Here is a 576716-nt window from a genome sequence, read left to right on the forward strand (position 1 = left end):
ATTTCTGCTGTGGTTTACAGATTGTATTATGTTCTCCTGCATTTATGCAACAACCTGTAGTTTTGCTTCTCCGCATCTGCCACACCTATGATTAATCCTTGCCTTAATTTTTCTTATCTGTTTGAGGTTGAGTCTGGACTTGGAATTCTAGTCTACACTCTGTGCTGACTGGAACAAGAGGTCTGTGTCTGCGACAGTCTTGGTTGTAAATCTTTGTTTATGTGTCTGTATCATGCATTGAACTCTGTGTTCCTTTGAAAGGAACTGGGCTAGAAACCAAGTCAGTCTGACCTCAGAACCTAAATTTCCTAATTCCTACAGCGGAACATGAAATAGGAAAATAATTGTGTCGATGAGGAAACTGAAGCCTGGAGAGGTGAAGTGACTTTTTCAACATCTCACAGAGCTAGAGCAAAACCTCTGGCTTCCTTGACTTCTGGAATCTGTGAAGTGTCTGAACTCTGTCCCAACAGGATTCGCAGGGAGGCCACACCAGAAGCTGCTGCCTGGAGACAGGCTGTGCGGCCCCTCCCCGTCTTTTGGCTGCCTCTCTATCCTGTGCAACTTTTCACTGCCTGTCCACATCCTATTTGTTAAGATGAGATCTGCAGGGCTGGGAGGCTGACTCATCGGTTAAGACTGGTTCTGCTCTTCCAGATGACCAGATAGATATCAGTTCCCAGAAGTCACATCAGGTAGCTCATAACCACTTGTAACTCCTGCTTCAGGGGATCTGATACCCTCTTCTTGACTTCATGAGGTACCTGCATGCACATGCATGCACACGTGTATAACACACACACACACACACACACACACACACACACACATACACACACACACACACATCTTTATATATATATATATTATATTATATATATATATATATAATATAAATAAGATCTGTTAAAAACCCTATTTCCGGGCCTGGAGAGATGGTTCAGTGGTTCAAAGCACTGATTACTCTTCCAGAGAACTCGAGTTCAATTCCCAGCACCCACATGGCACCCACTCACAACTGTCTGTAATTTCAGTTCCAGGGGACCTGACACCCATGGCAAAACACCAATGCACATAAAATAAAAATAAATAAATTAAAAAAAAAAACCTATTTCCAATTAGTGTTTCATTCCAACCTCCTAAATCATGGCATTACCCTTCCTGGAATTCTTAATTAGGAAAAAAGACAAAGAGAAAAAATCCACGGCGATACTTAACTGCTGAACCATCACCAGCCCTCTCCTAGTCCCATAATTTAGAAAGCAGTGCTCACATGCATTTTAGAACATATTGGTCTTTATTAACAAGACTCACAGCTACCTGCTTAGATACACAGCATCATCCTTACGTGACAGGTGAAGAAACTAAGGATTACAGAGGCCGGATGACTTGCTTACATCCCAGGGGTGGAGAGGCAAGTCCAAGTCCTCTAGTTTACATCCCATATCCCTTTAGTATAATTATTATTTCTTTTTGTAGTTTTATCTTTTAGAATGAAACCCAGCAAGCCAGCAACACTAGAGTTTTTAGTTCCTAGTACTCCAGCAGCTAATGACGTGGGAAGGCTGGGAGTCTGAAGGTCCAAGCCAGCCTGAGTTACACACCTCCATCTCAAAATAAATTAAAATAAAAACTTTTGAAAGAAAAGTATATTAGGAGTTAGAGAGATGGCGCTGTAGTTAAGAGCACTGACTGCTCTCCCACAGGATCCTGTTTCAAATCTGAGTACCACATGGCTACATGAGACCTTCTATAACTCCAATCTTGGGGCCCTCTTCTGGCTTCCACGGGCACCAGGCATACACATGGGGTAGATATAGACGCAGATAACACGCCCATACAAATAAAATAAATAAAAATTAAGTTAAAAATAAAATGTTATGAAATGCCTACAACACCTTGGGTGGAGAGGAGAGTCAAAGCCTGTGAGGGATTCCAAGGGCTCCTGAGCCTGCAGCATACGTTTGCCCCCAGCTGCCCTAGCTGCCACTTAGCCTGGGCCAGGGCCTGGGAGGCTGGCTGCTGGACCTCACCTGCCATGCCTGCTTTTCTCTGTGAGCTGCAGGTTAATCAGAGGGTTCCTAGGCACAAGTGCAATCCACGTGGATTTCCTTAAAAAACAAGACTGAAGCAGAGGGAGACCACTTTCTCTCCAACTGTTTAATTACACACACACACACACACACACACACACACACACACACACACACACAAATTCATGGCAGAAAAACGGAAAAAGCAGAGAAGTATTAATATTTGTCTTCTGCTCATTCTTGCCTCCCAAGCAAAGAACAATAAATTATCACATTAGTGTCTGTCCCCACAATATTTGTTATATCTATATACAAAATACATACATATATACATATATGCATTGTAGATATTATTTTGTCCTGTTCTTTCTTTTTATTTTTGCTTGGTGTATTTATTTTTTGTGGATGTTTTGTTTTGTTTGGTTTGGTTTTTGTTTTTCAAGGCAGGGTTTCTCTGTGTATTTGCTCTGGCTGTCCTGGAACTCACTCTGTAGACCAGGCTGGCCTCAAACTCACAGAGATCCACCTGCCTCTGCCTCCTGAGTGCTGGGATTAAAGGTGTGCGCCACCACCACCTGGCATTGTGAGGTTTTTTTTTTTTTTTTTTTTTTTTTTTTTTGTTTTTTTCGAGACAGGGTTTCTCTGTGTAGCTTTGCGCCTTTTTCCTGGAGCTCACTTGGTAGCCCAGGCTGGCCTCGAACTCACAAAGATCCGCCTGCCTCTGCCTCCCAAGTGCTGGGATTAAAGGCGTGCGCCACCACGCCCGGCTCGAGGTTTTTTTTATTAGCAGTAAATCACAAACATTTTTCAAGACAAACAATTAGATTAGATATCCCATTATACAAATCTACCATGGTTTATTTAACCAATACTCTATTTGACATTTAAATGGCACCTCTCTCTCAATGTGTTTTTAAATTTTCAATCCATTTTTTTTTTATGAATATGGCTGTTTTACCATACACTGTCTATCTGTACACCACATGCATGCAGTGCCTGAAGAGGCCAGAAGAAGGGGTTGATCTCCAGGGACTGGAGTTACAGATGGTTGTGAGCTGCCATATGGGTGCTGGGAATTGAACCCCAGTCCTCGGGAAGAGCAGCCAGTGCTCTTAACCGCTGAGCTCTCCCATTAGCTCCTACTGTAGTAGTTTTTTGATGTGAGCTCAGAAACTCAAATCTTCATTCATAATCTCTGATTATAATCTTAACTTAAATTGGGGGGGCTGTGGCTTGTGTCAAATTGACAAAACTCTTATCAACACACAGGGCCTCCTACTTACTAGGCAATCACTCTACCACTGAGCTGAACCTCCAACCAGCCTTTTATTTTGCCACAGGGTCTTACTAAGTTGCCCAGGCTAGCCCTGAAGCTCACTCTGTATAGACTCAGCCCAGGCAGGAGTTGCCACCTATGATCTTCTTGCCTCAGCCTCCAGAGTAGCTAGGATTCAGGCCTAGCTTAACCCCCATTCTCAGTTTAGCCAGACTGACTCAGTTTCCACAAGCTATTCCAAACAGAACTCCCATCAAGATAAGGTTTCTTCAACTTCACTGTAATCTGAGCATGTGTTCTGTCACGGTCTCCACCCCCAGCCCAGGAAGACTGGTTTAATAATGCTCCTGGCTCTCCTCTTCCTTGCTTGCATCCAAAGGAAGAGGCTGCAAAGGGGTTTGCTCTTCTGGCCTCCATTTACAGATAGGTCCAACTGTACAATTTCTAGTTGTGAGAGGCTGGGGAGATGGCTCAGCCCATCAGTAAGGCCCAGCACTGTTGTGGGAAGGGGCAGGAGGCTTCTGGAGCTTTTGTCTAAAAAGTAAGGTGGAAAGTAACAGATGAAGGCACATGACATTGACCTTTGACCTCTACACACAGCTACTCATACGTGCATGTCTACCTGTGTGTACAGACAAACACATATAGACAAACACGCACACACACCTAAACATATACATCCATTCTAGTTAAGTGAGCTGTAAGTCTGTGTACACTGTGATGTTTAAGGATAATAAAAACAAAAACAGACCCAAGAAGCATTCTCTCTGTCACCTTCCTACCTTGCATATGCTATCCTGACTGGAACTTCAGCAGCCATTTTGAGAAGAATATGAGTAAAAGGCCATGAGAATCAAGGTCGGCAGCTACCCACCTCTGCAGGTCTCATTACATGAGAAAAGAACCTCCATTAAAAAGCTAATAACTTGACATGATAGTGTATCATCTATCTAAGACCCTCTGATCTCAACACTTGGGAGACCGAGGTAGGAGATTCATGAGTTTGAGGCCCCCTTGGTGTTGTGGTTTGAGGTGAACTGGTCCTGAAAGGCTAACGTGTTTGAACATTTGGTCTTCAGCTGTTTGGGAAGGTGGGGGAACCTTTAGGAGGTGGGCTTTGTCTGGAGGCAGTGGGCCCCTGGGGGTGGGCCTTGAGGCTGGCTAGGCCTGTGCTTCCTGACTTCCCATGCAGTGTGACCAGCCAGCTCCCTGCTCCGGCTGCTCTGCCTTCCTGGCCTCTTGTCAAGCCTTCCCCACCGTCTCCCAGGAACTACAAGCTCAGATAAACACTTTTCCTTTACATTGCTTTGTTGAGGCATTTTATCATAGTAACAGAAAGGTAACATATTGAGCTACAAACCAAGACCCTGTTTTGGAAAAAAAATTGAAAAAAAAAAAAAAAACAAAACAGCAGGCATAATGGTACACATCTTTAACACTAGCACTCAGGAGGCCAAAGCTGGTAGTTCCCTGTTATTTTCAAGCCAGCCTGGTCTACATAGCGAGTTCTAGGCCTGCTAGGGATACATAATTAAATCATGTCAGAAAAATTAAAATAAAAAAATACAATGTCAGTTAGATGAATTCCTTGCATCTAAAATCTCTGAAAGAAAAACCCCAAAGAAGAGAAAAATAAATATATATAACGAAAACCAAAAAACTAAAGAAACAAAAAAACCTAAAATTATTTAAATTAATTTTTTTTGTTTGTTTTTTTTGTTTTTGTTTTTGAGACAGGGTTTCTCTGCATAGCCCTGGCTGTCCTGGAACTTACTCTGTAGACCAGGCTAGCCTCTAAGTCAGAGATAGCCTGCCTCTGTCTCCCGAGTGTTGGGATTAAATGTGTGTGCCACCATGCCCAGAACTAAAACTTTATATAGAGTTTCCAGGCCAGCCCAGGCTACATACTATTTGGTCCCACGATACTTGGAATAATTTATTTACTTCTTTAATGTTTATGCGGCTGAGACTGAAGCTGGGGTCTTGTGCATGCTGAGCCCACACTTTACTCCTTCTGGATTACAGCCCTGAGTCATTCACACCACCTTTCAGCTTTAGTGCTCAAGACGTGCGATTTGGGGGTTCTCCACAACGCGCGTAGATATGGCAAGTAGATCTCATCTCCAGTTGCAAAGCAAAGACCTAGATTCTTTAGCTCCGCCTCCTGCTCCTTGGTAAAGCGGGGTTTTCTCAATCAGACTTCTTTCCTATGGTTTTAGATGAGAAGCCTGTGACAGCTGTGGACTTGACTGAAGATCAGAGGCAGGGCCCCATGTCGGTTCCTGTCCTGTGACCTGTGTGTGGTTCCAGCTAGGTGGCCTCTAGGAATTTTCTGTTTCCTAAATGTTTTCAGACCCAGGTTCTCTGGTCTTTGAGCCTCAGCTACTTTTCGGGCACATGTTTTTTGCTTCAGGTGGTCAAGGTTGTCCTCCCGGGTGTTGTCCTGGCTCTTACACACCCTGCCTAGCCGTTCCACAGCAGCTCTGCTGCGTTTCTGGAATTGCAAAGAGCATATTTTAAAAATTTGCTGCCCTAGGAATGAAACCCCTTGGAATGAAATTAAGGGGCAAGGTACAAATAGTTTAAGGCTTCTTGATAATTATTGCCAAACAGCATTCTGAAAATGTTGTGTAACGTTACCTAACCACAAGCATTGGGTAGTATTGTTTTGCTCTTTGCTAGTCTGATGGCACGGATGGCCACTATTGATATCTTAATTGTTCACACGTTTGAAACAAACAAACAAACAAAAAATACGTTTCCTTGTGTTGTCTTACACAGTTGTTTATTCGAGCTCTAATTTCTCTTCTTTTGATATGAATTTTGCATAACTTAGATATTCTTTCTCCGAATGCTTGCTGCAAACATTTTCCCTGATCTATTTTTTATTTTTGTCTTCGAACTTTTCCCTGTAATGAGATCTGTTCTTCTTCTCCTTTGTGATCGCTTCTTTTGCGTCCATGTTCTCAAATATACCATTACTCCCAAGATCTGATAGTGAATTCAATTTCCTGCCAGTTTTTCTGTGATTTGGCTTTTCACACAGTTAACTCTTTGCTCTCACTGATCTCTGCATTTGAGAGCAGCATAAATATCTGATTCTGAATTATTACACTGGTGTAGAGAGTCATGTGGGGGTGTGACCAATCCAGGCTTCTGGGCATTTTGTCCTTTTGTTTTGCTTTGCTTTGGGTTTTAGTAAGAGGGAAAATTTCCAGGAGCCCAGGCCTTGTTGTTGAGGGAATATGAGTAAAATGAAGAAAGAACTTTATACAGTTGAGATAAAAATGAGGGTGGGTGGGGTGGGGAGAAAGAGCTGAAGCAGAGACAAAGAGAAGTGAAATGAAAAGAACGGGGCTCCTGGAAGGAACAGCGGTGGTCGTGAAGGCCATCACGGGAGCAGCGGTGGTCGGTGGTCGTCACGGGAGCAGCGGTGGTCGGTGGTCGCGAAGGCAGTGGTGGTGAAGGCCGTCACATTGCCCTTCTATTCCCATCCTTCACAGTTCAGCCCATCCCTAGATACTGTATCAAATTCCTCAGCACACCCATTGTCTCCAGGTCTGTGTGATCTCAGGAACAAAGAGGAAAATCTCTTTCCTATCCTTGGCAGCCTCCCTGGTCTAGTTCTGGCCATAGGGTCCCTGACGGAGAAACTTGTGAGCGTGCTTTCTCTGAGTTAAGAGCGGAGGCTATCCAGTCTGCCTATCACTGCCTGACCGGGAAGCCCCACTCTTCCATCCAAGTCACCTCCAGTCTTAGTCTCCCTCTGAGCCTCCCGAGGGCTCCAGCCAGCGCCCTTCTACTCCAGTGCCTGTTGCTATTGTTGGGGGATGTGGTTTGGGGTTTGGGAAGTGGAGAATCATTTACTGAACACTTATTGTAAGTAAGCCACTGGATAAGGTCCTCAGTATAGTTAACATTTGCTTAATCCTCACAATGGCCTTTTGAAACATTGTCCTTATCAAGGGGTTAAGGAACTACCTCGCAAGAAAAGGCAGAGCTGGGATTAGAACCCTGTGCTATCTACCAAATCTTACAATTCTTTCCTCTCTATCAAGATACTGGACTTAGGACTGAGGGTTGGCTCAGTGGTAGAGTGCCTACCCAGCATGCTTAGGGCTCTGCATCATGAAGGAGGAAGAGAAGGGCCTCATGCTTTTCTGCTGGATCAAACTGCTTTTGTCTTGGTCTTGGTCTCTTTGGAGGGCGTGGGGCCTAAGTTACCAAGACGCACCTTGAACTTGCGGTACTCTTCTGCCTCAGCCTCCTAAGCAGCTGCAGTTACAGGCCGGACACAACCAGGCCCAGCCCAAACTGCCTTTTGAAAAACCTTTCATTAGGGTTGGTGAGGTAGCTCAGGGGGTAGAGGTCAAGGGCTGCCAGACCTCACGAGCTGAGTTTGATCCCCAGGACCATGGTGGAAGCAAGGAGAGAATTAAGCCCTCGAAGTTGTCCTCTGATGTCTGTATACATGCTGTGGCACATGTACACACACACACACACACACACACACACACACACACACAAATGATGGTGATGATGATAATAATAATACAAACCAGATATATGTAGTGGTATACAGCTATAGTCCTAGCTACTCAGGTGAAGCCTAACCTGAGGAGTTTGAGACTAGCCTGAGCTACACAGCAAGACCTTATCTTAAAAATGAAGAGGGAAGGGCAGTGGTTAAGGGCGTATACTGCTCTTTCAGCCGACCTGAATTTGATTACTGGTGCCCTAGTTGGGTGGCTCATAACTGCTTATAATGCCAGCTTCAGAGAATCTGATGCCTCTGACCTCCCTGGACGACTACACTCATGTGCAATTATTCACATACGTAGACCCAGTTAAAAATAAAACAGATCTTTAAAAATAAGGGCCGAAAGCTAGGTACAGTGGTGCCGTGCCAGAAATCCCAATGCACAGGAGCCCGAGGCATGAGGATATGCCAGCCTGAGCTAGATAGTGAGTTCAAGGCTCACCTGGACTAAGAGTGGAACCCCATCTCAAAACAATAAGACAACAAAAACAAAGCGTATGGCTGGGTAGAGGAAAACACTTATATTTTATAAGTGGGATGAAACAGAACAGTCAGTTAGCCTTGACATACATCTCTTACTCTACAAGCGAAGGCCTGGGAGTGTCTGCTACTGTTTGGGGCCCCATCAGTAGCAGGCTGCCGATCTTTTCACAGTACCTCCTGTTTGGTATCTATCCCTTGCTCACTTTCAGTCCAGACATTTCCTGTAGGACTGGCCCCACCTGCATGTCCAGGTGCTGCCGGAGAACTTTTCAGAAAGTGGTGGCTCAAGTCCCACCAAAAGCATATCGAGGGGGTTCTTGGTTCTGGCACACGATGGGGCTCAAGTGTGGCCCGTCAAAGAAATTCAAGTCTGGCTTTGAGTGTTTATACATGCACTCATTTTGCTGTTTTTTTTGTTGTTTTTGAGTAGTATGGGAGGGAACAGTTGAGAGAGGGGATCTCCCTTTCTGCCAGAAACTGCCTAGAACAAGTATCAACAGGCCAAAGAAAAAAGTGGCCCAGAGCACCCTGGGGGACAGAAACGTCAATTTTTAGGTGTTGTTCTTAAATCTGAAACTCCAGGGGTAGAACCCAGCAGGCGATCTGATTCATACCGAGAGGTGGGAAAGACTGGCTGAGGAGAAAGGTGTGACCTACAGATCCCAGAGACCCGAGAGTTAGAAAGGAAGAGGCCTGGAAACACTCATCGAGTTCCTGACTTACTGCAGTGTGTGTCACTCTGCCACATGATAGGTGTTCATCAAGTGACTGACCGAGAACTCCGGGCTGTCCTGTGCGCATGCAAGCAAGCACGCACGCACGTATACACACACACACATGCAACGCACAGTGAGGCATCACATGTGGATGTCACAGGACAGGCTCAGGTGTTAGTCCTGGCTTTCTACCTTGTTTGAGACAGTCTCTTTGTTGTTTTTTTTTTCCACAGCACATGCCAGGCTGGCTGCCCAGGAGCTTCTGGGAATTTTCTTTCTGTCTGCCGTCTCCCCTGAAGGAGTGCTGGGATTACAGTTATCCATGCTATGTATCTTTTACTTTGGTTCTGAGGGTTTGAACTCAGGTTCTCACACTTGTACAAGTGTTTTCACCCACTGAGCCATATCCATGGCCCAAGAAATCACATTTAGTTACATACACTTCTGTGCGTAGATTAAGTCCCACAAAACATGAGTCTTGAAGAAGTCTCATATTGTATCTGAAATACAGAAAGGAAAAGGACTTGGGGGCTGGGAGGAGGAGATGCGTCATGTCGCAGGAGGGTAGTGCGTGATGTGTGGGGCAAAAAAGCTGTCTTGGTATACAGGTGTGCCCTCAGGCAAAAAACGCAGGAGAAGAGTTCTCTGTTTTAAAGATTTGATGATATATTTTATGTGTATGGATGTTTTGCCTGCATATATGCATTGTGCCATGCATATGTATGCCTGGTGCTGGTGGAAGCCAGAAGACAGCTTCAGATCTCCTACAACTGGAGTTACAGAGGGTTGTGAGCCACCATGTGGGTGCTGGAAACTGAACCCTGGTCCTTTGCAAGAGTGCTCTTAAGGGCTGAGCCATCTCCCCAGCCCCAGGAGGAGCTCTCTTCTTAATTCAGATCCTTCCCCCCAGTAGATTTCCTTTCGAGATGTAAATTTCTTTTACAAAACAGATTTGAAAGCTTCTCCCGTGTCTGCAGTTTCTCAGAATAACCAGCTTAAAATATGCCAATGGAGTACTATATTTGGGGGTGGCATATTCTGGTCTTCTGCAGTCATCTTTGGGGTGGCAGGTCCCGAGTCCCAGAGGACCCAGCATATCCTAGCACTCCATATCCCTATCCTCTCCGGATTGGAGAGCCGGAGAGTTTTGGGGAGCAAACCTTGTTTGTTCTCTGCTGTTGCGCCTTCAGGAGGCAGGCAGCCCATCCCAAGGCCCCTGGGGCACAGGATGGCCGATTTCAATCACAGAGCATTTCCTTTCAGTTCTGTCCTGAAACAATGTCATTCTGTGGGGACAGTGCATTTAGAAGAACTGCCAGGAACTGCCTACCTTACTGTGTTTCCAGTTCCTTCAGCTAACCTAAATCCAAACAGAGGCTCCTGGGGCTCTGCCCGAGGTCCTGGAAGCTAGAGGCGTCAGCCTGTCACATGAAGGAAGAAAGGTCTTCCCTCCTCTTCATTACATTATTTGCTCTTTTCTGAGTTCGCACATCTTTAAAGAAGCCACAGTCACAGATGTGTGAAAGGGTGTGAATACAACAAGCATCTGTTAAAGCTATAAAACCAAAGCCTAGGTGTTACAGCCAGCTCAATTGTCAGGGCTCAGTCCCTGAGGGCTGCAGACGCACCTCTCCATAGAAATCTGTGACAAAGAGACAAAGGGACCAACACAAATCCGCCTCAGGGACGGAGGCTCTCAGTTATATTCTGGGCCAGCAAGATAGCTCAGCCAGCTAAACACTTGCAAGTCTGATGACCTGAGTTCAATCCCTCAGGCCCATCTAAAGGAGGAGGAGAGACCAGATTTCACGGAGTAGCTCTCTGACCTCCACATGAGTACAGTGGCAGGGGTGTACCCCCCACCATATACACAGATACGCAACAATAATAAATAAAATAAGGTTTTAAAAATGTATATATTTCCAAAAACAACAAAACAAACAAACAAAAAACACAGCCAGGCAGTGGCGGCACACACCTTTAATTGTAGCACTCCAGATGCAGAGGTAGGAAGATCTCTGAGTTCAAAGCCAACCTTATTTATATAGTGAGTTCCCGGGCAAGCCAGGGCTACATAGAGAACCTCTTGTCTCAAAAACAAACAAACAAACAAACAAATATCAAAACAACAACAATATATAGTTCCCATATATTGACCTTCATCCTTAGTTTTCCCAGACTGGCTAATTCTCCTTTCTAAGAACAGCAATTGTGTGGGATTTTTGCTTGTTTTTATTTTTTTGTGGTTTTTGAGATATGGCTTCTCTTTGTGGCCCTGGCTGTCCTAGAACTTGCTGTGTAGATCAGGCTGCCCTTGAACTCAGAGGCTTGCCTGTCTTTGCCTCCTGAGTGCTGGGAGTAAAGATGTGTGCCACCACCATGAGTGGCCAGTCATGTGTTCTTAATGGCCATTTGATAGATGTATAGTTTGGCTCCTACTTTGGCTGCATGCTTAAAAATTGTTCAGAAGTATAACCATTGTGAGTGCATTATGTCAGAAATATATATGCACACATCTGTGTCTCTTCACAATGCCAGAATTGATTGAGTTACAATACATTTATAAGCCACATGGTTATCAAGTGATCTCGATTTCCCTGGATAGCTGGCTGTTAGCTGTCACTGGTTCTTTTATTAAGATCTTAATTATGACTATTAACTCTCAGATCATACATTAGTGTGTGTGTGTGTGTGTGTGTGTGTGTGTGTGTGTGTGTGTGTGTGTAACAGAATGGCTGCAAAAGGATTAAAGAGGCTGCAGAGTATGAGAGGCCCTACTGAAGACAGAGGCCGAGAGCTGGGAGATGTGGGGAGCCACTGTGGTGGTTAGGTATTAGCGAACCCCATTGCAGGGCGGCTGGGGGTGCACAGAGCTAATCTGGAAGCTGCTACAACACAAGTCAATGGGCCAGTTCCTGACAGAGCCGGAGGACAATGCAGGTAGGGCCAAGTAGTGGGGCCTGCCCTGAGCTGAAGCCCGGGTTCTCTGTCTGACTGACAGCCGAAAATTCTCTGTCAGTCACTTGATGCATACCTATTATGTGGCAAAATGACAGGCCAGCAGGGCCACCTCCAAACCATCACTATATGGCCCTCCTTTCATTGGATCAAGTAAGGTTGTTGCATCCTTTGTTGGTCTGGTGTGTTCAGTGCAAGAGCCTGATTTTCTGATATGACTTTAATATGTCCATGCACCCACATGTACTCAAGTCTATTCCAGTAAGTCCTTAAGTGGTTCCCTCGCAAGGAAAAGTTGTTTATCAGACTTGTGCCTCATGGTTCACGCTGGGCAGGTCACCACCTGTATCTGTGTGCACATAGGATGCAGAGTCATCCTGCCTCTGTGTATGCAAGATGGAGCTGAAGACTGCTTTGTTAAATGGAGTCACCAGGGTGAGGCACAGCCTGAAGTCACTGATCCACACACTAGGGAGCAACTTAGAGCAGGGCACAACATGAACTCTATAATACATATCACGTGCACAAATGTGTATACACACACACACACTACCTCTACATAAAATAAAATACAATATTTTTTTTTAAAGAACAGGGTTTCTTTGTGTAGTCCTTGCTGTCCTGGAATTCAGAGATCTGCCTCTGCCTCCCGGGTGCTGGGATTAAAGGTGTGCATCACTACTGCCCAGCTAAAAAAGTCAAAATTTTAAAAATAGAAGCCAGGTGTGGTGGTACATGCTTGGAATCTCACCATTTGGTAGGCTAAGACAAAAATCATGAGTCAAGACCAGTTTGAACAACACAGTGGGACAAAAAGACAGGCAGGCAGAGATAACACATACCTGTAATTCCAGCACTCCACAGCAGGTGAATCCCTGTGAGTTCGAGGCCAGCCTGGTCTACAGAGTGAGTTGCAGGATAGCCAGGACTACACAGAGAAACTCTATCTCGAAAAAAGAGAAAAAAAAAGATGCATATTGATTCTACTTGCATGAAATGTCTAGAATAGAAAATTTGTAGACATAGAAAATAAATTAAAGCTGGGTATAATGGCACACACCTCTAATTTTAGCAATTGAGAGATGGAGGCAGGAGGATGGTGCGTTTGAAGCTATCTTGAGCTACATAGCAAGATCTAGTCTAAAAACAAACAGAAACATGGATTATCAGGGTCTAAAGGTAAAAGAGAATGGGAGATTTTCTTTTAAAAATTAAAAGCAATTCAATTGGATAAGGGCTTTTTTGTTTGTTTGTTTGTATGTTTGTTTTTAGACAGAGGACGAGGTTTGAAACAGTCTTACATAGCCCACACTGACTTAGAACTCTTTATGTAGCTGAGGATGGCCTTGAACTCCTGATATTCCTCTCTCACCTCCTCCTAGGTACTGTGATTATAGCACATGCTACCACGCCCAGCTAAATTAGATGCTGTTTTAAGTGGCTAGCACAGTGCTAAGCCCTCGCTCTCTAGCTCAGGCTAACCTGGACCTCTCTGTATAGTGGAGACTGGAGCTCGCGGATCCTCCTGCCTCAGTGAGGCAAAGGCCAGGAGAAGATTTAGCTGTGGGAGAAATGATCAGAACGCTGAGATTACAGGTGTCTACCACCATGCCCAGCTCACGGCTGGCCTCATAATTGTAAATTACTGCACATCCTGTTTGTATACTTCTCTATCTGCCCATTCAGGCTACTACAGCAAGAGACCTTAGGTTCTGCAACAGAAATTGATTTCTGGAGATTGGAAAGTCCAAGCTTAAGACACCCCCCCCCCAGCACTGTGCCTCATAAACTGTGACTCTGACCTCCTAGATGGAAGGAAGGGACAGACAGACTCGCTAGTCTCCCCATAAGGCCGCTAACCCCATCTGTGAGCCAGCATGCTCCTGCCATGGGAGTCGGCTGCTTTTCCTGTTTATGATGCAGCCCTAGTTAGCTCATTGCCTCTTAAAAGGCCTACCACGAGGGCTCTAAGGGGTTAACGTTTCTCCAGGAAATCTCACTTTCCAGAGGATAAAGGGTCTCCCCGGAAAAGATGAGTCTCAGGGCTCTGATCATTTTTCACAGCTAAATCTCCCCCTGGCCTTTGTTTCATCATTTCTATCAATTTTAACGCTGCTGCAGGCAAGGTGAGGGAAGCTGAGAAATTTTCTCTCCCCAGTTCTGGACAAAACTAGAAATAATCTCATTTCCTTCTGCAAACTCTTGTCCCCGGTTTTTTTGGTAAGGTGTCGAGTGGCACACCTCAGATTCCAGTAACAGATCCAACTCACTGGAGATCAGATTTCAGCCTAAAATCTGGGGCGGATACATGCATTCAGATCAAGACTCCCATCCTCCGTTTTTGTTTCATTTTTTTCAATGTAAGTAGATCTCTGTCTCTGCCTGCCTGTCTGTCTGTCTACATACATATACTGAGACAGGGTCTTGCTATGCTGCTCAGACTAGACTTGAACTTTAGGGATCAAGCTGTTTCATACCAGCTTCCCAGATAATTTTGACTATAGGCATACATACCAGCCAGTAAAAACTGTTTTCTTCTTCCACCCACCCTCCTTCCCTCCCTCCCTCCCTCCCTCTCTCTGTTCCTCTCTCCCTCCCTCTCTCCCTCTCTCCCTTTCTTTCTTCCTTGTGTATGGGTGTTTTGCTTGCATGCATGTCTGCACCCTGTGAGGTCAGAAGAGGCAGTTGGATCCCCTAGAACTGGAGTTATAAATGGTTGTTGTTAGATAGCAAACCCTGGACAAATGGCTGAGGTGCATGTCTAACACATCAGAGTGGACACTGACTTCCAAGTTCTCCCAGCATCCCTCAGTCCTACCCGTTACAGGGTCCTCCTTGCTAGCATACTCCAACACCTATTGATGAACCCTGAACTCTCCAGCTCAGGGGCTGGGCTGCCCATCCCCCAGCTGCTCTTCCCTATATAATCCAGCTGCTCCTTTTACCCTTTTCACCTTCTGCCCCTTTGGTCTCCTGGTCTCTTGGCTCTCCCTCTCCCCTCCCCACGCAAGGTCCAGTTCAGTCTGCCTATGTTCACTCTGGTCCCTTCCAGATGCCTCCAGCTCTGCTCACCCTCATATCTCCTGTGCTCTTCCCTTTGTTTACAATAAACCTCCACTCCCCTCTTAGGAGCAGTCATGTCCTTCTTTTTAGTCCACTTTTTCATTCAGCTGTGACCCACCATGTGTGGCTGAGAACTAAACCCAGGTCCACTTGAAGGGCGGCCAGTGCTCTTAACTTCTGAGTCGTTTCTCCAGCCCGTAAGATCTGTTTTCGATGGACATGGAACACTCTGTATGATGGTTATAATTTCACTGTTCTAATCCCCTCCTCCTCTTTTTCTTCCCCCTCCTCTTTTTGAGAAAGGTGCTCACTCTGCCCAGACTGGCTTGAAATCACTCTGTGCCCCCGACTGGACTCAAATCCACAGTAACCTTCCTCCTTCAGCCTTTTGAGTACTGGAATGACAAGTATGTGCCATTAAACTGAGCTTTGACCAAATTCTTGTTACTGGACATCTAGTTTTCAACTTTTAAAAATAATTTTGTGCCAGGCAGTCTTTGATTCCAGCATTCTGGAGGCAAAGGCAGGTGGATGTCTGTGAGTTCAAGGCCAGCCTGATCTACAGAGCTAGTTCCAGGACAGCCAGAACCACACAGAGAAACCCTGTCTCGAAAACGAGGGAAAATTTTTTTTTTCTTTTTCAAATGTGGTGTTGTTGGTTGGGGTTCCATTACAGAGTTAACACACTTGTTTAACATGTTCTAGGCATGGGGGCAATAGTGGATGCTCTTTCTTAATCTTTCTCGCAGCCAAGTCCTGGAAGTGTGGTGCCACATTGATCCTGCTCAGCCTTCTGAGCTGCTGGCTTCTGAGGCAGTGTGCTGGAGAGACGTGCTTGAAACTGAGAGACAGAAACCTGAAGTCCAGTGTGTGGTGCTTCCCAGGCCCTGCTAGGTACTGCCTTTCTGGGCCGTTGTCTCTCCTGTAACAGACCAGCTCTAGAGAGACTGCTTGCTGGCCATCTTTCCTGCTTGGAGGTTCTGTGACCAGACCATCTTCTACTAAGTCAGGGGTTTCTCCATTGGATCGTGCCCTTCCTCAGAGCTGTATGTGCACACGCCTGAGCGTGTGTTTCAGTTTCTATTCTTAGCAGGGTGATCTTTAAACAAGGAATAGATTTGTGCTTCTGTCTCATCTCCGATGCACGCAGCTCCTGCTGGGCTGTTTCATGCTCAGCCATTCATTCACATAAAAAGCAATAGCCCATTAAGGAAATGAGAGGATGCTGCTCCTTCTCCATCTATCCGCCAGGATAAGGACTGCCTGACTCGGGAAGCAGGGCCTGGTTCTCTTCCGTCACCAGGCCTGGGCTCTGTCTGACTCAGTGGTGGATGAGATCAGGGGAATCTTGCTGTCAGTACTTCCCTGCCCATTCCACTCTTAGATCATTTCTCTGGGATGGGTCAGGGCTGCTGTTTGGTCAGTAGTGGATTTTGATGGTAATGAGTAAGCAGCATTCCATTCCAGGGGGTAATTGTTTGTCCTGAAACAAAAATTGGACACTGATGAGGCTCCACTGCTCCAGGAGGTGTCACAGTTTCTTAGAATCACTTTGGATATTTAAGTAAACAAATTCAGATTCTGGACTCCCAATCTCAGAGATTCTCACTCAGCAGATCTAGAGGTGGAACCTAGTTTCTTCATATTAAAAACACTAAAATGGGCTGGGTATGGTGGCACATACCTTTAAGTCTAGAACTCTGGAGTAAGAGTTTGAAGCCAGCCTGGTCTATATAGTGAGTTCTAGTCCAGCCAAGGCAACATAGTGAGACCCTGTCTCCAAACAAATACAGCAGCAACAACAACCCACCTAAAACAGGCTGGAGGGATGACTCAGTAGTTAAGAGCTCTTACTGCTCTTGTAGAGGACTTAGATAGCTCACAACTGCCTATAACTCCAGCATCAGACAATCTAATGCCCTCTTCTGACCTCCTTGGACATCTGCACTCACATGCACACCTCCAGAGAGGCCTACTTCCTCTAGCAGGCCCCTCCTCCGAAACTTTCTATCATCACCTAATAATGCCATCAGATCATGATCTTATCAGTGAGTTCATCCATTTATTTGGCTGTAGGCCTTATGACCCAATCACCTCAAATATTCTACCAGCTGGACCAGACCTTTAGCAACACATTTCTCTCTCTCTTTCTTTCTTTCTTTCTTCTCTTCCTTCCTTCCTTTCTTTCTTCCTTTCCTTCTTTCCTTCCTTCCTTCCTTCCTTTCCTCCCTCCCTCCCTCCTCCCTCCCTCCCTCCCTCCCTCCCTCCCTCCCTCCTTCCTTCCTTCCTTCCTTCCTCTCTCTCTTTCTTTTTTGATTTGACAGCTGAGGGGCAGGGCACGTCATATCTAAACATAATCACTTATTTATTTATTTATTTATTTATTTATTTATTTATTTATTTATTTAGTGTGTGTGTGTGTGTGTAGGTCTCCCACAAAAGAGGGCATTGACTTCCTTGGAGCTGTAGTTTCAGGTAGTTGTGAACACCCAATATGGGTGCTAGAAACCAAACTTGGATCCTCTAGAAGAACAGCAAGGCCTCCTAATCTCTGAGCCATCTCTCCAGCCCCCGTAATACTGCTTTAAAACACTTTAGGGCTGGCATATAGCTCAGCAGTAGAGTCCATGCTTTGAATGTGCAACCCCCCGGCTTTAATTCACAGTAACGAGAAATAACAATTAAAACACTCTAAATGAGTAAACTCTGTTGAGTGAAACCATATTTCAATAAAGTCATTGTGACAAAACACTCAATGTCAAGGCCTTATGTGATCTGTAGAGGAAGTGTTTGCCAGGTGTGATGGGACCTGGACTATATGAGAGAACAGAGGAGTATACAAGTCTTCATGAGAACGACATAGAACTTTGAAAAGAAGATAAATATCTCAAAAACCCTTCTCCTCACCCCCATATCTTGAAGAGGGAAATTCTGTGCCTATAGAGGGAATTTCTCCCCCAGCATTACCCAGAACATTATTGCAGAGATTAGGATTAAGACATGGGTCTCCTGACTCAGCTCTGAGCACTTTGCCCCAAGCCTGGCATTGCCCAGAGTCCCAGAGAACCCCAAAGTACACAGACAGTGTGACACCCCCAGTCTTGAGGCTCTCTACTGTGGCATTCAGGCGTGAACTGGATCAGCTGACTATATCCGGTTGTTTGAGAGATGTCAACAGACAGATGCAGGGCCTCATTTGGCCAGTAGGTATTCCTTGGCACACAACTTCTTGAAATATTTGATATTGTTTTTGTTTGGCTTCTTCCTATATCTTTCTCTCCTTCTTTGCTACAAACAGCTCACCTCAGGCCCAAAGTATTGGGGCCTCTGGGCTATGGACTGGAGACCTTTGAAACCATGAGCTAAAATCAACATGGTTTCCTTCATTTTTTTCCCAGGTATTTTTATTACAGTGATGTTAAGTTGACTAATGCACATAGTAAGTGGTTTTCAGTATATATGCCAAGTTGTATAATCAACATCCCCATCTAATTTCAGAACATTTCCATCGCCCAAAAAAAGACATCCCATCCCCACCCTTATCACTCACTGCTGCTTGGCAGCCACAGCCAACATTTTGTCCCTAAATTTGCCTATTCTGGACTTTTCATAAAAAACAAAATCTGACAGCATGTGATCTTTTGTTTGTCTTCTTTCCCTAAGCATAATTTTAAGGCTCAGTCATTGTAAAATATATTAGGTCTTCATTCCATTTTATTTTCAAATAACATTCTGCTGTATGAAAACAGCACATTTGTTCATGCACTCACGTACTGAAGAAGACAATTGGGTTGTTTCCTTTATTTTGGTTCTTATAAATGACGCTGTTGTAAGTGATCATATACAAGTTTTTGTGTAGCTATATATTTTCTTTTCTTTTTAAGGCTTATTTATTTTTATTTTATGTGTGAGGTAGTTGGAATGAAAATGGCCCCCATAGGATCATAGGGAATGGCATTATTTGAAAGGATTAGGATCTGTGGCTTTGTTGGAGTAGGCCATGTCTTGTTGGAGGAAGTGTGTCAGTGGGGGTGGACTTTGATGTTTCAGAAGCTCAAGCCAGGCCCAGTGGCTTGCTCTTCCTGCTGCCTGCCTATCCAGATATGGAACTCTCAGCTTCCTCTCTAGTACCATGTTTGCCTGTGTGCCACCATGCTTCCCACCATGATGACAACGGACTGAACCTCTGAAATGTAAGCCAGCCCTCATTAAATGTTCTCTTTTATAAGAGCTGCCGTTGTCATGGCGTCCCAGCAACAGAAACCCTAACTAAGACAATGAGTGTGAGTGTTTGCCTGCATATATGAATGTGCATCACAGGCAGGCAGTGCCCGTGGAAGCCAAAAGAGAGTGTCAGATCCCCTGGAACTGGAGTTTCAGATGTTTGTGAGCTGCCCTGTGGGTGCCGGGAACTGAACCCTGGCCCTCTGCAAGAGCAACAAGTGTTCCTAACTGCTGAGCCATCCCTCTAGGTCCCTTGCTTTTAAGTTTTGTTTTGAGATAGGATCTCACCATGCAGCTCAAGTTGGCCTGGAACTTGCTATGGAGACCAGGCTGGACTCAGTCTCCCAAGGATCTGTCTGCCTCCCCAGTGCTGAGGGCTATTCGACCACACCCAGCTTGTTTTGTCTAATTGATAGATTTATTTAGAGACAGTGTCTCACATAACCCAGGCTGGCCTCAAACTCACTATGCAGCCAAAAATGACCTTAAACTCTTGATGTTCGTGCCTCTGCTTCCGGAGTGCTGAGATTATAGCATGCACTCGCCATCCTGTAGCGGGATTTTCCAACTGACTCTGTCCTCGACTGGTTTGACTTCTATCATCTAACCTTCCTGTAACTAGTTGACTATGGTAGCAGAGACAGGAAGCCTGTTGTGTGTTTGAGGCCAGCTTGGGCTACAGAGTGGAGCTGTGTCTCAAAACAAACAAAACAAACAACAACAACAACAAAAAAAAAAAAACAAAACAGCAACACAAAAATTACCATGGCCATTGGAGGTTGGCAATTTTCAGTGAATTTGGTTTAAATCATGGAGTTGGAAGTAGGGCCAGGCTGTTCTCAGATTCTAGAAACTTGGAGATAATGTGCTCTCCACAGTTTCATTTATCTGTCTTCGCAGTGGGAAAATGCTAAATGGAAAATTCCAGAAGAAACAGTTCATAAGCGCTTTTTTTTTTTATTAATTTAATTGAACATATATGATATGTGTGAGTGCAGACAAATGTGTACCCCAGTTTAGGGAATTGGTTCTCTCCTTTCACAGTGATTTCCGGGGATCGAACTCAGGTACTCAGGATTTTGTGGCAAGCGTTTTTTTACCCACTGAGCCATCTCACTGGCCTGGTTCATAACGTAGTAGGTTTTTAATTGAATGCTGCTCTGAGTAAGGTGATGAAATCTACCATTACCCTACTCTGCCCCATCCAAGAAGTGAATTGCCCTTTGTCCATTATATCCATAATGCATATGCTATCCACTACCTATTCTATTAATCAATATCAATTTTAGTTATAAGAGCAACTGTCCTGGGATTGAACTACTTGTGTTCAAGAAACTATTATTTTATTTAACAGCCCCAAACACAATACTAGTTATTCTGCTAATTTTATCACATTATAATGTTTGGTCATTGGCTATTATTGATCTCTTGCTAATACCTAACTTACAAATTAAACTTAGCCATAGTATGTATGTATAGGATCAGGTTCTGGTTGAGGGTCCAACGCCTGGTGGGGGACTTGGTTCCTATTCCTCAGAATAATGGAGCACTGCACTACTTGAAAGGGGAAGAATGGAAGCCTGGGAAGCAGTCTATAGGATGGGATAGCTGGCATGGCTCCCATGTTGGATTATAGCCACATCCAGGGATCATCAGGGTGCGCATGGGAAGCTGCAGGGCCAGGTGCACATGAGAGGCATTCACGGCAATCATAACAGACTCCTTCTCAGCACTCCTTGACACAGGTTCCTCTTTCTTCCTGCCTCTCCCTCCCCCCGCTCCCTCTGTCTCTCTTTCTTGGTTTCCTCTTTTCGCATTGGTAGTAATGTCTTCTATGGAGGCATTTCTAGTCATTATTGCTGTGAAACAATCTTTTGTTGTTGTTTTTATTTTTTTGAGACAGGGTTTCTATGTGTTGTCCTGGCTGTCAAGGAACTTGCTCTGTAGCCCAGGCTGGCCTCTAACTCAGAGATCTGCCTGTCTCTGCCTCCCAAGGGCTGGGATTAATGCTGTGTGAGTTTTGCACAGTGTTCTGCCACTGTGGATCCCATCTTGGGCTACATAATAAGATCCCAAAGGGAAAAAACAAAGAACAAAACAAAATTGAGGCTCAAGCAATGGCTAGGAGTTGTAGGAGACTTCCTGTTCTTACAGAGGACCTAGGTTTGATCCCATCACCCACATACATACATGGCAGCTCACAATTGTTCATAGCTCCAGTTCTAGAGAATCTAACACCTTCTGGCTTCTGTGGGCACCAGGCACACACAAGGTGCACAGAAATACACACAAGCCAATCATTCATACACAAGAAATAAAATAATCTTAAAAATTAAATATAAAAAGTCAAAATACTTACATTGTATGCAAGAGGCCCTGAAGTCTATTTCCAGCACTCTCTCTCCCTCTCTCTCACACACAGAACACAAGGTCATAATTTTGTTTTTCTTGTGACTTTATGGGTCAGGAGTTAAGGCAGGGCCGGGCTGGGCAGTCCTCTCCTGGAGTTCACAGCCAGAGACCAGCAGGGACTGCATTCTTCTGAAGTGTGCACTGGGATGATTGTTCTGGATGTCTCACTTAGGTGGCTGCAGATAATGCTGGTTGTCTAGTGGGAACTCCGGGGTGGGGGTGACCCCTCTATACTTTATTTCATATTTTGTGTTTTAAAAATATTTTTATCGGGCTGGAGATATGGCTCAGAGGTTAAGAGCACTGACTGCTCTTCCAGAGGTCCTGAGTTCAATTCCCAGAAACCACATGGTGGCTCACAACCATCTGTAATGATGCCCTCTTCTGGCTTGCAGGCAAACATGCTGTATACATAATAAATAAATAAATCTTAAAAAAAAAACCTTTAAAAAATTTTATCTATGTGTATGCCATATGTGTGCAAGTGCCTATGGAGGCTGGAAGAGGACATGGGACATAGGATCCCTTGGAGCTGGAGTTATAGGAAGTTCGTGAGCTACCATGTGGGTGCTGGGAATCAAACCTGGGTCCTCTGCAAGAGCAGCAAGTGCTCTTAACCCCTGAGCTCCCTCCCCTCCCCTTTTCTTTTCTTTTTTGAGACAGGGTCCCACTATGTAGCCCTGGCTGGCCTGGATCTCAGTATGTAGAACAGGTGGCCCTTAAATTCACAGGTACTCGCCCACTTCTGCCTCCCAAATGCTGGGATTAAAGTCATGCGCCACCATGCTCCACATTTTGCTGTGTTTTTAAATTAAATTTCCAAGATGGCTACAAACTAATAGGTAAGTTTCACCATGGCATTTCCAGATACATGTGCTATGACACTTCATTTTGCCCCTCTCCTCCCCATATCCCCCTCCTTCCCTCGGGCTGGCGCCTTTCTTCTGGATTCAGGAACACCTTTGGCTGGTATAGATACATGGCCATCTCTTGGTAATCAATTTTCACTTGTTTTTTTTTTTTTTTTTTTCAAAGTTAGAATCCCAAGAGACAGGTAAAAACTCTGTGGTCCTTCCTGCAGTGGCCTCGGAAGCCATCTGTATCTCCTCCACTGCATCTGGCCGGTTTCACGCCAGGCACTAGTGTGGGCGAGACCTTCAAGCCATATTGTAAAACCGCCATGCTACCCCATACCAGCAGTGTTTCATTGCTGCATTCCTTTGTGTGTGTGTGTGTGTGTGTGTGTGTGTGTGTGTGTGTGTGTGATATGTATGTATGTGAGTGAAGGTGTGTACCTGCCACGGCATGTATGCGGAGGACAGAGAACAACTTTTGGGTGTTGATTCTCTCCTTCCATTGTGGGTCCCAGAAACCAGGTTTGTGTTGTTATTCTTATTTGAGAGAAGAGGAAGCTGAGGCATAGCGGTTAAGTTCCCATCACCATGCCATTAGAAGAAGAGGAGGGATTTGATCCAGTCTACCCCCTGGTTCTCAACGTCCTTAATGCTATGACCATTTATTACAATTCCTCATGTTGGGGTGACCCCTAACCATAAAATTATTTTCATTGTTACTTCATAACTGTCATTTTGCTACTGTTATGAATCATACTGTAAGTATCCAATAGATAGACAGATGGTCTTGGGCAACCCCTGTGAAAGAGGTCACGACCCACAGGTTGAGAACCACAGCCTTAACCTTGTACTGCCTTTACAGAGAGATATATTCCTACCATATTCAACTAAGCTGACACACATACAATGAGTTTCTATTTATAATTACTAGCTTGTAAACTCCCCTAAACATATTTAAAACCACACCACAGAATGTGTTCCTTGTCAGCTCTGACTTCTGCTTACCTGCATATCTGGTTTTCTTTCTTTTTAGACCAGGTTTCTCTGTATAGCTCTAGCCTGGAACTCACTAGCTTACAGAGGTCTGCCTGCTCCTGCTTCCAGAATACTGGGACTAAAGGCAAGGGCCGCCATGTGCAGCCCAACATGGTTTTCTTTCCCTGGAATGCTTTCTTCCAATCACTCATCTGTTCACAAGATTACTCAGGTCTTTCAGAAAACCTCTGACTGGCCAGCTCGGGGGTGAGTGCACCTTGGACCTCATCGTGCTGTGCAATTGTCCTTATCATTATGTCTCACAAGGTGCCTATTGTCCTGGCTGCCTCCCCCCTGGACTCTGAGAGCAAGGCCGTGGTCATGGTCGTAGAAGCCGCGTTCGAAAAGAACACTGTCCCGGTATGTCACTGCCTGCAAATTTCTCACGACCCTCATATGCAGTTACCACACATTTCCCACACATAAACAGGAACGGAGATCTTCACCCCAAATCTGTAGACATGTCCTGTGGCCCCCATACAAGCTCAATCACTCCCCACCCACTCTGCCACTAGTCCACCCATCGTATGTTTCGTTACTGCGACAGTTATCATCTTCTGCCATCACTGCCTTATACTTTTTTTTTTTAAAACAAATATAGACCATCTGCATTCCGAAAACAGGGTACAGAGTTGAGTGAATATGATAACAGTTCTATTTTCCATCCACGCCGTCACAGGCTGTTTCTTTCATGAACACGATCCCTGACTTAGGCAATTACTGTTATCGCGCCGTCAGTCTTCCCGGTTTCTTCCCTCTCCGCCTCGGGTGCTCCCGGGGGCAGGTCCGCGGGGTCTGCAGCTTAGTGCGCTCCAGAGCTTCAGCCAGGGCGGGCGCGGCCTGGCCCCGCCCCCTCATGCATATGTAGCACCCCAGCCCGGCGGCCCGGCCCCCAGACGGCCATTTGTAGCGGTGCTGGAGGCTGCGTTCGGCTGCGCTGCAGAGACCCGGAGAGGAGCGCGCTCCCTGGCCGCTGCGTCCGCTGCCCCGGCGCCTTCCCGGCTCCTCCGCGTCTCGGGCAACTCCCAGCCGTTCCGGGGGATAACGCTCCGCCGCCCTCCAGGCCACTCACGGGCCCCGCGCGCCCTACCGCCTGTAGCCCAGCCGGCCGCACTCGTCCCCGGAGCCGGGCCTAGGGCGCGCGGCGGCCGGGCTGGGCTCGGGGCGTCCCGATGGCCGCGGCCGGCTGGCGCGACGGCTCCGGCCAGGAGAAGTACCGGCTCGTGGTGGTCGGAGGCGGCGGCGTGGGCAAATCGGCGCTCACCATCCAGTTCATCCAGGTGCCTGGAGAGGGCCTGCGGGGTGGCGGCGGCGGGGTGGCGCTACCTGTGGCCGTGGCGACCCCGCCCGGGGCGCGCGGGTGCGGGGCTCCGGCGCGTGCGGTGCGCGCGGGTGCGGTTTGCGCGGGGGCCAGGGCGCGCGGCTGCGAGGGCAGACAGGAACAGTGAGGAGTCGGCGCTGCTCTCCTGCCCTGCGGCCACGGCGCCGCGCTGCTGCCCGCCAGGCGCCCGGCGCGGCGTCCGGGGACTCGGGCTTCTCAGGAATGTGGCCCGGAGGGCGGAGCTGCCCGGGTGGGAAGCGCAGTTCCACCTTATCGCTGTGGTCGGGGCGGGGGCCGGCGGGGAGCAGCCGCGCGGCGGAGCCGGGCTTCCTGCCCCGAGGGCCGGAGCGGGGAACCCAGCGCATGCCTCGGTGGCCGCGATGGCCCGGGCTACTTGGCTGTGGCTCCGCGCCGCCGGCTCCCAACAGTGTTCTCTCTTTGTGTGTGTTTGAGCTTCTCTTACAAGTAGTCTCTTAGGTGGTACGTCCGGGTGGGAGTGTTTGATCGTGCCCTAGGGAAATAATGGTTTCGAGGAAGTTAAAAATGTGCTTTGATAGGGGCGAGACCATTTCCTTGGAATTCCCGGTGCCTGCCTGCTTCGCGCTTAGGTGAAGTTTGGGATGAGCCCAGTTAGGAGAGGGCGAGTGTGAGTTCTGTGTTGCAGCCCCCTCCCCCCTTTTTCTGATTACTGGAGGAGGAAAGTCGGATTGTGTCAAAGAAAAGGGAGGTGAAATTCATCCTTAGACTTTATTCTTGGTTAAGAGGTCCGAGCGATTTTCCTTTTTCTCTTTGATTCTTTAAAAAAGCAGCTGCAGATCTCTTTGCTTTTGTCATCCTGAAAGGCGTGGCATATGTTGGGAGAGCACAGGTACCCTGCTAAGTAACAAAGGTATTTTTACTGTGTCAAAGAGTACGGGTGGAAAAATTTTTTTTTTCCTGTTTCACCCATTTGTTGACTTCGTAGAGTTGAATAGCTTATTTTGTTTCATTATAAACTGTGATGTTTATTGTGCCATTAAGATGCACAGTTCCAAAACCTAAGTGTGATTGTCAGCTTTCATATGAATGAACAATAATCGCTCCTGTGATAGTCCATGGAATTAAAAAGTGCTGCTCAGACCTTTGTATTCAGAGGATGTTTCTGTCATGAGCGTTGACAGTATGCTGGGTGGTGGTGGTGGTCAGGCCGCTTGAGAAGTGAGATTGGATTAAGTTTACCCGACTTCAGTCAGGCTTTTTGGCGAGTTGCTATTTGCCTGGGGCCAAGAGAGCTGTGTAAGTGACTGACAAAGCTAAACAAGGCCAGCTAACTCTTTCTGATGGCTGGTGTTGGAGGGAGTCCAGAAGCCAGAGGACAATCCTGGGTTCCCGAACTGATAGGTAATATTCCTTAGAAGATTTAAATCAGAAGCATTTACATTTTTGAGGGAGGGACTTTCTGAACGTGATTGCTTCCATACGTTAAGGTATTTGAGAAATAGTGTTAGAAACTCTTACACTCCAGGTAGTTACTGTGTTCCTTGTGAGCTTCTAGAATCCATTTGTTGAATACTCTTGAGTAGTATGATACCTAGGGGCTCTGAAGTGAGACCAAGTAAGTAAAGACATGCATGACAATGGTCAGATAAGGACCAGGAGTGAGCTTTGAATCCAACGGACTTGAAGGTGTGTGCCTTTTCTTTATTGGTTATGAAAACAACACCCCAAATATTTAGCCTTTCTGAGTCTCAGTCTTCTTGTTAGTCAAATAGGTGATCCCTAGTACCTAAAATGTCGTCTTACTGGGCGCTGTGAGTGGAAGTGTGATGAGTGTGGGGAGTCACGGGCCAGATTGGAAAGAGGAGGCAGATGTGTGGGGAGCTGGGAGTGGAAGAGGCACGTGTGACATGGGGCTTTTGGTGCTCATGAAACAGGAACATAGGCTCTGAGGTTGACTCGTGAGGAGGGAGGAGGCACAGCACCTGCGTGGAGACTCCGCCACTTCTCCGAGAATGATGTAAGTTACTTCGCCTGTGTTTGTGGCTTTCAGTCATCTGTGAGCTGGGGTAATAAAGTTATACAGCCGTGAACGTCAAGTAAACTAACATATCTAGAGCTTTGGACAATGTGTCCTTCATAGAAGGACTACATCCATTACTCGGTTAACCTTGGATCATGGAACTAAAGTCACAATTTATCATCTATATCTATACACACATAAACACACCCATAGCAACTGGTAAAGGGGTGTGCATAGGTAGATGACCTTCCAGTCTCTGGTCTCTCCCCTCCCCCAGCTGTTCCCCACCACCTCACCAGGTGCTGGGGATCAAACCCAGGATCTTGGCAATGTTGTATCATTGGTTACATCCCTTTAAAACTTTTTTTTTTTTTTAAAGATTTAATCTTGCTAAGGTTCATAGGATAGTCTTGAGCTCTGTAGCCCAGGCTAGCCTTGAACTACTGATGGTGCTGGTTCGGCATCTCAGGTAACTAGGATTATAGGTCTGTACCCAGCCTGACTGCTCATACTTTTTTGAAAAACATTGTACATTGGTGAATAGAAGACTGAGTGGCAAGTAACCTCTGGTTAGGACATACTTTTGACACGGAGTGGAAGGCAGAGAGAGTTGGGTGTCGGAGCTGCTTCCAGCCCAGGTAACTGGGATGTCTCTAACTCTCGTCTTTTTTTAGGGCTTTGAGTGCATCTCTATAAAGCACTGAGTTTGGTTGAACAGATCTCTACGTCTTTGTAATTCTATGGTTGTTCTGTGTTCTCACTGGCTGATGTCTTTGGTCTAGTTTCTTAGGTTTTCTAGGTCTCAATTTCCTATTTGAAAAGGGAGCAAGCATAACAGAGTGCTTAGGGGTTTGGGAGTAAATAAAATGCCAGCAAATCAAACCACTCGGCCCAGCCGTGACCAAGTAAGTCAGTGATCACCTTATTTGTGGCTTTTCAGTATCTTGATGTTCTTCCAAAACCAAATTTGTAGTTTTTCCTCAATCCATAATGTAGTCCATTATTTCAGTCTTCTCCCTTCCTACCTCCACTCCCTCCTCCCCTTCACCATGAGGTACTTGGCCGAGGAGGCTTGATTTCATTAGAGTTGGGAAAACTTGATTAATTTGGAATGGCTTTTTAAGAAAGGATGGGACTGAGGCATAGCTTAGTGGTAGGACTGTCACTGGAGTTTTTAGGGTCAAAGCCTGGGCTCCGACAGCACAAACAAGCTAGGCTTTGCCCGTTGTCGCTCATATGCCAGTTAAAGAGACAAGCATTGGTGAAAAGCAGGAAGTAAATTTATTGACTATGGCATTGGAAAGGAGAACAAATAAAGGGGACTAGTGATCCCCAGATCCGTCTTTGGGGTACTGCCTGGAGGTTTGGGTTTAAATAGACGGGAAGAGGCAGAGGGCCTGGCCAAGATGTGATTCTGTCCGTAATAACCTCAGTTCAAGCCTGTCCTTTAAGATGGTCTGACAAGTTGTCAGAATCGTGTGACCTCTCATCCTGGGCCACATACTCTTCTTCTGTCTGACACCAGATGTCAGGTTTTCTCTTCCTCCAGCGTGGGTTCCCAGCTGAAGTTTTAATTCTTTGTGGTCCATTGTTTCAGTGAGTTTGGATGGCACAAGCTGCTCTTTCTGCTCTTCTATCAGGACAGCTACAACACCTGTGTTTAGCATTTGCTAGGCCCTGGGTTCAGGCCCCGGTTACAGAAAACAGAGAAATGAACAACAACAACAACAACAACAACAACAACAACAAAATGTAAGCACTAAGTTTTGGGGCTAATGGTTTCTCTGGCAACCCTGAGAAGAGGTTGTGCATGTTTTCATGGATCTAAAAATACAAATTACCCTATTGCTCTTCTTTTAGCATCCTAACTTTTTACTTACCTGTTTGTCTGGTTTTTGAGCTGTATAGGGGTTAGGTGGCCTCAGGTTATAGCTCAGGCTAGCTTGGACCTTGAGGTCGTCCTGCCTCAGCCTCATGAGTGTTTTGATTACGGGTGTGATATGCTCAGCTTCTGTTTCTCATTCTCCACTGTTAGTCTTGAGACATAGTTGGTCTGGACAGCTGACTCCAGCATGGTTTCTTCCTCAACACTACCTGTTGGGGAATGCCTTTTCTGTATCTTTTCCTAGGGCACATCTCCTCAATCTCTTCTGGAGTCCTTTATTTGTGTTGGTAGTCACTTGGTCCACGTGCCAAGGTTGTGCCTTTAACATCAATGCTGTTCCATTGCTGCATCTTGGAGACACATGCTGTCGTTAGAAGTTAGCCGCCCGAGAGCAGGCGAGATGGCTCAGTGGGCAAAGTCCTGCCCCCAGGGTTTGGTCTCTGGAAACCACACCATGGAAGGAGAGAACCAAATCTTCAGAGTTGTGCTTTTTTTTGCCTGTGTATCTGTGTGTGCTAACCTGAAGTTTTAGGGCTTTTTTTTTTTTTTTTTTTTTTTTTTTTTTGAGACAGAGTCTCTATGTAGCTCTGGCGGTCCTGGAACTCACTCTGTAGTCCCCACTGGCTCATAGAGATCCGCCTGTCTCTGCCTTCCTTGTGTTGGGATTAAAAGTGTACACCACTACTATATCCAGACAACTTTTAAGTCTTTACATTTTATCCAGTTAACGATTTTGTGATATGCTGTCATACCCCAGGCTGGCCTGGAGCTGGCTGTGTGTCTGAGGATGACGTTGGCCTCCTGCTCTTCCTGCTTCCCCTCTGGTGTGCACCAGCAGGACAGTGTGTTCTTCTGAGTGCATTGTATTAGGTGATTAGGGGACAGTTGATGGGTATTTCATTTTTTTTTTTTTTTTTACGCTTACCTTTTGACTCAACAATCCTAAATCTAGAAATTTAAAGATGTTGAGCATCATGGGAATGAATGCACATGTACAAGGCTGTGATAGTATTGTTAATTACACAAATTAGAAGCCACCTACAAAGTGGAATAGTGGAGTAAAATGATGTGCTCCCCACTGAAACCTACACCTTGAAGAATGACTGAGAAAGGTCCCAATGAAGTGCTGAGTGTTTCCCCAAGATAACATTAGTTAATGAAGAAAATTAAGGGACAGCGTGGTAGAGCACACCCTTAATCCTAACGAGACAGAGGCAGGTAGATCTGTGATTTGCAGGCTAGTCTGGTCTATATAGTGACTTCTAGGCTATCAAAGGCTACATGGGAGACCATGTCTGCCTTAGGGTTTTATTAGTATTTCTGTGAAGAGGCACCATGACCACAGCAACTCTTACAAAGGAAACATTTAATTGTGGGGGCTCACTTATAGTTTCAGAAGCCCAGTCCACTATCATCATGGTGGAGAGCATGGAGCTATGCAGGCATAAATGATGCTGGAGCTGAGAGTCTTTATCTTGATAGGCAGGCAGCAGGAAGTTGACTGAAAGTCACACTGAGGGAAGCTTGAACAGAAGAGCCCACCCCCACAGTGACACACTTCCTCTGGCAAGGTCACACCTTCTAATGGGGGCCATTTTCTGTCAAAACACCACAATGTCTCCCTGTTCCCCCCCCAGCCCACATGATGGCTCACAGCTGTCTGTAACTCCAGTTCCAGGGGATTGGACTGGTCTTTGTGGACACTAGGCACACAAATGGTGCACGGACATATATACAGGAAAACATATAAAAAAATTAGATTCAAAAGTAATTCCTGGGGGCTGAGGAGGCGGCTCAGAAGGTAAAGCACGTGCTGTGTAAGTGTGAGTTTTGGAGTCCAGCACTCAGGAGCAAGCTGCCTAGCTAGACTAGCTGAATCCCCAGGCTCTGGGTTCAAGGGAGAGATCCTGCCTCAAAGTATAAGATGGAGAGTGATTAAGGAAGAAACCCGACTTCAGCCTCTGGGCTCCACACACATGTTACGCACACTTCCACACTCCTGTGCGCCCCATGCACATACATATACTACACACACAACACATTTTAAAACCCCGTTACAGTGTATAAAGGAAGGGAGAGCTCAGAAAATAAATGTGTATTTGCTCATGGAGACAAAGTCACAACAGAACACAAGGATGCTGGAGAGATTGAAGAGATTGGTTACCTACCAGAGAGGGAGTAGAAATGAAGTGGGCAGCACTCGGGAGGCAGAGGCGGGTGAATCTCTGTGAGTTCGAGGCCAGCCTGGGCTACCAAGTGAGTTCCAGGAAAGGCGCAAAGCTACACAGAGAAACCCTGTCTCGAAAAACCAAAAAAAAAAAAAAAAAAAAAAAGAAAAGAAATGAAGTGGGAATGGGGACAGGGACCCCTTCTGAGGACCATTTTCTGACCATTTTCGGAATCACGTTAACGTTTTAATCACGCGGCATATAAGTAGCAGTGAAGGAAAAGGGACTTCCAAAGGTGGGTTACTGCCAGGCGTAGGGGGTGCACACCTGTGATCCCCAGCTTGGGAAGTAGAGTTAGGAGGGCCAGCTGTTTAAGACCAGTATGGGACACGAGAGATCCTGTCCCAAGAAACAGAACAGCAGATGGGATACAGATAAACAAGTGAACTAGGTTGTCAGATGAAGAGCAAACACATTGAAAGAAAGGACCAGAGAAATAAATACTTCAGGTGACCTTTGAACCCAGTTTTGGACTGTGTCCTCAGGATAGGAAAGAGCCTGAAACAAACACTGAGCTCTGGTGATAGGCTCTGTCCCTCCCCCTCCCCTCCCCCTCCCCTTCCTCTTCCCTCCCCTCCCCTCCCCTCCCTGTCTGTCTCTATCTCACCCACCCTTCCTCCCTCCCGCCTTTCTTTTTCACACAGGCATAGGTGTACAGTTTGTGGCACTTTTGTGTATAATATTAGCAAATGCGAAAATGTATTGGAAAATAGAGGCCATGGTCTCACTGCCGGGGAGAAGGAGGCTTCACAGTTGGCAAGGGCAAAGGTTAGAACGAACTCGGGTGTTTGATTGACTTTGAGAATACTGACCAGAACTCACAATGTAAGAAGTTTATAGATGCAGAAATGCCTGTGCATGGGAATCCCTCGAGTGCCCCCGGAGCCTCTTTCCAGCTCCATTGAGAGCTGCAGAAACGGTGAAGGAACTGTGGAGAAACATCTGATTTCCGGGCTGGGGTAGGAAATACAAGATGAGCTTGGAATATCTTTCAGTCTAAGGAAGTACTGAGGAAAAAAACCAAACCAAACCAAACACAACGATGGGAACTCATCAGAGAAAGTCAGGAGCCAGCCTGGGAGAATTCCTCTGTGCTGAGTTGGGGACGCTTTTATCATTAAAATAGACAATTGCTTATTGCCCTTAAAGAATCTGTGAAGTTAATCCCAGCACTGGGGAGATTGCAGCAGGAGGAAGCATGAGTTTGAGGTCAGCCTGGGCTACATGGCAAGACCTTGTCTGAAAACAAAGCACAAACTCCATCTATGAGTACATGGTAAATGACTGAGCCGAATTCTGACTAACGAATGAACATACAGGAAATAGCAGAATCAGAGAAAATAACTGGCAATCATAATGATTAAGCAAGAATCATAAATAGATATTAAAACTAGTAAGTGGGATGGTGGGTGTGATGGGGCATGCTGGTGATCCCAGCCCTTGGGAGGCTGCGGAAGGAGGATCCTGAGTTCTGGCTAGCATGGGCTATGTAGGGAAAGTAGCTAGATTTTGTATTTTGTATTTCTCTAGCAGAGGAGGGACCTGGCTGACCTCACTTTGATATCAAAGTTTGCTGGAACTGCAGGGCATCCTAGGGAGGTGCCCTTCCACAGAGTTACACTCCCACAGTCAGCCCCCAGGGCATCCTGGGAGGTGCCCTGCCAAAGTTGCACTCAGCTGGCACTAAGATGGCTAATATATCACTGGGCACTGTCACCTCACTAGGACTTAAGATGCTCAATACTGTTTGGTTATGTCCCTGAAGTCTAGTTAAAGAATAGCTGGGCATTAAACAAAATTATGCCTGATACAACCAGACCAAGCTATGAAGGGGCCAGCCTTTTTTATTTCAAGACATCTTTTCTCAGTTTGTAGTTGCTGTCTTGGGAGAGAAAGATTGGTAAGCTTAGGTTAGGCCACATTTTGGCCATGAATGCTAATGTTTATTCTAACAGCTTCCTCTCTTTGTCTCAAGTATGTCTTTTGATGTGTAGATGACTTTGTGTATTTTTTTTCTACTGGGACTTACCTTAAAATTATTTATCTTTTTTTTTTTTTTTTTTTTTTTTTTTTCAGAGCTGAGGACCGAACCCAGGGCCTTGCGCTTGCTAGGCAAGCACTTTGTACTGAGCTAAATCCCCAACCCCTTATTTATCTTCTTGAACATGCTTAACTAGAAAATAGGAATAATAGTATTGGAAATACTATTGGATTAGTTATGAAAAAATGGAAGTATTTAGCAGGGTTAAATTTGTGTGTGTGTGTGTGTGTGTGTGTGTGTGTGCGCGCTCTCGCAGGTATGTCATGGTATGCATTTGGAGGTCAGAGGTCATTTGTGGGAATCAGTTCTTGCCTTCCACTGGGTGTGCTCTGGAGCTGAATTCTTGTCATCAGGCTTGGTGGCAAGTGCCCTTAACCACTGAGCCGTCTCACTGGCCCTTAGCGGGTTTATCTTTTTTTGTTTCCTGACTTCCACCCATTCCTTTAAATGTACTCCTCCTATTTAAAACGGCCTAAACAAGTGAAATTGCAGTATTTTAAGCAAACTCTTTGTCTTTTGTGTACTGTTGTAAGAAAAATTAACCTTCAAAAAAGTACTTTGTCATTAGGGATTATTGTATTTATTTTTCCTTTCCATTCTGATTTCAGTGCTTATAAGCAGTCCTCATGAACAACAAGCCCTTCTTTCTTTCTTTCTTTCTTTCTTTCTTTCTTTCTTTTTTTTTTTTTTTTTTTTTTTTTTTTTTTTTTTTTTTTTTTTTTTTTTTTTTTTTTCTTTTTTTTTTTTTTTTTTTTTTTTTTTGGAGATAGAGTCTCACTTTGTAGCCTAGGCTGGCCAGTAACTTACTATGTAGCATAGGCTAGCCTTGAACTGGAGGTAGTCCTCTTGTCTCAGCCTCCTGAGTACTGGGATTACCGGTGTGAGCCACTGTGCTGGCTAGTTTTATGTCAACTTGATATAAATTAGAGTCTTTGGAGAGGAGGGAGCCTCAATTGAGAAAATGCCTCCATAAGATCTGGCTGTAGGCAAGCCTGTAGGACATTTTCTTAATTAGTGATTGATGAGGAAGGGAACAGTCCATTGTGGGTAAAACCACCTGTGGGCAGGTGGTCCTGGGTTCTATAAGAAACAGGCTGAGCAAGTTATGGGAGGAAACTTGTAAGCAGCACCCTCTGTGGCCTGTGCATTAGCTTCTGCCTCCAAGTTCTTGCTCTGTTTGAATTTCTGTATGTTCTGACTGCCTTCAATGATGAACAGTGATTTGAAAGTGTAAACCTAATGAACACTTTCTTCTCCAAGTTGCTTTGGTCACGGTGTTTTATCACAACAATAGTAATGCTAACTATGATGGAAATTGGTACCAGGAGTGGGGTATTGCTGTGACTTCCTGACTTCATTGTTTTTGGGAGGATTGTAGATGCACTTTGGAACTTTGGGTGAGAAAAGCCATAGAGTGTTCAAAGCTATTCTTCAGGAGCTTGGGAGAAACTAGTGCTGAAAGAAATGCAGACTATGGAGGCCAGGCTTGTGAAGGTCCAGAGGGAAGTTTGAGAGTCACTTAAAGATGATCAGGGCCATTGCATATTTGATATTTTGAATGATAAGATTCTGTGGTTCTGGTTAACTGGGGCTAAAGAATCAAGAGAGACCAGCACCATTCAAATGAAACCTTTGCGTTACTAGGACAATTGATGCTGGTTAAGTTGGAGCTGAAGAATTAGTGGTGATTAAGAAGAGACCAGTATCATTGAGGTGAAATCTCCTGGGCAGTGTTTCCAGGGTCAGCACACAGAATCTTGTGTTCCAGGGTTGTACCCGTGGCCAAGGTTGTACCTTGCTTTGGCAGCTCAACTTTGAAGTGTCACCCAGGTGTTACTGGTTTTGAAGGCATGAAAGGGTCATGGAAAGCAGCTGAGGCTTGGCACTGGGAGAGGCCAGGGAGGCCATTGGTTAGGGTGCAACCTCAGTGGCAGGTGAAGGCCCAGCATTGAAGGGTCATGCAGAGAAGTTGATGTTTGGCACCATGAAGAGAGCCTATTAGAGGCAATTGGTGAAAGTGCAGCCCAGTTACTGTAGAGGGACCACAGTTTTGGAGATGCCAGTACTGTGGGGTGACCACCAAGAACAGTAGTGGTGGTGGAGTGGAGCCTGCCCAAGCTTGGAAGACAAGCTGTGTGTGCTGAGAGGGCTGAGCCAGAGAAGTAATCCAGCCCTCTTGGAGGAGCCCAGAAGATCATACATGAGTCCCAAATACTGGACACTGAGTTATTTACACAGTTGGCGTTTGTTTCAATTTCATTTAATTGTGACTGTGCCCTGGTTAAAATAAGGAAGTATTTAACTTATTTTGACCTTATAGAAAGAAGCTTATAGTTAAGAGACATTAGATTTTAAACGACTTTGCATTTTAAAAGACACGGAATTTCTAAGAAGAGACTGAATTTTTAAAGGCTGAGGGACTTTTTAAGTTTGTAAACTGTTTTATATTGTGATCGTAGGGATGAAGAAGAAAGGAAAGGTTGTGTCTTTAACAGTGATGAGTTTTTTGTGTCAAGTTGACCAGGGGTTAGTTGTGCTGGCTAGTTATGTCAACTTTATACAAGCTAGAGTCATTGGAGAGAAGAGAACCTCAATTAAGAAAATGCCTCCATAAGATTTGGCTGTAGGCAAGCCTATAGGGCATTTTCTTTTTCTTTTTAATTTATTTTTATTTTATATTCACTGGTGTTTTGCCTTCATGTATGTCTGTGTGAGGGTGTCAGAAGCCCTGGAACTGGAGTTATAGACAGGTATGAGCTGCCATGTGGGTGCTGGGAATTGAACAGCGGTCCTCTGGAAGGGCATCAGTGCTCTTAACTGCTGAGCCATCTCTTCAGCCCCATAGGGTATTTTGTTCAGTAGTGATTGATGGGAGAGGGCCCAGTTCATTGTGGGAGGTGGTGTTCCTGAGCTGGTGGTCCTGGAATCTATAAGAAAGCAAGCTGAGCAGGCCGTAATGAGCAGGCCAGTGAGCAGCACCCTTCCATGGCCTCTGTATCAGCTCCTGCCTCCAGGTTCCTGCCATGTTTGAGTTCCTGTCCTGATTTCCTTTGATGTTGAACAGTGATGTGAAAGTGTAGGCCAAATAAATCCTTTCCCCCAAGTTGCTTTGGTTAATAATAACCCTAACCAGGACAGTCACCCAAATAATTTTTTATTTTAAAACTGACATGTAGTAGAATCTTATTTTAAGGTGTGATACTTTTGTTTATGTTGTATTTGTTTAACTCTGTGGAAGCTGTGTTACTGTGCCTAAGACACCTGATGGTCTAATAAAGAACTGGCCAATAGCAAGGCAGGACAAAGGGTAGGTGGAGCTAGCAGGCAGAGAATATACAAAGGAGGAATCTGGAGAGAAAGAAAAAGAGAGAGATGGAGGAGTGAAAAGCTCTAGCAGCCAGAGAAGGAGGAGGACTCCAGGGGCAGCTGCCCAGCTACATGTACAGCAAGCCACAGAGTAGGAGTAAGATTTACACAAGTAAGAGAACCGGAAAAGCCCAGGGGCAAAAGGCAGATGGGGTAAGTTAACTTAAGGAAAGCTGGCTGGAAACAAGCCAAGCTAAGGCCGGGCATTCATACGTAATAAGTCTCCGTGTGTGATTTATTTGGGAGCTGGGTGGTGGGCCCCCTAAAGAGTAATAAAACAACAACACTGACATAAAATTGTGTATGTGTACAACAATGTTTGGAAGTGGTGTGTGTGTGGAATGTCTCAGTAACCTCCTGTCTCTTCACTGTTATATTGCTGTGAAGAGACAACATAGCCAAGATCCCCCCCCCCCCCAGGGTTTCTCTGTGTAGCCTTTGCTGGCCTGCCTCTGCCTCCCAAGTGCTGGGATCAAAGGTGTGCCACCACTCCAAAGCAACTCATAAAAGAAAGCATGTAATCGGGGGCTTGCTTACAGTTTCAGAGAGTTAATTAGTCCATTATCATAATGGCAGAGAGCGAGGTGGCAGGCAGTTGAGGTGCTGGAGAAGTAGCTGGGAGTTACATACTGGGGGAGGAAGAGAGGGAGGAAGGGAGAGGGGGGGGGGGGGGGGGGGGGGGGGAGAGGGAGAGAAGAGGAGAGGAGAGGGAGAGAGAGAGAGAGAACACCCAAGCCTGCCCTCAGTGACACACTTCCTCCAACAAGGCCATTCCTTCTAATACTAATCAACTAATCAAACTTTACAGCAACTAGGGACTAGACATTCAAATATGTGAGCCTGTGGGGGCCGTTTTTATTCAAAGCACCACAGGTCCATTCATCGTTTTTCAAGAATGGAGTGTGTTGAGTGCTGGAGAGACTCAGTGGTCAGGAGCACTTGCTGCTCTTGCTGAGGACCCTGGTTCCGTTCCCAGAACTCACCTGGGGAGGCTCACAGCCACCGGGAACTCCAACTCCAGGGGATCCAATGTCCTCTTCTGGCCACTGTGGACATTGCACGCACGTTATGGTACACATAGAGCACACTCATACTCACCAATAGAAATAGACTATATGTTATTAGGTATGGTCATCCCATTGTTAGTTTTTTATTGTTTTCCCTTTTCCTTCCACTCCCACAGCGGAGGGTGTAAACCCAGGACCTTGAGAGTGATAAGTACCTACGAGTCCTGTATCTGTGACCTTTCTCTTACACTCCCAGCACACTTTATTATTTTTTTCTTTTTCTTTCTTTCTTTCTTTCTTTCTTTCTTCCTCCCTCCCTCCCCCCCTCCCTCCCTCCCTACCTACCTCCCTCCCTCCCTCTCTTTCTTTTTTGGTGTTTTGAGACAGAGCTTCTCTGTGTAACAGTTCTGGCTGTCCAGGAACTTGCTTTGTAGACTACACTGGCCTCGAACTCACAGAGATCCACCTGCCTCTGTCTCCCGACTGTTGAGATTAAAGGCATGTGCCACCACTGCCCGGCTACCACTCTTTATTCTTATTTTTGGGAATCATGCCTTAAATAAAAATGAGCATCTGTAAAGTTGCATTTGCTTTTGCATGATGATGGTAATTGGCGGAGGGCAGATGTATGAAAATGGTGGAAATCCTGTTTTGTTTGCTTTTATGTGGCTCTCTTAGATTTCTCTCCTGTACAAGTAACTTTTCCCTGTGTGCCTGACCCACTTCTCATTGGAGTGGAAACATTTCTCAGGATGTCACTGAAAGTTTTTCTTTGTTCCTAGCTTGCCTGGGGAAGTAATGGAACACTCTTAGGGCTGGGAGGATTTTCTTCTCCTTTTTTGTATTTATCTTTTTCTGTTAACTTCTGAAATGCCAGGCTATTCCTGTATTGGCTGTGTAACTTCCATACTGTTCTAAGTTACTCCATTCGAGGAAGTCCAGCCAAACGTGCCTTCGTTTTTCTGGACATCTAGTGTAATTCTCTGAAGCAGGGTTAGGGTCATTGATCTCTCAGTCTGATAATTCAATGTTGGCAATGTTTTCTTCTTAAGGCCACAAAGTTGGTGTTTTTTAAAATCTTGATATTATTCAATGAAACCATTTCTTCTAGGTAGGTAATTAATTACTTTTGTGTAGAAGAATACATATTAATTTATGAAGAACCATTCTTGAGGTTGTAAGTCAAGAACTGACCCATGCTCAGGCTGCTCCTGCAGGGTTCTGAACCTTCCATTGTTTTGATACAGAAGGACAAGTTGACCTTTGGGTTTTTTTTTTAAATTTTTAAATTTTTTTTTTCTTTTTTAGACTATCAGTAAGATTTCGACATGAGAGGCTCAGTGTACTTCCAGCAGAGAGGCATGATTTTTAGAGAGAGGTTGCAGGGTTTTCAGGTTTCTTTTTGGCAGTGCTGGAATAGAAGCCAGGGACTTGCCCACAATGCCAGCCCAGCTTTCAAGTTTTTAAATCCTTTACTGTTCATCTTTCAATATTGGAGCAAGTAGAAAGGTTTTGTGTGTGTGTGTGTGTGTGTGTGTGTGTGTGTGTGTGTGTACACACGTACGTGCACCATGACGTTGGATATTGAATATTGTCATGATTTCATATATAAACTTTTGTTTGTTTTCATTATTTTACAAATCAGGTAAATGTTCACCTGCTTCTCACTGTTGTGTTTTTAGCTAACTATATTTTTTCTTAGATTGTGTTTAGTACTTAATTCTTGGAACATTGTAATTTTGGTTTGGGTATCCTCTAACTCTTTTGTACTTATTTTTATTGTTTATTTTTTTAATTATGTGTAAATGTGTGTCTGTGTATGGTCCTGTGCACAGGTACCTGTGGAGGCTGGCTGACGGTGTTGGATCCTCTAGAGCTGGAGCTATTGACAGTTGTGTGGTTCCTCACGTGGGTCCTGGGACTTGAACTTGAGTCCTCTGTAAGAACAGTACATGTCCTTAATTGCTGAGCCATTTCTGTCGTCCGCATCACCTTAAGTTTTAGAGACTTTATATTGAGAAAGTGGAGTATGTCCCTTTGATTGTAGATTAGAGGCCAAAGAAAAGGACCTATCAATTTTTTTTGTGTCTTAGAACATGCTGGGATCAAGCTCGGGGCTTTGCTTTGCCACTGAGCTGCATCCTGAGAGCTCACATTAATGATAGGTTTTTGTTATGTGAGCTCGGGTCTTGCTGTTGTCAACCAGCCTGACCTCTGGCGGGTGACACGCCTGACTTAACCCTCCAGTAGCCAAGAGCGCAGGCCTGTGCTGCTGTTCTCCGCAGCATTAAGCATTTTATTATTTTCTTCTGTGTTTTGAGATGGAGTCATAGTCTGTAGCCCAGCCTGAAACCCGGGCTTCCTGCTTTGTTTTATTTCTCTGGCATTAAGGCTATCAATGTGGAGATGATTTTAGAGGTAGAGGCTGCTTCTCCTCGAGGCTCTGTTGTTCTCCTGAGTGGTCTCGTGGTCTCAAACAACAGGGCCTCAGTGTTGTTTTCTAGACCTGACAAACTGTCCAGTTCATCTGGGATGAGCTGCTTGTGAGTCACACTTAGGTGCTGGTTCAGCAGAGTACGCCTGGATGGCTGTGGACAGGTCTCTCCATCTCCACCTGGACGTCAGACTAGACATCAATTTGGGTGCCGTTCACTCTGACACTGTTTTAGACCCTCTGTGTGCTGGCATAGAAACAAATGTGTTAACTGAATACTTGTGTCTTTCTCTTTCGCTTGTTTGGCATCATACTTGTATTTGTTTGTACATTTCATTTTTCATAATTTGATTTTGAGAATCACAGACCAGGAATACCGAATACCTTTGTTGTACACAGCTAAGCACATTGCCAAATATCAGTTGATATTTATTAATTGTTAGCATTTGATCTTTCAAAAAAGAAATTTATTTATTTGTGTATTTTATGTATATGAGTGCTCTGTTTCCATGCACACCAGAAGAGGGAAGTCAGATCCCATTACAGATGGTTGTAAGGCACCATGTGGTTGCTGGGAATTGAACTCAGGACCTCTAGAAGAACAAGCAGTTAAGTGCTCTTAACTTCTTAACTGCTGAGCCATCTCTCTAGCCCCTAGCATTTGGTCTTAAGTAAAAACTTAATTGGGAACCAAAGAGATCTTAGGAGCAGGCATGATGACCCACACCTGTACTTTAGTACTGGGGCGATGGAGGCTGGAGGATCAAGAGTTCAAGGTCACTCTTGGCCATATGGTGTGTTTGAATCCAGCCTGGGCTGTATGCAAGTCTGTTTCAAAACAAGGTCTTAGGAAGAAGAAATGAGTTGTGTCTATTTATGTCTGCATAGCAGCTGGTCCTGAAGAGGGCCAAGAGCCAGCTTTCATTCTGGATTTCAGAGTTTCAGTGTCATGACAAGATCATACATGATGCATGCAGGTTTGACTCTTGAGTTTTAGTTTCAGCAGAACTGGGGAGATTGCGTAGTGAGTGAAGTGTTTGCCATACATGTATGAAGTTTGGATTCCTAGAACCCATATCAAAGCCAGACACAATAGTGTGTACCTTTAACCTCCTTGTTGGTGAGCAGAGACGAGCAGATCCCAGGGGCTTGCTGGCCAGCTGTGTAGCCAAAAGGGCAAGCTCCAAGTTCAGTGAGTGATACCTTCTCAAAAAATGTATTAACAAAATGGATCCGCTGTAAATGTGCCTGCTGCCTGATGAGATCTGAGTTCAATCCAGGACCCATATGATAGACAGAGGACCACAAGTTGTCCTCTGACCTCCAGGCAAGCTCTGTACATGTACACACACACACACACACACACACACACACACACACACACACACACACACGTTATGATAGTGAATTCACACATATTCTTTATCTAAAATGGTCTTTGGACAAGTTAGTCTTATTTATTTTAATTTCTCTGGAAATTCTGATGTGAGAAATGTGAAAGAGCCTTGAGAGACAGGACTTGAAAAGTTGCTACTTGTGTCTTACATCCTGGTGGGTATTTCTCCTAATGCCTTGTCTTTGGTTACGCCATGGCATGTGGTTGAGATTAGAACAGTCAGCAGTTTCTTAGCTGGAAGGAAAGGATGGTAAGCAGGCAGTCAAGTCCAAGGAAGATTTGTGATAGCGAAGAGTGTTGTCAGTTCAGATGTTCTGTTGGAAAGACACGGCTGTGAAATTGGTGATTTCAGTCTTTCGCTTCTGAAATTCAGACGAATCAGCTAGCTAAGGTAGGTTTGCCTTAAGCTTTATGTGTGCATTTCTGCACATGTACACACAGGCCTGTCTTCAACTCAGTTCCAGTGGGTTTAAACTTAGAGAGGGTTCCTGTCATGGTGGCACTTCCCTGTGACCCCAGCCGAGGCCCAAGGATCACCGTGAGTTTGAGACTAGCCTGGGTTACGAATGAGACTCTGTAAATTAGAGAAAGTTTGTGGGGTTTTGGAATAAAGAAAAGGAAATAGAATCTAAAGCAAAGGTTTAAGTCTATAATTGCCTAATGAGTGTCGATGTTCAGATAGATTTATAATGTATCCCAACCCTGTATTAATTATTTCAGGAAATATGCTGACATGTTCATGCCAACAATTTGATTTGATGAACTGTTTTTTAAATTAGCAAATCATTTAATGTGAAAACATTTTTTCTTGAACGACTTCTATGCTTTATGGAGAAGCCCTTTTCATTCACTTTGATGTTAAGAGCAGGGTGGGAATGGTGGGGGTTGTGTTGGAGTTTTTCAGAGTTCATCACATGTTGAGCCTTGGGCTTCCTTACCGCTGTGAAGTCTGGGAGATTCTATGGCCACAAATTCATTAATCAAAGTTTCTTTATTCATGAGATTGGGTCTCCTTAGGCTGCTCTTGGACCCTAGCCTCAAGCTGTCCTGCCTCAGCCTCCTGAGCAGCTGGGGCTCTCGGCATGCCACCACACATTGTTTGAGCAGGTGTGAAAACATTCCAGAGACCTCTGTTATCTGTGCTTGGGCTGGGAGTCTCCGGTTCCAGTTTTAATCTGTGCAGATACTGTTTTCTTTTCCCCTTCCAAGCCTTACCGTACACCCTGTACCTCGTTGAGGCTTCTCTGTGGCAGCCAGGCTTTCAGGAAGCAGGCATTAGTCAGATGAAGTTGTCGGACACGGGTTACTTGAGTTTGTGGTTTTGGATGAAGAGTGCGTGGGGCACAGCTGCTGCTCCCACAGCTTTGTTCCAGCTGTCCTACTTGCCTGTCACAGAATGCCCCACATTCCTCTTTTTAACCTCTTGTCATACTCCAGACTATTACTTAAGTGGGTCCTCGTGATCATTGCTTTGGATGACTTTTCCACCACTAATCACTATTTGCTGAGAATGATGCCAGTATGGATTGTGTAACAGATGTAAGCCCTGCAGTCTTGGTAATTTTGGGTTGTGAGTTAATGTCACAGTTGTGAAATATTGATATAAAACAACTAAGTGATTGGCATCATAAAGGGCACCAAACTTTGATGATATCCCAAACAAGTAGCTGGTATCTGGGTAATGAGCCTGCGACTACTGGATTCTTATTTTAACCTTGTATTTGTATTAGTAGATTTCAATGGAATTGTAAAATTAAAAGCTATGTAATACTGTTATATGGCAAATAGGTCTCTCACTATGTAGCCTTGGTTGACCTGCAACTTGCTATGTAGACCAGGCTGGCTTGGAACTCTTGTACCTATGCCTGCCTCTGCCTCTTGAGTGCTAGGATTTAAGGTGGGTGTCACCAAGCCTGGCCGCATGTATGATTCTCTGTGTCAGGCACCATACAAAGTTACAAGAGTTATCTTACTGAATCTCTAATTATCTTAGTGTTTCTGTTTCACAGATGTGGAAACTCAGACTTCAGTTGTTCAGTACATTGCTGAAAAACCCGAAGTGGTGACAGAGATTTGATTTGAATTCACATTTTCTGATTATAAGCCAGTGTGGACTTGGCTAATACTGACATTTCCATGTGACTGCGTGTGCTTTTCCTTTTTTTTTTTTTTTTTTAACAGACGGGGTAGGCTCATTGAATGCAGAGCTGGGGTTGGATGGGAAGCACAGCACTGTTTTCAGGGTCTCTCCCTGTCTCTGTCTCTGTGTCCTCCTGCTTCTTGATCTGTGATGCCTTTCTGCTGTTTCTATAGATGCTTCTCAGGCCACTGCCCTTTCCCAACTGGGCAACCCCAGTGTGTAATCAAAGCTAGCCTGTCTCAAGCCCCTGCCTCATACCTAGGTGAATGCCTGCTCCCACAGTGTATTTACTACCTGCCTGTGTTTCTCCTCTTCTTTCCCTTCATCCCTTCTAGTGTGTTTAAACTCTCATTCTGTTTTTTCCCCCCCTCAAGACAGGGTTTCTCTGTTGTTTTGGTGCTTGTCCTGGAACTCACTCTGTAGACCAGGCTGGCCTCAAACTCACAGAGATCCACCTGGCTCTGCCTCCAGAGTGCTGGGATTAAAAGCATGCACCACCACTGCCCGGCTGTTATTTTTTGATTTTTATTTATTATTTTTTTGAGACAGGATCTCTATTATGAAGCTCTAGCTGTCCCGGAACTTGCTGTGTAGACTGGTCTGGATTCGAACTCACATGCATCCACCTGCCTCTGCCTTGTGCTGGGATTAAAGGCATGTACCATGACGCCTGGCCTTAAACTCTCATTTGGAGAAAAAGTCTCACCAGCATAGTCATATACAAGACTCTCGTGAAAGCAGATTCTTTAGCAATGTCTTCATTTGCCCTGTTACTTCCTAGTTAATACTTAGTCATCTTTCTGGCTCCGGTTTTATTCTCAGCAAGCCTTTCTTGAGGGAGCATTCAGATCAGGCCCTGCCCCTTCCAGCTGCTTCCATAGTATTTCAGTGACCTTTTGTTTGTTTTTAGACTTTTTTTTTTTCTGTTTTTGTTGTGCTGAGAAAAAAGGCAGAACTTTGCCTGCATAGCAAGCACCTGTTGTTGTTTGTTTTTACTCTTTGCTCTTTGGGGGCCCTCCACCCAGCTCCCAAATAGTCACACAAGGAGTCTTAGTCTTAATTACAAATGCTCGGCCTTAGCTTGGCTTGTTTCTTGCCAGCTTTCCTTAACTTAAATTATCCCTGTCTATTTTTTTTTTTTTTTTTTTTTTTTTTTTTTTGCCTCTGGGCTTTTCCATTCTCTTCTGTATATCTAACTCTTACTCCATGGCTTGCTGTGTAGCTGGGTGGCAGCTCCTGGAGTCTTCCTCCTTCTCTGGCTACTTCTTTTCCTCCCAGATTTCTCCTTCTAGATATCCTCTCTGCCTGCCAGCCCCTCCTGTTTCTCTCTCCTGCCTCACTGTTGGCTTTTCAGCTCTTTATTAGACCATCAGGTGTTTGAGACAGGCAAAGTAACACAGCTTCACGGAGTTAAACAAATGCAACTTTAACACAAGTAACACATCCTAAAATAATATTCTACAGCAAGCATCTGTGTGGTCACTGGACCATACCCCAGCCTTTCTGAGCATTTGGGGAGTTGAGTTGCAGAAGCCCCAACTCCAGTCAGTGTGTGTCATCTAAAGGAGTTGCTCACACATCATACTGTTGTCATAAAAACCAGGAAATCATAGTCATACTTAATTTAATTTACCTTGTTCTGACGTCCTTTGTAGGAAAGAGAAAATCATTCTGGTCCAGGATTCAGCCAGGACTGGATGTTGCTTTGAATTTGTCAGGTGTTTTTAGTCTTCCAGTTGTTTGCAAGAGAGCCCACATTTTGGGTTCGTGTGATGTGTACTGACCAGAATTAAATGGTGTGTTTTGGGCAGTGACGTCATACAGTGTTGTACCTTTCTCTGGCACATTGTAGTAAAGAGGTGTGTGTTGTCTGTTTGTCCCATTGTTGGTGGCAGGAGACCTCGGGGCTTAGCTAAACACGGAGACACCGCTGTCATCGTCGTCTTTGTGAGGAGTAGTCAACCACCGTGTGGTTAGGGACGTGGAGACCAGTTTAATGACTGACTTGATTTTAGCCTTCGGGTTGTAGCTCTTTCCCTTTCTGTTACCCACCAGCTTCTCATAGCCCTGCTGCTTCTACTTTGCATTTTGTGACATGTCTTCAGATTTTCAGGTCTAAAAGAGTAGTTACATTTTAAAAATATTTCTTTTATTGTTTTTAATTATGTGAATGTGTGGGTCTGTGCATGTGAGTGCTGCTGTCTGTGGAGGTTAGAGGTAGGTGTCAGAGCCCCCTGGGAGCTGGAGTTACACAGTTGTGAGCTGCCCGATGTGAACCCAGGTCCTCTGTCAGCAGCAGGCATGACCTCTCAAGCCCTGAGCCCTCTCTGCAGCCCCGGGACCCTGCTTTCTGGTGAACCTAGAGGGGCACTGATGGTTGCTGGGAGGGGGGCACATGTGGGCGTTATAGCTCTGGTAATGACAGCTACCGAGAAAGCTGCTGGAGAGCCAGATCTGTTCTGAAATGTACCCCAAGACGACTGAGCCCTTCATCCTGGGAACTCCAGCGCTGTGTGAATGCACGAGAACCACATACCAGGGTCTGGATATTGGTCACGTCTTGCCTGGGTGGGGAAGATGACTATGGAGGGGAACACCAGAGTCTTCCGCTGTTCATAGTTTGGGGGTAGGTGTGCACGTAGGTGTGCACGTTCATCTTACTTTTTCTTCCTACCATCTTCTGATTTACAGATAGTGATAGCTAATTAAGAACAAGGAATGTCCACTGACTTAACTGTGCAGTCAAATGAAAACCCAGCTCTTGATCTGATGATGCTAAAGGTCTCATGGTTTGTTACCAGGACAGAAATGTGTTCTTTTGGGGGTTTCCTGCAGGGTGGGAATAATTTTCCCTCCATGTCTACTCAAATGATAAATAAAGATTAGTTAAGATTTTACAGTAAAAAGTTCCTGTTTGTGGGTAAAATTGGTACACACACACACACACACACACACACACACACACACACAGATGTGTGTTGCAATTTGCTTTTAAAATGGCTTTATATGGTTTCTTTCTTTCTTTCTTTTTTTTGGTTTTTCAAGACAGGGTTTCTCTGTGTAGTTTTGGTGACTGTCATGGATCTCACTCTGTAGACCAGGCTGGCCTCGAACTCACAGAGATCTGCCTGGCTCTGCCTCCTGAGTGCTGGGATTAAAGGCATGTGCCACTGCTGCCCAGGGCTTTATATGGTTTCTAAAGATTACTCTAAAGCTGTGTCTGATTTGATCTTGATAGTCACTAGAACCTATGATTACCTTTGCCTCAAGTTTTCTGTATGAAGAAATGATATCTTTACCTTTACACAGCATTATTTTATGTATGCACGATGCATGCTCACAGAATATGGCTTTAAGCAGGTGTGACTAAAGCTGAAAAGAAAATAGGGACTATCATGTACTAAGCCTGTGTTCTGAGCTAAGCTGTTCACTCTCTTGGCCATGCAATTCATTCATTTATAGAATGGACAACTTGGGCCCGGCATGGTGGCATACACCTGTAATCCAAGTATTCTTGTAATACAAGTCCCTGTGTCAAAAAGAGGGTGGTGGCAGCGGTGGAGGATGGAGATGGGGGCTGGGGGGTGGGACAACTTGAATGGAGAACATTTTCATCAGGAGTTGAAAAATTCTCTGCTGCCCTTGGATGGCCTTATGAATTCCTGGAATCCTTTTCCAAGTTCATGAACTCACAGAGATCCCCCTGCCTCTGCCTTCTGAGTGCTAGGATCCAAGGTGTGTGCCATTGCACCAGGCTAGGTGATCATGAGATTAGGGAAAAAATGTACTTGGCAGTTGTTTATTCTCAGAATTTCCCCTTATTTGGAAAATTCTGCTGTTTAGAAAGGTAGGGTAAGAGGGAGAAAAGGAGTTCTGTGTTTTCAACAGGAATATGAAGGTGAGGTATATGTAAGTTCTTTGTCCAAAATTCCCAGAGCAGAAGGGTTCAGATTTCACTGCCTCAGGTATGGGGCCATTGGCATAGATGAGCATTCCTAATTAAAAAATCCAGAATGCTTCTAAATCCATTCCTGTCTGAGTGCCCTATGACAGTAATTTTTAATTTCAGGGCTTTGGACTTTAGATTTCTATGCATTAAGAGCATCCTAGTTACTATTTACTTATATGTGTTGCTGGGGACCAAATTCCAGGTCACCACATGCACCAGGTTCTGAATAGGTGAATATTACTGAAGGGGCTGGGAATGTAGGCTGGTGGCTGCAAGTGTTGCTTTGCATGTGTGGAGCTCCTGGGTTGTGTGATTGGCAGCATGTAAAAACATTTCACAAGAAAACTGTTGGTAAGAACTGGGTTTGACAGCCTACCCCTGCAATCCCAGTATTTGGGAGGCTGAGAAAGAAGGATCAGGAGGAGTCCAAGCCATCCTGAGTTACACAGAGAATTTGAGGCTAGCCTGGGCAAAACAGCAAGACCCTGTCTCACCATACACATGCACTCATGCATCTCTGCATGCATGCTTGAACATATACAACAATCCCTCCCCTGCCCCCAAGACACTAATCAGAGCTGGGGTGTAGTGCTGAGTGGCAGAGTATGTGCTTCGTCCTAGGCACGGCACTGAAACAAAAAAATCACAGCAGCATTTAAAAGGGGAGTGGGGTGGGTAAAAGCCAGGGAAGGAGGGCAAAAGCTCGCCGGAGTGTAGGGTTTAAATCGTAATTGTCTCTGGGGGTTACTGAGCAGTTAAATCTCTTGAAATCAGTGTGACCTAAGGTCTGGATTCTCATAGTGATGTTTTAATTTTGTTTTGAAGAAGGGTCTTGCTGTGTAGCCTGGGTTAAACTCATGGTCCTCCTGCCTCCTCCCAAATGCAGGGATCCCAGGCATGTGCCACCATGGCTACTGCCTCCTGTTCACTTTTAAGATCTTGAAAACAGTGCTTTGCTGCAGGCATGGTTGGATTCCATAGATCGCATTCTGGTGTCACCTCCAAAGGGCGCCGCTCATTCTGTCCTGGTTCTGAGATGAGTTGGTGAGATGGCCCAGCCGCACAGTGCTTGTTTGTTGACGACCTGAGTTTCATCTCTGGTTCTCATCAAAGAGGAGACAGAAAGAACTCCACCAAGTTGTCTTCTGACACCCCCATATCTGAGGATGTGTATGTGCGCATGCACATGTACACAGTAATGGTGATGGTGATGATGACAGACAGACAGACAGACAGACACACAGACACACACACAGAGAGACAGACACACACACACATACAGATAATGATAATGATGATAGACATTCTAAAAACCATCCTGAAATGGAACAAGTTTAGAAAATGGACTGTTGTCAGTGGCTGGCAGACCTACCCCTCTATTTTTTTTTTTTTTGTGTGTGTGTATGTGTGTAAAGGATTTTTTGTCAGTCTGTTAAAGCCTAGGTGGTACTCCTCAACATTTAAAAAAATGTGCTGAAGATGAACTGAGGGTCTTGTTCATGTAGACAGGCATTCTACTATTGAACTACACTTTCATCCCAGAATACTATCTTAATGGTTATATTATCTAATTATAAAGGGTAGCAAATACATCTAAATGCAGATATCAACATACTAAAAATGGTTTTTCTTTTTGAGACAAAGTCTAGCTGTGTAGACCAGGCTGGCTTCAAACTTGGAATCCCACCTGCCTCAGAGAGTTGGGATTGCGGGTGTCCTGGCCTGCCCCAGATCTGATTTCTCTTGGTGGTCGTAGGTGCGTCTGTCACACTTGTTGCCTGAACCCAATCACATTAGATTTAAAGGGTGAATTGGCTTTGATTTTTTTTCCCCTTAATAATATTTATTCTATACTTGGGCTCTGTGATCCGCTGCAGGTTCCTGCACGGAATTTGAAGCAGTAATAGCCAACACTGATTGGTCGTTTCTGTTAGCTTTCTTGGGGGGTTAGCTGGAGGGAGCATCCTCATCATACTTGCCACAGCTGGCCTGTTCCGGGTATTGGTTATCTTTCTCTCTTGACTTCTTGGGAAGTCAGACAGATAAGTCAATTTCAGCTTGTGGTGTAATTTTCAGAGTGAGTGACATGTTGGTTTTGTCTGTAAGGCTTAGTGTAGAAACTTAGTCCAAACCAGTGGCCACCTGTGAATTCTAGTAAACAGAGACGTGAGTGAACCTGCTGCCCCTCTCCCCCCAAGTTTCAAATCCCAAGAACTCAAAAACCTGATTTTAATGTGCTAGGGAAAAAAAAAAATCAAGATTTATAGGCATATGACTTTAGCTTTGCATCTTATTTCACTGTTTACTGGAATCTCTATCATTACAGCTCTGAGCCTTAGTTTCTGAAGCTGTGTACCGTATAATGTCATGGTGCTTGAGGGCGTGAGCTTGTGGTGGGCACCCACTTTACTCCTTTGTGTACGTTACTACATTTTATAGACACAGGACTGCAGTCGGCCAGGATTGCTACTTTATCAATTTGAGAGAAATTTAGGAACCTCCCTTCTCATTTAAGAATATTTATAATAATTATTTATTTAAAAATTAAATAGCTAATAAAATGTTAAAACAAAAGTATTTGTTTTTATTTTATGTCTATGAGCATTTTGTCAGCATGTGTATGTGTGCACCACGTGCATGTAATGCCCTCAGAGGCCAGAAGAGGGCATCAGATCCTCTGGAACTGGAGTTACAAACAGATGGTTGTGAGCTGCCATGTGGGTGCTGGGAACCAAACTCAGGTCCTCTGTAAGAACAAAAACATGCTTAACCACTGAATCATTTCTTTAGCCCCTGTAATTGTCTTTTTAATTGTCTGAGAAAACTGAGCAAATACTTTTGAAAATGACTAAAAATCCAGAGGGCTTACCTTAGCGTATAATAGCACGGCAGAAGCAATTCAGAAGAGTGCCTTGAGAGGCCAGAGCTCTTCCCTGGGCTCCTCTTGATGATTGCATGCTTATCGTGTAATAGGAACCCACAGGTCCCAGCACACCCATTAGAAATGTGTTGCACGAGTTTTGACAAACGAGTCCATTTGTGTGACCCTCATCACAAGATGTTCTAGTACTCCAAGGTCCCTGTACACCCCCCTTCCCCCTCCCCCAGTCAGCAGCCTCCACAGGTAACCACCCTGACTTTGATCAACCTTCAGTTAGTCGTGCTTTATATTTTTATTTAATTAGTTAATTTAGTAATTGTGTTTTCGTGTGTGTGTGTGTGTGTGTGTGTGTGTGTGTGTGTGTGTGTAAGCCAGGGGTATTTTCTTCTATCGCCCCACCTTGTTTATTATTAGTGTTATTATTACATGTGTATAATGTATGCATGGTGTGTTGTGAGTGGCCGTCAAAGGCCAACTCTTTGAAGTTAATCTTCTTCATCCATTTTTGTGTGGATTCTGGGCATCCGTCTCAGGCATGGCAGGTGCCTTTACCCACCGAGCCATCTTGCCTGCCTTGGTTTTGAAACCATACCTTTCACCGAATCTGGAGCTCAAGGATCCTCTTGTCTCTGAGTCTCCAGTACTGGGAGATGTGTGTAGACTACAGACGCCATGGGCACCCAAACTTGGGTCTTCATGCTTGGGCAGCAGGCACTTGACCCTCCGACCCATCTCCCAGCCTTGCTTGTTCTCAGTCTTGACGTGATAACTGCAGTGTGTTCCCTTTTGTGGGTGGTATGTTTGCTTGCTGATTCATCTACGATGTTGCCTCTTTGGGTAGTTTAGTTGGTTCCTTATTTGGTAGTAATCTGCTCCTCGTCTCCTTGGTGATGGAACGATGAGGTTGTTCCTAGTGTTTAGGAACTCTGAATAAAGTTGCTTTGGAAGTTGACACACAGTTGGGTCAGATACTAAGTTCATCAATTTGGAAGGCAGATTGGCAATTTCCTGTCAAAGGTCGGTACCATTTTACAGCCTACCAGCAACGTGCGTGACGATTCCCGGGGCTCTGAATCTACTCGGGGTTTAGCCGGTCTTCTAAGTGTATAGGTATCTTACCGTGGTTTTGATTTGCTTTTCCCTAATGACCAGTGGTGAGCTTGTCTGCAGCTGCACGGTGTCTAATGTGTAGCTTCTTTGGTGTCTCTTCAGATCTTTTGTGGTTTGCAAATTGAATTCCCTGTGTAAATGAAGTCTATAGATTTTTCTTTTGAAAGACAGTCTTATATGTCGCTTAAGCTGGCTGTGAAAGCAGCCACATAGCTAAGGATAGCCTTGAACTCTCCACTCTTCTTGCCTCTACCTTCCAAGTGCTGGGATTACAGGCTCTGTGGGCTCTTCATTTATTCGCTATTGTCCTGCATTGCTTCGGCTGGAAAGTCCCCCACACCCTTCTATTGCTGGGGGTCAACCCTGGGGCAGGGGCAGGGGCAGGGGCTACCTCTGAGCTACTCCTGGAGCCTTTAAAGTAGTTCAAAACGGAAATAGTAGATGCTTTCATTTTGTTACTGATATCCATCTCTCCCCCCCCCATCATACATAATATTTCAAAATTACTTTTTTGGTTGAGTTCTGTGAATATCTTGTTAATGTTTTTGATTTAATGTTTGTAACAATTGTCAGATGGTCTTTGGGAGCATAGTTATTTAATATTCATTCATTCATTTAACATTGAATACTTTTGTTTACTTATTTATGAATGAGACAGAGTCTTTTCTGACCCATGCGTGACTTCCAGTCTGATTCTGTGCTGTGGGGACTTTGACCCCTGACCCTCCCACCTCTGACTCCTGATCAGGCTCCTGCCTCCGTGCCCCATGTTTATGCTTGTTTTCTTGTGTTGTCTCACTCTGGTACGTCTCTACCCCTGTTACGTTAGCTGCAGTCTTAGCCGTCTTAGCCTCCACCCGGGAAGCTGCTTGGCTTTGTCCCAGTCACCTTTGGGGTGCAGGCAGCCTCTGTGTTTTCCCCCTCTGTGCATCCCCATGTCTGACCCAGGGCTTTTTTTTTTTCTTTTTCTTTTTTCGAGACAGGGTTTCTTTGTGTAGCTTTGCGCCTTTCCTGGATCTCACTCTGTAAACCAGGCTGGCCTCAAACTTCACAGAGATCCGCCTGCCTCTGCCTCCCGAGTGCTGGGATTAAAGTGTGTGCCACCACTGCCCGGCAGGGTTTTTTAGGCCTTGTTTTCTAGTGATTGGCAGAAGCACTCACTCTCTCTTTAGTACCCAGGGCATAGGAGTGGGTAAATGAACCCTCTTCATCCCTGACATGAGTCTCTGGTAAGTAGTTGTAAGCAATAGGATGGCTGGCTCCCTGAGGACATGGTTGGAACTGACCAGCGTTCTGTACTGCAGATTTCTCTCATAGACTGTTCAGAGCTCGGCTCGTAGAGGACACTAGGCATTCGTGTTGCCTTGCAGGGACACTTGTTGTGATTCTGGTAGCAGTCTGACAAGTGGTTTGACTTTCAAACGGAATCAAGGGAGAGTTTACATGCTAGCTGCTTTTTCTCGGTTAAGCCTTTTTAAATTAAAATTTTAAAGGTGTATTTAGTGTGTGTGTGTGTGTGTGTGTGTGTGTGTGTGTGTGTGTGTGATGTATGAGGTTGTGTGTGTGTTCTACTGAGAGCACATGGAAGGTGAGGACAGTTTGGGAGACGGTTCTTCCCTCCTCCTGTGTGGGGTTACAGGATTGAACTCAGGTTGTCAGGGGTGGTGAGAACCAGCTCATCAGCCCCGCCTCCTGTGGCACGGGTGGGGGAGGAGGGGAGGAGGGGAGGAGACAGGTGGGTACACCTGTGTAGTTTCTTAATCAGTTGAATGTATTAAGCACCCAGGAAGAGCCGTGGAGTGTTTCTCTCCCTCCCCCAGTGCAGTAGGGTGAGTAATAAGACTGGGTTTTCCCTTTGACTGTGTGGACACCTATTTTATTTTGCATTTTTGGGTGGTACTTACAGCCCTTGTTTTGAGATCTGACCACCACTGCTGGGCTGGCTATTTTTGTTCTTCCACGCTACTTTGAGTGCATTAGTAACTGTATCTTCTGTAATGAAATTCATGCATGCCCACACATCTTAAAACCTCAGTGTTGTTTGGATTTAATTTGGTTTATACAATTTCCGTTTCATCTCTGCCTCTGCCTCTGTGTCTGTCTGTCTGTCTGTCTATCTCTGGGTGTATGATGTACGCCTGTGTGTGAACATGGGTGTCAGGTGCTTGTGAGGCAGAGGTTGTGATGGATATCTTTCACTTGCTTCTCCGCCTCAGTGTTTTTGAGAGAGGGCCTCTTGCTGACCCTGGAGCTTCTCTTCCCATAGGACTGGTCAGTGAGCCCCTGGCTCTTGTCCCTGGCAGCTCTGGGGCCTGGCTGTACCTGGGTGCTGGGCATCCACACTCAGGTCCTTGTGTGTGCAGCAAACACTTTACCCACAGAGGCACTACCCAGCCTGGGGATTTTTTTTTTTTTTTTTTTTTTTTTTTTTTAATAACTGAGTGCTTATTTTCATACACTTGAATTGAATAGCAGAATTGTACTGGGTTTGCAGTATTTAGCTTTTGTAGCACTGTGAATGACGGGGAAGGCTGACATTATGAGTTCCAGTTGTTGATGGCACAGACTCTTCCACATTTTGTTCTCAGTGGAAGGAACTGTGTCCTCAGAGGGGCGGGACGCTTGGGTACTGGAATAAAGGTACAGACTTTTTATCCCTTCAGATTGCTCTTTGATGTTACAAAGGGTTTACCAAGCCAGCTCTAGAACTGGTGAAAGTTGAAAGTTTATACTGGATAGTTTGTTCTCAAACATCAGCATCAAAGGGAACATGCTCATTGAGATGTTTTATTGTGGTAATTTATGTAGAGTTTAATCTGATGTGTGGTTACTTTTTTTAAAACAGATGTTAGGAGGTGATAATACTTCCTGGAAGAGAAATTGAGGCAAAATGCTGGGTATAGGGTAGCTTAGAGGTAGTTTTATCTAAGGTGTGATGTCTTGAGTTCCCTAACCGGCAGCCTCCCCTCCCCCCAGCTCCCCACATTCCCACAGCCAACCCAAACCTACAATATAGAGAGGGCTAAAATTGTGTTAATAGCAGCGCTGAAAAAATTTAAAGTTACATTGATTTATGTGTGTGTGTGTGTGTGTTTGTGTGTTTGTGTGTGTGTGTGTGTGTTTGTGTGTTTGTGTGTGTGTGTGTGTGTGTGTGTGTGCCAGCCAGAGAGTGCGCCTGTGGAGGTCAGAGGACAGTCTGTGGGTGTGTGGGGATGGGTTGTGTGTGTGCAGAGTGCTCCTCAGAGGATATCTCTGTATCCCACAGAGGACAGTCTGTGGGAGTTGGGTCCTGGCATGGACTTGAGGTTGTCAGGCTCGGCTGTGAGCACCTTTACCTGCTGAGCCATCTCGACCTGCTTTTTGTAACAGCTGCAGTTTCGACGCTGGACAGTAGTCCAGTTGCTTGCTATGTTAAGCTGTCCCTTTCCAGTTTTATGCAAATATAGTATTAGATGTGCTTTGTCGGATTTGTGGCTATGCCGCCGTTAGCCGTTATTACCATACCGTGGGATAATGAGGTCACTTTTATTACTGCTCAAGGAAAGAAAGCCTATTTTGCTTGAAGGATTTGGATATTTGAGTGGATTCAGGAATTTAAAATTTTCAATTTGAGGACGTTAATGAGAAAAGTCTTGCTCAAAATAGAACTAATTGTTGTCCCTTCTCATGTCCCCGCCCGGTCCCATGACTGGGCAGTGTGTTAGGTAAAGTAGTCCAGTCTTTTATACAGAATCATACATTTTTACAAACTAGAAGGTAAAACGAAGAGGATGTGTTTGTAGAACAGCAAACAAAGATCAGTACTGGGGATGGGCATGTAGCTCGTAGGCCCATGTCTGTAATTCTAGGGAGGTACAGGCAGGAGGATCAGAAGTTCAAGGTCATCTTTGGTTACAGAGGGAGTCTGAAGCCAGCCTTTGATAAGTAAGACCCTGTCTCAAACCAAACCAAATGACTGAAGAACACAAAAAGCCATACTTGTGAAAGCTCAAACGCTGTCTAGCATGGTGCTAGGAGAGAGAAAACTTCCTTCCATCAAGGCTAACACAGAGGTGTTTAAGTAAACAAAATATTTTTTATTGGTTCTGATGGTACAAGTTCAAAACTTTATCAGCTTAAAAAGTTAGTCAATAGACTTAATACCATCTTGAAATGAAAACCTGCGAAGGATCAAGAAAGGACCCTTGGGCTGGAGAGATGGTTCGGAGGGTAAGCGCAAGCACTTGGCTGCTCTGCTCTAGCGGAGGGCCAGAGTTCAGTTCTCAGCACCCTCACGGTGCCCCACAGTCATCTGTCTGTAATGCCACTTCCATGGAATTGGATGCCCTTTTATGGCTTCCTTGGGTACTAGGTACCCTGGTGGTGCACATGCATACACACAGGCAAACATGCATACATGTAAACAAAACAAAATGAACTCCCCCCCCCCCAGCAAATCCTACCGATGTCGATCTCCATGATGTGGGTATTAAATAGACAAGCATGACAGAGCTCAAGAAACTTCACTGGGGGTGGGTGGGTTGGAATGCTGGTTCAGTGGTTAAGAGCACTTGTTGCTCTTCCAGAGGACATGGGTTTGATTTCCAACACTCACATATTGGCTCACAACTGTCTGTAACTCTTAATTCCTCATCTGGCCTCTGAAGGCATTGCACACATGTGGTTCACAGACATACTTGTAGGTGAAACTGATAAACCTAAAAATAAAGAATAAAATAAAAAACGTTCCAGTGCAAGGCGGTTTTGAGGACACATGCAAACAGTGAATTCTTAGTGTCTTAGTTGTTTTCTGGTACTGTGATAAGAATACTCTGATAAAAGCAACTTGAGGGGGAAAAGGTTTACTGTAGCTCACAGTCCAAGGTCCAGTCGATCAGGGCAGGAAGTCCAAGGCACCAGGAGCTTGAAGCAACTGCTTGTATTGAATTGTCATAAGGAAGCAGCGATACATGCATTCTTACTACTAGTGCTCAGCTCTGTTTCTCTACTTTACACGTCCAGGATCCCCTACCTGGGCAGTGGTCCCACCCATGTTTAAGGTGGGTCTTCTCACATCAGTGAAAGTAGCCAAGAGAATCCCCCACACATGTGCCCAGAGGCTGGTACCCCAGGTGATGCTCCATTCTGTCAGGTTGAAGTAAAATTAGCACTGATCATCACATGTAGCAAATATTTTACATTATTAAGCATCAGTGTTCTGTGTAAATACTATTTAAAGTCTCATCCACATATGTTTATAATATAAAAACTTACAATGATGTTTAAGGGAGGATCCAGAGAGTGCAGACTGCCTGTATGGATTTATCACTTGTTATCACTCCATCCTCCACATTCTGCTTTATTCTATAGCCAGAAGCCATTGTCCCAGCATCCCTCCTCCCTCCTCTCTCCTCTTCCCTCCTTCTCCTTCCTCCCTGGCTGTTCTGGAACTGGCTCTGTAGACAGACTAGCCTCGAACTCAGAAACCCAGAGGATCCACCTGCCTCTGCCCCCAGAGTGCTAGGATTAAAGGTGTGACCTCCACACCTGCTCAGCATCCTATCTTGAGTCTTTCTGTGATCCACTCTATTGTCTGTATTAAATTTTCATGTATGAACGTGTGTTTTCTGTTCTGTTTTACTTCATTAGTCTTTTTTTTTCCATGTCCATTCTAGTCTAAATTTCAGAAATGGAAGTCTCTGCTATATCCTTTTTTGTTTGTTTGTTTGTTTGTTTTTCGAGACATGGTTGCTCTGTGTAGTTTTGGTGCCTGTCCTAGATCTCACTCCATTAGACCAGGCTGGCCTCGAACTCAGAGATCTGCCTGGCTCTGCCTCCCGATTGCTGGCATTAAAGGCGTGTGCCACCACCGCCCGGCATGCGATATCCTTTTTTTTTTTTTTTTTTTTTTTTTAAAAAAACCTTTCTTTTCTTTTTAAAAAAGATTTTATTTATTTTATGTGCATTGGTATTTTGCCTGCATGTATGTCAATGTGAAGGTGCCAGATTCACTGGAATTGGAGTTGCAGGTAGTTGTGAACCGCCATGTGGGTGCTGGGGATTGAACCTGGGTCCTCTGGAAGAGTGGCTAGTGCTCTTAATTGCTGAGCTGTCTCTCCAGCCCTCTGCTATATTCTTTAACAAAAATCAAATTCAGCTCATGCATGTCTGACAGCTGTGGTGTGCCATGAACATTTTAGGTGCTAGGAAAAAGGACTAAGCCAGAGACATAGTTTCAGAGCTTACACACATAAGAGTTTCTTGAATCGGCTTTGTCAAGTTCTGTGGGAAAGCCCAGTAGTGTTTTACACACTTTATGTGGGATCATGAAATAAAATTAACATTTTGACAATCTATGAACATAGAACACTTTTACAGTATTACATAATTATATTTTTCCCTTCTTGGTCACTTGAGAAAAAGTTATAATATATAGGTGATAACCACATTACAGCTAGATACATACAAGTATTGAAGTGCAGTCCCACGTTAGCTAGTGAATTGTTTTCATCACAGATCTGATATCAGGATTTGCTCAGAGCTGTGCTTGCATCAGGTGTACCTTATTATGCATTGCCGGGTTCAAAAGGACTCCTCAGACCGGGTCTTTCCAGATATGGTCTTTACCCCTCTTCCCCTAAGCAAGGGTGAGCTCACATAGGGCTGCGTGTAAGAACACAGCGAAGCCAGCCATTCAGGAAAGGGTCAAAGCTTCAGCGAGAGACTAAATCAGCAGCTGACTAGTGTGAAGGGGACCCGGGTCCAGAACTTGCAACCCGAAGAAGGATCCTGTACAACCAGGTAAATGGCTGTGAATGGTTTACAGGGGTCTGTGCAGCTAGAGGCTTTCTCTCTTCCCTATTAACTGTGCTGTTGGATGATCAAATGGGCGGGCACTCACAAAACCCGATGCATGGCGAAAGTGGTAGTGGCTGCCTCCAGTGTGTGTAGTGCAGGGCCTGTGGACCTTCTGACTCTTTGATTGTTTTTATAGAGACAGAATCTGATGTAGTCCAGGTGGGCTCCACAGCCTGCTGAGAATGACCTCGAACTTCTAATTCTCCTACCTCTATTTCTCCAGTGCTGGGGTGCATTACCACGGACCTCCATGTCTCATGCAGTACCAGAGATCCAACATAGGGCCTGGCTGTATCTGTCCCCAGCCCCTTGGTCAGTCTTTCAAGTGTGAGCCTAAGGAAGAAAGGGCTTTAGTGCCACCCTTCGGAGTCCCCAACTCTGTCCTAAACTTTGCTCTGGGTCCTGCCAGTGGCAGGAGTCGTCCAGGTGACACACTCACTGCCCAGGGTTCAGAAGTAGTGAGTTTGCTCGTTTTCAGGTCTACTCTTTATCCTTGGGTTGCTCATATATCTTCTTGTGAGAGGCAACTCCCGCTTTCTTGCTTCCTCCGCCTTTTAGGCCATGTTTTTCTTTAAATTTACTTATTAGTTTTAGATTTATTTATTTGTGCTTTATATATATGAACGTTTTGCTTGCATGTATGTATGTACACAGGTGTCCTCAAAGGCCAGAGAAAGGCTCCAGATCCTTTAGAATTGGAGGTAGAAGGGTGTGAGCCAGGTTGTGAGTCCATCTCTCCAGCCCACATCTTACTACTTTTCATGACTCTTACCTGTGGTTGTTAAGGTTGTGAAGAAATAATTTTGAAATAAATTTATTTTGTATTTTCTTTTTCCTGGTCATGCTCTTAAACTAAATTGGTGATGTTTTGGAAAAAGTTTCTTTCTTTCTTTCTTTTTTCTTTTTCGAGACAGGGTTTCTCTGTAGCTTTGGAGCCTGTCCTGGACTAGCTCTGTAGACCAGGCTGGCCTCGAACTCACAGAGATCCACCTACCTCTGCCTCCCGAGTGCTGGGATTACAGGTGTGCGCCACCACCGCCCGGCTGGAAAAGTTTCTTTACTGGCCTTTTATTTCATATCACTGTTAGCTAATTTTGCATAACCTTTCCTAAAAGCAACAAAAGGTTGATAAAGCAATCTAATTTGCCATTCTGGTTTAGCTCCAGAGACTGCCAGTGTTTCTATAGGAAAACATGTCTGCTGTTTTTATTTTGTTTATAGATTGAAACTGGCTAAAGAAAAGCATAGGTAAATGAGGCTTACACAGAGAGGTCTCTTTAAAAAATCTTTGTTTTGATTAATTTATGGCCTCCAGTGTCAGTTGACCTTTGGCTTATGGTACCAGACACGTGACTCTAGACAAGTGTTTCGCCCTTGAAGAAAAACAGCTTTGAAAAGATCTGTTAGAACATGGGAAAGCTAGAATCTGCTCTCTTGTGGTTTCACGGGGTGCCAGAGGCTTGGGTGCTTGTGTTTCCTTTCACCCGGCTGCTTTCTGCTCAATGAACAGATTCCCGCATGCGTCACCACCCTGCAGCCTCACTGCAGAGGAAATAGCAGGAGGTAAAGCCCTCCAGTGAACCGGGCTTTTTTGTGGGGTGTGGTGGGTGGGCAGTCTACAACTAAGTAAACAAATTGAATTATGAGGGAAGAAAGCCATTAATCTTTGCACTCTTCACACTGACTTTTCCCCCCTAGTATCCTTCTTTATTTCACAATGATTAGCTCACGGTAGACCTGTGACCGCAGTCACATTCTTTAGTAGCTGTCTAATCTTATTTGTGATCATGTATTCAGCAAGCTCCTTTTCCCTTTGGGGTGACAGCTCCTTCTTGGGAAGGTCTCGATTTTTAGGTCCTCACATTGTGGTTGATGAAACTAATCCTTTTCATAATGTCCCATGGGATTCTTTTCACTAGTTTATCTTAGAAGTTTGTGGCTGTTTTGATCACACAGCTTTTTTTTTTTAACCCTGAAAAAAAAACTACCCCGTGTCCCTCCACTACAAAGCTCCTAAGGAGGCTGCCAGCCTTTGATCACTTGAATATTAGGAATGAGATAGATATGTTGAAAATTTCCTTTGAGGGCAAGGAGGGGAAATCCTCCATTATGTAGGGTTAAGGCACAGTTATCTGCAGTTGTAGGAGACAGGGAGGCTGTGCTCACATACCTAGGAAAACCTCTTTGCCTGCTTGCCAGTTTGGCGTCATTGCCAAATGCCAGGTTTGACTGAGTGTGTGGGAGAAGGATTTGAAAAAAATCTAGACATTTTACTACATAAATCTGGAGAAAATAAAAGCATGCATTTTGTCGTCCCCTCCTCTTTGCCTCCCTTCTGTTGAGGCTGGGCCTCACTTTGAGCCCCTGCTAGCCTAGAACTTACTGTATAGACCAGGATGACCTTGGACCATCTTGTGCCTCCGCTCCTGAGTGCTGGACTACAGGTGTGCACACCTTGCCTGCTGCATTTGTTTCTGAAGGTGGCTGCTGGAACCAGTTAGTTCTAGCAGCAGTTAGCGTCCTGGCTTTGGACAGGGTCCTTAACTTATTTTATCCATGCCTGCCACGTGTATGGATGCCTGCCCAGATCAGAAGAGAGTGTCAGATGCCCTGGAACTAGAGTTATAGGCGGCTGTTAGCGCTGTTTTAAGTGGGTGCTGGGAACCAAACTCAGTCCTCTGGAAGAGCAGTGTTCTTAGTTAACCTTGGAGTCAATGCTCCAGTCCCTTGAAGTCCTGATCCTCCTGCCTCTAAGCATCCAGATCACAGGAGTGGCTTACATGTATAAAATTTGAGTTTGTTTGTTTGTTTGTTTATGTAGATGATGAAGACTATGGGATCCTTTTCCCCCAGGTCACATAGTTCCTAAATGTAGATGTTTCTGCAGACTTTATGTTTAACCCACTGTAACAACACTCAATGTCTGCTATTCTAAGACACACCTTTAGAGATGGCACAGTAGCCTTTTCCTTCTTGCCTCCTTCCGGTAGACTCCTGGAGAGCAAGGGAGTTGATGTTTATTTTGTTGTCTCTGGTGACTGATTAGCATCTAGAATTCTGTTTTTGATGAACAGAATGGCAGTTTCCAGACAGTGACAGTTTCTTCAGAACACTTGGTGAATTTCATCTTTTGTCTATTGCACGGAGCCAATATCACTTTCTAGTATGTAAATGAGGAAACCAGGGGAACCATGTTTGGGGCATAAAATTTAGTCCTTGGTGGTGGAAAAAGGGCCAAACTTCCTCATCCAGTGTCTCATATAGTTCTGTGGATTAGTTTTCTGTTTAGAAGCATCTTCAGAATGATGATGTTTATGCAGTTTAAACTGAACTACTTATTATAAATAGCTGTGCCATTGTGAGGGTTTTGGTTTTCACACCCGGATCACAGCAAAGCAGGTGTTTACTTGAATAGGTGGAGTTTGTCTAGTCTCCTTTTAATTTGACCCCTATGTACCCCAAAATTTAGCTTTAATCTTAGCACTGAAAAAAAAAACCTGACATGGTGCTTTTCTTAAATTAACTTGGACAATGTGAGTGATTAGATACTAGATAATGTAGTATTATCTAGACCTTAATTAGTAGTTGTCTAGGAATGACTACATGCAATTACAAGTAAATAAGTTGTGCTTTCCACAGGCAGGTGCTCCATCGTTGAAATGTATCCCCAGACCTTGGGTTTTGAAACAGGACCATGTTGTGGAGTTCTGGCTGATCTCAAACTCACTGTCATCCTGCCTCAGTTTCCCCAGTACTGAGGAATTTTGTTGTTGTTATTAAGAACTTTAGATGTATAGAAAACTGGAAAAGGTAGTATAGAGAATTTTCAGGGATCTTTATTCATATTTCTTTGGTTTTTATCAAATGCCTTTTCTGTTCCAGGGTCCCACCAGGGTAACACATTGCAACTCCATGTTGCCCTGGACTTCTTCTGGGTAGCTCTCCTTGGTTTTGATGTCCCTGACTGTTCTGAGTGTCTTGTAGTAGTATCCTTCTAGGGCATGTGTCTGGTTTTTCTCATGGTAAGCCTAGGTTTTTGGAAGTGAGACCCAGAGGGAAAGTGCTGTGTTCATTACATCATCTCCAGGGTGTAAACTGGCACATGCTTTTATGACTGCTGAAGTTGACTGTGACCCCCTGGTTTGTGAAAAGTCTCTAAGGACCCTGGCTGTCTATGTTTTTCTTTAGGAGGAAGTCATTATTCATAGCTTGTGTTTAATATGTGGGGTGTTATATAATTTTTGTTTTTGCTTTTGAGACAGAGGCTCACTGTGTAGCCTTAGGCAGTCTTCAAACTCATAGCCATCCTCCTGCCTTAGCCTCATTAGTACTGGCCTTGTAAGTTTGAATAAACATACTTAAATAGAGCTGTAGTGTAAGCATGTAATCTCTGGTTAGTGAAATTGATGTTTTCTTTTTTAATCAAAAACACGGCGATTTAAAACATTTAAAAATTCACTCAGAGAAGTTGGAGAGAGGCTGGCTTAGCGGTTGAGAGCATTTGTTCTTCCAGTGAGCCCAAGTTCGGTTCCCAGCACCCACATGAAGGTTCACAACCAGGTGTTTAGGGGATCTGACACCTGATGTACATACAGACATACAGATACAACTAAATAAAATAAATAATAAAATAAACTAAATATCTTTAAAAATTTAAATGCATTCATTTAATTAATAAGCAAAAATCAGGCTTTTCCTTATTGTTGTAACTTCAGTTATTGACATTGTATAAGAGTCACTCGTCATCTACTTTTTTCTTTTGAGACTGCGTGTCCCAGGATAGCTCCGGCTGGCCTGGAACTCTGTATGTAAATCAGGTTGTCCTCATCCTGACATCATACAGATACCTGCCTGCCTCTGTCTCTAGAGTGCTGGTATTTTTTCTTTAGATTTATATATCTCATTTTATGTATACGGCTGTTTTGCCTGCAGGTGTATATGTGTGTATGTATGTTGTATGTATGTATATCATGTGTGAGCTGGGTGTCTAAAGAGGCCAGAAGAGGACTTCTGATTCCCCTGGGACTGTAGTTAGAGATGGTTGTGAGCTGCCCTATGGGTTCTGGGAATCAAAGCCAGGTCCTCTGTGAGAACAAGTGAGCCAGCTCTCTGGCCTCTTTGTGTCTACTTGTTAGGCCGCCTAGGTGCTACACACACATGCATATATATGTATCTTTTTAAAAGCACAATGAAAAGGAATGTGGAATATCATTGGTCAAAGATTCTTTCATAAAATTTTCTAGTATTTTGATCTTTATTGCTTTCCTGCACATCTTCACTTGTTACTTCTAAATTGAGGACTTAGTTGATATGTAAATTAAGCTTATAGACCAGAACAGCCCAGGTCCCAAAATATTCAAGGGAAAGCACCTTGTCGGAAACCCCCATTACAGTGGACCCCTTGGAGTTCCCATTTGTCTCTTTCAATTACAAGGCTTATGTTATAATTAGATCAGAATTTCCATCTTAAACTCTCAGCTTCCTAGTTGTATGTAACTGCCATGTGAACCCGATGGTAAACAAAAGCCTTCCAGAGTGAACATCACTTGAACAATTTCAGAAAGCTAATGGACTTGCAAAGTAGAAAAATGTGCCTTTAGTTTCACATTTTAAGCTGAGAAAATGTAAGAAGGATTTGGATTTTAAAGGTGAAGCCTACAATTTTTTGGGGAGGGTGGGTCAAGATTTTTCCAGTTTTTCTGCTTGGAAGATTTATTATTTTAAAGTAGGAACCAAACTGAAATTAAGTAGTAAAATTAACTTTTTAAATCCCCCCCACGGGGTCTTACTTATGTAAATGAAGATGGCCTCACAAAAATCCACCTGCTTCTGCCTCCCCAGTGCTGGGATTCAAGGTGTGGCCTACCAACCCCCCCCCCCCCCCTCCTCTATGTGGCCTTGAACTATTTCTCAGGCTATTCTGGTTCTTCAGCTGATAGGACCCTTGCCTTAGCCACACCAGGAGCAGTGTTGGGACTCGAGGTGCGGGCCAGCACACCTATTTTAGTCTATATTGGCTGCACTTTGTGTGAGCCTGTGTGACGCTGGGGGTGAGCACAGGGCCTTGAGCACGGGGCAGGTGCTCTCCCACCGCTGTACTCCACTTCTGGTGGCTCGCTCTCGCTCGCTCTCTCTCTCTCTCTCTCTCTCCCTTTTCCTTCCCTTCCCTTCTCTTTTTGAGCTCTATTGTGATACATTATGAAACAAATAGTTATTCTGATGATGTTCTTAAAATGACAGGACTTAACATTCCCCACACTTTTTTTTTTTTTTTGCTTTTGGAAACTGATTCTCCAGTGAAAGAACTCACACCAGCAGTAAGATGGACAGCGTGTGGACAGTTTGCCTTCTTGTTCCAGTAGCTTGAAGAGGAGAAAGTACTTCTGTTCCGAATTCCTCGTGGTTTTTAAATGCTCTCTCTCTCTCTCCTCCGCACGCCCCCCCCCTCACACACACACACACACACACACACACACACACACACGAGGGTCAGATTTGATATGTTAGCTTCCTGGGGCTTCTGTGACAAAGGGTCATAAACTTGGTGGCTGAAGCAAGCCAAATTTATATTCTGATTTCTGGAGGCCCAAAGTCCAAGGTGTTGGTTGGATTGGTCGGTTCTGAACTCTCAAAGGGAGAACCGCTTGCCCACCTGCCTGGATGTCCTTAGCAGCTCACTCCAGGCTGCCTGAGCCTACCTTCCCATGGCCTTCTGTGGGTCTTGTCTGTGCCTCAGATCACTGTCTCCTTTTTCTCATAAGCAGAACAGTCACTGGCTTTAGTTCCAGAATGATCTCACCTTGAGCTTCTTAATTATATCTACCAAAGTCCCTATTTCCAAATAAGGTCCTAGTCACAGGCACCAGGGCTCAGGAATTGGGTATGTATGTGTTCTTGGTGCCCGTTTCAACCCACTACAGTGAGTTAGCTTCACCACAAATTTGCTAATAAGCAGGTGAAGGTCCTTTTTTACCAGATGTAATAATAGTTATGGATTAGCTACGACGTCACACTCTAAATGTAATTTGGAATTCAGTTGTGTGGTTACTCTTGATGTGGCAGTCTTGTGCTGTGAAATTAGGCAGAACTCACACACAAACTATAATTTAAGACTTTAAATGGTGTGAGCAGGGTCTTAAATTCTATGACTGTGCCATTTTGTCTTGAATTTAAAAAAAACGTACATTCTTGGTTATTTCTGTAAGACGAATGTTTTTGTGGTTCATTTTAATGTAAGTCATGTTTGTCTCTGCTTAAAAGATTCATAGTCTGTCCAGTGATCTAGTCTGAATTAAATCTGTGTACCATCAGAAGGGAATTTTCACAAAAACAACTGCAACTTGCCACTGGTTGTACGAGATGAAAGAATCAGGAGTGAGAGGCTGGCCCAGTCATTTTCTGAGAAATACCAGCCCGGCCTCCAGGTATGTGGTTTGGGGGGGAAACTGGTGAGGACACTCTCTCTTCTCTCCCATTCTGAGAGGACAGGGCTGAGAATTTAATTCTTATTGTGGAAATGAAATAGTGGTGTAGACTTCATAAAGCTGTTGGCAAAGTTTATTGATATTAGCTTATAGCTATACCATTCAACATTACAGTTTGTAAAAACAACAACAGTCCATTTCCCTTCTCCACCCACTACCCACATTAGTCTGTTGTGGTATTTTGTTGCATGCATTTCAAGAAATGGTCATCTCTGTTCTTGTTTATGTGTTCTTTCTACTGAAATGTAAAGTTCAGAAATTGTACCGCCAACTCCTAGGCACAAAGTGTCTCACAAGTATCTGCTGAACTTAGTATGTGGTAGATACTCTCTCAGCCCACTCATGGAAGCTTACTCGTGTGTGTGTGTGTGTGTGTGTGTGTGTGTGTGTGTGTGTGTGTGAGAGAGAGAGAGAGAGAGAGAGAGAGAGAGAGAGAGAGAGAACGAGAACGAGAACGAACCTATGGAGGCCAGAGGCCCACGTCAGGTGTTTTGTTCTATTGCTCTCCACCTTACGATTTGAGATCGAGCCTTTTGGTGAGCTTGCCTTTCTGACTAGGCTAACTGACCACTAGGCTAACTGACCCGCAAGGCCCTGGGATCCACTGGCTGGTACTCATACTTGCACAGCAGCAACCCACTGTGCTGTCTGTCCAGGCCTTGGCTTATTCCTTTCAGTGGCTGATGACTGTCCTGTGATGTATGTGCCGTGTTTCATTTACCCGGTCATTTCAGGGACACGCAGACTATTACCTGTTTCATAGTAGCAGCTGCTAGGACACATTATGCTAATACACCTTTTGTAATGTGCAGTGGGTTTCCGTCATTTTTGGCTATGTTCTGTGAAATAGCACACTTAAAATATGTTACCAAAATGACTTTCAGATAAAACTGACTTGATTTTTCCTAAATACATTATTTTTATATCCATCATCATCATCATCATCATCTTGGTTTTTCAAGACAGGGTCCCTTTGGGTAGCCCTGGCTGTCCTGGAACTCACTACCTGCCTCTGCCTCCCAAGTGTTGGGATTAAAGGCGTGCTCTACTACCGCCTAGCCTTTTCATTATCTATCTGTCTGTCTGTCTGTCTGTCTGTCTGTCTACCTACCTACCTACCTACCTACCTTTTCCCTTTTGGTTTTTCAAGACAGGATTTCTCTGTGTAGTTTTGGTGCCTTTCCTGGATCTTGTTCTGTAGACCAGGCTGGCCTCGAATTCAGAGATCCACCTGCCTCTGCCTCCCAAGTGCTGGGATTAAAGGTGTGCGCCACCGCCTCGCACACCCCCCCTCCCATTATTTTTTAAGATAGTCTCACTGTGGCTGCCCTGAAGCTCGCTGTGTCGATCAGGCTGGCCTTAACTCACAGAGGTCCCCTTGTCTCTGCCTCCTGAGTGCTGAGATGAAAGGTGTGGGCCAGCATGACTGGCCTATTTCAAATGTTTTTAAACCAATCCCCCCCCCACCCCCCCAGTCACAGAATCTTGAGAGAAGTACCAGGAGTGGCGTGAAGATACAGATTGTCCTGATTGTGTCTGGAAGGTTCCTGACACATGTCCTTAGACAGGAAGTGTTAGAACTCTTCAGGCCATTGCCTGACAGGGCCGGAAGGAAAGCACAGCCAGGGTGAGAGAAGAGAGGGACACACAGGCCAAGGAGTAAAGAACTTCCTTGTCTAAAACGGGTGGTTAACCCAGAGCTGACGAGGGTTCTGGGAGCTTGGGGCTCCTTTCCGTCCCGCTTTATAAGCGGCTGCACAGTTATCCCGCTGATCTCTCTCTCCCTCTTCCTTTATCTGCATGTTGTAGGTAGGTAGAGCGGAGCCTGGCCCACACTGGAGGCCATCATGCTTTCTGTCTGATCACAGGGACGCGGCCACCTGTGACACCTGTTTATCTTTCCCAGCTTTGTAAAAACACTTGCTCCCTTTGACCTCCTGACTGCTTTTTTCCTTAACAAGTTCTTTTCATTACATGTTCTAATTCGGCAGTGTGTGCATGTGCACACGCCGACCATGGCACACTTGGGAGACTGGAGACAAGCTGTTAGAGTCAGAGTTCTCTCCTTCCACCATGGCGGCGATCTAGGGAATTGAGCCTGGCTCATAGGTTCAGTGGTGGGCACTAAATTACCAGCTAAGCCCTCTCATGGCCCCTGGCTACTACTTTTTGTTTGTTTGTTTTGTTTTTCCGACAGTTTCAATTTGCATCTCTCCATGGTTCCCTTGCCTGGATGGGCTTTGTCCTGACCCCTCCCTGTGGACCTCAGCCCTGCTCCTCTCTGATCTTAGGATCCTGTGGCCCCTTCCTGTGGACCTCAGCCCTGCTCCTCTGTGATCTTAGGATCCTGTGCCCAGTGTTGTCCTCTCACCAGTGTCCGTGAATCAGATGTGTAGTAGGTGTGACGACAGAACACGGAGCCCCTGTCAGTTCTCAGTTCTCTTTGCCCCCCTCCCTCCCGCTGCCTGCCGAAGCTTGCCAGATGACGGCCACCACGTTTCCAGTTAGTCAGGCAGAAGTCCTAGTGTCAGCCCAGCCCTCTCTGACAGACCCTAAATCCACATTCAGCTTGTCACCTGCGGGTCCTCACACAGACTGGTGCAGCCACCCCACCCCTAGCCCCCTCCAGGGGAAGCCATTTGCTCCCCATGATTTATCCTAACAGTTTCTCAAGTAGGCTCCAGTCGCTTTTATCACCCTCCACAGTCAGACTTCCTACAGTGGCCGGTGTTACATGCCAGTGGCCTTATTTACTCTGAGGAAAATCCAGAGTCTTCACTGAGACCCACAAGGTCGAGCCTGCCTCCTAGTTGACTTCAGGGGCTAGTTTGCTTTTCCCGTGCTCCACTCCCTGCTGGTCCTCAAGTGTGCCCCACAGAGTTTCACTCTGATCCTCCCTTTAGGAGCAGCGTGGCTCACTCCTTCACTCCGGCTCAGGTTCTCTCAGTGTGTAAGGATTAGCAAAGGTGGCTCTGGCCATTGTTTTCTCCACTCACATCATGTTGTCTGTCTCCTTTCTCTCCAGAGCCCCCTTACTGATTTATCAGTGTTTATTTGTTGATGGAGGGCCCTCTCAGAACTTAGAAGCAGTGTCTGAGAAGCCAGGCTTTGATTCCCAGCTCATGGACAGTGGCTGGCATGTTGTGGCTTCTTGGCATGTGCACATTGCTTGAGGGCTGGTCAGTGAATCTGAGTGAGGGAGATTCATGTAGAGTTCTTACAGTTTAATAGAATGTGGGCTTCTGGCTTTATTTTTATTTGTAGTTTTGATTATTAGAGATATGGTTTTTCTGTGTAGCCTTGACTATTCCGGAACTCACTCTGTAGACCAGTCTGGCCTCGAACTCAGAGATTCGCCTGCCTCTACCTCCTGAGTGCTGGGAATAAAAGTGTGCAGCACCACAGCCCGGCTTTTTGGGCTTCTGGTTTTATGTTGACAGACTTTTCTCTGTTTAGGAAGTGAAGAGGGAGCAGCAGCTGGAGCCTGTGGTAGCAGAAGTTACAGCTAGGAGTTGGCCACCTACCTGCCACTAGAGAGCCTTCCCTTCTTTCTGTGTTTGGAAGGGAAGAGAGCCAAGTTTTGAATTTACATTTTGAGCCAAGCCATATAGCAAGTACGTTACAATGTCACTTTATCTTCACAATGGACTTTTCAGATATGAAGTTATACCCATTTTATTGGTGAGGAAATCGAGTTTCAAGAGATTAAGAAACATTCTCGAGTCACGTAGTATTTAAGTGGGATGTCCTGGTCTGATGACTCAGTGGAGGTCATGCTCTTTCCAGCACTTAACTGTGTAAAACCTGGAGAGGCTGTCTGTTCCATAATTTACACTTCACATGGTATTCCAAGTTTAGAGAATTTTTCCATGTTGCATTTCAGTCTTTATTACAAACTTTGGCAAGTAGTTATCATTTTAACTTTGCAAGCAATTAACCTTGGTGTCAACTATGGGGACGGGATGATTGTAAACCCTACAGCTACAAAGTAGCTGAGATTCAATTGTGACAAAACTTCTCTTAAAATCTAACATTCCCGTGTATCACAAACTCAGGCATTCTTCATTACCCACTGATTGTTTTTGACACATTGTATAAGCTGAATATATTACAGTAACATTACAGTGCTGGGAAAAACTTGATCAGAAAGAGCGAATTCTTCACTTAGACCTAAAAACAGAGAAAGGGGCTGGATCTAGCTTTCATTACCAAGGAGTGTGTGTTAATTGATCCGGGTCTTTCAAAACCCTTTTCTTTTCTCATTCACATGCCTCAAAAACTTCAAGAAAAATTTCCTCTCACCCAAGTCTCTAGCAACCCAGTTCTTCTCTCCATATGTAATGGAAGTTGGTCACTTTCTTGTATATCTTTCTAGAAGCATTTTATGTATAGAGCATATCTGTAAAGTGAGCGTATTTACTCAGTTGCGTATCTTGAAATGACTCTGCATTAGTACAGAGAGTCATTCTGACTTGCTCTGCTTTGTGGTGTGGACACCATATCCAGGGCCTTGTACATGCTAGGTGCTAGGCAAACTCTCTACCCTTCTGTTACCTTCCCAACCCCTTAATCTCTGCCCTTCTTTCTGCTGTATTGATATGGAAAGAATTGAAAGATAACTTAGTGATCAGTGACCTTGAACATGTCGGGTTTTCACAGATAAACATGTATTTCTAGAAGTGAACTTGTTGGGTCAAAGCTTATTTGCGAGTGCTCAGCTGCTGACCTATATTCTCAGTCCTTGTGGGTTTTTTTTTTTTTTTTTTTTTTTTTTTAACACTGATACTCTTGAGCAGTTACTATGAATGTAGAAACAGCATTTTGACTTTGAATGTTTAGTTACTTTTCTTGTGACTGTGAAAAACTTGATAGAAGCAGCTTAAGAGAGTGATCTATTTCTGCTCATGGTTTAAGAGAAGACACAGAGTCCATCGTGGTGGGAAGGCAGCAGAAGCATGAGGCGACTGGTCACATGACATCAGGAAGCAGAGAGGAGTGGGTGCTGGTGCTTGACTCAGTTTCTCTTTTTATTTCTCCTCTTATTCAATCAGAACCCCAGCCCAGGGGAAGGTGGCACTACATTCAGGGTGGGTCTTCCCTTCTTAGCTAAACTCGTCTGGAAATACCCTCTCAGAGTCCTGCCTCCTAGGTGATTCCAAATCTAGTTAGAGTGACGGTGAAGATGAGCCATCACACCATCTGTAACTAAATTCATGACCGACTGTGCCACAGGGGCAGCGGGATTAAAACAAACAAACAAACAAACAAACAAACAAACAGAGTACAGGCTGTAATCTAGGATGTGGGCATGGCAGATTAATGAACGCAGCACAGGAGGAGTGGTTTGGTTATTTGTCTGTCTGTCTGTCTGTCTGTCTGTCTCCCTCTCTCCCTATCTAATCAATTAGTCAGACCTGATTTGGATCCTACCAATTTACTGTCTTTGTGACCTTTGACAGATTAACTAACCATTGAGCCTCAGTGATTTGATCTGTGAAATAAGGATAATGACATCAGTCATGTAGACTTGTCTAAAACTGATGCTTCTCACCCATTTAAAGATGTATCACCTGCAACATTTGAGTGTTTCTAAAATTGAGTCATCTTAGACACTTCTGTGTCAGTGATATTTTCCCTCTCCTTGGCACAAGACATGTTGATGGAACCTCAGATCTGATTGAGGAGTGCGCTCATGTACTGGATCAGGTGAACCCACCGAGGGCTTGGTGGAGGCATAGCAGTCCAGTGTGAGGCGGAGGCTCAGGGCTCGCAGGAGGCTGGGGTGTTAGAGTGTGGTTACAGCAGCAGGAGTCTTTATCCTGGACAGATACTCATGGAAGGACAATATACATGGTTTGTGAGATATGGGAACAGTTATTGCACAGGATCTCGCTGTGTGCTGAACTTAGGGAGACTTACTGGTAATAACAGGACTTTGGGCCCCAGGTTGAGATTTAGAAATGGTGTCTAGATTTGTGACAGGGAGATTTTTATAAGAATGAGGCTATGGGGGAAAATAAACACCAACCATTATTTGACAATGGGTTTATATCGAGTATAGAAAGAAGTTTTTTGAGACAAGGTCTCTGTGTAGCTCTGACTCGTTTGCAACTCACTGTGTAGACCAAGTTGGCCTTGAACTCACAGAGATCTTCCTGCCTCTGCCTCACTAATGCTGGGATTAAAGGTGTGCGCCACCATAGCTGGCTGTAAAGTAGTTTCTTATTCTGTTTAAAAGTGGACAGTGATTTGAATAGACATTTCTACCAAGAAGCTATACATATGGCCAATAAGTATATGAAAAAGACACTCAATATCCCATTAGGGAAATGCAGACCAAAAGTTTGAGATAACATTTCAGTGTATACTATAATGGTGATAGGCAGAAAGACATTCGATATAGGTGAGATCCGTGGGACGCAAGGGCTTAAGAGGCATAAAAGTGAACAGGGGTGCCGCAGTTTTAGAAAACTGGTAATTGCTCAGAAAGTTAAAAGTAGTGTACATCTCTACTTCCAACATTCTGGAGGCTAGAAGCAGGCAGATCTCTGAGTTCGAGGCCAGCCTAGCCTACATGGTGAGTTCTAGGTTAGCCAGGGCTACGTAAGTGAGACCCTGTCTCAAAACAAAACCGAAACCAAACTCAAACCAAAAACCAACCCGAAAAGTAAAGTTACCATATGATCCAGTAACCGACCATTAAAAATATACTTAAGAAAAGTAGACATGCATGTGTATTTTCACATGTACATACAAAATCTAGTGTTCATATATCAGCCCAAGTTTGGAAACAGCCAAGTTGTCCTGCAGATAGTGAATGAATGTAAGTGTGTTTCCAGAAACGCTGTCGTAAAACCAGGAATGGGGAATGAAGTGCTAATACAGGCTGTGAAAACGGATGATCTTGAAAATGTGACAAGAAGCCAGACACAGACCATATATGATGACACCACATGCAGGTGATGTCTAGAGAGACAGCAGCTGGCTGGGTTGGTGGCCTCAGGGCTGGGAGGTGAGACCGGCTGCTAGTGCCTAAGGGACTCTTTCTGGGGTATAGAGAGACAGCGGCGTTGCACAACCTGCAAAGATTGAAAAAGCCTGGAGTGATGGACTTGCACCAGGGAGTTTTCTGGTGTGTGAATTACACTCCCGTAACACTTTCAAAGCACCCAAAGGGGCCTGAGAGGTCGCTGTGTGATAAAGGCGCTGGCTCTCCACCAAGCCTGATGACCTGAGTGAGGTCCCTGAACTCACATGGTGGAAGGAGAGAACTGACTTCTGCAAGTTGCCCTCTGGTCTTCACATACACATTGTGGTATGCATGTACGTGTGCTCATGTGTATACACAGACACACAAATAAGAAAAAAAAAAACACAAATGGTTGGATTCTGGGAAGAGCCTGGATTTTCAAAGACATTATCACTGTAAAAAAAAAAGATTTCAGAGAAGAAGACAAACTTCTAAAGTCATAGCAGAGCTAAGATGCCCGGGGGTTGGGAAAGTTAGTGGCGATGTTAGGATTAGGGTCAAATAGAAGCAGCGGTCGCCTTTGCTGTATGTCAAGGTCAGATGAGTACCAAAGCAGATGATTCTGAAACTCTCTGTACGGGCTTTGAGGCCGGACTGCTCTGCAGCAAGGACCAGGGGGCAGGGAGGAGGATCCTGGTACAGAGAAGCAGGGTCCAGATGGAGCCCTGGCAGTTGTGTACCCCAGAGGTCCAGCTAAGGAGTGCCGTTCAGGCAGCTGTGGTCTCCATGAGATGGAGGTAAGGAAAGCTAAGTTAGGCAGCAGCCACTGGAGTGCAAAGGACAAGGGAGATGTGTGAGTGCCCTAGGAGTGAGCTCCCGCCAGGCAAGAACCGAAAGGCACCGGAAAGAGACGTTAAGGGATTTACTCAGAACCTTCTCAGGGATGGGGTGATACGCAGCCAGGCTGTCCCTGTTGTGTGACTTCTGTCTGTGCTGCAGTTCTTTTTATTTCTTATATTTTGAATACAGTGTTTCACTATGTAGCACAAACTGGCCCCAAACTCATGTTTCTCCTGCCTCAGCACTGCTGATTGCTTGATGTTATAGGCATGTACAGCTAAACATAACTAATTCTTACGCTTAAATATTTATTTAGTGTTTAATGTATTATCTATTGAAATAAAAATACAATAATTGCTATGAATGTAAAACTTAAAATTTGGTTATGGGGTGTGTGTGTGTGTGTGTGTGTGTGTGTGTGTGTGTGTGTGTGATGCTATGGACAACTCATGGGAGTTGGTTCTCTCCTTCTACCTTGTGGGTACTGGGGTTGAACTCAGGTCTTTAGCTTTGGTGGCAAGTGCCTTTTCCTACTGAGCCATCTCTGGCTCTGGCAATAAATAAGCTTTTACCATGCTACATGAAATAGGCCATTGACCTCCCGTTGCCTGTTGCCTGCTAACTGTTATGTCAGCTCCAGAAGATGAGTAGGTCCTGTGAGTGGTACGGTGGTAGGTCACGCAGTTAAGCCCGTCTCGTCCCCAGATGGTTTATATGTATGCACAGTGCCTGGGGCCATAGTAGCCCCTCCCTCCTGTGCCATTTCCAAACTGCACACAGCATGTTTGTGTCTTCTTGTCCGATCAGGTGTGAATAACCTGTCCAGCAGGTTAGGATTGTGGAGGGACTGGGAGAGAACAGGAAGAGACCTTTTATTTCTCCTTTGAACCTGTGTGTTTAGGAGAATAAAAGGTGCTTAATAAGCCAAGGCTGTTAGGGAGCTGACACCACGAAATGGTGATTTTTTTTTCCCCCTCTAGTAATTTTCCCTCCACGGAGGACGGAGCTCTTCTTTTTCATTTTGACCTGAATGTTACTAACAATTGCCTTTAATTCAGAATATTTTGGGGCGGGGATGCAACACTGAGGATTGACCCCAAGACTTTGTGTGTGCTTCCTTTCCTCAGTGCTTGTCCACTGAGCTACAGCCCAGCCTGGATTTTGCCATTTGGTTCGTAGGTTGAGGCGAACTGTCTACTGTAGTGTGCTCCGATTTACCCTGGGATATTCCACCTCCTGCCTCTGGGTGAGCTGAGGGTTCCAGAGGGAATTGTTACTTTTAATTTGGAAATGAAGGGAACAGTGGGAAGAGAGGGAGGTGTTAGGTGATGTTGTGCAAAGGAAGTATTTTAGAAGGCAGCGGAAACCCGGGAGAGAGCGAGAGTGGGGAGTGGAGGCAGGCGGAAGAGGCTGGGAGTACAAGAGGTTCCCCAAGACAGTGCCTCTCATGAGTCTTGATCTGGCTGGCTCTGCACCCTGGAACAGCCAAAGAAATCCACTTTCCGTTTCCTCTTGGGCCAGTTGATGATGCCTTAGAGCTTAGAACTGGGGGCTGATACTGGCTTAGGACTGTATTTCTATGTTCTGGCCTGTGAGTACAACCATCGTTTAGGAAGAAAAAAGTCCGGGGGGAAAATGAGACCCACAGAATTGACTTCGAAACAACTCTGCAGCAGAGCGGGCTTGTAATGGACTATGCTGTGCTCCTGTGGTGATGTAACTGGTGCATCCATCTGCAGCCCCAAGCTGAAGGTGTGTAGAAGTGACTTCGAGTCCCTAGGCACCCTCGCTGGCTTTAGACAGCCTGGGACAATTAGTGTTTACCGAAGCCTCAGTTTTGCTAATTAAGTAAACTAAAGGGCTTACTGGAGTTAGTGTAGCTTTTATTAATCTGCATTTGAGTCCCAGGGCATACATTATGACCATGCCTGTAATTAATTGTGTTCCTTGAGATAAATTCATTTAGGAAAAAATGGCCACTTGAGGAATACCAGTCATATGGGAACATTTGACATAAAGGTTAGAGAGGGTGGTGGTGAGAAAGAACAAAGGTTCTCTGTGTCTGGACAGCTGCTGCAGAGCCACACGAGGAAGAGGCTGCCCCGGCCGCAGCTGCCTGACGCAGCAGTGCTGGTTAGCAGAGGAATCCCCGTGTTTGTTTAGAGAACAGAGCCTGCTCATGGCCAAGGGCCCTGGTTCCCCATCACCGATTGGCTTTCCCCGCAGCCCATATTTTGAGATTGTGCCTGTATTCGGGATGGCAAGGCACTGACTCCTGGGAAGTCCTGAGAAGTGTGAGCTATGGTGGGGGGTCTGGCCAAGGCCTATCTGATCCGGGGAGTCCATGGTGGGATTTTAACTGGAACGAAACTGTTTAGTTCTGTTGAAGCCCCAGAGGTCCAGAATAAAGCAGGTGGCGCCCACATCTCATATTCCAAGGACCAGGACAGAGGATTTTGCACACTTAGGCCACACCTACCTCCAGGGAGGTGTTGAAAGTTCAGGGATGTTTGTGGAGAGCTGGGATGTGCTCTGCATGCCTTCTTTCCACACCTCGGGAGTAAATGAGAGACTTGCTTCTTCGTTTTTTAGATGTATTTTTACTTGTGTGTGTGTGTGTGTGTGTGTGTGTGTGTGTGTGTGTGTGTGTGTGTGTCTGTGTCTGTGTGCACATGAGTCCCGGTCCCCACTTGAGGCCAAGAAGAGGGTGAGAATTCCCTAGGGGCTGGAGTTACAGGAGGTTGTGAACCACCAGGTGTGGGTGCTGGAAATCAAACTCAGATCCAGGGAGATGAATGAACTTAACTGCTGAGTTCTCTCTCTCACCCATGAGGGTTTTTCTGAAGTCTTCTTTATGAAGGCCAAATGGTGGGGAGGGGGTCTCTAACAAACTTTCTGAGAGCTTGGCAGTTTGGGTGCACATACTGATCAGGGTGGCAGTCTCTAGATCTGTGGCCCCAAGTGGGTGGAGCAGAGGGAGAGGAGGAGGCTGAATGGTGAGTTGCCTGCTTTTGGGAAGATGGTAGTATTTCCTGCCTGCTGGGTGGAGCCAGCATAAAGCCACCTAGACAGACACACCATGCATTGTTGGCTACTTGAAAGGTGGTTGAGTCAGGAGACCCATGAAAGCCTCTTAGATTCAGGGATGGGAGTTGTAAATAGGTTTCATTCAAGGCCTGAGAATTTTATGTCACACTCCATCCGGGGACTCTCCCGGGAAATCCACAGGCATTCATGAGAAAACATCAAAGTTCATTGGGTGGTCTTTGACTCTCTATGCCTACCCACTCCTTCAGTTCCTGCCCTGAAGGAGCCCGAGGTAATGTTGGTGTGGGGCAGGAGAGATGCTTGATAAAGGAGAAGGCAGGGTGGGTGCCGCTCCCCCCCCCACTGGAGGGGGGAGCTTTGCCTCAGGTGAGTGCTGACTAGTACACTTGAGACATTGAATATTGGAAGTCGAGCGTTCCTGAAAACAGCTTGAAGATTATCGTTACAGAGTGAAAACGACCGTGAGGCTTTCCTGGGTTCTGTTAAACAGGAGCAAGAGCACCCTGTAGAGAGGCCTTGAGAGTTTTCCATAGCAATCCCAGTGAGCTTGTTCACACATTTCACGTGTGCACATCACGACAAGACAGACGAAAGGGGAAGTGAAGTGGCATGAGAGGCACTACACTGAGTTTGATACAGTCCGTCTCATACCTTTGAAAACAAGTAGATGTCAATTGTTGATTTTTATTAGCATATGCTAACTATACGTAAAATAGGCTTCATTATGGTTTGTGTGTGTGTATGTAAACATATACACATCTGTATGTAAAATGTATTTTTATCAGATGTGCCTCACCGTTCTCTTATTCTTCCATTGATAGCATTTCACCTAGTCCCTTTTTATTTGCGCGCGTGTATTTGAAAGGGAACATCCTTCTGTGCTCTGTGGCTAGAACCTTGGGCCTTGTGTATTCCAGGCGAGCTCTTAGCCACAGAGCTGCCCCCTTGAAGCTCAGGGGAAGAGCTGGGATGGGAACATGTGGAGATAGTTTTCTGAGAGTGTTGGGGGTGTTTTAGGGAAAGAAGGATGTGAGTTGGGGTGTGTGCACTATAATAGGCCTACTGTGTGTCATGTGTTGTGTGTTTTATTTCTGTCTCACACACAAGGACGCTGAGGTTCAGGTGTACATGAGCTCTGTGGTTGCCTACATGGAGGACCAGGGTAGAGCCACACCCTGGACGTCTAACTTGCCCCCTCACCCCAGTCTTTCTGCTTTTCTCTGCTGCCTCTGTTGGTGGCTCCCAGTGGAGGTACAGCAGGGTAGAGGTGAGGCAAGTCAGCCAGTGTGGCCATGTTGGGAGAGGAGGAGGGAGGACACAGTGGTCACTAGAAATGGGTGGCCTGCATCCAGAGGTAACTGTGTGGACTTCAGGCACCTCTTCTCTAGGGGGTTATCTTCCTTTTTGCCATATTGAAAGTGGGCATTGGGTTATCCACCTTAGTGGTTTTAAAAAGAAAGATTTATTTATTTATCTCAGTGCCTGAGTGCTTTCTGTGTCTCTCTCTCTCTCTCTCTCTCTCTCTCTCTCTCTCTCTTCTCTCTCTCTCTCTCTGTGTGTGTGTGTACATGTGTACGTACCCTGGTACTTGAGGAGGCCAGAAGAAGACTTCCTATCCTGGAGTTACAGATGGTTGTGAGCCACCACCATGTGGGTGCTGAGAATTGAACCTGGGGCCTCTGCAACAGTAAGTTCAAGTGCTCAGCCACCTGTCCCACCCTGTTGAGATTTTTAATTCACCTAAGGACTCACACATCTGTCATGTGTGGCTTCTGGACTTGAATTTCAGTCCCCAGACTCCAGAGTCCCACACTTTCTCATCGTGTTGCCTGCAGGAAGACACTTAGAAAAGACATTAAAAAAAGGCATTATAAATGCCTCTAATCAAAGGAACCAAACAGTTATTAAATCTCAGGTTCTGCTTTATTATATCATAGAGGAAAGTAAACTTGTTTTGCGGCTGGAAGTGTCAGTAGGGCTGCTGACTTAGAGTGGAGTCGGGGAAAGACTCCTAAGGAGTCTGCATCTAGAGTGTTTTAAAATCCCCACCTAGGAGAGCTGGGCAGGAGCCCCAGAAGAAGACAGAGGTGTGAGTTTGTTGACCTCTCTCTCTCTCTCTCTCTCTCTCTCTCTCTCTCTCTCTCTCTCTCTCTCTCTCTCTCTCAGCAGTATTTTTCCTTATTTCCTAGGCCAGTGGATATTTGATATTCAATGAATTTTATTAAATAGCAGTTCTTAGGATATTGTGGACTTAGCATCAGGTCTGAATTTAAATTGCAGCCCTCATGCTTGTTAGTTGGGCGGCCTTGAAGAAGTAGTGTGTAATTCTCTCGTGTAAAAGTGTTTGTAGGAAGGGTCACTGTGAGAATTAAGTGAGAAAATCTGTTAAGTGGTAAACAAGGAAAGTGCCCGGCCCTGCTGCCTGCTAGGGCCAGGGTGCCCAGCTCAGAGAGGCACAGTAGTCAGGCTGGATGGAGCCCGGGCAGGAGCCCCTGTTGTGCTGAAACTGCTGTGAAGTCCTGTCCCTTTCCTCCCAGGCAATGTTTCTGTCTTACCCTGCTTACAGTCTGGCTGGGTTGGGGGAAGATGGTGGACACCATATAGTTTTAGAAAAAGTAACCAGAAGATACACGTGTAGTTGAGAGAGGGAGAGAGCAGGGAGGAGGGAGAAAGAGGAGGAAGAACGGCCTAAAAGAAGAGGACATGTGTAAGCTCAGGACCAGGGCATGAAATGAACCCTTAGCCTCTTGATTTGACTGTAGTTCTCTTACAGTTGATTTTATTAGCATGTGCTAATTATACAGTAATGATTATGTGATTCCCATACATATGTTTTGGTTGTATTCATTTCTATTAGCTGATCTCGTCCCCCTCCTGCATCTGCAGACACCCCCCCCATCTTCCCAGCTCTGACTCTGTAGCTCTTACAGTCTACATTTTTTTTTTTTTAAATTAGGGTGAAATCTGTCAGATTCGTGCAATAGTTCTGTTGACAATGTAACATACTCCCATATATGCCTTTTCAGGATCTGATACTTTGAAAGATTTTTTTGACTATTAAGTTTTTTATACCTCCCCTTCCACATTGTGTTGTTTAGAAAACCCCTAGGCCTTCTGAGAGTGGCATGGCTCAGAGGTCCCCGGGAATGTGTTTGCCATGTGTGAGGTGCCTCTGATCTAGCCTCCTTACCTCTTTATGCAAAAGGGTGGGAGTTAACCGAACTGCTGGATCCCTAGTTCCCGATGTGGATCAGACTCCGCCCTGTGGCGGTATCTGGGAACTGCACTTTCCCACCAGGCTTGCCTCAGGAGAAAGTGGTCGTTGCTATTGTCCCTTGGAATGCGGAAGGGCAGCTCATTCTTGTCACCTCTTCCCCATTTCCCTGTTTCACCGAGCCTGCAGCCACTTGAGTTAGTCCTTCTCTTAGGAGGCCAAGCAGAGAGCCTGCTGAGTGGAGAATACAGAAAGAAGCTTGCCCGCTCATCACAGCATGACATTCTTGAGCTGTTAAGGGCAGCTTTACCTAGACCACATCTTTTCTATTTTCTGATTTGTGGTTTTTGAGACAGGGTTTCTTTGTGTAGTCCTGGCCATTCTAGAACTTGACCAGGCTGGCCTCAAACTCACAGAGATCCGTCTGCCTCTGCCCCAAGAGTGTTGGGATCAAAGGCGTGCATTATCACTACCACCACTGGCTGCCCAGATCAGATCTTATCAGGGGCAGTAGTAGATATTCCAAGTGGAATAACTTCTCCAGTGGGAGGTCTCCTGGCCTCTCAGTGGACATCATCATTCTTCTGGCTAGAACTCTTTACTACGTATCCTTTAATGTGTGCTCAGGAAACCCAGAGAACCACCTTCCCTATGGAAGCTTTTGGTCTGCCGTGATTTCCTGAAGCCCCAATGTCTAGCTCAGCACCCCCCCCCCCAGTGTTATCTGCAGCTGGTTTTTTTCTGGTCAGTTCCTGGGGCTCTGCGGACACATACACAGCTCCCATGCATAGTTGCAGCCGTAGCCTCTTATTTTGTTGTCTTCTGAGCAAGCATGATATTGGCACCTCATGATGTTCTGTCGTTTGGCTTAGCCGGTCTGTATCCTTGTTATTTTGTTGCTGTTGGGAATTGACCTGAGCATGCCCAGCAAGTGCTCTGCTGCCAAGCCACAGCCCGGTCCCTATCTCTGGTAACTCTCTTGTTCCCAGCAGGAGAGCGGTGATTGAGTGTCCTATCAAAGGGGTCGGTGGGCTCCATCGTTGAGGAGGGCAAAGTGGGTGTTCACTCATGTTATAGTTAGAACTCTGAAGCAAGAGTGTAAGAGAACGGACTGAAGGGTTTCACGTAGTGGCTGGTCAGGCACACATCAAACTGAAAAGCTTTTGTGTACTATGGAAAGAAACTAACCGCTGGTCACTCCTGGAGGCACAAGCTTGTCTTAGAGCCTCAAGAGACTGAAGTGTGAGGATCGTAAGTTCAAGACCTGCCTGGGCAACTTAGTAAGATCGAGTCTCAAAATCAAAAGTAAGAGGAGGGCTGGGGATGTGGTTCAGGGTTGGAGCTCTTGTCTTCTCTTCACCCCCAATGCCAAGGGAGAAAACGACACCCCAAACAAACAAGCAGCAAAAACCACTGAGAAGAAATAGGGAGCTATTGGCAGTTAGTACATTTTATGGTTGTAATCTTTTCACACACACAAAGTATACAAATGTTAAATGAGCAAGATAGATTTATGCCTGGGTGTTTATCTGTGTAATTGCCACTTACATCCTGAGAATGCTTTCCGAAGCCCAGATGGGAGCTTCTCTGGGTTCACAACATTTAGACGCCAAGTTCCAGATGGCTCACGGTGGCTCTGGGGTAACTGGGGCTGGATTATTACAGATGCCCTCCCCCGCCCTCCGCCACAGGGAGCACGGCTTTAGACTTGAGGGCAGGCAGTGATGCACCGCGGAGCTGCCTGCCACAGCAGCCCCGTTACTGTTACTGTTACTGTTAGGGCCGAAGTGATCACAGTGGCCAGTGCACTGGAGCTGCTCCGGTCTCCCTGCTCCTGCTGTGGCGTTGGCCCTCTGTCATGGGCGCCGAGCGCTCGAGCTGCGGTGATTTACCTCAGACCCCACAGCTTGGAAGTTAGAATTAAACTCAGCACTGCCAGGGACTGTTTCTTCTTTTTTTAAAATAAAGATTTATTTTTATTTTATTTGGATAGGCGTTTTGCTTGCAGGTATGTCTCTTTATCCTGTGCGTGCAGTGCGCATGGAGGCCAGAAGAGAGGATACACTGGAGCTGGACTTACAGATAGTTGTGAGCTGCCATGTGGGTTCTGGGAACTGAACCCAGGTCCTCTGGAGGAGCAGCCAGTGCTCCTGAGCCAACCCTCCAGCCCGTAGAGACTGCTTTTCATTGGTGACCCATTGCCTCATTCTGTTTCTAAGTTCAGGTGGTGGTGGCATTGTTCTTTGAAGACAGGGTCTCCTGTACGGCAGGCTGGCCTAGGCTGGCTACGGAGCTGAGGTTGAACTTGAAGTTCCGATCCTCCTGCCCCTGTCCCCCCAGGGCACCACTACACCAGGCTTAGGCTGGAGACTTGTGTAAGTGGTGGGAGCAGAGTGGTGGCTCTGCAGTTAAGAGCGTTCACTTCTCAAGGCTGTGCCTGGAGTTGGCAGGACAGCATCTGTGTGACAAGCTGTGTGTCCTGTGTACCCCAGCACTGGTGTAGGGACCTGAGACGTGTTGGGAGCTTGCTGGCTTCTCTTCTAGCCGAGCCCCAGGAGTTCCAGGTTCGGAGACACGGCCTCAGCAGGAGTAGGTAGAGAATAACAGAGGAGCCCATGCGATGCTCTCGTCTGTGCACATACACCACATACATGGACACATGTGTGTACTCACACACACTAACGAAAAAATTCGGTGGGCAAATGCGTGCCTGTGTTAGGAAAGTGGCAATCTTAATAAGATTGTGTTCCAGAAATTACCCTTCAAAAGCAAACTTCTGCAGGCACTAAAAGGAAAATCAAACAATTGCCGTGAACTTCAAGGTCCTGTAAACCAACAGCACATGCCACTGTCTTCATTTAGTCTCATGGTACAGAACACCGCTGTGTTTGAAGAGTTCCAGCTATTAGACGTTTATAAAAATGTGTCCAATGCTTGCTCATTCATTCTTCTTCTTGTTGTTGGCTGGAGGAGCGGGGACTGGCCCTTGCCAAACATTGGCAAGGCCCTCAGTTTCATTCTTAGTACCGCACAGGGAAGGCGTAATAAAATTCAGGTTTCCCAGGATCAAGTAATTGCAGGAAGCATCAGATTGCTGTAAAGAAACATAAGAAATTCATCACGAGCCAAGTAGAGGTGCACACCTGTAATCTAGCACTTTGAAGTATAGGCAGGAGGATTAGGAGTTCAAGTCCGCCGGGCTACAGAATGAATTATTGGTCAGCCTGGGCTACACGAGACCTCGGAACCCCCACCCCCATTAAATAAAATGTTCCCCTGACTCTGAAAGTACACGCAGTTTTATCCGTTCACTCTCATGGCGGACTGGGTGGAGGAGGGGCTGCCTGCCACTGCTGTGGTGGCTCTCAGAGGTGTGATGCCAGAAGCCTGCCCAGGATTGTTCTCACACCTGTTGATTTTAAGTGTGGGTGGGGTGGTGATGGAGGGGGGCTTCCTTTTGAAAGCTGCTGCTGGCGGCTCATTACTGGCTTTGTTTAATAACTCATGTGTTTAAATGACAATGTCGGGAAAGAAATAGAATTGTGGGTAATGATCACACATATAAGGCTATTCCTAAAATATAAATGAAATGTGAAACATTTTCTTCCCAAAATAAAATAAGTATGTAAAGCCACAGTAGCAGGCAGGCTAATGTTTTCCTTTGGCCTCTCTTTCTTTTAGTCTTGTTTGAGTTGCTTTCTGAACATAGGAGACCAAGCTGAGGGGTGTCACTTAAGAACTCTGTGTCCTTAGGATGAATCTCCCCCCACCCCATGCGCAGCGCACCTGCTGGATAATGCCCTTGCCAGTGACTCTTGGTGTGGAACGAATAAAGTCACTCCTTCAAAGCCAGTGGGAGGTCAGCCATGGCCAAGCTGAGGGATCTTGAGAACAGGATGATGTCAACACCCCATCCGTGATGACTGTTTTCTTGTCTCTCTGTTGTTCTGCTCCAGGCTGGCCTTGAACTCGTAGGGATCCACCTGCTTCCTCCTCCTGAGTGCTGGGATTAAAGATGTAAGACACCTTGCTCGGATTTTAATCTTAAGAGAAAACTGTGATTTCTTAATTGTCCATTCTCAGAAGGTGCCAGTTGGAAAGCGTTGATAAACAGAGGAATATAATTGAAGGAAAAATGTAGCCAAAAGATCGCAGTGAAATTGTATGATTCCTGACATACTCTTCAAGACAGTTTCTTCAGGGCAGCACACAGACACACATTTCCCTCTTCTTGCTGTCTCCATCTTTACCTGTTTTGGTTTTATAGTTGGTACTTGTGAAGTTGAATAGGTCTGAATTACAGTTTCTTATTTTCCTAGATACTTAGCCCAGAACTATTAGGGAAAAAAATGTAATAGATCTTTTGCAATCTTTCTGAATACTCTAGACGGGAAAATGTAGCCCAGTGGCCCAGAGGTCAGAAGTGTGTGCTGCTGCTCTTGCACAGGAGGAGGCCTGCGCTCAGCACCCACAGGGAGGACTTGGAACTCGGAATGGCCTGTAACTCCAGCTCCGGGAGTCTGATGCCCTCTTCTGATCTCTGGATATTTATACTCAATATGCATAGGTTATACACACAGATACATGTTCACATAATTAAAAATAAAATCTTTAAGATAACCTAATACAATTAAAATGTGTTGTTTCCTAAAAAGCAGAATTCAACAAAACTGATACTGTTAGGTAGGAAGTAAAATGAATTTTAAAATAAGGCTTTTTTTTTTCTGATTGTTTTACCAGTCTTATTTTGTGACGGACTATGATCCAACCATTGAAGACTCATACACAAAGCAGTGTGTGATTGACGACCGAGCAGCCCGCCTGGACAGTAAGTAAACTTCTAAAGTGCCCTGGCTTTCAAGCGTTACATTTGATGTTCTCAGGTTAGATAGTATAGCTGGACTATTAGCTAATCTTGAATATAAGCCCTTCGCTAGCTGGTTCCCCTGCCCCTTTACTAAGGAGTAAACAGTGGGCCTTGTACATGCTGGGCAAGGGCCCCGCCTCTGAGCTAGTCCTGGCCATGTTTTCTCTGTCATTGCTTCTGATAGATGAATCTGCATGCTGATCCATTTAAATACTCCTCAGCAGATGGAAAGGAAAACAGTAACGGGATTGATTTTTGTTCTGGAGAAGCTGATCTTGTTTGTAACTTGTTGAAGTGTTTATTAGGGGTTGTTGGAAGAACATCAGGTCTCAGCGCTTCATGTCTTCTGGCAAATGTTAAGACGGAAAGTGGCCGTAGAGAGATTCAGTATTTGTTAACTGGGAATTTGTAGCTTAGAGGCTTTAACACTAACAGCCCCTCCCCTCTGAAGAAGACCCTGTTGTTTTAACTAGTAGGACGGTCAGAAATACATTAGTGGCCAGACTAAGGAGAGAGAGGGAGAAGGAGAAGAGGGAGAGAGGGAAAGAGGAGGGAGAGAATGAGAGAGGGGGAAAGGAGAGAGGGAGAGAGGGACAGGGAGAGGGAGAAGGAGAGAGGGAGGGAGAGAGAGGGGAAGGGAAAGAGGGGGGAGGGAGAAGGGAGAAAGAGACACAGACAGACATAGAGACAGAGAGGGAGACAGAATGAATCAAACATAGGTTTTTTAAGATTTATTTTTATGTGCATGAATGTTTTGCCTGCATGGATGTATGTGTATCACATGCCAAGGAGGCCAGAAGAGGGTCTCAGATTCCCCGGAACTGGAGTTATAAGCAGTTATGAACTGCCGTGTAGGTTCTGGGAACAGAACCTGGGTCCTCTGGAAGAGCAGCCAGTGCTCTTGATCACTGAGCCGTTTTCCCAGCCCCAACCTCAGTTTCTTGATTGAACTTACAGACATCTTTTCCAAGATCTTTCCACGGAGATGATAAATTACCAGATGATTTTTAGAGTTGATTTGGTCCCATCTGCTTGGATGTGTTTGATATTTTTAACCTTGTAATTGGTATGCTAATATATTCTAGCCACAGAATCAATCTGTGCGATGAAGATAAACTCGGAAACTGTCTGCCATTAGATTATGTCTGCCTTTGGTGTTAGAAATGAAATATTAAGACAGGAATGCCACTGCCTCTTACACCAAATAGGAGGCTCTGTGGCAGACCTCATGAGGGGGCTGCCCATGTGGGGAGGTGATTTACCAAGTGAAAACACCGTTTTCTTTGTTGTGTTTCTTCAGTTTTGGATACAGCTGGACAAGAGGAGTTTGGAGCCATGAGGGAGCAGTACATGAGGACAGGCGAGGGCTTCCTGTTGGTCTTTTCAGTCACCGACAGAGGCAGGTTGGTGCCATCAGAGTGTGGGGGCAGATACGATCAAAAACCATTGTGTACGTGTGTGAAAATGTCTTAGAGAAACCCACTACTATGTCTAAGTAATATACTATTGCTAATGAAAGCTTAAATCAGGAGTGGTAGGTTCTGTCCAGATTGCTATTTTATGGAATTAAGATTTCCATTTCTTTACAGTCAAAAACTGGCAATACAGTAGTAAATGAAACACAAAATTCTCTGAATTTAGATTCTCAGCATAATGCATTTATTTATTATTGTTTTTTAGTTTTGAAGAAATCTATAAGTTTCAAAGACAGATTCTCAGAGTCAAGGACCGTGATGAGTTTCCCATGATTTTAATTGGCAATAAAGCCGACCTGGATCATCAGAGACAGGTGAGGAGGGAGGAGTTCCGTGCTGGGGAAGCTGTGAAAACGCAACGGTTTACTTAATGAGACAATAGAGTGCCCGTGCTCAGAAAGCCTGTGCGGCACGTCACCAGTGTGGTGCTGAGTCTGGCACACTGTGTCTCACAGACTGGCATGTGCAAAGTGTGAAGGAACTTTGGGGGGATTATATTTAAATTACTTTTACACAGAATCCCAGAAAGCTCTCTATATGAGCCTGCATATGTCTGCTTTAGTGCCAGGCTCATGTGGTTTCTTGGATAACATCTAGAAACTATAAGTTAAGATCATTTTTTTTTTTTTGTCTCCTTCTCCTCCCCTCCCTCTTAAAGAAAATTTAATCACCTTTCTTCTTTAAGCAAAAAAGAAGAAAAAACCAAATTCTTTTTATATCCATTATTCAATTTGTCAAACTCCGATGACGAATTTTCGTGTAACCATGTCTTTCTCTCCCCTCCAGTTTTTTGCTGTTCTCAGGTAGGGTCTTACTGTGTGGCCCAGGCTGCTTTTTAACATGTAACTCTTCGTCCCAGCCTCCCAAGTGCTGACATCACAGGCCTGTGCTGCCATGCTTAGCTCACACAGAACCGTAAAGCTACCCCTCCATGCCTGATTTATTCACTGTTTATCCACAGTCTCCTCTAGTTAAGGGATAGCTGTAAGGTCAATTACAGTATGTAGACACCCCCAACTAGTCTTGCTGGGTAGCCTAGGCTGGCTTGACGTTTGTAGTTCAGGTTGATCACAAAAGGAAAATCCGCTTGCGTTGTTAGCCTTCTGGGATTGTGGGAATGCGCCATGACACCTGGCTTTGGATTTTTCTTCAGTGTAATTAATAAATACCTGAATTTTCTCTTAATGCTTCACATTGGCCAGCTCTGACGCTAGTGACCTTCATCAGTGTTAGTTTCTTTGGCACCCCTCAGTGTGTATTGTGTACCCTGTCTTTTTGGAACGGGATCAGCTTCCTCTGCTGTGGAGTTCCCCGTGTGGATTCCCTTTAGCCTCCGTCACAACATCTAGAGCCTAGCATTGAAATATTAGTCTCTTTTGCTAATATTTCCTCGTTTTCATGTAACCTCATGTTAACCGATACTTTTTACTTACTTGTCTATTAATATTGTTGTTATATGTGCATATAGTGTGTGTTTGAGCCACAGTGTGTGTGTGTAAGTCAGAGAACAACTTCCACCTTTACCTGGGATCATCAGTTCAGGTTGCCAGACTTGTGTGGTAAGTGCGTTTACCTGCTGAGCCATGTCACCAGCCCTGTTAATAGATTCTTAAGATCTTGTTGGCACAATACAGACATCAGGAAAGCGGATGGACATGAGGCACGGGAGCAGGTTTCTTTTTATACCTGTTTAAAACACGACCTTTAAGCCGGGCGGTGGTGGCATATGCTTTTGATCCCAGCACTGGGGAGGTAGAGGCAGTCAGATCTCTGTGAGTTCCAGGACAGCCAGGGATACACAGAGAAACCCTGTCTCAAAACAACAACAACAACAAAACCCACAACCTTTGATCGGTGCTGTATTTGTTCAGTTTTTAAAAATTTATTATTATTATTATTATTATTATTATTATTATTATTATTAGTGTGTGTGTGTGTGTGTGTGTGTGTGTGTGTGTGTGTGTGTGAGAGTGTGAGTGTGTGAGTGTGACTGCATGTGGGTATGTTGTACAGGAGTGCAGGTACCCATGGAAGCCAGAGGCATTGGATCCCTGGAGCTGGAGTAACACATAGATGTGAGCCTGTGAGGGTACTGGGAGCTGAACTCTGATCCTGCAAGAACAGCAAGTGTTGTTAACCACTGAGCCATCTCTCCAACCCCTGTGAAATATTTTGGAAACATACTGAATTTCAGACATGAATGTAAGGTGATGATTCAGCCTGTGGGCATCACTGTGTTGTTATCTGCAGATATACCAGGCCGTATTGGTGGCGGCTCTGGGAGGTGTGTGGTATGCAGACTGCAGGCCTGACAGACGCCTGGTCTCACACTGAGACTCAGAAAAGTGCCTTGATGATATTAGTGGAGAAGGTTCCTGCTAGGCCTCTGTCTGATGTGCATTGTTACAAAGTTACAGAGAGAAGATGTGCGAAGTGTACAATTGGGTGTCTGTTTTCTCCATGTCCTTGCAGATGAACTTAATTACATTTATTATCTAGGCCGGGGGGGCGGGGGGCCTCTCTGTGTGGGTTCCAGCACTCGGCTCTGCTGGGTGTGGAAGGGTGACAGATTACACAGAGAAGGACTCTGCTCCAGTCTCACACTCACTTCTGCCCGCCCCTCACTGCTAATTGCCGCCATGGTAGGAGTAACGTCTTTCTCAAATGTTTATGTGTCAGTAACTCCAGATAAGGGAAGCGTGGAATGTGTAGATGTCTCCAGAGCGGGTAGTAGCAGTTGAGGAACAGCAGGAGGCCAGACCCCTGGAAACAACAGATCTCATTATTAGCCCCCCCAAGTCCTACATGTATTTTAAAATCATTTATTATTATTATTATTATTATTATTATTATTATTATTATTTGTGTGTATGTGTGTATGTGTAATGTATGTTGGCTCACATGATACAGCATCCTTGTGGAGATCAGAAGATAACTTTTTGGAAGTTGGTTCTCTCCTTCCATCCTACGTGGGACCCGGGGATTGAACTCATATCCCAAGGCTTGCACAGCTTAGCCACTTTGCTGGCCCTGTGTGAGCTTTTTTGAAGTTACCTGTGTACTAAAGAGTGCCAGCGTGTAGCATGTAGTTTCCATCTGTCTGCAGGTATTCAGCATATTGTGACACTGCCTGTTTATGTGTCATGGGATTATAGATAACATTCATGTGCATAAAAATGTAATGGAGTTTCAGTGAAGTCATAAAATAGGAGTAGGAAATAAGTCATATTTCTGTCACCTTAAAGATGTGAGTTGTTAGCTTGGAGTAAGCTTTTCTGAATTAGTTATGTATGTGCTGGAGATCTCAGGCAGGTGTATGTCTGAGGGAGCAAAGCAAGAGGCTGAATCTGGTTTAGTGTGGGACCATATGCCATCAATAGAGGACACTCAACATAGACCTTTGATCCCTACATGCACATGAACAAATAAATGTATGTGTACACATACAGCTACCCTCATACTCCTGAGAGAAGAGAATAATATTGCAGGAAGAAAGAGAATTTGTGACTACATGGAACCTTTTTTTTTGGTAGGAAGGGATTTGCCATGATTGGTTTCTCAAAATAGAAACCTTTCTTTGTAAATTAGGGCCCTGTGAAGCCTCCTTTTCTCACCTGGCTTCCTAACTTATTGTCACTTGCTTGTAGAATCTGGCATGTATTTTAGTCTCATAGCCTTAGGGCAGGCATATTATTTTGAAGAAAGGCCAGGTAAATTAAAAAATCATACAAAATGTTGATATGCCAATACTGTGTGAGACCTGTGGACTCCTCTGTTGGGCTGCAACAGGACATGGACCCTGTGAAGTTGTGCTGGGTCTTACAGTACTGATTGCATGTTGTACTCAGGTTGCTGAGTCTGGGGAAAGGAATGTGAGAATCCCATGTATGCACTCAGAAATAATCAGTCATGTAAAGACAGTCCAAAGCACAACCCGAGTTAAGAAGAGACAAATGTCACAGAAGAACGGACTCAGTAGACAGACACTGAACAGGGGCCAGTTCTCTGCTGGCAACCTGAGGCTCTAGGAAGCACTGACTGTGAGGTGGATGTGACGTGGGGTGTGCACAGAGGTCAAGTCAAGCCTCCAGGAGCTGAGGTGATAAATGCACCAGAGGCTGCTGGCAGTACAAGTGTACTGGCTGAAGATTTCTGAATTTGATGGAAACTGTGTTGTACACATCCAAGATACTCAGGCAAACCCAGAACACAAGACAGGTTACAATAAAGTGCTCATTGACCGATGATAAAGACAAATTCTGAGAAGGAGCTAAAGAAAAACAAAACTGCTCCCAGAGGAGCCAAGTTAAAGGTGGTGCAGAGTTAGTATTGACAGAGGGGACAGGCCTCTGGGAATGCTCATGATTACCTGGATTAGGTTAGCCCCTGGGTGTGCCTGTGAGGGATATCTACTGAAAGGTGAATGTGGGTGGCGTCAGTCCATGGGCTGGGGTCCTGGACTGCATAAAAATGAGAAAATGAGCTGCACACAGGCATTCATTACTCTTTGCTTCCTGATTGTGGAGGTCATGTGACTCCCCCACCCCAATGGGCTGTACCTTGAAGCTATGAGTCAAATCTGTTCCTTTTCTCAGCTGTTCTGTCACAATAGTGTGTGCAGTCACTAATGCAGATGACATGTTCCTATCGTTTTTTCACTGGAAACACAGTGTAAGGCAGAAGATGACCTCTCTTACGTACCGAGAGCAAAAGCCTGTTATCTGTAAATGAATGTCCAGCAAATACTTGCTTTAAAAATGAGATTGAGTTAAAGATTTCTCCCCAAACATATGAAATGTAAGAGTTCAGCACCACCAGACCTGAATTATCAGAAATATGAAGACATCTCAGGCTGAGAGATATGACCCCAAAGGGGTAATGCGAGAAATCCATGGTGTCTGCTTAAAGCAGAAAGGAATTTACTTGGGGAGAAAAACTCACTGTACAGAACAGAATTGTCACAGGTTCTGGAATGCTGGGTACAGTCTCATGTGGTCCCGCTGTCTCAGTCTGTCCTGAATCTAAATCTGCGAGGGAGAGAACTGCTTAGGTGCGTCTCGGGTCTTAAGGGTTGAGAGGCCATGCGCCAGGGATATGTACTTCAAGTCACAGGTAGGTAGAACAGTTACCTGCTGTGTCTCTAGGACTGCGCTTCAGGGTCATAGAACTGATAGCCACTGCAAATGGGAGTCTGAGTCAACACGGAGGACAGAGGATCACTGGGCCTGGCAATTATGTGGGTAAATAAAAATGACGTTGTTATTTAAATCTGAAAATTAAATGTTTGAAGCAAAAAATAATGTGAGGCAAAAGCTGGTAACACCAGAAAAGAGCAAGAAGGCAGAGCAGCATTGTACAGGTCTCATGCCGTGTGTGAACTGGTTTGACCACATCAAATATGACGATGAATTAAAGTGTAGACTTGTAGACAAATTTCTAAACAGTCTTATTAAATAAGAAACACGGAGCCAAATATAGGGGTGAAAGCCTCAGAGATCAGAGAAATAGTGAGAACCACCAGCTAACCTTAGCTCACCACGCCACTGTAGCTTCCCAAGAGAGAGCTTCTTCCTGTCTAACCTGCACCTTTATTGCCTGCTGTTGTGCCCTCTCATTGGCTCTTAGCCCAGCTACCTCACTTCCTTGTCACTGCCTGTCTGTACAGACCTCCAGGTCTCTATGGTTGGTACTGGGATTAAAGGCGTGTGTCACCATGCTTGGCTGTTCCCTAGTGTGGCCCTGAACACACAGAGACTCTGCTTGCCATGTGATCGGATTAAGGGCGTGTGCTACCACTGCCTGACTTTTGTTTATGGCTGGCTATGTCCTCTGATCTCTAGGCAAACTTTATTTATTAACATACAAATAAAATAGCACCACATAGCCTGAAGTCCGAAGCAGCCACTGAGGTAGTCTAACAGACATGAAGTCAATTAGCCAATGGCAGAATGGCTGATGTAGAAATAGTTCTTAGCCCAAAAGGCAGAAGAGGTACACACAGAACAAAGGGTAAAGAGAGGAGGTCTCAGGGTCTCAATGGAAAGAGCTGGGTCAGACTGGATGAAAAAGCCAGGTTTTCAAGACCTGTACTTTCAGCTTACAGACACACAACCTACTTAGAATAGAAGGATGGGGTGTGATACGCTGTGCTGGCCACGGTGAAAGTGGCCGTAAAGAGAGCAATTACATAGATTTTAGAGCCAGTGAATTACCGGGGTAAAGAGAGTTGTTTCACAGTGATAGAGACTAATTCACCACAAGGATTTAATGATCCTAGGCATTCGCACACCTTAACAGCTTCAGAATTCCTGAAGTAAGAGTTAAAAGAATCACAGAGAGAAAAAGACAGAGCTGCACTTAACGTGGAGAGAAATGGAAAGAAAACAGGACCATCAGCCACCTTGTCCTAACTGACTCCTAATGGACATTCCACCCAACGGTAGGCACAGGGGTAGGCACAGGGTTTGCGTTATTTTGAGATAAGAACAGGTTGTAAAGCAAGCCTCAAATTTGAAGGAAGCCTTGTCAGATAACACGTGCATTCTGGTGGCAGTGGCATTGATATGGGCATTAATAACAGAGGAAATGTCCAAATTCCCAAGTAACTAGGGTATTTCTAACACTTAAAGGGGAAAATTTAAAAGACTACAAAGAATTCTGAACGAGATGCAACTTATACGCAAATACAGCATGTCAGGATTTATGGGCTGTTCTAGGAGTTGCTTGTGCCACTAAATAGGTATATTAGAAAAGAAAACCAGCAAATTAAAATCGGAGTGCGGAGGGAAGTGGAGAAAGGGTGGGTCAGTGGAAGAAGGTGTGCGTGGTGTGTGCAGGGCCCATTGCCACAAAGGAAAGACCAAAGGAATGGGAACTACACAAGAAACTGGCTTTTGTAAGGTAGACCAGACTGTCAAGCCTCCAGCCAGAAAGATCAGATCTGTCTGTCTGTCTTGGTCTATTGTCTGTCCCTCCCTCCCTCCCTCCCTCCCTCCCTCCCTCCCTCCCTCCCTCCCTCCCTCCTTCCTTCCTTCCTCCTCCTCCCTCCCTCCCTCCCTCCCTCCCCACCCATCCACCCACCATGAACTTATTTAATGCGTATGAACCTCTAGATTTGAGCCCCAGTGAAAGAGGAGGGGACCACAATGATGAAAGACATCTCATCACTTTACATCTTACAAAATATGTAAAGCATAAATGCTATAAAGAACATGACATCAGTAAATCCAGTAAAGTAGATACAATGGTCACCTTCCCAGAAACCACCAAAGCTACTCAAAATCCAAATAGATTGGCTGGGTAGTTCCCTGTCTGTCAAATACATTTGTCACACTTGCCTTCAAAGAAAACACTAAGCCCAGATGGAGTTGCTGGTGAATTATACTAAACTATATATTTTTTTATTTTTTTGAGACACTGTTTCTCTGTGTAACAGCCCTCACTGTCCTGGAACTTGCTTCATAGACCAGACTGTCCTTAAACTCACAGATATCCACCTGCCTCTGCCTCCCGAGTGCTGGGATTAAAGGCGTGCACTGCCGCCACCACCAGCCAGCAGATTGCATCTTTTTAAAAAATCTTTATTTTTATTTTATGTGTGTGAATGTATTGCCTGAATCTATGTATTTGTAGCATGTGGGTGCAGTACCGTTGATGGCCAGAAGAATGTCCTAACCATCAAAACCTGGAACTGTAACCACCTGGAACTGTAGTGACAGATAGTTGTGAGCCACCATATGGGTGCTGGAAGCTGAATACCTGAATCCAGGTCCTCTTCAAGAGTATGAAGTGCTGTTAACTGCTGACTCATCTCTCCAGTTCTCCACCCCTTTTGAGACAGGATCTCTTGTAGCCCAGGCTGACCTCAAATTCACTATATAACCGATGACCTTGACTTCTTTATTCTTTTATACCTTCTGAGTGCTGGGATTATAGGTATGTATTACCATGCATGTACAATGCCAGAGACTGAAACTAGGGTTCACGAATGCTAGGCAAGCATTCTTCCAACCGAGCTACATCTCCAGCCCACTATATGAATTCTATCTCAACAAAGCTGGAAACAGCCCTGGTGTCCATCAACACATGGTGAATGGGTGAACAAATATCTCTACAATGGAACACAGCACATCCATGTAGAGGAACTCTCTGTACACACAATGATATGGATGAAAGTCATAAATAACATGTAGAGGGAACAAACCCAGACACATAAGGCGCTTATGTATTAGCCCATTCATGTGATGTTCAAGAACAAATAAAATGAGGGATAATGGTAAAAAAGAAAAGAAAAGAAAAATCATGATCCATTCTCTCTGCTGAGCATACATGTAAGAATTCTTCCTTTTTAAAGATTTATTTATTATGTATACAATGTTCTCTGCATGTATGTCTGCAGGCCAGAAGAGGGTACCAGATCTCATTACAGATGGTTGTGATCCACCAGGTGGTTGCTGGGAATTGAACCCAGGTCCTCTGGAAGAGCAGCCAGTGCTTTTAACCTCTGAGCCATCTTTCCAGCCCCCATGTGAAAATTCTTAAGAAAATACTAGTAAATCAGATTTAACAGTAGGTAGTGTGCCCAGCAGAGTTTATTTCAGGAGTGAAAATGAGCTATCATAATTCATCATGTCAACAAACCAAAAAGGAAAAATCACACCATCTCAGTAGAAAAAAGAATTGATAATATCTGACGTTCAGTCTTGATAATTCCCTTTATAAACAGAATAGTCGGAACTTTTGTTAATTGGATAAAGGACATTTTTAATAAAATTCTATAACTGACAACATACTTAATGATAGGCGGAGTGCCTTGACCCCAAGATCAGCAGAGGTCAGAAGTACCCCTTTCACTGCGTGAGGATGGGCAGTGCTGGGCAGTGCATTGAGGCCAGAGAAAGGAGCCCAGGCATCTACCAAAAAGGAATCTGCAGAGCAGTGTAGAACAGGCACCTGACTGTGCAGAAACCTGGATAACTTCAGAATGTTTCTGAGTATGAAATATGTAATGGTTATGACTGCATTCTTACAGTGAACAAGTTAATGATTGAAAAGAGAATGGCAGGTTGTGGGTTTTTTTTTGGCGGGGGGAGCAAGTGGGTCCCAGGTACTCTTCACATCTGATTTTTCCAACTTTCTCCAGGTGTTCACTTTGAGGATAGTAGTAAGACACATGTTCCAGGAAACCACAATTTTAAACTCTGGGATTTATGCAAATATAAACAAATACGGTGTACTGACTTTAGGGAAGTATTGCTTTTGGGATCCTTTGTGTTTAAAATGCAGAGGGTATTTAGTGATAATTAATGGCTTCTGCCTTATCCTCTCTCCCTCCCTCCCTCTCTCCCTCCCTTCCTCCCTCCCTCCCTCTCTCTCCTACCACCGTGGTCCTATTCACCACTCCAGCTTGCCACTGCTCTCCACATACATTACGTTTCCTATATACCAGGTACTGGCCAAGACAGCAAGGTGGTCCTGTGGCCTGAGAAACCTGAATCCCTCTCCATCCCTTGCTGGTTCCCTTACAGCTTTTCAATTTTCAAATTCTAGGCCGGGCAAGCCAAGCCCATTTCCTCTTAAGGTCTCCCACAAGCCTTATTCATGCCTCCCTCCCTCCTCCCTCTCCCCCCCCCTCTCTCCCTCCTCCCTCCCTCTCCTTCTCTCTCTTCTTTTGCCTTAGCTATTTTCTTACCCTGCCGCCCCTTAGCTAAAGACTCTATTTAATACTTAAACCACTTCCTCAGGCAAGCTCTTCCTGACCCCCTTTATAGGGTTAGGCGGCACCTTTACAACATTTTTTATTTTTTCTTCCTGTAAAGTTATATCTAATGCTTCTGGTATCATCTCTAAACTAAACCTTGAGAGTTAGTGCAGCTGTCCTTTGGTGCAGATGTCCTTTGGTAGCAATAGAGGTTGGTTCCAGGACTCCTAGAGACACCAGAATCTTTAGATGCATGAAAGTCTCTTATATATAGAAGCAGAGAATTTGCATATAACCTATGCATACTTTCTTGTATATTTGAAAACATCTCTGTATTACTTAAATGCCTAATATGGCATAAATGCTATGTAAACCCTTGTTCTGTATTGTTTAGGATTAATGGCCAGATTAAAGATGCACATGCTCACTACAGTTACCGTTCAGCCTAGGGCTTGGTTTTATTTTGTTTTGGAGATGAGTCAGGTAGTCTCAAACTTGCTATGTAGGCAAGGATGGCCCTGAATTCCTGATGCTCCTTCCTCTACCTCCAGGAGTGCTGGGATTCTAAGAGTATGCCACCACATCTAGCTCAGCTGAAGTGTTTTTTGATTTGCAGTTGGTTGAACCCATGGATATTGCAGGCCAACTGTGTTTCTGTTACAGGTGCATTCTTCTGAGTTGTGCAGAGGTGGGCTTCAGATTGTGTGGCACTGTGGTGTCTGTCCATCCCTTATGATGAGTCAGCCTGGACTCCAGGAGGTGTAGTAGCACCATATGCATATAGCCAGGCTTAGACAGGCCCCCTGGAGTTGCTAATACTGTGCCTCAAACACAACCACTGTATCCATTTCAGGTAACACAGGAAGAAGGGCAGCAGTTAGCGAGGCAGCTCAAGGTCACGTACATGGAGGCGTCGGCTAAGATCAGGATGAACGTAGATCAAGCTTTCCATGAACTTGTCCGGGTTATAAGGTAAGCAGAGCATGTGCTAGGTGTGTGTTTTAATAGATGACGGTACAGCGTTGGTAGTGAGAGAGGGAATTGTAAGTAGGAGTGAGTGCTTCCTAGTGGGCTGGTGCACACCATGGGGTAAATTTCAACTAAATACATAGCATATTCTAGGCACTTGCAACCCATAAAAATCTCATCTAATTATCTTAAGTTGAAGTAGAAAGTACATGTGAGGATTTTGAAAATGGTAAATGCTTTGACGGTAGTGATGACAGCCGCTAATCAAGTCTCTGTCAGACACTGAGTGACATTCTTTCAACGTTACTACATTTAATCCTTACTACGACCCAGAGAGCTGAATGGTTTCTGTTACTCTCACTGTCTCTTAAGCTCTGGGAATTGAATCCAAATTTCAGATTCCTAGTTCCTGCCAAACCCCTGCTAGGCCAAGAGCAACGCAGGCGGCCGGGATTCCATCCTCTCTCAGGTGTTGGCCCCCAGTAAGACATAAATGTGTAACATTCCAGCCTATAAAGAAGCCTCTGGTTTAGAAAGTATTCGTGGATTGTAAGCTGCTTGAGGTGGTGGATGAGGCCTGTTGTGCATGCAGCACAGAATAAGCTGCTCGGGATTAGTTGCTTTTGAGTCCTTGAGGCTCGGTCTCATCCTCTTTCCCGTCTCCTGGCCATCTCTGCTAATTAGATAGCTTTGACAGGCACGTGGAGGGGGCCCTGTTCACTGTGAGTCTCAGCCAATTGACCCCTGAGGTGTGGTTTCCGTGTGTGGAAGGGAAGAAAGCGGCTGCAAGTTTAGTTTCTGAGGTTCAGCTTTGCAGAAGTAGACAGCAGTGACAGTCGCTCGGCAGTGTGAATGGACTGGGCGCCACTGCACTGTGGCTTAGCAGTGTTAACCTGGAGGGTTTTGCTTCCCAGCCCTCCTCACCCCACTTCATTTTAGTGTTAACTGATAAAGCAATTCCTTCTTAAAGTAATTACTACCTTAGTCAAATACCTGTCTTTCCTTTTGACTCTCAAGAATCCGAGAGTCCCACCTGTCAATCATCCAGGCATGAGGATTTCTTGTAGTCTTAAGTCCTCATAACAGTTGTGAAGAGGTAGGTTTTTTATTATTCCCATCTAAAAACCAGAGAGTCCGGGAAGCCAGCCAGCGTGTCTAGCACTAGAAGGTACTTTTCCATCGTCCTCTGTGGTGCAGGATTATTGCTTCAGCATATCTTTGAGTCCAGGAACTTCAGCTTAGGAAGAGAACACACACACAGGCCTCTGTCTGATTCAGGATTCACCCAGGGAAGCAGCTTGGACACCTCCGTTCATTCTCGTGTGAGGACCTCCCCTGCTTGGCAAACAGCTCCACTCTCGAGTTTGACCCCCTCCTTTCCTTTCAAGGATTTGCTCTCACTCCTAGTGGAACGCCAAGAAGTGTGTACATTTCAGTGCAGCAGGTCCAGAAATAACCTGCATTTGTACTGGGAGATTACTAATGGCGATACTATTCACATCTCTCCGTCTTACAGGAAATTTCAAGAGCAAGAATGCCCTCCGTCACCAGAACCAACCCGGAAGGAAAAAGACAAGAAAGGCTGCCATTGTATCATTTCCTAAGAGTTCCATGAGTTTTAGCTGACAACTGCCAGGGAAGCCCTCATCTCTGTTAACGTTTACATCATGCTGGTACCTTTGTAGCCTTAGACTGATGATCACCGTGTTAGCCTTACACCAAGAAGCTGGCTAACCCTTTCTGCGAAGCTAATGTAACGGTCTTTCCCAGACCACTGTAAAGGAAACACTAAGGCTGCTTCAGATATGATCTGATTCCTTTAAAACACACGACTACACACACAGATGCATTCTTTAAGGGCTTACATTTTAATAGGGATGAACCAAGTTTGGAAGCTGAGCTGTTTGCTAAGCTGAAGTCATAGGTTGTGAAGTCATTTTTAACTTCTGGAATCATGTTGCCTACTGTTACTCTAAATAGAAACATAGGGAGGGTCTTTTTTTTTTTTTAATGTGAATTTTTGCCTATCTTTAAAACTTTTGATGTCAACTTTCATTAACCTTAAATACACTGAATGGAATCTACAAAAGTGAGACATCTCAGACCTTTTCTGATGCTACAGCTTTTGTTTTCCAGTGGCCAGAATACCAAAATGCCTGTTGTATTTATGGATTAAAAACTGCTGATCAAGCCTTTGTTATTATGCCTCCTTCAAGATGACAATATTCTCTGTGGCCAAATGTTTGGCCTTGTTCTACACTTAGGTGTTTCAATGAACTTGATTTCTTTTCCCAGCCGTGGTAAGGGTAAGAGTGATGATTCCTGTCTGTCTTCCTTTTTAAGTATTCCTGGTTATGGGATTTCAAAAACAAAAACAAAAACCCAAACAAAGTAAAACCGTTTTTTGTTTGATGTAATATAAAATATGGAATTGATCTTTCCAGAGTCAGAGATGATTAATGTTTTTTGCTATATACTTTTATACGTTATTTTCTTATCAAACTAGTTAACAAGTATTTTTATATGTTTGTAAGCGAATATGCTTTCACAGCGTATCTTGTGTATATGTAAAGATGAGTATTTAATTCTCACTGTTCACTGTTAACTGACAAAGAAAAAGGGGAAACCCTTGGTCCTTGTTACATCCACCAGTGGCCAATAATCAGAAAAACTTCTCGACAGAACACAACAGGACGAGACTGTGAAGTCGCGTTCAATGTCCCTGCTAGGTTATTGACTTGTTATATCAAGTATTCCGTGTACAACCTCTACTTGACAATTAGTGTAACTGTGGATGGCTTCTGATTTTGTTTTTAACTCTGTGGATTGTGTTTAAGCAATTCAAAGTGTGTTCCTGGTTTTGCGACTCTCAGTGGTATTGCACAGTGGTCACTTTATTGAATGTGTACAACAGTCCCATGAAGTTTATAAAGTGGACCCTTGTATAGCTTCAGGTGCTAGAATTAAAGTTGATCTGTTATCACCAGACAGCGCTTGACGGCTCCTTTTTCCATGCCAGGCTTCTGTGAGGGATACAGGACCGACTCGAGTAGCCCTGCCCTTCGTACACGGCGGCGTCTTAGGGAGTTAGTTCTGCGGTGAGCTTACAGTTCTGGTGCTTTCTTGAGGTCAGTGGTTTGTACCTTTTTCTCTGAGATGTTCTTAACAGAGAACCCCCAGCTGTAGGGGAGAGGAAGGTGACTAATTCACATAGACCCCAAGGATGACTTCTAAGATAACTTTGGCAGAGGACCTGATGTTTATATTTAAACACAAACAAAAATCACCTAATTTTATTGTGTTTTGTGATTACATATATAGACTTACTGTTCAAGTTTCTGCTAAAACTCCTGCCCGGGAAGCTAGTGAGCTTGTCTTTATCTCTGATGCCTCACTAGAACTGTGTATATCCTTGGTGGGGACGTTTCCTGGTTGTCTGTCATAGGTGACTAGATACTAAGAGCTAGCCTGTAATATCCGGGTTTCTTGGGGGAGTTCCTCACTCTCTACTCCATGTTGTGTACTTTCATGGCTGCATCTTCAGCTTCTCCAAGCTTATTTCTGCACATGTTTGCTCTCCTGGTAATCCTGTTTAATGCATTTTCTCACAGGTTGTGTTTTGCTTTCTAGAATTTTTATAAGGTCTTACTAAGTAGACCAGCTTGATCTAAAACTGTGTAGTTCAAGCTGACCTCGAGCCCAGGATTTCCTGCTTGAGTTTGAGTGTTGGGGTTGTAAGTTGTGTGTTCCACTCCTGGCTCTTTGATCCCCCCTGTTTCCCTTCCCTCCCTTCCTCTTCTCCCCCTTCCCTCTCCTGTTTCCTTCCATCCCCTTCTTTGGAGGTGTTATCTCTCTGCGTAGCTCTGGCTGGCCTAGAATTCACTGTGTAGATCAGCTTGGCCTTGACTTTGTAGCAATCATGGGAGGTGTTTTTATCTCCCGTGTGCCGGAAGTACAAGGTGTATGCCACCCCCACCATGCCCAGCAAATTTCTTTCTATCTGTATCTATATATATACACTTCAGTCCCCATTATGTCTGTACTTTCCTCTTAACCAGCCTTTCTCGCCCTTTCTCAGAGAGCTGAGTCCTGATGCCTGTTGTGTTACAACTTAACTTCTCACTGTGCGTCTAGAATGGCAAGGTGTAATGGGAAATAATCCCTCAGAGAGCTCCACAGGGCTGGCTGACTTCTCTTGCAGAACTCTGCTTGGGAAAGCCTGCTTGGAGCATTTGAATGTGGTTAGGGTAGCACTCTGATATTCTGTTGATCCTGCACCTCTGTATGTCGTTTGTATTTGTTTCTGGTGTGTGATTTTTATTTAGTTATGATCCTGGTTTTTCACACATTCAACTTTTGCTTGGATGATGAACGTTGCATATTTTATGTTGTTGGGTGTTGATCTGGTCACCGCTTCTTCATTAGCTTTGTTCTGTAACCAGTTTGTGTATATTGCTCTTCAGTTTGAACCTTCTGGGTCTTTTTTAGAAACTTAATGCAGTCTGAAATAGCATTTTCTCGGGATAGAGTAGTCCACTAGTGAATGCCCTGAGTGTAAGCACTCTCTAGCTTGGCATGTGGGAACTCAGGTAACCCCTCGCCCTTTATGAACTATGTGGAAGTAGTCTTTCCACAGCCCTCAGATCTCTCCTTGACTGAGGTCCAGTGACCCATATATACACTTAATATTTGGCAAGGACTCTTTGACCCTGTGCATAGTTTGGGGTCCCCCCCCCATGTAGTCTTTTTATAATACTCTAGAACATTCTACAGCAACTTCTGGCTGCTTCAAAGTTTCCTTGGGCTCCAGTGTCTGTTGCCCCAGTTCAAGGAAACGTTTGTGTTCTGCCTGGAATTCCCTGGGCCTTCTGTAATTGGAGATGGTCTTTAGGCTAGAAGCCAAGGAGCCTTAAGACTCACTCTGTGTTCAATGTCCATGAGCCACTGTTTTATGTATTTAATCTCTCATACACCTTTGTTATTTTTGAGACAGGGCCTGGCTGTCTTGCCCAGGCTGGCTTTGTTCTTCTGGGTTCAAGTTACCTTCCTGCTTCTGCCTCATGAGTAGCTAGGACTTTGGGCTTATGCATAGCACCCCCACCCCCACCCCCCGCCACCACCATGGTTCAGTTTCTGATTTTCTCAGGCAGGAAGGCTAACACTGGTTCATTACAAAGAGCTGTCTGTCTTAAGACCTGAATAGTCTGTGTCTTGGCCATTTTAGTTTCTCTGCCTGGGAGTTGGCATCTTTCCTTATATAGGGACATATACTAAACATCATCTTAGACTCTGCAGGCCATGTGGTCTCTGCCCCAGCTACCCAGACTCTATAGATCTTCCACAGAAACAGATACAGAAAGCAGGTAACTAGATAAGTGAATGTGACTGAAGTTGGTGCTTCATACTTTCGCCATATGGAATATTAATATTATTCTGCATTTGTTTCCCATCCCTTCAGCTATGCAGAGACTGTTCTCCATGACAACAGGTGATGGGCTGGAGTTTACTTGAGGGTTGTGGTTTGCCAAGCCCTTCCCTGTAACATTTGAGGTTTCTTCTCTAACTTCACACTCTCCTGCCTCTTTATTTATGTGGGATTTCAAACAGGATTTTCTGAGAGGACTGTAAAGAAATTGTGACCTAGGGGTTTTCTTCCTGTATTGCATGCTCTGATGTTTACATGTTTCAGAGCCGGACATTGCACTGTCATTGATACATGTCACTTTGACAACTGCTACATTTGAAGCTTCAGAGTTTCATAGTGTAAGTTGATCACTTTATCCTTTGCCTTTGTAAAAGTGTGATGTCTCAGGGTTGCCTGTAACTGAGGACTAGCCTGCTTCTCCTGCAACTTTTAAACAACACGTGACTTTTCTGGATTCACTTCTTCTTCACTGAACAGGTAGTAGGCAAGTATGTAGAAGGAGATGATGGCCAACTAGATTGTTTTCAAAGTATCGTTTTAAGCAAAAAAAAGTTACTTTCCTTAAAAATATGTGACTAAGTAGATTTCTTTGTGCAGGACTCTAGTAGTGGTTATGAGGTGTTCCTGGAAGATCTGAATGGATAGTAGTTTGCTGGAGCTAGGAAGATTGGTAGGATTTGAGATGGGGAAGAGAGGAGAAAAGGGAGAAGGCAGGTCTTCTGGGGAGAGAGTGATGCAGCACTGGCTGGATTTGGTGGGTGCTGAAGAGAATAAGTACATCAGGACAGATACGGCAGTTAGACTAGGTTGGGTTGTCAGGGCCATTTCAATGGATGGCCTTCTCTACATAGAGACTGCCAGGGATTCTGAACTGGAGACACTGGGATCTAATCCAGCGGTCATATGAATGGCGGAGGGGGGTGATAGATGATTGCCCCGTCCTAGTATCATAGGCACTGTGAGGATAGAACATGGGTCACCTATGTTACCTGCTGTGCACGGAAAAGCCATTTGATGAATGAATGTTTCCAGAGGTGTGGTGATGAAGTAACATGGGTGAAGGGGGACTGGACATTAGAGGTGTCTCTGGGAAATGTGTGAGACTCTTAAACACTGAGCTTTGCTGTACGGAACAGTGATGGTGCCATAATTAAGGAGCATGGGGGCTGTAGTGATGGAAATGTATGGCACTCATATAAGGTAGTCAGGAAGTTGGGGTAAGGATTGGAGCTGAAAGAGGGCCCGAGACTAATTGAATTAGTGATGGAAGAGGTAGGCAAACTGGCTAATACTGTTGAGTAAAGGGTAAAATTTGGGGGAAAAAAAACACAATTGGGAATAGAAAATTAAGAGCCAGAAAACAACTAAGAGAAGCAGCCAGAAAAGAGACAACCAGGAGTCTGAAGTATGTGGGGGGTGTGGGTCTGTGGTTGAATGCTGGGCCACACATGTACCATGCACACATGCACCCACACAAGTGAAGGGACTATACAGGAGTAGGTTCTTGCCTTCTGCCTCATAGAGGTAGAATCTCCTTTCTGTCTCTGCACTGTGTACTTTGGCTAGCTGTCACCTGGGCTTCAGGGGCAGTTCTCCTGCTGTAGGAGGGCTGGGGTTACAGATGTGCATTTCTGCATCTGGCTTTTTACCTGGGTTCCAGACATTAAACTTTTGGGGATCAGGCTCAGTTTAGGCTTGTCTGCTAAGACACTTCCTGGCCCCAAGAGCCTGTATTTTAAGGAAGCTCATCCCTGGGATGGTAAGAAACTTTGAGTGGCAAGTGAGGCATCAGGAGTCAGACTTTATTAGCTTTGTTCGAGGTGTCAGGTTGTAGAAACCAGGTAAGAGTTGCAGTGTGATTGGTAAGAAAATGGAGGAGGTGAGTGTGGGCTGTTGGGTGTGGTGATATTTTATTTGTGCTTTAATAAATAAAGCTTGCCTGGAGATCAGAGGTAAAAGCAAGCCATTATAAGTAAACAAAGAAAGTCAGGCAATGGTAGCACACACCTTTAATCCTATCACTTGGCAGGCAGGGATCTATCTGGATCTCTGTGAGTTCAAGGCCACACTCAAAACAGAGCCAGGTGTGGTGGCACACGTCTTAAATTCCAACACTATTTAACCATGGAGGTCTGGAGGTCTGTACAGACAGTCAGGAAGTGACAGTGCTGGGCAGGAAGAGGAAGTGATGTAGCTGGACAGAGCAAATCAGATGGCAGAACAGCAAGGCATATAGGTGTGCGTAGACGGGAAGTATCTTGCATTTTGGAAGCTGCAGAGTTGGTGAGGTAAGGTTAGCTGTGGCTCTTCCTATTTCTCTGATCTCTCTCAGGCTTTAACCCCTATATCTGGCTCCATGTTTTTTATTTAATAAGACAGTTTAGAAATTGGTCTGCAGTTGGGAAAGTTCTTTGACAAAGCTGGATCATGGGCAGATGTTTTGTTAGTGAGTAAGCTATAAGGCTAGGTGGCGGCTCACGCCTTTAATCCCAGGAGTCAGGAGGCAGAGGCAGGCAGATCTCTGTGAGTTTGAGGCCAGCCTGTTCTACAGAGCGAGTTCCAAGGACAGCCTGGCTTGGACAGACAGATAGAGAAACCTTGTCTGGGAAAAACAAACCAACAAACTGAGTGCTAAGAGCCAATCAGTGCAAAGTAGTCAGCTGAGGAAAGTAGGAAGGCCAACCCCAAAGTAGTTGTTAAAGTCTGCATACTTAGTTTTGAGAGAGTTAGAAGTCTACAGTTTAGCCATATAGGCTGGAGCAGGCTGGTAATTCAAGCACTTAGGAGGCTGGGTCAGGAGAATCATGAGATCACAAGTTCGAGGCCACAGTGGTTTACATGGGAAGGCCCTGGACAGAGAGTGGGCAGGAAAGGGAAAAGGAAATGGGGATGAGGGGCGACCTCTGTGGCTGGGAATCACAGTTCAGTGCTTCTCGGGCCGTTTAAGCCCATTTTAAAACATCTTAGTGCCCAGTGTTGTGGACTGACATTTTTGCTAAGTGCAATGAACTGAACTAGGAAATAACCACCCTCTTGGCTATCGGCAGTGTCCAGTTACTGTAAAGGTTTCTCAGCACACGGTTTCCGTTTTTTGCATCTCCTTTGTGAATGTGATTATAAAGCGCAGGTCCTGCTTCAAGCAGCACCGAAGAGTGCCCGGGCAGCTGGAGATGGTGTTTCCAAGTGACCCTTCTGACGTCCTAGCTAGGCTGATTATTGCAGGTTAGGCTCATTCAGCAGGACGTGTAGGTCAGAGGACAGCTTGCTTGTGTGAGCTGGTTCTCCTCTACCATGTAGGTCCTGAGGATTGTAGTCAGGTCATCAGGGTTGGTAGTGGGTGCCCTTACCCACTGAGCTGTCTCACCAGCCCCCACTCTTCTTTTAATACTTAGAAATTACTTGAGGTAAAGGAAAATTGTCTGAGTATGTAATGGCTTAAAATATGAGCCTGTTAACTAATCAGTATGCTAGAGAGAGGGATATTTTGAGCACTGTGAGATGTTAATGAATGCCATCTTATGTGAAGACACCATGAATGTTAAGTGAAACGGCCTGAAATTGCATCGCACTCTGATGATAACCGTTAGAAATTATGCATGTAAATTTTATTTGTCGTGACATTTTTCGTTATAGGTGACCAAAATGCAACTGTCGCCAGATTCAGCAAAAAGGTGGGCACTTAGTGGTTTACGAAGCAGTGAGGAGCAGGTGGAGTAGAGCTGGTTATTCTGAGACCTGTTCTCTGGGTAAGAATTAGCTGAACTACGAAGGTGAGAATGAAGAGCTCTTTAGTGTGGGAAGAGTAGGTGAGTCCTGAGACCAGAACAGCAGAAATGACGGTCACAGATGCTCAGAGGTGGCTGTGGCATGAATCCAGATTCCCTGGGCTTCACCTTTACAGTCTTTGCACTTCTGTCCTAGGATACATACACTGCCTTTGAGCCCTTAGGGGTTCGAAAGCAGGCGCCATCATTTAAATGTGACATTTTAATACAGATCTGCTTTCAGTTTCACAGGATTTAAATGGAAGAATTAGCCCCGTGCTAATTAACATGTAGTTGCTATTTATAATTTGTTACTGAATTTCAATCATTTTCAAAGGGGATTTATTTTTCTTCTCTCTACTTTGGGCAGTGTGAAGAACAAGAAGAATAGGAGTATTGAAATCATCAGTTCCAAATAGCAACGTGGTAGAAATGGCTGTCTTGGGTCTGAGTTTTAAGTAGAAATTAAACATTTATGGTTTAGTCTTGCTTGGATAATAGTATGCATTTCTCTAGGGTGTAAATATTATACTTCTTTGTAGTTTAACTCTATGTAACAAGAATTTCTAAAGCTGGGCTTTGAAAATTCCAGGTCAGACTGTCATGAAATGGTCTGCTGAGGCCCATGTGACTCTGAGTTTTCTGAATTTAACAAGATACTTTGAGGTAGGCTTTGCTGGCTTAGAATGGCCTCTCTAGTATTGGGAATACAGCTTCCACCATGTGTGATCCAAGATTTTGTTTTCACTTTCTGTTGTCTGAAACATGGAGGCTTAATGAAAACAGGGCACAGAGGTAATTGGACAGAGAGAATGTTTATGCATTGACGCATCAGCCATGCAGCATGTGGATAGGTTCTGACAGGTTCCAGAGTGCTGAAGGCCTGCAGGGATGTGTGCTCTTGCCTGTTGCTTGCAGTCCTTGAGTGTGCTGAATGCATGTGCAGGAGACAGCTCAAGTGAAAGCACCGCGTGGGTTCTTGGTACGTTTTTCACTTCTGGGTCTGAAGGAGCCCAGGTTTTAGTCTCACTTGCTGCGGCAGATTTCCCTCAGAAAAAAACACATTGGCAAGCCAGGAGGTGGTGGTGGCACATGTCTTGAGGGAGGCAGAGGCAGGCAGATTTCTGTGAGTTCGAGGCCAGCCTGTTTTACAAAGTGAGTTCCAGGACAGCCAGGGCTATATAGAGAAACTCCGTCTCGAAAACCAAAACCAAACACACACACACACACACACACACACACACACACACACACACACACACACAAATAAATGAGTAAGTAAGTAAGTAAGTAAATAAATAAATAAATAAATAATAAATAAATAAATAAATAAATAAGGGCCAGGCATGGCAGCAAATAACTTTAATCTCAGCACTTGGGAGGCAGGAGCAGATGGATTTCTGAATCTGAGGTTAGCCTTGGGGTACTACAGAATGAGTTCCAGGACTACAGAGGTAAAACCCTGTCTCTAAAAACCAAAATGATGATGATGATGATGATGATGATAAAAATTAAAAAAAAGCTCTTTAAAAAGTGTGGGCTTTAAAAGCAAGAGGAGGTTGCTTCCCAGGTCCGCCTCCTCTGGGTAGCCACGGACAAGCTGCTTTAGCTCAGGTTTTCATCTGGACCTTCACTGCTAAGTTTTGTCTCCAGAATCAGTAATGTGATCAGTATCCAGCACTTAGAGCAGTGAGCAGGGGACAGATGTCACCAGTTATTGAAGAGCTCAGAGTCAAGATGGCTTGACGTGACATGTGCTCCAAGGGAGGTCTTGTGAGGAAAGGCCATTTAAAAAAGCAAAACACGCCAGGCAGTGGTGGCGCACGCCTTTAATCCCAGCACTTGGGAGGCAGAGGCAGGTGGATCTCTGTGAGTCCGAGGCCAGCCTGGTCTACAGAGCGAGATCCAGGAAAGGCGCAAAGCTACACAGAGAAACCCTGTCTCAAAAAATCAAAACAAACAAACAAACAAAAAAGCAAAACACCTATGCGCGTGCCACATTTGCTCAGTGACAGGAGATTGACCCAATGTCTGATGAACGTACAGTGTGGGTTCTCTTTTATTAGCCCAAGTAGAAGTCCAAACAGATTGCATCTGTAGTTTAAAAACAAAACAAAACAAAACAAAACAAAAAACTTACTTCCAAAATGTTTGGTTAGTCAGAGAAAATGACAACTACCTAACATAAAACTTTGGTAAGAAAGAGATTTGACTCCACAAATTCCCCATTGCAAACAAAGCAATAAAACTAACGACAATAGCATGTTTCTCATTCTCTTCTTGGCCATTAGTCAGTTTTCTGGTTTTGAAAAGTCTTCCAAATCAGGGTTAAAAATTATCCCCAACTGGGATCAGATAAGAACAGGAGATGCTAGGGAAGCCTGCCACCATCTGAAGGAACTTTGATTTTCATAGATTGAGGTTAAGTTTACATTAAGATCACTTGGAGGATGTTGCAGAAGTAGGCAGGGTAGATTTTTTTTTTTAATCAGGACTTTATTTTGGAGGGGCAATTTTGGGGGTTTCAAGTGGAAATTTAAGCCTCTCATTTCTTTGTATTCTACTCCTTTGAAGGAGAAAGCAATCCATTAAAATATCTAAAAATAATGTTGGAAATAATCCAAGCTTCAGATGGCTGTGGGGTGTGATGTCAGTGGCCCGTCTGGAGGGGACAGATGCCCCATCTTTTCCTGAAAATGAACTGCGTAACAACTGTAAAAAGACTCAGCCCTCCTACCTCTTAGTGGCCTAAAAGCAAAGACAGACCCAGAAAGGTTTGTTCTTTTTTTTTTTTTTTTTTTTTTTTTATTGAACAGGCTCTCTTGTGTTAAGGAAAATACATATTCGGGGGTTGTACATAGATGTGGCCGGAAATAATCCTGATGTGTTTAATGCAGATTCTTAAAGTAGTATAATCAAAGCACTGTGTGCATCTTGCCCACAGTGTATTTGGATGAAGCGGTAATAAACACAGACTTGCAAAAGAACATGATGATAGTTTGAACAGATGCACGAGCCAAACCTGCTGACGAGATCACATCAGAGACCAACGTCCCTTTACTCTGACTGTTGGTCATTAGACTGCATGGATTCAGTGTGCTGCTCATGGCTTGGAAGTAGGTGGGAAGCCCTGGCCTTCCTTCCGACTGTCCACAGGGGACCAGGGCCCCGGTCCGGAAGTCAGGCACAGGCGTGATTGAATAACCCTTCTTCTAGGTTTGTGTCCTAGTCATGGGAATAGGTTGTCTCTCTCCTCTCTAACTATAAACTATCATGACTTTAAAAACTTTTAAGTAGGGAAGATAGTATTTTTGTTGAGGAATTAACGTGGGGGCTTTCTGACTGACAAAGCAGGTAGTTCTCAGAGCTAAAATGCTTAGCTCTAAGAAAGTCTGGGAAACCTAAAAGGTCTGGCTCTGTACGAAGATTTTAAGTCACATTTGGGACTAGTACCCATTTTACTGTCTTCATTGGTTCAAAGAAGAATCTCTTGACAAAGGGTCGTGCCCTGTCTCCTTAGGACAGTTACGGCACCAGCAGTCAAAACCCAAGGGACATGTAGTTTATGCTTAATTGCCTTTATCACCTCTTACAGTTAAATAAAGCAGCCATTGTCACTTGCTGCTCTTGTGACGTCACAAACCAGTATCAGGTTTGAAGAATATAAAAGCCACCCCACCTTAGTGCTTCTCCTCAAGGGCCTGGAGAGCTCATGACTGAGGAGACTTACCAAGATACCTGGAGTTGTGCTAAATGAAAAGGTAAAGAGCTTTCTGCAAGAGTGAGCAGGCCAAAGGTGAGAAAGGGGAACCCGTCCTTTGCATCTCATGTGTGTCTCCTTGCATGCTGCATCCTGGCACCCGAGCACATGATTGCTTCTCCTTGTGGATGTATCCAGGGTCTCTGTCCTGCTTGACCAGGGGGATGCTCCAGAGGGACACACTTAAGTTTAGTACAAGGTGAACCAATACTACTCACTGCAGCATAGGAAGAGGGCTGCCTGAGGACAAGGGTGCCCCACTTGGCCTACACCCACCAAGAAGTATTCAGACAGGATGTCCCTTGGCATCCATAAGACTACTGGGCAAACCACACCATAAAAATGAAAACTAGTGGACACAATTGAAATCATCGTAAACAAGCAAACAAACCACCCAACCTTATTGGTGACTGAACTCTGGAATGCAGCCCCGGGGAGTTGTACCCCTGCTAACAAGGGTGCACGTTACATGCTCTGATCTCCTTCTTGTCTTTGCAGCTGGTAAACTGGGAGCTTTTGAACCTCTTCTTCACAGTCATGTAGCGCTCCTGAATCCCACCTCCGCACATTTTGGTGCATTCTGACCAGGCTGTCCACGGGCGCATCCGACAGCCTGAAAGTAGGAGAATGCCTGGTTAGGCCAGCAGGTGACTTCTAATGAGTTGTCTACCCCTCGCTTCTCAATGTAATGAGTGGTTGAATTAACTAATGCCTACTGCTTGTATTAGGGATTGCTTGCTCATATGTGGTGGGTTGCAAAACTTCTGCCATCAATGCACTGGATCTCTTCCTGTTGAAGGGCAGAGTCTGTTTCCTCACCCCATGAACCTAGGCTTGGTTTGCTTCGGGTAATAGGATGTGAGCGAAAACCGTGCCTGAAAAAAATGTAGGTGTGAGCACGTCTGGCCGACCTCACTCGAGGGGCCCTGTGGAAAGAGGCCCCAGGAAAGCAGGGGAGGCTGGGGCCTCACTTGATTGTGGCTACACAAATGAGAATGAGTCCAACACAGCTCAATCCCAGAAGAGTGAAGCTAAGCCAGCTTGTATGTGAGCTGCAGGATCATGTTAAAAGGTTTGCTTAGCCGGGCGGTGGTGGCGCACGCCTTTAGTCCCAGCACTTGGAAGGCAGAGGCAGGTGGATCTCTGTGAGTTCGAAGCTAGCCTGGTCTACAGAGTGAGTTCCAGGACAGTCAGGACTGTTTCACAGAGAAACCCTGTCTTGAAAAACAAAACAAAAATTGCTTAAAGCACTGACTTGTAAGTGGTGACCAGCCAGGAGCACTGAACTACTCATGAGCCTTCCTGCCCGAGTTTTCAGCCTAACCAAATACTGAGTAAAACAAACAATTCTTCTTCCTACGAAACATGAACATGCCGTCCTTGACCTCCAGAGATGAGTTCTCTTGTTCATACACATCAGTAGCAATCCATATAGCTCTCCTTTGAACACAGCATGCTCATGACTATGTATGTATTAGGTACCTGTTTATCATACCACAGCCAAGTTTCCTGGAGAAACTACTGAGCATTTAGCTGCCTTTAACTGGTAGGGACTGATGACTTACCGCCTGCCACAGACAGCTTGGTATAGGAACACTCCTTAAGGAAAGGACCTGTAGATTTAGTCGATCTCTACACTGGAGAATGAGGTGCCCCGCTTTGTTTGTTTGTTTGTGGAGACAGTTTCTTTGTGTAGCCTTTGCTGTGCTAGAACTAGCTTTGTAGACCAGGCTGGCCTGATTCCCAAGTGCTGGGATTAAAGGCAAGCGCCACAGTAAATGGACTGTATTAAGAAAGAGTCACTGGACTCTGGCTTTTTTATATGGCTGCCTTCTTTGCCTCCAGGGAATTCAAAGAGCATTAATGGTCTGTGCCCAGGACTTAACCATGGGTTGTCTTAACTCTTCATTTTGTTGGTCTGTCAGTCATTTGGCTTTCTTGGTTTGGACCAGCTCATTCAGCAGTTCCATCCCATGTAGGGGTTATTACTATTTTTTCATTTTCCTTTTGTGTGTGTGTGTGTGTTTATGTTTTGCCTGTCTATACACCATATGCACACAAATGCCTGTGGAGGCCAGAGAGCATCTGATCCCCGGGACTGGAGTTACAGAATGTTGTGAGCCACCATGTGGGTGCTGGGAATTGTACCTGGGTCCTCTGAAAGAGTAGGCATCTCTCTAGACCGGGGTGATGATGATTTAAAAGAATGGGTTTATGTTTCCCACTTTTTATCTGCATGAATGCTTCTTATCTGGCAAGCTTTCTCTGCTCTGCCATTTCCTGGAACTTCAGTTTGTGCTGTGCCGATTCTCTGGCTTCCTCTGCACTCGGTTCAGTGTTCTGGTGGAGTGTTGACCATTTATGTGGCAGCCTGGGTCCATGTTAATGTGGAGAAAGAAATCCAAGTGCTGAGCTTTGTGGTTAACATTAAACTGAGACGCCACAGGCCAGGGCAGTCTTGTTCTGCACTTAAGGAGGGATGGTTTGATTTGAGGAGTCCAGATGTCCCTAAACAATCAGGCTCTCTCATACATACGTCCATCTGTGCTGCCATTTGCCCTTTTACAGGAGCAAATGGGGTTGTTAATCAAGCTGATTGTGAACAAGGTGTTTTACAAGTGTGAAGAAAGAACCGTGTACACTTTCTAGAGGCTCTTTGCTTGAAAATCTATTTTGACAGCTAATTATCATTTTTTTTTCTACAAATATTCACCCAATCTCTTCTGTTTAAGTTTTGCTTTCTTAGTATTTGGAATCAAAATTTGATCTGGATAATCCGGGAAGTGCCTCTCTTTCTTTGAGCTCAGAGCAGCCCCACCCATCCTGGTCCCAGGGGAACTGTACCTGGGAACTGCTCTCCCTCCGACTCCTCCCTCAGCTGCTCACTGCGCCTGCTCTCTCGGGCCTCCCTCCAGCGCAGCTTCTGGACTGACGGGTTGCGAAGGCATTTCCGGGCACGGCACTTCTTGCGTTGCACAGTCTCCGGGCAGGGCACACCTCCAAACTGAGGCTCCATTTGGATTGTCCGGGTTCGAATCATATGGCCTTTCCCGCATGACTTGTTACATTCAGACCACTGGGACCACTCACTGAGTTCACAGTCAATGGCTGGCAAGATACAGACAGGTGTGAAACCAAACAGTCAAGTATACCCCTTTGGCCACCCCAACTGTGCTGCCCACCAGGAGAAACTGGTTTCTAGCGGCAGTGGCATTATCTAGACTCAATAAGTAGTAGGGACAAGGTTGGTGGCAGGCCATGACCCACACACACTCTTCTCATTCTGACTCCTCTGTGACTTAAGGTAATGGGGACTTTGAAGGTGTTTTCGTAGCCTCATGCTTTGCCCTGCAACTTCCTGGAATAGTCATACCAGTGGCACTGACCAGCCCGCACAGTCTCAAGGAACCTAGATTTCCTCAGAGAAACCATAGTGGTCTTCAGCGAATGGTTTCTCTTCATAGCCTTTGGAGAGAACACGATTGCAGGAAGCTTGCCTGCGTGGAGCCATACACACTTGGGCCTTTCTCAAGCCCATGTAGCCTTTCTTATTCTACACCTCATCTGCATCTTGCATATCGTGGGCTGTGTAATTACAAGAGCCTGGGATAAGAAATTCTACACAGGATCAAGAGCAAGAGGTGTTTTATGGCTTATCACAATAAAAGATCTAGCCTTCTTACTAAGCAAGCACCTCACAGTGTGAGGGCAAACAGCATTTTGGTCTGATTTTTCAGGATGTGTCCGAGGAGGCAAATGATAACACTCTTTCAGTAAGTGTTTTCCGGCCTCTTTCCCTAAGGGAGCTTGTCTGCTAAATGGGGATAATTGTAGTTCTTTTAAATTGGGCTATGAGGATTAAATGAGCTATTTGCTCCCAGCAGTGCCCTGCAGGTGTTCATTTCCTGGTCCCCTTTAATGGCCCCTGTGGATAGAAAGACTTGTTTGAATTGGTGACTGTCACCATTAGGTGAAGGCCCTAGAGCCCAGTCATTGAGGTAGCTGTGTGCTAAGTATGGGCAGTAAAGCCCGAGGCTGCTGAGTTCTGATGGAGGTCTGCACCTGCTCACACTTGGTGCCAGTAGCTGGCTTTCATCGTCAGAGGAGCCCAGAAAGTGTTTTGCTGTTCTATGGACTGGGAAATTGAGGGATAGGGATAAGCCATATCGGCTGTTGACTACAGATTTCAGAGGGAGATGTGGGCAGATGTTTTTGAGAACCTGGCTTTTTTCTTCCTCCTTCTTACCAGCCTGCTGGAGTAATTGACTTAATGCCAGCCTCTAGTTAGGGGTAAATAAAATGATTACATGGTGCAGGGATAGAATTGGAAGATTCAGAAAGTTCATGGGTCATACAAGCCCGTAAGTGGGGTGGGTGGGGCACAGGGAAAGGACTGAGGGAGATCAACTTGTGCTACGTATTTAGTATTCGTCTCCTAGTTAGTCTTCCCAGTCATGTTGTGCTTGAAGAGTTTCTGCCAATACAGATCCAAACACCACTCTTCCTCCTGGACAAATTCGTCTCACTATAGGATCTTAACAGTCTATGTCCTTTTGAATATGTATCTGTATGCACAGGCATGTCTAAGCCTAAAGATGATTTCTAGTGTTTCCTCCATTGTTCTCTGTTGTATTTTCTGAGAGAGGGTCTCTTGCTGAACCTACAGAGCACTGATTCCAGCTGGTCTGGCTGGGCTTTTATGTGGGTTCTGGGACCCAAATCCCGGTCCCCATGCTTATATACAAAGTGGTTTATCTATTAAGCCATCTCCCTGTCTGGCAGTATTAGCACATAGCTGGTTGGGGGCTCACTGGACCAAGGAACTTTGGAGGAGGTAAGGATTGGGCTTCCAGGACCCTGTACTTACGGCATTCTGGCAGCATGCACTTCTCCACCTGCTCCAGTTCCTCGTTACAGTCACCTAGCTCTGCCAGAGACTTGAGCATCCGCTGGCGGGTCCGCATGCCCTTCCCACAGGTTACGCTACAGTCGCTCCACTCGGACCAGGGAGACAGCAAGCACGGGATGGTGTCTAGGTCAAGAGCCAAGTTTGGCACTGAGAACAGGCACCTGTGTTGCCTTTGATCTTGGCACTATAAAACTCCCACCAGCACTGGCCACTGGAATAGAATGGAACTGGACCCTAGGTTCATAGTGAACAGCCTGGGCCGGAAGTGGTTCTCAGCCTATTGTGCTTATTACCCCTCCTGGATCTCCTGTGGCCCAGCCGGTGGTCGTGACATTATACCAGGTGAGGTTCAGTGAAGTTGAGCGCAAGTTCTCAACAGAGAAATCACTGAGTTAATGGAGTCACTAGATTTAATTAAATCTATAGTTAGTATGGATTTAATAAGGCCTCACTAAGAACACTCCTCACTTGATGCTCCAGACAGGAATTGGCTCAGTGCTGCAGTGTGTGTGCGCGTGTGTGCACACACACATGTGCACTCATAAGCATTTGCATATAGAGTGGGCACAGTTGTACCTTACAACGCCTAACATGGCTATCGCAAAACAAGAATGTGCTGGGCATCGTGGTGCACACTTTTAATCTCAGCACTTGGGAGGCAGAACAGGGGGACTTTCTATGAGTTCAAGGCAAACCTGGTCTGCATAGCCAGTTCCAGGCCAGTCAGGGCTTCACAATGAAACCCTGTTTCCACCCCACAAACGAACAACCAGGAATGGATTGGACTCAGCCAAAGCATGCCTTACCTAAATTTACTATCCCTTTCTATTGCCCCAAGGGAATGCTTCTGTTGAACACAGCTGCAGGTGAATTCTCTCCAGAAGCCACCAGTGTGCTTAGAACACCCCCAAGGAGCTTGTCTAGTTGATGGGATACCCGTCACACCTGTGGTTCCTCTTGCTCCTGACAGTGCCCTACAAGACCAGACCTTGCTTTCTCTTGGCACCTATTCATTCACCCAGTAGGGGAACACTTGGATGTCTGTTGTCCGTTTGAGGTTCCCTGCCCAAAGCCCTCCCCATACCCACTCACGGCACTCAGGCATCATGCATTTCTCCGCCTGCGATGTCTCAGCCTTGCACATGGAGCCATCGGCGGGGCTCATCTTGACCATACGGTGCCGCTTCTTCATGCCCATCCCACAGGTGGCGCTGCAGTCATCCCACTCACCCCATTCCGTCACCAGGCAGCTGCTGGGAGCTAGGGAGTCCATACAGTTGGAGTTGTGCAGCTTGGGCTGGGGTCCGCCTGCTTGCCCCGCCCACCTACAGGCCACTCCCACTCACAACACTCCTCGTTGACTGTGCACTTCTCGGTCTCCTCCGTGGGCAGTGTGCATACCGAGCCGTCCTCTGGGAACTGCTTCACGTACCTCTCCCGGGACCTCATGCCCATGCCACACGAGATGCTGCAAGGCGACCAGGTGATCCACTCCGACATGGTACAGGTGGAGCCATCTGCAACACACTGAGCATGCTCAGGAGGGGCAGAGAAGAACCTGGGGTTGGTACAGAGAACTCTGACTCTGGGAGGAGAGGCGGTTAAGGAGTGGAGCGTGTGCCCCAGGTCCAAGGCATAGGCCCAGCGAGTTACAACTGTCATACCTCCTGGGGGCGTCTCCCTGCTATAGTAGTGGCCACTTTCCTGTGGTGGAGTCTTAGTCTGTCCTTAGAGACTTCAGCTCTACTACTGGCATTAGTTCCCTAGCTCTTGTCCCCAAAAGGAGCCTCAAGTGTTGACAGTGAGTTTCTTTTCCCTGTCTCCTTGTAGGTTTGTCTATAACAGGATTTGTTCTTCTCCATGGTGCCCTATTTGAGGCCCAGATGGCTAGCAATAAACCATGTGGGGGGTAAAGCCCTGAGAGACAGGTCAGCCTGCTACCAGGAAAAGCCAGGAAGTGTCAGGCAGGAGTGTGCTGTTTTAGCTAGCCTCTGCTTGGAATTGCTTGTCTTTGTTTCAGGCACCATTCCAGCCTGTATAGGCCTGCCATGGCCACCCTTCTCAGAATTTGAACAGAAAGCAGCATGGACCCGTAGAGGCAGGGAAGAGTCATGCAGAAGCAGGCAGCTGCCCTTTGCCCAGCAATCGTCGTCCTGCAGTCTTGAAAGCTGTGCATAGTGACAGGTTTTGCAAACTTGCAGAGATCAAGCCTGACCTTTGACAGTTTCTGACAGAGCTGGAGAACGTAAGCAATACGGCTGAAGGTCCCTACGTGAAGCAAGGCACAGGTGGGATTCGGAAGAGGTCCCGGGAATAACAACTACTTAAAAGCATTTGGGCCGGGCAGTGGTGGCGCACGCCTTTAATCCCAGCACTTGGGAGGCAGAGGCAGGTGGATCTCTGTGAGTTCGAGGCCAGCCTGGGCTACAGAATGAGTTCCAGGAGAGGCACCAAAACCACACAGAGGAACCTTGTCTCAAAAAACAAACAAACAAACAAACAAACAGAGCATTAGAGCTGAAGTCTCTAAGGATAGACTAAGACTCCACCACAGGAAAGTGGCCACTATGATAGCAGGGAGACGCCCCCAGGAGGTATGACAGTTGTAAATCGCTGGGCCTATGCCTTGGACCTGGGGCACATGCTCCACTCCTGTAATCTCAGCACTCAAGTGACCAGCATGGAGCTATAGAGTGAGCTCTAGGCTGGCCTGGGCTATATGGTGAGGAACTTTCTCAAATTCCCAAACTCCCCAAAAGGGGGGAGGGCAGGGAGGAAGAAAATGAGAGGAAGAAAGAAGGAAAAATGCAGCTGAGCTAAGGGTCAGAATCAGACTACTTGTCATTAGTAATTTGTCACAAAACATCTGTCTGCTGCCTCTGCAGATGTGTACGTTATATCCCGTGGCTGGTGTGTGTGCATGTGTGTGTGTGCGCGGTCACGTGTGCTGTGGTTGAATGTTAACTGTCCCCCACAGCTCATGCATTGACCATTTGGTCCCAGCTGGTGGTGGTATTGTAAGAAATATCAAATATGAGTCTTTTCTATAGTTCTATACTATATAACTTGTGTTTAGAATAAGGAATTAAAACCTTTATTTCCCCTACCTTTAAGACTTTTATACAAATATGTTAATCCTGTGGACCCAGTAAAACCTTTGCTTACACAGAGGCCCCCTGCTCTGTCCTAGGCATTTGATGGTCTGGGGAAGGGAGCCCTCTCCTTCCTCTATCTCCTATGCACCGATTCTTTTCAGACTAGCTGACTGAATAAGACTGTGAGGTTGGACCCCAGCCAATGGGGAAAAGACACAGCCATCACCTGAGTTAGAATAAAAATGAATTGCACTGCCTGTCTGTTCATGCCTTCTGAGCACACCCTGGAGCAAGAGTGAAGTCTGCATTGTCAGACACTCAAGTCAGAATGGTGCTCTTCCTTTTGTGACCCCAAACTTATTTCTAACAGTATCTTGTGGTGGTTGGGGGTGTAGGGGAGACTTTAGGAAGTGGGGCCTAGCAAGAGAAAGAAGATCACTCTCCCACCTAGGGGGCCATGGAGTCCATGAGGTCAAGCCACCACTGATTAACTCCTCTGGCTCCCAGTGATCCTTTCCCCTGATGTTCTGACAGGCACCTTGGTCTAGGTGACTGACATACAAGCGACACATGGAGGGAGAAGGTGGTGAGCCTCGGGAACTTGTTATCACATGATGGCTTGTGTGTTCAGAGGTCTCAAGATACTGTAGGAGGCTTTTGCTCGGCTTGGGCTTCATTGACCATGAGGCCACTCTGGGAAAGCTGTCTGCCACGGTGAGAGGCCCCGTGTTGAAGGCCTCTCTTCCTAATCTTCTCCAGCTGGCCTAGACCTTGCCTTACCTTCATCACTGCAGCCAGGGCCCATGCAGGGCTGGAAGTCCTGGGTGTCAGGGCAGGGGACACTGAGGTCCAGCTGTGCCTTCAGCATGCGCTGCCGCATCCGCTTGCCCTTTTCACAGGTGGAGGAGCTGCAGGCCGACCACGGAGACCAGTTGGAGTAGATGCAGGTTTCAGGGGTGTCGTCTGCAAAGAGTGTTTGACATGTTCTCCCTGGGAGCCTGTGGAAGCCATGACTGGCTCTCTGCATGAAGGTTTATCTGTGTGTTCCAGGGGCTGGAGAGATGGCTCAGCAGTTAAGAGCACTGGCTGCCCTTCCAGAGCACCCGGGTTCAACTCCCAGCACCTACATGGCAGCTCACAACTGTCAATAAGTCCAGTTTCAGGGGATCTGACACCCTCATGTGGACATACATGTAGGCAAAACACCAATGCACATAAAATAATTAAAAAAAGAAAAGAAAAGAAAATGATGTTCCAACATCCTGTTGGTAACTATCTAATGAATGGTGACTCTTCTCTTCCTGTGAGATCCTTTTACATGTGTGTATCTTCTCGTCTCTGCCCTGCCCTTGGCAGACATTGTTTCCAAGCATGTGGGATTTCATGGGAAGTTTTGAGAAGCTCAAAGCTCTTTTGCAGCTTCTCCTTCCTATTGGCTCAACCCACGGGTGTTAGCTCCTGAAACTACCCTGTGCTAGCAACCTTAGGAATCTTACTTAATTGAGCCTGTTGATTCTCAATTTCTTGGAGGCAAAGTCTGCTATTATGCCCATTTCATAGTTGAGGGGAGAGAGATAGGAAGGTTAGCTTCCTGTCAAGGTTACAGACTCAGGAAGTCTAGGTTCTGTGAGGAAACTTAAAAACCAAGGCTCTGCCATTTGGGCCTGGACTTTTGTCCTTGATGATGGGTAGATGGGCTTGTGTCCACCTGACAAGGCACAACAAGAATCAAAGCGGACAGTGATCTGGATACTGCGAAACCTCCTAAGTCCATGTTCATGGCCGTCATAGAGAACTAATGTTAAATACTAATCTCAGTCCTCCAGCAATTTTCTTATACACTGAACTCCACCCCCTGCCCCAGGCATCCTGGTTATTTCAGAGATGAGAACACTGAGTCAGAGACTATTGGCCATGTCAATTTATGTTGCCACCTGCAACAACGGAGAACAACATACCTTCATCTTTCTCTTCTGGAGCCAGGTCAGCTACAATGTCATCCACATTGTCAGGTACAATGTTGCATTGCTCTCCCTGCAAAAGAAACGGAGTGTACATTTGAAAAAAGAGAATGTTCAAGGGAGAGATGGAATACCTAAATCTAATGAATGTTTCCTTGGCACCAAATCCATGTGATGGCAGAGTTCTGGTCCAACATTTACAGCTTAAATGAAAAGAAGTGCAAGAAAAAAAGCATTGACTAAACAGCCCGACCATGGCAGACTTTAGCAACTGACTGTAGAACTTATGATCAACTAACCTGCTTGGATCAAGTCATTCCTTTGAACCTGGCTTCACTCTGGGTTGCTTTTACTAATTTACATTTAAAAAGATAATTTTCATACTGGAAACCTCAAAAGGCCCATTAAATCCATATCCAAAGGTGCTTCCTGCTAGAGACCCTAGTGATTCTAGAAAGGTGGATAGGCACACTGGCCTTCCTCATGGTACCTTCCGGGCGATTCTCTCGATGACAACTCTGGCCACTTGTGTGATGGACCCACCTTCTGGGTCATAGAAAGGACTCTGAGGATGGTCCAGACTGGTCAAGGGTCGGATTTTTTCCTGAGGAATTGTGGGCTTGTTTGGTGACTGTGGAAATAAAACAGACAACATCGGAAATACAATGGAAAAAGCCTCAGACCAATTTGTTTATTGTGGATCTGTGTGTGTGTGTGTGTGTGTGTGTGTGTGTGTGTGTGTGTGTGTGTGTGATTCTGGGGATCAAATACAGAACATTGCTCGGGTTGGAATTTAAGAAGTGTAACTAGGGCAGGAGAGAAGGCTCCGTGGTTAAGAGCACTGGCTGTTCTTCCAGAGGTCCTGAGTTCAATTTCGAGCAACCACATGGTGGCTCACAACCATCTGTAGTGGGATCTGATGCCCTCTTCTGGTGTAAAGGTGTACATGTACATAGAACATTCATATACATAAAATAAATCTTTTAAAAAGTGTAACTATATTTGTGGAATTCCACTTGTGTAGATCCTGTGCTTAGAAATCCATAAACCTATGCTTAGAAGCTTGCACATGCACCGAAAGTGTTTGTCTGGCTGAAGAAGCCAAGTTCCAAAGAGGTCATCCAACCTTAGAAGTGGCTGAGCCAGCTTGACCTGGATCCAAGGCTTTTTCTGCTGGACCAGGCAGCTAACTGTTCTCGTGTCTGGTCAGATGTGAGTCACACTGTGTCTGATGACTACTCAGCTCAGCCATTGCTGTGAGAAGGCAGCCCCAGACTCCCGACAGAAAGGATGAGTGTGGCAGGCCTGGGAAGCTATTTGCAAGTCCGCCACAGTAGCACACACCTGTGGGGGATGGGGAGTCTGATGCTAGCCTGGGCTACATAGTGAGAGCATGCCTAAAACAAAAAACAAAGCAAGGTCTGGGAATGCAGTTTAGTTTTGGAACTCTCACCCAGTATAGGCAAGGCCCTGGGTTCTACGCAAACCTCCAAACCGAACAACAACATAGCAAACAAACAAAAAAATGTACCAATTAGGGCATTGGCTAAATCTGCCTGGAAAAATCACAGTGTTCTGAGTGATCGCTCCCTCACGCATTTCCTTCTTTTTGTGTGTGAATGTGAACACCTGTGAGTACAGGAGCATGTGTACACGTGTGTGGAGGCCAGAGGTCCACTGTGGGTGTCATTCCTCAGATACTCTCCACCTTGCTTTTTGAGAGGGTCTCTCAGTGGTCAGGGACTTGCAGAGTGGGCTAGTCCAGCTGGCCAGCAAGCTCCAGCGATCCACCTGTTTTCCCTCCCCAGCACTAGGATTCCAAGCGTGTCCCGCCATGCCTGACTTTTTAACTACGGTCTAGGGAACTGACTCAGGTCCTCCTGTTCGCCCAACAAGAACTTCACTGACTTAGCTGTCTCCCTATCCCTCTCCTACTGGTTTTCTGATGCCTCCAGAATTTAAAAATATCTTTAAAAAAGATTTATGTATTTTATATGTTTAAGTTTTTTTTTTTTCCTGCATGCATATATGTATGCCACCTGTGTGCTTGGTACCCATGGATGTTAGAAGAGGGGGTTAGATCCTCTGGAAATGGAGTTAGATATTTGTTAGCTGCCTTGCAGGGGCTGGGAACTGAACTAACCCTCTACAATAACAAGTGCTCTTAACCACTTAGCCACCTTTCAGGCTCCAAACTTTAATGCAGTTGGTACATAGAACAATGCTGGCCACAAAGGACTTCTAGGACACGGCTGAGTCACACCCACTTCCTTCCCCAGGACACCTAGAATAGGGCAGACCAGAAGGGGTTGCTAAGGAGGTCTGCCTTCCACTGTGGGCACACACCTACCTCATAGGTCACCCCGCTGTCAGTGCCAGCATCCCAGGGGATCAGGTCCTGCACCACTTTCTGGACCCAGCCACATTCCTTGGTGCACAGATCCTCTGCAGATAGGCCCACATTCCAGTCAGGACTGGGGCCCATCATCGTCAAGAAGGACATTAAGTGGCGTGTCCTGTCCACTGAGAATTCAGCTGAGGGTGCTGCTCTCCTAGAAACCAAATAGAGAGGCTATCACATTCAGGATGGGCTGCACACATACTTGGGGACTGTGTGGCTGGCCGTGGTTAAAAACTCAGAGGGACAGAGAGGGGGCAGACTCCTTAAGCATCCTTGGTTTATGCTCATTTCTCTTCTGAGCCTACCTGTTGGACAAAGATGGATGCCTCACACTGTCCATTTTTAAACACTCTATAGCAGTTCCAAGTATGATTTATTTGCTCAGTTATAGACTGACGCATCTCTCACTGCACTGTAAAGCTCCGGGAAATCTGTGTGTGTGTGTGTGTGTGTGTGTGTGTGTGTGTGTGTGTGTGTGTGTGTACCTAGCTATGTAGGATGTGAGATGAGCTTTGCAAACAGTAACTGCTCTCCAAGGTCCCAAGGCATATCTTCATTTCATCTTTACAACAGAACTAAGGTAAGGATTATTGATTCTGTTTTCTTTAAGAGAGTCATGGAACTTGTCCAGAGTCACAACATTAAGGGGCAGAATAGAATGGAGACAATGACCCACACAAACATGAGCTCAAGGTCAATGTTCTTTCTATTATCAACTCCTAAATTCTCCTCCTGCCCACTCAATTGAGATCTCCAGAGTGCGAAAGGTCTTCCAGTGCCTTCTGCCTCTGTTTACCTTAAGAAACCACCTAGGGTGAGGACCTGCCTGGCATCAGGGCATACTCATCTGGTTGCCCTGGTTACCAGTTGAGTTGGAGAGCCAGGAACCTTTGGCTAAATGTTCCAGTGCCCGGAAATAATGTCTCCAGACCCCAGCTACCAGGAGCAGCTAGCTCTTCAGCCTCCATCTCCTCAGGTTGCAAGGTCTCAGGAGAGGCTGCATTGCAAGAGATGATGGAGGTGGTTCACAGAAGGAACGGGGGTGGAAGAGTCACGTTCTCTTAGCACATTCTAGGTGACAGACCCATCCAATTCCATTTTCCCTTCATGGAGATCCTGTAGGGGTAGAATTATGATCCTGTTTTGTTGAGAGGCAATGAGAGTGCATTGGGGTGAATGAGCTTGGAGGCATGGGTAGTAGGGGTCAAGGCTTAAAAGCAGCTTGGCATGACGCTGCAGCCTCAGGCCACTAGCTGTGGGAAATCCTTGGCTAGTCACCACCTGATCTGTTCATTCCATCTGGTCGCTGGTCAGCCTTTGCTGTTTTGAGAGACCCTGTGGCTTTTGCTGAGATCTGCGCTCCTGCCTACCATCACCTAGCCCAGATAGTGATGACTCCAGACCCACTGGGCCCCACAGAACTAGATCGTTGGCCCTTGGCAGACATACGGAACCAACCAAGAAGCAGAGGGGAGGGAAGCTTAGGTGGAGGTCCTGACACCAGCCTGTAGATCTGTGTGCCTTTGAGCAAACTCAGCCTCCTCTGTATCTGAGTATCCAAATTTGTTTTCAAATATTGTTTCCTTCATTCGTGTGTGTTATGTATGTGCACATATCTGTGGATACATGTACCTCTGCCATGTTAGGTATCTTCCTCTATCACTATCCATCTTATTGTTTGAGATAGCATCTCTCTTTCAACCCAGGCTCACCATTTTGGCCAAATTTGCTGTTCAGTGACCCACCGGTTTCTGCTTCCTCAATGCGGGGCTTATAGGCACATGCAGCCATGCCCAGCTTTTATATGAGATCTGGAGGGCCTGAACTCAAGTCCTCTTGCTTGTACAGCATCTCTCTGGCCCCAGTGTCCAAATCTTTAAAATGGGAATTATATGTCTGTATCAGAGGGTTATAGTGGCTAATTAGCCAGCTCTCCTGCACAGTGTGCTTAATTCAGTGCTCAGCATCTCTGCTATGATTATAATCACAGGTTTAACATCTTTGTTCTGAAAACCCCAAAGCTGGGATCCTCCAAAATCCAAAGCAGCTTGGGTGCTGACACAGTGCCACAAACAGAAAATTGTATATCATGAAGTAGCTGTCATACCTCCTGGGGGCGTCTCCCTGCTATAATAGTGGCCACTTTCCTGTGGTGGAGTCTTAGTCTAATCTTAGAGACTTCAGCAATAATGCTTTTTTGTTTGTTTGTTTGTTTTTTGAGACAAGGTTTCTCTGTGTGGTTTTGGTGCCTCTCCTGGAACTCATTCTGTAGCCCAGGCTGGCCTCGAACTCACAGCGATTCACCTGGCTCTGCCTCCCATATGCTGGGATTAAAGACGTGCACCACCACCGCCTGGCTATTTATTTTTATTTTATTATTATTATTTTTTTTAAATAAGATCTCCCAGTGTCCTGGAACTCACCAAGTAGGCTAGACTGATTGGCTAGGAAGCCCCAATTATCTGCCTATTTCCCCCTCCTTAGTGTTGGGATTATAAGCATGCGGTAACCACAGCTGACATTTTAAAAATGTGGATTCTGGTCCTTGTACTTTCCTGGCAAGCAGTTGACTGACTGAGGCATCTCCCCAGCACTCAGCAACTTTCTTTAAGAAGCTCCTGAGGGAACTTAGGCTCCCAGCTTCCATAGCCTGCAGTCTGGGAGCTGTGGCATTGCCTGTCCAGCCTCATATCAAGTGGCTGGCCTGTTTTACAATGCCTGTCCAGCAGTCCCTTGGGATGCAGCCCTCCTCCATTGCCACATAGATGCTCCACCCGTTGTCCCCCCATCTTCCTCAGAGTGTCATTTCAGAGATAGTTATTCATATCCTGAACCCCACAAGTGACGTGACTCACAGTGACAACCTAGGGAGACAAATACAGCTCTACTGAGGAACCTAGAGCATTAGGAACCTCCCTGACGCCAATCCGGCACAAACTGGTACTTGTGTACCTCACAGACATAAGTTTGTGTGATGGTTGATCTTCCTAACAACTTAACTGGACCAGTAACCACGTAGGACAGCAGGATCTGAGTGTTCTCAAAGCTGTTTCCAGAGAAGCCTCATTGAGGACCTCCCTCAACGTGCGGGAGCACCATCCACAGGCTGGCCTCCCTGACTGACTACAACAGGGAAGAAAGGGGAAGCGAGCTGAGCTACAGATGCATGTGTGTGTCTTCCAAAACCAGGAGCCAAAACACGCCTTTCCTTTCTTAAGCTGCTTTTTGCCAGGGATTCGGTTACATCAAGAAATGTGGCTGAGACGCTGCTTAAGGACAAGGTCTCATAGACGCAGCTGACAGCCTGAGGGCGGGGCCTTCCAGGGCTTGGCAAGGGCTGCAAGGGATGGGAAAACTGGACCCACGTCCAAGTGCCTGACCCTCTGTCGATGCAGAAGGGTGTAGGAGCAAAGTTTTTAAAGCATCTTTAGACACACCTTGCCACTTTCTCTTATCCAGCACAAGAAAATTTCCCCCAGGCTGTATAGTGCTTCCATGAGAGACCTTTTTTTTCTCTGCTCCCCCAAACTGCTTGCTGACTTGATGCATCACTCAGAATTTCTTGTTTAATGTCTCTCTTCCCCATTAGGTACCAATAGAGTAGAGGCTTTTTTTTTTTTTTTAATTTGTTATTTCAGCTATATTTTCCTGCCTGGTAGAGACCTTAGCATGCAGTGGGTTCCTTCCAAATGTTTGTTGAAATAAATGAATTAATCTAGGAAATGAATGTAGAGCTTTTCTATTTCCTTTGACCTTCAAATTTAATTAAAGGTCGCTTCAAAGTATTTATTATTTCTCTTATAAAAACCTTATTTAAAATAATGAAATGGATAAGCTTATGTGTGACTTTTTCTCAGGAAATGCTAGCCAGGCCTAGGGCTCTTAATTTAATCGAACTTTAATCAAGTTCTTATTTATGCTCTTTTAGATTCCAGGTCTTCCAAGATATGACATTTTGCCAATTTGGTGTCCTAATTTTCTTTTATCTAGGATTTAAATTTGAATCCTTTTTTATTTTAAAGCAGAGAGAATTGATATAGACTTATTACATGCCAGAGTATATGACAAATCTAATTAAAAATAATATAATCAAAGTAAAACAGAATAGAAATTAGTGACCCAAAATGGAGAATCTAGAAACTGCCCTGTATGAAATAGTCTACTCAAGTGAGCCTGAGAGGAAAGACTGATCACCAAGGGTGTCAGGACCACTATAATAAAAATACTGGATTCACACTAAACACCATACAGCAAACAATAGCTCTAGAACCAGATAGATACATCTAGATTATAGAAAATATCAAACATCTGATTAAAACTTTTGTTAAAGAAATGTTACCTGTCTTAGATTTGAAATAAGAAAAGCAACTGCAAAGGAAACCAGTTGAATTATACATCAATTAAAACCTCTGTATAATAAAAAGAACGGCACATGCTCAGTATTACAAATCTTAAAAGTCACAAATCTGAGACTTTCTGAGCGGTAACATGAAACCCAAAAGGAGAATTCCACTCTTGACCCCATGCGATGGGTTACAGTCAAGTTGCAGATACATTAAAATATTGTGCAAACCTATTCAAGTATAAAAGGTGTACATGAAACATGTTGCATGTTGAGACTTGGGTCCTGTCGCCAAGATATGTCATTATATATATCCACAAATATTCTGAAATTGAACATCTTTGTGGCCCGTCTTGTTCCAGTTTTCCGTTGCTGTGACAAGACAACTGAGAAAGACATTTTAGAGGGAAAAAAGTCTCCTTTTGGCTCATGGTGTCAGAGATTCCAGCCCATGGTCATGTTTCTGTGGGGCTGTGGCAATACTATATCATGGTGGAGTCATAAGAAGGAGGTAGTGGGTGGCTGCGTGCTGATATACCTTCCAAGTACAGACCTCCACAGGCCTACCTTCTTCCCAACTCCTGAAGTTTCCATTTCTTTCCATGAGTGCCTTTAGCTTTTTAGGGGACATCTAAGATGCAAACCATAACACCTGGTTCCAAGAAAAATAGCATGTCTTAAAAAAAAAAAAAAAAAAAAAAGTCCCAATCCAGCATTGTCCCAATTCACACAAGCAAAATGAAAAAAAAGTGGCTACATGGAGAAACGCTTTCTCCATGTGTGGTGCGTGGGATGAGGGCACAGGAACAGGTGTTTTTAACCTCACCTATTGTAAAGAAATTCCTCGTCATGGTTCCTGACAATACTGTGCCTCATTTGCAACAAAACTTCCCAAAACACAACACAGAGGAAACAAGGTAAGAAACGATCTTTGTGATCCATCTAGACCTCGATCCTTGCCTCATAAGTTACAGATCCACACCAATGAGACCTGGTTTCCTAAAGGTTTACTTTTGTCTCGTGAGTTCGATTTTTTTCCCCCTCAAGTGCAGAAACTCCATTAAGCCACCAGGGGGCGGCAAAGCCATTCACTTGGCTGAAGCCCTGAGTTGGCGGATCAGGGTTTGTCAGGTTCTTGCAACATTCATTTCTAACCATAAGGCATCTGGGACTCCAAGTCCATCTGGACACGCAGATCCACCACCTGCTCTAGTCCATGTTCCTTCACTACCCTGAGAGTGTGGATGGACCCAGGTGACTCTGCTAGGAGGCAGGAGGGGCTCTGGAACCAGAGGGCTGATTTAAAAGGAAGATATTTCTGATTTTATTTCTAGAGAAGTTGACCCGGTCTCTGTACCGGAGACCTCACAAACATGGGCCATTGTCTAAGCAAGAGATAACCAAGCAGAATGGATGGGAATAATTCAGGGAGAATGCCTGTCCTTTCCAGGAGATAAATATCTTTGAAAGTTCTGGTAATTCTTAGCATTCAGACCACCCTGGAGGAACAGAGCAGCGCAAATTCAGAATGATTTGTAGGAACTGTTTTCCACTTATGATTGCAAGGAACCAGTGAAGGATGTGGCTTTGCTTAGAATTTGTCTTTTCCTGTCTCTACCTGAACACTGGGCTGTCAGTGCTCTGGCTTGATTTATCGAATTAAACAAGTCACCAGCTAATTAGTTCATTCACGACTGTCCTTTGAGAAGGGGTGCTGGGAATGGGGATGAAGACTGCTGAAAAACAAGTCAGTTTCGACAGGCAGGACTTTGAAAGTAGGTCACCCTGGCTCTCCACCAGGCTGGGGAGGCTGGAATCCCATTAACCTCCATCAGGCAGGCTTTGAGGGGACAGGGAGGGCTGTTAGGGCAAAACAAAACTTGGCTGGTGTGGGCTCCCTAATTTGACTTTCTAATGAGATTTGGAAGAGGAAAGGGGAGTCGAGGGTTTGGGCTAATCAAAGGAAAATTCCTTTCCCTTAACAAGCCCAGAGTGTGGAGTGGAAAGGTTTTGGATGTTTGGGGGTTGAGTGTTTGCCATCAATTAATTTTTTTGTTTCCACTGGGTCTCAGGAAGTCTGAGGGATAGGTGAAGTGTGGGAAGGTATTCCCCAAATAATACTTCTTTCAAATTTTCAGAAAGCCTTTCACATCTTGGAGAAAGAAAAAGACAAAAGAGAAACAAAACCCCACCAAAACAAAAACAAAAACAAAAAATCAAAACCCACCTCCAAGCCACCAAAACACACACACAAAATGGGCTCTGCTTGGTTTTCACCCCTTCATGGCCACAGCCCAGCCAGCCCTTGGTCTTGTACAGTAGGGTTAGGTTAGCTGGATCATTTGAATCTGTGACTCTGCAACCTCACTCTGTCCCAGTTTATCCGCTGTGTGCAGGGTTCCCCGTCCCCCAGGAGAAGGTCATGACGACCTTCATGTCTGTCAATCTGAAGCACACTCTATAGCCTTGACTTAACTTCTTCGTGTCTTGGCTGGGTTGGGCCTAGCTGGTCACATTCTTCAAACACTCTTCTCTGTGTTTGGGGGAACCATGCTGTCTTTGGGACCTTTTTGCTGTTCATGAAGAGTGGGGACGCTTTGGGATTCTGTCCTAAGTCCTTGACTCTTATTCCTAAACACACACTCTCTCTCTCTCTCTCTCTCTCTCTCTCTCTCTCTCTCTCTCTCTCTCTCTCTCTCTCTCTCATTGGCTTTTGGGAAGTCTCTCATTCATTCTTGACTCAGTTTTGCATCTACAGAGAATTTTAGGCCTGAAATTCAGTTACATAACTAACTGGGGACTTGACCTTCATATACATGTTTTGAGGGCATCTTAACATGTCATGGTCAGAGCTGATCTCATGGGCTTTCCCGTCAAACTTCATCTAATGTCCCTGTCATGGGTGGGATTGCCAATTCCCTAGCTGGGTCAGCCCCACACCTGAGAGACATTTTCACCACTCTGCCTCCCTCATCTTTTTTTTTCCCTCAGTCACCACAGCTGGCGGCTTTACCTTCTACAGCTTATCACTGCACCTCTTCTGTTCCCCCTTACCACTGCCTTCCCATTGGAAGTGGCAGCTACCTCCCTTCTGGCTCTCCGCAGCTGCCTGCCTGCCTGCCTGCCTGCCTGCCCACCCTTCCCACCTCATCCAACTTTACATATTGGAGCCCCAGCGTTGCTATTGCCTTTTCCAAATGCTGCTCTGATCATATTCTGCTGAAAACTTTTCAATAAGTGTTTTAATTTAAAAATTAAAAAGGTTCCCCTTTTATTGGTATACTTATTATGCAGAGGACTGGGTTCCACAAGGACATTGTCATACAAGTACATAATATTCGTTGACCATGTCTCTCCTACCCCAACCTCCACACAACCCTATAATTCTTCAGTTTTTAATGTTGCATAGCTCGGCCCCACACGAAGTTCACCTTTGATTTCTGCATCTAGTTATGCAGAAATTAGAAACCTTTTAATGCTTAGAATGTGCTGTATTCCTCTTCATTTCTGACCTCACCATGACTTTCCTTCACATTTAGGTCACATTTGCTAAGTATCTTTCCCCCTGAACTGCAGGCCCCCAGGAAGAGATTCCCCCCCCCCCAGTGTCCTGACTCCCCTCTGTGGAGCCTGTCTGTGGAGACCTTAGTGAGTATCTACTGAATCAACGAAGTCTTCCGTTGTCATTGCTTGAAGGATTTGGGGTGAAATGGAGGTCGGATTTTGTTTCCTGTCATTGTGAGACAAGAGCCAATTTATTACTGATATTCTGTTATTAATTTCAGGCTGATCAGAAGCTTGACTAAAAGAGAGAAATGTATTAAAAAGTGAGAAAATGAATATGCCGTTACTGAATCTGAGGATCTTGTTATAAATAGAGGAGGTGGGTTAGGGCCACATCTGGATATGGCTGACACTCTCCTTCCACCCTCAACAGTCAGAAGGTGACGCTGGGCCTGTCACAGAAGGGGCACATCTGAATTTCAACATCTGTAAAAGGGTCACCATTACGGTAGACTGAGGTAACAGGGCTTTTGGCGGGCTTGAACACAAAGGGGTGTGTGAACAGAAAGATGTTAAGAAGAGGAGGAACACAGCAGGGTTGTATTCCTAAAAAAATCACTTGTGATGGTGCAGCTGATGAATCTGGGAAATTGTAAAATGTGCTGAAGTGGGTCAGAATGGGAGGTTGATGGAAGTCTGAATTGATGTAGAAGACAGCCAGGTAAGGACTGGCTTGTGAGACAGGACTGAACAAATGAGGTTTCGTGAGCACTGCACTTTCGAACTCCCCACATGAAGAAGAGAGGGTTTGTTTGTTTGTTTGTTTTTAAGATAGAGTTTCACTGTGTAACCCTTCCCAACTTAGGACTCACTCTGTAGACCAAGCTGGCTTCAAACTCACAGAGATCCACCTGCTTCTGCCTCCCACACCAGGCTAAGAAGAATAGGTTTGTGTGAAGATGAAGAGTCCCATTTTGGACAGGATGAGTTCAAGTTCAGTGTTGGCCATCTATGGAGAGGTATTTTCCAAACTGATTTATTCTCTCTCTCTCTCTCTCTCTCTCTCTCTCCCTCCCTCCCTCCCTCCCTCCTTCCATCCTATCCATTAACCATCTCTCTCTAACTCTCTCTACCTCTCTATTATCTATCTACCCATCTATCCATCTATCCATCATCTATCCATCTATCTGTCCATCTATATCTATCCACCTATCCACCATCTATCTATCTATCTATCTATCTATCTATCTATCTATCTATCTATCCATCCATCCATCCCATCCATCTATCCATTCATCATCTAGTATCTATCACTGGTCATTTACTCACCTATCTGGGATTGTGGTAATTTGAAACTGGTAGTATCCCCCTGGGCCGCCAAAGACTTCAGGGCAGATAACTCTCCAAGGGACAGAGTTGACAGAGATAGGAGAGGGACTGAGAACTGGGACCAGTGTAGGTGTGGTTTCCTATGAATCAGGATTGTTTAGAGTGAGCACACCTGTGTTTCCAGGGCATAGAACATATGGCGTTCAGTCTGCTGGACTGAGGGGCACAAGGGAACGGCCATGGTTAATCACATGTCTAAGCTGGGTCCTCTGTGGTGGATGGAGGACCATTGGGGGAAACAGAGGCCAAACCTATCTTCCCAAGAAGACAAGACTTCCCACATGGGTAACTCCTCCCTGGCTTGCTCTTCTGAAAAATATTACTAATTGTAAAGGCATTACTTGCATTAAGTGACAAGCTAGGTGGCTTCTAGGGCAAGGTTAGGGTGGGATAGGGAGGGCAAGTGTCTGATACTTACACATTGACAGGCTGCCAGGCTGGCCATTGGGCTTTGGCCTTGATGACAGTGAGGACCTCATCACTCTGCAAGAGAACCACACATACATTTCATGTAGAGATCTGGCTTTATGGCAACAGGAGAATTTGGTGGGATGAGCTCGTCTATCCCTATTTTTTCCATCATGTGCTGTGGAGCCATTTCTCCCCAGCAACACCAGGAGGTGGCACTGAGTGTCCAGTGCGTTGCTGTAATCTAGATATGAATAATCCCACTCAGTTACACCTGGATTCTTCAGTCTAGCCCGTCCCCCCACTGGGTCCAGCAGTAACCCAGACTTCACCTCTGTTGGCTAGACTTCCCTGTTTGCTCGGCATGAAGGGCTGAGTCATAAGCTCAGGGTCCAGACACTGAGAGGGGCCTGACTCAGGCCCACGCTGGTTATCAAGCTCTGTAGGGCAGCCAACATTTCAGCCGGAGTGCTGTCACCCTGAGGCACCCTCCTGCTGTGGAGACCCACTCCCACAGACAAGGACACCAAAACAAAGCCCTCATACCCCTTCCCCATGCGGCATCACTCTATTTTGATTGGACAATATTCAGAGCACCATTAAATTATAGGGGACCTCAAATAACTTCTGAAGAAGAATTTGAGGATTAGTACTTTGAAGACAAACATTATGTGATCATCACACAACAAAGGTCAGAATCTTGGGATCTTCTTTGACTTGACATTGAGATCGAGCTGGGTTTTTACTTTCAGTTACGCACAGAGGAGAAGGATGTCATGAGCAGTTCTGCAGAGCTCAGATTCATCCTCTGAGTTCAGAGACCTGTTTGCCTACCTCCCAGCTACTCCCTATCCTCGGAGGCATGCTTGGCAGGAGGTGTCTAGAACTTATTTGGGATGAATTGGTGAACTTCTCCCTGGAACTCCCAGAGCACTGAGAAAGCTGAAGTAAGGAACCAGAGAAGTACCCTAGTCAAATATTATAAAAACCCCTCTCTGCTTGAGAGCCTTGACCACAATCAGGAAAGGGATCTTGCACAGGCCTCCGAGAGGAAGGGGGCTTATCCAGAGCCAGTTTGGTCTGGACCTCTAGTGGCTTGGGTTGGATGAGGAGAAGGGCAGGAGTTGGTACAAGCTGACAGTTCACAGCCTCTTTCTGAGTGCTCTCTCCTTAGGCTGCTCACCGTGGCTGGAGGAAAGAGTCACGGTGTATGCAGATAACCCCACATTCACAGGTCTGCAGGAAAAGCATGCCCTGGCCTCCGGAGCGGTTCCATTTCTCACAGAAAATTTCTATGTTTGTTTGCAATGTGTCCCTCTGACATATCTTTGGGGAGGGACTAACAGAAGCTGTCCATCATGAAGTCACACACTGGACAGGAGTTATTTCTGTAATACCAGCTCTGCATCTCCCACAACATCCATGTCCACATGGGGCCCTCACTCTGCCTTTGGATCCACTCCTCCACTAGAGGCCCCTTCTATATCCAAGTCACATGCACCAGATACCTGATCTGATGAGGAACATCACCAGCTCCCTCCAGCTCCTGCTCCTCACCCCAGTCAGGATGTTCTGCACCCATATCCACACATCTGGAAAAGCTATTCCTTACCTGAAGCCATCAATGGCTCCCTATGACTTCCATGATGATGTCTTCTTTCCTATATTTGGACCATGTGGCCTTCATCACCTAGTGCTGGAACTACTTTCCTCATTGCCTTTTCAATTTCAGAATAATATGCACTTATTGTGGAAAATTTTTAGCATCACAGGAGCACACGATGTAAATGTTGAGTACATCCTGCTTCAGCATCTACTGCCTTCTGTCTCCTCTTCCTTCTCCAGGGTATTCCAGCTAGTACAGATCCTTCTAGACCTCTTACTATGCATATGCAACTTTGTGTGTTTGTGTGTGGACTATATATACTTTCCCTCACAGAATCCTCATTATACTGAGAGTCTTGCCTTGTGCCCTGACTTTTATATTTTTCTGAGAAATTTTCTTTCAGAACAGTCTATAGACTCCATAGGATATATACCAAATAGCATAGCTCACAATTAAAAATTTCAAGTGTTGGAAATCTTCAAATCATGGCAAGCCAGTTCAGGACATCGAAATGAAGCCCAAGATACCAGATCTGTATCCAAGTAATGAGATGCTGTCTACTAAGAAATAACTCACTAAAGAAATAAAATCAATGTGGGTGGAGTTGAGGCAGCCACGGAGCCAGCTGGCCCTACAGATTCACCTTGATTTACAATTAAATCATGGTGTTTGGGTCCTAGCTAATGACATATTGATTTTGCTTCTGCAGTATATTACCCAACAACAATAGTCCAGACCCTCCATTACTGTTTTATTTATCTGCTTTATTTTCGATGGATGTACAGGTGTTCTAAGGATGCTAAGTCCGTATGTGTGGGCAGGGCAACTCCTTGCTGTAAATGGTTTCATCTAGTGCTTACACTGCAGGCCCCATCTACAGCTGGCAGTTGGTTCTTTTTTGTGATAATTCACTTTATTTACTGAAATAAGATACAAGTATTCTGGGACATTCATTTTAAATGTGAAATATTTTTCTTGGGTATGAAAAATACATACCTGAGAATACAATCCCAATCCATAAGATCTTGAGTTAGAGAGGCCAGCCTGGGCTACATAAGGAGACTGTACTACTATCCATCCACACACCCAGCTATTTACCCAGCCAACCAACCAACACCCCTGCAAAACTAACAGACAAAACCCTACATGTTTTTGTTGGGCATCAATTTTTTTTCCTGATATAAACTAAATCCTATAGCATGCAGACAGGCTGACTTACCCATGGCCATATCCATTTTCTGATAAAAACTAAATCCTATAGCATGTAGACAGGCTGACTTACTCATGGCCATATCCATTTTTTGATATAAACTAAATCCTATAGCATGTAGACAGGCTGACTTACCTATGGTCATATCCATGGCACTCAATAAAATGACACATTCCTTTGTTTCTTTTTCTTCTATTATTTATTTCTCTTTTCTTTCTTAGAATTTTTTAAATCATAAAAACATGCTTAAGAGCACTGGCTGACCTTCCAGAGTTCCTGAGTTTAACTCCCAGTATTCACAGGGTACCTCACAACTATCTCTAATGGAATCTTATGTCCTTTTCTGTCATGCAGGTATTCATGCAACTAGAGCACTCATATACATAATAAATAAATAAATCTTTTTTAAAAATTAAAAAAATGCTTAAAAGTAAATATCTGTATATTTATATTATGTCAAGGATGTTTTCCTTACCTTTTAATTTTAATGAGTGTGTGTGTGTGTGTGTGTGTGCACACGTGTGCGCGCGCGCGCGAGTGTATGCTTGTGCATGTGTGAATGTGAGTGCAGGTGCCTTTGGAGGCTAGAAGAGTGCATCAGAGCCCCTGGAGCTGAAGTTGCAGGTGGCTGTGAACCATCTTGTGTGGATGCTTGGAACTGAACTTGGTCCTCCGGAAGAGCAGCCAGTGCTCATAATTGTGGAGTCATCTCTCCAGTGCCCTCTCTCTTTAAGACAAAGTCTTGCTATGTACATTGAGCTGGCCTTAAACTTGTGACTCCTGAGGGTTAAGATGGCAGGCATGTACCACCATGCTCCAATACACACACGTGTGTGCAATATATATATATATATATATGCCAATAACAGTTCATTAGTAGTGGGTATTTGTTTCTGTAAGTGACAGAGTAGTGTGAATTTGTGTGTCAATTTCACACACTCAAGTGTTCCCGTGTCATTGAATGATCCAGAGATGAAGACATTAAGACATTTTAAACTGTGGTTGGGAAAGGGCTAACAGCATCCAAACATTTCCCAAACTCAAAATGCCTATATTAATGAATATTTCCTGAAAGAATGTATACTCTTCCAGCTCCTCACAGCTTTGCACACCCCAGATACTGCTATCTTTTTTTGCTATTTACCAGTTGAGCAGGCTAGAAAGTAGTGTGGTCGAGAGAGAAAATTTGGATTCAAATCCTGACTATACCATTGCCTAATTCTGTGTCTTTTGGCAAGTCTCTTGACTCTGCTCAGTTTACTCTTCTGTGAAATGGGACTGTTAAGGGAACTACATGACACTGTTCATGTGACCTGTTTGTACAGGAAGCCCTCCAGGAATATCAGCCTCACTCTGTAGGAGCATTCACAGTAAGCTGGTTGGCCTGGAGATGCTCTCAGTTCAGAGTGGAGATCACAGTTGTAGCTACCCTTAGCCTCGGGAGAGCTTCCTTGGGTACAGCCAAGCTCCAAGTCTCCGTGAGCAGCTGAGAGGAGGTTTCTGTGGTCAAGTGTGCATGGATGGGATCCCTGGAACTCTGGGCATTTCATACCCTGAAGAACAACAGGCTTAAATTCAGAGTAAGCAATCTATGCGTCAGACTTAAATGAAAAGCTTGTTTTAACAAGCCTCTGAGGCACAGCCAGGATCTTTCAAGGATCCTTCGAGAGCCCCTTTACACCTCCCACAGGGCGCTTTTCAAATGAAGTACTTGAAGGCAGCCACAGGGTAGGCCTTGTTTGGATGCTGTTAGCCCTTTCCCAAAGATGTGCCAATTAAAATAAACTCCCCCACAGAAACTGCAGGTCACCCGTGTCTGTCTTACATTTTGCTCTTGGTAAACACATTGGAGGATGTGGCAGCTGTACTCACACCAACAGCTACTAGTGCCGTGTGGGAAGAGCATAGCCCTAAACAGGCTGTGGGGTCAGTCAGAGCGGAGGCATGTGGGTTCATGCTGAATGATGACCGGCAGAAACGGCATGAGTGTGGGAGGTGGGAATCTGGGGGCAGGGCAGAACCTTCACCCAGTGCTGGTCATGCCCACAGTCAGAGACTGGCTGAGCCTGTCACCTCCTCCCTTCCTAGCTTCTAGTCTCCTCTTGGCATCTGTCTGACTCCTTACTTTTGACCTCACCTCCCAGTCAGACACCAAAGCTGTTTCCATTCTCTGAGGCTTCCTCTGCTCTTAGCAGCTCTGAGGGTGTCATCTCGACACCAGCTTGGGTACCATGCCTGAGGTACCAACATGCTTGCTATTCCCAGGAAGACAAGTAAGATGGAGCTGGTGATCAGGGGGAGGAAGGAACTGGAACAAGCAGCTGTGACGTACGGTTTTGATATGTCAGGCTATAGCTTTTTAAATTGTCATGACCCACTGGGATCATGCGACTGAGTGTGAAGGTTGTGTGATTCTGTGAAAGGCTTCAGAATGTACAATGACCAAATGAGTGCACAGTGAATTAAAAAACAAAGGCCTAATAAATCCGAAGTGTTCCTGGATGCGCTCACCTGCCTCATATCTAGTGCCTTCACTGCAGCCTTGGTTCTGAACACAGAGCAGAACATCACACCACACAAGGTCAGTGAATGCTTGGCTCAGATTCAGAACCATTGTGTGTTAGGAAATGCAGTGTTGTTATGTATACAGTTTTCTGCTCTTGTAGAGACACACTGGTTTAACCATGGGAAACAAAGACAATATGTTCCTATTCTCATCCCTCAGCCTATAAGCATCAAATTTATATATTTTTCATTGTATTGTATTACAGTATGTGATTTTTATAGTTGCTATTTGAGTTGCTGACTTGATTTTCATAAAAATTTATTAAACTAATTTTAGTTTTGGATAAGAACAGAATTTCTAGCAATTTTTTGAAATGTCTATGACTATACTTTAGCTATTTGTAGTATATATTTATGTGAAGTGGCCTTCTCAGCACCGACGATTAAAATATCAAAATATCAGTCAGTTCTGGAAAACATTGAAGATGCTCTACATCCCTCATAATCAAATATCCAGCAAAAGTTTAATTTTTTATGTTAAAACAAGCAAGCAGAGGCACCCTGTCAGTGTGCGATTGGTAAGATTACATGTGCTCAACAAATTGTTTTAAAATGAGACCTGTTATGGGTTATTGTCAGAAAATGGGTTGTATACTTATCTTAGTTGCCTACACACCCAGAGTTGTGTAAAAATTTTTCCTACAGAAGGGGTGAGCAGAAAAGTTTAAAAAACTGTGTATCAGGCAGCTTGCCAATTACCTGTACATAGTATCCCTTTTAATCCGCTTTCTACAGTAGCAAGACAGGTATGTATTTTTTTTTAATCCCCTGAAACATTTTTATTTGGCCCAAGTTGTTTTCCAGTTAGGCATGGCTGACTCCAGATCTCCCTGGTGCACAGGAGCTAGGGGTAGGGGTGGCCTGAGAGAGCTGGCCTCACTCTTCACACTGTCCCTTAGGTGTGTCCTAGAGGTTCTGAGTTCTGAATACCAAGCTCCAACAGGAGGCTTCGTGGACGGTGTTCCCAACAACCTTCAAGGTAACGCTGTCTGGGGTACCAGTTTTGATGGGAACAGTGGTTGTTGGTGGTCTGTATGGGGGCGATGAGAGGGGGGACAGACTCCTGGAGATGGAGAAAAGTTTCTACTAAAGAGAGGAAACCCCTAAAATACCAAGTGTACCTGTAGTGACTCTGCCCCCACCTCACATCAGCATGTGTCCATTAGTCAAGTGACTTCTTCACCTCCCCCTAGGAACATGGGCCCCAGCACAGGATGCCTGACCCCACGACTCATGTCTTTCTACCTGCCCGACACACTTCCTTCTCTCCTTGACACACTTCACTTTGCCCATTTTAGCTGGCACTCCTCTGGTCCCAGTTTTCTCAAGGAGCCCCTTCCACGAGACACCAGCCACTGGTTCTCTCTGAGGAACAACCTAGAACCCTGGGTGGAAATCCCTTGAGCGCTGTTCGCCTCCATTATCTGCTTCTGGCCTTCCTCAGAATTCCCATTGACTCTCATAAACTTTTCATGGCTTCTGGCTATGCAGATAACTTTGCATCCCTTGGTGGCATCCCTTGATGAACAGCTGGAAATGAGCCATTTTATTAGGTGATAGCAGGACTGTCATATCTTTAAAAATCAATTATGCCCAACGGTAGCCTCCCATCATTTTTGGCAGGCTTTGGGTTTATTGGGTTATAAATAAGGACAGGAATTTTCTGGTGGCACTTTTCAGTTTGTCCAGGATCTCCTGGGTTCTTCACTGTGGCTCTCGAGGCAGGCAGCTATATGCTCCGCAGATCTCAGATGAGGTACCTAGGATTCATTTCTCCTCTGAAGCTGGTCTTGTGGAGGACATCAATGACCTCTCCAGGCCAAAGGCAAAGCTGCACCAGGAGTACTCAGCAGTGCCTGGCACAAGGGACCGCTCTCTCTTCCCCGGTTGACGCTCCCGGGGCTGTCTCTTCATATCCTCGCCATTCATTGTCTTCTCCAGGGACCCCCTTCACCAGCCTATAAACATAGAAGTGCCCAACCTTGGGCCTCCTTTCTTCATGTTCTATCCACTCTTCCTTAGTAATTTCACCTAGTCCAAGCCTTACACAGTCAACTATACACGAGGACTTTTTGTTTAAGATTCAGTTTTTTTTTTTTTTTTTTTAAAGATGTATTTATTTATTATGTATACAGCATGTATGACTGCAGGCCAGAAGAGGGCACCAGATCTCATTATAGATGGTTGTGAGCCACCATGTGGTTGCTGGGAATTGAACTTAGGACCTCTGGAAGAGCAGCCAGTGCTCTTAACCTCTGAGCCATCTCTCCAGCCCCTTAAGATTCAGTTTTTATATGTGTGTATCTGTGTGTGGATACACAGGAGTGCAATGCTCACGATAGCCAGAAAAAGGTCCCAGATCTCCCAAGCTACCTGACAGGGATGCTGGGAACCGAACCCCATCCTCTGCAAGATCAGTACTCACTCACAACTGCCCATCCTTCTCTCCAGCCCTTGTACATGAGTTTCAATAACGTATGCCAACCTTGCTTCTGAGCTCTAGATTTGTATAGCAGCTGTGCAGCGTTTCACCTGGAACCAAACCCTATCTTCTCTCCCGAGTTCACATCCTTCCTGAGCCATTTTGTGGTAATGCCAAGATTCCAAGTGGTCACCCATGAGGTCTCATACATCCCACGTCCAGCCCAATCAGCACATGTTGTCAGATCCACTTAGAAAATGTCCTCACTATCTCGGCTACTCTCCTGGCTGCCCTGGCCTATGCCACCATCATCGTTTTGGATGACTGTAACTACTACTAGAGGGTCTCCTTTGCTATGCTTTGCACATAGCCTGAGTGTCCCCTGAAGGCCCATGAGTTGGAGGCTTTCTCCCTTGGGTGGCAGGGTTGGGAGATGGGATGGACCTCTGGGAGGTGAGGTCTGGTGGGAGGAGCATATTTGTTAGAGCCTGGCTCTAGTTCTCAGGAGGAGATGCTCATGAGGTGCGGCAGGGCTACTTAGTCTTTCTCTGGAAAGTGATTCTCTTGTGCCTGTTCCTCACATCACCTCCTTCCATGATGGGACTTTCACAGGGAGGCTCTCATCAGAGGCAAGTTGTTGCAGGCACCTCTATGAATGTGGTAAAAAAACAAGCCCAGACCCTTTCTATAAGCCTTTTCCTGTGTGGCAGCCATATCATGCTCTTCTTCTGAAATCCTCTGACCTTGAAGCTCACAGTGGTTGGGGAACTTGCCAGGCTCCTGTGATCTGCTCTCTCTTCCCCTTACCTCTCTGACTGCATCTATTACTCTTCTCTTCCTTCTGTCCCAGCAGCACAGACCCCTTGCTGTTCTTCCAACATGCCAGGTGCACTTTGAACTTGCTGTCCCCTGTCCCCTCACTGCCATGTGCACTTTGAACTTTCTGTCCCCTGTCCCCTCAATGCCATGTGCACTTTGAACTTGCTGTCCCCTGTCCCTCAATGCCATGTGCACTTTGAACTTGCTGTCCCCTGTCCCCTCAATGCCATGTGCACTTTGAACTTGCTGTCCCCTGTCCCCTCAATGCCATGTGCACTTTGAACTTGCTGTCCCCTGTCCCCTCAATGCCATGTGCACTTTGAACTGCTGTCCCTCAATGCCATGTGCACTTTGAACTTGCTGTCCCCTGTCCCCTCAATGCCATGTGCACTTTGAACTTGCTGTCCCCTGTCCCCTCATGCCATGTCCTTGCTCCCCTGTCCCCTCAATGCCATGTGCACTTTGAACTTGCTGTCCCCTGTCCCCTCAATGCTGTCCTCCCCGATTCCAGAGTGCCCATTCCTTCTCCTCCTCCAGTTCTTCACTTAAATGTCTCCTTCTCAATGAAACATCTGATGTCCACAGGAGTTCCCTACCTCTCCTGCATCCAACACTGCTGTTCTTTTATCTGAATAGATTTTCTCTGTAACATTTGCCACGGGGCAGCTTCCTGGGTATCTACTTATTTACTTTTCATCCCTTTCTGGAGGGGCAGCGGGAGGGGAAGGGCTTTTGTTTTGCTCACTGCTGTACTGTCCCAGCACAAGCTCCATCAGTGTTGAATGAGTGAGAGGCTGGGATGGACAAGAGGCTGGGGTCCTTTGCATCCCCAATTCTCTTGCACTGCACTGGCCTATGTTGGGGTCCCGGGCTGTGACACCACAGTAGTCAAGCTGGGTATCAGTGGGAACAGTTGTGAGCAGCAGCAGCAGCAGCAGAATGGCGTGAGAACTGCCGGGCTGTCAGAGAAGGGGGAAGGGCACGCATAGAGGCTGCTTGATAACCCAGGTGTGATAGTTCATGTCGCTTGTCAACTTGAGAGGACCTAGAATCTCCTAGGAGACAAACCTCCAGCATGCTGCTGAGAGAGTTTCTAGATTGGGCTAATTGAAGTGGGATGATTCACCCTGAATGTGGACAGCACCATTCCAGAGCTGGCCCCAAAAAAAGAAACTGAGCAGAGCGCACCAGCATTTGTCTCTCTCTGCTTTCTGGCTATGGATGCCCTGTGACCAGCTGCATCAAGATCCTGCCACCATGCATTCCCAGTCATGGTGGACTGTACCCTCACAGTGTGAGCCAGAATAAGCCACCTTCCCTAAGCTGCATTTGTTGGGTATTTTGTCATTGCAATAAGAAGTAACAAATGTCTGTGGCTGGGCTCACAGGTTTCCAGTCATCTCTGGAGCATCCCAGTGACCCGGCAGGCCACATGCAAGTGCTCATTCGCTGCCTTGTCCCCTCGGGAAGCAGCTGCCATCCCAACCTACCATCTGATCAGCGATTTCAGAGCTAGAGAAAGTATCTGAAGCCCATTCTCAGATCTGCGCAGAAGCATTTCACATTCAATTTCTTTTCAAACACAGCCTGTAATTCCAATGGGAAGACCGCATAATGCTTGCAGATAACAATTTTCCTGAGATGTTTTTGAGGAAGTGGCTTGGCAATCATGGAGCAGGAGAGGACAGGTCCTTCGAGCAGCCCTGGCCCAGCTCACTGATCCCTATGCCCCAGCCAGGGCTGTCTGGGCTGGGCTGGCAGCTCTGAGGTCCTGCACCACACCAAGCCCTCCCACCACCTGCGCTGGTCACAAGCATCCCCCCCAGCTTGCCCGCTGATTGGGTATAACTTCATTTTCTGGGTTTTTATCATGTCCTTATTGTGTTTGCGACAGTCCACTTGTCCTCTGGGTCTGAAGAGAAGGGTGGAGCATGTGCCTCACTCCAGTGTCACCGGACCCTTTTATCTGCTCTTCTGAAGCTCCACCTCTCTCACCGTCATCCCGTCTCCAGTGAAGAGGGAAACCTTTGTGCCAGTGCCAGTGCCACCGCTGAGAGGTAGCAGAGGGCCAGGACAAGTGACACTCATTTCTTGGGGCCGACAGAAAATCCATGTGGGACAGAATGTACAAAGCAGGGGTGTTCTGTTTTCAAAGAGGAGCAGCTGCAAGAAAGCCAGGGCGGGCTCGTAGAGGGTGAGCCACACCTCACACCAGTGCTGGCCGAAGACGCCTCCATCCGTCCAGAAGGGCAGCCCCTCTTGCTCTGCATGGGTGCACCCGTGTGATCTCAACGGTACAGCTCTTGACATCGCAGTCCTGTTTCCCAGCCCCACCTTGCATCCCAAGGGACAGGTCCCATCTCTGAAGCCTGTGGTAGAGCCAATGAGCTGCTTAACCCATAACTTCTGTATACACAGAAGGCGTGCAGGGAATATTTAAGGGATGAATATGAATTAGTTAATTAAATCATTAATGACAAGCTAGAGGAAGTCTTGGCCTTTGCTGCCCTTGGGGGGAAGGGTTGCTTAAAGGGTCTTGTTCCAAGGGAAGAATTTGTGAATAAAAGGGAGCTGTGATCAGATGTGTCTTATTAGAGAGGCCTGCTGGCAGCTGTGAGAAGTAGAATTGAAGGGGATGGTGTGGGGTGACACTGGTCAGGAGGCCATTGTAGTGTCACCTGGGGGACAGGGAAGAGAAGTGGATGGGCAAAGTGGGAGATGTAGCACATATACACCCAAGGTAGACTCACCAAGGGCTGATGGCCATGGGCATGAAACTGAGAGGGTCACGGGACCTCTAAGGGGAGCCATCAGGGGCAGCTAGACCTATGAGGCTGGCATTTAAGAAGAGAACCAGGAAGGAGGTATGTGTCTTGGCCATAAGCATGTGAGTGGTTGAATCACAGGACACTGGGAGTGAGGGAAGGCAGAAAGGAGGATGAGGAGTCAGGAGCCTCCAGAAAAATGCTCAGAGAGACGGAGGACTCCATCTGATGCCCCATGTTGTCTCGCTGTCCATTGCTATCCTTCTGCCTGCTCACCCTGGCTACCACTGCCCACTTCTCATTGCCACTGCCAGACATGCCCATGAAGCAGGTTCAGGAAAGAAAAAGAGGGCAAGCTGTACAGTCAATAAACCCAGGCACCTGCCTTTGTAGGGCTCCCGGGGAAAGGGACCAAGGAAGTGGTGGTCACTGGAGGACCGTAGGGTTACTTTCCAGGACAGGAATGAAAGGTATCTGGGCAATTCTGTAGTCAAAGGGTATAATCTAATGCAGAAGGGGAACTGAGGCTCCAGGACAGAGAGGCTGGGCTTGGGGGGTTATGGATTCTGAGGGAAGGTAGGAGCTAGACCATCTTGTGTAGGGAGGAAGATGTCTTCCAGCCTTGCGTGGTTAGGAAGGTTGTGGCAGAGTGTGGCAGCTGTAGGTGCCATGGTTCTGGGCATTGCTGGGGGCTGATGGCAAGGACCCTTTAAGCCAGAAGTTGTTGACTAAGTACTTAATCTATGGCAGGCTCAGCAGCTGCTGAAGACACAGCCCTGAAAGCAGACCCTTGTCCTCACAGAGCTTTCAGAGTCGGGGGGAGGGAGAAACAAATGAGCAGGGACTTCGTAGCTTTCTGTCACTATGACAAAATACCCGAGGTAAATAATGTATAAGTAGTAAAGGTTTATATTGGCTTGTGTTACAGAGGTTTCTGCCCATCATTGGTAGGCCCTGTTGCCTTGGGCCTGTGGTAGCACTGGTGCCCTCTGGTAGGAGTGAGTGGTAGAGAAAGCCTGTTTACTTTATTGTGGCCAAGATCAAAAGAGAAATGGGAAAGGGCCAATATCCTATTATCTCCTTCACAGGCACACACTGCCCATGGCTGAACTTCCTTCTATTACGCTCCACTACCTAAGGGTCCTACCACTTCCGATGGCCCCATAGGCTGGATCCCCACAATGGTCTCTGGGGGCACATTCCAGGTCCAACTAAAGCACACAGTATGCAAAATAGCTTGCTTCTCTTAGGGGTACAAATCAAAGAATGATGACAAGGAGGGTCACAGCTGGGGAGAAAGCAGGAGGTTCCAGCCTTTAGTATGTAGGGGAAGCCTTAATTGATTTATAAGGGATTGGTGGTTGAAGATATGGATGCTAACTTACATGATAAAGGCCAGGCAGGCATTCTACCCAAACACAAATATATCTTACGTACCAAAACATGGTCTTCAGAACTGCAGAATTTAAAAAAGATGACAGGACCATTGTTAGAGTTATCTGAGAAGAGGAACCATAATTGAGGAAATGCATCAGTAAGACTGGGCTGTAGGCAAATGTGTGGGGCATTTTCTTAGTTAGTGATTAATGTAGGGAGGACCCAACCCACTGTGGGTGGGGCCACTCCTGGGCAGGTGGCCTCGGGGTATATAAGAAAGCAGGCTGAGAAAGTCATGGGAGCAAGCCAGTAAGCAGCACTTCTCCATGCCCTCTGCTTCAGTTCCTGCCTCTCGGTTCCTTGCTCTGTATTCCTACCCTGACTTCCCCCAGTGATGAACTGTGATGTGGAAATGCAAGCTGAAATAAACCTTTTCCTCCCCAAGTTGCAATTGGTCATGGTGTTCCATCACAGCAACAGAAACTCTAACTAAGACAAGCATATTTGAAGAATGAGAAAGAGAAGGATAGGAAAAAGCAAAAATAATTGCCTAGAATCCTATCATCCTTACTCAGCAGCTGTCACTAATTTCATATAGTCACTTACATATCTTCAACACTGAGTTGGTGGCTGTGTGTGTGTGTGTGTGTGTGTGTGTGTGTGTACACACCTATACTAGAGTGTGCATGTGAAGAACAGAGGACAGACAACCCTGGGTTTTGGTCTCACCTTCTACCTTATTTGAGGCAGGCTCTCTCTTTTGTTGTTTATAGACCAGGCTAGCTGGCCTATGAGATTCCACGGGTTCTCCTATCCCTGCTTTCACCAAGCTTTACACGGGTTCTAGGGATTGGAACACTAGACCTTGTCCTTGCACAGCATGTGTTTTACCCAGACAAGCCATCTCCTAGCCCTTACCCACGTTTTTTTCTCAACTGGGACATAATGAAGACTTTTGAAAGTGGCATTGTGTGAGACTGCTGCAGTGAGCTTTGCTGATCTCAGAGCAGTCCGCAGGTGCACGACACAGCAGCAGCCAGGGAGGGGGGCAGACAGATGGACAGGAGAGCCAATGAAGGGTAGAAATCCTAAGGCAGCGCTGATGGATTCTTTTCTTGATCATTTCAAAGCCTGCTAGTCTTTATTAGGAAAAGAATGTCTTTCAAATAAAAGCAGTTTCAAAAGCCCGTGAGAAGTCACCATCTGAACATCAACAGCTCGCCTTCCCCAATAAGAGCGTCTGACTCAGGCATGGTCGTCTTGGCAGCCTGTTTTGTTGGGTCCTTAAATATAATAACATTTCGCTTCATCATCTCCTTTTATCCACTGATTTCCATAAAAAGCTTTCAAATTATTAAGTAATGAAGCTGCAAATGACCTGGATGGGAAGTAAGGAAGCCTTCAGGTGCTCAGCACATTAGGCGCAAATCAGATTCCTGGGAATGTTGCTTTCTCAAATGGGGCTATTTAAATGCAAAGCAACGGCTCTACTAAGTGGTAGGACCTTAACCCTTTCCATTCCTGAGACTCTCACACAGCTGAGGTTTGAGCTGATTTGGGAAAGGATGGGAGAAACTTTGGGTGGTTGGCTGGTCCCAAGTGGAGGTTCCCACTATGAAGTCTGGATGCTCACACATATACGGGGCATCCCTCTTCCAGTCTATCTGCAATTATGCAGGTTCCATGGGAGAGAATTCCTCTTTTATTTATTATCATGACACCACAGAGCAGAAGTTAAGAAGTACGGTGGAATTGGGCAAATGAGGTCCCATCTTTACGTGTTGTGCTTCATTAAGAAAATGGCTATCCCCTCTGAGTTTGGTTCTTTGTCTGGAAAACACATTTACTGAGATGAGATTCTTGGGTGAGCTGGGCTGGAGGCGGGACAGGGCAGTAGATACCATCCCCAGCCTTGTGGAGCCTGGCATCTAGTGGATCAGTAGCCTGCATCAGGATTAAGTGAGATAATGGGTGAGAAGCCAGGCCTGGTGAAGAGGAGAAAGATGTGCAGACTCCTCCCCATCTTCCCAAGAGCAATTCTCCCCACTGCACTGCCTTCCAGGAAACCCGGGATGCTACCTGTTGTCTGTCATGCCTGGCTGTCTCCAGGCTTGCACTTTTGTGCAGGATCCTTTTGCAATTATCCCTTGTACCCTCAGCAACAGTCCTTTTGAAAACCCTTTCAGATGCCCTCAATTCCCAAGCCATCTTCTTCCAGGCCCTTGGTCACAATTCATTCCTTGTTCACTCACACGTCTTTACACCTGATGTCTAGTAAAGCACCCATCTCCTAGAATGAGCTTGTTCGAGCATACTGAGTGGAGTTCAATAAAGGAAATCTTTTATTCCCAAAACTTCATGGACATCTTAAGAGGATCTGGACAGTGTAACTGTGACCTGAAGGAGTGTCACACTACTGGATTTCACAGTAGAGGCAACAGGATCAGAGGCCTCACTATGTTTCACTGTCTCCCGGGATCTGGGAGATGCTGGGGGTCTATGACCCCTGTTAATGTTTTCTTAGCTCTCTGTGGCACAGTAAGCATTTTTCTCTTTTGTAGCACACGCTTATGATGGATCATCTCAAAGTGTTCTAACGGAACATCATCAGGTGATTTCAGAAGCCAGGGCACATCTGTTCACAGTCTCCAGGCCCATCTACAGTGCCTCTGTGGGCTGGGGACAGGAACAGTGATCAATGGGGCTCTTAGTGATTAGGCATTTATTGGCTGGGTAAACTGTCTCAGAGCGAGGTTACATCCTCACTCATTCTAGAGGCAGTCTCCACAAGTGAGCACCCAGGGGAACCAAGGTCATCCCCAAGTAAAGGGATGTTCTCAGCAGAGGTCTTCCTAGGAACTACTACCCAGCTCACTGTTCTCCCTCTGCCCCTTCTTGCTCTCTTCATCTGTCCCACAGCTGTGGTTCCCAAGGATGTGCCCTTGTAACATGGTAGGAATTGGACTCCCAGCACCCATGGGAGTAGTTGGAGGACAAGAAGAGACATAGCCAATCAATCAATGACATGGCTCCCAGGTGGAGCTCAAAGAACCCATGTGGCAGCATGTGAATGTGTCAGTGGTGGGAGAATAGTGGAGAAATGAGTCTGTCTGCAGGATGCGGGTGTCCCAAAGGACCCTGGTGTCTGGGTGCTGAACTGAAAGGTCTGGGTCAGGGTGATGAGCTTTGCATATGGACTGCAAGCAGCCATTGAATTTTTACAGAATAGCAGTATCCTTTATATTAGAGCTGTGGTCCAAATTAGCATTTAAGAGGGCTTGAAGTTTATCTGCGTGATTATTGTCATCATTATTTTGCTTTTATAGTCTTCCAAGAGCTATAAGCCAAAGGAATTAATATCTACTTACTTTTACACATATTTAAATAGTAATACTATGATGAAAACAATTACAACTTAAACTTGGGTACTTGAGAATCAAAAGTTTGCCCTGTAAAATAGGTCTAACATCTTTCAAGCTTAGGTATTACTCATTTTTGTAAGAGCATGGCATTGGAGCTTGGGTTTTGAGGCTCTGTGGCTTCAGTGTGTAACCTTGGGCATGCTCCTGGACTCCTTGAGCCTTGAACTTCCTAGCTGTAAATGATAATGACCTCTACCTCACAGGCTCACTACAGGCAGAACTGAGCTCACACAGTTCTAACATGCTCAGTAAACAGCAGCAGGCCAAGGGGCTCAGCAACAAACGGTGTTTCCCCTGCAAACTCAGTCTGATCCAGGCCTGGAAACTCCAGGTGTCTGCGTCCATCCCTATGAATGGCAGAAGAACAGGGTTGCAGGTAAGTTACTTCCAATAAAGAGCCAGGTAATTTGCTTAAAAGCAAGCAAGCCAAATCCAAGCCCCAAACACACAGAAGGAAAGGTTAAAAGTGGAAAACTACAAGGAGTTGAGACCAAAATTTACCCTAGGGAATTTTACATTTAGATGTATTCAAAAATGAAATAAATATTCCTGTGGTAGGCTAATCAATGCCCCTCAAAGATAGCTACATCCTAAGCCCTAGATGCCGAGGGTTCTGTTTTATATGCCCCAAAGGTAGGTTGAATTCATGCTCATGAGATGGGAAGATGCCCTAGGTTATCAGGGGGCCCCAAATATAAGTGCATCAGTTACATTCACATGATTGTGAACACATTGCTGAGAAGCAGTCCGTTAAGGGAGGAAGGTTGTTTTGTCTCACAGTTTGAGCCGATACAGTCCATCATAGATGCGAAGGCATGGAGGCAGGAATGTGCAGCTGAGGGGGCTGGATCCTCACCTCATATCTTGGTGGAACAGGAAGTAGGCTATAAAATCTCAAGGCCTGCTTCTTCCAGCGAGGGACTTCCTCCTAAAGGTTCCACAGCCTTCCAAAACACGCATAAAGGTCTTTCAACTTTTCAAAACAATGCTACCAAGTGCTGAGAACTAAGTAGTCAAACTTAGACAAATCCTTCACATTTAAATCACAATAGTGTCATTAAAAGAGGGAGGTACAGGGAATGTTGCCTGAAAAAGAGAAACAATGCTTTTTTGGAAGCCTGCTGGAATGACTGACCACAAACCAAGGAATTAGACACAGCAGCCAGGGCCAGAAGCTGCAGGAGCCGCCCCCCCCCCCCCCCCCCCCGGCTCTGCCACACTTGACTACACCGAACTATAAGAGACTAAGAATATATGCCAAATTTGGAGTGATTGTGATGCCAGCAACAGAAACTAACGGAAGATCTGTAAGCCTCACTTGTGTTTTGAGTAAGGAGTGTGATCCGCCAAAGGCAGAGGTTGAGGATCATGGCCATTCAAGACTGAAGAGCTGGCTTGAGTCCTGTGCTCCTGCACTGCCCAGCTCTGCTTCTCTAAGTCCCATGCTCTTATCTCAACATGGAACTCAAGTTAACCTAAACATTTTAAAGTTGTGGGATTAAATGTTAGAACACTGTATAGACTATAGAGCTACGCAAACTATTGTCATTATTTTCTTAATATTTTTATTAACTCTAAGAATTTCATGCAACATATCTTGATCACATGTATCCCCAATTCTTCCCCCTAATTCTTCTCAGAGTCATCTGTTTTCCTCACCTCCCACCAACTTTTTTGTTTGTTTTGAGGCAGAGTCTCTCTACATGGCCTTGGCAGGCCTTGAACTCTTAGAGATCCACCTGCCTCTGCCTCTGCCTCCTGAGTGCTGAGGTTAAAGGCATTCGCCACCATGCCTGGCCCATGTTTTTTTTTTTTTTTTTTTTAAGAAGAGACATCTCATGGCAATGTCCTGGTCCTCTGGCTCTTACAACCTTTCTGTTCCTCTTCTGCTCTATTATCTGAGTCTTAAGTGTAGGGGTTGTGTTGCAAATGTATACATTTGGGGCAAGCACCCTACAGCCTGTTGATCTCTGCATTTTGACCTCCGTGGCTTTCTGTAATGAGCTCCATCTGCTCTAAGCAGAGGGCTGTAATCAAGATACCTTCTCTTAAGGAAACAGTCCAGGGACTGGAGAGAGAGGTGGCTCAGTGGTGAAGAGCACTGGCTGCTCTTACAGAGGACCAAGGATAGGTTCCCAGCACCCACATGGCAACTCCTACCAGCTATAACTCTAGTTCCAGGGGTTCTGATGCCCTCTTCTAGTCTCTGCAAGCATTGCACACATGTATGTGTCTATATGGCAAAACTCATATACATTAAAAAAAGGATAGCTAAGGGTTGTATAAAAATCGTCATTACATCCTCATCTGAAGTTCTTTTAAAACTTCACACATTTCAACTAGAACCCACCTTCATCTGCTTTCATTCATTCACCCTTTCATTTGTGTTTTGATTGCTCCCCACAGCCCAGGCTGCATCTGATGATATTTTTATCAACTAGACATCTCTCTGATACAATGTTTTCTTTTCTTTGAAAAGAAGATATTGATAATTCCATCATCTCTAACTATTGGACAATTTTCCTATACTCAAAGTTTCCTGAAATATAAATCATGGAAACAATCCATGCTCCAAGCTATGACAATAAAAGTAACTCTTCAAGATTGTTCACACATCTCTGTCTCCCTTGGTACTGCATAAAGCAAAGGGGACAAAAGAAATAGCTTAGAGGTTTAAAGTTAGATCCTATCAATAATTTTTCCCATTTGTAATTCAGCTGACTATTTCTTAAGCAATCAGTCAAGGATTGCTGTTTCAATGGAAACTGTGTGACCAATTTGTAATAGATTTTTTACCCTTATTGTAAAGTGTGTTCATTGTAGAATATTCAGAAAACAGAACTAGGCAAAAGAAATACCATCAAAACAATTTATAACTCCACCATTACAGATAGCCACAGTTGGGTTTTATATTTTAAGCCAAAAGAAAAAAAGAAGGCACACTGGTATCTGAGTACGACATTTACAAACACCCAGGCCCTCAGTTCGGACTTCTATCTTGCACTTGGGTCCTGCTGATAGTGAGCGAAGCTGTCACATCCCAGAGTCTGAGAGATCATGGGAATGGCCTCCACAGACACTTGAGAGGGGTCCTGACACCCCGTGGCTACCATGGGGCCTTCATTTTGCCTTAGAACAGTGCAAAGGCCACCTAACTTAGTTTGTACTTCCTCACTCCCCCGTCCCAGCCCATCATAGTGTGCTCTAAACAGTGCATTTGATTAGGCCACTCCACCTCTGGAGCCGCTCCTTATGCTTCGCCTCCACACTCATACCCATCTTTCTTTATTCAGGACTCTACCCTCTTCATCCTCATTACCAGACCAGCTACTAAGACCTGAGTGTGGCCCATGTGCTAGTTATGAGTGTGCTAAGATGTAACCTACATTTCCCAGGTGCTCTGAGGTGGTGGGATCTGTCTCCCTAAAATGTGGTCTCCTCCTGTCACTCCTCACCATGAGTGCTTCAAGGAGAGGAGCAGGTGTGAATCCACACAGCTCTATTTCTCTTCCCCACGGCTCAGCACAGGACTGGGCACACATTTAACAGGTGAGCAAATTGGCAGTGGCTCACCGCATCTTCAAACAGACTTCATCTTGATTTGCTTATGATGCTCTTGCCTGAAGTGGCTTAGAGAAATAAGGGAAACAGAGCTCAGAGAGAATACTCCTCTAGAGCTTTTGACAGGTTGGAGCCAGATGATAGCGGCAGCCATTTGTAAAGGACTTCCGGTTCTCAGTGGTGCAGAAGGGAGTTGACTGCCTAGCATTCCTATGTGGAAATGTGGGTGGGGCTGCATAAGAGTGGGAGAGCCATCCTGGACCCCCACCAGCTGCAACACTCGGGACAGCAGGCTCTGCACCTCTGCAGGGCAACACAATAGAGTCAACATTCTTAGCACAGGTGTAGGTGAGCCAGCCGGAAAATTGTGACCATAGGAGAGCTGTCCCCATTTACCTTCTGGAAGACTAACCCTACAGCTGCCCAGGCCCAGACCCAGGATTATGACTTGGCCTGCCTCAACATCCACCCCACGTGAAGGGACCTGACTGGTAGACCCAAAGCTGCAGGATCTCCACAACACAGGGCACAAGTGGGATGTCCAGGAAGAGTCCTGGTGGGGGCCCAGCATCGAATGGGTAGTGGAGACCAGGGGCCTTGAACCAGACCAATGAATACTTGCAAGTAGAGATGTATGGACAAAGTGATGTATGGTGTGATTTGTTGAGTTGCACTGCAGCATCCATGACGAGATTTTTTAATTTCTCCCCCTTTTAAAATTTTTCTCATTTTATTTTCTTTATTTTTTCCCTTGAATTTTGTTTTATTCTGGGTAGGGGTGCAGGGGCAGAGGGCAGATGTGAAGGAATAAGGAATAAATGGGATCAAGATACATGATGTGAAAAACACATAGAATAAATAAATGTTATTAAAAAGTAAAAATTAAATAAAAGTGGGTGGGGTTGAAATGGGCTGAGACTGACTTATCTGGCTCATGGCAAGTGATTATTAAGTACCTTTCCCCCACTCTGTCTTCAGTGACATCACAATGGGGTGTTTGTATCATAAAAATGGGCACATAGTATAAATTTAGTTCTTTACCCCTAAACTTCAAAGTCTACTCGTGTTCAGGTTCAGTGATGGCTAATATTGATCATCACCTTGACAGGATCTAGACTCTCCCAGGAGGTGGATCTCCGTGCATATGGGAGAGGGGGTTTCTATATTAGGTTTACTTAGGTGGGAAGATCTACACTAAGTGAGGGTGGTACCCTTCCATAGACTGGGATTCTGGGTGAATAAACAGGAGAAAATGAGCTGAGAACTCGTTTTTTCCATCTCTCTGTGCTTCTTAATGCCAAAGGCTGGGGAGATGGTTCAGTGGTTAAGAGTGTTAACCACGAAGGCAAGAGGACCCGAGTACCAAAATCTGGTACTTACGTCCTGCCAGAGATTCTGCCTAAAACGTAAAGTGCAGAATGATAGAGGCAGATACCACACGGACTGTGAGCAGCCGCCACAGTGAACTTTTCCTCCTTCCAGTTGCTTCTGTCAATCATTTTGTTCCAGTCACACATAAAACAAAAACGAAAGTCCTCCCTCAGAAAGATTGCATTGACATTTCTAGGTGCAGAAATCGATAGTTTAAAATAATGTCCTCAAAGCGATTCTGCTTGATGGGATGGCAGACGGAAAGCTTTGGGTGTGTCTCAAGATGCCGAGATGCTTTAGGAAGAAGACTGTTAAGGTGTGACCTAGGAGGATGTTGATTTTCTAAACAGGTCCCCTGCCATGTCATGACTCTCGTCACTTGTCACAGCCTGATAAGACCTGGCTTGTGACTGTGACGGAGGAAGTATAGGAGGGACAAAGGGACGACAAAGATGACAAAGAAGTATTATAAGAGAAAAGGCAGACTTTGAACCTGTTCTCTGCACTCAAAGCCTGTTAAGGTTCTCTCTCCAAGAAGGGCTTTGGCCACTGGGCCATCATCATGGGCTCCTGACTGGTTTTGTGGGACCAAACCTCTTATGATGCCAACACAGCCGCGGGAACCATAGTATTTTCATTCACAGTATCATGCAAGTACATGGAGTGTGCTCACTGACTGACTGGGCAGCTAGTTAAATAAATGCAACAAATGAATTAATAAATTAATTTTCGGAACAACACATTGTTGAGATAACCCAATGTGCCCTGCCACGGATAAAAGGCTTTTTCTTAGAATTCTTTTAATTTAGTAGTTAGTCTGGGCCAAGTCTTCTGTCCCATTTCAAGGTCAAGACCATTTCTTTGTCCTGATCTTGGCATAATGAACCTTGAAAGGCTCAAAGCCCCCCCCCCCCCTGCTTTAATCCTGTGTCCATTTAATGAGCTATCGAGCTATCCTTTCCCTGGAAACAGTGGGGTGAAAATCACCAAGATGGGTAATAATGCTAACATCACCACATGAGAGCCAGATATTACTCAATTAAAGTAATAACTCTTAATGCAGGAGAAATTGTTTTCTCCTTAAGAATCCAATTTGGCCATCAGCTCACCAGAATATTTAAATGACAGAAATTACCTGTAATTCATAGACCTGTAATGCAGCACTGAAATAGATCTCTAGTTATAGTTTATGGTGTCATATTATGGATGTTCTTAAGGTCAGAGTTTATGCCTTGTTGTGTTTGCATTTCCTAGCATCAGACAATGTGAACACCTATTCAAGTACATAATGCACAAAAATGAGAAAGCTGAGGAAGAAAACCATTTCAAAGCATTACTTAAAATAGCTCAACAGATGTACTATGATTGTTATTTACCTTTAACACTGGCCCCTTGAAGATAGGGAGGAAAATCCCTTTTCCAAGGTTCAATTCAAGAGCTTTTCACCAAAGGTGTTCGCTAGTCCAGGCTTAGATGTAACAAGTCTCTCTCTGTTCGCCAGTCATCTTCCAGATAATGACACAGAGACTTCTTAATTTTGAAACCGTGGCCTATAGCTTTGACTTGTTCTTAACTAGCCCTTATAACTTAAATTAACCCATTTCTTTTAGTCTACATTCTATCACATGGTGTTACCTCTCTTCCATCTTACACCTCCTGTTTTCTCCCTGTGTCTTCTAGTTTCTGTGTGCCTAGATTCCTTCTCCTCTTCTTTTCTCTCCCCAGAAATCCTGCCTATACCTCCTGCCTAGCTATTGGCTGTTCACCTTTTTATTACATCAGTCACAGCAACACATCTTCATACTATGTACAAATATCCCATAACACTTAGAGTGTGGCCTTCTCCCTTCCTGGCAGCATGTGTGTTTTGAGGTATGAGGGGATTTACCAGAGGAAGTGACTCAGAGTTCCCAAACATTCTGATGTAGAAAACATGCCTGACAATGAGAAACAGGAAAGTTATGTGGCCCAGGTTGACCTTGAACTCACAATGTAGCTCAGGCACGATCTTGCCTCAGGCTCCTAAGTGCTAGGATTATAGTCATGACCACACCTGCCCAGAAGCTTCAATATAAACAGTGTATTTCCCAGCAAGTGTACAGAAGAAGAAAAAAGGATTGGCTAGATGGTCGTAATGGCTACTACTATGGAGCTAAGTCGAATGTTTTTACCTTCAGGATGGGGCTAGCCTTGCCTTGCAGATCAGAGCCTCATGTCATGTCATGTTCTCTCCTCTCTGGGATGGCATAGAAGACGTTTTTCTCTGGCTATTCTGTTCCTAGAGGCCATGACACCCACTTGTTTCTGTCTATACCTTCCTTCAGTCAAGCTATAAAAGGACATACAGTATGTGACTTGAAAGGACACATCCTAGTTATGGTGATTGAAATCTGGCCACCATCTATTCAAAGGTCAGATCCCAGGATCACATGGTTTAACCCACAGCTTCTGCATGGGTCCCCACCCCCATTCTCAGATATTACCTGTTGTCCTCATTACAGGGGCTTCCCATCTGAATCTAACACCCACTGTGCACTTTGATTTCGAGAAAAATTGTAACCAGGACAACTTTTCCCCAATAGTCTGATTTTAACTTAAAGTTTTCTCATGAAGGATGAATTTCCTGCTGCTTTTCAATAAAGCAGAATGTGACTGTGGCAGGTGGGGATACTGCCACGAGAATAGGAAGGTTCCATAAATTAACGTGGGGAAGAGGAAGTCGGGATTCATCCTGGCTCATCTAAGTGGGTTAGATGAATGGATCCAACATAGGTGGCCCTGGGTGCCGGGGAAAGGGTGGAGCAGGTAACTGTGTACATAGCCAGCACAGAAAGACCTGGAAGGCAGGAATAACTTCAGAGAGAGCCTCTGAGCAGGGCCAAATTCGTCCTCAGCCGAGACTGTGCTCCATCTCCACCCATCCCCCCAAGGGCTCTGTTCATTTTCCACAACCCAGAGAAGAGTTTGGTCCTCAGCTGTTCAGAATTCATGAGACGGAGAAGTTATTCTATCCAAATTGTCAACCGGCAGAGCTCATTTCAACCTCTCTGGCAACTGGGAAAACAAATTATGACAGAGAAAAGAAATGGACCCTTGCAGCTTGCTTTCCTAGGCTGCTTCTAAAGCGGCTCTGATCTATTGAGAGTCTGTCACAGAGCTTTCCCTGTGGCACTGAACGGAGCCGATGGGTGGAGGGGTCTCAAGTAACATTTCAACGGTCTCTAGGCACTCCTGCTACCAACTTGTCATCAGGATCAGAAACATATTGGGTACTAGAGCATGCCTAATATCTGGTTGCTTCAGGAACAATTGCCCCTCTGATTTGGGGCTGACACTTCATTCATTTGCCAACCTCTATTAGGCGTCTACTACATGTACCAGGTGCTGGGGACACAGAGATGATGAAGACATAGTTCCTACCCTCAAGGACCTGTATTTTATCAGTGGGACAGATGGGAATACACAGTGACGAGTGAGAGAGATGCCGGCCTGAGGGCGATGGGCTGAGTTCTCACCTGTTATTTCCTGAACTCGCTGACACAGGCGAGACGCAGACCCCCTGGAGAATAAGAACATACCCAGGAAGGAAGCAGATAAGATATTTGGCTTTCCTGAGTAAGGGATGGCCGAGAGCCACTGATATCATGTCAGTGGAAACCCTAGGGCCGTCATTAAAGGAGATGAAAGAGGGTGTATCTACATCCACTTCAGCATACATTATCAGCTGGAATGCCATGTAGGTGGGTAACCACCTTTTCCGTTTCTGAGCTCAAAGTGCATGGAATCTCCAGGAGGGCTTGTTAAAGCTGATTGCTGGGCCCAGGACTGGAGAGGCTGTTCCCAGTGATGCTGGTGGAGAATTTGCATCCAGGCCTGAAGGGATTTCCAAGTAGTAGTCTGTAACAAATAGTCCTTAATAGTATTAGGCCCCGTGTTTAGTGCTGTACATAATTCTCACCGTAGTACTATATTGCAGGAATTATTATTTTTATTTTATTTTTAAAAGATTTATTTATTGTTATCCTTTGAGTTTAATGTGGTATGCGCGCATGTGCAATGCACTATGAGCGTGCAGGCGTGTACGGAAGCAGAAAGAGGATTGGATTGGGAACCCTATGTTGGTTCTCTGAACTGCTGAGCCATCTCTCCAGCCACCTCATTATCTTTATTTTATGCTCGAGAAAACGGAGACCCAGAGATGACAATGTGCTTCCCAATATCACAGAACTGTAAGCGGCAGAGATGATATTTAAACCCAAGTCTGTTTGCATGGAAAAATCCATGTTTTCTGTCCCTCTATCCCGCCTGCCCAGTAAAAGACAAGTGTCTCTTTTTTCTTTTAATACAGCAGCTGAAAAGATTCAACAATAAATAAGTGAAGCCCACAGACATAGTGCTCTTATTCCATTTCAAATATTCCACCAAATATATTATTAAAATTATCCCCCAAGAACCAGTGGAGACTATTTGTTTCTTGAAAATAGTTGTAAAAATATACAAGAGAGCAAAAGCTGCCTGTGTGCTGAGCCCAAGGAGCCTCCTAAACCAATAACTATCAATCCTCTCTTAAAGCAATGAAACACATTTAGTTAAATAAAAGTTTGCTCAGAACTCCTCTACAGAAGCAGGCAGGATTGGGGCTGCTTTTGGATCGGTGGGAGCACAAGCTGGTGGTCTGAGCCTTGGTGGCGGGCAGACACCTGGGGTGTTCTCTAATGAAGCATTAGCACTGACAGACGTAAGACAACCGTCTGTCCTGCTGTGTGCGGGCTACAAATGGGTTTCTCAGAACCAGAATTCTGCCAAACACCGGTGACCCATGCCAGCTTCTCCTGTGGAAGGGCTTCACCAGCACTCTTGGGAGGTGGGGCTGGCTGTTTAGGTGAGGCTGGTGATGTTGTGAAGCCGGTTTCATGATAGTGGTTGTCTTGCAACGCCTCTGTCTGTGGTTAGGTCTTCTTCATAGCGTTAGTTGAAAGGCCAGTGTTACAGTTTCAACGTGACATGTACCCATGAACACGTGGTTCCCAGCTGGCAGTGCTTCTCGAAACTTTCAGATACAGCTGGTGATGAAGGTCCGTGGGGTTGGGCCTGGAATGTTAGAGACTGGCCCTGCTGTCCGACTGGTCGCCACTTCCTGGTCTACTGAGATGTCAGGAATCCTGGCCACAGGCTCCTGTCACTAGGAGCTCTGTTATGCCTTCTCTGCCAACCCCACCCACCAAGGTGAGATGTTCCTTCTTAAGCCCAAATCAGTCCTTCCTCCCATAAACTGCCTCTTAGGAGGTATTCTGTCAATGATGAGAAAAGTAATAACTATATCTACCCAGAGAATCTCTTTGCTTATTGCTTGAAGAACCAATTCTTTTGTGGGCTCTGACCTAGTTTGCCTTCTTTCTGCTCTTGGGAAAAGACACCGATCAAAGCCAGCTTGGGGAGGAAAAGGTTTGTTTCACCTTACAGCTCACAGTCCATTATGGAAGGAAGCTAAGGCAGGAACCGAGGCAGAGGCCATGGAGGAACACTGCTTATTGGGTTGCTCCTCTTGGCTTCTTCAGCCTGTTTTCTACCTCCCAGGACCATCTTCCTGGAGATGGCACTGCCCTCATACATCAACCATCAATCAAGAAAATGACCCGCAGACTTGCCTAGAGGTCAATCTGATGGAGGCATTTTCTCAGTTGAGATTCTCTCTTTCCAGATGACTATTTTTTTCCTTGTCAACTTAAAGTGTTGACAAAAAACTAACCAGCACTGTGTCTATGAAATTCAAAGTAAGGAGCCTCCCCAAATACTTCTAAAGAGAAGGACTCCACCAAATGAACTCAATGAATTCTATCACTATCCAAATACAGGTTCAGACTGAAATTAGCAGCCACTTCCTTAGAGGGTGTCTGTTCATCACTTATTTCTGTTTGGGCAAATGGCCCAGTAATTGTAGACATATTCAGAATGCCTGTAGCTCACTTGCAGCCCCACATGTGAAGGACCTTGATACACAGGATTGATCATAAAGCATGCCAGATGCCAACTTCCTTATTTAGAGTTGAATTCATTCACTACAACCTATTTATTTTTGTATTATCAGCAGAAGTCAGGAAGTAACTGTTCCCAATACCCATTGTTCTTCTCTTTCTATTTGGTAATAACTGGCCATATGACTAATACTAAGCCAATGTCATCAGGGATGCATATCATCTTTTTTTTTTTTTTTTTTTTTTTTTTTTTTTTTTTTTTAAAGATTTACTGTTTTGAGATAAGGTCTTTCCGTATAGCCTTGGATGGCCTGGAACTCATATATAGACCAGGCTGGCCTTGAACTCACAGAGCTCTGCTGCATCTATGTACCAAGTTCTGGGATTAACGGTGTGTGCTACCATTGCCTGCCTTTTAAGTGATTTTTATTTTTATGCATATGCCTGTGTTACAGTGTTGGTGCTAGCAGAGACCAGAAAAGGATGTCAGGTCTACGGATCGGGAGTTACAGGTGGTTGTGAGTTTCTTGGTGTGGGTGCTGGGAATCACACTTCAGGCTTCTGGAAGAGCAGCAAGTGCTCTTTACTAAGCCATCTCCCCGGGCTATATATCATCCTTTTACAAGGAAAATGCTCATCCTCCATTTTCGGTTTTCCTTTATCCCTGCTGGTAGAACCTCTCCTGGAACACAGCTGTGGGAGTGAAGTCTGGCAGGGCCAGGCCATCAGATTCATGTTCATTTTTAGACTCTTATTAGTGAGGGAAACAAACTTCTCTCTTGTTTGAATCACCATAGATATTATTATGGTTCATGCATACTATATGTGTTTGTGTGTGCTCACGTGTGTTTGAATGCATGTATGCATGTGTGCATATGGAGGCTGGGGGTCAATATAAAGTGCCTTCTACCCTTTTAGACAAGGTCTGTCATTGAACCTGGAGCTAACTTGGCTAAGTTTGAAGGCCAGTGAGCTTCCAGGGTCTTCTTGTACCCCTCATGCTGGGATTACAGACATGTACTGCTTCTGGCTCTTTTTATGTACACACTGGGGATCTGAACTCAGATCCTCATACTTGCAGAGCCAGCACTTCACCAAGCAAACTCCCCCTAGCTCTACATCACTATGTGTCTGAGCTCTTTATCATAACAGCTTCACTGTTATATATGCACATTACCTCTGTGTGGGTCAAAGATGATTAAATTCTATGTACTCTTCTCAGCAGGAGGTAGGAGTCAACATGCTTTCCCCATAAACATGGACTTAGCTGGTTCTGGGCCCATGCCTTATGACACAGACTGATTCTGTTTCCTGTCTCTTGTCATGGTATCTTCAGGCACCTCAAGCTATTGTTCAAAGGGTGACTTCCTGAAACCACCATGCGAAGGATGCCATGTAAGGGCACTTCAGTTGACAGCCCTGGTCTTCTAAATACCCCTCCGAGGTGACAGACACAAATGATGCCATCTTAGACCCCTTTGATTAGCCTGTTTGCCAGCTGAACATTGTAAGTCGCCTGGACAATAGTTCCCTAAGAAGAATTCACTCAGTTCACGTGGGGAGACAATGTGTTACACCACTATTCTGACCTATGGCTTCAACAGAAGCCATTGGTGACATTAAAAATGGCAGAATGGAAAGATGCTGTGTCTCAATTAGGCAGTCATGGAAAGGCACTGTACCAACCTTAGATTCACTTATCTTTTGACCTTCTACTTGGTGAGATAGTAAAAGTCCATATTGTCTAAGCCACTTTTGTTAAGTTCTCTGTTACTTGTGGCCTTTAAGCATTCCAACAAACACAACCAACACCATTCATCTCTCAAGAGGTCTTTGTTCCAGGGACATGAAGGTGTGGGAGGGTTTAAGGCCACACTCTGACTTCTTTGATGAAGTTACCAGCAGAAAACAGTGTAAGACTCCATCCACCATGGCTGTCATCAGTAGGCAACCCTCCAAGGTTCCCCTAGAATTTGACACACAGTCTCCAGTCACTCCATCCTGGTGGTCAACAGAGCAGGGGTTTTCTTTAGTACATCTCATCTGACTTCCTTTTACTTCCTAGTATGCAGGAGGCCAGCATGGTCCTCAGGATGAGGAAGAGGATTAAATGGCAGTTTCAGGTGTAGGGAAATCTCTGGAACCCACAAGGGGTTTTCTTTTACTTTTAATGGCTTTGAAAACAGAAGTACCTACAGGAAGCCTCTGAACTTGATGATAGAAGCACCATCCTCCACTCTTGCAATGAGCTCCACAATAGAAGCAACATCCTCCATCCTATATCCTAGCAATGAGCTCCACAATAGAAGCACCATTCTCCATCCTCCATCCTAGCAATGTGCTCCACAATAGAAGCACCATCTTGCATCCTAGCAATGAGCTCCACAACAGAAGCACCATCCTCCATCCTCCATCCTAGCAATGAGCTCCATGATAGAAGTACCATCCTGCATCCTAGCAGTGAGCTCCACAATAGAAGCACCATCCTGCATCCTAGCAATGAGCTGGTTGTGAAGTGAGCCACCTGTCCAGGCAGGTCAGATTTTGTTCTGAATGATTACCTTTGCTAGGGTTAAAGAGCAGGGGAGAATCTGCATTACCTCCATGACTCTTACATGGGTAACAAAGGGGATTCTTTCAACTGTTTTCCCATTGCAAGATTTGGTCTGCCTAGGGATGGGGCCCTACAGGTGGAGAACTGAACCTGAGAGTTTTCTACCAAGACAAGATGGAAGCAAGGGCAAACAAACAAACAAAACCAATCATGGTAGGGATTGAAGCAACAGCAGCAACAGCAGCAGCAGCAGCAGCAGCAGCAACAACAACAACAACAACAACAACAACTACCAGAACCCATGGAAAAGATCAACACTATGAAGCTACACATCAAGCCAAAGAGAGTCAGAGGCATTTCCTAAAGGAGAATGTGGGGCAGACACAATGAGGGGTAGGAAAGAAACCACACATGAGTTGGCAACAGTGTGTTGTGTGCTTGTGTGTCCACATGGTGGACAGCCTACAGCAGCTGACTTCTGAGGCATAGAACGCTGGTGTAGCTGGTTTACCTAAACATTTGAGGGAAGATGTGTTTAGATATAGCCCAGAGGCAGCCTAATGTATCTTGTTCAGGAAAATAGTGTTCACCCCATGGATCCAGGGTGTGACCTAGTAACTAATTATAGTATTTATTTCAATATTTCCTATATGACAGGTAGTCAATTACCTGTGTATTTCCCCATCTGGATTAAAAGACCTCTGAGGATAGACTGTTTCTTATTCTTTCATATAATATAACAGAATGCTTTGTACATACAAAGTACTCAATAAACATATTTTGATTAATAGCCACTGTCAATCTTTTGACTTTTTTTCTCTTAACATTAATAAATGGATTAAGGATGTTTTTGATGGTGCATTTTTTTCTCCAAATGATGTACTCTACACAGAAATATATCACCAAGGAGCAAAAATTAAACCTTATGTAGAAGAGTTTAACATGTTTAGGGAGAAACGGCAAGAGACAAGAGAGGAGGTGAGATGCTGAGTGGTCCTCTCTGATTTAGCTCAGCTTTCAGATCTTCTGAAAACCTCAGTAGCCTTTGTCTGCACACAGTATTTCTGTGTGTGTGTGTGTATATTATATATATATATATATATATATATATATATATATATATATATATATATATGGATATATATGTGTGTTTCTTTTCGTTTTGTTTTATTATTATTATTTTTTTAGTCATTTTACATACCAACCACAGACTGCCCTCTCACCCCTCTTCCTGCTCCCCCCCCCACCTTACCCTCCCATCCTCTCCTCCAACAGGGTAAGTTCTCCGTGTGTATTTCTACATATATTTCCTACAGTGTTTTCTCTATTTGGCCACAGAGTTTCATTTATTAATAAAACATAATTAGGCCCCATTTCAAAAGGATGAACAAAGCTGGTCTTGTCTGCTTTAAAGCTTGGTTCAGCCTGGGTCATGGTGATTGTTAGCATTCCTGCTTTCAGGCTACGTAGACTTGGATGATGCAGTCTGACAACTGGGGGCGAGCTGGTCAACTTCCCATTCCCAGGAGCCCCTGAAAGCGGCCCTCCTGAGCTCTGGATGCTGTTCACCAATCATAAATACAGGCTTATGGCTTCACATCCTGCTTGGCAAGGAGAGTGTAGTAGGTCCCCGGCCAATTCTGTCATTTTCCAAAGCCCAGAGCTATCTTGTGATGACTCAAAAATCAAGCTCCCACTCTGGTCTTCCAGAATGGGAGCTCTTTCCTCAAAAGTCATTGCCATCTCCTCAATGTTTATCTGTTGCTTCTGAAAATATTCAAAAGACTGTGAAAATAGGCATTTCATGCAAATATATAGAGATTAATAGAAAAAGACAAATAAACAGCACTGGAGAACGCTGTACTGCCTTCTGTTCACTGAAGGCAGACATGGTGCTAACAACTTTACACTCACTACTGAAATCCTTATAACTACCTTATGTTATATAACCTACCTCCTGTGTGCGTGGGGGTGTCAGGTGTCATGTCACATGGTCAAAGTCACATAGATAAATTAGTGATGGAACCTGTATGAAAATTGATGTCTGATTCTATATATGAAATATGGGAAGGTATTAAACTGCCTTCATGGAATACTATATATACCTTCTTTAGTTGACTAAAATGCTCAGTAACATGGCTACTACTCCACAGTATAATGTTAGATACATTGACTGAAACAATGGAAGTAAGGCATTCTATTTAGCCAGTAACTGCTGAAAAAATTATTATTATTATTATTTTAGAAACAGAAAGGCTCATAGAACTAATGAAGTCCTTTAAACTCCCATAGAATGGAAACTTGCCAAGACCTACTATCGTGTCAAAACACAGAGCTGGATTCCATTTGATTCATTCTATGTGACAAATTTGACCTTAATAGAGATTATTTCAAGAATGCAAAAATAACCAATAAAAGATTAACATCTTAACACTAACATCAGGTTAAATAATCCATTTATACATAGCTTAGCTTGGACATACCTATTTTAAATCATGTACTAACAATAGAATTAAAAATTTTACTTTTAGCCGGCAGTGATGGCACACGCCTTTAATCCCAGCACTTGGGAGGCAGAGCCAGGCAGATCTCTGTGAGTTCAAGGCCAACCTAGTCTACAGAGAAAGATCCAGGACAGGCGCCAAAACTACACAGAGAAACCCCATCTCAAAAAACAAACAAACAAAATTTACTTTTAAAAAGTAGGTAGAACCAAGAATATCAATATCTTTACAACTTTGTATTGCAAAAACCATAAAGGACAGTAACTATCAGAAAGGAAGATTAAAAAATTAGCATCATTGGTATATGCAATATATTATCATACATTATTGTTATGCATGTTAGCATCCACTGTCAAGTTGACATAAACCTAGAGTCACCCAGGAAGAGGGAACTTCAGCTGAAGAATCATTCAGATTAGACTGGCCCATGTCATGTGTATGAGGCATTTTCTTAATTGTTAATTGATATACTACAACATACTGCAGGTGGTAGCATCCCTGGACAGGTGAGCCTGGACTGTATGAGAAAGACAGCTGAGTAAGCCAGAGTAAGCAAGCCAGTAAGCCAGAGCAAGCCGCATTCCTCTATGGCCTCTGTTCAGTTCCTGCTCCAGATGCTTGCCTTGAGCTCCTGCCTGCCTTCCCTTCACAAAGGACTGTGAGCTGTAGCCAATAAACCCTTTCTTCCCTAAGTTGCTTAGCAGCAGAAAAGCTAAGTCAGATAACAAAGTAAATACATAGCAATGCAAGAAAATAAAGTTCTAAGAAGGCATGTATTGACTTACGAATTATAAAGATAAAATATTTTAAGTCAAAATCACTTTTCATTTTTTTATTATTTTTCTTTTTACTTTTTTTTAAATTTTATTTTACAATACCATTCAGTTCTACATATCAGCCACGGGTTCCCCTATTCTCCCCCTCCCCCCTCCCCTTACCCCCAGCTCACCCCCCATTCCCACCTCCTCCAGGGCAAAGCCTCCCCCAAGGACTGCATTCAACCTGGTAGACTCAGTCCAGGCAGGTCCAGTCCCTTCCTCCCAGGCTGAGGCAAGTGTCCCTGCATAAAGCTCCAGGTTTCAAACAGTCAACTCATGCAATGAGCACAGGACTTGGTCCCACTGCCTAGTTGCCTCCCAAACTGATCAAACCAATCAACTGTCTCACCTATTCAGAGGGCCTGATCTAGCTGGGGGCCCCTCAGCCTTTGGTTCATAGTTCATGTGTTTCCATTCATTTGGCTATTTTTTTTAATAATTGAGTAAAATCGAAATTTATTATAAGCCACAGTCATCCTAGGGACCTCCATGTATATATATATATATATATATAATATATATATATATATATATATATATATAGCCTCCATGGTTCTATGGGTTGTGGTCTGATTGTTCTTTATTTTATAGCTAGAATCCACTTATGAGTGAGTACATACCATGACTGTCTTTCTGGGTTTGGGTTACCTCACTCAAGATGATTTTTTCTAGTTCCATCCATTTGCCTGCAACAAAATCACTTTTTAAAGAACTCAACAAGATCATTCTAATGTTGGTTATGCAAGCAAAATGTCAAGATTATAAAAAAAAATATTTGGGGAAAAACTTCCCTGAGTGGAGAATTTCCTATGATTATAAATGCAGGAGAATAGTAGAGCACAGGTACTATTAATGAGAAGTGGGAAAAATGAGAGAGGGGTTTTATCTGGGAGTGGGAGAGGGAGGGCAATATGAAAAGAGAGGTAGAGATAAGGGATAAAGAACACTAAGGGTGACTTAGAAAGCCATAGGGAAACATATTAGATTTACTCTTAAATTTAATAACACATAAATATGTGTGTAAATACATATAAACAACTTAAATGAAGTTATGCAACTTGGAATGTTGCACCCTCACCCCAAAAGCCACAGACTATCTAACAAAAACTCCAATGACTGGCTTGGGAAACCTCTCTTTGAATTGTTGGTCAGCAGATTCCTAAAGATTCCACTAACAAGAAAGGTCATCACCATTGTCTTTGAATGTTTTCCAGAACTTGAAGGTAAGACCCTATTGCTGAAGACTCCTTCCACTCTGGACACAGGACTTGGAGGAATCAATGCAGAATTGACCAAGAACCCTCCCTCTAGACTACACAGAAAGGGCTGTGTAAGCTGCCAAGGAAGAAAATAATCTATAGGCCTACCTAGCTGTGAAGCCACAAACTACAGCAATTACCACCATGGCAAGATATACTCCAGGGTGCATAGTGGTACTTATATCTTGGGAGTAACCAACAGCCTTCTAATTGGACTTACGGCCCACTCAGCAGGAGGGAATTGGTATCATGCTTGGTATTGTAAGCCCAGTCAACTACCCATGGCTGGTGAGGTCATGTATGCTAGAAGAGAACCTATTACCACCACTTTCCCAAACCAATATAATTCTTCACTGTGCTCTAAATACTTACTACACATCCACAGATACATGTAGTTCCCATCCATCACCAAAGAAGCTTCTTTTTGCAGCAGACAGATACCATCATATCAATCCACAACTGGTCAAGATTCAGAGACTAACTAACTGTGTGTGTGGTGGGCACATCCCCAGTTGATATACATCTACAATACAACCCCTATACCTAAGCTCAGGTAACACTGTGGAAGGGGGTGGTGGTGGGAGGATTCTAAGAGCCATAGGACAAGGATGTCTCTTGTGAGCTAGTGTCTTCTGTATATGACACATAGAATCTTAACACCATGGCCATCTGAATAAGACCAGCACAGTGACAGCACCAGTGGCTGTGCCAGTGGGGATGGACGAAATCTCACCAGACCCCACCCCTAGATGAAGACTACAGACAATTATTGGCTCCCAAGAGAGGGAGAATCAGTCTTCTCTAGGGGCAACCCCCTGATAGATTAGATAGATTATCCAGTCTCAAGTGGTCAACCCTAAATACAAATACATGGAAGCAATGTTAAATGAACTCAGCAGGTTGTATTTATATATACATATATATGCATGTGTAGAGTGTGTGCATATATATATGTATATATATATATAATATAGTGATAATTAAAGAACAAGAGGTCATGAATTTGAGAGGGCATGGGGAAGGTGGGCACTGCAGGAGTCATGAGTGGGAGAGGAAATGGTGGAACTGATATCAACACAGTACTCATAGATTAAATTCTCAAAAAAAAAAGAGGATAAAACATTATTTGAGATAATTCTCTGGGAGGGAATGCTCAGACTGTAAATGCTGTGTATTACAAAGCATAGATAATTCAAATAGCAAGAAGGCATTGGTGCAGAACCAGAAATATAGAGCAATACAGGGCAATCAGAACACTCAGATAACTCTATTTTCATATGACAATTTGATCGACGATGAAGTGTGGAAAACGATGGGCAAAATGAGGATGCCGTCAATTTAAAAATTGTTCATTGCCTAAAACTGTACCAAGCATGCCCAGATGAATTAAAGAGTTAGACACACATTTTAAAAATTCACAGAACAACTGAAGGAGAATCTAAATTGTGTAAAATCTTAGCTATTTTATGTATGTGTAATGAACCATGAAGAACTTATATCAATTATAATAAAGTAGTGGATTTCATTATGGCATTGAAAGTTGTATGTATGTATGTATGTATGTATGTATGTATGTATGTATGTATGTATGTATGTACTTATTGCATATGCAAGTGTGGGTATGTGCATGCTATAGCATGTCAACAGAAGTCGGAGGACAGCTTTCTCAACTCTTGCCAGGTTGAGGCAGGGTCTTGCTTGGTTTTTGCTGCTGCATTGGGTACTCCATGCTAGTTGGCTCACAAGTTCTGGGAGGTCTCCTGTCTGTGTCTCCCAGTTCACCCAGAGGTGCTTGGATGACAGACATGTACCATTGGATACGGCTCTTTGTGTGGATTCCAAGGATTGAATTTGGGTCACCGGATGCACTTGGTAAGTACCTTTCCCTTTGAACCATCTCCCTGGCCCTATTATGACATTCTCATACATGTATATAATGTGCTTCGATCATAGTAATCTCCTCATTGCCCTGTCTCATCTGAACCTTCCTTGTGAAAAATGTTTGCTGGTTTATTACAGTGATAGAATTTCCTTAACAATGGAAGAGATAGATGAGTCCAATTGGGTGGCATTTAACATACTTTAATCATATAAATATAAGAGATTAAAAGAGGCATATTAAATATTTGCATTTAGATGGTATAATCAATACATATAAAGGACTTGTTAAGTCGGGAATATGCTTATCAGTAGGAAAAAGTCATATATCTGAGGACTGTAGTGGTTCTTTTTTTTTTTTCTCAACTTGATACAAGCAGAGATATCTGGGAAGAGGGAACCTCAGTTGAAGAATTACTTCTATCACATTGGCCTACAGACAAGTCTGGGGCATTTTCTTGATTAATGATTGATGTGAGAGGGCCCAGCCTACTGTGGGCGGTGTCATCCCTGGGCAGCTGGTCCTACCTAGGCTGTGTAAGAAGACAGGCTAAGCAAGCCATGGGGAGCAAGCCAGTAAGCTGCATTCCTTCATGGCCAACTTCCTGTCTTATTTCCCTCAGTGATTCCCTTACAGTGAAAGCTGAAATCACCTCCCTCCCCTTGCTGATTTTGATCAGTGTTTTTATCACAGCCACAGAAAGTAAACTATGGGCTGGAGTACTGAGCCATCTCCAGAGCAGAGTACTGGCTGCTCTTCCAGAGGGTCAAGGTTTTAGTCCCAGCACCCACATGGCAGATCAAAACCATCTGTAACTCCAGTTCTAGGGAATCCAACAACCCCTTTTGGCCTCTGCAGGTATGTGCTTGGTATATCGATATACATGCAGGGAAACACACATACATACAAAAATAAAATAATCAAATATTTAAAAAATGCTTCAGAAAGCAAACCAGGAAATGAGTATTCCATGTAGCATTATTTCCTTAGTCATTTTGTCCCTTTTTATTTTGAGACTGTGTTTTATGCCCCTCAGGCAGATCTTACACCTGTCTAGCAGAGCTCCTGATCCTTCCGCCTTCACGTTCTCAGTGCTGTTATTACAGGCATGCACTGCGCTGCCTTCCTTACACAGCATTATTTTTAAAAGCACAAAAGTAAAACTTAGCCTAGTGATACTGAAGACCAGACAGATTGGAGCCCACCAACTTAAAATTTTGACATTTTAAAAAAAGTCCCCATGCAAGACTGTGTCTCACATTCTGGAAAAATGTTTGTAGCCTAGTTTTAGGAGAAGAAATTGGAATATGAAATGTTATGGACATACTCAGAACTGTGTAAAAATGTGCAGGCCTGCTCCAGACCTGGAAAAGGACATGGAAGTGGAAAAAGGCTCAGAGCAGTGGTTCTCAACCTTCCCAATGCTGCGACCCTTTAATACAGTTCCTCATGTTGTAGTGACCCCCAGCCATAATATTATTTTTGTTGCTACTTCATAACTGTAATTTTGGTACAGTTATGAATCATAATGTAAACATCTTTGGAGATAGAGGTTTGCCAAAGGGGTCATGACCCACAGGTTGAGAACCACTGGCTTAGAGGGTTGGGGCTGGGGTGAACTGTGAGTTACAAGCTCAGATCCCATCAGAAATCAGACAGGTGGAGATGGATTGGGGAAGAGTAGCAGGCGATGGAGGTCTGGCAAACTCTGGGTTCAAGTAGCAAACGAAAGTAAATCTCCGACTGTAGTGATAGGCTTGGAGTCTCCTCCAGTCAGATTTACATCTTGGCCTCAATCTTAGAGATGCCCTGGGAAGGCCCAAGGCCCCATGGAGTGGTTGGAAGCCATGGGTAACCGAGAACCTCATAAGGATTTGAGTTGTGGAAGCCACTCGATCAAATTAGTCAGGTCAGATCAGCATGTTACCTCTATCTTTATTTACTATTTTATAATAGTGAATTTTGAAAAAAAAAAAAACCCACAAAGTTTAAATCCAAACAGGAATCATGAAGTCATGTTTTATTAACACCGAGGTGCTTGCATTGGTTTTGAGACTGTGGCTCTGTCTTTGAATTCCTCTTGACTACAGCTGTCAGAGAAAATGCCAAGTTGCTATCTGGTGGTGAATTAAATAGATACACATGCATCCATCAAATACTTGAGTGCCCACTGCATGCCAGCTCCTGCAGGAGGAGGGAAGAGGAAAGAAACAAGGCAGAGAATGCACTCTAACTCCCAGAAGTCTGCACACTGGTCCGAGATTCAGGTATGTGTAGTCAGTCATACCACGTGTGTCAGCACATTCACAAAGTCCCCGGAATGTGACTAATCACTGCAAAGGCAGGAAGAGTCACTTGCCAAAGGCAAACTGTGAATTGAATTTTAAATCAAGAGTACAGATCTACCTGGCAGAGACAAGGGGAGGAAAGATGTCTTAGATAATGGGAACAGAAAGCAGGCTTGAAACAGCACGGGTAACAAGTCCTAAGCAGGACTCAGCTATATGAGTGTGCTAGGAGAACAGCTGAGAGGTAGTTGGGATAAAGAATATGGAGGAGCTTTCCTGCATGTCATCCTATAACTAGTTGCTATAGTCTGCACTCATTCCCCAAAGTTTGTGTATTGAAAACTTAGTCCCTAATGCAAGGAGGTACCATTAGGAGGTAAAGAAGTCATGAGGACTCCATTAGGAAAGGACTGATGTCATGTTCATAGTGGTGGGTTTGCTTGACACTCGCTTGCTCTCTCCTGGCCTCTCTTATCCCCCCCTTCTTACTTTTGTTAAGATGATGTAGCATAAAGGACCTCTCCAGATGTTGGCATCACAAGTGCAGTGTGATAAGGTCAACCAGTCAACCAGGCACAGTTTTAAAACAGATTATTTATAGCAATTTACCCTGTAGTTGAATGTTCCATTCTGGAGAGATGCTTAAGACTCTAGAAATTTTAAAGGAATCTCATTAAGATTCAGAGGTAAACAACTCAGGAGTCTCAGGAAGTCCCTGAAATTTACCAGATTCACAAGGCCTATCCTTCTCTAGCAGTAAAGATTGCTGAAGAGAGGAAGCCCTCTAACCTGAGACGCCTGCCAATCATGCAGAGAGCTCCAGAGTTCAGCTTTGTGAATCATCACACATGCTGGGGTAAACCTTTGAACTCTTCATGTTCCTGTAAGTACCTCTTTCCCATACTCCAGTAAGTAGTTCCAATAAACCAACTGGTTCACCAAGTTTGGCTTTAGTAGATCATTACTTTGGTCTATTGTTGGTTCTTAACTGGGTAAGTAGATGTTTGTTTTTGTCTCCCCAGGAACAGCATAGCACATCACAAAGGAATCTGAGCCACTACATACCACCACCCTCCTTCCATCATAGTTTCATTCAATATATTCATTGAACACTCTTGCCATCATTCACTCTCCTTAGATAGAGAGTATGCAAAAAGGATCCATGTGAACTTGGAATCTGTATGATGCCAGACCTGTATGATACTGGATTTCCTGGCCTCTAGGACTATGAGAAATGAATTTCTTTTCTTAACTCTCCACTCTACACTGTTCTGCAAAAGCAACATAAAACAAATTAAGACAAGTCCTTCCCAAACTGTTTCTTAGTCTAAGACCTCCTTGGTGAAAATCTTTCTTGGAAGCCCAGCTTGAGAACACAGGAAAGGAGAACTGATTGGATGGAAGGAGTCTGCCCCAGGGCTGCACACCCTCTTCACCACTGGTCCCCGTGGAAGCTTTAGCTGGAGCTTCATGGAGCAACAGACATACATGGCTCTAGGACGAGCAGCCACACAAGGATTTTAGACTGGAAATAACTCAATCAGACAGGCAGGAGTTAAACTCTGTGGGAATTTAGAAGACTGATATTATCCAAATATAGACTTGTCTGTAGTAGTGAAACACCCTGGATTTTTGATATCATTTTCTTTGTACCCAAGTTGCTAAACATTATGGATTTTGTACTTCCCTGCTCCCACTGCTGGAATGATTGTTCCAATTTTTGAAAAGTAGAGAGGAAAAGTTCCCTACGTTAATGTCTCCCCTGATGCCAGGGAACCAATATTAATGTGTCAAGCAACATTGTGTGCTCACTTTATTCCTTTAAATCGGTGCATAAAAATCTCTGGTCTGAGGCAGTGTATCTTATGTGGATTTACAGACCCTGGGCAGCAAGAGACTTGTAGGTCAGCTCCTTCCCCAGCCCTCTTTGAAGCATGAATCTTGCCTTTTAGGCAGGTAGGTGTGACTCAAATTACCTGTGTAGGCATTGACTGGGAGCAGGCAGACACTTAGTTCACAAATTTGTTTTCCAAAGCTCCATCTGCTACCTTCCTTCTGGGTGACTTGTGTGTGATGTGGCATCTGGTGTGATGGCTTTTGGGGTGGACATCTTGATGTATGATAATCATCTCTTAAGGACATTTGCACTCTCATTTCTCTTTCAGGAGATTAAATATGAAGATGTCTTTCAATAAAGCAGGTGCCGCTTCTTCTTGCCAAATCCCGCCTTGGGTGTTGAAAGCAGGCCACCTAACAGTGGGCCCCAGTAAGCGCTAGCAGCCATGTCTGTGTGTGGGGCTGATGGAGCCAAAGCAAATATCTTGCTACAGAGGTGATTAGATGATATGAAATGTCAGGATCTCAATGAATTACCCTCCAAGGTTTCATAAAATAGAAACACGGTCTTGTTTCTATTATTGCTGTGTCAAATAAAACAACAAAACCCCATCTCTCTCTCTCTCTCTCTCTCTCTCTCTCTCTCTCTCTCTCTCTCTCTCTCTCTCTCTCTGTCTCTTTCTTTTTGTCTGCTTCTTTGCAGAGAAATGTAACAACTGGCATTTGGAATATATTTAAGGAGGCATTTGAGGAGAGAGCAGATCAGTTTGCTAAATCTGGGCTTTGTGGATCCTGGTGGGGATGATGAAGAAAGTTCAGGGGCCCAATGTGCCCTCCAGTTTGCTTCTTATAGCCTGGTCTTTACCTTTTTTTTTTTTTTGCATGGTGAAGGGTGAGTCAAGGGAGATTATTGATATGTGCTTTCAGCATCCACACAGCAGAGGCTAACAGCACATACCTTCCAGATGGATCCATTAAGTGTAGCATCAACGCCCTTACTTGACTTTGTCCAGCAAAGTCAGTGACATATAAAGAGTGAGACAGCCTTACAAGTCATGTGAAAGAGGAGCTTACCCTCTGAGACTTGAATGGGTAATGTGATGGATGATATTAGCCACCTGCAGAAGTCATGGTAAAAGGAGGATGCTTCCCTGAGGGTCAAGCACCAAGAACAGGGTCTGACAGGATGGAAAATGAGAGGAACTCACGTTTAATCAAACTTGGCTCTTGGGGAGGAGGGGCGGTTCTCGGAGTGAGAAGGGCTGAGTAAACTTGGGAAACAGAGTCATGCAAACAGACTTCGATGCAGTGTGCATGGGTCTGGGCCACAGCTCTGCAGCAAGCAAATCCCAGCCGTCACCAGCTCTCCTTCCTTCCACAGTTTCATGCACATATTTACTGAGTGCTGCTGCCATCATGGACTGGCCAGGGCATGCAGTGGTGTGCAGTAAACAGAATGGGCTGTGTGTTCTCAGAAGCTACTTGGTGCTAAAAGTCTAGGAAGGTACAGGGCAGATTCATAAAGTGATGAGGACTATGAAGAAAGTGAGAGGGTGAGTGGGGGAAAGGTGAGAGCTCTTGGAGGAAAGGATGTGAGGCAGTACCCCTCCAACAAGCACTCTGGTCTGGAATTCAGAGCGTGAAGAGCTCTTCCTACCCCAGCTGGGTTACATGCTGATGAGAGACCCAGGGAAAGATGCTTGAGAGCAGTGGTTCTCATCCATCCTAATGCTGTGACCCTTTAATACAGTTCCTCATGCTGTGGTGACCCCCACCATAAAATTATTTGTGTTGCTACTTCATAACTATAATTTGGCTAATGTTATGAATTGTAATGATAACATTTGTGTTTTCTAATGGTCTTAGGTGAATCCTGTGAAAGGGTTGTTTGACCCTCAAAGGGGCCAGGACCCACAGACTGATAACTGTTGCTCTAGAGAGTGGACCAGAGTGTGTTGATCATTAGCAAGTGCTTTCGTCTGTAAAGACAAGTCAGCAACATATAGGTATTACTCTACTGCGAGGGTAGAGAGATTGACTTGGATACTCGATACCCTGCTGTTGCAAGTCTTCTCCTCCACTTCCTCCTCTTCTCTCTTTCCTTTTATCCTTTTTCCTTTCCTCCTCTTTCTCTATCATCACCTGCTTCTTCTTTTTGAGACAGGGTTTCATGTATCCCAGAATAGCCTCTAAGGTGCTAGCCAAGGATATCCTTCTGATTGCTTCCTGAGTGTTGGGATTACAGATGTGTGCACAATATGCTTGGTTTTGTGTGGTAGTGTGGACCAAACCCAGTATGTATGTTGGACAAAGTAAGCTTTCTACTAACAGAGTTCCAGCTCCAGCTCGTTATTATTATTGTTGTTGTTGTTGGTATTACGGGAGGCCCTTTTATATACTGATGGGTGTTTCTCAGTGAAATTTGTAAAGGGCAACAACTTTGACTCATATTTTGTTCAATCATGAGTATTCAATCAAGACACTCAATATAGAATTAATTAAATCCACATTAGAATCTAATCTTGCTTGAGAATGATATTAAGGAGAAATTCATTCCATCTTGAATGATATGTTTTTCAGCAAGTCAACATAATCAAGAATTTATCCATTTTGTAGATAAAGGAATACTATCATAGTTTAATTATAAGAGATGAACAAAATAGATTAGACAAAAAATATGACTTCTCCACCATCTCTTTCTCAAAGTGAAATTTGTTTTTTCCTTACTTGACAGGCACCTGATATTAAAGCCATAGCTTAACACCAGACATCTTATCCTTATGATAATCATCATTGCTTATTGAACATTATGTATATTTATTCAATTGTACACATATTCTCATTTAAATTTCAAACTAGTAATATAGAATTGCTAGCTTGTTTTTTGTTTGTTTGTTTGGTCTTTTGAGACAGGGTCTCATTGTGTAGCTCTGGATGGCCTGGAACTTACTACATAGACCAGGCCTCAAACTCACAGATATCCACTTGCCTCTGTCTCACAAGTGCTGTGATTAAAGGCCTGTGCCACCATGCCCAGTAGAGAGTTGGCAGTGTCCATTATCCCCCTTGATAAAAGAGAAAACAGAGGCGCAGGGAGGGTAGGTAACTTGCCAAAGCCATGTGTATGGCAAGCGGCTGAGAAGGAATCAAATAGGCTTATTTGGGACTCTGTCTCAAAAAAGGAGATGGAGGAGGAGGAGGAGGAGGAGGAGGAGGAGGAGGAGGAGGAGGAGGAGGAGGAGGAGGAGGAGAAGAAGAAGAAGAAGAAGAAGAAAAGGATAAAGAGGAAAGGAAAAGGGAGAAAGAATAGGAAGAGGATGAGGAGGACTGAGGAGGAGGAAGAAGAGGAAGAGGAATACCATATTTTTTCTGTGGCTTTGATAGAAATGAAATGATGAGAGTAGACTTTTCAACTTCTTTCTTGCTTTTCCTTCCACAAAAATGAGCAAATCCCCATGGTGCTAAGGTACACAGGATGCTGAGGTCTTAATCATGAATAAGCCAACATTCCTGGAGCCAAGCAGCCTTTCCTCCAGAGCAGGACTTAAGTACTTTACACTCATAATTCCTTCTCACTTCTCACGAGAGTTTTTTTTGTTTTTTTGCTTTAGACATATAGGTATATAAAACAGGAGGCCATGAAGATGGCTCCACTTGTAAAGTGCTTGCCTCACAAGCAGGAGGACCTGAGTTCAGAACCCCAGAACCCATGTGAAAAGCTATACATGGCTGTCCACTGTCCTTTGTATGTATACCATACATGCCTGCACCTACACCCACTTGTGGACCCCAACCCTACACACACACACACACACACACACACACACACTTTTATCATTTATTAAAAATGAAAGTAAATTTATGTAGTAATGAGATATGTTTCTTTATTTTTATGTAAAGATTAAGTCTTGGTAGAATCTTTAATACTGCAGGCCATTGAATTTCTTCATTTTTTTCAGAGTTGATTGATATTTTGATTTTATGATTGTCAGTGACGAGAACACTGCTTTGCATAAACACACAGTATACAATGGCAAAAGTATGTTTAGGGTTGTTTCCGCAGTTGTTGGAAATTCCGCCTTTATCCCAAGCTCAAATTCATTTAATGATTTTTTTAAAAATGAAACTCAAGCCAGCAACTCAAATAGTAATTTAAAAAAATCAAATGTTCTAAAAATCTTAACCATCCTTATATAATATGATTTCTGATTTAATGTTTACATGCCGAGGAACGATGGTAGGAAAACAGTCAAGGTCTTTGTTTCCCATAATGAAACTATTATGTTTCTATAGGAGCAGAAAACTGTGCACGCTGTAAGGCATTGCAGACCATAATGTGCAGTAGTTTCTAATCCAAGCCTAGATGGTTTAGGATGTGTTCATTGGTGCTGTGTGTGAGGGCATGCACAGCACAAGCTGCACACACTGTGTATTCAGAACCAAGGCTGTAGTGAAACAACAGCGTGCAGTTCAAGGGCATGTAGGATTCATCTAGCAACTGTTTTGAAGGGGGCTGCATGCCCAGAAACCTTTCATTGTTGCCAATTAAAATTTTTTTAATTTATTTTTATTTTTAAAAATCATGTGTGTTGAGTGTATGCATATGAGTGCAGGTGTCTGTGGAGGCCAGTGGTGTCTGAGCCTCCTGGAGCTGGAGTCACAAGTGGTTGTGAGCTGCTGTGTAGATTCTGGGAATTGAACTCAGGCACTCAGCAAGAGTAGAACATATTCTTAGCCATCTTAGCCATTCTTAGTCATCTCTTCATCCCCACTTGCCAAGTAAAAAAAAAGATTTATTTTTATTTTATATATATATGAGTGTTTGAGTGTATGCATATGCACACCACATGAGTGCCTGGTACCTGCAAAGGTCAAAAGAAGGCATTGGATCCTCTGGAACTAGAATTACAGACAGCTCTGAGTCCCTATATGCGTGTTGGGAATTGAACTTAAGTCCTCCAGAAGAGCAGCTAGTCCTCTTAATACCCGAGCCATCTCTCCAGCCCCATCTTGCCCCAACAACAATTTTAAGTGTTGTTGCAAAATATTTGTTTATACTGTGTAAAGATGTGTCATTGTGATTGGTTTAATAAAAAGATGAATGGTCAATAGCTAGGCAGGAAAGCATAGGTGAGACTTCTGGGCAGAGAGAGGAACTGGGAGGAGGAATCTAGGTGTGTGGAGATACCAGGGAGACTCAGAAGAAGTTGGACACAGTACAGAGGAGAGGTAACTGAGCCATGCAGCAGAAAATAGATTAATAGAGACAGGTTAATTTAAGTTATAAGAGCTAGTTGGGAAAAAAGCCTAAGCTAAAGGCCAAGCTTTCATAATTAATAACAAGTCTCCATGTCATTATTTGTGAGCTGGCAGCCCAAAGAAAAGTTCAACTACAAAGTCTCTCCTCTATTCAGTTTTGAAACTCCATATGAGGTTGTGACCACCATTTAAGAAGCTGTGATTTAGTGTGTAAGACATGAACTTGAATGCTCTGTTGATTAGAATTGAGCATGGGAGAAGGAGGAAAGATTGTAAAAGCCTGAGGGGTCAAGGACACCACAAGAAACCCCACAGAATCAACTAACCTGGGCGCATAGGTACTCACAGAGACAGAACTGACAACCAGGGAGCCTGTGTGGGACTGACCAAGGCCCTCTACATATATGTGACAGTTGTGTAGCTTGGTCTTCTTGTGGGACTCCTGTAACAGTGGGAGCAGGGACTGTTTCTGACTCTTACTGGCATTTGGGACCCTACTCCTCATACTGGGTTCTCTTACCTAGCCTTAATACAAGGGAGGTGCTTAGTCTGGCTGCAGTTTCCTATGCCTTGTGTTGTTGATGTCCACGGAGGCCTGCCCTTTCCTGAATAGAAACTGAGGAGGAGTGGGTTGGTGGAGGGGAACAGAGGGAGGTAGGGGGAGAGGCTGGGAGGAGAGGAGGGAGGGGAAACTGTGGTCAGAATGTAGAATAACTAACTAACTAGCTAGCTAGGTAGCTAGCTAACGGACAAACTAAATGAATAAATGAAAGAAAATGTGGGGGGGGGCTGGAGAGATGGCTCAGAGGTTAAGAACACCGACTGCTCTTCCAGAGGTCCTGAGTTCAATTCCCAGCAACCACATGGTGGCTCACAAACATCTGTAATGAGATCTGGCGCCCTCTTCTGTATACATAATAAATAAATAAATCTTTAAAAAAAAAAAAAAGAAAGAAAGAAAATGTGGGGAAAAAATGAATTGAGTATGGACAAAGAACCCAGAACTCTCCAAGGGTGTGGATGGAGCATGGAAGGCTAGATGAAGGATGTTTCTTGAGCTGTGTGTTGGATGGGGGAAACATTTAAAGAAAAGAGAAGAATGTATACAGCCATGAGGCATGCCTTCTCTTGGAGTGACAGGAAGCAATCTGAAACAGATTGTGGTACAAGACACACGTGAACGACTAGGGGGAAGAAGGCTGACTATATGCGGTACTGGGGGTTGAATCTGGGTCTCACATGCAAGGTAAGCACTCTACCACAGAGCTAAAACCCCAGTGAGCTGCAGATATGGATGGGGCAGACCAGAAAGAAGCCTGGAGGCAGGGCCAAGAAGCTCGGGCTTTGAGCTGTGAGCTAGAGGTTCCGGATGGAGGGGAAGCTCTTAGACAGGGAAATCTTGCCTAGAAGGGTTCACAAGCCTACAATTGGGCTCTGACTCACACTCAACCCAGCCCAGGGAACCTTCAGGTCCAGCATCTCTATGAGGAGCAGGGCATAAAGGTGAGGTCTGCTGCAGGATATGATGGGGGGGGCATGAACCAATTTGAGCATGAGGGGCACGGGCTCAGACTGGTGTTTAGAAAGCTCCCTCAAGCAGTGTATGGAGCACAGACTATGGTTAGATGAGGAGAGTCAAGAAGAGAAAGGAAGAGGACAGAGGAAAAAGTTCAGGAGGTAAGGAGAGGTGATGAGTCAGGGGAGAGGAGGAGATGACTTTAAAGCGTATTTTAGGGCTATCAGAAATGACAGAGTAGAGTGGTTTTGGGAAACTTCTGGGTCTGGATGGAACACTGAAGAAAGGAATTTTTGTACAAAGCAGTGGAACCGTGAAGACCCTGGACAGATGAAATCACTCTACTCCATTGGAAGGTACATTGAAAGCCGGCATGGTATCTCTCTAGCAAACATCTTCAGGCACCTTTGACCCCAGCCAGGGCTGCATGTGAGTCCTCTCTGCGTCCCTGTGTCCAGCAGGGAGCTGAATCTCAGGTCAAAGTGAATCTGTTTACAAAGACCATTTTTTTTTCAACCCAAAGTAAGAGATTGTGCTATAAATGATAACAGCTAGATTTCAATTCAGTGTGAGAGCAGAAACAAAATTTGTTCCTGCCCTGAGACCATCTTTACTTCAGTTATGGCTATCATTTGGAATCTGCATCATTATCTTATTTAAGTCAATTAAAAATATAAATGAATAGAAGCCCATTTTCTCTCCTGAGCTTGGATTTTAAAAAGTTAAGAGCAAATGCAATAAATTAATAAGTAGATACTTACATTTCAAAATAATATTTGTTTATATAAATTTACTACAAGTAGCTGTGAGGAGAAAAAGTTTTAAAGATTTATTTTTGCTTTGAATTGTGTGTGTGTGTGTGGTGTGTGTTGAGGATGCATATGAACGCATGCATGCTTGGAGGCCAGAGGCATCAGATCCTCCTGGAGTTGGAGTGGCAGGCGGCTGTGAGCCACTTGATGTGGCTGTCAGAAACTGAACTTGGTCCTCTGCAAGAACATACTGTGCTCTTAACTGCTGAGCCATCTTTCTAGCCCAAGAGACAGTTCTAAGTGGAGACTTGCCCAAGCGAAGCAAAGGGAAAGGAGTCTATTAGCCATAGGCTTTACCTCAGAAGGGATGCGGAGCCCAGGAAACCTGATTGAGTATGCATGTCATGTACTGTAGCCATGACTGAGAACCAGCTTGGTTTTTATTGTCCCTTCCTTACCTTCCCAGTGACCCACTGTTCACTCAAAAAGGGGTTTATTTGGTCACCAAGTATTTGTGTAGTTTCTGGGGTTTCTCATGATGTTCAACTAACTGTATTGCATGGTTGTCTGATAAGACTTGAAGAAATTATTTTGATTTTTTGTATTAGTTGGGGTTTATCTTGTGGCCTACAATGTATCCACTTCAGCAGAGGGTTTCATGGTCTACAGAGAACAATGTGTACTTTCCTACTGGCTGAATGGAATATTGTTTAAATACCCGATAAATCCCCATTGTCCCCCAACTTCCCCCAAAATAAAAAAACAATCCCCTACCAGATTGGAAGGTACTATCCTTATATATAGATCTAGTCAAATTAAACCTTGATTAAAATATGATAGGCACAGTGGTGTGCGTTTGTCATCTCAGCTCGTGAAGGCTGAGGTAGGAAGATTGCTTGAGCTCTGCAACCTGAAAGGGTGAAGGATGGAAGAGAGGAGAGGAGATGGGGCTGGGGAGATGGAGCAGTTGATGAACGTGCATGGTTTACAAGCACAGGACCTGAGTTCAGTTTCTCTGCAGACACTTAAAAAGCCAGCCATGGCAGCAAGTGGCTGTAATCCACACTGAGGAAGCGGAGACAGGCAGATCCTTGGGGCTTGCTGGCCAGCTAGCCTAGCCCAATCAAAGAGCTCCAGGTTCAGTGAGAGACACTGTCTCAGAATGGAGACACAGAGTGACTGAAGAAGACACCCAGTGACATCCTCTGGCTTCCACATGTGCATGCACACATGTATACTTGCACCCCTATACAATATGCACACATAGCAACACATGCACACACATACACACAAAGAGGACAAAAGAAACAAAAAGAAAACTATAGAATTGAACAGAAATTCACAGAGCACCTATTGTGTAGGGTCCTGGCCAGTCAGCTTACAGGTGGATAATCTTCTAAAATTACATAACAACAGGCCAACATTTAATAAGCTTAAAAAGGCTCAGTATTAGCGGAGTTAGGAGTTAATGGAGTTAGCTCAGGTGAGCACAACCTCCTTGAGTTGTGCCTACTGTTGAGGTTGAAGATTCAAGATGTGTCATGCATAGACATCTGCACTTGGATGGTCCTTTTTGCCCTTTGGCTCAGTGGTGCACAACCTACCAAGAATGTCACAGCCATAAAGCCACATACTCCACACCTAACAGGCAACTGGAGATTTTAAAAGGACAATTATGACTGTGTGAAATTTTTACATTATGCCCCAGTTTTGAAGCTTGGCTCCATGTACAATGGGAGGCTGGGTTGTGTTTTAATTAATGGCAAGTTGGTCTGGGGAGTTAACAATGACTCAAACTCCGTATTTTTAAGAGAACCGAGAGAGAGGCAAGGAGGCTTATCGCACTAAACTGCTTCTAACAGTGCCCTTTTAAATATACAAATGAAATAAAATTCACTCAAAAGAAGCAGAGAAGTGAGCGCTGCCAGAGGCAGACTTATGGGAAAGCCAGGGAAGCCAGACCTGAGACCCTCTTTGCACTCCCTCTGGGGGCTCTCATCTTCTCTGCATTCATATCTGGGCACCAACTAAGTTGAAGTCTATGAATTCTAGATCTGTCCTTTCCTGTGACACTCTTGATGTCCTAATGTCCCTGAGTCCTAAGTAAGTCCTGTCCTTCCAGGCATCAAAGGCAAAGTGAGATGAGAAGAGCCCACTCTGTGCAGCGAAATGTCAGGAGTTGAAGCCAAAGGCACGAACACCCAACAGGTCCGCTGCAGACTACTTTACAGAGAGTTGACAGCTGGGGAAAATTAGGCATCAGTATTAGGAAATAAGGCTTTGTCACTGCCTTCTTAGTTAATATCTATCTCCATTTCATGAGAAAACCAGTGAACATTCGTCTATCAAGTGCCTACCCTGGGGCCAGCCCTGAACTAGATTCTCAGGGGATCATAGCAGGAAGAAGCACAGATTCTTTTCAATTCTTTACTTCAATGTTTGGGAAGAGGCAGATTAGTATGTATTGAAGACAGGTTACTGAAACAGCTTAGAAAGTCCTCCTAGGAATGCAAAGCTGGTTCTCAGTCATCATCAGACCGGCTCTCCTTGGGTAGACATGAGAAGGCAGGAGACAGCCATCAGAAATCACGGCACAGGGACACATGGTCTCTTTTCCCTCTCCTTCTCCTTAAACATTTCCTGAACTCACCTTCCTTGATCTATCCTTGAAACACCTTTTTTGAAACAGTGTAGCTGTTTCACTGAGACATGTTTTACATAATACTTATTTAGAGTGTACAGTGGAATGGTTTTTATTAGTCATAGTTTTATGCAATCATCAAAACAACTGACTTATAATGTTTTCCTCAAGCCTAACCCCCATGCCTATCTGCAGTTACTCCCATCTCCCCTCCCTTCCCCAAGCCCAGGCCACTAAAAATTGACCTGCTTTTATAGATTTGCCTATGATGGCCTTCCCAAGTTTCGGTTTGAGTCATGGCTAAGGCAGGGCTTCATCCAGTACCCTCCCATCCACCTCACCACCCTGTCCTGAGAGTCTCTATTACTAGCTTAGAAGACACATTATTTATCCATCTAGGACTTCCTTTGTTTTCCCTCTTAAAAATGAAGGGGACAGAATTTTAGGTCCCTTTCTACTTGAAAGAATTGACTTTGAAATCGAGTCCTATAGAGAAGCAGGAAGCCAATGGCAAACAGCTGGGGAAGTGAGACCTTTGAATGCTCTTGTTAGCAACAGAGTTGGTGCCATTTTGCTGGGGCCCCGTTCAGCAATGTGCATTTTCTCATATCCAGAATCTCACCTTTAGGATTATCCCCGCACATTCCTCAAGGATGCTTCAGAGATGTGTGTGCACAAGAATCCCAGCAATGTCACCAACACTGAAAACGGAATTGTGTGATAGCAGAGGATGCAACCTGCATATCCCCCACAGCTCCCCGCACAGGGCTCCCAGCAAGAGTCCTTGCTCCAGATGGCATCAGACACTGTCCATGTGCACGATGGCCTTTTTGCATCTGTTGGGCACGGTCACTGACAGTGTTCACTGCTCACTAAAGCCTGCTTGGTATTTGTCTTGCTTTGCTTTGTTTTAGGACAGGGTCTCAGGTAGCCCAGACAGGCCTTGGACTCTCTGTGCTGCTGTGAACGATCTTACATTCCTGATCCTCCTGCCTCCATCTCCACAGTGCTGGGATTACAGGTGTAACCTACCAAGTTCTGCTTATGTGGTAGTGGGGATCGAACCCAGGGCTGTGTGTGTGATATGGGAGCACTCTACCAGCTGAGCGATACCCTCAGGTCTTGCATGTCGTTTCTATTCCCTCTGCTGCTCTTGATCTAGTCTTTGCCATCACAGGGGCTGACTGGACCCACACATGCTACAAAGTAGTCTGTGCCATCAGTGCCTTTGGTTGTGAGATAGAATTAATTTTTGTGTGTATTATTTTAGATTGTGTGTGTGCGTGTGTGCGTGTGTGCGTGTGCGTGTGTGCGTGCGTGTGTGTGTGTGTGTGTGTGTGTGTGTGTGTGTGTGTAGTTGCCTGTGGAGGCCAGAAAAGGGCTTCTGTTTCCCTGAAGCTGGCATTACAGGCAGTTGTGAATTGCCTCACATGGATGCTGGGAACCAAACTCAGGCCTTCTGAAAGAGAAATATGATCTCTTAGCTGCTGAACCATCTCTCTAGTCCCCCTGAGTTATATTTAATAATTCTAGCTTTTGTCTTTTGACTTGAGGCTCTTTTCACTTATTTTCATCTATCATTAATATCTCACACTTTCAACTCATAAGAACTTTTCATCTTGCCAGAGAGTTGAAAGCCTGACACGTTCACTACAAGGCATCTTTAGACCGTTCCCTCTGTGTTCAAATAGCAGTGACTTTATTAAGGACTCTGCAAACCAGGTTGATAGACAACATCTTTTGAACATTGTGTGACATCTAATAGACATGTAATTTAGAACTTTCACAGTGTTAGGTTTGTATAATTTTAAAGAGTATAGAATATGTGCTTCTGAAAAAGCCGTAAGTGCTGGCTACTTAGTAACTGCATAGGATAAAGTTATGAAATCAGCTGGTATATACAGAGCAAGCACCACTAACCCCACCCCACTTCTTCACACTAAAGACAGTTCCATTTGCAGTGATCTTAGCCAATAAAGGCGATCACATTTCACATGGACTGTTCCCTCTGGCATTTCAATGGATTCAAGCATGCTCCCTACTGAGCTTTAACTGTCAACTTGATGCAGCCTAGAGTCACCTGAGAAGGGAGTCTAGATTAAGAGAATCCAGGGATCAGATTGACTTGTGGGCATATCTTGGTGTGTGGGGGTGGGGGGTGGGGTATGGTTTGATTGTTAATTTACGTAGAAAGGCTCAGCACACTGTGGGCTGCACCATTCCCTGGGCTATTGGTCTTGAACTGTATAAGACATCTAGCTAAGCATGGATCTGAGGGGGAGCCAGCAAAAAAAAAATGCTCCTCTGTGATTTCTGCTTTAAATTCCTGCCTTGACTTCCCTCAATAATGGATCTACAAACTGAGTTAAACCCATTTCTCCCCGAAGTTACTTTGGTCTGAGTGTTTTTAATCACAGCAACAGAAAGGAAACCAGAATATGTCCCTTTTCCCCTCATTCATTAAAAGTAGAATGCATATTGACCTTTACATTTAGAATTTTCCCTTTAAAGAATTTATGTATTAGAAAAATAATTAAAAAATCTATTCAGTGCTTTATTCTAAATAATTTTTAGAGGATGCCCTAACTTTCAGTTTGATAACTAATTTATTCTGTAGCTAATTGAATTACTTTGTAATTAGCCTACCGGAGCAGGGAAGACGACAACATAAATATCTTTGTGATTGGTTCCTTGTAAAGACAGAGATGAGTGAGTAAACATATTTATTATACCAGTCAATCCAAATGCCTTTGTCTCTGTGTGAAATAGCCTGGGATCCTTTTACTGCTTTTTCCCAATTTCTTTTCTGCATTGTGTGTGTGGGGGTTAGGGTTGGCATTTCACTGTTGAAATTAACCTTGAGCTTTGAACCGACCCAGTGGCTGGCATTTGACATTCAAGTCAGAATCACTAATGAGGTTTGGTTTGCATTTATTGCTTAGGGCATTGAAGGGTATGATGGAAGGTTCTGTTATTCACGTGCATACCCAGAGTTCTATCTTTTATTGCTACTCATCCAAAGAAGAATGTAGTATCTACCAAAAGTCTTAGAAACTGAATCTCATGTGACATCAGGAAAGTTTTATAGGCAGCTTCTTCATTGGCGAGGTGTGAGTTGGAAGACAGAAACTCAGGGAAGAGGCAGTTTCGTCCTTAACCCAAAGGGCTAGAATCATCATCCTGGGCTCCACAGGAAGAGGGGCTTCAGAGACAGTTACAGAGGCAGCCTTTTTTCCTTAGTCTCAATGGAAATTTCTAAAGAACTATGTTCCCTGGGCAAGCTATACAATCAATTCCACTTCATGGAGGCTCAGGGGGCTGCTGTGGATATCGTTCTGTATAAATAAAACACTGACTGGCCAGTGGCCAGGCAGGAATTATAGGCGGGACAAGCAGAGAAGATAATTCTGGGAAGCAGAAGGCTGAGGAGGGGAGACACTGCCAGCCGCCGCCATGACAAGCAGCATGTGAAGATGCCGGTAAGCCACGAGTCATGTGGCAAGATACAGATTTATAGATATGGATTAATATAAGATATAAGAACAGTTATCAAGAAGCCTGCCACAGCCATATAGTCTGTAAGCAATATAAGTCTCTGTGTGTTCACTTGGTTGGGTCTGAGCTGCTGTGAGACTGACAGGTGACAGAGATTTGTCCTGACTGTGGGTCAGGCAGGACCAGAAAAACTCTAGCTACAGGGGACCCTTTCGTAGAGTTCTGCTTCTTAATGACATTGTTGAGATCCTTAACAACCACCTAAGAATTACTCAGAAAGCCTCAATAGCATTTTTTAAAAAAATTACTTTTATGTTGAAGTGTGTGTGTGTGTGTGTGTGTGTGTGTGTGTGTGTGTGTGTGTGTCCTATATGTGAGTACAGGTGCTCATTGAGGCTAAAGGCACAAGATTCCCTGGAACTGGAGTTACAAGTGGTCAAAAGTCACCTGGCATGGGTGCTGAGAATCTAACTTGGGTCCTCTAGAGGAGTAAGTACATGTCCTTAACTGCAGAGCCATTTCCCCAGCTCTGTCAACAGTTGCTCATGACCATTGCATTGTGGGAATTCTTTGCCAAGGCACTGTGATGAACATGGCAGTAAAGTTTGAGCTGCCTTGCTGTGGGCCTCCATTGTCATGGCAGAGTATGTATATTTTGAGATAGATATATATACACACACACCAGTGGTATATTTTGGTGCCTCCTCATTAGGAAGAGAGAATAGCAGTCTTCCATCAGGACACAGATGTGTTGGGACACTCAGCTGGGGCCTAAGCTAAGACAGATAACATGAATAATAACTGAGCGGGCAGATTCCCACTTGAGGGAATGATAATCATGTATGTACCTATGCCCCTGCTAATTAACCCTTTTCCAATATGCACAGGCCCTTTCTCTTAGGGTTCCTGTCTCTAAGGTTCAAGACAATGTATCATTAATCTTACGAAAAAAAGTACACTTTGAGACAAAGTCATGGAATTAGCCAAGTAGATTTCCTCAAAAGCCCTCCACAGGGCCTTCTGGGTCACCCCTGTGCTTTAGTGACAGTGTCTCTGCTCTATTTGTTTGCAAGGAACAGGCAGGGGAAAGGCAGAGCTTTGGGAAGTTGGATTGTGAAGTAGACCCTCCTCTCCCTTTGGGCGATTATATATGCATTGGCATGTACATGCACATGTGTGTGGAGGCCAGATGTCCACTCCTGGTGCCATTCTTTAGGTACTGTCCACCTTGCTTTTGAGCCAGGGCCTCTCACTAGTCTGGAGTTTGCCAAGTAGGCTAAGCTGAATGGCTAGTGGACACAGGGCTCTGTCTCTCTCTGCCTGTCCAGTGTCAGGATTACTAGTGTACATCACCACACCTGTCTTTTTATTTTTTATGTTTTGATGTGGGTTTTGCAGATCAAACTCACATTTTCATGCTCATAAAGCAAGCATTTTACTAACTGAGGTGACCCTCCTCTTGAAGCACCCAATATTGCAACTCTTTGATGACAAGGTCATGTTGAATGTAAGATGAAAAGAGGGGTGGGTGGGTGTTTCAGTAGTGGTGAACACTAGTTGCTCTTGCAGATGACAGGGTTCCTTTCCTAGCACTTACATGGTAGCTCACAACCATCTGTAACTGTAGTTCCAGGATATCTGATGCCTTCTTCTGATCTCTGCAGGCATCAGGCATGAATGTGGTGAATACACACACACACACACACACACACACACACACACACACACATACACACACATACACACACAGGCAAATGCCTACATACATGAAATAAAACAAAAATAAGTCTTAAAAAAAAAGAAAGTCTAATGAAAACTTATAGTAGAAAGCCTTGATACTAGACTAGAGAAAGCAGAAAACTGAATATCTAAGCCTAAAAGATAGGCTTTCAGATTATCCCATTACAAACAAACAAACAATAAAAACAACATTCAAGATCTTTGGGAAAGAGCCCAGCAGTTTTGGTATATCCCTTCAATCCCAGCATTCAGGAGGCAGAGGCAGGCAAATCTCTTTGAGTTTGAGGTCAGCCTGGTCTACAAAGTTAGTTCCAGGACAGCCAGGGTTGTTACACAGAGAAACCCTGTCTTGAACCACCCCCACAATTGGAGAAAAACAAACATCTATATTTTTATAATACCTGAAAGTGGGAAGAAAAAGTTAAGGAGTATTACAAATGCATTCAGTGAAATCATAGCAGAATGTATCCTTCATCCTGGGAAAGATATAGACATCCATGTGCAAGAGGCTCCCAGGCCTCTAAACAGATATGGTTAGAGAAGACTTCAAGCTGAATATGGTGGCATGGGCCGATAATAGTAGCAAGTGCTATTGTGAGACTGAGAGATGAGGACTGTGGTTCAAGACCAGTCTGGGCTATTATTAGTCAGACTGTCTAAAGAAAATTTAAAAAGTTCTTTACTTGTGGCATATTGTAGTCAAACTATAAAATCACAGGAAAAGAAAGAAATTTAAACTCTGTAAATGAAAAGCACTTAATCCCATTCTCATGCATTTTCACTTGATTTATTAGCAGACACCTTACCCAAGAGAGAATGACACTGTTTGATACCCAAAGCAAAATAACTTCCAACTAAGAATTCTATACCCAGCAAGGCTATCCTTTAGAAATAAAGACCTCTTAGGACAAGCAAAACCTGGGGGAATATGTGATCACTAGGCTAGCTTCACAAAAGAGGCTTATGGGAGTCCTGCATCCAGAAGCAAAGGAAAAGTAGCTACTATCATAAAAGCACATGAATGTGTAAAACCTACTAGAAGAGTAGATACATGAAAGGATCAAATATTATCAACACAGTAAGTGATCAAAGCACAAAGACAAACCAGAGAGAACAGAAAGAACAAAAAATATTCAGAACAGATGCACCAAGATGACTGGAATATAAGTCCTTAACTATCAATGGTAGCCTTGAGCAGACTAAATTCTCCAAATCAGAAAATGCAGAGTATCTGAATGGATAAAGTATGACATAACAATGTACTGATTATAATAAACCCACTTTACAAATAAATACATACACACTGGAAGAGAAAGGATGGAGAATAAGATTCTCAGCAAATGGGAACATAAAGCAAACAGGAGTAGCTATGATTAAATCTGACAAAGCAGATTTTAGGACGAAAACTAAGAAACAAAGAAAGTTACTATGTAGTGATAAAGGAGTCAGTTCAACCAAAAAAAATATGATTATAAACCCATGATATGCCTAACATTGGAATACTCAGTTTCACAAAATAAGCACTATTAGACCCAAGTGAGGGATATAGGTTACAATATAAGAGTAGTTAGATTTAAATACCTCATTTCATCAATGGGCTGGTCATTAAGATAAAAGAATCAACAAGAATGTTACAGTGACACTATAGTATAGAGTGAATGAATTCAACAATCATTTACAGGACATTCCATCAAATAGCCAAAGAATACATGTACACACGACCTTCTCTAAAATATACCATACATTACATAAAAAATTCAATAAAAATTTAAAAACCTGGAATCATATCTTGTATTGTTTCTGATCACAAATTTCTTTTAACAAATGAAAATGAAAATACAGCTTACTAAAATTTTTGGGATGAAGCAAAAACACTACTAAAAGGGAATTTTATAGTAATGAGTACCTATATTATAAATAGATTTTTAAATAAACAACCTAATGATGCATTACAAGGACTTAAAAAAGGCAAGAACAAATCACTCAAAACTAGTAGAAAGGACAAAATAGAGACTAAAAACATAATAGTAAAGATCAACGAAACAATACATGTATTCTCTGAAAAGACTGATAAAATTTTAGACTAAAAATGAGAGAAATAAATAAGATTACAGATGAAAAAGAAATATTACCACTGATACTACAGTTGGACCTCATTATGAAAACCATATGCTAACAAATTGGTAAACAGAAAAAAATGGACAAATTTCTAGACTCATCCCTTAAGCCAAGCTGAAGCATGAGGTCTCACAAGTCAGCACAGACTGATAATAACTAAGGAGACTGCATCATTAAAAAAAAAAAAAAAAAAAAAAAAAAGCTTTCTCAAAGAGAGCCTTCCCCAGAGGTTTCATTCTTGAATTTACTAAACCTTTGTTGTTGTTGCTTGTTTGTTTTTTTGAGACATGGTTTCTCCATGTAGCCCTGGCTGTCCTGGAACTCACTCTGTAGGCCAAGCTGGCCTTGAACTCATAGAGATCCAACTGCCTCTGCCTCCAGAGTGCTTGGAGTAAAGGTATACACTACCACCACCCAGTAGAATTTTACTGAACTTTTAAGAGGTGGTACCAATTATCAAAGCATTGTATAGAACTGAAAAGGAATGAACCTTTCTAAACCCATTGTATGAGGCCAATGTTGCCCCACTACCAAAAGAAAGAGATAACAACGACAAAGAAAATTATAAATCAAATTCTTCCATGAACATAGATGTAAAACTTTTCAACAAAATGAAATTTTGTTGCACATCAAAAATGAAATTTGACTGCGCATCAAAAAGATCATTTGCCATAATCAAGTTGGTCTTATCTCAGGAACGTAAGGATGGATCCATATACACACACCAGTGCACATAACCCATAATATCACTGGAATAAATAATAAAAGCACATGGTTATCTCAATAAATGCAAAGGAACATCTGATACAATTCAACCTTCCTGTGTAAAAAACAAAACAAAACCCTGAACAACAGGCCTAGAAGTATCATGCCTCAATGTATTAAAGACATCCAGCCCATAGCCTGCAGGATGCTACAAGAGGAAAAACTGAACTTCAAACTTCACCTTCAAAGTGCAGCTATTATAGGAGTCTGCCATCATGCCTACTGGAGATCGAGCACAAGGCTTTGTGCGTGCTAGACAAGCACTCTACCAATGGAGCTACACCCCTAGCTAAGTCACCTGCTACTTCCAGATCATCTATTATGGGCAAAGCATACAGGGAGAGCTGCCCTGGTAGGGTCCCAAGTAGGGGAAGGTGACTTTGAGGACTCTTAAAAATGCAACTTCCTATCCGTTTTCTGTAACTTGCTACCAGCATGTCAACACTTTTACATACATTTTAAAAATTTTCTGTTTCCCCACATATCCAGTGACTACCCAAGTCGAATGTTACTCCACTGTCAGCATGCCTGATAATGTCTTTTATTTTCTCAAGTGTCCTGTGACTTTATGAGACCCATGCAACTGATTGCTTTAGTTCTTCTGTTTGTCACTTTTTAAAAATTAAACTAATGAAAGCAAAATATAATAAAACCTCCCAATAATTACATAAAGATGCTGTGCAAACTGCTTGACTGGCTGGCATTTGCTGCTTGGAAGGCAGTTCAGAGGGGCCAGTATTGAATGCATGAAAACAAAGATTATTTGAAAGTTGAATACATAAAAAGGCAAGATGGCTTGGATCCTGGATGCCTCTTGTCCGACCTTTACAGCTTTTGTAATTGGCATAATTTTGGCAAAAAAATAAAAAGTAGACTTCCAGCTGTTTCAAGTCACAGATGTATTCTTTTCTGGGTTGTTCTAAAAATATGTGCAGACTGTTTCCTTACGTTTTAAATCAGGACTCTCTTGACGGATTTTTGCTTTGATTTGGAATCTTTCGGTTCAGGACTGTGTGAGAGGGAACTGGATATTAACTTTGTCTGGAAGAAAGTTCCAGAGCCATAACGCCAGGAGGCCTTTGCTGTCACTCCACTTCTATTTGTTAACTAACACTGTGTGCTCAGTCCCCAAAGTTGACAAAGAACAAAATGTGCCTGGCTTATTTAAGTGTGGAACAAGGAGGAGGAGGGAATTCCTCTACATTTAAGGAGCTCTTCTTGAGGGAAGAGGGTATGAGAGGACCTGTGGGGGATGCTGAGAGCTCAGACCCAAGGTCATAAATTAGGGAGAATATTTCAACAGTCAACACAGCTCTTCGTCTATAAATGTCCTATATGAGTTCTCCCCAGGTAGAGACTGGTTCTCCTTTGTCCAAGTTCTGTCCATTTAGGGGCCAGATGGAACAAGAATTGAGTGCCCAGCCCAAGTGGGACACCTGAGAGCAACAGAAGACCCTGGGAAAGAAAGATGGACAACATCCTCTCGAGAAGAAAGCCAAGACTGGAAGCCTGGAAGAGCAATAGGAGATCAGATGTGGGGAGATGGCTGGGACTAGTGGAAAGAGACAAAGCCCCAGAGCTTTGTGCCACCTGCACTCTGTTTTTGACACGAAAGCTGCTTTGTGCCTTGTGCTCAGATGTCACTCTCATCTGTCAAAGGCAATGGTGATGTGTCTGCTTCACACAAGGTTGAAGGGAAGGATGCATGTCCAGCACCTAACATGGTACTTCATGCCTAGCAGGAGCTCCAAACATCAGTCAGTCATGATAGTGACCATGGACTCCATAGAGACTGAATTAAAAAAATTAGTGTTAATGGACAGATGCAAGAGATATTTTACTTTATCACAAATTGGGGACAGATGAACCAGGGCAACAGTTGCTTTGTCCACAAGATTAGGAAAAATAAGAGAAGAAGATTTCCCAAACTGGTGAGGTGGAGGGAAATGGACACTCTTGTATGCTGCTGTAGGAGAATGGGTGGTCATAGTCTATTTGGGAAGTGTTTGGTAATATCTATGACAGTTAAAAAAGACACATACACATAAGCTCACTTATTCAACTTCTGGAAATCCATTATAAATAAATAAGAAATAGGTAAATACACGTGTATAGTATTATGAATGTTTACCACAAAACTGTTAATAGCAGCAATAACACAAAATTGAAAACAACCTAAATGTCCATTAGTAGGAGAAAGGAGAATAAAGTACAAACTTCCCTTTCATGGAGTATTAATACCAGTAAGAATGAGGTAAAGCTATGTTTGCAAAGGTGTCCATTAGAGTAAATAAAATAAAATAAAATAAAATAATATGATGTCCAACAAGTATAGCACCATGTATCATCATAGAAAATGTCTGAATACACAGATAGATGGCAACATCTATATAAATGTGATAAAAAGTTAGAAATGGCACACAACAGTCTGAGGAGGGTGCCACCCTCCAGTGTTAGAAGGCAGGATGAGAAATAGGTAATACTATATTCATATACAATCCCAGAACTTGGTAGGCAGAGGCAGGTAGATCTCTGAGAATTTTAGGCTAGCCTGGTCTGCATAGTGAGTTCCAGGCCAGCTAGGGCTACATAGTGGGATTCTGTCTACACATATAAATGTAATATATATTACATCATATATATGTATGTACACACACACATATCGGTGGATTGAATATGCTTTTTGTTTTGTTCATCAGATTATCTACACAATGCTTAAGAAAGAAAAGAAGGAAGAAAGAAAGGAAGGGAAGGAAGAATGAGGGGAAGAAGGGAAGAAGGGAGCCAGGAAGGGAGAGCGATGGATCAGGTTGTAGCAATGGAGTCTCTCATGTATCCTATCACACAGTGAGAACACAGGCGGTGCTTAGTAAATATTAAGTCAAATAGTGATTGATTCTTGTCCACTAAAGTGAAGGAACCTGAAAAAAGATTCTGTTGTCTGCTTTTGAAATGGCCCTAGCTTGCACAGCTGCTGGAGGTGGCTTGGGCACAGGCCCCTGGACTCCCAGCTTGTTCTGTGCTCTTTTGGGGAGGTTCACACAGGGTTTCAGCACATGCTGACCTGGGCCACTGTGGTCCAGATGTTAGAGCTGACAGAAATAAACCCAGTTGTGAAACTGTCCTCAGAGTTCAAAGTGCTGAAGTCAAATGCTACCCTGTGCGTGCCAAGGCCCAGACATTGCAAAACGCACGCAATTATACAAACTCAAGGAAACCAAATGTTCTTCTTCGCAGTGTTATCAGAAGAACTCCAGCTCACAGATTAAGATAGCACTAAGTGACATTCCTGGATTCTTTCCTCTGTCTAGCTGCCCATGTTTCCAGCTTCTTGCCTGTTGATAATTTTTGAAAGGATGTAGTTTCACAAATTTCAGTCCTCTCTTGAGAGATTTCACACAGCATTTAAGGCCTCAAGACTCAGTGTCTAAGTGGGCTTCTAAAAAATCAACTTAAACAGCAAACTGCTTCTCCCCATTATGTTTGCTTGAACGGACGGACACATTCTAGACATCTGAGATGATGCTTTCTCTGACTTAGAGCGATGTAATGGGTTGTGGCAGCAGTGGCAAGGGAAGAATCTGGAAGGAAGACGGCAGCAGGGATGGGGAGTGGGGCCAGAGCTGGAGATGTGTCTGCCAGGAAGCCTCTGGAGGCAGAGAGCGGTGCCAAGGACACTCAGCTTGGAGAGATCCTGAGCCTCTACAGAGGGCTTAGGCGGCCGGGGAGAAAGCTAGGTCTGTGGCAGTGGGCTCCGGCACAAAGCCAACGGGAATTGCCCAGATGGCAGGGCTCAGAGTGGGAGAAGAGACTGTGATCACGCAGGGAAGAGGATGTGGGAGACCCTGCAGAAGAGCTGGGCTGGAGAATGGATAGAAGTAAAAAAAAAAAAAAAATGTTTGCTTCTTGATTCACCTTCCACTTTAGCTCTGTTTAATCTGGGTCTTAAAGCATTTTTAGAGCCTCAGCAGATTGCAGGGGACTCTCTAGTCATCTGCTCCTAGACGTGCAGGCTGCCTCTAATCTCTATGATAAGCGTCCACACAGTAAACCTTTTTGTGTATTGGACTCTTTCTGTATTGAGGACAATTTCCTAAGAATAGATCCTGAGAAGTAGAACAAGTGGGTCAAAGGAGAGGAACATATTTTATGTGTCTTAATATACAGTGGAGAGCATTTGGAAAGCCAAATTGCTTTCCGAAAGGTTGGTTGAACCCAATCACTTTCATTTCAAACAAGATTTTATGGGTGATTATGCAGGCCTTTAATGAGATGTTTGGCTCAGAAATGATAGTACAAAATCTGACATTTATTCTGTGCTAATCATAGCTTTTCTATCCATGGTTTTATTTAATCCTCACAACAATGCGGTGTGACAGACATTGTTCTGCTGGTTTCACAGATGAGGAGACAAGCTCAGTGAGATTAAGCACATTCCCAAGGTCACATGCTCAGTGGGACGGCAGGGTTGAAACCCAGGCTTAGCTCTAAAGCCCCATCTTTCCCTCCATTTCATGTTGTCTCCATTTGTTCCAAGAACACAAATCAAGGAGCAATGATGCACCTGAGACACATTTGGAGAGCTACAAGGCTACAAGCTGGTTCCTTACAGATGACGTCATCAGCGACAGTTTGTGTTCAGAAGAAAGACATACTAGCAGCAAACAGTGCTCACACCTGTAATTCCAGCACTCGGGAGATTGAGGCAGGAGGATTGCCATAGTTTGGGTCATAGAGTAAGACCCTGACTTAAAAAGATAAAGATAAGGAGGAAGAGATAAGTCTTATTTTAGAGTAATATCAATTGATTTTTTTTTTGTCATATTCTGGCTATGCCATCATCACAAACTTCGGTTCAGACATTTATTAGATTACCTTGAACCACAAAACAGGCTACAAACTGTCATCCTGTAACCTCCTCTGAGCTGAAAATGGAACAACCAGACTAGATAGTCTGAACCAAGTCTATGAGTTAGCCTCTCTCATCTCAAGCTCACAGATACCTGAATGCTTTCACTGGCTTGTGTTTTCTCTAAAATAATATGTAAATATCAGTGCTGAATATTTTGTAGAGCTCAAAACCAAGTGTTCCTCTGAAAATACCCATCCATGGCATGTGCCTGATACTCAGGGTTTGTATCAGGCAGGTCTAGGTTCCAAAGACTGACTAGATAAAACATGCCATCCAATGGTCACTAAAGAAAAAAGAGTCAATGGGTTGAGTTCAGAGACTAAGAATCTATGCCTGGGAACTAGGCTATGGAGTCAGAGAGACTGAGTTCCAATCCTAATTCTACCACTTAATTGCAGTATGACTACCAACATCTCCAGCTGTTTTCAACCCTGCAAAATATGGGAAAGTAATGGCACTTGATATGGTTATTCTGAGAAGTAAACATTTAAAGATCATATACAGAACAAAATTGTTTACTGTTTCCCACCACACCAATGCATACCCTCCCCTTTGCTGCCAAATGACCTCCAATACCCTGATCTCTAGCATTTCCACCCATCATGATAGAAAGTCTTCCCTGGAATGCCCTCTCCCTCCAACCCATGCATTATTTATCCAACAAGATCCAGGGCAAATCTCCGTTCTTCTGTAAGCCCGAGTCTCGCTTTCCCTTCCCCCAGTAGTTAAGATACACCCTCGCTCATTCGTACTCTTCTGGCAGTTATTCTTTTCACAATTCCCTTGGCAATAATCATGAACTGTCTCATGATGCATTTACTGTTGTTGAATTGAACAGACAGAAATATCTTCTATGCCTATTCAACTCGTCATGTGTGTCTGGCTTGCTTTTCTGATGCAAGAGTCCAAAGGACAAGTCGGAATCACTGATGGGGAAGAGATTTCAGAGAAAGACAATCACAACAATAGCCAGGCTTGTGTGGTTTCCAAATTATATATACATTATCCATACACATGCAATGTCTTATCTGTATATAATCTGATGTGCACAGTCACTAGAACTTAGTCTAACAATTTTAGTGACTGTAAGAGCAAAGCTAGCATCTGCTATTGAACTTCACCAGTCCTGTTCCTCTTGAGCCAGACCTGTTGGACTTCACATAAACACCAAGACTCTGTTACATGTGACCATCAAAGGTGGTCTAAGGAAGTGGCCAGTCTGCTGAATGAAGAGCTGTTTATCCTATTTAGAGGTAGAGCTGCAAAATCCACAGATGTACCACAAACACAGGGGGAGAAAGACTGTGGAGGCCCAAGAAGGGTTTACTCACTCAGCTCGGGCCACAAGCTTGCCTCAAGTCCTGTGTGGCAGGAATTCAGTTTACCTGGACTTTAGTGATGCCTTATGTGTGGGGTAGCTGTGTATACACTTTACCTGTTTGGTGAACTGTATATAATTCATTCTGCAATTGTGGTGGTTTGAAAGAAAATTGTCCCTAAAGGGAGTAGCACTATTAGGAGGTGTGGCCTTGTTGGAGGAAGTGTGTCACTGTGGAGGTGGGCTTTGAGGTCTCATATATATTCAAGATATCAGTGTTAGTTCACTTCCTGTTGCCAGTGAATCAAAGATGTAGAATTCTCCAGGACCATGTCTGTCTACACACTGCCATACTCCCTGCCAAATGCTCCCTGCCATGATGATAATGGACTAAACCTCTGAAACTGTAAATTGCCACCTCAATTAAATGTATTCCTTTATAAGAGTTGCTGTGGTCATGGTATCTCTTCACAGTAATAAAAACCCTAACTAAGACAGCCATGCAGGTTAAGATGAACTAACACTTTAACTGTATCAAGCCTCTCATCCTTTCTTATTCTTTCAAAGAAGCAATTGCATATTTTTGCATATTTTCATAGATGAGTCAAGAGAGCAGCCAAGTCTGCCCAGGAAAGTTTTTTTTTTTTTTTTTTTTTTTTTTTTTTTTTTTTTAAGAGACAGGAGTTGGGTGTACAGACAAGTCAAGGTTGGTAGTAAAGATTCTTATCAACAGATTTTGGATGGCAAGGGATGGGGCATACATCATGTGTAAAACTGCAAACTAAACACTGTAGCCAAGAGCAATGACCAACAATGACATTATTCAAGGGAAAAGGTTCATTTTGTTGTACATTGGTAGGGAGTGTTATAGACAAGCTGTATGTGAGGAATAATGTTTGATGCTATGTCTGCTTGATAGGAATAAGAGTTAGGCTTTGCATGGGCTTACCTCTTATACCTGAACAGAAATAGCTCATGCCTAAGAGATCTTCATGAGACATTTGGGGGGTTCAACAAGGCTTATGTTCTCATTCAGGAAAGCTGGTAGTGAAGCCTAGTGGGGCTGGTGAATGGCCCAGGACCTTTCTGGTCTGACCTTCACTTGCCTTCTTGGCTTTGAGCATTTGAAGCTCTTATTGTCCATGCATTTGGAGGGTTTGGGGATGTGTGCATTATCAAGGACAGGTGGTAAAGCCACAGGCAAACAGTGCACCGTGCAGAGGCCACAGGGATGGTAGAGGCTGGCAGCCCCACTATTTTCACATCTTGCCCAGCTGGCTCTTAGGAATCCAGAGATGGAGAATGGTGTTGGGACATAGGAGGTCCAGGCACCCAGGGCTGGGAGAGTAATAGTGTAAGAACCACAGTGATTATAGGGAAGGTCAAGTGCAAGTCAGACATGATAAAAGAATGGGGTTGAGGCAGCTGTGATATGTGCTGTGACAACCTTCTCATGCTCACCAGGTGGCTTTCACCTTCTCTGTCTGGCTGGTGATGTTGGTAGTTCTCATCATTACCTGGCTGGCCTGACAGGTAGAAACCTTTCCCTTTATGCCTGACTTCACCCCTCAACAACCATTTATGTTTCAAAAGCAATAGCAATTAATGGTGAATTCAACAGTTATGAGTCATTAATCTGTCAATTAATAGATCAATCCCTTATTCCATTCCACAAAGGACTAGAGGCAGGAGTTATCAGTACCCTGCTCCATGGTAACCTGAGGAAAATGATGACAGCCTCAGAGGCAGCCAGATGGTAATGGCACTCATGATAGGAATCACTAGGAGATCAATGCCAAGTATAAGGACCGTTTAGAAATAGAATTTATGCTAATGGGTCAGTGAGGAGAGAGGCTTGGGGAAGGCAATCACTACATGAGCAGAGATTACACAGACAGAAGCAGGTCAGGGAGTAAGACTGGTTGAAGTGATTAGGGAACACAATTACTATTTTGTTGCATATTTGCATTGTGGTCAGTGACTGGATGCTTTATCCACTATTATGCCATATAATCCATTGTGACTTGCATAGCCCATTTACAGATGGGGAAACTGAGGCACCTCAGTCACTGAAAATCCATTGATTCACCTGTGGAAGTTTGGAAAATTCTTTCTTACTTTAATGGTTTGAATGAGAATGGCCCCCATAGGATCATATGGTTCAATATTTGGTCCCCCATTGGTGGAACTGTTTGGGAAGGATTAGGAGCTGTGGCCCTGTCGGAGGTGGTGTGTCACTGGGGGCACACTTTGAGATTCTAAAAGCCTAGATGATTCCTAGTCAGCTTTCTCAGCCTCTTGCTTGTGGATTGGGAGATGAGCACTCAGCTGCTACTCCAGTACCATGCCTGCCTGCTGGCTGACATGCTCTCTGCCATAATGGCCATGGACTCACTCTCTGAAACCACAAGCTCCAAATAAACTTTCTCCTATAATTTGCCTCAGTCATGGTGGCTTCTCCCAGAAATAGAAAAATAACCAAGACATCACCATACTGTCCTTCCCTACCGCTCTCTTTTAAATCTAATTTACCTGAATCCAAAGTATAGGGTTAATTAGTGCTCTGGTCTCCAGGTTGTTTGTTTATGTGTTTTTCTGTTTTCATGTGTGTGATATCATGTATGTGGCACACGTGTGTGGAGGTCTAAGGCTGGTGTCAGGAATCATCTTCAATTGCTCTTACCCCTTGTTCTTTGAGGCAGGGTCTCTCAATCAAACCCAGAGCTTGCTGATGTAGCTACTCTCACAAGCCAGTTTGCTCTGGCTATCCCCTGTCTCTACCCTCTAAAGCTGGAATTATGGACTGGCCACCATGCTAATCTGGCATTTCTGTGGCTCTGGGGATCTGAACTCTGGTCCCTATGCTTGTATGGCAAGTACTTTAATATCTGAGCCATCTCCCTAGTCCCCCTCCCCCAGCTTTTTTGAGTAGCATTGGATATGTAGTTAAAGCTTTGAGAGAAGTTACACCTAGAAACTCAATGGATACCATACTTACTTGTAAGAAAGTCACATTTCTTGCTGGGTTTGATCCACTTGGGGTGGGTAGGTGGGTGGGTAGGGTTTGTATCAGCTCACACTTCAGATCATAGTCCATCACTGAGGGAAGGCAGGGGAGGAATTCAAGCAGGAATTGAAGCAGTGCACTATTGTATAGAAGAAGATCCTGCCGACCGGTGCTGGTGAGACTTCCTGCCTCCCCTGAACTAGAGCAGTCAGCGGAAAGAGCAGATACTTTTGGAGTCAGATTTAGATTTTAATCCAGACTTGTCAGCTATGTGACCTTGGGCACTTTATTTACCTTCTCTGAACTAAATTCTGTAAATGGAAATATTAACCTACAACTCAGAGAGCTGTTATGTGTTAAATGTCTCACCCAGAACCTGGCAGTGGGCAGATGCCTAACAAGTACTCACTCCTTGGCTCTTCTCTTCCAGCTCTACTGTTAGAGGGCTGAGGAAGAACAAATACTATGATGCTCAGAATAATAGGGGAAGAAACTTACCGACTCTAATTAGATCTTAAGAAAATGTCAACAGAGGTGGCTTATTAACCAGACATTGTGTCTGCCAGCAATACTTAATGGTTCACATGAAATTTCATGCAATAAAGGGTCTATACTTTTAATTGCATGGAAAGTTGTGTTCACTAAGGAGAGGGGGAAGAAACAGCTCCTCTCCTGCAAAGAACCCTGAGACGATCTAATTAGCATGCCTGATGTCTCAAAAATTGAATTCAACCTAAGAGTGTGCTATTAAAGCTCCCGCATTAGACAGGGAAGTAATTTGAAATGACTGAGCTCTCTGCACAAACACCTAATGTTACTCTAATAGGCCAGAAAAAAAAGATGACATCAAATATAGTTTAAAAGAAATTTAAGTTTAATTGCTGCCTAATAAAATTATGAGTGTATTTTCCTAACTATAAAGCTATTTCCCAGCCATGGATAAAGATTTTGCAGTTTAATAAATGATCAAGCCCAGTTTGCTTCTGCGGGTCCTTCTTCAGTTCGTCATCTTTGTCTCTTGTGGAAATGTTAGCATGATGCTAACCACTGTTCCCTCAACACCTGGACTCCCTGGAGGTCAGGGCTGCTGCTAACAAGAGCAAAAGCATGGGCAGCTCTCTCTCCAACATCTTCTGTTTTGCAGTGAGCTGTGGAGCGTTGTCCTGATGGGTCACCACCAGACTATATTATACCACTGTAAAAGTTGAAAAAAGTCTCTTATGGGCATGTAAATTAGGAAAAGGCATCAGTGGGGGGCACCCAGCTTGACATGAAGAATGGGGACTGGGTTTCAGTCCCCACTTGCCTCTTCAGCTAGGTGGCTGTGTGAAGGGATACAGATGGCACAGACCTACCTAGTCATCTTGAGAACTGAGGTCCCACCACTCTTGCAGAGGTGGGGTGATTGCCTTCAAGACATGAGATAAAAAGGATCTTACTGGATGAGAAACTGGACACAGAGATGACAATTGCGAGTTTTACATGATGGCTTACAGACCTAAGCATCTATATTGTACAAACATGAAGTGGCCAGAGCTAGAACTTAGGTTCCTGATTCTGAACTGTTCTGCACCTCTAAGTATCTCCCATGGCTCCTCCATGACACTATTTTAGCTTGAAATTGTGTCATTTTGCATGGGTATTCATCTATCCCCCCACTGTGTGTCTGTGTGTGTGTGTGTGTGTGTCTTTCTCTGTGTGTGTGTCTTTCTCTCCCCTCCTGCTCCCATTCTGAGACAGGGTCTTGTATAGCCCAGGCTCCTGTATTCACAATGTAACTCAAGCTGGCTTTGAACTCTTGGAAACCTCAGTCTCCTAAGTGCTGAGGTCACAGGTGTGCACCCCATACCCAGTTCAGATGTGATTTTCAAAGAGGAGTTGCCTTTGGAAGATGACTGGATAGTTATCATTAATAAAAGCTGAGCATACTTTCATTGAGGAGTCTATAGACAGAAACTATGGGGTATATAAAGGTGTTTAAGAGTGTCAGTGATCACTCTTTTATTTGTTTATTTATTCATTCATTGATAATCATTTTATAGACAGAGCCACTACATTTCCCAATTGAGAACTGAGAGTTCTAATTTCACCCAGTGCCAAATAGTTTTTGTCTGGGGGCTTTCAAGAGAGGGGAGATAGAATGCAGTAGTATAAAGGGCTAAAGGGGAATATGGCATAGTAAGGGTTAAATTGAGATAGAAGATAGAAAGGCAGGGTAGAGGAGGAAATGTGAGAAAGGATAAATAATAATTAGGACATTTCAAAATAGTCATATAGAAACCTACTATTGTTGAAGCTTCCTAAAATATATACATAAAGAAAGAGTTTAAATGGAGTTACTCTACAATGGGTGACAATACTTCTATTAGACACCACAGGCTAACAAATAAGTCTAGTGTGAGGAATGGGTCACCTTTTTCTTTTTTTTTTTTTTTGGAATTGTTGGCCAGTGAGGTCCCATAGACCTCTAAACATGACAGACTATTGCCATTCATTGCTCTTGGTTACTCTTCGGGACTTGATGGTAAAATCCTATTGCTGAAGACACCATCTGCTTGAGTCATAGAACATGGAGAAATCAAGCTGGTACTCATCCAGAAGTTTCACTCTTACTGGCTAGCTTTCATAGTGCAGAAAAGTATTACACGTACTACCAGAGGGAAAAAAGTAATCAACAATCGTATCCAGCTGTGAATACTGTGAGCTTCAGTAACTGTCTTGGCAAGACATAGCCACTGGTGTAGTAGTGGCATGAACATCACGTGTGTAACCAATCACCTTCTGATTGTGTTTAAGTCCTGCTCCACAAGATGAAAAGCTGTACCTGGAACCATTACTGGGTTAAGAACCTCTGTCTAGACAGGCCATAGGCTCTAGGGGTAAACCTATTATGATTAAGAAATAAAAAGAAAAAAGTGATTCAGGAAGTGCCTATTTAAATTTGATTTTATTGAAAGTAATCTTTATGAGCATTATCACTATAAAGAAAGCCACAAACGAGAGGGAAGTCTGAGCAAAAGAGTCCTTCAGCAAATATAATAGAAGCCAAGAAAGAGAAGGAGCGTCAAGTAACAGAGCATACTTTGTGACACTTGGGTTTTGCTCTCCTCCTCACTGTCAAGATTAGCAGAACAAAGTCATTGATCAATGAACTGGGAACACCAGCTTGGCCACAGAAGTGTGAGTGTTGGACTCTAAGTCTCTGTGACCACCATGCCTTGACCCTTTCTCTTACTGTCATTCTCAGGAGTAATCTCTGTTTTTCTAAAATTCTCTCATTTTCTCCATCCTGCTGGTTCCCTTGGGGTCTTACTCATTGCTAAGCTTCCTAGTCAACTCGCCATAAAAGTTTTATAGGGGATAAAGTTGCAGATTATTGATTTGGAAAGGTGGTTGCAGACAATGGATGGACCTGGCCTGCTGCCTGACTTCCTACCACCAGGCAGCAAGGTCTACATTGTCAGAAAAACTCCCGCCTGTTTAACGCCAAGTTTCAGGGAGACTGAACCACTGTAGAGGTGGAATCAACACATAATTCATCTCTCTACAGTGGAAAAGCCATCTGGTACAGCTTTTTCCCCCATGTGCTAGTGGCCTTTATATTCTGTTGTGTAAGGAATAGAATTGAGACTTTTCTTCAATCTAAAATCAGTCTTTAGACAAAATCTTTTTCTTTATGAAGTTTATGTCTGTAGGAGAGGTCAGAATTCCAGTGACCTCCAGCCAAAGACATTTGGGGCTGTGTTTCGTTTTGACAGCTGGTACCCTACCCAGGGTACACAGTCCAGGGAGTATATACAAATGAATGGATGTTTATTTCACCATGATACAAATGTCATTGCCAGGCTCATATCCAAGCAGTAGTACATTCACCTACTCATTCATTCATAACATTGAATCATGGCCATGTCCTTTTTGACTTTGAAGGGGTCATTTGGCAGTGGAAATGGGAAGGTAAATGTGTATAGTTCATTTGTTCATTCTGTTCAATGAATAGCACTTATATTGCCAGCTCTCAGACTTACAAGATAAAGAAGGCATATTCTCCATTTGCAGGGTACTCCATCTACCAGGACAGACAGGTCATAAGTCCAGTGAAATGGGAAAGAAGTCAGCTCAGAGATCAGAACAGGGCACCAGGCAGGATAGTAGAAGAACAGCCATATCAGACAGATGATCAGAAAGAGCATTTGAAGGAGTTAGCCATGGGAAGTGAGTAGGGAGTGGGTTTAGTTCATTAGAAGGAACTTCAAGGGCAGACGTAAATCTAGGCACAGAAAGAATATGAAATATCCATGGAGGATGTCTACAGAGACCACCATCACCAAAGTCAAGTGTATGCATTTGTGCAGTGAATAGGGCAGGCATGGTGAGGATGAAGGTGGAGAGGAAGGAAGGGCAGATCCTAGGAGCTTTATGTACTGCATGGTTTAATTCACATTTATCTTGAACTCTTGAGAAAACAGTGAGAGGTGTCCTTTATAGGAGACAACAGGATCAATTACCAGAGAAGCATTATGGAAGATGCAATGGAGGAGATAGGTGAAGAGGCTTGCTCATTTATAAAGAGCCGATTGCTAGATCCCAATTTAAGATGGATGAAGAAACTATGTGTGGATGAGAAAGTTAGCAGTGAGGACCAAAAAGAGGGAATGGATGTGAAATAACCCTAGACAGCTACATTTAATAACTCTCACTAGAGGAAAGCTGAAAAGGACAGTCTAATTTAAATTCTGTTTCCTGGCTTGCCTCTCAATTAGCATTATAAACAAGAGTGAAAAAATGGTACCCTGGGAGAGGAAGAAAAGCACACTTACATCTTTCATGCCCCTTTTCTGACCAGCCACCCACCTGGGTGCTCTATATAAGGTTTTACATTCTATCCTAGCAACAACTATGATATAGGGGAATGTTAATTCTCCATGGAGGTGAGGAAACAGGGAATGGACCATTAGCTAGCAATGTATATAACACCTCAAGGGGTTTGGTGGTCACTTTAGCAAATGAAAGGTGTGGAGAGAGAGGAAGAAAGCTAAAGAGAAGAGTTGCTCTCTGGATTTAGATAGTATAAGTAGCTTGCTTCATACAGAGCTGGCATTCTCAGGCACACAGATACACACACATATATTTTAGACAGTGTCTCATCTATCTCAGGCTTACTTCAGACTTAGTATATAGCCAAGAATGACCTTCTGATCCTCATGCTTCTTCCTCCTGAGTATTATGATTTCTGGGATGTGCCTCCACATTCAGTTTATTCGGTGCTTTGGGTCAAACCCAGGATGCATGCTAAGCAAGCATTCTGCCAATTGAGCAATATATCCAGGCCCTAGGATAGTATATTACTCCTTCACCCCATGTCTCCTCAGGGCAAGCAGAAGCAGCAGCAGCTGAGCTGGGCTTTGGGGAGAACTGTTATGTATTCAAATGGAAAGGGTGAGAGACTGGGAAAGTGCATGCCAGCATCCAAGGACATGAATGAGTATAGAGTGTTCTGGAAAACCCCAAGAATGTCTTTGGCTCTGTCTTCTGGGACAGTAAGCAAACACATTCACATGTCAGGGTTAATGACTCTTGTCCCTTTTATACAGAACATCTGCAGCAAGGGTCAGATACTGGCTTGTATCTTAAATCTGTGCAATGGATATTAGTTGTTCAAATAGAAGAAACCGAAATGAAGCAAACAATGCTTGCTTCATGTTTCCATCCTACTTGCAAATCCCCAGGCTTGTCAATATTTCCCACCAGGCCCACCGAGTCACGGTACAAGAACTGAAAAAAAGAAAAAAAAAAAAAGAGAGGCCACCACACCCTGCAGTTCATTCCCTCTCAGGAGCTCTGCTTCAGAAAATGCTGTACTCTTGCAGACGTAATTAAAATGGAACTGGCTTTCTTCGTCCTCTGTGATTCAAGTCAATGAAATTAATCACCATTGGCTAGTCTAGCAGCCTGCCATGGCCTCTCTAGGAAATGTATTTCAAGGTGTCTGCTGCAGCAACAGCAATTAAAATCTATTGAGCGAGGGGATAAGATGAAGCAAACACTTGCCACAATAGCAGAGGCGCAGGATAAACGAAATGAGTGTAATTAACAGATTGCTTGAAACAGGGCTGGGGCCTGCATGAAGACTGACGTTTCAGTGAGTTTGATAGGAACCACCTGATAGTGAAAAATTACTTTATTAGCTCTAGCTGTGATTTACTTCAGCATTTGTTGAATTATTGGTGACTTGTGGTGTGAGATGTTCGGTCTCAGAAATACCTACTCTCATTTCCTTGCAGGGGGTGTAACACTTTAACCCAACAAAACAAAAGGCAGGCTGATTTCAACTGTTTTCCCATCCATGGAATGGGATTGGGATTGGCTGTAAACCCAAATCATATTTACGGAGGAGTCTGGGTACTGTCTGATGTTTCAACTCTCCTCTATTTGAAGAGCTGTGCGTAGAATACAATACACCATGAGACCAGATTACTTCCTAGGACAATGGAGACCAAGTTATGCATGTGGGTCTTAGGATCAGGGAAGAAGGAAAAAAACAGAGACTCTTGATTTTAAATATCCAAGTGCTGTGCTCTCTCTGCTTGGATTCCACACTCCCAGGGTCAATGGATTGTGGATGGAAAACATTCAGAGACACACCACACAATTGACATCAGAGCTGAATTTGTGCAGGCTCTTCTCTGGAAAATACTCCTTGAATAGTACAGCAGAGCATAGCTTTTTCATAGGAGTTACTTTGCATTTGGCATTTAAAGTCATCTAGGGATAATGATGTCTAAAGGATGGTGTGCACAGGTTACATGTGAGTATGGTGCCATTAGACATAAATGGATTGGGCACCTGCAGGGGACCCCAGAATCAACTTTTATCAGATCAACCATCTTCAGGGTCAATCATCCTTCATGTGATAAGTATTTTGAAAGAGATTACAAACCAAATCTCTCACAAGTACTTTTGGGGCTCTAACCTGTGTCAATTAGGATTAGGTCTGACTGCATATGACTTAGAAATCAAGTAGCGGCTTAAACCAAGAATACATTTATTTTTATCTTACATAAAAAAGTTTCTAGGTGGTGGCTAGAGAGATGGCTCAGTAGTTAAGAGCACTGGCTGCTCTTCCAGAGGGCCCAGGTTTAATTCTCAACACCCACATGTTGGCTCCTGACCATCTGTACCTCCAGTTCCAGATCAAACTTTCTATTCTAGCCTCCTTGGGCACCAGGCATGCAAGTGGAACACAGGCACACATGCAGGCAAAACAACTATACAATACAACAAAAATGTAAAAAATTTGCAGATGGTGGGCTCAGGGACTGAGAGGGGCAAACTTATTCTTGTGTCTTTTCAGGAAATTTTATTGTCTTTTCTTCTGTCTCACTGGCCACAACTTAGTTTCCTGGTATGGACAACTCAAGAAAAGCTGGGTAAAGTCACTTTTACTCTGAGTGGTTATGTATCCTGCTGACAATTAGCATCCTGATATGAAAATGAGTGGGAGACTAGATGCTGGGCATACAGTAGGAGCACTGTATTTTATAGTGGAAGCTTAAACTTATCCATAGACTTTTTCTGAGTTCCTGTTTGCTCAGCACAGCCCAGTAGGGCCTTTCTGGCTAAATGTTATTTAGATGAACAAAGCTGGTTAACAGTCACAGAAGCTGCACTCTTCAGCCCTATCCACTCATTGTTAATTGTTCCAGGTAAAAGGCTAGATACTTTGGGTGTTCTTCCAGAAGTCCAGACCCCTAAATGGGGCAAAGGTCAAGAAAAGTCAGTACCACTATAGTGTGTGCTGGGGGAGGGTGGGGATTCCAGGGAAACAGCTGCCTCCAGTTAGAACGGCTTCAGCTCACACTGCAAACACGGGGACAGCTGTGCTGAAAAAGTGAGTTCATGGATGTGAGGGGACTAGGTTGTGGTCAGACGGGGACCGAGAAGCAGGGCATTCTTTCTCAGGAATACACAATAGTGGACTGGAGTCTAAGCATGCATCTGGTTCCCATCACAGCACAGGCCTCAAAGAATGATAGTACAGGAACCCAAATTCAAGAATGTTGTTTGTGAAGGCTTTATCTCTCTTTTTCTTTTTCTGCATGTGTTTTCCTTCTTACTCTGTCTCTAGAGTGAAGACAGAAAAACCCCTAAATCACTTGGAGCCCACAAGGCTGTCCCCAGGGTCACTGAATCAGAGAATATGGGGTGTCTGAGTCCAGTGGAAGGGGATCTGGGGACCAGAATGAATGAAGCAACTCCTGAAAACCAAGTGGGCCAAGTTTAAGGAGGGTGACAGGAGCAAGCAGCCTGTGGGCTATGACAGGACCTGCCACCAGTCCCAAGTCCTGTGTCAGTGTATGGAGACAAAATCTGGGTTGTGAATTCTTATGGCCTGGACTCAAATTCTTCATCTATTATTGCTATCTATGAGCATATAGGCAAGAAATTGCCTCCCTCAGTTTCTGTTTCCTTCAAGAGTAAAGGAAGACAATGATAGCCCATTTCACAGGGTTACAAAGATTTGATGGGATTATCTTGTAAAATGTTTCACAGTCTGATTCTTAGTAATGCCCCAGGAATTCACTGTTGGCATTATTCAAGTTAGGCCATATTATTGATCTGACAGGAGCTGTTTCCAGTCACTGTGATATCATGCCAACAAATGTGTATATGAGTGTTATAGCAAGCAAGGTTCCTTAAAACAGACATAGATTTGGTCCAAGCTTGAGTGAAGGAACTAGATTCACGAGTGTACTCTAGAAGCTCCCTTGATGAAGCCACACTTAGCCTCCATTCAAGACCAACCAATGCTTGAGGTGGACACTGTGAGAGCCTGTGTAGCATACTGACACTGGTCTGGAGCTCTGTATGGTAGTGTACACACGCTCCCACCACACAGCTCTCTGGTTGCGAAGAGTGAGCTGTGTTTGATCTCAAAGCTCCGGATGTCAGTTATTATTATGCTCTATTTGCATAACCTAGTGAAGCTTTGTGAAACTCATTCGATATGAGAAAAGAAAGGTGCTGTTGATGACTTCTTTGAAAGGACTCATGGAAAGGCAAGTTGTTGGAAATGTGCTGTACAATTTAGAGAGAGCAAGATAACTATGGAAGATGTGGAAAAGAAGCTGGGTGTGGTGGTATACACTTTTAATCCCAGCACCCAGGAGGCAGAGGCAGGTGGATCTCTGTGAGTTCAATGCCAGCCTGGTCTATGAAGAGAGTTCCAGGACAGCCAGGGTGCTACACACACACACACACACACACACACACACACACACACACACACACAACACACACACAGATGTGGAGAAGTGACATGAATTGGGATTTTGTTCTCAGACTGCTTCATGTCTTTAAGTACCAGATACATTTTCAAGAATTTTAAACTGGAGACTAAGGAAGATGAATCATTAGTGTGATATAGTTGTGATTAAAAGTACATTTGTGGGACCAGTGACATGGCTTAGTGGGTAAAGGTACTTGCCACGCAAGCCTAGAGACACGAGTTTGAGCCCTGGAACCTCTATAAAGATGTAAGGAGAGAACTGATTTGGGTTCTCTGAGCCCAAACATGTGCTGTGGCACATGCACACCACCACATCACAAACAATAAATATATATTAAAAATACACTTATGTAGGTTAAAGTGAAATATTTGACACATGCACATATTAATTCCTATAATTCCTTGTTTTAACACATCCTTGTTAAGCTACAGCAATCAGTTACTACTCTCAATTGAGTTAGAATGGAGGGCATCTGCCCAAGTAGATCAATCTCTCTCTCTCTCTCTCTCTCTCTCTCTCTCTCTCTCTCTCTCTCTCTCTCTCTCTCTCTCTCTCTCTCACACACACACACACACACACACACACACACAATTAATGTTTGATCTATAGCCACTATACCTCATTGTAGATTTGTTAGCATTCCTTTTCAAAGGCATCAAGAATGTCTTTGATAATGTCTGATTCACAACCAACAGCTTAAACAATAGAAAAATGTGGCATCAGTTGCACAGCATCTCAGGTTAAGAATCTACCATGGTCCTAATGGCTGATTACTCTAAGTCATTAATCCATAGAGTTGTTTTTTTTTTTTTTAAGTCTTAAAATTTTGAATTGTCTTAGCACTTGTCATTCTATACTTAAAAAGTTTGTCATTCACCTACAACAGCATCAAGAAGTCAAATAACAAAATTCCCCAACAGTTAGGATGGGCTCAGGATCAACACAGGTAGTTCCCGTGGACAGGGCTTATGTCAGTGTGAAACTAGATACAGAAAAAGAATGCACTGACTGCTGAAGAAATTTTCTGGAAGCATTCAACTCAGGAAAATCTGTCAACCAAAGTGTCAAGGTGTTATCAGCCTCTTCCTCAACTATGGACTCTTCCAAAGCATTTGCATTTAAGGAAGTAATACTGATGTAAGATTGTGTTTTCTAGTATAAATTAACAGTGTAAACAAATAGCAAGAACTATGCCTTAAGGGTGAATTTTTGAACAGATGCAGACAGAAACACAGTCTTCCACATTTAGAACACAGAACAGATAACAGTGAGTGGAGGTGGGGCTTGGACACAGGTCAGAATGATGTCAGAGACACAGCTGGCCAGGGTTATACATGGAAGTGAGTCACATTCTCCAAAATGCATTTCCCTCTTAGGAATTGGCTTTTTATGTTTCTTTTTAAAATTTGTTTATGTTTATGTGTGTGTGAGTACATATGCACATGTATGAGAATGTATGTATAAGCCAGAGGTTGATGTCAGGGATAATCCACAATTGCTCTCCACCTTATTCTTTGTAGTAAAGTCTTTCAATCAAGCCCAGAACTTGCTGATATGGTTAGTTTTGCTAGCCAGATTGTTCTGGGGATCCTCTGTCTCTGCCTTCTGAGGTAAGCATTATAGGTGGGGTGCCATGCCCACTTGGCATTTATGTGGGTTCTGGAGATCCAGACTCTAGTCTTCACACTTATACAGCATGTGCTGTAATCACTGAGCCACCTCTCCAGCTCCAGCATATCATTTGCATCAGCTGCAGAAAGTTAAGAGTTTGAGAAGCTGAGCATAGCTTTTGGTAGTCTCATGGGACTTGTAGAAAAATAAATAACTGAAGTCAGATCCCAAAGAGAAAGGGACCGAGAAGTGAGTCTAGTGTTTGAAACTGTTTTTTCTTCTGTTGCAGTTTCAGGTCTTTGAGCTTTATGAGGAACACAATTGGCAACTCTGAGTAGAAATGAGAAGCTGAGTGTTAAACCAGGGTTCTCAGTGCCTTGGATTCTGAGGTTAGAGCAGGAAGTGAGAAGTGGTAAGGTGCAGAGGCTTGTGCAATAGGAAACCCTGAAGAGTGATGTTCCCCAAAATAAGCAAGAGTCCTCATAAAGACTGACTTCCAGCTTCAAAACACCCCAGTCCAAGGCTGACTCAGGGTGATCTGCTGCCTGGAGAAAGTGAAAGTGAATGTTCTCTGAGAGACTGTCAGCTAGACTTTGCAATACTTTCATATTCATTTATTGTATTCAATAAAAAGATACATAGCAGAAAAATCATGGAATAAAACAGACAAGAGAAACAGACCCACAGACGACCTAGATAATATAATTATTAGCCCATAGTCTCACTTCTTTGTCTACTATGGTGTCCTTGCACAAAGTGGCATCACCAACAAGCACAGTGCATTTTGAATGATCATAAAATCCATCTGAGGAAGAAAACCTCACTGAATATTAGTATGGAGGAAAGTTTCATCTCAAAAGACCTAACTATGCTTGCAGTCATGATCGCAGATCATAAGCCAGATACATACATACTTTATATTTGTGGTGATTTAAAAAATTCTTAATTCTTAGAGAATCTCATACAATGTATTTTGATCACATTCACCTCAATTCTCCTCCACAACTCCTCTCAGAGACATTTCTACCTTCCTTTCCCTTAACTTCATGTCCTCTCTCTTTTAAAAATATATTATTAACTCCGATTTTGCTGCCACACACTCATGTGTGTGGGGCCATTCACTGGAGTGTGGTTGACTTACCAAGGGCCACATTATTAAAGAAAACTGACTCTCCTTTCCCCAGAAGACATCTATTGTCCATAGCTCCTAGGTTAGCAATGGGAGTGATGAGTCCCTTTCCACTCCATGCTAGAATATTGATTGGCTTGACACTGTATAGGGTATGCCTGCTGTGAGTTCATGAGTGCAGCCATCCTGTAATGTCCAGAAGATACTGCCTCACTCTGGTCCTCCCAATGTCTGGCTCTTAGAATTTTTCTGCCCCTCTTCTAGTATGGTTCCTGAGCCTTAGGGAGGGGATGTGACCACAGTTACTTATTCTCTGTATTTTGACCATGCATTGATTTTAAAATAAACATTCTGGAGGGATAAAGCATAAATCCCGTCTGTTCAATGTAACATGTATATACCTGTCAGTGATTATTCAATAATATATATACTTGTGGCATAAAATAATCTCTAATATATTCTTTTATTTTCTACTCTCTACTAAACAAACTTCTAATAAGTGTCAGATGCATTTCAAGGTATTTATAGCCCCATTTCAGCTCCCCCAGTGGCACCCCAGAGAGTTACTCTCAGGAGCTGCAGTTCCCAATGAATAGGCTGCCCATAACAAATATGGATCAATGCCTTTGGAATAGCATTGCTTTCTAGTTAATAGACTTTTGATTTTCTTTACCCATTGATTAATGAAGCAGTAATTCTGTTTTTGAATTAGAAGACAAATTAAAATGTACTATAACTGGAGCCTATTGGGAAATAGCCAGTTTGGAGATGTGATGGTAACTATGGAGACAAAGTAGGTAGCATGGCTGACTTCACCAGAGCAGCCAGGGAACTGCTGGGTAACAGAGGGGAAAGGCATACACCTCAATTGAATGGCTGCTTTCCAGTGTACCACAAGCCACCAGCATTTCAGAAGCAGCTACAAAATATAACACCCGCGAGCCCTGCTCTTCCTCATTGCAAGCAGGAAAACTCTTCATCTTTGGAAAATTGGTTTGTGATGTTTTGCAGTCATTCATTTTGAGACAGAGTTACATGGCACTGCCCATTGTTCTCTGAAGTGACAGTCTCTAGTCTGTAACTGCTTGTCTTTCCTGTCCCAGAGGTCCACATGCTAACAGCTTGATAGTCAGCCTGTGTGCTATTGGGGGAGCCATTAGGAGGTGGGACCTAGTGGGAGGAAGTTAGGCCATTGGGGTGTACTTTCAAGGGAGAATATGAGACCTTAGCCCACTCTTCTGTTTTCTCACCGGCCACCCTGAGGTACGTAACTTGTTCTGAGGACTACTTGCAGCCATGTTCTTCTTACCACAGGCCCAAAGGCAATAGCCCATTGCTCATGGGCTCAAGGCTCTGGAACCATGAGCCGAAGTTAACCCTTTTATTTGGTTAACCCTTTCATTGGTAGATAGGCTGCCTATCTACTCTGTAGCAAAAGCCAATTAACATCACAGTCTGTGTGAGGTGACACTCTCATTTTACACTTCATTTTGCATTTCTATTCTAAAAGCTATTACATTTTCATAGTTAGAGAACAATGGGGGTGCTGGAGAAACACATCCTCGTATTTTTTTTTTTTTTAAATCACTAGATGGCAAGTATTCATTAGAGAGTCAAGTTTAGATTCTAAGAAATACAGAACCTGGTGAAAATAAAACATTTTTCAGGATACTGGGTGAGTGTATATACTCAGTTGATGTTTTCAGGAATGCCTTTTGCATTTCTCTTTTAGTTCAACAGAGGGAAAAAACGTCAAGAAATGCGTGTTGCACATATGTCTTGCTATTAGCATTTGAACAGTCAAGTATATACTTTTTAAGCCTCAGTTTTTCATTCAAAAATAAATCTAGTGACCTGCAGCTGTTGGTCACCAAGATGGGAACAAACCAGGAAGCTCACACAACATGCTTTCTTCGTTTTTTTTTTTTTTAATTAAAACAATTTATTTTTCTGAATATGGGAAATTTGCCTGCATATGCCAGAAGAGGGACCAGAGTTACAGAGGCTGTGAGCCACTACATGGGTCCTGGGAACTGAACCAGGTCCTCTGGAAGAGCAGCCAGTGCACTTCACTGCTGAGCAACATGCTCTCTTAGGCAGTCTTTTAAAGATTCCCCAGCTCCAGTGTCTGTTGGTAGGTTATTTCTTAAGGATTTAGGTTACAAAACAACTACTGTTTGAATCAGTAACACAAAACATGATACAATTTTCAAAAGGCAGAAGTGAAATTTGGCAAAGTTCTCCTCCCTTTCCTTTCCCACAGGTGCTTGGGTCCTCACCCAACAGGCAACTATGCACATTCTCATACACGCTTCAGGAGATGTCATCGTGTGCCTTTAAAAAGATGTTCCAATGGAACACACGATGGGTTCTCTGCATCACACGCTCTTCTAACAAAGCCAACTGTCTTGGAAATATTTAATAGCAGATTCATATTAAATGGTTCCCTATTCAGGGACATTTAAGATCCTGTGGTGGCTTGAATGAGAAATGTCCCCCATAGATTCAGGCATCTGAAAACTTATTTCCAGTTAGTGGCACAGTTTGGGGAGGCTATAGGACCTTGAGGAGGTGGAGCTTTGTTGGAGGAAGAACAACACTACAGGGATTATAGCCTTAACTTTCTTCCCGTTTGTTCTTTCTCTTCCTGTGTGGATGGAGGTGTGATCTTGGCTTCCCTCTCTGGCTGTCTGCTGCCTTGCCTCTCCCATCATTATGGACTCTCTTTCTGGAAGTAGGAGCCAAAATACACTTTTCTGTATGTTACTTCTGGTCATGGTGTCTTATCATGGCAGCAGAAAGTAACTAACACACCCACTGTGTATGTGCGTGTGTATGTGCATGTGCGTGTGTTTCGGTGTTCAGTAAGTAGCATGTGCTCAGATATGAGTATGCCAATATATGAGCTCCAAGTCAGAAGAACGTGCCTTCTCCAAAGTCACACTGGCTAGCATTGCCGCAATGTGCATGTAGAACTGTCTGTTTCTCTGGGCCACTGGCAACATGTGGTCATCAAAACCTAACAGACCAAAAGGTATAGGTTTATGGAATCAATTTGAATTTCTGTAGTTGTAGATGAATTGAGCACCTTTAAAAAACATCCAAAACCCATCTAGTTTCTTTCTGAGACCTGTCCATGCATTTGTATTATTTTGCTATTGGTTTTATGGTCTTAAAAATTGACCTGTTTTGTGTGCTGGCACATTCCTGTAATCCCAACATGTGGGAGTTGAAGGCAGGAAGATCAGGAGTTCAAGGCCAGCCAGGGCTACAAGCTATATGAGACTCTATATCAGTGGTTCTCTACCTCCTAATGCTATGACCCCTTACTACAGTTTCTCATGTTGTGGTGACCCCCCAACCATAATTTTTTTGTTGCTACTTCATAACTGTAATTTTGCTACTGTTATAAACCATAATATAAATATTTGGTATGCAGATGGTCCAGAGTGACCCCCAATTAAAGGTGTATATCACCACTGCTCAGCCCAATGCCCTTTTTTGACTTCTTCTGGTACTTTTACTCATGTACACATACCCACACATAGACACATGCATAAACATAACTTTTAAAAAATCCTTAAAAATTTCTCAATACTTTATATTATTAAAATGTTTCTTGTTTGTTTTATGTCTTCTTTAATGACCTCTGAGTTTTGTGGTGTACTTATACAGGACTTGGCGCTACACTAAAAATTGTTTTTTTTTTTCAGGTTTTCTCCTGTGTTGATGTACTTTATTTTAAAATATTTAAGTCTTCAACATAATCAGAATGTATATTTTGGTTCAAAGGCTGAGACTTGAAGAAATTTTTTTCTAGATGTTTCTAGTTGTTCTGCTGCTGTTTATCGAATGACCCACTGTTTCCCTGGGGTGGCAGGAAACTGTACTTTTCCATGTACATAGTTAACAATGAACTCGTCTAGTTTTGGAATTTGCATTGGATTCTGTTGACTCGTCCGCTCATGTTCTAGTTTTTGTAGTTTTAGTCGATGCTATTTTATGCTGTTTTAATGTTTGCTTTTGTGGGTCTCATCACTCTATCATTTTTTCCCCCAGACAGTTTGTGGCTATTTCTGACTGCTTAGCTCTCCATTTCTACAGGATCAGCCTCTATAGTCAGAAAAATGACTCTATGTTTCTTGGTGGAACATAGGATGTTTATACATCGAGTACTTGTGGGGGTTTTTGGTTTTTAAAACCAATGTTCTGTTTGTTTATTGAAGTATCATCTTGGAGAAGGTGCTGTGTGTGTGTGTATACTGGTAAAACTGAAGTGGCACAAAAGGGCAGATGGGAAAATGTGAGCTGACCTTTCTGTTCTGAGCCCACCCTCCCTGTTGGTGAGTGTTCATCAAGACATTCTGAGCACAACTGAGTGTGGGGACTCACATATATACTCCTAGTATTTGGGAGGATGAGACAGGAGAATGACCAGAGGTTCAAGGTCAACCTAGCCATATTTTGAGTTCTAGCCTAACCTGGGCTACAAAGTGAGACCCTGCCCCCTCCCCTAAAAAAGCATTCTGTGCCTGCAAAATTCTCTATATGCATATAATCAGTTCACTCTGACCCAGACGCCTTTCTCCCCAGATGGCTGTATGCTACACACACTGTTTTGCTTTCCTCTACCTTGAAATATGCACCCGAGAGCATTCCATTCTGGTATAAACAAATTTGCCCATTCCCTTTAAGAGCTGCATGGTACTTGACTATATGATGTAACTAGAATTTAAAACATCTGCTACTGATAACAACTTACCCTATTTCCACCTTTCAATTTTTAAACAATGTTGTAGTGAATATTTTTCTTCATATAACCTTTATGTGAGAACATTCCTAAAAGCAGTCTCCAGGCACAGAATTACCATCTAGACCAGTAGTTCTCAGCCTTCCTGATGCTGTAACCCTTTAAAACAGTTCCTCATGTTGCTGTGGTGACCCCCAACTATAAAATTTATTATTATTATTATTATTATTATTATTGTTTTTTTTTCGAGGTAGGGTTTCTTTGTACAGTTTTGGTGCCTGTCCTAGATCTTGCTCTGTAGACCAGGCTGGCCTCGAACTCAAAGAGATTCACCTGGCTCTGCCTCCTGAGTCCTGGGGTTAAAGGCGTTCACCATCGTTATTTTTGTTGTGACTTCATAACTGTAATTTTACTACTCTTATGAATCATAATGTAAATATATTTTTGGAGATAGAAGTTTGACAAAGGGGTCGTGACCCACAGGTTGAGATCCACTGATCTAGAAGGACTAAAGACATACTCATAACTGACAGGAATGGTGGTGTGTGCCTGTATATCTAATCGTTAGGAGGCTGAGCCAGGAGGCTCCCAAGTTCAAGGCCATTCTGGGGTATGCAGTGAGATCCTGTCTTAGCAAATAAACAATACAAGCAAAGAAGTATCCTGACAATATGAATATCTCTAGCCTGTCTAACTGTTCCCTTACAAATGGCTATTCTAGAGACAGATGTCTTATTTTTATTGCTACAATTAAAAAAAAAAAGCTTAAAATTTTCACAAATACTGCTATATTGCTCTGCACATCTTAAGGCTATTTATCAATTATCTCCCACTTGAATTAGCCTTCCAGTTGGACTATTTTGTGTCAGTTACTGTAAAAATAGATTTTTCTATGAGTTAAATACTGTGTAAGTTTTAATCAAATAAACGCCCCCTCCCCCACTTCTCATGCAGATTTTCAGAATTCCCAGGAATTGGTGATGTTGTTGGGTAAGAGTTTGGGTGTGAGAGCCGCTGCTGCAATGAGGACTCTGTACCCTTCGGGCCGGGGGTGGCCTGTGCTACTGGGATTTCCATTTGCCTTCAGCCTCAACTGAAGCAAGATGAGGACTTGGATGTTCAGGCCTCCAGCACCATCCGTGGACTAAGTGTCAATTGTGTGTAATTTTCCTAGTCTGTGCTCCTGTTTTACAGCAACATCGAGCAAAGGAAGACAAAAGTGCCACAGGTCTTGACTAGATGTTTCCTAAGGAGGCTGCAAAGGAGAAATCCCATCATGCAGTTCTACAAAGCACACAGCTAAAAATGTCCTTCTGATGCCTCCTCTTTTAGGAGACAAATTCACTCAGTCTTCTTTGGTTTCCCTTTCTCTCCGTTTTTTTTTCAATCCAAACGCAGCTGTTCAAGTACACTTTCACTCCTGAGAATTCTAATGCCATCTTGTCTCCTGATCCTGCTTTTCCTTCTCTAGATTTTCATTCTAGAACTTTTTTTTTTTTTTGCACACCATTTACTTCTTTTGATTGTGTTCCCACCCAATAAAACCAAATCATCCCCTCTGAAGGGGAAGAGGGATTACAAATACTCCTGATTAATTTTTATGTCCCAGTCATAACAAAAATAATGCTCATGTACCGAGCCAAGCATCACTCACATGCTAGTTCATAACCAACAACTGTGCCCCACACTGACAATAGCACCATTTGGGAATGGAGACACTGAGGCCCACCTGAGGTTTGGTCATTTGCTCAAGGTAACAGACTTAAGGCACATTAAAGTTACCCACTGGCCCTGCTCTGTTTCCTGGGTCCTTAAAAATGTGTGGCACCAAGTCTCAAGGGCTCAGGAATAGTCTCAACTGTGTTTCTGCCTGGTGCCCCGTTTTGATCTCTGCTTGTCTAATCCATGTGCTTCAGTCTACTAATGCCCCTTGGTCCCACCTCAACCACTAACCTGACCTCTAGACCTGGCATCGTGTCACCAGGCTGGGAAAGCTTGGCATTGTGGGTATCTCTGGGTGGTACCACTTCTCCTTCAGCTTCCCTCCCAGGGGCAGTGTTGACAGCTGCCTGAGTTCCCGCCCTTTGTCTAGGGCTTTGTGATTCAGTCTAACCCTTGCTTGTCTATTGCTGCCCCGAAAGACTTTTACTTCCAATTCCGTTTTCACCATGAACTGCCTGCCTGGGGCGGGGCGGGGTGTATGCAGCTGTGGGCCGGGATGCTGATTGGACTGATGGCAGATGCTGAGGCAAGGCATCAGTGCCAAAGGGTTACCTGCTTCTGCTGTGCATCACCAGTGCTGCTTCGCTGGCTGTGGGAGGGTGACATGGTCAAAATTTGGGGCCGTGGTACTTGTAGTGGAGGTGGAAACTCCATCAGAGGGGACAGAAAGTGACACAAATGAGCACAGAAAAGTCCATGCGACTCTGGGTGGTATGAGGGAAGGGAGAGTGACCATGACCATCTAACTGGGGGCCTTTGGCTCCAGCTTCAGGGAAAGGGGCTCTTCTTGGCTGTGTAAAGGCTTGTACCCTCATGGGTCCCACTGTCTCCTAAAGCAAAGTTTCTTTTGTATTTGGGCCAGTTTGGGTATTTGCCAGCCATAAGAGACTTCACTAGTCCCCCCTTTTCGTGTGTGTGTGTGTGTGCGCGCGCGCGTGTGCGTGTGCGTGTGCGTGTGCGTGTGTGTGTGTGTGTGTGTGTGTGTGTGTGTGTGTGTAGTTCTAACCCTAGGATGCTTTCCCATCACGTTTGGGAAGATTCTGCCATCGGCTGCCTCCGAGCCCTGTTCTGGAAGCAGCACCGCCCTATTCTTCTGATCATTTGGATCAGGCCCTTCTACAGCAAGGACTGCATGGTCCCAGAGGCAAGGTGGGAGTGAGCCTGGAGTCTCCCCCAACTCCTTTGCTTAGGGTGGTCACATTGTCTCTCTCAACTTAAGACACACTGGGAGATGACACCATTGAACAGAGGTAGAGACTGGGAACATAGAACACCAGGCAAAGGATTTGTGGCCTTATCCTCTGGGGCCCTCAAGAGTGAAAGATCACTGGTGCTTTACTATAGATAACAAATAAAATCTGTCGTGTGTGTGTGTGTGTGTGTGTGTGTGTGTGTGTGGTTTGAGATAAGATCTTGCTAGGTAGTTGAGATTGGCTTGAAACCTACTAGTTACACAGGCTGGCCTTGAACTCATGATCCTCTGACTTCCATTTCCTGGGTGCTGCAACATGTGATGGTTTTAATTAGAGAACAGTGGTTAAAAGTCTCAAAAGCAAAAATTGTATGAACTCTATGGTTTGGCAAATATATGTCATCTCTAGTGTCTTAAAGAAGGCGAGAAAGGAGATCTAGATCCCAAACCTCAAATTAGAAATGCTGCTTGCTTATTGATTGTCTCCCATTGGCTGGTTGAGATAATCTCCTAGCCAATCAATTAAGCCTGTATCAGAGCCCACCCTGACCTGACCTCCCCTGCCAGGAGAACCCTGAGAGCTCAGGGAAGCATGGACAATGCAAGGACTCTCTAGGACAGTGGTTCTCAACCTGTAGGTCACGATCCCTTCTGAGGGTTGAATGACCTTTTCACAGGAGTCACCTAAGACCATTGGAAAAAACAGACGCTTATATTACAAATTTTTTTTTTTTTTTTTTTTTTTTTTTTTTTCGAACATTTTCTGTGTACTTTCTTTCTACTCACTTTAGCCAGGCTGCTCGAACTCACAAGATCCCTGCTCTGCCCTGAGTGCTGGATTAAAGCGTGCGCCACCACCGCCCGGCCATATTACAAATCTTAACAGTAGCAAAATTACAGTTATGGAGTAGCAACAAAAATAATTTTATGGTTGGGAATCACCACAACCTGCAGAACTGTATTAGAGCCCCAGCATTAGGAAGGTTGAGAACCACCTCTCTAGGGCATTAGCAGGAGCGGTGGAGAGTCAAAGCTCACAGGTGTCTGTAAGGAGATATGTAGAGCTGGCTGCTCAGTAAATCACCGCCAATACTAGTTGGGTGCTGGAGACAGCTGGAATCACAGGGAAGTAAATGGATACAAAATGTTCTCCATCCTGCTAGGGACACACAGAACTGCTGGACAAAGACAGCAAGACACATTTCTAACAAATGTAACTGGGTTTAGAAGAATTGCCTGACTGCCAGAGACCAGAACAGGAGCCAGATTGAGGAGCTGTAGGGGTTAGGGATCAGGACACAGGCTCAGGAGCAGAGGCCAAGCTTTGAAAGTCCATGCCTGAAGAAGAGAAAGGCTGTCTCAGGCTGGTGGGAAGTGAGGCATTGGATGGCACTCCAACATAGGACTGGACGCTTTGAAGGACTACTCCATTTGTGAACATGGGACAAGAAAACCTTCCATCAGGCCTTCAGGGAAGTGGCAAGGGGCTTCTCTGGGCACCTTCATGACCTGGACCCTTGGGTTCTCACATGCTTAGGGGCAGTAGAATCCATGTGTATTCCACCTGTGCAGTGTGCAGACCAGAGTGAAGGGATTACATGACTCAGGTGGGACCAAGAGAAAGAAGAACAAGGTCATTCTGTGAAGGTTTTCTTCATCAGAAAAAACCCATGAGAGCTTTTTAATTTGAATTTTTTTCTCTCTAGATAAAAAGAAAAACCCTCGGGAGGTAGATAAAGCTTCCTAAAGCAGAAAGGAAACAAAGCAGCTCAGTGGAAAGGAAGAGCTGTCCCTGTGGTCCTGTGGCCACGGAAACTAAATGAGGCCTTATCCACGTTGAATGTTACAGAGGCAAGGCAGTCTAGATGGGAACGGACTATCATGGAAGGAAGCAGCGGACTCCAGCAGAGAGCAATTCCACTCAGTTGGGCACAGTCTACCGAGACAGAGAAAGGACCAAGCAGTGGTGGGTCACTGGGACTCCAGAGGAGGAACAGCAGACCCACGCTTCCTAGAGAAGACACTGCTGAACTAAGACCAGGAACTGTGAGCTGAAAGGAGCGGGGGAGGAAGGGGACAGCAGCTTTCAAGGTCCAGCTGACTCCGAATGGCAGTCAAAACCACTGCAGTCCAGGGGCAGCTTGTACCTTTTCAGTTGAGGGCAGAGAGTTCCCAGAGAGAAACAAAGTACCTGTAGGGAGATATGTGTGCGGGTGTGAGTCTGTCTGTCTTCTTAGTGGAGATGATATGGTCCCTTACCCAAAATCTACTCTTCTTTGGTGCAATTGCTCACCCATCATGCCTCTTCCCTTTGCCACACGGTCCTTATTTTTAGTTTTGAAAGCACAATAAAATTATGTATATATTGGCCTCAGGGCCTTTGCCCAAACTTTGACTATACATGTCATGATTTCCCCCTCTATACTTTCCTTTTGGGCCATAACTTAAATGGTTATTACTCTGGGGGATCTTCTCAACACCCACAACAGAGTCCTTTTTTGACTCTTAGGCCTCCCTTTCACCACTATTTGTAATTATTTTCTAATTATTTATAAACCGCTCATTTTCTGAGGATTGAACCTACGGCCTTGCATGTGCTAGGCAAGCTCTCTCCCACTGAGCCACACCCCCAGCCCTATCTCTGTTCTTTTCTCTGTTAGAATGTAGACTCATGAAGGAATCTTTGCCCTTCCCCCCTTCCCTCCTCCCAGTCTCCCCTCCAATTCCTTCTTCTTCCCTCCCCCTCCCTCCTCTCCCCTTTCCTTCCTCCCAGGGAGCTGGAAGATGACCACAGGTGAGAAGGGGCTCTTTAAAAAGAAGTTTTTGATCATAACTGGGGGATGGCATGACTCTGATTTTATAAAGCTGACCCTTCGCAGCAAGGGTAATTGGAAGAGGACTTGAAGGCAGGACCGCCAGGAAACTATGTACACAAAGGATGGACACTTAGATGTAAGGCATGTGGTTCTTGGGGGGGGGGGCTGAACAGAATGAACCTAAAAGAGGAGGCAGAAGCTGGGGTGTGGTGAATATCGAGGATGGCACCTGGCTCTCTAGCATGGATACCTGGGTGAATGGACACCATCTTTACCCCAGTATCCAGCAGAAAACCAGACACCCAGTCAAAATTTGCAGCTACTGACTTTACAAGTGGTCGAAGTAGGGCAAAGCGTCCCTAAGCAATGAGCTTGCATGGGCTCTCTAGATGCCACTCCCATCTGGATCGATCTTCCATTCCTCCTCCTGCTTGGGGTTATCCATCAGTGAACTGCCAGGCCAGCCAGACCTCATATTTCTTTTTGTAAACATTGTTATATTTTTTTATTAGTGTGCATACATTGCATGCATCCATAGCATTCAATGTCATGTTTGAATATATGCATACAGTGTGCTAATCAAAGCCAGTCATTCTTTGTCTTCCCTCCCCTTCCCAGCGCTGCTCATCACTGTTCTACATTTAGTTCTACTTCCATAAGTGTCTGTTCATGAGGGAACATGTATCTGGCTTATTTTATTTAACCTTAACATAATGTCCTTCAGTTCCACTCAAACTCCCCTCACCCTACCCCAAAATCAACTCAAAACAGATCAAAGACATAAAAATAAGACCCCAAACTAGGAAACTACTAGAAGAAAATGGAGAAACAGCACTTCAAGGTGCTGTCAACAGGATAACCAAATGGGATTACATCAAATGAACAAATCCCCCAGCAAAGGAAACTTTCAATCAATGGAGCAGATAGACATCACAGCAAAGGAAACTTTCAATGGAGCAGAATGGGAGGAAGCTTTACCAACTGTTCATCTGACAAAGATTAATATACTAACTATTTAAGGAACTCAGAAATTCTGAACAACAAATCCATCAAGTTATCCAAATTAAAGATCAGAAAATAGGGTGGGAATGATGGTTCAGTCTGTAAAGTGCTCTCTTCGGGAACATGAGGACTTGAGTCTGATTTCCTGTACCCACATAAGAAAGCTGGTAGCATACTTGTGACCCCAGGACTGGGGGGACAGGGACGGGAGGAAACTTGGAGCTCACTGGCCAGTTAGCCTAGCCTAATTGGTGAGTCCTAGGTGTCAGTGAGACACCCTGTCTCAAAAAACAAGGTGATGGCTCCTAGAAATGACACCCAAGATTGACATCTGGTCTCCACCGTATATACATGCATGCATATACTCCTGTGCCTATTTGTGAATACACACACACACATACACACACACACACACACACACACACACACACACACACACACACCCCTACAAATCAACTGGAAAAATTCTCAAAAGAAGAAATACACATGCTAACAAAAACAACCATGGTATTTTCAATTCCCAGGCCCCACTGGGCCCCAGGAAGCATTGACCCCTCTTACCCTGCAGAAGGGGTGCATATTCTGCGCCCCTCACTGTCTCCAGACTGTAGCATCATCACCACCAATGCCGCTGCAGTAATTTGTCAACAATTTTCTTGGGACTTTGCAGTTATATTAACAATAAAGCTTATACCCAACAGAATTATTATAATTCCTCACTGCTAATGTGATTAGTATTTTTGTTCATTTGTGTTTGAAATCCATTAGCATAAAATTTATATTCAATAATGCCCATTGTGGTTTTTAACTCTTGTGAAAATGGCTGTGAGGTATAAGTCCATAATAAGGAAAGCACAAAATGCTCTTTGTGGGGAAAGAGATTTTAGTTGCATCATGCCTGGAATGGGGCTCTTTAATAGAGGGTGTAAGTATGAAGGGTTGGGGACAGAGAGTTTCAAACAAACCCTCTGGTTACACAGAGGACATATTTCTATTCTAGGAGGATCCGTCTTCTTGCTCCTTTTAGTGTTGTTTCCTCCCTGACTTACAGAAAATATAAGTTGTGTGCTTGCGGGGAAGGGTATTTAAGGCCATGAATCTTTTGGAACTGAAGGGACCTTGAAATTACTGTACTGAGCTGGATTTTCAAGGAGCTAGGAAACTGGTGCCACCACCAGCTGAGGCTCCATTCAGAGCTGGCAAGAAGTGGGATGGTGGGGTGTGGTTGGGCAGGTACCTAGGTGGGAAGTGGTTGCTCGGTGAATTGGGGACCATGCTGGGAAGTTCACAGCATTTTCCATGTTGGAATCCTCATCAGATGTTTGCCTGGAGCTCTACAATTCATATACCAGATTCTGTGCATAGGCTTTGGAGCCAGACAGACTTGGGCTTGAAGTCCTGGCCCTTTCTGTGATTGACTGTCCCTTCTCCTCATCTGTAGAACTTGAATACTAACACGGGTCTCTCAGATTTGGATGTGAGGAGGGTTAATGAGAGATCACCAATACACAGGAGGCCGGGAAGGTGGTGTTAGGTCAACACACAAGCAGGAAGACTTACCAGCCAGGTCAGGCAGGCTCCCTGTAGCAAGCTGGTTAAGGTCAAACCACGTACACATTTTCTGAAGTGGGGTAGTCTAAGCATTGAAGTCCTGCCCATAATTTTCAACCTTTTAACTGCTGTGACAATGAGACTTTATGTTTACCAATAAAATATAATTCCAATTTAAATTTTTAAAAATGTATTGCACGCGTGCATGCGTGCGTGCGTGCGTGCGTGCGTGTGTGTGTGTGTGTGTGTGTGTGTGTGTGTGTGTGTGTGTACATGCCACAAGGCACATATGGAGATTGATCAGAGGACAGCTTTAAGGAGTTGGTTCTCTCTCTCCATCTTTACATGTGTTCCAGGGGTTGAACTCAAATCTCCAGGCTTGCGTGGCAGATGCCTTTACCTGCTGAGCCATCTGTCTGGCTCACAACTTCAGTTTTGAATGATTTCTACATATGTCTCTCATTACAGAAACCTCTCAAGAATGTCAACAAGCGAGACTGGCCCTGTTGGGATGACACTTCGATCTTGAATTCACTTGCTAGCTTCATCATTTCTTTGTAACAAATGGTTTTCAGCATCCCATTCCTCAGAGCTGGACAATCACAATTTCATGCCTGAGAGCTAGGAAGTGGACCTTTGGGATCCCAGACAAAGGGTCCCCAATGGCAAGCCAGACACAGTAGTGCCAATATGGAGGGAGTACTCATGACTTGGCTATAGCCTGAAGAGTTATGTCACTTGTGAGGTGCTGTGGATATCACTTTGTATAAATAAAATGCTGATTGGCCAGTAGCCAGGCAGGAAATATAGGCGGGACAAGCAGAGAAGAGAATTCTGGGAACAGGAAGGCTGAGTCAGGAGACGCTGCCAGCCACCGCCATGAGTACCAACATGTAAGATACTGGTAAGCCATGAGCTATGTGGCAAGGCATAGATTTATAGAAATGGATTAATTTAAGATATAAGAACAGCTAGCAAGAAGCCTGAGCCATTAGGCCAAACAGTTTAAATAATATAAGTGCCTGTGTGTTTATTTTATAAGTAGGCTGTTGGACTGCCGTGGCTTTGTGGGACCCAGAGAGAAAACTCCAGCTACAGTGAGGCATGTCAGAGGCAGAGAAACCAGGCAGTTAGAAGGTTGACATTGTGGGCTGGAGATGTAGCTTGGTTAACAGCATGTTGTCCTAATATAAATGAAATTCTAGGTTTGATCCTGAGCACTGAATAAAACTCGGCATAGTGGCACATGCCTGCAATCCTAGGACTCAGGAGGAGGAGAAAGGAAGATTAAGAGTCCCAGGTCATCTTCAGTTACAAAGAAGGGTGATTTGACAATTAATGCCATGCAATGTTAAAATATTTAATAAAACTTTTTATTTTCTCAAACAAGTAGAAGAGACTTCAAATCAAACTGAAGAAAAACACAAGCTCATTCTGAAGCCTCCCTGCCTCCAGTCTATCGTCCAAAAGGACCCCCCAGGGCATGATGAAGGAGCAGGGTGACTTCAGTTACATTCAATTCAGGATTGCAGACAGCTTGGAGTCCAGATGGTAGATTTCAGGGAAGCACTGGGTCTGGGCTCTGCTCACCTCCTCAGTCTGTTCAGGCCTCTGAGCACACACCCATCAGAACACAACAGGGATACCATGTAACTGAGGCCCCCTCCACCATCTTGGGAGATGCAGGGCAGGAGGAAGGAGGATGGCGGCCTCTCAGTGACCTGCACAGTGACATGGCCACACTCCAAGCATAGCTTGCCTTTTCCTTGTCCCAGAACAGCTGGGGCCAGGGAGGCATGGCTGCCTGAGTCTCTCTGTTATGACAGAGGGGCTTCTGGGGGAATGACAGCTAAGACTAGGCTATATCTCTCAACAGCAAACCACAAAAACTGCTATTCTTCCAAGACCCTCTTCTCAATCTCTATTTGCTATTAACTAGCCCTGGCTTTTGATGAGAGATGGCCCATTGTCATGTAAACACATTGACAAGAATAATAGGTCATTTATCCTGCTTTCCTCAGTAGATGCTAGGGCCTAGATAATGGGGCAGCTCCTGGACCCCTGGGCTCACACGATATGGCTCACAAAAGTCATATCAGTACATTACAATTATGACTAATGACCAGCGAATTTATCAGACACTTCAAGACACTGTTGCAAAACACCACATGCCAGCACATAAAATGCCTATTTTCAGAAGCGACAATTTGCTTAGACAGCTTGAACATTATCCTCCACCCTCAAAAACCATAGTATGAAACCATAAATCACCCTTTTCACTCCCAGGAGACCAGAGTTCTGTCATACCAACAAGCAGAATGCAGAAGCTTGAGGATGCCTGAGTTCATGGAGAGAAACTCTCTAATGCGGCCCATACAGCCTGCCTCAAGCCCACCCACTGCATATTTCAGGCTCTTGGAAAGGAAACCCAGGGATGCTCTGACCTCATTTCTAGCTGTTGGTTGATCTGGGAGTCTGTCTTTACCTGTTGTCGAATCTCTTCCTCCATTTTCACTGGTGAGCCCAGTTCAGCAACCTGTTTGACACCTTCGCTGGCATACCCTCCATACTCCCACAGCACGTAGTTCTTGGAGTGGGACCCGCCAATGATGGCAGACCAGTGATTGGCCCGACCTGGAAGTCAATCAGGATGCAGATATCAGTGTGATTCTTCAGTGATGGGGAGGGGTTCTGTTCAAAGGCTCAGGAGGTACTGACTGGGCATTGCCCTGTCTTAATCTAACACTTCTCAGGGATCAGACAGAAGTCTGGAGATCATGCAGGTGCTTTAAGAAGACAGTTCAGGACACCTTCTGTCTAAGGGGTTCTCTGAGAGGGGGGCAGTTGAGAGAATTGGAAATGTTGGTCAGATTTGTAAGACAAAATAGAGAGGGGAGGCTATTTCTGTCAGCTCAGAAACATAAATTAACAGTGCTCTTGGAAAGCCATCAGTAATTCAGGGCTGCAGTATCATTGTCAGGGGTGAATTAGGAGGTGATGCCACGGATGTAGAAGTAACCTGCTCACAGATGGCATTGCTCTAAAGGTTTTAGGAGTTTGTTATTGGAAAGGATCTGGAAGCCACTGAAGGGTTCTGATCAGGGCAGCGGCATGAGTGCATTTGAATTTTAGATAAATCCCCCGGGCAGCAGGGTGAAGAATGCAACAGAGCAAGCAGAATGGCGTGGAGATCTTGGGAGGTGAGCAAAGACCAGGAGCTGAAGTGTATGTGGGAAGTGGCCTTCATTCTCAGGGCCAAACATGGCTTTCCTCAGCTGACTTTTATTTACAGTTCCCATATGAGGAGTGAGCAGGCTAGCCACATTCAGAGGGTGGGACAGATAATCTGGGTGTGTGGAGGTGGCCACCTACCACAGTGACTTGGTGATAACCACAAGGGATGGTGGGCAGTAGTGGGGTGCAGGAGGGATCTAATGCACAATGTGAGGAAACAGCAATATTTGAACAAGACCACGATAGAACATGGCTTGAGGGTTTTGTTTGTTTTTTGTTTTTTTTTTTTTGTTTTGTTTTTTTAAATCAAAGTTACTAAGGAAGTGGGGAACAGGGAACTGCTACTCAATGCCAGTACCACATCAGGCTTCTTTTTAGTTGCAAATACTACAGATATACCTGTATTTACTATTGGCTAAGTCACATACACTTCAAAGGACTGGCTCAATTCTCAGCCATTCTTTGGTTGGTTTTATAAAGTCTCAAATTAAAGAACATTTACGGGCACAGTGAAAGGGAAAATTTGAATGAGATAAACCCAAATGACACTTTTGGTTAACCACTGTATGTCCTAGAGTGGACAGAATGCTTCACTCCATCCCACCATATTCAAAAAGGATTCTGAACAGCGCCTGGTCCTGTTTATACAGCATCCGTCACTCCCCAAAAGGCTTTCTACTCTAGAGGCATATCCATTACATGTATATAAAGCCAGGTGGCACCTACCCAGCCTGCTGAGGGCAGCCACACCCTCACCCCAGAAGATGACATCACCTTGTGGGTCAGCCTAAATGTCATTATTTCCTATATATCAGAGAAATGCAACCTTCATGTTTATCCCAAGAAAAAGCCAGGTGGAGATGTGGCCAGCTATTCCTATAACTTGTTTCCTGAGCAGTAAGAAAGGCTTAGCTGTCATCGAAGTTCTGAGCATACGTGTGAAGGCACGGCCTGGTAATCCATGGTGACCCTTTGTTTGAAGATCAACCCAGGGAGACTGACTTCAGCATCTCTCGATCCCCACCATGCTCTTCCACTGAAGTGCCCCCTACATTAATGATTGTTCTAGCTGAAATTCTGTATCTGAGGAGCATTATTATTCCCTCTGTACTGTCTCGAGTGGCTTGGATCACTTTTATTCCTCCGTCATGATTTTCCTGATTAATCTCAATTGTCAGCTTGATAAAGTTTAGAATCATCGGAGAGGAGAAGCCTCAATTGAGGGGTTGCCCAGGTCAGATTATGAACATGTCTTGGGGGGGACTTTCCTGATTACAAATTGATCCAGCTCACTGTGGGTGGTACCATTTCCTAGGCAGGCAGTCCTGGGCTAAGAAGTCTCACTAAGTGAATGAGTGAGCCAGCGAGCAGCATTCCTCCATGGTTTCTGAAATAATTTCTGCTTGCTTTATCACCCTGACTTCCCTCAGTGTTGGACTGTGACACGGCCGTGTAAGTCAATGATGTTTGTCACAGCAACAGAAAGGAAACTATGACAGTGGTCACTCAGAAGCTTTGCAAGACTGCCTTCAGCTGACTTAAGTGCCTGCCTCCCGTGTCCCCACTAGTACGGACCATATTTACTATCACTGTAGTCCTCCTAGAGTAGGACAGATTTCTGTGAGGGCAATCTGTCTTCATCCCTGTTCCCAATGTGCATTTTCACCTCATGCTTCCAGAAACATTTTACACAATCAAACGGGAAGGTGCCTGAAACACTGGGCACATGTGGGCACAATTTAATTCAACACAATTAAGTTCAAGTTCAGTTCGCACTGCTCCTGACTCCTACTAAGCCACTCGGTTGTGCTCTGTGTTCTTGAAAAACAGAGAGCAATGAGAAGAAAGGAAGGCACTGGGCTCTTGAGCCAAGCGACAAGGAATCCATCCCAGCATTCCCATGTCCTCGCTCTACAAACTCTCAAAGTAAGTTCCTTTATATAGCCACACTTCAACTTCCTCTTTCATACTCTGAGAACACTTGCCATACTGACCTGTTAGGAGAGTTAAGTGAAATTATTAAAAACAATGAGATGCTATGTATGACATCACCCCAGCACAGAACAGACACTCAATAAGTACGGCTCCCCCATTTCATGGCTGTTGGAGTGGCTTCAAAAATGAGAAAGACGTGACGCCTACCCTCACTTCACTGTGAGAAATAAGCATATATATTATGGGATGTGCTAGAAAGAGAATGGGAATGAGCACAGTCACGGGGGGCCAGAAGAAGGACCCAGATGGATCTCTCTACCTTATTCATTCAACTTCCATTAGCTAAGTGCCAAGCACAGTGGCAGGCCATAAGGATTGACATGAATAGGACATGGCACTTGCCCTGAGGGACTCAGTCTGGGGTGGGGAAACAGATGAAAGAGCAGATTAGCTATGATCCTGCTCATCAGGGTTATCGTACAATAACACAGGGATGAAAGAGCCAACTCCAGATTCCTTAAATTCAGCGAATCAAGGTCGAGAAGCTGGTGTGCAGAGAAGCAGGCATTCCCAGAGGGGGATCTGTCTTTGAGTCTCTTACTCTCTTGAATAAAATTTCACTCCAGGCATTCAACCTGCTAAGCACCACAGTTGTTAGTTTCCTAGAGTGACTGTGCAGCAGAGCACCTGCCTTCAAATTTCAGCACTGTGCCATCAGTTCAGTAAGATCTGTGTAAGGCACTTGGCCAGGGGGAGGGACGAGACCACATCCTCCCGGGGGAGGGGGCAAGGAAAGCACCATGGGAAGACAGTTGACATTAAAATGGGCATCAAAGGCAGGAGAGCAGCAGTCACTCAGGTGCAAATTGGCACAGGGAAAGAGACATGGTGACCGGAAGCCTGAGCCGTGTGATTATGAACCATTCATTCAACCTCCGAGAGTCTCAGTTTCTATTTGTATTTATTTGTTTGCTTCATGTGGTTCTCAGAACAAAACCCAGAATCTCACACATTCTAGACAAGTGCCCTATCATTCACTGAGCTACATCCTAAGTCTTCCTCCCTTTTAAAATAGGGGTAACAGTTACAAGTTTGACCATGTCCCAGATTTGTGCAAATTAATTGGGCTGGCTTTGGAAGGAACTATGAAGCTGTAGATGTTTTCAGCATCACTTCAGATAGAGAGCCCCATGGGAATGTTTTTAGTATCACCTGGGATGGTGGTGGGGGGAGGAGAGATAGAGATAGATAGATAGATAGATAGATAGATAGATAGATAGATATCAAGAGTGCATGTGCCCCATGGAAATGCACAAGAATCCAGGGGCTGGAGAGATGGTTCAGTGGTTAAAAGTTGAGTGCTCTTGCAGGGGACCTAGGTTCAGCTTCCAGCACCCACATGACATCTCACAACTACCTGTAACTCCAGTTCCAGGGGTCCTGACACCCTCTTCTGGTCTCCATGGCACTGCATGTACATGGTGCACACATATATATGCAGGCAAACCACACACACACACATCAAAAATAATATGTCTTTAAAAAAATCCATAAGAAAGTTGGAAAGGAAGCATTTTTTTTCCACTGGAAAGAGGGCTCTCAGAGGTGAAGAGAAAAGGAAGAAGAAGGCCAGTGGGAAGATGGTGGGTCAGTGGGAGCAGGGATTCTATTAGCAATGCACACAAGGGGATCAGACACCTGGTAGATGCTGCTCTCCTAATGGTATCCCCACTCTAACCTTATCTCCATGTTCTACATGAGCAAACTAAGCCCTGTAGGATTTAAGGAGGCTACCCAAGTCTACAGACCCAGAGAGGGGGAAAGCTAGGATTCAAATCTAAATCTACTTGACTCAAGAACACTTGCTTTCCCCCTACATCCCACGACTGGTCAACAATGAAAGAGAGCCTTGAGTGGACTGGAGAGTTAGAACAGCAAGGGATTAGACAGGACAGGAAGTCAGGGCTAATTACAGAGCTCTCTGAGTGCCTATGTGGTTGGTGGCCCTATCAAAGGGGGAAATATGACGGGAGATCTGGTGGTTCATGTGTTTGAACACCTAACCCTCAGCTGGTGACACTTTTTGGGAGGTTAATGGACCCTAAGAAGCAGTATCTGGAGAGTAGAGGTAATCACTGGGGCTGGACATTTGAAGTAGTAGCCTGGACTCCCCTTTGGTTCCACATCTGGCAGACCAGCAAGCTCCCATGGACAGATATGCACCAGCTACCAAGCCTTCTCTACCATGTTGGAGTATTCCCTCTGAAACTGTGAGCCAAAATACAACCTCCTTTCCTCAGGTCACTTCTGCCCAGCATTTTGTTACACTAACAAGAAAAATTAACTAATACAAGATGCTGTCAGAATTCTTTTACATAAGGAAATCTGACTTAGGGAGTTTCATGTAGATTGTCAAAGGAGGTGAGTGAAGACTCTAAGATTCGGAGCCAGGTCTACTTGGTGCAGGGGCTAGCTCTTCTTTATTTATTATATCTGGTGGGGCACACCCAGTATCAGGAAGGGGCATGGTCTAAAGGTGAGGAAATAAAACAGGAGGCATTCAACATTCCTTGCCTGAATTTATAGGATTTGATTTGAGGTAGTAGTAGAGGAAGTGGAAACAAGGGGCTAGGAGATGAGGCAATAAGACAGAAGACTGTGGACTAGGGATGCCACTAAATGAGAAACTATTCATCTGGCTAGTATAAGAGAGGCTCTAAGTTCAATCTCCAATAAAACACACACACACACACACACACACACACACACATTGACTCTGGGATGTAATTTTTGGTAAAGTCATTAAAACTCTTGTTCTTGGGATCAGATTAATGTAGATGAGAGTCTTGGTTCTGGAACCTCCTAAATGGAACAAGTCAATCATTCTCAGCCTCTGCAGATGAACACCTGCTGTCTTAGTCAGCATTCTCCAAAGACACAGAAGCAGGAGGTTGTGGATGCATATATATAAGAGATTTATTAGAAGGAGTTGACTCACTCAAACATGAAGACTGTGAAGTCACAAATGTACAGCTAGAAACATGGAGACAGGGGCCAGACAGTGGTGCAGCTCCTATCCTACTCTGAAGGCCAAGACCCTTCTGAATGTGCAATTCTAGCCTGCAAGCCGCCAGTTGGCTCAAGACCTAGGAAGACCCAGTGTTATAGCTCAAATGCAAAGAAGAAGCAAGAGAAGGGTGATGTGACGAGTCTTCAGTGCTGATCTGAGGCTGAGGATCATTAAATAAAAAATAGCCAATAAAATTAAATCTGAACAGGGCATGACGAAGTCAGATCAGTTTCTGAAAGACATGATGGCCAAGAGGAATGTGCTTGGGCGATTGGGTAGCTGTGAGAACCAGAAGGCCGAGAAGACAAAAATGCTGAGTATAAAAATGTCTGAATCTGGAATCATCTAGATGGGACCCAGTAGCATAGTACTAGCAGAGTGAAGTGGTCAAACAGATTCCAGTCAGCTGGAAGGAAATAAACTCTAAGAAATAAGGGAGGGAAGAGAAAGAAGATCCAGGCATGAGAAGGTATGGTGATAAGGGGTAAATTTAATGCTTGTAGATCCCTTAAAAGAATAATCAGGATGTCACTCCTGTTATCCCCAGTGAAACAGTGAGGCCTCAGTCTTAGAAGGCAGAGAAAAGCCAGAGACTATTACTAACCCTTTCTCCTCATAGGGAAGGGCATAGTTGTTTGGTCTGGCATGTCCCTCACTAGTTCCAGTAGTGTTCAAGTAGCCTACACCAGTCTGGGTGCTGTGTGGCTATTTCCTTGGGATAAAAAAAAAACTCATAGGACTCAGTAAGTAAATAAAACTTACAAGTCTCAGGAATCTTCTAAAACCTGTAAGACTTACAGGGTCCAACCCCAATGTTATATAAGCAATAATAATTACTGGGGATACAAGAGACTCTGAACTGCAGACTTGCATGCAGAGAGTGTCAGGGACACAGCTTTCCTGAGTTGTCACCCATGCTGAGGTGAGGTCTTTAGTAATACTGATGCCTTTGAGTTACCAACTGTGAGTTATCTGCTTGAATGAGAAATATCCTTCATGGTCCCAGGCGTTGGAATACTTGGTCCCCAGTGGGTAGCACTGTTTGGGGAAGTTTTAGGTGGTACAGCCTTGCTGGAGGAAGTACGTCACTAGGAGTGGGCTTTGACATTGAAAGTCTTGTTCTACTCCGTTTCACTCTTTCCACCTCAAGCTGATAGTTGGAGATGTGAGCTCTCTACTCTGTCTCACCTCTTCCACCCTGTTTCCCATTTGCCACCATGATTCCCTCCCACGGTGGATTCTTATCCCTCTGGAATTGTAAGCTCAGGTCAACTCTTCTATAAGTTGCTTCAGTCACAGTGTTTTGATCACAACAACAGAAAAGTAACCCCTCACCCTCACTCCTGTAAGTAACAAGGAAAGTCATATAAACCAGGCCTAAACATGTATTTCCAATAGCTTAGAGGAAACTTCTGTAGGACAAGCGTGGGAGAAACTGTGAGGAAGAAATGATCACACGTGTGAATTTGTGATCCTGATGGCTAACCAAAAAGCCACTTTAGGGTGATACCTTGAATATATGTATTCACTATTAAATACACTGACAGCCTTCTTGGTCTCTTCTCTGCTTCCAGCTCTGGTACTAAATTACCAGTGTTGGAAAAGATGCCTAAAATGTCAGCATCGGTCATAGGAGAAGCATGTCTGCCTTTTGTCTGGTGTTGGGGGAGACACGTTCCATGATGGGTAGATTTCTGAGGTGCTCTGCACATGGCCTGTATGATGGTTAATTTAATGTGTCAACTTGAATGGGTTAAGAAAGGCCAGCCATTTGGCCAAACACTCTGGATGTTATTCTGAGAATGTCTAAAGGAGACTATCATTTGAACAGGTAGACAGAATAATACAGATTGCTCTCTCTGAAGGAGTGGATCTTACCCAGTCAGCTGAGACCCAATTAGAACACAAAGGTTGATTCTGTAGTAATACAGATTTCTTGCTGGCTATCTGCCTCCAAGCTTGGCAATAATTTCATTGCTTCTTTGGATTTGAGCTGTAACACTGAGTCTTCCTGGGTCTTGAGCCAACTAGTGGCGTGAAGGCTAGAATTGCACATTCAGAAGGGTCTCAGGCCTTCAGAGCAGGATAGGAGCTGCACCACTGTCTGGCCCCTGTCTCCAGGTTTCTAGCTGTACATTTGTGACTTCACAGTCTTCATGTTTGAGTGAGTCAACTCCTTCTAATAAATCTCTTTGTATATATGCATCCACAACCTCCTGCTTCTGTGTCTTTGGAGAATGTTAAGACAGCAGGTGTTCAGTAAAGGCCCAGATTTCCTGGCCAGTTGCTGAGTTCCTCTGCCAAACCTAGCCTGTACAAGCCACACATTCACTTTCTTGATAGCCATTCATAGTGCTTCATAGAAGAATGTACTAGTGCTTAGTGACAGGATTGATTCAACATGTTGCCTAGCCTCAGCCTCATCCATAGTCCTCTCCACACATCTTTGTTCTGTGTCTTTGCTGGGCCCTTGTGAAGCACTCACTCCAATCAGCCCTCTGATCTCTATGTTCTGTCTTCTCTCAGTAGAATTGAACTTTATCTATTACTAGGTGACCTTATCATTTATATCTCTTCAAGATATAAATGTCAAGCCATCTACAGACTCACACATACACCATGTAGCCAGCAGCTCACTGAAAACTGTTGGGAACCTGACAGTTTTATACACTTCCATTGTGTTGGACCTCACTCTCTGCTTAGCTTTGCAATAGTCCCCCTAGCCTCGGGTCCAGGCTCTGTCAAATTTCCAATGCTTTGGACTTGGCTACAGAACTTGGCTTCTGTCACTTTGCTTCTGGGTGCTGCCCAGGACACAGGTTGTGTTTACCCTCTGGCTCTTCCTGCTCTTGGCCACTCCAGGGACTCACTCTGATCAAGCCACTGTGCTCTTTAAGACCCTGTCCCTATGTGATAGAAAACCTGCCTGAGAAGGGTCGATCAACAGGCTGGAACTTCCTCCATTCCTGTCTTTCTGGTTTCTTCACTCAGCTATCACTTTTTCCTTTCCCTAAGGGCTCAAGAAAAGTCCATTTCAGTCTAGAACAACCCTATCCTTGGGAAATGGATTTAATTTGCTTCATCTTTTCCATCTCCTCTGATGCCTTCACCAAAATTCCATTGCACCCTATTACATAGTCAGTGAGCACTTACTTGGCTCATACTATGCATTAAGCTAGGGACCATCAAGCTAGAACTGCCTGGTTTTGTTCCAATAATGTTTTATATTTTATTCATTATCTATGTATTGCATTCATGCTACAGTGGTAAAGTTGAGTAGTTGAGATTACAAAGTCTAAAATACTCACCATCTGGCTCTTTATAAACTGTTTGCCAAGACCTGTGCCAGGCCACGGCAACTCTGAGATGAGTCAGACTCAGTCACTGTCTTTGAGACATTCCGTTGGGATGAAGGGTGGGAAGGATGGTCTTAACCAGACAATGACAATGAAGTATGAGTGATGTGACTTTGATGAAGATGACAGAGTATGATCTAATGGAGCAGATGCTTAGATGGCGCTACAGGCTTCCTGGAAGAGGTAGATGGGATAGTCTAGCCAATAGGAGTTCGCAAGGCAGATATGGAGTTGGGCAAAGACTATATTTTTTCTAGAAGAAAAGTTAGGTGTAAAAGCAACACTTACCTGGTAAACAATTCATCAGGGTAGTGTCTCTGCATGTCCCCCCCACCCCCATTTAATAAAGAATGAACGATCTGTGTTGAGACTAAGAAGTCAAGCAGATCAGGAAGGGATAGGTATTGTGTTTTAATATGAGTTTTTAATTTTCCTGGAAGGCAATGTAAAGTAATGAATAAATCCACCCACCCTCCCTTTCTCTCTCTTTGTCTCTAGTAGTGATTAGGATTAAACCTGGGGCCTCACGTATCTAAGAGCTCAACTACTGACCCACATCCCCAGTCTTCCAACCTTGAACTTACAATTCTCCTGCCTCAGCCTCTTGAGTAGTAGAGATATTAGGCCTTATCTAGGAGTTCTGGCTAGAATAAATTAATTTTATCTGCAGTCAACCCATTAAACCTGTAAGCTCAGTTGGTTTCTGCTTCTGCGGGAACTATAAAACAAAGCAAATTATACAGAGCTTCTGTTTGCAGATGCTCGAAACAGACAGGAAAAGTTCCAATCCCTGAGAGAAGGGAGAACACAAGAGCTGAGCCTATGCTTTCCTGGGCTGCTACAAAAGATGCTTTTTGGTTTGTAGTGAAGAAAGGTAGAATGGGGGGTGGAGGATAAGGCAGTTTAGCTGACCTGAGGAGGTATGGACAGGGATTGGGACTGTTGAAGCAGATAGATTTATGGGTTAGAATTCCAGAGAGAAGCAAGCTACAGAGAGAGGAGCTTCAGAGATAAGTGTAGATATCTCCTTAACTCTTTCCAAATTAAGTGGCATGTGTGCAGGGCGAGACTCCACAAGGCACAGAAGAAATAAGAGCTCAACAGAGAGTCTTAAAGAATCTGAAGATATGGGATTCTTCTAAATGAGATTCTTCTAAATGGGATTCTTCTAAAGCATCGACAGCACAGAGGCTTTGCTGAGCTCTCCAGGCACTCTACAGTTAGTGGTAAAACTACTTTGTCTTAATAGGGGAGGCTCCCTAGACTTACTTTAACCAAGCTGAGAAAACAGGCCTTGAAAGAGAATCAAGCAGATTCACCAATAAATTAACCATTAGCCAAAGCAAAGTCCTATGTCCTCTAAATGAAGTCTAGAAACTCAGCAATAGAGCCTTCCCTGTGTCCATCATGCAATAAAGAAATGATTGTATAAAAGTCAGATGTGATGTGGTGGAATGCATCTGTAATTCCAGTGCTGGGGCAGGGGTAATGATGGTGGTGGAGGTTTAGAGACAAGTGGAGACACTGGCCAGCCAGTCTAGCTGAATCAATGGGATCCAGGTTCACTGAGAGACTCTGCTTCAGAAAAAAAAGGGTGAGAGACTGAAATAGACACTCAGCATTGACTTCTGGCATCCATATGCACATAATATGTATACAAGTGCGCGCGCGCGCGCGCACACACACACACACACACACACACACACACACACACACACACACACGATTAGAGACATGTAGAAACAATAAAACTAGCCAAGGGCCTGATGAAAATTAGCTAATAGAAGGAGTTCCTGAGATTACAGACAGACAGGAGTGACATGCAGAGATTGTAAAGTAGCTATTACCAATTTTCAAGAACTTAAAGAAAAGATGGATGCAATGAATGAACAGATGGGGAATCTTGGCAGAGAAATATTTTGAAAGATCAAATGGAAATTCTAGAGCTGAAAACAATAGCACTGTATTCAGATACAGCAAAGGAAAACATTAGAAAACTGAAAGTTGGTGCTACAAACACAATTTCAAAGTGAAGGAGAGAAGGCTGAAAGGCTAGAAAAAAATCCTACTGGAGTCCCAGTGGCATATGGAATAAAAATAAGTGGTTTAAATGGAGTCCTACAGGGTAGGATTGAGAGGTGACTGAATCAGAGGCGTATCTGAACAAACAATGCTTGAAATTTCCTGAAATCCTATGAAAAATATCAACCCCAAATCCCAGAAGCTCTTCACCCCGACACCAAGGATAAAAAAGCAAAGCAAATTACACCTAAAAATAAAGTGAAGACTGAATAAAATGAAATAAAGGAAAGAAAATGACACATAAGCCATCATCATCTGAGAGAGACAATGATAAAGGTCTTAAAAAGCAATAAAAGACACATCACAATTAGAACAGAGAAGAATAACCCCCTGGCTCAAAACCAAGGCAGACCCAGAGACAACGAAATGACACCTTTAAATTTTTAAAAGAAATAAAACCCATCATCTTAGAATTCTATTACCTTGTAAAAATATTCTTCAGCGATGAGTGTAAAACAAAGCATACTTTTTTTGATAAATGAAAGCTGAGCAAATTTATGACTAGCACATCTGTAGCGTATGAAATATTAAAGGAAGTTCTTCAGGCCGAAGGGAAATGAAAACAGATGGCAGTGCATATCTGCATGAAGCGGTGGAAAGTTCTGGAAATGGTAAATGCGTGGGCGAGAGGCATCTTTCAGCTCCCTGCCACCGAAGAGTCTCTGTCTCTGAGTAGAATTTCAAGTCCCCCTCTCTGGGCGACCATTCCATCAGAGCTCTCTTCCTACAGAGCCCATCTGCCTGCATGGAGCCCATCTTTAGTCTTTGCAGCTTTCCAGCCTGGACTCCTCCCTCCCCTGTGTGCTTTTCCTTGTAGCCTGAACCCCCAGCTCCTCCTCTCCTCCTCTCCCCAGTCTTCAAGGCTTTGGCTTTCGTTGCTCTTTGTCCTTCAGATGGGCAGGTGCTGGGGACAATCAGAGGAAGATTCCTGTATGCTTTCTTTATTTCCCCTTAAAATAAAAGCATGCTTTCAATTCAGTGACAGTCCTCCTTCTTGATATCCTGGCTAGCAAGTTTTGGCCTCAGCATGCTGTCAGGTAGCTACCCCCACAGTAAAGACACAGAGCAGTCCTAGGATCCCCTTAATTCCCATGTTATTGCAAACCATCTCATTTCACCACTCCATCCCTGACAGGCTCTGGTCCAGTTTCTGCCCCTACAGTTTTATCCTTTTCAGATTATAAGTGGATGTACACAGTATTAAATTGAATTTACTATCCAAAATAGCTCTGAGTTCTTCTTTGTGGAAAGCATTCATTCCCTGGGCTCCTACATAGTCTTCATGTCTGTTCATAGTTCCACAGACCTCCACACAGAGGGGTTGCTTTGGTCCTTCCATCCAGTCCACCTCTGTCAGCTCCCTGCCCTAACTCCAGAAGCAGGAGCCTTCCTTGTGAACCCCTGTTATGTCAGGGGCCCTGCTGCTGTCTGCAGCCCCGGGACTCATTCTGCTGCCACTATCTCCCATGCTGGCTCTACCAGTCCAGCGGGTTTCTGTACCCCTGCTGCTGGCCTGCCTGACCAGCTACACTGACCCCGCCTCTTAGCAATGCTCTACGACTTTGCCCTTCCCAGTTGGACAGGTCCTGTGTGTCTTGGTGTGCTTATAGTCCTACCTTCCCTGGAGAAATAAACTATTAAGATTAAATATAATTGGTTATGGAAATTTTTGACACGGCAGGACCTGTGCCAAGGGATTCTATACTGATTTGCTTTTACTGCCCGGCAATAACCTCAGGAGCTGGTTTTTGCTATTATTCCCATTTCACAGATGATTAAATTGACTCCGACAACTTGAGTTCTTCCAGCAAGTGTGTTTTCTCTGAAGCTCTCATAACAAGTGTCTTGGAGAACAGGGAGTTACAAATCCTAAAGCTGCCTCTGCTTATGAGGGCAGTGAAGATGTGAGAAGACCATTTTGGAAAGGTAGAGTGCTCTGGAGCACAGACTGTACACTTCTCCAAGGTATAGTGACCTCAATAATACACACTTAGGCTGATGTTCCTCCTCTCCCCTGTCCCTTTATCCTCTGTAAACATTACCTGCAGTTCTTGCTGCGGGTTATGCTTTTGGGGGAACCCAAAACTACAACATGGCTCATTCGGTTAAGTTCATGTGTCTAGGCTCAGGTTCCATACAGTAATTGTGTTGATTAGACAAGAGCTGGCTCAAGATACTCCTTCAGCTTTTGTAAAAAAAAGAATACAGGTGATCTCTCTCCATTCTTCCTCCCCAAGTGAGGGATGCTGTCCTCATTGTCATCAGCATCCATCAGCATCAGCACCACAGCCACTATCCTTTACTGAACATGTTCCTCCCATGAGACACTTCACAGATGTGAGCAAGTATCCTCCCATCCCCACAGTGGTCCTGTGTAGTAGGCATTTACTATGCTTTACATTAGAGGTGTGGAAAGTTAATTGCTAACAAGTAGCAGGCCTGAGATAAACTGTCTATCAAACTTCAGTTATGCCCTTTCTGCATCACAAAGGACTTACAGTTTGAGCTAAGTCTAAATTTTGTGCAGAGGTCATTTGGATGCTACATATGGCTCTCGCTGAGAGTCAAGAATAACAGGATAAGTATGATGATGCTATTTGGAGCACTGGTGTTTAGCGTTCAGAAGGTTCAGCTTTTTTGCTGGGCGGTGATAGTGCATGCCTTTAATCCCAGCACTTGGGAGACAGAGGTAGGTGGATAGGAGTTGAAGGCCAGCCTGGTCTACAGAGCCAGATCCAGGACAAGCAAGGCTACACAGAGAAACTCGGTCTAAAACAAAACAAAACAGTTCCGTTTTCTTTGGACTTAGTTTTTTCTGCCCAGTTCTGAACCTCTGCTTCCAGTTTCTTGAGATATAGGCAAAGCCTAGTCAATCACCTGATTCTCATTTCAGAGGCAAAGGCCATAATTCTAGGCACTCTGAACTCTCATCCCGATTGCCGCTCTAGGGACTCCTGATGGTTTAACATGCTCTGGCAGATAACACTGGAATCACATTTGTAGAAAGAGATGCTTTATTTGAAAGCATTCTCCCGCTCTGGCTTCTCCACATACATGCTTCTTTATATGGGAGAGGGGCCGCACTTCTGCTTCTTCCAAGTGTTCAATGCACCGTTACTATTGAGTTCAAAGCCCCAAGGAGGAATCTGTGGCATTGGAGATGATAATTTGGTCAATATTTATCTAATTTTCAACATCTAGGTACTGGGGTTTAAAAGTTTTGTAAAACACCGCAGAACATTGCAGACTTCTCCTACCCTAACTGCATTTCCACATTTGAATCTTAGCTCTCAGCTGAGCCCTGTAAACATTGGAAGGCGATGTTTTTCTGTGTTTGGAAATCTTTTCAGCAGCAGAAGGAAGTGGTAAGAGCTAGGGCTCGCTGGGCATCTGCTTGTACCAGGTGCTTTCTTACGAATTGTCTAATTTACTTCACAGTCTCATGTCATTGATGAGGAAACAGGCTGAGAGGATCTGGGACCTGCCAGGGGACACATGGCCACTGAGTGGCTAAAACAGGACTTGGCTCAAGGTTGTGTTATCTTTGGGAAAGCTTTCTGTCTTAATAAGAAAAAGGCTAGAAGCACAGTGCAGTTTGCTAAGGTAATAATAGAACCAAAATCTATTGAAGGAAATACATACATACATATATGTATGTATATGTATATGTGTGTGTGTGTGTGTGTGTGTGTGTGTACCTACCTACCTACCTATGAGTAATAAGGGAAGAGCCAAACTGTATTTTTTTTTAAATCTACCACAAAATTAAAGATAAATATGAAGATATGGGACTGGAGAGATGGTCCAGTGGTTAGGTGTACACTGGCCTTCTAGAAGACCTGGGTTGGTTCCCAGACCCCATATTCAGCAGCTCACAACCACCTCTAACTTCAGCTCTAGGTAATCTAACACTTTCTTCTGGTTTCTGCAGGCATCCACACATGTGCACCCCACCCCACCACATATACAAAAATAAAATAACATCTTCTAGAAAGTAAAGACAGAAGACCAATCTTTCAGCAGGAACAGAAAGTCCAAATAAGACATTCCAAACTACACACCCAGACATTTAGGAAGCTATTCAGCATCACAACCATGGGAGGTTTATTCTGGTAAAACAAGGGTGGTTTAACACTCCAAACTCAAGCACTCAAATCATGTTAACAGAAAACACACTCATTGCATCAGCATTTGATGGCATTTACTATCCATTCATAACAAAAGAAACTCAGCAAACTTAGAGAAGAAATATTTATTCTCTGCTACAAAAATATCTAAAACCCCCTGCAGTGTAAATCACACTAAGTGAGACGAATGAAAGAGTTTTTCTGTTATTTTTGGAACAAGATAAGAATGCGGGTGGTGGTGGCGCACGCCTTTAATCCCAGCACTCGGAGGCAGAGCAGGCGGATCTCTGTGAGTTCGAGCAGCTGGCTACAAGTGAGTAGAAAGCGAAGCTACACAGAGAAACCCTGTCTCAAAAAAATAAATAAATAAAAAAAAAAAAAGAGAATGCTCAGCATTAAATGTCCTACTGAACACTACTGGTAGTTCTATCGAGTGCAATAAGGCAAGAAAGAGAAAGAGAAGGTGTAAAGATTAGATGGGAGCTATGAGTGTACAAGACTGTGTATATACAAATTCCAGTTCTATGTGTGTGCATGTGTGTGTTAGAAGACTTACGATATAATGTTGTCAAACCTCTACAAATTTGTCTTTGTGTATAACACAATCTCAATAAAACAGAAATGTATACACACATTGACCAAAGGACACACATGTGAATGTATTGTTCATAACAGACTTGAATCAGTAACTAGCCAAATATTCACCTATAACAACGAACAAATGGAACATGGTCTATGTTCCTGCAATGGACTCTTCCATACAATGAAAAAATTCATAGCATTACAGCTACATGAATGCGCTCACAAGCTATGAAGTTGATAAAAGTGAGACAGGAAGGGGCGCACTGTAAAATTCCATTTATAAAGAGTTATCAAAGAAGCACAATGAAGCTGGGTGAGAAGTCAAGATGGTTGCTTTTTCGGGTGAAGCAGAGACTAGAAAAAGACAAGATGGAGCCCTGGACATTTCTGACTTTCATCTGGTCACATGAATGCGAAGCAGATCCTGTGCTGACAGTTGAACTTGCCCTTCTCTGTGTTTGTAGGCCCCGTACAAAGTTCATCTGGGGTCTGGAAATGTGGCTCAGTTGGTAGAGTGCTTGCCTAGCAGGTCTGAAGTCACACACCGGCAATCCCAGCACTTGGGAGGTCGAGACAGGAACATTAGAAGTTCAAGGTCATTCTCAGATACATACTGGGTTTCAGGCTATCCTTGGGGTACACCAGACCCTTATCTCAAAGACAAAATCCAAAAACAAAACAGACAAGAACAAGTTTATTTTAAAAGTTTAAAGTTTATACTTATATATGGAGAGAGAGAGAGAGAGAGAGAGAGAGAGAGAGAGAGAGAGAGAGAGAGAGAGAGCGAGCACAAGAGAGAATAACCTGCAAGAGTTACTTCTCCTCTTCTACCCTGTGGTTCTCAGGGATCAAACCCATATCAGCTGTCCTTTACCTGCTGAGCCATCTCATCCCAAGTTCATTTTTTTAAAATAAAGATGAGCTAGGCTGCCTTTTTTTTTTTTGTCTCTCCAGCCCTGCTCTGGCTCCCCAGTACTTGAGCTAAACTGAATGGAAAGGAAAGCTTGACCTTTTTGTACGGGGTATGGGGGCAGGTGCGGGGCATTTACCCACCAACCCACAGTTCCCCAGAGTTTTCTTGAGTGCAAGCAGCAGGAAATATTAGGTAGAAGGATCTAGATTATGGAGATAAACAGAAAGTAATGGATAGCTTGAGAGGGCCTGGAACCTATTCCAACGACCCCGGCTGTCTCTGCCCCAGGGTATTTATAGAGCCGCCAAGGGGTGGAACAAAAGACTCCTCCCCCCAGCACAGCCAAGTGCAGACCATCTCAGACACCTGCACTCAGGCCCGTGGTCCTGATCATCCTATCTATGCAGACCTGCTGGGTAAAGCCACGGGAACCTGAAAATGGGCTCCCACAGGCAGGGAGATGGCAGTGGTGGGCTGTAAGCTTGTAGGAAGTAAAGTCAGAGGTCAAAGGTTACACCAGGCATTAAAAATACTTTTAAATTAGTTCTTTGAGAGTTTTTGTACAGTGTATTTTGAGCATATTCTTCTGCCTTTCCCAATTCTTCCTACATCCACTTTCCAAGACCAGGCTTTTTTTAAACCAGAGATCAGTTACGCTGACTCAGGAATGTCTGCCTGGAATGATCAGGAAGGAATTGCAAGGCTGGAATTTTTATTGGAGTTTGACCCATCAGGAAGGTGGCTTCTGGGAGTTTGGCCAATCTTACTCTAACACATATTCATTGTTCATATATTCTAAGAACCACACATGGTCTGAGAACTCAGAGAAAAACCAGATATAGACTCCATTCTTGAAGGTTCCCAGGGTATTAGAGGATCAAACACAAGGGATTTGGGCATTTGACTCAGGGATGGATAAGGCTAGCCACAGAGCAGAAAAGAGGGCCATCACTGATGCAGATGGGGATTGGGAAGGTTTCAGGGCAATGCGGCTTATGCTGGGATCAAAAGACTGGCCGCAATCAGCCCCATGGAAGAGGGTTGTGAGCGTGAGAAACAGCCTTCGTGTGCACAGGCCTGGAGAGCAGGACGGAAGGAGCAGGGAACATCTGGGAACAGAACAGATGTGGAGCCAGAGTACAAGTTTCAGAGGGCAGATGAGGCTGGCGCAGGCTGAGAGCCAGTGAACCAGTCAAAGAATGTGTGTTTTAACTCAGGCTGACACAACTTAATCCTAGATCTGTCGCTTCTCAGCTCCGTGGCTCCGGGCCAGTCACTTCTGCTTTGCCTCCATCAGAACTTCACCCGTTTCACCTTGAAAATGAGCTTTCATCCAATACTCTCATGCGTGTGAGTGGGGGTAGGGATGGGCATCTGTACAGGAGCTGTACTGAAGCCAGAGGTCAGCCTCAGGACCATTCCTCAGGAGTGGTCTACTTTGGTTTTGGTGTCAGTCTCTCACTGGCCATCTCTCACTGACGTGGCGATGCTGTGGCGATAGCCAGTGAATCCTGAGAATCTGCCTGTTTCTGCTCCCCTATGCTGGAATTACAAACACATGCCTCCACGTGGGCTTTTATAAATTTCTATTTATTTTTTGCAAGCGTGCTGAGGTTCAAACTCAGGTCCTTTTGTTTGTACAGCAAACACGTTATAGATTGAGCTGCTCTCTTAGGTCCTCCTCCCCTTTCAAAGACAAGGTCCTATAATGCAGCCTTGAACTGATGATCTTTTTGCCTCAGCCTCCCAAGGGCTGGGATTGCAGATGTGTCTCTCTGTGTCTGGTTCTCCATCAAGAGGTGCCTCTCTTCCAAAGGCCACACACAGCAGGTGCACATAGAAAGACTTAATGACTAAGTGTTCAGGACTGTAGCTAAAGTGTTCAGGATGTTAAACTTTTTACTTAAGAACATCAAAGTTGCCTCAGACCTACATTCACACCATGTGTTGGCAGCTGAGAATTCTGCAAAGGCAATAATATGTATGGAAAATTCCCTTTCCTCAGTTCCCGAGACCTGTAGCCAAAGGTGACAGCAGATAGCCCCTGTGTGAATTGAAGAGTCCATTCTATGCAGATCTGGACAGGGAAGATCTGTTTTCTCTCTCCCCCCCCCCCGCTTTTTTAATTAAGAAAAATTTTTCATTCATTTTACACGCCAATCAAAGATCATCCTCTTCCCTCCTCCCACCCCCAGCATCCCCCTCCCAACCCACCCCCTCTCCCACCCACAAGAAGGCAAGGCCTCCCATGGGGAGACACATCCAGTAGAGGCAAGTCCCAGCCTTTCCCCCTGCCTCAAGACTGCACAAGGTGTCCCATCACAGGTAGTGGGCTCCAAAAAGTCTGCTCATGCACCAGAGATGGATTCTGATCCTACTGCCAGGGGGCCTCCCAAGCAGATCAAGCTACACAACTGTCTCACCATGCAGAGGGCTAGTCCAGTCCCATGTAGGCTCCACAGCCATTGATCCATCTTTCATGAGTCCCCTCTAGTTTGGTTTGGTTGTCCCTGCATGTTTCCCCATCATGATCCAGATGCACTCAATCATAGAATTCCTCTTCTCTCTCTTTGACTGGACTCCTGGAGCTCTGTCTGGTGATTGGCTGTGGATCTCTGCATCTGCTTCTATCAGTCATTGGAGAAAAGCTCTGTGATGACAGTTAGGGTATTCACTGGTCTGATCTCAGGCAAGCCAGTTCAGTTCAGGCACCCTCTCCACTATTACTAGTAGTCCAGGATGGGGTCATCCTTGGGGATTCCTGGAAACTTCCATAGCACTGGGTTTCTCTCTATCTCCACGATATCTTTCTCTATCATGGTATCTCTTTCATTACTCCCCCTCCCTCCCTGTTACTGCAGATAGCTTATGTTGGAGAGGATGTGGAGCAAGGGGAACACTCCTCCACTGTTGGTGGGAATGCAAACTGGAACAGCCACTTTGGAAATCAGTATGGCAGTTTCTCAGAAAATTGGGAATCAATCTACCTCAAGACCCAGCTATACCACTCTTGGGCATATACCCAAGGAATGCTCAATCATACCACAAGGACACATGCTCAATTATGTTCATAGCAGCATTATTTGTAATAGCCAGAACATGGAAACAACCTAGGTGCCCCTCAACTGAGGAATAGACTAAGAAAATGTGGTACAGATACACAATGGAGTACTACTCAGCAGAGAAAAATAATAACACCATGAAATTTGCAGGCAAATGGATAAAACTAGAAAATATCATCTTGAGTGAGGTAACCCAGACTCAGAAGGACAAACATGGTATATACCCACTTATAAGTGGATACTAAATATAAAGCAAAGGGTAATCAGGCAACAACACACAACTCCAGAGAAGCTAACTAACAGGGAAGACCCAAAGAGGGATGCATGGACTGCCCTGGGAAGGGGAAATAGATGAGATGTCCATGAGTAAACTGGGGATGAGGGGTGGGCAATGGAGGGTAGGGAATAGGGGATGAAAACATAAGGGAATGGGATGGTTGAGCTGGATCTGTTTTCTCTTGATGGAGAGGAAGAGTTTATAGTTGCAGGACCATTTCCTTGGGCTTTTTTTTTGTGCATCTTAGAGACTAAATTATCTTCCTCTTTTTCCTCTCCTCCTCCTCCTATTCCTTTTCTTCTCTCTTTTTTCTTCTCTCAACAGGGTCTTATGTATCTCAGGCTGACCTGGAACTCAATATATAGCTGAAGATTACTTTGAACTTTTGGTCCTCCTGTCTCCACCCCTCACCTCCCCACTGGACCCCCAGCTGCCAAGTGCTAGAATTAAGTGCATATATTATCAGTGATGGCTTTATGCAGTTCTGGGAATCAAACTCAGGATTTCCTGTATGTTCAGCAAGCATTCCATGGACTGAGATACATTCCCAGACCAAGATTGCATTATTAAAGTAAAGGGGAAGAATGAATTCCTTTGCCTTGATAAGGTCTGATTTCCTGGCTCTTCCTTAGGGGCAAATACAAGATGGAATCATTTATTTATTGCTTAAATAAAGCTGAAGGAAGAAGGGCCCAGAGCAGACCAGACAGCTAAACTTAAAGACTAGATGGAAAAAGGAGGAGTAGGGATGAGTAGGAAAGACAAGAAGTTGGAGCAGATAGCATCATATAGGGCTGGCAGTATTAAGGTAGAATTCCAGGACTTGCAAGAATCAAGAGAAGGATCTTGCCCTGTGTGGTCTTGTACATGGGCCTCAATGGGATAAAAGTCAACAAAGAAGAACAAAGCTAAATGCATAGCAAACAGTCATTAAATAGCTACAACAAAGCATTCATGAGAATGAGATTCCATTATGAGAATGGTAGTCAAAAAGTAAGAAACAGATCTAAAAAGTTGAGTTATAATAGTGGATAGCCATTGTATAAAATGCTATATAATAGACACAATATATGACACTTAATGCATAAAGTCTCTTCTGAACTATCTATCTATCTATCTATCTATCTATCTATCTATCTATCTAATATTTTTCTTTTATCCATATAATAGTCCTGGGCAGATATCTCAGACTCTTGTCTTTTACCAGGGCTCCAGGGACTCATAGGCCACCAGCTGGCATGTTGGGCTTCATGTCTCAAGAACTTGGGAAAAGAAATTTTCTAGATGAGGACACAGACACAGGGAGGTTGATACTCTAATATCTCATGAGTGAGCACTAAGTAGAATGAGGATTCAGTGTAACACCAGAGTTCCCAGGTTTCACCAACTGCTGATGATATTGCATCCTTGTTAGAACAGGGACAGGACTGGGATGCTAACCTCCTGTGAAATTCTTCCAGACATGGTAACTCCATGCTTCTAGAACTCAGGGCTGGACTGAGCTGGAAAGGTTTTCAGCCAGCTCATTAAAAAAAAACTAAAAAAAAACAAAAATAAAGAACAAGTTTAATTCACTTTATTTTTCTTGTATAAAAATGCTGAAAAGTCTGAAAAAAATCTGAAGGTCACAGTGGGAGAGTAGTCTTCTGTAGACTCTAAGGTGTGCTTTTACCATGTGGTCAGTGGATTTCTCCACAGGAAGACTTGGAGACTTAGTCTCTTTCCAGAGGTCAGAGGTTTGGTGATGCCATGAAAGGTGGTCTTGGAGAAGTTGGCCAGCAGCTCTACAGGAAATGAGTCACTCACCAGATGCAGCCTTTGAGGCCTCTTGCTCTGGCCCTACTTCCCATTCACTGTTAGCTTCCTGACTTGGGTGCAAAGTGAGCAGCTACCCCATACCTCAGTCACCATACTTTCCCCACAATAACTGACTGTATCACTTTGAACTGCAAGCCAAAAGAAACTCATCCTTCCTTAAATTGCTTCCTGTCAGGTGTTTAGTTACAACAACACGAAAAGTAATATAACCATTCATTTATTCCTAGGATCCTAGGTTGAAAACTCATGACATTTTGTCAAGTAAAGCAAATGTTTCAAAACAGTTAAGAGGTTGCTCTCCTCAGCACAGCCTAAGCACTAATAAAAAAAAAAAGGCATGTAAGTTGTATTGAGAAGAAGTTTAATACTCCATTTGCAACATGAAACCCAAGAATCTTTGCAAATTGGGAAGATATTTGGCAGAACTAAAGTAGCTGGCACAAAACTCACGAGCCAGCTACGATTGTGAACAGTCAGCTTTACTTGGCAGTAATAGTCCTTCAGGGTGTATTTTCTACTCATTGTTTGGAAAATTTAAGCCCATAAATGCTGGAACCTTCAGCAGAGCTTTGTGTGTATGATTCTGAGTCATCTTATTCATGTTTTTAGAACATATACAGTATCTTTTCTTAATATTGTTTTAAATACTGAGAATATTTTCTTTAGAATGAAGACAGTTTTGCAGTATCAGTTCTGGTGCAGTAACAGTGCAGTGAGGGTCCCAACACCTCTGTCTCTCCCTGAAGTCTGTCAAAAAATTGCTATAGAAGGGCCTAAGTTTAATCCAAGCATCGAATAAACCAGATATGGTGGTGCACACCTATAATCACAACTGGAGGCAGAAGGATCAGGAGTTCAAAGCCTTTTTTGGTCGTCTGGAATACATAAGTCTTTATTTAAAAAAAAAAGTCATCATGCAAGACCAGAATAAAACAAGGACACAGAAAGTAGACAGTGGAAAAAAGAGTGTTTTCCACATAAGGGGTTTGCCCAATGCAGTTTCTAATATCTGGATTATCTTTAAAATGCTAAGTATAATTATAGGCTTCAGGGTTGAGGATAATACAAGGGATCTTCCCCAAAGCTTCATAGATTAAATGGAGCAGAATGCATTTAACTAAGGGAGTTTTCAAGAGAGTCTAGATTTTGTCTTTTGCAAGATTTTCTCAATATCATGATAAGGGAGAGTGTGGGCCAGGAACCTGGTACATCTGTTCATCCCACCTCCCACATTTGTCTGATAGCAGTAGGCATCTATTCTGTTTTACATAGGCTGGGTCGGGATGATCCCAGCCACGAACAAGATAAGGTTCAGTCCTGAAGGAATAATGCCCTAATTCTAATACAGGAAACATGCCAAGCATCTCTGGCATCAGTCAGGATCAGTTGGGATCCAGGCTGTGGTGTTGGAGTTGACAGGACATGCTCTCCTCTGAGTGCTTTTCAGATATTTAGAGGGTCGAGTATCGGCCTCCACATCATTAGTCCTCTCTTTCTTGTTGTTTATCTTTATTTTGAAATAAAGTAATCATTTCAAAATCAAGTTAAGATGTTATTACAAACAGTGTCACCTAAGTTTAATGAAGAAAAAAAAGCCATGTAAATTGTGTTAAAGGAGAAGTTTAATAATAGATTTCCAACAAAAAACCCAAGAATCCCTGTACATTGGGAGAATGTATCCTTGGCTGCCTGGAACTTGCTCTGTATCCTAGGCTGGCCTCTGTCTAACCTGAGGTCCTCCTGCCTCTGTCTCCTGACTGCTAGAAATACAGGTGTATGCCACCATACCCAGGCACTCACAGGTTTCTTGAATATTTGTCAAGTATTAAAAAAGCCCTTCCATGTGCAAAATATAAAACAATGCAAAGTTCTCTTTTTCCATGGAATCGTTCCCTCAAAGCTGGCTGCTGGGTCAATTTCAAAGTCACTTTTACTCTGTAGTTATCCTACAGTACAGTTGGTTTGAGAAAGCAGCCTTAATCTCTCTTCAGGATTAACCTTGAATTTTGTAAGCTTTAAATTATACAGCTATCCTCTGGAAAGCAGCAGTAGCTGAGCTAAACTTTAAGTAGCAGGAAGGGTACAAAAGATTATAAAGAGGCTCTGAGAATTGGAATAGCCAACGGGGGATGTCAGAGAAGGTGCCTTGAAGAGGTGGTGGTTGGGGCTGAAATAATAAGGCAAGTGAAACCTAGTTAGACACACAAAGAAAAATCGTGTCAGGGCTTAGCTCAAAAGTGTTACTCTTTTGTGTGTGTGTGTGTGTGTGTGTGTGTGTGTGTGTGTGTGTGTGTGTGTGTTTGGTGTATGCACATGTGTGTACGGCGGGGGCATATGTCCCATGTGCATGCAGAGGTCAGAAGAGGATGTTGGATGTCCTACCCAGTTACTGTCTACTTTATTTCCTTGAGACAGGTCTTTATCATTGAACCCAAAGGGAGGTGGCCAGCTGGCAAGCCCTATGAATTCTGTCTTTATCTCCCACAAGGCTGAGGTTACAGGCGCCTGAGGAAACCATACTTAACATTGTATGTGGTTACTAGGGATTTGTACTTGTGCAACAGGCCTTCCCATCCACTGTGGTGGTTTGAATAAGAATGGCCCCCATGGGCACATATATTTGAAAGCTTAGTCACCAAGGAGTGGCACTACTTCAGAAGGATTAGACCATTAGGAATCTGTGGTGTTGGTGGAGTAGGTGTGGCCTTCTTAGGGGAAGTATGTCACTCGGGGGAGGCTTTAAAGTTTCAAAAGCACGTTCCAGGCCATCTCTCCCCTGCTCCCCTCCATAGACCAGGACGTAGTTTTCAGGTAAGTGTGTGCTGCCATGATGATACTGGATTAAGCCTCTGAAACCCCAAACAAGCCCTCAATCAAATGCTTTCTTTCATAAAAGTTGCCGTGGTCATGGTGTCCCTTCACAGCAGTAGAACAGTGACTAAGAGGTCCACCGACCCATTTTCCTAGCCACTAGCTTGAGTTTTTGCTATCCCCCAGCTTTGCTTTTTCTGTAACTGGCTGCTGTGTAGGCGCCCTGAAGAGCTGCTGCTCACACAGGCAGGGAAGCTGAGGAAAGCTGACCTTGACCAGCAGAAATCACAGAACATACAAATTCCAAACTCTGTTTATGTCCCAAGGTTCCAAACAAACAGGTCAGTGACTACCAGATTGCAATTCAGTTAGCAGACGGGTTCCATGTGTTTGTCTGAATTATTGTGCAATGTGGGTTTGTTATTAAATTCCTTTCTGGTGTAGACTAGGTCGCTCTTTCCACATGACTGGTTAGGCTTTTATTATGGGACCTTTTACACAACGCCTTTCAATTTCGTTTTACTTATCTTTGAAACAAGATCTCATATATCCCAGGTTGGTCTTGAACTCAAGATGTGCAGAGAATGACCTTAAATTTCTAATCCTCCTTGCCTTCACCCCCATATGCCGGCCTTGGAGGTGTGTGCCACCACACTCAGTTAACGCTGTCTGGGATGGAACCTAGGGCTTTGTATACGTCAGGCGAGTGTTCCACTAACTGAGCTACATACCCAGACCCTGCCTTTCATTTAAGTTTGTAAAGGAATGATAAAATCTCTCTGAAACTCAGCCCTCTCTCTGTTTAAGACATGGAGGAAGTAGAGACTTTAGAAAGTTTTCCTCTGATGACTTATCCAAGTGAGCAACATGAGAACAGAGCCAACTCATTGGAAGGTTGAGAATTAGGGTGCAATACTGATAAGATTAGAAAAACACAACAGTGATAAGACTCGGGAATCACTTGCTATGTGTCTGGCATTGAGCTAAAAACCCATACACTGTAAATAGTATACTGGACATAACAATTCTTGATAAACTCACACCATGTGCCAGCTGTTAAAAGATAAGGAGTGTCTTCCTGGATGCTGGGGTTCACTTTGAACCTAGGTTATTCTTTTTATTTTATTTTTCTTTATTAAGAATTTTTCTACTTACTCCTCATGTTATCCACAGACTTCCCCTCCTCCTACCCCCCAACCCTCTTTCCCAAGCCACCCCGCATCCCCACATTCCCCAAATTGAGGTCTCCCATGGGGAGTCAGCAGAGCCCAGCACACTGAGCCTAGGCAGGTCCAAGCCCCTTCCCACTGCACCAAGGCTGTGCAAGGTGTCACACCACAGGCACCGGATTCCCAGAAGCCTGCCCATGCACCAGGACAGATCCCGATTCCCCTGCCTGGGTGCCCCCCAAACATGAACCTAGGTTATTCTTAAGACATCTCCATATGGTGTTTGGGGCATGCTTTGCTTTACAAATGAGGAAACTGAGGCACAAAGTGAGTAAGGTGATCTTCATTCAGCCTTCTAGTAAGTCTCCAATTTAAAACTGCAAGATGGCTCTGACTTCCATGTTAGTCCAGATTGCATGTTATATTTCGTCTTTCAGTGGAGGACTGATGGACCCCTGGCCACTCTGGGGCTCTTGCTGGTAAAAGAAACATAGATTGCAGCCTCTTACTTCTGAAATGCTCTCTTTCCATTCTCACCTTGCTCTGACATTTGGTGTGGAGATTAAGAATTCCAGCAGAAACCTGCTTCCTTCTACCTCCTTACTCCAACTTCTTTTGCTGGTTTTTAGTCTCTGCATTAAAAGATTTTCGTCTTCATTCCTCTTGATAAGCTTGCTTTCAGAATACAGACCAACACTGACAAGGCACGCAGAATTCGCCTAGGATCCCTAAATTAAGACACGGTTACTGAAGAATGTAGTCAATGGGCCAAAGATGGAAGCAGAGAGCAGAGAAGCAAAGTCAAAGGAATCTATGTGTGCCGGTGAAGGGGCAGTCAGACAGATGGACAGCTCTCTTCAAAGGTTGCTTAGGGACCCGACAAACCCGAAAAGACTGTGTTTTGAATCCCGATGTGGGTGGGCGGATAAAGGCACATTATTCTCTCCTCTTGGTTTTCCCAGGGTGTGTACAACAAAGCAGAGGCAATTTGCATTCAATGACTGAAAGCCACTCACATCTGTAAACAGTAACTGTTCCAGCCAACAAAACCCTCCAGAAACCTCTTATCCCTGTTTCAAGGAGCCAGATGTGAAGAGAAAGCCTTCTGCATCCCATTGTTCTTTCCACTCGAGCAGCAAGGACCCAGAGTAGCTCCATGTGGGGGCGAAATGTGGTACATTTTGCTCAGTTTTGAGGCAAGCTTATAATGCTAGAGTTTAATTAAACTCTTGCTGGCTGTTCTAAAAGTTTTGTTTCCTCCCAAGCCTTTCTTCATGCCTTCCCTGCAGGAAGTACTCGCTTTTCCCCTCCAATGAGGGTCATTAGGACCACATGAATATGTACAGACGCAGGAAGGTTCCAGAATGCTCTCAGGGCATTTGGCTCATAACTTTCAATTTAACCAATCAACTGAGTAGTGTAGTAAAGGGGTTACAACAGCCCCATTCCCTGGTCACAGACGATGGCTCTAGTGGAGGGCTGCCTGTGATGAGATTTTGTTCCCTTTTATGATCCTCCATTCTGAACTTAACTGAGGCTAGGAAAAAGCTGCAAGTATTTCTCTGTGCTTCTGCCATGCTTTGCGCCAACCCCAGAGTAGCAGAGTTCTTGCAAACTGAGAGGACGCTTGCCAGGGCCAGAGTGCCTGGCACCAACCTTTGCAAAACCCCATTCGTGCTTATAAATATCTGGTCTTTCTTGGAATAAACAATTCTTGAGGGTGTATTTCTCAACTCATGTTTGGAAAACTTAAGTCCATGAATACTGTTAGGTTCAGCAGAGTTTTGTGTGCAAATTCCTGGGTAACCATACGGAAGGCTATTGCTAATGGACTATGTGTGCCCCCACCCTCAATATCATAAGGAGTTTTGGTGTTTAGAATAGTTTCATGCAGAAGGAAAATGAAATCTTTCTTCCTTTTCTTTCTTGACACAAGATTTCCCTATGTAGCCCCAACAGGTCTGGAACTCACTATGTAGACCAGGCTGACCTAGAACTCTCATGGATCCACCTGCCCCTGCCTTCTGGGTACTGGGATTAAAGACGTGTGCCACCACACCCAGCTAAGCCTTTCTTATTAAAACTACATTTCTTGAAATCACATCTCAGGGATTTGCAAACAGGCCTGAAAGAAATAGTTAAAGCCAACTGCTGGGTTGGGGTCAAGCTTCATAGTCAATGCCATACTTTGGTTCCCTTCGGGAAACTGGTAGCATTAGACTTATATGATAATGGATCCATGACTGGCCAATGAATTCCATCCCTCCCCTACCCACATTCAAATCATTGCAGAACAGGTAGCCATTTAAGCTACATGAATGATGATGTAATATGTGTTCTGGAAACTGCCAGGCATCAGGAATAAATGGTAAGAGAGTAACAGTAAGCTAACTTACTCCTGGCATGGGTGATGAGATTCATCCTTGAGAAACAAAATTACTTTATACAAGACAAAATTTTGGGTGGCAAGTCCTAAATAGTTGCATCTTATTTAAGAAAGGGTGTGCTCAAAAATTTCATATTTGAGCTCCTAGGAGAAAGAAAGAGGCTCTAGGTTGTCCAACTTCAAGACCCACTCAAGGGCCAATGAAATAGTTGGAAGCAAAGGTTTCAGAAGTACTCACCACACGTAGTGGTTTAAATGAGAATGACCCCCATAGATAGTCTCAGATGTTTGAATATTTGGTCCCCAGTTGGTGGTGCTGACTGGGTAGGTTTCGGAGGTGTGGCCTTGCTAAAGAAAGTATATCATTAGCGGTGGGCACTGAAGTTTCAAAGCCATGTGTCATTCCCAGTTCATATTCTCTGCTTCTTTCTTACAGTTCAAGATGTGAGCCCTTAGATTCTGCTCCAGCTTCCATGCCTGATGTTTTCTGCCATGCCTGATGTTTTCTGCCATGCTTCCCAGCCATGATGAACTCTTATCCTCTGGAACTGTAAGCTCGAGTAAACCCTTCCTTTTATAAGTCATCTTGGTCATGGTGTTTTATTACAGCAATAGAAAATATACCATATCATCAAGAGAAATTCAAGGAAGAGTGAGTAACAGAGAATGAGGAACTCTTAAGTGTTTGGCTGTATGAGAGAAGGAAGATGCATTGGGAACCTGGTACAGAGTAGGGTAGGTATAGGGGGTAGAAATCAACAAACCATGAAATGGAACAGGAATCAAAACACAACTAAGAAAACTTACAAGATGTGTGGTAAATGTGTAAGAAAGACATTATGCACATTTCAGAAGAGAGCCTATGGGAGGAAGGGGCAGTAAGCAAACCAGAACTGTGCCACAGAGTGCCATATGCGAGGATGAAGAAAAAGGAAAAGGCAAAAATGGAAGTTGGGGTATTCTGGGAGAAGCAGGGATTCCTAAAGCAAGAGAAAGTACAAACTAAGTGCATGGAATGAGTGAGCAAACAGCAAAGAACAAAAGAAGAAAGAAAGAAAAATAAAAGACCTGCTAGAAGAAAAATGCCACTGTTAATGAAGTAGATGGAGGTATGTATAGAACACTCAGATTCATTTAACATAGCTGAAATAAAAAAAAAATCAAAAATATTCCAGCTGCAAAAGAAAAACACATATTTTGCAAGGAGCAAAGCTGCAGACTTCTGGTAATAAATCTGGTTATAAGGGTATGAAAACCATGTTTCTTCACCAAAATGGAAAACGATGTATAAAGCATATAGTGACAATCTGTAATGAACACATAAGGCTAATTATTTTTCTAGTTTCAACTCTGTCACAGATTTTTGTTGTTGGAGGAAGATAAGAGCATAAAAATATATTTAACAGTGAAAATGTAAAATTCTACATGAAGCTTCACAGCTTCAAAATGACTGTTTTAACTGTATAGATGTTCACTGAGATGTATAGACTCTGGGTCTGGTTAATTTCAGTATGTGATGCTATTTTTATTTGCAAGTTCTTTATAATAAAGTTTTAATAAAAAAAGGATTTGGGTTTTTAATCCAGTTATTTTCCAAGTGAAAATATTTTTACAAATGTTCAATTGTAAGAAGTAAAATCACTCACTAATGAATGAGCACTAGCTTCCTAGTCTCCTTGAAATAACAGGTCTTAAAAGAATAAAGATAATGCTGTAGAAGACTAAGAAATCCTGAATTAATAAGTATTTATTGAAGAGATAAATAATTAAAACTAATAGCAGAACTGTTGTTTGGGAAAGGAGTTTCCAGTTAAGAGTTGTCAGAATAAAGGCAAATTAAAGGAAACAAACCAAGTACTAAATTAAATCAGTGTAAAGTGGAAGTGGGAAGAACTGAGAAAGCTACCTCAAAAGTTTTCAATAAAGTCAATCAAAGATACTATTCCAAAATGCAGTGGCTATATAGAAAAATAAAAAATGAAATCCTTGCTTATTTTTATTTTTTAAGAATTATTTATTCTATTGTACATTTATTTTATTTCCCACATACTGTATGTACCACATGCACACAGTATCTGTGCCAGAAGAGGGCATCAGATTCCCTGCAACTGAGCTGTGGATGGTTGTGAGCTATCACATCGGGGCTGGGAACTAAGCCCACGTCTGTAAGAGCAACAAGTGCTCTTCATTGCTGAGCCAGTTCTCCAGCCCTCTATGTATTTGTCATTACTTCATTAATACTTGCAAAGCTGAGGATTGAACCCTCAATCCTCAAGCATGCAAGGCAAGTATTTTGCCACTGTGCTACATTCCCCAGCCTATTTCTTATAAATTGATAGCTAATTAGATGAGGGAAAAATATGGGTGGCAATGACAATTAAATACACACACAAAATCCAGGCCAAACAAATACACTGTCCTTCTAAAACCAAAGAAAGCCTAAAATAAACAGTCATTGGGAGATAGGAAGTAGATGAGCTGAGAAGAACCTGCAAGAGACCAGGCTACTGTAGGTGCAAAACAAAACAAGGATTTGGCTTACAATCAGGTGAACTCAGTAATTTCCTAGGAGATCTTAAAACCTTAGTAAGTCTGAAATTACAAAAAAAAAAAAAAAAAAAAAAAAAAAAAGAAAAGAAAAGAAAAAAGAAAAAGAAAAAGAAAAAAGAAAAACCAAGCAAGACTGTAGGCAGAATATACCATAAGGCACCAGTTACTAAAACAAGATAATTTGTTAGTTAGGCAGTAACAAAGGCTACATTGTGTTAATGAGAACACAAGGATATTACATTTGCAGGGCCTACAGAACACACAGCAATAAATAGAAAGTCACCATGGTAAAACACAGAAATCAATACCTATACAATTTTAGAACAAGGTATTAATACCCCACTATCAGAATAGCATAATTATGAGGAAATGATAGATCTTTAAAACCTAACCAAACATACTGTAATACAGCAGAAAGGGTAGATGTTGTCCAGAATTAGAGTGTTTAAGCTGGAATTTTAGTGCAGGCTCCCCATGCAGTGGATGAGGGACTAACATAATCTCGTTGTCTTCTACTTTCTGTCCCGAGAAACATCATAAGTGGAGGGAAACCCAAGATCCAAGGAACCAGTAGAGGTGCCAAGGTCCTGGAGGGACCACAGGTGGTCCTGCACTGGATGCTGTAGAACGGAAGCAAAGGGGGGCTGTGACAGCAGTGACGCAATGCCTGGGCCCCCTTCCTTGCTTCATCTCCCCATCTTTCCCTAAACACTCCAGAACAGATGCCATCCAACATTTTCCTCTTCCCTATCATACACAACAAGGCATAACAGTTACATCAGCAGAGAAACACAAAACCCCTTCAGAGTCACTAGATGCCAGGCAAGTGCAAACAGGGCAAGAAGCAGCTTTGTAACAGCAGATAGGTCAAAAATACAATCTAAGCACAGTACACTTCCTCAAAGACAGAGGGAGAGATATTAAAAACCCAAAGCAGATACAAGTGTCAGGGGGATAGAAAGGCAGCTCAGTCGTCAGGAATACCTTCTGCTCTGTAGAGGACCCAGGTCTGGTCCCCAGTAGTCACAATAGGCAGCTAACTCCAGTTCCCAGGGATCAGATGACCTCTGACTGCCAAGGGCACCTGCATGTATGTGGTACACATAAACTCATGAGGGCCACAGGCACACATATAATAAATAAATAGGTAAGTTCGTTTAAAAAAGAACTAAGAGACAAAACAAGTAGAGGAAGAGAATCAAACACAAATTAGAAATTAAACACACATTCATGAAGGCCATGGAATCCTTTCTGAAGATGACTAACCTCAATCTAATCGAGGGGAAACATCAATGACCCCAAACCAAAAGACAGTCTATACCATAACTTCTGAGCACTCTTCAAAAAAAACTTCAGGAAAGTCAAGAAAGCCTGAGGAAGTGTTCCATCTGAAGGCTGATGAAAGATGCATGACAAGTAACTGCAGTGTAAGATACTGAATGGGATTCTGGGTGAAATTTTTTCTTTTCTTTGCTACAGAGCTGTTCTGTGCAATATGGTAGCCAATATTTACACATGGCTACTGTGTGATTAAAATATGGTGAGTCTGAATGCAAAATAGGTACCAGACCTTCGTACTGTACAAAGAATGCAAAATATGTCTGTAATGAATTTTCAGGCTAATTATATGCTAACGTGGCATGATTTGAGGTCTGGCTTCAATAAAATAGTACATTAAATTTAATTTTATTGGGGGCTGGCAAGATGACTCAGCAGTTAAGAGCACTTGTTCTTGCTGAGGACTCAAGTTCAATTTCCAGCATCTACATAGTGGCTCACAACCGTCTGCAACTCCATTTCCAGGAAATCTGAGACCCTCTTCCAGCCTCCAAGTGTACCAGGCACACCTAACATGCAGGCAAAACACTCATACACATAAAATAAATCTGAAAAACTAATTTTATTGCTTCTCTTTACTTTTTAAATGCAGCTTCTAGCACATCTAAAATTGCCTGTGTTACTCAGACAGTTTGCATTCTATGATAATGTGTGGTCTCCATGAAGAAGCCAGTAGAGGCATAATTAATGTAACTTAAACAAAGCACCTAGATTAGACAGCAGCATTTTTATCAGTGTCAGTATTAAGTGTACAGTAATTTTATACAAGAACGTCTTTCTTAGGGAGCACACACCTACGGAGTTCTACAGAGTAGCAGTAGACACATGTCTGTGTCTCTGTGCAAAGTTGAGACTGCCTTCCCAGGAAGATGACTCTAGGCAGTGTCAAGTTGACAGCTAATGCTAACCGGGGCAGCAACTCAGAAATGAAAAATAAGAGGAGATGGAATGTGTGACAACAACCGTTTCTTAGGATCAAAGGAAGAGGCAAAGGCAAGATCTCACGTGGGAAGGATTTGTTAAAGAGGGAACTATTTTTTAAAAAAGTCTACACCCAGTGGTATTCACAGAAAGATGAAGAACACCAAAGAGACAGACAGACAGGTGAAAGGAACACTTGAAAAGCAGAGGGAAAGAACAGACCAAATAGCAAGAAACAAAAACCAACCTGACATGGACTCTCTAGACGATGGGATGTAAGGATGCAGTGCTTAATAGTAGAAAAGAAAACTGCTTTTGAACCTCGGCCTCATATTCAGCCCTGTGTCACTTACGTGTGAGAACATAACAAACTATTCCCAGGCATGGAGAGACTTGATGGGCTTGCCTTGCAAACACAGTTAGGAAAACATCCTCGCAGAAAGTACCCAAGTGAGAGAAATACAAAGGACAAGGGGTAAGCAAAATTTTAGGAAAGTTTATAGCTGTTTAGAAACACAAAGATCAAAGATTGGAAAACAGAATTACAGTGACTAGGAAATAAAATTCTAGAAATCCATCAATATAAAGAAAGATGGTAGAGAGTGAAGGAACACGAGGATATGTAAAAGTTCAGGAGAAGAGGATGATATCAACATGTTGGGAAGTTAACATAAATATGTGTCTTATGTTAAAGGCAATCGCTGAAAGGAAAAAAAAGAGACTCGGATAACTTTTCATTGTTATTGTTTTGAGACAGGTCCCAAGAAGCCCAGCCTTGCCTCAAATTTGCTTTGTAGCTGAGGCTGACTTTGGACCTCTCATGTTCCCCACTCGCCTGCCAAGTGCTGGGGTCACATGCCTGTGCCACTATACTTGGCTCAGCTAACTTTTCTATTGACACAACTGGGCAATAGAAGGAAAAAAGTATAAAATTAAATAATGAACAAAAAGATAGAATAAACAGAACATATAAAATGAAAATAGAAGAAAAAATTAGCATGGCTAAGCACAATAATGATAGCATAAGTGGGATGAGATCAAAAGCAAATAGTGCCAGAGGGGCCTGACATGGACCAGTGATGCTGTGCACTGTGTAGGAAGAGCATATCCCTCGGGGCCTGACATGGACCAGTGATGCTGTGCACTGTGTGGGGATGAGCATACCCTCGGTACCCAAAGAAGAGTAAGAGACAAAGCTTACTAAGGCAAACATGCACTGGGTTATTAATAAATAAACTCAGTAAATACAACAAAGCAGGAGCTATGTATCACATACTCTTTGATCAAAACTAAATAAAGAACCAAAATCAAAAACCAATAATACAAATAAAAAATCTCCAACTTTTCAGAAATTTTAAAATACTCTACTAATTAACAACTATGTCCAGAAGATAAAGTGCACAAAAGCATTTTACCAAGAGAATAGTGAACATGAGGGGTCTCTAGTAAGACCTCTGGGAAGAGTTCAGAGACCAACTAAGAGGAAAATTCACAGCCTCAGGTGCATCAATTATTAATAAAAACAAAAAATACAAAAAAGAGGGAAGTCAGCACATAAAGTAAACAATATGGAAATTTACCAACAGAACAAAAGGGCCATCCAAAAGAAATAGAACATAATAGGATGCATAAAAGCAGATGTATGCAAATTAGAAGAGAGATAACAATGGTATTCTTTAAGGAGCTAACAAAGCTTATTAGATAAAAGCAATCCAGATTAGTCAGGAAATAAAGGAGAAAGATCTTCCCCTCTATTAGGGTTGTCTGATAAGGACTGTGGAAACCTTGCAAAATGGGTGGTTGTTAAGGAAAGAAGTAAAATTCTGAAACTAGACACAAAAGAACTCATTTATACCAACAACTGATGAAGAATTTATGGGAAAAGCACGAAGTATTTGGGTGACTGTGTGTGTGTGTGTGTGTGTGTGTGTGTGTGTAAAACAGCCCTGGCTGTCCTAGAACTTGCTTTGTAGACCAGGCTGGCCTTGAACTTATGGAGATCTACCTTTCACTGCCTCACGAGTGCTGAGATTAAAGGCATGCACCACTGCCTGGCCTGTGGGTGACTTTTTCCAGCTATCAGTTTATTTCTTTTTCTTTTTCTTTATTCTTCCCTCACACAATACATCCCAATCCCAGCCTCTCCTTTCTCTACTCCTCCCAGTTTCCCTTCCCCACAACCTCCCCCTGCCCCAATCCACCTCTCCTTCATTCCTCTTCAGGAAAAAGCAAGCCTCTCAGGGATATTAATCAAGCACGGTATAACAAGATACAATAAGACCAGGCACAAACCCTACAACCCAGTAAGAGGAAAAGGGTCCCAAGATCAGGTGAAAGAGTCAGAGACATTCCCAACTCCTACTGTTAGGAGTCCCACAAAAACACCACGCTCACAACCACAACTTATCTATAGAGGACATAGCATAGACTCTTTCAGGTTCCATGATTGCCCTTCATCTGTGAGTCCCTATGAGTGATTCTGTGGGCTGTGTTCTCCTGGTGTCCTTGACCCATCTGATTCCTACAATCCTTCCTCCTCCTCTTCCTCAGAGTTCCCCAAGCTCTGCCTAATGTTTGGCTGTAGATCTCTGTATTTGTCAACTATCAATTTCTAGTAGACATGAGTAAGTAGCAAGTAGCTGATTTGAGGCTAACACCAGATGAAAAGGGGATACAAAACCCAGAAATGACTTGCTCTTGCATGGAGATGTGAAGAGTTGAAGGTGGTATTGGTAGACTATTATTAAATTATTTATGTGCACAGTTTTTAATTCCAGTGCTTTCTTGGTTAGCTGGAAACCTAACATTACGTTAGTGGCCAATAAAAGAAAAATTAGATGACTTCTCTGAAATAAGACAAGGTTGGGACTTATAGCTGTGAGAGAAAATTAATTATGAAACTAGGATTCAGTGAATTAGGCATGATGTAGAAACCTTGTACATAACTAGATGATTAAAAGATAAAAATATTAAAAGTCATCAAGTTAATACTAGTTCAGTAGTTTTTTTTTTTTTTTTTTAAATGGGATTGGACATGATTTTCTTGAGCAAGTGACCCAATGGAAAAGATGGCTGGATGTCACTGTAAAATTAACTTCAAATATATAGAATGTATTTCTAAGTGGCTGTGTTAATATTTTAGTCAATGTGTCATCAAATTAAAATTTGATTTAGGAAAAATATTCTTCAATATCGATTTTTTCAAACAGTATTAACTGATGCCATGTCCAAAGGGGAGGAAGTTATGCATCTTGGCTGGCCCAGGGGAGATGGCAGGCTGTCTACAGGATGGAAGCATTTGTCAAGAACCCAGGATCTCCATGAAAGCTAGTGATTAAAGATACTTAGCATCTGGTAGGAAGCTCCCATCTCTGTGCAGACTGGGCACACATCCAGCCCTTAAGACATCCTTATGGGCCTGGTCACCTTGTTCCTGGGAAGCACTGCCTCCCATGGTTCCCACAGTTGGGAGTTGCAGTCTGGCAATGTCTAGGACAGATACCATGGTGCTTGTTCTGGTTTTCAGCAATGCTATTCAAGCTCAACAAACCCAGACATGCTCTTTCTGGCTTCTAAGTCTGGCTGTGTGCAGAACAGCAGGCAGGATGGTATAGAATCTAATATCAATTGACTTCACATTGGAAGATATGTTGTATATTAGATGTTTAATTTGACTGCAGAGGGCAGGAATTATTGTCTCATGACAGCCCCCAAGGGAAGGCAAAAGAAAATCATTTGGATCTAAGCTTTCGTTTTGGTTCAGGCATTTTCTGACTATTGATTGCTTCATTCATGATAGACCCCAAGGTAAGGAAAACGAGAATTGTCTGGTCTGAGCTTTGATTTTGTAATGCTACTCTTTTGTGTGTGTCAAGGTCTTTTCACTTACAGAATTAAAAGGTAAAATTTACATGGTCCAGCCTTTAAATGTATTTCAAAAGCTTCTTGATTGGGAATGTTTTGAAAGAATTCTACAATTTCCAGATGTCCAGCAGGAATGTGGACACTACCAGAGAGGAGGAATGTCAGAAGCTATTTGATCCATTCTCCTGCCTCTATATCTGTTTTATCATACCTAGCCCCTCCCAGAGAGAGGAATGCAGCCTTCTCCCATGGAGAGAACCCCAGAAGCAGCATTTGGAACAAAAACATTTTGTACAATGGTTGAGAAGAGACATCTGCAGATATGGTTCACTATGGCTAAAGGTGCATGGTAGCTGAAGGTGCATGGTGGTTCATGTACATGGTGGTTCAGGTGCATGGTGGCTGAAGGTACATGGTGGCTGAAGGTGTGTGGTGGCTGAAGGTGCATGGTTGCTAAAGGTGCATGGTGGCTTAAGATGCATGGTGCAGTTCAGTCTCCCATGTAGCATCTACTGTGATTCTCAAAGGTAAGTTACTCAAAGACACCCAAGAGTTGAACACCCAACTTACCCTATTGCAGAGGTGATCAAAGTGTGACCCACACACTCCTGAGAACCCTGAGATCCTTTCAGGGAATCCAAGAGATTAAAGCTATTTAATAACAAATTGAAGATATTATTTGTTTGCTGCAGTATGGTCACACTGGTATTGAAGATGGGCCAAGGCAACAGTCTTGGCCTATATTAGTAGCTGATGTCTTCTTCAGGGCCACATGTTCACAGTAGACAACAAAAGACTCATGTCCTTCATGTAACAGAAAAGTGAGTCACTTGAAGTTTCTCCTAATGAATACACGCCTTATTATTCAGAGTGACTCATTGAGGAATGTAAAAAGCAATATAAAATGCTAAGCAGTTCTGCTGTATATGGGAGCACTCTGACTGTCCTCAGTAAATGCACTTAATGCTTCTTTTAGGTGCAAGTCGGACTAGCCACTTTGTACATCCATAAAACATCACTTGAAAGAACTAATGACAGGCAAATTACGGTTATTCAGACTTGGGAATTTGGCAGACATTTTTTTCTCAAAAAGTGAAGTGAGTCTGTCACTTCAAGGAAAACAACTGAAAGTATCTGTCACCAATAATAAAATTTGAGTTTTCAAGCAAAAATCAGAATCTTGGAAAACTTGTAACTGTTACTGTGAACTTGATAGTCTCCCAGTTTTCCAACACTTCCCTGATGGGCTCTGTCCTCCTAGGAATGGATGTGATTTTGATAATGTGAAATCTTGGCATGTGGATGATCTGCGATTCTCAATAAGCTGGTATTTTCCAAATGGTCAGCATCAGGGCTGCATGATCATGGATTTCCACCCGAAGTGGAAGGTAAGCAGTGGTTTTTAGTCACAGAATACCAACCCACTGGCATAATTTCATATTCCTCATTGTAGCTGGACTTAACAAAACTCTACTTTTTGTAGACTTTGAAGTAGTTTGTGGTGTAGTAGCAAAGATTAACTGTAAGTATCTGGAAAGATTATTAGAACACTTTAAAAATTATTTTAATGTGTGTGTGTGTGCATGCTTGCTCATCTGTATGTGTCTCACATGTGTGCAGGTACCAGCAGAGGCCAGCAGAAGTCATCAGATCCCCTGGAACTTGAGTTACACATTGCTGTGAGCCACGCCTTATGGGTGCATGGAATCAAACCCAGAGCCTTGCTGAGAAGAACAAGTACCCTTAACCACAGAGACATCTCTCTAATCCTCCTAAATGCTCTTCCTTTTACCTAGTTACACATGCATGTGGTCTAGAATTTTCTTCATGTGCTTCTATCAAAAATGTATCACAATAGGTTGAATGCAGAAACAAAGGTGAATGACGGTCCATGTGCTTACTCTTAATTTGTACAGACTACAGAGATTGGCCAAAATGTAGAACAATGACACCCTTTTCACAATTTTTTTTGGACAATCATTTTAATTAAATATAATACTATGCTTTTTTTGTCATCATGTGATAAATTTATTAAACATACAATATGTTTATTACCACTCTATGTTACTTGAAAATTGATAATTTAAAAAATTCTCAGCTTTCATTGTTTCTAAGGTGAACACTGAGAGAGATTCAACAAAAGCATATCAATGCTTCCTGTGATTCTTAAACTTGTTAAAAGGATGCAAAGACTGAAGAGGCCGAGAGCCACTATCCACAAATCCCTGCTTAGAAAATGACATTTTGGATGACTAATTAAAAAGATACAAGGAACTTGGCTCTTGACAGCTTGTTGTCAGCAAGCTTCTCTGGGCTGACAACAGGGCTGATTATCAAGACAGAAATATCCCCGCAGTCTAGATCACAGAAGCCATCACTGACATTGCCTCTGTCCTTCCCAGGGGCTCCAGTCCGTCAAGCCCCAAGTTCACCCTTTGCCCTCCAAAGAAGGTCTGGTCCACGTTCCCTGCTCAGTCCTGGCCATCATGCTTCAGTGTCAGCTGGATACCTGCCTCCCAGATGATAGCAAGTGTGTCCCATAGTCACCACCTAATTCTCAGGAAGGTACCAGGCACGTACAGGGACAAAGACTCAAAGATGAAACAGGTCATGGCTTTTATCCCAGAAGAAGTTCCAGTCTTGTGGGGAAGAAACTTCCCAAGGAAATAATCCCAACGCAATGTGGTAAATGCTATTCCGCATTTGATGATGAATTTTTCCAACAGAAAAATCAGGGCAGAGCCTGGCTCTGTAATGTAATGCCCGACAATAGAACAATTCTGGGAATCAGGAACACACATCTGCTATATTTATTAAGCTCTCAACACCACAGCAGTTCTCTGTAGGTTTGCATGTGGTTTGCCCCAGAGGCCCAGAAACAATGATTTTGTACCCTTGCCCTACCACCTAAATTCTGGGAGACAATGGTGGCCAGATAGAAATGAGAAAAACTCCTTATGATCACAAAAGATGAGTAATGGCCCTACCATTGTCTCTCTTCCATTAGTGGGGACACTGTAGGGATCCCCCTGACAGCAGCATTCTGCTTCTAAGTGCCCGCTGCCAGGCAGAGAGGCTAGGTTTATTCACACAGGTCTCCTACCCAGCTGCCTGAATCCTAGAGACTGAGGATGACTTAGCCAGGGGCTCTTAAGATTCCAAACTTCAACTTTATGTGGGTTAAATTCAATTACAAACCTCTTGATCTAGCTAAGAATGTTGGAGTCCCCACTGGGTGGGCTGCCTGGGCACCAGGGCGGTTCTGATCTACCCAGTGTTTACTTAAGTTCTTGCCATGTGCTCTTTCCCTTTTTTTAATCTCTCCCATGTCTGCAGTTCCTTCCAGCTGTGGTAACTTCAGTGTGAAGCACATACCTAAGAACCAAACAGGCTAAGCCCAGACACAACACGTCCATTGCCACCCACAGCCACAGGTTATTTTCCATTGCAAGGATGCGCCATCAGTAAACATGCTTAATAATGTGAAATCAGCCCACTATTCACAGCTACAAATTTCATGTGATTGTTTGATTAATGTCTATCTCCTCACAGTCCCTAAAAGGTGTGGGATGTGCACTGTATCTTTTCTCTTGCTGACTATCATATCTCTAAGGTTCAGCACAGTGCCTGGCTCATTTCAAATGTGTCGAGATGACGGTCTGACTAATAAGAGTTGAACTGTCCTATTTTAGGATCTAGTCCCCACATAGCAAGTTTGGGACCTCCTGACAACTCTCGCAGATTGGTTTTGGCTGCTCTGAGCCTGGTGTCAGGCGGCATTAGAAGGTGACATCTGGAACCAGTAGAGAAATGGTGTATTGATTGATGACCTGACACCTTCCTAGGGTTAAGGATGCTGAGTGGTTGTCACACTGTCTATGGAGACAAGAGAATTCCTTTGCCAGCTATCTCTAACAAATGGTCTGTTTTATAACATGGGTTCCACTGTTTTAGGAGGCTACAAAATACTTGGCTTGAAGATATAGTAACTTGACTTCAGGAACTGTTTTAAGAACCACAAATAAAACTCTTAGAACAGTGTTACACGAAAACTCTAAAAGCCTACCAGGATTATGTCTGTACGTGTCCATGAATTTACTTTCTTGGGGTGCAAGTTTCACAAATCAGTGGCCAATAATGAGCAGGCCAACACAGCTCAGCCTATGGATCCTGTGATCAGACAGGATATTAATAATGTGCTTTCCCTGACCCATAAAGCAGCAGCTGTACTCACGAGGGTAATCCTTCGGATGAGTCTTCTCAGACCAATTCCCATAAAACGTGAGCCTGTACTTGGCGGTTCCGCAGGCACAGCAGTCTAAGATTGGTCTGTCCGTCACCCCGTCAAGCGTGGGATCTGAAATGGGAAATCAAGTTAGAAAGCAGTCAGGGGCCTCATAAAAGGCAGCCTTGCAGCAGCTTGTCTTATCCTTGATCCCTGTATAAAGAAGACACAGTGCAGTTGCACTGCTTTCTAAGACTCAGCACTTGGATTGCTATGGAATTCATATTTATCAACTATGAATATGCAGTCTGTAAATACAAAAATTCAAAGTTCTTGCTCTCATAATCTGAGGTGTTCTATGGGACCAAGAGGCTAGAATCTTTAGGATGGGGAGATTTGGGGAAACCAATGCTGAATTTTACTCAGTTGTTCTTTTCATTTTAAAGATGTGGTGTGTGTGTGTGTGTGTGTGTGTGTGTGTGTGTGTGTGTGTGTGTGTGAATGCCATGTGTGTGCAGGTGCCCAAGAAGCCCAGAAGAGAGTATCAGATCCCTGGAACTGGAGTTACAGGTGTGTGAAACACCCGAGGCAGGTGTTGGGAAGCTAACCCGAGTCGCCTGCAAGAGGAGAAAGCATTTCTAACTAACACGGAGCTGCCTCTCCAGCCCTCACCCAGTTGTTCTTTCTGTATCCTGCCTTCCTCCCCATCCCATCCCAAAAGCATCTCCTACAGGATTTTAAGAGGAATATGTATCTATTTTCCCTAAGAAGGACTTTTCACGGCCCAAATGCTGGACCAGAGCAGAGGCAGGGGTGGTTTTGAAGGAGAAAAGCGAGAGCCAGTAGAGGCTTAAAGAATTGTTGGAAATTAAGAAGAAGGCGTCTTATGCAATTATGTCTCTTATCGTGCTTTCAAAGACTGTACTGGGAAGTGGAGGTAGGGAGTGTTGCAAATGTGTTCACAAGTTCAAGTTTACTTCTGAGTGTAGAAGCAGCCAGGAACAACTTAAGATTCCCTCTCCATCCCCATTTTTAACTGTGAGTAGCTGATAAGTAGGGAAGGAGAGATTATATGAATAAATTCAGCATTTCTGATTGTTGAGCCCACGGCCCTAAGTGCCTTAGTGCTCCTAGTCTGCTCGGCTGCCTGGGAGAGGGGACAATGCCCACAGATGGCACTTGCTGCGACGACTTTTTCTGCAGTTCTCCCAGCTGTGGTAACACCAATCTTCCTTTTTTGCAAGTTGGACATTTTTTTTTAAATATTGTACAAAGAGCAGAAACCAAGGGGATGAAAACCATTTTGCATGTCAGAAACAGCATTTTCCAATCTCTTTCAGAATTTGCTGAGCTCACCAGGTTTGAACATGCAAAACCAATGATGGTCAGAAGTGAGCTTGGGGATGGAGACAAAGTATGAGACACTGTCATGATATCAGCAAAGTACCGAGTCCCTTGTGCGTGCTGAGCCCTTTCTATATATGCTGTAAGAAATACTTTGGTTATCCCTTGAGGTTTGAATGTGAAGTATCCTCCAGAGGCTCCTGGGTTTGAATACTTGGTCCCCAGTTGGTGACACTGTTTGGGAAGATTGTGGAACCTTTAGAAGGTAGAACCTTGCTACAGGAATTAGGTCATGGGGGGAGGTCTTTAGGCTATATTGCCCAACCTCATTTCCTGCCCACTCTTTGTAGATGCAACGTGACAAGCCAGCCTTCTGCTGCTCTCCACTGTCTCTTCCTCGCCATGGTAGGTTGCACCCCCCACCCCACCCCCAAACTGTAGGCCAAAATAAAGTCTCTGTTCTTTCTGTTGTTTTTACCAGGGCATTTTATTACAGTAAGGGAAAAGTAATGACGACATCCCTGTTTTACAGATCATCAAAAGCAAGAAGCAGGCTGGGTGATTTGATCAAGCTCACAGGATGAATGAGCTATTCATGCAGAAGTAGGACCCACGTCTTTTTCGGTTCAGAGCCTATGATCTCACTCTGAATTCAATAACTCAGGAAAGACCCACTCAGGGTAGTCTGCATAAATGATACCTAGTTAAAAAAAATTTGTTTCTGTTTTGTTTTTTTCCAAATGAAGTACATTTAAAAAAAAACCTCTCCCTACAGATTCCAGAGATTTCTAAAGAGGCTCAAAGGAAAAAGCTGTGGCCACCTGAAGAATGAATCATGGGCAGAGGCTAGAGTGCTGTCTGTCTATGTCTAGGAACAAGCTGCCCACTAACACATGCATATAAAACCCGGACTTGATTCCTATGTAAGCCACTTGGGTAGTAAGGACAAACCCCATCTTGTACATTTTAGGAGAGGTAGCTTGAACCAGAAGATCTGGTCCTTTTACAGTCCCACAATGATGAGCTGCATTGTAAAATACATCTAAATTAGCTTTGAAAAGGGGGATTCAGAACTGAGAGACACATGCTGGGATTTCGATCATAACTACCAGGTGCTGTTAAATGAGGCATCAACGATCTCCAGAAGACCCCAACTAAGACCAACTGGGAGCTTTACTTATCAAGAGGGCTTTTAGATTTAGATAGAAAAGTTAAAGATACTGCTAAGGCTTTACAGAAATTAATTTATAACAGACCTTTGGAAACATAAGCTTCCATTTAAAAATTAAATTTCTAGGCTAAAAGGGCTAAAAGGGGAACTGTTTCCTACCAAGGACAGGCCTTTTGCTAACAAAGTAGGCTTCCAAAGGGCAGTGATGGCCAACACTAACATACTCCCATGTTACAGTGCCGGGCTGCCAAGCCAGGTAAACTCAGCCCTGGAGTATGGCCTCAGTTTCCCTTTCTTCCCATGTATTTTACATACATGCACGCATACATACATGCTTGCTTGCACATACATGCACACACACATACACACAGGGTCTGTTGAGACAGTGTCTCATCATGTATCCCTGGGTGGCCTAGAATTTACTATTTAGATCAGGATGGTCTTGAACTCACAGAGATCTGTCTGCCTCTATCTCCTGAATGCTGAGATTAAAGGTGTGTGCCACCACAACCAGCTTTATTTCATTTATTTTGTGCAGTACTGGGGATCAAATCCAAGCTCTTGTGCTAGGCCACTGCTGTGTCACTGAACATACCCAGTACCTGATTTAGTTTTTAAAACTGATTTTCACTGTGTAGCCCAGACTGGACTTGAATTCACAATCATTCTGCCTCACCTTCCCAAGTTTTGAGTGTACCATATCATCACATGACCACCCCATCACACCTGATGTTCCTCCTCCTTTCTATACTGAATTTGTTGGCTTTTGAAATTCTCTTCTGATATTCTTAGGTCTTCTTTCCCCCAGCATCCCCTTTTCCTTCTCTCTTTTTGTTTGTTGTGTGTGTTGTGTGTGTGTGTGTGTGTGTGTGTGTTACATATATGTGTGTGTGTGTGTACACGTGTGTGTTCGTGTATGTGTGAGCAGGTGTGGTTTGTGTGCAGCCGCTAGTGTAGAAGAGTGTTCATGTGTGTGGAGGCCAGAGGACAACCTTAGCTGTCATTCCTCAGTGGCCATACATCTTGCTTTTTTTTAACTTTAAAAAAATTAAAAATTATACATATGCATGTGTGTCCATATATAGGTTTTTGCATGTGAGTGCAGGTGTCCCTGGCGGTCAGAAGGGGGTGATGGATCCCCTGGAACTGGAGTTACAGGTGGTTCCGAGATATCCAACATGGATGCTGGGTGCTCTGCAAGGGCAGTATCTGCTCTTAACTCCTGAGCCACTTCCCTAGCTCCAGTCCACCTGGTGTTTGAGACAGGGCCTCTAACCAACCTGTAACTCGTAAAATAGGCCGGGCAGGCTGGCTGCAAAGTGAGCTGCATGAGCCATCTGTCTTCGTTCTCCAGAGCTCAGCCAACAAGTGGAATCCATCGCATCCAGCTTGCTAGGTGGCTCTTGGGGTTGGGAGATTGCACAGTGTTCTCATGCTTGGAAAGCAAATGCTTCACCCACCCAGTTAGCTCCTCGGCTTCCTCTTCCTCTTCTTTCTCCCTCTCTCATCTTCTGTCCTCTGCTTATATTCTCCTCTATTCTCTAGTTTCCCCATCTCCCATCATCCTCTGTCATTCCCCTTCTGCTTGTGACACGGTGTCCAAGTGTGTGACCGTACGTCTATCTCAGACCATCTTCTGGAATAGGTTGTATTTCTCTATTTTTTAGTTGCAAGCAATTTTACATTATGCTGCTTTAAAAAAAATCACAGGCTGGAGAGATGGATCAGCGGGTAAAGGTGCTTGCCATGCAAGCATAAGGACCAGAGTTCGAGTCCCTAGGACCTGTGTAAAATAGGTGTGTAGCACAAATGCCTGTCATTGCACTCTTAACAGAGATGGGAAGTAAAGACAAGGAAATGCCCTGGAATCTCATGAGCCACCTAGCCTGGAATACATGCCCATATTTATGGATACAAATGTGCATACACATACACACACACATATACTAGTGTTCACTGCTTTTTATCCTTGTGGCTATATTTCATCACCTATGGATGAATGGTTGTAATTTGGAGCAATAAATGATAGCTCCAAGTTCCACTCTTTCTTTTCTTAACAGATTTGATTTGATTCAACAAGGAAGCAGGGAACATAAAGACTTTGATGAAAAGCTGGAGTTTGCTGAGTGATTGAATGCATTTAAAAATCCCTTTGCTCTGCTTATATTTAAATGGTTTTCTTAATGTGATCACTTTGATGTTAATTTTTTCATGGGTCTGCTATTTCCAGGGATCGTTTATAAGCACACAAAAGCCAACAGCATGAGGACTTGCTGGGCCTTTTCAGTCCATCAAGTTGCAAAGAGTTTTTGTATAGATGGCGTGATTAGTCATTTTCCTAGGAGCGCAGCCTGAGAGAAACAACCAGAGCTATGCCATGCCATTTCATCATCACTGTACCCACTGAATTTTAGTGCTCGCACGCGCGCGCGCACACACACACACACACACACACACACACACACACACACACAGAGCTTAGACAAGGCTTCCTAAGATCAGCACCAAGGCTCCAGGAAGGATGACTGTCAGTACATGGGAGTGTCTGTGAAGTATCTCCTAAGAACTTTCAGATCCTGGAAAAAAGACTGGCCTCTGACAGTCCATCTAACAGAACCACACCACAATGGCTGAGCCTAGTTACCTACAGGAGAAGATCAAGATATAGCCTATGTGTGAGGCAGAACACTCTGGAGTCCAGCTCATGGGAACTGGGTATAATTTCATGGAGGGAAGGTGGGGAGTAAGGTTGTTGTTTAGGAACCAAGAATCTAAAAAGAGAGAAAATGCTCTTTGTTTGGAGAAAAGCCGACTGAACCATTTGTCTACTAAATGGCTTAGAGGGAAGACCTCATCCCACGTGGAGTGGTGCTCACCAAGAAGTTAGCAAGAGTCTTCTTGGCCAGAGTGTCTAGAATTCCCACCCTGATGCCAAGCATCTAACTCTCTCCACACATGTCCACTTAACATTTTTGATTCTAGCTTTTTAAAAAAATAAGTGACAGTGCATTGCTCTGCCAAAGACAGGGCTGAGAAGCACTGACCGTAGGAGGATGCAACATTGACAGCGGGCAGTGGTTCAGAGCATGGGCTCTTGATGTCAGCTCCTGCCCTCCACTGCTGCCTGTAAACAAACTGTCTTGACCTCAGGCTCCTCAGCTACAATGGAGTTGATCCAATAGCCTTTACCATACAGGGCTATTGTATAGATTATGTAATCAATGAGTAGACAGTGTTTAGAATAGTGCCCGCCATGTAGCAAACACTCAAAATTATTAGCAATAATTATTATTTCCTCAGGAGAACTCTCTCTAACCTTTCTTAGTACTTTATGACTTTCTATAGTTGGAGAGGATTATTCCTTCTGAAAAGACTAATTGCTGAAAAGGCAAATAAAAATTCTGCACAAATTAATAGAAGTGAGATAGCTAAGCCGTATAATTATAGAGCATTTTCTGTTTTCATTGAGTTACCTAATAACTTCTAAACTGGTTTAGATGTTTAAGGTCTTATTTTTAACAGCAGATTAACAAACTTTTGAATACAGACAGCAATAAGTACCATGCATGTACACACACACACACACACACACACACACACACACACATTCATGCATGCATATTCAGTCTTGTGTGGTTAATGTGTGTGCATGCCTGGGTTACTGTTTGTGAATGTAGGCAGGCTGCAGCACTTGGGTGGAGGGCGGAGGATGACATCAGCTGTCAGTCCTTGCCTTTTCCCTTGTTTTCATCTGTAGATTTCTGGCCAGCTGTCCTGGGAGCTTCCATCTTGTATGTTACCGATGAATGCTGGCGTTGCAGACTTGAAGCACCATGTCCGCCTTTATGTGGATTCTGGGGCTCTGAACTCAAGCCCTCACAGTTGCTTGGTAAGAGCTCTACCCATTGAGCCATCTTGCAGCCCTATTGTATATTACTAAGTCACATGGTTGGAGGGGCAATAGAAGCAGGCCTAAGCCCAGGCCTGATCTGAACCCAGGCTCCTTCTCTAACCTCCCCCAACAGTCTATTCATTAGGATGCTCCAGGCCTGGGTAGGGGTGTAGCTCATAGTCATAGTGCTTATCTAGCATGTACAAGGCACTGGATTTGATCTCTAGCGCCAGAATAAAGCCATTTATTAGAATGTTTCAATCCAAGGAGAGAGGGTTTATGAACTTGCAATCTGAGGACCAGAGACTTGATCATGATAAAAATCACAAGGTTAGTGTTCCCTACCCTCCCACCCCTGACACTCCTATCTTCTACTGGTTTCTTTTGGAGAAAATCTCCCATGTTACTCAGATTCCATACAAGTTCTAAGGGGTGATTATCCCAAGAGCCACCGCAGGCTTTTTAAAGGTACACAACTGTGCATTCCTTAATTAAGTCCTGTGAATTATTCCAAGGAACCTCTTCAGAATAATCACTGTTTCACAAAAATAAGAAGACAGCACCAATATAAGGTACATTATCTCCTACCCAGGGAATCAAGCTGAGTAATTAGAGCTTAAGGCGGATCCAATTATCCATAGCACACAGCCAGATTAAAAATCAGAGCTACGTGAGGAAGCAGAGCCCAGGGGAACTCAGAAAGCTCCGTTGCCTGAATTCCTGTAGCCAGGCTTAAACTGAAAGAGGCCCCCTCATTCACCTGCCCTCCCCACCTGCATGCTCTTACCTTGTTCACATAGCTTCTTGGTCAGAGAGCCCTCATCTTGAAAGTAAATAATGCGTTTCTGTACGATGCTGGCCCTGTGGGGGAAGAAGATATCAACACAGTGGTGAGAGGGGCAGGTTTGGAGGGACAGTCAAACCTAGTCCTTGCTCGGCCACCTGTAGCTCTGTGACTTAGTGACTCTGGGTGTTATTCCCCTTCTCTCTGTTCTTCTGTTCTTCATCCATCAACAGGCAAGCAGCACATACATCATGAGTGTCACCCCGAGAATTGTCAGAAAACGTACGTCAATGGCCTAGCAGGTGCCTAGAAACCACCCCCTCAACATTGGACACTGAGTTTTTATTGATGGCACTGCTACTGAGGTCAGAACCTGAACCAATGGCATTTTCAGCGTCTTTTCTCAATGGCTCCTTTTACCTTCCTCTTCCTCTTAAATGGTGGAGGCCATTTATAGATCCACCACATCCAGATTCTAGAAGCATGTCAAACCCTTTTCCTGAAAGGAAGAGGAATTTAAAAATATTTTTTGATGTGTTCTAAAAATGTCATCCTATATCATTCCTGAAAGTCTAGACAAAACCATCTCCTACACTCTGAACAAAGACAACGTCAGCTGTGGTCTTTCTCTCTTAAACACGTCAAACGTGGGCTCCAAGAATTTAGAACACATATTTTGAGGTTGCAAATGATTTAGCTTTGGTCAGCATGTATTTTTCTCTTCCCTCTGGATAGAGCAGACATGCTGTTTCTCCTTTAACTCACTCTCTTGTTTATTTTCCATTGGCCTTGAAAAGGTTGAATCCAGTGTTCCAGCAATTTAAGAGTCTACAACGTTTAAAATTGAGCTGGTGCCAATAAATCTCCAGCCATTTCTATTGATTTCCTTCAGCAATGCTACTCAATCAAAAGGTAATTTTCACTTCGATTCACCCTATTTAACAGATAAAGGCATCCCTTGACTCCATTACAGCTGACCACACGGAATAACTCTTTGACTCCCATGATCCCAGACCTAGGAACTGGCCCACAGTCTCCACAGGGATCTGTACTGAGTAGAGACAATTTCCCCAATGGTCTGGGCAAAGGCCAAAATGACTTTCCAAAGAAATGTCTATGCTACATCCAGTCTTGCACAAAAGAATACAATTCTGACCAGCTTTACAGATGTCTTTTACAGTCTGATCCCATCCAAGAGAGACAAGATGTTGAAATAAGTAAATGAAATATGCTTCCTGTTTACACAAAACGACTTTGATCATTTTATCCATTCTCTTGACCATTAAGTGGGAAAGTCCCCTCAGGCCAAAAGAGTAATAGTCCTCCCTACCTCAAAGCCAAAGAATAAAGTCTTTTGTTCATCAGAACACTCTGCCACTGACAGCAACACTCTGAGGGCATCCTCTTGTGCCTGGGGGACCCCTGCAGGAGGGTAAAGAGTAGACCTCCTAGGAAGTGCCTAAGATCCACAGTTCTGGTTCAGTGGAGGGCTTCCTCCTCATGTCAACCACAGAAACTTCCTCCCCTTTGACTTCTGGGAGTATTATGGGCACATTTTCAACAAGTTATTGCCAGAGGGCTTGCTTAGTGGCTGGCAGAGGAGGGCACCAGGGCTATTATCATGAACAGCAGAGATGGGGCCACTCAGCTCCTTCTCAAAGTTCATATCACAGGAGGGGGAAGCATGAAACAACCAAATCCACAGCTAATGATCGAGGCCAACGGTGACTGAGTGCTACCATGGAAACATCCACAGAGTGCAGTAGGGAAGCCTGACCAAGCTGGACAATGCTTCCCTGAGAAAGAACAGCTCAGCTGAGACTGGGAGAGAAGGCAACTAACCAGGCAATTAAAGGAGAGAAGAAAAGGAGAGGGCATTGTTTATAAAATCCCTGAGGTAGGGGAACATGGGCTTGCTGGAAGACACATGCATAGAAAGTCAAGGAGATGATGTAAGGTAAGTGGTGAGGTAAACCAGCCCATCACTACATCAGCCAAGGCCTGCTAAGAGATGGCCTTTTACTCCAAGTTTAATAAATGTCTTTGAGGGGCATGCGCCAGGACTGAGGTAAGCAGATCTGTTCTTTCTAAAGACCACTTGGGCCAATGAGTGGCAATAGATTGGTGTGAGTCACATGGTACAGAGGTCCCAGGCAAATGAAGTTTTATTTCAATAAAGTTCTCTTCCAACAAATGTTTGAAAATGGATGGACAACAGGGATATTAGTTTGTCCGCTGGCTAGTTTTATGTCAACTTGACACAAGTAGAGTCATTTTGGAAGAGGGAACCTCAACTGAGAAAATGTTTCTACCAGACTGGCCTATGGGACAAGCTTTGTGGGGCATTTTCTTGATTGGTGATTGATGTGGGGGAACCCAGTTCACCCAGGCTGGTGGTCCTGGGTGCGTAAGAACAGACTGAGAAAGCCATGAGGAGCAAGCCAGTAAGTAGTATTCCTCCATGGCCTCTGCGTCAGTTCCTGCCTTCAAGTTCCTCCTCTGACTCCCTTTCATGATGGACTATGAGCTGTAAGACGAAATAAACCCTTTCCTCCCCAAGTTGCTTTTGGTCATGGTGTTTTATCACTGCAATAGAAAACCTAACTGAGACGGCTTCTTTTCTCATTGCTTGGGCTAAAAACCTGACAAGGAACAACACAGAGGAAGAGTGGTCTGTGCAGCTCACAGTTGGAGGGAACACAGTTCATCACGGCAGTAAGGCATGGGGATGCAGGGCTCTGTCTAGGCAGAAGCGTGGTGCAGGCACATGCTTGCATCTTAGTGGACTGTTGGCAGAGGTGGGTCAGGAAGCAAGGCAAGGCTACAAAACTCAAGGATACCCTCCAAAGACCCACATCCTGAAACAAAGCTCACCTCCAAAATGTTCCACAACCTTCCGATACAGCAAGCACCACTAGCTGGGGGTTCAACCATATCAGCTTAAAGAGGACATTTTACAAACTACACCAGGATAATATACTAACATGGTACTGAAAGCTTTTTACTATTCCCTTGAAACACTCTCGGCTTAATTTGTCACCATTGCATGCCAAGCTCCCCAGGTTCCAGAATTTTGATGTTATTCCATCTTAGCTAAATACCTCACCCACAGTCAACTTTGCAAGCACCTGTGAGGAATGCCCTGAGTGCTTTTCAATTTCCTGTGAATAAGACAACAATGGTAAAATCTATTACTTCACAGCATGATCATGAACATTACTTACCCCTAACTTTAGAAGAATACTATTGCAAAAGTTTATACAGACTACAAGTGGAAGGTGTGTATTTCCTATAAGCTGTCCAGGTTCTTCATTCCTTGAGACTCTATGAAATATAAGGTATTTCATTCCCTTAAAAAATATCTTTATCTTAAAAAACCAAAACCAAACATAGGAATGGAGCATTTGTCTTGACAGCTAAGAGTACTTGCTACACTTAAAACAACCCAAGTTCAGATCTCAGACCCACGTCAGGCAGTTCACAACCACCTGTAAGTCCTACCCCAGGGAATCTGATGCACTTTTCTGGCCTGCACAGGCATCTATACAAATCTATACAAACACACACACACACACACACACACACACACACACACACACACACACACAAAAAAAAAACAAAACAAAAAAAACCAAAAACAAAAAACAAAAAAACAAAAAAAAACACCAGTTACCCATTTTATACCCAACCAAGACATTCCTTCTTTCAGGTTGATTCCCTGACTGTCTTTCCTATGACAGCCAGAGGTCTTGGGATACTGCACACACAGCACTTACTAAACCATGGTGTAACCGCTCTTACCTTGGTTCCTGGGCTGGAGTATAAGCTCCTTGAGTGTTGAAATAAATATCACTATGGATTTTGCTATAGTTTCAACATTAGGATCCAAGCAAGAGAAACAGAGTTATAGAGAAGATGAGAGGCTACAGGGTGTGAGGTTATCTGTCTGGTGAGTGTTGGATACAGAGACCTTTAATTTGGCAGAGATCTGAGGGGATCTGAGTGTACAGGGGGCAGGCACTGGGCCTAGGACAGCATATTTGGGTAGTTGGTGTCACCCTGGAAATTATTCAGTGTAAGAAAGTGTCCAAAGGAGCCACAATTGGTGAGGAGGTAGACAAATATTCACGCACAAATGTGTTCACAGAGACCAAGACTTTGGTCCACTTAGTTGTAGAAATTGTCCCACTTTATTCCTCATTTGGCCAGCTCCTAAGAGAATTCTATATTCTGAGAAAATGCGTTTTTTTTTTTTTTTTTCTTTGAGACTATTCCCATCAAAAGTGTAAAATTCAGCTGAGGCTTATAAATCATATTATGGTTCAGAAAAATAATAGTTTTACAAGATGAGAAAGCTGTTAGTAAGAATTCCCTTAGCATTTCAAAATGACAAATTTTCTCCATTCTGTGCTGCAATTTGGCAGTCATGTTGCATCCCATTTATATACTGAATGCTCGCTTATCGGGAGAGAGCATGTTAAAGAAATCTAAATTAAATTTCTTGGTGTGCTGGCATTTCAGACTTTGGGGTATCGAAGTCCTAAGTAATTCACCGATCACTTCCAAACTTTTAAAACCGTATGAACATTTCCAGAAACATTATTCCCAATCCCCTAAGCGTTTGATCCTCTTCTGTCTAAAGGGTTTATTTATTGGATATTCTTTTTCCTTGGGGTGTTTGCCTGCTGGGGTAAAGTTAGAATTTGCTATGATGTGGGTTTGCTATCTAGCGTTGAAGAGGGCCAACAGAGAGAGATCTCAGAAATTGATGGACTTGGGAGATAACAGATTATTGAAGTGACATTGAGCATATATACCTGCACCCTCGGCGCAGCTTGTTCATTACCATGTGCAGACAGTTCCTGGAAGGTCCTACTGTAGTGTGTTGCATTCAGTAACTAGTCAGTAGTGGTAGCCGTTGTTACTGCTATTGTTAAAGGTCCCGGCGGCTCATGCTTAGTAAAGAATCCTTATTATTATGCTTGATGTCAGCTCTGATTCTGTTGTGGAGGGAGGGGCCCTGAAGGAGCTCCCTCACTGAGCTCTTCAGACAGAGATAACAGATGGCCAAATGAAGCTTGGGTTTGTCGTCTCCAGACAGCATTTGCCAACCTTTTCCCCGATTCCAGTAAATTTTCTTTTACTGGATATTTCTTGGAATACTTTATAAAATTTCTCTGTGATCTCAGGGCTGTTTTCCATGGAGGTGGTCCAGTGTATACTCAGCAAAATTTATTTCATCTTACCAGTGAGGGAGTGACTGTGGAAAGAGCCAGGAATAAATATGGAGCCACAGTGGAGGCAGCATGGTCCATGCTGAGGCTACTGCATTATCTTACTTCACAAAGATTCCCAGTGTTAACTTGATCATGGCCTCACTGTCCAGACGTATGCTCATGCCATTGTGTAGACTCTTACCAAGCTTTGTCTGACTTCAGAACTACATCCTGGAGTTAGCAGACATTCTGAAAGCCCGTGATAATGTACATAGGAGAGAAGAAAAATGAAAACATGTTTTCAAGGCCCTATCCCACCTAACAGTAAGGTCACAATCTCAGCTTAGGGGTCACAAAGACATAGATTCAGAGACTAGTGCAGCATGCTGATGTGGTTTTTGTTCACTTGATGTAAACTAGTGTCACTCAGGAAGAAGGAACCATAATGGGGGAGGGGGGAGCATCAATCAGATTGATCTGTAGGTAAGTGAGGTGATGGTGGTGGTGGTGGTGGTGGTGGTGGTGGTGGTGGTGGTGGTGGTGGTATTTTCTTGATTAATGTGGGAAGGCCCAATCATGGGTAGTGTCACCCCTGGCAGGTGGTCTCGGGTTTTATAAGAGATCTAAATGAGCAAGTTAGAGGGAGCAAGAAACAGTATTCCTCCAGGTTCCTACCTTTGTTCCTGCCCAGATTAGTCATGGTGTTTTATCATAGCAATAGAAGAACAAACCAGAATAGGGAATCGGAGTTTAAAGGCTGTGGTCTATCAACATGGGGAAGATATGGCAGCGAGAGTATGCAGTGGCTAGTCACACTGTCATAATCAGAGATCAAGGATAAATAGGGAGTAGGGCCAGGCTATTAAAATTTAAGGCCCCCAGGGATTCACTTCATCCAACAAGGCTCCACCTTCTGACGGTTCCAACACACTCCAGAATAGTTTCACTACTGGCTCTGGGTATTTGTGATAACTTCTATGAGATAACTACAGATTAGTTATTCATTCATAAAACATTGACTGGGAGAGGGTGCTAGAAACAAAGACTCTGGGAGACTTGCTTGTGGAGAATTGATCAGGACCCAATAACTTAACCCAATAACTTAACTTGGGCTTGGGGCAAAAGGAAAAGAGTAAGATATTTATTTATTTATTTATTTATTATTATTTATTATTTATTTTTTATTTAACAAGCTTTTTCTATGTGCTTTATATATATTAATATGATGGTTATCCTTGGTTGTCAACTAACTATATCTAGACTATAACTGAAATTCAAGTGGCTGGGTATATCTTTTGAGGGATTTTTTTCTTAATTAAATCATTTGAAATGGGAAGACACACTTTTAGTTCAGATCTTTTGAAGTGGGAAGATCCACCTTTAATCAGGGCCACACCTTCTGCTGGCAGCCTATATGAAGGACATGTCGGAAGAAGGAAGCTTGCTCTGTCTGCCTCCTACTCTCACTCTCACTGGCAAACCCATTCCTTTACTGGCCTTAGAGCCTACTTCTTTGGGATTCTGGCCTATACTGAAGACCAGCTGAGACATCCAGCCTCATGGACTTAACAACTAATGGATTCTTGGTTCTTCTGTTGGTAGACAACCATTGTTGGACTAGATGGACCAAAGCCTGTAAGCCATTTTAATTTGCGGAGAGATTTATTCTATCAATTATGTTCCTCTTGAGAACTGGACTAAGTGGTTCTAGAGCAACAGAAGTATAAAGATGACTTTTCAAAGTATCTGGAATAGGCTTCCCAACTCATCAACACCTACAGTCACCGAGACCTCTCTTAGAATTTTGGAGAGTACTGAAAATCTGTAGTGTGAACTATTTTCCAGACTTAAGGAGACACATGCATTTGATTATTCTGTTTCACCAATTATGAGAGACAATGAATTTGGTGACTCTGCACAAAACTTGTGACAGTTTGTAGAAAAATAAGGAAAATAATGATGCTGGTTGGTTCCTCCTAGCATCCCTGGATAAATTAACAATAGAAAAGAATGAACTCCAGGATACAATTAACCAAATTCTAAGCATCTCAGAATACAGTGAAGGACAACAATGAACACAGTGATAAAACTGACTGGCTCCAGATGCGCATAAACATTATAAAGGTTTCTAAGAGTGCTCTGGAAGAGAACCTTTTCTCCAGCAGCCACAGAGCTCAAGCAAACCAAAGTCCTCATAATAAGGTTGGCTGAATTACCATGAAAATTCAAGTTCTAGCCTTGGAGGGTGTGGTGATTAAGGTAAGGGCATTAATTGGTAAAGAATGGGATCCTGTAACTTGGGATGGGGATGTGTGGAGGATCCTATTGAAGTTGAAAACTGAGCCCTCCCATTCTCAAGGGTTTAATCTCACCTGAGGAAGAAGTCTCTCCACCCTCAGCAGAAGATGTACTCACCTCTCACCCTCTGAACTGTTGATTTTTCCACCTTTGAGGAAATTAGTTCTTCATTGTATGCTAAACCAGCAGTGACTTTCTCTGAAGGAAATGTCAGGCAAGATAATAATATACTGATGTCCGTCAGGGCCCACCAATAGTTGTCCCTAGTCCTATAACCAGACTTAAGGCTAAGCAGGCTCTTAGAAGAGAGAAAGTGTAGTCCATGAGGAGGTGCACTACACTACTAAAGAGCTTAATGAGTTTGCAAATTCATTCACGCAGAAGTCAGGGAATATGTGTGGGAATGGATTAAAAGGGTGTGGGATACTGGAGGAAGGAACATAAAATTGGACCAGGCTGAGTTTATTGATATGGACCCATTGAGTAGAGAATCAAGGTTTAATATGGAAGCTCACACAGTTAAAAAACAGGGGGGAGGGGTGTGTCAAAAGTTTAAATGGTTGACTGAAGCATTTGTCAAAAATGGCCTACTGAAAATGAATTGGAGATGCCTGACATTCTGTGGCTTAGTGTTGCTGAAGGAATTTTTAAGTCTCAAGGAAACTGCAATGCTAGAGTGGGTCCTGTGTGTAAAACCTAATCCTCCACAATGGGAGGCCCAGAAGCCATGCTCTTCACTAATCCTATAAGACACAAAATGGTAAGAGGGGCACCAGCACATCTGAAGAGCTTTGCTGTTGCCCTTTTCCTTGTGCCAGCCCTTAGGGCTGGAGACACTGTGCTCAGTTGGATGAATTAAGTGCAAGGTGTTTAATTGGGCCCCAAAGTAGCAGGACCTGGTTGGCAGCAATGAATCACCGAAGGCAAGGTGACTGTAGTTATCCTAATAGGCAGCAAAGACAAAGCAATTTTCATAATGGCTGACCTATAATGGGCAGCACAGGCAAAGTGATTTTTATGGTAGTATGACTCATAACTCTGAAAGCTTCTAGTTTTGTGTGGGGCCTGGAACAGGAGAAGGTTCTTCTACATGTCCAGGCTGCTGTGCAGTATGCTCTACACTTGAATCATATGACCCAGCAGATCTGATGGTACTTGAGGTATCGGTGGCAGATAGGGATGCTGCTTGGAGCCTTTGGCAGGCCCTTATAGGCAAATCATAGAACAGACCTTTGAGATTTTGGAGCAAGGCTCTACCATCGTCTACAGACAACTATTCTCCCTTTGAGAGAGCTGTTGGCCTGTTCTTGGGCCTTAGTGGAAACTGAACATCTGACAATGGGCCACCAAGTTACCATGTAATCTGAGGTGGCTGTTATGAGCTGGGTTATATATGACCCACTAAGTCATAAAGTAGGACATGCACAGCATCAGTCTATTATTAAATGGAAGTGATATATACACTATCCAACCAAAGTGATTCTGAGGCACAGGCAGGTTATGTGAAGAAGTTGCCCAAAATGCCTGTGGTTTCTACTCTTTTTAATAATGCTGTCTGCTGCCAAGCATTCACATATAGCCCCATGGGGGTGTTCCCTGTGATTGGTTAACTGAGGAAGAGAAGAGTAGGGCCTAATCTACTGATGGTTCTGCACAGTATGCAGGCACCCCCCAAAAGTGGACAGGTGCAGCATTACAATCCCTTTCTAGGAAAATCCTGAAATACACCACTGAAAGAAAATCTTCACAGTGTGTAGAACTTTGGGCAGTACACATGGCCGTACATTTTGTCTGGAAGGAGAAATGGCCAAATATGTAACTGCTCACTGGTTCACAGGCTCTAGCCAATGGACTAGCGAGGTGGTCAGATACTTGGAAAGAGCATGATTGGAACATTGGTGAGAAGGACACTAGGGGAAGAAGTATGTGGATAGATCTCTCCAAATGGGAAAAGATGTGAAGATACTCATCAAATGCTCATCAAAAGGTGACTTTAGCTGAGGAAGTCAGTAATCAAGTAGATAGGATGACCTGTTCTATGGACAGTCAGCCTCTTTCCCCAACTATCCTGCTATTGCCCAGTGGACCATGAACAATGGGGCCATGGTTGTCAGGATGGAGGTTATGCATGAGCTTGACAACATGGGCTTTTACTTATCAAGGCTGACCTGACTACAGTTGCTGCTGAGTGCCTCCACCCATCCAACAGAAAACTAGTGAAGAACTGTTTGTTACATCTTAAGGGAGGTGTAAAAAGAAAAGAAGAAAACTGGATTGTCTCTTAAAAGAATTCATTTAGATGTGAGAGGCATTCACGAGATTTTCATTATCCATGAATGTGTTTAATAAGGTGGGAGAATGTGTTGAGACTTGGAGGCACAATGATGAATAAGATTGCATGTGTGTGTGTGTATGTGTGACAGCCTGGAGAGGAACTTGTAAATGAAATCTCAAGAGTCGATAGTACACAGCAAGTGCCAGATTCTATGGATATCTATTCCTTTTATCATCCATGATCAGCGAATTGTCACTTAGCCTGGGCTGGTACCAGGCAAATCCTTTGTGATAGCTCAATCCCTGCTTTCCCAGTCCTCCCTGCAGATGGCAGGCAGAACTTAGGACCTATAACTGGCCTCAGTAAAATACAAAGGTGGTTTTAGAGTCGGGGAGGGGGGACTTCCTGAACAGGGTTTGTTTTCCAGTTAGAAGACACTCATGACTATCTTAACCTGTCCCACTTTGTATGGTCTCGATTCCAAGCAAACATATCAAACAAGAAAACTATTTTGACACTATGTGAAGAGAAATCACACAGACTCTAGTCTTGACATCATGTTGTGACAGGGCAAGACAGTGCAGAGGCTCGTCGATCTTGGATTCTTGCTGAGGCCGTTTCCAGGTTTACTAGAATCTGCTCTCCTTAGTGGAGAATTACATGGAAAATTACCCAACTCTGTTCTAGGAACCAAAGGTCAGCATGTCCTAGCTAACTTTTTAGCCTTTGTTAACACTGACTGTGTATGTGGACTTTCCTCCAGCTAGCCCTTTTTTCTTAGCTTCCTGTTTATGTGAAACCCCCTCCAGCTGGTTAACTGCTTATATCAGCTTCTGTTAAAGGTACTTGCTTCAAACTGATTACTGTGCTAAGCCCCCCTTGCAACTGCCGAGGGAGATCCTGAATGAGGTATCTGCCCTTAAAACCCCCATGTTCTGGACACCTGGGGCCACCCCAGGTCTCTGAACACTTGGGTGTGGTCCAGCCAGCTGGAATACAGACTTTCAGTTGGCTATACACTGTGTCTGACTGCTCATCTCCGGTGAGCTCCCCTGTCCCAATGCAACTTCTCAAACAGTACTGGTGTTCACATTCTCTGGCTTTCCCATTACGTGAAGAAAATAAACTCAACTTGTTGAAAGCATCATTAGTTAAAATTTCTAATGAACCCTGCTCTTAAAGGCATGCTTAGCTGACAGAAAGGGGTATTGGCAAAGCGATGTGAGGGTACAGAAGGTGACAGCTCAAAAGCATAGGGGGATCTGGGAGGTGCCACTCCGGAGCATCAGCTGTGATTGGCTACACAGAAGAGCACGGACAGGGATTCTGCTTTGGTTGCCAGTCTCATTGTGGTGATGAGATAATCCAGCAGAAAGCAACCCAAGGCTTTCTTTGGGCTTACAGTCTGAACTGACAGCATCCACTGTGGTGGGGAAGGCATGCATGGTAGCAGGGGTAAGGGTCTACCTGCACATCTGGGTATATCTAGAGGCAGGGAGAAAGTAAGTGAATGCTGGCACTCAGGTGGCTCTCTTCCTTGTCCCTCTCTATCAGTTGGGTTGCCATTCTGAAAGGTGGTACCACCCATGCTTGGTTTGAGTCTTTCCTCCTCAGCTAAACCACTCTGGAGACAGCTCATAGACCCACCCAGAGGTGTGTCTCTTAGGGGATTCTCAGTAAGGTCAAGACGAAAGCATAGAGGAACCGTCCATCACTGATGCTTCAATCAAAAGATTAAAAGGACAGCTATGGATAAGACCTAGAAGATGGCCTTGATTCCAGGATCAAATGGAAAGTTCTCTGCTGTCTTCTGCTGGGGCTGGCTTTCATATACACTCCAGTCCAAAGAGAGATGTGCCCAGAAAGAGGGGCCCAGGTACGAACATGGAGGGGAAATACAAATGTGGGGCTCATCCCCCCCCATAGCTCTCTTACGCATGCAAGCCAAGACAAAGGATAAAGTAGAAATCCTTAGGGATTCCTGCTAGATCAGGGTTTGTCAACTGCTAAAGGGCTCCTAAAGCACATGAATGAAGCAGACTTCAGGCAAAGTCCCAGCTGTGTCATGATAATTCTGGGTGGTCGGCAGGACCAGGTCTCATTTTCAAGAGTTGTCCTAAGAATAAACTATTACATTTTTTAAAATATCATTTGACCCCAAGTGGTTTCTTCTCTGTGGCTGAAATTAACCACAATGCTTCTTTGCTTTGCAAAGTTATATGTTTAATTCTGAAGCATGGGGTAGGAGAGACACTATCTCACACACATTATTAGGCCCTAGATATTTTTCTCTTTTAAGAAAACATGGACAGTTGGGAGTGGAGAGATGGCTTGGTTAAGAGCACATATTGCTCTTCCATAAAACTACATGTACCTTCAGCTCCAGGGGATCTGATGCCCTCATCTGGCCTCTGCTGGTCCTTTCATTCACAAGTACACATACACAGATATATACCCATATGCATAAATAAATAAAAATTTTTTTAAAAGGATAAATGACTTAGAACAACATCCATACTTGGTAATTTTTTTCAAAGAATATACAACAAGGGGTTGGTCGGATGTTCTTTAAAAAAAACAAAGGCCTATTTTCCCACCAGCTCTAGTGTGATATTCAGTCTTTTGCAATATGATTATTGGTACCCTGAGCATTCTTGGCCAAGGGACAAAAGACAGGCTCAATATTTCTTTATAATGATCAGCCCATGATTTGTAATGACCCCTGTAGTTAACCTGCCTCTTGGTGGTCTCTCTGGAATCCCCCTCGACCTTTTGCAACTATAAACCATCACCAGGCACGGAGCCCAGGGATCTGCCTCATTCAGCTATATAGCCCTGAAACCTAGCAGTGAACACAGCCAATGCTTACTGAACTCACGGTTCCTAACATGGAGTTTGCACACAGATTTTATGTGTTGTGGTTTAGAATTCCTACCTTTCATCTACTTCTCAGAGGGGTTCCCCTAAATCTTAAGAACCACCAATATGTTTAAAATATTGAGAGTAGATATAAAAGATAGTGTGTCTATCATTCTAGCTAATAGTCTCCAACTAAGACATATGCCACCATTTTATTCCCCCTAAAGATTAAGGTTAAAATTTTATTCCAAGTACCAAAGGCTTCACCTGATTTCTCTTCAGACCAAGCTTTGATCTAAAATATAACCTATTTGAGTTGGGAAACAAGAAAGAGAAATTGAAGCTTCGCTCTTGGGTTTCTCAGGTGTTCTGGACAGAGTCCTTGCTCCTCCACCATAGAGTGTGGGCACGATCACATAATTACCCCTGCCTGGAAGGAAGAGAAAATGTCACCCGTTCCCTCTGGCTGACTTGACTTTACTCATTACTCTGTGGCTCATGCAGCTTTTACCCTGTGGTGTCTACATCCTCTTCTATGGGTCTCTGTAAGTCAGGGCTGGTAGCCAGAGCTCTGTCCCTTGTGTGCAAGAAAGCAATCCAGGTGGCAGAGCAAGGCTACCTACCATCCTTTCTGTTTCCAGCGAGCCTTCCCATCACCCCCTAGTTTCTTACTGTAGAAATGGGAGTATCCTGTGGGGCAGTAGGACTGAGTGCTAGGAGAGGCTTTCTCATGTGGGCTGGACTGGGGGAAACAGGATGTGGTTATTGTTCTTAATTGGGAGTCTGTGGTCCATTCTGGGGGTTCAGAGGTCTGAACCCTTAAAGACGTGGAAACAGAATGAAAAACTGCAAACACTTGCATTGTGTAGGGAAGATATTCTGTAAGAACTAGTGCTCTGTACCAGACACCATGCTTTGCCCACTTTAGTACCCTCTGAGCCCTTTCCAATCATGCCCAAAGGAAGGTCACACAGATCAGATTAAAGGAAGAGATTCCCATGCAATGTTTCTGATCCCCTCCTGTTTCCTCTCCATCCCAACACATCTAGTTTGTCTACCCTCTGCCCTGGGGTCATCTGTCACCTCTAGCTCATGAGCACTTACTCACATAGGCAACAACAGAGTCTAGCTCAGAGTTTGTCCTCTCTCAACAAGCTCTTCTCCCACCAGTACATCACAGAGGCTTAGCCACACACCCACAGTCCTGAACATTGAGGCATAAATCACCTTTGAGAGCCAACCATCTCCCACTATGGTTTGGGACTGGCTTGTCTCCAAGGGTTTGTGTGTTAGAAGACTAGTCCCCAGTGGGGCGACATTAAGAAGTGGTGGAATCTTTAAGAAGCAGTGCCTCATGGGAGATGGCTGGGGGTAATGTCCTGCAAAGGGATTCGGAGTGTCCTCCTGGGCTCCCAGTATCTTCCTGACTTCTTGATTTGCATTATGATCTCTACTCCACACATGCTCTCCTGCCATGATGTCATCACTATTCTACATGACCAAGGGGCCTTTCACCAGTGCTATGCCCTCGAATCTCCAAAGCCGTGAGCAAAATTTCAGACTAACATACTATGCTCCCTTCCCACAAACTCAGTTCTGCCTCTCCCTGTGTGTAGAGTATGTGCCATACAGTTTCTCCACTCTAGCTTACTTTTTTTTTTTTTTTACTACTGTGATAAAGTACTTATCAAAAGTGACTGGGTCTGGGGAAGGGTTATCTCATCTTACAGGTTGCTGTCCATCATTAAAGGAAGCCAGGCTACATCCTCTTCTATGGGATGTACCAGGCAGGAACCTAGAAGCAAGAACTGAAGCAGAGGCTGTGAAAGAATACTGCTTACTGGCTTGCTCTCTGTGGCTTGCTCAACCTGCTTTCTTAGACCACCCAGGACCACCTGTCTAGGTAGCACTGTCTATAGTGGGATGGACCCTCCTTAATCAATCATCAATCAAGAAAAATGCCCAGACTTGCCTATAGGCTAGTTGGATGAAGGAAATTCCTCAATTAAGGTTACCTTTTCCCACATGACCCTAGACTGTATAAACTGACAAAACAAACAACCTAACCAGCACATCCTCCTAGTCTTGTGACACCCCAAATCCAAGACTTCACATCTTTCTCTTCCATTCTACTCATCTCCCTCCTACCTCCTCATCACTGAGCTGGACCATCAGTATGAATTTACTCCATGCCTGGACTCCTAGAGCACAGTTTCAACCTCCAGCGTTCACTTAGCATTTGGCACTCTGATGTTTGCTCACTTGATTTACTAAGTTGCATTACTCTTTGACTCCCTATGTGTTTACATTTTGTACTTGTGAGTGACATCTGAGGTTTTTGAGGGTGGGTATTTGGTATGCCTTTACAGCCCTTCTAGCATTTGGCATCATGTCTATTCTGGAGGCTCTGGGGACATGTCTATCTGATGCATTTTCAATACTATACCTTAACTACCATTCAGAATTTGTAACCACCACAGAGTTCTGAGTGTCTGCCAATAATCCATGGTCTGGCAAGAAGCATAAGGTCCTCAGCAATTCTCAGAGCCACACCCAGGGTGTCAGGCTATCAGCACAGTGACTAGTCTGAGCCACGAAACATTTTCCACTGTGGAAAGGCCACTCACATCTGCTTTGCTTTGTCCAAGCCAACCAGCTTGGCTGATGCAACCATTGTTCTCCAAAGGAGCCCCTGGGATTGAATTCAAAAGTCTTTCACCAGCTTGGCAATCAACAGGGTGGTGGCCTGTCCACCACAGGAGGACACGCCAAGGACAGAGCTTTCTTTTTGGGAAAGACACTTGCTGATTGCCCAGGGTATTTTACTTCCTTCAACCTTGACTTGTCCCATTTCTCCCTTCTCAGTGTCTACATCCTGACCCCATCTTTATGTTTCATGAGTTCATCAGAGGTGAGCTACCATCAACTGGGGCCCCACAGGACTCTGAACCAATGACATGAGATCTTATGAAAACCTTAAAATTTGGGTATGGCTAGTTATTTACTTTTCTAGTCCTTGTAGAAAGTCCTTTCAGAGACTAGAAAGGCAGGGGGAGAGGAAGAAAGAAAGATGAAGAAAATGAGGTGGGGGAGGAACGAAGACAGAGAAGATGCCCAGAGCTCTAGTTTTCTTAATAGGAAATGGGGGGAAATTAATGAGAATTTATTTGAATACATAGTAGAATGCAAGAGACCAGAATTAAAAAAAAAAAAAAAAAAGGTAAACCACTAATGCTTGTGATGGGGACCTGGGAAGGATGCCAGGGCTTCCCATCTTGTTAAACAAGCTGCAGTACTGCAAATCCTTTCAAGGTTTCAAGATTTCAAGAACTAAATTAAAACCCAACAGATCTTAAAATGATCTATCATAATGTTGCAAAGTAATGGGACATACATCCACCTGCTGCATGCCTCAGAGCAAGGTGGTGGGGGGAGCTTCAGAGCTTTTGTTCCTGGGGAGCAGCTTAAGATTTCCATGATGAAGGGATCTGAGAAATTACAGTAGAAGACAGAGTAGAAGGAGAGAAATGGGGAAGTTTACTAGTTTCTGCAAGGGAATAAAAATACCACCATAATAACACCTCCATGGGGGCAGCACAACAGACTTCCTGGACATACCTTCACATGGTAGATCCAAAGGTCAAATTCTTTGCAGGGTCTGTGTCCTGGTTAGTGTTTCATTTTCTGTTTGCAAATAAATGCATTTTTGCCATCAGATTGAGATATGCATTTCTGGAGGGCTCTATGTCAATGTTTCTTTTGTAAGGTATCATACACTGCAAGAAAATGAGCTGGTGGGATTGTTATCTTAGGAGGCTATTTGGTAATGAATTTGTTCTAATGAGACAGTGCAGGCTTAATGTGCCTCCATCCAAAAGCATCAATATGCACCATGCTTCCTTGGGCTGATGTAGCTACTTTTAAAAATCTATAATTCAAGTTTCAGCTAACTTGGATTCTTTTCTGTTCAAGCTGAGCTGGAGAAGCCCAGGAGGCCCTTGTGGCCAGAGGTCTAATGTCACCATCTGGCCCAGTTTGCAATGCTATTGTGCTGGACAGTCAGCAGAAAAAGTTAATAAATCCTTAGGAAATGTAGGCCAGTTTGCAGAGGGGTAAATTGTTCTGAGTTGCAACATGTTTTGGTGAAACCAGTTAGTGGCAGCTGGTTAAGATAACTGACCAATATCTGAGCCAAAGCCATCAAAGGGCTGAATGTGAGGGATGTTTGCCATGTCTGTAGTGTGATAACTTTGCCCAGAGAGACTGTACATACTGAATGGTGCAAACTGGACAACTTGAATTCTCTATTTTTCAGAGGAGGGGGACTAGGAAATGTTTCAAGATATTTGTTTACACTGTGTGAAGATGTGTCATTGTGACTGGTTTAATAAAAAGCTGAACAGCCAAGAGCCAGGCGGAGAGGTTAGGCGGGACTTCTGGGCAGAGCGAGGAACTCAGGGGATGAAGGTAAGTGTGTGAATTGCTCCAGCAAGACGGGGAGCAAGCCAGACAAATGGTACTGAGGAGAGGCAAAGAGCCATGTGGCAAAAGGGGTTAATTTAAGTTATAAGAGCTAGTGGGACAAGCCTAAGCCAAGGCCGAGCTTTCATAATTAATAAGAAGTCTCCGCGTCATTATTTGGGTGCTGGTGGCCCAAAGGAAAGTTTGGCCACAAGGAAATTAATAGAATATGCGGGCCAGGTCTAGGTCCAGTGTAAGGGACAACTGTCTAGAACACTCTTCTCCTGCAGCCTATAGCATATCCCACTGTGACCACTGCCACGGTCGCTGCCTGGCATGCTCCCACTTGAGCAATAGACTCCCAGCTGGAGGTCAACTGTGCCTGAGACACTCCTCATGAAAGCCTACAGTGAGCTGTATTTCCACTTGGATCCCTTTGGGCCCTTGTTGTTGTTGTTGTTGTTGCTAGGCCTCATCAGCATGAAAATGAACTTGTTTTGATTTGCTACTGTCTGTCTTCTATTAGGAAACTGTTATTAGGAAAATCACATTAATTAGCTGCAGCTGAGGAGAGACTTGGCTATTTTGGGGCCGCAGCTGCAAAGTCTCTTTGCAGTCTGAGTGCTGACTAAATTTTAACAACCAACAGAATAAATAGTCTCAGGGTACATTTAATCACATTAATTTTGTTTTCCTCTATCTGGATTGCTGTTTAGGATTGTTGGTTCATCTACATTAAATAATCTGATGCTATTAACATACTTTCAAGCAATCCTATTTCTCTTGGTTTTGTGATACATTAGAAAGCTTAATACTAATTTTATTAACTTTATTCATGAAAACAGAACATTAAAATTACCCCGTAGCTGGCTTATCCATGGAATATTTGCTTAAGTTGAAAAATCTGATTTTACAACTATACAGGGTAACAGGATTAGATGGTGGATACACTCGTAGAATGGCAAGCAGCAGAGAACTAAATGCTTACGCACATGGACTGAGATGTGAAACTCTAAATTCTAACCCCAATTAATTTATCACTCGTTGTTATCAACACTATGAAACAAAAGTAGTAGACATGCCATGATACACCTTTGTGGCTAGGCAAATGGAGTGTGGTCCTAGCTCTGCAGTAGGTGACTGGTCTCCTGGAATCTGTTTCCTGCCCTTCAACTTGGGCTCGATGTCTACTTTATGGTGCTTTTGTGAGCACTCATAGACTGAGCCTGTGTAGAAATTGCCTGCCATGCGGTAGGTGCTCGAAGGGTGTTATCTGTCCCTATTTCCTGAATTTCTCATGGCTTATATCCTGTACAACTAGAGAGTTAGTTTCGGGCTTTCTCTTACCTCCACACCTTTCCACACTGCACTGCCAGGAGCTGGGGGCCACTGGTGGGTCTCACAATTTGTCAGTGTCAGCTCACACAATTCAACATCATTATCAGACAGTTGAACAATAACTATCAGCCACCGAGTACTCTCTGTGTCCTAAGAATTCTCAGCCCCGGCCAGTCAATGGAATCATTTGGGAGAGTTCTGATTGATGCCATCCTAATATCATTTCAGAACAGAGTTTCCAGAGATAGAGAATCATTGGAAATGAGATGTTATGGGGTTAAAATTAAGGCCCATGATTCTAAAGTGCAACCAGAGAAGTATCATTATTCCCTTGTTCATTATTCCACCTATAACAGAATTACTATCCTTTCTCCTCTTCCTCCTCCTTTCACACAAGATCTCACCATGTGTCTCTAGCCAGCCTCAAAATGACATGTTCCCAAGGTTAACCTTAGACTCCTCATCTTCCTACCAGAAAACCCAAGTGCTGGTGTTAGGAGCATGCATCATCACAGCAGCACTTACCTTCTGCTGATTAAAGAAAAGCATCAAGGCTGAGTCATGGGTCAAGATCATCTAGCTGAGAAGAGGTGCAGTGGATCTGAAGCCCAAGGAGTCTGACCTACCTGCCCCTCATTCTTCTACCCTCTGGGTGACAAGGGAACCCCAAACTGAAGCTACTAGGCAAAGGCATCAGGGTGAATACAGCAAATGCTGTCCCCAGAGGATTCTGACCACCACGAGAGAAAACACATCAAAGCTTGGCAAAGTAGAGACAAACCTGGTTTGTCCTCTGTGTCTTTTTGCTCCAGTTCAAATCCCATCACCTTTAATTCCCCACAATTATGATGTTAACTAACCATTAGGGAATAGCTGAGAGGTAGCAAAAAGTCCCATGTAAACCAAGTCAAGGGGTCCAGTATGAAAACAGGCTCACACTGAGTAGAACCTAGCTTGATGACTTTTACCCGTGTTATCCTAGAGTCCACTTGTAATGTCCAAACTTTGTTTCCAGGCCCCTCTAGACAGCTTGATGAGCAGCAGGCTCTTCAGTGATCACCAGAGAGTGGTGGAAAGAGACTTTCCCTGGCTGTGGAGGAATAATGATTTCATTCTTGGGGTCTGCAAAAAGAAGTTATCTTGGAGGTGATCTAGGAACTCTGCTCCCTCCCTCAGCTGTCCCTAGCTGGTGATTCCCTATTACTTCCTGGCTGTGTTTCTGGGGATGGTGTGAAAATAGAAACACGCCCTGCTGTCGAAATGGGTGTGGCATTTCAAGTTGTCAGGTGAATAGCCACATTCTGCCCAGTTCTTTCTTTTCCCTCTCCCATTCTTGGCTCAAACCTTGGCACATAGTAGGTGCTCACTAAATGTTTGCCAAAAGCTCACCTGAGTCTTCTGGAGCAATGGGATGGTACAGATAGATGAACGCTCTGCTGCCTTCCTTCCAGCCTGATAATAAGATAATAAGTGTCTCACAAGGGGACACCACATTTAAAGAGCCTTTTGTAGATTTTTGTACTTTTGATTTTGTCTGGCTTCCATTCTGAACTTGGCCCCTTGAACTTAATTTGCATTGTTTCTGCCTTTGCAGACTCCTTTCATGGAGGACCCACTGGTTCCTTTCCCATGTGATGCTTTGTGGCCTTCATGTCCTCCACCATGAGCTGTCGTATCAACAATCTGGTCAAAGCCCCCACCTGATCCGGCCCAGGCTTCAGGTTTCTCAAGCCCCATGGTAAGTCTCCCATATCAGAGGACAGAGCAGGCCCTAAGAGCAGTGGGAATGGGGTGAGGGAGACTGTTTGCAGGGCAGATGCAACAGCAGCTTACAAACACCTGCCCTATCGCCTTTGTGGCTAGAGGACTATTAGTCAATTTTCCTGTGAAGCCAGCCTCATTAAAGACACACCCAGGCACAATGGCAAACAAAAACCTTTGGCTATAGGGTTTGAGATTCCAGACCTGCTACTGATGAGTGACATGATGCTAGTTAAGTGTCCTCAGTTTCCTCTTCTGTAAATGTGAGGACATAATAGTATCTTTTAAAACTATTACATTTTTGTGTGCATGCATAAGTACATTTGAGCATGTGTATCTGTGCGCACGCGCACACACACACACACACGCACACACACACACACACATGAGCATATGTGCATGAGCAGGTACACCCTTGTTATGGAATACTTGTAGAGGTCAGAAGGCAACCAGTAGGAACAAGCCAGTTTTCTCCTTCCACCATGTGGTTTCAGGAACAGAACTCACGTTCTCAGCCTGGATGGCAAGTACCCTTTCTTGCTGAGCCCTCTCATTGGCTCAATAGTATTTTCATTTTGGGATCATTGGCACACATTTTAGCCATTACTATTACTGTTATTAAATGTTTAGACTAGCATCCTGCTGAATTCCCAGAGAAGGGATGTTGTGGCAAAGGAAGGGATGGAAAAAAGAAGAGAAGTAAACACACCAAATCAAAACAGAACAAAAAAAGTTTACTAAGGACCTACTCCTGGCCAAATCTTTCAGCACCACCCATCATGCCACTCCACTCCTTCCTGCTCCACCTTTGAGACTTCCATGCAGACCCTCAAATGGCCTTGCCCAATCCCACATTCCATTTCCCATGCCACCGTTGCTCTTTATCCCTCGGGAGTTGTATACTCTGGATCCCAACTAGATGGATGCCAGCCTAGCCTAGCTCCCTGCTTCTGCCACTTTGAGGCTGCTGTCCCATGAGGCCACTGTCCCAGCACTCTGGGAATTCCTGGCTGCATCCCTTTCTGATCAGTGTCCTAGCATCTGCCAGGGCCCAGCATGAGATGAGGTGCTTTGAGTTCTTACCTTGGGAAGAAACCAATGAACTCAGCATAGCCCCTTAGACCCAGTAAATCCTTTCTGCCTGCACAAGCCAATGTCTTCTCATGCAGCTGTTAACAGAACTTTAAGATTGAAACCTTAAGACAAACCTTCAAGCACAGGGGCAGTATAAAGACCCCTCTCCCACGCTGAAGCACTGGAGTGAGTGGTTGACAGGCTGCAGTCACCTCAAGCCCGTTCTTTCTTCCCCTCCCCCTACTCTCCCCGCTCCTTTCTTTATGGACCTTATGTAGCCCAAGCTGGCCTTAGAGTCAGCCATGTAACCAAGGATGACCTTGAACTCTTGATCTTCATGCCTCCCACTTCCCTAGGACTGGGATTACAGGTGCATACTACCACATCCAGTTTGTGTGGTACCAGAGCTCAAACCCAGGGATTCATGCCTACAGGACAAGCACTCTATCCCCAGTCATATGTATTTTCTAAAAGCAAGGGTAATCGCCTACATCCCCACAATATACCTATCAGATGCAGACAGTTAACATGGATTCAGCTAATCTGAATATCTATTCAAGTTTCCACAGCTATTCTGTTGGAGCCAAGGCATCCCATCCAGGTGATGCTGCTGCACTGGGATATTGTCTCTTTTGGCTCCTCAACTGACAGCAGTCCCCTGGTCTGTCCTGGCCTTTTCTTTTCTTTTTTCTTTTTTTTTTTTTTTTTGGTTTTTCGAGACAGGGTTTCTCTGTGTAGCTTTGCGCCTTTCCTGGAGCTCACTTGGTAGCCCAGGCTGGCCTCAAACTCACAGAGATCCGCCTGGCTCTGCCTCCCGAGTGCTGGGATTAAAGGCGTGCGCCACCAACGCCCGGCCATGTCCTGGCCTTTTCTGAAGAAAACTTTGCATGGCATGCTGTTCATTCTGCAAGATGTTTTGCTTGCCTGGTGTTTCTTCATAATTAGGTTCAGTTTATGCATTGGTAGTGGGAATATTCTAGAAGGCATGTGTATTCTACAGGGTTGCACATGATTAAAATTTAGATTTGTCCCATTCCAGGTATCTTCCAGACTTCTCCACTCTAAAATCTTCACTTTTCTTTTTGCAGTTACAAAGCATTTTGAAGGCAGGTTTGAGGCTGCATGGACACTCTGTTACATAATAAACTTTCCAACTAGTCATTTTTTTTTTGATTGGCATATTACTGGTGACCTATGGTTTTCCATTCTATACAGCAATCTATAAAATACTGCTCTTGAAAGGTTGAATGAGAACTGAGCTGTGGACAATTGCTTGGTTTTCTTCCTGTCTTGATGTTATAGTTTGCCATTTACTTTTTCTGCTTTTGACTTTTTTTTTTTAACTTAGCGTTGCTATTTCATGTTTTTTTTTTTTTTTTTTTTTTTTTTTTTTGGTTTTTCGAGACAGGGTTTCTCTGTGTAGTTTTGCGCCTTTCCTGGAACTCACTTGGTAGCCCAGGCTGGCCTCGAACTCACAGAGATCCGCCTGCCTCTGCTTCCCGAGTGCTGGGATTAAAGGCGTGTGCCACCACTGCCCGGCTATGTTTTTTATATTACCTGTGCTGGTTAGTTTTTTTGTCAACTTAACCAAATTAAAGCCACCTAGGAAGAAAGACCCCCAATTAAAGAATTGCTTCCATCAGATTGGCCTGGAGACATGTCTGTGGAGCCTTTTAAAAAAATTGAATGCTTGATGTGGGAGGGCCCAGCTCACCATGGGCAAGGCCACCCCTGGGCTGATAGTCCTGGGTTACATGAAAAGGTGCCTGAGCAAGCCATGGAGAGCATCCAGTAAGCAATGCTCATCATCCATGGCCTCTGCTTCAGTTCCTTTGGTGTCTTGGTCCTTCCTGGCTTCCCTCCATGACAGACTGTAACTGGAAGCTGAAATATACCATTCCTCCCCCAAGATGGTTTTGGTCAGTGTTTTATCACAGCAACTAAAAGCTACCTGGGGCAGCACACTTCATATCCTCTACGGGAGCTGGCAAGGAACAAACAAAAGGAAGGGAGGCTGGGGGAGACCAAGGCCTAGCTTTTTCGTTTTGTTTTTAGGAAACAGCACTTTGCTATGTAGCTCAGGCTGGCTCTTAACTCTCTTTGTAACGCAGGCTGCCCTTGAACTTGTGGCTTCTGCCGCAGTCTTCCAGGTGCTGGAATTATGTGTGTGACAGGGAAAGATGGTGCAGAGGTTCCTCCGTCTTGTATTCTTGCTCAGGCCATTCCAGGTTGAACTAGAATTTGATCACCTCGATGGAGAATGCCATGGAAAATTACCCAACTCTATTCTAGGAACCCGAGGTTAAGATGCCCAACTAACTTAACTTCTGTTAAACTGCCTGCTTGTGCAAGCCCCACCTCCAGCTAACCGCTTCTCTTAGCTTCTGTCAAATTGCTTATTAATGCAAAGAGTTGGCCTCCAACCTCCATTGCAGCTCCAGAGAAAGCAAGATGCCAGGGTGTGGTTTCTGCCTTCCAAAACCCTACCTTCTAGACACTTGGGACTACACTTAGGTTCTGAATACCTGAGTTTAGTCCCAGCTGGCTGAAATAAAGACTTTCAGTTGACTATAAACTGAGTCTGAGTGGTCATCTCTGCTGGGTTCCCAGTAACAATGGACATATACCATCATAGCCATGCAGTGCTGAGGACTGTACTCAGGCCTCACTCCATGCTGGGTAAGCACTCTGCTAAGTAAGCTACAGTCACAGCCCTTACCTAGACATTGTTTGAAATTCTACAACCACCTTCACAATGTAGACTTATGCCAGAAACCAAAACAAGTAGGTCTTTGTCTTCAGAGATGATGATGATCTTTGTCTTATTTTAGATATAAAATGATCACCACAATGCAATGGCATCAGTGATGTGGCCTTGTGCCTGGTTTCTGTCCGATAATATTTATATACAAGAACTCATCTGATCCTGGTAGCAACTCCTGAGGCAGCTACTGCCACTACCCCCATATGACGGGGATAATTTGAGGCTCTGGAAATTTCAAGTGCCTGGGGCTATTCAAGATGGTTGAATATAGGCACCCGGAAATGGAGCTCACTGCCTCTGCCACAAAGATCAACATAACAGGAGAGCAGCCTCAGTCTGAGGGGAGTCCCCAGAGGAGGGGAGCACTGGAAATGGATGAGAGATAGGATCCTTGTAAGTAAGATTCAAGGACCAGGGAGGAAAAGCACTCAGGGGTGTGGCTCCCTGACAAACAGAGTGGGACATACCCTTCGCAGGGCTAAGAGTGAACAAAAGCTCAGCAAACTGTAGCCATGTGGATGCTGGCAATCCCAGCGGCTGGGAGGCCACAGGATCTCAAGCTTGTAGCTCATGTGGACCTGCTTTGGGAAAGGCTCTCAGAACATCTCCCAAACTGAGCTCTGCGGTGCTGTAGCCAGGAACCATTATGAGAAGGGAGCCATTGACTAAATTTGAGCTCTTTCCAGGCCAGGAGATCCTGCACATTCCCATCTCTGGGAGCCCATAAGCTTTTACTGCACTGACCTGAAGTGGGAAGCTGCCTTGCATATTCATGGTTGACTAGGAAGAATGATTACAACCTAACCCTGCTGTGTGCCTTGGGGCTGGGTTTTGCAACAGAGGGAAATGAAGAGTGCTATCCTTCAGGAGAACCAGAACCGGGAGATTGGACCTCTTGCCCTCTAAAGCAAAGGTAATGGCCAGCCGTGCGTTGCCCAAGCAAAGCCAGGCTTGAAGGCATGTGCCCACATGGCTCCTCTAGCTCCATGCCCATTCCCTCTCAGAAGGTCATACCCAGAGTCTTAAATCATTCTGTGGTTCTGGCTGTTGCCTTGCTCTTGGGTCGAGTTACAGATGAAGGAGCTGGGAGAGGAAAAACCCTGACTTCAGCTCTCTTCCTGCTCGTGGGTGTGCTCCCCAAAGAGGGCCAAGAAGAACTGCCAGGTAGCAGGTACAATTTCCAGCTGTGCACTGTCCCTGGCGGAGAGACAACTCAGTTCCGGCCGCCGCCCACCTACGCAGTTCCTGGCACCGCCAGCCCTGCACCTTGTCTGACCACACACCGCCATCAGGACTGGGAGGGAATCCCGGGTGGGTGCTGCAGTTTCTGTGGCCCTCTCTCACTGTGCAGAGTCTGGGCTCTCAAACTGAACCGCCAGAGGTCAAATGCTCCTGGCTCCTCAGCACTGCAGGGGCTGCCACTCCCTGAGGACCTTGCCAGTGGCAAAGCTGTTACCAAGAATACCTGACGGAGCTCTCCTGGTTCTCTGATGGTGGCCACCATTCACACTGTAGGGACAGCCACATGCTGAGCACTCTGTCCCACTGCTATATGCACTTTATCTGAACTTTTAGGGTCTCATTCCTTACATGGCCCACCGAGGCAGATGCTGTGACTTCTCCGTGGCATGCTGTGTGCCCCAAATCATTAATCACAGCCAGAGAAGCTGTGAAGAGTGCTTATTGCTCTTGCAGAGGACCCACGTTTGATTGTCAGCACCTAGGTCTGGTGGCTCATAACCACCTGTAATTCCAGCTCCAGGAGATCTGATGCCCTCTTCTGGTCTCCTCCGGTACCTGCACTCATGTGCGCGCACACACACACACACACACACACACACACACACACACACACACACACACAAATAGTTAAAAATAAAAAATTTAAAATACATCTTTAAAAAAATCAATGGTATTATTCATAGATTTGGACAAAGCAATCCTAAAATTTGTAAAGAAACATAAAAGATGTCAAAAAGCTAAAATCTTGGGCAAAAAGAACAAAGTTGGAGGCTTTACAGATCCTAATGTTAAGAAAGGTAACCCAACAGCATGATATTTACACAAAAACATCATGACCAGCAGAGCGGAATAGGGACCCCCAAAAAGGCCTAAGCATCTGGTGCCAACTGATTCCCTTCAGAGGCACCAAACAAACCCACTGGAGGAAAGACAGCCTTGTCATAAACGTCCCCGGGAGACCCAACTACCCCTGCAGGTGACTCAGTCTTGACTTCTGCCTCTCACCCTGTAGAAAAATCAACACAAAATGGAGCAGTGACTTAGATACACGACCTGAAACTGAAGACAGCAGATCAAAACCTGAGGGGGGGGGGGATGAGAGAGTTGGGAGATGCGGGGGTACTTCAATATATGGGGTCAGGCAAGGGTTTCAGGGGTAGGACCCACAAAGCGAAGAAAAAAAAACACAAGTTGGCAAGGACTACTGTGCAGCAAATAAAACAATCGGCAGACTGAAGAGAAAACAAGATGGGCGAAAGTATTTGCTAACTATTGGTGTTGATGGGTTAATATCCTGATATGAAAGGAACTAAAATAAAAAGTAACAAAAGTTATCTGCTTAAACATGGACACATGATTGAATAAATCTTTCTCCAAAGAAGAGAGGAAAAAATACCGACAAATCTATGAAAACATGCTTGATATCATTAACCACTGGGGAAATACAATTAGGAAGAGACTAAGCCAGCATGTGCCCACAATCCCAGATACTAGGGAGGCTGAGGCAGAGGGATTGCAAATTTGAGGTCTGCCTAGCTACTTTCACACTTCATCTTTAGACAAAAACAAAGACAAAGACAGGGCCAGTGAGGTGGCTCAGCAGGTAAAGGTGGCAGCTGGCTGTCCTGACAGGCTGAGTTCAACCCCGGGGACCTACATGGTGAAGAAGAGGAATAGACAGCCCCCCCCCATCTTCTCACTTCCACACTTCTCTGACACCCACCCACATGTGCGCGCGTGCACACACACCCACACCAATAATAAATAAATGAAAAAATTTAAAACAGAAGCAAACAAGAACAGAAGCTATAATGAGATACCTTCTTAGTCTATAAAGGGGCTATTATTAAAAAAGCAAACATATCCAGAGGATGTGGACGACACAAAGTCGTAGGTAGCATATAGATTAGTACGGCTACTATGATGAACAGCATGGAGGTTCCCCAAACACTGAGCTACTTCTCCCATATGACACTGCCGCCCCACTCCTGGGCATACAGCTGCAGGAAATAAAACCAGCACAGTGAATGAAGACCCGTGCATGCTCTGTGACTGCAGCCCTGTTCGCACTAGCTAAGATACGAGGCAGCCTGAGTGGTCACCACCAGACGAGTGGATTCAGGAAATGTGGTGTGTTCACACAATGGAGTACTACCCAGCCATGAAGAAGAGTGGAATCCATCCCAGCATTTGCAGCAAGGCGGGTAGAAATGGAGAACATTATGCTGAGAGAAATAAGCCAGACACAGAGAGACAAGAACAAGGTGCAGAAGCTAACAAACTTGAAAACAGCGTAATGGTCACAAACTGAGAAGGGCATGAAGGGTGGGGGAGGGAGGAGGGTTGGATTTGATAAACACATGCTGCATGCATTTATGGAGATATCAGATGGGATCCCACTAATTTGTACAATTAATGTATGCAAGTAACATTTTTTTTTATAGAGTAAAATGACTCGCTTGGTATCAGTTGTAGGTGCAGGGTTCTGTCTTAGTTCTAGAAACTCACCATTTAAAGTAAAAAAGCTACATAGACTAACACAGAAAGAAACTGGGTCTAGAATTGGGGGACCTGGGGCTTGAACCCAGAAAGTTTGAGCCAGGTGAGGAGCAGAGGAGAGGGATAGATACCCTAGGGGCAAGCCGGGGCCTCTGGGCCCCAACAACAGCCAGACCTCTGGCAGGTATGCAGCTGGGTTCTCCTGGGAGTGCTTCCAGTCACAGCCCCTGGGCCATCACCATTTGGCCTTAGTTGTTCAGGTATTAAAGGATGGCGTTCAGTCACGCTTAAACCTGGAGCAGAGGCAGAGAAACAGCACTCAGGTGTGTGGCTGAGCTACGAAGCAGTAGTCCATGGTTTTCACTCTCCCAGGTTCCTTCAGAATACTTCGGAAGTTAGCCCAGCAGAAGCCTGGTCTTTCTCCAGTCACAGAGGACCATCACTTTCTATTTAAAAATGGGAAGAGCCAGAAGTTCTGGGGTCAGATTTGCTGTGTTCTTGGCTCTGTTCCGAGCATCCACTGCTGTCTCTATTAGTCGAGTGATGTTCTATGTCATCCCTCAGACTGACTTTGATTTCAGAACTGGGCTTCAAGATGTCTGCTGAAGGGCTCAAAGTTGCCCCGGGGTGGCATGTTAGTACTATTCTCACTGTCGTGTGGAAACACACAGCAAAAGCAGTGTAGGAAGGAAGGATTTGTTTGGGGTCACAGTTCAAGGATGCAGTTCACCTTGGTAACGGCGGGGATGGCAGGAGCTTGAGGCAACACTTTACTCCACAGTCAGGAAGCAGAGAGAGAAGAAAGCCAGAGCTCAGCTTGCTTTCTACTTTACATGCAGACTGGGACCCAAGCCCATGGGATGTTGCCACCTATACTTAAGTTAGGTCTTCTATCCTCAGTTTTTCCAAACCAGAAACTCCCAGATATGCTCAGGTTTGTGGTTTGGGTGACTCTAGATCCTGTCAAGTTAACAATCAATACTAACCATGTGAGGTGGGAATATTTTCAGTACAACACATATAACTTATTGACTGATGAGGCTAAGGTGAGTCTTCCATTTCAATGTTCATAGAAGCAAGTAAGCTATGCAGCAGTGTGCTGGTGCCTTTATTACAGGGTTGCCAAGGCCCCCATGACAGAGGTACAACACACGGTACCATAGGCGATTGATGGGGCATTGCAAACACCAAAGACTAAAAGCCAAACCTAAGTGAGACTACTGAAGCCAAACACCCAAAAGCAAGGGTAAGGAAAGCAGACCTAGGAAGTGGGTTACCAAGGGGCACAGCTTGTTCGGAGAGGGAGTCCTCCAAACACTGTGGATGGAAACAGCAGGCTGATCAAGTCCTCACACATCGAGTTTCTACATGGAGCCACAGATGTGCTGAATTTTATACACGGTGGCTCATTTTTACACTGCAAAAGTGCACAAAGCCAGCTGCCTGACCACATGAATGTGGGTGGGGAGCCTGGCCGCTGTTCTGGGAGCTCTGTCCGTTCTCCACCGTGTCCTGACTCCAGAGCCATAAGACAAGTCCAGCCCTGTTGCATTCATCTTGGGTTCTCGCTCCTCCTCCACCACTCCCCGGTTTCTCCTGCATTTTAGGAGGCTTTGCTGGGAAGCTGGGAGCATTGCTCAGAGCCTGGGTGTAATTACCACAAAACAGCCTCTCACTTTAGAAAAAAAAATTAAAGAAAATGAAGGCTGGACTCTGGACCATGCAGGAGATGATAGCTAACTGGTCCTGAACCCAAAACTGTAATTAGAGTAATTCTTCTGTCATTGTTAATCATTCCATTTATGTACTGAAATGAAACCAAATGATGAATATAATGATGACTTTTGTTTCTGCTTCCCCTTCTCTTTTGCCGAAAAAAACTGGCAGGCGCACTAAAGTCAAATTAAACATCTGTTTGGAAAAGAAGCTGGCGTCCTGATGACAGCTGCCGTGGACTTACCCATGCACCACAGCTGTCAAACTCTAAATTAACAATGATTTTCATTTATGAGTAGCTCAGAACTAAGGCATAAAGGAGCACTTGCCCCCCTGATTTCCTGGCTTCTGGGGGATGTTAAACGTGAACTGTTAGGGAAATGCCCATGGAAAAAGGAGAGATGAAATCAGCTCACAATAATTAATCATAGAGGGGGAGGCAATCTTATGGCATTTCATTTCTTCACGGGCTTCAAGTTGGGTAGTCCCTGTGGCAAGCAGGCTTGGAGGGAGGCAAATAATTCAGGAACAACTTCTGATTGGGGGTTAACAATTACCAGTAAGTGTTGCTGGAGGAAGGTGGTTCTCGGAGGATCTCACCTTGTCTTGTTCAAGCACCAGTGTGTGTCCAGTGAGCTTTTGCTCTCACCAGCAATATCTGGATGTGTGACTGTTACACTGTGATCACATAGGAGGGTCAAAGATCTAATCAGGACATTTTTAGTCACAAGAGAAAATGTGCCGGGCTGCTTCACACTTACTTCATCACCATGAAAGACAAAGTAGAGTCATGTACTTCATAATTATGGCTCATTCACAAGAGCACACATATGATGACAGTAGGCCTGGAAGATTACATCACACAGGGATGCTGTAACCATCAGAGTTTGTCTATGCACACCATATGATGCTTGGAACACATCCCCAGTGCTGACTGATGTATGATCATAGGTGTACAGCCAATTTGTCCTTTCTCAATCTTGTCTAAGAGACATGATTGTCTTTCCTAGGGAGAGACTGAGGCTCAGGTGTGGAAAAACATGCTGACTGTATATATGTGTATTTCTGCTTTAAAAAAAGGAGTTATAGATATGGCTCCACCTGGTACTTTCCTGATGCTCCCATCTGTATCTATTGACAATCTCAGGTCAAAATGTTCAGAGGAATAAATCAATGTGGTATATGAACCCCATGGAATGTGCTTCAGCTATATAAAAAGAGTTGGCCCTGCAAAGGTCTCACTGCCACAGACTCAACCAACCATGCACCAAAAACATTTAAAACCAGTTACGTCTATGCTGAATGTGTACGGACATTTCCTGTTGTCAATATTCCTAAACAATGCATTATTAACAGTCACTTACACAGAATTTACACTGTACTAGACATTATATGTAGTCTAGAGAGGATTTAAGTATGTAGGTTAAATGTAAGCACTGCAGCATTTTATACAATGGGCGTGAGGTGAGTATCCTTACACCATAGTGTCCACCAGGGGTCCTGGAATCAGTGTCCCATGAATGCTAAAGAACAGCCATGCCTGTGCTGATACACACAACAACATGGATGAGCCCCCAGAACATTACACCAAGCTAAAAAAGCCAGACAGCAAAGGCCATATGCCAGAAGGTTCCAATTATGTAAAAGATTGAGAAGTCACCCATAGAGACAGAATGCAGAGAGGCAGCTGCCCTTGGCGGGGGGAAGAAGAGCATGGGGAGAAACTGCTCCATGGGAAAGGGTTTTATTTTGGGATGATGGAAATATTTCAGAAATGGATACAATTGGTAAGAATTTTAACATTAAACATGTACTAAATCCTATGAACTGGTAGGATCTGAACTTTAAAATGGTTAATTTACGTGTGTGTGTGTGTGTGTGTGTGTGTGTGTGTGTGTGTGTGTGTGTGTGAATTTGGTGTATGTGTACAAATGTGTCAGGTGTATATACCTGTGTGCAGGTTTCTGGAAGCCAGAGAAGGAATCAAGGGTCCTGTTCTATCAATCTCCATCATATTCCTCTGAGACAGGGTCTCTCACTGAAATTGGAGCCAGGCTGGCACCAGCAAATCGTGGACATTCCTTTGTCTCTGTCACCAGCAACGCTGAAGTTGTAGATGTGCATGGCCAACCTTGGCTCTTCACATGGGTGCTGGGGTCTGAACTCAGGTCCACATGTTAGGCAGCAAGCACCCTTATCCACCGAGCCATATCTCCATCCCTAAAACAATTAATCTAACTTTATAATGACAAGGAAGTTCACAGGGTCAGAACATCCTTGGTAGATCCCACCTGACTGGGACCATAGTATATAATGACAGCTACTCCCTCCATTGAAGAGGGCTGGATCCATCCCTCTGCTTCAGACCTGGGTCCTGGTACACAAGTGAGACAGGCTTCTCTGTACTTCTGTGGGCTGTCCTCGGCCGTGACCTGCCAGATCTGCATGACGTTGGCTGTCTGGAGATCCCGGCTTTCATTTCCCACCTGGGTTTCAGTTTGCTGCATGCTTGGCACTCCGTCTTCTGTAGCCAGCATTTCCTGTTTTGTTCTTGCCAGCTTCCTCCCACGAGGGCTTGATCCTGCACCTGGGTTCCCAGCTGCCTAATGAAACTAAGCTGTCGATGGACGGTCCTCCCCGCTGGAGCCATGCCACAGCTGGCCTTCCAGGAACTCCTAGCATCTGGATTCCACCTGTTGGATGGTTTGGTCCTGGGGATCCAGGCCTTTCTCAACCAAGTGTGTTGCCATGGCATTGCTGTTCCCAAATGCTCTCATAACAAGCTGCCACAGTAGCCAGAGCTGGCTCCCCCCATCTCTCATGTTAACTCCTTGGTGTTGTAGTGAGATCATAGCCAGCCAAGTGAAGCCGCCTTGTCTTAGGACAAACAAGCTTATGGTTCTTCTCGTTGTCTAATGCCATTATGGAACAAGCTTTACTCCAGTCGCATCATAGCCTCCCAACCTTGCTGTTCAGTCTAAATCACTGTGTTCTATGCTATTTGCTCTCAGATGAAAAGAGTTGGTGAGCCATATGAAGTTGCAAAGTATTGAATACTAGCTAAGTCCTCTTTAATGCTCAGCCTTCTTCCTCCAATGCACCAGTCTCCTGCTAGTTTCTTTCTCCATTTTCTGAATGGAATTTAGGAAAGAGCATCTTTTCTCACAGGCAATCCTCCACCTCTTGGTTTCACTCTCACAGATCAAGAGGCATGGGGTGAGAAAGCCAACCTCAACCAGTGTCACTTACTGGCTAACAAGGAGTCTGGTGGTAGCAGGGTTAAGGCCCAGCTCCATGACATGACTGCTCTGTTGTCCAGAATGGAGACTCTGAGCATCAGTTTAGTGACGTCCTTACAGAGCTTTGGAGATAAGGCGTGTAGGAGCTGAAGAAAGGACTCAGCACTTACAGCACTTGCTGCTCTTGTAGAGGACTCAAGTTCCATTCCCTTTATCCACATGGCAGCTCACAGTGCCTAAGCACTAGGGAATCTAACCCTTTCTGGTCTTCTATAAGCACCTGTACTCATGTGTACAGACAGACAGACACACATGCACACATACATAGCATACATTAGGGCTGCTAATCTAAAATATTATCAACTAAATGGCTAGCAAATAGCAGAAATACATGTGTTGAGGCTGGGAAGGCCATGATGAAGGTGTTGGCAGATCCAGTGTCCATTAAGCACCCTCTTCCTGGTGCAGATGGCTGACTTCTGGAACCTTGCACAGTATTAAGTACAGAGAAGAGGAAAGTTCTCCTGTCTCCTTCATAAGGGCACTGGTCCATTCTCTGTGGCCCCAATCTCATGATCCAATCACCCCATAGCATCTCTCCAAGTGTTATCACACTCGGACATTCAGGAGAAGAGCACAGACTAGGAGTCACTTCTACACATCTCTTCATATCCTCTCAGTCTACCTCTGACCACAACCATCATTGCAGTGACCAGATATGTCTCACTGGGATTGGATGGTGCACATTTTGCTTACCTGCTGTACCTCTCACTTTCTGTCCCTTTGCAGAAGAAACCAACTGGTCCCTGTTCTAATGCACATGCCACCATGTGTGTCCAGTGTTCGTGGTGACCAGAAGAGGGCATTGGATCTCCTGGAACTGGAGTTACAGATGATTGTGAACCATCATGTGAGTGCTGAGAACTAAACCTGAGTCTTCTGCAAGAGCTGTCGGTGTTCTTGAGCATCTCCCCAGCCTGATCCAGCTTTTTGTTCCCTGGATGATGGAAGAGACTCTAAATAATATATAAATAAAAGACTATGGCTGTGCTCCAATAGAAGTGTGTGTGTGTGTGTGTGTGTGTGTGTGTGTGTGTGTGTGTGAGAGAGAGAGAGAGAGAGAGAGAGAGAGAGAGAGAGAGAGAGAGAGAGCGAGCACATACATACATTGGATTTGGCCCATGGGTTGTGGCTTATCATCTTTTACATTAAAGTCACAAAGAAAAACAAAGCTGATGCCTGCCTTTGTAAACCTCATAGTCCTGTGTGAATGGTGGGACTGCCTAAAAATGAGGTTATAAAGATGGATGGAGTAGGGCTTGGATGTGGATGTAGCTCAGTGGAAGAACACATGCTTAGTATGTACAAGGCTCTGAGTTCCATCCCTAGCACTGAACGGTGGCTGAAGCCAGTTGTGAAGGGCCTCAAACACTGCTGGGGAATTTTGACTTCATTCTTTGGCCACACAGAACACTGAATGAGCTCTCAGAGCTGCCAGCAGCTGAAGCTTGGACCAGATTATTTCATAAAAAATGAATTGCTCCCTTTTAGGGATCCTACACACAGCTAGATCCTCACACTTCTGTAGCTCCCTGGTAAAGCTTCCAAGGTCCCACTCTGAACTGTGTGAACAAGGCCACATGTGCCCCTGAGGCCAGATATATTTTCGAATTGAGAATATTTTGGGGTTCCAGAAGGATAATACAGTTTATTCCATACCCACAGGGTCTGGGACTGTATCCCATAATCACACTCATTTTCACACTGGAGATGATAGTCATCTCAGTCCAGGGAAGGTTTAGGCCTTAAATGAGTAATGAAAAATCTTTTAATTTTAGTGTTTGGATTTCAGGACTGCAGACAAAGGGCTGTGCACCTGGATTATACTATTTATAGATTGCCTTTGGGTCAAAGGCATCATCTCCTATCCTCAGTGACTGTATACAAGAAGTGCTCAATAAATGTTACCAAAGTAATGAGCAAAGGAGAAAGGCTGTAAGCAGGGTTCACTGAGTGGTTATGAGGAGGCTGATGGGACATCCTGCTGAAGGGACCGGGGAGACTTACGTGGAAGGATCAGGACTTTGAACTGTATCTTAGGGTGATGGGAGCCGTGTTGGGTTTGTTAGATAGGTCTTACATCAAGGTGAAGAGGGACCGGAGGGTAAGGAGCTTATGTGACCATGTCAGAGGTGACTACGACAGTAAGATACAAGGTGTCTGTGGATAAGGCAATGGACGAAAGTGACAATAGTGAAAACAGCACATACCACTTTCAAGACCTGCCTGCCACTAATATTTGAAGATGAGATGTGGAATCTCAGCTTGACCCATAGCCCCCATCCGAGGCTCTGAAGTGCAATGTTGAGAGCAGCACTCTGGAGCCTCAATGTCACCTACTCTATGACCTTGAGAAGTCACTTAGCATCCTTCTGTGCCCCAGCTTTCTCCTTAGCATCTGCACCATGAGGCTACTTTAAAGAGGAAGTGAGCATTTGTAACCTAGAACAGTGCTTGGCTCTTTGCGACTTCAGCTCTGTTCTGTGAGTGTATTTCCGCAATTCACCCTAATAAATCCCCCTATTACTCCTTAAGCCGACTCCTGTGGATTTATCTCATTAGCTCTTGGCTATCGTCTCCATTGTTTTATAAAGTTGAATTCCTCAGGTGGTCCACCTTGCCCTCAGGAGAATTTCCACTCTCAAATTTTTCCTTGTGGGGACGAGCAAGAGCTGGAATTCTGAAGATTAATGAATGCCTGGAAAGAAAGGACCACCTCAAGACGCAAAACTTGGCCAGGCTGAAGGGGACAGGACATCCTTCCATGCAGTCTGGAAGCATCTGTCCTACATGAGGCACTTTTTTTTTCTTTTCCTTTTAATCCACTACTTGGCTGTGATGTTTTCATTACAACGCAGCATTACAGTATGCCACAGCACCTGAAGTGCTGGAACAGGCATTGGAAGGGAAAAGAAAGCGTTGGAGAGGGCTGCCTGCAACACCATGCTAATTCAGAAATTTGTATGCAAATGCAAGTGGAAACATTGTCAGGTCTGCCAAGAGGAAAGTCACCATTGCTGTGTGCTGGCCTTCACAAGCAACCAAGTGGGCTTCAGAGCGAACTCCAGCCTTTCCTACCAGGGTTATTAGTCTGACATGGCAACGTAAATGCTCCTTCTTCAAATCAGGGCTCTGTGATACAGCTGGCAGCTTCTTTTTCTTCCCTCCCTCCCTCCCTCCTTCCCTCCCTCCCTCCCTCCTTTCTCATTCATACTCTCTTTCTCCCTCTCCCTCCCTCCCCTCCTCTCCTTCCCCCATCCCCCAACAGGGTCTCATATAATTCAAGCTGGACTAGAACTCATTTTGCCGCTGAAAATGACCTTGAACTCCACCCTTCATCTCCTGGCTACTGGGATATAGACAAGGATCAGCAAAGCTGTTTTATCCAGGGCTGGGGATAGAATCTAAGGCTTCATGCCTGTTAAGCAAGCACCTTTCCAACTGAGCCACATCCCCAACAGAATCTTTCATTGTTATTATTGCATTTCCTTTTTGTCTGTCCAGAACTCTGTCACTAGATCTTAAACATTCTTGTTAGCTTTAATAAAACTTCCCACTGTACATCCTCACTGTTTAATAACCACTAATCGTTCCCTTGATGCTCTTGAATCAGGTTGAGTCTCTTCATGCTGACATTGGATGACATCTCTGATGTGTTAATGGATTTTGGCCCCCAGAGATCTCCTGATGAGCCTGTCTGTTAACTGCCTCAGAGTTGCATGCATCTCCAAGTCCTCTTTGAGATTTGACTCTGATACTCTGTTCACCTGGAGTGACCTCTTCCCCTCCATTTACCCCAGACTCATCATTGCCATCAAGATATAAATGCTGACATTTCCCAGAAGCTCCCGTTATTCCATTCCTCACCCATCTTCTCTCTAAATTCTAACCATGCTGAGTCTGTCCCTGGTTTTGTCTTGGGGTTGCTAATTTTTGCATACATATTTTTATTTATACCACAACTAGACTAAAAGTGTTTTGAAAGTTGGGATCATTATTTACATTCTAAGCTGAATTTTTCTCAGTTTCTGGTATACAGTTTTGGTATCTGGCAGGTGCACTGGCTGATTGGTCTTGTAGACGCTGCCTTCAACATGAAAAGGAAGGACACTGGCTCAGCCAGACAAATAGTCTTCCTATACTTTATTGACGACATCAATTTGAAGCTTTTTTAACCAAATAAAATACTTTAAAGCATTAAAATCAAAACATAAAAGAAACAAAAGGTCTAAATATTCATTATTATAGTTTTCAGATATGAACAATTATACTCAGTCTCCAAAGAATACAAGAACAAACCTTTAGAACTACTGAGAGAATGCAATGTTGTCCAAAATGAAAACTCCAGTCAATAAGCACAATGAGCAATCAGATAAGAGAGCCCATTCACAAAAGTTATTGTGGAATATTACTTTAACTATGGAAAGATGTGTTACATTTGTTTATGCTGCATTTGTTTAATTATATAAAGATGTGTTGCTGTTTCACCTTGCCTGCCTAAGGCACTTGATTGGTCGAATAGAAAGCTGAATGGCCAGTAGCTAGAGGCATAGGCAGGGCTGGCAGCCTGAGAGAATAAGTAGGAGAGAAAATGAGGGAGAAAGAGAAGGAGATGCTCAGGGGCAGTCAGGCAGCTGCCAGCTAGCCAGACACAAAGTAGGACATACAGAATGAAAGGAAGGTTAAAAAGCCCCGAGGTAGAACATAGATGAAGAGAAACAGGTTAATTTAAGTTATAAAAGCTAGCGGGACAAGCATAAGCTAAGGCCGAGCATTCATGATTAATAATAAGTCTCCATGTCATGATTTGGGGGCTGCTAGGTGGCTCAAAAGAAAGCCTGCTATGAAGAGCAACAAAACTTGAAGTTGTCCATGAGGGAAAAGCCTGTGTAGAATGCACAGTTTAAATAAGAAAACCCTCAAGACTTTATGGAAGCTAAGAGACCTGGGGAAGCAGGGAGATGTTCTGGTTTTGACCTGAGAACACAGAGCAGTGAGGATGGCTCTCCCCACATTAAACGATTAATTCAGTGTAGCATCGTTCAAAATCCCACCATCAGGTTTTATTAGGCAGAGCACACTTACTGTATGATTCACCTGGTATTGTGAGTCTGCTTGAATAACCATGCACACTTGGAATGCTTAGAAGATTAATGAGCGATGACTCGTCACCAAAACAGAATTATGCTAAAAACGGTGCTGAATTCATGGAGGGAGAACAAGAAAAAAAGAGGAGCCCGACTAAGGAGCGCAATGCACAGTTTTTGCTTTTCATGAAGTAGCAATCCATGCCACTGGGAAAAGAATACACCATTCAACAAATGGACAGGGGACTGCTAACTCTACTTTATCAGCAAGACTGCTTTCCGATTCCCATCTGAGCTGCTGTCTCCAGGTTGCTGCCCAGCTCTCCACCCCTGGGCTTCACTTGGAGAGATGCTCTATGTGGACCACTTACACAGGCCGGCTCCAGGACCTTTGTGCCTGGGTCAGGCCAAAGTGGAAAACCCAGCTGGAAACTGAGAAAGCAATAGGGCTGGAGTCTCTGTGGGGTTACTCAGGCTCCCTGCTTCTCTAAACAAAGGCCTGGGCGCCTGTCAGGGTGAACATCCTCTCATCTTCCCCTGACTCCCTTTGTGTTGGCTCCTCCTGATGTCATTCCTGTCTTCCCATAGAGGGGTTTCATACAACTTTCCTCTGGTACCTCATTTGGAGCTGAACAGGCCATGCATTTTCTGGTGTGGCCCACGGATACCATGTCATTAACAAACTGGAATTCTAGGAAGACAAAAAGTCTAAGCCTATTTTAAAATCTTTAAGAATACAAATATAAAATATATTTATAACATTGGGTATAGGAAAGTTTTTTTTGACTAAGATGTAAAAAACTTAAATTCCTAAGGGAAAGCACAGATGCATATTTTTAAATAAAAATGTCAAGCTTTTTTTGGCATTTGTATGTATGGAGAGAGAGAGAGAGACAGAGACAGAGAGAGACAGAGACAGAGAGAGACAGAGATGAGTATTCACATACGTGGGGGCATAATGTATGTGCAAGTGTAAGTACACGTGTGAGTGTATATGTGAAGCCAGAGGCTGACACCAGGTGTCTCACACGGTTTCTTTCAACCTTATCTATTGAGGCAGAGTCTCTTGGTGGTCTCACCCATTCACTTAGTGTCACTACCCAGCTTGCTCCAGGGAGCCTCTGCCTATACCTCCGGAGTACTGAAATTATCACAGGGCTGTCATGGAATTATGTGGGTGCTGATGATGCCAACTCCAGTCCTCAAAATTGCACAGTAAGGACTTTACCACCTAAGTCATCTCCCCATGCCCAAATATCAAACATTGGAATGATGAAACACCAATGAATAAAGTTAAAAGTGAAGCAGAGATAAACGTTTGAAACCTTTAATGAAGTATTACTGCCTAGACTGCATAAAGACCAACTTTATATATAAATTATAAATGTCAAAAGCAGGAGAACCGCCCTCCTCCCCACACCCACTCATTACTGCAAAGGGTGAACTCACCACAGCTGTGCAGGAGAGCTCACCCTGGTGGTGAGGGCAAGGGAGCGCTGGTGGGCTGACTACCCAGATCCAGAACCAGGGCTGTGTGTTGGCCCACCTCAACATTTACCCTGTCTGTGATCTGCTGGAGCATGTGAAGGGTCTGGTCCTGCACACCCAAAGCTGCAGGATCTCCACAACACAGGGCAACAACCGAATATCCAAGAGGAATCCCAGTGAGGACCCAGCATCAATGGTGTAGCAGAAACCAGAGGCTTCCAACCAGACCAATGAGTCTTTACAAGTAAAGATATATGGACAAAAAGGTTTACTGAGTGACTCTCTATGTCACACTACATTTTTCTATGACAAATTTTTCCCTTTTTTTCTTTTTTCTCTTAAATTTCATTGGGGAGGGGTAAACAAGGACAGAGGGTGGATACACAGGGACCGGAAAGGAATGGGATTGAGATGCATGATATGAAAGACACAAAAATAAATAAAAAGAAAATTAAAAATTATAAATATATAATTTATATAAAATAATATATTTTGAAGCGTCTGTCTCCTTATATATAAACTATATAAAATGTATTTTATGTATTCATTCAGTCATTCATTTATTTGCTTGTTTTTTCATGCAGGATCTCATGTAGCCCAGGCTGGCTGTAATTAAAACCATGGAAAACCTTGAATTCTGCTCTTTCTGCCTCCAGCTCCCAAATACTAGGATTACAGGCATATGCCACCACCCTGGCTTTAGGGAAGTATTTTAAAGCATACACATGGTTTAAAATAAAAGTGAATATATAGAATCACTTTCAAAGGACATTATTAGAAAAATGGACAAGCACAGGACCTGCCCTGCCCAGCAGCACACAATTAGAATAGACACTACATTAATAGTACAAGAGTAAGCAAGTAAATTAGCCTGAGATACTACTTTAACTCTCACACAGAAGGCTCTCAAAACTGGTAATGTCAAGGCTGCTAAGCACAGTAAGGGCTCTTTTACCTACAGGGAGCATGTCTGTCACTATTTTTGAGGACAATATGATGGTGTCTGTGGAAATCATTAATGTACATTCCTTATCATCCTGTACTTTGTCATCTTCTGCAGATAAAAATTTGAGTATTTACTCAAAAAGGCATGCACTTGGATGTCTGTTATAAATCATCACTTGTAACAGGGAAAACAAAAAAGAACTTAAGAGAATCTACATGTGAACTTCATGGAAAGTAATTAACACATTCAAACCACGGATTCCATATAGTAGCTTAAAAACCAACTATAAATATGCATTTATATTCTGATACAGACATGCTTCTAATAAGTTCTACTGAGTGAGCACCCATTCAAGTTCAGGGCATTATGTATACTCCATGAACATTCAGAATATAAGTGAACACATAAAAGTTTAAAGCACACCCACAAAATCAACATCTATTGCTGCCTTCACGTAGGGGATGTTGGGATTATTTTCGGGGAGAATGTCAAGGTTTTTTTTACTCTTTCTGTATTCTAATATATATTTTCTGTATCTCACTCTTTTTTTATTGCTTGGAAGTTTACAGTGTGACTGTGTTCACATCTTACCTATAGAATTAAAGTTTTTAAACAAAGAACTGTGGCTTAGATAGAATTCCTTCAGAGAAAGGAGGAGTAAAGACTCTCATATTGCCATGCTCTGGGGAGTCTGTCTCCTCCTGCGGAAGTTTGCCATGCAGATCAATCAGCCCAAGCCTGCCAGGTAGCTGGCTGTGCAGCTGAGCTCCTGGCACACAGAAAATAGTGTCTGTTGTTTTCCCCTCCCCATTTGACCTGTGAGATGGTGCAGGGCTGAAACCCTCCAATGCCTGGATATCCCAAAAGGGTGGGCAAATAAGAGCTCAGTTACATTTGCCAAAGGAGCGAACGAACAAGCCACATATGTTCATTGTTAGAACAGAAAAACGTACATTCACATTATGGTGACTGTCAGTGGGTAAACAGAGGATGCCTTTCTGGATTCCACCAGAAGATCAAATAGCTCTGGTTTGTGAAAACAAGAAAGCAAAGAAAACCAAGGATGTGGGCTAGATCAACAAGGGCTTTGAGAACAGAGAGGCTTGTGACCCAGTGAGCTCTTTTCAAGCTATCTTCTTTAAAGCAACCAGGCTACCATAGATTAGGGATCTGGGTACTAGAATGTCAATTCTGGACCCCAGTCTCCAGGCTGAGAGACTGGATATACATAAAGACTGTATGTGTCAAGAATCGCGGATTCTGACACCCTACCTTCATGCCAGCACCTCAGGAGTGACTTGTTGACCACCAGGTCACTTCCCCATTACCTCCCCTTCTCTCAATTTAGGACCAACTAGAGAAGCCAAATGTACCCTCTACACAGCCATAGGAGATGCTTCACTTCCAGTCAGCCTGCAACCAGCTTCCCCATGGCAACAGCCTCCCAGCTTAGTGGACCTGAATGAAGCCTTCCACTTCACCTCTACCATACCTCCCCAACACACCGAAGGGGCTTTCCCACTCCTGCTCTTGCCTTTCAATCTCTGCTGAAAGCCAGTGTTGGCAAACGACTCCCACGAGGCACAGGCAGCTGTGACACACACACTGCCTTCATTCTCAGTGGTCTTTGGTATTTCCTCAAGGCCACATTTCAACAGACATGCTTAGTATGTGATTATAGATGAATCATTTTTAAAAAATTCTACAGCTGAGTTTTAGACCATCACTGTAAATAAGTGCTAAGAGCAAGCTTCTCAAGAAGTCAGAGGAAAGATGCTCGACTCATGCTCAACTAAGGAAGACAGAATTTTGTGTGGTAGAGGAGCCAAAACATGAGCAGAGTTTAACAATGGACAGGTGTTTCAGAGACGTTGTGGGTTCTTTCCATTGCTAGGCACAGCTGAAGTCATGGGAGATGCTGACAGCCGCTCTGAGTGGCTGCATCAACACAGTGCAGTCTACACGCCACATTTATCAAATGAAGCAAAGTCACAAAAAGCCTTGGGATCAGGACAGACATGCTGGGCAGTCCAACCCCAACTCAGTGAAAAAAAAAAAAAAAAAAAAAAAGATCATGCACATATTTTTTGAGATTGGGCTCTTATGTGATATCCAGGTGACATTTGGATCTCTCTACATTTGAGGCAACCTTGAACTTCTGACTTTTCTGGCTCTCCTTTCTAAGTGCTGGATCACAAGCACATGCCCTAATTGAACACAAAATTAAATGATGCCTTGATGCTTAGACTGAGCCCTCAATCTACTCTGACCATTGATGTCTGAAATCCTAATTCTCAACATTAATCGAAATGGGCCTTTAAACCTCCTTCAAATAACTGGTGCCATAAGAAAAAAAATTGTAAAGGGGGCTTTCCAATCAAGTAAGTTTAGGAAATACCACTGAAATGATAAACTGATCGGTTGGTTTGTTAGTTTTTGGTAGGACTTTGCAAGAAAAAATAGTTAATTCCAAATAGAGAAGTCAGGCTTATATTATTCACTGGTTGGGTTATGTTTTTCATAATCAGTCCTTGCATTATTATCTATGAATGCACAGAATGGCTGAAAGACTCATCACATTGGATGAAGATAGAGACATATGATTCCATATGTATTTAGAATGGAGAAAATACAAGACCCAGAGAAATGTTTGCCTGATGTCCCAGAAGCCACACCTCTTCCTGCAGACACACAGGAAGTCTCTGATAACTGCAGGAAGATGGATGAAGAGTTCATGCTTACTTACTTCAGAATCACACAGCCTGTCCCTGTGGGTGGAGCTATCCAAAACACCTGGATCCGTGTCCTCCTCCGAGGGGTGCTTTCAGTGACTGCCACAGGGCAGTTACTCATAAACTGGGTCTCTTCTTCATCTATGATCTGTGTAAACCAGATGAAAATAAACACATTAAAATGCAGTGTCCTTGTAGGGGTGGAGAGAGCATTCTGAGTTGATTCTTGATTTTATTTCTAGACCCATCATTTTGCATTAGCAGCCTTTGATCCACAGGCCCCAGAATAGTGCCTGGCAGAGAGCCCCAGCACAATGTGATTACAAAGATCTGGCACATTTGTGCTCTCTGGGCCCAGACATTGTGCCAGCACTTAGAGGAACTGACCACTAGGTGATGATCCTGCTCACTGCTCCCAACCACCTGTGCAGGTCCTGCTTTCGATGAAGAGGAGGGTAAGGAGGAGGGTGTCTCTGGAGCAAAGTGAACCTTGTTGAGCTACAGCTTTAGAACTTGATTAAAATGTTTAAAAGCCCTCGTAGAGGAAGCATAGCAAAACACAGAAGTCACCCAGCTTCCTGCACTACCCACTGGAACAACTTCTACTGACGCCTTCTACTTAATTGCCATTCTCCCACGTAGAATCCTAGTGACTTTGAAGGACACTACAAACAAGATGGTAGCCATTCTCATTCCTCCAGACTGTGTCAGTCAGTAGAACCCTCTTGTAGAATTAAAGTATGTAAGAATGTTTAGTGAAAGCCACTGTATCCAATTGTCTTTATTATCTGTATGTCGTTTTTAATTTTGACAGTTTCATATGCTTTTATAATAACTTTTAGTTAATTTAAATCCCCTTTACCCTTTCTTATCTCCCTTCCCTCTTACACAGAAATCCTTCTTTCCAAGTACCTCTCGAGATTTCATGGTGTGTGGTGCATGTGTGTATGTCCTCTGGGTTTAATTAGAGTAGCTTGCATGAGTATGTGTGGGAAGTTATTTACTGAAGCATGGGAAACTTATCAGGTGTCAAACCACTGTCTTAGTTAGGGTTACTGTTGCTATGATGAAACACCATGACCAGAAGCAAGTTGGGAGGAAAAGGTTTATTTGACTTACACTTCCATATCATAGTTGTGGTGTTTGAATGTAATCAGCCCCCATAAGCCCATAGGGAGTGGCACTATTAGGAGGTGTGGCCTTGCTGGAGTAGGTGTGGCCTTGTTGGAGGAAGTGTGTCACTGTGGGGGCAGTCTTGGTCTCCTATGCTCAAGCTATGCCCAGTATGATACACACAGTTGCTTCTGCTACCTACAGGTCAAGATGTAGAACCCTCAGCTCCTCCTCCAGCACCATGTCTGCCTGCATGCCACCATGCTTCCCACCATAATAATAGTGAACTAAATCTCTGAAACTGTAAGCTACTCCCAATTAAATGTTTTCCTTTATAACAGTTGCTGTGGTCATGGTGTCTTTTCACAGCAATAGAAACCCAAACTAAGAAAATAGTCCATCACTAAAGAATTCAGGACAGGAATTTAAACAGGATAGAAACCTAGAGTCTGATGCAGAGGCCATGGAGGGGTGTTGCTTTCTAGTTTGCTCAGCCTGTGTTCTTATAGAACCCAGGACCACCAGCCTAGGGGTGGCACCACCCATAATAGACTGGGCCCTCCTCCATTAATCACAAATTATGAAAATGCTCTATAGGTCTGCCTACAGACAGATTTTAGAGAGGCATTTTCTCAGTTAAAGTACTCTCTTCTCAGATGACTGTAACTTGTGTCAAGTTGACATACCACTAGCCAGCACAACTGACCCCTCGTCAACTTGACACACTAACATATCAGTGTTAAGCCATAACTTTCCCTTTCTTGTTCATCTGCAAGACTACACATTAATATTAACATCACAATATAAAATAGTGCAACTTTTAGAAATTCCACAGCCTTTAAAAATTCAAAGACTTAGAAGTTCAAAGTGTCTTAAAATATCCAAACTCTCTTTTAAAATCCAAAGTCTTTATGGAACTCCAAAATCTCTTTAAACGTTTAAAGTCTCTCAACTTGGGCTCCTGTAAAATCAAAAATAAACTAAATACTTTCTTACTTCAAAAAGGAAGAACCAGGGCCTAGTCGTAATCTGAACAAAGCACAACCAAACTCCAACTGTGTAAATAATTCAATGTCCAGTGTCTGGGATCCACTCACAGTCTTCTGGGCTCCTCTAAAGGGATTGGATCACTTCTCTGACTCTGCCCCTCCACAGCACACACAGCTCATCTTCTAGGCCCTGGCTGGTTCCACTCCACATCTGCTGCTCTTCTTGGTGGTTGTCCCATGTATCAGCATCTCCAAAATGCTAAGGTCTTCTGCTGCAACTGGGCTTCCCTTCCACCAATAGCCTCTCCTAGGTTCTGTAACCCTGCCATATGGTGCCAAGTCTCAGTTGCTCTCCATGACTCCTTCATGCCTTCAAAACCAGCATCACCTGGGTGGCTATTACATTATCAAGTTCAGCTGCTAGCAGGAGGTACAAACTTGGCTGCCTCTAGAACACAGTTTTAGTGTGTTGATCCCGAGGAAACATTTCCCAGAGGACTTCACCTCGATGATGCCCATCTCTTAATCACAGTTGATTCAGTCCCAGATAATCAGAACCACAGATTCTTAACTCAAAACAGCAAACTGTACTGATAGAGTCATTAAGGGATTTTCAAACTTGCCTCTGAAACTTCACCAGCCGGGCCTCCATCATCTGCACTGCTCTCACTATTCTTTTTGTTTGTTGTTTGTTTTGAGACAAGTTTTCTTTGTGTAACGGATTTGGCTATCCTGGAACTCGATTTGTAGACCAGGCTGGCTTCGAACTCACAGAGATGCCTGCCTCTGCCTCCCGAGTGCTGGGATTAAAAGCAAGCAACCACCACTGTCCTGGTGCTTTCAACATTTTTATCTTCTAAGCTTCCACAGAACAGCTCACCAAGGTTTGAACACTCAATGGCTTTTCCAGCCCAAAGTTCTAAGTCCTTCCACAATCCTCCTAAAAACACACTGTCAGGTCTGTCACAGCAATACCTCACATTCCTGGTACCAATTTCTTTCTTGGTTAGGGTTGGTGCTGTGATGAAACACCATGACCAAAAGCAAATTGAGGAGGAAAGGGTTTATTTGGCTTACATTTGTATATCACTGTTCATTACTGAAGGAAGTCAAAACAGGAACTCAAGCAGGGCAGGAACCTGGAGGCAGGAGCTGATGCAGAGGCCATGGAGGGGGGCTGCTTACTGGCTTGCTCATTAAAGCTTTCTCAGCCTGCTTTCTTAAAGAACCCAAGACCACCAGCCCAAAGATGGCACCACCCACAATGGGCTGGGCCCTCCCTCATCAACCACTAATTAAGAAAATGTCCTACAGGCTTGCCTACAGCCTGATCCTACAGAGGCATTTTCTCAATTAAGGGTCCTTCCTTTCAGATGACTATAACTTGTGTCAAATTGACATAAAACTAGTCAGCATAACTCCTGAAGAAAATATCATATTGCACAATTCTTTTTTTAAATAAACTTCTGGAATAAATTTTATATTTTGTTGAATTTTTTAATTTATTTTTTGAGAATTTCATATATAAGAATTATATCCATTTCCACCTCCCACCTTCCCCCTTCAACTCCTCCCATTTATCCTCCCAACTCCCTTTCAAATTTATTCTTTGATTATTACTGTTTTTATATGTACACAGGTATACATAAACACAATCACCTAGTCTATCTAATGTTGTACCTAGTCTATCTAATGTTGTTTATGTGTGTAGGGCTGACCACTTGCAAATGGGTAACCTATCAGGGAACTTGTCCCTGGAGAGTCCCCCTTTCTCATCAGCCATTAATTGCCTTCAGTTCTTCATTTAGGGGTGGGGCCTTGTGAAATTCCCCATCCATGTTTGCACATCATTACCCAGGTCTTCTTCAGGCAATCATTGTTGAAACGGGTGCAGCTTCTTTGCTATATATAGGAGACGGCATCTCTCTGCAGACATCCTGATTCTTGGTTCTTACACTCTTCCTGCACATCTCCCATGATCTTCCCCGAGCCTTGTGTACAGGGGTTGTGTCATAGATGCATCAACTGGAGTCGAGTACCTCCTGGTCAGTTGTTCTCTGTATTTTGACCAGTTGTAAACTTCTGTAACGGTCTCCCTCTGCTGCAAAAAGAAGCTTCCCCGATGAGGGCTGAGAACTGCACTTATCTGTGGGTATAAGGATTTAGAATGCAGCTAGGAATTATACTGTTTTAGGAAAGTGGGAATAGTAGCTCCATGACCTCACCAGCCCTGGGCAGTTGGCCAGTTTTATGGTTCCAGGCAGGAATTCCCTCCTACTGCGTGGGCCTTACGTCCAGTAAGACAGCTGTTGGTTACCCCCAGGATGCCGCGATTGCACCTGTAGCTCTAAGCTTTCTGTCCTGGTAACTGTTCTAGTTTGTAGCCTTTCAGCCAAGTACGATGGCTAACTGCTTTTCTTGTTGATAGTTTTAAATCTATGTTCCCAAGAGCTATTGATCCATAGTTTTCTTTTGTGTAATATCTTTGGTTTTGTTGATAAAGTAACAGTTTCTTAATAGACCAAGTTAGGAAGTGTCCCCGCTGCTCCTATCATCCGAAAGAGCCTATAGATTTGGTCTAATTTCTTCCTAAACCTTTTGAAAGTATTCACAAGTGACTGTGTCTAGGTTTGGTGTTTTCTGTTTGAGAGATTATTAATTATTGATTTGATCTCTTTAATAGACATAGGTCTATTCTGATAAGACTTTTGGAAGATTGTGATTTTTAAGGAATTGGACGGGTTCAATCTAGGTTATAAAATTTGTGGTCATAAGAGTTGTTCACATTATTTATTTAAAATACTTGTAACCCTTGGATATGTAGTGATGTCCATTCTTTCATTTCTACTTCAGTAATTGGTGTCTTTTCTTTCTCAGACTGGCTGAAGGCTATTCAATTCATTAATCTTTAAAAAGGAACCACAAGATTTTGGCCTTCTTAGCTTTCTCTACTGATTCCATATTTTCAATTTCATTGATTTCTACTACTTTAAAAAGTTACTTCTTTTGTTTTTGAGAATGTTCTAGATTTCATTTACTATAATATTTCTAGTTTCTTAAGGTAAAACCTCAGACTATTGAATTTTAGATCTTTATTGAAAAAGATCATTCAATGCTATAAATTTCCCTCCAAGCACTGTTTTTATAATATCACATATATTTCGGTAAGCTGTGTTTTCCTGTTCATTTATTTGAAGTATTTAAAGTTGTTCTTAGAAATGGGCTATTTACTCTCTAAGTGTTTTAGAAATTTCAAACTTTCTGTTATTGACTTCCTGCTTAATTCTTGTGTAGACTAAGAATGTGCATTGTGTGATGCTTGTTCTTTTAAATTAGTGAAAGCTTGTTTTGGGGCTTTGGGTGTGCTCTAGCTTGGCAAATGTACCACATAAATCTAAGAATGTGGACTGTACTATTAACAGATGAAGTGGTCAGGGATGTACTGTTAACAGGTGAAGTGGTCAGTGATGCCAGTTAGCAGGTGAAGTGGTCAAGGATGTACTGTTAACAGGTGAAGTGGTCAGTGATGCCAGTTAGCAGGTGAAGTGGTCAAGGATGTACAGTTAGCAGGTGAAGTAGTCAGTGATGCCAGTTAGCAGGTAAAGTGGTCAAGGATGTCCTGTTAACAGGTGAAGTGGTCAAGGATGCCAGTTAGCAGGTGAAGTGGTCAGTGATGCCAGTTAGCAGGTGAAGTGGTCAAGGATGTACTGTTAACAGGTGAAGTGGTCAAAGATGTACAGTAAGCAGGTGAAGTGGTCAGTGATGCCAGTTAGCAGGTGAAGTGGTCAAGGATGTACTGTTAGCAGGTGAAGTGGTCAGTGATGCCAGTAAGCAGGTGATGATGCTGTTAAACTCAACTAAGTTCTTGCTACTCTTTCCCCAGTCCTGCATCCATCCATGCCTGTTAGAGGTGGGTTGAAGTCTCCAGCTATAATAGGGGTTTGGCTTTTCCTTGACGATTCAGCCTTGAACACTTTTGATGCTCTGTGGTCAAATACATAGAAAGATTGTGGTATCTTCTTCAAGAACTAGCCTCTTTAAACTTGTGTGATGCTCCACTTTCCAATGAGCATTCCTGCTCTGATGCTGTCTTTGACTAAATGTCTTTTGGTCAGCACTAGCATGGTGGATCTTTCTCTCATGAACTCTGTCTTCTAACTAGTGGGTTTAGACCACTGACATTCAGAGTGATTAGTGAATTGATTATATTTATTAATCTTTTTTATATATCCTCCTTGCTTCCTGCCCATTTTTCTCTTTCACTCTTCTTGCTTTTGTGATTGTATCCAGCTAATATTGAACATATTTTATTCCATTTTCTCTCCTTTCTTAGCCAAACAGTTTTAATTCTTTTAAAAATCCATTTGGGGGCTGGAGAGATAGATCAGCAGGTAAGAACATTTTCTTTAACTGAATTAGGACCTGAGTTCAGATCCCTAGCACACACATCTGTAACCTTAGCCTGGGGAGTACAGAGATAGATGGATCCCAGGTCTTGCTGGCCAGCTAGTCTATCTGCAATGGAGAGCTCTAGGTCAAAATGAGAGACAGTGGAAAGAATATAAGGTGGAGAGTAGATACCTGTTGGCCACTGACCTTCCCACATGTGCAAGTATGGGCACTTACATGCATGCACTGCACACACATACATGCACACACACATACACGCATACCACATACACCAAAAAATCCAAGTAAAAAAAAAACCTGTTTTCAATAGATAACCTACAAATTCGCAGCATACATTTATAGTTAATCAAAATCCACCTTCAAATTACAGCAGACTACTTCACAGTACTGTAAGTGCCCTATAATAACAAAATGCTCTCAATTCCTCATTATTGTTGTTCATTTAAAACATGTTATCTCCCTTCAGTCTTTCCTTATTTTTGTACTTTCCTTTGGTTTGTTGTTATTTTGGTTTTGTTTGTTTGTTTTTAAGACAGGGTCTAGTTATTTAGCCCAGGGTGGCCCAAGACTTCCTATTTCTGCTTCCTAGGTCCGGGATGTGGTACCCAACTTTAACTTGTAAGTCACTCTCTTCCATTTTCCTCTTCGTTCCTCCTGCTCATTCTCATTATACACATTTTGTACCTTTTGTGCTCATTCCAAAGTTCTTAGATACTGTCTTTTCCCTCATTTTTCTCTCTGTTTTTCCTTTTATGAATTCCCAAAGATGCATCTCTAAGCTCAGCGATTCCTTCCTCAGCCACGTTGTCTTCTGGTAAGTCCATCGAAGGCATTCTTCATTTCTGTTGCACTGTTTTTGATTGCTAGCCTTTGCAAACCCTCTTGGGACCCGATTTCCATTGCCTTCCTGCCCTTGCTTACATCACTCATCTGTTCTCACATGTTGGGCTCTTGGCATTTTAATTGCACTGTTTTAAAATTCCTACTCTAACTCCAAACTTCCTGCCGTATTTGACTCTGTCCTGACACTGTTCAGTCTCTGAACTATGTTTTTTTTTTTTAAAAAATCTTTAATAGACATTATCCTTTCCTGTTGGAAGACAGATGTGATAGATGGGGTCAACGGAGCTGCCAAGCATAGGACTTTCGTGGGATGTGGGAGGAATGGAAGTGGTCGACCGTCCCGTGGCTTGGTCTCCATCCTTTAGTGAGCCAGTGACCCTGGCCTAGGAGCCTCATCTGAGCTTCTTAGTTATCCTCTTTCGGGTAAAACAGGGGAGTAGAACTGGGTATTTCCCATGCCTAGGGCTAGCTTAGCTCCTCCTACTGACAGGAGTGATTATGAGAATACTTAACTATTATAAAATACTAGAAGCATGAGAAATTTTCCCTCAGTTTCTGTTGTGAGAGCTTGGTAGACCTTCTGGTATTAAAATCACAAAAGATGCTGGGACTTCCCAATACTTGGATCTCTGTGATGTTTTAGCTCTTGGAAGGATGCCCAGGGAGCCCCCAGTAATTCATCTGTCATGGGGCAGGTTTTCCTGCCCTGGCCAAGATTCTCATGGAGGTCTTTGTTAAGTGGTGATTCTGTAGATCTCCTCGTCTGCTTCTTTGATATTAGGGGCAGCATTAGCCCTTTCTCCTGGTCCTTCTAGGTTGTAATAGTAAAATAGGCCAGGGCTAATAAGCACCAGTGGTGTATTTCTAACTGATCTGAAGGCTGGGAGCCAAGATCAAGGTGCTGCTTTTCAGAGTGCACCTGTGCACCACATCCTCACACAGTGAAGGGACAAATAAGCCCCCTCAGACCTCTTGTAAAGGGGCATGAATCAATTCCTGATGGCTTCCACCCTCATCATCTAATCACACCGGAAGTCTATCTTCTAATACAAACAAGTTGGTGAGCAGGAACTAGCATATGAATTTTCTGGGGTTACAATCACTGAGATGCTAGTACCCTGTGACTGCTTTTATCTGCAGGTCCTCAAAAGACTTGGTTTTCTGTTCATTCAGAATGGATGGTGTGACATCTTTTAGCTCCAAACCAGGAGCCAGAAGCCACTTACTTTTAATGGCACTTCCTCTGCGTTTTTTTCCACTTTTCTTTTTTCATGCAGAGTGACCATGTAATTTATTATCCAAAACAGATAAAAAGGATACTTTTTGCAGTCCTGGAGATCAAATCCAGGCTCTCCTATGTGTCCAGCAAGCATTCTACCACTGAGCTACACTCCCCGATTTCCAGAGCTGCTATTAAAGGTTCTGGGCTGACAAACAAAACTAAGACTTCTCAACCAGTGAGGGTAATCTTAACACGTACCAGATCCCCCCAAACTCATTTGTTTCTGGGTTTTCTATTCTCTTCCCAATGCCACCATCCCCACATTGTGTTATAATGTATTCTGACATCTAGAAAGTGACAGCCAGTCTTCCCTCCTTGCTCAACTTTATCAGCACGTGCTAGCTGCTTGTGTTGTTATTCTGGAAGGCTATATGCAAGCCCCTTATGTTGTGGTCATCTTATCTTTCCAGCATGATAAAAATCTTTGTGCTGTTGCAGAGAGCTTTGGGACCTGGCCGGTGGAGTCTAGTCTCATTGTCTGCCAACCGCAGCTCTGCCCTGCCCCTCTGCTGCCTGCATATGGCGAACCCAGTCACAACAGAGGTTTGAAAGATCTTCTCTCTCACTCTTCTCCTTTCGCTTTACAGAAACAACCCACCCAGCCACTATCGGGAAAACACTCTTTTCCCTGTGCATTGCCACCCTGCTCCCTCATTTCTGTGTCGACAGAGACACGTTTCTTCTTTCTCACATCTGCTTTACTTCCTGAGACCAACACTTGTCCCGTTTCTCTAGTGTAGAGCCAGCGTGTGCTGCCACCAAATCCTTCCTGTGAACTTTGAAGTGCTTCCACTCTCTCCCATTTCAAAGTTAAAAGACTCCTCCCTAGCCCTCCATACCCCCAGTTACGATTTTACCTTTCTTCTTGCCATCATCATCAAATCACTCGAACAACTTGACTGAACTGCTACCTCACCTCCTACCCAGTCTTCAACCCAGTCCTGTGTATTTTCAGTCACACTATCAAAGTGCCTCTAGCTACACCTTCTGCAACGCTTACTCAACAGATCCTCCGTCCTGGTTCTTACCATACCCTACCCCAACCCTACATGTGGCTTATCTCCATCTTGCTCCCTCTCTTACACCTATCCTTACTTTACCCGTTCATTCTTTCTCTCCTTTCCCCGCCTGCTCCCCTTCCTCTACTGGCCTTCAATTGCTCAAGGCTGGGTCTTAAACCTCCTCCCATCTATCTGCCTTCAGTCTGTCTCTGCAGGGGTTTTCATTCAACACATGGCTTTAATTATCACTTCTGTGGAAGGATTCATGAATTGACATTGCCAGTCTTGGCAGCCTCACTGAGCTCCATGTTCAACCTTCTATCTTTTAGTTCCCTTACTTTGAGATTTATTTAAGAAAAAAAAAAAGAAACCTAAAAAAAAAAAAAAACCCAAAAAAACAAAAACAAAACCCAACCTAGCTCAAAACCACCTTGTTAATAACTGATCTAATCAGTTTCCCTTGGGTCTGGTCCTTCTCCCGTTATACAACTCAGAAGCAACAGGTGTCCTCCTTGGCTCGGCCGTTGCTTTCACCCTCACACCCACAGGCTATTTTATCTCCCGGATGGAGAACAGCACCTGTGTCCTACCACCGTCCTTGCTACCGCCTGGGCTAGACTGGACTAACATAAACCCATTCTCTCGCCTTGCTCTGATCTTTCCACACTGCAAGCCAGAGGAACCTTTTAAAAACACACAAAACGTTTTAAAGTCCTCCCCCTAAAGTAACTGCACAGCTTTTCATTGCTTCCAGAATGGAGACTAATGTCTTTGACAGAAATGTTCCTGCCCTCCTACCCCAGAGCCTCACTCTGCTCCGTCTCTCCACTGGTTTTCTGTTCTTGGCTTCTCTGCTGGGGAGCTTCCTCCTGCCAAAGCCTGGTCAATTCCCACTTCCTGGGCCTTTTTAAAAACCCACGTTTCCTCAGCACTTAGCATGGTGCCTGGCACATACAGATGTGCCCTTAAGAACACTGAGTGCAGCCAGCCTCCAGATCAGCAGGGAACCGGTTCCAGCAATGTGTAAAACTGCACAGTATCTACATATCACGTATGCATAGCCTGCCTGTAATACCTCTATAATGGAAATCATTATTACAGCCTAGTGTTTAGGAAATAGTAACAAAATCTGCATATGTTTAAAAAATGTATTTAAAAAATAAAATAGTTTTTGACCCTCGGTTGGTGCAGACACGGAGAACAAACTGAACTCGCCTCCTTCGTTCGGTTGCGAGGTTGCTGTGCCTGTCTTAGCTACAATCTCTGTCCGAGTGCCTTTCGTTGCAGTTCCCTGGACTTCTACCTTAGTGTGCTGTTTTCTTAGATACGTTAACGACCTTGGCACTAGTAATAGCTAGTAGTTTTCAGTGTTTCCTTCTGGCAAGAGACTAGACATACACTATTTCCATTCCCCTCAGACACTGAAAAAGAAACATTACTGGGGGAAGCCATTACCATGTAGAGGGTCAGGTCACCTGTTCCAACCCCAGGATGGCGGAGCCTGGGTTGGAGCCAGGCCTCCTTGACTGGAATACCCACTCCTTCCTTTGTACCGCAGACCTCCTATGGCATCACCCCTCTTCTGGTAGACAAGAGGTTTCTTTCTAGTCTAGCTTTGTCCCATGGAACCACACACATGAGGAGCCCCACCCAACAAAATGTCCCTCCCCCAAACACCCAAGTACTTAGTTCATATAAACAGCACTTTTGCTTTACATTTTCCTAAAGGGTACTTAGCACCACTGTGCAGTGTTGTGGATGTCTAAACAACACGAGTTTCCTGGACTTGCACAAACGAGACTCCCTTTTGCTCATTGTCACAGAGAACTCTGAAGGTCCTTTGAGCCCTAAGACTTTGAAATCCCTGGGAGGATTCCGGTTGATCACACTGGGAAAGTCAAAAGCATCAAATATTTAATAACAAGCTACTGTCCACCAGGTGTTTAACAAGGTCATATCTTTGTACCCTTGACACGAAGCTCAGCGTGATCTGGTCTGGATTCTTATCCAAAGCTATCTAAACCCAAGGCTTAGTTTGGTCCAACTGAACTCTGACACAGACTCTAGCTGGGGGGAGGACTATGGTCTCTGGTCCAGAACTGAAACAACAAAGAATGTTTTCCAAGCTATGGAAGCCACCTCAGGTAAATATGGCTGTTTATCCTCCATCTCAGTGGCCAGATGGTAATTAAGCATTGAACAGAAGGGGCTGTTTCCTTGGATTCAGAGAACGCTCCCAACAGCACCTTGCTCCTCAGAAAATACCAGCTTCTTCCAAAAGAGTCTTGGATCTGTGAGAACCGTTTCTTCTCTTCCTAACCCTAACTGACTTCACACTTCAGCACTGTCCCTACCGGACCTGGGAATTCTACCATGTTAGCCACCGTCTAAATGACAGACGCTCATTTCAGTCAATGTTTCTTTCCTCAACACTGAAAATGAGAAAATTAATACCTGTTACAGTGAGCAGTTGAATACAATGATGCTTTTTTTTAAAAATTTATTTGTATTTTATGTTCATTGATGGTTTTACTGCATGTATGTCTGTATGAGGGTGTCAGATCCCCTGGACCTGGAGCTACAGACAGGTGTGAGCTGCCATGTGGGTGCTGGGAATTGAACCCAGGTCCTCTGGAAGAGCAGCCAGTGCTCTTAACTGCTGAGCCCTTGAGCCCTCTCTCCAGCCTGACGATGGAGATTTTTATTTCCTTTTATATTTTTTATAGTTTCTAAATCTTCTGAAATGATAACATATTCTGCTAAGTGAAGTTTTTTTTTAAGGATATCACTAAAACATTTTAAGGCTTACATTTCTATTTTATATACAGGTCAGATCAAAGCTTTTCATATTATTTGTAAGTTTAAAGTCATTCTGAGAAAGGTTTGCTGGTAAGGTGGCTGCTTGTCTGGCACCCTACCAGAGACACAGAGATCTCACTCTGTGACCAGTTTTCAGCCAGCCAGGTGAGGTAGACACCCACAAAGGTTTGTGTGTGTACTTACAGAACATTTGTAAATCTATTGTCAAAGCAACTGGCTGAGTATCTGTCCTGAATGGGCTCTTTCAAGTATTGAGGACATTCTGTCTTTTTCTTTTCAATGGTAGTTATTGAACCTCTGAGTCACATCTTCACCCATGATATTCTAAGCCACCTTAACAGCATGACTTTCCAGGCTTCCAAGACATACTGCTGGCCACAGCCCTAGTCTTGGCCACATACCATGTCCTTCTGAAATGTCAACCATGACCTACTTTTGCTCTCAAGGTGTCTCTCCCTGCCTCATCCTGTTTATCTTTCTTTCTATATTAATACATCATACTTGTTTCCTGAATCTAACCCTGGTCCCGTTCCTCAACTCTGACCTGGATTCTTTATCCCGACTTCTCACGCCACGTTCCTAGTCCAGCAAGCACAGCCTTGAGAGGTGCTTCGTACAAGAGCCAGAGGAAGTTACAAGTGTTCAAACAGGTGAGCAGGCCATGTGACAGCACGCTAGGTGACTGCCATTCAAATGTCCATCTTGGTGACATAATGGACACCTGCATCAGGGAAGCAGTGTCCCCCACCATAGAGATTAGGGAGAGTAGTCACTCCCACAGGACAACTGGGGAGGGATCAGATAATTGAACAGGAAACTGGCCTTAGGACATGGACTTGGGGCACAGTTGGCAGGGAGGTTAGAAAAGTTGACTCTGTGACCAAGAATGGCTTCTTCTGCAGGGAGTGTGAGGTGTGATTAAGAGGACAAGGCAGGCAAACAGTGATCCATGCTGGGGCATCATGATGATGGGTGCCTGCCAGGGACAGTGGTACAATAATCCCCAAACAGTGACAGTGGCTGCTCAAGCAGGTGGTCCTTAAGTCTTTATTGGTCTGAGTTGTGAGTGAACTGAGTCATAAGACATGAGGACAAGGCATTAGAATTTCTAAGTGTGACTTGCTGAGTCTGGAGATTAGGGGGTACAGACTGCTGTAGATAGGGATTGGAAACGAGGCAAGAAATGCCATGACACCCACCTCCAACATGTCCTCTTTGGAGAAAGGAGGGGTGAGAAGGCAGAAACTATATGAGTCAGTGTTTTTTGAGTCAGGTGAGGTTGGATTCAAACAGAGCTCTGCCACTTTCTAGGCAGATGACTTGGGCTAACCCTTGGAATGCTCATCAGTGCTCCAGCAAAATGCAAATAATATTACTCATCTTGCTTGGCTTGAAATAGTTTTCATAAAGCATCTAACACATATGCCCTTAGTTTATTGTAACTCCCATTTAAAAAAAAAGATTTTTATTATTTATTTATGAGTGCTTTATCTTCATGTACAACTTTATGCCAGAAGAGGGCATCAGATCCCACTAGAGATGGTTGTGAGCCACCATGTGGTTGCTGGGAGTTGAACTTAGGACCTCTGGAAGAGCAGGCAGTGCTTTTAACCACTGAGGCATCTCTCCAGCCCCCTGTAACTCTCTTTTCATGGTGAGCACCCTTCTCCTAACCAGGCATGCTCCACATCTCCAAGAGCAGGAATCTCCTCAACACTAGGAGTTGACCAACCCAAAAGACATCCTAAATAGAAGAAGGAATGACCTTTATTATTACTGTATTAGCAGCATCAGTTCATTATAGGAAAATCAGGAGGCAGAGACGAGGGGAAAGGACATTACTTGTGATTGGATCATCTCACAACAGTTATTGACATTTTTGTGTACATCTTTTCAGAACACACACACATACATACATACAGATACACATACACATTTATGCATTTTTAGAATGCAATATTACACGTACTTCCTATCTCAAAACCTGCCTTCCACTTAACTTGTAATCCACTCTTTCAATCTACAATATATCATAAGTATCTTTCTTTTCCATTCAACATATAATCTTAATAAAATAGTTCATGGCTGAAACATAGTCCACTTTACTCATTCAACTAACAAATGTTGAGCATATGTTGATAAGTTGAGACTACTGTGATTATTCTTAATGACTAGATTTTATATCATTAGTTTTTCTGCAGGCGAAATTAATGTAGGTTATTGCTGTTGAGTCTGCCTAGGATTAAATCTGAGAGAATCCAAGGAAAATAATTGCATCCATCAAATAACCTATTTCTAGTGTTTCATGGGAATCTTTCTAAGGTTTATTTTTGTTTTATTTTATCTGTATGAGTGTTTTGCCTGCATGTATATCTGTGCACCAGAGATGTGCAGTTCCCTCATAGGTCAGAGGAGGGTGCTAGATCTCCTGGCATGACAGAAGGTTGTCAAGCACCACATGGGTGCTGGGAAAGGAACCCAGGTCCTCTGCAAGAGCAGCCAGTGCTCTTAACGGCGGAGCCAGTGTTCCAGTCCTCAGCACCAGAGATTTGCTGTTGCTTGTTTGTTTTGCTGTTTTTGTTTGAAAATCGTGGAAGGAAATACAGATACTTCTTCTGTCTTTTATGAAGGAGCTTTCAAAGTAGATTTCTTCAAATTAAAGATTGTGCTTGCATAGCTCCAAAAAGGAAGGATCTTTCTGGAAAAGGTTCGGAAGACAGAAAAATAAAGGAGACATAACCCCCACTGTTTCAAAAGTTTGGTTTGTTTCCCTGTAGCCTTCTCTCCATCTGTACTGGAAATTTGTAACAAGCTGTGTTTGTTTTGTGTGTGTGCTAGGAACCTCAACACTTTCACAAGCTCTTCCAAAGCCATCAGGAACACAGTCTGAAGGTTTGTGTTGTTGGCTTTGAATAGACAACCTCTTTTTTCTCCCGGAGACAGGGTCTCTGCTTGTAGCACAGGCTGCTCCCAAACCTATTATGTAGCTCAAACTGATCTCAAACTCAAGATCCACGTGCCTCACCTCCTGAATACTTGCAGGACAAGTGTGCACCACCTCACCTGGTGTAACAGGGTCCCTCTGCTACGTTGTAAACATTCAGGCCTCTATCTCCTCTGCAAAGTCCCGGAATATTCCCTCTTTTCACTAGAACCTCTTCAAACAGACTGTCTGTTCTGTTCATCTTTCCTATTTTCCCTGCTTTATTTTATCACCCCCAGAGGGGTTATCTTGTTTCCACACCCAAGAAGCACTCAGGGATCTGGCAGGAGGTGATTCAGCCACAGGCACAATCTGTGGCCCCTCTGGAACCCCAGCCTGGGCACATGGCCTCTGAATCCACCAAGGGCTCATTCCCAGAGCCACCAGCTCATGTTCCCATTAAAGACAGATTAAATCAGTCCTCTATGCTGTGTGGGTTGCTGTACACAAGGGAGCCAACACAGCAGGCCAGACTCGGGAGCAGGGCTGGACCAAGACATGTGGGTGCACTGGGCAGACTAGTCACTTGGCCTCCTTTCAGAGTGATGTTCTCTAAATATTTGCCCAACATTCACTGGGAGGAAGAGGCTGAGTGCTGCGTGGGAGAAGGAATCTGGAAAGACTGTGGGCTCAGCAATACTTCTCCTTATGCCCCCGAGCGTACGCCTGGCTCTGACCCATGTCACTACACCTCGGAGGCCTGGAGGCAGTGCCTGTACCAATTCTTGACACCGGAAAGCTCTGCGGGGCCGGTGGAGGGGAGACGGGGTTGCTGCTTCTGCCAGCAGAGAGGGGTGTAGGTGGAGGATCTGACAGAACCCAGCAGCCCTGTTCATTGTCAGCATAACTTTTCTGTAGAATGGGTGCTAATGAGTGTCCCCTTCTGCTGGCTGGAAGGTTTTTAATGAACCAATCAGCAAAGTCACTAAGAGGTCCCTGGCACAAAGCCACCACGGTGTGTGTTAGAATCACTGTGTATTATTATCATAAATACTCTCATTACCATTCTCCTGTCATGTTAGCTGGTGACAGTTCTGGGAAAGACCATTTTCCCCATCTCAGTACATTGCCAGCCACGTTCTGCTCCTTGCAGCCTGGAATCAGGGCACCACCCCTGCTGGCCCACCCCTAAGTCCAGTGCACTGGGGAGCCTTGAGCACAATGGGCAGCTCCTTTAGACCTGGGGCAGGGGTGTGCATGTATGTAGGGGTATAGTGGTCACCTCTTGACATTTCTTTTCATTTTAGTTTTATTTACTCATGTTTTAATTTCGTGTGTACGAGTGTTTTGCATGTGTGTGTGCTGCCCATGAAGGCCAGACAAAGGTGTTGGATGAGCTATAGATGGTTGTGAGCAGTCATGTGGGTGCAGGAAATCGAACCCAGGTCCTCTGGAAGAGTAACCAGTACTCTTAACCACTGATGCATCTCTCCAGCCCCTTTTAGATCATGCAGTTGGCCCCGGAGAAAAGAGAATGTGCATGAGCACTGGAAGTTGCTGAATAGTGCAGAGATGAAGTCAATTACCAGGGGTTGGAAATCCTTCAGATGATAATAAAAGATCACTCTCTAGAAAAATCTGGAAGAGAAAGCAGAATTCTCTTTCCAACCAGGTGAAATATGCCTCTTGGCATCCTCAGAGGAAGCCTGGGGTTGGGGAGGGAGAAATTAGGAGGTAGAGATGTGCAGACCTGGATCAGACTTTTTTGGTAACTGAATGACCTTGAGAAAATTACCTACCTCTGGTGATCCTCCTGCCTCTGCCTTCTTCAGCAAATCCTACCATGCACAGCCACAACTCTCCACTCTGGACTTCCGTGTCTGATCTGGCTGCATCTGCCTGCCTGGGTGCCTGGAGGACCGAGTTACCTCCCATGACTAAGCTCTGTCAGCACTGTAGGTGCCTGAAGCCTGGCAAGGGATTGATATTCACATCCTGGGAAGAGTCTCATTCGCTGAGTGTGAGAGCCAAGGAGTCCTAGCAATAGAGTTCAGTGTTTAGTAGGACATCCCTCACATTGCTCTCAACACTTCATATTTACTTCACATAACTATCTCAATGACCATGTGAAGTGGGAATAGCCCCCTCTTTACAGATCCAGAGGCAGGGACTAGCAAGTGGGTGCCTGGGCTCACACCACACAGGACCAGTTAGAGGGAGCCACCTCACTCACCCTTTGTCTTTCACGTGTGGAAGGGGCATCAGTTTCTACTTAGTGCTAAAAGTCACTCTGAGAAATAAGTTTAAACAAATAGAACCATATAAACAGGAAATTTTATACTAGGTGGCCTAATGCCTAGAAAATAAATCAGCCTTTTAAGTTTTATATCACAGTGCAGTAGAAATGTTTAATAATTATTGCCAGAGAACTGTATAATGCAATACTAAAAATGAGTAATTGAGAAGGCCATCAAGGCAGATGAGGCATCTTCCTGCGGAATTGCTCTTGAATACTTTACATAATTATTTCATTCAGATTTACGATCAGCTCAGCACAATGTGCGTGTCTCCATCCTGCTCTGCCTGAGTAGCTCAGACACCTTTGTGTACCCTGTGAACATCCCCAGGGGTGGTCAAATGAATATCTTTTGTGCATAAGAAGGGTTTGTGGAGGTCAGACTTCCTTCAGCAAAGAAAAGGTTAGGAATGAAAATGGAGCTTACTGAACCCCCTCTGTCACTGGGGGTTTGTATGCATTAATTCCATCCACTCCTGTAAATGTCTGGAGCTACTCTGGGAGGGTGAGAAAGTGATCAGATTCTCCAAACTCATAGTGAACTCCCAGCAAGAAGTTTGGCTCCATATTCCCAGCACCACAAAGCCCCTGGGCATGTAGACAGGATCTGGAATTCTGCAGAGAGGCACTAGTGAGGGCATATGCAGGGGAAAACTGATCCCAATCAGATTGTATTTGTAGCTGTGCCCCCTTAAAGCCTTCGGGTTGTCCATGTTTCCCTTTCCCTACCCCATTCCATCATTTTTTTTAATGATGTCAACACTTCCAGACAGAGAGGGAGCTAGATCTGCCTCCTGAAGGGACAATTTCCCATGGACCCGGCCTCCCAGATCCACCATGTCAGTGGAGGCTGCAGGTTTATCAGAGCACAACTTATCTTGCCTCTCCCAAGAGTCCATGAGTGGGAGTTGGCAGATTCAGCTCCCAGGCAAGTGTGGACAGATGGCTGCCTGGATGAGAAGGCTCCTGGTGTTTCTGGTCTCACTCACATGTCAAAAGTGGGAGAGGAGGATAGATGGTGGGGTGACCGCACAGACAGGGAAAGTAATAATTGTATTTAGTTTTATTTTTTATAATTCATTCAGAAGATCATAAATAGAAGACTCCCTCTGCCCTCACCCTAGCAGAAGGCTGTTTCACTTCCAGCATACTTGCCGATCTCCTTCCCCACCCTCCAGTCCCCCTCCAAACCCTGACACTTGCTTGTCCCTGCCTAAGTCAGCAGAAATGGGCACAGGCTCAGAAGTGTTCAGACCCACCTCTTCCCTCCCAGCCTTTGCCTTGAGAAGGAGCTAAGCTTCTACCGAGGGCTGTCTCATTGGATGTCTTCATCCTCCAGGACAGAAAAGCACGTTGGATTTCTCTCTGCTTTTGGAGTGGAAAGGGCAGACATCACACATAGATGAGTATCTTACTCAATATGGTCCACATCTCAGAACTTCTTCACTCCCTGGAGCAATGCCAAACTTTGATCTAATTCTGTCTCAGCACTAAGAATCGCTCTTGAATCAATGGGTTTATAGGAATAATCACTGGGTATTGGTCAGACAACACCCAGTGTGGTTATCGGCCAGTGGGCACTGGCAATTTACAAAACTGACCAAACGCTCATAAGAGAAGGCATTTTGGTTTTGTGCCCCTGAGGGTGGTGGGCTTGGAGGGGAAGCCACAGGTCTGATCATGCAGAGAATGTCGAGTTTCCCTAGATCTGTGTGAAGCAAATGAGCAGTAGCTGTGGGTGAGACGCGGGGGTTGGGGGGGGCGCTCCTGCCTTTTTAGGAGTTGTGAATTTGGGGTGGAAGACAGGAGAGAGCCTTTTCAGATAATTATTAGAAGCTGGACAAGCAATTGTCCTGTCAGCACAGGGCACAGTGAACTTCGGCAAGGGAAGCATCGGGGCTGGAAACAGGAGGCAGACGGTGGTTTAAGTGCTGGGGATCCAGAGACTGTGGTCAGGGTTCAGATCTGGGACTCCTTGAACCTTCGGGGACCTTCCAAGAGTCTGGTTTTCAGGACCACATCTCTTCTTAGTGCGTGATTAGCCTTTCTCACCCCCTCATTGTTTCTGTCACTCCTGGGAGCCCCAGCTTCTGCCTTTTGGCCACCACCCTCACTGCCCCAAATCTTCACCTCTCCAGGGTTTTAAACCCAAATATGAAAACTGTCAAGAAATGGGGGAAAGGTGTCACCAGCCCCACCAAAAACCAACAGAATTAGAGGCTCCAGGCACAGGTTCAAGGGCTGAAGGACTGAAGTGATTTACCTGAGGGTCTGAGGTAATTTTAAAGAATATTTGGTATGATAACATCTTGAATCTAGTCCATTTTATGTGAAGACAGATGCCATGCCTTCCTTGCTTATCACTGGTTTATCAGTACCTAGCATTGTGCCTCACAGATAGTCTCTGTTTTACCAATGTTTGTGGGACAAATAAATGAACTCACCAGACTCAGAGGTGTATGAGTACCCTTGGTGTAAAGATGAGTAAGCCAGCCCATGGAGGCCACTATGTGCCCGTATTGGCCAAATGACTTTATGAGGAAGAACCAGGGTGTCAGTGCAAGGGGCAGGGGCCCTGTCTATCTGGTTTCACTGTTCCCAGTGCCCAGATGCAGCTCTAACACTGAACAGGAGCTCTGGTCAGGCTGACCAACTGCACCCTGTCTTTCTTCCTTAGAAAAATCAACTGTTTCACACTGCAGCTTCCAGTGTGCCCCACCACCCTCTGGGCGGCTTATAAAAATCACTTTTCTGCTCTAGACTCAGATTTCTAAGATGAGGAGTTAGGTACCCTCCAGAAAAGTCCTTGCTGTCTTAGCCAGAACAGACTAGACTGTCTTGATATACCTGTAATGCTCCTCTCTCTCTCTCTCTCTCTCTCTCTCTCTCTCTCTCTCTCTCTCTCTCTCTCTCTCTCTGTGTGTGTGTGTGTGTGTGTGTGTGTGTGTGTGTGTGTGTGTTTGCATGAGAAGAGGCCAGAAAAAAATCTTTAGATGTCTTTGGATGTCATTCCTCAAGCACCATAATGCACCATACAGTTTCTTTTTTATTTTTCCTGGGCAGCTGGACCTTGCTAAGTAGACTACGCTCACTGGCTAGCGAGCCCCATGGTCTGTCTATCACCACTTTCCCAGTGCTGGATTATAAGTCTGTGCCACCACTCTGCTTTTTTTTTTTTTTTTTTTAAAGCATGGGCTCTAGGGATCCCCACGAGGTCCCTATGTTCACAGGCAAGCACTCTGCTGACTGAGGTATCTCCCCAGCCTCCTGTATTGTGAGTCTTCACCACACAAATCTCATTCCTAAGCCAGGACCTTCCACACACAGCAAGGCCTCCAGTTCTGCCCGGTCTTCCCTGGCTGGTTCCTTCCAGTCTTTTCTCCTCCCTTCCCCAATCCTTGCGTCTCTCTGCATTCTCCCTCCTTTGGCCAGTGCCCCTACTAGGCGGCCTGCAGTCTAGGAGCTGACCTTTAGTTTTATGAGCCTTTCTCCTGAGAACAAATCCATGGCTGAGAACATGTAGCTGCTTGCTTACCACCTCCTACACTTGCTTCTGACGAAGCATTGCTTTGTTAAAGGAACTGTTGCACAAGCGAGGGCGTGATCTCGTCTTTGTTAACTGTCCGCTACATTCCTGGGGCTTCACTCGCATGGTCTTGGTTAAGCCTCATCTCTGGTTGCCTTTCAAATTTGTCCTCGAAGTTTTTCTCACCCATGGGACACCTAAACTCCACAAAGCAATGCAGCAACCTTTGAAGTTATCGCCTGCATCCATACACAAACTCTGCAATTTCCTCTTCCCTGGGGCCCTAGTGTGCATGTTTAAAATAATAAACCAAAGCATGTCATTTCTCCAGGTAGACTTCAGAGGCTTTCCATGGCACATCTTTGTAATGTGGTCTTGGAGTTCTCTGCCTGTTCTGGTCTCTGCCAAGTTCTCAGGCATTACTTCTAATTGCTCATTGCCTTACCCACCAAGCCCAGTCCCCTAGACATGTAGAGTTCACTCTACCCCAGAGCCTCAAGGGCCCCCTCGACTGGCTCCATTTTATAGGATCCCACCTACAAACTGGAAGGATGAGGGAGGAAAAGAATGAGGAATAAACTAGAGATACTTTAGGCCAAGGCCGCTGCACCTGCTTTTAGCTGTGTATCTCTCTAGCCTTTTCTCAGGGTGCAGGTGTATGGAACAGTGCCAGGCATCTTTGGATAAAGTGGCGCTTGTGTGTGAAACATGGACAGAAGTCAACATACACTGCTTTCCCTTCCCTAGTCAGTCACTTATACGTTGAACATTCAGATGGCCAGAGAACAGAGGGATTGGGGACCAGGAGCCTGTTAAACTGTGTGTTGGGCCTTTTAAGTATAATTTTGTTTAATCAGCATAATAATCCCCTTTGTGAGTGAAGGAAGGCAGGGTCTCTTGTAGCCCAGTCTGGCCCTTAACTCACTATGTATCCAAAGATGACCTTGAACTCTTGATTTTCCTGCTTTTGCCTTCCTAGTGCTGACTGGGGTGACAGGCACATGGCACCATACCTAAGTTTGATTCCATTTACACAGGGGAAACCCAGGTTCAGTTAAGCAAGTGATGTCCTGAAGAGTGTGGACATCAGAATAAACAAGAACACACTGGTAAGTAATGATCGGGACATGGAAGTAAGAAAAGGCTGATTTCCCCAGGAACACCGTCCTCTGCTTACTGGTGCTAATTGTAATATCCCAGCAACAAGTTGCTTTTAAACATTCATTAAGTGGAATCCCCTAAGGGCCTGTGCTTGGGAGCTCAGCTGGCTGGTGTTCCGAATTCCTAATGCACTTGAAAATAATCAAATGTTACTTCCCGCTTCCAAAAGCATTCTACACTTCCAAAAGTGTAGACCAGTAACCAACGCACAAGGACCCTCTGCTCAGTTAGTGTGCACCTGCCTTTGCCGGGGCTATTCTTCCAATCATAATGTCAAGCCAGCACACTATCACCTGCTGAGTCTCCCTCTCCTCTCCTCTCTCCTCTCTCTCTGGATGCTTGTTGCCAAGAGAACAATCCTGCTTTAAATAATAGAAACCACAGTCAATGCCTACTCTAAGCTTTGGGGACAATGGGAGATGTGGGTGAATTAATTGCGGTCTTCCTCCCTTTGTTCTTTTAAAAAAAAAAAAAAAGGTGATGGTAGGTCAGTGAACTTTAGAGACACAAGCTGTGGGATTGTATTTAAGGGGACCCAGTTTCTTAGGGAACCAATGACTGTCCTCTCAAAACAACTTCATTGTATCAGAAATATCCACCATCTTTGAGAGCAGAGTTAGCACTAGAGCATGAATTAGCTGGCACAGGTATGGATGGATGATATATCCCAAGCCCTGTGGCAACTTTGGGAATTCACTTGACCTTTCTGGGCCTCAGTTTTATGAATGTAAGTTCCCAGAAAAATAAGACACACAGATTCTACAAGGTTGTTTGACTGATCAAAACTTTGTGGTTGTGGAGTGTTAGAATGTTGCAAAGTCAGAGCCAAAACAGTCATAGGCTACTCACTCCTTAATAGCCACTGATTATCCACTTGTATGCCAAGTAAAACCTTTTGGATATATTAACTTAACAGACCATTTGCTTCTACCAACCCCAAAGCTAAGAATGTCATCAGATAGTATCTAAAAGCTACAGCAAAGGTTTCCCAGTGACGCTCCTTTAGAACCGAGTTAAAGGAGATATATAGTACACAAACATGCTGTGGTGGTTCCAATGAGAATGGCCCCCATAGGCTCATGTGTTTGATTCTTGGTCTCCAGTTAATAGAACTGTTTGGGAAGGATTAGGAGGTGTGGCCTTGTTAGAGGTGGTGTGTCACTTGGGGTGGGCTTAGAGGTTTCAAAAGACTATTGCAATTCCCAGGGCTCTCTCTCTGCCTTACAGGTGTGGATCAAGATCTGAGCTCTCAGGTGTTCCTTTGCTCTACCATCATGGACACTAATCCTCCAAAACCATAAGCTAAATTAAGCACTTTCTTTCATAAGTTGCCTTGGTCATGGTATTTTATCACAGCACTGCAAAGGTAACTAGGACACCTGACTATCTGCTGATTCCACCAAGGTATTTAGGAAACATCATTATTTTGGTAACTTCCTTTTGTTCTGTAGCTATATAAACTTCATGGTATCATTTTCACACTGGCACTTGTCATTCAGGGTGGTTCTGAAGCCATGTTCCTGGCTCATGGTCACTCACACTTGGCTCAAGAATAAAGTCTTGTTTATTCCCTTTGAGATGAGAGCTACATCGTTTTTCTGATGTGCAGATGGCTCAACAGCACCCCAACACCCTCACCACTAACACATTAAGGTTTTGCCCCCATCATCTGCTTGTCTGGAGCATCTTGAGCAGTTAGAGACTAGATCCCAGGGCTTTGTGTCCCCTTCCTCTTTCTCCCATGCTGCCCATACCCCAGGAAGCTGCAGCATCCTCTCTGATGACAGAGGTCACCCTTAACCTCTGTGACATTTCTGACAACTTGCCCTTGAGGTCTGCTCCAGACTTCACCAGTATACAGCTACTGCAGCTTTGACCTCACTAGCTCTAAAACCTCCTTCTAAACACAACTTCCTGTTTGTCATCCATTCATTCAACAGCCATTTATAGTCTGTCTGCAGTGTGCCAGGTGTGATGATGTACATAGAGTTACAAAACAAAAGTGGTGCCTCTCCTCCTGGGTTGTCTCTTTGCATGTGTCTTATTGTGGGCCAGGTAAATCAGATATTAAATATCATTATTTTAAAAGTTAAAAAAAATATAGACACACCTAGAAAGTGAATAGTGCCCCGGATTTCCCTTTCCAGAGAAAGCTAGATATGAACCTGGATCCTATCATATTGCCTTCGTGCCTTTATTCCTCTTAATGGCCTGCAAATAGTGCCCTCCTTCCAATCAAACACAACTATTAAATCTTTCTGAATAACTGCCTAATAATATGGGCCAGGCATCTTCAGTCTATTTACTTCCATCTATTTCCTTAGTCTTCACTGAAGGTCCATGATGATCCCAAATAGCTCCTTTTACAGCTGAGGAAACTGAGTCTCAGAGTTTCCTAGAGCTGAGGTAACAGCTGGTAAGTGGCCAGTCAGAACTCAGACTACAGGAACTGAGTGCTTATCCACTGTGCCTGGCATTCCATGGGCCAAGCTGCGGTTTGTTTTAATTAATCTTGGATGATGGACTTTTAGATGAATGCCCTCCTCGGTTTTTTGCTGTAATAAACAAGGCTGTAATCAACAGCCTTGTATCTACATCAGCCTCCTCTTGTCCAAATCTGCAGATTGGATTAATTTCTGGTTGTGAAATTTCAGAATTAAAGGGTATGAGCATTTAAAATTTCGACACACAGTGCCCAACTGAAAGAATTTCTGAATTAATTTGCAGTCCTTCCAAGTGCATGGAACAGGGGTCACTGCCCCCTGCTTAGCCCTGGGCCTCACTGAATTGGCTCTAGCGATGGTCACTCCTCACTGCCAAATTCGAAAGCTCTTTACAGCCTCACCCCGCCCAAAGCTCTGGCGTATGGATTCCTGTAGACATGCTTTCCAGCACCTCTTCCTGGGGTTCCCCTGGGGACTCTTCTGTGCCTACTTTTCCTGTTTCCTTGGCATCTGAAATGTTTTTCATGGCTCTTTCTCTTATGGAAACTACAGGCGCCCCAGGGTTCCTGGTCTCACCTCATTCTCTTCTTGTTCTAAATGCCACCCTCCCACCTTCTCCAATGCGCCAGCTTTCTCAGTTTCTGGTCTAACAAGCTTTTCCCCTCCTGCCTTGATAAAGGGTCAGTGACAGCAGGATGGCAGCCCAATATTGACACCTTTAGCACAACGAAATCTCTCCCATGGGGATCTTTACTCAGGTAAGGCTGAGTCCTGGAGACAACAAAGGAATTTTAGGATGAGTCAGAGTTGAGCAAAGTTAGTTTATAAGGTGATCCAGAGATGATAGTATATGCTCTAAATGTAAGCAGGGTCATTAAAAGATAAAGACAGAGACCCCTTAATACACCTAAGACATGAGCATGGGCTTCTTAACAGAGAGAACTGCCCCATAAATGTCTTAAAGCAGCTCTACATATGACTTTGTGGCTTTTGAAGGTATATATTGTTTGAAGGATATACTTTGGAACCAAGTTCAAAGGTTAAGCAAAGTCTACAAATTAAGTAAAAATATATGAGCTGCTTTACTTATTTTTCTTAAAGAATTTCCTTTTTGTAAGTGAAACTGTAAGTGGTTTTAGAAGGTGAATTGTTTAGGCTTAAAGATGAGAGACAGCAGCAGATGTGGTTAAACTCAAAGGTCATACATTCAGCCCTAAGTAAGCATAGTTCCTTTGTTCCTGGTTTGGATTTATGGTTTTTGAGAGTTTCATGCATGAAAGCTAAATTTGCATCATTTATATCTCTCCCAACTCCAATTCTTCTCATATCTCCACCACTACCTCCTCTTGAACTCATAAGCTCTCCCTCTATAATTATTGCTGTTATATACACCTTACTGAGTCCAATTAGTGTTGCCTCTAAGTACATGTTTAGGGGTGACCACTTAGGATTGGGGGTTAGTCCCTGAAGAAAACCAGTTCTTCCCTCAGCAGCCATTGACTCTTTATCAAGGGTGGAGCTTTGTTGGCATGTAGACTGGTGTGGGTTTTGCAGATCATATGCAGGTGGCCATATTATTGAGAGTTCATGGGTATAATAGCCTTGTCCTGTCAGAAGAAACTGTCTCACAGCAGTCATCTTGGTATTACTTGCTTTTTAACTCCCAAGTTTGAGATGTTTTTAGGAAAAGGGGATTGTCTCTGTAGGCAATGTTTATGTTGGAGCTAGAACTACCAGCCAATGGGACTGCTCTAGATCTTGGCATGAAGAGTCTCTTCCCATCCTATGGTCTCTTAATTTTCCATGTCTTTCTCTCGTGCTCCAGAAGGATCTCAATTTTATTTAGGGTTTAAAATGTCTAGTGAGGCTGAACTAGGACCCAAAGGTCATTGACTATCCTGTCCTCTTAGCTGGAGCTATAGGTGACCAATGTGACCTAGTTCTGGCTACTGAGATATAAGAGTAAATTAGCTAAGGGGGCCTCTGTGATCTTCCTGTTTAACAGAAGGGGCTTGTGGGAGAGCACTACCTCTTAACCTCCACTATCCTAAGTCCTCCTATCTGGAACACTGTGGTGAGGGTGAGATGTGAGTAGCTAAGACACACATAATATAGAACAAAAGAGGAAGGTGCAGTCACAGATTCAGAACCCGGCCATCACAAGAGCTGCAGAAAGAACACTAAAGCCATTGATCACTAAACTAGCTAACCAAAGACGTCTTGATTAAAGGACTTGATTAAATATTGTTTCCTGTAATTCAACATGGGGTCATAGTGGTCCGATCCTAATGTTCCACCTTGACTATATCAGTGCAGGTGCCTCTCTTAGCCTCATAATAATTGATAATAGCTATGAATAGGTCATCATTCCTGCTAGATGTTCTACACACACACACACACACACACACACACACACACACACACACACACACACGAGAGTAAATTGGGCTGCTGAGGTAGCTGAGTTGGTAAACTGGCCGTCTTGTAAGTAAGGACCTGAGTTCAATCCTCCAGAATCCATTTTTTTTAATGTGTGCAGTGGTGTGTGCTCATAATTTCAGTGCTGGGGAGACAGAGAGATACAGATTTCTAGGACTTGCTGGCGAGTTCCAGTTCAATGAGAGGCCCTGTGTCAAAGAAGGTAGAGGAGGAGGATAAGGACTGAGTCTGGAGAATGGCACCCAGGTTGTCTTCTGGCCACTACATCCCCACTCACCTCTATGCAGATACACAAAAGAAACAGAGGTAATTTAATATCTCTCTCACTCTGCCAAGAAGTGCTATCATGATTCATTTCTGTTTGAGACCAGGAATGGCTTCCTACAGAGCTGAGAGGTGGGAATGGTTGTCTGAAAGGTGGCTCACCTTCCAACAGAAGTGTTCTGGCCCTCTGTGCATTGATCTTTATGCATTATGTAACACCTTACCATTTTGACCTATATGTTAGCAATAAGCCCTAACTAGTTCAACTAGAACCTTGCTCCACAGCAAAGCCCCACCTTGAAAAAAATTAAGGATTCATTCAGTAGCTCTGACAAAAATCTTCTTAGAACCAAGCAGAGGATAAGTTAATCAATTAGACAAGGGATCAATAAAATATAACAAGCAGAGCATTCAATAAGAATGAGCTGCTCATTACAAATAGTTTCTGACTCACAAATCTGATCAATACATGACAAAGATCTAACAAGAATAAAAACACAGGGAGTCTAAAAATACTCCCTTGATACAGTGTATCCATCCTCAAAATGTATATGCTCTTCATGACCCTCAGCTACCCGGATGCATACAACACTTAATTTTTGTAATAGCTGAAACATAAACAGAGTTTGAGTGAAGGTCTTCCACTCACGTGGCCAGTTTTGCAAATAATTGTGAGGGAAGCATATCCTCTTGAAATAGGTCTGAACTAGGGCTTATGTGGCCCTGTTACTTTCTGACTGGGTGACTAGGCAAGCCATTCAAAAGCTGTGAGTGTTGTACAGGACTGTCCTCTGAGCCAAAGTGCTACCATCTTTATCAGATTAGCCAGTACCACTTCCAAAAGATCATCACAGATGGGCTTGTTGACTGGTGACATCCTTTTATAGAAGAAAGGGTGGGGAGGGTGCTATGGGTATCCCAACACTCCTCCAAAGCAGTTGTGTATAATTCTGCCTCAACTGCATGTGGTCTCAGGGAGTACAGAGTATATAGGCAATGAAGATCTAAGGGAGAGGGCTCTATCTATGAGGCAGAAGAAGTTACCATCCATGCTGGGTGTAGACCTGATAGTGTGTAGTGTGGCTGCTCTAAGTCCACCCATGCCCATGCTTTTGCCTGTAACTCCTCACTCATCGCTCTACAGTAAACCTAAAATACACTCATTGGCTCTCCAGAGTAAGCCTTGATTTCTTGTGTGGTTCTTGTTTCCATCTCCCCCAGGGAAGGAATTTTAGCAGCAGTTTATTAGTTTGTTTGTTTAGCACTAAGGTTGGAGCCCAGGGCCTTGTAAACACTAGGACTTTAATGCTGTATGGCAGAACCTAAACCCTGGGCTTTGAGAATTCCTCTGCAAAATCTGAATCAAGACCTAGCCCTGCCTCAATCACAAGGCTGTGAAGGGGGTGGAGGGAGCAAGGCTCATGTGAGAGGAGGAATCTATACATGACTGAAGGAAGTACCATTATGCTCTCCGAAAGTATGAAATGGATTCTTTTTGTAAGAGTTCAGTCCACCTCAAAGAGAGAAGAAGCCGTACTCATAGGTTACTAAACAAAAATATTGATAGTTCAGCTAATTGAAAAATCTTTTAGTTAATGTTCAGTTGAGAATCAATGATCTTAATTAAAAAGATAAGATACGGTTCTCACTCACACATGGCTGGCAGGGGCTGCAAACTTTACAGTCACGATGGAAATCAGTGTATCAGTTCCCCAGGAATATGGGAATCGATCTACTTTAAAATCCAGCTACACTACTTTTGGGCATATACCCAAAGTACACCTCATTCTATCACAGAGGCACTTGCTCAACCATGTTCATTGCTGCCCTATTCAAAATAGCCAGAAATTGGAAACAACCTAAATGTCCCTCAACAGAAGAACAGATGAAGAAATGTGGTACATTTACACAACGGAGTATTACTTGGCTGTTAAAAAAAATGCATCATGAAATTGCAGGCAAATGAGATAGAACTAGAAAAAAAATCATCCTGAGTGAGATATTCCAGATCCAGAAAGGCAAATATGGTATATATCTGCTTATATGTGGATATTAGCATTAAGTCAATGATAACCAAACTACAATCCATTGAACCACAGAGAATAGGTATCGAGTAAGAGACTAAAGGGAACAGATATATCTTCTTAGGAATGGGAAATAGAATAAACAATTATGGCTGGATGTGGTGGACTGGAATGGGAGAATCAAGTGAAGAGGGGAGGGGGCTATGGGAGGGAATATGGGGATAGACAGCTAAAATTATGGGGCATTTGAGCGGATAGTATGGAAACATAATACAACAGACACTTCCTAAAATATATAATATATAATGTGATCTAAATGAGACTGCTGTAATGGGGAAACAGAGACATAACTGGTCATCTCTTGTCACCAAATGGAGTTTCCAATCTCAGGGAGCTCCATGGGAATCCCCAAATAATCCAGGCTGTTCCCAAGACTATAGGTTGCTCTCCACAAACTGACAGCAAGGCCCCATTGCTGAAGACAATGCCCACACTACTCATTGAATATGGAGATGTCGAGCTGGTGCCTACATAGAACCTTTGCCCCAGTGTTCTAGTGTCTTTGGTACAGGAAGGTACTCTGCACCCTACCAAAAGAGAAAGGTAAACACCAACCCAGCCAGAAACTCCTTATCTACAATGGTGTCCTACCTGCAAGATATGCTAGGGCAATGGTGGCACAAAGTTTGAGGGAGTAACCAACAAATAACTGATTTGACTTAAGGCCCACTCCAGGAGATGGAACCCATACCCAACACAGCTTGAGTGACCCAGAACCAGAGCCTAGATAGCCCAGGAACCTAGAGTAAAACCAAATAATACTGATCTAAAACAAACAAACAAACAAAAAACCCCAAACAGTGATAAAATGACTCCTTATGCCATTCGGCTATACTCATAGATCAGTGCCTTGCTCAGCCATCATCAGAGAAGCTTCCTCCTACAGCAGATGGAAATAAATATAGAAACCTACAGGCAGTTATTATGCAGATAGTGAAAGACCTTGGAACACTTAGCTTTAATGTGATGTCTTCATCAAATCTCCCCAACCCAACCCCAGAGCTCAGGGAACACTTCAGATGAGGAGGTGGAAAGAGTGTAAGATGGGGAACCAGAGGGAATAAAGGACATCAAGAAAACAAGGCCCTCTAAATCAACATGAGTAAAGCTTATATGTACGAATTCACAGAGACTGAAAGAGCATTCATGGGGCCTGCACAGGTCTGCACTAGGTCCTCTGCATATTTATTATGGTTTCCAGTTTAATGTTTTTATGGAATTCCTGAGTGTGTAAACAAGTGGGTCTCTGATTCTGTGCCTTCTCTTGGGTTATTTTTCTTCTGTTGGTTTATTCTAGCGAACTTTGATGTGATAGTTTTTGTCTTATATTGTATTTTATTTTTTGTTATTTTTAAAAAGTTGAATAGATGGATAGATGGATGGATGGATGAATGAATGAATGAATGAATGAATGAATGAATGAAAAACCTAATCACTAGGGTAAAGGTTAACAACTGGTCATTTATACCCACTGGATATATAATGGAAAAATCAGTTTTCTCCAAAGGAGTGACACTGGGTATATCATCCACTTCAGGGCAGACCTCATGTTCAAAAGTAGTTAACCAACATGCAATAGACTCCCTAGTTTTTGTGTGTGCACTTTTATTTGGTTAGTTTGGTGGTTATTTTTCTGGGGGGTTATTTTTTCTAAGGTTTTTTGTTGTTATATTGGGTTATTTTTTATTTTGAGAAAGAACTTAAAGCTGGGTGGGTAGGGGAAAGGATCTGGAAGAACTTGGGGAGGGGAAAAATAGGATCAAAATATATTTAAATGTAAAATTGTTTTAAATGCTAAAAAAGAAAAAAATAAATTGGTTAGCTAAAAAAGATATAATTCTCTCTATTAACTAAAGGGCTGAAAAAATAAATTGGTTAGCTAAAAAGGATATAGTTCTCTCTATTAACTAAAGGGCTGAGGAGTTCTTAAAAATAGATTTTTTACTCATTGTGAGGGACCTCAATGGTTTTAAAATTTTTTAATGACTTTTTAATGACATTGTTTTGCAGGCTCTCAACTAGTTACACCTGTCATTTGTTCAGTTTGGGCATGAAAGATGACTTGTAATATTTTCTTTACTAATTATAACTCCCCAAGCTTCCTGACTTCTCCAACTTAAGACCCTGGAGCCTCCCTAGCATGATCATCTTAAAGTTCTATTTTATGAGTATTAATTTTAGATTAAACCAGGTACGAGTTATCTTGAATTCTTTTTGAACAAGATTGGGCATATGTTTCTCTATTGATGGGAGTATAAAAATATATCAGGAAAGTGAAAATCCTACTGTGAACTTGCACTGATGCACTCATTAGCAATAATTGAACAGTGCGCACAGCTGACTGGGAGTCAAATTCAAAGCAAGCAAACCAGGGCTCTGGTTACTGGAGACCTCTTCCAAGCTGACCACTGTTCTGATATAATGTCCATCTTGATGCATATGCTTCTTCTGCCTTCTCACTGATGTGTGCTTCACATAACTAGCTCTATCTGAGACACTTAAGGTTTTATTTATTTATTTATTTATTTATTTATTTATTTATTTATTTATTTTACCAGTTTAGTCCCTCACAGCTTGTACAAGTGAAAATGCACAGACTGGATAGTAACCCTGCTTGGACTCTTGGTGTTTGGATGAAAAAAATTATATAAATGAGACAGAGTGTGAGAGTGCTTAGTGTGGGTAGTGTTTCCATGGAGATGAGATCTTGGTATGATACCCACCACGGAAAGAAGTTCCTGAGGCATGACCAGCAATGTCCAGGCATAGGACCCAGCCTCTGGAGCCTCCATCCTTTTGCTTCCTTCTAACAGCATATAAAAAGAACCACTCCCCAAACTGATGGACTTGATCATGGGGACTAAGTCATCAACTGCACAGCTCTCTGTGTCCACCAGCACTTGAACTCTGGGGAGCTGAGGCAGTGCTTGGTGATGCTTCAGGATCTCTTGTAGAGTCTTGGCAGCATGGATCCTTCCTCAGCCTGCTATAAATGAGTTAGTGAAGTCAGTGAAAACCAAGGGGACCTAGAACCTGTCTGAGAGGTGTCCCTAAGACACCAGTCCCTGTCACAATTCACATAGGTAGTATGGCTGATCCTAATAAGAAGGCTGCCAGCACAGATAGACAGACACTAGGATATTTTAGACTCTCTTTTGTTCTATGACAGAAAAAACACAAGGCCTTCATTACTAAGCATAATTTTATCCGGTTACAAGTGTCCATCAACCAAGTGTTTGAAATATCAATTTACAAAGTATCAAAAATCTTAAGCATGTTTATAACCCTTCATATAGCAATTCTACTTCTGGGTAAACAGCTTAATAAAGGCTCTAAAATGTTAGGAAGAATTTCTGGTTGCCATATCTGAGTGTACCTCAGAAACAATGTGTTATGTTAGGTAAACACCAATGTGATAGCATTAAGTGGTGGGACCTTTAGGAGGCGAAGTCACAGAGGTCAAGACCTGATGGCTGGGACTAACAACATTCCTAGAAAACAGCTCCAAAAATATCAGTTCACCCTTTCTGCCCTTCTGGTCATGTGAACACACGGTGTCCGTCCTCTCTGGAAGACACAGCAGCAAGGCACCATCTTGGAGTATGCAGTCCTCAACAGACACTGAACTCACTGGCACCAAAATCACATGCTTTCCAGCCTCAAGACATGCGAAAGCAAAACTGTTATTGTGTATAAATTACCCAGCCTGAGAAACAGCCACACTGCCTCTCCATAGTTCAGCCAACAGCAGACCTCATACACCATAGTGGTCCCATAAGATTACATCACCTAGTGATGCATCAAGCACATGATGGCGTCCACCTGATGATGAAGTTGCCCAGTGATATATTTCTCAGGGCATATAATAATATTTTGTTATACCAATAGGAATGGACTGAGACTGGTCAAATTTATTTTTATTGTGTATTCTAGTGAAAAGTCAGAAATAATCTTTAGCCACTCCTCACTGTGGGAAGATTTAGTAAATTATTTTGTGCCCACAAAAAAACTATGTCTGTAGCTAAAAGTTTTCTCCAGTCCCACTAGGACCCACAGTCCTGTGGCCATTTATAAAATAATCATTCAGAGGCTTACTATTATTTACAAACTGTATGGTCTGTGGCAGGCCTCTTGCTAGCTAGCTCTTATATCTTAAATTAATCCATTTCTATTAATTTATATTTTGCCACATGTTCCGTGGCTTACTGGTCTGCTGGCATGTTGTTCCTTGGGTGGCAGCTGGCCTCCCTTCCTCTCTCTCTCTCTCTCTCTTTCTCTCACACACTCTCTCTCTCTCTTTCTCTCCTCCCCATATCTCCTTTGGATTTTCCCACCTGGCTCCATCCTGCCCTGCCATAGGCCAATGCAGCTTATTTATTAACTAATGGGAACAACACATATTCACAGCATACAGAAAGACATCCCCCAGCAAATGTCTATCCAGAATTCTGCTTCTTAAAAGACAGAAGACTAGCAGGAGTGGGGAGGGGTAAAGGAGGAGCATGGGAAGGTAGACCCAGTCAAGGTGCATGAGCTATGCTCCAGTGAAATGCCTTTGTGAACCCATCACTAGGTATAGTGAATAAATGCCACTAAAAAAGTTTTAAAGGGACTGGGATGGAGCTCAGTTGGCAGAGTGTCTGTCTTGCATGGTGTTTGCAATAGCAAGAACGGTAAAAATCCAAACAAAACAAAAGTCTGTATGGCCATGGATAGCAGCATCCATAGAATGACAAATTTAAATTTTGTAAATGTCTATATTGTTTTATAATGTGAACTTACTGTTTTGATAACTAGACTAATGGAGAGGGAAGCAGAGGAGACGTGGACTTCTGGGCACAACATGGATGTCGTACCCTTGAACTCACAACGGCTATGATGACCTGCATAAGAATGCATCTGTCCCATCAGCATTCTGTCGTGGAAGGAGGAACCCCACCTCTCCCTGAAGATTTATATAAGTTAATGGCTGGTGGGGAGAGAAAGACTTTGCCAATGGTGTAGCCACTGGTAAGGTGCCCACACTCTCATACATAAGGCCTCCCTGAGCTCCCACAAACAACCCCGATGAAACTTCCTGGGTAAGAAAAAAAAAACAAAGAAAAAAAAAGAGACATGAAAGTAGAAGCTAGTTGGAAGGAAGAAGAGGGTCAGTGGGACCAGGATGGAGAAACAAGAGAATAAGGGTTGAATGTGATCTAAATACATTATGTACATGTATGAAAATGTCGTATTGAAACCCATTTTGTGTATAATTAACATATACTAATAAAACATTAAAATAAGCAGGCTAATACAATAAAAACCTATTTTAAAAACCAAAGTCACAAATCTGTATGAGAAAAAGCAGATCAAGGGCTGTCAATGTGCTGTGCCCCTCAGGTTATGACTGGACATATGGTGGATGTTCCTCCATGTGTTCCCAAAGACACAACATGGAGGGGACACACCTGTCACTCATATTCCACACAGAATGGCACCATACTGCTGCATCCTCCCCACAAATGCTAGATAGTCTCCACCAATTGAGCAGACTGACATCTTAGACTCAAGATGCCACAGTTCTTGACTCTAAGATTCCACTGAATGTCAGGAACACTGATGATATAATAATAATTCCTGCTGGGGCAGGCATACTACAGGCCATGTGCATATCAGCAAAGGTTCATTCTGACTTCCTGTATGTGCCAATGGAAACAGAGGGCATTTTGAGTCTTTAATACACTGCTGTGCCCCGCCTGCTCTGCAAATCCTCCTTCTGGTTCTCATATATGGCTTCCCACACTTCGGCAGCCCACTTCCCACTGAGGGGCCACAGCACCTTTTCCAGTCCCTACCTGAGCCTGCTCTATGTGTTTGACTGGAAGGTGAAGAGTTGGGATCTAAAAGTCACCGGCAGACAGGGTTGGTCAGGGGCAGCTTGAGCAGGGAGAGGCACACAGGACTGTGTCCTTCACCCAGAACTTCTCCCTAGCATGGACTTCGATTTGAATATCATCCAAAAGCTTCAAAAGAAACAGCTTTGCAGTCCTAGTACTCTGGGAAGCTGGGACAGGGGGATGGAGAGCTTGAGAGAGCCTGGCTTTGTAGCAAGTTCCAGGTCAGTCAGGGCTCTATAACAAGACCCTGTATCAAAACACGAACAGAAGCAAACAGAAAGAACTAACTATGTTACTGCCCTTGATGTTCTCCTTTCTCCTAAATACACAGCAGCTAGACCTAGGCTTTGTCTTTTTCCCTGCAAGGAAGCACCTTCCATGAAGAGATTTGCTGCTGTGTAAGCGCCGGCAAATAAACAACATCTCCAAATCTGTTCTCTTATCAGTAAATTTTCATAACATTTTCTCATAGGTCTCCTGTGACACTTAGAATTAAAGTAGACAGGGGCTATGATACAGCATCTGGTAGACAGTAGGAGTTCAGTAAATGCTGCCATGATTAAAGTAGTCTGGAAGTGAGCATCTTAGGAGCCAGCAGAAAAATGGCACATTCTAGGCTTAAATGGAGCCTGAACCCGCTAAGGTGCACCATTTTCAAAGTTGTTGGCATGTCCCGGCACTTCTGAGCTGTTCCTTGCCCTCTGTGTTTCCCAAGATGGAGTGCAGTGAGATGCTGGAGAAGGCTGTCCAGGGCTGGGGACAGCCCTCTGTGGCAGAGCATTCGCCTAGCATGCCTACAACCCAGAGCTGCTCTCCAGAACTATGAAAACACAAGTTACACAGTACCCAGGACTCTCCAGCTGAGCGAACGGGGCACCCACAAAGCAGTGTGTTTCAGAGTGGCACCGTGGCCTGAGCAGGGTGGCACGTGAGCTGAATCCACCCCAGGAAGACCCAACCAATATCCAGGCAACAAGTTAATGGAACTTCTGGCAAGAGCAATTGCAAATCCATCAGTGAGTCAGAGAATTTGAGGGAACAATTGTCAAAAAGTCCCTCACTCTCTCTCTCTTTCCCCCCAAAAGAGCCAAATTAGATTAATTTGCCTTCTCACCCAGAGTGTGGCTCTGAAATGACTAATTATTACTCCATTAGTCATAGTCAGGGTTTGTGTTCCCAAACTCAGCGCAGGCTAGAAGTTGGCCTGACGAAAGTAGAGCAGCGCCTCACGGGACTGTGCTCGGAGGAACACAGCATTCGGAGCAGTGGGTCTCAGTGAGGAAAAAATCCGTTCCGGGGGGGGGGGGGGGCGACAACTGACAATAACCGGGAACATTTTGACTATCACAGCTGCTGAAGTGTGGGTGTTTGAAGGCAGAGATGCTGCTATCCATTCTGCAATACACAGCACAGCCACCACCAACAAAATTATATGACTTCACACATCAATAGTACCAGGTTTAGGCCACAGAGATATAGTGGGCAAAGTGAAGGGAGAGGCACATAAGGGAACAGAGAGAAAAATTAAAAATAAACAAAACCTGGGAGGCCTGAGGGGAGAATGAATAAGGATGTAGAGAGTAGTCAGGTCTCTTGTGACTGTGAGAGGACAATGTCAGGGGACAAGGATGTGTCCACCGACATCGGGGAGGTCCCTGAAGATCCACTTGGAGAGGATAATGGAACTGCATTCATTCTTTTTCTCACTGTTACATAAAAATACCCAACAAGAGCAAGCTGAGGGAGGAAAGAACTATTTTGGCTCACAGGTGAAGGGTACAGTCCATCGTGGCTCAGTGATATCATCAGCAACGGCAGCAGAAGCTTGATGTGGCTGATCACACCGAAGAATTCACAGTCAGGAGGGCAGAGAGAGGGGGATGAATGTAGGTGCCAGCCCATGGGATGGTGCTGTCCACATTTAGGGTGGGTCTTCCCACCTAGTTAACCACCCAGTCTAGACGTTCCCTCACATATATGCCTAAAGGTTTGTCTCCTAGGCGATTCTAGAGCCTGTCAAATTTTCAGTCAGTATTAGCCATCGCTAGGGTGAAATCCAGACTGATGGGAATTGAGAAGTGGATGGACAATGAAGGCGTAGGGAAACACGTAGGCATGGCTTTCTGGAGGATGTGGCTCTGGGGAGGGACAGAGAAGGAGGCGGTGACTGGAAGAACTGGGTCCTAGGACTCCTTTCGAATGATAGGTATTTTAAGCACTGACTTCTCTGTCACTATGACCCCTGACTACCTTTCTAAAGAGTGTCCTGCTTCTCTTTCACCTCTGCAGGATTAGCTGGGTGTATCAACCTATTCTTTGGTGCTATAATAAAGTATCTGTGACTGGTTACTACATAAATAGAGGAGGTTGCTTATCTAACAGTCTGGAAGGCTGAGTCTGGGACCAGTCATCCCTTCAGTTTCTGTTTGCTCTCTAGTGAGGGTCCGCTGGGCTGCATCACATGGAGAAATGGAAGGAGCTTGAGCCTTGTACACAAGGGGCCAAGTACAAGGGATACTCTTACATTATCTTGTTTCTATGAAAGCTAACTCACTCTACAATGTCAGCATTGGTCCCCTCTGAGGGGATAGCCCTCCTAATTAATTATTTGCACGAGGCTCTTCCTTGCCTGGATCTGATAACCTCAACTCTACCATAGTGGGATCAAGTGTGTAGCACATGACTTCAAAGAGACAAATCGTATATAAGCCAACTGTGCAAAGCACACAGCCTGTTCACTCAGCTTCTAAACCAGGTTCCTGAGACCTGATGTGGAAAATCACAGGTCCAGTCTAAAGGTGGCCCCTCCCTCAGAGTATGTGCTTTCTAAAATGGGTGTCTTTGTTGGCCAATCCTTCAGGACGGCAATCGCCCCCAGACCCCATCACATTCTCCTTGTGCTCTTGTTCCCAGCCTATCTCCTCTGTCCTCAGCCCTGTTCCTTCTCCTGTTGCAGATCAGCTGGCTCAGCTTCCTTGAAAATCATTTGTCGAACAAGTTTCGGGTCAGGCTCTGACCAACATGGTGATAGTTTATATTATTTAAAGAGCAGCCTGAGAGGTACTTCAATCAGATACCCACAGTATAGCTGTAAAAATGCAGTCCTCAGCCCTGACTCCTGCGCCATTAGGGGAACAGAATCAAATTCTCTGAGTGGAGCACAGAGAGGTACACTCCGGAGGTTCTGGAGCCCAATGTAGCTTGAAAATCACTGTTGCTCATTATTTAATCTAAATAATCCTCAGAGGGCAGTATTACTGTAAAACTTGGAATCATGTAGAATACTCACTGAATTCTTCCCACACTCCTTCCTCCTCCTCCTGCTCTTCTGCTCCTCCTTCCTCCTCCTCCTGCTCTTCTGCTCCTCCTTCCTCCTTCTCCTGCTCTTCCTGCTCCTCCTGCTCTTCCTCCTCCTGCACCTCCTCCTCCTGCTTCTCCTTCCTCCTGCTTCTTCTCCTCCTTCCTCTTCCTCTTGCTCCTCCTCCTGCTCCTCTTCCTCCTGCTCCTCCTCTTTCTGCTCCTCCTCCTGTTCTTCTTCCTCCTCCTCCACCACCACCACCACCTCCTCCTCTTTCTGCTCCTCCTCCTGTTCTTCTTCTTCCTCCTCCTCCTTCACCACCACCACCTCCTCCTCCTCAAGTTATCATGTATTTTGACCACTCTTCTTTGCTTTGGGGCCACCTCAAGGAAGAAGAGTCAGACATGATGACAACATTTCTAAAATTCTAATATTAGGGAGGCTGAGGCAAAAAAAAAAAAAATCTAGAGTTTGGTCTAACCTGGGCTGCAAAGTGAGAACCTGGCAAGAGAGAGAAGAAAGAAAAGCAAGAGGAAGAAAGGAAAGAGAAAGAGAAGGAACACTGTCAAGACTAAGCTTTCGTTAAAGGATTGCCTTTCACTAAACCCTTCTTTCTTCCCCTAGTTCTGTGGCCTATCAATTGATGGTGATGATGATGAAGATGGTGACGACGATGCTGATAGCAGTATTTGTTGATGACTCATTATCAGTAACTACTTACTAGGTTGTTATTTACTTTATTATTCATGCCATCCTCAACTTTTTTTCTCTTTATTTTCTCTTTTTTGGAATTCCCGTTATGTGTATAGTAAGTCTTCTATAATTTCTCCAGTTCTTGGATATTCTGCTTATTATTTTTTCCACTCTTCATTCTTTTGTACTTCAGTTTGGATGTACCCCTAAGCTCTGTGGTTCTTTCCTGGCCAGGGACAGGTTGGTGAATTTGTCAAAAGTTTTATTTATGTCTGATTTCTAGGCTTGCCTTTTGACTGTTTCTTAGTTTTAAACTCTCTGCTTACATCCCATGGATTTGTGCATTCTGCCCACTCTTTCCATCAGATATTTAGCGTGGCAATCATAGGAATTTGCTTGTATGTGTGTGTGTGTGTGTGTGTGTGTGTGTGTGTGTGTGTGTGTGTCTGTATGTGTCTGTGTGTGTGTGTTTGAGGTGGTGTCTCTGGTTGAACCTGGAGCTCACCAATTCAGGCTGACTTGTCAGAAAACTCCAGAGATCTACCTGTTTCTACTTCCCTAGTGCTGCAATTATAGACACACACCACACTGGACCTTTACATGGGCACAGAAGATCCAAACTCAGGCCCTCATACTTGAGGGACAAACACTTTACCGCCTGAGCAACATCCCCAGCCCTCCACTCCTATAGTTATTTTAAATTCCCTGTCTGCTAATTCCCAAACCTCTGCCTGCCATGTCTTGGTCTGGATCTTAGTCTCTGTAGACTCATTCCCTCTCTCCTTCCTCCCCTCCCCTCCTCACTACCTCTCTCCTTCCTTCTTCCTTCCTTCCCTCCCTCTCTACCTCTCTAATTTCCTTCTTTCCTTTCCTTCTGCCCTTTCTTCTCTCTCTCTCTCTCTCTCTCTCTCTCTCTCTCTCTCTCTCTCTCTCTCTCTCTGTCACTCTGCATGTTAGCACACCTTTAACTCTGTGACAAAAGTTAGTCAGAACACAATAGCATAATGGGAACTGGAACAGACATCTTTGTGTGAGGCATTCATGTTTATCTGACCAGAATCAGGCTGTTTCATGTTCACTGTGGCATTTCAAGTCAGAAGCTTCAAGGGTCATTGCTATAGTCTGACGTCGTTGATTTTCCTAGAAGATAATTCATAAATAACATTCATGCTTTGCAACTCTCTTAGTTATAGACCATTGTTCTGTGCTGCTGGGATGAGGAAACAGTCTCTAACCCTGGGATTCCATCTCCCCGCGTTATGCACTGGAGTCTCTGGGCTGTGTCCTTCAGCCTTGTTAACTTCTTTGTAAGACAGGAAGGCCAGAAAGGATGGCATTGGCCAACTACTCCTCCTCCGGGGCAGAAAAGGCTGTGGCAATGAGATAATGGTATTAAAAACCTCATCAAATCTCTACAAACCCTGGGCTGCAAAGTGAGAACCTGGTAAGAGAGAAGAAAAGAAAGAAAAGCAAGAGGAAGAAAGGAAAGAGAAAGAGAAGGAACACTGTCAAAATTAAGCTGCTCCTCTTCCTGAAGGAATAAGAGTTAATATTATTCCAAACACCTGGGCAAGAAAACTGAAGCTAAGTAAAGCGAGTAAAATGGCTGAAGTTTGTACAGTCAATGTATGGTGTGTGATGCTGCTACTCAAACGGTGAAATTAAATGGATTCAGGTAGAATCCTCCTTTAGGGCACAAAAAGACATGTACAGTCTGCTTTGGAAGGAGCTCAGATGATGATGATGATGATGATGGTGGTGGTGATGGTGACATGTATATGCATGTATGTGTGCACATGTCCACATATGTGCATATATGTGTGTCCTGTTTAGTTTTTTGTCAATTTGACACAAGCTAGAGGTATCTGGGAAGAGGAGCTCCAGTTGGGAAAAGTTCTCCACCAGACTGAGCCTGTAGGCAAGTTTATAGGACATTTTCTTGATTCATGATTGATGTGGGAGGGCCCAGACCACTGTGGGTGGTACCACCTCCTTGAAGGTGGTCTTGGGTTGTATAATAAAGCAGGATGGTAAGTCAGGGGGAGCAAGCCAGTAAGGTGTTCCTCTTTGGCTCCTGTTTCAGTTCCTGCCTCCAGGTTCCTGCTCTGTTTGAGTTCCTGCCCTGGCTTCCCTCAGCTATGTCCTGTGATCTGGACAAGCAAGTCAAACAAGTCCTTTCTTCCTGAGTTGATTGTTTATCATAGCAATAGAAAATAAAACTAAGTCAGTGTGTGTGTGTGTGTGTGTGTGTGTGTGTGTGTGTGTGTGTGTGTGTGTCTTCATATCAATACAAATGATAGAATTCTGGGAAAATCAGCCAATTTGGGGAAGGAAATTGGCAGAAAGTAGGTACTAGAGTCCTTGTTTTCCCACGGAATCAGAGTCACCTCATTGTTTAAAAATTTCCCCATGGGTTGACTTCCAAAAGGCATACCTAATAAATTGACAGCTCTTTATTAAGTGCCTATTGTGTGCCAAATACTGCTATAAGGACCAAAAAGATATGTTGCTGAACTAAACAGTGTCCATCCCCTGGTGAAGTTCATACTGCAGCGAGGGGAAATTGCTGATGAGCACCATGCATGTGAAATGTTAAGGAATGCTAAGTCAAATAAAACTGAAATCTGGGAAATGAGATTAAGAATGATGAGGCAAACTACAGATATAGCTTAGTGGGCAGAGTGCTTGCCTAGCATGCACGAGGCCCTGGGTTTGATTTCCTGCACCACATATAAAGCAGTCATAGTAACATAGGCCTGTAATCCTATGGAAGGATTACTTTGGAAGATCAGAAATTCAAGGTCATCCTTGGCTACATAGTAGATTTAAGGCCTAGCTGGGCTACATGAGATCCTGTCTGATATAAAACAAGTGGTTGGGGGATTGTTCTAGAAATGGATCTTTGATAGATGTGACACTGGAGCCAAAGCCTGTAAGGTAAGGGATCTAGGGTTGTTGGTGTCAAGAAGAACATTCCAAGCAGAGGGGAGAGGAAACTGACTATGAGTCAGGTGTCAGGGGCTGAGGATGTAGGGCTCAGGTGCTCTTAAAACTAGTGACCAGCTACCTTGGGTAAAAGATAACGAATCTAGAGAAATCTTGAAATGCTGACCCATATTGAATAATTAGTGCATCAGGGCAAGACTAAGGCCTTCAGCTTCATTCCAAGGAGGAGACTGCAGAAGAATGGGACTTTGGGGATCTGCTTTAATAAGCACATGGGAGATATATGGGAACGTCTTGTGGTCAATGTCCCAGTGCCTTGAGCATGGATGACTGTGGGACCTCAGATACCAGCCAGGGGTCAGTGAGACACTCAAGCATCTAAGGAGGGTGGAACCAAACCCAAGAAACTTGGAGAAGACTCTGCAACCTCTGTAAGGAGGCTTGGTGCCAGACCCCTACCTGTTCATGTGCAGTGAGAAACAACAGTGAGATCCTGAAAACTCTGTGGTTTAGAAAATCTGACTCTACTCAGTGAAGAAATAGTGAAACATGGTGTCTCTAAAGGCAGGGACTTCAGTCTGTTTTACTCATAGCTACATCCTCAGAGCCTAACACATTGCTGGGCTCATTTGCTTTTTTCACAAATAAATAAATGAGAAGATTTTCTTTATGAGAATGTACAATGTTAAATAATCATAATATTTAAACATAACCAAAATATCCTAGAGTAGACCACTGTTTTTGGTGAATGATAACCCACTCACTCTGAATTTAACTCTTTGAAAAACAAACATGACTTTAAGTGCTTACAAAATCAAACTTAAGACCTATACCATCAAATGTTAGACCTGGAATAAAGATGTATCTGTTTTATTATACAGTGTGCATCCAGGGCCTTGCCCATGCTGCCAAAGCTCTACCACTGAGATACACCCTCAGCCCAACTTACTGCATTGCTAGAAACTACTTAATAGATACACACAAAAAATTATTGTGGCTATAAAAGTTATGTATTACTAAACAATTTTATCATGAACTTGAAAATGATTTCCAGACCTTTAGAAATGGATGTGGAAACAATGCTCTTTCCCATGCAGGAAAGTATGAGGCCAACTTGTGCCAGCACGTGGGTAGGGCTAGACATTCCATCAGCATTCATCCATCAATTTGGAAAACACTTATCAACTGACCAGCGTGCCAGACCTTGATGAGACCATGGGAATAGAGAGATGGCCATGGCCCAGCTCTGTCTCTGTACCGAGCCTTGCAAATGAATGGAGAGTTAACTCATCAGGACAACACAGTATGCAGAGTACTAGAATAGAGGGCTATACTGAGCCCTTCAGACCTCAGAGATGAGGCAGGAGCAGTGGCCCTCAGTGGGATCACAGGAGACTTGGATGTCAGGAGAGATACAACTTTGAAGGACTAAGACCTGTGGCATGGCAGATATGTAAAAACCATAAACCTGATGTGGTCTTTGGAACAATCCAGCAAGGACTTAGGGAACCAAGCAGTTGATCTCTGACTGTCTCTCTCTCCCTCATTAGAGCTACAAGACAGAAAAGGAGAAAATGACATAGACCTGGGGCAGTTGGATCCTTGTTCACTGCCATTTACTAGTTCTATGCCCGAATTAGACTTTGAATTCTGTCCGTATTACCTAGCCTGAAAAAGCAGATAAGAGGGCATCCTTGTGGCTAGTCCTGCTGTGTGTGATGGTTTGAATGAGAATGGCGACCATAGGCTCATATGTTTGCGTGCTTTCCCCCAGTTGGTGGAACTACTTGGGAGGGATTAGGAGGTGTGGCCTTGTTGGAGGAGGCATGTCACTGTGGGAGGGCTTTGAGGTTTCCAAAGCCCACAACATCCCCAATTAGCTCTTTCTCTGCTTTGTGGTTGTTGTTTCAACATGTGAGCCAATTAACTATTTCTTATGTAAGTTGCCTTGGCCATGGTGTCTCTTCACACAATAGAAAGATGATCAGCACTGCTTTAAACACCACGAGCAAAAGCAGCTTCGGGAGGAAAAGAGTTTGTCCAGCTTACAGCTTACAGTCCATCATGAAGGGAAGTCAGGGCAGGAACCTGGAGGCAGGAACTGAAGCAAAGGCCCAGGAGGGTTGTTGCTTCCTGGCTTGCTCTCCAGGTTTACTTTCAGCTACCTTTCTTACATAGCACAGCACCACCTGCCCTGGGGTAACACTGCCCACAGTGGGCTGGGTGCCTCCACATCACTCATTAAACAAGAAAATGTCCCGTAGACTTGCCTACAAGGGCCAATCTGATGGAGGCATTTTCTCAACGGAGGTTCCCTTCCCCAAGATGACCCTAGTTTGTTCGTCCCAAGTTGACAAAAAACTAACTAAATGCCTACTGCATGGGAAGATATCTGAGAGAGGATTAATTCATGTTATGTGACAAACACTTGCTGAGCTCTGATGGTGTGTCAGACTTGAACTCAGCAGCAAACTCGTTGTTCTGAAAGAAAGTGACAGCTCCCCTTCTTATGGAGCTTCCTGCAGAGAGGGACAGAATTAAAGTACTGTAGGAAACAAATAGAAAAGAGGTACCCATAACCCCAGTGTGGGGATGGAGACTTTGGTCAAATTATAATTTGGTCTCCACTTCTAGTGATACAGCTCTGAGAACGTTGTTGATAACAATCAGTAACTGAGCCAGATGTGGTGGTGCACATCTGTAACCTCCACATTTTGGAAGTGTCTCCTGTGACAGTTCTCTTAGCATCATGACTCAACAGAAGCGTCCTCCACCATTTGAGTTCCTGAAGCAAAGGGGTGGGCCTAGCAATGTCACCAGGCTCTAGTTCATTTATTTCTTTTTTAAACAAAAATCTTTACTGTGACCTGTCAAAAATATCCAGGGAAGCATCACCATGTGATGGGTTTTCAGACTGAGTGAGGGAAAGTCTTCACATGCATCCTTCTCCTTACCTCTTGTCCAGCTACAAAATTTGTCCACCTTAGGGGACAGCTCAAAAGTTACCAACTTCCTATAATTTTTCTGTCCTTCAACTTTCTGCAAATGAGTACTTTCATCACTGTACGTGAATCAACCTGTGTGTGTGTGCACACGAGCGCGTGTGCACATGTTGAGTGGGTGCCCTCAGAGGCCAGAAGAGAGCATCAGATCCCCTGGAACTAGAACTACAAGGGGTTGTGAGCCTCCTGACATGGGTGCGGGGAACAAACGGTACTCATAGCCATAATCAGTGACACCTCCTTCCAGTGTACATCAATGAATGTAGAGACTCGTGTCTGCTCAGGGTGCCAAGAACAAGCAAGCGATAATTGCACGTTCAGCCCTAAACAGGACATCTATTCCATTCTCTGAAGGCTCAGGGAACACCGCAGAAGAAGAAAAGGCAGGATCCTGGAGACAGGGAGGAGACTGGTGAAGTGCTATTCTCTGGGCAGTACACAGTCAGTGCAAACACAGACTCACAACAACTGTGGATGCCTGCTCTGGCCTGCACAAAAATGGGCCCATAAATATCTAGGATAAAGGAGAGAATCAGGAGGACCTACGTTTCTCTGCTAAACTATTTGCTGTTGATAGATTCAGAGAGAAGCAAAGTCATCGTCTTCGGTCATGTACTCACTAGTGAGCCCATCAGGCTCCAAAGAATGATCCCTAAACTCACGGTTACACAGATGTCTCTGGTTAAGCTAAATGAGACACATCACACACCCACACACCCACACACCTACACACCCATACACACCTACCTACCCCACCCCACACCCCATCCCACACACCATGAATCTTGGAAAGAGAATGGAAGGGATCAAGTGGGAATGATAATGATAGGAGGGAAATAAAAGAGTGTGGCAGGGAAGAATAACCACATTGCAGTGTGTGTGTGTGTGTGTGTGTGTGTGTGTGTGTGTGTGTGTGTGTGGGAAACTGTCAAAGGACCAAATTACGTTTTTAAAAAGCAGAAAAGGAGGAGGCCAGCTGCGTGCCAGCATTCCCCTTTCTCTGATCTGCCATGATGTGAGCAAGCAGCTTTCTGCCTCTGTGGACAGGAGGTGGCCCCACTGCCCAGTCCTTTGCTGCCATGATGGGAATATCCCCGGATGCTGAGCCAAAACAAGGCTTTTCTCCCTGAGTTGCTTCTTGTCAGGTCACAGAAATGAGAAAAATTTGTACTTTGCCACCACGCACCAAAAGCACAGAAACACCCACCTCATTTGCGTTCGTAGCTGCAGTTCTGAGAATCTGTCGTAATAAAGACCAAATAGGGAAACTGGTTCTGTAGTGTTACTCCATTATTTATAGTAGTGAATATAAGTTCAAAAAATCCTAACATCCTTTAAAATACAACTTTAACAATTTCATACGTGTGTATAACATATTTTGATTATCTAACCCCCCACTGCTCTCTCCCACTGAGCACTTTTTCCCAAAAGTTCCCCCTCATCCCCCCCCCCTCATGTGTGACCCGCTGGGTTTAATCAGGGTTGCTTACAGGAGCATGGGTGGGAGGTTATTTACTGGAGCATGGGGAACTAACCAGTGGCCACACCACTGAAGAGGGTGCCTCCCTTTCTCCTGGTAGCCATGAACTACCAATGACTCCTTGGGGAGGAACAGGACCTTCCAAGCTCCTTCTCCTTCCATGGTGGAATATTGAGAGGCCCAATCTTGAGCAGATCTTGTGCAGGTAGCCACAGCTGCTGTGAGGTCACAGTGCAACAGCCAGTCCTGACCGGGAGACAGCATTTTACATCACCCTTCATATCAGGCATGGAAAGTTAATGTAATAAGAAGAAATTTTCTTATAAATACAAAGACAGTTCCTGAAAATAAGTGTGTCGATAACTATTTCAGCTTTAGAAAAGTGTGTCAAAACTTTCTTTGGGGTTCTAAAATGGCTCAGAACCCATTAGATGCTAATGAACTTTTATTATTGGTGATAAGGTCATAGAAGCATTTTAAGAATACAGAAGAATTAAAGTCTTGTTTGTAGGAATTGGGGCTCACCCCAGGCAAATGTTCACGGGACTATCTCTGTTTGACTAGCTGACACTCACAGGTCCTGAGTGTCATACAGCAGTGGTGTGATAGATTAGCAGATTAGTAACTTCAACTTGAGTGCAGTGTGCTTAAAATTTTGTCAGTAAATATGTGTGTCCAGCCCTGTGCTGGGCAGATTTGCTGAGAGTAGAGAATACAGCAACAAAGGAGATAAATGGAACCCCATCTCCTGGGAGGCATGGTGGAAGGGGTGGATAATACACATAGCTGCAAGTGAAGCAGGTAAGGTAGTGTGTCATTGGTAGTAAGCACAAAGAGTAGGTGCAGAAGAAAAGGACTCCAGCTCAGGGTCAAAGTAATGGGGGCAGTGTAGGTTTAAATGGGGTGATCAGGACCCAGCTCCTTTGGAAAAGGACATCTGGGGCTGAGACCTGCTGGAGGCAGGAGAGTGAGCCGGACTGTTCTGGGCCTGGGACCAGGGAGCAGTTTGTTTTTAGTGAGCTGAATTGTTAAGATTGGCGAGTTACTTTTGTACAGACAGTACTGTCTCTGAACTCCTTGTCACTTGCAATTAACCATGAGTACACCCAGCCAGCTCATAAAGAGCTCCAGTGTCTCTCTCGCTTTGGCAGCTAGATACCCTCATGTGCCAATGCCACCACCCTGGAACCCACTGCTGGAGCAGAGGAGGGCACCCCGCCTCTTCTGGGGGCCTCGGCAGGAGCCAGCAGAGCAGTAACCCTCACTGTCCCACTAAGCCCAAGGCAGCTCCACTGCTTTTATTGCTTTTACATGTGGTGGGCGAGTCTGTGTTTCCTGCCAAGTCCTCAGACATTTAGAAGCATAACAACCCATCTAATACCCCCTTTGAACCATGAAAATGAGGTCAGCAAGATGGCTCAGCAGGTAGTAATGGTGCTTGTGGCCAAGCCTGATGATTTGAGTTCAATGCCCAGCCCAACTGCGGAAGGAGAGAATTAACTCCTGCAAGTTGTCCACTACCCCATCCCTACCACACACATATAAGTATTTTCTTAATGTTTAAAAGAAATAAGTATGTGATCTTTATCTAGAGTTACACAAACATTTAAAAACTTTATTTTCTTTTATGAGTATTTTTCTCTGCATGTATGTATGTGCACCACATGTGTGCATTGAATCTCCTGGAACTGGAGCTACAGAGAGTTGTGAGCTGCCACGTGGGTGCTGTGAACACACCTGGGTACTCTACAAGAACATCAAGTGCTCTTAACTGCTCAGCCATCTCTCCAGCCCCAGTGTACCCAAATTTTGTTGTTATTAAGTCCTCAGAGCTTCCAGGGAGGGAAGGTATGAGATGAAGATGTATAGCTAGCTACTTTTTGAATGCCATTTTCAAAGAAGGTGGTGGTGATTATAATTGTTCTATTTCTGTCCTAGTGGGTGACTAGGCTCTTCTACCTGTCAGCTGCAGAGACTGACTTAACTGGATGAGGCCAAGGAGAGTACAGGTCAGGACAACTCTGTCTCGCCATGGCCCTCAGTGCTGAACTCAATCAGTGCATGGCACAGGAAGCACCCGATAAGTGATGCTGAATGAATGAATGAATCAGCCACTTGATGAAAGATGACAGCTTTCAAATGTGTCCATGCTATGGCAGAAAGGTGCAGGAGAGATTATCTGGGAATCTGGTCTATGATCCACCCCCACTCCACCCCCCAACTAACCTCAGAAACCAGGAGAACCAAGTGGGGTGTGCATTTTAGTGGTTCAAAGGTAAGGCAAGGATGAAAACATTCATTATGAGAAAAACATACTAGTTTAGCCATGGAGCTTTGAGGTGTTGGCTTGCTTTGACTTAATCCCATGAAGAATCGGTTTTATCTTGTGAGAAATGTTAATACCAACCCTGACTTCAGAAGGTTGCCACAAGAATTAAGTAGAATTAGACTATATCAGGAACCCTGCCCATGCACTGCTGTTACAACACACACACACACACACACACACACACACACACACACACACACACACACGGCCTCCTTTTTGCACTGAACAAGCACATACCAATTGCCACGCATGGTTTTGAACAGGAACCTGGAGCCTGGACTGGATTTGAATCTCAGCTTTTCATACAGCTTGGTGGCTTGAGGGAAGTTATTTTCTCTGAGTCCCCAAATGCCTCCACTGTGTAAAGAGAGCAACAGAGCTCACCCCAACATGCTGTTCTGAGATCAATTACTGAATGGAAACCAAAAAGTACCTGGCTCCAGAGCTCTGGCCCGTTAGCTGTAACCCTCATAATGGGTGTTTTCATGTTCTTACATACTCTGCTCCCCAGGGCTGGTGGAGACAATGAGAAGATAGACAGCAGTAGACTGATGTGTCCCTGTTATGACTGATGGAGGAGGCATGGGTTCCTCAATGTCTCATGACACCCAAGGTTCTCAATCCACAGGGGCTCAGGCTCCCTAGAAGGCTGGTTAACACATAGGCCAGACCCTGCCCTGAGGTCTGACTCATTCAGTCTCCTTGGGCTGAGAGTTTGCATTTATAAGTCCCCATATGCAGCTGATGCTTCTGGTAACACCACCATGGCCATGTAACAAAAATGTCATATGTCAGAAGCATGAAAGAAAAATGAGGGAAAAAATCAGGAAGAGTTCTGAAGCTCAAAAGTGTTCCAAGCTAAGGTAAGACGTGCTAAGCTAAGAGACAGCACTCAGCACAGAGCCTGGCAGACAGCAGGCACTCCACAAGCATGAGCTTTGGGTGGCACTATTATTGGGTCACTCTTTTGTGTGCCTATCAAGAGTACCTTCCCACGAAAGTGCCATCTAAATGGGGATAGAGCTAACAATTTCAGTAGATCAGAAGCCTAGACTCCCGTGTATAGAAAAGAAAGTTTTAGCTGAGCATGATCATGACCACTGTAACTTCAACACTCAGATGTCTGAAGCAAGAAGATTTCCATGACTTTGATGCCAGCCTAGGATACATAGTTAGTACCAGGGCATTTAGGACTATATGGCAAGACCATGTTTCCCTCCCCAAACAAACAAACAAACAAAAAAAATCAAAAGAAAGAGACAGCAAGATGGATTACAGGATAAGGACACTTGCTACCCAGCCTGAAGACATGAGTTCAATTCCCAGAACCCACATGGAGGAAGGTGAGAACCAGCTGCTGACAGGCATCACCTGACCTCCACATGCATGCCATGGCACACACATGTGTGCATGCACACACAAATGAAGAGATGTTTCTAAAACATAAAAATTTTAAGTCACAAGATTCAGCTTGTGATTACAAACTGCCCCCAAGTGATTAAAAGTCATTGGTGGACAAGATATTTGGGGCGGGGTCTCCCGGGAAGCTCACACATTACATCACCAGAGTCAGCAGCAGCCAGCTTTGAGTGTAAGCATTCTCCTGACTTCTCATTTTCTCTTCTGAGTTTGCAAATTCCAGATAAAAATGAATTCCAGAACGATGAAAAATGGAGACCAGAAATGGTCAGTGTAGATTTGGCCAGACCTCCCCTTAGATTCACCCCTAGCCCTTCTGGGATGTGTTCTGACATCTCGCTAGAGAGGGGTCGATGTTCCTGCCGCCTCCTTTGGAGGAATATTCCAGTGAAATATGACTTATTGTCAGGGCCTTGCCTTTGAGCTTCCCTTTCTTCTCCTGACCCACTTTCATCTTGCTGTGGCTTTCTGCACAATCATGAGCAGAGCTGCCCCCCCTACACCCCTCACCCCCTTCTGGAGCTGCTGTTCGAGGACTGACTTTCAGAGTCTACCTCCTAAACTTGTCTGCTCATTTAGCCAAGCAAAGCATGTGCAATTCTTTTACTCTTCCCTCACAAGTAAGTCTCCACATTCCTGTAACATCCTTTTCCTGCGCTTTGAACTCCCTCCAGCCTGGCTGTCCTGAGCTCTTGTTCCAGGCAATCACAAAAGTGCCGAGTGCAGGGGAAAGAGCAAGTCTGAGCCAGGTTCTGAGCACTCGCCCCACATTGCACTGCCTGCTGCCAAGGCTACAGAGAGCCCAGAGCCCAGCAGTGGGATCTTCCAGAGTGGGACAAACCCTGCTGGGTGACCAAGCCTGCTCAGGCAGGCTTGCGTCCTTTGCCGCCGATTGTGGGGTCCTTCTCGTGGAGCTGGCCCACGTGGTCTACCATCAAGGAAGCACGTGAAAAACCACACAAGATGCCTTAACCTCTCCTTTTATCTAGAATCCTCCATATAGCCAAAGCTCATTCAGTCTTTACCTGCCAGGCAGGGAAGGCCACTGGAAAAGGCAGTGGCAGGGAGTGGTGTGTCTTACCTGGAAGGTGCCAGCATGGTCTTCTTCCTTATCGCCCTCTCGGTTCTCTTTGAGGGCAATTAGTGTGAAGCCTCTAAAGTAGGAAGGAGGAGCAGCTGAGAGTGTCACTGTGAGAGACAAGAAAGCCACTGTCAGCACAGCAATCAATTGGGTTTCATTTGACTTACAGGACCAGACCTGAGTACTCCATCGACATTCCATCCCTGTGGAGTATGGGACAGAGGATGATGGAAAAGACTGAGCTCCCTCTTATATTTAAGAGCTTGCTAAATGCCAGATCTGAAGTCTGATCTGTAAATCCTTTTTATGTTTATTTCCTTACTTAGTTTGTTTTATTTTTGAGTCAGAGCCTCATTGTGTAGTCCAGCCTGCTCTCAAACTCACCATCATCCTGCCAGGACCTCCCAAGCATCCTTAAAACTTCCTGAACCACTCAGACAGAGGTAAGGTGAGCTCTGTCTTAATAATCTCAATTTGATAAGGACAGCCCTGGTCAGAAACTCCCATCTTGACAATGATCTCATCTGGCTATACTTCTATTAGGGTGACCCAAGAGGAATCCAGATTCCTTTTGGATGTCTTGGGTGACACATACTGTTCTCTACTCTCCAAATACCTTCCCCTCACCTTCTGTATCCTCAGCTATACTGCCCCTCCCCGCTCCCTCCTTGCCCAAGTTCTGCCCCAGGTATCATAGACAGACTGAACACATACCTGTCTCTAAGTCTGCCTCCCACAGGCTTTACCCACAGCCTTCCTCTCTCCCTCTCCTTTCTCAGCCTGCCAAATCAAGGGACCCAGCAGGAGTTTTGAATTCACTCAAGAGAGGGGCTGGGTTTTCATTCCCTCTGTATCCACATAACCCAGCACCAAGTATCTAAGGCAGGTTCAAGTTTCCTCAGATGAAAATGTATCTCTATCCTGTGTTCCAGATTCTGGTCTTTAGATATGGGCTGAAAGGCTATTAGAACTTCCAGGGAGGCTCTAATTCAGGATTTCAATGTCACTGACAAGGAACCAAGATAGAAAGGTCAACAGACATCTTCAAGGTCATTGAATTGAGGGTCCTCTCCCTAGCTTAACACTCCACCCATGGATTTGTGCCCTGGATGTATTCATCATGATATGGCTCTTTTTAAAGTATTGACTGATTGGTCTGAAGTTTAAAAATCAATGCATTCAGTTTATATCATTGACATAATTCTGTTATACCATTTCCCTTCTAGGAGGAACATGTGGTCTTCTAAACTCCCCAAATGGGCTCAGTAATGCAAACAATAAAACCACTACCAAAAAATTCTAAAATTGCAAACAATAAAACCACTATCTCAGATAATAGAGTGCTGTTCATGAGTCACCAATACAAAGATATCTCACAGAAGAACTTCAAAGACATGAAAAGTATAAATATCAGAGCTGGAGAGATGACTCAGCAGTTAAGAGGATGGGCTGCTCTTCCAGAGGACCCAGATTCCATTCCCAGTTAGCTTACAACAATCTGGAATTCCAGTTCCAGGGAATCTGATACCCTCTTCTGGCCTCCACAGGCATCAGGCATATACAGTGCACACACATATATACAGACAACACACACACACACACACACACACACACACACACACACACACACAATTAAATTGAAAAAATTCCAAATATCATACTGTGATTGGTAAGTTCATCTCACGACTATGTCCATCTATTTAAAAAACTCAATAGAAAGTGGGGAAGAAAGAATGAAGTAAAGCACACTGGAGTCAGAAAAGTGTAGGGCTCAGAAGAATCAATAGAACTGGAATCTTTGAGAGAAATGATCGAAGATGCTAAAGGCCCTGGGATGAAGGAAGGACAGGAGGGGACAGAGCAGCTGACAGCAAGGGCGTCCTCAACTTCATTTGCACCATTTTAATGTGACCCTGGGACTGATGGACCTTGGCCTCCAGTGACCGAGCGAGCACCTGTGACTCTGCTCTAGAGGATTGTCACCAGAGCCTCCTACAGAAGCCCCAGCTCTCTTTCATAGAGGACAGACACCTCCAAGCGGTTCTTTGCATTCTGTGGTGGTTTGAATAGGAATGAATAGACTCATGTGTTTGAATGTTTGGCCCATACAGAATGGCACTGTTAGGGGGGTGTGGCCTTGTTGGAGGAAGTGTGTCACCATGGAGATGGGCTTTGAGGTCTTATAGGATTAAATATGGCCAATGTGACACACAACCTCCTTCTGCTGCCTGAGGCACAAGATGTAGAACTCTCAGCAACTTCTCCAGCACCATGTCTGCCTGTATGCCACCTGCTATGATGATAATAGACTAAACCTTTGAAACTGTAAGCCAGCCCCAATTAAATGTTTTCCTTTATAAGAATTGCCATGGTCATGGTGTCTCTTCACAACAATATAAACCCTAACTATGACACATACCAAGCTGGCCACAGAATCAGACTAGAACCACCCTCAGGGATTTTGCCCGGAATTATAGGCTTATCCATGTCCTTCTTTGTACATACCCTTCCTGGTCTCCCCTGGGGATATTTCCTTTGTAAGTCACCTGCATCCAAATCACCATCAAAAGCTATGGGGTACAGGTTAAATTATGTCCTGCAAAAAGTTATGTAGAAATTGTGGCCTCGGGCACCTGGGTTGGGGGTATGACCTTGTTTGAATTGGGCTCTTTGAGGGAGAGGCCACAATAGACTGTGGGGGTGGGCTGAGGAGTGGGGTCATTACATCCAGTCTGACTAGTGCTCCTATTAGAAGACTTATGAACCATGCAAGGGACATATTGCATGTGACTACAGAGTAGATGTGGAAATGAAGCAACTTGGGACAAGGATGATAAGGATGGCTGGTAGCCAGAGGCTGGAGAAAGCTGACTTCCTCAGAGCCGTCTCCAGGAGCCTCTCCGCTGACCCATTGATTTCAGGTCTTTAAATGTCAGAACGATGAGACAATGAGCTGGTTAACAAAGCTTTGGGGTGTGACTGTAGTGGGCTTCAGGGAACCCAGCCTACCATAGACAAGCAACCGCTGTTTCCCAGTCACAGGCTACAGGCTGCAAGCATTTCAGACTCTGCCTCAGCAACCCTGCTAATCACAGCCCCACTGCCCACCTCACTGCATTTGGTCCTGGGATTCACTCACTGGCAGTTTCAGAAGAGCCCTGGCAGTCTACCCTACAGACGTTTTTCTCATTGTCCTCATATACCTGTGACATCTAAATTCCTCCATTCCCCGAAAACTTCAGGAACAGCGTAAATTTTTACCCTTTGTATGACACTTCCTCTGACGTCACCATAAAGACCAGAACTCTCTTAAGATTAAAAATGCTTACAGGTCTCCCCAAGTGGGGATGCTGCCCCTGGGTATCTGGCTGCAGCAGGTCCTCATAGACATGGGGCCTTGGGCCTCCAGTATGATTTGTCCCTTCCTAATGTCTGACACTGCTGAGCCCAACAAGAATGAAGTCCAGAGAAGGATCCAGAGACCATTTCCTTCCCTGTTCCTGGAGCAGCTAGTCCTAAAGTTTACATCACCAGAGCCATGCACGCCAAAACCAGCTCCAAGCAAAATATGGCCCAACTGTGACAGCTAGAGCTGTGAATATAGCTATAGCAACCCCTGTGTAGGAAGGAAGACTGATGCTAAGTTCTGCTGGCATCTCTCCCAGGTCTTAGACCCCAGAAGAGTGAGGTAGCCTTGGCTAAGGTGGTGAATCTCCAGAAAAAAAAGTGACGAAACCTTGGGTTGTACTAAGAGAGATGCTGGAATTTTTTTCTAAAGGAAGCCAAGCAATAAAACACAAAACAAAAATAAGAGATGAAAATTACTTTCTATAATTAATTTCAATCTGTTTCTGTGAGAAACATGTGACCAAAAGCAATTTACAGAGGAAAGGGTTTATTTGATTTACACTTCCAGGTTTCAGTCCATCATTGAGGTAACTTAAGGCAGGAACCAGAAGGCAGGCCTGTGTAGTGGGTAGTCATTCCAGCTTTGACCTGGAAGTTCCAACACCCATTGAGGCTTTGGTAATGGTCACGCTTACAAGGCGGGACTGAGAGAGGACACTGAAGACCCGAGTTCTGGATGCGGGGCTCTCTTGGTTCCTGGACCCTGGACGCTGGAGGTAGACCGATCAGAGTTCTCCAGAGAACACCACTGGACTTCGATACACCTTTCCCAGACCCTGCAACCTACCTGTCCCTTCACTTGTAAGTTATGCCACTAAATAAACCTTCCTTTTAACTTCGTGGGGTGACCTTAATAATTTCACCAATAGGCCTGCTTGCTATTTCAAGCAGAATTACCTCTGACCAGGGAAATTCATTCATAGCCATGGAAATACAAGAGGAACCATGGCGGAACATTGCTTCCTGGCTGGCATACTGGTTCATGCTCAGCTAGCTTTCTTATACAGCCCAGGACTACCTTCCTAGGGATGGTGCTGCCCACAGTGGGCTAGGACTTCCTGAATCAATTAATAATTAAGAAAATCCCCCCATAGACATGCTCACAGACTTTCTGATTAAGGCAATTCCTCAAAGGAAGCTGCTTTCCTCTCATAGGTTCATCATCCTATAGGTTGCAGCATTAGGAAGGTTGAGAATCACTACTTTAGGCTGTGTTAGCAATTAAAGCTAACTAGGATACATCCTTCAGGAAGCATTTTATTGCCAATGATAAAGAGGATAGTAAAGGAAAAAATATATGTATTTGAATACAAATAACATATATTCACATATACAAAAACACACACATAGAGAGAGAGAGTAGGACTCAAAAAGTTTAAAATACACAAATAAATAGACATTTTATACACATAACACAAGTTCTAAATTCACTGGCCCAAGTAACCCAAAGTTGTTGCACAGATCCCTGACTTTATATGACAATGACCTGATTTAACCCCTTCCACTTTGTGACTAGACTTCTGATATCCAGAGCAGAGAGATTTATTCAAGTTCACATCATGCAAGGTGTCATTTGGAATCCAAGTGCTTTGCTTCTAGTCAAGGGCATTTCTCCTGACTGTAAACCACAAAGATAATATCTGCACAATGCTTCTAGAAGTCTGGGATTGCCTCCTGACAGAGTTCACAAGGGAGAGAAGAATTTCTATGCCACTGCTTGTATAGACTTACCTCATGTTTCCAGACAGTTGTCTAAAAGCAATAATGCTTTTCACCACCTCCGTGTGTGTGTGTGTGTGTGTGTGTGTGTGTGTGTGTGTGTGTGTGTACCTGTGTGTGAGGATGCACATGCAAGGGCATGTAGAGAACAGAGATTGGAGTCAGTGGGTTCTGGAGATCCAAACTCAGGTTCTCATGCTTGCTCAGAAAGTGACTTACCCATTGAGCCATCTCCCAGCCCTACATTTTACATCTTTTAAAGACAGTACTGAAGATTTGTAGCAAAGTAAATTTACAAAAGTTTCAGGACTAGAACTTAATGATTATTTTTAAGAAGTTGTTGGATTTTTTTCTTCTCTAATAATTTGAAACCATGAGCTAGAAAGATGGCTCAGTGGTTAAGAGCACTTGCTGCTCTTACAGAGGACCCAATTTCAGTTCCCAGAATCCCCATCCAGTGGCTCTAGTTCCAGGCATCTGATACAACCTTCTGGCATGCAGTACACACACACACACACACACACACACACACACACACACACACACACACACACACAAAATGAAATAAACAAAACTTTAAAAATAGAAAAAAGAATCACGAGACCTACTAGTTCCTGTGAATCTCAAAAAAAGAAAAAATCTCCAAGATGATGAAGACAATCTGGAAGCTATTTTCCCTTTGAAAAAAAAAAAGCCTATCAGAAATCACACCATAGTAAAGCTGAAAAGGATTATAACAGGCATGTTTTACATAAAAATACCTACATAATTAGCATACTATCTACACTTATTTCCACGCATCAGTATATAGTGTAAATGCATGAGTACATGTGATGGTGTTAAGATCATAGCTTGGCATATAGGAGACTGAGGCGAATGGTAATACTTAGGGCTGGCAAGATGGTTCCTTAGGTGCTGACTATGTATGCCTGATGCCCTGAGTTTGATCCCTAGAACCAACGTAATAGTAGAAGGCAAGAACTGACTCTACAAAGTTGTCCTTTGACCTCTATATGTATGTCATAAGAAGCATATGCATATATATATACACAACACACACACACAAAATAGTAATAAAGTAAAATAAAATATTTTAAAACTAAGAGTTCTCTTAAAAAATAGTAGTAGTTACTATGTTCCATAATAAAAATATCAGACTACAATGTGCTTTGTGTTTTGTGTTTGTCTTCAGGCTTGTAAGCCTTTGAGGGCTGGAACAGCATCTGGCTCAGTGTGGTGATCAGCACAGGGTGATAGACAGCAAAGCCTACAGAACAGTGCTCATGGTCTGCTTGACTCAGAATTGTCACGAATGTCAATACTCTTCAAACTGCTGTATAGATTTAGTGCAGAGTAAATGAGAGTCTCAATGTGTTTTGTGTGATATTGACAACCTGCTTCTAAAAGTCATATGAAAATGCAAAGCACTAAGAATATTCAAGACAACCTTGAGAAAGAAATACAAAGTTGTAGGGCTTATTATTGCCAGAAATGAAGACTTACAGATCTATGGAAATCAAGCCAGTGCACTACAACAAGGAAAGAGAAGTGAGCCAATTAAACAGTGGAGGGCTCAAAAAAGTTCTGGAAAGCTGTGAGAACTATGGGTGATAAAGAATGCACAGTAGCATAGGAAATCAATGGTTCAAGGACAACCACATGTGGGGACCATATCATACACAAAATACATCTACACAGTTGTCATTTACATGCGAAAGCTTTTTGGAGGTGGTATAAGATGGTATGTAAATGACCTCGGAGCAGAAAGCATTTGAATAGGACATAATAAAGCACTGGTCATAAAGTCTAAGATACATGAGATGCTCCCAAACTTTTCTTATCAAAAGACACTATGAAAAGGGAAAGGGCAAGCCATGGTATAAAAGATGTTTGAATGGCGATACCTAACTGCCATCCAAAATCTACATAGTCTTGGTAATCAAGAAGAAAGACAATAGGCAGATGCATGAACATTTGGTGACGGTGCCCTGCTACCTAAAACCTGTGAAAAATTCTGATCCTCATCAGCCAATAGGGAAATACAAGTTAAAGTCACAATAAAATACTACTGCATAACTACCAAATTGACTAAATGTGAAGGATTAATACCAAATGTTGTTAACTGGAACTTCCACACATTGTTGACGACAGTGAAAATTAGCACATTTGCTAGAAAATTCTTCAGCACTGTGTTGAAGCTGACCATACGCGTACCCCACGACCCAACTATACAACTCTGAAACGCATGCTTGTGTGCACCAAAGACACTTAGAAGAATGCTTGGTGTGATGCCACTTGAAGTAGCATAGAACTGGAAACATCACTCTATTGGACTATATAATTGGTGACATAGTCGTGTAAGCAAATGGAAGCATGTCTAAGGAAAATGAACAAACTGTGCTGTACACGACACAAAAGGATGCAAATGGCAGGGCTGGGAGATAGGTTAGTCAGTAGAATGCTTGCCGCGCAAGCGTGAGGACCTGCATTTGGATCTCTTGCACCCACATAAGAGCTGAGCACAGCAGCACACATCTGTAGCCAGCACTGGGATGCAGAGACAGGTGGAGCCCTGGAGCTCACTGGCTAGACAGTCTGAAATGATGAGCTCCGGGTTCAGTTAGGAACTTCGTTTCAAAAAATAAGACAGTGAGCAAAAGAGGAAGACATGTGATATCATTCTTGGGCCTCAGTACACACGTGCACACACCCACATGAACACATACATATACCACACACAAACACATACAGCGTGAGAGGGGTGAGGGAGAGAGGGACAGGGAAAGGGAGAGGAAACAGGGGGGAGGGAGAGAGAATACAAATGGTATCATTGCATTGGCAAATATTCATGTAAAAGTTCAAAATCAGGCACTGTCTGTTGCTAGAGTCAGATGTGGAGGAGGAGGAGGGAGAGTGATGTGGAGGGAACATGATGTTACTACAGACCCAATCAATGTCCCAGTTCTTCATGTGAATGCTGGCTACATGGATTTCTTCACCATGTGATAATCATTAAGTCATATGTGTGATTAAACTATCAAAAATTTTTTTCCTGATCTCAAATAACCATCTTTCTGTACATTTATTCAGTACCCTTGACAAGCTAGCTGTAAGCAGTTTCCCAGAGTGCTGTATTCCTGCAGGTTCTAAGGTTGTACCCTCTCTACCCTATTAAATATATCGCACAAGATGGAGGCTCTGTAGGTTGAGCTGAACTCTGTATGGGGTTTTGGTCCATAACTGCCCCTGAAAATGATGGTATTCTGCAGTTTGAGTTGGAGGAATTCAGGAGGACCTAGCCATCTGGTGGGTTTCATTAGACTTCCTGAAAGAAAGGCACAAACGTGCAGTACATTCTGCATCTTGTAAGTGACCAAAGATGACTGACTGCTTAGCGATAAATAATGGAGTCTTCTCTCTAATGACTGCTCCCAAGAGAGACTGTTAAGAGATCCAAAACCTTGAGAAAATTGCTTACAAAGGATTAAAAAATACAAAATGAGAGAGGAGAGAGAGAGAGAGAGAGAGAGAGAGAGAGAGAGAGAGAGAGAGAGAGAGAGAGAGAGAGAGACTATTTGAAGTCATGTTGTGGGCACACACGGAGAACTGGTAAAGGGCAAAGATTCAGGATTAGATCTCCAGAGTCCCCACTGGCTAATCATGAGAAGGCTGGGAGGTACCTGACTGCCCTGTTCCCTCCTTTAAAAAAGGGAGGGGTGAGTGCCACTGCCTATCTTACAGGAGTGTAAAAATGAATTAAGCTCCTGTAGATTACAATGATCAGCATCTGTAATTGGACAAGATGGTCAAGGATTATGGCACATTGAGGGTGGTGGTGTGGGAGTGGAAATAACACCTGGATGGGGAAGATGGTGATGGCAGTGACTTTGGAATGATAAGGCCATAGTAATGAGGACCATGATATGCATTGGACTGATTAGCCAACAGTGAGTTGGTCCTCAGGGGAAATTATGGAAGGAAAACTCCAATCGGCACCATCCAAGGACTGCTGGGAGGAACCAAAATGGGACAACTATCTCTGGGGGTCTTTACGGTACCAAGTTAGAGACATGAATTGGCTCAGTACTCACAATATTCTGAATAATCTTGTGGGCCACCATACTCACGTGTGTGGGTGGGCCTTTCTTGCTCTTTCTATTTCTACATAACATCTTCTTGTGCTTCTTGAATACCTCTAACTCAATCTTGATTAAATATATATCTGTGAAATTATTTGATAACCATATGCCTTCCCGAACAATCCAGAGACTTGAGAACACAGACCAGCTCTGCTTAAACTGTCTTAAACTGCATAGTTCTTTTTGTTTTGATTTTATTTCAGTTTTGGTTTTTCCAGACAGGGTTTCTATGTGTAGCCCCGGTTGTCCTGGAACTCACTCTGTAGACCAGGCTAGCCTCGAACTCAGAGATCTGCCTGCCTCTGCCTCCTGTGTGCTGAGATTAAAGGTGGGCACCACTACAGCCCAGCTTCTGAATAGTTCTTTAATGCATTGTGAATACTTCTTGAGTAAGAGTGAGTGAGTAAGTGCATGAGTGAGTGCATGTGTGAGTGGTGAGTGAGTGAGTGTGAGTGAGTGTGTGAGTAGTGAGTGAGTGAGTGCATGTGTGAGGAGTGAGTGAGTGAGGAGTGAGTAAGTGAGTGAGTAGTGAGTGAGCAAGTGAGTGGAGGCTCAATTGTCTTCCATGTACACTTTGCTCATTTCTGCTCTGGTCCAAAGTTCTTACGGCCCATGGTGGGTAACACACCAGCCTCCCTCACCCATTTGCTTTTTTTGTTTCTCTTATTTTGCAGTGCTGAACACCAAACCCAAGCTGAGTCGAGGGATGGTGAGTAGATACACACCACACACACACACACACACACACACACACACACACACACACACACACCCAAGCCTCACCTTTTATTTACTGAGTACCAGCTCTGTGCCACCCCACTCCCACATTTCCGAAGAAAAAAGCAAGGGTCTCTGCCTCCTAGCAACCCATAATCTAATCACCCGGAGAAAAAATGTACCAGCAGATATTCTTAATCATGTGCAGCTGGTGTGGGGGTTTGAGGAATGGGCTCTGGGATCTCAGAGAAGGAGACATTGGAGTCTACCTCAAGTGAGGCAAAGGAGGCTGTAAAGGGGAGGGGGTGTCTGAGCCGCATGGCCAGTGAGGAACAGGGCTTTGCCCAGTGGAGAGAAAGGAACACCATCTGGGAAGTAAGGAAGGCACATGGGCTAGCCTTGGCTCTGGAAACCACTGGGCTGACCCAGATCTTTGGTTCAAGGTGGACTCATCTATGATACCAAGACGGATGGCCTGTGTGGGACCCAGTTGGAGAAATGAAAACTGAACTTCTGCACTTCTCTGAAGTCTGCTGACCCCTTTTCTCCACTGAACAACTTGACCACAGCCTCCTGTTGTCCTAACAACCAGAACCTCCCACCACCTTGTAAAATTTTGCTTACAGCAGCCTCTTTTGCCTGTGATGTGCCTTTTTCTGTAATGCTCTCCCATCCAACTAAAGTACCCTATAAAACCCAAACTCCTTTTGGGCAGGGCTACACTCCCTTCTCTTCTGGCAGTTTGTACCTGGAACAAGGCTTTGCCTTTGAGTCTCAGTATAGCTCCGGTGGTCTAGTTCTCTCGTTAAGCCATATAGAAGCCAGAACTAATTCTGGATCTTCTAAGTTGCAAGAACTAACTGCAGAGGCTAATGAGAGAGACAAGCAGGATACAAATGGTTGGAGACCTAGGCTTTGCAGGGAAGTATGGGTACCATTCTGGAGATGTTGAGAAGCACTGGGGAGGGGGGGAGTCTGAGATGGGCAGTCCATTCAGATTTATGGTTTAGGAAGGCTGGAGGCTGTGTGATTAATGGATTATACTCTTCCTCCAAAAGCTACTTCAGTGGTAAGAGGTTCTCTGGCCTGCCTTGTTTGTATGAAGGCTATCTCACATGGAAGCCTGGCCTCAAATTCCAACCCAGGGCAGAGTTCTCCATCCTTTGGTATATCCACCTCATGAATACTCTCACAGCACCTAATTCACAAAGTGTTTTCTGGGTCCTTCAAACATTTATGTGCCAACAGTCTGACAAAAGCTCTGTGCCTATTACCCTTTCAGGTCCTGTGGGATTCTATCGCCCTTCTACCCTGTCTTTGGCGTTTCAGAAGCAGAACTCCAGATTCTCAGTCCCCTGGCTCCATTCAGAATCAGGTCCCAGCATCACCATATGACCAGGCCCCAGCCATCATTCTTTGTGTTACAGAGATGCCTGAGACTTCATGTCACAGCCTCAACCACGACGGACCTCAGCTTCTCTCTCAACTTGTACCAGGGGTTCATAAAGATCACTGAAGCATTAAGTAACCACAGGAGCAAGGTGCTCCCCATCTGCCTGACTTGAAGAGTTCCAGGAAGTTGAAGTCACATGCTTCAGGAAGAAATTTGTCCCCATTCTCTACTCACCCCATTAGGTCACAGCTGCTAGGGAAGGGCTGATGGGCGGGAAGATGGGGTTAGTAACCTAGAGCAGGAAAGGGGAGCTGGTGGGGTTGGCTTGTGCCATTTCTTTAAACTCCATTTGTCAGCCAATATGTTCAGCATTTCTAGGCAGAGATGGACCCCCCTCATTCCAAATGAGGCTATGCACCCTTAAAATTATAAAAGTTGTCTTTACACAACAGAAGTAGCTGAAAGACCTGGTTCCAACTTCCCCTCTTTATTTTGTACAACTTTTGGCAGGGCACTTAACTTTTGTCTCGGTTTTCTTATGAGTAAACTAGCTGAAATATTGTGTATCTTGTGTTGTCATTAGGCTAGCTAATGACTTCATAATCACAAGCCCATAAAAATGTTTGCTAAATCAATAAAATGCATTAAAAAATGAACCAGTGTCCTCCATGAAATTGGGATCATAATTATCAGCTTGTGGATTTGTTGCAAGGATTAGAGGGGGTAATGAATATGAATCATATGCAGTGTCACAATGAAGGCTCACTCTCCTCCTCACGTGTCACCTCATCACAGTATAGCTCAGAGCCAGATGGAAGTCCTGAGCTGAACAACATGCTCACCAAATGGGAAAGATTGGTGCTAGACTTTGGACCTTGAATGTCCCCCAAAGGCTCATGTGCTGCAGTTTGGAGGGGGGTGATGGAATTGGAGGAGGTTGGGCCCAGTGGGAGGAAGTTCATTTATTAGGATTATGCTCTTATAGGTGATATGAAAACTCTGGGTTCTCTCTCCCTCCCTCCCTTCTTCCCTCCCTCCCATTGCTAGGAAGCAAAGACTCCTCAGTTGACACATTCTCCCATGGTGACAGACTGTGTTACCACAAACCCAGACAGGCAGTCACCTGATCGTGGACAGAAGCTAGCCATCATCTCTTCTAGAAAGTTGATTGTCTCATACATGTTGCCACTGCACTAGAAGGCTGACTCCCACAAATGGGAAGGTCCTCTTGAGAGACTGGCCATATGTTGGACAATACAGACGAAGGTAGAAGCTGAAGGGGACCCCTATGCCTTCTTCTATCCTGACCATGTGGCCAATCTGCCATCTTCCTCCTTAAACACAATCATGAGCGACTGAGCCCAGATCCAGTCTGCCTCCATGCCCTAGTCCCCTGGGCATGTGACTCAAGCAGGACTAATCAGGATCCACTTCCCTGAGTTGTTTCAGCTTGGAGTTAGAGGGCAGGGAACTTCCTTTTAGCCACAGAACTAGCTGAGAGACTCTTCACTGAAGCTTGTTGGCAGATCTCCTCTCTGTCATTTGGAGAAAATTCTTTATAAGGAACATAATGAAGACAAAATATACAGAAGCACAACTAATGGATAAAGAATGGATGGGGCAAAGCCCAAGTGGTGGGAAGGAGAAGGAAAACATGGACAGGGAAGGGGTGGGTAACAAGTCTGTCTGTGCTCCCAGCTCCAGTCACGCCTGAAGCGACACCCACCTCTGGGCTTCCCAGATGTGGGAATCATTGGCTCCATTCTTTGTCTCAGTTAGTTTGATCTTGCCCCTGTTGGTTGCAATGAAAAGAATACTGGCTAATTTTGAAGCAACTCTGCATGGACTGACTGTAAGACTCCTCAGCAGTCTAAGAATGCCAGTTAGTCCCTGTCACTATGACAAAATGTCCGAGTGAAACCAACTGAAGGGGGAAAGATTTGGTTTAGGTTTGCGCTTCAGGGGATTCCGTCCATCTGCATTAGTTAGCCCCACTGCTTTTAGGCATCAGGCAAGGGAAAAGCATCATGGGAGAAAGTCATGGTAGAAGAAGCTGTTTACCTCAGGGCCACCAGAAAGCAGGGAGGAGAAGGAGAGGAAGAGAGAGGGAGAGGAGACATATACAAGATAGAATCTTCAAAAGCATGCATCCAATGGCCTACTTTATCTGACCAGGCTGTGAGAGTTAGTTTTGACAGAATCTAGAACCACCTGGGAAGAAAGTCTCAGTAAGGAATTGTCTAGATCAGGTTCGTCAGCGAGCGTGTCTGTGGGGATCATCTTTAGCCGATACATATGAAGATCCAGTCACAAAGTGGATAGCACTGTTTCCTGGTTTGGGGCCCTGAACTGTATAAGACTAAAAGGAGCTAGCTGAGCACTAACATGCATCCCTCCCTCTCTGCTCTTGAATGTGATGTGACTAGCCTCCTCAAGCTTCTGCCTTGACTTCTCACAGTGATGGACTATAACCTAGATTTGCAATCCAAATAAATCTTTTCTCACCTAAGTTTTTTTGGGGTAGGGTGGGGTTCAGGCTATTTTATCATAGCAACAGAAATGCAACCAGAATACAGGCCTATCTATGATGTCATTAAGTCATGAATCCATCAGATCATTCACTAACTAGGTCTGAGTCTTCGTGGTCCAATTACTTTCTCAAAGCCCATCAGTTGTCAATCAAGCCCTAAATCCAGGAAACTTCAAGGGCATTTTAGAGTTATGCCGTAAGACTTAGGAAACTATATTCATAAGTAAATTGGGGTGACCAATCAAGAGATAGTAATCGGTTAATAAATATCATTGGGGTGACAACAGGATGTTTACTTCAAAATGTTGAACTAGATATAACTTTAAGGAAAGACCTTAAAGGGTGGCTGGAGCTCTGCCCTGAGCTCTAGCCTGGTCAAGATTCCGACAAATTGCTTAGATAAAGGTTTATTGGGCCTGTTCATAAGAACTATGGCTTATCTACAGTAACATTATGTAGATAAACACCCCTGTGACAGAATTGAGATTCTATGAATGATTGAGAAGTCACACTGGAAGTTCAATGGGAAAGCATATCAAATATGTTCAGGGTGGGGGTGGGGATGGAGGACACATGCCTGTAATCTCAGTGCTGAGGGCTGAGGGCTGAGGCAAAGAGGTTCCTGAGCTGGAGGCTGGCCTAGGTTTATAGAGCAAGGCCTTGTCTCAATTTCCTCTCCAAGTGGACCAGTTACACCAACATGGGTTGATTTGTCGATCAGTTTTCTCTTACTATAGCACAGAAGCAGAGACAATTAGCAGAGAAACCAATTATGCTTAGCTCATAGTTCTGGGGACATAGTCCAGGGTTCCATGGTTCGGGGACTGCCGTGAGAGTGTTACATTACGGCAAGGTCACATGGTGGGAAAAACTGCTTAGAACTTGAACTAAGAAGTAGGGAAGAGTAAGACTGTGAAGTCATGACACACCATTGTCCTTGAGACCCCACCTCCTAAAAGGCCACAGCACCTTCCCACACCAGCATCCCAGAGACCAGGACTAGAATAGACCTTTGGGGAATATCATCCATACGTATGCAAACCATAGCAGTTAGGAAAGGCAGCGACCTTCCCAGCAAATAGCAAACATCTGAGTTGGCTGCACACTGAGGGTGATTCCAGAGCACAACAGGGCTGCCAAGAAAGCAAACACAAGCCCTGGCAAGCTCCCACATGCACGGTGTCCAGGACAGGAAGAAAATCATTCTATCCCTATCAGAGCACATCTGGAGTACAAAGTACAGGAAGAAGGAATGTCTCCTATAGGGACGGTTGAAGAAATGGGACATGGCATTTTAGTCAGAAGAGGAGCCAGAGTAGAGAGCTGCTTACCCATATGCACCTCAAGGGCTGACATATGGCCGAGGAAACACCTTATTTTGTGTGATTTCAAAGACCAGAAACTTGGAAATGTGTGCAAGCTCCATGGGAGGCAGCAGAGAAGAAATATGGGGTCAGCATGGTTCTGGCTTCACCAGCCTGTGGGTGTTGCTGGCCAAAGGGCCTCACAGTTCCCCATTGCACCCTTTCCACATTGCCAAGGCAGGGGAATGACAAAATTGTGCCATACCTGAGGGCATTTCAAAGGTGTAGTACTCAGTTTCGTGTTACTTTCATGTAATTCCAGAAGCAGGTAACATATAAAGAAAAAGGAGTATCCCTCCGAAACAGGATAGGGCAGGGGTGTGGGCTACTGAGACGTAAGTGGTGACAGGCGGTGTTGGGGACGCATAGGAAAGGGGACACTTCCCTTAAAAGAAAGGATGTAGTCTTGCCAATCACTGTAGATGGTTCCAGGAAAATTCACTTGGACAATCTGTGTCCGAGCTTGAGGGTCTACCCTGAGAGCCATGTGTAGGCTGGCAGCCTCCCCTCTGCCCTTGGCCAGCTGCTGCCCTGCTGCTCACTTCTGCAACCACCTGCTCTCTCACCCCAAATCCCCCTCACCTTGAATACCACCTATCTGCTTATCACCCATCTCCAGCCTCTGCCCCAGGGCAATGGCTGTCCTTTCTCTCTGCTGCCACCGTCTGGACGGCCTGGACTTCTTCCAGTGCCAGCCACTGCCACTCACCTTTCCTGGAGAAAGAGACATGATTTCTCCCTAGCCCATCCAATAAGAAGGGGAGGGTGCAGGTCTTACACGGGACCTTTGGGTTTAAATAGCACTCCCCCTCCCAACAAATAATGATTTAGTGCCTGCTTTCCATACACGATTCTGGGTACTGAAGATAAAGTAAGAAAGACAAAGGCTTTGCTCTCATAAAGCTTGTATTCTAGACGGAGGAGGCAGATGATAAACAAGATAACCCCAGAGAGAGCTTAAGGGATGAGAAAGAAATAAATCAGGGAGAAAAAACCCAACAGAAAACATAAAGTGGCGGTCAAAGAAGCCTCTTTATAGATGTGACTTAATACACAAGGACTTAGAGAGCAGGAATCAGTCATCTGGAGGTCTGGGAACAAACTTTGTCCCTAGAGGCTCCCCATTGGCTTGCAGAGAGTAATTAGGAAAGCCCTGAGATGGGAAAAGGAGAAGCGGGTGGGGTGGGGTGGGGAGGTGGAGAGTGAGGGAGGGAGTGAGTGAGTGAATGAGTGTGTGCGTGTGTGTGCATGTGTGCGTGTGTGTGCGTGTGTGCGTGCGTGTGTGAGTGTGTGTGTGCGTGTGCGTGAGTGTGTGTGTGTGTGTGTGTGTGTGTGTGTGTGTGTGTGTTTGTGGTGGGGGGGTGATGCTCCTGTAGCACCATAGCACCTGGACTTTATTTTCAACTGGGTCTGCTTCTAACTCTACCCACACAATCCTTGATAACAGATTTGTAAGCCCCTAACCCACAGTGGGTGCCCCCAGACCTCAAGCAAGGGGTTAGGCACAGGGAATTTCTCTAAACTTCTCAGTAGTTTAGGAATCTTGTGTATATGGAGCTTGTTTGCAAAAGGCTTCTGTCTGTTCCCTGCCTTGTCGGGTCTGAGCCTCAGCTGAAACCTGTTATGAAGATGGGGCATAGTATGCCAACAAAAACTCACTAGCACCTCCAAGAGTTTTCATGAGACCTCACCTGTAGGTGTTCCAAAGTAGGTGAATCAGAGAAAGAGACAGGAGGGGGCATCAAGTGATTCTAAGCACTTCCCACTCCACTTACTGCATGCTGGTGAGCATGCCACGTGGCCTCAGTTTCTCTACACAACCACATGGGTAGGAAGTGCTCACCTGCCAGTATTTAAGGAGAAATCAACAGTTTTCTCTGCTACCTGCCTGAAGAAGCACAGCCCTCTTCCAACGCTGGAGGGAGAAGAGCACTGGACTTGGTGAGAAATGCCAACCCGCTTCTATCCCTGCTAATGGAAATACCTGGAGGGACGCATAAATCAGACCACATTGGAGCTGCTCTCCATGTTGTATGTGATGTACAGTTTCAAGGGATCTGGAAGGAATAATTTTGACTTATACGACTTAGACTTTCCATCTGCCCCTCGATTCTCAGCCTCAGGTAGGATAGGTATTCATTGCATTCAAATTATTTTGTTCATTTTTATTCTGAATGCCTACCCTGGTGGTGTTTTCTTTTCTCTTCCCACACATGCCCATTGCTTTCTTGTTCTTTTCACTTATTCCTTCCTTTTTTTTTTTTCTTTGCTGATTCCTTCTTTGTTGAGGGAAAAAGCAAGATAGAATAGGCTACTTACATACACTTACATAAAGACATTTTATTTGCTTATTTATTTATTCATTTATTCATTTAGTTTTGTTTTTTTGAGACAGGGTTTCTCTGTGTAGTTTTGGTGCCAGTCCTGGAGCTCGCTTTGTAGACCAGGCTCGCCTCGAACTCACAGAGATCTGCCTAGCTCTGCCTCCTGAGTGCTGGGATTAAAGGCATGCACCACAGCCGCCTGGCAAGACAACATTTAATATATGCAGACTCACACAAACCACACACATGCACTTACATACACACAATGACATTTCTTTCTCTGCCGATGGATTCAGCAGGAATATCAGCTCATAGTTGCACAGATCCCACCTAGAAGACCCTTCACTGAAAGAGGGAATATGACTGTCGTTAAAAATATGGGGCAGGGCTGGGAGATGGCTCGGCTGTTAAGAGTAGCAACTGCTCTTCCAAATGACCTGGGTTTGGTTTCCAACATCCCCACGGCAGCTCACAACTGTCCAAAATTACAGTTCCAGAGGATCAAACGCCCTCTTCTGGTCCCAGAAGGCACTGCATGCACATGGTGCACAGACATATATGCAGTCAAAACACTCACACACAAAAGGTTTCTTTTTTAGAAATTTTAAAAAATGGAGCAGTCTGTAATTGTTCCCCAAAATCTATTTCTCCTTCATCTTAAAAAAAATCCCCTCTCAAGTATTAGTGGAATGTAAGTCCCCAAAACTCTGTGCTGTATTTCCCAGATCCCCTTACAGATGAGTGTGGTCACATGACTAAACCTTTACCAAGGGAGCATGCTTAAAAGGGCTAGGTACAATTTCAGAGGCATGTAATTAAACTAAAGTTGTCTTCTTTTTCAGTCTCTCTCCTCAGCACTATGTGCCAGATGGAGTTTGGCTAAAAACAAGTTGGCTACTACGATCCTTGTAGAGTGCTGTCCAATAAAAGAACCTGAAGCCCCATGAGTCTGATCATGTTAGCCAGTATCCAAATAAGGAAACAAAAGTAAAATGATTGAAATTAATTTTAGCAACGTCTGTTATTTAATCTAACATATATAATGTCCATTTCAATGTGAAAACCCATTGAAAATTACTAATAAAAGCTGTGCTCTTTTTCACATGAATTCTTCAATAACATTGTAGCACATCTCATTTCAGATCAGCCACACTTAAAGTATGTAATGGTCTTGCTTCACTAGCAGCTACCTGTTGGGTAGCAGAGTCCTAGAAGTGGACAGAGCAACAAGGCTGAGGGAACCTGGGTTCCTGAGTGACTTTATGAAGCTAAGAGGTCCATCATGTCTGGTCTCCTACTTAACTCACTTGAAACAAATCATTTGGGATACCTTTGTAATGAGCTTAGCCTATTTCTTGACTAAAATAAGAATTTCTCCCCATAGAAATTGATCTTGACCTATATCTTGTTTCTGTAAAGGCTATAAATGGGGAATATGGGAGTAAAAAAATCTCTTGATCTTAGCTCCTATGTGTGGACATATCATTCTAGTCTATAGTTCCAGTTAAGAGTTAGCTGTAATGGAACAACTTATCTGGACATGAGAAAGCACTCAGGTTGTCAACTTTGAATAACTTTAATTAGCTATGTCTTGTTTTATATGTCCTGATGTTTTCCCCATTGCCTGACACTCAAAAGCAACAAGCAGTCTCCACAACCATTGAGCATCAGGCTTGGTGTAGCTTTTGAATTTTGTTTTTTCCCTTTTGAGTTTTCCAGACAGGATCTCACTATGTATGTCAAAGATGACCTCAAGCTCATGATCCTCCTGCCTCAGCTTTCTAATCCCTGGGATGGTAGCATGCACACAACCAACTCTGGCATCTTTTGATTTTATTATCAATTTTAACTAAATATTAAAAGGGGTAAGAATTTAAAATTTAAAAATCACATAATAAAAGGAAAAGTACAAGAACAGAGGAAAGATGAGAATGCTTGTTTAAAAAAAGCAAGCCATCACAAAAGAAACTGTTTATTTAAATGGTCTTTCCCGGCTTCAGTTTTTCAGTCCTACATATATTATGCTCACACATAAGAATTTACAAACCTGCTGTAAAACAAGTACATGTGGATGAAACAGTTCATCACGTTAGGGTTTCTCTCCCTCCAGTTGATTCCTGCCTTCCCATGAAGGGAATCTGTTAAAGACCAGAGGGAGACCTGCTCCCTCTTTCTCCCCCAGGGTACTCGTGAGGAGGAAGAAGTGAGAAATATGTAGACAGAAGTATAGAGGAGAGAGACGATTAGAAACACAGGATAGCTCAGGACAGCCTGGGTCAAAACCCACTGGCCCCTTCTGTCTCTACTAAAGGGCTTTTAAAGGAATGCCAAGGGGTGGAGCAAAAGACCTCCCCCCAGCACAGCCAAGTGCAGACCATCCCAAACACCTGGTGACCATGCACACTCAGATCTCACTAGAAAATCTTTGTGGGCTTCCACAAAGACCGGCAAGGCCCTTCATGTTTTGGTTGAACTTCTGCTTATGGGGAAATGCAATACTGAAGTCTATAAGAAGCAAATGCAGGAAGGTTCCACTGCCTTATTGCTCTATGTCCTGAGATGTGATTTTTTTTAATTTGTCTGCCCTATTCCCCTTCAAGAAAGTCTCTCTCACTACCCAGAAGGCTTGAGGATAGCTTGGTGAAGTGCTTCTACTCTCAAATCAGTTTATGGGTTGGCATAAAAGACCAGGAAAGAGTGCAGATCGAAGGGTTGCATAGACTCAAGACTGGATCCTGACTTGTAGCCATGTGACTGTGAGTGAGGACCCGGTTCTCTCTGATGCTAAGTCTCATCTATAAAATGGGAATAGAATAAACTGTCTCACAGAGCAGTGAGGAATAAGGAAGGTGAGTAGGAAGAATTTAACACAACGTCTTTTCTGGTATCATGATAAACATTTTTTTAAAAAAAAAAAAACTTCCAAGTGAGTCCTCTCATAAAACAGGTATATATGTGCATTTATATGTATGCGCACACAAACATACATATTGCACCCACTGTGTGCTGACTTCTTCTGACTCTTATTTCCAGTTCTCATGATGCTTTGGGGGCGCTCTCCCCCCAAATGCTCTCACTTTACAGACTGGGGAACTGTAGTTCAGAGACACGTAGTGGGTTGCCTGTGGTGGCACAGTGTCTATGAAGCCAAGCAGAAATCCAAAACTAATCCATGCATCATGAAATCCCATGCTCTCTCTAGTAGGCTGAGGTGCCTACTCCCACTGGCAGTGTGTGTCCCAAACTGAGACAAAGAAGGAAGCAAAGCTGCTTTGGAGGTCTCCAAACCTCCGGGTTTAAATAAATCCCCCAATTATGCCCACAGTTGGACCGGCTTTTGAAATCTCTTGAACATTCTTTTCCCATCAAGTTCCTTGAAATTTCCCTTTAAAGAGCATCTAGGAAAAGACACTCTCATTAGCTAGGATCTGACTTTATTTTCCCAATAAACAGACCTTCACCCAGACAAAAGAGCCTCTTTTATTTTCAATCAATTCGTGAACATTTCAGCTGATTTCCTGCTATTTGGCTTGAAATTGTGATCTGGGAAAGGCTGGCCCTGCAAATTGTCGCCCTAGAAGAGCAGCCCCTAGAGTATCCTCAACTTGTTATTTTTAATCACTGTAATCGCCTTTCAAAGGAGGCTCTGGCCAGAAACAGAGTGGCTCTTTCAGGGCTTTCTAAAGCGCAATTATGGCAGTGGGATGGGGGGCGGCTAGAGAAGGGGGAGGGAGGGAGGGCAGAGAGCAGGGGTGGGAGAGAGAAGGAAGTCAGCATAGTACTAGCTAGTTGGAAAAGGCTGAATAACTGTCCCAGCGGCACCCAGGCTGTGGGGAAGAAGCCCCATGATTCAACTTGTTAAAATAGGGACCTTTTTATTCAAGACTAGACTGGCCAAAGGCTATCCTCAGACGGGGGTGGGTGGGGGCAAGAGGACACAGATGCTACTGGATGATACACTGAAATGAAGGGCCAAGGCTGGAAGCAGGAAAGGGAGTCATTGCTCCCAAGGATAGTGGTGGATGTTAAATCAGAAAGAATAAGATTAAAGAGCAAATAGAAAACCAGGGCAATGTTAAGGTCCATAAACCTAAGTCAATTCACCTAGTAGAACACACTAAATTTACTTTTAATATGACATTGTAGGGAAGTATAATGTCATAGGGATGGAAAATGTCACAAACTAAGCTAGTGCATTTTCTTCATAGCTCTGAACCTGATATGTTAATTACAAAACACTAACCCAGGAGACCTTAGCATGGTTCTACCAATGTCTTTCTTTCAAGATATCCTGGCCATTGAAGGTAGAAAAGATGGTATTCCCAGCTACAGCCTGAGTAGGTAGCGCATATTCCATGCTCCGGAGTCTGAAGGTGGAGGCTAAAGAGCCCAGGATGCACCCCTGACCTGATCTTAAGTCATCCCTGTTGGCCCTTGGCTTTTACCTAAAAGTTCTGGAATGACTCTGGCCATGTGATTATGGAATGTGCCCACCTCCCAGTGCTACAGTGAGCGGTCAGTGTGAGAAGGGACTCCAGGATGCTCCTGCTTAGCCAAAATCACATCACACCACACACACACACACACACACACACATACACACACACACACATCTACCTTCTTGCGTTTAAATTAAGACTAGTCATAGACAAGGCCCCCAGTATGGAGAAATCACCATTTACTCATTCATTAAATTAATTCACGGCGAGCCAGAAAAGGGCAGTCATTTGTTTGTTCACTGGTAGCTGGACTGGAAGAATGTTGACAAACTTTTAAACCAGAGCAGGGCACACACAGGAAACAATGAGACTAGACAAAATTCCTCCATTTTTAAGCCAATAAAGAAAAGCCTCACACCCTACCCAGACTAATGAGTATTTGGGGACCTACTGTCCCTCATACACACTTACCTTTGTTTCAGTAAATGCCCCCCCCCCCCAGCGCCCCAGTTAGGAATTAGGCTCAGCAAAATTAAATGGCTTGCACAAAGTCACACAGCTACCAAGCCCAAATCCCTTTCATCCCTTTCCCTGCTGGTTCCCCAGTTAACTGGGACTTGTGTTTAGTGGGCCCCAAAGGCCAAGGAGGTTTCTTCCCTTTGGGCGGATCTTCCCAGGTTTGCAGAGTACACCTGGTTGTCCTGAACATCCCAGCCAAGCTGTGTGCTCCCTCCCTGGCTGGGCGCTGGGCGCTGTCCTTTTTTTTTTTTTTTTTTTTTTTTTTATCCAACATCTTTCTTTCTGGAGAAAGGAGGATTTTGTGGACTCCCCAGGAACGAGGCAGATCCTGGCCACAAGCTGAGGACGCTAATGCTTGCAGGGAGCCCAGAGCATGACTTATGACTAGGTAGCTTGGAGTGGAGAAAAACAGGTCCATGGGCGGAGGGGGGAGGGAGAGGACGAGACGGAGTGGGGGGGGGGGGGGGACGGGACACGGACACCAGCCTGGTGCTGGTACAGCTAACACTGCCCCAAACTTTCTCCCAATGCTCCCAACCATTTCCTCTGGACTGGGGGGGGGGAGGGGGGACCAGGGAGGCCACATCTGGAAGCCCAGTTGTCCCATCAAATGCTCCAGTGACCTGCTCTTCCCCATGAGGCACCAGGGCTGACTTATGGTGATGCGCCCTGCAAGGACCACAGATGAAATCTAGTAAGTTTGTCCTGTGTCCCACCTGGAGACTGGCAGCTAACGGTTGTAGAAAAGATATCTGGTCAGGATAGAGACCTACTAAGCAGGAAGGCGGTGGAGCGTGAGGATGGAGTAGGGTGTCTTGGAGTCTCCAGGTGGGTGCGGGCCTAGCTGCTGGTCATGCCAGAAGTTGCCCACCTGCTTGTACAGCCCTTCCCTGTGCCCTGAGCCCTGCTCTCCCTGAAGATCCCCAGCACTTCAGTCTCTAGGCTTCCGGAGTCAAGGTTCCACCACATTTGAAGAGTCTTGGGGACCCTGTGTCTCTTTTCAGTCACCACTGACACCTTTTATTGAGAGACTACCGGAGATTCTTTGAGGACTCTATTGTCATTGGAACCTGTCCTGGAAATTCAAGGGTCTCTTGGTCTCCTGGGACATAGAGAGTAATTTGGAGATCTTTTTGTGGACCCTTCAGGTTCCTCCTCTCTGCACCTTAAGACTGGTTAGGGACCCTTCCAGGAAGTGAGAGTCCTGCTTGATCCAGAAACTGGTCTCTCTCCTTCAAGAATGGAAGCCGCTGAGAGAGCTGTCCTGCCTGGGACCCACCTGAGGGTACCCTCTTCCCCAGAGAGTGATCGGGAGAAAAGCGGGTATATTTCACTCTAGCCAACAGCTGGAGTGGAAGCCGGGCTCCTTCCCAGTCAGGCCGGTGTGATGTGTGGCTCGCTGTTATTCCCAGCCCGGGAACCGTGCGTTGGAGACCTGGGCTGTCTCTCCTGCCCGCGGCCCCCCGCGACCGCCCCCACCTCCCCCAGCGCTGGCTTGATGGGTACAGAGCTGGCAGCTAAGGAGCTCAGGGCAGCCAGGACACAGCCCCGGGCTGGGATGCGCAAATACGGTGCGCCGGGGACCTCGCTCCCGGTTCCAGCCCCGCTCCGGTCAGTGCCCTAGGGGTTTCTGGATTCCGTGTCCCCAACGCCACTCGACTTACCGCGGTAGCTGCTTCCTGGCTTATAGAAGTCAGGGTCGCCTTCCACGCGGAGGCTGAACTCTGTGTATCCCTCGCGCCGTGTGCCTTGGGCGCGCAAGATGCGGCTGCAGTAGCCCTCCGACTTGGACACTTTGTCCAGGGTCTCATCTGAAAAAGCCAGCGCCACAGCCAGGGGCAGCGCCAGGGCCAGCAGCGCGGGACCCCGGCTAAGCCTCAGGGGCGCAGGAGACAGCCTCATCCTCGAGGGCCCCCCAAGTTTGTGCTGATGTTGTAGATCCTCGTCAGGACACTCCTGCCCCAAGTGATGCGGGCGGCAGAGTCGAAACCTGGAGGAGCCCGGGTGGCACTGGCAGTGGGGAGACCGAGCCCGCCTCGCTTTGGTGGCTGCGGAGCTGCGCTGCTCTGAGCCGAGCAGAGCGAGCGGAGCCGAGGGGCGGGCGGTGGCGAAGGAGCACGAAGAGGGAGGGCTGGTTGCGCCCGGATCCCCCAGCGCAGCGCTGTTTTGTTTCCGAGCTGGCGATTAGCGGGCGCTCTGCTGTTTGTTTTGCGAAGCTGGATTCCCAGGGTCTGGAGGGAGAGAACAGAGATATGCAGACACGTGCAAGCTCAATCTACCCCGCCACCAACAAGGCTGGTTCTTCAGCTCTCAGCTACACCCTGGGTCCTGTGGACCACGGTGCTCTGAGGAAGGAAAGCCTGCCAACTAACTTTTGTGGCACACCTACTCTGTGCCAGGCTGCGCTGCTGCAAGGTTTCCCCGGCAGCATCAGCCCACTACCTGCACTAGCGCCATACTCCGTTATCACTTATTTATAGATAAGCAGATCGCTGCTGGCCACCTTCGCTGTCCTGGCCCGCTGCCTCCATTGCTCTTCCCAAGCCACTTTAAAACGTGTCACGCTGAAGGACCAGCAAGAAGTCCAGAGAATTATGACCTAGGATCACCTGGCACAGTGCCTTGGCCACAACACTTTTGGAGATCTATAAAAATGTTTCATTAAAAGCAGAAGGGGGGGAAGTTTATGCTGAAGAAAATGTTTTGCTACATTTTAGTTTTTTTCATTGGTGAATCTGTGCAATCATAAACTGTGCCGGTTTAACAAGGAAGGTGCCTACTGCTTAGGAGGTCCTCATAGAGCCTGGCCGTTTTGAAAGGTTCAAAGAAGGGCCTGCATTTTCTTGGCTTCGATTTTTAGCTCTTAGCCTCCAGGGACAGACTTTCAGGGGGGCATTGCAGGAATCTCTCCCAGTGTTTCCCTGGGGGGAACCTAAGCCAAGCCTCAGCCTTGTCACTGGCCCATTGTGAAACTTCACTAAGCCAGCCTTTCCAAGCTTGTTCCTGCTGAGGAAACACGGGGCAGGAGGGCAGGAGAGCTACCAAGCCAGCACTGTGTGTGCAGAAATTCAATGAAATGTCTCCTGTAAAATGCTTTGCCTCAGGTGATGCCCTGCTTGGAGATACCTGCATCCCATTGCTGTGTGCAGGCATCCCTTCCTCAGAGCTCTTTTATTCTCCTCTAGCTCCCCAGGGCCTTGAACACTTCTCAAATGCCTGCAGCTAGCAAGCAATCGCCTTTACTTTCCAGACTAGGTTTTTCTCTTTTACTTGGTTACAAACAGCCCAAGGGAGCCATCAGCACTGGAAGTTCCATTCCTCACTCCATCCACCAACCACTGATTCCTTTAGTTCTTGCACTGTGACTCCTGCTACCACTGTCAGGCGGGTGCTGTTGTGGGATATTATTTTAACTAGGCAAAGATGTGTTACATTTGTTTATCCTGTGGAATAGTGCTTTAACTGTGTAAAGGTACAGTACTTTTGTTTATGCTGCATTTGTTTAATTATGTAAAGCTGTGTTACATTTGTTTCACCTTGCCTGCCTACCGCACCTGATTGGTCTAATAAAGAGCTGACTAGCCAATAGTTAGGCAGAGAAAGGATAGGCAGGGCTACCAGGCAGAAAGAATAAATAGGAGGAGAAATCAAGGCTCAGGAGAAAGAAGAGAAGGAACAAAGGAAGAGAGGAGAGAATAAGGAAGACACCCAGGACCAGCCAGCCAGACATAGAGATGCAGTGGAAGTAAGATATACAGAAGTAAGAAAGGTAATAAGCCCGAGGTGAACAGTAGATAAAGAGAGACAGGTTAAAAGAGCTAGCTAGAAACATGCCTAAGCTAGGCAGAACATTCAAAACTAATAATAAGTCTCTGTGTCAGCTGTGGGAGCTCATTGGTGGCCCAAAAGAAAAAGCCTGGTACAGGGTGCTAACTTTCAGAGGCCACTGGAGAAAGGCCTCATGGAAGCCGGTTGTACACTTCTCAGCGTGGGGAGAAAGCATAAGAACTGGCGCTTAGCAGCCCCTGATCTAATTGACCAGCTCTCTTCTATGTGGGCATTCAGATCCACACTACATCCTGAGTGAGCCAGCTGACTTGGAGCTCCAGCCTGAGTCCATGTTCCTGTGCCCACTCCTGCAGAAAGCTTTTGTTGCATGCATCTGCAACAAGACACTATGCCTAGCTGTGGAAGAGAGGACAAAATTTTATCCATCCCATACATCCCTCCATCCCTCCCTCATTGAAACATCCATCTGTGTTGAATGGATAAAAACTTCCACTTTCTCCTTCACACATCCAATCGGCAACCATATCATGTCTTTCCTTCCAAACACCCTGGGGAGAATCTATTTGCTTCTCCTCTTCTCTCCCTCTCTCCCTCCCTCCCTTATGTTGTAAGGCTCTCTAAAGGCTCAGTAGTAGCACACAAGGCAGACACAATGCTTGCATTTGTGGATCTTGCAGTCTCATGGTACAGGTAAATATTAATTGCATAATTCTATGAAAAATTGAGCTACAGTAGTGATACATGCTATACTAAAATAAGTGGGTCAGGAGAACATGCCTGGCATTATCTCAGAGGGTAAGAAATTACAGAGATAAATAAAATACAACCTTTTCAACCCTCTTCATGGAACTGCTTATGTGTCTGATTGACCAAATAAGTACTTTTGAAAGACTTACATTTTTATCAACAAGTTTAAATTTAAGTTGGAGCTGGGAGGGCACAGAACAGGCAGGAATATATTTAATTTCTTATTGACTGTTGATAAGAAAACCGTGGGAGGTAGTGAACTTACCCAACCTTCTGTCCCCATCCCTCATGTCCATTTCCTAGATTACAAAAGATAGCATGACCTGTTTAGGTGATGCGCTACACTAGTGAGGGGAAGAGCTAGGCTTCAAAATCAACATTACCAACACCGAGATTGCCATTACCCAGTGCTGGCCCATCATCTGGGCTCGAACAGCAGTTTCCAGTCAGTCTCCCAAGCTCCAGCCCCACACCGCCATCTAGATTTTCCTGGCCAAGCTTGGCTGTCATTTCTGCACTCTGCTCTTATCTCCACACATCCAATCCATCACTCTGTCCTCGGTCCCACTTTCCAAGTTCCTCAGGTACAGTCTGCCTGGTTTCTGTCCTCTGCTCTGCCTTCTCCCTTGCTCAGAAGTCATGTTCTGTCAGCCTCCTAATTGGTCTGCCCATCTGTCCTTGCCTCTGTCCTCATGGAATCCCAAGAGATCTTTTGAAAATGTAGACTTGAACAAGGATCCTGAGGTTAAAACCCCTTGGCTTTTCCCATGGCTTTCAGGATCTGAGATCAAAGATGGGCCTTTCACGTGGCCTCCCAGGCCCTTTCTGTTCCATCTCTCTTCTGGGCTCCAGTCCCACACTTCTCACTTTGGGGAACTTCTCTTATGCCCTCACTGCCTGGGATCCTGCAATGTTCTGCAATCCCTCAACATCCGTCAGAGAAGTCTTTCTTGATTTACGAACTACAGCTGACTTTGCCCCTGACTCTTTCCTGGATCTCCATACTTGTTCTTTAAATAGTCTTCAGAATTATACTTACATATTCATTTGTATGTTTGATTTTTAAATTTTATATTTGTTGAGTATCTGTCTTCATCATTAAATTCCAAGCTCTGAATGGGGCTTCCCATCGTTACCTCTACCTATATCAAAGTGCCTGGCTCATGGTAGGGATCTATACATTTTTGTTCTCTAGATGAAAAATTTTTAACAAATATGCCCCAGTGTCTTCTAACTTAGTTCAAGTGTTTCAAGTTAACCTTCAAAGTTACCTACCATCTGGTCCCACTGTAACCACCTTAGTATGAGAAGATGTCTCTGCTTAGACATTGTGACAAGACATTGTCATTTACATCTAAGAGTCACACAATGGTCCCAGGATGGGATCTCATTCAATTCATAAAGTGTTTGCTTGGCAAAAGTGAAACTTTGGGTCTGATTGCCCAGCATGATGAGAAACACAACCACAACAACACCCAAGAAGATGCCTTGGTGTACATCAGTAATCCCAGCAATCAGCAGGTAGAGAGGCAGGAGGATCAGAGTTCAAGGTCATCCTTCTGTTGTCTAACCTGCTCCATGCACTGAGGTCCTGTGGTCTTGTCTCTGGACTTGAGTGCACTCAGGAGGAGAAAAGTCTTACTTTTCTTATTATGCCACTCAGTTGTCACATACTGTTCCATGTGTCCCTGTCTCGTCTACTAGCAATGAGTCTAGTTGATTTCTGTTTAATTTCCTGTTCAGATGTTTTGTTTTGGTGTAAAATACACTGGACTTCAAGAAATATCTTTTCAGCCTTGTAGCCTAAGGCAGAGCTGATGCTGGTTGCTAGGGTGTTGCTAGGGAAAGTCACTTAGCCAGGGCAGATAATTAACTTTATCAGTGTGTGTGGGTAGGTTGCTGAAGAGAAGAGCTAGGGGCTCCACTCTCCAAGAAAAAAAAAAAATTGCTTTGATTGGTAAGAGGTAGATCAGCCACTTGGTGTTTTTCTTTCCTTTTTCTTTCTCTCTGTTTTACTCTAAGAGAAATGGAAAAAGTAATTTTCTAGATCAGTGTTCTGTTCTTCTGATCCTTGGACACTAGCATCAGATGTTTGCTTCAGATATGGATTCCAGAACCTCATCAAAGACTCATCAAATATGCACCTCGAACAAACTCATGTAAAGTTTAAAGAACCACGGGCCAGGAGCTTGTGAGCCACACTGGAAACACACAGCACCCATCTGTCTCGCCCATGTGGGGAGCCGAGGGGTCCTGGAAAGTCAATCAAACTCACTCTCTAAACTGCTTTTGAGCAAAACTGGAAGCAGTGGTACCATTGTGCCTACCTCCCAGGATTCTGAAACATGAATCCAAAACGGAGATAATAATTTCTAAATTTTGAGCTAACTCACCAAAAGAACCCATTCACCATTGTTACTGTTTATTTATTAGAAAGACCCTAGTAATGTTATTTCTTTTTGTCTCTAACTCATAGAATGAAATTTGAAGTTTTATATGAAGGGGTTTCTAGAAATCGAAAACCAGATAGACATTGAAGGTAGGTGAAGTGCCCGGAGTAATCTATTACTGGCAATGTCCTAAAGCAAAGCTCAGAAGCTGTCTTTGTGTGAGCTAGCAGAGTTTGAGACTAAGCAATAAACAATGAATACAAGAGTATTTTTTAAGACACGATGTGAGCAAAGATGTCAATTAATTTAGAAGCTATTTCTTCAGGACCCCTTCTAGGCATTGACTAAATGCAGTATGGTAACATGACATTGTGAATTCTGACCCTGACTGTGTCTACCCCATAGCTTTACCTAAGGTATGAACTTTTTCAGCCACTTTCAAATTCCATTTACTCCTGCATTCCCTCTGTTGGATTCCTGTTTCCCATGCCAGGTCCAGACCAGCATTCTAGAAGAGTATTCAAAAGCCTCTCATACTCTAAAATTACTCACAGTAACTCATTGTTATTCCCTCAGCCTACTCCATCTTCTGTAGGATCCAGGTCACACCCCCTGCAGCCAGAGAAGACTCTGCCACCAGTTCTCTGGATTGCTGCCCCTCCAGACTCGTGCTACAGACCTGGACACTAGAAAGTCTGAGCTGATGAGTCAGCCACTGCTCTGTGCCAATAAACCTGGCCTCTCTCCAGCCTACAGTCCTCTCCCACAGAAACACCCTTGGCTTTGGACATCTCAAGTTCCCAACAGCCCTCTGTCATTCCACTTCCAGCTCTTCCACTTCCCTGGCAAGTGCTTCGGTCGGTCATGCCATGGGAGCCTGTGAAGTTGTGATCGTTTCTGATTTGCTCAGCCCATCTTGCAGCTCCTTCCCTACCTGGCCCAGAAACCTTGCTTAAGTATTTTAACCATGTCTTCACCAGCACTCTTGCTTCTCTCTCTCTCTCTCTCTCTCTCTCTCTCTCTCTCTCTCTCTCTCTCTCTCTCTGAGTCCTGTCAAACTAATACTCAACCCCAGATCACAGGGGACCATGCCGGACTTCCGCATGTTGCTGTATACAATCTGATAGTCCCGTCTATCGCTCCACTCTACGCTATCAGCACAAGAGCTGCTAAAGCCACCACTAATCAGTTTCCTGTCTCACCCTCAGTGCTTTATCTCTCCCTTCTAGTCCCTCTCGTCTAGTCAAGCCCCACACTTGCTGTTCTCATTCCTTTTGAGGTGACTTGCCCTCTTATTTACCCCCCCCCCCCCAATTCAGTATACTGGGCATCAGCTGCCCCAGATTCCGCATCTCTTATCTTCACTGCCCTGATTTTTCCTGCTCTTCCTTCTCTGGAACATGAATCTAGCTGTTGTTCTCTCTTTGTCTTGTGTCTCTGTTTCTCTTTCTGTCTGTATCCTTGGCTGTAAAAACAAAGTAGTCTCTCCTGTCCTGGAAGGTGAGCTGAATGGCTGTGTGACCTTTGATGGGAGACTGGGCCTGTCACTGACCCTTCCCTTCTCCATAATAACCCTCCCTCCACCCTCCCTCAGTTTCCACTTATTGCTCCATACAGTACAGTTTGGAATGAGCACATATATCACTGTATTGAAACCGCTCTCAACACGGGTCGTCTGGGGCCCTTTTACTTGCCATCAGACTTGTCTGGATTCAATAGACAAAAGCCTTATCATCGCAAGGCAGACTGGGACTCAGCCCTGGGAGCAGCTCAAGGGGAGCTCCAAGGTGTAGGTGTGAACCCCGTCTGCAGCCCTTCCAGCATCCCCTCTTGTGGTTTATGGGAACACCTTGCATCAGGGGCTATAAAGCCTGGTGTATCTGTGGTCAGATCCCAAGAGTGAGCCTTTGCTATCCATTCACACACAGAACCAAGGCGTAGGACTCACACACCTTCCTGTGTGTCTGTCACTGGTAATCTAGCCACCTGACTCAGGTTCAACCTTTTTGAGGTTCTGGAAATTTCATGGCTTGGGCCACATGACCACAGCACACTACTGCCACCTGGTGACCATGATGAGTGTGTGCAGCAGTGTTAAGTAAGGGCTCCATCTGGAACACTCACTCCTGAGGTTGCCTCCTTGGAGGTATTTTATATGACACTGCTCTTTGAGAATAGTCACAGCGTTTCCTGCTGTATTAAGAAAGAACAATGTGCCTGCATGAAGTAGGTGCTTGGTGAATTCTGGGAACTTTAAGCTTTTTATTCAGCAAACATATTAATTAACTAGAAGGAGGCAAGACTAAGAAAAATAGGAGATCATTCTTGTCTTCAAGAAGCTGCAGAGAAAAAAGCAGATAATTGGAAAAAGAAAGAATAATACAGAAGAAAAATGTATTAACAGGAGTTCAAAGGGGAATAGTCATGTCTGCCCAAATAAGAGTAACATAGAAGGTATGCTCAGCACTTTCCTGAAAGAACATTGTCAGGAAGAGGATGAGTAGAGTAGGCATTGAATGTTCTAGCAGGGTGCAGGGGGTAGGAAAGGACAGAATTAGGCTACAGTTGGAGCTAAGGTGGGAGAGGGCTTGCCCGTGTGCACAAAGCCTTGGGCCCCATCCTCAGCATCATGTACACCCATCATTTCAGCACTTGGGAGGTGGAGGCAGGAGGATCAGAAGTTCAAGGTTCTCCTTGGATACATGGTCAGTTTGAGGCCTGTCTGGGCTGTATGAGACCATGTCCCTCACCTAAGAGTATATGGACAGCACAGATTAGATACCATGGATTTTTTTTTTTCTTAAAGGGGACATCAAGCTATCAGGGTAGGAGGAGTTAGGAGGAGTGGACAGTTAGGGGACTTCACGGCAGTCTCAAGGACAGCCGTGAGCCAAGACTGGAAAGGAAGGGAAGAATGGAAGGTTCTTCAGGAGGTGAGCTGGGAAGGAGAGGATGTAGTCCCTAAAGACATGTGGGGAGCAAGGAGTAGCTAAGGGATGGCTCGGAGAGTTCTCCCCTGGGCCACTAAGGGTGGGGGATGTCAGCAGTGATGTAACTAGCAGGGATAATGAAAGAAACCAGGCAGCCACAGGCATGTGGAGAGGTGAGGTGGGCTGGGATACTATTATCACATCACATTTTCCCCCCTTGAGCCAGCATCACACACTGTAGCTTAAACTGGCCTGGAAAAATGACTGTGTGGTACAGAAATGGCCTTGAACTCACAACAAGCCTCGTGCCTCTGTCTCCTGTGTGCTGAGATTACAGGCATGAGCCACTGATTTTGGTGATAAGTCACACTGAAGGAGCCTTTCAAAGTAGGCAATATGCTGGACTGTCAATGACGGGTTTCCAGCTGGGAGCTCCTGGGACACCCTGTCGCACACAGGCTTCAATACATTCTCAGAGCTCAGCTGCCCTCCACTGCCGCTCCTTCTCATCTACGTGCTCTGATTTCAGACTAACTTGACAAATGCATGCTAAGGAGAAAGTGCCAGCCATGTGTTCCCTACTTGGCTCATCAAGTGACACCTGGCTCCCTAGTGATCACGAATGGTGTTCCAGGGTGAGCCAAAGATGGCGGGTAGCAGACTCTGTACCCTGGAATGTGGCTGGGGCTCTCCCATGGCTCCTGCTGAGAACTCTCAAGCTTGCTTCTAGCACTTGGTGTGGAGGAGGTCTGAGAAAGGATGATGGACTCATATTCTTTGGGCTTGATGATGAGTAAGAGACTGAACAGAGGAAAGAGACATAGTAAAGTGAACTGGAAATGAGGAAGAAGGAAAATGGGCAGAGAGTGGATTTGATGCACAAGGAGCATGTAGGAATTACTGAGAAGCAGAGAGGGGGATGCTCCCGCCTTCCTGTTTCCACAACGAAAGGTTCACATGCTGCCATAAAAGGGCCCCCTGCCTTCTAATTAACTATAGTTTAACTTTTGCTTCTCTCGAAATCTAGAGATGTAATTGCCGAAGTGTCAGGGTTACCCGTTGGATTGGCTTTAAATATGCTACTACTTGAAATCTGTAGATCAAAGGGCTAGGATGGGGGGGGTGAGTTCACACACACTTCAACCTCCAAACTCTCTTATCTCAGAAATCTGAGCCAAGGCTGGAGGTTTGGGCTTTAAGACAGAGTAAGAATAAAGCACATTTATTCACTCAGCAGACATTGCTGACACTAACAGAGCTAGGCCTTTATTGGGTCCCTGCGAGATGGGATGGTGTGCCTTCAGTCTACAAAGGGCAGCCCCACAGCTGACAGCTCATGTCATACCTAGGATAGGACAGGCACTTTTCTAAAGGCTTCCCACACAGTAGTTCATTTCATCCCCATGGTAACCCGTGTAACCAGTAGTTTTTATTATCAATTTGCAGATAAGGTAAACTGAGGCACAAACAAGTCAGCTGACTTGATTGCCCAAAGTCATAATCTATTTGCGGACCAATGTAGAGCTAGAAGAGACTTTTTAATGCCAATTCATGACCAAGGCCTCTGTGCTTCCCCTCACAGCCCCATCATTAGAAACTTTGCAGGCTGCAGTGGTCCAAAGGCTTTAGGGATGGTAGGACTTGATGGATGGGTATGATTAGAAAACAGATGCGGGGCACTGAGAAGATGGCTTACTGGGGAAGTGCTTGGTAGAAAGCTAAGAACCTGAGTTCAAATCTTAACTTCTATTTAAAATATGAACATGACACGTGTAACTCCAGTACTAGGGGAGGGGGGCAGACACAGGGGGGGTCACTTGGGTTTAGCTGCCTGCTGCATGAACTCAAGGCTCAGTGAGAGACTCTGTCTCAAGGGAATACAGTAGAGAGAATAATAGAGAGAGTGTTGTGCACGTGTGTGTGTGTGTGTGTGTGTATGTGTGTGATTCTCTCTCTCATCTCTGTCTGTCTGCCTCTCTCTCTCTCTCTCTCTCTCTCTCTCTCTCTCTCTCTCTCTCTCTCACACACACACACACACACACACACACACACACACACGAAAAAACAAACCCCCAAAAGAGGGAAAGCCATTATAAGCAGTGAAGACTGTAGCAGAGGCCAGAGGTCCCCCTCCCCTATAAGTTGCAGAAATAAGGTGTGTGGTCAGGAATCCCAGGGAGCTGTTACAAAGTGGTCAGAGGGCTGATGATTCTATGGCGTTGGGGTGTCTCTGGAGGATTTTTAATATGAAATGTGCTTTAGTTCTGAGCTCCATGCATTTTAATGCAACCATACAGGAGCCAGGATTCTGGTGCATCCATCTCCAGGCACCATTAACTCATTAAACCCACATTTCACTTTCCTCTTGGTTCTGCTTTCTACTTAACAGGGTCTGGCATCTTGGATGGATGCTGACCTTTTAGAGAGATTCGTATGCAGATTGTCCCCTTGAAAACATTGCTCAACTGCCATCTCTCTGAAGACTCAGCTGACTGCTCCATGCAGGACTGTCACTCTTGTGTGCACAAGGCTCCTTGTTCATAACTAAAATAGCACTTGACACATGGGGCAAAACACACACACACACACACACACACACACACACACACACACACCTGGTTGTCTCACACAAGACCCAGCCCTTAAAAAACTTTGTCCCACTAGTGCCTCATGCAGTTCATGAGAGATGCTGGGCAAGAATCTTCCAAATGAACAACTGGATCGACATGAATGGCGATCTCCATAGTCTATGAAGAAGTGTCTGGCCCAAAGCCTTATTCCGTGTGTGACTTCTCACTGAAGTAGGGGCTAGGGCTGTGTTGCAGCTGTCAAGAACACTTGGTGCTACTCCTGGGTTACTTTCCTTCTCTGGGATAAACTCCAAGACCATAAACAACTTGGTGGGGGAACGGGTTTATTTGGCTCACATGTCCTAGTCCCAGCCCATCATGGAGAGAAGCCTGGGCTGGGCTGAGAAGGCATTTACAGGCAAGGTTAATAGAGTGGGGTAGATCCTCCCTAGAGTGGGGCTGACCAAATGCCCAGATGGACAGAGGCTGGAGAGAAGGCAGTGCTGTTTGCTTACCTGACCTTGCTTCTCGAAGGTGAATGGACTGGATTCATGGACTGAACAGCTCCTGGGCTCTTGGCCTCTCCAATGTGCAGACAGCTATTGTTAACTACCAAGCCCTTATCACGTAAGCCAATTTAATAACCCCCCTTTGTAATATATATATTTTAAATCAGATCTGTTCCTCTAGAGAATCCTGACTAATGCAATGGCCATCTTGGAACTGCATCCCTAGTACCAATCCAGCCTTCAAAGATGCAGCCTCTACATTCTACTCAGATATCCAGGCAGTCATCACCCATGGGCCAAGCCATTTCTGAATACCTGGCCTAAAGAAACCACAAGATGGTAAACCACAAGATGGTTGTTCTTTTAACCACTGTTTTCATATGGCTTTTTTGTATAAAGAATCAAGCCAGGTATAATGGTTCACACTTATAATCCAGCTCTTGGGAGGCTGAGGCAGGAAAGTTGCCATAAATTTGATACCAGCCTGAACTACACAGTGAGACTGCTACCCACGAAGGGAAAAAAAAAGTAAAGAAAGCTAGTATGCACAGAGCCCTTCACAAGACTTCTTGAGATTTACACAGCCCCTTGCTAATTTCTTCTCTTTTCCACATTTAATGAGGTTCCTGGTTCCTTCATTCCTCTGTTCTCTGTCTCAAGGACACAAGGCAGCTTCTCATCAACTATGTAAAAACCCAGCACAAATGCTGAAAACAGAATTAAGGCATGGCTGGGCTGTCCCGAAAGGTCCTTCACATGTAGACAGGCTGTGTCATGCTGCCAGTTCTCTTTGGTTATCTCCTCACTCCATTTTATTACAAAAAATTCAAACATATAGAAGAGTACAAAGAATTTTGCATTCAACAACCATCAGTTAACAAATAGTGTTATCATTTCTAGGTCTGATATTAATTAACATGAGGGAGCAGGGTTTGTGTAAGGAAGACTGGAGTACAGTGCTGTGGGATGTTCTGTATGGCAAATGTGTTGTTCTGATTGGTTAGTAAATAAAACACTGATAGTAGTCAGGCAGGAGGAAGTATAGGCGGGACAAGAAGGAGAAGAATTCTAGGAAGTGTAAAGCTGAGTCAGAGACACTGCCAGCCGCTACCATGACAAGCCGCATGTGAAGATGCTGGTGAGCCACAAGCCACGTGGCAAGGTATAGATTTATAGAAATGGGTTAATTTAAGATGTAAGAACAGTTAGCAAGAAGCCTGCCACGGCCATACAGTTTGTAAGCAATATAAGTCTCTGTGTTTACTTGGTTGGGCTGAGCGGCTGTGGGACTGGCGGGTGACCAAGATTTGTCCTGACTGTGGGCAAGGCAGGAAAACTCTAGCTACAGTACAGGCTGAGAAGCGATGTGCAAGAAATGCCAGGAACAGCAGAATAGACATTATCTTCCTGTATGGAAGGATGATAATTATTCATTGTTATTACTACCATGTGATAGTAACAGTGTCTGCATGTGGAACTCACATTAACTATTCATTGGTCACATTTTGACAGTCATCACAGTGAGTTATGAATCTACCTCACCAAACTGTCACCTGGGTCACAGTTCTCTGTCTTATCCTTAAGAACATCACAAATGACTTTGTTAGGTGTCATGCTGATTGATAAATGTGTTTACTATTTCTACCCCACTTCCTTCTTCTTCCAGAGTAGTAATGTTTTCATCAAAGAAAGGTGGGTTCATCTGTTTGGAGGCTTCTTTTTACACTCATGGCCATTTCTAGCAATCAACTTCCTTTGTATTATTTTTGAGAAAGGATCTCATTATATAGCTCTGGTTGGTTTAGAACTCTCTGTGTAGACCAAGATGGCTTCATACTCACAGAAATCCACCGACTTTTCCTCCTGAGTGGTGGGATTAAAGTCCCGAGATACCACACCAGATCATCCCCCCCCCATTTTTATACCTCTTGCTCGGGAAGTTTGTTGTGGGAAAGAGTTGTGAGCCCCATATTCATTCTCCCCTTGTTTACTGACAGCTCCCAACTTGCTGCAGACTCTGGTGGATCATATGATCATAGTTATGACCAATCTGGTAGGCGGCTATTTTTTTTTAATTTAAAAAATCCATACACTAGATTCTGGTCATATTCTTTTCCATTCTCCAGCTCCCCCTACTACTTTTCCTTACAGATCTAACTCCATGTTCTTTCTCTCAAACAAAGAAAAGCAATAGCCCAAACAAAAAGCACACACACAAAAATGGAGTCCGTTTTGTGTTGGCCATCTGCTCCTGGGAACAGGGCCTGCCCTGGAGTGTGGTCAATATACCCAGTGTCACTACATTGCAGAAAACAGAATTTTTCTCAGAAAGTAGACAACAACTTGCAAACAGAATAGCTTCTTGGTTAGGAGCATGTCTGTTTGCCCACTTGCCCTTCTCCAGGCTGGGATTGTGTCTAGCTTGAACTTTTGAAGATCTTATGTATTCTATCACATTCCCTATGAGTTCATATGGACCTCAGCACTTTTGTATCTCAAAAATGCTGTTTCCTTGGAGTCATTTACCATCTCTGGCTCTTACAATATTTTCACCGAAACCTCAAGGGAGGGGTTTGATAGAGACATCCCATTTAGGGCTGAGAGCTCCAAGATGTTTCATTCTCTGCACATTGTCCAGTGGTGGAGCTCTGTGTTAATTACCATCTACTGCAAGAAGGAGCTTCTCTAATGAGGGTTGAGAGATCCATTGATCTAGGTAGAGCAATATTTCATAATAAGTATGTTTATTGCTATATTCATTTAGCAGAACGATAGTATTAAGTTTTCCCCTAGGCCCACAACCTATCTAGTCTCAGGTCTGGTCTTATTAATAGGTTCAAGTGCAGGTTCCATCTCATGGACCAGGCTTTAAATGTGATCAAATGTGGCTGGTTACTCCCATGATCTTTGTGCCACTATAGCTTGTAGGCAGGTTGCTATTGTAGAGCACAGGGTTCATAGCTGGGTGAGACTAATGATTAATTTTCCCCTCTGAGTGGTGGTATTGTGTTCCCCAAAATACTGTGCACCATAATAAACTTATCTGGGGTCAGAGAACAGAACAGTCATTAGGTATAGAGGCCAGAAAATGGTGGCACACACGCCTTTAATCCTAGCATTCCAGAGGCAGAGATCCGCCTGGATCTCTGTGAGTTCAAGGCCACACTGGAAACAGCCAAGCATAGTGACTCACACCTTTAATCCCAGGAAGTGATGGCAGGAAGCAGAAAGGTGTTTAAGGCATGGGGACCAGGAATTAGAGCCTAGTTAAGCTTGTAGGCTTTTGAGCAACAGTTCAGCAGAGACCCATTCTGGATGAGGACATAGAGGCTTCCAGTCTGAGGAAACAGGATCAGCTGAGGAATTGGCGAGGTGAGGAAACTGTGGCTTGATCGGCTTCTCTGATCTTCCGGCATTCACCCCAGTACCTGGCTCTGGGTTTGTTTTTACTAATAAGACCTTTTAAGTTCCATGCTACACCTCTGACAGCATGAAAAGTGCCTTCCAGTACTATGAATGCTAGTCAGTAGGGGTGAAGCCTCTAGTTAGGCACCAGTTGATTTCTCTATGTTTGATGGCATAAGAATATGGTGTCTTCAGCAACAGGTCTTACCATCAGCTTGTGGAGGTGGATGTTTTGTGTAGAACTTCAACAACAGCACCTCAAAGGGAGAATAGAAGGCCTAGGAAAATAGTTTAGTTTGTAAAGTCTTTGCCCCACAAGCCTGAGGATCCGTGGCGTGTGCTTGCAATCTCAGGGATGAGGAAGTAGAGACAGGTGGATCCCTGGGGTCTGCTTGTCAGCCAGCCTAAACTAATTGGTGAACTCCAATCAATGAAAGACCCTGTTGCAGATAAACAAACAGTTGGAAGAGGCACTGAGGTACTGGCCTTGCATCATGTGCTCCTGCATGCCTAGGAACATATACACACATGCATACACATGTGCGCACATGCAGGGGAACAGAGACCAGAGTCGGATGACATAAGCAAGTTTGCGGTGAACTTTCCCTTCCCTTGCCTGGAACACAAATGCTGAAGCTGGCCATATTGAGGTTGAGTGACAGGAGGGAAAGGCCAAGAGTCTCTCAGTCCTGACGTCCTTGAGTAACGGAGGCAATGCTTGCCTAAAGAATGCTTTTACCACCAGGAAACACCTAAGTGGAACCAACTGTTTGGGGGTTTCAATTACTAACAGGCAAATGTGATACAATTGTCTTAGAGTTCTGGCCAGTGTTAAGCCAACAGCTTTGTGGTTTGAACACTCCATCTTCTTCCATGCCCTAGAAATGGATATATTTGACAATGTTCTGATTCCCAGTACCACCAAACTCCACTGTTGGTGGGACAGTGGTCTTACTGAAAACACATATTTATGCCTAGGTAGGAAATCTATTCAGTGTAGGAGAGACAGACTTGGGCCTAGACAGTTCTCCCATTTCTTGCTTGTGGTTCTCAATAATAACCATAGGATGCTATAGAATATAGCCCAGGGGAGGCCTTGTTCTGTCTCTTGTCACCTGATATTCCTCATTCCACTGCAACCACAAACTCTGGGCTCTGCACACGTCATGCTTCCAGACAGAAGGCAAATGTTCTGCTGATCTTGACAATTCTTGCAGATTTCTGCTGGTCTCCAACCTTCCTCACATGACTCCTAATATAGATTTGCAGATCAAATAAATGTATCTAAGATATGAACAACTAATGAATTTAGTCAACCATGGGAACTCAGCTGGGACTGCGTGGTTGCTCAAAGCTGCACACACTGAGTGGTGTTTGGTTTCTGCTGTGTATACAGTATAGGCTGACTCTCCTTCTTCACGATATTTGTGTAGCAACACTGGGGAGCCTGAGCAGGACCTGGAAAACCACCCACTAGAAAATTGGGTGCCTCATTTGATTATCTTTAAGGCCAGACAGGTAGCCATATTCTTTGCCAGGCTAAATCCAAATTCCTTCTCAATGTTTCTCTAGGAGTTGAGGATGATCCCATCTAACACAATCTCAACTCAATCCAAAGCCCACAGAATGATCTATCAGGCATTCTTGTATCTCATTTCAGAAGGGATTTCAAGCGCGGCTCACTGCAGTGTGAAACAGAAGAGGGACCAGCAGACTTTTTCAGATCAGAGTGTTATAGGCTCTGCAGGATATGTAGTCACAGTGGTCTCAGCCCTGCCCTTGTAATGGTTGTGGGATATTTGTACACTGCGAGAAGATGTATGGCTGTAATTGATATAATAAAAAGCTGAACAGCCAATAGCTAGGCAGGAGTTACAGGTGGGACTTCCAGGAAGAGAGAGAACTCTGGGAAGAAGAAAGGTGGAGTTGCCAGCCAGACACAGAGAAAGCAGGATGGGCAGTATGGAGATGAGGCAACAAACCATGTGCTAGAACATTGATAACAATATTGGTTAATTTAAGTTATAAGACTAGTTAGGAACAAGCCTAAGCTAAGGCTGAGCGTTCATAATTAACAATAAGTCTCTGTGTCATTATTTGTGAGCTGGTGGTCCGGACAAGAAAGTACTGCTACATATGGCATTTAATGTGGAGACTTGAATATCTACACAGGGTCTCAGAAAGTGGTCTCTTGGGTAGGCTCAGCATACAGAGGTGTGACTCTTCTAAGAGGCCCTGCTGTGCAACCTAGCACTGGAGCAGCGACACTGGGTACAAACTCCTGCTGCAGGAAGACACAACAAATCCCCAGAGCTAGGACCGGCAAATGCAGTTCAAGGCCAGGTACTAGCCTGCATGAGGCCAGGCTCTCACAGCACTGAGGGGAATGGAGGCAGCCATCAGCACTACTCCGTGACAGTAGCCTAGAAGTTTAAGATTTGTCTCCCACAGTCAGAGAAAGCAGGAGGCTACAGACATGCAAAATGTCAGGTCTAGACACACACACACACACACACACACACACACACAACTCTAGAAAGGTACAATATGCTTAAAAAGGTGTTTAGGTGCTGAAGGAAAAAAAAGAAAATGGATATAAACAGTCGTAAATAATAGTTTAAAGATAATAAAGTCTCTAGAGAGAGTAAAGTAATATTTAAAAAAAAAGTCACGCAAGGATGAAAAATATAACACAGAGAGTTTGGAACTTTAATGGTGCCTTGTTAATTTTGAATTTTTTAACACTAATAAACAGAGAGAATGACAGCTGCTGAGAGACACTGGATTATGAAAGTGACTGATAAATTAATCCAGCCTATATACTTCAAAGAAGTCTTGGCTTCAGAATGGAAGTTGGGAAATGTGTTGCATTAGGGAGAGGTTGTATTTTTGTTTCCACAGGAAACAAAAAGCTATGGAATCCTTCAAAATTAATAAAGATCAGATTTAACTGTGGGAGACTGAGGATCTTGGCTATAGACATGAGGGAAGGAGCCAGGAAAGACTACAGGACAGGTGACATGTATGCTGATCCCTCTGCAGGGAAACAGCTCTGAGACTGAACGAGACATGATAAATCTTATTGGCTACAGAGTCCTCATGACTTATTATTACATGCCATCATTTCATATGTCATAGATATAGGTTTGGTTATATAGTCCAAATGGGCTTATAATGTTGGCAGATGTCTTTTACCTGCTCAAATATAGAACAAAAAATCATCTTTATCTGACTTATACATATTTCACATTCCATACTTGTGTTAATAAAGATATATATGTTACCTTTAAAATTTTGTTTGTTTTCAGAACAAAAGGACCAGAAACTAATAAAGAACAGTAGACCAGGTGATCCAGCCTCTCAGAATGTCTCTGTTGCAGTTTCCTCAAAATTCTGCATCCAGAACAACTTTGAAGCTGCTAGCTGAGATGGTCCAGCTTCATAGACTACTGCAGCGAAGACTTCAGATAAGCTCTACACTTCCCCATAACACAGAGACTAAACAAAAAATAATACAGCTGGCTCTCCTAGGACTTGATCATTATTCCAGTTTTTGCAGGGTCCTCTAAAGATGCCATCACCCACGGACAACAGGAAACAATCTGGAGAACATGACACCCATATTCCCAAGAGGTGGCATGGTGGTCTCTGGTCATTCAGTAGATGTTTGTCATTGTTTGGTGGGTTATTTATAAGTTGTTACTGGTCATGGTAAAAAAAAAAAAAAAAAAAAACTAAACAAAAAGAGGTTGGACTCAAGGATCTCTCTGAAAAGAAAAGGGGGATATAGAAATAATAGGATAAAAAAGAGTAGATTATTGAATCTATCTTTAAACTAAAAACAACTATTAATTTCAAATATTTTACACTGGTATGGAATTTTGTATATTGTTTATAAATTTAAGGTTATTTTTGTTATTATATACATATATATATATATATATACATATATATATATTTCTACTCTTATTTAACATATAGTAGTTCATTTAACAGTGTAATATAAACTCCTAGTCCTTGAAAGTTATTATTACAAACTATTTAGGATAATTAAAAAAATACAGGTTAGTAGTTAGTCATCTAATTATCAAATTTATGGCCATGTTAGGTATGTTTTTAAGGTCATGCAGAGATATATTTTAGAGAGGCAGATGGTCTTCAAACACTTCAGAGATCTAAAGACTATGGCATTTAATATGTTTTAACAACACGAGGCTTTGTAATGACAATGAGATATGTCTGCATCTGGCAGCACCAATTTACTTCAAAAAAGGATGATGGGCATGGAAGAACCTCCATATGGAGTTTCCTTTCAATGTGGTAAAGCTAGTCATTTGGGCAAGAAACTGCCCTTGTCTCAACTGCTGACAGAATGCTATCCAAATTGGACAAACAGGACACAAAAGAAGGCAACTGCCAAACTTTGCCAAGACGAAGTAGAACAGTCCTTCAAAAATTCCTGCTTCACAGAAAACTCTGTCAGATATTAATGTTCTCCAATGTCCCCCAACATTGCAGAGGAACTTTGGGTGACTGTCTAGGCAGCCAAATATCTCTACTGTTTCTAAAGTTTTGGAAGTTGTTTGCTCTGCATTTCCTGTTTACTCAAGTAATATTTTATCTTTCTTGGGTCTCTGATGAGGATTGAAGACGAGATAATTATACAATTTTCCTTGTTACCAAATTCAGAAAAAAATCTTACATAAAAGATGTAAAGTTTGTAAAGTTTATAAGGTTAAGAAGCATAAAAGCTTAAGTTGTTTATCTACAAAGATGTTTTAAGGTCTAAAGATATTTTTAGGATGGTAATACAAATTATGATAGAAAATGGTTCAGGTATAAAACTTTGGACTCAAGATAAGACAGATAATAGAGTAATTTATCCAAATTTGCCAAATACAAAAGGACTGAATGTTATAAATGTAGTTCTTACTTGATACTTGTTCTTATTGTATATAATTTTACTGCATTAGAGTTAAAACCTTTCCTTTTTATTTAGACAAAAAGGGGAAAATGTTGTGAGATATTTGTACACTGTGTGAAGATGTATTGCTATGATTGGTGTAATAAAAAACTGAACAGCCAATAGTTAGGCAGGAGATATAGGTGGGACTTCCAAGCAAAGAGACAATTCTGGGAAGAAGAAAGGCAGAGTTGCCAGACAGTCACAGAGGAAGCAGGATGGGCAATTTGGAGATGAGATAATGAACCATGTGCCAGAATGTAGATGAATATAAATGGGTTAATCTAAGTTATAAGAGCTAATTGAGACAAACCTAAACTAAATGCCAAGCTTTCATAATCAATAATGTTTCTGTGTCATTATTTGTGATGTTGGCAGCCAACAGCAAAAACACATTTGGTGGCCAATGTGGGCCTGCAACCCATGGGGAGAGGGAGCGAGCTACCTGAAAAGCAGACACCAGGAAGTTTGGAAGAAGCCTGAATGGTGGGAAGTGAGAGCATGGGTATCACTTGAATGACAAAGCCCGCTAGCAGTGGGTGGCTAACTCTGGTGGCCTTTGGGCCTGGGCTGGGTGGCAGCTGGAGGCTGCTATAGAAAGGCTGCAGTGGGAAAACCCCAGACTCACCCAGAGGACCCTGGGAAGGGAGAGAAAGCCAGTTGCAGCGGTGACTCCAGAGGCGGCAAAGCTGGCATGCTGCCTCTCAATCTCATGCCCCACACTGGATACAAGATGATGCATTATCTAATTGTTCTTGTATCAATAAAACCTCAGGATCAAAGAAGCAGCAGAGAAGTGACCGCCCCCCTCTCCTTCCTCAATCTAAAAAGCTGAGACTCTTCTAAGTCCCTCCCTACTACTTCCTGTGTCTCTTTATATGTCCTCGGTCCTCCAAAACCTCTATGACTAATTTTGGTCAGCTAGTAGCTAGCTCCACCCTCTGATCCAAAGTAAACTTTATTGTCAGTCTTGGAAGTGTCAGAGTGAGATCAAAATATCCTACAACAGTAATGTAAAAGTAGCCATCAGCATTACATAGGCAAGTGAAGGTGGTAGTCTTCTATAGGGCATTTATCAATGAACTTTAAAATTTGAATTTAATATACTTTTTTCTGTTTTATATTTTCACAACCACTTAAAAGTTTAAAGGAAAAAGGTGGCCGCTGGCAATCATGGGACCAAGGAACATCTCTAAGGAGCCTGTAAGACCCATGGAGGCTCCAAGGGGAGACACCACAGAGCCTCGAAACTAGAGTCATGGGTGGCGAAGGCAGCAAAAGGTATGGGAGTCAAATGTGGGTGCAGCCGCAGCAGACAAAGAACATGGCACCACTGAACAGTGCTGGTCCTCAGCCGGCCTGCAGCATGGAGCTGGTGCTGCTGCTTGCCCTGCTGGAAGAGGGAGAGTGCCCCACGGCACTTCCCACAGGCTGCAAGCACAACAGTAGGGCCTGTGAGCATCAGGGCAGCTGGGAGCTAGGGTGGGGAGGTGTGAGGTGGCCTGGAGCTTGCACAGACCCTGCCCCCAGATGCCCTGTCTAGCCACAAGATTACCCTGACTCCAAGCAACAGCAGGATATCCAAGATGAGTCTCAAGGTTGTCCCAGTATTTATGGTGCTTCAGAAACCAGAAACCTTGAACCAGACCAATGACTCATTACAATGAACATTTGCAGGTAAAGTGGTTGGGGCAAATATATGTGTGTGTGTGTGTGTGTGTGTGTGTGTGTGTGTGTGTGTGTGTGTGTGTGTGTGTATGTGTATATGTATATATACTGTGTGACACACTGCAGCTTGCAATGCCATTTTGACAAACAAATATTTGATGGAGAGGTGGGAAAATAGAGGGATGGAGCAGGATGTGCATGGTGGAAAGAGGGGGAACTAAAGACACAACCGTGGTGACAGGTGTGGAAGAAGGCTGCAGTAGACAGGGGAGCACGTGGTTGCCTAGTAAGGCTTGCAGGGTAGTATGCAGCAGCCTGGAGTTTGCACAGACTCTGCCCCTGAACATGCTACTCAGCCTCATGATCTCCCTGGCTCTGAACAATGACAGGATGTCTGAGATAGAGAATGGTAAATTTTCTGGATTGGGCCTCCTCAAAAGACCTCCATGGTCCATGCTGCCCTTAGAAGCCATTTGACATCTATGGTCTGTGGTATAGCCAGGGGGTGTGATAGTGTCTGTGGTCCATGTTGCTGCTCCAGACCTGTTGATGCCTGTGGTCCATGTGGATGTTTGTGTTCTGTGCTGCCACTGGAGGCCATGTTGATGCCTGTGGTTTGGGGGCTATGTTGATTTCCATGTCCCTGTTGCTGCTAAGTGCTGCTGCCTGAGACCATATTGATGTTTGTGGTCCATTTTACCATCAGAGGACAAATAGATGTCCGAGGCCTGGGCTGCCACCTGAGGCCATGTTAATGTCTGTGGCCCGTGCTATTGCTAGAAGCCATGCTGATGTCTGTGGTCTATGCTGCTGCCTGAGGCCATGTTGATGTCCATGGTCCATGCTGCCACTGAGGGCCATGATGGTGTCCATGAACCCATTTTGCAGCCAAAGCCATGTTGATGTCCCTATGCTGCCACCTGAAGTCATGTTGATGTCTGAGGGCGATGTTGCCATGTTGGTGTCCGTGGTCTGTATTGCCACCAAGGGCCATGATGGTGTCTATAGTCCATGCTCTGGCTGAAGGCCATGTTGACATCCATGGTCTGTACTGCCATTAGAGACCATGCTGAGGTCTGGTCCATGCTGTCACCAGAAACCATGTGGAAGTCCCTGCTCAGTACTGGCACTGACTGTAAAGAACAAGGAAGCTTCTTTTGCAGTAGTATTGATGACTTCAGACTCAGTAGAGAATGAGAGACATAGAAGGCTCCTGTGACAATGTAAACCTCCTCCACCCCCACCCCCCAAAAGGAACAATCTAGACAGGAAGACATCGAAGAGAACTCGTAAAATTTGTGGTAGGAATGCTGAAGTGTAGCTCTTTACAGTTGATGGCTTCTGTCAGGGTGGGGTGGGGAAGGACTCAGTTTTCTTTAAGGGGCTGACCTCTGGGAGTTTGACCATGTTCTAGTAAGTAAGTATAATGAGCAACACAAATTGGATTTGGTATATTTTTTCTTTTCTTTTTCCTTGAAGGAGGTCACAAGGGTAGGGAGGGTGAGCCTGGGAGGACTGGGAAGTGAGTGTTATCAGGGTGCATTATGTGAAATTCCAAAATAATCAATAAAAATAGTATATTGGGGAAAATTTAGAGGAAAACTATTCTTAGATTCTGAGATGGGAGAGCAGGATATAGTTTTCTGACCCCTAGCACATGGACAGGCTCAAACACATGGATTCCTTTCTGTAATCTACAGCTGATCCTGTGGGTATTAGAAGGGGCAATAGAAAGCTGTTGTGACCTCAGATTACTCCATCCCAGAAGCTATGTCTCATGGTATCATCACTTACTCAGCTTCTGACTTCTCTAAATACAACCAGCTACTCTTCCATACCCACAGGTGGCACAGACAAACCAAGTCAATCCAGCGGGATGGAACGTGGGACAAAAGAAGTATGTATGCACAGGGTGTTCCTGAGACGGCAAAATGGTGACTTAAAGTAGTAGGGCTAAGATGGAGGTGACAGTTGGTGGTCAGAGGCTCTAGAAAAGGATGGAGAGTTTGGAAACATTGAATGAAGAAGAATGGCACAGGAATTGGGCAGAGAGAAAAAAAAAACTGGTAGGTAACATTTAAGGCCTGCATACTGCTGGTAAGTTTTAGCATCTTCTAGGTATATTAGTTTGGTTGTCATTGGCAACAAGTTATAGAACATCCTCTAAATGTGGTTTAGTCATCAAGTTCACTAGACTGTGGAAGACATAAATGCAGGGCAACTCTCCATCTTGCCTGTTTGTGCAACCTGTTTCCAGGGCAGTAGCACTGTGCAGAGCAGAGACATCCAGTCAATATATGTTGAACAAACAAGAAATTGATGCTCATAGGGTGAATGGGCTCTGAGCTTAGTTAATGGCTCATGATATCATCAGGATTCAGATTCAGTCCACTTTTGGTGGGTTAGTTCTGTCTTCACACCTGTCTTCTGTGGCTATGGTTACCACGGTGTTGCTGCTATAGCTCTGGCCATTCTAACCAGAGAGTGAAGAAACCTTTTCAGAAGCCTCAGCAAACATCTCCTTGGTCCTGTTCATCAGAATACCAATACCAATACCAATTCAAAATACAAGAAATATCTAATCCCAAATACAAACAGCACTGGGGCTAAGAAGCCTTGGTTTAGCCCAGTCAGAAAGAAGTCCCTTGGAGCTGAGGTGGGGACCATGTAGTTAAGGAAGAGCATAGATATCTGTAAGAAAATGGGGTGCTATGCAGCAGGAGCACATACAAAGGAGATTGGAAGTGGGGGACAAATTCTGGGCAGGTGATACCCCATGTCCTTTCTAGAAGGACTGGCTGGATTTTTCTGGTTTAGCAGAGAACCCAAAGGTCTTTAAAAATATATATATTTTTTTCTTTTTAGGAATGCTGAACAAAGTCATTGCCTTCTGTAAACAAAACAAAGATTTCTTGTCTCTTGGGATGAAATGAAAATTATAACCTGCTGGGCGTACACCAGCCTATAACTACTCACGTGAAGAGGCTGAGGAAAATTGGCTACCTGCTGTGAGTTCTGGTACCAGGAGTGCCTCCGAGGTGCAGGGACCATGCCAGACTTCCATGTGTTGCTCCATGCAGGCTGTTCACCTACCCAGCACGTAGTGCTGTATATGCTTTGTAGATGAGGGAGCTAGGCCACAGTGCATCCAATTGTGAGGGAGAGAGCTAGGACTCTCTACCATATTTTTCTAGTGTGTAGACGTGTGTGTGTGTGTGTGTGTGTGTGTGTGTGAGAGAGAGAGAGAGAGAGAGAGAGAGAGAGAGAGAGAGTGTGTGTGTGTGTGTGTGAACATGTGTGCACATGCGTATGGAAGGCAGAGGTCGACTTTGGGTGTCTTCCTCAATTGTTTCTGCTATTTTTCAAGACATGGATTTACACTGATGCTGAAGTTTCCCAGTTCAGCTAAGCTAGCTGGCTGCCTATTAAGCCCCAGGATCTGTCTTTCTCCATCTTCCCAGCATTAGGATTACAAGCTCATGTTACTTTAAAAGCCCAGCTTTTAAAAATGTGGGTTTTGGGGGTCGAACACAGGTACTCGTGTTTATGTCACAAGCACTTTACTGACTGGACCATCTCCCCAGACTCTACCTTTCTGAGTTCTGGCAGGGCAAAGATCCAGCATTTTCAGAAGGGCCGTAGCTAGAGTAGACTTTGGTTTTGATTGGAAGACTCTGGGTGTCTTGTCTAACTCCAGCACCTTCCAAAAGCTGTAGGCTGTGTCAGAACCCCCAGGAGAAAAGAACTCTTTCAGAGGTCTGCCTTTTCTATGGCTTGCAAGGCCCATGACCATCTCCTAATCTGAAACTCCATGAATTAAATTATTTTTCTGGAGACCTTTTCTCCATAGTACAGGCTGGCCTTCTTGTCACTCTGGCTTCAGAGACTGATGGGAACCAAAAGAATAATCAGGTGTGATAGGAAATCAAGGCAGACATGTGTTGAGGTATTTCTGGAAGATGATATTGAGTCACCAGAGAAAGTCTACCTGTGCCCTGGAAAACCCTTTCCATAGTCTAGAATTAGAACACAGCCAAGTGTCCTAGTGCCATGCTGAGAGAAGGCAGCAGGCTCAGCTGTCCAAACAGAAAGGAGGTTCACAGGCATTTCTCACTTATCTTTGAGCAAAGTGGTAATTGTCAGCTCCCACCCAGGGGTGTCATAGAGCCCGCATCCCCATTTTCTTCCCTCCAACCCTCTGTTTGCTTTGGGGTGACAACCTATGGTAGGTAGGATGGTAGGTAGGTTGTAGGCTTGAGACACAGTCTTAAAGGGACTCAGAAAGGACAAGGGACTTCCCTAATAAGCATGCTGGGCCCCATCAAAGATTGGTCTACAATCTTGTGGCAAGTGCTACCATGTGCTGCAAGAATCCAGGACGGGACAGATTTGGACTCAGTGGAAAACCAGGTGGTTTTAGCACAGATGTTTTAGCCTGAGTTATGTGAACTCTCAAAATCTCATTTCACAGGGGCGGTGTGGGAAATCAAATGGAATAAGAGTTCCTGGTTCAAACCAGGAGTGCAACAATATAGGGCACATTGGTTAATTCCTTTGTATTAAGCTATTTGTTTTACACCAAATCACATCAAATACTGAAGTATTTTCCTCATATGGTCCTATACTGATTATTTTTGCTAAGCAACTAAATACTCACAATACAATCATCTATGGTGATGTATTTAACTAACAATGGATTCTAAGAGACAAATAAGGCTGGGTTCAGCTGGGTGGTTCATATGTTATTCTTGCCTTGATTCATGTATTATATAGCAACTTTCTGTGACCAGAGTTGGCCATGACTTGGTTATGGTTTCACTCATCGGTTGGCAATGTCTGTGGACTAGGCATGCATTTCTGGAAGGTCAGCCTGGGCACGTGACAGGTGGGTTCCAAGAGCAGCAAGAGAAAAGGTAAGTACCACATGCAACTCAAGGTCATGCTGCCTCCTCTTCACTGATGCCCCACTGACCCACAGAAGTCACTTGGAGACAGTGATGGAGGAGGTAACAGGGTAGGGGTGGACATAAGGGAAGCATATGTCACTGGGGCTCTTCTTGTCATGATCTATCATCAGCCCTTTCTTCCTGGAAACCTACCCCTTCTCCTCAATGAGTCTCCTAGAAGTAGACTCATGACTCACCCCTTACACATCTGTGATTATCAATCTTCATTGTCAGCTTGAATGGATTTAGAGTCACCACAGAAACACACCTCTGGGTGTGTCGATAAGGATGTTTCCAGAAAGATTCAACTGAGGGGAAGACCTACCCTGAGTATGAAGGGAACTGCCCAGTAGGATGCGGTCGTGGATTGAATAAAAAGGAGAAAGTGGGCTGAGCACCAGCATTGCTCTCTCTACTTCCTAACTCCACATGCAACATGACCAGCTGCCTCATGCCCTGTCACTCTGTCTTCCCCACCATGATGGATTAGATCCCCTTTTCCACCATTAACCAAAGCAAACCTTCCTCCCTTGCACTCCTTCCTGTCGGGTATTTTGTTATTAAGAAGAAAAGTAACTAATACTTGCTGTGGATATTGCTCTGTATAAATAAAATGCCAATTGGCTAGTAGCTAGGCAGGAAGTATAGGCGGGACAAGCAAAAAAGAATTCTGGGAAACAGGAAGGCTGAGTAAGAGAGACGCTGCATGAAAAGATGTTAAGATACCAGTAAGCCATGAGCCATATGGCAACTTATAGATTAATAGAAATGGGTTGATTTAAGATATAAGAACAGTTAACAAGAAACCTGCCATGGCCATACAGTTTATAAGTAATATAAGTCTCTGTGTGTTTACTTGGTTGGGTCTGAGCAGCTGCGGGACTGGCAGGTGAGAGAGATTTGTCTTGACCCTGGGCCAGGCAGGACCAGGAAAATGATAGCTACAAATTCTATGTCTCAGCAAAAACTCAGTCTGGCAGACTCAGTCTGACATCCCTCCCGAGGGTCCCCAGCTCCTCTTCCTGGATAGTAGACATAGAAGTTTTAATCACATCTGGCTGGAGTCTCATTTAAGTCCCATAGTTGGGAGGTCTTATTTGCTCTGAATTGTCATTGCTCCATGCTAGCACCTGAAGGATGCTCTTTCTCTTCAGTGAAGCACCACACAGGCCCCTGGAAGTCTGGCCTTCTCTCAGCCTCTTTCTATCCGTCTGAAATGTACTCAATTATTCTGCTATTCTTGCTCACCACTGGACTCTGGTATGGAGCTGGCTAAGACCCTCTCCACACACTGAGCTGACATTTTGGTTCCATCTGGAGGACCAGAGCCAAGTCTCCCATGTTCTTAGCTTCCCCAAGTCCGTCTGAAGAATCTTCTTGTCTGATCCCAGCCCAGTATACATGTAAACCACGCCCCTTCCTGAGACAGCCACAGGACCCATGTGTTCTCTCAGTCTCCCCCCTGACTGCATCCTGCCGCCTCACACAGGTGAGCGGGGCTTGCATCTTTGTATCTGGTTTCCCCCAATTTTATGTAAACCCCAAGTTCTTTCTATTGCCTCGGAGAGCTGGGTTTTCTTTCTACAAAGCAGAACCAGAAGAGGGTCTGTTTTCTCCCTTCTTATAACCCCTCCCCCTGAAAACTGGAAGTTCAGAATGGTCTAATTGAGAATGGAGGAAACATTATGTTTATGTTTCAAATTATTCTCCCATTTGCTGCCTGTTGCCATGCATGAGGTCCAGAACCCACCAGCCCTTCTTCCTCCACCAAGCAGGCCCTTGGAACCGTTGCTTCTGCGATCCTAAGATGTACCTCACTGGGTTGCATGTAGGTGTTTATTCAGAAGAATGTGCTGGAACTGGGGGAGTGATTCATTTTATTCGGTAGCAGTTATATTTCTTATTTATAGGGTCCTCTGGGCCATGGTGACAAGAGTCCTGTTTGGGACGATTCTCTCCTATTATTTTACCACTAGTAACATCATTCTAACACTTGTTATGGCTTTCTGGTGCCGCATAACAGATTTTCACAAATGGTGTTGCTTAAAACAGTGTTCATGTATGATCTGAGGGTTTTCTTGGTTCAGGTTTCTGTGACCTGAACCCTGTGGAGCTAAGTCCTCTGCTCAGGTCCATTTAAGGTGTTGGCCTTGACTTTGGCCTGAGTTCTCATCCAAGTGCACATGGCTGGATTTCCTCCCAACTGGAGCCTGTGGTGACTTGTTTCATCAAAGCCTTCCAGGAAGGGCCTACACTTTCCTTAAGGCTTTTCTTCATATCAACTTACCCAAGATCATGTCCTATATGATGAACTCAAAATCAGTTCACATGGGGGTTAATGACAGCTGCAAAATCTTTCCCTTTAGTCATCTCACTAGGGGAAAACATGGTCACATTCCCAAGATCTGCCCACAGTTGGGGGTAGGGTAGAGATTACAAGGGACCTTCCTGGTGAGGGGCAGGAATCTGGGGACTGTCCTTGAAACTGTCTACCACACATGGTAAAGCTTGCCCTGGGCTAGGCACTCTGCCCCAGATTTTGGGAACAGAGTCACTGTGAAGATGACCAACTGAACTCCATCGCTGTGTGGGGTCATTGTCACAAATGGCTATCTGTCTCCTGCTTTAATCACTGTGGTGTTCTGTTTTATGCTGTGACACACAGGGCTTTGTTATACCAGGAAGATATCAAGTCCCGAAACAGGTCTATAAGCCCTTGTTAGAACGCAGATGTTCATTGCCGAGATGGGGCTAAGGGCTCTGACCAATTATTGAGAGGCAAAGGAAGCACTTATTGAACATGTATGATGCATTGGATTCAATTTTTCTATGGGACTCTGCTTTTACAGTTATAGTGTTCGTGCAAGACTAGTGTTCCTAGTCTGGAAGACGAGGAATCTGGGGTTGAGAATGTTTACATACCTTGCCTGATTCTGCAGAGCCAGGAAATGGTGTAAGTGGGTCTTGAACCAAGACTATCATAGCAAACCAAATACCTTCCTGTAATACGTGTGTGGACTGTGGTGTTGGTGTAATACACAGAATAATGAGCTTCGGGGCTCCCTTAGACCTCTCTCTCCTGGATTGAGGATGCAATCCAAGCAGCCACAGAAACTTTATGTTGATCCAAGGGCCTCCCTTCCTTAGCATCCAGAAGCAGAACCAGCACAATGTGAGTAGAAGAAGAATCTGATTTGGTGGGAAAAATCAGCTCCAGTGTTCTACTTAGCTACGGGAAGAGCAACCATACCCCTGACAATGTGGATCTCTCAACCCATCCTCCCCTCACAGCCTCAGCAACAGCAGACACTCCCACAGTGCAGCCCTTGCCTTTGTTTAAGATCCACTGACAATGCTCCCATTCAGCACATCTTCCTTTGAGAGAATGTCCTGACAGCTTTACTACTGCGGCTTCTTTATGGGGTCAGGGAAGAGTGAGGGACAGGACAAAATCAATAGTAAGCAGTGAGGAGAGCCTGAGAAGGTTTAACCCTGCACTCTGTGACCTCCTTCCCCACTCCCTCCCTGCACAGGCAAAGCTAACAGGACTTAGATTTAAAATGTGCACTACAAGACCTGGAGGGCATTAGGAATGGAGTTGACCAGGTCCGAGGGAAGGTCATGACCATGGATTTATTTGCTCAGGGCCTCCAGGCTGCTGTGAAGGGAGCAGGATCAGGGTTGGGTGATGAAGACCGAGGGAGTACTGTGCCTGTTTCCTCCAGAAGTGGTTCTCAGGAGGAGGAGGAGGGCTGCTAAGGAAAGCCTGCATCTCTCAGGCTGGAGGGATGATTCCATCCGGATCACTAAGGGGAGACCGGGAGAATTTGAATCATAGTAACAAATCCAGCCTGTTAGCAGTGGACAGAGAATAAGTAGGAACCTGCTACCAAGGAAGTTGGAGATGAGATCCCTGCTCATGGTGAGAAGGGGTGACCTTTCTCTTAGCTCTTCTGAGGCTGGCTGCATCTGGGTCCCCTCTGTAGACACAATACTGGGTACTACAGTAATGAATGAAGCCCTGCCTCAGAGATGGCATCTTAGCTAGCCCCAGGGGAGAGAAATCAGATTGACAGTCAGTGAGGGAAGAGTAAGTAGTAACATACAACCTCTTTCTAAGTGGAAGCACTCATGGGAAGAAAGGAATCTCCCTCATGGCATTGTGATAAATTCTCAAGCAGCACCAAGGCTGTGTGTCCAGTGAGTAAATGACCTCAGTAGAACTGCTCCTTTGTGGCCATTATTACCTAGTGAAAATTCCCTCCCCAAGGGCTAGCCATGCCTACATTGGCATTGGAAATGGGGCCACCTCCCTGTGCATGTGGGTTTTCTCATACAAAATAAATTAGGCTTAAATTAGCACCGTGTCTACTTCGATTTGTGCTTCTTCGCTATTAGTGAGGTTAAGTGCCAGTTTTCCAAATTTGTGTGCCCTTTTCCTCTCATATCCCCATTGGGGCAGACCTATAACTACATCATTAAACTGAACAGTGCCCTTGAGATACTAATAACAAAGGAAAAAAATGAATGGAAAAACTAGAGTAAGAGATGGAACAAAATATAGTCTGGGGTCCAGCTCTTCTACAGCTGCAGGACAAGAGTCTGAGGCTGGAGATACAGCTCAGAGGTTAAGAGCACTGGCTGCTCTTACAGAGGACCCCAACTGGGTTCCCAGCACCCACATGGTGGCTTACAGCTGTCCAGAACTCTGGTCCCAGGGGATGTAGCGCCCTCTTCTGGTCCTCTCAGAAGGTACTGCATGCACATGGCACACAAACATGCAGGCAAAAAACATTCAGATAACATAAAATAAGTAAACATAAAAAAATAGCGTCTGCCACTGTTACATGACCTATCTTCTCTGCAAAACAGAGAGGTACTAGAAGTTTCTGATTTAAAGAACCCTATTGAAAGGGTTAAGTGAGCTAGTATATGAAAAGCATCCAGTTTAGTGCTTAGAAATAATTACTAGGTCGGGCGTTGGTGGCGCACGCCTTTAATCCAGCATCGGAGGCAGAGGCAGGCGGATCTCTGCGAGTTCGAGGCAGCTGGGCTACAAGTGAGTTCAGGAAGGACAAAGCTACACAGAGAACCTGTTTGAAAAAAAAAAAAAAAAAAAAAAAAAAAAAAAAAAAAAAAAAGAAATAATTACTACAAACACAGGCTAGTCTAATTATGCTTTCAAATGCAAATGACACATCCTTACAGTTGCTTTCATTTGTAGAGTCCAAGGACTAGCCTAGGCAGCGCCTGTTAGTACTTGTCATATGGATAAAATATGGAAGGAGTGAATGGAGTAGACTGTCTGAAATCGGTACCATGTGCAAGTGAGTCCTAGATAGAGTAAACACTCACAGATCACATTTTCTTAATAAGTCGGGTTGCCAGCAACTGGCTAGGAGAATGCATGTGAAGATTAAACAACATAAGTCTTTAGCACAGTGCCTCCAGGCAGAAGCTGATGTGGTAGCGGCTGTGACAATAATTAATATTCAGTGACTGTTATTATGACAGGCCATGTGCTACGCACTTCACACACACACACACACACACACACACACACACACACACACACACACACCTTTAAATCCTACTCTTATGAGTAGGTGACATACCCAACAGGCAAGACAATGGCGTTTAGACAATACAACGCGGCTCATGCTAGGCTACATCCCTCTAAAAGAGAGAATTAAGGTTTAGATTCAATACCGCCACCTACTGGAACATACCAGCTTTCATAGGCTGCTTATTTACCTGCCCCATTTTACAAATTGTTATAATATTCTGTTCCATCTCTACTTTATCCATTTTCCACGTGGAGTTATCACTGGCATGTCCATATCTGTATTCCTGTCTAAGCTGAAATTCTGGAGCTAACTCTTATCCAATTTTCCATAATACATTCTTGTATTCCTAATGGTTACTATAGTGAAATATATCAGTTTCTGTAATGACTATTATAAATATTCCAGCCCAATTCCTTTAATGAAGTATGTGCTCCTCCTAGCATATTATTATATCCAACCCCCTTGCTGAATGTGCATGCTTCTCCTAGCATACTTCCTTATCTCTGTATTAATTCTCTGGATAGCCTATCTATCCCAGGCTCTCTATCCAACATGCTCCACTCCCATCTTGAACCCATAACCACTGCATCAGCAACAGCTGAGCCAGCAACATGCCTGTTGACTCTCTATTACTATCCCATGCTTTTCCCCGGACTCTGGGGTGCCCTCCAGAACTTCTGCCTCTAGTGTTATCCTCTGCCCACCTGCTCAGTGCTTCCTCTGAACCTCTAGCCTTTCTGAGCTGAAGGGAGGAGGTGGTCCTAATGCTGCAATAGAGCCTTCCTCCACCCATCCCTTATGATCACACAACACAGTCTGGCCCACATGCCTAATGTCTGTGGCCAGAGCTGCAAAGTCACCCTGAGGAAAGTCAACCTTTCCCATGCTCTCATTGCTAGTGCAATGATGTCCCCTGGGAGGACACATTCATCCTGACCCTATTTCTACTGATTGCTATGTTGTGTTTCGACGCACTGATTACACAGCCTTCCTATCGCAGGGCAGACTCCATCTCACCCGCTACTATTGGGCACCAGCTTTGTGCAGGGCCCTGGGACAGTAGTGATTCCAGCAGCCCCATCTTTGGTGCCAGAGTACTCTCATCCATATTTAAATCAGCTCAAGTTCGCTGTGGTGATAATCTTCCTCTTATACATAATTATACTTTACATATAGGTTTTTATTTTTAAAAAATCCACCGGAGAGCTCTACCATCTGTGTGGATTACCTCTCTCAGTGCTTAGCATGGTGCCACGGGCCTGAAGGCAATTAATGTGTAAGCTCTCTGATGATCCTGAAGTTCCCAGGCACTTTCTCTCAGCCACCCTAGTTAGTGTCTTAATGTGATAATAGGTTGATTGATTTTTATGTGAGTTTTAATCACCCATCAGACATTCAGCCTGAAATTCAATTTTGGCTTCCCTAACCAAACGACCTTGTCCAGGTTGCATTTCCTCTCTGCCCCTCAGTCTCCTCACCTGTTAAAGCAGGTTAATAAGAGGCTTAATGTGATAATTAAATTAAGTAGAAGCCCAGGTTAAAAGGTTGTGTATACTCATAAAATTCTACTTAGTCATTATTTTCTTCTTTCAGCATGTATTATAGTCTGGATCCTATGCCAGACTTTAGATCTATCAGGAGGCTAACATGTGGTCCTTGCCCCCCTTAAATCTGCAAACGGGTGGGCAGAAACACATGAAAGCATGTGCTAGCCATGCATTTAGATCTCTAGGAGTTCTTTGGGGAGAGAAAGAATAAATATTTATCAAATCTGACAATTCAAGTTGGTGGGATCCTTACAAAGCCACTGCGGTGTATCTGTCTGTGCATCTCATACTTTGGACTTGGCCTTCATGGCCTGGTTCCCTAGATGTCTGGCTTTCCTGAAATAAGCACCAGGAAGCCAATCAGACTCTTCTTTCCTCTGGAGCAACCATGCCCCCACGAACAGCTGCGAATGCTGATGATGACTTAACTATTCTGAAGCCATCCACCAAATCTGGGCCTGGATAAATATGCAATGAGCGGTTCCCCATTGACCCTTCCCCTGAATGCTTCTCCCAGCCCTGCTGTCTCCCACTGCCCAGTAACTTGTTGCTGTGGGAGACAAGTGTACTTAGTGTGATAAGTCACACTGCACCCTGGGCCTCTCAAGTCCCTTGTCAAGCTGACCTTGAAGCTATGCCAAAGCCCCAACTTTTTGAGGACAGAATGCCTTTGTGTTTAAATGCATCACACATCTGTGACACCACTCTTCAAATAATCCTATTGCCATTCTCCTCCTTGCAGGAGCCCCCTGAGGTATGGATCTTGCCCAGCTGAAACCTCTAAGGATGTCTAGATTGATTCCTTTCCTGTCACCCCCATTTCTTGAGTGTCAGGTTCCAAACCCACCCAATGACAAGTCTGGATGGGCCCTTTCTTAATGAGGTAAGAGACATTTATAGAGTACAAATCACCATCCTACGTGAGGTCCCTTAGCAGCACTGGAGGTGGAAGGAGAGATAAGCCGAACCAGCTCTTAAGACTTGGGTTGTCAATGTCATTGACTGGAATTCGGGTTAAAGGAGGCCAACAGACTTAGCGTTTCTGCAGCTTAGTTTGAATTCATTTCCCTTTGCAGCAGAGACAAATGGCAACATTTGGCAGCCTTAAAATATATCACATGCCCTCGTGATGTTTTGTTTACAGAGTTTATTTACGATAATAGTGGTTAATGTTTACTGAACACTAAACATGTCATCTATTTATTTCATTTAATCCATCTAGAAGCCCTATGAAGAGGAACTTGGATTAGCCTTTCTTGGCAGATTAGGCAGCTGAGGTGTGGGAAGCATGATTCATTTGCCCAGGGTCACATGGTTAAGTGGAGGAGGCAGCATTAAACCCAGAATGCCTGACTACAGATGACACACTCAACACCAGTGTGTCACCCTGTTGATAGAGAAGCAGGCTGTGTGTGACAGAGCGTGGGGGTTCCTTGGCAGTTGCCAGCTACCTGTATGACCTTGGACAGCTTACCTAAGCTCCCTGTATGGTGAGTACAATCACAGTGCTTTCCTCACAGGGTGGCAGTTCAAGGTAAATAGTTAGCATACAGAAAATACTTAAGTGTGTTGTCCGCTGAGGAGAGATCCCACGAATGTTAAGTCCCTCTGGGTTAGGAATCATACCTTGGGCTTCTCAGAATCCTTGCTCTCAATATGTTACACAGTGAAAAGTATCCATAAAGCCACAGATGGTACAGAATCCTACACATGCTATATATTTTCTATACATATAAGCTATGAGAAAGCTTATCTTATGAAATAGGCATCATGAGAGATTAACAACAATAAAGATAAAATAGAACAATTATACTATGGTGGAAGTTATGTTTCTCTCTCTTTCTTCCTTGTCTTAGTTGGGGTTTCTATTGCTGCAACAAAATACCATGACCGCAAATCAAGTTGGGGAGGAAAGGAGTCATTCATTCAGCTTACACTTCCATATTGCTGTTCATCATCAAAGAAAGTCAGTACAGGAACTCAAACAAGGCAGAATCCTGGAGGCAGGAGCTGATGCAGAGGCCATGGAGGGGTGCTGCTTACTGCCTTGCTCATCATGGCTTGCTCAGCCTGCTTTCTTATAGAGCCCAGGACCACCAGCCCAGGGATGGCACCATCCACCATGGACTAAGCCCTCACCTATTGATCACGAATTGAGAAAATGCCTTACAGCTGGATCCATGGAGACATTTCCTCAACTGAGGCTCCTTCCTCTCTGATGACTCTAGCTTGTGTCAAATGAACACACAAAACCAGCCAGAAAATCCCTCTTTCTCTCTTCCTCTGTATGTGTTTATTTGTTGTTTTTTAAGTCAAGAAAATGATAAGTTTGGCTGAGGAATAAAGTACTTTTTATCCAAGTGTAAGGACCTCACGTCCACCCCAAAACCCCTGTAAAGAAAGCTGGCCTTCGTGGCACACACTTGTAATTCCAGGAGTTGGGAGAGGAAGACTGGCAGACGGATCCCTTGGGCTTGATAACTATTCAGCCTGGTCTGCTCATCAAGCTCCCTGAGTCCAAGAGGCCCTGTGTCCTGGCTCTTGAGGAAAACAACAGTGGAGATTGACTTCTGGTGTGTGTGTGCGCTCTCTCTCTCTCTCTCTCTCTCTCTCTCTCTCTCTCTCTCTCTCTCTCTCTCTCTCTCTCTCTCCCCCTTTCTCTCACACACACACACTCACACACTCACACAGGCACCATATATCTGCAAGTCAGAGCTCAACATCCATGAGTCTGTCAGTCTCTTTAGATTTCCAGTCCCGGCCATGTACTGATTCTGGTAGCTTTAGCCACCTTCAAAGGGCATGTCCTCACCAAGGTAAACAAAGGATATATAAACAGTCTATTCATTCATGACTATTCTTTTCCAACTTAGTTGCCCCTTCAGTATTTCTATTTCATTTTGTCTCTTGTCTGGCTCCATTGGGTGGAAGGTAAATTGGTCAACCCAGTGCAGAAATGCCAGGTGGAAGAGGAAGCCCGATATTTCTCAAAATTAAATTCAGATCCTGAAGCCGGAAATAAAAGCTACAAGAGTCTAAATATCAAGTTACTAATCATTCACAAGTCACTTCCTTCCTGTTGATTTTGTCTCGGAAACAAACAGAGCCCCGTGTTCCAGTGCATTCACTGCATCCTTGGTTTCAACAATGATTTTTCAAAGGCTTGAGCAATCACTCCTGAAAGAGAGGAGTTGGGATGCTGATTAAGTCGCCCCAGTTGGGGAAGAGCTAGAATCTTGCCAAAAGGTTTCCAAGACTGATCGGCATTTAAAAGTGAAAGCAGCGTAGTCTGCTTGGGATTCATGAGCGGAGCTATGAAGGTATGTAATTATGACTGAAACGGAAATATAATTTTATCATTTGGGAATCGTGTTCTCTGCTCCACTTTTTACCAGCACAGCTATATATAGACATACTCATAAGGGAGATTCCTTGGGTAGAAGGCAAGTGAGAAAAATCATGCTTTTCTTTCCTCTGATAACTGATAGTACTAGTCAAACCCAAATAGATATTCACTTATCTAATGGTATTGAAAATTCACAAATATTGCATGGTTTTGCTACATGATGAAAGCTGCTTTTTTTCTTTTGCATTTTTAAAAAGATTTATTGTATTGTTTTTTCATTTGTGTGTGTGCATGTGTGCCTGTGTGTGTGTCTGAGTATATGCTATATGTGTGCAGGAGCCTTCAAAAGCCAGAAGAGGGCATCAGATCCCCTGGAACTGGAGTTACAGGAGGTAGGGAGATATGTGCTGGGAACCAAACCAGGGTCTCTGCAAGAGCAGTATATGCTTTTAACCACTGACCGACCCCTTCTTCTTTTCTTTTTCTTTTTAAGTTATTTCTATTTCTTTCTTTTCACTTCTGTTTTTTTTTTTTTTTTTTTTTTTTTTGTTACTTAGTTAGGGTTTCTATTGCTGCAAAGAGACACCATAACTATGGCAACTCTTATAAAGGAAAACCTTTAATTGGGGCCTGCGGCGAGCTCCTCGGCCAGCGAGGAAGAAAGACCACCACTCGAGGATTCTTCTCAGATCACACTTTATTGGAGTGCCTCTTGATTAAGGGAGAGCGGGAGGTGAGGAGCCCCGAGGACTAAACTGCAGCTGCTTATATGGGGAATCAAGCAAATGTGCTGTACTGTGATTGGGTCCCGCCAAAATGCAAGCACGGGGAGCCACGGGATAGGCTGAGGACATAAGGTCGATTATCATACCCGCGCATGCGCAGGTCACAGGACACGTAGTCCCGAGAGCGAGAGCATAGCCAAATACGGAGTTGTTTACAGCTAGGCTACCAGGAAGTTGGCGCCATCTTTGAATGGCAGCTCCCTACAGGGGCCAGCTTACAGTTTCAGAGGTTTAGTCCATTATGATGGTGGGAAGCAAGGCAGCATGCAGGCAGACATGCTAAAGAAGGAGCTGAGAGTTCTTACATCTTGTAGGCAACAGGAAGTGAACTGTCTCACTGGGTGTGACTTGAGCATATATGAAACCTCAAAGCCTGCCCCTTCAGTGACACACTTCCTCCAACAAAGGCACACCTCCTAATTGTGCCACTCCCTTTGGGGGCCATTTTCTTTCAAATCACTACAGTTACTGAGTCTTACTATGTAACCTACTCTCTCTGTAGCTCATCTTGGCTTCAAACTTCTGAGGCTGCTACCTTGGCCTTCCCAGTGTGGGATTGTATGCTTGGCCTAAGACAGTATCTTTTTAAGTTCTGTCGGCATTTTATATGAGGAGCTGAAGCCATCCCATGAGGTGGGAACTCTTTTTATTGCTATTATCATTATCATTATGATGGTTATATTTTGCAGATGAAAGAAATAAGGCATAGAAAAATTAAGCGAGTTCCCTGGGATTTCACACCTGGTATAGACAATGACACTGAGATCTAAAGTCTGTCTGACTCCAGAACCTTTCTCTCCATGATCCTCTTCTGTCTGATGAGTGGATTGACAGATGTTGATCTCACTCCAGATGCTTCCATATCAAGAGCTGAGCATGTCAGAACATCGGAAAGGAACATTATTTCATACAATATCATATCACCTATTTAGTAAGTACCATTTTCTTAACCTTATACTTGTGTTCTTGTGCCCTTTTAGGCAAGGCAGAATCCTTAGCCAGCCATATGCCTCAGGGACTTTGCACATGTCTTCTCTCGACTGGAATCCCCTGTCCTCACACCTTCCATGCCACTTAGCTACCACCTCCTCAGCCTTAAAATATCACTTCCCAGTCAAGTGTCTCCTGAATGCTTTCCCCTCACCGCCATTTCATGCATTCTCTTAGCCTCCTACACCTGTTCTTTTGTAACAACTTGCAAGTTTGCAATTAAATGTGTAATTAGTTAGTTATTAAATGGCAGACTCTGCTGCTAGGCTATGAGTTCCATGAGGATTGGGATCATGCCTATGCTGTTCACTGTTAGCAGAGAGCCTGTCAGCATTAACCTAGTTATGTTGGAACAGCAAACGAACCACCCGAAGGAGCTACTAGCCAGGCTTTGTGTCACCTGTGTTGTGGGATTGCTACACACAAGCATGGATGGAGGGGGTGGGGCAGAAGTAGAGGAAGCTGACCAGAGGAGCTTCTTACCAAGGTCTTGATCCTGGAGCTGGCCCCAGTGGAATGAGCTAACATTTCAGATGAAGACCCCAAGGACAGAGTACTGGGCCAGGCCAGCAAAGTCTGCTGAGTCAGTTGTCATTTTATGCATTTAGAAAATAAAATAAGCAAACACTAAAACAGCCTAAGTTGCTATTTTTCTTTCGTCCAAAAGCTCTTAACACAGAAACTGTCCTTTGGGGCCCAAAGACAAATGGAATTGCTTAGCCTGAATATGGTTGCTTTCACAGACTGATGGAAACCATAAAAGCTGAGATACAAAATGTGACCTGTGCCTTTGACCCAGATCCCATTCTTTCCTGGGAAAAACAGGAAAAGAGCTGTGGGTTTCTGAGAATGGATATCACCGCAGCTCTTCGCCTCAGCCTCATATTGTCCTCTTCTCAATGAGAAGGGCGAGATGGCGAAACGTCTCAGCTCAGTCACAAAGAATCTCTTTAAAACCAGTCCTTCGTTTTTTTTAAGCTCAAAATCAATGGAAGAAATCACATGAAGATCAATACTTTCAACTCCATAAAAATTAAAAACTACTCCATGTCAAAACTCCACACAACCCAAATTAAAGGCAAACAATAAATGGAGAAAAATACTCGCTACAGCTATGAGGGTGAAATCCAATTTGGTTCAGTTCAACACATGTCCATTGTGCACCCTCAGGTAATGAGAATTGTTAAGTATTGTCGAGGGTGGGGGAGCTGCCAATCTCAGGAGACACTCTGGGTTGCTAGAGTTCTGCTGAGAGCAGGGGGCAGATCTTCCCAGTGAGAGGGGTGTGCAGGACATAGACGTGCCCCAGAAGAAAGACAAGAAAGATCAGACTTGAGGCTGTGTTAGGACTTGAATCTGAACTGTCCCTTAGAAGCTCGTATTTGAGTGCCTGTCCCCCAGGCAGTAGTACTATTTTGAAACCACAGGGAACCTTTAGGGACCAGTGTAAGTAGACCACTAGGGGCAGGACTTTGAAGGTTATAGTCCAACCCTTGTTCCCAAGCGTTCTTTCTGCTTCCTGGTTCATCATGATGTGAATAGCCTTCCATGTTTCAACATACAGATACCCTTCAAAAATATGAGCCAAAGTATTTTCTCCATGCACGGTTTACTTTTTATCAACTTAACACAAACTGCGGTCATCTGGGAGGAGGGGACCTCAACTGAGCAAATGCCTCCATCAGATTGACCTGTGGGCAAGTCTGTAGGGGCACTTTCTTGGTTGATGATTGATATAGAAGGGCACTCTAAGTGGTGTCACCACTGGGCAGGTGGCCCTAGGATTTACAAAAAGGGTATCTAAATATGAGCCTGAAGAGCAAGCCAATAATCAGCATTTCCCCCACGGCCTCTGCTTTAGTTCCTGCCTCCAGGTTCTTGCCTTGACTTCCTGCTCTGATTTTCCTTCATGACAGACTGCAAGTTTTAAGATGAAACAAACCTTTTCCTCCCAGAGCTTCTTTTGATCGTGGTATTTATCACAGTAATAGAAAGCCTGCTAAGATGCCCATTTACCTGTTTCTACTGAACAGTTTGGTCACAGCAATACACAAGCATCTCATGCTGTTAGCCTGGAGTTCAGAAAAAGTTCCCTGAAGATATACTTTGTACTAATAAAAGTTGAGTAGGAATTATCCAAAGTAACAAGGAGAGAAGAGGAGGGCACTTAAAACCATGACTAAAACAAAGTCGATGAGACCCGAACATTTTGATGTGGATGAGTTGATGGAGATGATCGGTTATTCAGAGTTCCAAAACATGCAACATTGGGAGTGTTGGAGATGGGAATGCTCAACTAAACAGGATTAATTCATGAAAATCTTCCACTCTTCTCTGTAGTTGATGGGCAGCCATCAAAGGCTCCAACAGGGACTTCTGTTGGAGGGTTTTTGAAGCAAATCTTGCCAACAACTTGTTAGGACTAGGTAGATTGCTTAGTGCCTTTCGACTGGTGAGTAAAAGCTACTTAGGGCTTTGAAGTGACTTTTAGTCATGATTTGCCCCTTTAGTTGATTCACAGCCTCACATATATGAGTTGCTAATGTTCTAGAACAAGCAAGTATGCTGTGTTTGCATTGTGTCAGGGTTGTTTTCCACAGGCACTGCAAGTGTGCCTGGTTCCAATGCTGGTTAATGCAAGGGAAGAGATTATACGGGTGTCAGTACAGAAGTTTGTTCAAGACTGTCCTGCTTCTGCACCTGTCACTGAGTACATCGTCTAACCCCTTCATAGCACTCTTGACTGGATGAATTAGAATTTCAAAATGCATTTGGGAAAAGGGGTTATTATTTTAGGATAATACCCAGTACACAGAATGAACAGCTTCTTGAATAGATATGTCAAGGTTGCCCACACTGTGGGAGAAAGGTAATATTCTTATCAGTGGAGATTGAAGGAGGACAATCTAAGGGGACAGAGAGGAATCCTGATCCCCAAATGCAAAGAACAAATGTTGGTTCATTAGTTACTTTTCCCTATTGCTGTAACAAAATACCTTAGGCTTTACTTCCACTTGTGGCTTAAAGGTGCAGTCCATCATGATGAGGGACACAGTGGCAGGAACATTGCATCCAAGTCAGGAAGCAGAGAGAGATGAATGCCCATGCTCAGTAGGCCACATTCATGATAGGTCTTCCCACCTCAGTAAAGCCTTTGTGGTAACTCCTTCGCAGACGTACCCAGAGGTGTGTCTTCCAGGTGGTTCTGAGTCCAGTGAAGTTGACATTCACAGTTAACCATCACACTTGGTAAAGCATCACGGGACTCTCCAGAAAGGCAGAGCATCTAAGACACAGAAGTGGTCTTTGTCCCCAGTTCCAGGCACAGAGCCCCCAAACTTTGGAATTCTCCATGTCAGTAATAACAGTCAACAGACTCCTTCCAGAACACACCTGTGTCTCTGCCAACAAGGGACTCGGGTTGGTGGACCCTAGATGGTGTCTGGGCAGGTGATAGCTCCAGGAAAGCTCAAACTGTCAGACATATGATTGGATGACAAGGATACTTAGTGCCCCCTCATCCTTCCAACCTCAGGAGGCAGGGGAGAGGCTGCAGTTTGCTTCACAAAAGCTCCTAGCAGAAGTTCAGAGCCTCCAGGTTGCTCAGTGCAGATTTGTGGAAGCTTGGTGCCCCTCCACCAGCCTTGCCCTGGGCATCTTGTCCACTTGGTTGTTCTAAGGTGTATCCTTTATAGGATTCCAACAAGGACAGGGCTCTCAAGAGTTATGTGAAGCCTTCCAATGCAGCAGATTCTACTTGTGGGTTGCAAACCCTTTGGGGGCCTTGAATGACCCTTTCACAGGGGTCAAATATCAGATATTCTGCACATTAGACATTTATGATTCATAACTGTAGCAAATTTCCAGTTATGAAGTAGCAATGAAAATACTATTATGGTTGGGGGTCACCACAACATGAGGACCTGTATTAAAGGGTCATAGCATTAGGAATGTTAAAAAAAAAAAAAGACTGTTTTTTTTTCTTTAGCTTTTTATTCTTTGTGGCGTTCACATCATGCATCTTGATCCCATTCATCTCCCCATCCCTTCATATCTGCCCTCTGCCCTTGCAACATCCCCCCCAACATAAAATAAAATAAAATAAAATTTAAAATAAAAGAAAAATGAAGGGAAAAAAGAAAAATGAAAGCTGCATTGTGGCACAGTGAATCACACAGTAAACCCTCTGCCCATATATCTTTACTTGCAAGTGTTCATTACAAAGAGTCATTGGTCTGGTTCATGGCCTCTGGTTTCTGCTACACTATCGATGCTGGGCCCTCACTGGAACTCCTCTTGGTTATCCTGCTGTTGCCCTGTGTTGTGGAGATCCTGTAGCTTTGGGTTTGCAGGACCAGTCCCTTCACATGTTCCAGCAGATCATAGATGGGGTGGATGTTGGGGTGGGACAACTCAGCCCTGGTTCTGGGCCTGGGTGCTTGCAGTGTTGGTCAGCCTGCCAGCTCTCCCTTGTCCTCACCACCAGGGGGAGCTCTCCAGCATTGCCCCAGTTAGTTCACCCTATGCAGCAAGGAGCAAGGGGTAGGGGTGATTCTCCTGCTTCCATGCCCTCAGGGCCAGCTCACCTGCAGCCCACCACCCCTACCCCATCAACAGGGTCAGCTCCTCTGTGCTGCCCAGGTGGGGTGCAGGGCCTGCTTTTCCAAGTGCTGCAGCTGGTAAAGGGGAGGGTCAAATCCCTGGTCTGCCATAGGCGGTAAGGGGAGGTATGTTTCCCTTGCCCACACCACCACATAGCAAATGAGGGGGCAGGGCTAGCTCTCCCACTCTCACACCCTTAGGGCCAGCTCACCCCCGCCTCCACCAACAGCGTCTATCATGTTGTCCAGGTTAAGGTATAGGACCCACTCCTCAGAGTGCTGCAGCCAGTAAGGGGCAGGACCAGTTCTCCCTAATGTTGTAGTCAGTGAGGGGTAGGGTCAATTCTGTGTAGCCTTCTGTGGTAACAATTCTTGGCCTTCAATGTTAACAGAAGATAGGGACATCAACACAAACAAGGCTGCAGCAGGATCACAGACCTATAGACCCAGACATGGGCCTTGGCAGCAACTCAGGCCTGGACAGCACCATGGCTCTGGGTAGCAAGCCACCTACCTCAGCCTGCTCCTCACCACCTTCACCTCTTTAGATCTGCCTCTCTCCACAAGACATGAACCATTCTTTCTCTCCCTCTCATATTCTACCATATACTGGCTCACCATAATAGTACCCGACCGCCAGGCAACAGGTAGGGTAGTAGTCTCCTTCTCCTGCTCAGTCATAATCAAGAACCGCTGTTCCAGTGAATGAGCATGAACTCTGATTCAGAGTTGGGGGGTAAGAAGTACATGTAGGGGCTGGAGAGATAACTCAGCGGTTCAGAGCACTTGTTGCTCTTGCAGGAGACATAGGTTGGACTCTCAGAACCCACATGTGACTCACAGCCATCTGTAACTCCAGTTCCAGCAGGAACACCTTCTCCTGACCTCCACAGGCACCGGGCACACACATGGTGCACACACATATGCAAGCAAAACACTCAGAAACATAAAATGAAATAAATCTAAAAAAGATTTTAGGAAGCCATGGAAACCCAGGACCTCTGTCTGGTGTCTAGAGCAGTCTTGTAGGATGGAGCCCTTACCTGAGGGGAATGACACTAACTGGGTAGTTAGTGTGAGAACTGACTAGAGATGCTGGACAACTTGTTCAGTCGGTGCTGCAGAAGCAGAGAATTGTTGATGTTGGAAGAGACAGGGCACAGTGGGAACCAGGGAGAACAGAGCTGCTTTTGGCATTGTTCTTTTATCTTACAACAGCTGAGAGTTCTTCCTGGTTTACTAATAAACCACTTCCTTCCTTTTGGGCATACGCTCTAGACCCATCAACAAGGAGCTGTGTAAATAGGTTGGAATTAAAGGTTTAAATGGCAAAGGGAAACAGGTCTTTGCCAGGTGACCTCCTTACTGAGGACACCGTGGAGCTGTGACATCACAGGTACATCACTGGAGAGGCAAAGGGAGCAGCAGTGTGCATGCTGCTGCCATAAGGACACCGAGAACAAACTGTCCCTTCTCTCAAAGCATGTTCAAGGCAGGTGACCTTGAGGAAAGCAGATTGACATTTGGACTGTTTTTTGTGTCAGTGGGAAAAAAATATACCATATGGGAACCAAAGAGAGGCCTTTCTGCTTAAAAAACAAGTTATTCCACCTCCCTGCATATTTTATGCAGGGAAAAGAACCAAATTAAAACGAGTAAGAATAGCCTACAAGATCCTTAATTGATAAGGGGAGAGGCGCTCATTTAGTTAGTGACTGTCTTGAATACTACCCAACGGAAAGGCTGTAATCTAAAGAAGCCTGGGGATCCAGACAGAAAGAACCCGAGAAATAAGGCAGCAGTCAAGAAGAATTCCATAAATTAAATCATAGTTTAGAAGGATGAAGTCATGTTAGTGCTCATTACCATATTTTAATTTCATGGTGATTAAAATTATAATGTAGCATGTATTGCCACTTAATTGATCTGCCAACACCAAGTATTTGCAAGTTTCTTTTTGTTCTCTGAAGTCATAAACTATCTATTCTCTGCTGCATAATTTCAGGGGTAATTTTAAACCATAAATATTTCTCTTTATTAAAATTCTCAGGAATTAGAACCTCGATCGCTATTTATTTATATCTGCTTTGGCGAGAGGCCAGGAAATTCATTTTCTAACGTTTTGAATTCTACCAAATTGAAGTGCTAAAGAACATTATCTATTAATCTTCATGCTTCCTTTCAGGACAGTTTTACGGTTTAATTGAAATGTTTGAGGTCTCAGGTGGAACAAGCTTTGTCCCTTGAAGACTGGGTACTTTTCCTTGATTAGAAGCCTGTCCTTATTGAACTGTAGAGCCATGGCCAGTAGCTGGCCAAGGGTGGGCTGCCCTGTGACACCAGTTCCATGACATCTAGTGATATTTAGGGCCTTCAACTCACCTGCGTCCTTTCCTTCCCACTCACTCCCTCAGATACTGTCCTTAGGCTGTCCTTAAGATGACCCCTCTTGGAGTTGGCTCTGACCCTTCATTCAGTCTGAATGACTTCAGCTTTCATCAGGTGCCTTGATGCCCAGCCACCTTGGCTACGATGGAATAAATGGGACACATATGTCACTTGGAACCACATTAGTCTCTTCAGGTAAGAATTAATTTGGCAAATTGCAAAACCTTCCAGGGACAATACCTTACTAATGACTCCTGCCTCCTTTGACATCCCATTGCCCTGATTAGTGGTCATTCAAATTGGCCACCTGGCATAGCTCACTGTCAAAATCAGAAAGGCTATGGTTTCAGAAGGCACTTTCTTTGGTGGAGTGGAACACCCCTCTCTGCCTGTGCCTCTGTTTCCCTTCCCCCTTTTCCACGTGGCATTTATAAGCATAGATAGTAGCTGAATCCTAGTGTGTTAGTGACCCCTGCTCTGCACTTACACTTCAGACTTTAAATTAAACACATGTTGCAACTAGTGCCTCAGACTTGTTCAAACTGTTAGATAAAGGACAGCCCGGTGTTTTAAGTGAATGATCTGCAGAGAGTTGGTTTATGAAGTCCCTTTCATGCACTACCTAGAGGTTGTTCTCAAACATTACTACAAATTGGGAGCAAAGAAATCTAGTTCCTATGCTAAGCTTTCGTGTGTATTTGATCATTTTTTTGAATCTGGCTCTTATGTAACTTACTATTGAATGCACATGAAATCACACACAAGAATACCACCACAGCCATTCTGCAGTGAGTAAGAATAGTTGACCATTGGGGACAGAGAGACTCAGAATGACACAGCCTTAAGGAGAACTTGCTAGCAGCAGATAAGAGGTGGGAAGAGAATCCAGAGAGCCAGTTTCGAGGGGCCAGGGGCTGCATAGCCCCCAGTTCTTCCTCTGTGGGCCAGCTCCACTGGGTCCCCAAGCAGAGGCCAAACTCCTGTGCCACCTGGATCGCTCCCGGTCTCAGATGAGCTAACCCATCCTCTCAGTCTTTAAGTTCAGTCTGAGTCACAAAGAGAATGGAATCCATGACTCGCCAGCAAACTCCTCAGGAGGGTGATGGTCGCATAATGTATGATCAGTTACCCAGCCTCTGAAAGCTGAGTGCCTGGGTTCAAACTCCAGCCCTGCCACCCTGCAGCTCTGTAAATCTGGGCTGGTTACTTTTCTCTTCTTACCTAACTTCCTCATCAGCAGAACTAAAGACTGAAGCAAGAGATTTGCTCTGATTCAACACTAAGTTTGGACAAGTGTAAGAGGTGGAGGACAAGAGGATGAAAGAAATCCAACTGGCTTCCTGAGTAATTTTGGGGAGCCCAAACATAGCTTTTTTGGTTTTTGGTTTTCTGTCTTTTGTTTTTGTTTGTTTTGTTTTGTTTTGTTTTTATTTTTAGTTTTTTGAGAAAGGGTTTCTCTGTGTAGCCCTGGCTGTCCTGGAACTCACTCTGTAGACCAGGCTAGCCTTGAACTCACAGAGATCCGCCTGCCTCTGCCTCCCGAGTGCTGGGATTAAAGGAGTGTGCTGCCACCGCCTGGCCCAAACATAGCTTTTTAATCTCTACATGTCCTTGGGTATTCAGACGACTCAGGGAATCTCCTCAGGGTCTCTCTACTTCCACCTCCACAACTCTTCCCAACCTTCCCATTGTCTGCTCTTACCTCATGAGGGTATTATGACATCATATAGCTTCTTCATTAGTAGGTCCAATCATCTTCAGGATCAAATCCTTACACTTGAATTAGACACATGTAGTTCTCCTCACATCATCTTAGATACACACCCCCCAACACATGCCTTTTCTCAATGACATTCTTCCTTCATTGTCCCCTATATGTGTGGGTTTTCATCTACAGTTTGTTTCCTCATCCCAACCCCTGCTCTCTGTCTTGACAGAAGTCCATCAGCCATTCAAGGTCAAAGTGAAATCTACTTCAAGTTCGAGGCAGGGTTTGAGGTTGTTGGTTGCTCCCTTCTACTATGCAGATGTATGTCTGTTGTAGTGCTACATCTATATGCATCCACCATGGTACATTCAGCCTTAGCCAAATGCAAGGCAGGACCTCAGGTCTACCTGCCTGAATTTCCACGGCAGGTGTGCACACAATGCCCGGTGAATGGCTATGATAACAAAACACTAATAACACATGGATAGTTTGCAAGGATTATGTCACACCCCCTCCAGTTGAACTTGCTCGTGTTTAGACACACAAGAAAAAAGTATGAAATATGGTTGCTGTGGAAACAAACTTGGAAAGTGGCTTTCATTTCTCCTTTGTGTAAACCCAATACGGGTTCTATCTTGTGGCTAAACTGCACACAATGGCATTGAAAGTGTGGCGCTCTTTCTGAGGTGCTCAGTGGCAGTCAGCTCAGCAGACAAGGGAATGTGCCCTACACACAATTCTACCGTATAATTTTTCTCCCTCTGATGCACAGTCCAGGGGTTAAATATTATTTCTAGTGTATTCTACAATGAAATTATTCCATTTCAGTGGACATCTGTCTAGAGATTTAAAATGTTTTTAAATTACATGGCACAACAATTTCCAAGAGACACAACCACTCATCTAAACTTATTTTTTCCACATTTCTTTCAAAAGCCTCCATTCTGTCCCTGCATCTGGAATCAGACCACATGGAAAGCTTCTTTGAGAATCAATAGAATCAATAGAAATACCTTTCTTCCCATGGACTCCCTCAAGAATGAAAAGTAATAGCAAAAAAATCTTCATGTTTTGTGACGTTCTGTGACACTTCTTACAGAGTGAGCCTTTACCCACCTTCTCACCTGTTGGTTACTGTGTGGAAAGAACATGTGGGAATTATAATACTTCCTCACTTGACATGTGATAATATTTTCATGTATTAAAAATCCCCCTGGCCTATTTGATCTCTGGGCTCCTAAAACTTGTTTTTTATCACGTTGATCTTGGATCTTAATTTAATGCAAAATTACTCCCAAATACCCTAGCCTCAAAAACCATGAAAACTGGATACAGAATTCCTCTTTGTAGCTTTCATGGACTATCACATAAGGGCACTCAGAGGGCTTCGAGGGAGAGCACTCAGTCTTCCTCCACATGCTCACACGCATGTCACTCATGGAATAAATGTGTCCCACATGTATCTGCTGTGCAAGGATCCCAAATGTCACACAAAATGGTCTCCTATGGCTCAGAACAAGGACACGCCTATAGTAGTTTAATTGTTGTAATCTGTAGGAAATCAAAAAGTTGAAGTTCAAGGCAGGAGTTTGTTAAATGATAAATTAGCATATAGGTACAATGTAGAATGCCTTGGAGTTCTGACTCCATTAATTTGCATGCTCTGCACTAGTCCTGTGGTGTGTGTGTGTGTGTGTGTGTGTGAGAGAGAGAGAGAGAGAGAGAGAGAGAGAGACAGAGAGAGAGACAGAGAGAGAGAGAGACAGAGACAGAGACAGAGAGACAGAGACAGAGACAGAGAGAGAGAGAGATCAGAACTCATCACTCATGAGTTTCAGGTCTATATATTGTACACTTGTCTTCCTGAACTTTCTACATTCACTTGGAACTCAATTTATGCAAAAAATAAACTCACCTTTGACCTTTCCTCATCGGCTTTCTGTTCAGTGTCTAAGCTAGAATCTTGACCATCGGGGCTTCCTTCTCACACTGGCTTACCTCAGTCCCCATCAGGCACTAAGCCTGTTGCTTCTACCTCCATAGGCAGCTGGTACCCACATGTTTTTCTCCAGCTCCCCCACCCGCCCGCTCTCCACTTCCTAAAGCCCACTAGTCTCACCATCTGGGCTGCAGCTGCAGCAGCTTCCACCAGGCTGCCTGATTCCAGCCTTGCCCTACAATTCAGCCTTTACTGAAGCCCGAGTTTTCCCTCTACAGCTTATGCCTTCTGTGGTGATTAATATTGATTGTCAGCTTGACAGAATCTAAACTCACCTAGGGAATGCCCCTGAGTATGTCCTGAAGGAGTTTAGATTAGGTTCACAGAAATGGGAAGACCCACCCTAAATGTGGGTACACCATTCCACAGTGCTGGAGTCCCAGGCAAAATGAAAGGAGAAGGGACTGAGCAGCAGCATTCACAATCTCTGCTCCCTGACTGTGATGCAGTGTGACCACCCACCTCCTTCCTACCATCATGCCTTCTGGACTATAACAGACCAACCGCACTTCCCTGATCCTACCATTGTCCCTTCCCGACTATAACAGACCGACCGCACCTTCAACCTGGGATCCCTACCATCGTCCCTTCCCGACTGTAAGGGACCGACCGCATCTTCAAACCGGGAGCCGAATCTGCCGGATGTTTTGTCACACCAACAAAACACGTATCTACATTTTCTGTCCTTGAAACCATTTTGTGGTCCTCCAGCTCCCTTCTAGATAATTTTCCAAGCTACCTCAGCCCATTCTCTGTCAGATACATCCAGTCTCTTTCTGCATGTTTTCCCTCGCATCCGGTCCTCCAGCTATGTGGAGCCAGCCCCTCATGGTTCCCAAATGCCCCACTTCCCATGTCTGCAGATCTTTGCGCAGGATCTGGTAGACACAAGCCTGAGGGCTACTGAACCACAGCTAGAGACAATCTCAGGGCCTCTGCTGTCAGTCACTCTCCCTTGGCACCAGGCCCAGATCCTGTAGGCATCTCCACTTGGATGTTTGACAGGTGTGGTGCTTTCTTCTCACTGTCCGCTTGACAGGATCTAGATCACCTTGGAGACAAATCTCTGGATATATCTGTTAAGGAATATCTAGATTAGGTTAGTTGAGAGTGGAAAGGCCCACTCTACATGTGGGTAGCACCATTCCTGAGCCAGGGTCCTGCGCAGCAGCTGTGGGCTCTCCTGTACTTAGTCCTGAGAGCAGCCTGCTGGGAGCAGGGGGGGGGGGGGGGCACTCAGCGATCCTCACTGTGTTTCCTGGCTTTAGGTGCAATGTCATCAGCTGCCTCCTCTTCCCGTGGCCATGATGGGCTGTACCCTCAAACTGTGAGCCCAAATAACTCTTTCTTCCTTCCTTGAGTGTCTTTTGTCTGGCATTTTATTTCAGGCACAACAGGTATCTCAAAATTAGCCATGCCCCAAACTTCGGCCATATGCTCACAAAGTACTTACCACTCAGCACAACTCACACAGTAGGTAGTTTACATTCTATTTGGTTTTCTGTCTGTCTTCCTCATTAGAAAGGAGAGTCATTCATACATCTTTGTTGTTGCTCAGTGATGAGTTTCCTAGTGCCTCATACATCCCTGACATAGAGAGGACATTCAGTAAATGCTACTGGCATGAATAAACATTCCTATATTGGCAGAGGAAATAGACTACAACTTACCCAGAGTCCCCCAGGCTGAGGAGCCAAGGTGTACAGCAGAGAACACAGACTGCATCAAGAAGACTGTCTAGGTATATTCCTAGAGCAATACATTTAATCCATGAGACATTCTTCTCCCTTGGCAAAATGAAAATAAGACAGATTACAAGGTGACGTGGGTTAATGGCTAGAATTTGCCTTAACCATACTATGACTCGTTCCTAACACACATGGTTTTCCTCCTAGTCCCTGATTCAATTTAAAAAAAAAAAAACTGGAAACATTAAAATTTTGGTGATGTTATCAAGTTTATCCAAAGCAGATTTCAGATGAAGCAACTTGAGAATTAATATGAAGTGGGCATGGGGTAGAGAAGGGGGGTCAAGAAAACCCACGTCCTCTAACAGCTCAGGGATCACCATGGAAGAGCAGGTAGAAGAACTGTAAGAGCCAGAGTAAGTGTATGTCTGTAGTGAAACTGTGTTTTCCAGACATGAAAGGTCCATTGCTCACAGTGGCTGTGACAGCATGCACAAGACCAAGCCAGTCAAAATCCCAGCATGGATTAGGGAGGGACTCATGACGTCATACCCTCATCTAATAAGCTGCTGGGAATTGATGGCTGATGGAGGAAGGAGGGTCTGTTTTCTCCAGAGATGCAGCCCCTGAGAGGTTGCCCATGATCCAGGGGACAATCATTCACCCATGCACACATAGGCAGCATTAGGTGGTCTCCAAGAGACACACACACACACACACACACAGAGAGAGAGAGAGAGAGAGAGAGAGAGAGAGAGAGAGAGAGAGAGAGAGAGAGAGAGAGAGAGCAAGTGAAATGGAAAAGTGGTGAGGGAAAATGGGGAAGAATTGATTGATTAAAACATATTATATGCATTTATGAAATTCTTAATTAAAAGCAATCTGATTTTTTTTCTGTAAAGAAGCTCATTTTATTCAGAGTGCTTACTATGGCTCTTCCTGAAAAGGCAGGCATTGGGGGTCCATCAAAAAGGGTATTATTGTAATTAGCAGCCCAAGGCATGATCTTCAAAGGAACTGGGGGTATGAACTGTCCTTGTCACCTATTTCTCCCAAGCCACTGCAAACATTTATCTGAGGCGTGGTTTAGTGAGCCTGGAGTATTACGATCTGCCCTCTTGCATAATGCCTGACAGCTGCACCCTTATTTGTAAGGTCTCTCTGTGCAGCGTGGCCAATTGTCTTTCAGTAGGGTTGGAGTGGGAAGCAAGTTGACACTGAAGAACTGGATCATGCTAGATGTCCAAAGTTTCTGCTGAAATGAAATGAAAATGCAGGTTTTTCTCAATGCTTATGGTTGTCAGGGGAAAAATAAAATACAGTCCCCCTTGTGATATGAACTTGTTCAGGCGCCCTATGGTGCTAATATAGCAGCTACATTGCAATGGCACAGGGGTTGTTGGCATTTCCATGTCTCAAAGGCGTGGAAGAAAGTAACATACCAACCACAGAAGAACTATAGACTAAGATAGCTGTCAATTCTTCACAATTGTTCCTTTGGAAAATGAGGAAAAGGAAGCATAAAAACAAAATCAGGTGTCTCAAAAAGAACCATGTCCCAGATGCATGCCCTTTGTCTATGAATCCTCACTTCTTGACACTCAGCATAGCTCACATGCTTGGGTATCTTAGCCAGTGTTACCTGGTGTTTGGCCTACAGTCAAGTGCTGATAAAGAACAGATGAATCACCCATATCCTGATCTGTCTACTGCAGCGTTTCTAAGCCGGGGAAGGCAGGTCTACAGAGGCCAAGGGACTTCGATTTTCAATGAAATACTGAAGATTTTTTCTACAATCAGATTTAAATGACCATAAGAAGGCCATCACTTCATAAGTGAGACAATGCAAATTGTAAAATACTCCCAGAATCCTGGGTCAATTGTTGGTTAAATCAGTCCAGCTAAATAAGACGGTGTGACCAGATGGATGTGTTGGGATCAGATGTCACATTTGGACAGCCACAGAAGAGAACTCCGTGGTTTCCCCTGCTTTCCCAGCTGCTCCGTGGACTCTTGTTCCTGATTTTGAGAATGATAACACATTGTCCATAAAATTGCATGAGGAAGATATACAGGAAAGATGGTTTGTACATGGGGTTTCTCTAAAGCTTTATTATTACTATGACAAAAACATATTATTGTCAAACACAGGAAGAATAGAGCAAAGAAAAGAAAAACTGAAAATTACATGTGAAACTACCCTCATAGGGGCCAGTGGATTTGTTCAGAGGAAGGAGCTTCCTAGCATGCTTAAGGGACGTTCAATGGGCAGGATAACAAAACAAACCTAACCTTGGAAGCAATTGCAGTGCATCAAAAGATTAAGTTCAATAAACACAACCAGGTTTTCGAAGCTCTTCGTCAGACTTGCAGGTGTTGACTTAGATGCAGCTCTCTGGGAGGCTGAGGCAGTGTGGCCATATCAGCGCCAAGTTGTCTGAACATACACTGTCCCCTCAAGATACTCTTTTCCCAACAGGCAGGAGGCTCACGAGTTCAAAGTCTGGCTGGGCAACTTAGTGAGACACTGTCACATATTTTTTCTCAAAATAAAAAGTGAGGAAGAGGTCTTCAGGATGTATCTTGGTAGTAGAATCCTTGTCTACATGGCAAGAATTCCCTGGGATAAATCCCTAGCATGTGTGCAAACACACACACACACACACACACACACACACACACACACACACACACAGAATGTGTGCATGCCCACATGCACATATAAAAAATACACACATGTATGCACACACACATGCACAAATACATACATGCTTAAACACATATGCATTCATGCATACATTCACACACACAAAAGCAGTGTCTTTAAATAACATTATTTAGTAGCTCCTTGTCCACCAGTACCTTATACATTATTTTCATCACTTATAATAGAATAAAATCCTAGAACTAGATTCTTAGATAAAGGCTACAACTTTCAACATTCCTCATGGATAAGTCCAAGACTTCTGGGAGCATGGGACCAGGTTCTGTTCTCACAAGAACCACCTGAGAAAACAGACCTCACCACATCTGTACCATCATTTAAAATAGTTAGGATTAGGAAAACTTTGACAAAAAAAAAACCCCACAGGATATTTACATGATTTCAAAATAAATTACCATGAGATATTTAACTACAAAGAGAAAACTAGCTATCTACAGTAGAGAGGCACTGTGGACACCAGGCTAACAAAGAATTCAACAGTGCTGGGGTAGATGACAACATGTTTGTCTTAAATAGAGTATGGAAAAGGGTACAACATAGTTTCTGAGATATTCCTACCAAAAATGAATACCTGGAATCTAATCAGAGATACAATAGATAGACCCAAGTTGAGAGACATTCAACAAAATAAATGGTCTGTGTTCCTAAAAAATATCAATGTCACAGGCATTAACGTTTCCCAATTTCAGTCGTAATTGAATTTCTTTCCCCATTACATTGTCTGAGTGTGTTGCTGGCACAGGGAGACTCTCTGGATTGTGTACATTTTCCTGGTATGCCACTATTTTATGTACTAAGAAGAGATGTCAAGTGCTTCCAGCTCTAGTTTTAAAAGATATATAATCACATTGTCTGCAAATAACAGTCATTTTGTCTCTTCCTTTGTAGCAATCCCCCTTGTTTCTGCTTCATGTCTTCTCGTAGCAAATGGAATTCACAGAACAGATATATAGAGTCTGTCCTTCCAATTCTGGTGGGAACGGTTCTGCTGTTTCAACATGAAGGAAGACACAGGCTCTCCACCCGAGATGCATCCTGTTGAGTAGCCTCCTGGGTCTGTCACGTGTCTTGTTGCTGTGACAGACAAAATAACTGACCACAAGCAAACTCAAGGGCAGGCTTTTCTTGAGGAAGACATGGCAGCAGGCACTTGGGCCGCTGGTCACATTGCATCTGTAGCCGGGAAGCAGGAAGAGATGTACGGTGATGCTCATTCACTTTTCACATTTTATTTGTTCCAGGAATTTCACACTCACAAAGTTGGTGGGGGATACCAGAGCCTAATACTACTCATAGGATGCCATGCTCCTTTGGCTAGTCTGATGAGATGTGAGAGCCACTGGGCCTGTACCTCTTCTAGATTGTAGTCCTTGGTAAGATTGTAGTCCATAGTTGGAGTGGCTTCCTGCCTCAATTGACCTGATCTAAAAATGCCCTACAGGCATGCCCAGAGGCTTGCCTCCCAGGTGATGCTAGATCCTGTCAAGTTGAAAACCAATATTAGCCATCACACTCCCATCCTTAGTTTTCTCTGAAGACTTCATTTTCTCAATTGTGCATGAATACTGCATTTTATCTGAATGCTTTTTGTCATCTATTGCTAATTATCATGTGGGTTTTCATATTGAAAAGCTGTCAGTATATTAATAGACTATTTTTATAACACTAAACTGTCCTTGCTTCCCTGGAATAAAACTGATTTAGCTGTTCTCTTAGTGCTTTATTTTGCTGTTATTGTATTTTACCCTTTGAAAGTTCTCTGGTAGGTTTGTATTGTATCAACTTAGTTTAGCTGAAACTATGTTCCAGAATTCTCTTTGCATAGTTCTAGGTTAACTTGGTCACAAGAGACAGTCGAGTGAGATTAATGTGCGTGTGAACTAGGAATGGTGGCACATGCCTCTAATCCTAGCCTCGGAGAGGCAGAGGCAGGAGGATTGCCACAAGTTTGAGCCTAGACTTTCCTCAAATTGTTGCAGGTCACTAGAATGCAATGCCACTCATAGAGTGTTACATTCCCTGGCCAGCCTGATGAGATGTGACAACACCTGTAGCTCTTCTAGATCTTGAGCCAGTTGTGGTTCAGGAAGTATAGCTGTTTCTCCACAGAGCCCACTCCAGGGACACTTGGTGATGATGACTGATGCAGGCTCCAATATGTCTTTGGAGGTTACAGCTCTTCCGCCACCAATTACTGTCCATCTTCCCCTCAGTACCACATGCCTTCCTGACTTTAGGCTCCGTCCCCCTAAAACAGAATCAGCAACACATGTATGAACTACTTAGACAGCTCCCACAGTTCCCAAAGGGCCAATCCATATCACACATCCCTATTTTATGGAGCCCCAACTGGTTCTCCTTCTCTGATCAAAGGCAGATCAGAACAGTGCTCAGGGAAGAGGTTAATCAAAATATACTCCATATTCTCTGTTGGCTTCATAACATCTGTTTTGTGACATACTCAACTCTACTCTTGCCCCAGTGATAATCTGTTGCACTGGGGTTTACTTGCCCTCTACCTTGTGTTAGGCTTGGTTAGTTTATGCATTGGCAGAAACATAGACTTTCTTCTGTCTCCCTATGTTAGCCTGGACCATGTTGCTCTAGCTGTGACTGCATCCTCAGCATCAATAGCATCCTCAGTATCAACAGTATCCTCAGTGTCAAAAGCATCCTCAGTGTCAACAGCCCTTGCTTGGAAGCTCCTCCTCAACAGAAGCCTTCACCTCTCTAGAAATACTTTTCTCCATGGATTAAATATCTGTTGCAATGTAGCAAATTATCCTGCCTCCAACTTGGCAACAAGCATCTATCGTCACATTTTCCAGAGTCTGGAAGCAGTTTAACTTGGTGCTTCTGGCTTGGAGTCTGTCATGAAATGTTAATCAAGGTGTCTGCTGAACTGCTGTCTTCTGGGGGCTCCACTGGAGCTGATCCAATGGCAGTCATCCTGGCAGAAGGCCTCAGGATCCGATCCTGTGGTAGGTACTTAGGGGTACTGAGTGGTAGAGGATTCCCTCCCTACTCCAAGAAAATACTCTTTTGGAGAGAGAACACGAAGGAAGTCATGTGCCTTTCAGCCTCAAGTCAACACTTTTACATCTACTAACCATTGCTGCAGAGTCAAGTCCAGGCCAGCCAGGCAGAGAAGAATTCAGAGAAGAGTACTGAAGGAGAAAAATGCGTGAGCATACTTGAGCACCACCCCACCTTAGAGCTTGAGAGATGGCTCATTGGGTCAAGCTTTACCTCATAAGCACTTCCATTCAGCACTCCAACACTGCTGTAAAGAGGGGCAGTGTGAGCCTCTAGCCCTGGTACTGCGAAGACAAGAAGAGGGTCTTGGGGCCTCTTGACCAGCCAGTTTAGCTGAATCAGCAAGTTCCACACAGAGTGAGAATCCCTGTCTCAAAACACAAGGTAAAAAAAAACAAAAAAACAAAAAAAAAAACACTAAAGGAGGTCAGAAAATGTCAACCCCTGGCTGCCATGTGCACACACACACACACACACACACACACACACACACACACACACTTAAAAACCTCCCATACCCTCTCCAGACCTGTGGAGGCACTAGCTTTCCATTTTTGCTGGTCTTATGGACCTCAAAATACATGGATTTCTTAAACCTTCAGTTGAACTCTAAAAATAAATTCTTTTATTCAATTATCTGTAGTTAAATGCATTTGGATGTATGTCCCTTCCAAGTTATAATATAATATGTTTGGGAAGGGAACAAGGTGTTCATAGATATAAATTTTGCTGTCCATATTTAAGTGCTCTAAATCACAAGTCAGCCAAGGATCAAAAATATTTGAGAGGAAAGATGTGTTCTGTATGGAATGCCCAGATATTTTTTTCTTACCATATTCCTCAAATAATGCAAGAAACAACTATTTATGTAATATTTGTATTATATTAGGTATTACATGGAATCTAGAAATGACTTAAACTATATAGGAAGCTGAGTTAGGTTATACAAAAAATATCGCAGCACTCTACATCAGAGACTTGAGCATCTATGGTCTTGGCCTTGGACTTGGTCCCCCATTGGGTATTTTGCTATTTGGGACTGAAGTTTCAACATTATTATTTCTCATCACTGGACAATGTAGATGTATGGCTGCCCATATTGCTGAGAAGGAACTGCTTTTATCTCTAAACTTGGATCACAAGTACTGTAACCTTGACTCCATGAATTGCTGGCTGTGCCTTTCTGTGCTTCGTTTTCCCATTTGAAAGGTGGAAGACACAATAGTGTCCATGTTAGAGTTGTTGAGAAGTTCTGGAACTTGGTTTATGCAAAATGCTATAGACAGTCAGCATTAGATGAGCATTAATTTCTGTTATTACTATTCTGTTTTCCACCAGCTGCTTTACCCTGTTCCTAATATCGGAACAAGAGGACAGAAATCTACACTCCTGGGACAATTTCACTGACATTTAGTTGGTTGTCATCTTGTCTTACATTCTAGCTGTCACTTGTCAGTCCTTGTTCAGAGGTTTGAAATGGTATCGGTAACATTTTCTCTGTCTTCATAGGTTTGACTGGGAGACGGCAGGAGGTTGTACTGCGGGACCAAGCCAACCCATTTTTAAACCAGGACACTTGCATCTAATTTTCAAAATACGTGCTTCAATGTGATTCAAGTTAGGTGGAGAGTGATGCCATAACTCAATTGCTGTGTAGAAATAAGCATTAATATACTTATGGGTTCTGCCTGGGCACTTTCATAATGGCCTCCAAAGACTTCAGTGAAATATTTCAGAGAAACCTTTCATACTTCCCAGAAGTCCATTTGGGAATTTAGGTTTCCTTTGTTGTTTTTTGTTTTTCATGCACCATCTTTCTGAGTTGTAGCTGATCTACTCTCTAAAACTAATCACAGAGACATCCCTAATTCATTGTTCTGGCTCCAATCAGAGTTCCTCTTCAAAACAGAAGTCTGGCAGCCATTGTGCCTTCCAAGTTGAACATGGGTTGCAAAGCCCCATCATCCATTAGGCTGACTGACCTTTGAATAACCCAGACAAGGACAGAATAAGACTGTAAATTGAAGACTGGAGTCCTGGCTGGGGCTTGGTGGTTCTATGAGCCCAGGGGTGGAAGCAGCAGCCATGTATACTGTGGAAGTTGTGCTCATGAACAAGTCAGCCATGTACAAAGGGAGAAATCCTTGGGTAGTAGTCAGAAGACAGGGCCTTCATCCTGACATCCAGGTACACTGACACATCATCTCACTTCCCAGAGTTTCAATTCTGTCATTGTGACCTGAGGGTAACATCCTAGGCCACATCTCCTTCAACACTACCTTTCCAGAGAGCCATAGATATGGCAGGTAAGGGGGGTTAGAATGGACAAAACAGCCAAAGAGGTGATCAACATATGGATTCTATTCACTGTGTGACGTTGGGCAGTTTGTGCTCTTGGTACCTCACTGTCCGAATCTGTACAAGGATAATGGCAGCACCTAGGCTGGAGTATTGTTTTAAGGATTACATGAAATAACATGTATCAGGGTCATACTTCGCCTAGTTCTTAACCCAAGACAAGCACCTAATAAATGGTATATACCTCCTATGTGGCCCGTCCTCTTTAAACAACCCTGGGCTTTGCCTCTAAGTTCACCATAAGCCTAAACTCAACCAGTAGTATATCTTCCTAATACATTTCCCAGCCCAAAGAATCCAATTCCAAAAGGGTTAGGAAGTACAGTAGGGTCTTTATCAATGGTTTTATTCCCTATGGTTTCAGTTAATTAACCCAGATCAAAAAATATTCATGGGAAATTCTGGAAACAAAAAGTTTATGAATATTTAATTATCCATCTGAGTAGCATGATAAAAATCTCTCCGTGTCATTTCATTCTGCATGGGACATGAATCATCTTTCTGTTCACTGTATCTATGTGGTATATGCTACCAACCTTGTGTTGTAGCTGGAAAAGAGACAGAGACAACATTCTTATAACTGCTATTATAGTATATAATTGTAATTGTTTTATTTTAGTGTTAGTTATTGTTAACCTTATTCTGGTTATAATTTATAACTAAATATTGTAGATAAATGTAGAGTGGGGAAACCCACAAACTATACAGGGTTCAGCTGCATATATATATACAGAGCTTCCACTGGTGTTTAGGAACGTCTCTCCTAGAGGAGGGGGACTATAAAACTTAGCTGACGTTAATGATTGCATAATGCAGACCAAGAGGTGACATGGCAGCAACACTAACAGATACAACTGATTGATTCCCAGTGTGTTCTTGGCTCAGAGCTGAGGGCTTCCACAGATCTCCAACTTCATCTGCTACAGCTCGGCTCCACATAAGCCACATTCCCTCAGATAGCTTTCTGCACAGCTCTTCTTCCCTTTAGAGAAAGAACAACTTTCTGAGGAATCTCTTTTTCCTGCGTTGGCTTTTTATTACATACTTCTGAACAGCTCCTCTTTGTTCCAAGCAATTCCATACACCTTCAAATTGCATTCTCAGTTTGGCAAACGCAGGCGGGAGAAGGAGCTGCCTGCTCATCTCCCCTGCTTCAGGATGCTTCTTTGATCTGGTCCCCTCCCCCACCCTGTTACTTGAGGTCCTAGAAGGGGTGTTCTTCACTGTCCACGCAATCAGGAAGAGATAGAATTTCAGCCTCACACTCAACTTCATCTCAGGTGCTGGATACAGTGCCCAGAACTGGTCATCCATGAATATTCATGGACTGAACAAACCTGTGATCAAACCCACATGATGGAGGACAGGAGGAATGAAAGACTTAACAAGGACGGCAGCAATATGCTGTGGGAGACCAGCTGCAAAGAAGCAAGGCATTTTTGTGGATGAGACGGACTTGACCTTGAAGGATTTTAACAAGAGAACAGAGATAAGATTTTAAATGGAGGGAGCTGTGCCATAGCCGAGACACATAAAGCATGTGGGCTGCAGAGGGTAGAGAGGTCATCGGAACAGCCTGAAGTCTAGGGGCTTGGTGCCTGGGAATTTCCAAACCTCCGGGGAGGCAAGAAAGGACACAAGGATGATGCTAGGCAGCTGGAGGGACCTAGCTCAAAGGAAGACTTGACTACCTTATCGAATTTTTTACTTTATTTGTGGACAGCAGGGAAATCTACCACTGAGAGTCTCTGAGGAGCAACTGGATCGCTCAGATGTGTCCTTTAAAAGACAGCTCTGCTGGGAATGTTGAAGAAGCAGAGCCTATAGACAAGGTCAGCGAGGGAGGAGACAGAGTGGAAGAATACACAGGCTAACACCCCACTTCCTTCCACAAGATTTAGGGCCCACCTCCTCTGAGAAAGGTTATTCCAAACCATGTTTCCATTCCCACTAGATTCAGAAATGTTTATCAGATGAAGTTGGGCCGTGTCCCTCCTGCTCCTCATGAGCACTTCGAATACACTGCCGTGGAGAGGAAGTTAGTTAAGCAGGTGACTACACGGTGGATGTTAAGTCTGATCGGGTTAATAAGTCTACACTAATTGGACAGGCAGGTACTCACAAGTTTCCACCCTGAGGAAAGAAAGAGGAAGAAGAAAGCATTCCTCAGACCCTGGGAGTCTCTCCACACTGTCTGCACAGCTGTTCTGACCAGAGGCTCCTGCCACGAAGCCTTTGACAATATTTAATGTATTTCTAGAGTGTGCAGAACCACAGGCAATAAAGCATCTCTGTTACTGTGTGTGGCCAACTCTTCCTTCTGTACCTCAGGGCCACCTTCAGGTGTCTGCTTGTGGGCACCAACTTGTCTCACTTTATAAGGGAATCCCCTGTTTTCCCTCTGTCCTTTGGTCACAGTGTTCCTATGCCGGTTTAGGTTTTGTGGTTATTATGTCCTCCCAGGGCAGATTTGTCCTCTTGTGACTATGATCAAAACTGTCTCGTCCCTCTTTGATGGTGTTTCACAAAGTCACCAGAAGTGGGGGGTTGAAAAGGAAGGATGAGCCCATGGTCGTACCTCCCAGAACACTTTGAGTTTCCTCTGATCTTGGAAGCTAAGCAGGGTCAGGCCTGGTTAACCCTTGAAGGGCAAAGGAATGACAGCTGCATGGCAAAAATGGCTGCAGGAGGTAGAGACTGCTGGGTATGGAGGTCCATGACTGAGAAATGATCAGTCTGTGGTTGCATTTTCTTTTTCTGTATCCATTTTCATGAATGTGTGATGTATATGTGGTGTACATGTTTAGGCACACATATGTGTACCTAGAGGCCCAAGGTTGATGTCAGGAATGGTCCTCCATTGCTCTTCCACCTTGTTTGATGCAGGGAGGGTCTGTTTCTTAATCAAACCCGGATGCTCACTGGCATGGCTAGTATAGCTGGCCAGCTTGCTCTGGGGATCCCCTGTCTCTATCTTTCAGAGCTGAAATGACTGGGAATCTGAACTCTAGTCCTTATAATTACATGATAAGAACAACTGAGTGATCTTCACAGCTCAGGTTATACCATATGAAAGGAATATTACAGGGACTTGAAGTACTAATTTATAAAAAAGAAAAAACATGTCCTATCAGAATCCTTTCTCCGACCATCAGCAGCCACCTTGAAGTTATCAGAAAGAAACACATGCATGTGTTCACACACACATGCATGCACACACACACTCAAGCACACACATGCACTCATGCATATAGACATGCAAAGACATGCACACATACATGTATGCACACACACTCTAGGAAAAAGAATATTCCAAAGCAGGTAAAGAATTTTGTCAGGTTTTACTGTTCATTCTTCCTGCAAAGCCCATACTCACATCATCTCTCACCATACTGATCACAATGAGGAGAGAACCCCAAAAGAGACCTAGAAGACATAGGACAGGCAGGCAGACTGCTGGCTTTTACTGCCTTAAATACACAGGACGAAGAGATGGGTGAGAGAAAGACAATCAGACCCACTTAGTTGGAGAAGACTCTGAACCAGAGAGCTGCCACATAGAGAAAGAGAAGCAATGGAGAGTGTCCCACCAATAGCACGACCTCTTAAATAAAGGGTGGTCAAATGCAGAGCCCGAGTCAAACCTACCCTGTTTCTTGTTTTCTTCTGAGCCACAAACAAAAATTATTTTTACATTTTAAAACTCGGCCATTCTTCACTTAATGATGGATATGTTTTGGAGGCACTTTAAAGTGGTTTGGTTTTGCAAATGTTTGAGTCTACTCACACAAATCTAGATGGTATATGCTACTCCACACACAGCCTCCCTGCATCCCTGCTGTACGTGTTCACTGTCAGCTCCAATGTCACATAGTATATAACTATATTGGCAAAGGATGAAAAGAATAATATTTTATGACAAGTGAAAATTAACATTTTACTATCTAAATATAAAATTTTACTGGAGCACCGGCTCATGCCCATTCCTTGAGAAATTGACTATGACTCCTTCTGGTTTTGAACAGAGGTGTCGCTCATGGAGCCTGTCTGGCCCTTCACAAACATCACCAGCTCTTTTCTAACTCATGTTGATGTCACACAAATAAACACAGTCTGGTTGATTTTAAAGACGTGATCCATCAACTTCTCCTTCCTGCAAGAAGCAAGGAAGGCAGAGAAAGGAGCAAGATACCCTACACCCTTCCTCTGAAGGCAATGTCTCCTGGAATGTAGGTGAAGAGCAGGTTTTGAGGAGGAAGATCATAAATTCAGTAGTGCTGCTTTGGGGATAGCCAAGAGGCGGCAGATCCTTTCGGTGAATGTCAGAAAGCAGAGGTGGGGATATTAGATCATGCAAATATCTAGCAAGAAAGAAGAAAAACCATAGCTAAGGTTTCATAAGGACCTGAAGAGCATCAAGAAGAGCGCACTGGCTAAAGGTGCCCGGGAGGATGTTTATAGGCCGAGGCTGGCACTGCTTCTGTGGATAGCACCTCTGAACCAAGGGTGAACAGAAAGGAGACAAGAATGGAGTCAAAGGGCAGCTGAAGGAGAGGGAGAAGAATCCTGAAAGCAGCATCACCCAGGAGTCACGGTGACGTAGGGAGGCCAGGGTGGTCCAAATGGAGTGGAGGCAAGCAGGGGGCAGAAAGGGAGAGAAATGATGAACACAACCTCTTCTTTCATCATTTTTCTGCAGGTTAGGGGGAGTTTGGGGTCTTGGCACAGTGTGGAGAAATGGGTCACCACAAAGCTGTCTCTTGAAGAAAAACATGGGAAGTTGAAAGTGTGATGAATGACCATTTTGCTGTCCTCACAGGATGCTAAGTTAATTACTCTCCTCAGCCCCTTCCTAGGAGGGCAACTGATAGTTAAAGCACTGTCAAAAACTAAGGCTGAGCTGGAGAGATGGTTCAGTGGTGAAGAGCACTTCCTGCTTTTACAAAGGGCTCAGTTCCCAGAATCCACATGGAGCCACTCACAACTCTGGTAACTTCGGCTCCAGGGGATCTGCTGCCCTTTTTCTGGCCTCCATGGGCACTGCATGCATGTGGTACGTGTGCAGGCAGGCAGGTACAACACATGCATGGAAATTAAAATTTAAAAATATAAGCTCCCGAAATTCTGCTCTTTTATAAACTGCATTATCAGGGCTGATGGTGTCCTGTAAAGGGACCTGTCTATGTTTAGACAAACACAGTTAGGTATGACTGGCTCATTGAGCACATGCCATCCTGGTAGTCACCTAAAAGGTGCTTGGAAGTTTTACCCAGTTGGGTCACAATAACTATGACAAAAGGAATTAAGTAGAAATCAAATCACATCAACAGAAAGATTGGAGGCTGGAGAGATAGCTCAGTGGTTATGCGCACCTGTTGTTCTCCTGGAGGACCTGAGTTCAGTTTCTGAACCCCGATCAGGTGACTCTCAACTTTCTGTAAGTTCTGATGCCAAGGTATCCAGCAGTCTTTTGGATTCCACAGTCACCCACACATCCGTGACATATACACACACAAGTAAATAAGTGTATTCAGTGGCCCAAGCAGCTGAGGCAGGCCAGCCATTCTCTAAGAGCCAAGCAGCACAGCCAAACCTACGCTAGCATCATGCTCTTTTTGTCAGGAACCTATAATTTCATTCATAACTTTGGGGAGATAATTATACCATGCTAGTGAGAGGCAACTTGATGAATAGCTATTTGTTTTCAAAGAAGACATTTCTCATGCATTGGCTGTATAATGGGGTCAGGAGCACAGCAGGCTGTCACTGGCTTTTCTGTATTATTCAGGCTCCTGGCAGGTTCTACATGGAAAACAGAGAATTTCCTTATTTTACATAATACAGTATCATTGGCTTTGCTCAAGAGTCGCATTTGAGAGGTAAGGGCTGTAAATATCTCACTATCATTTGTCAAACAGTGCCTGCCATCTTGTCTGATTTATGCCTCACCTTCAGAATCTTCCACCCCAGGTCTCGGCTAGGGGGCAGGTCAGAGTCATCAGAACCACCCTCCTCTGATGGGTCTCTGTGGTGGTTTGAATGAAAATGGCCCCTATAGGCTCATAGGGAGTGGCACTACTAGGAGGTGAAGCCTTATGGGAATAGGTGTGGGCTTGCTGGAGGAGGCATGTCACTGGGTGTGGGGGTTGGGGGTTTCAAATGGTCAAGCCAAGCCCAGAGCTCCGTTCCCTTTTCCTGCTGCCCAAGGATCCAGAGGTAGAACTGTCGGCTCCTTCTCCAGCACCATGTCTGCCTCCACACCACCATACTCCCGGTCATGATGTTAACGAACTAAACCTCTGAAACTGTAAGCCAATCCTAATTAAATGTTTTCCTTTATAAGAGTTGCCATGGTCATGGTGTCTCTTCACAGGAATAGAAACCCTAACTAAGACGGTCTCCAGAGATGCAGACGCCAAGATGATCATTGGAGAGTGTTTGACCTGTTTTCTGTGCTGTTTTAATTGCAAATCAAATGCAAGTCCTAGAATCCTCCTCATTGCTTGGAGGGTTACAATAAACACAGAATATGACCTATGAACAGTAAAGACACAATAACAGATTTGTGTTTAGACCAGAAAATATGTAAGCTAGTACAGTGTTAGTAGCTAACATTTTTTTTTTATATATATATGAGGTGACTGCTACTTGTTCAAATGCTTCACATGGATTGACTCAATAAATTCTTGGCATAAATTTTGAGTTCAAACACAAGAGCTTGGGGGTGGACATTTCATGTTCAAACTCTAACACCACCTATACAACAGATGTCTGTCTCTTCATAGAGAGAATTTCAGACAAGAGAGATTCATTATGAGCTCCTTCAAGACAGGAATATGAGAAAGTACCCTAGAAAAGAAAAAGAAAAAAACAAAAAAACTCAAGCATCTATTAGAACCAGGGAACCTGATACCAGATGAGATAGCACTCTCCATGTAAGCCACTTCACATTTCCTCTTCTCTCCTACTCCATTCCCATTTGAGAATGGACCATGGATGAGCCAAGGGGAAAATGGAGTGTCAGCTGTGATGGGTTATTTTAAAGTCAACTGGGCCCAATCTAGACTCATTTGGGAAGGAAGTCTTAATGAAGGATTGTCCTGATTAGGTTGCTCTGTGGGCATGCCTGTGAAGGATAGTCTTATTGGGTTGTGTGGAAATGCCCACCCACTGTGGGTGGCACCATTCTCTAAACAGAAGACTCGAGACTGTAGAATAATGGAGAAAGTGGGCTGAACACTGGCATTAATACACTGCTCCTGCTCTCTATTGTGGATTTGATACAGGTGCCTAGCTGCTACAATTTCTTGCTGCCTTGATTTCCCTGCAAATGATGAACAGTACCTGGAATTGTGAGCCAAATAAACCCTTTCTCCCTTGAGTTGCTTCTGCTGGGATAGTTTATCACAGCAACAGGAAATGAAACCAGCCACATCACAGCCTTTTCCCACCTTAGTGTCAGCCTGAGCTGAGGCAAAAGGGAAAACACACACTAAACCAAGACTGGAGTTGGAGGCTGGGCATTCTGATTCCTAAAGTAGAGTGTTGCTTGCCATTTCAAGTGACCTAAGAATGTCCTAATCCCTGAGATTAGCAGACTGAGTGTGGCTTGCTGGAGAATCGTATAGAGCAGTCAGAGAATTACCCCTTCTGAAGATATTGCAAAGGTGCTGTGACTCACAAAAATGAAATGGCGCGTGTTGAAAGAGTGGTGCTGGGTCAGCACCCCAGGCACATTTTTATTTGTGAATCTCAGTTGAGCTGGTTTCATACACAGTTTAGGGAGGATGTTGGCCTATTTCCTGTAGGTCTTGGGAGGTAAGGAAGCAGCACTGGGAACTCAGTCTTCCCCAGAGGGGAAGATGCTGCTGCCTGCCCCATGGCTCTGCACTAGGAGATGCCTAGGGCACCACATATCTGAAGAAGATACAGGGCTGAGCTCCTGCCAGCAAGGTCCTAACACAGGTAGGAGTTGAGCTATGAGAAGAAGAGCATTAAAGAGCCAAGATGGCACCTGTATCCCCAGACACACCATGCATGTGCATACACGCACACACGCACACACACACACACACGCGCGCGCGCGCACACACAATGGCTTAACCACCACAGTGACACTTCCCTGAGTGTCTCTTTCCATCTCACTCTCTGTAACTACAGAGTAACTGAAAGAGGGGTGTGTGTGTGTGTGTGTGTGTGTGTGTGTGTGTGTGTGTGTGTGTGTGTTGAGGTTTTGGTGCTGGAGGCCAGAGGGAGGTTAGCAGCTCATCTCTGCCTGAAACACCTGCTGAAACAGTGGGGTTTCCCACAGGAAGCAGATGGTCCTCTCAAAATAGAACAATGTGAGGACAGTCTATTTACAAAAGTCACTTGCAAAGGTGCTAGTGAGCGATGTGGTACCCTGGTCCTCACATACCTGGGCCTACGGGGAAGCTGGAAGACAAATTCACCCCAAACATATCTGGGGGCTCAGGATCTAAGAAGAGTTGGAGACCTTCCAAACCATTTGTCTAAATATTTAAAATTTATCATTCAAATCAGCAAAGCACTAAAGGAAATGTGTTCTAACTGTTGACCTCAGCAAATACCCCTCAGTGGCAACCTGGAAGACTCAGTCAGAAGCTGCAACTCTCAGACTGTTCAGAATCCTGTGCAGGAACAGGCAGATGGGAAAAGGAACTCCAGGCCCTGATGCCCAGCCTACTTCATTTTCTCACCACTATTACCTCTGCTGTGACTCAGAGAAAGCTTACTCATACAGGTGGACACCCATGCTGACCCCCAGCACTCTGCACAGATATACCACATGCTCTTTGGTAGGCTCAGGACCCTGCAAAGAATGAGCACACTCCATGATGTACACAGAATGGAGGGGCAGGCACAGGAGCTTGTCTGTGTTCTTCCCACTCTGAAGGTCTGGGAGACCTTCTGCAATTCATTCTCACAATGCTGGCCATATTTTCTGCTAATCTCCCTCTTCTACTTCCGAGTCCTCAAGTGTAGATATTAATTCTGCCATGGCAAATTCAGTTTCTTTGAAATTATTCTTTCCTTGGTGTTGTGCAACAGTTTTCTTAGAGATTAAATCATTCCACCCTGCAGAGAAGCTCTTTAAGCAAGATGGTAAACAACTCAAAATAGCTCTAGGAAGTCCCTGAAACTGACCAGATTCACTAGGCCCCTCCCTATCAGAGTAAGCAATGACAGCTGAGCGTGCCTCTTAGACAAGCTGAGCGGCAGAGAAGACTAGCTGCCTGAAGAAAGCAGAAACCAGCTGAGCTGTCTGGAAGAGGTTTAGATTAACTGAGGCACCTGGAAAAGACACTCTCCGACCTGTTGAGCTGCCTGCAGGATAGATAGTTGCCCCAGGTTCCCAGCTTTGTGAACTGTCACCCATGCTGGGGTGGACTCTGGTGATACAGCTGTCTTTGGGTCATTTCTGCTTCTGTAAGTAACCCCAGTAAAACTCACGGGTGCCTTTCCAGGAAAAGTTCTCTCACACAACACTTGGTCATCTTTGCTCCTGCTGGGTTTTAGTCACCGTCTTTTACAGCCACTTCATGCTACTGTCTCACAGAGGCCACGGCTATTGACTGTTGGCACAAGTCTATGCAGGGTGGCTTCACACTGCCTAAGCAGGATTTCTTCTGATACCTCTGAAAGGCTGTGTCTTGACCATCTGTGCTTATGGAACTGATGGAAACATATACGGAAGGGACAAAGTCATAGGTACGTATGATAGTTCAATTTGTCAAATTAACCAGATCCGGAGCAATTAAGAGACAGGCCTCTGTGAACACCTGTGGGGGTTTCTAGATCAGGTTAATTACAGTGGAAAGACTCACTCTAAATGTGAGCAGCAGCTTCTTGTGGTGGCCCAGATGCAGGGGTCTAAAGGAAAAAGCGTTTGCTTTCTGCCTGCCTGGCCTTTCAGCTCTTCTTGGCGCCACCACCATCCTCTGCCGCTATCAGAACCCAGATTCTTCAGCCTTTCACCTGGACTGAAGACCACTGACTCCCCAGGAGTCTTCCAGGACTTCCGAGGCAGATTGGGACTGTTGTGCCACCCCATGTGCTGAGCATCTCTGGGTCCTCGGTCTCTCCAGTGTGGAGGCAGCCATTGTTGGAATAGCCAGACAGTACTGTGTAAGCTGAGCTAACAGATGTGCTTTTAATAACTATATTCCTTCTACACACTCTGTTCCTCTGTAGAACCCCCCCCCCGACTTATACACGGCTTATGGTTTTTGCTTATTCATTATATTAGTGGGAATTTGGAATTCTTGATTAAAAATTCCACAAACATATCCTCTATATAACATGAAAGTCATAAATAAAAGATTCGTTTCTTTATTAGTTGATGATGTAACATTGGAACAATACTTCAGCAAGGGGGACTTTTGTCAGGAAATCCTTAAATGTGGTCAGAGCTTACTTGAAATCGAATCAGAAAAACATAGTCTTTGCTATGCTCATGATTCCTGTATTTAAAAATGACAGTTGGTTATGGTATGTGCAGTAGTCAACGAAGGAACTCTGGCCAGCTCAAGCACGGCAAACATGGCTCTGGCAGGCCTTGCCCTTCTCCTCCAGTCCCTCTGCCTTGCTTGAAACAGATCACATTCCTAAAGCTGGCCACCAAGGTCTGTTCCCTTATGTGGCCACCTCCTCCTGAGGGTGATCACCCAGGTCTAGCTGTCAAAGTATTGAAGTCCAGCAATCACAAGTCCCCTTTGGATCACTTAATAACATGCCCAATTAAAATTCAACACCTCATCCTAACATGGGTTTTCCCCCTTTTCCTTTTTAAGCTGCCATTTTCCTATGGGCCATGTGTGTCTTCCATGTATCCAGAGGCAGTCCTTTGTCCCCCAGGACAAATACCCCTTCCCCCTCCCTTGTTCCCTTACCTTTCTCCCTTGTCCTCTACCTCCTGTCTTTGTCTCTTATTCCCTGCCCTTCCTGCCTCTGGGCAAATAAATTCCTTTGTGCTGAGAACTTGGTCTTGGGGGCCCTGAGCTGGTATTGATCAATCCTTACAGTCAGTCAAGATTTGAAATGTTATTCCACTTTGAAATCCAAGTGGACAAGTCCCCTGGGGAGAGTAGGAAGTAGGAATCTTAACTGAGAAACAGGTGTGTGTGTGTGTGTGTGTGTGTGTGTGTGTGTGTGTATGAGCCTTTGTGTGTCTCTGTGTTTGTATCTGCATGTCTGTGACCAAGATCTGGTGCCAAAGATCTGGTGCCAGCAGGGAGAAGCAAGGCCATGCCCTTTTAATTATAGTCTAAACTAATGGGGGTGTTAGATGGGAAGTTGGCTATTTTTCCTGAAAGGCCAAGGATGTCTGGGAGATAGGTTTGGGCCTGGTAGAGATAACCCAGACAGTGTGAAGAAGGAAAGATGTGGAAGACCCCTGATGGGAAATGCAGCAGGGACAGAACCACTCGTGGCTGATTAGAAGAGGTTTTACAACTTTGCTTCAAATGCCTTTCTTTGGGACTTGTACTTGCTAGAATTTCTCCTTCATTAGGCCTCATTATTTAGTAAAATTGCGTTGGAATGACAGGACTCTCTCAGAAGACCTTTTTGCTCCTGTGAGGCCAGTGTTCATCATGTGGCATCCAGAAGATTCGACAGTGGTGGCAGCCAGTGAGGACTCCCTAAGAGAGAATTCAAGGGTGATGAAGAAGTACCCACCATGTGATACCTCTCCTTCACCCTGGGAGAAGCTGAGCTTTGCTGTAACACAAAGTCAGGCTGCAATGGTTCTAATGGACTCTCTCGAACCTGTTCTTTCTGTTCTCTGTAGCACTACAGAAAAGCCCACAGCTGCCAAGAAGACACCACCAGCAGGTCACAGAGACCCCGGAGATGCATGGCCTCCTAGTCCTGTGCTGACTGAAAGCTTTGCTGTAAGTTCTAGGACTGTTGCAGTTCTAAAGCATCTAACCCACCATGCACCTTCTGCTTGAAAGAACTTGATTTGAGCCTTAATCACTCCACTTGTGTGCATGGATGTGATAAGACGCTACACACTACGGCTAAGGAGCTGAACCATAGGCTGGGAGTTTTCCTCACCTAGACATAACTTGTAGCCTGTTTCTCTCCACCAAAGCTTACTGCAGGCCAGGCCCAGCAGATCATATTCCCAGGTCAGTCTCAAATGGCATCCCCAATTAAATGTTTTCTGTAGAACACGGAACGAAAGGAGGGAAAGTTATAATGAAGAGAAGGACAAGCAATGCTTTTGAAATCAATCTTGCTATTCACACTCCCAATGTCATTTTGACCAAATTTCTTAACCATTCTACATCTTGGTTCTTTATCTGTGAATAGATGGTAACAGTGTTCCTTAATCACTGGGCTGCTTTGCAAATATTAAGAAAAGTAGCATGTAGAAAGAATGCCTACTGCTCATCAGAGTCTGTCTCTTTCCCTCCACCCTAATGGAAGCATAGCCTGGACAGGTCAGAACACAGACAGTATGGTCCACAGCACCACAACATGCACTGTTTGGACCTCTATCTTCCAATAAATGGTTTCATTAATTTTCTGGCAAAGACAGAAAAGAAGAGCTGGCAGCTTGCCAGGGCTAATGGGATCCTTTTGTAGGACTTTGTGGCCTGCAATGACCCTAATATTAATCTGCAGGGCAGCATAATCCAAATTAGATGTAGCTCTACAAGTCTGACACTCGATGGTGGAAGAAGTGTTGATTCTAAAGCTGTGGTCTCAGAGTCAGCTATGGGTTGGGCTCAACTTCGCCCGCCAGATTATGGCCAGTTTCCAGTGTCTCCACAAGACCCACAGGAGGAAAGTCCCCTGCATCTACTAGCACCATATTCAGTCTCTTAGACTTACTTGCAGCTCACACTCAGAAGTGAGAACCTTAAAAACGTACACTGAACAAGTCTTTAAGGACCTATGGTCTCTAGAGGATCTTCACCGAGGGGCTGGTCATTAGGTACTAGTGGACTAAGGGAGTTTTTCTGGTCCAAAGGAATCGATGTCTTTTATGACTTCTGTGTCCTTGTGCTAAATTCCTTTGGCAAGCGGGGATTACAGTCTCCCTTTAAACCTCAGTGTTTGCGTCTAGACTGGCAGAAAACTCAGTCTCCAGCACTGCTCTTTGTCGGAGCTGAGCTTTCCCCTGGGTATTGCTATCTTATCATTTCATGCATCATGCAGTCTATTTTAAAAGTGATTCTCCAGTGTTTTTATTATGGGATGACATAGGTTCTGTGAGATTCAAGAGAGATAAAAGGGAAGACTGTAGGCTCCCTCCCCCTCCCTCACAAACACCCCTCTCCAGTATTAACTGCCTTTGGTTTGGTGTCTCTTATCGAATGTCTTTTACTAAGGGCTGCATTTTAACATTCCTCATCACAGCACAGGTGCATTTTACATAAAACGCTTGGTAGTAATTTGCCAGTCTCCTTGACCATGGGTTCAAACATTTGCATGATGCTCTGATGAGTTTGGAGGTGTTGTAAACAGCCATTTGCCAAGTGTCAATTAACTGGTCATTTCTAATTTTTCATGATTATAACTAATGCTACAATAAACATCATTATGTGGTTTTTTTTATTTTGGGTAATTTACATTGGTTTGATTCCCACAAATGGAATTACTTAGTAAAAGAATACAATCTAAAAAAGCAATTTACAATTAATAGGGTGATAGGAAAATAATAAAGATACATAGCCAAACAACTTATTTGATTAAATATATTATAGTTTACTTATATTTTTAAATACTACAAAGCTGATAAAATGTACAGGAGAAAAATGTAATATTATGGAAAGATTTACCCTTTGTAGTAATTTTTTAAATAGTGCACTCAGATTTTTATGTAGTTTGTATAAAAGCATCTAAAACTTTTATTTATATGTGTGTAAAGTTATATAAAGACATTTAAAATTTTTCATTTATTTTTATAAGTGTGTGTGCCCACTTGTCTGTATGTGCACCATGTGCATGTTGTACCTGCAGAGCCTAGAAGAGGGCATCGGATCCCCTGGAACTGGAGTTATGGGCAGTTCTGAGCTAACCAATGTGGGTGCTGGGAACCAAACTCCAGGGCTCTCCAAGTACTTTGCACAGCCAAGCCGTCTCTCCAGCCCCATATATAAAAGCATTTTTATAGCCACTATATGTCAATGTAACTTATACGTGAGTGCAGTTACATTAAAGAATGGCTAATCCAGTTCTGAAGGAACTTGGAAGGCTGGCTTTACCAAGAATAAAAACTGATTAGAAAGCTGCATCAACTGGAAAAACTGCAGCATCTGTGTGGGAGTGGTTTTTAAAAGAAAAGAAAGCAGGAGTGATCCACTGCTGGCTAAGAAAGCTAGACTTTACAGGAAGCAAGGTCTCCATCACCACTCAGGAGAGTGAAAAGAGCCACAGGTAACCCTCACAAGAGTGCACACAGGTAGGCTCAACCACACCCACTTATAAGAGCTTATTGCTCCCCTAAACTTAGAATAGAAAATCCAGGAACGAGTATAGACATGAGTTCAGTAGCAACTCAGATATGCAGGCGTACAGATAGGTAAATGGAGTGATAGTATACTCACATGATACAAATCAATAACCGTATTTCCAAGAAGGAGCTCTCGTTTACCCCCTACGATGGATGAAAGAAGCCAGTCTGGAAGGCTTGTAACAGGCAGAGCCAGCCCAGGGTAAACAGAAGGTGTGAGACAGAATGAGCTGTTAGTGACTGAGTGAAATCAGATAGAATTTAGGTTCTAGTAATATTCCATCGATTGCTCGGAGGCGGTCTCTTTGTTTGTGGTAAGTTGTTACTGTCTGTGTTTGTAACAGAGAAGCCTTTCTGTGTGTGTATTGTATTTTTAACTTATAAAGTGATAAAGCTATATCTGAAAAGAAACAGAGCTGAGATCAATTGATGCAATCTAAACTTGACAATCCAGAAGACAAAAGTAATTGGTTTTCATATTTTCACCCAGAGCAGAGCTGTGCAGTAGAACTTTCTAGAACAGTGAAGTGTTCTATAACTGCCCCATCCAACATGTCGGCTTCTAGCTGCATGAGGATAGAGCATCTAAGTTGTAGTGAGTGGCTGAGAAACTGGAGTTTACAGGTTATTTAATCTTACTGGGTTTTCGTTGGAGAGTCACAAGCCACGTGCACAGCTTAGCTTCTTAAGCTCTGGAACTTGTCCCCAACATTATGAATGAGGTGGCCATGAAAAGCTTGACAACAGCAAAGGGCATCTGGACAGGCAGTGACAAAAAAAAATTAATTTAAAATCCAAAGAATACAAAGTGTTGCTGACAGCATTTGACTGTGTCACATCATGTGACCTCGCTGCTGCCCTGGTCGTGAGCACACACATACATGACATGCCATCACAACGTGCACTACTTACTGGCCACTGTTGCCTGAAACAGCCTCAGATTCAGTCTGAGTTATGCTATAAACTGCAGTGTTTTCGCTGCACATATAAAGTTTTCTGCCCTTACAGAAATACGGCAGTTTAATACTGGACAACAAAGGCAATGTTTTCCTACCAGCACTCCTCAGCATGCAACTTACAAAGTTTATCTTTGGACTGCATTGTGTTAGAATGTTTGATATTAAAAATTGCTGTTTGATTTGCTGACTTCAGGTTCATAAAAAAATTATTAAATAAATTTTGACTTGGGATTAGGACAGAATTTCCAACAATTTCTGAAATAGCCCTAAACAGACTCCTGGCATTTTATACTGCATGCTTATGCAAAGAGGCATTTTTGGCATTGGCAATTATAATATCGATGCGCTCCCAAAGATGTTGAAGAGGCTCCATGTCCTACAGTATCAAATATATAGCCAAGATTTAATTCTTCGTGTTGTAAAAAAAAATAAGCATATTCCTTTTATTAGTATGCAAATTTGCTTTAATCTTTAATAAATGGCAAAATATATATGCCAACGAATTCCTTTAAAATAAATTTCTTTATGATTTATTATCTGTAAATTTTGAATTTCATTGCTATTTACATACCTCTATACCTGGGTCACATAAAAGAAATTCTCAGGCCAGAATGTGCCATGAACAGGAAAAGTGTAAGAAGCCTGGCTTCAAAGGCCAGCATGCTGGGCACCAGGAGTCAGGAATGACGGAGCAAATGCCTGGGAATAGAATCCAGCAAAACTTCTGTCCGGTTAGTGTGGTAGTGTGAGGGAGCCGAGACAGAACCAGGGTGCTTTGATACACAACTCTTTTGTTTTAATTGCCATCTAAATCTCAGTCTCTATTACTTAGAAATAAAATTAAATATTAGGGCTGGAAAGATGCCTCAGTGGCCTGGAAGCCTGAGGGCCTGGGCTCAATCCCCAGGACTCACATGGTAGAAGGGGAGGTGACACTCTAAAGTTACCCTCTGACCGCCACGTAAACAAATACATGTTTTAATGTAGAAATTATTTTAAGCTGGCAGTGGTGGCATGCACTTTTAATCCCAGCACTTGGCAGGCAGAGGCAGGAGGATCTCTGTGAGGTCCAGGCAAGCCTGGTCTACATAGTCAGTTCTAGGGACAGCCAGGGGTATAGAGAGACCCTGTCTCTTAAAACAAAACAAAACTAGTTTTTAAAAATCAATTAAAACTAGGAAAATGTATTTGTGACAGAATTTAAGGTGATTTTTCTTTTCTTAAAGTTTTTCCTTTTAAAAATATTATCCATATTCTCTAAACATTTACCTTAAGGTAACCATGAGGGGAAAACAAATTAATAAATCAAATGTTTAACTAAATACTGACTGCGAATCAGAAAATTCCTTTCCATCTCACCATTCCCTGGTGACTCCTGACAAGGATGCCTTTCTTACTGTTTGCTCTTCCTGCCTAATGCTAATGCCTCCTTCAAGACCCGCAGCAAGTGTCAGCTCTTCAGAATCTTCTGATTAGAGAAGCTAATCACAGTGACATATGGTCCACAACTCGGAGCAAAGCTACCCAACCTTCAACACAGGCTCAAGGACAGTCAGAGTCGAAGCTGTCACAGCGACACAAGGATCTCTGGCCTCGGCCCAGACATTCAGGAGCTAGTTAGTATATGTGCAAAGATTAGGTTAATACGTGGTTGAATTCTGTAGTACATATACTTTAGTACTTAATAAATCTGTTTATTAAGAAAGGGGCCAGGGCAAGAGATTCCCTTCAAAGATCCATCCCCTCTTTTCATAAACACACACTGACCCTAATTTTCACCAACCAAGACCGTCTCCATCCAGTATGAGCTCTTCCGTGGATGAACACATTGATCAAGTGAGGAGCCTACTGATCTAATTACCTCTCAATAATGGACTCCACCAGCTTGGGGAAAAATTAAACCAGGGGGCTGAAGATGTAGCTCACTTGGTAGGGTGCTTGTCTAGCATGGTGGAAGCCCTGCCTTCACTCCCTGGCACCGCATAAGCTGGGTGTGATGGCACATGCCTATAATGCTAGCACTCAGAAAATAGAGGCATGAGGATCAGAAGTTCAAGGTCATCCTCAGCTACATAGTAAGTTTAGGGCCAGCCTGAGCTATGGGAGACCCTGTCTCCAAACAAAATAAAGTAAGACAAAGTTAAACCAGGGATTTTGGAATACTTAGCCATTTGGCAGTAAGTATTTGAAGCCGAAAGACTGAGATTGTTCTGCTACTGTACATTGGCTGCACATAGGTCAAAGATCTGACAATATAGAACCTATGAGTAAGCAGAGAGAGGTGGGAAAAAGTGGGATTTCCAAGAGGAAGATCAGCAGCTGTGAAAGAGATGCAGAAAGCAGTTAGTCCACGGAAGTGCCACACCTTCCCAACAGCGTTCCTCTCATAACCCTGGTCTGTGGATCTTCCTTACGATAACCTCCACCCCTTTTATGATGAAGTCATTGGACTTGGACCTAAAAAAGCTGTTGATAACACCCCTTTTGATGGAGGAAGTAACCATTTGTATGTAAACCTACAGAAAATACCTAGAGATGTGAATGAATGTTGTTCTGGAGTCACACTCTTACAGTTAGTATAGGAAGTACCACCTGATAGATTCAGATGTTGAAAGTGTACCTCCCTCCAAGATGGTGGAGTCCATTATTGAGAGGTAATTGAATCAGTAGACTCCTGGCTTGATCAATGTGTTTATCCACTGATGAGCTAATACTGGATAGAGACAGTCCTGGTTGATAAAAGTAGGGTATCAGTGAGTGTGTGTGAGAAGGGGGTGGAGTGTGGATTTTTGAAGGGAATCTCTTGCCCTGGCCCCTTTCTCTTTCTGACTCCTAGATACTATAACATGAGCAATTTGTTCTCTCCCATATTCCTGCCAGCATGGTGTGCTGCCTCTCCAGGGGGCACAGCCATGATCAAGCAAATTCTGCACTGAAACCTCTGATACCCTGAGCCCAGGGAAACCCTTCCTCCCTTACGTCATTCATCCCATGAACCTTGTCGCAGCAACTTGTGTACAGGCAGACCTGGGTGTTAACCTCAGCTACTTCTTGGGCTCCAAAACCTAGGCTTTGCCATTGGTCTTCAAATCTCTCATCTGAAACTAGAACAACCCTCATGAGAATGAGGACTTATTGAAGGGACAGGAAAAATCAGGTTCGAGGTCTTAATAGACTCAGTAAACATCACCCTCCTTCTCTGGCCTAGGAGTTGGTATCAGAAACCATGTCCTGCTCATTTGAGATTCCACTCTGGCACACAGCACTTGCCTGGCACATAGAAGATGTTCTCCAAATAATTTTCTATTTAATAATTAAATCTATAGAATCCTATGTTCTATCTTAGTGGAACTATCATTTTTAACCATTAAAAATACCCACATATGGGTGAGTTTGAATTTCAGATAAATGGTAAATAATTTGCATAGTATGCCCACTGCACATTAAATTAAAAATATTATAATGGACCAGAGAGATAGTCCAGTAGATAAACACATTTACCACCAAGCCTGAGATCAGAATTTATTCTCAGGACCCACTTGGTAGGAGAGTGTCTTAGGTTTTTTTGCTGTGAAGGGACACCATGACCATGGCGACTTCTATAAAGGAAAGCATTTTATTGGGGCTGGCTTACAGTTAAGAGGTTTAGTCCATTGTCATCATGGTGGCATGCAGGCAGAGATGGTGCTGGATAGGTACCTGAGAGTCTTATATCTGGATCCACAAGCAGCAGGAAGAGACAGAGAGCCACTGGGCCTGGTTTGAGCTTCTGAAACCTCAAAGCCCACCCCTGGTGACGTATTTCCTTCAATAAGACCATACCTACTCCAACAAGACCACACATAATAGTGCCACTCCCTGTGGGCTTATGGGGTCATTTATATTCAAACCACCACAGAGAAAATCAAGTTGTCCTATGACCTCCACCCATATGTTGTGGAGCACATGCACACACATGAAATTAATTAATTAATTAAAAATCTTCACAGTTGAACTGAACTTGTGAATTCATCTGGCAGTTTTTCATGCCAGCCACTAACTTCTCATCAATTGACACATTCTGTTTATAAGTATCAGGCACTTGTTTCTGTGGGACACGCCCTCTTTTCAGAATAAGAAAGAACAGGTCAAGTCAGGTCTGGCGATGTATGCCTATGTTCCAGCTACCAGGGAGGTGGAGGCAGGAAGACCACAAATCCAAGGCCTTTCGGGGCTGCAGCCTGAAACTTAAGGGACAACTTAAGCAAGTTGGTGAAACTCTGTCTCAAAATAAATCTTTAAAAAAAAAAAGGATTTTCAGTGGTAAAACACTTTACATGTGGAGAGCCTAGGTTTAAAGCCAGTAGGAAAAAGAGAAGGAGAGGAAGAGGAAGGGAGGGAGGAAGGAAAGAAGAGAGGGAAGAAGGGAAGGAGGAGGGAGGGAGGAAAGGAAGGAGACAGTGAGGCAGTACCCTCTCTTACTTGCAGTTCCGCATTACTGAGTCAGAGATGCTAGCTCTCAGTTACAAAGACACTTTCTAGGCACAGGGGCCTGGAGCAGCAGTCTGCTCTAGGAACTCCCTGTTGGCCCCGAGCTGACCCGCTGTCCTAGTGTAATTATGAATTCTACCTCCTTTCACTTTCACAGATAACCCAGTTTGGAAGATAAATGATACGGCCTCCTGCGCGGCGGCACAGGGCCAGGACATTAGCCCCTGCCATCTGTAGCCAGAGGGTAGCTGAGGGTATTTCATAAGGCATCTCCCACAGCAGTGGTCCCCACGCCTGTCCAGTGCTCCACGCTCCTGCTGATGCTTGCTTGGTATTTCCCTTCAGTCTCCACTTCTCTCATGGTCTCTGCGTATGTACGTGTGTGTCCACCTTTTTCCTTTTCTCTGGGGTTCCCCTAATTCTCTCCATGCCTTTGAGCCCGGTCATTTTGTTTGAAGCCCAAGCCCCCCACATCTTTACCAGCTTCCCATGGCTACCTCCCCCTGCTGTGCATCACCGACTGCCACCTGTGAGGCGGTCACTGTTTTCTGGGAGCTGAAGAAAGCACTGTGTATACCTGTGTTGGAGGAGACACTGTCTCTCTCTATCCCTTGTCTGCTAACTTCGCACCCAGGAGGCAGCTCAACCCTGAGTCTCCAACACAGTGTCTGCCCTGGGTGCTGGACAATCATTTTGGTGGAAATATATGCTGAGTGTGACCCCGTGCGTGTTGTACAATTGTGACCTGTAAAAGTGTGTGTGCTGTAGAGGGAGTGTCAGTCCCAGAAGGGTGTGTCAGAGTGAACAATGAGTATGACTCTTGTCTACCCCGTGCTCTGACATCAGCTCCTAGAGCCTTCTTCACCTTATCATTACAGACGTGGATCAGAGTCCTGGAGGACCCACTGAGATTTCTACATTCTTGTGTTCTGGAACCAAGAATTAGGCCAGGACTCTCGGATAGTGATAGAAATAGATTATTAAGGAGAGAGGGCATCCTGAGAATGGGAGTGGACTAGTGAGCTGGGGCAGATCTGACCATGACCCTTTACAGGTCAATAATGCTGCACCCACCTTCTCCCACTGTCTGTGATTCCTTAGCATTCTCCGTCCCGACAGGTAGCCTTGGGCTGTGGGGGACAGTGGCCTTCCAGTCTTCTGCCAGCAGGCTTCTCTCATAAGTGACTCTTGGTGGCTCCCTCTCTCTTTGCTCTCCACCCTCCTGCCACTCTAAGAGTAAGTGTACCAGGACACCTACTTTATGAATGGAGGAAAGGGTAGAGAGCAGTACCAGGCTAGAGCCTCTGTTGCCAAAGTCTGTGTGCTTCCTAAAGCACTTTATGGGACTCTCCAAATGGCATTGTCCTGGGAACCCATCTCCTGGACAAAAAAAGGGCAAAGGTCACTAGCAGAAATGGAAGAGCTCCTGATAAGGACACTTTAAAACACTCCTTCAAGGTCTCCATGTGACACCTAGAGAGAGCCACTTGTGAGGGTCACACATGGATGCACAGTCACCTCTGCAAGGAAGGTCTCCTATCAACCCAAGACCCTCACACATTGTCATTTGTTTAGTGCTGGCTTTTCCTGGATTTGTAAATATTCAGAGCAGGTAGACCTAACAAGGAACAATCCATCTAATTTGAAGTTGAGCTCTGCCTCACAGACCAATGCTCTAGCCAGTCTGGAAGGAAAAACAATTATTACACTTCAGCTAGCACAGTCCCCAGCTGCCGAAGCCGCAGTGAAATCATAATGCTTTGCTGGCGAAGAGACGAGAGGTTTGGGGGGGGGGGGAATCAATTTTGTTAAAAATAAACAAACTGTAATTCTACCTTCCTGATGAGAGAATTATTTCCCAGACAAGTGAGTTATAGCCCAGCATTCTAGATCCCAGAAATGATTCCAGAATCATCTTCACAACACATTATGAGATGCAAAGTGTCTTCTTCACAGGGCATCCAAGACCTTCTGACCTCTCACCCAGCGATCTATCCTCTCTTCATCACCTGCCTTTGCCTGAGTAAGCCTTGAGGTCAGCCATCATGAGCCTCAGTGAACACATTATACATTTTCTGGTCATTCTTCTAGACTGGGTGCAGCCACCACTGCCTCTAAGATGTCCCTTCCTTCCTTGGGGTTCTCCTAGAACCTGGAACATCACTCCTTCAACACTGCGAATGCCACATGAATTAAACATGTTTTATTTCCTAAACTAGCCCTTATGGGAGCACTCATAATGGGCAAGGCATCATTATGTGAGCTCTTACATGTGTCAGAATCTTTAGAATATTCTCATGGAGCAGGTAGAACTTTTGAAAAGTATTGTGTGTGTGTGTTCGTGTGTGAGCATGGGCAGGTGCCATGTGCACATGTGGAGGCCAGAGGAAGATCTTGGGTGCTGGTCCTCATCCTCCACCTTGACTGAGAGGGACCCTTGTATTTCCTAGCTGTCCCACTAGCTTCCAGAGAGTTCTCTTGTCTCTGCCTCCCATATCCTTGTGTGAATGCCGAGATTAATACATGTTCTACAGCTCTGGCTTTCATTGGGTTCCGAGGATCCAAACTCAGGTTTCCACACCTGTGAGCAAGCCCTTTAGTGGTTACAATTCTTATATTTCCATTTTTACAAATATGGAAATTAAGACACAAATAAGAGGCAAGTTGTTCGATGTCTCCAGTTGTACGTGGTGAAGCCAGGATTTAAACACAAACAGTGGACTCCAGCTTCTGTGAGCCCAAACTCACCTGCACTTTCCCATCTCCTCTGTGAAACAATGGGGCCCAGCACCTCACGCACAGATGTGCTTAATAAATGCAAGCTGAGCAAACTAACGATGAAACGTATGTCTTGGTTCCCAGCAGCCCTGAGCTGCAGAAATACAACATCTGCTTTCCTGCTGGCTGCAGTGTCCCAAGTCCTCGGACGCGGGCAGGGAGGAAAGTGAGCCTGGCTTCTGTGCCCTGGACCTCCACTTGCCCCCAGACACCTGGGTCCAGTCAGGCACAGGTGCCCCTGCTCTTTGAGAGAATGTCCACTCCCGCCGAAACTGGTAAATTGCTTCAGGGAATGACAGGTTGTCTCTGAAGATAGAAACTGTTCTTTCAGAGCAGAGTGAGTTCGTTGGAAAAAACTGATTTCACGCTTAGCTGAGTCTGATTGTCCTTGAACACTCGAGCGCATTATCTGCCTGCCTGTGCCAGTTAAGTACCAGGGCTGCCGGGACCAAGGTACAGGGTGCAGCTGGCCCCATGGGGAAGACAGGAAATCTTCACTGGCTCTTGAGGAGCTGTGCAAAGCAGAGCCACCCAGCGGGCAGCTTTTCTGACTCCAGGGCTGCTTTCACTGCCCTCTTCTCTTCCAGCCTCTCATTTTAGTCAGGATTCAGACCTGTCTTCCCAATTGCTTTCCTCAGGGCCTTTGTCCTTGGTGGTCTCCTCAGTTCCTTGGTTTTAACATACAGGGTAGGGAACTTCCAAGTAGTCAATCCCCAAGACTAGTTCATCCTTTGTTTAGGATTTCCTGATCCTCTCTGGGCCCCTTTGATGTTGACATCCCAACTTTAGAGGTGGCCTCCAACCCTTGCCTCCAGCCCCCATGCACAGAATGGTAGGAGATCATTCACTAAACAAATGGGGTGAGCGAATTCCAGGGCCTTCTAAAGAACTGTCACAGACCCTCTCCCTCCAGAGGGCAAGCGGGTGACACCGGGCACAGCTGGAGCAGGGTGTGGCCAAGAGCAGCCATAGAAGAGGAAATGCAACCCAGGCATCCTCGTGGTCTATCCAGAGGTTACTGTAGAGCAGAGGATTCAGCTAAGATCGGTGAGCAGGAAGTCAGGGGACCAGATGGAGGAGGAAAAAGAAACAAACACAAACCCAACACAGGCCAGCAAGCAGGCTCCTGATCAAGGAAGAAGGGAGTGTTCTGAGTTTGATAGACTGAAGGGAAAAATGGATCTCCAAGCTTCTTGGAGAAACTTTGGAGAAAGTTCTGGAAAAGATAGCATAATTCAGTAGAGCCCCTAAAGGAGTCTTGGATAAGCAAGTGGTCCTGGGTTTGTGGGGAGAGTGACATTAGTAAGAATGTGATGGTTAGGGTATCGCTGGTCACATGGGAGCAGAGGAGAGTCTCAGGGAAGAAAACACTGACAGCCTGGCCTCCTGAGGAAGGAGCCCAAAAGGCAAGACTTCACACAGCAGGGAATGTCCGTCAGCTGTTTAGGATTGTGGGCTGGAATCCCTAATGTGACATGTTCAAATCTGTCTGGCCCCCAAACTTCCAGGAAAACCAACTCTGTAGGAGGCTGTGGGTGAGCAATAACGGAAGTGGAGATCATGGAGGTGATGAGGGGATGAGACAAGTGCTGCCGGGAATGGGCGGGGTCAGTTACAGAGCATGGATCGAGGTCCAGGAAAGGTGTGGAAGGGAACACTGGAAGGAAGCTGTCATGGTGAGTAGTGGTACCTTTCCTGGCTTTGACACAGCTCCCCAAGTCTTCCACAAGAAGAAGTGGTGACCACCTTCCACCAGTGTCTAAACATGTTTTGTTAACTGCGACCCTCGGTTAAGATCCAGCCCATCATCCACGTGCTACAATCCCCTGGAATAAATGATGAGTATCATAAATTAGTCATGGATTATTTGACGTGTGCAATCCAAAGCATTCCGTGTACATTAATTCACTGAATCCTCACTGCCAATCCTCCAAGTAAATTAAGACAACACAGTAGACACAGACTTGCTCATGTACTAAGTAACCTGCCCCTAGTCTTAGAGCAGCAAAGCAGCCAAGCTTCCATCAGAATCAGGATGGAGCCCAGCTGCTGCCTGTGCACTGCTATGAACACACCCTTTCAGTGGCCTAGAGGCAGCTCTGGATGCCACCTATTTGGGCTTGGCTACTGCCTGGAACAGTAAGCTTTGGTTAAGATAAATATCTGGGCTAAGGTATCACTTTACTCCTGTGAACAACTGTTCCCATCAAGGGCCACAAATGTGAGAGTCCCTTGCCAGGGGTGTCCTCATACGCACACGACAGGAAGTCCTCACAGGTCAGGGTTCCCGTTTGTCTTTGTGACTCCCTCACCTAGCATCGTGCCCAATCTGGCACATTCTTGTCAGTTATCGTACAGATCTCTCTGAGCTATGCTGAGACTTTAGGGAAATGACGTTTGGCTTAGTGAAATGGATTTTACCCCCAATAAGATGTTAGATGATTTTCAGGTAAACCTCATCACTGTTATTATTGCTATTGCTGTCTCAAAAAAAGAGAAACTCCAACTACCTGAGAGGCTACTGAAGAATTTTCCACCAGGTATGGTGGTGCATCCCTGTGATTTCAGCACTTAGGAAGTTGAGGTTAGAAAACCAAGGATTGGAAGCCAGCCTAGGCTGCGTAGCAAGACCCTGTCTCAAAATCAAACATTGGCTTTCCCCACCACTGAAAACAGGAAGTAGGAATGGAAAGCCATTATTCTTCTTTCTTGCTAGCCCTGGAAGTCTCGGGGATTCTTAGGAAGGAGTCAAAATGTATTTGAAGACATTCCTATGGTTAGAATTCTGCTTTTCTTGCTAAGACTATAGAGACAGGACAGCCTGGCTTCCCACCCCTACGCCTCACTGCCTGTCTGCCTCAGAGCCCTGCCTGGAGCTCAGGCATTCATCCCTTGACTTTGGTCTCTAAACAAACCTGAAAGCTTGGCCAGCCAGGATGGGTGTTTGTACAGAACGTTGAGGAGACATTCTCAGCCCAAGCAACAACAGCTGGGAGGTTGTCAGAATGATCAGGTCTCTGGGAAAAGGCTAGGCTTAGCCCAGCAAACATGGCCCTGGTCTGGGCTTGACCTCTGGATACCGGGTGTCCCCTTCGGTGGGAAAACAAACAGTCTCCTTGTCTGGAATGTGTCCCCCTTCTCTTGTGGAACATGGGAAAAAGGCAGCAATTGTGTGTGAGGACAAGCCTGTCTGCAAGCTGTCCCTGAAGCATGTAGACAGGCCCGCTTCCTGTCGGTGGGTCAATACTGCCATTGTCTCCGTGATGGGTAATACTTGTCACTCAGCACACCAGAATTCGGTCTCTTGGTTTCAGAATGAGCCAAGACCACTATTCACACAGTTTTATGAAGGGAGAAAGAGTGGAGAACACATATTTGTCTGAAGAACCTTGGTAATGCTTGACTCTTGGGAAGACTATGGACAGGTACAGAATAGTACAATAGTCACCTCAGACAGTGACCACTGAAACCTGCCCTGAGTCTGCTAAGGTGCAGGTGAAAGGCAGATCTTGGATGGGAAGTAGGAAGTAGGAAGCTGTTCTGTGTGGTAGTGAGGTGGCCAAGCAGGTGCCAAGGCCACGGCCTTCTTTCCCTGTGCTCTGCTTCTAAGCCTCTGTGACTACAGGAAGAAATATCAGCGCCTATATTCAGAATTAAATGCAACTATCTGGTGCCAGGAACCACTCCATTACTCCATTGCAGTGTTTTGCTACCGAGCTCAAGCTCAGTGTACGGGAAAGAACGCCAGGGATCTGATTGTGTGGTTGGGATTGTCCCAATGTCTCCTGTCGCTGTCCTAATTCCCCATCCACAGACATCCTAATGGCTGTGAAGGTCTCCCTCTTCCCTGACCTCTCCCCAGGGCTAACTACTGTCCACGCCACCCACACCTCTGGAAACACATTCCATTACCCACAGCAGAAACTGCTCTTAGGTATTTCTCTCAAGATACAGGTAATTTACAGATCTTTCCAGATCCCATTAGCCATCCTCCTCTGTTCTTCATCTGCAAAGCCTTTGTTTTTAGCTCCTCCCTCTCTTTCATGGTTAGGAATCCTTATGACAGGTCTATCTGACTCTGAGCTCTTGCCATCCGACGCAGCATCTACCCAGCACACCAGCCACAAGGTGATGGCCTGACGGCTTATATCCAGAATTACAGCTCCAAGAGCCTCAACACAGTGAAAACTCTTCAAACAGTGGATGAGCTGCCATGGATGGCTGCAGGCTAACCACAACTTTTTGATCTCCCAAGTGACTATCATTTAAGATAGGTCTTTAGTTTCTATCTCTCCCTCTCCCTCCCTCCCTTTCTCCCTCCCTCCTCTCTCTCTCTTCTTCTCCCTCTTCCTTTCTCTCTCTCTCTCTCTCTCTCTCTCTCTCTCTCTCTCTCTCTCTCTCACACACACACACACACACACACACACACACACTTTACTTGTTAAGTGTTCATCCAAAGATGGCCGCTTTCACTAGCATCCTTATTCAAGCATGTGGGGAGCAGTTTAGACACCTTCTTTATTTTTCACGCTCTCAATTCAGGGACAGTTCATTGTTTCTTATTCTCCAGTGACCTCATTTTTCTATTTGGGTCATTTTGTCTCTGTTTCCAGAGAATTCGGGTGCTCAAAAGAAAGCTCAAGATAGAATTCAGATGATTCCTGGCCAGAGAGAGAGAGCAGCCAACAGCTCAGGCATAGGCATTTCTTAGAGAGGTGGCCCTCAGCAAGCAGGATGCCTGCTCTGGCCAGCAGACAGCAGTTAGCATTTCAGCCCAGGAACTCCAATTAGACAGTTGGTTCTGGGGCAGTGGGAGGAATGCATAAGATGGAAGAGGAGCAACAGCATTTTGTAACAAGCCTAGCAGATGTCCTTGCCCCAGGGGAAGGGAAGCTGGGTGACTTGGCATTAAGCTGTCAGGCTGACTTGGCCAAATGAACAGGGCAGCTTCCTGGTTTCTGGGGGAAGGCTTGTGTTGTTTAGCAGTGAAGGGCGAGTAGGACAACTTCCCGGGACACGCACGTGGGGAGACAGCTGGGCAGTCCATGCACCATTTTTAATTGCAGAACCCAAGGTGCTGATTTCATCCTAGTTTGCAAACACAGCACGTGATGCCTGTGTGTTGCACATGTCAAGTTTCAGTCGACTTGTCTGTTCTCATCATTTCGCTTCAGAACCATCCTGAAGTAGAAGTGGGCTGGGGAGACAAGCAGAAAATACAGGCAGCGCAGGGGTGGAGATGAAGACCAGCATACTGAGACCCACTAACCACTCTCAGTGCTCTTTCTAGGGGAAAGTTGAGTGGATTTTCGAAATGATTAAAAATTAATATTCAAAGTGCTTGAAACGCTCTTCCTTTTGTTTCCCTGAGGAAGTGTTTTAATATTCTTCAGGGAAGCTATCTCCACCCCTGAGACCCGGTTAGATGAGGCAATTGTGCAAACTCATCACATCCCTGCTTTGCTCATAATTTTTAATCACACATCTGTAAGTTTCCTCGTGTAGCTAATTTTTAGTTTCCCACTAGACTATAAATGCAGGGAGTGCAGAAGCAGGTGGCCTTTCTCCTGCTTCATCTCCAGAACCAGAAACTGGAATATAATCTAAATGTAGATGGATTGATGATAATGGTGGACAGCACAGTGGTCAGGGAAGAAGATTTGGATATGAGTAAGAAACAGGGCGATCCAAAGATAGAAAGTCCAAGTAAGAATGGACAATAATGACATGATGGTCCTACAACAACATTAAAGGAAGCATGGAATTGAGACTTTAAGAGAAGATGTGGTGATTGGTGATGACAAGGATGTCTCCTGTAAGTTGGAAATGAAAGGATGGAGAAATTCCTCAGAGAAAGTGAGCAGCTGAATGAATATCTAAGGCTGAATATCATGCTGTATCTCACTTATAAATATGGATAGTAATTAAATTACTGTTGGTATAAGGATGGTGTAGAGAGCTGCCTCCTTCAGTAACTGATGGAGACACAGGGAGATCCATGGATGGTAATGACAAGAAGAGATCAGAAGCAGATAGCCCAGTCCAATGAGATATGCTACCGCCATCTATTTTTCCAACAAATATTGACTAGCTGAATTCTAGAAATGAAGTCCAATGCATGTTATAAATAATACAAATAAAGGTGAAATATTGTCCCTCTTCAAGGAGTTATGAATGTAAGCAACATAGAAAGACATTTACAGATTCAGGCATTATTGATGATCTTAGTCTGTGCCAAGCATAATGCTAAGCCTTTAAGGATACAGAGACTCATGGACCTTGCCTTCAAGGAATGTAAGACACGAGGAGAGAAACCAACAACAGCAGAGACACATACAGTCCACCTAGATAAATGAGAGTATGAAGGGATACACATGATGTCAGAGGGTACGGACTGAGAGCCTAAACGGAACCAAGAAAAGGGGATTGTAGAAGATTTCTTAGAGAAGAATATGTCTGGTTTTACTTTTGAAGGGAAAGTAGAAATAATGGGAGGGAGACAGACTAGAGCTTGTTCTTGGCAGAGTTTGAGGTCACCTGAACACTTGACAGAATGTGTTTGCTCTTGTGTGAGTACTTCACATGCTAGTGAGTGAACGGGTGACCAGATAGTTAATCTTCACTGACAACTTGATGGGGTCTGGAATCACCCAAGGATGATTGTCTGTGAGGGCATTTCCAGAAAGGCTGAACTATGGAAGAAGGTCCATCTTCATAGTGAGTGGCACCTATCAGTGAGCAGTCCAAACATAAAGATATCCAAGGACTCCAACTTCTTCCGCCTCCCAATATGGACTGTATACCAGAAATTCTCAAAGAGTTTCTAGCCTTCAACACCAGCTTTGCAGATTGAATAGTTGCCAGGTTCTCAGCATCTCCAGCCTTCAGCTTATCGTCATAGGACTACTCTGTTCCTATTATGTGAGCCAGTCTAGTAAATACCTTTTTATAGTATATATAACCTGTTCCCCTGGACCACTATATCTGTCACATCTGACAAATTCTGAGACTTTGAAGTTCTCTGTGCTGAGACCCAAGAGGAGCTGTGCACAGAGGCATACAATAACTTTGGAAAAAGAAGTAGGTACAAGGTCCTGAATATTTCTGACAAATGAAAATTCTGGGCTTGGTCCAGTGGAAAACATGGAAACTGAACTAGGAATGACATGAGGCTGGAGTGTTAGGAGCAGATGATGAGCTCGAACAACAAAACTCAACTCAAAGCAGCTTGCATTCATTGGTCACATGACTAAAAAGTTTAAGAGTAAAGTGACTTTTACCTGACCTTGATAGAGGGTTTAAATCATGCTGTCAGGGTGGCCTTTCTCCAGCTGTTGGTTCCTCTCTCTTGACTGTGTCTTTCACCCTCCAACTTCTGAGGTAACAGCCCTGTATTTATATCTATGTAGAGTTATATATAAATCCAGGAGAAAGGCAAGTCTTTCTTTCCAGCAGTTCTCATTCAATCCCTAAGACACTCTGATTAGATCAATTTGATCACATGTCTCCCCTGAGCTACACAAGGCTGGTCTGGGGCACGATTCCTCACCCAGGAAGAAAAGGGGAAGATGGCTTTCCTGTGTCATCTGAAAATGCTAATGGGTCCTGAGTAGGTGTGAAGAACACGCATGTCCTCCAGTTTTAAGAAAGATATTGGTATAAGCATGAAGAAAACCAAGACTCCTGGGATATGTGCCCCTTAAGACTCCATCAGGCCTGGCTGCTGACCAGCCACGCCCATACCCAGGCTCCACAGCCCTCATTTTATGCCTTTCTGACCTTGAGACTCTCAAGTTTGCTCCTACCCGGGGCTTTGCACCTACTCCTGCTCTTTCCCATAGTCCTTTGACCTCACAGCTGACCCCGGTAGCTCATTTGGGTTTCAGTTCACATATCACCTCTTGAGAGGTGCTTCTGCAGGTCAGTCTCTCCCCTCCTCCATCACCCTGTGTCCTCAGCAGCCCTCCCCACTTCTGTGGGATGTTCTCACTTACGGCTTCCATTGGGGTGCAGGATGCAGGAAACTGTGGCACTTTATTTCAGCATCCAGACTCTGGCACACAGTATGTGCCCCATAAATATTTACTAATGAGTGGACTGAATAAATGAACAAAGTCTCCATAGGGCTCAGGATGGAGTCCCTTGAGCCTTTAACAATAGACAGCTTGACATATTCTGACCTGAGAAGTCACTCAAGGTTCTTCAGACAAGATATTTTCCTCTGATATAAATTATTCCGAACATTATACAACAGTACCCAAAGACAAAACTTTGCTTATGAAAGCATATTTTAAAAGGTAGCTTCCCAAACAACAAATCTACTGAAATAAAATATGTCAAACAATGGCCCACTTATAAATAGGTTTCCATAGAAGCTATTACGCATGGCACCAAACAAAAAAGCCACCTGCTCTTACCTAAAATATTTTCAGTTTTAGTTTGAAATGGGAATTTTAAAGTGCTACATTTTCTCGGGTACCACTGTAGATGAGAGATTCATCTTCATTTGGCAAAGACTGCGAAAGCCCATACCCTTGACTCTCACCATTGTAAAGTGTGTTTAGAATTTCTTCAGGGGAGTGGTAGGGTAAGAGCTTCCAAGGAAAAGGTCCCACAACACGGAGAGTATGGGAAGAACTAGAGCTGTGAGCAGGAAAGGAGCCTTTTCCTAATTGTATTCCAAAGAAGGCTAAAGTCTCTCTGCTGGAACAACAAGCAACACAAGCTTGGTGGGTGGGGAGAGGGTGGCATTCTGTCAAAAGAAATCTGGTCACGGAGATACTGAATTAGCTTAAATAGGCTTCCAGACTGCAGGATCACCGTGCACTTGGAGGTTTGCCTGAACTGGGGGTGCGCTAGGCTACCAACTCTTTTGATGCCAACACTTCCCTGAGAAAGGGTCTTGGTGTTGGTGGCAGTTGTGAGAGTCTTTGATGATAAACATGGCTTGGATATGCTGGAAAGTAGGTAACAGAGGCAGGCCCCAGCTTGGAGATCTGTGACCTTGAAGGGTAAAGACTACAATTTTTGAAGGTGGAAAGGTGTGAACTCTTGGGTTGTAGGCAGACTTCATTTTAGTTAAGCTAGTACACCCATCAAACCTTCTGTTTCTTTTATCCATCTTCTAGGTTGGCTTATCTAAAGTCTGTTTGTTTTAGAGTCTGCTATCATGTCTCTTTTGATAAGCATAAATTTGGATAGAGAAGATCTGGTCCAGTTCCTTTCATGCAGTTTTAGGACTAAGATTTTCACTTGGGTCATTTACCAGGTTGATACTATAAAATATGTTGTAGGTTACATTATATACTCAGTATATCTTTTAATCCCTTTGTTACACTGAATGGCTTCTTGAAAATTCTTTTGAATGACCCATGTTCTTCAGAATAAGTGGTATAGGGATGGCCTGGAATGACATATCCACTCCAGAGGGAGGTATTGTCAGTTAGTTAAGTAACAAAAAAGAAGAAATAATAAAGGACTATGAGGGGGTGGGATTAGGAGAAACTTCAAGGGCTCTACAGAATAGAATCTTTACCCCTGAAGCAAAGAGAAATATTGAGAAGAGGCATTGGGTCAGACAGTTCCCATGTCTGGGAACCATGTGTGGTGGTGAGCTGTTGAAGACAGATCATTACTGATGGGCAGTGGAGTACAGAATCACTGTACATGCCACGGTTCTAATTGGGAGCATTCCCAAGTTCCCATTCCTCACTTGATGGTAGAAAATGACGATCCTGACTGAAGACTTCTTTGGTCTTATGGATGTCACAATCAGTCAAGCCCACATTCAAACTCTTACTATGTGATTTCCAATCAATATGATAACTTCCTGACCCTCCACTTCTCCAGCTACAGAGGAGGTGTAATAGTGCCTTTCTAAATCAGCGTAAAGGGCAGATAAAATTGGTGGCTGGAAGGCGTCTGAGTCAATTTGTGATTCTAGGCAATTGATAAAGAACAGGAATGTAGTTCTCACCATTCTGGAAGCTCAAAAAACCTAGGTCGAGGGTGTGCATCTGGACGAGGTATGACTTCTTGTGACAACTTCAAACAGCAAAAAGATAAAGTAGCCACTCTTTGTGATGCTGCTGTAGATGAATTGATCCCATTAACAAGGGGTGAGCCCCAACAGCCCAATCCCAAATTAAATGCCCTGTTTCTAAATACTGTCACAGTGGCCACAGTCAAATTATCACAGAAGTTGTCAGCCCAGTGCCTGGTTCACAGCATACAAACAGTTCCCTGTGGGTTTAGAATGATGGATGTAAGAAAATGGCTTATAGAAGTTAGATTTGGGGATTTTTTTCTTTTAGATTTTCCAAAATTAGATTTTATGATCTTGCTTTGTCTTGAATAAAGAAAACCACATATATGGAGCACCCTTCATGGAATCTCACACACACACACACACACACACACACACACACACACACACACACACATCTCGAGAAGAGTTTGTCAGCCCTGCCCCAGTGGGTTGCTTTATTTAAGCTGGGAAGTACTAAGATACAAGAAAAATGCCTCTAGCTGGATCCGGCTCAAGTTTCTCTATTAGTCACTGAACCCAACTTGATTTCTAGTTATTCAGATTACAACGGCCAAATAAAAAATGCAAACAAGATTATTTTATGTGACTCAAAAATTATATTACTGATAAACCCTATGAGTATGGAAGGTATCAAAAATATCAAAAGTACTACCTAAGGGAAAAAGTCGGTGTGATGTTACATAGTTACTTCCGGCCAGAAATAATGCAGACAAAAGTGATTTAGAAAAGAGTTTACACTAAAGACTCAGTTATATTACTGAAAAGAAGAAAGAAAGGAGTTACATGATTATAAGATAACGATGAATAATAATCAAATAAGATTCACATTTTAGTGCGGGATTTGCTGTTCTCAAAGCTATTTCATTATGGATGGCGACTTAGACTCTAGGACTTTGTGGCTGTAGTTCAGTGGAAGAATTCTTGTCGGTGGCCAGACTTGAACCTGGGATGTGTCCTCTATAAGGGTCTGTTTGAGACCTGGAGAGCTGATGGGGTCAAGCAAGGTCCAAGGAAGAAGGACAGGTCCTGGTTACTTGGATTGAAAGCTGCCCCAGCCTGGAGGGTAGAAAAGCAGGCCCATAGCCAGGGTGGCTCTGAGGCTGACTGTAAGTGAAAGATTTGTTCCTGTGACCCCTGTTTTGGACTTCTTAGGTGCCTCAGGGGGTAAAGGCAGCGCTGGGAGGGAGGAAGTTTCATATTAGGAAATCCCAGTGCACACAATGCCTGGGTGTATGCTGAGGAACTAGTGGGCTGATCGTCAATGACCTATTCAGTAGCTAAAAGACGGCCCAGGAGACTCTATCCATGATGTTCCTTTTAAAGTTGCTTTAATCACAAGCTGTTATAAAGCCCATAATACTCACTGGATATCCCTAACTGGATAGAACTGGCCATCTTTAAAGATGTGAGGACAAAGGAAAAAAAGCCTCTTCTCTTTTGATTTGTGAGTCCTGGGTTGCTTGAACGTTTCTTCAAAGATTATTTTTCCCATTTCACGCCCTTCACTTTATTTTCTGATAACTGCTTAGAAATAACCTTGTCTTTCTGGTACTTAGTTTTATCGCATAAATCCTTTTTGCTTTCTCTGAGAAATAACAGAACTCTGACAGCCTTCCTGGAGACCCTGGGTTTCACCAGAATAGCCCTCACACAGTCACCCAGGCAAGCTTAGTGTACAATAATAATAATAATGATTATGGTGATGATGATAGTGATGATGATGATGATAATGAGTTTTCTCCTGTGGAGGAGTCAGATGGAATTTGTAAAATTGGATTTAATTGGGACTGAGTAAACTCCATTTTAAAATTCCTCATGCATCAGCCTCTGCTCGTGGGTGGCAACTGTCTGTATTTGCTCTGATTTTTAAACAATCACAGTCATGCAGTCCAGTGCCCCCAAGAGAAGGTGACTGTGGGCAGCCCACATGGTGGCATCTCTGTAGATGTTCTGAGACAAGAGCTCTCTCTTAGCAAAGACAACCTTAACAATGAGAGCCCAAATGGGACTTCCGGGCACTGTTAGAAGCTTTGATTTTGTGATGAGCTGCTTCAAGAATACAGCTGCATGAAGTCCCTTGCCCTTGGTGCCACTTTGGGCAGTGACTGCTACCATTTGAGGTGGCTGGAGGAAGTAGAATCAGACCCCTGAACAGAGCTTAACAGAGATGCTCACATCTCCCATGGTGGTTCACCTACATAGGGTGTTGCTTTTGGATGAGTTGGGGATATTTTCTCTTCAGGGTAAGACTGAGGAATGGGGGTCCATGGCTAACCATGGAGGATCATTTGTATGTGATCCATGAGGAGGAAAGGGGAATGCTGATGGGGTTACTTGAATGACAGGACCTTTTGCCACTTGTGGAGATGAAGGATGTACATGGAATCAGGATGGCAGGTAGTATATGCAAACAGGCTTGCTCCCTAGTCCAGCCCGTTGGCTGCTGGGAAGAGTGCAGAGAGAAGAGTTTCAGTTCCTTGTGTAGGCTCTAGGATGGAAAGGGTACTGCTGCTGATTGGTCATGATGCAGCGCTATGTGATCAGAGAAAATGTTTACCCATCATCGTGCAGGTCAGGAGTCAGGAAATTTTGCAATGATAGCCAGTGAGCTAGTTGCTTTCAGAGACAGTTCAAACATCCATGGGAGTCTTCATGAGGTCATCCTGACACAATGCATTCCCCCATTTCCCACTTTACACATGGGTCATGGTTACCTGAACACAGCTCTAGAAAGAGATAGGGCTGGAGGGGGGAGAGGAAAGAAGGGAAGAAGAAAGGAAAGAACAAAGAAGAAGAAGAAAAAGAAAGAAGAGGGGAGGGGAGAGGAGGGGAAAACCTTTAGACCCACAAGGAGAAACAAGAGAAACAGGTAAAAGAAGCCTGTGAGCAGCAATGCATCAACAGCTACATTCAATATGTCAAGGACCCCACCAAGTTTCTCCTGTGTGCACATCTACATTCAGGCCAGAAAGAGCATCCAGAGAGAAGGGCAACTGGTAATAAATAGTGAAGATGAGCCCTGATTGTTATTTAAGAAAAAACACAAGTCAGGAGAGGAAATAGCCGAACAAGTTTCCTTGGTGAGGAAGGCAATCAGGCATTTCCCTAAGCAGCAGCAGATAGAGAAGTATGAAATGTCCAGACTTAAGGCACGGAGGATGCATGAAGCCTTGGTCTTCATCCACCTGCCACTGTGCTCAGCCAAGGAAAAAGGAATGTGAGGTGAGGCTCCACCATCCACTCAGAAGTGGCACATGCCACCAGCATGTCATTTAAGTCCCGGTTGCCAAAGCTGTAAATCAGGAAAAATGAAGCCAAGACCACAAGTAACTGATTGTTGACCCAGTCATTGAGCGTTCATCCTGTGTGCCCAGTGCCAACTGTGGAGATAGCTAGCAGATGAACAGCAGTGTCCACCTTCTAGTGTCTCCAAATCTAGGGATGTTATGTGCAAATGTAAATATAGAGGAGAGGAAATGGCTGGGCTGCTTTTCCTGTCTTATTGTGTGTTTTCAAATATCCAGTCACACTTGATAACAACTGGAAAGGAGACTAAGATGGGAATGAGGGTGGCCATACACCAGGAGCCACTCACCCTTCACCATAGAACCAAGTCCCCATTTGTGAAGTCGTGGATGAGTCGGGATCTGACAAGGGCAGCTTTGGAAGGCATAGGGGCTGCTTGGCAAGGTGTAGGAGGAGAAAGGGGACTTTTACCGACACTGCCACAGGGTAAAGGCATTCAGAACCCATGCTGGCTCAGGAGCTTCTAACCACACCAGCACCAGTTTATGAACAATCTGCCTGGAGCCAGCTCTGTGGCTCGCCCGCCAAAAGAGGAGCTAAGGTCTTGCTCTCTGCCCCTGCCCACCCACCAAATGGCTGCTGGGTCTCTGTTTGGCTCTTTCTTCTTCTCTGACCATCCAAGCAGATTCCTGCATGTGTGTGCTCAGGTATGCCGCCTGAGGTGACATGGTGGCTGAGCCGAACCTTCAGATGGTAAGCCCCTCTCCTGCCCACTGTGCTGCTGCTATGGTTATTGAGACAAGACCAAAGATAATCAACTAACACGGGAGTAGAAGGGAGGGGCTCAAGTGAGCAAGGCAGAAATGCAGACAGGACTGACAATACCAAGAACAACAGTTAGTGTCTCCAAAAGCCTACTAAATGCATAGGAAACAGTGCCATGGGTGGGTAACCGTATCGTTCTGAATAATCCAATCCAGGGTTTGCCTGCTTCTTCTTCATGCTAATTTATTCTGACATGGCTTTTCAGTAATGAAAATCTGTTCTTGCAGAATCCATTTCATTGAGATTTTCCATATTAAGGTAGAGATGGAAGTGTCATGGAGAATTAGATTATGTGTTCTCATTAGACGTTTGGCATTCCTAGGGAGGGGCTTTTGTGTCACAGTGGGTGACCAGATGGCATCAATTTGAGAGAGATGAGTGTACCTTCTTTAACAGACCAGGTGATTGTTTGTTTTTTTTTTTTTTTTAATGTCGTTTCCACCTCTTTGCAGCCTCCTGCCGGTACAGGCTAAATATGCTCCTGTCCCCAAGAAATTTACTCATTTTCAAAGTGCCCTCAACCCTAATTGTTGCTGCCAAAGTGAAAAATTAGTGTAAGGAAAGGTCCTAGGACTTAAACATGGACTGGTATAATTCTCACATTCTGGAGAAATGCTCTCTGTACATTCCAAGTCTGTCACATCAGAGACAGGACGAAGTAACACACACATCCAGGGATTGCCTACTGAGCACCACAGAGATCACAGGAGGCCACAGTGAACAAGGCTCACTTCTCAGTCACCTGAAGCCAAGAGCCAGTGTTGAGGTCCTCTGAGCCAGAACCAGCCTGGGGAGTTGGAGAGGTGGCTCAATGGTTAAGAGCACCTGCTGTTCCTGTGAAGGACAGGGTTCAGTTCCCAGCACCCACATGGAGGCTCACCACCTCCTCAGGCACCAGGCATGCATGTGGCACACAGACATATGTGCAGGCAAGGTACTCATATGACTAAAATAAATCTAAATTTATAAAAATATTTTTTTAATCAGCTAGGGAATATCTTTAAAATGTGGGTTTCTCTGCCCTGAGGTAGCTCAGTGGGTAAAGGTGATTGCTGCCAAGCCTGACTACCTGAGTTCAATCCCCAAGACCTACATGGTGGAAAGAGAAAACCAACTCCCTCAAGTTGTCCTCCAAACTCCACACACATGCACTCATGCCCCTACAGACAAATAAATAAGTATAATTTTACAATTGTATTAATGTGGGTTTCTGAGGACTGCTCTCAGAAATTCTGAATCACTCAATAGATGTTAGCTGTAAAAGTCAAATACCTATGGTGCATCTTAAGACATTTTTATTTTATTTTATCTGTATGAATGTTTGCCTGAGTGTATGTATGTGCACCACATGCATGCAATGACTGTGGGGGCCAGAAAAGGACTTTAGACCTCGAGTTAGAAATGGTTATGAGTTGCCCTGTGAGTACTGGGAACTGAACTGAGGTCCTCTGCAAGAGCAGCAACCACCCCTAACTGCTCAGCTATCTCTCCAGCCCCTTGGTGCTTTTTCTAAAAAAAAAAATGAATTCCTTGTAAAAACTCTGTGCGAGCATCACTCACCTTTCCTGGGGATGTGTTATTCCCAACTACCCTGGGAAGATTATAAATAAGGAGCCGTCACTTTGGCCTCCAGATGTATATGAGTACACAAACATGCACACACATACACATCTACATCTACACATGCCCTCACATGCACACACACATGCACACATTTAAAAAGAAGGAAGTAAAAGAGAATGAGAAGAAGTAAATACAGAAAAGCACGTAGACAGGCTAGCAAGAGACACCTGGGAAGCTGACGAGCTGTGGAATTAGAGGACTCTGGACCACCTGCTTTTCTGCACATGAAATAGACCTACCTTCCTCACAGGCTGTGGGGAGGACTACATGAGATAACTTGTAAGAAAGTGCTGATCACGGGACCCAAAAATAGTTCTCGATTTTAATCAGTCTTCCTCCTTCCTCTTGATTTAGATTCATAGGAAACAGGAGTGAGAGAAGGGATTTAAGTTCAAAGGCCTTACTCCATTTTCTCATTTTCTTCATTCAACACACTGGTGCCACAGACAGAAACAAAGCCTGGCCCTTACCCTTCCAGAGGCAGGAGCTGCTAGTTCAGAGGTCCCCTGCAGGAACGGAGCTCAGGAAAGCAGGGATGACTTGTAATTCCCTGGCCACAGTGGAAGAGCTGCAGGCCAGGCTCTGGGGGATGAGAGGGAACCTCTGGGAGGTGACTCAGCAGCATCAAGCCAGATCAAGGTTCCTGCTAAAAGCTGGGTGTTTGATCTTTATTGGTGAAATTATTAAGGCCACTCCACGTAGTTAAAAGGAGATTTATTTAATGGCGTAACTTACAAATGAAGGAATAGGTAGGTTGAAGGTTCTGGGAAAGACGTAGCAGTAGTCCAGCGATGTTCTCTGAAGAACTCTCCTCTGTCCACCTCTAGTGTCCAGGCTCCAAGCAGCAAGAGAGCGTGGCACGTCCAGATCTCGGGTCTCCAGGCCCTCCCTTGGCCCCGCCTTGTGGGCGTGATAGTTACCAAAACCTCAATGGGGGTTGGAACTTCCAGACCACCTCAATGGGGGTTGGAACTTCCAGACCAAAGCTGGAATGGCTACCCACTACAGATCTTTCTCCAAAAAGGCCGAGATATTGATGGGCCATGGCAGGGAAACTGATTGACAAGGTAAGCCCAGTGGACACAATGGCTGAGGACATAAGGCTATTCATGGAGGGGGGTCAGTGGATCCCATAGCTATGCGTTCTAGGCTATGGGTAGACAAATGGCAGCCTAGGGTCCTGCTCTCTATGTGGGCTTTGAAAGCTCAGGATCTGCTGCACCATTGTGGGTATCCAAGCATGCTGGCCTCTCTGTGAGGTGGTGTTAGAGTGTTGGCTCTTCACAAAATGACATCTTGATTGCTGAAAAGGCTTGCCATCTTTCTTGGTCATAAAAGGTGTGGGGACAATGGAGGCTGCCTAGAAGAACTCAGGCCACTGTGGGAAGACCTGCCCCCTGCTAAGTTCTCATATGCATCAGCCAGTACCCAGGGTGTTTGCTGGAAGCAGGAAGAGGTGAGGGAGCCACAGTGCCCCCTCATCAGTGGCCAGCTGAGGAAGCAGCAGTCTGACTGTGTAAGAGTCAATGAGAGTAGCCTTCAGCTCTGAAGATGTGGGTTGTGGCTTTGATAATCAGGTTAAGGAAAGGGAGTTCCTGCTAGATATCCAGGGGACATCCACACCACGCGGATGCAGACAGTAATGAATTCTTCAAGAGGCAGCCGAGGTAGGAGAACTCTAAAACCCCCTGAGGGCTTTGTGGGGGCGCCTGGCATGAGTCACCCCTCGTAGCTTCCCACTCAGGACTCAAACCGAAGCACACAGAGGGAGCGGTGGCATGCTGTGAGCAGTGGAGTTAAGGAGTCTTTAGGGATAGGGTACAGGGAGAACTCTCCATGCTCAGCTCTATGGCTAAGAGCTCTGGCTACTCTGGCATCCTCTCCCTGCTTCTTCAGATCTGCTAGTGAGGGGTATCACGAGGGAAGCCACAAAGCTTTGGAATTAGAGCAGGCAAGATGTGTCCGTGTGCAAGCAGTCCACCGGTTCTCTGAACTTTCTATCTCTGCCGCAAAAACACCTGCTTGGAATTCTTGGGAAGATGGAGGGTGGCCCTTAGCGAGCTCATCTTCCAGGCAGGCTCCCCTCCTCTGTTTTGGTTTCCCATGCACTTAGCCTTTCAAGGGAGAAACGACAGTACCGCTGTGTCCCCGGCACAGACAAAAGCAGCCTTAATCAACAGGGCGACCAGGAGGAGGGGATTGATTTGTTCTTCTCACGCCAAGCTGAGCACACGACAGGCTATGGTTTGGAATATCAATGTCCCGGAAGTGAGGGCCACTTGGAACAGACACTGTCTTGTTTGCGAAGATTTATTCCCCGTGTAGTTTTTCATGGCTCATAAAAGGTGATGGATGAACTTAATTTTTAGTCTAATTTCTTGCCATGCAGTTCAGTAAATTTTGAGATAAACTCAAATTATGAAGAATCTGGAATTATTCAAAGCAACGAGGAGTTGGGGACATCTGGTTGTATATGGGTGCGTGACATGTTTAATTTTTCAAGGCAGCTGAAGAAGGGGTGATTAGAGATCCCAGCACAGCTGTAAACCATGTACCTGCAAAGCTGCCTTCTTCCCCCTCCAATAACCCTGGTCTTCCTGTAAGAAAAGAAGTCTGGGATCATTTGTTATTGGCTGGTCAGTTCTGTCTTAACAGAATGGTAATGGTACCAATACACAGGGGGGACTTACACTTTATTTCCCTAGGTATTTGTATCTTTTAATCAAAATAGATATTTGATTTTTTTTTTCAAAAATACATTGAAAAGTAGTCCTTAACATGATACATAAAAATCTGTTTGGGCTTTCATATTTATTTTGTTTTGATTTTTCCTTTAGGTTTTAAATGTTCAGAAGGTGGTTGAGAACCTGTGTCTCAATTGTTATGAAATTAGCAGTGTGGGATAGTGGAGACCTCTCAAAATTTTAGAATCAAGCTGAACCAAGAATGTATGAGACCTGTGATCATAATGCAAATGGGAGTGAGCAGGGAGAAGCAGATATTGCACATGGAGTTGGGAACAGTGGTGCACATCTGGAGTTTTAGTACTCAGGAGGCAAAGACAAGAGGATGGAGGGTTGAAACTCAGCCTTGCACTACTCAGAGAGACCTTATCTCCAATAGCAAGAATCACGAGTCTGAGGAAGGGTTATGGACAATATTTGACAAACTAGCTTTCTCTGCCAACTAGCAAATGAATAATTAAATTATAAGAGTGTGATTTGGTAAAACCAAAGGCAACTAGTCCTGTGACAAAGTCTAATAATTTGTACTGAGGACCATTTTTTTTTTAATTCTACTCAGTCATTCATGTGTCTAAAAGTGCCCTAAAAATTAAAATTCATTTCTTTAAAAGTCACACTCTGTGTTGCATCTTTCCCTAAATGTGTCCCTGTTTATCAAACAGTGTTAGGTTAAATAAAATATGCCATTTCCCAAGGAAGAGTTCTTCCTTTCAACAATCTTGAAAACAGACAGGGAAAGATAAATGTTCAAACAACCACAAGCTTTGCTCTCTCTCATTGACAATAACCTGAACAGAATTCTTCTCTCCTGGCAACTGAACCACAGTGACATTGTACACACCCAGAATTGTAATTTCGTTCTGAATGACGACAGTGTGCCAGGACACAGTCTGAGTGTTGGGAAGGGACAGGACTGGATCACACCATTGTAACTCTCTGCTTCTAAGGCCGGAGCAGCCTTCAGAAGTCAGATAATTATGCACTAATTTATTTAGACCTTATTTTGTGTTTTGTCTACAGGTGTGTCAGTGTATCAGGTGCATGCAGAGACCTCAGAGAACTGAAGAGGGTGTTGGATCCTCTGGAAAAGGAGTGATTGACAACTTTCAACTGGTTGTGAACCACTGTGAGGCTGCTGGGAGTTGAATCCTGGTCCTTTGAAGAGCAGCCAGAGCTCTTAATCATGGATCCATCTCTCCAGTCCCAAGGAATATTTTAATTATTTTTTTTTTTATTTTAGTGTGTGTGTGTGTGTAAATGTGCATGGGGGGGGAGCACACACATACCACAGCACTTGTGTGGAGGTCAAATGACAGCTTGCAGGAAATCATTTTCTTTTTCCAACCATGTGGGTTCTGGGAATTAAACTAAGGTCTCAGGCTTGGTGGCAAGTGCCTTCGCCTGATGAGCCATCTCATTGATCCCCTCGCTGCAGCCTTTTTTTTTCTTTTTAAGACATGGCAGGTAATGATCTAAAAGAAACATGGCAGTATGAAGTAGCTGCTCATCCTGCCTCTAGCCTTCACTCTGGTCATGAGGAATGCTCTGTAAACTCCTGTATTTAGGAAAAAAAAAAAAAAAAGCCTAAAAACCATCCAAAGCATTTAAAATGAGACAAAAGGGACTGCAGAGGTGGCTCCATGGTTAAGAGCGCTTGCTGCTCTTGCAGAGGACCAGGGTTCAATTCCCAGCATCCACATGGTAGTTCACAACCATCTGTAACTCCAGTTCCAGGGGACCTGATGCCCTCTTCTGAGTGACCTCCATGGGCACCAGGCATTCATGTGCTGCACATGCACATACTCAGGTACACACATTAAAAACAAGTAAATCTTTCTAAGAAAACAACAACACTCAATCAAATGGGCTACACTCTCACCCAGCCCCATTTCCTTACATTTGCATGGCACTAGTTAAATAAAGGAATTTAAAGTAACTTTTCTTGTAAGATCCAAGACAATATCACCCTAAAATAGAGTAATATAGCAACAACAACAACAACAAAAAAATCCATGCAACAGGGTGCTGGAGAGATGGCTCAGTGGTTAAGAGCACTGGCTGCTCTTCCAGAGGACCCAGGTTCAATTCCCAGCACCCACATGGCAGCTCACTACTAGAACTCCTTATTCCAGGGGCTCCAACACCCTCACACAGATACGCATACAGGCAAAACACCAACGTACAGAGAATACAAATAAACCGCCTTTTAACACATCCATGTGACAAAGGAGCAATTATTTGTTCCTGTGCAGGGATTTTCTCCTGGATTTGTACACACCGAGCAGAACCATCACCAGCGTGTTTCTGGCTCCTGGGCTTTGGCTTTGGAGCTCATGTGTTTCTTCAAGTTTATGCCCTGTTTGTCCCATCCCAGACCCTTCCGCTCAACAACATTCTTTGTTCTGACCTTCAACTACTCCTGGGATCATCCTTCTAACTTATTATTCAGGAGCAAATTGATCCAAGATCAAGGAGAGAGATTTAATACAAATTGTTACCGACATAGTATCCAGTTTAAATACGTATTGACTCTTAATGAATGATGTTGAGCCATGCCAAAACTGCCCCACATTGAAACTGTTCCCTCTGTGTCATCACTGGAGTTGTTAGGGTGGAGCCTGGCCCTGGTAGCCCTAACAAGCTATGCTTACACACCTGTCCTAGGTAAGTCAATTAAAGAGACACAGCATAGTGAAAGGCAGAGAAAGGAGATTTATTCAATGTGGTATAGAAATAAAAAGGCCCACTAACACTCTCCCCATCCTCACCCAGCTTCAGGTCCTGATGTGATCTTTACATTTAAAAGGAGAGCAAAAAGTCATGGTCAAGGTGTGTTCCAGTCTCTGCAAGGTGTTCTAACACGTTGTCAGAACTGCATGAAATCTCTTTTGCAAGCCCTGCACCCCTCTGGTGGGCACCAGGCTTCAGGCTTTTCCTTCCCTGGTGTGAGATTCCTGGGGAAAGTCCAGTTTCTTAAGGGTCCGCTGTTTTAATAGTGACAGCAGAGGAATGGCCAGAAGCATCTTTCAGTTACATCGTCTGCACACTTCAGCAACTACATCTCCTTTGAAATCGGGGACCCTTTAGAAGGAATTCTTTCTCTTGACCCAGCAATACTCAATTTTTGTTGGTCTTGTGTTAACTTCCTGTTTTGGTTATTTTTTTAATTTTTATTTTCATTTGTCCCCTAGAGCTGGAGTTACAGAAGGTAATGAGCTGCCGCCATGGTGCTGGGAACCAAACTCAGGCCCTCTGCAAGAGCAGTGTGCCCTGTTACATAGGGAGCCATCTCTCCAGCCCACTTTGGTCTCTTGATGCTGAGCTGTCCTTGCCTTCACAGAACAAACACAAGCTCCCTATATGCTCTGCATTCATGGTTTTCAGTTGTTGGTTTTACTGGAACCCACAGTAAAACATACATTCTTTATAACAACACACACACACACACAGATGCAGAAACAAAAATTTTTATTGCAAAAACAAACTGACAGTTACTGCATGGAATGCATGCTGATGTTTTCTACTTCTTCAAAAAAGGAAAACTTTGGTTAAGATGTTGTAAATCACTGATAATCCACTGAAGTGGATAGCCCCAGTTTTCTAAGATATGGTTTTGTGTCGTCCCTGTTTTCCTTCTTAATCTCCAAGAGTTGGGCCTTTGCTATGTTTCTTAATTTGAGATTGTGCAATTATTTTTGAGTCATTCTTAAAGTGTTTGTGGACCTCAGAATGTGACTAATGATTTTAGGGCCATCCCCAGTGTAATGCACACACACACACACACACACACACACACACACACACACACACACACACAAACACATACTTTCCTCTGCACAATGGCTTTCATAGTTTTTCTGAAGGATATTTCTATTCAAGGAAATATTACATTGTCTTAGCCACAATCAGACACAGTGTCTTTGCTGCCTGCAGCCATCCTGTGTTGTCTAAGTTATCCAGATCTTTCAGTGTATACACATACTTTAGTCCTTCATCTACAAGCAGGCAGGTGTGGGGGCTGTGCCTCAGAGAGGACAAGCTTCTCACTTGAGCACACTGAATTCCCTCCCTGACAGTCAGGACAAAGAGGAAAGTAGTGAATAAGAGTATGTATAGATGTTGACAGAATTATCATAAACTAATAAAAGGAAAATGGATTTCATCATAAGAAACAAAAGTTTCCCTATAAGCAAACATAGAATTTATTGTGTGATGTTCTTATATCTTTAATACACAATGAGATACATAAAGCTGGTGAATCTTTATGTAAAAACAATTCTGCAATGTACATCTTGGTTTTGTCATTATTTATGCAGTTAATTTTTCTACATTTATTTTTAAAGTGTTCCAAAATTATTCTTAGATTCCCCCAAAGAGTATTAATTTATCTAATTGGCGGAACTGGGTTCTGATAGCTCCTCTGTAACCTTGAAAGAAATCCTACCCTTTCTCCTTGTTTCTCACTACACACCCTCATGACTCCCTGAATTCCAATCCATCTTGATCCACCAAGATCTAATGCTGCTGTCTCTCTTAGCTTTTCTAGGCAAATCTGTCAGTCAGAGCAGGCTAAGTTATGCTGCAGTAACAAATGACCCTGAAAGCTCAGTGGTCTAAAGCAAAGGTCACATCTTAACTTTATGCTAATGTGTCCATCCAATGTTTGCTGGGAGCTGAGTGGGGCTGTAACTGATGACACCCTAACTAGAGGCTCAGGCTTCTAGAGCCTCCATGTCTGAAATAGCATTAATCCCTGTGATGGGGGAAAGGGATGGAAGACTGAACAGCACCACATCAAATCTTCAAACTCACAGGGACACATATCATTGTACATGTTCTATTTCCTAAAGTCAAGACACATAGCCACCATGTAGACAACAGAAGGAATGGAAGAATTGCCATTTAAGCCTGCACCCTTAAAAACTTTGTGAACCACCCCTCCACCCCATCAGTGAATGGGATGCTTCTCCCTTGCTTGCTGTGGTTGGTTTGAAAGACAGTGGCTCTCATAGGCTCATATGTTTGAATGCTCATTCCCAATTGGTGGAACTAATTAGGTGGGAAGAATTAGGAGGTGGTCTTGTTGGTAGGAGGTGTGTCATTGGGACTGGGCTTGGGGATTCAAAAGAATCTGGCCATTCCAGTTAGCTTTCTCTTTCTGTCTCATGCCTGTAGATCAAGATGTGAGTCTCAACTCCAGCCACCTGTCATGATGCCTTCATGCCACCATAATAGAGTCTAACCTTCTAGAACCATAAGCCTCATTAAATTTTTTCTTTTATAAGTTGTCTTGGTCATGGCATCTTATCACAGCAATAGGAAAACAGCTAAGTCACTGGACTGCAGCACTTACTGCCAACCTGCTCTTTGTCTTTAAGCCTTTTGGTGCTGGTCACCTGTGCCCTGACTCCTCCTCCTCTTGTCCTCTTCTCTTTCAAAATGTATGTGCTCCCCATCATTTGACCTACAGAGGGTACCATGGTGGGGCTAGAAGAAGTCAACCTCCAAGCTACACCTTCAGTACTACAAACAATGGTCATCTAAAAGTTACAGAAGACATCATTATGTGTGTTTATCAACAGAAGCATTACTTCTCCAAGATCATTCTTTTTTAGTAGTTCATATACCAACAGCCTATAAATTACACTTGAAAAATCTAATAAAAATAAAATCTCTTGCATATAGGATGTTTCCTACAGGATACTTATTGTTCATAAAATGGGGGGAAAACCTTGGGAGGAAACTCAGTGTTAAGTGAGAAGGCATATCCTTAACTCGGTTGTGATATAACCATACAGTGAACTATTATCCACATTTAAAATATTGAAACAAATCTATGTCGATTGCCTATGGTGTTCTGTTAAATGAGAAAAGCAATGTGCAGAGTTATTATTCCATTTCAATGAAAACCAACAACAATACAAATGAAAAAAAGTTCTAAATATATGTGTCTAGTTTGTTTATATATAAAAGAAATTGTGGAAAGACATAAACAAGTTGTTATCATTAGTAGTTTCAGAAAGATTGGGACAGAAGTCAAAAGAGATTTTTTTATAACTTTTAAATATATATATTATGGTTTACTATAATCACTGATGTTTTATTTCATAAAAAAAACAAAGGTGGGAGGAGGGTTGAGAGGAGAATCTGTGGTTGGTCTGTAAAATGAATTTAAAAAATTTTAAATATCTTTATTTAAAGCATCTTTTTAAAAAAAAAAAACCAAAGAATTTAAGAAAAAATCCTATAATTTCAACACTTCTCTCCTGCCACATAACCTCTACCTGTTCAGATTTATTTTTAGCAAGTTTTCACATTTATTGATTTGAGTGAGTGAGTGAGTGAGTGATTGTGTGAGTGTGTGAGTATGTGAGTGTATGCATATGTATAGGGGAGCTTAAATGCTGTGGCATGCATGTAGAGGTGAGATAATGCAGGAAATACTCAAATTACTGATAAAATTAACTATTTATTAAAGGATTATATTGGGGGTAACAACTCACTAATGCAGGATAAGGCAGATTCAGTCACAGAATCCTGGAAGGCTGAGTACCAATCCCACATTGCTTCATGCCACCTGATTTGGTCCCTACCATCCAAGAGTGCAAGAGAGAAGGGACCCATGTATGGGCTCCCCAGGTCTTAAGATAGGCAAGAGGCCATACCCTAGGGGCTCAGACCCCAAGGCCATAGGTGGATGAAATACCCACTATAGTCAGAGAACCCCTTTTCAGAGTCAATTCTTTCCTTCCACCATGTGGGTCTCAGGAATGGAACTCAGGTCATCTGGCTTGGCAGCAAGAGTCTTTACTCAGTGAGCATCTCAGCAGCCCCAGAGTTATTCTATAGCTCTAACCCCAGGAAACACATCAGCTTTTCACTTAACTTTATATCTTAAATGTTTCTTCCTATCACCCAGCCCATATAAAAGTCATTTCCTATACCTTTACTACCTTCCAAAGGGCAATAAACTAATATAAAAACTTCTCTCCCTTTTCAGTGTCGATACCATGAGGGTCACAGCAATACTGGACCTGTTGTCCCAAGTGACACTTTAAAGAGGATCTTTCTTTGAAGCTATAGGCTTTACACATATGAACAGCACCACTTCCTTTTTAAAAATTTGTTTGTTCTAGAATGACTTGGAAGGCACTAGCATGTTTTACCATTACCTTCAGATGTTCCATAAATAACACATGCAGCATAGCCACTAATTCATGCCTCTCTAGTCTAGCATCCTTTCATGGTCACTTTCATGGCAAGTAGGAATTAGACAACCTTGGGTTTTCTTACATCTGCCATGCATCCCCATTAGTCATTAGCTTAGCCCAAGAGCTCATCTACTTTTGTAGGGATCAATTATACTCTGCTTTTATTATAACCAACTTAAAACAAGTATCTTCTCTCTTTTCTCCTTTGCTCTTGCCTGTTTATAAGGGAGGAGATAAGACTTGATATTTACATTACTTTCTGTGGTGGTTTAAATAAGAATGGCCCCATGGCTGCATATATTTGAATGCTTAGTCATTGGGGAGTGGCACTACTTGAGAAGGATTAGAAGGTGTGACCTTGTTGGACAAAGTGTGTCAACTGGGGGTGGCTTTGAGGTTTCAAAAACCCATATCAGGCCCATATTCATTCTCTCTCTCTCTCTCTCTCTCTCTCTCTCTCTCTCTCTCTCTCTCTCTCAGTTGTAGATCAGGATATAGCTCTCAGCTACTTCTCCAGCACCAAACCTGCCTGCCACCATAATTATAGTGGACTGAACCTCTGGAACTATAAGCTAGTCCCTAACTAAATGCTTTCTTTTATAAGAGTTGCCTTGGTCATGGTGTCTCACAGCAATAGAACAGTAACTAAGATATTTTCATATGAAATATTCCTCAGTGGTTATATACATTTGCTAAACATGAGAATAACTATTATCTGTGGTAAATTAAGGAGGAAACCAACTGGGTGGGGAGTAAAGTGAAGGGAGTGTATGTATTGTCTTGGTTTTGAATATTTATTTTTATTTTACGTGTAAGAGTATTCTGCATGTGTAAGAATACCATGTTTATGTTTGGTACTCACAGAGATAAGAAGGCCGCACTAGATTCTCTGGAACTGGAGTTAAAGGTAGATGTAAACTTCTGTGTGGGTGCTGGGAATTGAACCCTGGTCCTCTGGAAGAACAGCCAGTGCTCTTAACCACTGAGCCATTTCTCCAGCCACTGAAAGTACAAGCTTGTAACAACAGTTTACATCTCTTCAGCCATGCATTATCTCTTCAAGATGGATTACCTAGAAACATTTCCAGCATGCTCAGTGTCAGAAGATGAGGAATTCTTTTCTCACAGTTTTTAAAGAAAAAAAAAGGAATGAGAGGAGATGGCTGTGTCCACTCAAGCCGTCATTTTCATAAAGATGACAAGACTTGAAATTCAGAGTTTATGCAGCTCAAACAGATACTTGCTAAAAACTCTGAAGGGCTTTATCTTGGCATGCAGGGAGGTGCATCCTAAGCAGAGGGAAAATCATCTGCAAAGATCTGGTACCTGCTCTGGGAACCCTGATAGGGACTTGGGAAGAATAATGTGTAGAAGGAAAGAGATGACGAGCCAAAATGACAGAGTATTAAAGCCTGGATATGTCAGTAGCAGAAACATATAAATAATGAGTGTTGGGGTAAACTATTCTGTATAAAATATAGCTAGTATCTCACCCACCTGTCTTATGGATCAGTAAAAGTAATACAAGCAGATAATTACTAACAGGAGAGAGAACAGACACCAGAGGATGGGTGGGGAAGAATGGCTTGACACTGGATGTTTATCTCTTGCTCACACAAAGTCCCACAGCGATGGTGGTGGCCACAAGCTCCCTGCCATCTCTGTGTCCACCTTCTTTTCAGGCATTACAAAATAGCTTGTGTATCTCATCATTTTCATTATCAATCATAACCATTTTGTTTTGTTTTAATTTCCATGCAGATCATAGGATACCAAAAAAAAAAAAAAAGCAGGAATATGGTCTCAGAAAAGAAAATCATCTCTGTCACTCAAGGAGTCACAATCTAGGAGAGCAAGCAAGCAAACGAGCAAGTGATGGACAAGGTACAAAGTAACACTGGGAAACAAAGACACAAAACTATGTGCGGAGGGCAGGAGTGGCAGATGTGAAAGGAGGTGGAAGAGATGGGAATATGATCAAAATACACCACACAAAATTCTTTTTTTGGGGGGAGGGGGTTTGAGACAGGGTTTCTCTGTGTAGCTTTGCGCCTTTCCTGGATCTCGTTCTGTAGACCAGGCTGGCTTTGAACTCACAGAGATCTGCCTGCCTCTGCCTCCCAAATGCTGGGATTAAAGGCGTGCGCCGCCGCCGCCACCACCCGGCCAAAATTCTTAAAGAATGAAAATAAATAAAATGTAGGAAACGGGTTCTCACTTGGGATTGTGAAGGATGGTAGTTGAAGATGATTTCCCCTTAAGAACTTGGGAAGAGCCGGGCAGTGGTGGCGCACATCTTTAATCCCAGCACTTGGGAGGCAGAGGCAGGAGGATCTCTGTGAGTTCCAGGCCAGCCTGGTCTCCAAAGCGAGTTCCAGGAAAGGCGTAAAAGCTACACAGAGAAACCCTGTCTCGAAAAACAAAAAAATAGAAAGAAAGGAAGGAAGGAAGGGAGGGAGGGAGGGAGGGAGGGAGGGAGGGAGGGAGAGGAGAGAGAGAGAGAGAGAGAGAGAGAGAGAGAGAGAGAGAGAAAGAGAAGGAGAAGAGGAAGAAAGAAAAGAAAAAAGAAAGAAAGAAAGAAAGAAAGAAAGAAAGAAAGAAGAAAGAAAGAAAAGAAAGAACTCAGAAGGCATATCCAAGCAGAGGAACAGTGTCTGCAAAGATCTAGGGCTCCATGGGATCGGAAAATATGGCAAGAACAGATGTGGGGAAAACTGAGCTTTCCACAAGGCAGCTTGAGTGATCATTCACAGCTAGCCCATCCAGAAATGTATCATTTTATAAGAAAATTGATTTGGAATGAGTAGCAACATTCTCACTGAAACATTCAGTGGTTTGAGCTTCAGGATCACCAGATCAGCATGAGCACACAGCCCCTCGAATGCATAGGATGGGAAGGCATTGGAAAAATGTAGCTTTCAGGCAAGGAATGCTATGAGGTGACTGCCCATTCTGACATGAACACTTCGAGGAATCTCAGTCCAGAATGTCATCATTTAGTACTAACGAAAACTGATTCTGAAAATGCAGATCATCAAAGACATCAAGGCTCTGTGTAGTTGAGAAGTGCAAGAGCAAAATAGAGACGAGAAGCATCGAAAAAGAAAACTGCGATGCAGATGTAGAGCAGAAGAGATAGTCCAAGGCTGCAGTCAATGTGTTTCACATGTATAAGGATGGAATAGAGCATGAAGTAATATAAGTGTCGACATAATGAAGCTCGATCTTGCAGTCATGTCTGCAAGATCTACTCCACTGGGTGTGTGTTGGGACAGATGTGGAATGGTTCAAAGGCAAGTGATCTTCAAGAACTGAGCATCAGAAATGTATCTCTTTATGGATGGAGAGATTAACTCACTGAGACTGTCTTGATTTCGATCACGATTCAGTAGTGGATGACTAGAATGAGTCATGGTCAGATTGTCGAAGTTCCACATGTAAATTAGCCTATGTAGATATGAACTCACTAGGCTTTGATTTGACATGTGACAATAGTCAAAGGATGCTCGTCATGCTTTGGGGACCGCATCTCTACTCACTGATGTCCATTTCTTGAGGTATTATCAGTGTATAGGCACTTATAAAGAACATTCATGATCTTGAAGCTGCAATAGAGAGCTAGCTTGAGAGCATGCGAACACGTGAGTGCTAATCACCAGCTTATATGGAAGCAGGTTATCTGGTGACGCTAAGCCTTGCCTGTGATGTCAACCAGTGGAGCGCTTGCATCGGTATCGCTCACCCCTGAGTCTTGGAGCTTAGAACTAAGAGATCCTGACTTCAGCTGAGAGTAGCCTGTCTGATCCTGACGCATCTTAGCTCAGCTGGTAGTGACCACTATAGCAACCTGTATTCAGTGTCACCAGATTTAGGTGCAAACTGCTTGTGCTGTATCTCCTAAGTTTGCTTGCAGTCAGGGTTTTTTGTTGTTGTTTCGTTGTTCACTTGTTTTTGTTTTGTTTTTGTTTTTTTTATCACGAAGACTAACTTATTTTACATATGCTTCCTTAAGACTTAAAGCAGTATATATTTGTATTGCTAAGGCAATCAGATTTTTTTTTTGTTTTTTCACTTTTTTTTTTGTTTTTGTTTTTTATCACAGCAACAGAATGAACTAGAGCATGCTCCATTTCAAGACATTAAACATATATATCTGTATTGCAAGGCAACAGATTCATTCATGGCTTATAGGGCCTAGGATTTGATCTCTCCTCCCCCCCTCTCTTGTGTGTGTGTGTGTGTGTGTGTGTGTGTGTGTGTGTGTGTGTGTGTTGTGATTACTTGGGCAAAGGGGTAAACTCTTCTGAAAACTTGAACACATTGGTTGTTCTAAGCATATGTATACATGACTTGTAATGGGATGGAGACATTACCGTCATTAGACTCGTCGTGTGAAGAGTTCCTAAGAAGAAACGGATCACTAAGGGATATGAAGGCGTAGGGGTGTGTGATAAAGGACAGGCTATTTTTAAGGAGAAGATGGTCACTACAGTGGACCGTAGGGATGGTGGTCCTGTTACTGACCATACTCTATTTACAGAAGTGGTAATTGCCAGCATGTTCACTTGAGAGTAGGAATGGGCATAGAACTGCCTACTAGAGGAGACGGAAAACAGATTATCCAAGGGATGGTTGACATGGAAGGATCTATACGCAGTACTGGCAGTAGACAGAGAGGAAGCAATAGCCCAACCCAGCTCAACAAGAGAAAACTGGTGGCCAGGTGGCCAATGGTATGTGGGATTTCCTTGTTAGAATTTTATATTTAACTCAAAACCATATTGCTCCTTAATTTCACTGAGGAGAATGAGGTAGGAGGAAGAACAAAAGGTTCTTTATTAGGGATAGAAGAGCACATGGAGTTGACTATAAAATAAGCATGTTCACCTTGAATGAGGAAGCCAGATACATTCATCCCCCACCATAGGTTGACATTCTTTAACTGTGGACCAATCAGCCACCACCGTCCTTGCCAGTTAAACCAGGTCACTCTTTTTTTTGCAATACATGTTGCTTCTTCTGCCTCCATGCTTTGTGCTTGGCTGTCTCTTTACTTTTGAAGACCGCCATTTTTCTTTTACCCTTGGAAAAGCCAGAGGTGCTGACACTATGAGGACACAACTGAGCTTCAGCTATGGGTTTCTAAGTCATGGTTTGGGATGTGCTGTGACACCTATCAGGGTCCCTTTTATTCAGCCTTTAAGTTTGATGCCAATGCTTGCTTGGTAGAGTCATTGGGAAAAGAAGCCCAATGTTGCCTGGTAGCTAGCATCTGACATGTACCTGGTGCCTGGAACTCTTGGCATCCCACCCTATTCATCCATCCCAGCCAACACTGCCTTCAGGTGCCTCTCAACAACATGAGCTCATAGATCCCCTTGATCCCCACATACTGAGCTGTGGTGATATTATGTTCCCCAAAATATTGTCCACTCTAATAAACTTATCTGAGGTCTGAGAACAGAACAGCTACTAGATATAGAGGCCAGAAAATGGTGGCACACATGCCTCTAATCCTATCACTTGGGAGGCAGAGATCCATTCACATCTCTGTGAGTTTAAAGCCACACTGGAAACAGCCAGGCATGGTGACTCACGCCTTTAATCCCAGGAAGTGAGCCTTTAATCCCAGGAAGTGATAGCAGCAAGCAGAAAGGTATATAAGGCATGAGGACCAGGAACTGGTTAAGCTTTTAGGCTTTTGAGAAGCAGTTCAGCTGAGATCCATTCAGATGAGGACACAGAAGCTTCCAGTCTGAGGAAACAGGATCAGCTGAGGAAATGACAAGGTGAGGTGGCTGTGGCTTGTTCTGCTTCTCTGATCTTCCTGCATTTACCCCAATACCTGGCTCCAAGTTTGTTTTCATTAATAAGACCTTTTAAGATTCCTGCTATACTGGGCTCTTGATCTCACTCTTATCATTTACATTTTCTGCATTCTCTTAAGTATCTTCCTACCTGGTCCAGCTCCTATAGGTTAGAAGGTGTCTGTCTCTTTCTCTGCTCCCTCCCCCACTCCGTCCTTCCCTCTCTCTGAACAATCAGTTCATTTTCTTTGCTAAAACAGACTTTGTTAAACCTTATGTTCCCTTTTAAAACTACGATTTTTTTATTCTTTGAAAGTTTAATACATTTATACCATGTATATATTGATTATATTCATCCATCACAACCTCCCTCTAACTATCCCTGGCCCTCAACCCACCTCTCTCCCAACTTCATGTCCTCTTTTGTTGTTAGTAACCTCCTGTGTCCAATTAGTGCTACCCATATGTACATGGGTGTGTGACCATCCATAGGGACACGGAAACCTACCAGCTGCCACATCCCCAAAGGAGAGCGAATCTTCCTCCCACCAACTGCCAGCAACTCCTCTGCTAGGGGTAGGATGGCACCTTAGCTGGTTAAAGCACCTGTCTAGCAGGTTTGAAGCTCTTGATAACAAAGCCTGACTTGTCCTCAGCAGCCCTTGCCAAAGGCACCACAAAGCTGACATAGTGACTTTAGCTGTGTCAAGCTATTAAGAAGTATTTGTTGAATTTAATGGAAAAGTCTCAAATAACCAGATCCCATTGTCTTTCTGAGAAAAATACCCACCTTGAGGCACATCCTTCCCGGCTGTAGTGTATTATTTATGAAAAGTAACCCTAGATGCACTGGCTTCCTGGCCTGCCACTGGGAGACAAGGGGCCAAGGCATGGGCCAGGCACATTGACCTTCCTACGCTGCAGGCTCCTTCTGTCCGTGCAACCCAGCCTAGCTGAGCATCTCCCACCATCAAACCACTTTTCTTGGAACTGTCACAGCAGCACTGGTGAGAATGCTGGCCCTTTCAGTGCAACTCTGGTCTAGGAATGGTGCCACCCACAGTGGGCTGGGTCCTCCGACCTCCACTAATATTCAGGATGGTCGCCCACAGGCCAATCTGATGAAGGCGATTCCTCAACTGAGACTCCCTTCTCAGGTGACTCTAGACTGTGTCAAGTTGACAGTTAGAGCTAACTAGGGCAAGAATGTCATAGTGGAGTTTCTGAGTAGGCTCGTTTTAATCCTAAGACTCTTCATAAAGTAAAGAGAGGGAAAGGAACGTTGGTCATAGGCAAGAAAGGCTCAGTCAGCCACTGCTGATTTTAAACGTGGAGAGGCGAACCCCAGGTCAAGGGATGAAGGAGGCTTCTTGAAGCTAGAATAGGCAAGAAGACAATGTATGCATTAAAGCTTCCAGAAGGGTACAGGTTTCTCAACATCTCACTTTTAATCCAGTGAGACCAGTTAAGACTTTTGACTTCTCAAACTATGAGGTAGTAAATTCACACTGTTTGCCGTGACTGAGCTTGGAGCCATTTGTCACAGCTACAGTGGGAAACCAATAGATCATCTTTAAAGCAAGACTGAATTCTGGTTGGTTTGTTTTAGACAGGAAACCATTTCAAAGGCACAATTTAGTTAAGTAAGTATAAAGTCTCCTCCACTGGTTTTGAATGTTAATAGATGGACAAGTCAAATCACTGTTCGTTTAGCTGTGAGCTGTCCCAGTGGTGAAAGCGTAGTGAGAATGAAGATGGAGAGAATAATGGAGGTGGGGCAGGTACAGGCTTCCTTACACACCCTCCCAATGGGCCCCAAGGGATAGTGGAAGTCTGAATATGAACAGAGGGTGTGGGCAATTCATGTGGGAGATTGTGATTGGGCATTTAAAGAAAGGTTAACTTCAGGATGTATAGCTTGGAGAAAGAGGTTATACATATCTTTAAGTTCTTGTTTTTAAAAATAAATATAAGCTAGTGGGATTTATAGTTGACTAATTTTGTGCCTCAGATCTGTCTATTCATCTGTTCAGTTCATTTACTTAACGTTGTAAGCAATCACCACAGACACGATCAACGCCCTTCAGGTTTCCTCGCTTCAATCTTGTCTCCTTTCTCTGCTTTGTCTCCTTTCCTTTTTCTAGAATAGGTGTAAAGGAATAACTTGGGGGAGGGCAAGGTCTAAGGTTAGAGAGCATTTTCTTAGAGAGTTAGAGCAGAGAGGAAGCCCTGTCCAGGTTGAGAAAGAGTCACAGGAAGTCCATGAAGGAAAGGCCAGTGAAAACTCATCATCCCCAGGCAAGGAGGCAGCCAGGAGCCCTGCTTAGTTGCTTCGGCTTGGACACATAACCTACCTTCTAGATGGGAGCCTCTGTGTCTTCATGTGTGGAATGGGTAGATATCACAGTGCCAGCTCCCAACTCCACTGCCCTGAAGGAGTCCGTGAGATGTATGAGTAAAAGTAGACATGCCATGGCCTGGCACATAGGGAAAGTCATTCTATCTTGTATTCCTGAAAGGGCCATCATGATGGTTAGTTTTGAACTTGACACTAGCCATACCTGGGAAGAGAAAGCCTCATTTGAGGAATTGTCTCCATCAGATTGTCCTGTGGACATGTCTGGGGGGGGGGCATTTTCTTGATTGCTAGTGATGTAGGAGGGCCCAGCTCACTGTGGGTGTTGCCATCTCTGGGCAGGTGTGCCTGGGCTGTAGAAGAAAAGTGGCTGAATGTAAGCCTGGGAGCAAGCCAGTGAGCTGCACTCCTCCATGGTCTCTGCTTTAGTTCCTGCCTTCAGGTTCCTGTCTTGAGCGCCAGCCCCGGCTTCCGTTGATGACTGACAAATAACCTATAAGCCAATCAAACTGTCTCTACCTCGAGTTGCTTTTGGTCAGTGTTTTACCCCAACAACAGAAGGCAAACTAGGATAGACACTCTTTTGTCTACTGTCTCTTGGCTTCCACATCTCAGTCTGCACTTACTATTAGACTAAGATATGCTGGAGCTTAAACTACTGGCTGTTTGCCATTGGGCAGGTGTGTGTGTAGAGACCAAAGAGACTAGGATTTGTTGATAATCTGAAGTCAGTTGCAAAGTTGAAGTCCACACTCTATCCCTGTACTCCTGCGAAGGGTAGTGGAAGTTACTAGTCAGATTGATCCAGGGTTGGTCTCTGGTTAGTATAAAAGGTAGGTAGTTCAAAGGAGCTGACTGATAGATGGAGGAAAAAGAAACCTGAAAGAGGACACCACCATGAACTTGGTATCAGGACCAAGGGCATGAGAAACCTACAGGGAAACTGAATAAAATTTATTCGCATTGATCTCCAACTTAAACCCCCCAAAACAACACAAGCTCATTAGAACACTTTATACTCCCTGATGCTGGGAGCTTTTGGAAGACAGTGATTAGGTCATAGGCTTCTCCATCCCCACCAACATTGCTCTAGGGTGGACTCTCAGGGAAACTTCACCCAGCATCATTTTCCTTTCCTGGGTGAAGCAATGCATTGCTCTGAGACCCTTGTTCTGCCCAGGCCCAGGAGCAGCTACCATTGAAATCGTACACACCCCTGCCCCTCCCCCCAGCTTTTTAAAAAGAATTTTTAAGTTTTTTATTTATGTGTAAGTGTATGTGCCTAAAGAGTATCGAATCGCCTGGAGCTGGTGTCATAAGCAGTTGTAAGCTGCCTGATGTGGGTGCTAGAATTGAACTCAAGTCCTCTGCAAGAGCAGCAAGCTCTTTTTAAGCACTGAGCTATCTCTCCAGCCCCATGCTGACATTTCAGTACTTCTATCAGCCATTTCCAGTCTGTTGCCATGGATACGCAGAAGAAGGTAAGCAAGGTATAGCACCGAGTGAAACTGAACATTGAAAACACTTCACGCAACCACAGAAAAGTTTGCTTGTTTGTTGGGTAGCTATTAAAACGTTGAAGTTTTCCACTGCACAGATCCTGTCCTGCTGTCAGTGGAATGAATAAATGGAAGGAAGCTGGGCTTGGTCTGGGAATTCAGAGAACAATTCGTGGTGGTTTTGCATTTTTTTCCCTTTTACAGATCTCAGTACCTGTCAGCTTAACTCATATAAATTCACAGTGAGACACTTTCTCTCCATTTTACAAATTTTATGTCAATGCTATCTATTTCCTGTCAAATTAGTTCAATTCTCTTTTTATTACCCTTTTGTTATGTAGATCTATGGATAATTTTAATTCTATTGTCCTTGTCTTTACTAAACCGATACCCTCTACTGGATTAAATTGGGTCATAAAAACTGTGTCACATTATTTTATGTAGCATAAATATAATGTCGGTGTTCAGTGTACTGTCAAGTCTTGGTGGTAATGAATAACCAGCTTCTGTTGCCCCTGGAGGACGCTGACCCTTCCTCCTGCTCCTCCAGGATGGCCTGTCCCAGACCATTTCCAAGACACACCATCTCTGCTTTCCCTAAGAATCACATAGGGAGACAAATGGCTACTCAGTTCCATATTAATTTTATCACCTCTCCATTTAGAGAATGAAGAAGAGAGAACAAGAAAGGGGGAAATAATTCCATACAGGCCATCTCTTTGTTCCTAACTCCAATTCCTGTATGAGATATTCTTGAACAAGAAGAAACCAAATGCTTTGAGTTTGGAGAGAATATGGTATCTATTGAGGCGGGGTCTGCTTCTTCAGTCTGTATCGTCTTATGATGCCAAGACCCATGGCCTAATCTATCAAGGGCATCTGCCCTGCCACCTAACTAGGGTCTGGGATGCCTGGAAAAATAGGAGCCAAGACCTGATGAAATGGTGCCCCCAGTGGGTAAGGTGGGAATAGCAACCGTTAAGAAATTAACCCTTTAGAGAAATACAAGGTCCCTGCTAGAGAGTGGAGAAAAAAAAAGCCAGTTCAGGGCAAGGCTGAGGGATCTGGCTAAGAGGAGGCTTCCCAACAGAGAGAAGCAGCCTGGGGACAGAGGGAAAGGAGAGCAGCAATGGTGACCTCCACTTTCTGAAATACAGAGGAGCGATGGTGACCTGGGCTTTCCTTAGCCATCCCACAAAGGGGTCATGGACCGCAGATCCAAGACCACACTGCACAGACTGCAGGGCTCCTACCTCCTCACACTTTCTTCTCTGTAAGAACCTGCAGCCCCTCATTAAAACAAAGCATGCGAGCACTTATGTTCAAAGAACAGGAGGAAAGTAGAGAACCGGGAACCTCAATCTAGGAGACAACGCGCAGTGCATCAGGTTTGTGTCAGAAGCAGGGAGAGTGGGGGGACGACATGGCGGAGACCTGGTGTGGACTGAGAGAAACACATTCATTCAGTGTGTGCGTATTACACATGCATCTGTGTATTTGTGTATGGGTGTTTTATGTGCATCTGTGTATTTGTGTGTGTGTGTGTTCATGCGCATCTGTGTATTTGTGTGTGTGTTTCATGTGCATCTGTGTATTTGTGTATGGGTGTTTCATGTGCATCTGTGTATTTGTGTGTGTGTCTCTGTGACTGTGTAGTGTGTGTACTTGTGCATGCTTATGTGTTTATGCATATATGTGGGTATTTGTACATGTTTGAGTTTGTGCCTGAGTGAGTATTTGTGTGTCTCCCCCCTGCATCAAGGCTGTGGAGCCCCCACGGGACTGGACTAGGCCCTCTGACCTGTTCACCTACCTGAACCACATGCTGCCCCCTCCCAGCCCCATTTTCCTATCAGAAGGACATTCTTCCCTAGTCATATGGTTTGAATGTGAAGTGTGCCCCACAGGCTCAGGGGTTTAAACTTTGGACTCACAGCTGGTGCTGCTTGGGAAGGTTTTAGACCCTTGAGATGGAGATAGGCTGATGGGGTGGATCACAGAGGACAGGCCTTAAAGCAATGGTTCTCAACCTGTGGGTTGCAAGCCCTTTGGGGGTCGCATATCAGATATCCTGCTTCTCAGATATTGATATTACAATTCATAACAGTAGCAAAATTATAGTTATGAAGTAGCAATGAAATAATTTCATGGCTGGGGGTCACCACAACATGAGGAACTGTATTAAAGGGTCGCAGTATTAGGAAGGTTGAGAACCACTGTCTTTCAGGTTATTTGTCCAGCCTGAGCTCTCTGATCAGCCATGGTGTAAACCAGCTGCCACCTCACACTCTGGGGCTACCCAGCTGCCATGCCTTTCCCGCTGTGATAGCCTGCAGCCCTGAAGCCATGAATCAGACAAAACCTATCCACTCTTCAGTTGCTTCTGTGACAGTGATGAGAAAGCTACAAATCCATCAGTTACTGACAAGCTTGTCGGTAACTAGAGTGTGTCACAAGGGAGAAGAAGAAATTCCAGGTGCATAGAGAGGCCACTTGTGACACAGGATCATCTAAAGAAAGAAGGCCTCACACAAGCACCAGACCCCTCACCACATCCACAGTCGCCATTCTCCACCTCTTGGCGCTAGCCAAAGGGAGCCACTGCTGGCTCTTTCAACAGTAGGGTGGGCGGCCGAGTTCATGGAGAAGGGAAGGCCTTTTTCATAAAGATCAAAGGGTTAGGTGAGCCTGTATCTTAGTTGGGCTGTTCTAACAGAGTGCCCAAGACCAGGTGACTTACCAGGGATAAAAATGTGTTTCCCCTGGATTATGCAGGGACATTGGCAGTCTGGAGGAGGGACTGGACCCCTGGACTGAGTCTACCAGGTTGATCGCAGTGGGGGGGATGCCTGGGGAGGGGGAAGGGGGGGCTGGGGGAAGGGGGGGGGGGGGGGGGGGAAGGGGACCATGGCTGATATGTAGAACTGAATGGTATTGTAAAATAATATATATAATGTGTTTCCCATGGTTCAAGAGAACAGAAGTCCGAGGTGAGAACACTGCAAGACATTGTAAACAGAGTCACAAGCCTGGTAAGACGGCTCAGCAGGTGAAGGCACCTGCCGCCAGGCCTCCAGACCCTGACTGGCACTCAAACCACATGGTGGGGGTAGAGAACTGACGTGCAAAAGCTGTCCACTGACTGCCACATTAGGCCGCTGATGTTTATTTAACGAACAGCCACAGAGGAGAAAGCATTTCCAGACTCCAGTTTAGGCAACGACTGCTGAAAGATGCCTCTCTCTAAGAAGGGAAAATTACCTTCTTATCGAGACAGAAAGGTGGATACAAAGGAACACCTTCACCTCTGCCGCCAGCTAACAGACACAGTACAGATTTTCATTCAGTAAAAAACAGAGTTGTCCCAAGGTGAACTTGAAGTACTCAATGAAGTTAAATTTACAAAAACAGTTACACAATTTCGTTCAAGTAATATATCTCAGAGTGTATGGTAAACAACAGGGGTGGGCAGCACCCCCTCTATGTGCAAAAATTGATACTTTCCCACATCTCAGTGCTTACACAAGATCAGGGACAGAGGTGGGAGAGGTTGGAGATTTTCTTAAAAACGAATCTTTGTTTTAAAAACTCAAACAACAAATGAACGCTAAAAACGGCTTCTTGAGGTTATCACAGGTTCTTCAAAGAACATTTTATAAAGTACGTACTGATTTATAATCATGCTATCTTGATTCCTTAAAATGATATTAAATATGACTTCTTCTACAGGCCAGTCCTTCTGCCCTCTTTAATCTGGGTATTGGATGATCCAGAACTCTCTGAAGAGCAAATACTCTGTGCCCTTTGTCTACATTCACATGGTCCCTGGAAACTGGGATGTTTCCTGAGTTGTGGTCTTGACTTAAAACATAACTTAGTAGAAATTGGGAGGCATAAGGAGGTCACTGGGAACCACTGAAAAAGCGTTTGTTAGTTACCGTTCCCAAGAGGAAAGCCGCACTACCACTGGTGGGGGTCACACAGAAAAGAATCAAGGTTGCTGGGAAAGAGGGTGACAGTGGACCAAAGCCTTATGGCCCTACGGTGGACAGAGCAGGTGATGGAGAATGGCCTAGAATGTGCGAACTCAATAAAGTGGATAGTCAAGCATAGGCCCACAACTTTGCATTTGAGAAGCTTTTCCTGGATAAGCTCTTTGCTACCCCCTGGAAACTGCCTGTGTGGGAGGGAAGACCCACCAGGATCAGAAAGGCTAGAATATTGAAAACAGAAGACATGGTTAACACATGCCAGGGTCAGGAGCTCCAGGGCAGGTGGTCTACTCTCCCTGAGAGCCAAATTCTCTTCTCTTTTCTTTGAGAGCCTATCACTCTCCACGAATTCATCTTCTTCCCCACTTTAAAGACATTTACCCTCCCTAGACCAGTCCTTCATTAAACACCCTCTTCACCGATTAGGATGTCTTCTTCAACCAGTATTTAAAACAAAACAAAACAAAAACAAAAACAAAAAAAACCTTACAAACCCCAAACCCCTCAACTTAAAAAAATCTTTTTTATTAGGTGTTTGTTTATATGTATGTGTGTGTGCTTGTCTGTATGTGCACCATGTATGTGCCATGTATGTGCAGTGCCCATAGGGGCCAGAAGATAGCATCAAATCTCCTGGAACTGGAGCTACAGGTGGTCGTGAGCCAGCCAGAGTGGGCCCTGTACCTGGGTCCTCTACAAGAGTGCCAAATGTTCTTACTCACTGAGCCATCTCTGCAACCCTCAGACTGGCCTTCAAGTTATTAGCTCACTTACTGTAGCAGAGGCTTCAGGAATAGTTATGTAAGAATTCTAGTCCCACGTGTGATGGCTTAAAAATATTTCTATGAATTCTTTGATATCATCAAAAACTGAGGTCTAAATAGGGACTTGAACACAGACTTGGTCTTACTGTTAGTGAACAGGATGTGCGGAACATAAAAGACATGGAATGAACCTCTCCTTCTTCCTATGGAATCATTTTCTCTGAGGAAACCATCCCTGTGGTATAACTCCAGCAGTCCACAGCCATCACAGACCTGTCACCTCAGACCTGCCATCTCTGCGATTTGTGACTTTAAAGAAAGGGCTGTGGAGATGCTCCCTGGGTACAACGCTGGCTGTACAAGTGTGAGGACCTGGGGTTTGGATCACTAGAACCCCAGAGATCTGGATGAGGTGGAGCATGACTCCAACCCGAGTGCTCCAACCCCAGTGCTCCAACCCCAGTGCCCTAACCCCAGTGCTCCAACCCCAGTGCTCCAACCCCAGTGCTCCAACCCCAGTGTCCTAACCCCAGTGCTCCAACCCCAGTGCTCCAACCCAGTGCTCCTAACCCCAGTGCCCAACCCCAGTGCTCCAACCCCAGTGCTCCAACCCCAGTGCTCCAACCCCAGTGCCCTAACCCCAGTGCTCCAACCCCAGTGCTCTAACCCCAGTGCTCCAACCCCAGTGCTCCAACCCCAGTGCTCCAACCCCAGTGCTCTAACCCCAGTGCTCCAACCCCAGTGCTCCAACCCCAGTGCTCCAACCCCAGTGTCCTAACCCCAGTGCTCCAACCCGAGTGCTCCAACCCCAGTGCTCTAACCCCAGTGCTCCAACCCCAGTGCTCAAACCCCAGTGCTCTAACCCCAGTGCTCCAACCCCAGTGCTCTAAACCCAGTGCTCTAACCCCAGTGCTCCAACCCCAGTGCTCCAACCCCAGTGCTCCTAACCCCAGTGCTCTAACCCCAGTGCTCCAACCCCAGTGCTCCAGCTCAACCCCAGTGCTCCGAACCCCAGTGCTCTAACCCCAGTGCTCCAACCCCAGTGCTCTAACCCCAGTGCTCCAACCCCAGTGCTCCAACCCCAGTGCCCTAACCCCAGTGCTCCAACCCCAGTGCTCTAAATCCAGTGGGAGATGGGAGATAGAGACAGAGAATCCCCAGAAGTTCTCAGCCAGCTACCCTGGGACTTGCCACATGAACAACAAAAGACTGTGTCATAACAGGGTGGAAGGTGACGACCAACACCTGACGTTGTCCTCTGACCTACAAATGCATGGTGTGGCACACACACACACACACACACACACACACACACACACACACACACCTATATACCTCCAGAAACTCCCACTCAATACTCCCCCCCACCAATCACATACCCTGCCACACACTTACATACCCACACCACACACACATCACAATACACACATGTGCATACATGTGCATGCACATGTGCACACACATACACTCCTCCAACCCTAGACAAGTCTTCTGATGAACACAGGCCCATCGGATGTCATAACCACCCTGGTAAACCACTCCCAAAATTTCTCATCCAGGCAGACTATGTGAACCATCAGCCGTCAATTGTTTTAAATCACTTGGTTTAGAAATGATTCACACAGAGTAATCCATATACCCTCTTTCCGACTTAGAGATGGCACGGAAGTGAGGAAAGGGTTGGCATGGAGTAGTCAAGGCCCACCAGTCCACCCTCTCAAATATCCTTAAGCACAGTTACCAGGATCCAGTCAGCAAATCTGCCTACTGTTCCCTGGCTGCCCTTTCCCCCAGATGTATATAACTTGGAATATAATTATGGAGATCTTTTTATCAGAGCAGATTTCATTAAGCTAAAGAAAATGTAAAAATTATGAATATGGCTCCAGGCGATGAATGCTATCAGAGAAATGAGGTTCTTAACATATGTGATTTGACATCTGGGAAGTGGATTTAGTAATCACTTTCATCTTGAAATCTATGAAAGTGTCCTAAGAAAGCACCTGCCTCCTGATTGCCTTAATCTTCCCTTGGGCCTGCTGGGTCTGTGCACCAACACCCCAAAATACACAAATTGATACAACTCCGAGATACAATAGTATTGAAGTATTTGTGCTTAATATGTCTGACCTTGCTCTTTTATTGGTGTCTCAGTGTTTTATTTCTGGGATAAAACACCATGACCAAAACACTCTGAGGAAGAAAGGGTTTATTTAATTTATACATCTCAACTACAGCCTATCACTGAGGTAAAGCAAGGCAGGAACTCAATCAGGGCAGGAACCTGGAGGCAGGAGCTGATGCAGAGGCTATGGAGGAATGCTGCTTACAGGCTTTGCTCCCCGTGGTTTGATTGGTCGACTTTCTTGTAGAACCCAGGACCACCCACCTAGGGTCGCACTGTCCAGTGGGCTGGACCCTCTCACATCAATCATTACTAAAGAAATACCCTGCAGAGCAATCTTAAAGAAGCATTCTCTTAGCTGAAGTTCCCTCATTCTGCATGACCTTAGCTTGTGTCAAATTGACCCCCCCCCCAAAAAAAAAAGTGAACTAGCACAATTGACCAATAAAGCAGGTTTTTGTTTCATCAGCAGAGGCCAAGACCCTTACACTGAGAAGTAAGAGAGGAGTGACCTCTCCCATTTGAAGAAAAAAAGTGTTGAATTTGACTTTTGAAAGCAGCAGAAAGTGTGCAGGCCCAAGGCCCACACCCCTCAACCTCCCCATCCTTATTAGTCACTTTCCCCCTTCAAGACTGCCCAACCCTAGGTTTATTCATTGTGAGAAACTTACCAGATACTCCACCAGCCTAAATGAGGGCTGATGAAACAGTGGACCTAGCTAAGTTTATCCAAGGTGAATGAAGTTTCCATTCAAGTTTTATGGGTACTAAAATACCATCCATTTAGGGGTAGGGAGATGGCTCAGTGAATACCAGGATTGTCTGCCAGCATGAGAACCTGAATTCGAATTCAGACACACGCGCGCGTGTACACACACACACACACACACACACACACACAGCAGGCATAGCTATGTGTGCCTGTAAACCTGACAACGGGGAACAGAGAGAAGTTCTCTTCTCTCCCAAGAGCTCACAGGCCCAGGAGCTTAGCTGAAACAGTGAGCTTCCAGTCCAGCGGGAGACCCTGCCTCAAGACAATGAGGCAAAGAATGATAAAGGAGGACACCCCATGTCCTACTCCAGCTTCCCTGGGCACATCCCAGGTGACTGTACCAGCACACTCACATACGTGCACCACACAGACAAGACTGGACATGCAAATCATCTACTTGATTTCCAGTATTACAATTCAAATGAGACGAAGTAGCTTAGCCACGACCTTCCAGCGCACTCTGGGAAGTCCTGCAGCTCAGCACTTGACTCCTTTAAGAATTACAGCCTGTTTCTTAGGCTCTTTCTTCTTCCAGTCCGTGTATCCCCTGTCCCTGACATGTGGTAGGTATTACATGGTTTCGCTAATGTTTGTTGAATTGGGTAAAAGAATTCATTAATGAGTAATGTAATAAAAACCTATTTGTGTATAATCCATATAGAAAAGAAAATTGATCAGTAAGATTGGATCATGGTGGAATCAGCTGCTTCCAAGTGAGAGACTTTGAATTCCAAGGCATCAGAGAGCTGTCCTAGGGCACATAACAGGCAGCCCCTGATCTTTTCAGACTGATGACAGAATCTTGGCGGGCATGCCGCTAAAGAAGCTGTGGGGATTTCGGTTCAACGAGCCTGAACATTTTATTCATTGAAAAGGACCAAAATGGAATGGGCTGCCTCTGGGGTGCAAATGCCGTGTCGCTCTGAAGTGGAGTGGCATTTTCTGAAGGGCTTCGTGTATCAGGTGGGGAATTACATGAAAATGGCTTTAAGGCACCTTTAATCTGCCACTTTATGAGTGTGGCCTTGAGGGGTCTACACCATTATGAGAATCAGAATATGGAATCTTCCAGAAGTTGCAACAGAACTGTGCATCTAGAGCAAACCAGAACTCTCTCACCTCCCAGGGAGTCACTGCAGGCTGCCACCACAAGGGGAGGTCTAGGCAAGACCACATGATACCACAAGTGGTGAACAATTACAAGTAAAATAACTACTTTCTTCTCATTAACTGTGTTTGGTTACCAGTATCCCAACTTGATCCTGGGTTGGTATGGATTAAAAGTACTAAAATAATTGATTAGGAAGCTTTTATGGCTGAGATGGCTCCAAGGCCTTGGGTTCCTGCATAAACACAACAAAACCCAGCAAACAGCAAAACAAAAGGTAACCCAGGATATATTAATGTGATCCATCTTATAATAACCTTTTGCAATTTGTAAAGCCGCCAGCTCTCAAGTTCTATGTTACAGTATCCCCAAGCCCTAGCGCTTTCTCTGCAGGCCACCTCTACCTACCGACTCTAGCCAAAACCTCGATCTTTCCTGAGGCTACTGCTTCCCCTCAGCCCTCTCACAGGGTGGTGGTTCCTCACTCCCACACCTACTCCTGTCTGAGGAGCTTCAGGGAGCTGATCCTTCCTGTTTCTCAGTATTGCCTCCCAGGCTTGCTCCTTTCACTCCCCTGAGACCTACAGCTATGTCTCCCATGTCTTTGTCAGTCACCATCCACTGTTAGCCCTGCACACTGATGAGCCCTTACACTGAATGGGGCCTGCTTCTTTCATTAGAGTTTGGAGTCCCGTCAGTGTTTTTCTGAGCTCTCCTTCATAGTCCTGAGTTATTTCAGCATCCACATATTTGATCTTTCAATGCCCAAACCTCTTTTTCAGGACTTCCTCATTCCCAGTGAACTTGTCTTCATGGAAATTATTGAAGGAACCATTATATTCTGTCAAGAGGTAAATCGCCAAGATGGAGTGGCTTTGGTTTGGGGTTCTTAAAATGCAAGCAGGAGACACTGCCACTCTGAACTCAAATGCAGTCCAAGCCAGATCTCTGAACTAGGCCACCTGTCCTGTGCAAGCTGGCTTTCATACTTAGACAAAAAGCAAATTTCTGAAAAAATGATGCGTTAACTTCTGCTGACCTTCTGCTGAAGGATGAATTTCTTCTCCCAGACCATCTACAGACTTGGACATACCCTATCCTCATCTCATAAGACAGCTTAACTGTCACAGGGACCAATCATAAGCCCCAAGAAAGCCCTCTAAAGGCCCCACTATATACATAGTCTATACCATACATAAGCTATCTACATAGTTATTATTCAGTAAAACCATGGGGTGCTATTTAAATATATGTTTTCCCCAACTACAACCCTAATAGAAGATGGCTTCTCTGTTTTTGACTAGGTGGATTTTTTTTTTCTTGGCCTAGAGTATCAAGGGAATCAGCAATGGAATCAGCAAATAAATCTCCACTGACACTCCAAGAAAGATAACTTCATAGAGAAGAAAGCAGGGGCTGCAGGTCCCCAGGTCCACCCCACGGGAGGTTACTGGCATGAGGAAGCTGAAGGCAGCCTATGCAAGTAAGGATCTTAAGTGATAGATTTGGAGGATGCATTTAACTTCTTATCATTCTCCAGTTGTAAGTGGGACATTAACTAGAGAAACTGAGGATTGCTGATCAGGTTCTGACCATTGTGGACCCATGGCTACATAGGTCATGGTTTCTTACAGAGATTGGGGGGCAGAGTTCTATCATCACTTATAGTCTGGCTATTATACATATATTCTGTCTCTCAGCCTCCATTCCTCCTCGGCCATTCGTTGCCATGGTCAAGGTTCTGAACCTCATGATTACCAACGACTGTGGCTTAGTTTTGCTCATTTTTTTTCTGTCTTCTTTTTTTTAGTCCACTCTTTGGCACCCCAACAATTCATCTCTAAGCCCACAACATTCTAATTCCATCACCTTTTACTATCAAAAAGGACCCTTCTACATCCTCATGTCTTGTCTTCATTCTTCTCTCCACCCAGCTGAAATTCTCTCACTGGTAAAATCAGTTCTTCCCACACTCATCCTGGGATTTTGGCTGGATGCACCTGTCTCACCTGATTAAGGCACAGCGTAGTTACAATCTAACGTTTCACCAATGCCACAACTGCATTCCCACAGCAGCCACAGCTAGAAAGCTTGTGCAGCTGTGCTGACCACCAGGGAGACATTCAGGGATGAAGCTTTCCTCCTCTTTAACAAAAAACGATGCACAGTTACAGGCATGGAATCACCAGGACTTTCGCAACCAGACCCTTGGAGAGGCCCATGCAAACAAGTAGAGAGCCCTGAGCTTAAGCTTCCTGAGCTCCATAAGCTTGCCCTTGCTGACTGGTCTCTTGCCTCAATGCTGGACTTTCAATGCTGCCCATCAGTTATGATTTATCTCCTCTAAGTGTCTTAAATGGCTTTCAGAAAGAAGAAGGAAGCAATAACACAGAACTCCCACCACTTCCCAGAACCCACCTGCCTGTACACTTCATCTCCTCCATTACCGCCAAGGACTCTGTGGGTGCGGCAAGGGCAGTCCTCCTCCATTCCCCTCCCTGCTCTCCCCACTACCCCTCCTTCCCTCCACCCCCCCCACTCTCACTTATATCCCTCTTTATGGGGGCCTTCCCAGCAGTAAGTAATGTCTCTAATCTTAAAAATGAGCAGTCCCTGGAATTTGATTCTTCTTGTCAGTCATCCCACTTCTCTCCTTTCAAAACAAAGTCCTCACAAGAACTGTGTTCCTCCCTTGGGTTCTCTGTCTAGAGTTTTTACTCTGTCATTCTGTCCTCCTTGACCAGGTCCGTGGGGACTTCCATGTTGATAGCCCACACAGCTCTTTCCAGCCGGCAGCTCGTGTCACTTACCTGGGGTGTGGTGGTAGACCCCCCTCCTCCGGACCCTCTGCATTTGTGTTCAGGATACCGTGTTCATCTGGTCGTCTCCTCTCTCACCGGTGGTGCCTTCTATTTCTTTGCTTATTTGTCAGGCAAATTCTTCCAAAAATAGTAAACAGCATATCTAAGTTGGGTATAAGGAAAATAAAAATCTTTAAAAGAAAGAAAAAAAGAGAGGGGCTGGAGAGATGGCTCAGTGGTTGGGAGCTCATACTTCTCTTGCAAAGGACCTGAGTTCAGTTCCCAGCAGCCACATTGGGTCTGCTCAATCCAGAGTATCCAGTGCCTTTTCTGGTCATTTATGTGGATATCTGCACTCATAACTCACAGGCACATAACCACACAGACATGCATGCACATAATTTTATTTTTTTAAGTTGTGTATAAGGCCATGACACACAGGGTCTGGTGTACTCTGGACACTGGAAGTGATTAGGGGCTGTAGACCTTCCCTGTAGAAGCAATTACAGATGTAACTCCTTACAGGAACACTGCCACTATTGGATTTGGTGGGCTTCAGACGTTCTGGTGGCTCCTTATTTGTATGACCAATGAACAGTGCATGTTTTGTTATCTCAGGGGATAAAACCTTGACATGATCCCTCAACTCTTCATCATCTTTACATGTTGAGGTGACTCAGGGCTCCTTCCCTGACTTTTTCATCTTTTTGAACACATCGTTCCCCTGGAGATTCCACCTCACCTGTCAGCTGATTTATCTGTCAATCACAGAGGGAGTAATTTCTAGAGACCACAATAATTTCAGAGATCCATGAATATGCTTTGACTTCTTTCAAAATTAGAATTAAAAAAATGAGTGTAATAATAATGAACCCAGGCTAGGTTATATTCATCTGTATATTTTTATTTTTAATGGAGAAAAGATATCATGAAGACAAAAATGCCTAGGGCCCATGAATGTCATGAGGTGGCCCTGAGTTTTATGGCATTAAATACCATGTAGATTCAATCACACAGCTCTCTAATTCATTTCCCCAGCATAGACCTTAACCCTGAACTGCAAATTTGCATGTCCATATCATATGAACACAAACTGACCCAGTGGTCAGGTGATCCCAGGTGTTTGTTCCAGGATACGTAATCACAGAGTCTATAGTCTTATATGCACACAAATGAGACACAAATTAAGTATGTATTTGGGATAAGAAGGCTGGGATGATATCTCATTAGCAGAGTACTTGCCTAACATGCACAATGCCCCAGATTCAATACCCAGAACTTTATAAAACCAGGTGTGATGTCACACACACACACACACACACACACACACACACACACACACACTCACACACACACCTGTAACCCCTGCACTTAGGTGGAGACAGGCTTGTCAGCAATTCAAAGTCATCACTGAGCCTGGGCTATATGAAACAAATAGAAACAGAGAACAAGAACTGCAAACCTGCAATTTAAAAAGACAACAAGGCTTGGAATAAGTCACAAAATCCAGAAAGAAAATACAGCACCTGCATTGGTTGTCTGAGAAGCTTTTACACAGTGTTTTCCTACCAACCTGGGGTGGATGCTCTTTGACCACCTCTTCATTTTCTCCATCAGGAATGAGAAGGCAGTTAGGTCTTTCCACTAGCACAGCTGGTGGAATGCAGGTTTTCAATACTGACCACGTAGTGAACGTCATTTCAGCATCGAAACTTGTTGGTAAAGTCCATACTCTTTGAGGACTGGGTCTGAGTTCTCAGGGCTCTTGAGCACCTTTTCTATGGAGGTGTAGGACTTTGGAGTACTGCGGGGTTTTCTGTTTGGTGTGATGGAGCTGACTTCTTGAACTGACAGACTCGTTCTCCCGTTTCTGTCAATGTCTTCCTGTGGGAGTACTACCTTCAGTACTGTTGATGTCGTGGTGTGAATTAACAATGCCTTTAGTTACTTCTCGTCATTAACTAGATGATCTAATTTCCTGGATTTGCAAACTTCCATGTTAAATTTATGTCTTTTCATGATCAGTTACTAAACCCAGTATAATTTGAAAATTCCATTAGTTTTGTTTGCAAAATAACTTCTTTATATCTCATTGTTCATACTTATTGTTTTTGCTTCAAATTCCATTCAATTTTGTTTTTCAAGTTTATGAGGGGTTTTTGTTTGTGGTTTTTTGTTTTTTTTTTTTTTTTTTTTAGATGGGGGTCTCACTATATAGCCTAGGCCATCCTTGAATCCAATATCCTCTTACCTCGGCCTCCTGAGTTATTTTTATGTAAATATTCTGTCATATTTTTAAGATTAAAATACTTTAAAGATGAATAGTACTTCTTGAAAACATTCAGAACAGTGATCTGTGGTTCCTAACTTGTTTTATTTAAACATTTCTAATATCCAAAATGAAGTTGAAGTAGCATAATCATTGATTACCAAGTACCTATCTATTTTAACACACACACACACACACACACACACACACACACATACACACACACACAGCTATTGAGTAATTTTAGCTATATCTACTGTTTTAGTTAGAGTTTCTATTGTCGTGAAGAGACACCATGACCACAACAACTCTTATAAAGGAAAATGTTTAATTGGAGCTGGCTTAAGTTTCAGAGGTTTAGTCCATTTTCTTCATGTGGCATGCAGGCAGACATGGTGCTGGAGAGGGAGCTGAGAGTTCTACGTCTTGATTCACAGGCAGCAGAAGCAACTGCATCCCATACTGGGTGTAGCTTGAGCACAGGAGACCTCAAAGCCCCCTCCACAATGACATACTTCCTACTCCAACAAGGCCACACCTCCTAGTAGTGCCACTCCCTATGGGCCAAATATTCAAACACTTAAGTCCACAGGGGCCATTCCTATTCAAACCTCCACATTCACCCCATCATTAAATTTATACCTGAAAGGAGAAGACTACCATTTTGACTTGGTCTCAGTGAAAACTGAATCCTTTGCTTACGATTGATGATTAAAAGTTTCTATAGCTCTCACTCTGAAAATAGCTATTCTTGATCCTTCTAGTTCCCACATAGCTGTCAACTTGATCTTGTCAAAATCAAATTGGAACCTGCCAGTCCCCCAAAGCACCTTACAGCCTGATCCTACTGTACGCCTTCCAGGTCTCTGCACAATCTGGGCCAATACTGACTTCACCAGGATGCTAGCTAGTACTCTTCCCTTTCTGGCTTCTGTTACATAGATCTCCTTTCAGGACTAGTTACCCCAGGCCACTGCACATGTCATTTCCTTTGCTTAAAATGTCGCCCTACCAAATAAAACAAAGAGCCCACTCCCTCACCAGCTTTGGCTCTTGGCTGAAGCCTCAGCTCTCAGTGAGGACTTCACCGCCTACCCTACTTCTCTATTTCGTCTAGCTCCTAAACTAGATCTAGTATTAAGTCCTAGGGCTCACTTGAACATTAAATAAAATTAATTGACTGAAAGAATGAAAGTCTAAAAATCAGAGACTTTATGCTATTTTTTTAAAACATACTTTAGGTGGAATCATTCTGGAATTTTGTTGTTCATTCTAGGGAAATGTGTTTGTCAAGTATTTTTGTTGTTGTTGTTCATTCTGTTCTTCATTCAATAAACCAACAAGTTCTGGCTTAAAGAATGTTCAGTATTGTGCAAGGTCTGAAGGAGGGAAAGATGGCTCCAGGTCTCCTGAAGCTCATGGCTATGAAGAAAGTGGACTAGAGCCAGCAGGCTTGGCACATCACTCCCTGAGCACAGATTTGCATAGAACTGGACAAGTCCAACTCCTGGAAATTCACTTCCAGCATATTCTACAGATGCACAGATCCCAAACACACTTAGAAAAGAAAACAACATCAAACACAATGTAGTTCAGATAGGTATTGGAGACAAAGGTTTAGAACCCATGCATGTCTCCTTAAATTTACTTCTAGCCTCATATTCTGTGTTAATGTCTGTAATTATTGAGCTTTGATGAGATCTGTATTCTTAAAGAAAGAAGAAGCCAAAGGGACTGGCATTTTGGGCTTTGGAATAGCTTTTAAGCCCTAAGATTCCAGCTCTTTATCCAGATTTAAGTAGCCAGAGAATATGCGCATAATTCTAGACTGCCACAGATTTCCAACAGCCTTTCTCGCCCTGTTCTCAGATGGCCGTGATATTTTCTTGAGTGTGTGCATCTTGTCTGTTTTAATATGTAGTATTTCACAAGTCTTAATCATTCCCACTAGAGCGTGGGCAAAGGTGCGGGTGGTGTGAGGGAGGAGAGTCTCACGATGCAGAAGTTGGAGAACTGTCACTGTTCAAACCCAAATCATCTGTGTTTCCTTTCCTCTAAGTCCATGAAACATAGCTCAGAGGAAAAACACATCCTACTACCTGGCACACTGTGGGTTCTCAAGAGCATATGACTGAGTTTATCAGCTTGTCTTCCATAGCTCATAACACAATGCCACAGGCTGAGGAAGTTATAGAGAAAAGAGGTCTCTTTGGGTGCATAGTTCTTTTTCTGATTTCATTTCTGTTGTTATGACAGATACTTCAACTACAAGCAACTTAGGGAAGGAAAGGGCTTATTAAGCTTTCAAATCTGGGTCATGGCCTCTCATTTCAGGGAAGTCAGAGAAAAAATTCAAGCAGCTAGTCACATCACATCCATAGCCAAAAGCAAAGAGAAAACATACTTCTGTGCTCACACTCGTCCAGCTTTCTCCTGTCCGGTATAGTTCAGGACCCAGCCTGTGAAAGGATCCTGCCCACATTCAAGGTTGGCCTTCCTGCTTCAACAATTAGGACCTTCCCCCAGTCATGCCACAAGCCAACTCCACCTAGACAACTCCTCACTAAGACTCTTTCTGTGTGACTCCAGGTTGTGTCAAGTTTACAGCCAAAACTAACCAGAAGAATTCTGGAGACACAAGGTGCTAAACATGCAGTGCCCTTCTTGCAGACAGTATCAGATAGTGCAGGTACCACACTGCAAGAAGTAGGGGGAGAGGTGTGTATATTACCTCTGGTCTCTCTTCCCTCTTCTTAGGAAATCAACAATATTCAAACATAGGGCTCCACCCTGGTGGCCTTATCTAGTCCTGATCACCTTCCAAATGCCAAATTGCAATTGCTTCCACCCTCTTAGTATTTCCCAACGGGTTTAATCCCCAGCATGAATCTCCAAAGGGACAAACCATATTCAAAATGCAGAACCAAGAAAATGAACCTTTTCAAATTGTATTTGGGAGATATTGTAGGCAGAGGCATACTCAGGCAAGTTAGTAACGAGAACGGCAAGCAATATGCTGCATCTAACTAATTTAATTCTGCTTGCTTTGGTTTGGCTCATTTGATTGTAAATAACCCAGATGGCCTTAACTCCACAAACCTTCTGGAGTTACTCCTCCCTCCTGCCTTCCTCTTCCTTCATATGCGCACACAGATAAGAACTAAAACAATACCAAGAGTAAACAAAGTAGGCTACACTGTCCACCCACTTATTGCAAAATAAGTGAATTGAAGCCAGCATGCAGGTCTGGATACAGAATTCTAAGGACACCCAGAAGTCCTTCTCATACTCCTCCCAGCTGCAAGCCTTCCTTTCCCACAAAATCATCACTTAAAATATTTTTGTTTATTTTAGATTTATTTATGTGTAAGTGTTTTGCCTGCTTGTATATATACACACCATGTATGTGCCTGGTGCCCACAGAGGTCGCAAAAGGGTGTCAGATCCCTAGAGCTGTGGTTATGGATGGTTGTGAGCTGCCATGTGGGAACTAAACCCAAGTCCTCTCTGCAAGAGTAAGTGCTCTTAACTGCTGAGCCATCTCTCCAGTCCGCAAAGTAATCATTTTCTTGAATTTTAGTTTGATCAGCAATACACATGTCCCTAAATAGTATAGTTAAACCTCTTTTAGATCAGCTCTCTCTCTCTCTCTCTCTCTCTCTCTCTCTCTCTCTCTCTCTCTCTCTCTCTCTCTCTCTCTGTGTGTGTGTGTGTGTGTGTGTGTGTGTGTGTCTTTGGATGGCTAGACAAGCACTCTACCACTGAAATACATCCCCAGACTTTTGTTTGTTTTTTGTTTTTTCGAGACAGGGTTTCTTTGTGTAGTTTTGGTGCCTGTCCTGGATCTCACTCTGTAGACCAGGCTGGCTTCGAACTCACAGAGATACGCCTGGCTCTACCTCCTGAGTGCTGGGATTAAAGGTGTGCACCACCACTGCCCAGCCCCAGACTTTTTTTTTTTAATCTCAAGTTGTTCAAGCTAACCTCGAACTCACAGCCTAGGCTGGACTTGAACATCAACTTCCTGCCTTAGATTCAAGTAGATGAGACTACATGTGCCCTAGTTAGCTTTCTACTGCTGTGATAACAGCTGTTACCAAAAGTTACTTGGGGAGGAAAGAGTTTATTTGGCTTAAACATACTGATCACAGTCCATCACTGAAGACAAGTCAGCAAAGGAACCCCAGCAAGAGGAGAGGCAGGAACTGTGGAGGAATGGAGGAATGCTGCTCACTGGCTTGCTCCCCATAGCTTGCTCATTATTTTACAGCCCAGGACCACCTGCCAAGGGGTGGCCACACAGTGAGCTGGGCCCTCCCACATCAGTAATTAAGAAAATCAATAATACAGAATATTTATGTCTTTGTCTCTACAATGACTTAAAACAGTCTATGTGGGGTCTTAGAAATTTTTAAATCACAGATAGTTAATGTTGTGATATTATTCTAATTGGTATTTTTACTTTCATTTTAATAGATATATGTTATATGAATGTATATATGGATATATAAAATGCAATTGATAGTTTCTATGGACCTAATGGCACTTTGCCAAACCCAATTAAGACAGTAAACTATATGTTATAAAGATAATCAGGGGATAGAGCAATTAAGAGCACTTGCTGTTCTTGCAGAGAACTCAGGTTCAGTTTCCCAAACCCACAGGGTGGCTTACGTGTAATTCTAGTTCAGGGGATCTGGTTCTCTCATCTGGACTTCCTGGAATCCTGCATGCATGTGGCACACATAAACTCATTCAGACTCACACACCTACACATAAACAATAAATACATAAATAAATATATATAATATTGGAATGCAATGTCCAATATTTCTTTTAAAATTCTTTTAATTTTATAGTTATATAGCTGTATTTCCTGTGACTGGCAGTCTTATTTCTACTTTTCCAATTCTTATACTTTAATTTCTGTCTCACTCTAATGTACAGATCCTTCACCCCAGTGTCGGATAGAAATGATAATTGCCTTGTCTTACTCTCAATTTTCATGCACAAATCTTCAATATTTCACATCAAGTACATTTTTTGAACTTTCTAGGTACTTGTTATTCAATTAACATCCCCTTAATCTTATTTTGTTTAGAGGTTTTATCATAAGAGTTGGCTTTTATAGATTGGTCCTGCTACATTTACACAGACAATTTCATTATTTTTTTTTCCACTTTTATTCTGTTAGTGTGATGTTTCAGTTTTTTCAGGCTACCATCACAGAAGATTATAGGCAAGGCAACTTACAAACAACAGCAATCTATTTCCCATAGTTCCAGGGCTTGGGAAATGCAAGATCCATATGAGTCTAATTCAGGGTCTGGCAAGGGCCAGCTTCCTCAGTCACCCATAGCCTCCTTGCCGCCGTGAGTAGTAGAATGGGTGAAGCACTCTCGGGTCTTCATTAATGAGGACTCTAGTCCCACTTACAAGGGCTCTGCCTTCATGGTCTAGTTGCCTCCCAAAGCACTCACCTCCAAATACCACCAGATCAGAGATTAAGTTCAACATAGGCATTTGGAGAGAACACACATTCAGACCACATCATGTGCAGAATTATATTATTTAATTATGTGTGTTATGTTGTGTGTGACATGTGTGTGTGGTGTAACTTATGCACTCTTGTAACATGCTTATACACATGTAACTCTTATAACATGTTTATACACAGAAGACAGAAGGATGTTGGGTGTCCTGCTTTACTACTCACCATCTTAGTCTCCTGATACACTAACTCTCTCTGATCCTGGAGCTAGGCTAGCAACCAGCAAGCCCCCACAATTCTCTGCCTCTGCCCACAATGCTGGGGGTTCAGACATGTATGTCGCTACATAAAGCTTTTTACATGGATCTGAACAAAGGTCTTCATGCTTGCACAACAAATTCTTTTATGAATCATCCCTCTGGTCCCTAATTGCAAAGACAGCACATTAGGGCAGCAGTTCTCAGCCTTCCTAACACTCCGGCCCTTTAATCCAGTTCCTCATGTTGTGGTGACCCTCAACCGAACAATTACCCCCATTGCTACTACATAGCTGTAATTTTGCTACTGTTATGAATTGTAATGTAAATATTTTGGGAGACAGAGATTTGCCAAAGGGGTCACAACCTACAGGTTGAGAACCACTGCATTAGGGAATGAAATTAAACAAGTTTTTCTCAGAGTAACCTGACAAGAATGAGCCCACATTTGATTTCTCCACCTCTCCCCCTGTATCTTCTGACTCTAACAAAGGGCTTTGCTCTCTAATTATGAACAACACAGAAAACACGGGTAGGAAGAAGATGAGACATTCTTTACAGAGATCTTTAACAGAGCTTTACAGGGGAAGTAGTTACTTTACTGACCTAGAATAACACTCAAAACCACACACAGATGTTATCAATTTATATCCACATGTTGCTTCCAACATTTATGATGGATATTTGTTTCAAGGTTGCTTTCAACCTGCTGGCTGCTTTTTATCAAATTATTGCCACCCCACACACATACACACATACATTATTCCGAGTCAGAGGTATGGAAGAGTGCATAGTTTAAGATTAAATCTATGCTTTTGGCTTAAGATGTAAAGGATAAGTGCATTTGTAAATCCAAGACATAGTAAGGTTGGATACATAGTGCTCTTAAAGGCAGACTAGCCCTTAACAAGCTGAGTATACAGTAGGAGAGCAAGAAAAGTACATAGTCTTAGGTGATCTCAAGGGGTATTATTTTAACTTGTCTGTGAGGTCCAGGAAAAGTGCAGTCTCATTGGAGTAAGAGATATTTTAGAAAAATACACCACCATGTCTTAGTTACTTTTCTACTCCTGTGGTTAAACACCATGAGCAAAAGCAAGTAGGGAAAAATGGTTTTTTTGGCTCACACTTCCACATTGTAGTCCATTATTGAAGGAAGTCAGGACAGGGCACAAACAGGGAAGGAACCTGGGGGCAGGAGCTGATGCAGAGGCCATGGAGGAGTGCTGCTTACTGGCTTACTCAGTATGTATTCTCATAGAACCCAAGACCATCAGCCCAGAGGTGACCGCAACGACAGGGGACTGGGCCATCCTTCATCAATCACTAGTTAAGAAAGTGCTCTGCAGATATGCCTGCCACCTGATCCTATAGAAGCATTTCTCAATTGAGCTTCTCTCCTTTCAGATTACTATAGCTTGCATCAAGTTGACATGAAGCTAGACAGCACAATTGACCCCTTGTCGACTTGATACACAAATATATTACTGTTAAGTCATAACCTTTCCTTTTGCTTTTGTCCCCAAGATGGCATATTTATATTGTTTATAAAATCCCATGTGAGTTCAAGGCCAGCCTGGTCTACAGGGCGAGATCCAGGAAAGGCACAAAGCTACACAGAGAAACCATGTCTTAAAAAACAACAACAACAAAAAAATTAAATAAAATAAAATCCAGTCTCTTTTGAAATCAAAGTCTGTAAAACTACAATTTTTTAAAAAAAAGTTTAAAGTCTCTCAGCTGTGGACTCCTCCCTATTAAAAAAAAAGTTAAATACTTTTCAGTTCAAGAGGAAATAACCGGGGCATAGTCACAATCAAATGAAGCAAAGCCGAATTCCAACCACCTAAATATCTCAGTATCCAATGTCTGGGATCCATTTATGATCTTCTGGGAGCCTGGGTCACTTCTCTGGCTCCACCCACTGCATCCACACAGATTGTCTCCTAAGGTCAGGCCAGCTCCACTCCAGCGTTACTGATGTTCTTGGTGGTTGTCCATGGTATTGGTTATCACCAAAGTGCTAGGGGCTCTTGCTGTAGCTGGGGTGTTCTTTTACCAATAGCCTCTCCTGGCCTCTCTTCAGGGATACCAGCCACACAGTGCCAAGCCTTAGTTATTCTCCATGACCTCTTCATAGTTCAAAATCAGTACCACCTGGGTGACTCTTACACTACCAAGTTTGGCTGCTGGAACAACATTGGCCACCTCTGGAATGCAGCTACTGTGTGCCAACTGTGAGAAAACACAGCCCAGATTTCACCTCATCAATGCTGGTCCCTTCTTAATCACTGCTGATTTCTCAGCTCTAGTTAACCAGCTTTGATTATCTCAGCAAAGCAAAGGTTTCCCTTCAGTGGTTCTGGTATCTTACTATCCACAGCTGACTCTTCATTCAGCCTCGGCTAATGAGAACCATGAATTCTTAACTCAAAATATACAACAGCCTCAATAGAGTCTTTAAGTGACTATCAAACTTCCCTCTGGAACTTCACAAGCCAGGCCTCCATTGTCTGCATTTCTCTCAGTACTCTTATCTTCCAAACTCCCACAGAACAGCTCACCAAGCTTTGAACATTCAATGGTTTTCTAGCCCAAAATTCCAAGTCCTTCCACAATCCTCCTAAAACCAATGCGGTCAGGTTTGCCATAGTAATATCTCACAAGCCTGAAACCAATTTCTGTCTTATTTTCTACTGATGTGAGGTAACACTGTGACCAAAACCAAGTTGGGAGGAGGAAGGGGCTTATTTGGCTTACATTTACATATCATAGTCCATCATTGAAGGAAATCAGGACAGGAACTCAAACAGGGCAGGAACTTAGAGGCAGGAGCTGATGCAGAGGCCATAGAAAAGTACTTCTTACTGACTTGCTACCAATGGCCTGCTCAGTCTGCTCTCTTATAACCCAGAGCCACCAGCTCAGGAGTGGCACCACTCACAATTAGCTGGGCCCTCCCCTATTAATCACTAATTAAGAAAATGCCCTACAGGCTTGAATACATCCTCAATTTTATGGAGACATTTTCTCAATTGAGTCTCCCTCCTCTCAGATGAGTCTAGCTTGTGTCAAGTTGGCATAAGTAGCCAGTACATGCTAGAACATCTAATGAACTGATTTTTAGGAGCTGTAGTCCTAGTGAAACCCTCTTTGGTTATAATGTTTTATAATCTTTTAACTTATCACTTGGTTCAGTTTGCCAACATTTTCTTTAGGATTTTTGCATGTATTTTCATAATGAAACTGACTTTAATTTTCTTTTCCTGTCATGTTTTTTTTTTCCAGATTCAGATTCAAAATCATGATTGCTTCATAAAACAGTTTAGATGGGGAGATTTTCTCTTTTTATAACTTCTAGAAGAGTTTAAGATTTATGCTATTATTTTTGTAACGTTTGGTAGAATTTGCAATAAACCATCTGTAAATGGTTCTCTATATTAGTCTGGAAATGTCTGTTTTACATTATTCTTGAAGGGTAATTTTAATTTGTTTTATTTTGTATTTATTCCATGTATTGGAGCATACAGGTTGTGGTCAGAGGACAACCTGTAGGAGTCAATTCTCCCCCTCTGTCATGTGGGTTCCAGGGATTAAACTCAGATCATCAGGCTAGGTGGTAAGTGCCCCAACCTGTGTGCCATCTCACCAGCTCTTGGAGGGAGGGAATGTTTTAAGGATTGTAAAATTCTAATTTATAGTCATATTCTTTTAGCAGCTCATCTCCCACTATTTTCTGTTCCCATTCTTCCTGTTGATGTGTCAGTTGCTGGTCTTATTCTTGTGACTTTCTTCTGTGGCTGCTTTGAAAACTAATTCATTACCCTTTGTTCTCGGAAACTTCAGTATGATGTATTAACGTAGAGCACTTATTTATCCTCCAGAACTTTGTTAGGAATGTCAAAACACTGGATTAACTTTGAAATTTCTCAGCTATTATTTCTTCAAAATTCTCTCTCTCTCTCTCTCTCTCTCTCTCTCTCTCTCTCCAGAAAACATTGATTAATACATAGACCAGTGATAACAATATTAGAGTCATCTGAATTACTTTTTCCTTCCTTGTCTCTTTTGATCTTATTAATTACCAGCTTTGGTTTCTCTGTTCCCATCTGAATGCTTTCTTTCAAACTATTTTCTAATGCTATTAATTCTCTTATTACTAATCAGACCCATTTATTAAATTTTAGTTTTCATATATATTGAAAAATTCTATCACTCTGTGATTTTAACTTTCTGACATGCTCCAAATTTATTCACTTTTCAATCAAATCTGGCCTCAATATACCTTAGATAATCAATCCAAAATGTGTCCAGTTAATGGCACCCTAGATCCCAATATTATTCAGGATCTTTACAGATCCTACAAACCATCCAGGGTTACAGAAAGAGATTCTCCATTTCCTTTCTCTTTTCTGCACCCCAAGCCCTGTTGGTTTTGATCTGGTCTCCCACACACAGGGTGTAATGTCCTGTCTTTATGTTATTGAGGATGGATCTGTAACTTTGTTGCAAAGTGGGAGCCTGAGCCAGACCTAGCAGGAGGGGGAGAGAGCAAAGGAATAGATCAGTAGTAGGGTGCACATCCCTGACCCACACCCCTCCCTGCCTGAGGTGTCTCCCTCGTTCTGCTTAGTGTCCTCTCCTAAGGTATGTAAGGATCATTTGTGTCTGCTGACTCCTGCCACCCACAAAATTTGATTCCAATATATAAAAGAAAGAGCTTAAGGCTCCAGAGAGTTCGTGAAGGTAGAACAAGGGCACAGAGGTAGGCAACTGGAGTAGCAGCTGAGAGCTCACATCTTCATCCACAAGCAGGAGGCAGAGAGGCACATTGGGAATGGCGTGAATCTTTTGAAACCTCAAAGTCCACCGCTAGTGACACACCTCCTCCAACAAAGCCACAGCTTCTAATCCTTCTTAAGCAGTTCCAGCAACTGGGGACCAAGTATTCAAACATCTGAGACTATGGGAGCCATTTCCATTCAAACCACCACAACTATCTAAGCACATCAATGGCCACAAAAGGAACTGGGAAATTTGTTCACAGATACATCACTGTAAAATCAGGAATACAAAGAACAATCCACAGTGATTATTTTGCAGCCACATCTGACTAACTGAACCATCAAGGAACATATCCTTCTTAAATGAGTCATTACAGAACTGTTAAGTCTATCAATTGTCCTCCATGGATTCTTCTTTTCTCTGTGGATTGAAATGTCCATGGGGTCAAGGACAGGCTCATTTGGCATTTCCCTCAATCCTCCTGGTGGTGGTTTGAATAGGCATGGCCCCCATAGATTCATGTGTTTGAATGTATGGCCCATAGGGAATGGCACTCCTAGGAGGTGTGGCCTTGCTGGAGGAAGTATGTAACTGGGGGTGGGCTTTGAGGTCTCATATGCTTAAGCTACACCCAGTATGGTACACAGTCTCCTTCTGCTGCCTGTGGATCAAGGTGTAGGACTCTCAGCTCCTTCTCTAGCACCACGTCTTCCTGCATGCTGCCAAGCTTCTTGCCATGATGATGATGGACTAAACCTCTGAAACTGTAAGCCAGCCCCAATTGAATGTTTTCTTTATAAGAATTACTATGGTTATGGTATCTCTTCAGAGCAATAGAAACCCAAACTAAGACAGATGGTACCAGAGATTGGAGTATTGGCATGATAGGCCTGACTATGTTTTTGTTTGGAGGAATTTTGACCGTGGGACTTTGGATTAGGAAAGCAATAGCATGCTTTAAGTGGTTCTTAATGGACCATACTAGGAGGAGCATGGAAGACAGTGGTGCTGAAGGTGATTTGAACTGTGGGAGACTGGCTCAAGAGGTTTCAGAGGAGAAGAATTTTAGTATGTGGCCTAGAGACTGTTCTTGTGATATTTTGGCAAAGAATGTGGCTGCTTTTTGTCCGTGTCCTAAGAGTCTGTCTGAGGTTAAAGTGAAGAGTTTTGGATTAATTCCGTTAGCAAAGGAAATCTAAAAACCTAGTATTAACTCTTTTGTGTGGTTATTAGTGTTCACTCCTATGAATATTTATAATGAAAAGGAGTAAGCTGAGCAAGCAAAAATACAAAATGTACAGATGGAGAAGAAAAGGAGCACCAGGAAGTGGAATGGAGCTAATACTGTCTTCAAGGAGATAATCAGATGAAGAAAGGGAATAAAGGGAGTAGTGATCTCAGGGCAAGACTCCACCCAGCTACACTTTCAACTGGTGAAAGGAATTAAAGAACAGCTTAGGGCTAGGTATGGTGGTACACCCCTTTAATCCCAGTACTCAGGAGGCAAAGGCAAGTTTGTCTCTGAGTTTAAGCCCAGCCTGGTCTACAGAGCAAGTTCCAGGACAGCCAAGCTCAGGCAACGAAGGAAACCATCTAAAACAGAAAGCTGGTGAAGATGTAATTGAATGAAGGGGCCATGTTCCAGCCCCAGTAAGCAGCAGAACTTGGCAGCTTTGGCTATATGGTTCTGGCTTTGGAGTCAAGAATAGAAGAAAGGGGTTATGGAATCTCCCTCTGTGACTAAGGAAAGATGCTAAAGCCAGGTGTGTGGCAGGGGTGTCCTGCATGGAGGCCTAGAGAGGCCATTGTATGAAGCTATAAAGGTGAAGCCTGGATTTCCTTGGAGACCTCAAGATATTGGAGATGCCAGAGCCATGGGATACATGCTGAGGAAAGCTGCTAACAGGGAGTGGAACTTGTGTTATAAGACTCTGAGGTATACCAGAGTTCAAATTTTAAACCCAGACTTCCAGGTTATCATGAAGATATAATCACGAAGATAGTAAGATAGCACCTGCTGTGGTTAATAGTTTACTTGCTGGTTCAAAGCACTAGTTGTTTCTAGCTGTAGCATATATGCATAAATATATATATGAATATATATATATACACACACACATATGCATCATACTGTATTTATTAGCTTAGTGTTACTTTTTTTTTTACCTCTGCCAAATCTGGGAAAAGTAGGCTAGCTCATTTGTGGGGTCGGGAGCAAGCATACAAATAAAGGCCTACAGTTGCCCAAACAGCATAGTGTTGGCATTCTAAAAAGACACACAGACCATTGGGACAGAATGGAGATCCCAGAAACTCCCGTTTATCTACAGACAAGTGATTCTCACATAGATACCAAAAACATAAGCTGCCCACTTCTCACATAGATACCAAAACATAAGCTGCCCACTCTTGAGGAAATGACAGACTTTTCAGTAAATGGTGCTGGGGAAACTGGACAGCCACATACAGAAGGTTAAAACTTGTCCCCCATTTCTCATCCTCCACAAAAATCAATTCAAAATGAATCAAAGCTACTCTGTAGCTACTAAAAGGAAGCCATTTAGCACAAACAGTAGTGTCTGGACGGGACTCCAGTAACTTAGGTGGGTAGCAAAATTAGACAGATGGGAGCGACTCAAACTAAAGTTTCTTTTCAGTAAAGGAAACAATAGAGAGAAGAGAATATTTACAGAATGGAAAGAAATATTTGCCAGCTATTCACGTGACAGAGGCTTAATACCCAGAATATATAAGGAACTCAAAAATCGTAACAGCAGCAATAAAATAGAATTCTCTGATTTGAAAGTGGGTAAATGACCAAGTAGATGTGTGTCCTAGTTAGGGTTTCTATTGCTGTAATAAACGCCATGATCAAAAGCAAGTTGGAGAAGTGTAGTTGTAAATTCTCTCTAGTCCCGCCAGGTCCCACAGTCTGTGTTCCTCCAGTCATGCCTGGTCCTGTGATCCCTCAGCTGCTTATAAAATAATCACTCAGAAGCTTATATTAATTATAACTGCTCGGCCATTAGTTCAGGCTTATTACTGACTAGCTCTTACACTTAAATTAACCCATAATTCTTACCTATGTTTAGCCACATGGCTTGGTACCTTTTCTCAATTCTGCCTTGCCATCTTGCTTCCTCTGTGTCTGAGTGGTGACTCCTCCCTCTGCCCTTCTTCTTCTCAGCATTCTCCTTGTCTGTTTGCCCCACCTCCTATACTTCCTGCCTAGCTACTGGCCAATCAACATTTTATTAACCGATGGGAACAACATATATTCACAGCGTATAGAAAGACATCCCCAGCAGAGAGGAGAAGGTTTTTTTAGCTTACACTTCTACATCAGAGTCCATCACTGAAGGAAGTCATGACAGAAACTCAAATAAGGTAGGATCCTGGAGGCAGGAGCTGATGCAGAGGCTGTGGAGGAACCCTGCTTGCTTGATTGCTGTCCATGGCTTCCTAAACTACTTTACCTAACCCAGAACCACCTGCCCAGGGTTAGAACCACCTACAGTGGTCTGGGGCCTCCCACAGTAATCATTAATCATGAAAACGACCCATAGCCATGCCCACAGGCCAACCTGACAGTGGCAATTCTTCCTACTTTCCAAGTATCTCTACTTTGTGTTGAGATGAATCGATAAAGGAAATGCAATATTTACATTCACATTCATAAAATGAAATACTTTTATCTATAAAGAAAAAACTAAATCTTGTCATTTTCAGCAAAGTGTTTGAGATGGGAGGGCATTGTGTTAGATCAAATCAACCAGACACAGAAGGACAAACATCTAGAATGTTCTTTCTCATATGTGGAAGCTAAACAAAGTTGATCTAGAAGTGATTACCAGTGCTTTGGAAGGATAAGGGGAAACTGGATTTCACCAGTGCCTATTGTTTAGAGGACCATAGCACCCCATTAACATACTCAATTAACAAAGCCTTTTGTTTTGTTTTGTTTTGTTTTGTTTTTGTTTTTGCAAGACAGGGTTTCTCTGTGTAACCCTGGCTGTCCTGGAACTTGCTCTATAGACCAGGATGGCCTGGAATTCAGAGATCCATTGTCTATGCCTCTCAAGTGCTGGGATTAAAGGCATTTGTGCCACCACTGCCTGGCTCAATTAACATATCTTAATAATTTACAAAAAGATGAATACTCACTGACCATATGACTAGTGGGTAATGTAGGGTAACTCCATGAGTGCCCCAACCAAACTGACACACTAATTACTCTAAGTTGTCAATGTTCCAAAAAAAATTTATAATAATGAGCAACAGCTAGAGTGGGGAGAGGCCTACTGCCTAACAGGGCAGAGGAAGCCACTGGAATGGGTGTAGCCCCACTAGCCAGGCTCAGGCACCCACGTAATCCTTTGTGCCAAAGAAAGACTGTATGAGTTAATGGTTGCATAACAGACACTGCAAATCTCAGTTTGTTGAAGCAATGCTGTGTTTCTGACCATGGATGTTGACTCCTGTCTCTCCACCTCTCCCAACAAGCCAGCCTAGCATGGTTTTTTCATGGAGATGGCAAAACCTCCTGAAACTAGTAAGAAAAAGAGTAGCCACAGGGACACTCCACGGAGGCCAAAATCCACAGCTTCAAAAGCCACTTGCTGGAAATGGCATGGTATCTCCATGGAGCCCCGCCTCCCAGTGTACTTTATATATACTCTAAATCTGCTCAGATTTCTTGTGACACCCAAGACAACATACTGCTGTGTAAGCAGTCATTATCCTGAATTGTTCAGGGCACAATGACAAGGAAAACAGTTGTGCCTATTTAGCAGGTCAGTTGTTCTTGCCAAATACTCTTCATCTGCACTTGGTTGACTCTAAGGGTATGGAACCCGAGCATCTAGAAGGCTGACTGTATGGAGGCCTGTTGCTGCCTGGGCTTCTGGAACATCACCCCATCACCTCTTGTCCTAGTGGCCAAATAAGGGGTCAGAATAGAAATAATGCAAACATCCATCAGGCACGAACATGTGATCAAACTATTGCATGCCTGCACCGTGCTAATTGGAGTATTCATGGAAAATGACTGGACCCTGTTTGTTCCAACAAGTTAGGTTCACTGTATATTACCAGTGCACCAATTAAAGAGAAAAGCTGTGAAGGGAGGTGCATTCAATGTGGCCATATTGGGAAGAGGGATAGATAGAGGGGTCCAGTGATCCAAGTCTATTTAGCAGGCTGATATGAAGTATAGGTTTAAATAATTGGGGTAAGACATATCACAAATCCTGATCTATGTGTGTTCTTACTGACTGCTGTCTCAACTCAGGTCCTGCAAGGTAGTCTAAAGCTCCTTATCCTTGAGGAGAGAGGGAGGTTCTCAGGAGAAGGTCACATCTGCTCTAGGGTGTAGCCTCACCCTCATGGGTAATTGCTCTCATCTGGGGGTAGCCTGACCTGAGAGGTTTCATGTCTCTTGAAATCCAAGGTCACTGCATGTGTAGGACAATGACTGACCATAAAGGAGACATAAACAAAGCCAGAGATTCCAGGCTTCCATCCTATTTGTAGTAGTCTTCTGAGCCCAGGAAAGAATCAGTGGTTTCAAGTATAAGTGTTAGTGAGTAATAGTTTTAAGTCAAAGCAGCTTCCTTAAGATTTAATTTTAATTATGGAGGATTTATGTGCATGTGTGTATAGGTGCCTGTGGAGACAAGAGGGCATCAAATCTCCTGGAGCTAGAGTTAAAGCTGTCGTGAGCCACCCGATACAGGTGCTGGGAACAGACCTGGGGTCCTCGGCAAGAGCAGTATGAGTTCTTAAACCACTGAGCCATCTCTTCAGCCCCAAAGCATCTTTTAAGTGCCTCTTACACATGGCATGTTATTCTTCAATAATAAATGGCCAAATTCTGGGCTGAAGAGATGGATCAGTGGTTAAGAGCACTTGGCTGCTCTTCTAAAGGACCTGGGTTCAATTCCCAGCACTCACATGGAGGCTCACAATTGTCTGTAACTCCAGTTCCAAGGGACTGGACACCCTCATGCAGACATACATGCAAGCAAAACACCAATGCACACAAAAGAAAAATAAATAATTTTTTTAATGACTGAATATTTGGCATCGTACAACATGATATCTGGAGGTACTGGAAAAAGTCTCCAGCAGGTACAGTCTCAAAAGCACACACTGACCAGCAAGCAGGACCATCTGTCACTCAATGTCTATTGGTCATCTCTACATCTCAAACCCCCTACATCTCAAATCCCCTGCATCCATGGAATCACCCCACAAAGCAAGATGCAAAATCAAGACCCTTTTCAAACACCTCCATCACCAATTAACTTTGTTTCCTCCCTGGGTGGCTTCCTCAACCACCCAGCCCAGAGAGTATTAGCTTGCCTTGGTGGGGACATGAATTACTTGGCAAGAATTTGTACAGAGTTATTGTCAAAGCCCAGACACAGCTTCGGAGCCCCCACAACCCTCCACAGTGACTTATTTTGATTTTCTTTGCCTTGCTGCTATAACAACCTCACAGTGAGCCCCGAGAATGCCGAGGTCAGCGTGAGGCAGGCTGCGGGAAGGAAATACAGCTCCAGAGACAGAAACCCCACAGGGAAAACATGTCAGTTATTAGTTTAAAATATTAACCCACCTCATTTGCTTCTGGGAGTAAAATATTCCTTTTAGCCAGAAGTTTAGAAAATAAATGTCTCTTGTTAGGGAATGAAAATAACTCTTCCTTCAGGCTTTTCTAGTTTGGGCAGATACCATTGGTGGTGGATGCCTGGTTAACATTCTCTCTGTCCCTTTCTGAAGTCAGCAGTAGCTTTCCCAAGCTGGGCTTGTCTCTCTTTCCCCTAAAGAAATGTATGGCTCTGAAAACACTCTCAAACAATGGCCCCATGGTAATGAAGAGACAAGACTGAGCGGATATTAATGGCTTCCTGTGCACATCCCGCTGACCCCCAAGATGTCAGGTTTCTTGTGTATCCTGTGCTGTAAGCCCCTGATGGAGGGGAAGGGTGGTGGTATTCAAACACTGCTCATTAAAAAGGATGGAAATTATTCTAGAACCGAAACAATCCAACACCCGAAACTAATTTTCTTGACACATTTCCCAGGCTTTAATGACAGCTTCATTAATTGAATGTAGTCACATGGGGGCAAAAAAATCAGCGCTTTTTTTTTTTTCTAATGACCTGCCAGATGATGGATCTGTTTGGTTACTTACCTTACTCTAGAAATGTTCAAAGGAGGAAAGAGAGGGAAAGGCACATTTCGAGGTGTCCCATCACCACTGGGCCTGATGAAGAGGCTTCCTGGGCTATAGGTGGTGGTAAGTCACCTGAAAAAGATGCTGGGCTTAACAGATGCTCCCTTAACAAGGGGAGCAATACGGCCCTTGTTCGGAGCCCAGCTGAACTTATCGGCATCCCTACCCTTAAGGTCTACTAAATAGGAATCTGCATTTAACAAGATCCCTGGGGATTCCCAGGCACACTGAAGTTGAAGGCTCACCGAGTAAGAACACACATTGGGGGCACAGTCCCATGGGCCTAGGCAGGGATTCAGTGTCACTCCCTGGCCACTGTGAGCAGGGCACAGTATGTAGCCTTTCTCAGCCCGTCTTTCATGGGTAAAATCAGAGTGATGTCCACTTCATGGCATTCTGAGGACTAAACAAGTACTTAGCCCAACTCTGGGATATGATTCTGCTCGAATCAGTGGTGATGGTGTTCTTGTGGCCTCCTCTGACCCTTCCATCTTGGAGAGGAAGGTTTGGGAAATCAGATAGAACTGAGTTCGAATCCATGTTTACAACTGTGTGACCTTGGCCAGGCCACCTAACCTTCCAGAGCCTCAGCTTCTCCTTGTGTGTAAAGTAGGCACAGTTTAAATCTCGATTAGCAACCTTCACCCTCCTACAAAGCCTTGTATATAGGCCAATTACACGGGCCATAGAAGGTCTTGAGATTTTCACAGCCATGGGTTTGCCCTCGCTACTGGACCAGTGCTACTCTGTCCTATCTCTCTCTCTCTCTCTCTCTCTCTCTCTCTCTCTCTCTCTCTCTCTCTCTCTCTCTCTCTCCTGCCCTCCCCTCCCCTCTCCTCTCCTCTCCTCTCCTCTCTCCCCTCCCCTCCCTTGTCCTCTCCTCTCCCCTCCCCTACTCTACCCTCCCCTTCCTCCCTCCCCTCCCCTCCCCTCCCCTCCCCTCCTCTAAGTTGGACTTACTTTCACTAACAGTTCCCACAAGACATTCGCCTCTGCCAAACATTTTTGTGAGTTGGGTGTACTTGAGGGAGTCACAAGTAAAGATTTTTGCCTATGGCCTGACCTCACGCCATCTGTCTAGTTCTTCCTGCCACCTCACGCCCCCTTATCACAGACCATCTCAGGAACAAGGAACTTCTTTCATTTCTCATGCAGAAGGAAGCTCAGCTTCAGCAAGATGTAGGGAACAAGGAATGAACATAGCGAGATGTGTGTCCTCATTCTAAACGTCCCTACTATTACATCCTGTCTCTACTTCCTTGTCCAAATAAGGCAAGTGTCCCCAGCCATAGGTTAAGCACTTTGGAAATACTTAACAGAGTGGCAAATGCCTGTCAGCTTCAGCTTCCTCTGCCAGGCTCTGCTGCTGAGGCCGAGGCCACCCGCTGTAAACAACACCTTTCTTCCGCAGCTAGCTCCTCCTTAGGTTCCAAGCACCAGGGATGCCAGGGTTGCTGGAAGGCTGGAGGACCAGAAAGAAATCCCTCTGGTAACATGCTGTTCCTTTCAGCGTTGCTCAGCAACAGCACCTCAGCCTGGTGGCAGCAACTGAATCCAACAGGACAGGTGCCTCTGGTTCTCGGTCCCTCCACGCTCAGAGCCACCTTCCCTGTGCCTGCTCACAAGCTGCGCCAGCTGCAGGCACTGGCCCTGACGTCAGACTCCCAGTTCCACAGAGCCAGTGTCCAGGCTCCAGACCCCAGCACCCAGGCATTTGAGTGTACCCCCGGCCAGAGAGCTGGGCCCCAGTGAGGCGGGCCTCCAAACTAATAGACTGTGGCCATCAGGGCATCTTCCTTGTGTCACTCCATCCACAGAGCAGGCAACTTCTTAGGCAGCTACTCTGGTTGCAATGCTTCCGCTTCCTGTTTGTGACCTCAGTCCTCTGCTCAGTGAGAGTTCACTTCACATTTAAACTCTGCCTGGTTCTGACTTCTAAGAGGACCCTCTCAGATACAGAAAAGTATGTCAAAAACACCAATTCCTTTCAGAAATTAAAATCCACCTTCTAAATATCAAGTTTTCTCACCAATAAGGATATTCAAAAGAACATGCCAATGGTTTTGACAGCAATTTCCCTAAGAAAAATATCCACACTATTTTGGGTTCTGACAGCATTTATTGGAACAGAACCGCAATCCTAAGCATTTGGAACAAAGAGTCAAAACATGGCTCTGGGGGAAGAATTAGAGTTAGACTTACTCATGTGGGCAGAACTGAGGCACGATCAGGAGAGACAGAACCTGTGTAGACACCAGTGTAAGCAAGGACAAGGAGAGGACAGTGAGGGACCCCTTTGACCTGCTCTCTCCATTACTGATAATGACGCCAAAGGTGGAAAGAATTCTAAAAAAGAATTGTATCTGTAAAGAGACTTGTTCAATGTTATATACAAGTGTGAAAAAAATAACACCATAAATTTGTAAAATAACAGCCAAAAGTACAGCCATATCCACCTGATAAGAAACACTGTAATAACTGTAAAAATGTGGAAGTCTTTTACAGTGTGATATTAAGCAGAATAAAATCAAGACATAAAATGTAAAGGAGGAAAGGTCCATTTGTCTCAAAAACTAATGTAGAGGAGACTAAGGAAAAGAAGACCTATGAGGACCTTGTATCAAGATGCTGAGAGATGGTTGGTCGTCAGAGATGGTTGTCAATGAGGGACAGTTGTCAATGACAGACAGTTATCAATGAGATGGTTGTCAATGAGAGACAGTTGTTAATGAGAGTTGGTTGTCAATGAGAGACAGTTGTCAATGAGAGACAGTTGTCAGCAAGAGACGGTTGTCAATGGGAGATGGTTGTCAATGGGAGATGGTTGTGGCAAGCCAAGTAGAACATGGAACTCACTCACAAACCTTCACTACCTGGGGTTTAAGGCAAAGTAGATCTTAGTCCTGAAATGAAGAACATTTTTTTTTTTTGTTTTTAGCTATGGCCATTCCAAAGCTTTCCCTGAGACCCTGAAGTATGGAGGAGGAACATAGTTCCTTGTCTAAAACCAGGAGCATATTTAATAAAGCCAGTAATGGCCTGGGGCCAGGGCCTTAAGGAAGCTGGGATATGGGATCCTGGGAACCCAACTCTTTCCTCCTTAGGGGCTGTGCTTATCAGTCCCAAGCCCCAGTGTGTTTGGTCTGGGATGCACTTGAGGTATTATCTGTTCCCTTTGTGCAACATTACTTGATTGGCTTCCTGCTGACTTTGTCCCATTGTGGGATAGTTTTCTGCCGACTCTGTGCCATCTCCCCCCTGCGAATAGTATCTAGATGTTATACTTAATAAACTTCCTAGTGTGAGTCGTCAGCCCATGCAAACCTTCTGATCCACCTTCTGTTTTCTTTATTTTCTCATCTCTGCTTCTCCCTCTCGACACCTCACCTTTCAGCTCACTTTTTAATAATCTTCAGTGTTGCGTTCATGCTTCACAAAAGATAAGACAATTTCATTACAGACTGTGATAGCTTCATTCTATAATCAACATCAGAATTTTAAGGGTAAGGACCAACAAGATGGGTCAGTGAGTAAAGGTGCTTGATTCCAGGTCTGATGACCTAAATTCAACCTCCCGGACCTACCTGGCAGATGGTGAGAACTGATTCTTGGAAATGGTCCTCTGACATCCACACTCATACTCTGGCACACATGTGCTCACATACATACACAAAAGAAATAAATGTAATTTTTAAAGTTGAAGAATTTCTGACCCTGACCTGTGTCTTTTAATTTAAGTCTTGAAAATAACTTTAAGGTTGAACCTAAGTTTCTTTCTCCAATTGAATCAATACTGAAGGTGATTTTGCTCCAGGGGAGGGAGAGGGGAGGGAGGGTGGAAGAGGGGAGGGGGAAGGGAGAGAGGGTGGAAGGTGGAATTTGAACCACACAAAGTAAGCACATGTGGGAGGTTGAGCATTTGTGAAGCAGGGACCGGCCACTGATTTAACATGTGGTCGGCATGGGGAGAGTCACGATGGTTGACCAAGTTCAGGAGATGACTGTCTGCAGGAGGTAAGCTCAGTGCTAAACCTTGCCTCAGACCAGTGTTTTCACCAATACTTGGCGCTTATGGCTGGGGTACAAAACCTCTGGAGAACTGACTTATTTTGAGCCTTAGAGACTCCTAAAATTCTAAATGATGTATGGTAGCAGTTCTCAACCCATGGGTATGACCCTTTGAGGGTCAAATGACCCTTTCACGGAGGTCACCTAAGGCCACCAGAAAACACAGATATTTACATTATAATTTATAACAGTAGCAAAACTACAGTTATAAAGAAGCAATGAAAACAATTTCATGGCTGGGGTCACCACAACATGAGGAACTATATTAAATGGTCATAGCATTAGGAAAGTTGAGAACCACTGCTTTATAGGATTAGATGGCCACATAATGCATCATAGGAAGCTGTGGTTACCAAGGACAGAGAAAAATCCCATTTTGGAGAAGATATTTGCTGTTACTGCAGAAAGTCCCTGAAGGCAGATTTGATGACTGAGTTACCTGTCATTCTTTGATGTTAAAGGCTGGGGGTCCCATAGTCCCTATTCACCTTGAAGAAGTCACACAGTAGCCCCTATTCAGCTTGAAAGAGCCATGTTGTAGCCCCTATTCAGCTTGGAGAGGGCATGTCATAGCCTCTATTCAGCCTGGAGAAGCCATGTTTCAGCTCCTATTCAGCTTGGGGAAGCCGCATCACCTAAATTCCATAAGAGCAGTTAGGGGTTACTTCTTCAGAGAAGGGAACCATGAAAACAGGGGTTAGAACCGGGCTTGGCAATTTAGGGTAAAGACATTGAATGAATCATTTAAGATGGCTGAACCTCAGCTCCCTTCTGTCTAAAATGAAAATAGGAAAACAATAACATTTTCTACGTGGCAGGGCTCTTGTGAATATCAAATGAGCTAGATCATCATCAAATGGAGCTTATATCAAAGCTCTTTATAAATGTGCAAATAAAACAATATTCCTTCCTGTGGCTACCCTGCACTGATAAAATATTAGAATATTTTCAATCATTATACTAGTTGAATTACTGTACTTAAATATAATATCTGTGTCTTGGATATGTTTTAAATGCATATAATTAGCGAATAACCAAATCTAATTGATCACAGATGTCTAATATCAACTCAGATTCAATGAATATTGCCAGTATTAATAAAACCATTTGGGGGAGTTCTACATTTTCATTAAAAAACAAAACAAAACCCACAGCGTACCAGATAGATGAAGTGCCCCGAATGCAGTCTATTTAAGGGGCTTCCTTGCTGTGTTTAACATCTGTGATCTGTTCTGAAATCGGAGGCTCAGTGTTCATTTGATTTTCCCTGATATTTCTGTTAAATGGAAATCTTCTATTAAGAAGTATGGACAGAACAGAAACCATATTTCTGTAATTTATGTAACCACTCTTTTCCTCTCAGGACCTTAAGTGTTTCTCAACTTGTTTTTCCATTACTGCTTTCCTAAATGGCCTTTACACCATTCTTTCCCCAATCGTCTCCTCCCTGTGGAAATGTAATATCCCAAATATAATACGCAGCTGCTTATAAATGGCATGTGTCTCTGTCTTCTACATCAGTCGTATACCCAAGAACCAACAATCATCTTTGTGCGAGAAGGCACAGCCTTCAGATGGTTCGTACAATGGAGCATCTAATAGAAAATGCCTTCGGTGTGCACAGTGGGCCTGTCCCATGTAAAGAGCTTGAAGGCTGTGCTGGGAAGATGGCTGGTGGTTCCGAACACATACTGCTCTTGCAACCACCTATAACTCCAGCTCTGGGGGTATCTGACACCCCTGACCTCTGTGGACACCTGCACTCGTGTGCATGTACGTACACACAGAGGCATACATATAATTTTATAATAAATTTTAAAAATTTAAACTTGAAGTCACAGTGTGGGTGCCACAGGAGTCTGATGACTTAGATTGAGGCCTATTTCTCAGCTGTGAGTCTGCTGACAACCTGTTGGGGTGAGAAGATCAAGAGTGTTCTGGAAATGAATTCCCCATAAAAGTTCAGTTCTGAGACAGGTCCTGTGCGGCAGGTAAGCAGAGACCGTGTGCAGCACAGGTCTGTTTGGTAGATCCTATGGGTCCCAGTGGATTCACACTGGATCCCGAGGCACTGATACTGTATTTGAGAAATAAAAGCAGAAGCATACCATGCTACCCTCCCCCGTCACACCCACAGCCTCCTGAGAAGCCTGGCCCAGGAGCAGCCACACAGTGGCAGGTGGGACAGCGTGGATCTCTGACTGTTATCCCCATGCTCATCTCTGCTCCCTCCGCTGTTGGCCCCAGCTTGTATTCATATCAAAAAGGAAATGGAAAGGCCAGCTCAGCAGCAGCCAGACCACTCAGTACTTCATTCCAGGCTCTCGGAAAGAGGCTAACGCTGGCTTTGGAGTCGTCTAGAACCAGATTTGCCTCCCATTTCGTCATCTAGTTTAGTGATGGCAGACATAATCCATAACCTGTCTGCTTCAATCTCACCTCTGCACAGCATAATTAATAATAGTTGGATGACTCCTGCAGTACTCTCTTTGCCCAATGGCTGGCACACGTTAAAGGTTCAATAAGAGCCAGCTGCTTGATTCAGCCCTCGATCATGACTATTCCAACTCAGTATTCCGGCCACAGGAAGCTGAGAGCAATTCGTGCGCTCCAGCTTTCTGCTTCTGTCACAAACACCTCAGATGAACCAATCTGAGAGGAAGAAAGTGTGGCTTTGGCTCCCATTTTCAGAGCATTCTGTCCATTGCTTGGGGCCTGTGGTGAGTCTGCATATCACAGTGGGGACCTGTGGCTAGAGGAATCTGCTTATCTCATGGTGACTGGGAAGCAAAAGAAAGAAACCAAAGGCCCACAATCTGCTTCAAGGGCCCACTCCCAGTGCCTCCCACAGGGCCCCACTTCTGAAAGGTCCTCCCGCCCCCTACAGCACTGAGCTAAGACCCAAGCCTTTAACACGTGGGCTATGGGGAGCAGTCTGAATTCAGACTACAGCAATTCTTCAAAAACAACTCTGTGCTTTGCTTTCTTCTGCCAGCAATGTTTTTAATAGCCCTGTCTCTCTAGAGAACCCCTTGCTCATGCTCTAAGCCCCAACTCCAATGTCATCTCCTCTGAGAAGGAAGTTCTAGGAATGCAAAGTCAGTGATGCTCTCTGTGGTCCCTTGCTAGCCCCTGGTTAGAGCCCTGATCACACGGTGACTGGTCCACGGGCTCTCTCTCCTTGTCCCTGCATGGCCCCAATGGAAGAAGTGAGCCTGCTTCATCCCCCAGTACAAAGCCTGGGTCACCAAGATGTCTGACTATTGCCTCCACCTCTAGAGCATCACCTCACTGGGGATGTGCTCTGTCCTTGGCCCCTAGTGAGGGGCCTTTCACTCACTAAGTCTAAAAACTGGAAGACCTCAGGCCAAGCAGAAAGCTCCGCTTTGTTTGGATCCAGATGGTTTTCAGGCGGTCCCTGCATAGATAGCCCTGTGAACAGTCAGCACTCACTTCTGATAAACAGGTTGTAAAAGCTGTTTCTTAGATGTTCATTATGCTAAATATGGGTCCAATTCAGAGCATGGAGGCACAGAGAAACGGGTAACTCTCTAGGGTCCCTCAGAGCTGGGGTTCACACCCTTCTGTCTGAGGCTCACCCTCTTACATCATACTGAAGCAGCTGTTTCTCCCACCAATTCCCATCCTTCAAGTAAAATAAAGGGGGGGGGAGAATCCACCTTCCGGCAAACATCAATGGTCAGCTAGAATAAAGCTGAACCCCACTCCACGGAAAGACCAGTGATGAAGGAATGGGTATGTGTCAGGAGGTATCCTGGCAACAAAGGAAGCAGAGAGTGGCTTTCTAAAGCAGATCAAAGAGCACCCACTTAGTCTCACTGTAAGCACCCCCAAGTTAGAGGGCGTGCTCACTGGAGAGCTAGCTGAGTTGTGACAGGCGGACTGTCGCTCTTCTGACAGGGAGTGCAAGCCCACAGTTGGGCTTCTTAGAAGGTGCAAAGGTGCCGCCTGTGAAAAGGCCACCACAGTGATGACGTACTGCTAGAGAGAGCTTCTACCTAAGCAGTTATCAGAGAGCGATCAGCTCCCTCCATCTCCAGGTTCCATCACGAGCTCTGGAAACTTCTGCTTCAGGTACACTGCCCAGGCCCAGCATGGGGAACAGGCAGATCTGAACCCAGATCCTGACTGTCACTTCCTCACTGTGTGGCCTTAGGCAAGTTCCTTTCCCAACCTGGGCCATTTTTCTCACTTCTAAAACAGCGAGATTGATAGTATCGACTACTTGGAGTTCTTATGAGGATGGCTGGAAATTTCCCATGTGAAATCGCATACCACCAAGCCTGGCTCAGGGCAAGTGTGATCAACATTAATACCAGTATGATGACCTTGTGGATGCCTCCAGGCCTAGCCTGACTCACCCCCTCACCTCAACCTGCATGTGCTGAAGGCAGCCTCCGTCTCCTCAGCCCTGGGCATGGCCTTCTCCAGGCTAGCCTTGGATGTCACTGCATCCCAGTCTCTGGAAATATTTAGAAGCAAAACTGGTTTTTGCCCACTCGAGAGGGCTCTGTTTTCCCAGTCCTCCATCTTTATCCGTAGGAATGAGCAGGGGATTCCTCTAGGCAGGGGGGCTTTGTGAAGGAAGACCATGCAGCTGGAGAGGAAGCATGAGACCTTGCTTAGCAGTGTAAGAAGCATTCATCTTGGCCCCTCCCTGTAGCCACACAGACTTCCAAGATGTAGCCTCGGGGACTACCTTTTTGGTGGCAGGTGTTCCTCAACAGACTTGAGCACCCTGGGATGAGTGGGCATGATGTCTCTTAAAACGTTACATCCTGCATCAGAATGTCTTTCCTTTCTGTGAATGGCACAAACAAACTGCATCCTGTCACCCAGTCATCCACCAGTGGGCCCTGTGTTGCTTCCATCTTTGGGGCTACTGTGAATAGTGCTTTGAACAGAGCATGCATGGTTGGGAAATCTTGTTTTCAACTCTTTGGGGGCATAGGTCAAGTGTGTGTGAGTTACTTATCCCGTTGCTGTAACAAAATCCCTGGCAAACTCAACTTTAAGGAAAGAAGGTTTATCTTGGCTTGTGGTTTAAGAAGGGGTCTGGCCCATCGTGATGGGAAGTATGGCAGCAGGAGCATGGCGGGGGGCCGTGGCGTGGATACCCTGGGAACACAGTCAGGATGGAGAAGTCTGCAGGGCCAGGCTTAAAAACATCCAGCCCCACTTCTTCCTTAGAGGCTCCACCTCATGAAAGGTCCACAGCCATCCGAAATAGCTGCCACAAGCTAGGGACCAAGTGTTCAAACACCTGAGCCTAATGGGGGACATTTCATATTTAAACCATATCAAAATGGAATTGCCAAATCCAATGGTTATTAGTCTATGTTTAACAAGAAAGATGTAGCCACTGATGCCACTGTGCCTTGTACTCCTCCCAGCCCAGGAGTCTCCAAGGCAGCACCTGGTCTTATATGCAGACTTATCCCTGATGCTTTGGCCCTTCCCATTCCATCCAAGGAACCACTGCCTCCATCTCAATCCTCTTTTGAAAACAGTCAGAGCCTTTCACCCCAGGGCTCAGGTTACTAAGAGAACATTGCTAAAACAAGTTTCACAAAATAAGAACCCAAGAAATGCACTTCTGGAAAAGCATCCCCAGTTTTCTCCTTTGAAGAACTGTAAACAATAACTTCCGGCCTTCATAACAAGCACAGGGAAAAGTGAGCTCAAGGTGTTGCTAATCTGTACTCTTTCTAACTTATCTGAGTTCATTCTATGTTTGCTGTTTGCTGGGATGAACATTCAAGTGGTCTTGGATTTTTAAAATCCCTTTTCCTTTCACTAAGAGGAGCATCCAAAGATCCAGAACCTGCCTCCAGTCCAGTGGTGACTAGACCCACCTTGGCTGAATCTCGGTGTCCAGTGAATTCAGTTTCTAGTTCACCAACACAGAACCACAGAATAATGACAAGAGGCAAGGATCACTTATGCAGAGCCTGCCTTGTGGGGCTCTGTTACAAATGCTGACACTGCTCTGATGCCACTATGAGAATCAAAGCCCAGTACTAATTCCTCCTGGAACAGTTAGAAGCTTTCTTTGAGTTTTCAGGAGACAATTAAGTCAGAGAAGGAGAAGATGCTGTCTCCAGGCCTCTCGGAAGGCAAATGATATAATGAGACCTTGCAACATGAAAGAAAAGCTATACCCCTGGAGTTTATGTCAAAGAGATTTTTCCATTGAACAAGATCTTCCATTAAGGTACAGGGAGGAAAGTTTGAAACTGTTTGGAATATGTTCAAATCATAAATAACCTCAAATTTAATAATATGCAATTCACGGGTTGAAAATGAAATCTATAAATAATTTGTGAATGAATATTCACTTATGGGGGGGCAGGTACAGGCTTAGGGCAATTTCAGCAATGGCCATTGGTGGCCATTGTCTTAGACACAGCCTTTGAAAATAGGTGCCATTTCTCTAATCTGCCCTCTCTTGAAAGTGATTCATAACAATCCCCTAAATGTCAGGCTAAGGAATGTGCCCTTTATCCCAGGGGCTGTGAAAGCCCTTGAGAGGGTTTAAAGCAGAAATGAGAAGGCAGATCTAGAAACCAGGCTGATCAGGGATTGACAGCCTAGGGATTGACACTGTGGGCTCTGGAGCCAGCTGGGTCTTGTTTTAGTTATAATCGTTACTTCTTGTTTGACCTTGGGCAAATTATTTCGACTCCATGAGCCTCTGCTCCCTCACCTGTAAAGCAGGGTAATAAGAATAACAACTTTCTATGTCATAAAGATTAAATGAGGTAACCTATTCAGGAGATGTCCATGGAGCTCGGCACAGGACAGGCTATTCATAAATGGCTGATAGGTTTAGAGTTTAGGATACCACTCCCTTGGCCTGCCTCTCTGTGTAAGATCTGGCCATCACACGCTAAAACAAGCCCTTCAAACAATGGCAGAGGCATTTTAAAATCAGTATTTGAAGATGCATGGGAGTCTTTGGCTTCCACACCTCTTCCTCTACTACTCAGATGTGGGTATGATGCACAATGGCTCAAAGAGTCTTGAGAGCATGTTAAGGCATGTCTAGAGGGTGTAAACTACAGTGAGTGGTATTTGCCTTCAAGATTTAAATCTGGGTGTGCCCCACTGTCTCTATTCTAACACAAGTGCAAACTAAAGCTAGATTCTCTTCAAATGCTCTTTCCTTAACCTTAAGATATTAGGACTTTGTGGTTTGATATCATAAATTGGGGCTGTACCTGCCCCCGTTGCCAGTCACTATTAACTGGATTTTTAAATCTAAATGGAAAAAAAGTAACACATGGTGTTATTTTGTTCTTAGCCACTCAACTTCTAGCTGGTTTTCAAATTGCCTTTCTCCCCGCCTTGCAAGATCCAAGTCATTTCTCAGTTGAAGGAGGAAGTCTCTGCAGGTGCAGAATCAGTAGAGAGAAGGGCTACCCTGCCAAAGCATGTTCACGAGTGCCATCTCCTGGCCAAAGTTCAGAACAAAAAGAAAATGAACAAATAAGCAGGTGCTGAAATGGTCTTGTGCCTTTAATCAGCTGCTTAACTACTTAACCATGAAAATGAGCTTCCTAGGGCTAATGAGAGCTGCCCAATTTGCAGAAACAGGGTGTTTATTTTTGTAGCACAATTTTCCAGCTGCCTGCATCCTGCATGCGTTACAGTGTTAGCATCTGCTTATGCAGCATTGTTCATAGATATGGCTTTGCCTGGAGGCTCCTTCTGGAGACTGAGGGACAGAGCATTGTTAGGTCTCTAGGGTTGAACATCACATTCAGAAACCCAAGCAGGCATCCTGGCTCAAACCAAAAGGATCTGTAAGTCAGTACAAGGTCTTTACTTTACAACTAGTCAAGAATCGGATAAGAAAGGAGGGTGAGTTCTGGTGGTACCCTGTAATAGCAAAGAGTGCTACGTGATCTGGAGCCAAACAGATGAGGTCAGCATATCCCTAGCTGGCTATTATTCTGATTTCATTTTTTTTAAGAAAAAAGACAGGTGCTCTTGCAATAATGAGATAGATATACTCCTGGGGGAGGAAAAATGCACACTTGCACACTTCCTGCAAAATTGCGAACTAAAAATAATTAAGACTTATGGGAAAATAGGGTAGAAGCAGACAATTCCAAGTAGATAATAACCTCAGTGAAAAAATGCCAGCAGTTTCAAGAGAATGTCCAGTTCCTAATAGACATAGACATTCTGAAAAAAAATAAAGGACTCTGCCTTTAAGACAGGATATAAGGACAATTTGATGGATGGCAATCTAAGAGAAACTATGGTCTTCTGAGTTATACAAAGAAGGAAAAACCCGCACAGGATCAGTGAGAACTGAGTGACAAGCACTCCTACCATGGACACGGAAGCTTCCCTGAGGCAGAGGAGGGAGGATGATAGCGATATGACAGCCTTGTCTCTCTCGCACCATGCTGTATCTAGCTGGGTTCCTGCACTTTGCCTGCGTCTTCTGACACTTGCCAGTGCAAATGTTGGCAGGCTGGGAGCATCACAGATGAACCACATTTTATTGGCAGTGTTCCATTTATCAGGCACATTTGAGCTAATTTATGTTAAAATCACACACAAACACACAAGTGTGGCAGCAAAACAGACTGAGCGTGGGCTGCTTCCCCAGCACACACATTGACATTAACCCCCTGCTGGCAGGATGGGTCCTGTCAGTCCTGCTTCAACAGGAGAGCCACAGATGTCCCCATCTCTTCACAGGGTCATGGGCACCCTATTGTGTCTCTAGGCTCCAAGCCTTCCACATATCTACAGTGTTGTGCTATGGTAAGCTATCAAGGAAGTACATATTCAAAAGGTTATTTCAGCTACACTTGAGAAAATCTGTCTAGAAAGGACAGCACTTTTGCTAACTAAAATGCCCAGATGAAATGAGGCTTCAGTCTTGGAGTCGGGGACACAGATTTGGTATGGTTCCTTGGTATGTGTGTTTCTCAACCACCTCCATCCTCCCCAGTTCTTCGCTTCTCTTGGTGGTAGCTCCTTCTTTTCTACATCTCCCCCCACCTTTTGGTACCTGAACCCTCCAATTTCAAAACTCTCCTAGGCAGCAATCCTAGAGGGGAATGACCTTCCCTTTCCTAATGAGTTTGACTAAAAATAAGAACAAAACATGATTCTCTCATTTAGATGCTTATGGGCATGATCCCTGACTTTGAACTACTCAACTGTGATCCAAGAATGAAGTCTCTGGACAGGACAGGGTGAGCTGGCCCTTGGTCCCACCCAAGCCATGTGCACAAAGACAGGGAGGTGTCTCTCCAAAGGGAAGGAGAGAGACACCCATCCTCCAGAGTGGTCTGAACCAGGCACCCATCCAAGAGTGTTGAGATTGGAGTAATCTCCTTTCTTATGAATATGACTCCTGCAAGTGAGAGTTTACCTTGGACTTAAAGGAAAATAAAAAGATGGTCTGGAAATAACCTCAATTCACTGCTCATTGGCTTAGAAGCAGATTACTCTGTTGGCACATAAGACACACAATTATAGACATGGCTGCCTTCACTTTATACATTTACCTAACAGGTGACTTACTGTGCTTGCTCCCTAAACAGCAGGCAATTGCCAAGGCAAACTCGTTCCCTTCTTACTCCAAGGGCAGTCAAACACTTGTGACACAGAGAACTGTGACCTTTGCCTTATGGGAGAAACATCAGACTTTTGTTTCAAAGACAGAGTCACACAGAACCTCCAGATGTGACTGATCCAAGGTAGAAAGCATTGCAAGAGGTGACATCAAGAGAAAACACCTGGCCCAGAAGAGACTCACAGAGACCTCATGACCCAGCAGGAATGCATCTGACTGCAGAAGAGAATCACACTCTGTGAGATGTGAACAATGAAGAGGAGTCACTGGGTTCAAGGATAGTCATGATTTCTTTCATGTAACCCTCTCAGGATGGGCAGGATGAAGTGTCTATTGGAGTTTCTTCTATGGCAAATGATAGATTATACAGCCAAAAAAACTTTAAGTTAGTGGTTCTCAACCTGTGGGAACAATTCTTTCACAGTGATTGCCTTTGAACATCTGCATAACAGATATTTGCATTACAATTCATAATAGCAGTAAAATTACAGTTATGAAGTAGCAATGAAATAATTTTATGGTTGGGGGTCACCACAACATGAGGAACTGTATTAAAGGGTCACAGCATTAGGAAGGTTGAGAACCACTGCTTTAAGGGGATAAAAGCAAAGTGGGTTGAGGATTTATTGGCTTATTTACAAAGTCTAAAATTCAAGTATGGCTTGATCCAGTGGTTTAAATGATGGATTTTAAAAATATTTTTTTTATATTGTGTTTCCTCTGCCAACTTCCTCACCAGGATTCATGTATCCATGTGTGTTCAGATTAGATTTCTTTCACTGGTCTGAAATGCCTGAGGAGGAGGTATTTTAAAAGGGGTTAGGATTTATTTGACTCATGGTTTCAAGAGTGTCATTCCATGGTGAGTCAGCCCTAAAGTAGAACCTAATGCCAGAAAACACATGGTGGTACAGGCTGTTCTCTTCCTGGAGAGGCTGGGGAGCAAACAGGAAAGGGGGGAAGGGCTCAGGGTCCAATATTCCCTTCAAGGACATACTACCCTGAAGGAACTTTCTCCAACTAGGCACCTCATAACACCACAAGTCTTCTACACGTGAGCTTTTGAGGGACATTTAAGATCCAAACCAATAAAAAAGGGGGGGGGGACATATGTGGGGCACGGAAAACTATTAGACATTCCAAATAGAATGAAAACACTGGATGCCAGGAGCTAAAAATGGGCTCAAGTCTTCCCAAAGTTTTTGTGCTCAAGCTTGTTTGTTGTCTGTTGCAAGGCAGATCAAACACAGGGCTTCATGAATGCAAGGCAAGCCTCCACCACTGAGCAGCACTACCAGCCTTTAGGGCTTATTGTAACATACATGGAGTCTACCACCCTGACGGATTTCAATGACCATGATGTTAGCTTCCCATCACTGCAACAAAAATACCTGAGAAAAATCAGCTGTAAAAGGAAAGATTAGGAGGATAGAGAGATGACTCAGTAGCTAAGAGCACTGGCTACTCTTCCAGAGGACCCAGGTTCAATTCCCAGCACTTGCATGGCAGTTCACAAACACCTGTAACTCTAGTTCCAGAGAATACACTGCCCCCTTCTGGTCTCCTCAGGTGCTGCACACATGTGGTATACATATTTTCATGCCTACAAAACACCTATATAAAATAAAAATATTTTTAAAGGAAGGATTATTTTTGGCTCACTGTTTCTGTGGCTTCAGTCCATGGTCATCTGACGGTGTTGCTTCTAGGCCTGAGCAGCATGACAGGTATCAATGATGGAGCAAAGGTGACCACCCCACGGTGACCAGGAAGCAGGAAGAAAAAACAGGAGAGGAAGAAAGGGAAAGAGAGAGGAGAGAGAGGAAGGGAGGAAAGGAAGAGAAGGAGGAGGGAGGGAGAGAGGAGATATACCCTTCAAGGAATGTCCTAGTGACCTTCTCCACTGAGGTCCCACTTTCCAAAGTTTCCAAATCTCCCAACAGGCTGTTAAATTATGAACCCATTACTGTTACCATCTAATGAGGAGGCCACAGTCCTCACAAGCCAATTACCACCCAACTGAACACCGCTGCACTGGAGACTGAACTTTTAACACATGGGCTTTTGATAGACATTTCAAATACAAAATACAGTACATGAAAAGGCACATGGGAGCTGCACTTACATACAAAGAATATTCCTTTGTCCATGCTTGTAAGGTCCCAGGGCTCTTGAATGAGCCATAGACAAGAAAGGCTTGAACACATGCACAGAAACACACACACATAGGTATACAAATATATATGCATGGCACATGCACATATCACATACACACATGCATGCACATATCCCCACTTGCACACTTCAGCACACATATATTTTCATAACACATACATGCAAACACACATGCACACATGTAGACATGCACCCACATAAATGTGCATGTGTATACATGAATGTGTAGCAAATCTTTTTCTGTCCCATCAGCCAGCTCCCAAATAATGACACAGAGACTTCTTATTGATTATGAATGTTCAGTCTATAGCACAGGCTTGTTTCTAACTAGCTCTTAAAACTTAAATTAACCCATTTGTATTAATCTATATTCTATCACATGGCATTTCCTCTCTTGCATCTTGTACCTCCTGTTTCCTCTCCATCTGGCTGGCAACTCCACCTTTTTTCTTTCCAGAGTTCTCTCTGTCCAAAAGTTCCACCTATACCTCCTGCCTAGCTATTGACCATTTAGCTTTTTATTAAGCCAATCACAGTGACATATCTTTAGACAGTGTAATCAAAGATCTCACAATATGAATGTGCACACATTGTATGCAGACTTACCACATTCATACTCACAAACATACACAAGCATATACAATGGTCCATTCCACTTCCTTGCCAATCCTGGGAGATGCAGGCAGATACACATACAAATCTGTTTTGGAGAGGGGTCCTCCAGATGCTAACATTACCATGGTAGAATCAGTTTTCTCACAGAAGCTTCCTACATTTGTTCTCCGTCCCTTTGCTGTGGTTTCTAGTGCTATATTCCAGGGCATCTTGCTCCCCTCACCACTCTCTTTCCTGTGCTCTAAGTCAACTCTTCTGGGACCCGCCCCTGTCTTTCTTCTGTCAAGCTGTGTCTTTATGCCGTCCTGGCACCTCATTGGACCCTGATCTATACCAACAAGGAGATATTACCTCGGCTCATTCCAAAAAGAATTCGCCTCCTGGCTAACACTATCCCCAGGCAGAATTTCTCCTAATGATAACAATATGTGTCAGGCAGCCTCTCCTCTGGGCACCTGCTGATTCCCTCTTTAGAACAGTAGTGGTTTTCAATGCTGTTTAATCTTGCCTTCTTTTGCTAAACCACCACCACCACCACCACCACCCCCCCACACACACACTTTTTAAAATAAAGTTTTTGTTACTTTGATTAAAAACTAAATCAAACAATGATACTTTCATTTCACACGCCTAACCCAAAGGACTGGTCACCTCAGTGTGAAGGGTCACTGTTTGCAGTCTCTCCAGGAAGGAGGGTCAACTTCCTACCACAGGCTGTAGCTTCACAGGTCCACCACCTTTTAAAATCCTTCCTTTCTTCAAATAACATTCTAATAATTCACCAAGTGTGGTGACAAAGCTTGGCCAAATTTCAAGCCCCTTCCAGGCCACACGCACACTGCCTGTGAAATGCAGGCATCATTAAGTCAGCTTAGCCAGAGCCTCGTGCTCTGATGTGTATCTGAGCACTCCTCTCATGGATCAGGTTTCCCATTCTTTATCAGCCCCTGGTGATGTTGGCCTTATGGCCTAACTCCTGCTAGAAGCTGTTAGATTGGTTTAGCAGCAATTCCCCAGGCCTCCGGATGGTGAGTTTCCATTCACTGACCCCTACCCTGTTTCCACTTGTCCGTGTTGTATTCAGAGTTGAGCACAATCTCTTCCCCTTGTTGCAAGGTCCATTATATGGGCTCTTCCAGTTATCTAGTAGGTTTTGAATAAAATCTACCCTACCGTGCTCTAACACAAGTCTTTGAATATTCCTGTAACAGGAAATCAACCTTCTACAGAGAAATAGATACACACATGTAAATATTCATCTACATGTCTGCAAGTGCTGCACATGTTTTAAATACATGTACTTAGGAACTAGAGAGATGAAAACATATTGCTCTTGCAGAGGACCTGAGTTTAGTCCCCAGCACCCATGTTGAGTGTTTTCAACTGCCTGTAACACCAGCTCTGATGTGCTCTTCTGGCCTCCATGGGTAACTGCACTCACATGCACATAGCCCCAGACAGACACATAGATAAAAATAAAAATAAATCTTAAAAAAATAAACCTTAAGGGGCTGAACGATGGCTCTGTGATTAAGAGCATTGGCTATTCTTCCAGAGGACCCAGGTTCTGTTCCCAGCACCCACATGGCAGCCCACAACAAACTGTGACTCCAGTTCCAGGGTCCAGCGCTCTCTTCTGCCTCCACTAATACACATAATTTTTTTAAATTAAAAAGGTACCTTAGAAATACACACACACTTAAGCATTATGTAAGTATATTTACATGTATATAAATATGCTATATACAAAATACAAATATACAAAAAAAATCCCGTACAATTCATTCATTGAGTAAATGCATGTCTAACAGCTACCATATGCCTGACACCACAGTTAGTCAAAGCCAGCAGAACTGGCTCGGTCCTCTTCTCTTACAGTTGAGAGACAGACATTAATCTTACCAATAGGATAGGAAGGCTCTTTCACCTATTGTCCCACCTCAGTAGCAGCCACTAGTCAGTCTCATCCAACCCTCCCTTAGACAGGGAAGGAAGGTGTTCCCTTCCCTGCCCCCTGAGTTCTAGAAGGCATCCCATACCAACACCACCCCTGCATTCTGGAGAGTGACAGCATGCTGGGCCCTAGAATGCAGGGAGGTATCCACAGCGATTGGCAGGCTTTCTATCTGTCACTGCCTCTGTCTTGGCATGATTTGGCCTCTTTTTAACTAATCTTTTGATGAAAACAAAAACAAAAACAGTCATTCTGCAAGCTTTCACTTACAGTTCTTATGCTTAGCCCAGCAATGTTTTCTTCTTAATAGTCGAATGTCTGCAATTTTGAGTCCATTCCCTCAGTGGGGATGTTCAGCTAACTGGGGCCTTCACAGTCCTGCAAAGGACATCATCAAGCCCAGAGTGGAGTGGGAGAGGGAGGCTCTTGAATACTCAGCAATTTGATCAAGATACATGAGGGAGGATGTCAGGGAATAATGCAACCCCCAAATAGCAGATTTGTTTTATGGGGAACTAAGGGGGAAGTTCTGTGGTTAGGGGCACTAACAGTAGACTAGTAGAATCATGACCTTGGTTTGGACTTGGGTGAGATAGTGCTGTTGAGGAAGGATGGATGGATCTAAGCTAGTTGTGCTAAGTAGCACAGAGAGGCTTTCCTGGGGACTGAGGATGGGGATGATCTACATTTCTGGCATGAGGCAGCTGAACAGGGCACAGAACCATTTACAGAGATAAGGAAGACACACAGAGGGACAAATGTGAGAAGAGAGGAGGACTCAAAGATCTTGATTTGAAACAGCCAGTGTCTGTATCTAACACTTACCTCAAAAGGGCCAGACGTTGCTTTGCAATAGAGATGCATGCTATGAGCAGAAAGGGCAAAGCCAGGTAAAGATGTTGAGCTTGGCTCTACCATCAGCTGCTTGTTTGACCTTGGGCAATGCTAGTGCCCTCCTGGTATCAACACTGTTTAGTTCATTTACAATGTTAAATAGAACACTGAAAGCAAATGATATTGGTTTGGCAGGACCCACAGCTGCTATTTAGATTGTAACATCTGCAAGTAATCTCAAATATCCATTTGCTGTATGTAGTGAAGAATTCTGGGAGGATCTGAATGTGTGGATGGAGTACTCGGGCCCCTGGTAGGGCTAAAGGGAAGATGAGGGCTGTATCAGTACTTTTCTATGGCTGTAATAAAACACCAAGGCCAAGACAACTTACAGAAGAAAGTTTGGGGGCTTACGGTTCCAGAAGTCCATCATGGCAGGAACCGTTATGGCAGGTGGCAGACACGGTAGTTGAGAGCTCAAATCTTGACCCTCAAGCACAAAACACAGAGAGCAAACTGGGGGTGGCCTGAGGCTTTGAAATCTCAAAGCCCACCTCCCAGTGGCCTATTTCCTCCAGCAAGATCATACCACCTGAACCTTCTCAAATAGCACCACTACCTGGGGTTCAAGAATTCAAATGCCAGAGCCTGTGGGGAATAGTCTCATTCAAAGCACAGGGACCAAAGTGGGAAAAGAAAATGCTGGCCGAGCCCTGGTCCCATTGGAGAGACTAACTTTGAGCCATTACACCTGGGTGGGGAGTAGGGGAGAATGTGCTCGAAGTGGTAGCCTGGAGTAGAGTTAGTTTGGGAGGGGTAAGGATGGAGGAAGTTGGGGAAGGTCTCAGAAGCTGAGGACTCAGCCAGTGCAGCCCTGTGTGCTGTTGGAGGAGCCAGGTGAGTCAGAGTGATCCGGAATTGGAGGTGGAGTTTGCATACCATACTGAGCCCCAATGAGAGCTGAGGGTGGGGTGCCAACGCAGCACACACAGATGTATGGGGTAAAGCATAGCATTATACCAGAGGTTGAGTGTTGCAGGCACTAGTTTGCATGGAGGAGTGGGAAAGCATGGGCAGACTCACACCTAAGAGCAGGTGTGCAGAAGGCATGGGGCTGGCTTTGAGGGCACCTGCAGCTCCTTGTGAACAGATGGTGCTCACACCTCTCAGATAGGAAACTCCATATAAATTCATTTGTAACTTACACTCTCAGGCTAGCAAAGTCAGGGGAGGGGTGGATTTGAGGATACATAATTGAGAGAAAAAATAGCCAGTCAACGGCGGAGTGGTGCCACACAGCTGTAATTCCCGCACTACAGAGGCCGAAGCAGTAAGATTTCTGTGAGTTTGAGGCAAGCCAGGGGTACACAGTGAGACTCTGCCTCAAAAATACCAAAACAGAGGAGGAGGAAGAAGAAGAGGAAGAGGAGGAGGCCAGCAAACAGTGCTGTGGGTTACACGACTCCCCTTACACCCCAGTTCTGGTCTAGATTCCATTGCTTTGGTGTTATAATAAGAACTCTTGCAATTTCTTCTTCGAATTATCTTTGCACATAGCTCACTGCCTCCACGTTATATGATGCATAAAGCAAACGCATGTTCTCTGCTGCCTGGAGACCAAAGAAAACGCTGATTGTGATGATTCCAACACAAGTTGCTTAGTTATTTCAAAATAAGCAATAGTGCCACATCTGGAAGATGTGTATTCCTTCTATGTTAGTGCTTTCTTGCTTCTTGCTGGAGATTCTACTGTGAAAAGAACTGGTATTTGCAATGGACACTAAAATCCACACTCATCAGTACCTTAGCAACTTCTGGCTAAGATGAACACCACACAGAACACTGTCCTGCTTTTCTATACTGTTCATTCTTATAACTGTAGCTGAAGTCGGAGAGGCAGCTCAGTGTGTACTATGTTTCCAGAGGACTCAAGTTCACTCCTTAGCACCCACATCAGGTGGCTCACAACCCTCTGTAATTCTAGCTTAATAATAATAATAATAATAATAATAATAATAATAATAAATCTCTTTATTAAAATAAATGAAAAAAAAACAGTAGCAGAACAAAGCATCACCCAAATGGGTAAATGCATGGCATGGGCCCAACATAAGCCAGAAAGGAACAGTACAGAAAGTCTCTACCCCAAGAAACCTTGTAACCTAAGGAGAACAGTAAGAGATACACATGAAATAACTATAATTCCCCAAAGGGACTGGCCCCTCCCAGGCACTCTGGGGAGTCCTTTCTAGACACATGATGGGTGAATGAACCATATGACAGTTGGTGCCAGTTGGGGATCAACCATCTAATTGCCCAAGAAAGATCTTCCAGATCTCTCTTTCCCTCTAGCACACAGGTTGGCACCATTTCAGCTGAGGCTGAAATTGGGTCCCTTGGTGTTCATTGTGATTTGAATGTCTTGACAAGTCTTGATGGATTTGTTGTGAGAGTGAGTAATAAGCCAGGGTGTGCATACCAGTAATTTTAACATTCCAGAGACAAAGGCAGGATTGTGAATTCAAGCCCAGGCTGGGCTACACAGAGAGATCCTGTGCCACACCCCACCCCAAACAAAGAAAAACAAAACAAAGAATGTTGGCCCATAATTTCCTATCACAGCATTTTAACTAAGAATCTTAAAGGATGGGATGGTCCAACCTCTAGAGCTCTTTAGAGAATCTTAAAGAATGGAGACCAGCAAATGCTGACAAAATCAGTGGGATTTCTAACAAAGGATGCTTCATAAACTCAGAGCCATCAATCTTAAGGTTTGTTCCTTACAAGAGTATTGAGGAAACGTGGTGAAAAGAAAGACTCGTGAACCCTCGGAAAAGAATGCAGCCATAGGAAGAAATGGATATGTTCCCCAATGACAGTCACAGTCAACTAATTTTCACTCACTTTGTGGACATGTTTTACGCTGGGCTCTGGCAGGTGACAGGCAGTGTATTCAGTCAGGTTATACATTTCAAGGAGAGTTTTGTAGAGGAGCTGAGCACCAAGATGTACAGGATCTAGGAAAACACAGTGGGGAAGTGCAGTGTGCTGGGCTAGTAACAGTGAGGCAGCATGCACCCCTGAGGGTGAGGGTCCACCTGAACCAGCTGGCCTGGAGACTATCTGCAGAGCAGAACACCTCCATGTGGGCAAAACTCAAGTGACCTTGTGTTCAGAGAACTCAAGAGGACAAACACTTCAACCAGCCATTCTTTCTTCTTCCAATTGCTTGTCCCCGTGACCAAAGCCAACTGGAAATTCAACTACAGGGTGAAGGAACCATCGCTGTGGTAAGAACTGGCATTTTCATAGCAGGGTGGGAAGGGTAGATCCAGGGAACAAATAGAAGACAGCTAGCTGAGGACTCCCAGAGAAATGGAGGACTCAAGATGTTTCTGGACATGCACGCAGTGTATTATTTTTTAAAAGATTTATTTATTTTTATTTTATGTGTATGAGTGTATGTAAGTGCACAGTGTGTATATCTAGTTCCCATGAAGGCCAGAGAAGGCATATGATCTCCTGGAAATGGAGTTATAGACAGTTGTGAACCACCATGTGGGTTCTGGGAATTGGACACAAGTCCTCTGCAAGAGCAGCGAATGCTCTTAACTGCCAAGTCTCCTCTCCAGCTCCCATGAGTGACGAAAGCTGTTGATGATTCCTTGAGGGACAGGCATGGTAGCACACACTTTTAATCACAACACTCTGGAGCCAGAGGAAGGAAGGTCTCTGTGAGGTCATGGCCAGCCTGGCATGTATAGTGAATTCCAGGCCAGATAGGGCTACATAGTAAGACTCTTTTGGGAAAGAGAGAGACACAGAGGGACAGAAAAAGAAAGAATTTTATGAGAAAAAGCCAAAGAAATACACAGTGGACAGATTCATACCTAGTTAAACAAAGGACATGTCATCAATGAAGTCCATAAGGTAGAAACTTGTAGACATTGCTGACTTGTAGGAAGCAAAGGTAAGGACTCTCATAATTGATTTTGTTATTGTACAACTGTAGCAGACACAGAGATCTTTGTGCTCAGATACGCACTGGGGGAATCTGGAATGTTAAGCATACAGGGTTGTTCCTTCAACCTGAGAAGAAATGCAAAACCAAATTTTTCCACCCAGAAGGATGGAGTAGACATGCTGTGTAGCCTGGTGACCTTTGAAAAATCTGTGTGGCCGAAGACTTTCCAGCACCAGACCCTTCTCCAGACCCTCCTTGTGAACTTGTTTTTCTCGGTCAATCTGTAGAACCCATCTTTATGGAAGGTGTCACAAGTACTTTACAAAGAGTTTCAATGTAGTCACATCTAATCTGTATTTAGCTTACTTTGTTCCCCAAAGAGACTTAGGTATGTTTAGTTGTGCACACAGGATTGAGTTAATCATCACAAGAATAATTGTCACTAGATTGTGCTGTTTAAATACATCTAAATAAACAACCCAGGGTCTGACTCCTGAAGTTTGAACCAACACTGGCTACTGAGTAATGGTGTGCCAAGCCACCTTCTTGCCTCCCACAGGTCATCTCTCTGCTGCCTGTGAAAGTTGCAGAGATGCCCCACAACACACACACACACACACACACACACACACACACACACACACACACACAGGCTGAAATTTGGTAACTTGGAGAGGAGTATCGGTCTTGCCCTTGCCTGTGTTCTCACTGCCCTCTGCAGTTACCATGCAGTGCATGATGATGAGCAGTTTTGTCTCTTTGCCTGACTCCTTCTCTCTTCTGGCAACAACAGCGCCATGATCTCCAAGAATCTGCCTCAGATCCTTGTGTGTTGGATGTGGTCAATTGCATTATTTGCCTTCTGCTTAACACCACAGGTCAATTAGAGGCCTAGGATCAATCCCACTGGAACCAGATAGTTGATTTTTGTCTTTGGATTACAGTGCTGGGAAGGTACAAGTTTGGACCAATGACAGTGACTGTGCCCAGTTCAGCAGAAGAGGATATTTACAAAAAGAGAATTTGGGATACTCATTAAAACAGAAGCAAAAAATATCTAAAGACAAAGAAAAATAAACGATCTCAATAATACTGTCTAGGTTTCTGGGCTGGCCTGTTCCTGAGGCATGGCAATGACTTCCACTTTTCTTCCTTATATGAGCCACTTTACTGTCTTTTTTTCTTTTGCCAGTTCAAGTTGGGTTTCTTCTGCTTACAATAGAGGTGTCCAATTAACCTGCCTGCATTATAGATCTATCAACATCAGGGATTTTCATATGCTTTAATACAAATATTAGTATATTCATAATCACAACCACTGTTGTTGGGTCCTCAGTAAATGTTTGTGGTGTAAAAGACTGTTATCACTAGGTGTGAAATGTCCCCCCAAACACTTGTGTATTATAGGCTTGGTCTCCAACTGATGGATCCAATCACTGACGGGTGATTGAACCTAATAAACAGAGTAACCCACTGCTGAATTCACAACCCAATAATCTATCAGGAGATCGTAGAATATGGGACTTAGTAGAAGGTAGGGAAATGCCTTTGGGAAGTGTCTCATCCTAGACCCTTCCTTTTCTCTCTCTACTTTCTGGCTTGCCTGAGGTGGGCAACTTCCTCTTTCACATGTTCTTATGGCCATGAAGTTCTGCCCTTCTTTGGGCAAAAGGCAATGGATCCAGCTGGCCTTGGATTCAACCCTATGCAACAGTGAGTTCCAGCAAATCTTCCCTCCTTTCAAACTGCCCACCTTGAGTATGTGTCATAGTAATGAAAAGCAATTATTGTTACTAAAGGCCAATGAAAGCCTTCTCCAGTAGCAGGGGGGGGGGGGGTCAGGGAAGGTGACACAGCTCTGCATCCATCTCCAGAAGTATCAGTCCTTGCCACCCCAGTCCTTGGTAAAATGTCTGCCACTCTAGAAGTCTCAAAGGGAAAGGAAGGTCACAATCAATTACTCCACTGCCTTATCTGCACATAAACTGACATTTAGAGTCTTCTCCCAGGCCATACATAGAAAGCAGTAGTAGGCTTGTGAAAACAGGCAAGGGTTTTCCACAGATATTAGAACTCAGCCCTAGGCAGCAGGTGCCACGTACTGGTTCTTGCTATTGTGAAGTTCTGCTGGGACCTTCTGAAAAACCATCTTCCCTGGGGCTCCCACACCACACCATTCTCTTCTGTTGCTAAGGCAAGCTCTGCTCATATGACCTCATAGGCCCTATTTCTTACATACACTTTCTGAAGTCTGGGTTGAATCCTTCAAGGTTGCTGATATTCCAGAAAGACAATGTCCCTGACTCTGCCCTCAACACAATCAACCTTGTTCCCTCTGGGTTCCTCTCTCCCTCTCCTGACATCATGATCACCTGCAGAGAGTCTTGGCCACATCTTCTACAGGTGTGGAAAAGTCAGGTATCAACATCTGTACTGTGAAAACCTCTGTCATCCTCTTACTTGAGACCAAGGCTACTACCTTCCTAAGGGAACCACACTGCTCAGATCCATCTCAAAGGAATTCTCACTCTCAGACTCTCTTCCTCAAGCTCTACATCCTCATACAAATGGCCTGAATGGGGGCTAAGGCTCCCAAAATGACTGCAGAATTCCAGCCAGGGAGGCCAGCCTAGATGCAAGGCCACCCTCTTTCCATTGGAATTGCATCATCTGACACAGCAGCCACAAGCCACATATGATCATTGAGAACCTGAAGAGTTGCTGTCTAAAGCCACATATGATCATTGAGAACCTGAAGAGTTGCTGTCTAAATCACATAGCTTTGTGAGTGTGACAGTCACCATGTTTTACACACAATAAGCTAATGTAAAACAAATCTCATTATTATTTTTATAATGAGTAGGTATGAGAATATGTATAACATGTAGGGCTAATAATATAGTTCATTACAATTGATCTCATTTCTTTCCTATTAAAAATATGGCTACTAGGAAAAGTTAAACTATATACACAGCTTATATCTCTACTAGACAGCACTGCTTTTAAATGTATGGGCCCATGGCTTCAGGGCTTTGCTGTGGATATTGCTCTATATGCTGTGAATGTGTGTTGCTCTGATTTGTTTGATAAATAAAATGCTGATTGGCCAGTAGCCAGGCAGGAAGTATAGTATAGGCAGGATAAGCAGAGAGGAGAATTCTGGGAACAGTAAGAGCAGAGTCAGGAGTCACCAGCCAGACACAGAGGAAGCAAGATGTAAAGGCAGAACTGAGAAAAGGTACCAAGCCACATGGCTAAACATAAATAAGAATTATGGGTCAGTTTAAATGTAAGAGCTAATCAGTGGCAGGACTGAGCTAATGGCCGAGCAGTTTTAATTAATATAAACCTCTGTGTGTTTACTTGGGTCCAAGCAGCTGCAGGACTGGCAAGTGAGAGAGATTTGTCCTGACCATGGGCCAGGTGGGACACAGGAAAACTTCAGCTACAGGGCTTTCCTGAACTAAAACTCCAAGATAGGACAAGTCCAGTTCAAGGGTCTGCTACATGGTATTTGTGGATCCCACAGTTCCCTGCTTGGCACATTCTAAACTCAAGATAGTATGAGGGAGAAGGAGGGAGTGGAAGGATAAGATTCTCTCTCTCTCTCTCTCTCTCTCTCTCTCTCTCTCTCTCTCTCTCTCTCTCTCTCTCTTTCCCTCCCTCCCTCCCTCCCTCCCTCCCTCTCGTTATTTTGAGACAGGGTTTCTCTGTGTAGTTTTAGTTCCTGTCCTGGATCTCGCTCTGTAGAACAGGCTGGCCTTGAACTCACAGAGATCCGCTTGGCTCTGCCTCCCGAGTGCTGGAATTAAAGGCGTGCACCACTGCTGCCAGGCCAAGAGATTTTTGTAGTGGCAGCAGCAGCAACAACAGCAGCAGCACCAGTGACAGCAGTCATAGCAGTAGGTGATGCTGTTGATATTACTCATCTCCATTAAGCCCTGTGTGAATTAAAGTCGTTGCCATTCTGCTGACCTCACAGGTTGCAATATGGTTTGAGGGAAGTAAAATCTCCTTAAACTGTAAAATCACTGCATATGTAGTGGTTGTCGTGGTCCTAATACTCATGATGACAGCTATCATATTTTGGCATGCAATGCTGTAACTGGTTAACATAGCTACTCTGGTGGCCTGGCATCCATTTTTATTGTATCAAAACTTAACACAGGGTCTGACACTAGGTGGCAGTAGAAGCCGCACTCCGTTCTGCCTTGGTCCCAGCTGCACAGTTGGTCCCTGCACTGGAAAATGTGCAGTGTCCCTGAGGGACACCCCTGATCCCCCCAGGACTCCTTGGGTTAAGCGCATTTCTTATCTCCAGTTTGCTGCTAGGCACTGTGAAGAACACAGAAAGCTTCTAGGACACAGAACAGCTCTTCAGAGCTTTAGTGTGTTAAGCAACAATTACAGGAGGCCACTGTTTGGAACTGAACTCTTACATCAGGCCCCAACAGACCAGACTAAAGCAAAATGGAGTCATTACAGCTAAATACCACATACACAGAAAATGTAAGTAAATCAACCCTAAAACAGAATAGCTTCCTGGAAACAGATTCCAGTCTACCTAAGCTAATAAGAGGAAGTACGTTCTGCTTTAACCCTCAAAGATGCATCTTCTTATCAACCCATCAGTTTACTTTGCCCCTCCAGTTTTCTTGTCTCCATCTTGCAAAGTCCACTCTTTTAACATTGTCCAGTGAGCTTTTGTTCCATTTTGTAGAATTGAGGCAGCCCTGATTTACCATCCTTGAAGAAGTCATTCATATTATGATTAAATTTGCTGTAATTTTGTCATTTGGTGAATCTAAGAAAGGAGACTGGCTCTCAAAAAACAATCTAGAGAGGAAATCCCTGCTATGTTGGAGAGAGGGGTGGCAACTGTGGGCATTCTGAGAGGCCTACAGGGAAAAGAACAAGAGCTTCCTGTGACATGTGACATCTGAGCTGGATTTTCAGGAAGGAGGCCTTCTCTTGGAGAAAGCAGAAGACGTTCCTGGAAGAGGAGTGAGCAAGTGCAAAGAACACCCGGGACACCAGTGAAATGGAGGGGACATCTGGAAAGGAATGACAGGGGTGGGCATGGTAGGACAGGCCTGCAGGGTGATGACATTCCTGCCTGGAACAGTGGCATCTCTGCTGAGAAACTAACAGTCTAGCCGGGCGGTGGTGGTGCACGCCTTTAATCCCAGCACTCGGGAGGCAGAGCCAGGCGGATCTCTGTGAGTTCGAGGCCAGCCTGGGCTACCAAGTGAGCTCCAGGAAAGGCGCAAAGCTACACAGAGAAACCCTGTCTCGAAAAACCAAAAAAAAAAAAAAAAAAAAAACTAACAGTCTAGACAGGGAAGAGTAGATGGAAGTGGGAAGGTGTGGTAGCTAATCCTGTTGGTCAACTTGCTGGAATGAATTAAAACGCAAGCCACTTGGCATTCTCCTGAGGGACTTACCTTGGTAAGTGTGGGCAGCGTCTTCTGGTGGCAGCCAGATAAAAGGTCACAGAAGGAGGAAACTGCTTTTGTCTTGCCTGCCTTCACTCCTCTAGCAAGTCCATCATCTATCCCCTGGCTGTCCCATTCCTTTGCTGATATTAGAAATTGCTTTGAGCTTCCAACATAGACTGAGACCAGCGCTCTCCAGGAATCCTCTAGGACCAGATCCAGACTGCTGAGACATCCAGCCTCATAGGCTGAACTAATACAGGATTCCCAGCCTCCCCAGTGTGAGATGACCATACTCCTAGGACCATATCATGTGATCCAATCTAATAAATTCCCCCTTTAATATATGTTCATTCCATCAATTCTCTTCCTTTAGTGAAACCTGATCAATACAGAAGGAGAACTAAGACAAACTGGGAAGGAAACCCTGAGCCTGTGGAACTTTCACGCTCTTGCGGTGACTCGGGGCTACTGGATTCCTTCTCATCTGCAGAGAAACCCAACAGGCAGTCTCTGCAGGGTCTGGTAGGAAGCTTGTGAATATACCTGTACAGTGCCCGGCTTGACTTCCCGCGCTCTAGCAGACAGGTTCCTAGATTCTCCATATCCCTGATCCTGGCCCTAGAACAATGTCCCTCTCCCTTTTGAGCCTCCAAAGCAATGTGGATGCAGATAGACAATTAAATACTGACTCCGTTGGATTAACTTCCAAACTCACACCATTACTAGAGAAAGCAGACTCTTGCTCTGTGTTGCTCGTCTCTTAACACTCAGTAAAGATGGTACCACTGGATTGTCTGAATATCTGCTCTGAGCCTATGCCAGGATCTTCATTCCAGTGGGGACCTAAGAACCTGCTGTGCCAGGCTTGCCTATTAATTATTATGAGAGCTGGCATATATTAATTTTGAGTCAGGCAGTGACCTGGGTTCTTTACATATATGATCATATTCTATCCTCAAGACAACTCACTTTTATAGAGAAAACAAGTTCAGAGAAGTAACCTACTTGCCTGAGGAACCTAAGTGGTGAAGCCAGGCCTTGACTGTAAAGATCTTTATTCTTTCTTAGCCTGTCTTTGGCATGGCATGCTATGGTGTTGGCTAAGTGTGCCCCCAAGCCCTGTTTGTTGAAAGGAAGGGCCTGGCCGTCAGCCTCTGGTGCTGCTGGAAGACAGGAGAGCTTTTAGGAAGCAGAGACTAATTAGGTCATTTGTGATGTGTCCTTGAAGAAGTTGGGGCCCCAGCCCTTTCCCATCTCTGCCACCGTGAGCGGTTTCCTCTATCACACCTCCGCTAAACTATACTGTGCTGCCATTGGCCACAAGTCAACAGAACCAACCAACCCCAGACCAAATTCTCTGAAGCCACGAGCCAAAGAAACATGCCTCCTTGTGATTTATCTCCAGCATTTGCTCACAGTGGTGGACGGCTGACTGGCACGCGGGGAAATCTTGGCCTTCTGAAGGTGAGGAGAGACTCAAGCCTAGCTAACCACTAGACAATGAAGAAAATGAAGAAAGGCCTCTTAATCCAGCTTCCTCAGCAGGTTCTGATGTGCCCAAGACTGTAGTGGGTTCCCTGAAAGCTGGTGCCTGGGCTGCAGTCCACTGTTCTCCCAGCCCTCGCTTCAGAATGAATGGAAGGAGACAGAGAACGGAGAGTTGATAGGATGTTACCTTCCAGGAAAAAACAAACTGGCCTCAGCTGCTTCACTGCTCTGGGCTGACATCTTGGCTACACAGAAGGGAACTGGTAGAGAGGCCTTTTCAAGGGAGGGGTGGCTCTGCGCATGGAGGCAGCACCAAGGCACTGTGCTCCCTTGGGCAGCTCCTCCCCCATTAGGTACCACAGAGGTGCAGCTCACAGCCACCTGGGCACAAAGCGAATTCACCAGTGCCTGTTTTTCTTAGCAGCTTCCTGGATGAGAGCTGAGTCTCACCATATCAGAGGGCTATTATCCTGCATGAAGAACTGAGAGACCAAAAGCTGTGGGACTGTTCTGTGCAGGGTTGCTGTGTCCACCCCCTCCATCACCTTGATTCCAGGCAAGGCATCTTCTCATCCAGCCATCACTGTATCTACAGTATGAAGTTGCTGTTCACAGCCATGGAGCAAAACGTTAAGTATGAAGAGTCCCAGTCTCCAAACCTTGGGAGTAGTTGTGGACAAAATAAAACCCAGTTTCCCCAGGATTCATCAGTGTGTAGTACACATGGGGCCTATTCATTAAATCCCTCCAAGCCTTTTAACTCCCTGTTCTATGTCCCTCAAACACATAAAGTTACCAAGGAATATGTAACCATAATTTTGAACGAACCCGTAATTTGAACCCACACTTGGTCCTCACTCCCCATGTCACTTTGATTTTGCCTGGTCAGTGTCCTCTGTTCTCTTAGCTGCACAGGTGGCCCACATATACCCAGAAATGACAAGTGAGACTATCGATAGACTCTAGAGTGCTCCAAGAAAACCACTCTGCTTTGATGGGTACAAGCCCCATTCCCATCTCCCTTTCCAGTGCCAGTGTGCAGGTCAGAATCTGAAACTGTATATTCCATGGGACTACTGGGTTCTGGGGACACTTCCCAGGCCTCTAGGCCTCAGGTTGTTACAGTGACATTGTGTTCCACGCTGAGAAAATAATAGCCTCTCCTCACACCTGCTCTGGACTTGGTCACCTGCAGACCCCAAAGCAGAGTAGGTCAAACCCAGTTTTACAGCACCTGTAATTTGCCTGTCCAGACTAGACACCTATAATGTTGTATTCTCCTATCTTCTCGTTCTCACTCTTCCAAACTCAACTACTTCCCACAGAAACACCTCTATGCATATCAGCTCCTGTAATGGAATCCAAGAGGGTACCTAGTCCACCATCTGATGCAGTCTGGCCTCAGCTAGAATACTCTCAAGAGTTTGCATAAGAAACTACAGTGCCGCTGATGAAAAGCTATCAGTTACATATAAATCTGATGATGTGTTTGGAGAGCCTAAGCAATAAAAAGGGAAATATAAGGGAAGACACAGGAAGAACATTCCAGTGTGAAGCAGCAGCATGAACACAGGTGCAGAGGCACCAGCTCAGCGTGGCTGGAGCATAAATGCAGAGTGGGAGAGGGACTGCAGAGGTCAGAGACAAAGGTGGTTTTATTCTGAAGTCAGATAACACATTATGTCAAGACAACTGGTGGGGGGGGGTGTGGTGTGGTGGTAGGGCTATTAATGATGGTGCCTAAATTGGAAAGATGACCAGCTGGGTACTTTAGAAAGGTCTCCAGTCAGAATGAATTTGGGAAGTGCCAAAGATGAGGAAGTAGATCTGCTAGGGATGTGGTTTCAGGGACTGGGTGAAAGGGTGTGAGGACTACAGCTAATTATGGTGGTAAAGTGGGAAGAGGAGAAGCAGGAAAACTGAGACAGTTTCACAAGTTGAAGTGGGGGGAGGGGATGAATCCACCACTTCTACGTTTGGCTTGAGTAACTAAAAGTACTGAGGCCACCGACCAAGATACCAACCACATCAGAAGGTAGAACAGAAAAGTGATAAGCCCTTCTCTGAATGTGTTTAAGGTTCATCTTTGTAGGATGATGAGCAAACCTACAGAAGCATGGTGCCCAAGCTCAGAGGAGGTTTCCCACCTAAGGATCTAGACTTTGGATCATGATAAAGGAGTGGGTGTTTGTGGGTGAGGTGCTGCCAGAATCCAAGGGAAGAGTGTGGAGGGAAGAACTCTGCCATCACCAACTCAAAAAGAGCAGTCAAATCAAAGCTGACTAAAGAGACTGGGACAAATCATCATTTAATTGTGTTAGGAGACACTTGGGGGGGGGGGACGACAAAGAATGGAGTGGTGTGCAGACAGCAAGGGGTGCCTGGGAGGTTTAAGTATAGGAGCTAAAATCATATTTGTGATTCAGAAAACTTCCTCGGGCAGCTGGATAGTGTAGATTGTGGATGAGTCAGACTAGAGGCAAGGAGACCATCTAGAAAAAATTAGAATCTCGAGGAAAGAAGTATGGGTCTTCTCTAGCACAGAGTGACAGAGGTAAAGATGGAAGCTTACCTATTCCTAGTGTTAAGTGAACATAGTAGACAGCATGTGGTCACAGATGCAGTATTTAGCATAAAGAGATGCATCATTCAAGACTGATTCTCATTTCTAGCTCGCCTGGATGGTCTTTACAGATGGGACACAGGAGAATTCTGGGGGAGAAGAGGCATGTAGGTGTAAGACAGAATACCTACTTTGGGTAGCCTTGATCAGTCTCTCACAGAGTTGAATTGCTCCTATATGATAGATGAACTTTTTATAGATGAAAGCAGGACTTTCAGACTTGATAGGAATAGAGCAAAGAGTCTATCAGCCAATAATTCACCTTCTGAGTGATGGTGTCTGACCAACCAATATACTCCTAAAACCTCTGTCTGGCGATACATTTGAAAGAGAAGGACCAAGTCCCATGTAGCCATGGGGCCCAATGCTGGCTGCTAACAAGTAGTAGCAAACTGGAAAGAGATGGTGAAATCTTTTTGAGGACTAGTTAAGCTTTATCCCACATTCTGGGGACCTGACTCCTTACCACTGTAAGGTACCAGTACCCTACCAACATATATATATATATATATATATATATATATATATATATATATATATATATACATACATATACATACATATATATAAATGAGGATTCAGGCCAGCCAGCATGCCGGGAACACAAGGGACCATCTACAAAAGTGTAAGCTGCATTATGAGAGCCAACAAGGAATGGCAAAGTGCTGTTGGCTGACAAGTGGGAGAACCACAGGGCAAGGACTGGAGGCTGTGATTCGAACTTCAAGAAACAGAGAGAGTGGGCAGAGCCCTGGCATTCTGTAGTCAGCCAGCCAGGTAACCAGTCAAGTCAGAGCCCAGAAAAGGGACTCTCTCCTCTGGTCCTCTACTCTAGATGGCGCCCATTGGCTGAAC

The 576716-nt window shown here is 44.3% G+C and overlaps 2 protein-coding genes across 3 annotated transcripts; one reads left to right on the plus strand and one right to left on the minus strand.

Annotated features, from left to right (window-relative positions):
• The first annotated feature begins 24490 nt into the window (after positions 1-24490).
• Positions 24491-99743, plus strand: Rras2 (RAS related 2). 2 transcript variants are annotated; one of them, XM_028875880.2, is made up of 6 exons: positions 24491-24874; positions 84485-84572; positions 85912-86014; positions 86292-86400; positions 96640-96758; positions 98272-99743. In XM_028875880.2, the coding sequence occupies exons 1-6, from the start codon at positions 24767-24769 to the stop codon at positions 98357-98359; spliced, it is 615 nt and encodes a 204-aa protein (XP_028731713.1). In that variant the 5' UTR covers positions 24491-24766; the 3' UTR covers positions 98360-99743. The 2 variants fall into 2 exon arrangements, with proteins under 2 accessions (XP_028731713.1, XP_037067231.1); XM_037211336.1 differs by lacking the exon at positions 24491-24874 and adding an exon at positions 51240-51258.
• A 9012-nt stretch (positions 99744-108755) lies between these two features.
• On the minus strand, positions 108756-395127 carry Spon1 (spondin 1). The gene is made up of 16 exons (XM_028875878.2): positions 394432-395127; positions 370216-370322; positions 318508-318641; positions 275442-275515; positions 268257-268379; positions 227013-227161; positions 131724-131788; positions 122020-122221; positions 120160-120300; positions 119667-119742; positions 118489-118671; positions 115960-116130; positions 115706-115873; positions 114572-114736; positions 112549-112812; positions 108756-110317 (listed from the first exon to the last, which is right to left on the minus strand). Exons 1-16 carry the CDS (start codon positions 394667-394669, stop codon positions 110154-110156), a joined length of 2424 nt encoding a protein of 807 aa, XP_028731711.1. The 5' UTR covers positions 394670-395127; the 3' UTR covers positions 108756-110153.
• Positions 395128-576716: the final 181589 nt, after the last annotated feature.

The sequence above is a fragment of the Peromyscus leucopus genome, chromosome 1, assembly GCF_004664715.2.
Source record: "Peromyscus leucopus breed LL Stock chromosome 1, UCI_PerLeu_2.1, whole genome shotgun sequence".
Classification (NCBI taxonomy): Eukaryota; Metazoa; Chordata; class Mammalia; order Rodentia; family Cricetidae; genus Peromyscus; species Peromyscus leucopus.

Bases quoted from the DNA above. Each gene is read 5' to 3' on its own strand.
- Rras2 (XM_028875880.2), top strand. From the start codon at position 24,767: ATGGCCGCGGCCGGCTGGCGCGACGGCTCCGGCCAGGAGAAGTACCGG. The intron at 24,875-84,484 runs GTGCCTGGAGAG...TTGTTTTACCAG, and splicing joins TCACCATCCAGTTCATCCAG to TCTTATTTTGTGACGGACTA. The intron at 96,759-98,271 runs GTAAGCAGAGCA...TCCGTCTTACAG, and splicing joins GAACTTGTCCGGGTTATAAG to GAAATTTCAAGAGCAAGAAT.
- Spon1 (XM_028875878.2), bottom strand. From the start codon at position 394,669: ATGAGGCTGTCTCCTGCGCCCCTGAGGCTTAGCCGGGGTCCCGCGCTG. The intron at 131,789-227,012 runs GTAAAGACAGAC...GTTCTCTTGCAG, and splicing joins AGGAAGAGATTCGACAACAG to AGTGATGAGGTCCTCACTGT. The intron at 116,131-118,488 runs GTAAGGCAAGGT...AGTGTGTTGCAG, and splicing joins CCCTGGCTGCAGTGATGAAG to ATGGCTCCACCTGTACCATG.